The sequence below is a fragment of the Ceratotherium simum genome, chromosome 29 (assembly GCF_057802395.1).
Source record: "Ceratotherium simum simum isolate JZ-2026a chromosome 29, ASM5780239v1, whole genome shotgun sequence".
NCBI lineage: Eukaryota > Metazoa > Chordata > Mammalia > Perissodactyla > Rhinocerotidae > Ceratotherium > Ceratotherium simum.
In genome coordinates, this window is record NC_141928.1 from 25176218 (window position 1) to 25752933 (window position 576716).

At 43.0% G+C, this 576716-nt stretch overlaps 3 protein-coding genes and 1 pseudogene across 9 annotated transcripts; 2 read left to right on the plus strand and 2 right to left on the minus strand.

Moving 5' to 3' along the window:
• Nucleotides 1-3473: 3473 nt before the first annotated feature.
• On the minus strand, nt 3474-4114 carry LOC101406441 (ADP-sugar pyrophosphatase pseudogene; annotated as a pseudogene).
• A 16964-nt stretch (nt 4115-21078) lies between these two features.
• TXN (thioredoxin) lies at nt 21079-34411 on the plus strand. The gene is made up of 5 exons (XM_004423319.3): nt 21079-21244; nt 25592-25696; nt 26164-26223; nt 33673-33738; nt 34196-34411. The coding sequence occupies exons 1-5, from the start codon at nt 21221-21223 to the stop codon at nt 34256-34258; spliced, it is 318 nt and encodes a 105-aa protein (XP_004423376.1). The 5' UTR covers nt 21079-21220; the 3' UTR covers nt 34259-34411.
• A 26184-nt stretch (nt 34412-60595) lies between these two features.
• Nucleotides 60596-73031, plus strand: C29H9orf152 (chromosome 29 C9orf152 homolog). The gene is made up of 2 exons (XM_004423727.3): nt 60596-60998; nt 66356-73031. Exons 1-2 carry the CDS (start codon nt 60806-60808, stop codon nt 66880-66882), a joined length of 720 nt encoding a protein of 239 aa, XP_004423784.1. The 5' UTR covers nt 60596-60805; the 3' UTR covers nt 66883-73031.
• An 11875-nt stretch (nt 73032-84906) lies between these two features.
• PALM2AKAP2 (PALM2 and AKAP2 fusion) lies at nt 84907-412161 on the minus strand. Of its 7 annotated transcripts, XM_087419323.1 has the most exons (11): nt 411895-412141; nt 345586-345666; nt 333405-333535; nt 293679-293793; nt 292786-292807; nt 287223-287324; nt 276624-277319; nt 212984-213069; nt 114319-116728; nt 98091-98269; nt 84907-88829 (listed from the first exon to the last, which is right to left on the minus strand). In XM_087419323.1, exons 1-11 carry the CDS (start codon nt 411937-411939, stop codon nt 88731-88733), a joined length of 3966 nt encoding a protein of 1321 aa, XP_087275449.1. In that variant the 5' UTR covers nt 411940-412141; the 3' UTR covers nt 84907-88730. The 7 variants fall into 7 exon arrangements, with proteins under 7 accessions (XP_087275449.1, XP_087275451.1, XP_087275450.1 ...); XM_087419325.1 differs by lacking the exon at nt 98091-98269; XM_087419324.1 differs by lacking the exon at nt 287223-287324 and having other exon boundaries at nt 411895-412131.
• Between the last annotated feature and the right edge of the window lie 164555 nt (nt 412162-576716).

Genomic DNA, 576716 nt, shown 5'->3' on the forward strand with positions numbered 1-576716 from the left:
CCTGGGTTTATAGTTATGACTCAGCCACTGCCAGCCGGAGGCCTCTCTGGGGCTCAGTTTTCTCATCTGTAAACCAGGTCATAATGGATACCTCCAAAAGGTGAATGTGAGTATTAAATGGAGTGGTGTCCATGAAGTGTTTTGTATGGTACCTGTCCAAGCAAGTGTTCAAGGGTGGGAATGATGATAGCAATGAGCGTGATTATGTTTTCATTTCTACCGTTCCAGCCAGATTATAATCTCTTTCGACGTATGAACTGATATATTTTATTTATTTCTTTCTTACTTCTTTTGTATCCTCCAACAGTCTCTAGGACAATGTGCAATAAAGAGTAGTCATCCTATAGACTTCCAAAGAGACCGAAGTTTTTAAAACGTTCAGTCTTTAGTGCCTTTCATAAAGCTGACAATATTTAACCACAGAAGGGTAGAGTAGGACCAAAAATTAGCCTTTGTATGTGACTCGTGGGCGGCATGCTGTCTTTCATAAGTCATTTATAGACTAAGTTTGGGCAGATAAGAAACACTAGAGAAATAAAGAAGTAGTCACTTCCTTCTTAAAATAATAAAGATCAGTTTTGGCATAAAAACTTCTCTCCCCACATTTCTCACCAAGATGTTCTATTGGATATGTGCTCTAATCACAGGCACCCACCATTGGGAACACACCTCAATGAGGTGGTGGTTGCCCTTCTCACCAGCTGCTCAAGAAAAGAGTTCAGAATGACTGATAATCTACTCTCAGCAAATGAACACTCGCCATATGGAAGCCAGTCTCCAGTCTTAGTCCTGACTCATTTCTACCTTAATGTAACTGCAGCCATCATTAAACTTGTATTTCCCTATTAAAATACATTGACTTAAACCTAGTAAAGTCCTCATTGGCACCTGCCATTATAACCATGTCATCCCGTCCCCTGCCCTCCCACATCCAAATCTTCTTAGAACTCTTGGAACTCTGTGGCTTTGGACAATTTACTGTACCCAAGATGTAATTTTTTCACCTGTACGATGAGAAAGTTGGGATTGTGTAGTCTCTAAACTCTCTTTCAGCTCCATATCCTTAGGATCCCATCCTTCTGTTTGTCATTGAATCTCTTTAATTGAACCAGAGTCTCCCCAATGAGAAGTTTAAGTCTGTGAAAGACTACATGGTCAAATTATTTTTTTCTCATCACTTTAGCATTCATTTCTAGGTCAGCTCAAATGTGTACTCAAGCTGATACAGGTAAAAATGATCGAAAGATTGAGGTTTAGCTCTTACTAACCAGAAAGTCCACTGACAACTTTCACAAGCCTCGTGGGTTGAAAGGGGCCTGACATCTAGAAAACATTCAGTAATTGTTGGTTGTGTCATTGCTGTTACTATTGTTATCACTGCAATGGGGAAAATTAATTTATTGGAATTATTCCATCCTTGTCTATGCCCTTGACTGGGCTTGGGAATGCCACCCATCCAGCCACTCTTTTGTGCAGAGAAAGCCAAGACACAGGAAGGGAGAGGAAGAGGAATTAGCTAAGAGGAAAGGCCTGGATTGGTTTGCAGGCCAAAGTGAGAGAGCAGAATTAGAACTTCCCAACTTTTCTCTGCTGTTTCCTTATTCAGTCACCCCATGTTTGTAGTTTGTATGAGGAACTTGTCCATGTTGAATGATTTAAAGGATTCCAGATGCTTTAAATTACACCAATAGTTATTCATTTCCTTATGTAAACAGTATCCTCTCCCAGTGGTCTTTAAAATGCAAATGGGGCCGGCCCCGTGGCTTAGTGGTTAAGTGCTCGTGCTCCGCTGCTGGTGGCCCGGGTTCTGATCCCAGGTGCGCACCGATGCACCGCTTCTCGGGCCATGCTGAGGCCGCATCCCACATACAGCAACTAGAAGGATGTGCAACTATGACATACAACTATCTACTGGGACTTCGGGGAGGAAAAAAAAACGGGGGAGGATTGGCAATAGATGTTAGCTCAGCACTGGTCTTCCTCAGTGAAAAGAGGAGGATTAGCACGGATGTTAGCTCAGAGCTGATCTTCCTCACAAATAAATAAACAAATAAATAAACTGTTTAAAATGCAAATGCACCCAGGTGGTAACACATCAAATTCCTAACACTTTTTTTTTTTTTAAGGTATGTTCCTTGGGACGGGGGAGAAAAAAAGAAATATCCTGAGAACGGTTCAAAGTTATAGATCAGGTTGAGGAAGGGTGGTGGTGAAGTGGGTAGAAAAAAGGATGCTAGGAGGCGGGACAAGATTCTAGAAAGGTAGGGCAGGGGACAGAGAAGATACACTCCACTTACTTTATGGTTTCCCCTCTGGGCTACCCACCCCCCTCCCCAGACCTTAAGAGCCTGTGGATTCCTCTGAGACCCAGATGTGCCACGCGCAGATCACAATGGCTCTGTGCCTGTGGCAATTGTGGCTCCTGACAGCGTGATTGCCCTGTCCTTGGGAGACCTGGAACAGCCCAGGACACTTGGTGATGAGTCTTCTCTAAGGATATTATTGAGGACATTGCAAATCACACCATAACAGGAGAATGAGTCTCCTTCTGGAGATCAGCTGGTTTTTACTTTGTGGGCACAGAGCAGGATTCCTATAGTGGATGCTGTAATGTCTCTCAGAGCTCCGACACCAAGGGGAGGTCCCCAACCCCCAGTTGTGACTATTGGCTGACGATGGTCCCAGTTGCCCCTCTTCTCCTGAAAATTGTCTTTGGCTGATGGGAGCCCTTTGCCTAGGAGGTTATGACCCTTCTACAGACAGCGCATAGTCAATGACTAATTTGGGGGCACAAAAGCCCCCTTGCCTCAAGGGAGTAAAACTGGGATGGGGCTTATGCTTCTGAGCCCACTTCCTATGCATCAGCCAGAGGCTAGTCTTGACCTAAGACCTTGCGGGGCTCTGTCGCTTTCCCTCTGCGGCTTCACTGCCTCCCTTACAGGCTTTTTTGAAAGGGCAACCCTCAATAAAATGTATAAACCCCAATACCTGTCTTAGGCTCTGCTTTTGGGAGTTTGACTCTTGTACACCCTACTTCATTGAGTCTGAGACACTACCAACTGTTAGGTTATTATTTTATGTATCACCAAGAAAGAGAAGATCCTGACAATTATATGTGACGTGCCTTCAGTTGGAAGACATATCCTAAATTCAATGAAAAACATATGCATCTTTGAATATGCGTATGGGCACTGCCCCTTGGCCTTAAAATTTCAGGAAAGGGGGCCAGCCCGGTAGTGTAGCAGTTGAGATCGTGTGCTCCACTTTGGCAGCCTGGGGTTCGCAGGTTCAGATCCCAGGAACGGACCTACACACCACTTATTAAGCCATGCTGTGGCGGTGTCTCATATAAAGTAGAGGAAGATAGGCACAGATGTTAGCCCAGGGCCAGTCTTCCTAGCAAAAAGAGGAGGATTGGCAACAGCTGTTAGCTCAGGGCTATTTCTCCTCATCAAAAAAAAAAAAAAAAAAATTCAGGAGGGCACTTCAAATGGCTCCGTGTTTGTGTGTTTCAGCACCAGAGCATGGGAATAGACTCTGGCATCCACTGTCAGATATTCTTCAGACACCACAGTGTAAGTCTCTTCAGCAGGTTATTCTTTGGTAAAGAAATTACTTCCACAAATTCTCCATCCTCTGGCTTGGACTTAGGCCTTACATTGTCAGCATCATCTCCATTAACAGTTACTGTCATGCTGTGTGCGGTACAGTTTGATAAACCTGCATCCATACATACAGCTGGAGAACATTCAGCAACATCACCTTTAGAGCCAGTTTCTTCCTCAAGCTCCTGAGAAGTAGCTGCTCTAGGCTTTCATTATCACCTATGACACCTGTGGGGAATTCTAGGCAGTAGCCTCCCATTGGTGGTTGGACGTGCTTCACCAGAACAATTCATTCATAGTGAACAGCTCTTCGCAGCACTGGGATAACCCCCACGCCATCAGCCGACTGCCGTGTGCTGGTTGTACACGTCACAATTTCCCAAGTTCTTGTTTCACCAGTAGGATCCATGGAAATTGTTTTTTCACTTGATTCATTTTCCTTCTGAAATTAACTCCTCAAATAATAGACTGCTATTTTGAAAAGAATCCGTTGGTTCTTGGTTTTCCATTTTCTAACTAGTTAGTCTTCAGTGTCCTCAAGGAAGAAGCTCATGTCCAAAGTGTGGAGTGAAGGGAAGGGTATTCCTTTGGGAAGGGGGATGAAGGAAGAAAGGACGAGCCCGAGGCAGCAGTTTCAGGAGATACCGGTGCTGCTGCTTTTAGACCTTAGGTTGTTGGGAGAATTAAGTGTGTTAGACTCTATGAAGTGCATGGTTTATTCATATGAAATCCTGGGCACGCGATAACAAATCATCATCTCCCAGCAGATATTATCTCCTCTGCCAGGCAGTCTTTAGCCACAGTGTCCTTCCCTCGGGCATTTCTGGAAGGACCAGGCCAGCTCACGTTGCACAGACTCAGCACAGCTCTCAGAGGAACTCATTGTTTCCTTCATTATAGTAATGAAACAATCAGGAACCAGGAGAGATCCAAGCTTTTTCAATTGTGCAGCCATGGAATTACAATTCCCCACGAGAACGTCAGCGCCATGAGAATAAGGATTTTCCTCTGCTTGTTCACGGCCGTAACCTCAGCACCCAGGACAGTGCTTGACACTTGGCCAGTACTCAATATGTTTAGTTGAATGAATGGGTGAATAACTCCATAGATATTTACTAGAGTTACTAACTGACTAAAGGTGAGATGAGAGAATTCACACCATGGAAAGATGTTACTCACAGATGAGTCAAATGTAAAAAAAAGGCTCAAAGTTAGTCCCTAGTCCCCCTTTTTCTATGGAAGCCTTTAAAATATCCCAATTTTATGGGGACATTTTAATAGAAATAAACTTAGTATGTTAAAGTTATATAAGTAATTAAATTCAGCTTCCTTTATAATTACTTATTGATCTAAGGCTGCTCGTGGAGCACCTGGCAACAGGGAAAGAAAAACAGTAGCAGGTGTCTGGACTTAGTTTGTGCTCACTAACTAATTAGATAAGGATTTTTTCCCCTGGAAATCCTAAGCAGTTTTCATTTGGCTCAAAAATTACAAGTTAGAACCCAGGGGCTTTGGCCAACTCTATCTTTCTTGCTTCTGGACTGGAAAACATTCGATCATTAAGATGCTTTTGCGTATAACTAATCTTATCCATTAGAAGTTGATTTGTGTGTGTGTGTGTGTGTGTGTGTGAGAGAGAGAGGAAGATCAGACCTGAGCTAACATCCGATGCCAATCCTCCTCTTTTTTGCCGAGGAAGATTGGCCCTGGGCTAACATCCGTGCCTATCTTCCTCTACTTTATATGGGACGCTGCCACAGCATGGCTTGACACGTGTCAGTGCACGCTGGGATCCGAACCTGCGAACCCTGGGCCACCCAAGTGGAGCACGAGCACTTAGCTGCTGGGCCACTGGGCCGACCTCCTCAGAAGTCGATTTTATAGTTTAAGTCTCAGCATTCTGATGATGCCAGATTTTACACAGCGGATAGGGCACGGACTATAGTCAGACTGTCATGGTTTGAATTGCAGCTCTGCCATTTACTAGCTGTGTGACCTTGTTACTTAACCTTTCTGTACTCCAGTTTCCAAAATCTGTATAATAGGGATAATGATAGTGTTTACATCGATAGATTGTAATGATGAATAACAAATAAATAATGCCTTGCACACAAGTGCTATATAAGTGTTTTCTAAGTACATTTTAAAAATACACTTGCCAATACTTTCATTCCCAAGCCAGTTTTTGTTAATTGATCATATGATAATTTAGGCACATGATGGAAGTTATAAACAGGTTTATGTCAAGCTTATATTCACCCATGCCTAGTGAAAACAAGAAATGTACCTCCTAAATAAAGGCTTGATTGTGTTCGAGGATGTTTTGATGGACAGGTTTGGCTAACGTTTTTGGCAGTATGCAACAGAAGTTCGCTGGCTACCTTAAGCAAAGCCACTGGGGGGCCCGGAGGGTCAAGCCTCAGAAAGGACAGGAATCAGGCATTTCCAGGGATCTCAGGACCCGGGACCCACGGAGAGTCCCTTTAGGAATGACTCCAGTGATTTCCCCTCTTGCGTCACTCCCCTGGAGAGCTGAATTCTTGAGAGAGTTTGAGTGGCCTGAGTCACATGCCCACCCTTGGGCCCAGTGGTAGGGAGCAGGTGTGCCTAAACGGCTGGTCCCAATGGGATTACAGGGAATGGAGGAGAGTTATCCAAAGGGAAAGCAGGGTGTTCCCAAAGAAGTGAGGAGGGTTGCTGGGCAGGCCAAAGCAGCAGCTGTCTACCTCTTGAAGAAAAAAGAAAGAGGGAGGGTAATGTTTTCTAAAATATCATTTATGTTTATACTGTAGGCCTTTCCATGAATCTAAGTGTTGCTCTCCCCAGAGGGAACTCCCTGAGGCTGGCTTATCCTCGGGGCATTCATGCAAAAAGAGCAAGAATCTGGCAAGACTCATAAACTTCTTTCTCTAGCCTAATGAAGCAGATCTCTAGTTGTTTGTGTTGCATTCGTTTGAATTCTAATCTTTGCCTCACAATTTCATAATAGCAATGATTTCTAGTTCAATCAAAACATATTATGCTAAACTTTCAAAATTTAACAACTGATAAGCTTACAAGAGCGACTCCCATATTCACGAGGGCTTGTTTCAGTCGGGTTGTTTTTGGCTATAAGTACCAGAACACCCAACTCGAAGTTGCTTAAGCCAAACAAAAATGTATTGGTGCACATAGTTGAATGTCCAGATGCGGACAGGCATCGGGGGACTTAATCCAGTGGTTCCAGCTCCCCTTCTCTGCAATTACCCATGATGCTTTCTTCCCTTGTTTTTTCTATGTTCTTCATGTCAGGCTGCAAGCAAGATGGCTGCAGAATTTTCACGCCTCACGACTACACAAAGCAATATCTGGAGGAAGATGAGATCTTTTTTTCATGCAGGTCTCAGGAATAAGATACCTTTCCCTAGAATCTTCTAGCAAACTTTCTTCTCATCAACTGTGGCCAAGGAGAAGCCGTCTGCTAACTGGCTTAGTTCCAGGTTCTTGAACCAGTCACTGGCAAAGAGAATTATGTTGTCATGCCTGACCCCCAACTCACAGGCCACTAGACAATAAGAAAGAGGAGGAATGTATGTGAAAGGAAAATGGGATAGGCATTTATTTATTTTCTCCCCAATATGTGAACCTCACTCCTACCCCACCCCCATAGCTGAGAAATTTAAGATTTAGTGGAAGACAGAGGCTGCTTTCTACTAACATGGAAACACCATCAGCTTTCAGACCTCCCTCTCAGCTAGAGCAGGAGCATGTAACAGAGACTCCACTGATCACACATAACTGTCTCAGTCGAGTTCTTTTTGGAACACATGATGCAAAGAGCCAGGAACCTCCTGGAAAATCCATTTGAGTGGCAGTTTGTAGTTGGTTTCCAGGGACAGCAGTGGCAATAGCAATGGTATATGCAGTGCGTAGGGTGCCAGATTTAGCAAATGAAAATACAGGAGACCCAGTTAAATTCAAATTTCAGATAAAAGACAATTTTACTTAGTATAAGTCTTTTAGTATAAGTATGTCCCAAATATTGCATGGGACATAATTATACTTTAAAAATTATGCACTGTTTATTTAAAATTCAAATTTAACTAGGCATCTTGTATTTTATCCAACAACCTTAATCCAATGGCATCCAGTTTCCAGGGGCAGCAAAGCATTCAGTGGCAATGGCAGAACAGTCCTCACCAGACTGGGTTTGTGGCTCGGTTTGGTTGTGGTCCATCCTGCTATCTCCCTTTCTTGCTCCTGCTCAGTTTCCAAGCCTAGTTCTGCATCATTACCAGAAATTCTGTGAGACGAAATCATACAATGTGAGCTTCAGTTGCTTGCAACTGTGAACTCTGATCATATAAACCTCAATATCCACTACAAAAATTGGAACCTGCCCTTTAGCATGGATATCAGTATGAAACACAAAAGGGAAAAGGAACATTTTAAAAGCAGAAGTGGCACGGTGCTGTCTTCTCAAGTCTGGGCCTTAAGAGAATTGTGTTCTTTGCAAGCTTCTGTTTTGTCAGTGACTTAAGGAATTTCACAACAATGCCTCCTACTTCAAACCTAAGTGTAAAATGGAAACAATTCTGGAATGTTAGATGACTTAAAAAATGAAGGTTATAAAATTCTGGCGTATACAAAACCTTTCCCTTACTAGGATTTTTCCTTTCCTTTATCCTATCCTGACTAATAAAACTACACTCTTCTCATATGTAATAACCTCGCTATTATTAACTTTAACAATATGAATACAATGAAAACCTGTAGCGTGAAAAGCATCATTAATACTTTTTGGTTCCTAAACTATACTGTATTCCTATTAACCTTCTTACTTTCCCAGAATAATATATCTTCATGGTTGAATTCCATTTGGATCGAAAGCTGATGCTAATTGACCAATTGGGTAGCATAATTAAGCAATTTAATTATACTAATGGTTATAGACTGGAAACACTGCCCTTTTTTCTGCTTTAGATCATGAAAGAAGCATCTTTGTTCAGATCGTGAAATTCACTACCCTGCACACATGCTGGGGGATACTGGGTCTCTTGGGCTACTGGCTTATTAAGCGATGGTTAAGGTTGTTTGCTGAGGTTGAACATGGTGCTCGTAAGCTGGACACAGCCTCTCCGGCCTTTCCCAGCTTCATTCCCTCCTAGCTGGAACAGCTGGCATGGCTCTGGAAGCCAAATACGAAGCAAAGATTCTCTTAACAATTGACAATTTCAAACATGAACAGGCTGCTAAAACATAGGGGTGGTGGATTTTTTATTCCACCCAGCGTCCATTCCTCTTTTCTCACATACCCTGATTTCTGCATAGAAAAGTATTGCTCCCAAACCATGTGAAATCTAAGAGGGACAGTAAAACCAAAGCCTACCATCCTACTAAAGAAGCTGAGGGGGTCCCTGAATGCTCCTTCAACAGGATCCTACTTCTCGCTGTCTCAGCCTAGCCAAAGTGGTAGAGCACGTGACCTCAGCCTGGTCCAATATGTGGCTATATTGACTGGTCCACTCAATCAGAGCCAATGGGACACAATAAAATCTGGATAGGACTCCTGAGAAAAAAATGTTTTTCTATTTTTCACTGGATTTGAAGCAATAGAAAGTTAGGTTTGGAACTGCCACCACAGTGAAGAGGCTGTTCTGAAATAGGGCAAATCAGAGGATATAGAGCCGAAAGATACAAGACAGACTAAGTCCTGGTGTTATCACTTGACATCCTTCATCAAGCCATGACCGAGGCCCGACCTGCGCCTGGAATTGCCAGATTCCCTTTTCTATGTTAGTTTGGTTCTTGTCACTTGGAACAGAAGAGTTCTAACTGACGTAATTGGTTTTCCCCCTAATGCAAGTGTAAGACTGTCCAGAATAAAGAATAGCCATAGCCAGGAGTAGGACCAAGGCCTTTGACTTCTGGATCACTATTGGCGGAACGTTAACCAGGGTCTCCTGCTGTATACCTTGTAACTTCAGACAAATCACCTTACTTGGGTGTCTCTGTCTTCTCGCCTGTCAAAGGAATATTTCTACTTGCCCTAGAGATTCGCATGGCCATTGAGGGGATAGCAATATGGAAGGAACAGATATGGAAACACATGTACTACAATATTATTCTATCACAACATAGTAGTATTACATTTGCTTTCCAAGCGGTCTGGAAAGCTTTACCAAAAGAAGCAACTCTGGAACTACGCTTTTTCTTTTTTTTTTTTTTCTTTTGTGAGGAAGATCAGCCCTGAGCTAACATCCATGCTAATCCTCCTCTTTTTGCTGCAGAAGACCGGCTCTGAGCTAACATCTATCGCCAATCCTCCTCCTTTTTTTTCCCCAAAGCCCCAGTGGATAGTTGTATGTCATAGTTGCACATCCTTCTAGTTGCTGTATGTGGGACGTGGCCTCAGCATCACCGGAGAAGCGGTGCATCGGTGCGCACCCGGGATCCGAACCGGGGCCACCAGTAGCGGAGTGTGCGCACTTAACTGCTAAGCCACGGGGCCAGCCCTGGAACTACACATTTTCATTTTTGTTTTTCCTGAAGGGTGTGATTTGTTCCAAAATCAGAGAGTTTACAAGACAAATTACCTTTTAATTCAGCTACCTTGCAGTTCATTTTTTTTTTCCTATTTAAGTGTTTGGTGGTTAATCAACCACATTTTCCACTAAGAGCTCATGGCTTGTTTTCAGGTGGGAATGGTTAAAAGTTAAATAGAACTATATCTCTTTGAGGTCTATGAATAATTTTGATAATAATGTTCAATAAGTGGTTATTTCACAAAACCCTGACCTCAACTCAGGATTAAATGGTGACTTACCGGTTTGTTTGGTTTTGTGGAGGGAGGTGGGAGAGTGCTAGATTATTTTTCAGTTACCAGATTTTTCCAGAAAAACAAATGATTTTCTAAATGTGTTTCCTGAGAAAATGACTAAGTGTGAATAACATTACAATAAATTTCCTGTAAATTGCATAAGTGATAAAGCAAAGGGGAGAAAAAGCTCAGTGTCTCTGCAATTGTTTAAGAATTGAGTTAACATGATAACTGGTTCTATAACACACGCCATTTTATTGCTAGATGAAGTATTTACTAGTTTCTGCAATCATCAAGAAATAAAACAGAAAGGGGCCTGAAGTAAGCAGAGATGAAACACCTATTCCTCAGTCCTTGTATTTTTAAAAGGAAATTTTGGCTCCCAAGAAGGAATGATTATAGCTGCACATCTAAGTTGTTTTCCAATCCAGCATCTTCAGGGATAAAGCTGATATTTTGATCTTTGTGGGTCTGACTCCTGTGTCTTCTTCCCAGTTGATTCCAAACTCACGAAAAGGACCTAAGGTGTGATCAATTACCTCCTCTAAAGCCCCTGAAGTGGGAACATGCTTGGAGAGAGGAACTGGGGGAAGCATGATGTGCCTGGAGATATAGGGAATGAAAGCAAAAATGGCATGAGATAAGATTAGGCGAGGACCAGATCATGCGTGATCATGGCCATGGTCAATATCTGCATGATGCAATAAAAAGATCATTGAAGGGTTTCAAGTAAAGGAATAACATGCTCAGATTTACATACTGTTGTGTGAAGAATGGATTTGTAGGGAAGCAACATGGTAGAAGGGAGATAAGTTATGAGAATATGGCCGTGGTCCAGGTAAGAGACAAAGTGGTCTGAACCAGGGCAGTAGCAGTAGAAGTAGAAATGAAGAAACTCCAAGAGCTTTATTGGGGTAAAGATGTCCTTCATGAGCAAAGCATAGATGACCTCACCTCTGGTAAAAGTTACTTACAAGGATATATTTTTAAATTTTGTTGTCTCTTCAATTCCCCTTTTCTGATAAAGATTCTAATTCAAGAACTAACCCTATTTCCTGGGAGGAGGATCATGATAGAACATGAGCCTGACAAACACGTGCCAAGTTACAATGATAAACAAAAGGTAAAGATCAATAGGACATAAAAATCCAACTGATAACGTGTTTACATCTTGGCTTGTGACACCTTGACCGTACCCTCAAAGTTGCCAACATCAGGAATAGTTTTCAATGTACTTCTTGGACCATTTAATTACTTCTTTGTAGTCAAGTGATTTCTAAACAGTTCTAGAACTAGACATCCTGGACAACCATGTATTTCAACTGAACTCTTTTTTTATGAGTTAAGGATCCAACCGCAGAAAACTCTTTTGTGGGATCAGTCTCCTTCAATTTGTTCATAAGAATAATTGGGCATAGCTGGATTGTTAATAGAGTGCCACTGAATGATTTGGAACACCAATGCCCATGTAGGTAGGCAGCAGATAATCAAAAATATATACTTCCTTGTTGATTGGTGGTTATAAATAAGCAAGTCGTCCTCCCCACAAGAATCAGGGTCACCCTTGGCTCTAGACCAGTAGTTAATGGCATTGGGCAAAGATATTCTACCCACATTAACTCATACCCTTTGCAGAGATAAGGTTTCCAAAGTACAATTACAGAACCTGGACTCACCTGGCTTCTGTGGAAAGGATTTTTATTTCTTTTTCTTTCATTTTCTAAAAATAATTTACAAAGCATATATATTTACATTACATGATTTGCTGAAGGCAGAATAGATATCCTTACCCCATTTTTGTTTTACACTTGAGTGGTTTTTTAGTATATTCACAAAGTTGTATAATCACCACCACTATCTAATTCTAGAACACTTCAAGATCTCGAAAAGAAACTTTGTACCTATTGGTAGTTACTCCCCAGTCCCCTCTTCCCCCCTGTCCCTGGAAACCACTAATATACTTACTGACTCTATGGATTTGCCTATTTTGGACTTTTCAGATAAATGGAATTATACAATATGTGACCTTTTTTGTCTGGCTTCTTTCACTTAACATGTTTTCATGGTTCATCTGTATTGTGGCATGTTTCATAACTTCATTCCATTTTAAGGCCAAATAAGAATACACCACACTTTGCTATCCATTCATCAGTTGATAGACATTTGTGTTGTTTCTGCATTTTAGCTATTAAGAATAATGCTACTGGTGATCATTTTGCAATGTATACAAGTATGGAATCATTATGTTGTACACCTAAAACTAATATAATGTTATATGTCAATTAAATCTTAATTTTTAAAAAAAGAAAATTAAAAAAAAATCTTGTTATGAACATTCACGTGCAAGTTTTTGTATGTACATATATTATCCTCTTCGTTGGGTATATGCCTAGGAGTGGAATTACTGGCTCATATGGTAACTCTATGTTTAACTTATTGAAGAATTGCCAAAGTGTATTTCACAGCAACTGCACTGTTATTCATTCCTACCAGCAACGTATGAGCATTCCAATTTCTCCACATCCTCACCAGCGCTTGTTAATGTCTTGTCTTTTATTATAGCCATCTTAGTGGGTGTAAAGTAGTATCTCATTATGGTTTTGATTTGCATTTCCCTAATGATTAATGATGTTGAATATATTTTCATGTGCTTATTAGCCATTTGTATATCTTCTTTGGAGAAATGTCTATTCAAATTCTTTCCCCATTTTTTTTTAATGCGTTGTGCTTTTACTGTTGAGTTGTAAGAGTTCTTTATGTATTCTAGATACAAGTCCCTTATCAAATATATGATTTACAAATATTTTCTTCCACTCTGTTGTTTGTCTTTTCACTTTCTTGATGGTGTCCTTTGAAGCACAAAAATTTTTAATTTTGAAGAAGTCCAATTTATCTATTTTTTATTTGGTTTCTTGTTGTTCTGTTGGTGTCACATCTAAGAAAGCATTGCTTAATCCAAGATTACAGAAATTTACACCTATGTTTCCCTCTAAGAGTTTTATAGTTTTAGCTCTTACGTTTAGGTCTGTGATCCCTTTTGAGTTAATTTTTGTAAATGTGTGAGGTAAAGCTCCAACCTAATTCTTTTATGTGTGGATATCCAATTGTCCCAGCACCATTTGCTGAAGATACTATCCTTTCCCCACTGAATGTGTTGCACCCTTGTTGAAAATCAATTGACCATAGATTTAAGCATTTATTTCTGGACTCTCAGTTCTATCCCATTGATCTATATGTCTATCCTTATGCCAGTACCGTATTGTCTTGATTACTGTAGCTTTGCAGTAAGTTTTGAAATTAGGAAATGTGAGTCATCTAACTTTGTTCTTCTTTTACAAGATTGTTTTGGCTATTCTGTGTTCCTTGCATTTCCATATAAATTTTAGGATTGTCTTGTAAATTTCAGCAAAAGAAGCATCTAGGCTTTTGATAGGGATCGTGGTGAACCTCTAGGTCAATTTGGGAAGTATTGCCATCTTAATAATATTGTCTTCCAATCCATGAACATGAATGTCTTCCCACTTATTTAACTCTTTAATTTTTTTCAGTGAGGTTTTCCAGTTTTTATAGTACAAGTCTTATACTTCGTTTATTAAATTTATATCCAAGTAATTCATTCTTTTTGAATTTTTTAAGTTGAGCTTATATCCTGCATCTTTGCTGAACTTGCTTATTAGTTCTAATAGTTTTTAGGATCTTTAGGATTTTCTACATATAAGATCATGTCATCTGCAAATAGTGATAGTTTTACTTCTTCCTTTCCAATATGGATGCCATCTATTTCTTTTTCTTGCCTAATTGCTCTGGCTAGAACGTGCAATACAATGTTGAATAGAAGTGGTGAGAGCAGACATCCTTGTCTTTTACCTGATCTTAGGGTGTGAGGATTCTTACCCTATCTTTCTTAGCTACATGCTTTCTTAGCCCTTGAAGCATTAGTGTGGATGGTTCAGACTCTCCCTAGTGGTCTGTTATAAGGAGTCCATCAGGTTCTACTCACTTGTATTTTTCCCTCAATGGTGCTCCATGTCTCTGGATTTAGGGTAAGTATGGTTGGTCACCTAATTAGATTGTGTATGTTTAATATCTTATATCCTATCTGAAGGCTACGACAGCTATAAAGGGACTATCTACTTTTTGTATGCACTGTCTCTTTCAGTTAGCCACTCTTACAAACTATGTGGCCTGAATTAAAGCACTGCCTAAATGTTCCTATTTATCCCATCTTTGTTGCCTTGTAAATGTATTTTAATGTCTTGAGGATGGCTTTTGTATCTAGAAAGGATTATTCAGAGACGACATCTTTATTGCTTAAATCAACTTTATTGGGGGTATAGTTTACACCCATAATAAATAAAATGTACCCATTTTTAGTGCATCATTCCATGAATTGTGAAAAATGTATAGATCTATGTAACCACCAAAAACTTTCCCTATGCCTCTCTGCCATCCCCCCACCCCAGCATCAGGAAACCACTGATTTGCTTTCTGTCACTATATATTAGTTTTACCTGTTCTAGAACTTCATATGAATGGATTCATACAGTATGTAGTGTTTTGTTCTGGTTTCTTCTACTCAGCATAGTGTTTTTGATATTCACCCATGTTACCGTGTATATAAGCAGTTTGTTCTTTTTGTTGCTGAGAAGTATCCTGTTGTTCAGAAATATCACTTTTATCAGCAGTGGTAGTAAAAAGTTCATGCACCAAATGACGTTTCGGTCAACAGACCTCATATATGATGATGATCCCATAAGATTAATATCAAATAGCCTAGGTGTGTAGTAGGCTATACCATCTAGGTTTGTGCACGTACACTCTATGATGTTCGCACAGCAAAGAAATTGCCTAACGATGCATTTCCCAGAAGATAACCCCATTGTTCGACAACACATGACTATAGTAATATTTCACCCGTTGATGAACATTTGGGTTTAGTTTGGTGCTATTATGAATAAAGCTGCTATGAACACTCTTACGCAAGTCCTTGTGTGGATACATGTTTTAATTTCTTTTGTCTAAACACCTAGAAGTGGAATTACTGAGTCATATGGTAAATGTATGTTTAACTTCCTTAAAAAAAAAATAGTTTAAAAAAACACACCAAACTGTTTTCCAAAGCGGTTGTACAATTTTACACTCTTAGGGGCAGTGTATGGAAGTTATTTTCAGCTAATTCACAATCTCACCAACATTTGGTATTATCAGGCTTTTAAATTTTACCAGTATAGTGGGTGCAAAGTGGTATCTCATTGTGGTTTTAATTTCAATTTCCCTGATGACAAATGATGCTGAGAATCTGTCTGTTCATGTGCTTATAAGTCACTCATATATCTTCTTTTGGGAAGTGTGTGTTCAAATCTATTGCGTTTTTACCAGTTGTTTGTCTTATTTTTACCAGTTGTTTGTCTTATTATTGAGTTGTAAGAGTTCTTTATATATTCTGGATATAAGTCCTTTGTTAGGTATATGTATTGAACATATTTTCTCCCAGTCTGTGACTTGCCCTTTCATTTTTTTTAAACAATGTTTTTCAAAGAGCAGAGATTTTTAATTTTAATGAAGTCAAACTTACTAGCTTTTTCTTTTATGTTAGTGATTTCTGTGTCCTGCCTAAGAAATGTTTGCCTACCCCAAGGTTGCAAAGATTATCTCTAACATCTTCTTTTAGAAGTTGTATAGTAAATTTTGAGTAATTTTCTTGTATGGTGTGAAGTAAGGATCAAGTTTCTTTCTTTTTTTTTTTTTTTTTTTTACAGAGATACCCATGGGATTTTTGAAGGAGGAGAAAGAGTCTGGAAGCAGCAATGGGGAGCATTTGCCTGATCTCCTGGCCCTGACATGTATGGGGCCTCTACTTGAGAAGAGCAGAAATTTCAGTTAATGCAAAAGAAACATCTGAGAAGAGGTTAAGAATATAGTGGTACTTGCTGAATGCAGCTGGTTCCTGGAGGGTGCACAGGGAGAGTTTGAGAGGGCAGGGACAAGGATGATTGCACCAGACCAGGGGATGTAAAGAGCAGCAGTATGCAGGGTAGGTTATTCACAGGGATGGTTATACTGTTTGAAATTTACATTAAAATACTGAGCATTGAAAGTGTGACATATATTTATATGTATATTCATTTTTAAAATCTAAATAGTTAATATTTGAAGTACCCTAATCAGGAGTCCACTCTTGGGGTGTTTAAATTAGTATTTGATGCAAATCAAAACTACAATGAGATATCACCTCACGCCCGTCAGAATGGCTATAATAAACAAGACAGGAAACAACATGTGTTGGAGAGGATGTGGAGAGAAGGGAACTCTCATACACTGCTGGTGGGAGTGCAAACTGGTGCAGCCACTATGGAAAACAGTATGGAGATTCCTCAAAAAATCAAGGATAGAACTACCATATGATCCAGCTATTCCACTCTTGGGTATTTATCCAAAGAACTTGAAAACACCAATTTGCAAAGGTACATGCACCCCTGTGTTCATTGCAGCGTTATTCACAATAGCCAAGACTTGGAAGCAACCTAAGTGCCCATCAAGGGACGAATGGATAAAGAAGCTGTGGTATATATACACAATGGAATACTACTCAGCCATAAGAAACGATGAAATCCAGCCATTTGTGACAACATGGATGGACATTGAGGGTATAATGCAAAGTGAAATAAGTCAGAGGGAGAAGGTCAAATACCATATGATTTCCTTCATTAAGTAGTAGATAATAACAAAATAAACAAACACATAGGGACAGAGATTGGATTGGTGGTTACCAGAGGGGAAGGGGGGAGGGAGGAGGGTGAAAGGGATAATTTGGTACATGTGTGTGGTGATAGGTTGTAATTAGTATTTTGGTGGTGAACATGATGTAATCTATCCAGAAATAGAAGTACAATGATGTACACCTGAAATTTTTACAATGTTATAAACCAATGTTACTGCAATAAACAAAAAATTAAAAAAAAAAAATTACTATTTGAAAAATCTCCAAATAGGAATTGATGTACCAGAGGATGTTTCTGCCAACTATTCGAATATCCTTATAGTTACAGTTTGTAAATTAGTGTAAGGAATGTTAGATATTTTTCACTGGTTAAAAGAGAGGTATTCAAGATACATGTTGGGCTGGCTTAAAACAGTGCTGGCAAGTCCTCTCCTTCTTGAACAGAGTATAAGAATTGGTGTGCATTTGGTGTGACCAGGTGACCTCTTTGAACCTTGATTTTCTTCTCTGTAAAATGGGAAGAATAATATCTGTCTCCGAGGGGATGCTGAGAAAAATGAAGCTACACCTACCTCCAGGCCTGGCACTTAATGATTGTTCTATGCATGTGTATTTGTTCCTTTTCCTTCGACCACCTTCTTTACTATATTATTTTGAACTCCCCATTTTATATCAGTTACCATTTTCTCTTTTGTGTCCTCATCTCAACTCTCTTGCTAGACACAGCCTTCAAGCTTAACTAATGCTGGCCTCCCTCTGAAGATCCCAGGGCAGTCTATCAAATCTTCTACACCAAATCACCTGGGATGTTTCTTTAAAATGCAGATTCCAGGGATCTACCTCCAAAGGCTGTGATTCCATGTGCCTGTCTGTGTGTGGTCCAGGAGTCTGCAGTATCATCAGCACCCCTAGCTGTGCTAAATGAGGTGATCAAGGGCCACACTTAGAGAAATCTGTGATCTGAGTAAACTTTGCCTCAGAAGCCCTAGAGCTGCATTTTCTTCAAATTCAGATGTGAACAAAGACAGCAAACCTAGTTTTCCAGTCCCCCATGGGGCCTCAGACTGAGCTGACCCAGAAATCTGAAGTGAGTTCCTCACCCACACTACTCATTTCTGTTCTTCTTGACGACATGGAAACATCACTTTTGCCTATCCAGCATCCATGTCCCCTTTCTCTGGTGACCCTCTGGATTTTCCTCACTCCTGGTCAAAACGGTTCAAGCAAGGCTGATGCCTCCCCCCAACTCAAGTCAATGAAGGTCAGCCTATGGGACATTTACTAGGACCGGGGAGAAGATTGCCCTTCCTTGAGGGATACTGAACTGGTAGGAACAGAAGCCTGGAGCTGCCTGGGCTAGTCTTACATAAGGTGGAGAACCTCCTGAGAATGAAACCATAAAGATCTGTGACATCTGTAGGCCCCTGGGGTTCCTGATAATATGAGTTACTAATTCTCTTTTTGGTTTAAGTCAGTTTGAGCTGGAATCTTCCTTACAACTGCGAGTTCTGACTAATACACAGAACCGACCCCCCAAATGAAGGCCTTTACATCACCCTTTCTCTCCTCCTCTCACCCCTAGCTCTCTGCACCAATGGATCCCCCCTCACTGGGCTGTCCCAAACAATTCCCCTCCACCTCACTTTCCTCACAGAACATCACCTCCTTGCCACAACTGAAATCCTAAGGATGCAAGTTTATATCCCTGTAGGCAGGGGACGTTCCTCTTTAGGTAGGGCCAGGTCTAGCCCACTTTTCTTTCACACTTAGATAGGGAAAAAATCCTTTTCCTTTGAGACTCGTGTTATTGAGCTCACTAATCTTTACTAATTTCCTGGTTACTTAATTCACTTAGGACTTGCACATCTGTTTTACAGCCTCTTCTACCTCTGCCCTCATTCCAGAGGGATCTCACCATTCCATTTAATAGCCTGTAACCATACTTTATACAGCACTTACTGCATATCAGGCAAGATTCTCAGCACTTTACATATATCTTAGCTCACTCAACCCTTATAATAGCATATTATCCCCATTTCATAGATGAGGAAACTGAGGCATAGAAAGGCTATTTAGACTTGTCTAGAGTTACCCAGCTACGGAGTGGTAGAATGGGGATGAGGACAGGGAATCTAATCACAGGGTCTGGGATCTTAACACACACGCCAGCCTCCCAGTTCCCTCAAATTGTAGCATCCCCCATATCTACTCTATATTGGTCCTGTGAAGGTGGGAGTCAGGACCTCCTCCAACCGAGTCACTGGACATTTGTAAGGTCCTTGGAGAGGAGGAGATGTCAGCTGAGGGTGGTTTGGATGGGCATTGGAGATCTATACCTCCCCTTCCTACAGCTGAATCATTTAAGGTCATGTCCCGTGTAAATGTACCAACTGATAGATAGGCCTAGAAGCTGGGATGTAAGTTGGGCTGAAGACAGAGCAGCAGCAAAGCAAGTTATATATTCTGCTCCTGGGACTCCAGGAGCACAGGCCTCTCCTCTACCCCAATAGTCTTCATTGTCTATGGGAAGCTTGCTGCATTCAGGCCAGTCCACCCTCCTCTGTCTAGGATTGTCCTTAGCATGTGTCCCTTGTCTATATCCTTACCCACGGCCCTGTGCTCCTCATCCCTCCAGAAACTTTGCACCATAGGTTCAACACCTCTGGTTTTCTTCCTTCCTCTGTTTGAGAGAGCGCGGAGAAGCTAGGGGCCCTGAGAGGAAGCCAGGGAGCAATTTCACCATCCCAGCCAATCACACATGGATGTAGCTTCGTCCAGAGCTGCTCCACTCTGAAAATTCACACTCAGACCCCCCACCCCAACATTCCGGCTCTCATTCCTCTCTCCAGCCCAAAAGCTTCTCCACCTCCCCTTCCAGCTGCTGAAAGGCCCTCCTGGCTTCACAATGCCCGCTAACATAACTTCCACGAGCCCCAGTCCTGCCGGACGCAACCTGCCACACGCATCCCTATAAGAACACAAACGGCCCACTTCTCTGCTCCAGGTCTACTACTGGTAGAAAAAACTCAACAAATGTGTGTACCGGTGCCATCAGAAAGATAAGGTCGCCAAGCTCAGCATGGCCCCCCATGACACCAAGCAAGCCTTATCAGTGCTCACAATAGCTACCGTTATAACTATTTACTGAGCGCTCACCATGTGCCAAGCAGTATCCTAGTCACTTTACAAGCACTTGATTTAATCCTCAAAACACCACCATGAGTTAGAGACCATCATGGGTCCCATTTTACAGAAACGAAAACTGAGGCACCGGGCGGTCAGGACCCGCTCGGGGTCACAACTGCACCACTCTGGCCGCACTCACATCCCGCACGCAGCTGTGTGCTCGCCAGGAGCCCAGCCAGGTGCCCGGCCGTCCCTATGGCACTAAACTGCTGTGTCACGCTGAAGCAGCGGCTTCACCGGCGAAAGTGAAAGAACGTGAACGAGGCGAGAGCAGCAGAGAATCCCCGCCGGGAGATCCGAGAAGGAGGCAGGCTGCACACGCAGAGATAATTCCCGGTCTTCGTTACTCAGCACCTTGCGGGGTGCGCGCGGCTGGGGGGCGGGGGCGTGGCGGGCCTCTTCCAGGAAAGCGCCGGCTTTGGCGGCACCTTCTCGATCCTGGGCGCGTTCTATGAAGGCCTGGCTGACCCCTTCCCACGTGACCCTGTGGCTCTGGGTATGGCCGTCGCCTCCCCGCCATCCCGCGCCGTGCATCTGCACGCGCCCTTCAGGTCGCTCGATGGCCCCCACAGGTCCCCAATCCCAGTCCGGGTACGGGACAGCCTTGCCGGCGGTTTCGGGCGGAGGGTGCTTCCTGGAGCTCCGCCCCGCGCCGGCGACGGCCCCGCCCCCCGACAGCGGTCCCGCTCCCACCCGGCGGCTCCGGGAGGCGGGGCCTGGCCGGGCGACTTGGCGGGCTCGGGAGGCCCGAGCGGGCGCGCCCCCGCCACACGCACGCCGCGCGCGCCCGCCCGTCCCGCCCCTACTGCATAAAGGGAAGGAGGGCTGCGCTCGCTCCAAGCTGCGTCCGACGCTTTGGATCCGCTTCCATCGCTTGTTACGGTCGCTCGTCAGACTCCAGCTGCCAAAATGGTGAAGCAGATCGAGAGCAAGGTACGCGCTCCCGGGGAAGGCCGGGCGCGACGCGCAGCCTCCGTAGCTGGGGGAGGCGAGGGGCCGGAGCTGGGCAGGCCGCCGCTCCGCATCCCTGGGCGAAGGGGACGCGGCGGCTCGGCCTGGGACTGCGAGAAGCCCGGGCCTGGGTGCGCCGGAGGTGTCGAGCATGCCCTGGAGGAAGGGCAGAGGGGGACGAAGGCGCCCTGGAGGGCGAGGTCAGGGTGCCCAGCGCTGCCCGCGCCCACTGCGCCCGGGGGATGCACGCGCACGGGGAGCGCCCAGGTGTCCCCCTCTGCGCCTCCTACACCTCCAGGTCTGGGAAGCCGTGATTGAGTGAGGGGATGTAGGGAGTCCGCCCTTGGCCCCATAAATATCCGGATACGGGCCCGGGCCAGCAGGTGGAGGGACCCTTGGAGAAAGCACGGGGTTGCTGGCCGCCACTCCCTCGCCGGTGAGCGGCGTGATCCACCCGCGCTGGGTGGGTGAGCTCCCTTGGGAGCGGATCTAGGCCGGAGACCTCCGGCTGCCGGTCCCCAGAGATGACGCGTGCTGTATCCGCGCAAAGGGGGCGGTTCCAGGCTGGAGACCCTCCTCGCGTGTGGGAGTCCGGCCCGGAGGCCCAGGTGGCCGCAAGGAAGTGAGGTCCGGGCGGCGCCCTTGGGACTCCTCCTCTTGCGGCGCAGGGCGTGTTTCCGGCAGCGCTGGCTTTGGAATGACTCAGTCCCCAAGGCTAGGCCCAGGGGACTCCGCTGCCCTACCCATTTGTGATTCACCCACAGTTGGTGGATTTCGCTGAAGCCTTAAGTTCCCCTGGGAGCAGCCGCGCCCGCCTGCGTGCTCGTCGCCCCTGGGTACCCTGTTGGTGGTTCTGTCCTTTTAGGGATGCCCAAGGCAAAAAGTGTTCTCATACTGGAGAGTCATTGCAAGCCTAACACCCTCCTGCCCGGAAAACTCAGAGCCTAACATAGTGTCTGGTATATTGTAGCTATTCAAGAAATGTTTGTTAAATGCAGAGTCATGAAAGTGAGTGAGAGAGCATTGATGTTGCTGAAACAGTGGAAGACCTCTCCAAAGCATTACCCCTGCGGTACCCCCGACCCTAGGATAAAGCAGGGGGAAGGCGAGACCTCCCCCGCCATGAGTGCCCCCACCTGTTAGCTGCTGGGATGGGCTTTGGGAAACAAGTTTCTCTGTGATGATCCCTTATCTTTTTATTACTTTTATAATCAGAAAACATGTATGATCATGGTAGAAAATTTGGGAAGAGGGAGATTGTCTATTTCCTAGAAGCAACCACAAAGTAATTGAGATTATTTTACGTATACTGTTTTGTTTCTGAACTTTTTTTCCCCGTCTAATTTAGCCTGAACACTTTCCATGTAACGAGAAGCTTTTGTAATCATTTCAATATCTGAACGCATTGCTGCACATTTCGGCAGTTTTCGATGCTTCAGTGAATATTTTTGTTCATAACGCTTTGTACAGACAGAGTTCAGACTGTTTCCTCAGGTTGAGGTCTCGAGTGCAGTGATGGTGAACCTTTTAAAGCTTGTCAATGCCCCAAGAAACATAGGAGAGTTCTCCTTGCCCTCCACCCCATGAACGCTGACTTTTCCCCCGTAACTTCGGCCAAATCATTAGTAAGAAAAATAGTCCCAATCTAATCTGAATATCTTTGATTAGTGACTCTGAACCCCTCCCCCCGCATATGTTGATTGGCTAATGGTAGTCTGTTGTCTGCTTTTCCTTGATCAATTTTTTCCTATTGGGATCCTCCTCTTTTAAATTGTGTGAGCTTTTATATTAAAATTAGCACCCTCTCATTTGTTGAAAAGAGAGCTCCTTAATAGTGAGTTTTGTTCCACATACTTTTATTCAGTACCTCCTAAGTGACAATCTGCGGTGGGGGTGTTCTCCAGCCTCTGGCGACCTCATCAGTATAACCCAGCAGGTGAGAACCCATTGAAGGAGTGAGGCAGCCTTTGAGTGGCTTCTATTAGTTGTTTCACATTCCATACACTACAAACAAAAAATTGATTCCTGGAGTACGCCTTTCAGTCCTTCCCTATTTTAGTTGTTGGAAAGATGGCACCCTCCTCCTCTCATCAGCGGGAAGATGTGCAAGGGTGACAGGAAATTCATTACTCAAAAAAGCACTAGCCTGGGGCCCAAGGACCCTGATAATCAGTTGATTTTCAAAATTGTGATCCAGAGTCATCAAAATTAAATTACTTTGACCATTACTTGTGAATATTGAATGCACCTTAGATTTTCATCCTAGTGGACTACGTTGGTGCCCTGGGCCATCCAGGGTAACTCTGAGGCACTGTGTTGGTTGAGAGCCACTAGGCTCTATTTCAGACATGAGTGGGATAATGGATTATAAATGTGATGAGAAAGAAATCAACAGTTTGTTTTCTTTTCTTTAAAAAATAGTAGCTGCCATTTATTGAACTATCTTCTACACACAGGCATTTTGCTAAATGCTTCACATCCACTCTTAAGCTTATTATCTCTGGAATGGGTATGTTTAGGAAAAGAGATGCTAGACTCTGCTCTTATCTACCTCAGCTCAGCTCCACTGTTTTGTTTTCAGAACATTTGTGTCAGTAATGGGTACCTTGATTAATCCTCATTGTTAGTTTCCAGGAGCTAGAAATGGTGCTTTGCATCTTCGATAGTCTTGAATCATTTTTAAACTGATGTCTGTTTTAGGCAAACTTTTAAGTATCAGGAGATGAGAATTTGTTATGAAGTCTGCACGTACCTGGCTCTGTAACTCCTGATCAGTTAAGCCAAAAGTTATCGTTGCATGCCTCTTTTCAGAGTTTTAGGTAGTTTTGCTTGAATTTGATTCAGAATCATTTTGGGAAACCCTTGAGGGTGTTTGAAATACATTGTATGTTGAAAGTAATCCCACCAAGAATTTACTGAGGGCCAGCCATGTTCACAAACAAATGTGTTCATCTGACCAGACGTTGGCATTCCCTGACTTGTTTCCTGCCTTACGTGGATCTTGCAGTGAAGAATGGCTGGTTTGACCTTCTACAAAATCATGTTAGGGCAGGCTTTGAATGAAATTCAGCTGGAAAAATTGGTGATGGTTTGTAAAAAATAAGTTCTGTACTTCTAACTTCCTCTCTGTGGCTTCCCACCCCCAAGCCCACCCATACACATCTCCCCACACCCAAAGGTGGGGTGGAAGTTTGTACCTGCATAACTGAAAAGCCTACAGAAGTCGTGACTTACCATTCTCAGGAACATTATTTGTGAATTGTTTCCCAAAAAAACATGAGGTAGAAACTAGAAATCTAGGGAAGTAACTGTACTTCAGAGGGATTCACTTTGGATTCACTTTTTTTTATGGTGTTTTATTTGTTTACTTTCTTTCTTTACTGCACCAGATCTGATATGATTCTTAGCTTTCAAGGGAGGGGAATGTTAGTTTTTAATTAAGCCAAGGTGACTAGTATTTTTCCCTTGAAGAAACCTAGACTTCAGATACAGATGTTTCTGTTTTGACTTCTCTTCGTTGCTCCCGTTTTGGTCAGCGCTGACTGATTAATTGTCGGTAAAAATGAGTCCCTTGTTAACTAGAAGGTTGGGTTCCTAGGGTTACAGTATCAAGACCGTCAGTTAATTATTCAGGGAGGTTGGTGGGAAGGGATTTCTTGATCATTTCTGTTGGTGGAATTTTACTTAACATGCATTCTTTATGCAAAATAACATCTAAGGAAATTCCTTTCATGAGGAACTAAAACTGTGTTTCATGTGGTCCACGATGAGGGCAGAGTTTTGAGATAAAGGGCAGAAATCAAAGATAAACAGTGTGATCTCAATTGTGGAAACTCCATTATAAAGAATACAAGGAAATATACTTAATGTCAACAGTGATTGTCTGAGCGTAAGGGTTTGGGAAGGTTATTTTCCTTGATATTTTTTTTGAGCTTTTGGCGTGTTCTACCATAGAAAATAGTTTAAGCAAAAAAGTGTTAGCTTTTTTCCAAAAAACCTAGATTTGATGTGGAAACATTTTTAATACAAAAGTCTTTTCCCTGTGTTTGCTTAGTTTGGATATAGATTAATGAACAATATTTTAGAAAACTCATGAAGACACGAATGTCGATACACTATGTACATTATATTTGTTTCATCTTATCAAGTAATACAACAACACTGTAGGATTTCTTCAAATATAGTTTGTTTTGATTTGTTTTTTTTACTAAAAATTAGGTCCTAAAAGCTGGACCTCCAAATTGTACTTTATGTCACGTTCTATCAAGTTTTATCAGGGCTTTTGGAAATGAAGCTATTAAACATATGCTTTTCTTTTTCTCTTCTTAGTTTGCTTTTCAGGAGGCCTTGAACGCCGCAGGAGAAAAACTCGTAGTAGTCGACTTCTCAGCCACGTGGTGTGGGCCTTGCAAAATGATCAAGCCTTTCTTTCATGTGAGTATTAAACAGCTTCTCCTTTGTGAGAGATTTGTGGTTACAAAGCTAGGAAAGAGGGAGAGTTGAAGACCTTTGGGGTTTTTTTTTTTGCATCTTTGGTCTAAAAGAAATAGTATAACAACTTAATTTAGGTTGACACTGTAGGCCATTGAAGACAACTTGGTTGTCTTCAAACTAAACACAGGCCCTATTTGAAATTTAGGTTTCAAAGTTGATACACCAAATTATTTATTTATTTATTTTTTGCATGACTTTTATTTTTTTGGCACCAAATTATTTTATATTAGGAGGAATTTGATTCAGAGAAAATGTATGTCCTTTATGCTTACCTGGTCCCAGGTCTAAATTTTTGGATCTTTAGTTAATCTCTACTTTTATTAAGTTTCCATTTAAGAAGCTTGAGTGTGTTGACTGCCATTACCGAGTTCTAAATCTTTGTGGATTTTTCCTTTTAAATTTTCCAGTCCCTCTCGGAAAAGTATTCCAACGTGGTGTTCCTTGAAGTAGATGTGGATGACTGTCAGGTACGTGGCTGGAAATTTGCAGTACTGCTAAGCTTTTCACATTGGCCTTTTCCTCTGAATTGCACGTGCTTGTTTTCATAAATATGTCAAATAATACTAGAACTACAGCCCTAGCTAAAAAGTTGTATTTTGGAAGAACAGGTAATTGTGCCAACTATGAGCTTAATCCTAGACATCAGGGCTCTGTCCATCACGTCCTAAAGTAAGCATACCAACAGACAGCTCTCTCTAAAATCCTGCATATTCTACCTAAAATTCTCAGATGCTCAGTAAATAGAAATTGAATTTGACTATGGTAACTAAGAGTGGATGGTATCACCAAACTGGGTGACTACTTTTAAGGTTCTTTGTGAATTAATGACACAAGGAAGTGTATTCGCAAACCTGTCCTAGTCTATTTTAGTCAATTGGAAAACCCATTTGTTTTAAAGAACAAACACCAAGGTGCCTGATAGAGAGCTCAGAGTGTAATCTGGGGGAAAATTCTAGAGTTGGTTTAATTTAACAAGTGTTTGTTTAGCACTTTATGTGCCAGGCACTGTTCTATGTGCTTTACAAATATCGATTCATTTCATCCGTGGTGCTGTCATCATCCCATTTTACAGATGAGAAAACTTAAACACAGAGAGGTTGCCATGGAGTCACAGTTAGGAAGTGGCAGAGCCAGGATTTAGAATGAGGTGGTCTGCCTTCCCAGCTGATGCTCTTAACCACATGCTTTAGAGGAGGCTCTGTCATGTGGGTGCAGGTCAGGCCCCCAGCACATGACCTCGCCTCTCACACAGCCCACTGAACAAGGAGAGTGTATTCAAGATGCATCACCCAGGGTCTCTTTACAGATGGGTGGGCCTTTCCTCTGAGCCCCAATGGGGCAGGAGGGGTTTGGGGTATGATGTCGTGGACCTGGGTTCTTGTCCTGTCCCAGTGACTTCTGTTTTAGGCTCATCTCTCTTCTCCCTTGAGCCTTGGTTCTTCTCTTTCTGTGTCCAGATCTTAAGACCTGCCGCATCAACCTCCCACGGTTGCTTATTCATTGAGCAAACATGGGGTGTTTAATAAAGGTACTGAAGGGTTAATAAAATCAGGTATATGGCAGTACTTTCTAAACCTGTGAGGACCTGCCAACACCACATTGTTTATTCTCAGCACATTTTCTGATGCCACACTCAGGCCTTTGCTGACACTGTCTTCTCTACCCAGCATATCCTTTCCTTTCCTTCCAGATGAACTCCTAGTCGTGAGCTTCACATCTTCTTCAGGAAGCCTTCCCCAGGTAGCCCCTTTTAGGCCCCAGACTAGGTTACTTTCCGTTCCTGTGTCCCCATGATGTCCTCTGCCCCTCTTGTCCTCTTGCATTTGTGGTAGTGGGACGGGGAGGATCCCGCACCTGACTGCCTGCTTGTTTCCCAGCTCTGTGCCTCATTAGCTGTGCAGGCTTGGTTACGTTATTTATCTTTTCTGTGCCTCAGTTTGATCCTCTGCAAAATGGCCACGTTAATCCAACATCATTGGTAGTTGTCAGGATTAAGTGAGATAATACCTGTGAAGTGCTTAGAATAGTGCCTGGCACGTGATAAGTACTCAGTGACTCTTGGCTATTATTATAATGATCTCTCTGTGTTTGTCCTTTACCATTAGTCCCTGTCAGTTTCTTGGGGTCAGGGACCCTGTCATATTCACTTTTGCTTCCCCTTTACCTAGCATACCTGCTTGCATGTAGTAGGTCTGGAATGAATGAATGGATCATTATTGTATGGTTGTTAAGTTATTGTTCTGATGTGTCCCAGAGTTTTAAAAGAAAGAAGTGAGAGTAGATAGCATGTGTTTGTGGAAAAAAACCCTTGTTCCCTGCTATAACCTAACTTACACTCTTGTTTTTTCATATGGTCACCTTAACCAGGTGAGAATGGCACCTGGAAGGGACTAGGGAAACTTCTGGCTGGTACTGACCCTGTCATAGCAACTGAATAGATTTTATTTGAAAGTAATAACATGTGCTAGATGCTGAGGTCAGCTCTCTGAGTGCCTTATGTCATGTAATCACCACAGTAACTATGAGAACAGCTTTTATTAGCTCCCCCATTGAACAGACAATGGGACTGCAGCATGGAAGGAGAAGTAGGTCAACCGAGGCAGAGCCTGTGGTTTTGACTCCTGTGCTGTGCTGGACCAGGGACAGGTACTCTTACTGCCTCAATCCAAAACCTTTGGGAAGTGGGTGTGCAGAGCAGTCAAGGACTTCTGTGTGACAGCTCCTCCTCCATGTCTGGGTGGCCTTCTCATAATCACCCTGAAAGTTCCAGACATTGGAGTGACCCTCTCACAAACTGGGGACCTTTCACTTTGCCGCCATATTCTAAAAATGGAGCAACATGCAGTATTTTTTTCCTTTGAATACCTTTAATGACTACTATTACACTATCTAAATAGCCTTATTGATCTGTTGCAGAGTTAAAAATTGAACTCATTCCAGAACCCTTTGGTCACCACACACACGTAGCAGCAGTCTCTGTCAGCTCCTACTCACCTGGCCATTCAGCAGAATTAGTAAGGCAGGTAATTTAAACAAAAAGCAGTTTGTTAAACAACCAGTGAGTTGTTTTTCCCCGTGGAATTTACAAATGACATGAGTGGATCTTATGGTTGCTGTGGAGTTCTGTAGGTAAAACCATCACCTTGTTTTGACTCTAAAAGAATACAGATAAGGGATAAAAATTGCATCAATCTCATTTCTGAATGTTAGGTCATATTATTAAATAGATGGAATGTCGAATGATTGAATTAGTTTAAGTTTTTTATGCAGATACTTCCTGACCATAAACTTCGGACCCAGGGTACTTTACATTTATAATGTCTTCGGGGCAAGCGGCATACAGTTAATAGAAGGATCTCTAAACACTTGGAAGAAAGTATGTTTTAGGTGTAATAGATTCAAAGGGACATATAATGTGGTACACAAAATAATTTTGAATTCATAGAAAAGTATGAGTGCTAGCCCTTTTGAAAATGAAAGACTCTACTCCCAACTCTCTACAAGGTATGATACTTATTTTGTAAATTAAAACAAGAAACAAAGTAATTTAAATCAGATAGTTTTGCAACCTTTTAGGATGCTGTGTGTTTCCATTTTGATTAGAACAGCCAGGAATGAGTTAATAGAAGTGACAAAAGGAGGTTTAAAGTTATTTCAGCTACATGCAGTGCTAAGCTAGAAACCAATGAAACTAATAAGGTAAAATGTAGTCTTGTTACGCTTACTAATAAAAACTAATGAAAATCCAAGATCGGGCAAAACTATAGGGATGGAGAACAGATCATTTGTTGCCAGGTTTGGGGTGGGAGGAGGGTTTGACTACAAAGGAGCTGCTGAAGGAAATTTTAGGGGACACTGAGGAACAGTTCTGTATCCTGATTGTGTGGTTGTGGGGGTGGTGACATGACTGACTGTGCATTTGTCAAAACTCGCAGAACTTACACGTTCCCCCCAAAAGTGAATTTTACTCTAAGTTTTTTAAGTTCTAGATCTATAAAAAACACAAACAAACCAGGAAGTGGGGGTGTCATTAGGGAGTGAGCTAGCCTTCTGAATGTTTTTAAAACCTCAAAGGTAGCTACTTAAATTTTTAAGTATACATACCTTTTAAATCACTACAGGAATAGGCAAATTAGTCCATGGAACAAGAAGTAGAAAGCAATAGAAATAAAAATAAGACATTAACTGTAGACAGTAAAGATCAAATGTTAGTTAAAGAACTACTCAACTTTACCAAGGTCCATAAAAGATTGTAATAGATGGGTATACTGTGTTCCTAGATAGTGATTCAGTTTTATTAAGACATCAGTACTCCCAAATTTTTCTAACTTGAACTCAATCTCAGTCTGACATTTTTGGGAAATTGACCATGATGTTCTGAAATAATATAGTCGGGAAAATCCTGGAAAGTATTTTAAAAAAATGAGAATAGAAATTGTGGGGGGTGGGAAAGGACAAGCCCATAAAGTATATTAGCTGCACTAGTTAAAACAGGGTGGTCTCCTAACCAGAATAGATAGGTTGATCCATGGAATAGAATAGAAAGTCCAAAAAAACAGAATCAAGTCTGTTTAACCGTGTATTAATGATTAACCATTTGGGGTTAAAATGCTGCCTCTCTACTTCATTCTTTATTCTCGAGTAAAACCTAGTAGAAATTTAAACATAAAAATCCTAGAAAATACCGAACATATGGAAATGATAGACACTGTCAAGCACATAAACCACCTTGTCTCTTGTAGTCTTAGGAATTTAACTGTTTTTCTCCTTTGCCATGAGGACGTGGGCCTGGGAAAGTTCAGTCACAGAACTGAAGTCTGTTTGATGCTAAATTGAATAAAGCCCGTGCTTTTAATGAATGGGGTCGGGAAGGGCTGATGGATTTGGTTACATGACAAGTCTTAAACTGGATGGCAAAAATCATGAATACTGGTAAAGTGACACGGATGCCTTGAAAGGTTGTTTAATAGTATGTAGCTAGAGCCTTTAAATTGAGCATGTTCTTTCAGCAATTCTACTTGAAGGGATGAGAATTGAACCAGGAAGTAGAGATATTTGTATACGAAGATTAAAGTGTTTACATTGGGCAAAATCAAAGCCTACATGTTGACCAGTGGATTAGTTAAAACGATGATGCATCCATATGATAAGGCTATTGGACCATAAAAAATGATTGTGTACATTTTCATGGGGAAAAGTCCATTGTATGTACATTATACCTAGTGTGTGTGTGTGTGTTTCAGTGCATATAACATGGATTTTGTAAAGAAAAGTATATAGCTAGTAGAGAATATGAATGGCTTCCCTCTTCCAATTTTTCTGCATTGACTGTGGATTATTCTTAAATAAATAATTAAAAATGCAAATGATCTTCCTGAACCCAGCAATTCTGCTTTAAGGTTTTTGCCCTAGGAATGTGTCTGAGAACTTATTCATATAGATATACATAAATTGGAAATAACTTAAAAGCCCAGCATGGGAGATTAAATTATGGTATAGAATCCTGTGTCCCTTTAAAAATCACTTTCACACCCAGTGAAAGAGACAATTCTTAATGCTTTAACTAAAAATTTACCATGTAAAGACTTGCCTACAATTTAAAATAAATTGTATGAACATGATTTAATACACACTAAGAGTCTATCTCAAAGCCTTGACACCATTTCTCTGTGAATGTTGATCTTTTTTCATAAACTGGAAACTGCTTCTTCCAACTGCTTATGTGAAACATAGTGTCCGCTGGTGGCTTACATGTGCACATAGAGAGGATAGGGACTGTAGTAAACAGCTGCTCTCCAGTGCCATGAGGGGCAAACCCAGTGTCCCCAAATATTCAAGTTCAAGAGGTTATCAGCTAGTGGGCAACCAATTCAAGTTTGTGTGTGTGTGTCTGTGTTTTTTGCTGGGAAATATTCGCCGTGAGCTAACATCTGTTGCCAGTCTTCGTCTCGTTTTTTTTCCCTCCCCAAAGCCCCAGTGCATAGCTGTATATTCTAGTTATAAGTCCCTCTAGTTCTATGTGAGCCACCACCACAGCACAGCTACTGACAGATGAGTGGTGTGGTTCCCCACCCAGGAACTGAACCCGGGCCGCTGAAGCGGAGTGTGCAGAACTTTAACCAGTAGGCCATCAGTGCTGGCTCTGTTTTTTTTTAAAGCACTTATCCGGGCAAAGTAATCTATCTGGACCAGATTCACCCCCAAAGACTACCAGTTTTCAACATTTTAGTTAAACCCGTGCTATCCTGCTAACTTGTCATCTTCTGGACTTCCTGATCCACAATTCGTCCAGGAGCTTTGACCTGTGCAGTTCATAGTCTTCCTGTCAGCTCTTCAGCCCATTTTCGATCCTGTCTGCTCACAGTACCGGGGAATCACTGGAGTTGTAAACTGGTGCAGTGAAAATGTCATCATCTTCATGTTGATGGTCTTATCACATTTCTTGGTAATTCCCTATAACTCTTGCTTTCAGTGACTATTCCGTGTCTGCAGCATAGCAGGCATGCAGTATATATCAGCCATTTTTATTCCAGCCATTACTGCCCTTGTGCCTCTTGTCACCCAGCATTTAAAGGAAAAGCAAAGGTTCTCTGGAAAGAACTCTTCAACAGGAGTGCCCACCACCCTTCCTGCCCAAGCTTGCCACAGTCCACGTGCAAATTCCTGAAGATGTAAAGCCATACTTTTCTTTCCAGTCTCCAAGGAAGAGGTGAAGTTAGGCCAGCATGTACCATCTACTGGAGATGGCTCCATTTTTAATTCCTGTGCCCCTCACTCCCGAATCCCAAACTAGAAGTCACCCCGGTGTTTGTAGTTGACCTGCCTTTCCCCTGAAGGTTCTTTGGTTTCCATGATCTGGTTCTCGGAGTTCTGCCTCCTCGGTTGCTGTCCTCACAGCTTTTGCTGCTTAGGTGCTGTGAGGTTGTGCGTTTTCTTCCCCACCCTCTTTTTTTGAGTGCCAAGCTGACATTTTCAATCCCTATTGGACCTCTTCACCTGAAACTCTGGTCCAGACCAACCCATTTTCATGGCATTTCCCTCCAAATCTTGTGTGAATGGGGTATTGAGAGGGCAGTGTTAAGTTCTCACTTAGTGTTCTTGTAACAACACCGAAGAATGCTTGAGACTTCGATGATCTTTGAGTTGCAGAAAAATCTTTTGATAAGAGCCATATCTAGAAGAGAAAATATGCACCAACTAGCCTGATTCACAATGTTAGGAGTTAATCTATTTTCCGTTAAGCCAGGAGTCACCCTGGGCCCAGCTTTATGCTGATTTAAAGGGCTGAGGAGGAACCTTGTAATGTCCTCAGGTGGCCAAGTTTGAAAACCTACAAGTAAATTTTTAATTAAAAATAAAAGAAGCAGAAAAACCAGTATGGAGTTGTCCCTTTGGATTACTATGACTCTGTTCTTGAACAATTCTTTTGCAAATAAATTAACACTGGACTTGAGCCCTATGATCATCATCTCTGATCACTCCCATAATAAAACTGGAAAAACTATGAACAAAGACAACAGTTGCTAATTCTGAGGAATAGTTCAGATTAAAATCCTGAGTGCAGTTACAGCAGAATTTGTTATTGCTTCTTTATGATACTTGAAATAGTCAAGATATAACTGATTACACAACTTATTGAATCACTGTCTAGCATCTGATGCTAGTAGCATTCCGCTTGTTGGTGCCCCTCAAAGAGGAGAGTACATATTGATAAGAATTTTAGTTGAGAATGTGACCAAATTGGCTTTTGTGCTGCCGTTGTATTCACTATATCGATTTGCATGTGCTAAAAAAAAAGTCCTAAGGCTGAGATGTGGGTATATAACAGGACACAGAATCCTGTTTGGGATTCTTCTGTCAAAGCTTGGTACTCATAGTCTTGTTTTCTCCTCTCCTCCTACCACCCTCTCCCCCAGGATGTTGCTTCAGAGTGTGAAGTCAAATGCATGCCAACCTTCCAGTTTTTTAAGAAGGGACAAAAGGTAGGTACATTTGACCTTGAAGGAAAACATGATGTGAATGAAGAAACTGTAGGGACTTATCCCTTCACATTGGGAAGCGTGTCCCCATTGTCTACTTTTAAGACTATTTAAATATGTCATTCTTCATTGATTTAAATACATAATGTGACATCTAATTGAAAATTGATCTTTGCTGGAGCTAGTCACTAAAATCCTTTTGATTCGTGCTTCATATTTATATTATAAAGTGCATTTGTCTTTGTTGAGGTATTTCTGTAAAAAAAATTGTATTTGAGACTTTGAGGGTTTTTCTTCTTAGTTTTTGTTTTTAACTAAAAAGAACTTTGTGTTATCTAGGGATGTTAATTTTTAATGAGATTATACTTCCCCCCCATTTCTTCCCATTGTATCATCATATCTTAGACACACAATAGGGACATGATGTACATCTAATGTCAATTCAATGTTCTCTTAACAGGTGGGTGAATTTTCTGGAGCTAATAAGGAAAAACTTGAAGCCACCATTAATGAATTAATCTAATCATGTTTTCTGAAAACATGACCAGACATCAGCTGTTTAAAACCTGTAATTTTTTTTTATTTACAAAAAGGAAAGATCAAGTATGAAGACTATATACCCAACTGCCATCTGATTATAAGCGACAATAAAATATTAATTCTACCCTTTTTAAAACTGTCTGGTGTCTCTGAATAGCTTTCAGAATAAAAAGTGGGCATTAGATATTTAGTGTCCTAATTAGTTTCCTATATTCTTGATCACTTTTTAGTAATCTCATACATTATTAAGATTTTTTTCTATTATTACTACTTTAGTGTAGTTCTAGAAAAATCTTGTTGGGAGCAGTGCAGATAATAAAGTAGTATGTTAAAATTCTGTTATTTTTTGACCCTTATGAACAGAGAAAATAGTTTTCTGTTCTAGCAGGCAGAGCCCGTGTGCTGTCTGAATGATCAGCATGACCACAATTGATGTCCACCTGTGAAGGAACTGTTTATCTCTAGTTTGAGATTCCTCTTCAAAAGGTCGTAGTGAGCTGCTAATTTTGCTAATGGGAACTGAGTCCTATTATATCAATTGGGAATTCATCATGGTCAGCTCACAAGGGAGTTCCCATAAACCTCACCATGGGAATTTTGGTTCCCTCAAAGTATCTAGGAAACTGCTTTTATAGGCCAGATGGCAGTTTCAACCTGAGTGGTAAATGATGTAGAAGTTACTAGTTATTTCATTCAAAGCACATTAGGTGTCTGTGTTCTAGACACAACAAAGGGCTGGAGGGATGCTTGAAAAAGGAGTTCTTAAATTTGTACAATAATGAAAATCATAGAATTAATCATATGCCCTGCACCATCCTTACATTAATTCAATCCTTGCAACAATCCAATGAGCTAAGTACTATAATCCCCATTTCCCAGTGAGGAAACAGGCAAAGAGAGGTTGAGTAATTTCCCCAGTGTCACGCTAGTCAGTGGAGGATCTGAGATTCGAACCAAGGGATCCTGGAGCCTGAATCCGTCCTCTCAACCACTACACTGCCTCTCAGTGTAACAACCTGAATAACTGGTAAAGCCATGGGCCCTTACGTGGGTTTCTTCATCTAAAATTAGGTGCTGAGCTTAGATAATCTCTCAAAATGTTAACTAAATGTCTACTATGTGCCAGGCACTGTTCTAGGCTAGGGATAGAGCTATGAATAAGACATCCTTTTCATAGAGCTTACATTCTAGAAAGGGAGGCAAACTAATGAATCATAGACTGTGTTGTATTCTATGAGGGCCAAACAAACATGAGCACAGTAATTGAGAATAATAGGGTGACCTGCTTTGGATGGAGTGGTTGGGGTAGGGTTCTGTGAGGTGACTAAGCTGAGATCTGATGGCGAAAAGGACTCTGACCAGCAAAGAGCCAGGGAATCCACTTCCAGCAGAGAGAATGGCATGCACAAAGGCTGTTGAGTCAGAAAAAGAGCTTGGAGCGTTATAGAACCATCAGAGAAGCATGAAATAAAGCTGATAGAGTAGCAGGGGCCAATCATCCAAGGCTTGATTTGTTGTAGGTGCAAAGGAAAGCCATGGAAGGGTAAGCTGGAGGTTGCTGTGCTCTGATACTCAGTTCGTTTTGGCAGCTGTATGGAAAATGGGCTGGAGGAGGCTAAGAACTGCAAGACCAGTTAGGCTTTTGCATTTACCTGGGCTGGAGATAATGATGGCTGTGATTGGGGGTGGTGGGGAGGTTGTAGAGAGGGAACAAAACGTGTATGAAGACAATCCAAGGACTCCTGGGAGTGGGATTCTAGAGCACATCCCAGGTTTTCAGCTTGGGCAAGTGGGTCATTGAGGTCCCATGTAATGAGTGAGATGAGGATTGGAGGAAGTGGGTCAGATTCTCTCTGGACATGTTAAGATAGATTCTTCGGTGGTGTGCATTCAAATGAAGATGTGCAGGCTGTTGGGTATAGGACAGGTCTGGACTGGGATAAGAATCTGGAAAACATTGTCATGTAGATGGCTCAGGAATGTATGTGATCACCCAGGAAGAGAAGAGTGAAGAAGGCTCAAAACAGCCTGGAGAACTCCCAATATTTAGAGACTAGTAGAGCAGGAACCAACAAAGGTTTAAGGGAGACCAGAGGGAAAGGAGGAGAACCAGAAGAGGCTTTTATCCCAAAAGCAAAGAGGAGATATCAAATGCTGTTGAGAGGCTAAGAAAGATGACAGGAAAACAAAACGGAGGTGGTAACTGTGACAAAAAATTCCTGTGGAAGGATAGGACGGAAGCCAGATTGGTGAGAACTGAGGAGTGAATGATCAGAAATGACCTGGAAATCACACTTTTCATATCTATCCTAAAGGAAGTAACGTTTGTGAAGAAAAATGTCCAAGGATAATTGTTGCAGGATTGTTTGTTTATAGCAGCACAAAATTGGATCTCCATCAATAGAGGGATGGTTAGATTCAACATGATAAATCCTTTCTAGGTACTATAGAATAAGGAGCTATCAATACTGCAATAGGAAAATCTCAAAGTCACTGAGTGAAAAAAGCCAAGTTGCAGAATGACATTAACAATACAGAACAGTATGATTCCATTTGTATAAAACAAAACATGCTAGCCATCCCCATAGGTAAATCTTCATGTAAATTAAAAGGAAAAGATCTCCAAGGAGACGTTTCTAGCTAATCACAGCAGTGACTTCTGGAGAGGGGGGTAGGTAGAGATTGATGGTTTTTAGTTTTATCTGTAAATGTCTGGATGTTTCATAACAAGAATATGTTCATGTATTACTTACAAATTAAAAATAAGTGACTAGAATGTAAAGAAAGGGAAGTGGGGTCTGTAGAATTCAGAGAAATTTTGCTCTAAAGTGGAGCTGAGAGACGGAGTTAAAAGGCATTTTATATATAAGATGATGGGTTTGCTAGCATGCAACTAGAAATGATACAGAGGTAGAGATTGATTTTGCAGGAAAAAGAATACCTGAAAAAGGGAATTTCTTGTGTAGTCAAGAAAGAATGGGATTCAGAGCACGATGGGAGAGATGTATTGGATAGGAGGAAAGTCATTTCCTCCACCATAACTAGTGGAATAAAGATGCATGCATGGGCACCTAACTATATAAAGCAAATATTAGACCTAAAAGGAGAAATAGACAGCATATAATAATAGTAAGGGACTTTAATACCCCACTTACATCAATGGATGGATCATCCTGACAGAAAAATCAATAAGGAAACATCGACCTTAAACAACACATTAGACCAGATGGACCTAACAGATCTATACAGAACATTACATCCAAAATCAACAGAATGCACATTCTTCTCAAGGGCACATGGAACATTCTCCAGGATAGATCATATGTTAAGCCACAAAACAAATCTTAAATTTAAGAAGATTGAAATCTTATCAAGCGTCTTTCCCAACCACAATGGTATGAAACTAGAAATCAAATACAAGAAGAAAACTGGAAAATTAACAAATATGTGGAGACTAAACAACATGCTACTGAACAACCAATGGGTCAATGAAGAAATCAGAAGAGAAATCAAAAAATACAAATGAAAATGGAAATACAGTATACCATAACTTATGGGATGCAGCAAAAGCATTCTAAGAGGGAATTTCATAGCATTAAATGCCTACCTCAAGAAACAAAAATCTTGAAACAACTTAATTTTACACCTTAAGGAACTAGAAAAAGAAGAACAAAGCTCAAAGTTAGTAGAAGGAAGGAAATAACAGATCAGAAGAGAAATAAATGAAATAGAGACTTAGAAGATGATAGAAAAGGTCAATGAAACCAAGAACTGATTCTTTGAGAAGATAAAATTGACAAACTTTTAGCTAGATACACCAAGAAAAAAAACGTGGGGGACTCAAATAAAATCAGAAATAAAAGAGGAGACATTACAACTGATACCACAGAAATACAAAGGATCATAAGAGACTACTGAGAACAATTATACACCACCAAATGGGACAACCTAAAAGAAATGGATAAATTCCTAGAAACGTACAACCTTCCAAGACTGAATCATGAAGAGAGAAAATCTGGATAGACCAATTACTAGGAAGGAGACTGAATCAGTAATCAAAAACCTCCCAACAAACAAAAGTCCAGGACCAGATGGCTTCACTGGTGAATTCTACCAAACATCCAAGGAAGAATTAATACTAATCCTTCTCAAACTCTTCCAAAAAATAGAAAAGGAGGGAATGCTTCGAAACTCGCTTTGCAAGACCAGCATTACCCTGATACCAAAACCAGACAAGGACACCACAAGAAAAGAAAATTACAGGTCAATATCCCTGATGAACAGAGATGCAAAAATCCTCAGCAAAATATTAGCACCAAACTCAACAATACATTAAAAGGATCATACACTATGATCAAGTGGGATTTATTCCAGGGATGCAAGAATGGTTCAACATCTGCAAATCAATGTGATACACAACTAAATGAAAAATAAGAATCATGATCATCTTGGGGCCAGCCCGGTGGCATAGTGGTTAAGTTCACACGCTCCACTTTGGTGGCCCAGGGTTCACAGGTTCAGATCCCAGGCGCGGACCTACACACCGCTCATCAAGCCATGCTATGGAGGCATCCCACATACAAAATAGAGAAAGATTGGCATGGATGTTAGCTGAGGGCCAATCTTCCTCACCAAAAAAAAAAAAAAAATCATATGATCATCTCAGTAGAGGCAAAAAGAGCATCTGACAAAATTCAACATCCATTTACGATAAAAACTTCCAAAGTGGGTACAGAAGGAACATACCTTGACATAAAAAAGGCCGTATATGACAAGCCCACAGCTAACATATACTCAATGGTGAAAACCTGATCAGGAACAAGACAAGGATGCCCACTCTCACCACTTTTATTCAACATAGTATTGAAAGTCCTAACAGAGCAATTAGGCAAGAAAAAGAAATAACAGTCATCCAAATTGGAAAGGAAAAAGTAAAACTGTCACTATTTGCAGATGACATGATATTATATATAGAAAACCCTAAAGGCTCCACCAGAAAAGTGTTAGAACTAATAAATAAAGTTGAAGGCTATAAAAATAATATACAGAAATCTGTTGCATTTCTATACACTAATAATGAACTATATCAGAAATAGTAATTAAGAAAACAATCTCATTTGTAATTGCATCAGAAAGAATAAAATACCTAGGAATAAATTTAACCAAGGAGGTGAAAGACCTGTACACTAACTATAAGACATTGATGAAAGAAATTGAAGACGACACAAATAAATTGAAAGATATTCCATGCTCACGGGTTGGGAGAATATTAAAATGTCCGTACTACCCAAAGCAACCTACATATTCAATACAATCCCTATCAAAATTCCAATGGCATTTTTCACAGAAATAGGAAAAACAATCTTAGAATTTGTACGGAACCATAAAAGACCCCGAATAGCCAAAGCAATCTTGAAAAAGAAGACCAAAGATGGAGGGATCATGCTCCCTGATTTCAAACTATATTAGAAAGCTATAGTAATCAAAACAGTATGGTAGTGGCATAAATACAGACACACAGATCAATATAACAGAATAGAGAGCCCAGAGATACCCATGCATAAAGATGCGTACGAATTTAAACAAGATTGTGTGTTTGGGGATAGGAAGATGGAATTTCCATTTGATGGTTTCTATTTTCTCAGATGGAAATGGGAGGAGAGCAAGGAGACAATTTGAGAGAGAAGGTATGAAATAGTAATCTTCAAAATGGGGAAGCAGAGCATGGTTTCTGGGCAGGACTGAGTGCCCAATGAGACGTTTGTTAGGACTGCAAAGCCCTGGTCTGGGCTCCTCCAGCCACATTCAGCGGCTTCAGTGCAGGCAATCAAAGGTGGAGAGTCAGAGTGTAAGCAGGACCGGGTCTTAGTAGTTGAGTCCAATAGAGGGAGAATGCAAAGGCGCTGACAGCATTTTCAAAGGATTGATTACACTGATGCAGTACAGAGTCAAGGCTGGATGAGTAAAGAAGCGAAGCCAGGAAGAGGTTGGTGGAAATGGAGGGAAAGTGATGGAGTCTGGGAATCAGAGGTCTTGACAAGGTCAAAAAAGGTGGCAGTGGGAGTGATGGAACAGCAAACTTAAAAGATAGGAGATGGTGGACAGAACAGGATTTAAAAACAGATTTTACGTGTAATGCAGTTTCCAGGGAAGACAAGGATTAAGATGACTGTGAGAGGGTGGTGAGCTGGGATAGAGGAAGGTGGTTGGAACTCAGCAGGTCAAGGATCTGAGACCAGGGGATTAGATAGGTCGTTGAGAAAGAAAATCAGAACAGGGATGGAAGATTCTTTGAGCTGAACCATCTTGAGTGAATGAGGGGTTTGGTAGACAGCAGATGGCAGCAATAGAGAGGGTAAGAAGTTGCTATCAAGGCATGGATGAGTCTCAAAGGAGTAGGAGATGTTGCAGGAAGGACAAGTGGTTTGTAAGGGGCATTGGAGGGCAAGCAAAAAACCCAATCACCTCCTGACTCTGGGGTATGTGGAGTGTAAGAAGATGGGGAGGGGGAAACCTGAGGAGATTTCTGTTGAAGAAGGAGGTGATGTTACAGGAACATATTGAAGATACAGAGAGAGGGCCCCTGATCTAGATCCCAGCAGGTGCTGTGAAGAGGATTGGGAAAGAGGGAGAAAAGGTGGGGCAGGATTTGGTCAGGTTAAAGATTTGGCTCTCAATTTTGGCAGCACATTGGAGTCAATTAGAGGGCTTTTTTAAAAACAAAAACAAAAAAGTAGTGATGCCAGGATTCCACCCCCCCAGAGATTTTGTTTAACTGGTCTTGGCTGTTACCTGGACACCAGATGATTGGATGTGCAGTCAAGGTTGGAACCACTGGTTTAGGGGAGGACAGTATGGCCAGGGGATGATGGGGGACCAGTTGAAGCTTGGACTTCTGGCAGTGATTGTGGTCAGCTGGGGATTGAGACATGAGGGAATTCATTCTGATAGTCTCATAGAATGAGATGGGCAAACATCGAAATTGTTGCAGAAGATAGCTACCGGATACTCTTCCCCCGCCGCCCCCACTTCAGAAGCATTTTAGGAGATGAACATAAATATCATGGTCTTTCTTCTTCCCATCCCTGTAGTCTTATAGCTCCTTCCTGCCAACCTCCATCAAACAACAAAGTTGCTAAGCTTGGTTGCTTTAGTGGACCTAGTGTTTAGAGCAGATGCTTCACAACTTGAAGCATACATGGTTAGCTATCTAAAAATATTAACGATGTTAGAGTTAACTAAAGACCTTACCTTATAAAAATCTCAGTAACTGGGTGGTATAATTGAGTGTCACATAAGATTCTGTTGTCCCCAAAGGGAGTTACTGGTAAATACAGAAATAATAACTGAACACTTTTCACTTCTTACCAAATTCATGTAATAATGATGAATACAGGATTCATAACTCTATAGGATATAGACTAACTGAGGTCATGAAAAGAAGGCAAATAATATTCCATTATACGGATATACTATATAGTACAGCACACTGCTCTAGGGTTGTTCATGGTCTAGCAGAGGAAAAAGATGTCAGAACAACCGAACATATGACTTGATCAGGTCACTAAGGGGTCTGGAGCATTAAGAGTGATTATTCTGTCTGGGAATTCAGATGACCCTTTGCCAAGGTGATGGTGTTTGATCCAAGCCTAAAGGAAAGAAAGAGCATCCAGGGCATTCCAGAAGTAGCATGGGCTTAGTGGCATGGCAGTTCTTTGGAGACAGGCTCTGCTCCAAATTCTAGCTGTTGGATTCCTTTACAACAGATGAAGCTGCAAGAGAAGGCTGGGACCTTGAAGGCTTTTGAAATAATTTGGCCACTAGGTCCCTACTTCGCAATGTTTTATGTCATGGTACACAAAGGAAATATTTGAGCAGCCCACTGGATTAAAGTGGAAAGGATTTGGCGACATCTATACGTGGTTTAGTAAGATACTACCATTTTATTTTAAATCATTTTAATACAAAAACTAAACACAAACTATTAGGGAGGATATTAAATAAATAATTTGTATAAAATGTCCACAAAAAAATCCTAATTTTTTAATGTGAAACTTCAAGCTTGTTTCCATGAACATAACTTTTTAAAAAGGTTTAATCGTGAAATGTAGAAGATATAAGACACGTGCAAATATAAATGGAATCATTCTAAATGTATTATTCTCTGATCTGCTTCTTGCACTATCTTCATGTCATCCATGTGAATGTCATCCATGTGAATATGCATAGTTGTAGTTCATTTGTTTTCTTGACTGTATAGTATTCCATTGGATGGCTACTCCATAATTTGTCCAGGTCCGTGTTATTGGTTAGTCTCAGTTTTTATTTACAAACAGTGACGCCATGAACATTCTGCCATGAAAGAGGTTCTTTAAGGCATAAGCTTGGAGGGGAATCACTGGGTCATAGAGCAGTGCTTCTCAAACGTTACTGCATACATGAGTCACCTGGAGATCTTGTTAAGATGCCAATTCTGATTCAGTAGGTCTGAGGCAGGGTCTGAAATTCTGCAGTTTTAACAAGCTCTCAGGTGATGCCAATGATGCTGGTCCACGGACCACACATTGAGTAGAGTATGAACTTGCTCCATCTCAGAAAGTGCCAGTTTTACCAGGTAATTATAGGAATAAGAGTTGTTTCTTCACATAGTCACCAGTGCTTAGTATTAGCAGGCTTTTAAATTCAAATTAAATTAAATCCAATTTAGTGGATGTGTAGTCATATTTTGTTTTATTTTGCATTTCTGTAACTACTAATGGTGTTGAGTATTTTTAATATGCTTATTGGCTACTCAGATTTTCTCTTTTGTGAAGCACCTGTTCAAGTCTTTACTTTTCTATGGATTGTTCATCCTCTTCTTATTGATTTTCGGCATTCTTTATCCATTCTGGATTACTAGCCTTTTATTGATTTTTACGCTGCAAATATATTTTCAGCCTGTGGCTCATCTCTTCACCCACTTTGTGAAGTTTTTGAGTAAACAAAAGTTCATAATTTTGATATCATTGAAACCTGGAAGTCAGGTATATAATTGCCTTTAACGTTTGGGAACTTTGATAGGTTATGCTACACACCACAATTCCTAATCAAGCTTTTTACATTTTTCTCTTCATATTATAGTTAGTAACAATCAATTTTTTTAAAATAACTTTAATCCCACAAATAATAAAAACTTTAAGCAGTTTAACAAGCAGCATCTGAAATGATATTTAAAAGAAACAACAGTTCTTCCTTTTCTTTCGTTGACCAATACAGCGTTAACATTTATTGTGATAATGCCAATGGATTTCAAATCCAGTTTCCTGTTCTTCAAATCAAGTCTTTCGAAATGATAATGCAACTAATTTTCAGAATACACACGCACTGTTGGCCTAGTCACCCTGTAACCATGCAAAGGGCACACCAGCGACAACTGGGCAAAACAATCAAATTGATACAAAGACAGAGATTTGGGGGCTGCTGCTCGCAGCTGGGCCTTCCCCATTCCAGCCCACATCACTCTCCCTTCCCCGACCAACCCTACTTTGGGGCTGAGCTTCCTGGCATCTGGGCCATGTTCTTCTGCATCTCCATGGACACCTCATCTGCAGTGGGCAGTGGAGGACACCAGGTGGGGAGGAACGAGGGCAAACAGCACTCAGCTCAGGCGACCATCCAAGGAGCTGCAGGAGAGGCTGCTTAAAGCTGGAGCCCATGAGCCCAGGAGCTGCCTGATTACTGGCAGATCAGTGTTTCATGTCACACGGGTAGCCTGTTGGCATTCTCTGGGCTACAGGCTGGGCAGCTCTGCTTTAGGAAGGAAGAAATCTTAGAACACTTTATGGCAGGGTAAGAAAGACCGTGGGAGGCAGTGGATGGATTAGAACAGTCGTTCTCAACCCTGGCTGCACAGTCAAATCTGCTTGTTTTGCTTTATTTTTATTTTTTTTTTTTAATTTTTTTTAATTTTTATTTATTTTATTTATTTATTTATTTTGTGAGGAGATCAGCCCTGTGCTAACATCCGCCAATCCTCCTCTTTTTTTTGCTGAGGAAGACGGCCCTGGGCTAACATCCGTGCCCATCTTCCTCCACTTTATATGGGACGCTGCCACAGCATGGCTTGCCAGCAGTGCGTCGGTGCGCGCCCGGGATCCGAACCAGCGAACCCCGGGCCGCCACAGCGGAGCGCGCGCACTTAACCGCTTGCGCCACCGGGCCGGCCCCTGCTTGTTTTGCTTTAAAATTATACTGGGAGCTGGGGCCCCACTCCTGGGGAGTCTGATTTATTTGCTATGGGTGAGGCACAGGCATCAGTAAATGTTTCAAAGTTCTCCAGGTGATTTAAATGTGCGGCTGGTAATGAGAATCACTCATTAGTGTGTGTTGGGGCAGGGGTGTCAGTGGGGAGTCTATGCCAGAGTGAGACACTGGAGGGCCTGAACCCCTACTGTGGAGTTGAAGAGGAGGCGCTGGTGTGGACCAGTATTTCTTAGAGTGTGGTCCTGGGAACTTCTAACAAATGCAGATTCCTGGGCCTCTTCTATATCATTAGAATTTCTGCAGCTGGGACCCAGTGATCTGCATTTTAAATAAGCTCTCTCTAGGCGAGCCTTAGAATGCTAAAGTTTGAGATGTGACAGCTATTTTGAAGGTAGAACGTACAGGATTCCATCCTTACCTACAGGTATTAATAGAAAGATGACAAAACTGACTTTAAGATTTCAACAGAGTGTTAAAGACCCCCAAAGAAATAAATGCCTTTATTCACCAAAAGGCATGTATTAGAATGAGCCTCAGTAAAACCAGTGAAGAGCATAGCGGCCACCTTCAGAGAATTAACACACTGGGGTTCTTGGACACCTCAGTTTTAAGCTTGGTTGTGTCTCAGCAATCTATAAATGGTACAGTCATGACATATTTGGGTTGCTGCTGATGTGGGAGATGGGTGGTTACTTAGAGCACAGGGAGGAATTGAGTGGAAGCAGCAATAGGTAAGAGAAAAGAAAAACGTGTCAACTCTTAATTAACTTCTCAATTCTCAGCTGGAGACAGTTGATTATTGCATTACAAAGTATCATTTCCTGTAATGCTAGAGACTTCTTGCTTCTCTTTGTGTTTCAAGTCTCAGTTCTAGAGGTACTCACAAATTAGTGTAGTGTTTGCAACAGTTACATGTGGCAATATTTTGCAATATTATCGAATTCATATTACTCTAAAATGTATATGTAAATATATAGGCCTAGATGTAACACGTAACACATGATACTAATTATAATTCTTTACACAGGCAAGTAGATGGACATTGAATACTAGAATTGAGTAGTTTTATTTTTTATACAAATATTTAATAAGATTTAATTAATTTTCACAAATTAAGTAAAAATATTGGCTTTATTGAATAATCTCTTTATATTTTTGATCCTTAATTTTTGAGGCAATTTTGAATATGTAAAGAGAAAAATAATTTTTGAAAACATGAGACCATTCTAACTTTTTGGTTTTCTAAACTTTAATGTACATTTTTAGATTAAAATATATTCAAATTTTGAATATTTGAAACAACTACGCATCGTTTTTTTAATCCTTTAGATCATTGAAATGAGTGTAAGTCAAGATTATAATAGAAATAGATAATAATGACAGAAGAGAAAAAAACTGAAAGGGGAAAATAGGAAATTTCCAAATAAGAAGGCTGCTTAAATTTTTTAAAACTGATAACAATGAAAATTAGAAGACTTTATTGAGCATAATCCATGTAAAATTCATAAGGCATTATAAATTATTTATTAATAAAGATTTAATTACTCGTGAAAATGAGTAAGATTATTCTTATCAAATCCACACCATGAACTTCAAGTCAGATTAAATCCTTGCAACTTCATATTATTTGCTAAATGATTCTTTAGGTACTAATTAAAACATCGAAATGGAAAAGAGAATTATTCAAGTCAAATGCATAATTCAGAAGTAACAAATGTAAAACTCCGGGCTGCACCTTGTGAGATAAATTGTATCCATGAAACTAGGAAATTGATCAAAAAAATAAAACGTGGAGTGTTACTATGATTGTTGGATAATGATACTGGAGAGTGACTCTAATTCTTTTGATAGCATGAGATTATTTCTAGCAAAACACAATGTGCTTCAAGTTAATAATGATTTTCTATTGGATGAACATGGTAGAAGATATAGTATTTCATTTAACACCAAGTCTTTCAAACAGAGCGTGTTAAGCATATCTGATGTTTTAACATCTGGGGCCTTACTGACCCTGGAGGGACCATCCCTCCCAAGGCCAGCCAATTCCTAGAGCTAGTAAAGGACTCACCTGGGAGCATGCTCTTCGTATGCAAACCAACCAATCTAGAGCCCACATACCCCACCGCCTCCTCCATCAGGCTCTTAGACTTGGAGCCACTATCCACCTGCCCTCATTACCCAAGAGCCAAAAAAAAAGATCACATTCAAAATCAATAGTGTGAATTCCCACCATGTGTCACAAGGATGGAAGATTAGGGTATCTCTGCAACTTCCCCCACTGTGTCTCCCACCAGCACAGCATCTGTTCTCCCTGGTTGAGAACTAAATACAGGTGTGTCTCTAAGAGTTGGAACAGAGGGCCCTCACTACCAAGCTGAGCTGAGCCCAGAACTTGGATTCTGAAAATCTAAACTCAAGGCCTGCCATCACCAGGCAATGATGCCAGGTACCAGGCAACTAGGGACACCCCTTATTCCCCAGAGCGCACTGAAATTATTCAAACTAGCCAATCCTAAGCCTGTTGACCCTGCCTCTCCTGTTCCTTCCTGTGGAAACCACAATAAAGGCTCTTGCCCATTTTTCCCCTCACTCCTTCTGCCTCCTGACTGACCCTGGTGCTTCCCCGTGTGACCCTTGCATGGCATGCTTGCCCCCTCCTCTTGGGAACTATGAGAAACAAACCATCTTTTCAGTGGCAGACATCTCCTGATCTGTTGGCCTCACTCTACCTGAATAATAAAGTCTACATTTTAAAACACAGAAAGAAACTTGCTTTTACATTCTAAGTTCAAGGGAAAGTATTTTATTACTTCCATTACGTGTTTAACAACCAGTCTTCAGGATTATCTTTGGCCAGTGTTGGTATTTGTGATTGTAAACTAGATTCTTCATTAAAGGCATATGACACATCATTTGTACACAAAAAAGAAGCACATATTCAATTACTAGAACTGGGAAAAAAGGTGAGTAAATAGTAAACAATTGACGATATTGAACAAAGAGATGTCAATGCTGATAGAGTACTGCCTCGAGGTTCTTAAAAAACAAAGCAAGGGGCCGGCCTGGTGGCGCAAGCGGTTAAGTGCACATGCTCTGCTGCGGCAGCCCGGGGTTCGCCGGTTCGGATCCCAGGCACGCATTGATGCACCACTTGTCAAGCCATGCTGTGGTGGCGTCCCATATAAAGTAGAGGAAGACAGGCATGGATGTTAGCCCAGGGCCAGTCTTCCTCAGTGAAAAAAAGAGGAGGATTGGCAGATGTTAGCTCAGGGCTGATCTTCCTCACAAAAAAAATGCAAAATAACACAGCATTAAGCCAAGCATTTTGTGTCCTATTTAAGCAATCTTTGCTTAACTGACTGCACGATATCTACAGAAAACAATGGAAAGTAGTATAAATGATTTTGAAATTTGGTACTAGAAAGCAAAATAGATTTAAAAAATGAGACAAATGATTATTATCCAGGATGGAAAATTCAAAATGGAATTTATAGATAGAAAAAAATGATCATAATATTGTCAAACAAGAAATTTATATTCAGTTCTATTAGATTATGGCAGGGACAAATGTCATTTCAACTAACAGGTACTATACGTATTGCTGAACTACCAGAAGAAAACAAGAATGTTGATGTGAATATTTCATTCATTTTATACCTACTGTAAAAAGCACAGTTATTGACTTCAGTGCTGTGGAGACTGAATATTTTCTATATGCTTATTGGCCTCTTTTTTGAAGTGCCTGTTTAAGTCTTTTGACTATTTCTGTATTGCATGTCTATCTTTTTCTTATTGATTTGTAGTTCTTTATATATTCTAGATATGAATCTACTGACTGGTATTTGTATATTTTTACTCTGTGCCTCGCATTTTTACTTTTAATAGTATCTTTAATAAGAAACCAAGAATTTCTTAATTTTAATGCAGTCCATTTTATCAATAATATCCTTTATTATTAGTGGTTTTCTGTACTGTTTAAACAATCTTTGTCTTCCCTAAGTAAATAAAAATTATTTTATGATTACTTCTAGAAGATTTATTGTCTTTTTACATTTGGACCTACAATTCATCTAAAATTGAGGGTTTTTTTTTTTTTTTTGGTGAGGAAGATTGGCCCTGAGCTAACATCTGTTGCCAATCCTCCTCCTTTTGCTCGAGGAAGATTGTCACTGAGCTATCATCTGTGCCAACCTCCCTTTATTTTGTATATGGGATGCCGCCACAGCATGGCTTGATGAAAGGTGTGTAGGTCCGTGCCCAGGATCTGAATCCGTGAACCCCAGGCCACTGAAGCGGAGCACCTGAGCTTAACCACTATGCCACTGGGCAAGCCCCAAGATATTGATTTTAATGCAGTCCATTTTATCAATAATATCCTTTATTATTAGTGGTTTTTCTGTCCTGTTTAAACAATCTTTGCCTTCCCCAAGTAAATAATAATTATTCTATGATTTCTTCTAGAAGATTTACTGTATTTTCACATTTGGACCTACAATTCATCTAAAACTGAGTTTTGTATATGATGTGAGGCAGAGGTCAAGATTAATTTTTTTCCTTAGGATCTCCATTTGACTAAACACTGTTTATTGAAAGGTTCATCTCTTCCTTCACCACTGCTCTGCAGTGCCACCTTTGTCATAAACGTATCAAGCTGTTTTATTTCAAGGGAATTTTCTGTTTTGAAATGTTTGTATGTGGCTTGAAATCTCTAGATTTACCCTCTACTTGGGCCCCTAAGTAAATTCAATATGGGAACTTTTGGGGGGATGTAATTATCTCAATAAACAATCAGGGAGTGCCTTCAGGCAGTATGTCGGTTAGCCTTCAAAGTAGAAATTCCAGTTTCTGGATGCACCAAAACTTTTCTCCAACTCCTACTCCATGCCTCTTTGCTTCTGCAGATGGCAGCCATGAAGAAGTCAGGACGATAGATAGATGCTTGGTTATCTGTCCTTGTGTTCACTAACTTCCTAAAAGCCCAAATGATTTATATTTTTAATCAGAGATGGTTTCATTGCTATTTTCATCCTCTGTTGACCATTCAATGGAATGCCCACTCTCCTGGGAAGGCTGGGCTAAATTTGGGGGCACAGAAGCTAAATAGAGACTCATAAAAGGCTTAATCCTTAGAGATTCACCAGCGAGGAAGTGGGGAGGCCATCCAGACCCGTCTCCACCCGGAGGTTCTGAGGAGAAAGAATTAAGCATCCCAGGATAAAAGAAAAGAGGACTTCCAGGAGGTTGAAGGTCAAGCAAATGTTTAACCTGACTCCAGTTCCCAGAAGCCCTTGTGCTCTTGGGCTTATCACATCTCCAAATACACCAAAACACAAAAATAGCCCAATAGACTATCAGAAATTAAATGTGAAAACTCAACAGGGAAATTATGCCAAATTGAGCAACTGTCACCTGGCTAGTTCACATTGGGTAATTTATTTAAGCCCAGGGATCATTACCAAAACCTCCTGGGATCCAACTTATTTTCCAAAAGATGTAGATGCAGTTGAAATCTTTGGTAAAAACAGAAACAGAGAACGGCAGGACTTTTAGCGAATTTCCCTAGCATTTAGGTCATAACTTATATCTGTGCACAAATTAACATGCTATTCAGACACCCACAGTGTAAGGGAACAACAGAGCAGAGGCTGGCAACGTGGATAACGTGATGTAAGCAGCAGCTCATAGCCTGGGTAGCAGGACAGGGCAAAATTTGCCGGTTGGCTAGCTGTGGGTAAAGTCCAGGCTGAAAGTCTGTGAAATTAGTTTCGCTCTTTTTCCCTGAATCTCTGTAACAGGTCCCGAGTTCAGGTGGCAGTGCAGAGGGTCCAGGCCATTCCTGTGTTAAGATCGGGCAGAGAACTCAGAACAAGGGCATCGAGGAAGAGGGAGGCGAGAAGCGGACCCTTTCTTGCATCCCCCACCCCCCACTGCCTCTCCCATACAAGTGCATCTCTGCAAACAGACCTGCCAGCAGTGAGAAAAGAAAGAAGTTTCTCCAAAACTAGGTAGCTTGACACACAACCATTTAAATGGGTCAGTGGTTCTTGGCCTAGGCTGCACCCTGGCACCTTTTAAAGTACTGATGCCGGGGCCCCTCACCTGTGATTTGGATTCAGTTGTGTTGGGATGAAGCTTAGCATAAGTAACTTTACAAAGTTCCTCAAGTGACCCTTAATGTGCAGTCAGGATTGAGAACCCCTGAACTAGCTTAAACATCTTAAGACGGCAGTCATCTGACTATGGCTAAAACAGAAAACAGTCCCCAAGAATGCGGGCCCAAACAGCTGGAGAAGGCTTTTCAATCAACGATCAGATTTAGAATGTGCTGATTAAAGGAAAACTTGAAGATTACGGGGCGAGGGATCAAATTGTTCCTAGATGTTAACTTTTTTTTAAAGCTCACGCAAAACATTACCCGATAACCTGATTAAAGTTGTTTAACTTAGTTATTTTTAAAAGAAGTTTCTGCTATAATAAAAAGTGGGAGAACATCTAATCTCAAATCTCCATTAAACTCATGTTTCAATACCATGGATATGGGATATGGTGTAGTGGAACAAACAAGAGCTTTGATAACAGAAAGAAATGGATGCAAATTCTGTGCTGCCAGTTATTTGCTGTGGGTCATTGGGTAGGTAACTCAACCTCTCTGAGCCCTTAAGAGAGGGATAATAATATCTATTTCTCAGGACACTAGCAAGGATGAAATGGGACAGCATATTTAAGGCATCTTTGTTAGGCTCTTTGACACTGGAACTATGTGGTTAATTGTTAACACAGCGTTATAGTAAAGACGTTCAGGGAAGGTAGGAAAAAAGAAAAAGTCGTAAGCCCACCTGGACTTGTCTGGGGCTACTGCAATATCTTTGGGATTGGAGGCAGCCCTGGCTGGTCACTAGCAGACATTCTTTGATGCTCCGCCATTATCATGGTTCAAATACTTTCCATCTGCTTTATTTGACTGTGGATTTATTGGGCCTGTCTTGCTCTAATTTGAAGGCCTGATTAGCTGGGTCTATCACCGTTCTGTATGGGGAGACCTATTCAGTAGAGCTTCCACCTCAGGCCACTTCAAGGGCCACTGACTAGCCATACATGGTGCCCAGGAAGGGTGGTGAGGTCACATGGCACCAAGCATGCATAGACAAGCCCTCTGAAGGAAGTGATGGGCATGTGGGGCCTAAAGCAGGCAAGTGTCTTACATGCCTGTCCAGTACCTTGCTAAGCATCCCAACCAGCAGGGCTCATTAAATAGCAGCTGAAACATTGAAAACAGTCAACCTTTCTCAGTTGTTTTTGTGGCTATCACTCAAAGTCCCCACTAGAGGGCAGGACACTTAAAGATGATGGATTTTTTTGCAGGTGAATAAAAACTGGATAAATTATAATAATTACGAGAATAATAAACAATCATAGGTAACATTTATTGCACGCTTTCTAAGGGCCATGTACTCCCATAAACATTTTATATGCATTATTTCCTTTAAGTTAATTATTGTACTCTCTTCACCTACTTCTCATCTTAAAGTGTAATTATGCAATTGTTTTTTTGTGTGTGTGTGAGGAAGATCAGCCCTGAGCTAACATCCATGCTAATCCTCCTCTTTTTGCTGAGGAAGACCAGCTCTGAGCTAACATCTATTGCCAATCCTCCTACTTTTTTTTCCCCCAAAGCCCCAGTAGATAGTTGTATGTCATAGTTGCACATCCTTCTAGCTGCTGTATGTGGGACGCAGCCTCAGCATGGCTGGAGAAGCGGTGCATCGGTGCGTGCCCAGGATCCGAACCCAGGCCACCAGTAGCGGACTGAATGCACTTAACTGCTAAGCCATGGGGCCGGCCCATATGCAATTGTTAGTTAACTTGGTTTTGCATTTCTGTCCCCACTACTGGATTGAAACTTCCGTGAGGATAATGTCTGTTTAATTTACTATTCTATACTGTCTAGTGAGTGTGGAACATTGTAATAGCTGAATAAATACTTGTTGAATTAATAAATGTTGAATGAATTGAATCTTAACTTCAAAACCAAAAGGTGGGGACTGTTAATGTACATCATGTTTTCTCATTAGCAAAATTGATTTCAAATTTTGTAATACCTCTTTTTAGGTATTTGAAATTAATTATTAAGTGGTTGTCCCATAGTGTTCCTTCAACAGCTTTTATATGTTTTATTTTGGGGGAATAATGTTCTTCTGTGGAGAGTGATAGGCCTTGTCAAAACTGAAATCAATAAGATCTCCCTTTAGAAGAATTTGTACTATTAACTTATTATCTTGATTAAAGGTATTGTAATCATCTGGACAGATTTGTAAATTTGCATTCAACAAGCGCTTATAGGGCTGACCTCATGCCAGGCACTGTTCTAGGGATTAGCACCCTTACAAAGGTGCTATTATTAGGCTCACTTTACAAAGGTGCTATTATTTCCCCCATCTAGATGGGGAAACTGAGGCACGGAGAGTTAAGAGACAAGATTTCACAACGAGTAAGTGGAAGAGCCAGGGTTCAAACCCAGGTATTCCGCCTGCAGACTCCAGGCATATAATCACTACACTACCTCTAAAATTCACTTAATGACTTTATACAAATATAAAATATATATACACATAAAGTAGTAATTGCATAGGTACTCATTTTGACAAGCCACAGCAAAAAAAATTCGGGAGAACTTTCACGCATTTTCACAATGGGTTTTTAACCTACTTGAAATGATAGTGTTGGAAAAAGAAGGACAGAGGTCAGAAGCTGTCCTTGCCTCTCAAAATCTTGTTTCTACCCAAGGAGTGATTTTGTCATTACATCATGAAAAATTATGAACTATAATTTCCTTTCCAAAGAAACCATACACACTAACCACCAACATGCAAAGACCAGCCTGCTGGAGGGCAGAGCTCTTGGCGCATCAACAGAAAAGCCAAAGCATACAACACAGAAATCTTTTAATATCATCAAAATGCAACACATTTTCAGCCAAGGAAGTTTTGCAGTGAAAACAACAGACAACAACTATATGACTCAGCAATTCTACTCCCTGGCAGAGTACCCAAAAGAACCGAAAACAGGTATTCAAACAAAAAACCTGTACACGAATATTCATAGCAGCACTATTCACAATAGCGCTATTCACAATGGCCAAAATGTCCATCAACAAATGAATGGATAAATAAAAGGTGACATAATCATACAATGGAATATTGTTCCCCCTAAAAAGGAATGAAGTACTGATACATGTAAAACAAGATGAACCTGGAAAACATTATGCTGAATGAAAGAAGCCAGACACAAAAAGTCACATATCGTATGGTTCCATTTATATGAAATATCCAAAAGAAGCAACTCCATGGAGATAGAAAGTAGATTAGTGGTTGGGAAGAACTGGGACATAGTGGAAGGGAAAGTACAGGGTTTCTGTTTGGGGTGATAAGATGTTTTGTGATTAGATAGAGTTGATGGTCATACAGCATTGTGAATGTACTAAATGCCACTGAATTGTTCATTTTAAAATGGTTAAAAACGTTTATTTTATGTTATGTGAGCTTTACCTCAATTTAAAAAACAACAACATACAACAATGTTAAAAATAAATCTTACCTAGATTTTAAGACTGTAAAATATTCCATTATTTCTGTATCATGAGTACAACCAACAAAGACTTCTACGTTGTTTGGTTAAAATGTGACCAAGCATCAAAACACTATTATTTGTTTCAATTGCTCTTTGTATTTGTTAAAAAGATAGCAAAGATCAAAGAACTCTCAGTGTGGATATAGATATTCAGCTGGATACAGGTAAGATCTCTTTGAAGATAGATATGATTATAATAATATAGTTATTATAATAATCTAGTGTGATGAACTATGTCCCAAAGGTCTATGGGGTAATGAATACAAAAGACATTTTGAGTGAAAAACAAGTCTGATATATAAGGCATGAATTTTAAAAACGTTCTCTATTTTCTTGAGTCTTGCATTTAGGAATTAGGATGGGTGGTTGATACTGTGATTACTTTGCTCACCATCACTTCAATCCTCCTTTATCTTACAAAGGCTGGGAAGCTTAAAAAAAAAAAACTACATTTCCCAGACTTTCTGGCAGTTAGGATTCTGGACATGCTTTGGGCTCTACCAATGAGATTTTATGGGCAGAGTCAGGATGCGTGCATCCATTTTGTAGGTGTGTTTCACGGCAGAGGTGGTGTGGCTTAGGGTCGAGAAGTTGTCCTGGCAGCTTCCTAATTTAGCAGGTGGTTTCCCGATTCAGTTATTTGAGCAGCAGTGATGACACACTCATAGCCAGGATTGTTCCTGTTATCCATTGCTGTGTAATGAAGCATCACAAAACTTAGTGAATTAAAAAAACTATTATTATTATTTCTCATGATATGTGCATTGATTGGGCTCAGGTAGGCAGCTATCCCTTGAGGTTCCTCATGAAGTTACATTTAGATTCAACTGGGCTGCCGTTATCTGAAGGCTCGGTTGGGCTGGATGTCCAGGGGGCTCACTCACATGGCTGGCAGTTGGTGCCATGTATTGGCTAGGAGTTCACCTGGGGTTGTTGACTCAAGCTCCTACATGAAGACTCTCCATATGTCTTGGGCTGCTCACAGCACGGTGTCTGGGCTCAGAGAAGGAGAATCCCAAGAGCAACTTCCTGCATTCCAAAATGTAGGAAGCAGAAGCCACCAGAAGCTGCACATCTGTAACCCATTTGTGGGAAATCTCATCTAGAATGTAGAGAGCAAGAGGAAAGTCGACCCAAGAGACTGGAGTGGTGAGACAGACCCAGGACAGGCACAACCTCATAGACATCAAGAAGGATTTGAATGCTAGGTTGAGTGCACTGGGAAGCCACTGAAGGATTTGAACCAAGGGGAAGACACAAGAGTCAATTTGCTGTGTGCCTTCGGGAGCACCCTGCTTGCTATGAAGAGATGGATGGGAGAGGACAGGTGTGGAAGTGGGGAGGCCGGTTAGGAGGCTGTTACAGTGATCCTGGACAAAGAAACAAGGACAACTCAGACTAAGGTAGTGGTGGTGAAGGTGCAGACAAGTATACGGGTTTGGGATATATTTTAGAGCTGGAATCACCAGGGCCTGGAAATGGATTCAATATAAAAGGTGAAGGAGAAAGGATAGTAATGTTGCCTCTCTCACAATGTTCTCAGGGGGGATTAAGTCCGATTATGTACAAATTCCTCAAAAAGTTAAACACAGATTTCCCATACGATCCAGCAATTTCACTCCTAAATATATATCCCAAAGAACTGAAAGCAAGGATTCAAACAAATACTTGCACACCCATGTTCATAGCAGCATTATTCATAATAGCCAAAAGGTGGAAACAAGCCAAATATTCATCGATGGATGAATGGATAAACAAAATGTGGTATACAGACAATGGAATATTATTAAGCCATAAAAAGGAATGCAGTACTGATATATACCACAACATGGATGAACCTTGAAAACATCACACTAAGTGAAATAAGCCAGATACAAAAGGAAAAATATTGTACGGTTCCACCTATATGAAATACCTAAAATAGGCAAATTCATAGACAGAAAGTAGACTAGAGGTTGCCAGGGACTGGGGGGAGGGAGGAATGGAGAGTTATTGTTTAATGGGTACAGAATTTCTGTTTGGGATGATAAAGAAGCTCTAGAAATGGATAGAGATGATGGTTGAACAACATTGTGAATCTACTTAATGCTACTGTATTGTACACTTAAAATGGTTCAAATGGAAAATTTTATGTTATGTATATTTCACCACAATAAAAAATTGATTATGTACACAGAATGATTAGCATATACCCGGCCCATTGTAGTTTGGGCTCAATGAATGTAATTATTGTTTTCATATGTCTCCCCACACTCTCCTTTTTCAAAGAGGAACCTCCCTCACTTGATAAGGCCAAGAACTTTGCACTTATGAGTTTCTCTGCCCTGAAGCACTCCTTGACACCCTGAGTCTTTTCCTGTCACACCTGGCTTTCCTGTGGACACTGCCTCTCACCACACGGAACACCAAGTCACAGTCCGCTCCATGGGACGAGGCCCCCTCCTCATGGGAACCAGACAGAAGACACCACAGGGAGGCCTCCCATTCCTTGCCATCCTGCCATTTTGGTTTTTCTAAGGCTACATCATGAGGCTGCAGGGGTGGGATAATTTCAGAGTGAAATTATTATAGAGAAGAGGAAAAGCTAAAGATAAGGGTAACTTAAGCTTTCCCTGGAGTCTCCAGTAGAAAGAACACAAAACTTAAGTCCTTCACAAGTACGGGATCCACTCCTGCCCCATCCCCACTGTGTACCTGGCTCTCCTGGCGTTTGGCTCTCAAACCACCTCCCCTACGGGCTTCCTTCTTCAAGTCTCTGAATCTCCACCCACCAATGGCTGGGCTTTAGGTTACAGTGCCTCCAGTTGAAGTAATTCTCTGGAGTAGTGCCCTAGTGATAAGTGACACCTGTTGCCACCAAATCTCATGGAACAGCTAGATCTCTTGGACAGGAGTGGAGCTGGATCCTCCAGGTCTAATTTCCTTTACTATAAGCTCCAGTGAGAGCTGTAGGGAGAGCGGTTCCTTTAATTAGTGGATTTGTTAGATGAAGCACAGGCTCCTCTCTCAACAAGACTTGAATTTTCAGGTTCAGTACAGTTTAAATACGTTCAGAAAAAGAAAATATTTCCTCAAATACAGGGCATCTTATCTCTATTCCAGTGTCTCGAACCCTGAGGAAACTTGAAGCTTATTTCTTGCTCTCCTAGAGAGTCTACCTGAATAATAAAGGACAGCTTTTAGTGGTAACAGTCACAGTGTTTCCAGAAAGGGCTACAGACTCAATCATATTTTTCTTTTATTTCTGAAGACTCCCTGGGATGGGATACAGTTGCCATTTTTTTCTTATGCTATTATTAGTGTTATTGCAAATCACAGGGAAAGGAATGTTTATTCAATATGTGGTATTGTGACAATTGGGCAATTATTTGGAGGAAAAAATAGCTAGATCCTTGCCTTATACCTAACACTCTAGCACTAAAATAAATTCCAAATAGATTAAAGATTTGGATGTTAAAAGAGAGAGAGGAACAATATGAACTAAAAGAACGACCTTAAGCTTCGAAAAGGCATGCAACCAGCTGTGATAGCCTCTCCTCCTTCTCACTGAAATATCTACAAAGATGCACACAGAGAAAAAAGACAACTATTAAAACTAAATGAGGAAGACTGACAAATCAATACCAAAATATAGTAGAAATCGAGTCCAATTTTGCGGCAGGTACAGCTGGACCAGCATAGAGGGGCCACTCTTGCCTTCAGTTCATGTTAGGGAGACCCCCTGATAAAAAGAAATGAAGGAGCTTGGACTGTCTCCCACCACCTGTCTTTTAACCAGAGACCCGGGGACTCATGGAAACTGGGCAGATGGCTCTCTAGAGCAGTGAGAACTATAGAAATATATCAGTCTCCAGACACTACCCCAGACTAATGAAATCAGAATATTTAGGGTAGTCACTCAACAACAAGCATTGGTGTTCCTTTAAAAACTCCCAAGGTGGTTTTAATGTGTAGCGAGATTGAGAACCCGTCTTCTGCATATGCTATAGACTGCATATGCAGTCTTTCTCAGATGCTATTCTACAAGGCAGGTAAGGAAGATCAGGAGATTCTGTCTCCCCCATTTTGGCCACTCTTCATCTTTTGTGACATTTCTTTCCTTCCTTACAGTCTGGACTGACCCTCTTTACAGTTTCTTCTCCTATCATTTTGATTTTTCAGTTTTTCAACATTTCACTTTTTCAGTTTTCAACACTGCCTTCTTCCTTCTGCCTGCCCCTTAACTATTGGTCTTCCCAGAGCTTCGTATCTTGAACTATCCTCCTAAATTGGAAATTTTATTCAATTCGAAGACTTCAGCTGCCACCTATGGACTGAAGACTTCCATTCTTATGAAGTAGGGTAGGGCATCTTCTCCTCTGTGACCCTCTTTCAGGAGTGCATATCCACTCCACTGATGGAGCCCCACTCAATCCAAGCCTGGATAACTGAGAGGGTCTTGATGAGGTGGGGAAACAAGAGTGAGACTTAAAAAAAAAACATAATAGCACAGAAATTATGTTAAGAAATAGTCTTGTAGAAGCTCCACCAGCGTAGACCATTCATCCCCTCTTTCAATAGTTAGAACATAATGATGGACAAGGAACCAAGAGAAAGAATTTACAAGCGATGAGAAGGAAGAAAGTAGGAGCGCATAGAGGAGGACTCTCTTCTGCTCATCAAACATGGACTTGAACAAGCTAATGGGGAGACTGAAACGGGAAACAAAAGAGCTACTTTGGACCATCTCTCAATTTTATATATGCCTGACTGTCTAATGGTAAAACTTTCCCAATAATGGACTGTATCCTTTTCACAAATGATGACATCTGCATTTCCAGGTCAGATCTCTCTGCCAAGTGTCTAACTCCCTCCTGATGACCCCAAGGCCATAGACCCTTCAAACGTCTACAAAAAAATCCCTCCTCCTCCCCGTCCCCTGAGTCTGCTCCTCTCCTGTGCCATCTCCGTGAATGAAACTACTATTCCTCTACCTGGGATGGGTGAAATTGTGGCCCCTGAAATTCATATGTTGAAGTCCTAACCCCAGTATCTCAGAATGTGACCTTATTTGGAAAAAGGGTCATTACCGATGTAATTATTTGAATTAAGATTAGCTCATTAGGATGAGCCCTAATCCAATATAACTGGTGTCCTTATAAAATGGGGAAATTTGGATGCAGAAACACACACACAGGGAGAACACTATGTGAATATAAAGGCAGAGATCAGCTGATGCTTTTACAAGCCAAGGAACAACAAAGATCGCCAGCAAACCACCAGAAGCTAGATGAAAGGCATGGAACAGATTCTCCCTCACAGCCCCCAGAAAGAACCAACCTTGCTGACACCTTGATCTCAGACTTCCAGCCTCCAGTACGGCGAGACAACAGATTTCTGTTGTTTAAGCCAATCAATTTGTGGTGCTTTGTTACAGCAGCCCTAACAAACTAACACACTACCCAATAAGATGTACTCTCCTTCTCTCACCCCCCAGATCCGATGACTAGATCCCATCCACTTAACCTCCAAAATGTCTCCTGAATTTAGCGGCTACTCTGTTTTCACTGCCTCCGTAGGCATGTGGGGTAATTGGGTAATCTGTAAATCCCACGTTAGAAGATAGAAAGGGACTCGATTGACCAAAGGGAGGAAGGATGGGCGGAAGCTCGTGCAGGGGAGAGAGGGTCTGGGATTCTAAGCGGATATAGAGATGGTGGGGCTGCAGAGGGGGAGGGCCTGCCTCGATGTGGGAAGATAAACATCAGCTCACTTCTTGGCTGGAGAATGCCAGACGGCAGCGGCAGCATCAAATGTCACAGAGGTGGCGCTGGCCAGAGGCTCTGTCCCCACCGCCAATTTCGGAGTTGGGCTTTCTCCTGGGACGTGTGTTGCGGGGTGGGTAGGGATCTTGGGGGCACCTTTGCTACGGGGTTTCCCTAGGGCAGGGCTGTGGTGTGCACACGCCCGAAGCGCCAGCTTTGTAAGGCTGAGGAGTGTGTTCCTTTTCCAACTGCAAACCCAATGGGTAGGTTTGCAGATGAGCGTCCAGCATCCAGTCCAAGAGGTGTGAGCGGAGCCGGCACTGCCATTCCCCAGCCTCAGCTCCAGCTCTGCCGGAAAACAGGGGACTTCATTGGAGCTTCTGGAACTGGATTCTAAACTTTAGGATCAAGCAGTGAAGGACCTGGAATACAACGCCACCTTGGACTTCCAGGACTTGGAGCAGCTGGGCTGGCCTTTCTCGTCCCCGTGCTCCTCCCCTGACCCTCATGCCCCTCCATCCCCCCTCCATAATCACTCCTTCCCCTTCCTCCCTCTGCTCCTCCGTCATCCTCACTCTTCCCTCAAGCCGTTATTCCCCTTCGCCCCATTAATCCCTTGGCCACCTCACCTCCTTCCTCCAGCCGTCTTCCCCCTTCGCACCCCGCCCTATCCTCCTCCCCAATTCCCCTCCTACCTCTGACTTTTCCTGCACCTCTTACCCCCACCCACCCCCGACTTTCTCCTTCCCCACATTTCTCTTTCCCTCCTTTTTCTCTCACCGGTCTTTCTCCTCTGCCCCTAGCTTTACTCCTCCCCCAATCTTTCCACCTTCCCTCCTCACTTCCCTCTCCCGCTCCCCATCCACCCCCCCGGCCCCGCCCATCAGTGTTTACTCTTCTCCCGGATCCGGATCCGGATGAAGGGGTTGCCCTGCCCGTGCCCGGCCCTGCCCCGCTTCTGGCGCCTGGGGTGTTGCTTCATGGCTCAGGGCTCCGGGACTCAGGCCCCGGGGAAAGGGCCCCCGCTCAGCATCCAGCTCCTGCGAGCCCAGTACGAAGGCTTGAGGCGGCAGCAGAGGGCCCAGGCCCACCTCGTGGTGCTCCCGAAAGGTAGTGCTGGGCAGGTGCTGGGGCGGCGGTGGAGGGAGGAGGGCGCGGCTGTGGGCGGAATGGGTGGCTGGGCGGCAGGCGGGGCAGGGCCAGGGCTCTGCGGGCCCTCCCGGTGGGAAACGCCGGGGTGCAGCTGGCCATCCCTGCTGGCCGGAGTGCGAGTCAGAGCAGGGAGGCCCGTGCAGGGCAGCTCTGCTCGGCCCAGGCCCTCCGCCAACTGAGCCACGGGCCTCAAGCAGGCGTCTGGCGGGCAGCCCGCTGTTCCTGGCCTCTGCTCTTAGTTATGATCTTGCTGGACTGGTCTGCCCGGTGAGCCGGGCTTGGCCCCCACTGCCAGGCCAGGTGGGGAGATGGGAGCTCTGCCTCCTGCTGGGTCTCACGGGGGCACGTCCTGCAAACCTGAGAAACTGGCTCCCGAGAGGGAAGACGTGGCGTTCCCAACAGTCCCGGGAGCTGGCCAGAGGAAACCCAGGGCTCAGGGAGCCAGGAGGCGCCCAGGCTCATCACCCCTCTAACAGCAGCCAAGGAGACCTCAAGGAGACCCGGAAGCTCCCTCGTGGAGGGGAGAAGCCTCTTCCCTTTGGAAACTCAGATTTCATCCCAGGAGGAACTTAGGAGCACAGGGCTCAAAAAGCAACAATTGGCAAATCCCAGCCCTTCATCCTCTAACAGAGGAACAGGTCCAGGGAGGTGGGAAGACCCCCTGAAAGGTCAAGGCTGTGCCTGGGGGTTTCTGTGGTTATTTGTACAGTTGAGGACTCATTGAGTGGCCCACCCTGCACTAAGCCAGGCTGGGAAGGAATCAGGGGCTGGGGGATCTCACCATCTGGGACAGGAAGTGTGCTGCCTTTTGAAGACAGAAGTGGCACCTCTGGGCTGAAGGCGCCCATCCCCCATGACTTGGGCTGTTGCCAACCAATGGGAACCGTTTGACTTGAACTGGCACAGCCAAGTAGCCCTCATCTCTGAGGGCAGAAGCTGAACGGTTCCTAAAGCCCTATCCCATCCTCAAGGGTGTTTATTCATTCAGTTATTCAGCAAACACTTATTAAATTAAACCCCTATGAAATGAAAGCACCACGCTTAACACACCCACGATTCAGACTCACAAATCCATGTAATGGGCACATCCCAAAGACAGCTCAAACTCAATGTGCCCCACAGAATTCACCATCCCCTGCCACCAGCCTCCCCATTGGCCCTTACTCCTGCATTCTGTAACTCAGTGCTCCCTCCTCCATCATCACCCTGTGATAAGTTAGGGCAGGTGAAGACAAGGAGGAGGGTTCAGGCGCTGCTTCCTCAAGGAAGACTTCTGTCCCTAGTTCGGGTCCTTTCAGGCCACCCCTAACAGTTTGCAATTCCACACTCTCTCTATAATTGTGAGAAGTAGTGCACTGTCTGATGGAGTGGTCATGGACTTGAGGAAGAGCCTGAGTTTGAGTCCCCAGCTCTTGTCACGTACTTGATATGCAGCTTTGAGCAAGTTACATAAATTCTCTGAGACTCAGTTTCCTCATCTGTCAATTGGGAATAACTGTCGTACCTGAAGTACAGTCACGTGTTGCTTAACGACAGGGATACGTTCTGAGAAATGCGTCATCAGGCGATTTCGTCATTGTGCGAACATCATAGAGTGTACTTACACAAACCTAGATGGTATAGCCTACTACACACCTGGGCTATACGGTACTAATCTTATGGTACCATAATCATATATGCAGTCCATCGTTGACCGAAATGTTATTATGCAGCGCGTGACCACATAGGGTTGTTGTAGGAATTAAATGAATTGATATCTATAAAGCTCCTCAGGCCTTTATGAGCTGATTGGCTGAGGACCAGGTCACTTAACGTCACACGAATCTGAGTTGGAAAAACACGTGAAGGATTTGGACTGGGTGTGAGGAATAAGGTAGGTCTCCAGGGAGAAATCAGGGCAAGATTACAAAAATAAGGAGAAAATGATGCTAGGGAGGCAGAAAAGCCATTCTGCCTACACTTTAGCAACAGGGTAGCTGGTGGTGCTATTCACTGAGATAGGGAATACAGGAGAAAGAGATTGCTGGTAGGAAGAGACGAATTTGTCTTTGAATATGCAGCATTTGAGATCGTTGTCTGTAGAACGTCCAACCAGCCTGGATCTCAGGAGAGAAATCTGAGCTGGAGATATAGATTTCAGGTCATCAACATATAGGGGGTAGTTGAAGCCATGGGCACAGATAAAATTGTGGAGGGTCAATGTGTAAATTGATAGGAGGCTGGGATGAAAATTACAGTTCTGGAATATTCAGATATTTAAGGGACAAGCAAAGGAAGAGAAGCCAGGGAAGATAGAGAGCAGTCAAAAGGGGAAGAGAGGAATATTATTTAGCGTTAAAAAGGAAGGACATTCTGACACATGCTGTACCTTGAGGACATTATGCTAAGTGAAATAAGCCAGTCACAAAACGACCAATACTGTGTGATTCCACTTTTATGAGGTACCTGGAGTTGTCAAATTCATAGAGATGGAAATTAGAATGGTGGTTGCCAGGGGCTGGGGGGAGGGGAAATGTAGAGCTGATTAATGAGTATATCGAGTTTCAGTTTGGAAAGAAGAAAAAAGTTCTGGAGATCTGTTGTATAACAACGTGAATGTACTTGAAACCACTGAAGTGTACACTTAAAAATGGCTATGATGGTAAATTTTATGTTATGTGAACCTTAACACAATTACCTATGTTTTTAGTGGTAGGAGAAAACCAGGAGATATTGGTTTCATGAAGCCAAGTGAGTGGAGGGAATTTAGAAGATAGTGATCTTCTGTTTCCAGTACACAGAGAGACCCCGGAAGACAGACCATTGAGATTGGTGTCTATTAAAACTAGATTTCAGGGGCCGGCCCCGTGGCGTAGCAGTTAAGTGTGCGCGCTCCGCTGCTGGTGGCCCGGGTTCGGATCCCGGGCGCGCACCAATGCACCACTTGTCAGGCCATGCTGTGGCGGCTTCCCACATAAAATGGAGGAAGATCGGCACAGATGTTAGCTCAGGGCTAGTCTTCCTCACCAAAGGAGGAAGATTGGCATGGATGTTAGCTCAGGGCTGATCTTCCTCAAAAAAAAAAACAAAACTGGATTTCAGTGTCTCAAGACATTGGGTTGTATTTGGAAGGGCAGGTATTCTGGAAGCTGATTAATGGAAGAAAAGGCCCTGGAATTAGCTTTCTTCATCCTGTATTAGCATTATGGGATGGATCTAGTTCTAGAAATGCAGTTCCAAGTAGTGGCATGGCTGCCCTGATGCAACATATGGGCACCGTGGGACCTTGACCTGGGGTCTATGAAGCCCCCATTGCCCCAATCGTTGGTGTCCAAAAGGCATATGCTTTTGTCACATCTAGGCAATGTGTGATTCATCTTATGTAGAAAAGGGATTAGGGATGAGAACTCATATCTGGGCTGCGTGTTTTATATGTACATTTCACTTAACATTCCCAACAGCCCTGTAAGGCAGCTCCTGTTTTAAGATCTCCGTTCACCATCCTTCACCCCAGCTGAAGAGAGAAATCAAAGAGGGGCTCAAAATGTCTCTTCCCCAATTTGTATCTTCTGGCAAATTGAACCACTGGTGGAGAATTAAGAAAGCATGAAGATAATTAAAACATTTCCATCCTCCCTAGTCCCCGATTGACCAAAATCAAAACAGATAAAAACTTGATATGAAATTTCCCTGTACTCTTCGGATAATTGCGTTAACTCTCTTTTGCTTGGGCCGTGGAAAGCAGGCACCATTCCAAAGGTGTGGAGGGGACCACAATGGAAGGTTCATGGAGTGATTCTCAACAGGGTCTGCTTTGAGGTCAAGGTCTATGTGTTCCTCCCCACTTAGTCTCTTTCCTTGTCCTCCGCGGACCCCAGACTGGGACTGACCGCTGAGTAGGCTCCTCTCTGCTACCAAGACCTGCCTGTCCACCTTGGGCCCTTTCCTTCTAGACTCATAATGGGAGAGGATGCCAGTTCCTAGGTTCTCCCCTCTTGCCCCCGCCCTCCTCTGTTCTCAAATAAGTACAGAGCTCTTTGAATATTTATAAAGGTTTTCACATTTGTTATGCTAAGAAAATAGCGCGGTCATAAAGCCAGAACAAAACCACTGGAATTAGCGTTTATGGGACTGTAACTGTTTGCAGAGAGGGCTGCATCGGTCCTCTGTTTCTCTCGGATTCCCAGAACTGGAGCTTCAGAGGCTCTCTTCTGACTTTATTCCTCCAACACCATCTCCCCACTCCTGCAATGTACTTTGTCACCTACAGGGCCTCCTGCAGTGACAAATGTCAGAACACACAAGTGAGCTTCACTGTCATTTCAGAGGCATCTCCAGGTTGGTCACAGACCCACTCTCTATAGGAAAATGCCTTTCAGTCATTCCCACAACCCTCACTGCCACCAAGAATTGACTATAAACTATCATGTTCCAGAAGGTGCTAGAAATATGTCCCTAGGAAAGAAGCGAGACATCGGTCTGCATCCTCATCCCTGACACCAGTTCAGGGAAGCAGTAGGTGCTGCTAATGTGTTCCCAGAACAGCATCTGTGGGATAGAAGGAGAAGGGCCCCTCCTCCAAGAGGAGCTGCTTTGAGACACAGCTTCTCTCTCCTCTGCCTTGGGTGGTAAACCCATTATCAGAATCCCAGACACAAAACTCCTTAAGTTAGGAATAACCTTTTCCACTGGCGAGTGTATGTGAATCCATACATGTGGGTGAACGTGTGTGGCCCTGCTCCTTGTCATTCTGTCAGCCTGAAACGCTAGTTCCCTAGCTCTTCCCAGGGTTCACCTCTCACTGCAGTCAAAACCTAAAGTCTATTATTAAACTCTATTATGGTTGAGCTTTTCTCCATAGCATTGGTTCCCACCTGAAATTTTATTATAATATATTCATTTGCTTATTGTTTTTCTACCCTGCTAGAACACAGCATGAAGGTGTGGATTTTGTCTTAGTGCTGCTGCATTTCCAGGACCTAAAATAAATAATGCCTGGCATAATAAGAGCTCAATAAATATTTGTTGAATAAATGTATGTGTGTGTGTCTGTGTGTGTGTGTGTGTGTGTGTGAGAGAGAGAGAGAGGGAGAAGGAGACAGCTTGTGTGGGTGTGAGTGTGTGGGGTGGGAGGGAGTGTACGTGTGTGAGCATATGTGAGTGAGATCATGTGTGTACCCATGTATGTGTGTATACACACATGCAATGTACTGGGTACCTGGCCTCCGTGACTTCTGAGGCATGGCCTTCCGTCAACTTGAAAGCTCTGAGACCCCTCAAATGAGAGCTGCCCATGTAACTTGCATTGGTGACCCTGCTTATCCTTGCTTTCTCAGGAGGGAACACGCCTGCTCCTGCTGAATCCATGGTCAGTGCTGTTTGGATTAACAAGGAGAGAAGGCATTCACTGTCTCTGGACGAGGCGGATCCCGAGGCAGCGGGGATGCTGGAGGAGGCTGACAGAGGCTGTCTGCAGGCCCCAGAGTCTCCATGGCACACGCACCTAGAGATGCACCGCTTGGTCCAAACCTTCCGCCAGGAAACCAGTCATCAAATAAAACACAAGAGCAAGCTCATGGGGTCTGAACAAAGGCTCCCCCAGGAGGGAGACCCAGGCTTGTTTGGAAACAATCAGATGACTCAGCTAGGGACCACGAACCCAGAGGCAGCCCAGAGTGAATGTCAGGTGGGTGATACCCAAACCAACGCAGTGAGATCCAACTTAAACACCAGCATTCCGTGCCCTCCTTCCATAAAGAACACACTCAGGTCTGGAAAACCAGCTCACTATCCATTTCCCCAGAGGAAAATGCCCAGGATCTCCCAAGCTGCCCGGAACCTGGGCTTATATGGCCCAGCCTGAAGCTTTCTACTAAGCCAGGTGTCCCAACCTCGAGGCCAGCTATGCCCTCATCAAAGAATCCAAGAGGCAGAGCCACAACTAGGGCCTCTAGCTGTGAGCAAGAACTGGACTTACTCAACTGTAGGGATTGTAGGAAATGAACTTCACAATGGGCACATGGCCTTGTCCCTCAAAAAAGAAGAGATTGCCCAGGCCAGACTGCTCACAGTTCAGGATGAAAGGGCTGTCTGATCAATGCAGCCCCATTCTGCTTATATAAGAAGACATTGCTACGGAGGCCTGGATGCCCATTCCTTGGGGAGGTCTCTGGAACTAGGGAATTTTGAAACATAGTACAGGCACCCTAGCCAATGGAATGCCTTAACAGTGTCCTGGAATCAACAGATATGGGCAATCATGTTTTCAATATCTTCTGAGGATTTCTCACACGTTCTGGAGAAGATGAGCTCTGAGAATTGCCTTTTTCTGGTTGCTATGCCTGGAGGCTAGCTCACTTAGAAGTCACTACATTCATTGGTGGTGACCACACCATTTCAGCTGGAGCCTCCCAAAGTAGGGTCACCCTGGGTTATAAGGGTCACAACAATGCTACCTACTCTTTTATATGTTTGAGGGTATTCAGAAAGGGCCAGTCATCTCATCCCTCACTGAGACTGCACATTCCAGTCTCGTCACAGATTTATTTCCTTCCATCCTTCCCTCCATCCTTCCCTCTCTCCCTTCCTTCCTTCCTTCCGTAGTCCTTCCTTCCTTCTTTCCCTTCTGCCTTTCTATTTGTCTGTCTTCTCTCTCCCCTCCCTCCCTCCCTCCCCTGCTCCAAATTAAGTTCTTATTAAACACTGCCAATAGTTGAAGATATATAGTAATAGGAGCCTGAGCAGAAAGAGACAAAGATATGCTCCTGCGTGGAAAATGTGTTCCCCACAGACTGCTCCCTTTTTAGCCAAATTTAGATCACTCAACCTGCCTGGGATATTTTAAACCTAAGACAAGGTGAAGCAGCTGCTACTTTGGTGATGAAGAAGAAAGTATGTCTTTCCTGGTTCATGTTTAACTTGAGCAATGATATTAACACACATCTAAGGTGCCTTTCCCTCCTATCAGATTCTCTCTCTGTGAAGTTGCACCCACATCTTCCTCTTTTCCTCATGGCCATCCAGAGGCCCCTCCATATCCAGAGTTGTCAACTAGGAGTGTCATTACCTGTCAAAGATGCGTATGCGCCTGCTCCTTGGACAACCCAGAAATTCACTCCAATTTGGAGATTCATTGTAATTCCTTTTGTAAATAATTAATAAGAGCCAGTTGTTAATTTTTTTATAGTCTAATGAAAAAGAAGGACATTTTCTGAAAAAAATTTTGTCCTTTGATTTTGTTTTCAAGAGGAGTCCCACAAGTAATTCCTCTTTCTCCAGTGTATCAATCAGGACAGGCAATGTTTTGCTGCAGTAACAAACAACTCCAAATCTCACAACAGAAGCTTTTTTTTTTTAACTCATGAAAAGTTCATTGTGGATTTGGGCAAACGTCCAGGTCAGCTCTCCTACTGTCACCAGCAGTTCAGGCTGCTTCAATCTTGTGGCGCCACCATTTCAATACTGGTTTCCCTAATCACTGTAGCGGGACAAAAAAGTGCATTCATAGCCATGTACTGACTCTGAAATCACTTTTGCTCACATTTCATTGTCCAAAGCAAGTGAAACAGATCTCCACTGCAAGGGCATGAGGAGGTACAATCATCCCATGTGCCTAGAAGGGGAGAAGAAACAGAAACATGGGTGAGCCCTAATGGATAACACAGGTAGATAGGGGCCAAGTCGTAGCACAATATTAGATTTCATTCTGAATACAATAAGTAGCCATTAAGGGATTTACATACAAGACTAAAATGATTTGATTTGCAGTTTAAGCAGATTATTCTGGTTGTTCTGTGGAGAATGAGTTGAGGGTCATGTTAAGAGGCAGTGTCGGGAAAAAAATGGCCAGGGCACATTCAGTGGGAAAGATGCTGTTAGCTCAAGCAAGAGTGGGAGCAGAAGAGATGGAAAAAAAGTAGATACATTTGATATATATGCTGGAGATAGAATCAATAGGATTTACTGAAGGAAAATTCTAAGTTCAGTTTGAAGAATGCTAAGTTTGAGATGCTCATGAGACACACAAATGGAGATATCAAATAAGCCAGTGGATAAGTGAGACGAGAGTTCTGGGCTAGACATATGAACTTAAGGGTCATGAGTGTGCCGAGGTACTTAGAATGAGAAAGGATGAGCTCACCCATGCAGAGTGTAGAGAGAAGACAGGGTCCAGAATCAGTCCTGAAAACTCCCAGTTTACTTAGTTGAAAAATCTCTAAGGATTTTTCCAATCCTTCCTGAGAAGAGGTGGGATAGAGGGAGGAGGAGGCAGTAAGAACACTGAAGAGGAGTGACCAGGGAGAAAAGGGAGCTGGGGGGTGTGGAGTCAGAGACCTCAAGAGGCAAGAGACAGTGTAAGAGCTTGCACAGGTCACTCCCCGCATTGCAAACCTTCCACAAATCCCCATTTTCTAGAGTCCTCATTTTTCACTCTGGAGATGCTTTTCTTGAGCATGGCTTGATGTGGGAAATGCCGGATGTGGGAGAGCTTTCCAGCCAAGGGCAGGCCAGGTCTGTTAGCAAGGTCAGGTTGGAGCCAACTGACCGCCACCAAGGCTGACCTGAGGGCACCTTTGCCCCAGAGGCCTGCCTTCTTCTGGGACTTGCCTGGCATAGGGCTGAGGATTGTTCCCTGTCGTAGAGCTTGAAGGGAGAGGGGGCAAGGGGAAGGCTGGTTTTGAATCCTTCCACTCCCTTCCCACAAGGCTGCTTCTGCCAGGAGCATTAGACCAGAACCTTCTGTTTCTTAATCACACTCACACACTTCTACCGACTCATGAGCTGTCAAACGTGCTGGGGCAAAGGGCTCAGGTTACCTCTGGGCTGTCCCACTACCCACGACTCTGATTTTCTGTCCCGTGGTGATCTGGACTGGAGCAAACTTTTTCTTCCCGCACTCTCCACAGTGCTAGCAGAGACGTTTTTCCCAAACTAGAGAACAACCAGCTCACGTTGTAAATCCTGCATCAGGCAGGGTCGCCCAGCCATCCAGCCCACAGTGGGGACTCCCCCACGTGGCCGGTGCATCTGAGCTCCAGTCTCAGCACTGCCATTGGTAGACTTGAACTTGGCTGAAGTACTGAACTCTCAGAGCCACAGACTTCCCAGTTGTAAAATAAGGCCATAATAGCCCCTGTAGGGTGGGGACGGGAGGGTCATTCTCCTTAGCTGTCCCCTCTGCTCGGGCCCGCTAGGGGGCGGGCTCCTCACATGCCGCCTCAGCCTGGTTTCCTAACTTTTCAGTCACTGCGTCATTAAAGCACTTTCATTCCAGTTCTTAAGACTTGAAACTATTCAAATTTAAAAGTCTATCTCATATTCAAGTCAGATCCCCAAAACCTCCCTACCCCCTTCCCCCAAGCACAGCCTTGATTTATACCTTTAAGGCTAGAGGGAGGGGCGTGGTCTTCTTGCTCACACACCCGCCGCCCCCTTCTGTGCGCAGGTTTTGGTGTTAGGATAGGACACAGAGAGAGCATACGTGGCTCTTTAGATGATGGCTATGGTGTAGTTTCGGTCTCTTTTCTTTGGCCGCTTACACTGACCTAGCTCATGGTCTGCAGGCTGGGTGTGCACAGGTGGTGGCCCCTACAGGCTCCTGCAGATGAGGAACTCCATCCCCAGCAGCTCCCCTAGCACGCTTGTGCCTTGTGAGAATGGTTAAGCCTGCTAGTGCTGCCCCCCACCCCCCCAGACCCCTCATCGCATCAGACGTCCACTTCTCTGTCTGTTGCCCCAGTCTCATCTACCTTCCGCTGGCCCACCTGGGGCCTGTGGACACAGGCAGGGGGCATTTTCTGCACCTGTGTGCGGTGATCATTCTTGCAAGAGACGGTGGCCTACGTAGGCAAACCAAAATATAAGCTTATAATGCCTCAAGGTTAGGAAATTCAAAGCTAAGGACAACCAATCACAACCAACCAACGAGGCTCTATGCTACAGCCCATCAACAATTCCCTTACTTGGCCTCTGCATCTTCTCCATCAAAGTCTCTCCCCCCAGCCCGGCTCCCATTGGTGGAGCGCGCCTAACCACTTCCAGTTTGGCATTACCCGATTCCAAACGATTTTTGCTCAAAGAAACTCTTAAAAATTTTAATATGCCTCAGTTTATCTTTCACACCACTATTTTAATCTACCTCCTTCTGGGTCCTTCCCTTCACCTATTTCTATAGCCTTATAGCTGGGAAATCCCCCCTTCAAATATTTTTGAATCGAAACTGCCGGTGGTGAAATTGGTGCTTCTGTTTGGAGGTCGGAGAAAACAGTAGGACTTTTTCTAGCCACAGCTTTATAAAACTTAACCTTTCCCCCAGCTTTTGAGGCCTTGATTATTCCTACTCTGCACAAACATCCCTTGAGGTGACTTCCTTATTGTTCAGAAAGACCCAGTTCAGCCACTTTCAATATTTTTCTGTCTGCACACAAATTGCTGGAATTTTTTAACCTGCTGTGGTTGTGTTTCTCCCACAGCTAATGAACGGGTCACTTCCTGGAAACAGTGTTCAAGGGACTGAACTTTTCATTTTAATTTTATTTCTTGGCCTTGGGTTTGTGGCAATGACATTAAGTTTTCCCCTCCACTTCCATCCAAAAAGATGATACACCCACTCTGTGTCATTAATCCTTTTATCTCCCCCTCATCTGTTCATTGAGGAATCCACCCCCTGAATTCCAGGAGTCCAGGATCATAATCAAGACTCAGCAGCATGCCAACCCCTCACCCCTGGCCAAGAAATAGGAGAAGGAGGAAGGAGCTGGTGGCAGCAAACACTGTGTCTTCTGCCAACCCAAACTCCAAGTGTGTTTACGGAGAGCCTGAGCTGGCCTTCTAAATTAATATCAGGCCCAGATCCAGGTTAGCAAATATTTTCCCAGAGCAGGAGATGCTGCCCTTCACAAGAAATGCAGGTGCTCTCTTGGTTGGAGGGTCCTGAGAGAGCCTGTCCCTGCTCCTGCGTTTGCCAGATTCTCCCCAACACTGGAGCCTTGCTCTTCTTTTAAGGTGCTGCCCACAACACGTTTGGCTACACTCGCAGCCTGGGGACTGGGGGACTGAGCCCAGATCCCAGGCTTCTCTCTGCTGGGCTCTACCACATGCTGGCAAGATCAATGGGAAGATCCCTGACCAGCCAACTACCACCACCATCAGTCCCCAAAGTGTGTGTATGCAAAGGAGACTTGAGACAAGTGCCCGCTGTGGCAAAACCACGGCGAGCTGGACCTTACATGAGCTGTGATGCCCCTTTTGGCCCCTCTAGCCTTAGGCTCACCCCAAGGTTGGCCCTGGCCTCTAAGACAGTACTTCTCAGCCCTGACTGCCCAAGAGAATCATCAGGAGGCTTGGAGAATATTCAATTAAATTACATCTCTGGAGTAGGGCCTGAGCCTGGTATTCTATATTTTTCTTTTTGATCAAGTCATAAAATATGTCAAGTGTGGGAAGCGCACTAATCTTGTATATAGCTCGAAGACTTATTTTCACAGATATAAATAGATACACACATGCACATTTGTGTGACATAGATCAAGATACACATTTCCGGCATTCTAGACAGTTCCCTTCAGCCTCCTCCCAGTCATCAACCACAATTTATTTTTCCTTTTTTGTCTTTCCATTTTTTGTCACCATGAATAAAGCTAGTGTTATTCTTTTTACACGTCCTTTGGTGGACACTCGTTTTCTTCTCTTTGTTAAATTCGTGCCTCACTCTTTTTTTACAGATGCCTGTCTAGGTAGGATGGTCGTGAGCACAGGTACTTTCTGAAAGCTCCTCCTGGTGATTCTAACGTGCGGTCAGCATTCAGGCCCACTCCCTTAGGACCACACGGATTGCAAACAGGAGGCACAAAGTTGCTCAAGGGACAGAGGCTTCTCTGTGAGGATGAGTGTGGCGCTCATCCGATCCTCATGTCTCCTCTCCATTGGGTCCCACTCTTGTTCTAGTTGATTTTCCAAGGAGGAGGAGCAATGGTGGGGGATGGTCCTATGGGGGAGGCAGCCCTGTGCCAATTTGATCACACCAGCTAAGATAAGGAAGCGATCCACATGAGGCTCTCTGAAGAAGAAAGTCGACCAGAAGGGCCATGGTCCCTCCTACCAACATGCCGGCCCGGCTGTGTCCTCTTTGGGGTGGAGTAAAGGAGGGAAAGAAAACCTTGAACTTCCTCACTAGAGCCAACCTGTCTGCCCTTCATCATACGTGGAGCCAGAGCATGTAGGTCACTTCTTGTTGGAAGAGTCTTCTTGAGATGAACTACATACAGATGAGGGGGTACTCAGTGATTACAATAAGGGCAAGGGCCTTGAATGGTTTGGGCAAGATGCTGCTGAAAACTCTCTCTGTGATATTTAGCCAGAGGTGAGGAGGGTGGGCAGAGAGTTATTTTCAGCGTTTTAAAGACACTTAAAAATTTTCAGAGTAATTGGGGTCTCCAATGGCATCCCAGCCGATCTCCAGTAGTCCAGCTCTGTGGTTCTCAATGTGTGTTCTGTGGCCCAGCGGCATCAGTGTTACCTGGGAACATGTCAGAAATGAAAATTCTCTGGCCCCATCCAGACCTACTGACTCAGAAACTCTGAGAGTGGGGCCCTGCGGTCTGTTTCAGCAAGTCCTCCGGGTGATTCTGATGCAGGCTCCCTGGTCACGGTACAGGCTATGTCCTGCCTTCACGTGTAATCAGTATGGATGGGTCACGTGTGGTAGATTTCCTCTTATAGATTTTTTTTTTAAGCAAAAAATATCCCCATTAGCGTCCCAAGCACTTGCACAGAGACGTGGAGGGTGGCTCACTAGTTTTGGAGAGACTATGTCGCTTTAACAAGTTGGCTTAGTAACTTTCAGCCCGATTTTCCTATTCTGGTCTAAAGAATGGCAGTCCTGTTAGCCTCTGCTGAAGAGGGAAAGGAGGTGCTAGGAAAGAAAAGTCACCCCCTGCAGGCCGTCACAGGAAGGGCACGGGGGGTGGGTCGGGAAAGGCCGTGCTGAGTCCAGGCTGGTGTCTGTGATTAGCAAGTAAACAGTCCACTCACAGAGAGAGAACAAACCTTTTCCAGGTACTGAGTGTCTCCTGCATGCCAGACTCTGTGTGGGGGCAAAAGGGACAGATACATGGTCAGGTCACACCTGTGACCTGTTCTTACGGAGGGCAAGTAAAATTTAGACACAGTGAACAGACATGACTCCTGGGATATAATCGTATATTGTATTTTTGCCTTCCACAGCCATGGATGAAATTCACAGCTGGGCCTGTCTCCCTTTGCTGATCACTCATAGGAATGGAAAGTACTCCTGGCTGCTCCAAGTCACAAAACACAATTTCAGCGCAGAACTTAATACATCCTGTCCAGCGTAATTGAAAACACAAAAATTTTCCCACTTCATTCAAAGGTTAAACTTCTTCCATTACAGCTCTGGGCTAGATGTCCACAGTGCAAGGGATGGGGAGCTCTATCAGCTGCTCTCCCACCTGGGGCTTCTAGCTCTCATCCCAAATCACTTAGAGAGGTTTCTGTCCCCTCCAGGGTGGGGAGTGGGGAACAGCTGGGAGGGATGGAGGTGAGGTAGGACCTTTCTTGATTAATCCTGTCAAGAGATGGGCGGGAAGACTTGGAAGCAGCCCAAGTGCCCATCGACGGATGAGTAGGTAGAGAAGATGTGGTGTATATATATATATAATGGAATACTACTCAGCCATAAAAAAGAAGAAATCATGCCATTTGTGACAACATGGGTGGACCTTGAGGGTATTACGTTAAGTGAAATAAGTCAGAGAAAGACAAATACCATATGATTTCACTCATATATGGAAGATAAACACATAGATACGCGGAACAGATTAGTGATTACCGGGGGGGGAGGGGGTGGGAGGAGACTAAAAGGGATAAAGGGCACATATGTATGGTGGCAGATGGCAACTAGACTTTTGGTGGTGAACATGATGTAATCTATACAGAATCAGAAATATAATGATGTATACCCGAAGTTTACACAATGTTATAAACCAATGCAACCTCAATAAGATAAAAAAATAAAGAGATGGGCAGGGAAGGAATTAAAAGCTGACACTATCTCTTTCCTGGTTCTGGAGACACCCTGTCATTGCTGGGATCTTCCTTCGACATGAAGGATGCGCCTTTGCTCCAACTGGCTGCTTATAACCAATCTGCAGCTCCTCGGCACGCAGGGGTGAACCTCCAGTTTCTTTCTGCTGTTGTTCCCTCCCCTCTCCAGGCAGCCCTTGTGTACGGGATCTAAGAAAACCTTGCACCATCCCTCTGGAATGAGAGGCCCATCTCTGCTCCGTGGGAAACCAGCACCATGCTTTGCTCCCAGAAATTCTGGAGAGGGGGCGAAACACACAGCCACGTCTCTTTGCTGTGTTGTTAGGGAAGCCAGCAGCTAAAATCTGCAGCCTTTTGGAGTTCTCGGGTGTGTCATATAACGATTCACCGTGTTCCCTGACCTCCAGAGAACATGCAACTAGCTGCTTGAGGGCCCCTATAAATTTCCTTTCTCTCAGCTTGGGGAGAGGCAGGCACCCCCCTCCCTCTCTTTGTGGGGATGGGACTCTGAGCTCACTGAACTTCTCTCCAACAACCCTCTTCTAATCGCCAGTTCCTGATGTGGGGGCAGTTAGAGGTTATGTATGAAGTTAAACATAGAATTACCCTATGACCCCGCAATTCCACTGCCAGGGATATGCCCAAAAGAATTGAAAATGGAGACTCAAACAAGTCCATATACACACGTGTTCATAGCAGCACTGTTCACAAAAGCCAAAAGCTGGAAACAGCTCAGATGGCTGTCAACGGATGAATGGGTCAACAAAATGTGGCCTACCCATACAATGCAACATGATTCAGCCTTGAAAAGGAAAGAAGTTTTGCTACATGCTACAGCAGGGATGATCCTTGAAAACATTATGCTGAGTGAAAGAAGCCAGCCACAGAAGGTCACATATTGTGTGATTCCATTTATACGAAATGTCCAGAATAGGCAAATCCATAGAGACAGAAAGTGGATTAGTGGTTGCCAAGGGCTGGGGGAGGGAGAGTGGGGAGTGACTGTTCAATGATTATGTGGTTTCTGTATGGGATGATGAAAATGTTTTGGAACTAGATAGAGGTGGTGGTTGTATAACATTGTGAATGTACTATGTGTACTGACTCGTTCACTGTCAAGTGGTTAATTTTATGTTATGTGAATTTAACCTCAAACTATTTTTTTTAAGTTAAGTATGCTTGCCCAGTGAACCCTGTGGCTCCCCTCTGACCTCTCTGACTGCATCCCTCTGTCTCACGCACGTGGCTCTGTCCTGGCTGCTCATCCCTTTTCACAGCTCCTTCCTCCTTGGAGAGCTGGTCCATGGCTGGTCCCTTCTCACTTCTGTGCAGGTGATCGAGTCCCTGTGGGAGATCCAGCCCTGCTCACTCACCTGAAACCCAGGGCCCATTAAATGGGCTCCTGGAATTGTATACTTTAGTCTGAGAGTAGAGTCATTTCTACTCTCTTGCTCCCCAAACATATTCTTCCTCCACTTTTGATGTAGGCTCAGACGGACCTGGGTTAAGTCTACTGATGATGGAGCTTGAAAGGAGAAGGTCTGACATCAGCTAACTCATACGTGCCTCAACCTGCCCAGTCCCTACTTCCTCTGTCTGCCTGCAGTGAGCTTTGTGCTCTCACCTCTCACAGGAGGTAGAGATCACCTGAATTCTCTCTGGTAATGTTTATGGCGCCCAGAGAGTTACAGTCAAGTGCCCTCATCATCCCGCTTATAGTGAGCCTTTATCTTTCCAAGTCACCAGACTGATTGCCACGGACCAATGCACCTAGCAAGCAGGTGGTTTAAGACATTAAGAGCAAGAAGGTAGTCAAGAAGATATGTGCGTTAATTACACATTAATTACCTTACATGTTCTACTGCTGAAAGGACTCACAGGATTCAGTTTATCCTCAGACAGCCTTGTTACAGGCAAAGAGTGTGATACAGTAACCACAGGAGAGAGAGATGCATCAAAAGGGCTCTGGCACTCTCAGACACAGGGTTCTTTTTCCTCCCATTGCTGAGTAGCACGGGTCTCCCACCACCACCAGAGTCCCTGCAAAGCCTGAGCACTAGAAGCCCCAAGTCTTCTTGTGGTGTCGTCTCTTAGACTGAGTTGGTCCTCTAGGCACATTCCAGCTACACGGCCAGACTTAAATGTCAAATCCCCCCAAGGCTCCACCAAAACCGGATGCATATCGTAAACCCAATTATTATTACTCAGCATTGCTGGCAGGCTGGTACATCCCTTCCCGAATCAACTCAGAGAACCCATGGTTAAAAAACATCGTTTATCTTGAGTTAGTCATTCCATAGTGTTAGCTAAAGGTCACAGCCATGTCCCAGCAGCTCCGGAGATCAGCGTGAAGTCATTCCAGACTGGCTGAGATGAACCCAGACTAAACAACATGGCAAACATATTCAGCAGCCACTGGAATCTTCTTCGGGTCAATCTGTATAGCCTGCAACTCAGAGAAACTAGCAGAATTCCAAGAAGCTGCCTGACCCCGAGAGGCTCCCAAAAGCCCTCCTCAGCTGCACTGGAGGGAGACACAGTGATTGAGGGACAGCTGAGCAGTCAACTTGTTTGTGTCTGTGAGTGATTGTCCTTGTGACTTCACAGTCGAGGCTGAACCTCCCCATGAGTCCCATTAAGCACGCCGACATTGCTCCCATGATTTGCAGAATTCCTGGAGTGTGGGTGTTTGAGGGCTATTTGTGTTGCACAGGGAGGCATGCCTTATCCTTTGTGTCAAAACACAGGGATATCCTGATCAATCCAGAGGACTTTCCAGGACCAATGGACAATTCTTCTATGTTCGTCTCGTGTGTCCTGGTAACTATGCTTCTTCCCATAGTTTGTGCTGTTCTAACTATGGGAAGGGCTACAGTAGATTGTGGACGGTGTAATGAGAGGACGTGCAACTTTAATCAAGTTTTTAACAGCTTATTCCTTTGGGCTTCATTTGAGTTGTTCCCTTGCCAGCTTCTGTGGTAGCAGTGGAAATCCTAGAATTCCTGTGTCCTCATCTCTAGAAGCCAGTCTGCTGTCTGTCTTCATCAATTCAGGGAAGCCACAGCTACTGAGGATCCAGGGAATGGGCACAACTGTTTTCAGTAAATGGCTTTACTGCATCTTACCATTTTCTAAGGCTGGACCATGCCCATGACAACAGGCCTGGGGATGATGGAGGAAGAGGACAGAAATAGTTTGAACTTCTAAAGGACTGCTTAAAAGAAATCTGCCCTCAGATCTCGAATGCTCCCCTTGGGCTGTAATGCGAGAGAGAAATAAATTTCTATCTTCTTTCAGGCACCAAATTAATTATTGCATCTCGTTGTTGACAGTCTACCCAATACAGACTCCTAGAATTGGGGTGATTCCATAAAATGTGTGTGTGCCTGTGTGCATGTATGTACATATAAACGGTAGGAGCCGAGGAGAACAGACGTGTCAGGTTGGAGATCCGGGGATGATTCCTATGGCACTCCAGAACATTTGCATAACTCAGCAGGCATGTGTGATAATGTAGAGGGCAGACCACATGCCCATGTGCTCCAGGGAGCTGTTGGAAAGAGCCAGAATCTAATCTTAGTGGGTGTTGCCTCTTAGTGACTGTGGCTGCCTTTAGCAGAGACTGTCAATGCCCCACTCATATCCCCATGCCTTTGCCACTTCAACATACAAGCCCAATTTCCAACTGTCAGTAGTACCTTCTCCCTCTTGGGCTGGTCTCTGCTGAAGATGGCTCTACTGGTCTGAGAGAAAGCAGAGCTGGCCCAGGACCAAGACTGGAGGTTTGTTTGAATCAAGTCCATGGGAAGGAAAGTCTGGGAAGTAAGAGCACAGGCTTTGGTGCCGATTGCCTGGGTATGAATCCTCCTTGCACCGCTGGTCATATCACCTGCAGCAAGTTATTCAAAATTTCTGAGCGTGAGTTTCCTCATTTGTAAAATGGAGATGATACTAATACGGTACTAAGATGGTACCACAAAGGAGTGTTGTAAGAACCGAATTAAATAATCCATGTAAAGCACTCAGCACGGTGCCTGGCACAGAGCCTGGCACAGAGCTGGCCCTTAAGAGTGATGGGGGGGGCCGGCCCCGTGGCTTAGCGGTTAAGTGTGCACTACGCTACTGGCGGCCTGGGGTTCAGATCCCTGGCGCGCACTGACGCACCGCTTCTCCAGCCATGCTGAGGCCGTATCCCACATACAGCAACTAGAAGGATGTGCAACTATGACATACAACTATCTACTTGGGCTTTGGGGGAAAAAAAAGGAGGAGGATTGGCAATAGATGTTGGCTCAAAGCCGGTCTTCCTCAGCAAAAAGAGAAGGATTAGCGTGGATGTTAGCTCAGGGCTGATCCTCCTCACAAATAAATAAATAAGCGATGGGGTATTACTGGTGGAAGCATGCAGATGCCTGCTGCCATCTGGTGGCAACGCTGTGTTCCATTGAAAGGTAAATGTAAGTAAAGTGCCACATTTGACCTCCATGTAGGATTGTACAAGTGGTGGTTTCCTTTTCCGTGTTTTTGCAGTAGCTATATGTAGATTTCAGCGGATTCCTGTCTTGCGTGAAGAGTGGGAATCGTCTTCCTGACCACCCCCGAAGGCACGGCTGTGGAAGTGGCTTTTACTTTAGGGACCACTGCCACCTAGTGGCAGAATTTCATACTTGCAGGCAAACGCAAGCATCTTGAGTCAACTTAAAACATTGAAAATAGTAAGAGGAGCTCTGCCCTTCCCGGTATCAATGAAGCACTTCTGTAACCTTTATGTTCATCTTGGGAAGTTCCTTCCTAAATGTCTCCTTGCAAGCTACTGGCACCTTTTGACCCTCCACTGATGAGTTCTGGAATCCTTCTGGCTTTTACTAAACATCTTATCACTTGGATCGCTCTCTCTTGCCCAGAGGAATACCACAACTACATGGTCCTGCAGTGAGAGGAAAAATTGCAAGCATGCTAAGACAGTACAGATGATCACTGGGTGGCCCTGTTTAATAGGCAGGTGTGGAAACATTGCCTGACCTTAGGGAAGCCTTGTACCCACATTCCCAATGCCAAGGAAGACTCTCCAGTTCTAGCTGAAACTATCCTAACAAAACCCGTTTTATATGCACAGAGATCAACACATAGTAGGCACTCAAGTATTTGCTGGCTGAAATCAGGGCTTTAAAGGGAGTGGACTCTGAGCACGTCTGTACCAAACATTCACCAAGCGCCTTACACATGACTTATTTAATCCTCTTAGCAGCTCCCGAAGTCAGAAATCTGATCTGGAGTAAGCAAATTGTCAAAGGTTCCACTGAAAAAGTGGCAGGCCCAAAATTTGAGTTCCCTGCCTGATCCCAAAGGCTGAGCGCTTGTCAGAGAGACACCTTCACTGAAAATGGAATTACTGATAAATACTGGGAAATCACCCGCAACACAGGCTCTGTCGTTTCCCATGTTAGGTCTTCCCGGCATCTCTACCTCCCCCCTTCCTCTGTCACAGCCCCTGGCAAGAGGGGTGGACACATGACCGAGGCTGGGATTTTTTGCTCTCTAGGACTAATCATGATCAGACGGTCAGAATCCTGAGTCCCTGATTGCTATCTGCTGCGACTGCTCCATAGGAGCCACTCCAGGCAAAGAGGGCTCTTATTAATTAGGGCTTTAGTGCTACACCTCTAGATCATCCCGTATGTGTTCTAATCAGAGTAGTTTTGTTCTCCACCAATTATTAAATATTCAGATTTTGTGAACCAGTTGTTAAACTGTTGGTATCTTGAAATCAGCCAATATAGGAATATTTACAGCACGGAAATCGGCAGATACTGATCAGGACAAATGGAAACAGTGGTCATGGCTTCACCTGCCAGAAACAATCCTGTGGCATTTTTGGCCTTTGTCCCCTTGAGTTCTTCCTCCATGTGCACCTGTTACAGGTTACAGCGTGCCTCTGGCACTCCCTCGTGGCTTGTTCATCCCCCGGTAAACCCAAAACTTATGAAAGCTGGGCCTGCTGTCAGCCAGAGGATGGAGGCTCCCGAGAGGGCGCAGAGCTGAGAGTATCAGAGAAGCACTGCAGCTTTGCAGAGCCCCTCCCTCCATCACCAACGCTGCCCTCTGCCTCCTGGGACCAGGGCAGTGGGCCAGTTCTGCTCCCCAAGGCCTTTTACTCATTTCACTTTGACGTTGCCCCCAAGAACTGTCTAAAGAGGATCAAGCCATGAAGCAAACACCTTTCTCCACTAGACTAGTGATTCACAGTGCTGGCTGCACATTAGAAACACCTGGTTAGCTGCTAAAACATACCCATGTTCGTACCCATGTCTGAGCCCCATTTAGATAAAATAAATCAGAACATCGAGGGATGAGGCCCAAGCGCCACTATCTTAAAAAACCACCCCAGATGGTCCTAATGTGCAGTGAGTTTGGAACCACAGCGTTAGACAGTGATGCTTAATGCACCTGGGATGCTTTTAATACAGGTTAGTGCCTGGGCTCCAACCCAGACCAATTGAATCCAAACTTTAAAGCTCTCCAGGTGACTCAGATGGAGTCAGAATGGAGAAGTGCTGCTCTAGACCAAATAAGAATGACCTCTTATTTTGCATCTCATCTCAAATTATGCAACCGTGTTATTCAAACCATTTGTTACTGAGTCCTGATGTTGCTACCACCCTACACAATAAAACTTCTTCCGATGGTCAAAATAATCCTTAGTCTTATGCTGAAATTAAAGTCTGAACGTATATAGACATGATCCTCTCTTTACATTTTCTTCTTAGTCTGCTCAGCCCCAGTCAGAGGGGCTTCACCCGAGAGTCTGAATGGTGTCTGTGTTCTGCTTCTCCAAGAACCACAGATCGGTGAGTTGATGTGCTGGGCAAACACACAAAACCCCCAAAACATATTCAAAATAGCCAGAACCTCATGGGACTGTATCTGCAGCTTATAAATCATGCATCAATTCCCCAGTTTTCAAACATAATTGGTATGCCCAGACCCTGTTCATTACTTACACTCCAGACCAGTGATTCTCAAAGTGAGGTCCCTGGACCAGCAGCAGCATCTCCAGGGAACTTGATAGAAAATTCTTGGGCTGCGCTCAAGACCTACTGAATCAGAAACTCTGGGCATGGGGCCCACAAGCTCTCCAGATGATGCAGATGGCCACTCAAGTTTGAGAACCAGTGCTCCCCAGGGGCACATCGACGTTACCACGGTACCCCACTGAAGACCACTGGGGAGACAGAATGTTGTCTAAATGGGAGGGCAGAGCAAAACCAAAGGGAAAGAGAGATTTGTGACTTGACTTCTCTAGGGTTCCAGCAGATCCACTCCAGTTGCTTGGAGCCCACCACCTGTCAAGTTAGAACCAAGTGTCCAGATAATCCTCCCATCAAGATTAACTGACAGTGGGGTGACTATAGCTTGGTGAATACAAAAAAAATATGCACTATGTCAGCATTTCTTTCTCTGAGAGAAAGCATCTGAATGCCCGGTCACATTCAGGAATTGTCAGCTTGGCATCTCCAGGGATTTCCTGAGGCACCGTTCTTTGCCTCAGTGTCATCTTGTACATTTAACTCCTTTTGAATTCTCTCTCTCCATTCCCCGTTTATGCTCTGTGCCCCAAGCAGCCCAATTCTGAATTTTGTGTGGGGTTCTGTGTAGGGAGGAATATAGTCATCACCCTCTTGTGGCCCAGGAATCCCAGAATTAAAAGGAGCAAGGCTCCAAAGTAACCTTATGGCCTCAAGCGTCCCACAAGGATAGTCTCTTTGCCACTAATGAAAAACAGGGGAGATGAACCTGAGGGAGAACCGTAAGGCTCCCTCCACCTCCCCACCGATGCTCTACATCACAGGGCAAAGAGCCTACATACCTGCCCTCTGCCCAGAGGGGTTAATGCCTCACATTAGTGGTTGTGCAGAAAGAGCCTACTCAGTAAGAATCCCCCCCAAAAACCTTCTACTCTGACTATACGAGACTCTGTGCCCCGCTCTTTTGCTTTTTACAGCCTGAATGCCGGGCAGCCCTGCCCACCAGCTCTCAGTCTGGTGTACCTTGTCCCACCTGGCTCTGCCTGATGCCCCAGACTTTAGTAGTGATGGATGGAGAGAGGACCAGGACACTGAATCCACAGCTGATCACAACCCGTTGCTTCTGGTTCCTGGGGGCAGCCTGAGGACAGCAAGCTTTCTTCCTCGTCAGCTGGTGAGCTGGTGGCTGTATGTTGGCGTAAAGGATTCTTCTCGTTCCTTTCAACCTAAGGGCGTGTGGCCTCCTTGGCTCCTTATTCTGGCCTCTTACTCTGGTTCCTTTATTTCCCTTCTCCGTTTTTTTTTTGGTACAGCTTTATTGGGGTATAATTTACATGCCATACATTTAGCCATTTCAAGTGTACAATTCAATGATTACAAGTAAATGGAGAATTGTGCAACCATCACCACAATTCTGTTTTAGCACATTCTCATCACCCTATTTGCAGTCACTGCTGGTTCCTTTTTGGCAACAGGGATGCCTGGGCCATCTTCTCTCACCATCTTCTGCAAGAGCTGATCCCCAAGGAAACAGCGGAGAGGGAGTTCATTCACATGCAGAAGCGTCTTTGCTGCTGCTCCTACCCGAACCCCACTCTCCCCCAGACTCGGGCCCCTAACATAGCCTTGGCCTTGGCCCACTAGAGTGCTCCTCCTGGAGGGTACATGGGAGATGTTGTAGGGTCACCTAGACCACACACATCATTGGTTCTACTGGACCTCCTATGTAAGTTGCAATGTATGTTTCTGTGGCAAGAGTGGTTAAGAGCAAGCCTTGAGCCAGAGTGTCCAAGTTTGAATTAAAGTGCTGCCACTTATGAGCTATGTAGCATCTGTCTCCTGACATGGAAAATGGAAATCAAAATAGTACATCCCATGGAGTTGTAAGAAATCAACAGATTACATTCATGGAGAGCGTGGAAAGTGCCTGTACATTCTCAGTGCTTCATAAATGTTACCCATTATTAAAGTTGGATCAAATTTTCAAAGGGGCCTGTCACTCCCCCAAAATTCAGAACTCTCACCACAGGGAGCTTGGAAGATGCCACCCATGATAGGGTGCCACAAGGAAGCCCCCAGATGCTCAGAACAGGAAGATAGGATTGGCAGAACTCACACAAATGGGGAGAGAAGAGGCCGCTGGGAAGCAGACCCCAGGAAGAGGAGTGGGGTGGAGGTGGGGGTAGGTAAGGAAGAACAGGAAACAGGTCTGGGTGGCAAGTAACTGTCAGGGGTTGAGATGCCGACCAGGGCCGCTGGAGACTGAAGGGGGAGTGAGGAAGTAGAAATGAGGGCAGGAGGAAATTTGGGGAGGAAGCTTCCTGATGAACCTGTGGTCTTAGTACGCTCTTTGAAGTCTGAAATTCTCTATTCTTTAGAGGAGAGCCAAATACAGTGCTGGAAATGTAATAATAAAAATCAGAGCCTCAGAGCCACATGCAAAGCCTAAGTTTTACCATCTGTCCTGCTGTTTGCTCAGCCACCTCTTTGACCTTGGAGTCAACCTACCCCATCAAGAGGCACGCGTATCATTTCTGTGGCTCCTGTCGGAGTTTCTGGAGTCTAGCCAGGACAGCTAGAGACAACATTGCAAAAGGGGCGTTGGGAACAGCCTGTCACAGGGGTGCCCCACCAGCTAGTGTTGCTTCCTTGGTTCCAAATGTGCAAGAAGCAGATGCCACCACACAGAAGTAGAGGCCGAGGGCGCTGGTATTCCGCCATTTGGCTGATCGGTCTTCCAACCTCCCCTGACAGTCAAACCAGTAGCCGTCATTTATAAAAACACAACACACACTGGGTTTTAATGAGAAAATAATTGTATACTTGCATCGAATGCCTCACAACCACTATAAAACCGAAGCAGGATAATAACATTTAAGTGGTTAACATACAGGAGATCCAGATACAGAGCATAATTTTCAAAACACAGTATTGCTGCTTTTTTCCCCTTCCACCAAAAACAAGAAAAAGTCATTCGGGTAAAGAGCAACACAAAACCAAAATTGGCAGCTCACTCACTGAATGCTTAAAATTCAGGAAATTGGTTTGTCACTAAAACTGGATAATTCACCATCTCTAAACACTTAGGCTATTTTTTTTTTCAATACATAGTTTAATTACATCCATTCTTTAGTTGGAAAAAATGTTTTTTTGTCTTCAGAGACAAGTCAACACTGTTTTAGTGTTGTTACACTTTATATATGTGTGTGTGTGTTGTGTATATATGTGGACACTGATCTATATACTGCTTATATGTCATTGTCTAGGGTGGGCAGCATGCACAGGTGTAAAGAGACCAGGAAATTGCATTGTGTCATCTGAGTAGAACACAGCCTGGCCTCCTGCCACTGACAGACCCTGTTTTCATAATTTCTGGATGAGAAAGCCAAGGCATGTCAGTAGTTAATCAGTTCCGGAGGAAAGTGAACATCTATAAACACTTCGGAATGGAATACTTTCAGGAAAGCTTTTAAAATCTACAGAATCTAAACATTTGTTCTAGCTGAGACTAACAAGCTTGCGTGCTGTTTGGGGGCGGGGACGAGCATCAGAGGCCAAGTTTTTCACGAGCCTCTTCCTCTTGACGGATTCGGCAGGAATGACTTTCCTCCAGGGGTCTGTTGCAATTTCACAAAGTTAAAGGGGTTCATTTGGGATCCCAGAGCCTAGCACAGTGCTATGTACAAAGCAGTGGCCCAATGTGTCTGGAATGAATAAAAAACTCAAGAGCACAAAGGAAATCTGGCTCTTCCAAGGGAACTGTAATTTACATTTTAATAGCATCGTGAGTGGAGCAAGGAAATAGACAGCAGTCATCGGAAGGCAACAGAGGGAAACAAGCAAATGTCAGGGATGTAGGAGCCACAGTTAAACAGCTTTGTGACTGTGGGAGGGTCATGGAAACTCTGCATTTGTTGCCTTATCTACACACGGAGCATGGACCAAAGGACCCAGCTCTGCAACTCTATGCAATAACTACTTCTGGTTCAATCAACTGTAGTCGAAGACCAATTTGTCTGCCTCTAAAGCGATTCCATGAATTGTGTGGCCTCCTTCAGCTGCAAATTCTCTTCTCAAATGCAAGTTTAAGGTGGGTACATGGTTTCCTTCAAAACTGAACAAAAAACAGCTAAGTCCTGAGGACTGTATCCTCTTATGAAAGATGGGGAGGTTCGTCTACATCATGTTTACGGTCCCTGCGAGATCCAGAGTCAGCCCAGAAAACATGAAGTGGTTTTCATTTTTTGTCCCATAGAACCACTCTACTCTCCAGCCATCTTAGCTGCCACTGTGCCCAGGGCCACGCGAAGCCGCTGCCCCATCTGTTTTTATTTACGTGCCTGCCTGGGGGGCACTGGAAATCCTCAGGCAAAGCATCCTTCCTGGGCGCTCCCATTTCACCTGCCAGGACTTCTAATCTAGCACAGATCTCATTTTCCTGGGAATGTCTGCCTTCAGGACAGACTCCTCCATTTGAAAATGAATTCCTTGCATCAGGGATCTTATTTGTTTTGTGTTCCCAATGGCTAGCACATTCAACAATGTTGAATATTCATTCAGAAGAATGAACGGTATAAAGATGGCGCCAACCGCCCATCTGGAGAATTTGGCTTCAGACTGCAGGTTGCCCTTGGCAGTTTTAAAGGATCCTTGTAAGTTATCAGCCAGTTCCATTTTTACTTTGTGCCCACCACTTGTCTGTGAATAAACTTTCCCCTAAAGTCAACACTAGTCTAATAAAAGAAGCAAAGATAATGTGCATAACATCTACATAAAAATTTTGTGGAATTGCTACTTGTCAGAATAACATATTAGAGTTTATGACATAACAATATAAAAACAAAAACGAATTTTAGTGAGGTCTGAATAATTATTGCTTTTTAAAAAACCATCGTTTTAAAACAAAAGGAAAAGAAAAAGAAGGCTGGTCACTTTTTTTCTCATGGCCAGAATTAAAAATTTTCTCATCCAGAAATTTAGGGCGTCCAATTATGGAATACCCTTATTGTATTGCTTTAAATGACAGAGAGTAAAGCTGGCATCCTCTATAGTATACTAAGCATGAATACAAAACATGAGAATAAATATGATACTTTCCTAAGTGTCAAATTACAAAACTGCTCAAAACTCTGCAATTGTGACTCATGCAAATACCATGTTAGGTCAATTTAATATTACAAATACTGCATCAGTTCGGTGCCTCTATATCCCTTTTCATAAAAAAGAAATTCTCACTCGCTCCTGACGCTGACAAACAGCTTTGGAGGAAATAACTGTACACCTTTGTCCCATGATCATTCTGGAATTTTAAGCCTCACACACACATCCTTACTCATGAGCATACACACTCTACACAAACACACAAAGGCATGCGCGCACACAGACACACACACACACACCATTTTTAGGATTTGTAGCTGATTCCGAGCCTGCACTTAAATTTCTATCTTTTTCTCCATATCATCCTGGAAAACTGGTTGTTCAGCAAAAATAATCTCTTACTTCCTAATTTTCCCACTCTTTCTTCCTCCCTTCTTTTCTCCCTACCTTCACGATCTTTCTTTAATTTTTCATTTCTTATTGATCCAAAATAAGCTATCAATCTTCCTACCACCACTAAGTCCACTTTATAATATAAAATATAGTTATAAACACCTTTTTATTTCTTGTCATCTACCTCTCTAAGGCAGTTTGCCCTTTTTCAATTATTGCCATTCGAAAAATACCCCTACCATCTTGAATCCAGCTGTTCAAAGTGTACAGGTTTTATATATGTATATATTCCCCCAGCCCCTCATAAAAATAGTTGTTGCCCACTAAATATAGTTTTCATAGGAAGAAACATAATTGTGAAAATGTGTTCTCATAAACCGCAGATCAGTCAATATTATAAGCAGATGAGAGATCCTAAAGCTAAAATAATCCATTTGGTTTGGCTTTCTCTCCCTTTCTCAACCTCCTAATGTAGAATAGATTGTGTTTGCAACGTGAAGAGATATTGTCTTAAAAACACGGATTTTATGTATTGCCATCATTAGTTGTTCCCAATTAAAAACAATTACATGTAAGAGAAATGGAATCATAATTGCCTCTTCTGGGCAAATATAGAGAGAAACATTATTCATTTTATGGCTGCTGGAGAAAATGGAGTTAACCCCACACCTCTGATGCTGTGAGCGATGGGTGGGAAACGGGTGCAGAGAAATATCCTATGCCATGTAGATTGCACCAGCTTGGGCTGCACTGCGCTCTAAATGGCCCCATCACCACGGTTTTTCCTCACCATCCGGAGAGGCTGGTCTCAGTTCTGCCTGCAGCAACCATGTTGATTTGCTTGTAACTTTGTCCTTTTGGATCAATTCGTGGATTGGTCCAAATCCAGGTGATTTTTGAGTCACAACAAATCTTTTCTCTGTTGACTCCTGGGTGTTAGAGTTTGATGGGTGGAATTCTTTCTCACTTTATGTTTCATCATTGTATATTGCAGCTTCTGGTCTACATAAGGATTGCTGAGTTTGTTTGCACTTTAATAAATATTCCATTAAAATGCTTTGATGTGTTGACTGCTTGGTTTCTTGGTAACCCAAGCACCAGTGAAGCTTCCTGGGTGGAAGGAAGTTTATTATTCATTGTCCTCTTTCTCCTGGTTGGCATAGATCCCCGCCTCCCAGCGCAAGGCCAGCATGCTCTTTCTTCGATTAACCCTTGTGGCCTCAAGGACCTGGAGAGAGAAGGGAAAAAATTACACAGAGTTCATAGATGTTAATTATGTACACAAACCAACTTCTCCATATCTTTCCTGCTTTCTCTCTCTCAACAGCCTCTAATGAGGGGAAAGTAACAGAGTCTGGTATTGGTGGGAGGTAGGAGAGACACGGAAGAAAAAAGCGGTGGGAGGTTCTGGGTAGGCATTCATCTCATAGCCAAAGTTCATTTGCTTTTTGACCCACAGTTTTCAATATAGATAGACTTAATTTTCCTGAAATGTTTTGCAAGTTTCTTTGAACTAGATTTGACTCTGCATCAAATTTTTAGATAACAAAGCAGATCTCTACATGCTATACATCAGCACTGTCTGATGGAAATGTTCGGTATCTGTGCCATCCAATATGGTAGCCACTAGCCACATGTGGCTACTGACCATTTCGAATAGGGCTAGCGTGGCTGATAAAGTAAGTATTTAATTCTAATTAAAATATCCTAACGGAACTAATGACTACCATACTGGACAGCATAGCTACAGACTGTCTTAGTCACTTCATAAACAAGCAGACCAGAATATGATTCCAAACAATTGAACCAGTGCGGATTCAATCCATCAAGCTTTGTGGAGCTACACAAGTGATGATCATACTTATATCATGAAAGTCTACTTTGGTGTAATTAAATTTCAAAGAGGCATTAAGTGAAAAAGAAAATAGCTTCTCAGGCCAATTAAAAGCAATCTGAGCATTTTGATGCAACTTCAGGGCCATAGATGCTAATAAATGAAATGAAAGGTAACGATATCAAGGACAAGTAGGCTCACCACCATCAGGGTAGGGCCTCCCGCCCTCTGGCTCACTAGAACATTCTGTGGACTCCTGAGGGGTAACTTCAGCCAATCTGTTCCAGCTTTAGTTTGATCAAGATGAGATCCAGATGAATGACATTTAGGTTGCCACCATATGAGAAATGGCTCAATTTCATGACACTCCACCAAACACAAGCTCATGCATGCCAGCCAATTAAATTACTGTGGCATTAATGTTAGAATGTGCAATTTCTGACTTTAAAGAAAAGTCCAGCAGAGCCAACACTGGTTGATTATCCAAATTGCAACGAAGACTTTGCTTATTCTAAGAATAATTATTTTGGCAAGAGACAGTGATGCTGGCAACTCCAGAGAAGCAAAGAGATGCAGGTTACAGGCAGCAGTGGGATAAGCAAATTCTGGGTAGATTAAAGGTCTGGGGGTCCATCTGGACCTGCTTCTCTGCACCTCTGACAAATGACTGGACGTCCCAGAGCTTCAGGGTGCTTTCCTCTGCGAAGCCTTCCCCAGTCCTCCCAGCAGGGACAGCTGGACCTGACATGTAGGACACAGTCATGTCTCCTGAATGGATGCTCATTGTTAAGCACATAAGGCATGTCATAAAGTGCTTTGTGTGTAAGCATACCATGGTCACTTACTTAACATCTAAGATTAAGAAATCAGTAGGTGAAAAGCATGCTTCCAAATCTGGGATAGTTAAATAGAAGATTCTTCTGGCCAATGCATGGTAACATGGCCCTGAGACAGTGCTGGACTGGAATTGAAAGACCTGAGCTTTATTTCCAGTTCTGTCCCTGGAACATGTTGCAGTTGTTCAAGGCATCTTGTGTCTCAACTTTCTTTATCTGTAAAATGGACACAGCACTTGCCCGACTTCCCAGGCCTTCTCAGGAGGCAGTGCAGACTCTGAAGGCCAGGCAGATCTAGGTTCAAATCCCAATGACTATGTGATCTTGGGAAAGTTTACCCCTGTGCCTCAGTTTCCTTATACGTTGAATGGGAATAATAAAAACTACAGTACAGAGTTGGCCTGAGGAATAAATGAGGCAATGTATGTAAGGCATTTAGCACAGTTCCCAGTGCATAGTAAGTTCTCAAACAATAATTATTTCTATCATCGTGTGAAGGGGCTTTATAAACTATGAAGTGGTATTCAAACAGAAGGCATTTTTATAAAGAGCTCTATATTGTGTAAAATGGTCCTCTGTTCGTCTTGCAGATTGCAAATACAAACTGAAAGGTTTACATAAAAACCAAAAACAAATCTAAGGTTCTGAGAAAAATAGTCCCCATCCTTTTTGGATGTTCTTTGTCTCGTTATTTAGGCACTATTTTAATTCTCAATCATCTTGAGCAAATTAGTTGACTGTGTTCTTCAGGAACCCATGTTACAATCCATCTATCCATCCATCTTATAGATATTTACTTGGTTCCTACCAAGTGTCAGGCACAGTACTTCACGTTGAGGATAGAACAGTCTCTTTCCTCATGGGGCTTAGTCACAAAAAACATCATGGGCAGAAAAATAATATTTATAATTATGTTCACATTTAGCACAGCTTGGGTTTGAACATCTACTTGTTGCCGCCCAAATAATTCATGATCCTGAATTTCTGATGTAATCGAAAGCCCCTACTAATGGCACAGACAAGAAAATAAATGGTTCACTATTAAAATAGCCAGTGACCTTGCTATACAGTTGTCTTTGGGTTCACAAGGCTTATGATCTAGGACTGGCTCAGGGGTGAAGTCATCCTACAACTGCCGTTTTGAAGATTCAAAAGCCAAGCCCTCGGGGAAGGTATTTGAATGAGCATTTGCTCCATAATGAATTCAGAGTATTCTGTGTGTATGTGTGTATGTCTATAAATCTCTTGCAAATCTAGCTCCTGCTACGTTTATTACTGTGTATGAACTTTATTTCCTAAAGTCCATTCCTTTCCTTTCTGGGCAACAAAATCACTTGCCTCTGGGGTTCTAATAATAATAAACACTTACATCACACGTACCATGAACCGTTACTGTTTTAATCCTCACTGCTGTTCTGTGGGATTCAACCTATAATTACTCCCATTTCACATATGAAGAAACTGAAGTGCAGGGAGATTAAGTCACTTCATCAACATTACTCAGTTAACAGGAGGAAAAGCTAAGATTTGAACCCAGAACTCTGGGTGCCGAGTCACTGCCCCAGGCCACCATGCTACACTGCTGCTAAGGGACGGTAAGGAGTTTGGAAGAAGCAGCATCAGAAAGAACAATAAACACTCTCTGTAGAAACGGAGAGAGGAAAACATAAAAAATAATAAGTGATAGAAAGAGCTGATTTAAGATTTTCTCATTTTCAAAAATTAATTCAGATTTAAGTCTGGTGGGGACAAAAAAATCAATTCTCTTTGAACATACCTCTAATATTAATTTTCTCTCTCTAATGCTTAGAAAATTCAAGTGAATTGCTTAACTCTGATTAGCAATCAACACAGACAATTTTATTTTGGGATACGAAACAAAAGACAGATACGTTAAATAATATCAGTTACCCAGTTTACATTAATACTTTATCCCCCAATCTCCTCTTCAATTGAAGATAGACAGGACCTAGCTTTATCTTCCTTGGACATATTTGACCAGATCTGCATTATTCTTAATGATGTTGACTCAAAGGGTATATGGGCTTAAGGCCTAACTCTCAAACTGCCATCCCCTAGATGAGAACCACAGTTAGACTTCAAGGAAGGTACGTGTAATGATATTCTAAATATTCATTTTGTACCTTATGAAAGAAAATTACTGATAATCACCAGCTCACATCTATAGTCAACTAAAATTATTAGGCTAAATAGGAAGTTTTTAAAAATATATTGTGCTACAGGTTAGCACAACCAATTTGAAGAATAATTTGCACTATGTGGTGAATGTGAGAATATATAAGCCCCGTAAACAGTACTTAGACTCATATAGAGAGAAATTTTTCCACAGGTACACAAAGAGATATGTATAACAACATTCAGTGACACACTGTCTGTAATGGAGGAAAAAAAAAAAAAGGAAACAACCTACATTTACATTTCTATCCTTAGGAGGATGAATAAATAGTGATATATTCATTCAATGGAATACTATACAGCAGTTATAATGAATGAACTAGAGCCATAAGTATCAATATGGACACATCTAAAAACAATGCCCACAGAATAAAGGAAGGAGTAGAGGATACCACAACATATCATTTATGGAAAGTTCCAGAACATGCAAAACCATAACATATTATTTATGTATATAAACATATGTAGTATAAGTATAGAAACATGCATGACAATGATGAACACCAAATTCAAGAATAGTTACCTCTCGGGAAAGAGAGAAATGGGAACTTGGAGAAGCAACAAGAGGGCTTGAGTGTATCTGCAATATTAATTTCTTTTTAAAATATTAAGCAAATATTACAAAATGATAAGAATGGACAAAGCTGAATACCTGGGCTTTATTATTAATTATGTCACATCATTTCGAACATTTGAATGCCAACTCCACGACATCGGGGACTTTGTTTGGTTGACTGCTGTATTCTCGGAAGCTAGAAAAGTGCCCCATGCTTAGTAAGTCCTCAATAAATTGTTAACTGAATGAATGAATGAATGATTGTCTCTACAATTCTGTGTATTTGAAATAACTCTTTTAAAATAAAAATAATACAATGCTATAGAAATAAAAAACAGGAAAAACATTGTGCTTTCTCATAGCAAAAAAATAAAAAATATGAAAAAAATGGGGAAAAATGAAAAATATTGTGCTTTTTCATAGCACGAGTTTGTCAAATCTGTGTAAAAGGAAGTTGTAGGGGAAAGAAAGAGACTTTGGGAAACTCAACGCTTAAAGAAGCTTCCAAAACAAAAATACAAGTTTAAAGACTGGGGGGTAGGGGGAGTGAGATGGTTCACAGTTGGAATAACTTATCCCAAAGCTATGGAATGGAGCTTTCTGGATTTGTGTTGAGGTAGACTAGGAACTGTGCAGAATCAACAGCTCAGTCCTCCTGAGCTGCACTGTTTCCTAACCAGATCAAAGTATATCTGCTATCAGAGCCCGAAGAAAGGGAAAAAATCCAAATAGCCCATTGGTTGTGCCCTCTAGTCCAAACATCTTCCAGATCCATGAGCAGGGCAAGGTCTTCTCCAACCCCACCACACAGCACAGCAAAGCACAGCAGTGTGAATCATTGGTGCGTGTACTCCAACGTTTGGAGGCAGTCTCCCAGTTCAGAAAAGGCAGGAAGAAATCAATATGCAGACAAGCTGCTTTCTTGCCCTTCTCATTCACCCCACCAGGAAACGGCAAACCACGCCAGCATGCACCTGGGTCAGGCATGCAGGAAGACCAACACAAACAAACTGAAAAGTACCTCGGAAGTCACCTTGCAAGACAGTAACTTAGAGGTGTACTGGCAGAGAGGGAAAAGACCAGGGTTAGTGCACGGCCGAGACACACTCACAGAAAACCCCCCAGCTGGGAATCGGCACCACGCCGAGGGCAGACAGGAGGGGAGGTAACACCAGGAGACCATTACACACCCACGCCAAGACGGGCTTCATCTGATATTAGTTTATTTAAAAGTCTGTATCTTTTGGAGCAAGTAGATACTCTATTATTCCTTAATAAAAATATCAGATAAGCCATACTTTTGTTAATTCAAGATTTGTTGCTTCCATTTTCTGCACTTTGAATTAACAAGATTCTCTCCCCAACCTCCCGGCACCAAGAAACCCTTTAGGAAACTATGATTCATCAGTTCCTCATGAGTTGCATTACTGACCAGAGAACAGGCCGAGATAAGGGGACATTTCCACAGAAGATAACATTTCCAGATAAGAGAAACCCACAATGAGAGCAGGACTGCTGCATCCTGGTGTGCAGTGTGTGCACTGCACAAAAGCCTGAGGGTGAGGGGATCAACGGGGTTGAAGTTCAGTCCCCCTACTCCACTCACCACCTGTGTGGCTTGTGCAAGGTCGCATCCTCACAGAGTTTTGAAAAAGGGTGCCTTTTTCTAATTCTCACAAGGGCCCTAAATAGACTGGTTAACAGCGTAGGGTAAGGGAGAAAGCTTGGGGATAGCAACCCTCCTATGCAAAAATTGGCCAAGGAGTCCATTAGTAAATGGGGCCTGGCTGAAGCCTCGAGCATGGAGACACTCGCTGGTGACCAAGCCATGCACAACAAGGCTGCCAGCCCCGGTGGGTGAAGACTGTCGCTACTGAAGGAGCACTCTGTTCAAAGTCTGAGCTGGTAACAAGGATGGCCATCTGGGGATGGGATAACTTTTTGAGAAAAGGGGCTTTTTCCAGTTCCTTGTTATTGATTTTTTCACCAACTGCAAAATGAGCAGAACGCCCACAGATGACTTGATATCACGGATACAGTGACTCCTGGGTAGATGTTCTGAGAGAGATCCATGAGTTAATTTTCCACCTGTCATTCTCTGGGCCCTCACCTTGTTTCCAACAGGAGGAAGGGACAGCTCAGGAACATGAAAAAGACCACCAAATGCTGCAGTTTCCCCCACACCACCCACCCCCTGGCAGGGATCCACAAGCCAGAGACCTCCCTGCCTGTCCTGAATATGATTTTTTATGAAGTGGGAAAATTTAAGGGCCCCGAGCTGGGGACAGGACTCTAAGACCATCGCTGCTCTGGGGTGGGGGATGCTGTACCTGTTTTTCTTGGGTAGGTTGACAAAAGTTACTCATCATTTGGCTTCTCCATCTTTCTCTTTCTTCTGTCCTTCACACCCATTAATATCACTGTGTCTAATGTATGACTACGCACACATGCCAATTACTCTGTTTTGTTTTTAAGTCTGCCTTCTCCTTAGGAAGCACAGAAAATAAGAATTAATTTCATTTGGTTCAGAAAGAGCTTGCTACTTTCCATGGGCAAACACATGGTTTGGACCTGATCATGTGTGAGGGACTCCTAAATGCTGCCAAGTGACTTTTTAGAAGGAATATTGGCAGGTGGAGGTGCCACGGTGACAGCAGACCCAGGTGAGCCACGTGAAGCTCTTAAAGGGTGGCGAATCTAAGAACCTAATCTACTCCCAATTTGCCCTGGGAATAGAGCATGTGAATGGAGCCAGGAGAACAGAACTACCAGCTTCTGGGGCAGGGGAGCCAGTTACAGAACTCAAGCATTAAGTAATCCATCTGTTCCCTGTTGTCATCCTTCTGATAAAAGAAACAACTAGAGAAGGGACCACGGATCAGCCAAGAAAAAAATGAAGGCCTGTTCATTTCTACAGGTAAACTTCACCATATTCTCCAGTGATTGATGCACATATAATAGAAAGATCTCCTGAATCGAAAGAGCTAAGAGGTGGGGTAATAGGGGGCTCTGAAATAAAATGAAATTGATCATCTGCCTGATGATCATATATTTGCTTTAGAAGCAATCTGAGTACATTTTTGCAGATTGGGGTCTTAAAAGAGGATCTAGTGGATTGGATAGATTTTGCTCTGTTCCTAAAAATTTGCAACGGCAATGAACTTGGTACTCTTGTAATATGAATAACAGTACAAAACTGGCCTTGAATCCGACATCTGGGGATATTAACAGCTTGATTAGTTAGTAGGTTTCTTCCTTCCAAAATGTTTTATTTACTTGAGAAAAATGGAGATTGGAAGCTGCCACTTCATTGCGTAAGTGAAGGGCTGATTCTAAGCAGCTTCCTTAATACAAAGGGGGAATCCAGCCTGGTTGGATGAGGGTCAGAGTTTGGCAAAGGAGGCTTCCAGCCTCTGCCTGTGAAATGAGTAAGAGTGGGCCCTTCACTTCTGTGTGTAGTATTTTCCTCTATCATCTGCACTTCAATACAAAAGGCATACACAAGCGATATGTAGAGTGTGTTTTGAAAACGCTCGCGTGGGTCACATGCAAAGTGGTTACGTTGGTCCTTCCCCCTCCACGCCAGCATGCGAGAGGTCCACTCAGCTAACTTCACTGCAGCTGCTGCCATACGGTGTGGAATCATTGGAGGAAAGAAACAAGCCACGTAGCGCACGAAGCTTCAAAATGGTCACAGCCTCCAGAAAATACCCAAAGTGGTAAACTCCATATTTTCAGTGGGGCTGCAAAGAAGGGCTGGCTAAAGTGACTGAGTGGGCAGAAGAAAAAGGCCTGTGGGCTCAGGGAAGGAGCCTCAGCTGTGGAAATGTCTGCAGCAGCCACCAAGGGCTGGGCCTCATCCCACTGTGCAATACAGGGATTAGCCCAGAAACGCTCCAGCCTGACACATAGCTGTGTCAGTATTCCAAGCAGCTTAGGTATAAACCCAGGAGAGAGCCTGGGAGGCGCCAAGCGAGTCTTCAGGATGCTATCGACGTGTTGGCTTTCGTGCTTTCTTTACCACTAAATATTTTGAAAGCAATCCTCAGTATCTGGCTTCAACTCCAGAAATCCTTTATCTTAGCCAACCAGGATGTGAAAGGCAGTAAGTCAGCATGGAATTCCTACTGCGAGCCTTGCAGCATTCAAGTTTAAGGTGATCAAATAATTTATCATCCAAACTGGGGCACTTTTAAGAGTGAAAGGGGATGCTATTAATAATTACACTAGGACAACAGCCATCAACCAGGACTGACCCAGGAAACCTGGTGGTATCCTCAACAGACCCAAGCTATTTGTGACCTAAGTGTAACTGGGGGGGAGAAGAAGAGACCGAGGCCAGCAGACTCCTAGGAGGTTGGCATGGACCTGAGGCTGATCCCCAGGCTCCTTCCTGGCTGTGGAGGTGGTGTGAAACAACGGCTCTTAAGTCTCTTACTGGAGAAAGAAACCACAGAGCAAATGACTTCCTTCACCGTTAACGTGCACGTCACATGCAAAGTTATCTGGGTTGAGGGTAGCGGGGTAGCCCTGTGGTTTTTAACTGTCATTTTAACTGGCTCTCTCCTGCCAAACTGTAACAGCCCCAAATGCACTTAGCCTTTTGAGCACTGTGTAACATGGAAAGGGAGTGCCCAGAGCAGACGCTGAAGGAATAGCATTGAAACGGCTCTCTAGAGAAATCAAATCTCTACAGAGCAGGCCAGCGATGGCAGAAATCAGCTCCCTGGTGCCTGGGGATGATTTCAGGGTGTTGACATCCTTCTTTCCCTGCTCTCCTTGCATATTGTCTTTCTACAAATCAATCGTCTCACGCACTAGCCTTGTCAGTGGGCTCAGATACTTGGCAGCAAAAGGACTTGCTCCTTGCGTGATCCACATTTTTGAGAAAGAAAGCAAAAACCCAAACCCGACTCCAGGCATGTTAAACCACACATTTGAAAATTGGTCTTGGAACCACGATGCTGGTCAGACAACCTCATACACATTGTGCCAGCACTGGAATATCGTCCGCCACACTCACGTTCGCCCTCGAAGAAGTGAAAGAGGAAAGGAGGAGAAACTTACACTACTATCATCCATTCTCTCGCGCCTTTTAGATTTGTGTGTCTCATAGTCTTCCATGAGGGTCTGCATCAGATTCTTGGGCCGCTGGGATCCGGCAGCCTCTTCGGGGGCTAAGTCAGGCTGCGAGCTGGGGCCTTCAGGTGTGGGGGATGGAGGAGGTTTGACTTTCTCTATTTTCCCTGAAACAACACGAAGAGAACACCCTTTCTAAGCTTGTCTGCTCATGACTGCTTTCAGAAAGAAGAGAAAACCGGCAAAAAACAACCTCTGACATAGAGAGTGGTACCAGACGATGGTTAAGTGCAGGTCATTTTATTACAAAGATCAAAGCACTTAAGGATAACGTCACAAACCCATCCAACGGAAACCTCAAGAACACCAGTGCTAAGTCAGTTAGACCAAAGAGGCCTGTCAGGCACTTTGCAAATGTATCAGACAGACAGACAGACAGATAGACACTGACTCCAGCTGTTTAGGGGACATGTATTCTATTACAGATCACAGAATTAGACTGTCAAGAGGTGGCAGCACCTTCAAGCCTTAGAGACCCACTTCTTACAGATGAGGAAAATTGAGGCTCTGCAAACAGAAGGCTGTGCTGGGGTCACTGGGAGCCGGCGACGGTACCCAGCTCTCCCGGTTTCCTCATCAGGTTCTTTCTTCTATATCAGAGGCCACCCGTCGTCAGCTGGCCGGCCCAGGCTTTTTGCATGGACAGCACAGTGCTGTCAAACCTGTGAATGAGAGCTGGGCTTCTTCTGGCCAGGTCACCCAGTCTTACGCTGGCCAGCATCATTCTTTACCTTACCTGCCAGGGTCCTAAAAGCATTTGGGTTTGAGACCCCCAGACTTGAGACCCTCAGACTTTAAGGAATGAACGCCAATAAAGGCAGCTTCAGATTTGTAGAAAATGTGTGCACCAGAACTGGGAAAAGCCAGATTGGAGCTTTTGAAACGGCTTATAGTAATTCTCAGGATAAGGAGATTAGGTCAATGATGATGAGGGTGTGGTGACTCTGAGCACTTTCGCTGAGATCGCCTGCATCCCTCGCTCTTGGGAAATGCCTGGCCCGACCTTCTGGCCCATCAAGGGGTGGGTTTTATTCCCTGAGAGCCCCAAACACACCTCTGAGAAGTACCTTTGGGTGCAACAGCCATGATTTTTCCAGCTATGCCCTTTGTGGGAGACAGAGGGTCTGCGAACAGGGAATGTGGAAAAACACACACAATAAATGGGACCATTCAAGTCCAAAAGTTTAGAAACTGCCAAGGGGAGATTAAAGGCCCATCTGACCCCTCCCAGTCCCAAGCTGAAGGAGACTCATCTTTCTTTGTCTTACTCCCCAGACTTCTAACTTGGCAACTGCCCAAAGGAGCTGGAATCACAAGGGAAGCCTGGGGTCTGTGACTCTGTGTAGGCTGCTATAGCCCTTTTCTGGGTACAGCTCCTTCTGATGGGAGCTGGACATCCCCCTACAGTTCAGGAAACCCAAATTTCAATTCCTGCTCGTCCACGAACTAGCTGCGTGGTTGACTAGAGACAATCATTCAATGTTCCCACTTTAATCCCGGGCTGGTCACTTACATTCACCAAGCTTCAATTTCCCCAGCTAGAAAATGAGAATTTTGAAAGAAGCTGTCTTTGAGGTCTCTTCTAACTCAAACATTTTGCTATTTTATCAAATGCATTTGGCAAGAAGGTCAACCCCTTTTTTTTTGTGAGGAGATCAGCCCTGAGCTAACATCTGCCCATCCTCCTCTTTTTTCGCTGAGGAAGACTGGCCCTGGGCTGACATCCGTGCCCATCTTCCTCCACTTTATATGGGACGCCGCCACAGCATGGCCTGACAAGCAGTGCGTCGGTGCGCGCCCGAGATCCGAACCGGCAAACCCCAGGCCACCGCAGCGGAGCGCGCGCACTTAACCGCTTGCACCACCGGGCCGGCCCCAAGAAGATCAACCCTTTTTGATTAAATAAAAAAAAAAAAGCATATGGCCATTACGTTTGGCAATTAGGTGGGAAGCGGTTTTTAATACACAGAACAGGGCACTCCATCTGCAAGAGCCACCATTGCATTAGTAACTTAGTGAAACTCATTGCCTTGACCTAAATTACCCAAATCATTAAAAAAAAAGTCTTTTGATATTAACAGTAAAGTAATAAATATTTCAAAGTCCCCATATTCACTAGAAATAGTTTCTATTTTTTCTTATGGAAATTAGGGAATGATATAATGACTCCTAGACACCCATCAACTATATTAAACATTTATCAAGATTTGACCACATCTGCTTCACCCATCCATCTGTTCTTCTTCCCTCCCTCCCTTCCTTCCTTCTTAATACTGAAATATTTTAAAGCAATCCCAGACCTCAAGTAATATCGCCTCCGCATACTTTTTTTTTTTTTAATTTTATTTATTTTTCCCCCAAAGCCCCAGTAGATAGTTGTATGTCATAGCTGCACATCCTTCTAGTTGCTGTATGTGGGACGCGGCCTCAGCATGACCGGAGAAGCGGTGCGTCGGTACGCGCCCGGGATCCGAACCCGGGCCACCAGCAGCAGATTGCGCGCACTTAACCGCTAAGCCACGGGGCCGGCCCCGACCTCTGCATACTTATCTCCAAAAATTTGGATTGACTTTTTAAATGAAGGTTTGAGAAACAAGATAGCACAGTGGGGGCCATGCAAGCCCTGGAGCCAGCCTGCTTGGGTTTGAAACTACTTAGCAGCCAGACAACCTTGGGCAAGTTACTTACTGGTTTTCTACCTCAGTTTCCTCATCTGCAAAATGGGTATGATGATAGAGATAGCCACATAATACAGTCAATATAAGCACTAAGTTAATATTTATAAAGTTAATATTTAAAACTGCAAGCATCCAATGAATCTAGTTACTATTTATTTTTATAGTAATAACAAGCACATTTGTATGGCATTTCATTTATAGGCTTCGTGTCATTTGATCCTTACAACAATCCTGGGATATAGTCAGGGTGGATGTCACAACATCTGTGAACAGCTTAGACCATGGAGGCTCAGGTGCTAATGCTAGCTCAAGTTACATTAGCTAGTAATAATCAGAGTTAGGTCTGGTCTAGAACCCAAATTGGGTTGACTACAGCTAAATTACATGATGGGATGGATGCTGAAGCAGAACTTTAAAGAGGGCAAAGGGTTACTACAGAGAAGTGGTCAATCATTAAACATGGAAGACACTTCCTGCATGTTTCTTATTATTCCAGCAAAATGAAACCCATCCCTGGAGCAAGTTGGATGGGATACAGCCACTAGAGGTCATAGGAGTAACAGCAAAGAAAGCCTGGCTTAGCAGGTCTGGAGCAGCTACTTCCACAGAGAAGGAGGCTGAGAGGTCCTTGAGGGAACAGGAGGCTTCAGACAACCAAGCCCACCTCAGAGCCTCAGCAGAAGCTGTCACAGGTCCCCTGAGGAAGGAGACACTGCGCCCCATCCCGGGATTTCTGGCCATCAGTCTGTTGAGGGAATTAAACAGGGAAGGTATCAGGGAAGTCAGCTTGGTCTGGCTTCTCTGCTGGGCCCTGTGATCTCCAATCATCCTCCCCCGGGCTCCCAGTATGGTTCAAACCATGCACTGGAATTCTGTGCACCATCTTAGGAATCACACAGATGGCCAAAAAGCCGGAGAGGGACCTGTTCCACAGCCAACATCTTCCTCAGATGGCCCTGGTTTGCAGCCAATGGTCCTCTCGATTAGGATGGTGGAAAAACTTCTAATGCTCTTCCCCTAGTAGGGTACACTGCAGACATGGCCATTGCTTGGGACTCAGGGATTATTACACGAGTGTGATGCAAATGGTCTGTGCCTCAGGCCTTGGAAGTCATCTCATCCTTGTCTGTGGCCCTGTAAGGCCCCTTGAAATCCCTTGGCCCTGAAGACATATGCCATAAGAATCTCTAAACAGTGATGGCTATTTTTGGTGCTCATTGGCCTGCATCTCACCCAGCACTTCCCCAGTACCCCCAGGTTCCATCCCACTTGCCCCATCAACACTTGCTCTCATATATGTTTATTTCTCTGGTGAGTGGCTGAATAGCTGATGACAGGTGCAAGTGGCCTCTATTTTCAATGATAAACATCCTGCCATCTAGTTCCTCATCTTGGCTGAACACTCTGCAAAATAGCTCTCTGGAAGGACCCCAGTCACTGTCCCCGGAAACACCATGAACAGAGAGTGCCATGCAGACCTCAGGGCAGACCTGTGTTGGTCTTGGCCGAAGGCTGGTACCTGACATTTTCAGAGCAGGAAGCAGGTGCCACGTGAGCTCTGTGACCAACACAGGGAACCAACAGAACAAAGCTAGACTGCAATTCTGAGTGGAGGGTAGAAAACATTTTTGAGTTTATTTCATAAATATGATTTTGTTCCAACTATTCCATCTAGAGTAGTTTTAGCCTTAGCTTTTAAATGTGTTTCAGAGTAAGCAACTTCACTTGGCTGGGATGATTCTAAAGCTGTGTTTCTAAAATTGTGCCCTATTACCTTAGCTTCATAAGATTGTACTGATGCTGCAAACGAAGTCATTGGTCACATAAGCTTGGGTAACACTGGATTAAAGAAAGCTTTAAAAAAGAAAAAGGAGATAGATTTCTTTACCAGAGAACTTTTCTTTACCAGAGAATTTCTAAGGTTTTAGTGTTATACGATTGTGAATCTCTGATTCAGGGATGGGTGTGCAGCATTTCTCAAATTTATTTAACCAGAGACCCTCACTTCATAGAATCCCTATTAAATCTCAAGGAAAACAGTTCAGGAAATACTGTTCTCTAGTGTATACTAGTTAACCAGCTCCCAAGGAACTTTTGGGGACTAGTTGAGCAAATAATTAAGTATGGGCACAAAGCTTATGTACAAGAACTTCCACCATCGTGTTTTTTTATAATTACACACGTGGAAACAGCCAAGATATCTGACGATAGGAGATTGTTCAATTAGTTATGGCTCATTCAGATGATGGAGTATTTATTTAGCCATTGAAAATCATGTTTTAGTCTCTCAAATTTAGAGGAATAAAGTCATGGGAAAATATTCAAAATACATTAAGAGAAAAAGCGAGTTACAAAAGCAGATATATAGCACTTATTTAAGACGCAGGCTCCAAAGTTAGACTGCCTGGCTTCAAATCCTGGTTTACCACTTATTCGCGGTGTGAAAGAAAACAAAAGGGCATGCATGGCACATGGTAAAAAACCAGTTGGTATAAAATGACCAGTCTTGTGGTAGACAGAATAATGGCTTCCACAAGGATGTCTAAGTCCTAATCCCCAAACCTGTGAATATGTTGCCTTATATGGCAAAAGGACTTTGTGGCTGTGATTAAGTTAAGGACTTTGAGATGGGAAGACCATCCTGGGTTACCCACTTGGGCTCAGTGTAATCACAAGGGTCCTTATAAGAGGGAAGCAAGGGGGTCAGAGAAAGAGAGAGATTTAAAGACACTACATTGCTGGCTTTGAAGATGGAGGAAGGGGCTAGGAGCTAAGGAATGCAGGTGGCCTCTAGAATTGAAGAGAAAAGGAAATGGACTCTCCCCTAGAGCCCCTAGAAGGAACACAGCCCTGCTGACACCTTGATTTTAGCTCAGAAAGACGCTATCTTGGTATTCTTGAGCTGCTATAACAAAATACCGTGGACTGTGTGGCTTAAGCAACAAAAATTTATTTTCTCACAGTTCTGGAGGCTGGAAGTCTGAGATCAGGGTGCCAGCATGGTTGGGTTCTGATAAGAACCGCCTTCCTATCTTGTAGATGGCTGCCTCTCGCTGTGTGCTCACATGGCAGAGAGAGATCAGGCTGTTTGGTGTCTTTTCTTCTAAGGGCACTACTCTCATCATGAGGTCCCACCCTCACGACCTCATTTAACCCTAATCACCTCCCAAAGGCCCCATCTCCAAATACCATCACACTGGGAGTTAGGGCTTCAACATATGAATTTTGGGGGGACACAATGTGTCCATAGCTGACACATTGCAGACTTCTGACCTCCAGAATTATAAGATAATAAATTTGTGTTGTTTGAAGCCACTATATTTGTGGTAATTCGTCACAGCGGGGACAATAAACTAATACAACTATAAACCCAATATTATCTTCCATGCCCACGTGTGCACGGAGAAAAACTTGGCAGGTAGTGGTTAAGATTATGAGTTACTTTTATTTTTATCTTTATTTTCCAATTTTTTTATAATAAACACAAATTAATTTTAAAATGTAAAACAAACCAGAAAACTTTTCTTCTAAGCATTATTAGCCACGCTGAGGAAAGGAAATGAAGCTGCCTGCTTTATCCTTTATGGACTAGGCAGATCCACGAGCCTTTCCATCTCACCAGGCGGCACCCACCCAGGGGGCCCGAGGAGCTGACGCCTCCCCAGGGCCTCGGAGAAGCAGGTCTGCAACACTCACAGGGCGTAGCCTTGCGAGGCAGACTAAGGAGCAGAGAGGGCAGCAGAATTTCACTGTGGAATCAGTAAATACTGTCTCCCACCATGAGTAGAAGGGAAAAGGAGGCAATGTGAACTTGTGTTTCCTGTTTATTTATTATAAATAGTTAAACCACTTTCTGGACCAGAGAAAGCCAGGCATGCCTTGGCTGCGCTTCCAGATTTTCCAAGCAAGATAGATTTCCCTTGGGCATCTGTGACAGGCTGTGCGGACAGTGGGAGGCAGAGAGGAAAATCCGAAATTCCCATCCTCCTGCCCAAGCGAACCCGAGCGAGGGCTGCACGTCCTAAGTACACAGCTGTTGCCATCCTTGACAGCCCAAACCCTCCTTCTGTAGGAAGAAGACTAACTTCTAAAAAGGCAAGAATATAGATTCCAAAATTTTAGAAAATTATTTTGGTTAAACATTATGATTTGGTGGTAATTATATTCCATATACATGGTGTCTGAGGTCTTAAAAATCAAAGATCCTTTGTTTCTACATTTCTCAAAAGAAAAGAAAAAGCCATCGCCCACTCTTATTTAAAAACCAAACCGAACAAAGACGCCCACCACATGAGATGCCTTGCCCAGGCCTCCTTCAATGAGCTCCTTTCTTCACGCAGCATTGGGGTGAGGTTGCAACCATCGAAAACGACTCACAAGTCACCAGAAAGAAATGAGCTCAGACTGCATTTTCAATTTCATTTCCTCCCAGTAAAAAGGAAAAAGTATCCTGCCTGTGAGATCCAGAGTGCATGGGCTTGTGTGGTTCCTGCTGTGACCCACACACAAGAGCTGGTCCCTGGTCCTTTCAGCTCCTTCTGTGAAGGCCCCCAGAGGTACTAGAATGTGATGACATGAATCTTCAGGTAATAAGCCTAGCTCAAAAATGAGAAATACCCCTGCCTGGCAAAACAAGTCTGAGAAATTTCCGAATATTATTCCTTCAAGGTAGGTCAAGGGGTTGGATGAGTTGCTGATATTGGGTCATTTCTCTGAACGGAACTAGAAGATGAAAACTCTAGAAGGAAAGAGCTCTGTTTCTCCAGGAGAAGCATAGTTTAAGACCAAAAAAGAAAAAAATTAATTAAAACGGTAAGAATAAAAATCAGGGCAAGTAGCAATTTCCCCACCAAGATCTTCCTGTTAAACACATTTCGACCAACATGGTGAGCTTGGCTGTATGATTACTCCCCAAAAGTAAAGCAAAAGGAAACACTTTTATGGGAATACTTGTAATTTTATTGTCTCCCAATATGCTTAATGATGGACTTTGTTTTTTAAAATCACAGCTGACTATTGAAAACTAATTCTTGAACTCAGATTTTATAAGAGAAACTTTAATTCTAAGGAAGTAAATATGAAAAAATCCCAACTAGGAATAGAAAGCAAATTTATAATGCATGTTCTGCCATTTATGTCAGGGTCACAGTAGGTGACTCATAAGTTATTCTACTAAAGTTTCCTAGACATTTTCATAAAACTTAACAGTAACTGTAATAACAACAACTCGCATTGGGAGCCTTTTGTGTACCAGGCACTGTCTTAACTTATTGATGAGGTTGTTAGCATTTTATTCCCATTTTACTAGTGAGGAAACTGAGGTTTCTAGAGATGAAGTAAGTGGGTCACACAGCTAGCAAGCAGTGGACTCAGGATTTGAATCCAGAGAAGTGACTGTCACATTTAGGCACATAATTACCCTTCACCAGCTTTTTAACATCAGGTATGAATTAATATTTGACTAATGAGAAATAAAAGAGAGACTGGGGTATCAGATGCAGACAAGTTTTGAGAAACCTTTGATGTTTACGTTCAAGGTCATGAGAAATAAAATACGATTACATGAAATATAAAAGTATTCTTTGGTGCTCTAAGGGTCTGTCCTGCACATTTTCCTCACCATCCCTTCTAGTTCCTCCACCCCTTAAGTAGTAGCTTATTCATAAAGATGAAATGGATCTGAAATTCCAGTCTCCTTAAGGAAGGAAGTACACAGCAAGTCACCACAGCTAGTAAGAGACACAGTCATATCCTGCCGTGAACTCCAGCAGTCACGGGGGACCATCCTGCTCCCAGGCCTGGCTTTAATTAGCTCACATTTCTTACCAGGCATAGAGCAGGGATCTTACAAGAATTAGGTCCTTTGATTCATTTTTTCTTTCTCAGCTCAAGACTGCACCTTTCTTTGCATGTGGTTGAGTCTGATTTTTTGGAAGTCGCTCTCCTAACTTGGAGAGTAGAGTAGCCCTGCAGTGGTAAAGGGCAAGTAGCAAGGACACCATGTGCTGTCCCGATATGGCATGAGCAGCCCCGGGAGTCAACCCAGACACCCTGGGTATATCAGGAGACTCAGCACAATTAGCAGTGACAGCAGAATCTGCTACAGGAGGGAATTACACTGCTAGGAAATGTAATGATTTTCTCAAAGTTCTACTTCCCGGAAGCCATGACCATAGGCTTGTCACAGAAGAAAGATGGAGTCTGTATCTTCTCAGGGGTGAGGCTGACAGCTGCCCTTTTCAAATCATTGAAAGGAATATCCAAAAAGAACTTTGAATTCTGTGAAGTTCTAATTTCATTACACACCTTCACCCCTTGCCAAACACTGCTTCAACCTAGCCTTCTCTTACCAATTCCTTCCCAAATGGCATACATTTTTAAAAATGAACACATTTGCTAAGTTCAGATAAAATACGAGGAGGTTCTGATCCAAGGCAGAAGGATCAATCTTAAAGAGCAAAAGAGAACAGCAGAGAGCAGTCACGCTGCTCAATACTACCAGTCAACTAACGTAGTCGGCTTTGGCCCCACTCTGCCAGACATGTTCAGTTAACAGCGTGAACACATATCCCTGCTCATCCTCAAATTAAGAAATTGATTCCTTGCTTGAGTAGCCAGTTCCTTCAAAGCTTTCAGAGAATGAGGCTGTTTCTGGAGTAAATGACTGAGCTTCTTCCTGGGGAATGAACCTTCAGAAAGACCTTGCAAGAGCAGTCAGCCTAGACAGCGGACACCGACTATGCTAGTCCCTCTGCCATCTGCTCAGATCTTTGGACAGCACCAGCAATCTCCTTCTTGTAATTGGTAGCAGCGGAATTAAGTTCTGAAAGCACAAAGGAACGACTTCGGGTCACTAGGGTAGCACGGTCTCATGGCCTCTGGGAGCAAACTCATCCACTCAGGCCATTGGGAGCAGAGGATTCCAGAGCTACAGTGGCTCAAAAAGGAGGGGCAAGAAGGACCCAGAAAAATTCAGGGGTCAGGCCTGAGACTGGGAGAGAGCAGAAGGAGACTGCGCTCAGTCACTGGAGATTGGAGAGGAGAGCTGTTACTACACACCTACCTCATAGACCTCAAGGGCAGAGAAGCAGGTTCAGCAGAGGGTAAAAAACGGTGTAGACGGAATACAGACTTGGGAGTCAAATGAGCCTGGGTTTGAACTTGGCTCTCCCATTTCCTAGCTGAGTGACCTTGGGCAAACTATCTAATCTTTTCTGGGCTCTGGTATTAATTCTTTGAAAAGGGAATAATATTACAGGTCCATGATCCCTTATATACAATTCCAAAATCCAAAAAAAGCTTTGAAAACCAAGATTTTTCCATAACTTATTTGGCAGCAAAACCTGATGTGACCTGGCATAAGGCTCTTCTCAGTCTTTATTTATCCCACTTAATGTAATTAACCCTTCCTAAGTTTTACAGCAGAAATCTAGTTGGATGACAGGTACTGCCCCAGACCCCACTGGGTATGTGAATCAGAAAAATTCTGAATTTATCTGGCCTCCAGTGATTGGATAATTTGTATTACATCTTAGAGGGCTGTTGGGAGGATTAAATGAGAAAATGTGTGTGAAATGACTAGTATAGTAGACAGCTTTAAGGTCTTGTAGCTACCACGATTAGGCTTGTGTCACCAGAGAACGTTCAGGAAACAAGGTAGTAGACACAACCCTCTGTAGGATGTTCCACGTTAAGCTTTAGTACCTTCACACAGCCACTTGGGCCCCTTTAAGATGCACAGTCTGTGTCTGCCTGCAGGAAAGGGAGGCACTGTACCCTCCTGAAGGAGAGCCCTCCCTTACCTGGGCCTGTGAGGGAATCCTTCCATCAGTTGCCGACACAAGGTCTTTTGTGGAGCAATGAGGACATCTCAAGCGAGACTTGGCCTCAACCAGCTCTAACTTAGCATGGAACAAGCCACCAAGCTCTGCTTCATGAATATTGTGCTGACTAAATGACCTTTCTTTGTGATATCTGAAGATAATGAAGGGGAAAGAAAAAAGAGCCAGTCAATAGTCTTCATAATAATGTAATGATCATCTCATGTGCAATCTTAATTCAAACTGACAATAGAAGTCGAAACTCCTTGGAAATTTTATTTTTATAAGACGTATAACTATCACATCTTTCCACGCATAAAAGACATGAGCAGACACTCCAAGTGATGGAACTCAACATCCACACCTTTTCCTTTACCACTATCCATAACATCCCACTGGGCAAATTATCTGACTTGGTAGATCAATTTAACATCTGGCATGAGAACGGAAACTATTTTTAAAAACTGAACTAGTCATCGCCTAACGAACTGGGTTTCGCTGACTTGCCTAGAACTTGCAAGCGAAACCAGTATATCTAATAATAGACATAGGCACTAAAATGAGAACATCCTTAATACGAAAAGACATTTGGACATGTCTTAGATTGTAACGTCAATAAAGTGTTTGGGTTTTCCTCCCAAACTCACTCCTCAAGGGTGTTTTACAGCAGTATATGGGTCACACCTTCAAATCAGGCTTGCACACCTGCAGAAGTGCTTCCTTTATTGTCTACTTCTAAGTACCATCAACAGGAGGCACACATGTGTTCATTCTTGGGAGTACGGCCTCTCACATGACACACGGGGCATTCGTCAAGATGGCGGCACACCTTCAGAAGTGCTCGTCCAGAGGAAGAGCTCAAGAGAAGTCGGTGGAAAAGACTCAGTAAAGCAGGAAGACTTTTAGTCCATCGATTCATGGATGAAGGCAGGACAGCTTGGAGATGTGTGGAGATAATTACCCCTTTGAAAATCCTCACTGGCTTTCCACTGACCCCAGAATAAAGTCTAAAATCTAAAACCTTTAACATGTTTACACAGCTCTTCATTGTCTGGCTCCAGATGAACTTTTCTTTTTTTTTAAATCTCTTCCTTTAACCTACTCTGACCTTATTTAAGCACCTCACATGTGCCAAGTTTTCTATGCCTTTTGGGCCTTTACAGGTGCCTTCCCTTCTGACTGGAACAGTCTCCCCCATCCGCTGAACCCAACATCTACTCCTTCAGTTCAGGTGGTAGTTTCCCAAGAAGAGAAGACTTTCCTTATCCCCTCAATGAGGTGGTCTTCCTCCCACAGCTCTCCATGCTTCTCTGTCATCAAATTGCCACCTTTGTTTGATGTTTCTCTTACTGAATTGTAAGTTCCCTGAGCGCAGGGACTGTATTTGCCTTGTTCACCTCTGTTTGAAAACATCACACAAACTTTAAGTGGAGCTTCTTTCTTTATTTATTTACTTATTTTTTTGTGAGGGAGATCAGCCCTGAGCTAACATCCATGATAATCCTCCTCTTTTTGCTAAGGAAGACCAGCTCTGAGCTAACATCTATTGCCAATCCTCCTCCTTTTTTTTCCCCCAAAGCCCCAGTAGATAGTTATATGCCGTAGTTGCACATCCTTCTAGGTGCTGTATGTGGGACGCGGCCTCAGCACGGCCGGAGAAGTGGTGCGTCGGTGCGCGCCCGGGATCCGAACCCAGGCCACCAGTAGTGGAGCGCGCGCACTTAACTGCTAAGCCACGGGGCTGGCCCGCATCTTCCTTTAAAAATCACACAAGAACCAACCAGACAAAATTTCCAGGTAAGTTTTCCTAATAATTGGTCTTTGAAAATGACTATATCCTTTTTGAAATAGAAACCCCATCATCCTCCATCTTTAAAAAGGCAAGGAAATTAAAAGCAAAAGCAAGTATCTTTTCAACACCTGGAGAATGGCTGGGAGGAATGAGTCGATTTCTCTTTCCTTATCACATATTGGCTCTCAGTGGATTTTACTTGGCTTAAGTCCAGCATGTCACCAGCACAATTTCCACCAGAGGAGATGTTAAAAATTATATTTTTCATCACCTAATATCAAATTGTCAATTTGAGTCACACAACAAACCTGCTGAGTCACCTTCACTGGCATGAAATGTGGAGTAGTGCGGTAGGAACTTAGCAACATCTCCATTCACAAAACCAACGTTGGAGCCAGCAGTTCTGACCCTGGCCATGAATCGTCCAGTTTGGCTGCTCAGAATAACGTGTCAGCCTCCTCCCTGATCACGAGCTTGGAGGCTAGCTGGCCAAGCAATACTCTGAACGTTTCTAGGCATGAATAGAAAAAAATTGCATTTTGATTCAGTTTCTTTCAATCCACGTTGTAATTCTGGGAAGCCCTGGCACCTACTTTAAATATTCTAGAGATAAAATGTGCAGGAAGGAGGTGCACAGACGTCATTATCATGACTGTGTTCATGGAGCAGTGCACACACAGACTTGCATGGATGAATGACCATCTTATTAAAGGGGCAGAACTCAGTCCTATGGGGATAGGATATGGGGGAGAAGATCAGCATTTGCATGGAGAAAAGTGCTGGGGAAATCGGGACTGGGCTGCTGGGATGCAGAGGACAAATATTAGCCTGGTAGGAAAGCCTGCGGAGGACAAATATTAGCCTGGTAGGAAAGCCTAACAGACCACAGCAGGTCAGGGAACTAGGGGAAGTGTTGAAATGTCTTAATTTTTGTTCATGTGCTAGAAGTAAAGTAGGGTGACCATATGGTGAGGGGTTCAACTAAGAGGTGGAGTGAATGAAGGAAACTGAAAATACCCACTGAGCATATGCACTTTAGCGAAGGTTCTATCATGAAATAATGCAAAGAGGGCTAGGAAGATGGAGCCAGCTATACCGGATAGGAGAACCATGGTACCTGCCTGCCACGTAAGCAGAGGGTGCTGAGATGCCTGCAGAGCCTTTAGAGTCACCTACTTGTGAAGTAGGCTCCCCAGATTGGACTGAATTCAAGTGGTATGAAAAACTTTTTCTAGGATACCATACAGAATGCCCAATGGCATCTCTGTGCCAAGCCAGCCCACAACAAGAATTTAAAGTGAACTTGACAACTAAGGATCTTTGGGAAAAGCCACCCGGTCACTGGTAAGCATGGACAAAAAACCTCCCCGAAAGTTTCCTTTGCCTCAAACACTCAGCTGGCCATTGCCCTGGGACCTGAAGGAATTAAAAACCATGTCAAAAAGTCACTGTGCTTTTCCTCTTCCTCCTGCCTTCCCTTTCCTTCCTGAACAATTTAGTCCAAAAGCCATTAGGTGGGGCTGAACAAGATGGGTGTCTATGGTAGGGGTGGGAGGAGCCACAGTGGCCCAGGGTGGTGTGCTGGAGCCACAGAACAGGGTGGGCAGGGAGCGGTGTTGGAGCCAAGTTGGGTGAGGAGGGTATGGTGAAAGGGGACAGCAGTGGCCACCCAGAAAGGGATGTTGGAGCGCTTGCTTGGTGAGGAAAACAGGAGATTGTTTACATAAGGCGGGGGTGGGGGGCAGTAATCAAATAATAAATAGATTGAGGATAATAGGAACCAGGTAGCTTGTTGTCAAGAAGGAGGCTACAAATACGAAAAGAGAGAAAATGAACCCTGTGGCATTAGATTAGAATTAAAGGTATTAGGGTGAGCTCATGGTTTTCAAGATAGATAGCTAGGTAGGGAAGTAGATAGCCAGAGAGAGAGAACATATTCTCTCATTCTACCTATTGAGAGTGCCTGGGAACAGTGACAATAGCAATGAGCACACCAAGCGCCAGATCTTGGTCTCTAAATATCATTCTCCACTAAAAGAAACTAATGCTCTTTGGAGAAAAGGCTGATTTCAGGATTAGGAAAGTACAGGATGAGACTGGAACATCACATGGTGCCAGGAAGTGAGGATGTGCCCAAGAATAACAGGGACATGTCAAAAGGACACTGAAGTCTTGAAAAGGCTCCCATGAGCTATATCTGAAGAAATTAAGGATAAAAATAATAGAAATAGATTATAACCCAGGGAATATAATAGAAATCCATGACCATACTTACATAAATACAGGAATAGATTTAAAGTTTGATGAGTGGGATGAAGATTATGTAGTACCAAAGTACCTCCCCACAAAATATTTATTAATTACGAAAGGAAAAAGTAACTTCATTGTGCAGAAGCCTGGCAAACACTCTTGCAATCAAGTGATCAAAATTAGTATCATGTGAAAAGAGCTAACATCTGTCCCTGTAATGGGACCAACTGACACCATGTACTACTTGACTGAATACAGTGAGAAGAATAAGCAACAACTCTGTGGTATTCCTACCAAAGATGCATAATCTGAATGTAATCATGCAAAAACATCAGACAAACCCAAATTGATGAACATTCTACAAAATTGGGGGTGATGGAGCATTATGTTGGCAATTTACTCAGAATAAAAAAGATATTTGTACTATACCTGGGAACTTTTCTTTAGGTTTGAGATTATTTCAAAATTTAAAAATTAACAATGAAAAGAACTACCTTGTGTCATTGTAGATTTGATGGAAGCCAAGTGTCAAGATGGGATTAAGACCTGGATGGACCAAGCTAAATGCCAACAATTATATGTTAGGGCACTACTTCTTAAATTATCTCTGGTGAAGGACCATTTTTCCCCCAATCCACTGTGGACCAATACTTTAAAAAAATACAAAATCCCACACTTGGATTTGAGGACAATATCAAATTGCTACAAGAGTTTTCAAATACTGTGAATATCTGTACTTACTTTAGCATGGACCAGGAACAAACAGTCATGGACTAGCTTGGACCACACTTTGAGTAGCCCTTCTCTAGGGTGGGATGTGTGGATCCCGAACTGCCATCATATCCAAATGGGAAAATAAAAACCACTAGTCACACTGTAATCCATAATGGTAGCAACAATAATTACCACTATAATTAACACCAACTATCCACACCCATTCAAGATAGGGACTGCCCAGGCAATGGGAAAGGATTAAAGATCTGCCTTTATGTATAGTAACCCAACTTCTCTAGGTGAGTCACAGGACAAGAATGGATGAGACACCCATGATTCCAAAGTCATTGCTTTGTGGTGATTTAAAGGAAGACAAACTCAATCAAAATGGACAAAAACATCTTCTATGGGTCAATCTGCAACACCAGGTCGTGACCACCACTGCTGGGGAAGGACCCAGCATTCAGAAGGGGTTAGTAAAACACATCTCCCAAATCAGATAGGTTTGATTTAATTATAGATACTGAGGGTCAAACTACTGACTCCAACACACCCACACAAGTGTCCACACTGACTGGGACTGTGCTGCACGCAGCCCCTCCCTCAGCCAGGAGGCAAAGAGAACAATTCTCTGTAATAAACCAAGACGAGAGCAGAACAATGAGAAAGGAGCTATTGCATCCTCTGCATGGAAATGGCAAACACCATCCAGGCTCAGAGTTCTTCCAGAGGACACCCTGACACTATTGTTCCATGTCCCCGAATGCTGAAATCCTCATGCCAGTGTCCCCTGACACTTACTTCAGCCACACACAGAGAAGGCTCCACATTGAAACCTGTAAGCTGGAATCAACAACGCGATTTCTGCAGCATCTTCACCTGGTCTGCGCAACTTCACTTACCTGGAGAGGTTTTGTAGCATGAAGTTCGGGAGGGCAGCGATGGGGCGTTCTTGGCCCTGGGGCTCTGGGTACTCTGCAAGACTTGTCTCTGCCTCTTCAGCTCCTCTTCCCTTTCCTGGGCTGCTCGGATCTCTTCTTCAATCATGGACAAAGTTCGCTGCTTCCTTGACCTCAGCTTGAAGGGCCCAACCATCACATCGGACTCTTGAGTGGCCAGGAGCGAGGCTGTGCTTCTCAGCTCAGCAGCCTCCGAGTACTTGCTGAAATAGCTCCCTTCTGGTCTGGTCTCCTCCATGTTTATTGGGCCACTGGGCTGCACTGCCGGTAGTGGCTGGGAGGCCCCCCTTTCCCTGAGCGCTCTGTCTTCAGCAGGCAGAATCTTTGGTAATACATCCCTTTTCTCTTGAACGGGAGAGGACACCTGGGGTGGCTCAAACATGCTCTGAGGCTTCTCCGAGCTGGAAGGTGCAGTTTCAGCTTCCTCTAGAGTTGCTTCAGGTCCCCGCTGTTCTGCTCCACCCTTGTTGGTTTTAGACACAGCTCTATCCACTTGCTCGGCTATGGCTTGTTGAATGGCATTCTGCACCAGGAGACCAGCCTGATATTCCAAGGGGTCATCAACTGATGGAGAGTCTCCCAGCGTGGAAGAAGGGGAATAGAAACCATGATCACTAAAGGACTTGGAGACACCTTCTCCTCGGCCCTCTGAGGGGTTGTCAGTTTGGGGAGTCTGGGGCAGAGAAAAGTCGGCCAGTGAATTTTCCTGGAGGGCATTGGTTGTCTCATTGGAGGCCCCACTGTCACTGATGTTGTCCATGCTGAAATCATTGGACAGGGTCTCCAGGACAGTGGTATCCTGGGACCTCACTGACAACTCATCCAAACCAGAGTCAAGCTCCTCTTGGGTCAGAGAGACATTGACTGACTTTGAAAACTGATCCAAAATCCCAGGGTCGTCATCCTTGACCACGGTGAGGACAGCCCGGGCACTTGTAAACTCTCCATCCTCTGCCCACAGTTTGGATAAGGGCCCGCGTTTGGAGGGCTCACTATAGGGCCCTTCCTTCCCCTGAGGAACTGTACTGCCCTGGCCTCCTCCTGAAGACTGGCTCTCCTGGGCACAGCTGGCTTTCTGCCCTCTGGCTGCCGATGTGCCACTGTCTTCTGGAGGTCCCCCAATAGAAGCTGGTCTCGAGAGAGTCAGTGGCCTGTCTGAGTTGATTGACCCCAGAGGCCTGTAGAAGGGCTTGATGGAGAAGAGCCTGGGTGTACTCTGGCCCTTGGCTACTGTTTGCCTGGAATTCTCCATCAGCTGGAACTGTTTGCGCGCAGCAGAGAAATCTATCTGCTCCGTGACGATGTCCTTCTTTGTGTTCTCAGTCATGCTCGAATGTTCACGAGAGGGTGCAGGGTCTGGGCAGAGCTGCGCTGGGGGCTGCTGCTGCTGCTGCTGCTGCTGCATCAGCAACTGCTCCTGCTGCGCCCTTCTCTCCTTGCGCTCCTTGTACTTTTTGTGCGACTCCAGATGTTCCTCATCCAGCTGCTCCTCGATGGTCTTTTCCTGGGGCGGATTCCACCATTTTGCCGCAATGCCAGGGTTCTTTTTCACGGCCTGACTCCGGATGAGTTCTCTCCTTTCCTTTTCCAGCTCCAGCATCTCTTCTGAGGGCCTCACTTTCCTGACACAGTATTGTTCCTTCTCACTCTCGTCGTCCTCAAAGAGCTTGGAGGGCTTCTTGTCCTCGTGGAAGGCACGGAGCTCAAACCTGGCTTCCTTCTTCAGCGTGGTGAGCATGAACTCCCCATCTCGGGATGAACAGCGGGAGCTGGTGGAGGAGGTGGGGCTCACGGGGGACTGCAGGCTCTCCCCCAGCAGATCTCTGGGCTGGTCAGGGGAGTGGCCGTTCGCTCTTCTGCCCTCTGCCATGGTGGCAGAGTTGCTTTTACTGAGCTCAATGTGAGGAGGTGCCTGCCTGCCAGCTGCTCTCTCAGTGGGTTCCGGCTGGATGGCTGTATGGGTGGGTGGGCTTAGGCTGCCCACCAGGATGGCTGCTCCAGGCTCTGGGGAGGATGTGCCGTTGTAAGTTCCGTCCACAGCAGAATCGCAGCAGTTGGCCTCCAACACCTCGTCTAGATATCGGATCTCTCTGGCCACATCATTATCCAGAGATTCATGGCGATCTGTGAGGAGGCCATTGTGGGGGGGAGAGTAGAAAGGGGAGGGGTGGTCAGTGGAACGTAGACTAGAAGTGATTCCAGGAACACTTTTACATTCTGCAACGGAAACCTCAATTTCCATGTTTTTGTGATCTGGGGGAAGAGAGCTGGTAGCAGGCTCCAGGGGGTTGGCACTGCAGCTGTCTCTCTCCCTTTTTAGCCGGATATCATCCTCAGAAAGCTGGGGGGGCTTCTGGAATAAAGAGAAAACAAGGGTGAGGGTTAGATACTGAATCTCTTATGGATGTGAACCCTGAGAAATTAACTGATAACTAACTAGAAGGAAAATGGTAACAACAATGACAAGTTCTTTTGAATAGAGATTTTCCTTCCAACAATCCTTCACCTATTGATTTTGTTGTGGTAATGGGTACCTTAACCTCACGATTTTATAGATTCCATTTTGTTTACTGGGTGTCCAGAGAACTTTCAATAAATGCTAGTCCCATTTTTAAATTTAAAAGTAAATTAAGACTCCAATCATCTGAAGACATTGCTCAAATATCTTCTAAAGCAGAAGAGATCATATAGCAATTGTACCAGAATCTTCCAAAATATTTCATAGCAAACTAGTGTAGAAACGTAATAGGACTATTTGCGTGTCCCCAACTATAAAAAGATGGTCCTTTTGCATGAACAAATCTTTTTGAAAACATACTATTCTCTGCCAGATGTAATGCAATTATTCTGGAGACAAGAAACTTTTTGGAAAATTTTTCCAAAATAAAATACTGGAAAACAGTAGATTCCTTCAATGGCCCCTTAAGGGCTACAGTGCCCCAGCGCCATGGCTGTAATTGACCATGTGCATTATAGACACCATAACCGAAGGCAATGACTGCACAGTTGTGTTCTCTGGGACTACATCAAAACAATACTCCTTAGTTAAGGATTGAGTGTTGCTTTGAAAAGCTAGTGGCCAGCAGCACCTCCCCTCTAGTTCCTAAAAAGACTTTATATGTGATAGCTCCAATTTTGTGGTTAAATAAGAAAACCACATCTTCTTAATGTTTTTAAATGCATCATATTTTTTCATCAGTTATCAATCCCATGTAATTTTGTTAGTTGGCATTAGTAAGATTAATTTTCAAATTCTAGGATGATTTTTTTTTCATACTAAAGGACTCTGGTTTATCTCAGATAATTCAGTGGTAAACTGTGAGCTTAACTTGAGTTCCCCTCAAGGATTTCACTAACACTTTCAGGTTTGTTTCCCCGTCTCAAGCCTGTAGTGTGCCTGGTATTGTTAACATAGTACAATGCAAAATTACAAGAGAGTATAGTTTTCATTTATTTAAGTTTTAAGCAATTTTAAAGGCTTAGAACATAATATTAAAACACCACCTTAGGATGATTCTCAGGGGATTAGTTTCAAAATTCTTCCAAGGAAAGTGAATAATTACGGATTTGTTCATAAGACCTAGAAAAACATGGGAGTTCATCCTATGTGCTCTGCATTACTGTCAGAATGTTGAAAAACTCTCATGGTTATCCATGAACTAAAGGTTTCCTTCATTGTTTGTTTTCCATTCCTCTTTAGATTTAAATCAATCATGTAATATATATTCCTTCTTTAGTAATAAGCAACAATAACGAATATTCCTTCTTTGTCAATACCTTCTGGTCTTTGATGATCTTTCCGTCTAGGTCTGGTCTTTGTCAAAATCTAGTACTTAATACCATTAATATTTGTAATCACTAATATCATTATTTTATTCTATTTTTGATCATTATTAACTAGTGGTTCTTTTATCTTTAGAATGAACTAAAGAGGCATGTGAAAGGAGTTTTTACTGCCCTTTAGAAAACATTAACTAAACTTTCTTTGGTAAGGCAATTGTCAGTAACTTCTATGACATTAAGAATTACAGAAAATTTGAATGCCTGAAACTTATTGGCTGCCATTCAATTTCCAGAAAACCTAGGTCAAAATTAGCCCACTGCTTGGAAAGTTATTACTGGAATAAACAGACCAACAAAAAGAGATATGTGGTACTGGAAAGCGAGAGTCAGATTATTCATGACACTCGCACCCCGGGCTTCATTTGGCCAATGATTCATTGCTAATATTCTTCATGGGAATAAGCAGTGCCTTCCTTCTATCCCTTTTGGCTTTTGGGGGAAAGAAAAGGCAGAAAAATAGTAGGAAGCTGATGGGACTGAAATATGGTTAAAAGTCACTGCTTTACTGAAACATAAAACACTTTAGAATAGTTGAATTGAGAGGAAAGAGAGCAATGTAACATTAAAGAAGCTAAAAGGCAAATAATTAATTCTGTAGTTCATTTAGTCATTAATCCACTCATTAAACATGCAGGAAGCTTATTCTGTAGGACCATAATGAGATTAGTGGGAACAATGAGCTCCAGGAGATAACAATTTTTTCTTAACAAAAATTGCATTACCCAAACTTCCTAGGAAGCCATGTCTCTTATGGCGTTTACTAGTCAAAGTGAAAAACTTGCCTGTGTTTATATTTATCCCTTGTAGATGGGAGTGACTTCGCCTATCTCCACAGCACTTCCCAAAAACACTTTTTTGGCATTTCACATCAGCTTTGTCTCTTTTTCCCCGGATGCTCTACAGTTCAGTGTTTGACGATGGATGAGCAGATGCCCTGCCAGCTTTTTTTTTTTTTTTTTTTTTTAGAACTTAAAAATTATATCAACTTTTTCTAAGGCATACTTTCTGAACTAGGGACAACTGTTTCAATTTAAAATTTTAAAAGTCTGAGAACAGCATTTGACAGTACATTTTTGCAGTGTCAAGAAAAAAACTACCTTTAGCTTTGAGTCAGAAATAATGAGTCTCATTCCTTTCTCTTCCGTGATGTGTCAAACTGAGATTTTAAAAATGCTAATTACTGGTTAAAAGTCAAAGTTTGGGGTCTCAAGGTAGTTTGAGATGATTCTTTTCCAATACATTTTTTTAAAAAATCTAGACACTGGAGGGTTTACACAGGAAAGAGGCTTTGCTTCCTGTTAGTGACATGGCACCCCATCCACTTCTTTCCATAAATCCAGAAAATTCTTCCTGACACTCAGTTCCATCTATTCCAGGGAGCAGCAGCTTTAACTCTAATCAGGATAGAAGTACTTAAAGGGATAAACAAGTCTGCATTACTGATTCACAATCTTGCACCAGAGGTCCTGAGTTTTTGTAAAGTTAGGCAACAATTTTAACAAAAGAGCAAATTCCTGAGTTCTGTTCCCAGCTGGAAGGATTTACCTTCATGCAAGGTGGCCTGATGTGATCAAAGCCACCAGTAACTGCACCACCTAAATGGAAATGGGCTGGAAATCCCACAGTCTGGATTTGGCAGGAGTCTGGGCTTGGTATCACTAAATGATGTCTTGTTTAAACCAAGAAATGCTTGTTGCTCTCTTTGAAGATAAGAAAGACCAGAATTTACTTCGTGCTTCAGATAAGGTGAACCTGATTCCAGATTCAGATAAAATGCACATTTATTAAATGGATTAGAAAATCCTTTGTGAAATAAACTATGTTCCAATGCAAAAAAACAGGAAGATATGAAAGAACCACCAAACTGGGTTCTCAAAGGTCAGAGAAAAACTAGGATGCTAGGAGGCTAATGGGAAATCTTGGGATTGCCCCAGCTAACCCTCCAGGTGGAGCCCTAATATCATGGCACATAACACCTGTTGGCTTCCCAGGATAGTTAAAAGCTGGTTGGGATGTCTACCATTTGCTTTAAAATACTTGGGCAGAGACAAAAAAAAAAAAAAAAAAATACAGCTGTGAGTGTCTGAGATTAGTTTAAATTACATTCCAGGGGCAAACAGCCATCCTATTCGGGAATACACACTTCAAGAGTGGTCAACCAGGATCTAATCAGAAATCTCACACTCCATAGGAGGCTTCCTTCCTCCAGTAGTTTATCTCTTTAACTCCCATAGGCCCCTGAGGCTTTGCTAATTGCATAATTAAGGGGAGAAATGGGTTTCATCAGTGAAATTAGTAGCTTGTCAATTAGCAAAATGAGTGTTAGAAATCAGTGAAGTTGGTGGTGTTCAAAGTGGTAGATTAGAGATATTCACCACCCTTTCATGAATAGGACATATAAATAGAGGGAGCACTTTGGCTTGTACACTCTTAAGGATGGTGGCTGACATCTAAGAAGTAAATGGCACTGTCCCCAGCCTTTGGTTCAGAGGACATTGGTAAACACCCACTATGTAGTAACAGAATCCTGCCTTTGTAAAATTGCCACATCTGTCTTCATGCAAGATGGGGTCGGAGCATCTAGAATCTTAGCGAGTTGAGACTTCTTTGAGCTTACAGATAATGGTTTTATATCTACTTTTACAAACGTTTATTTGATAAATGAGTGTCAGAATTTGGCCCAAGACCTGCTTTTATTATAACCTGGAAGCCAGGTTGTGTCTAAAGCTGCCATTATTTACCAAAAAGCATTTAATAGTAGTTATGCAAAGCAAATTAGTATAGGTTAATCTACAACATAGATGCCCATATTTCCTGTTAAAGTTCTGCCAGACCTTATGCAAGACCATCATAGAACTCTTCTGAGAATGTGACTCCTTTGTAAGCAGGGCGCATAATAATCTCTCAAATCTGTTTTGAGAATTAAATTAGAAAATGTATTTAAAAATACTACGTAGGGCCGGCCCCTTGGCTTAGCGGTTAAGTGCGCGCGCTCGGCTGCTGGCGACCCGGGTTCGGATCCCGGGTGCACACCGACGCACCGCTTCTCCAGCCATGCTGAGGCCGCGTCCCACATACAGCAACTAGAAGGATGTGCAACTATGACGTACAACTATCTACTGGGGCTTTGGGGGGAAAATAATAATAATAAAAATACTATGTAAACTGTAAAATGCTTAATGCAAATGTCCATTATTATTAAGCAATTTTACACAGAAGTGTAAATGACCAATATTAAATTCTTTCCAGAAGCAGGTTGACTTTCTTTTGGGGGAGGAGCAGGGGGTAATGGTGAGGCTTTGATTTTGAGAAGAAAAGAAATCAACATGAGGAGATGAAAGGAAAAAGGCCTAAGAAAGGCCTCGTACCAGGATCCTTTGTTCTATGGGAAAGGCAGCGTTTTTTCTTTGGTTTTAAAACTTTAGAACAAGAGGTTTAGAGAAAACAAGAGACTTTTCCCAAGACCACCTGGCTAGCAAGTGGCACAGCCAGGATTCGAAGGCCAGTTCCTCCTAATTCCATCCCAATACCTCAAAAGGTGTTCTCAATGACAGGAGGCTTCCAAAATGACAGGGGGAATGTTAAGAAGGGTGGATGTCTTTCTGGTTGATCATTTACATACTTGAATCTTTAGAAACAACGTGAGACTCATAATTTGGCTTTAGAAGTCAATGAACTCTTTCCCCTCTTTATTCAGAACCAACCCATAGCAGATTCCTTGGAGACAATTTCAGCTTCCTGCCTTCTGCTCTATCTTTAGGCCCTCCAGCTAGAAATGGAGGTGCTGCCTTCCTGCCCAGGCTGGAGATTTTACCCTATGGGCTGGCCTCTGAGATGAGTCCTCTACTTCCTCCAGTGACATCTCAGAGGTAAAATATTAAGATCCCACATCCCAGTCATTGCAATAGACACTGTCGAAAATGCTGTGACTCTTTCCCAGCACCAGAGTCAACAGCACAGGGGAGATTCCAGAAGCCTGTTTAGTTTGCACAGAAAACACATCAGGGCCCTGACGCCTGCCTAGCTGGGGCGACGGACGGCAGTGTGCTCTTTCTCCCCAGGGTACCTGCGCCTGTAGCTGGACACATCATGAACAAAAAGAACTTGAAGGAAGTGCATTTTCCTTAACTGATCTGGCTGGGCCCAGGGGACACCAGGAAGGTGTCCTTTGCTACAAGGACAAACAGAAAGCTGAAGCTTCTGTTCACTTTACATGCCCGCTCCCCACTTCCCCACCATCCTCAGGCTATTACCTCTTGACAATATCTGTTACCAACTTCCCAGGCTCCTAGCCCAAATGCACGGTGTGACCCAATTTACTTAAACATCAGGCGCCTGCTGCACAACCAGGTTTCTACACTCTGAATAACCCAGATTACTTCCTCCTAAAGCCATGATATTTAAATTAGAAAACCATTTCCCCAGGTAATAGGTGACCTGATCCTTTAATCCATTTATTTTTAAGTTCCACCAAAAATACCAACTTGCTCTTAGCCTAGAACAGAAGCATGGCTATGAAATAAAACTTCCTTGCAGCTGTAAGACCAGAAGGCATCTCCGTTTTCCCTTCTTACCCCTCCTTTCTTTCCTAAGTCACGTTTTTAGTACACAGGACACAATTGCTGTCACAGCAAAGAACTGGTTCTACGGGCCATGCATGGCTGTCTCTAGGATGGTTCTTACTGGACTCTTAACTTTCTGGCTGAACTTTCCGTCACGAAGGCAAATGGGAGGAGGAGGTGCAACCTAGCTGGTGGATGATGCACAGACACCTGCAAGATACCAGCATCGGTCTGCTGAACTTGATCAGCCTTGGAGGGACCAGGCTGTAGCTATGGAGGGCAAATCTGGGGTAGACAGAATCCCCAAACTGAGGGAACTCAGAGAGTGTGGCAGGGGAGCACAGAGGCTGATGAGGTCAAAATACATTCCTGCAAGGATAAGCGTGCCCTGAGAACCTACAGAGTGACAGGCCGTGTGCCCAGGGCCGTGGGAGGTTCCCAGAGCTCTGAGGTGGTCCCTACGCCACAGCATGAGCTTACAACCCTGGAGGAAGAGAGTATCAATTCACATAAAGAGAGCAAATAGCATTTGTAGAGGAAGTGCTAACTGGAAAGAAAATTCCCGCCCTGTTCAACAGTGCACATTGTGAAGGCTGAGAAGAGCTTTTGAGGAAAGCTGGGAGCACCGAAGTTCCTCAGCAGCTGGCCTGCAGCTCCTCCGGCCCCCCTTGCTGAAGATGGCAGGCTGAGGGCAGGCCGGAGAAGACGCTGGGACTCTGAGGGCGCCCCTTCCACCCGACCCTGTGAAGGCACAGAAAGTGGGAATGTCAGAATGGCTTGTTTCCTTGGTTTGGCTTCAGGCCTTCGGGCCAGGAAATGGAGGGGAGAGGCCTGGGTGATAACCTGGGCCACATTCCAGTCCAAGGCGGCCTTTCCTCTTCCACCCCCCAGCAGAGCTTCTTCCGGCCTGGAGGACCAGGGGCTTGTGTAGATCGTGGGAAGCTGGGAGCCTAGCCACTCCCTAAAGACACCAGAGACTCTTCCTGGCTGACGCAAAGCAGACTTAAGACCCCAGGCCCTCCTGGGTAGCTGTAGGCTAAATTTAGACCAGGCAGGCATGGGTTAAGGCTGTAACCCCCATCCCCCACCCCAATAAGGGGGGCTAATGCTAACAATGCCTCTTGGGTTTCCCTCCCCCCACCTCCTGCCATGAAGCCATTACAGCTAAATGTGACTAGGACAGTTCTAAAAAGAGGTTCCTGTTCCTACAGGCCCAGCCTTTCTTTCTGAGTGCTTCTATGGTATCAGTCAACACAGCAATCACCATCCTGCTATCCTCTCTGGCTTATGCCTCAGGTACAGGCTTGAAGACAGGATGAAAATACTTCTGGAATCCATTGGAAACAAGGCTCGCCTATGTCTTGGCTCACACTCCTGGCGAAGGAAAGTGGTCAATTCGTAACATAACGGAGACTCCCCAACACCACCGCCTGCCCTATTAATAGCATCCCCTTAACCCTGCTGAAAAGTCACCGGCTCAGATGTCACGCTGCACATCTGGAAAATGTTAAGGTCTTGTTTGATTAACACATTTACAGCTCGGGCTTTCTGTGAAAGAAACTGAAGATGGTGTGTGTGATGGGAGTGTGGTGGGGCAGGGAGTAAAGGAAGGAAGCTGTTGCCTTTTCTGCAGCGGCTGGTGAAAGCTTGTTTCTTTCAGCTACTTGGAAATCCATTCCCTGCAAGAGTGATCGAGAACCGCTGGGAGATTTCAGGGTCTCCTCTCAATGAGGAGAGATGCTTCACGTCAGCCCCAAGAAAGTCAAGTTTTGCTTCTTCCTCAGTGCAATACTCTCCGTGCTCTATCAAGGAGTCCTCAGACGCTTTTCTCACCAAAAGCCTTTTTCATTGCAAAGCTATTTTATGGGACAGCCCCCACCTCCAGAATAAACCAAGATCAAGGCCACAGAGGGAACGCTGGCTCCTGCAGCCTGAAATTTCTAGGGTAACTGATTCTACTGAAAGCAAAAGCAAGCCTCGGTTTAGTTCTTTATAACTGACTTAGCTGTGTCCCTCTTGGTTTTAAAATCGTTCAGGATCTTGGGTTCATGCCTGGCCAACCAGTAATGGCAGAGAGCAAAAGCTGAGCACCGCTGTGGACCCGGCAAAATTCCACTATGTGGAGGCAGAGGGCCAGGAGAAAAGAGAGATTAACCCTTTGCCCACAGATGACTCTGTATGTATGATCAGAGCTGATGAGGTTCTCTTTCCAGTCCCCTGGGTCCTCAGAAGACAGGCACACACATCCCCTAAAAAGCCCCCCAGGTCACTCTGTGAATGTGGTGAGTTTCACAACACGGACTTGTTGTAAACTAAATAAACACAGGGAGACAACTAGAAAACCAGCCACTAGAACTGCTGGGTCGCTTGGTTCCTTTCTAGCAAAGGACACACACACACACTCTCTTTCACAGATACACTCATGCACCATCTTCAAAGCATTATCTGCCACAGATGACTTGTTTCTCTTTGCACATGCTGCGTGTGTAGTGTGGAGCTTTCTCTTTGCCCTTGGGCGTGAAAGCTGGGAGTTTTACGGGATTTGCGAAAAGAGACGGGCAGTCCCAGCTCAGCTGCCCACTCTCTCTCTACCAGGAAAGGACTCCACGGCACAGCACTGCGGCCGACTCTGAGACCCTCCTCCACAAAGACTCTGGCCTCAAAAGGGAATGCTCTCCTTCCAGATTAGAAAGAAAAGGACAATAAGATAGGTCAGCAGACTCGGCTTACCCTGCCCAGAGTACGCGCCTCAAATGTCCCCAGTCAGAACTGCCTCTTTTTCCAGACAGATTCCTGCACACTGGCTCAAGCAGGACAAATTCCTTCTGAGCCTCCTGACTGAAGAGTGTGATGTCACAGCTGGCCCTCCCTCTGCTCCCTAAAAGGCCATTCACACAAAGAAGGACTTCAACCCCCTTCAAAGAGGCTGGGCCCCTCCCTAGCTGGCCTGAGCCTGGAGGGCAGTGGCAGTCCAGCCAGCAGCAGCTCTAGTCGGCTCCCCTGGCGCTCAGGGCTGAGCAGGGAAGGTGGGAACTTAGTGGTGTGGACACGAACCAGTTACTGCTTCTTCTTGGAAAGCCAGAGATGGGCCTTGGGGCAAGCAGGGAATTAATAATGTGGTGATGCTTAGGCAGCCAAAAAATCTGCAAGATCCTGAAGATCCAGTTAAATGGACATATATATGCATGTGTGTGTATAAAATAATAAGTGCTCACTGTAGGAAATCTGGAAAACAGAATTTACTCATCCTGCCTCCACTCAGAGGAAAACAGGTAATATTTTATTGCATTCCATTTAGTCTCCTTTTTAGAAATATGTATTAAAAATAGTTGAGACCAGAGAGTACATGCAATTTTGTAACCAACTCTTTTTCACTTCATATTATGTCACAAGCACTGTTTACGTCTTTTAACAGTCTTTGTAAGATACACTTTAACTGGTCACATTATGTCCGATGCTGAAGGGGGACAGAAGAATTTGAAGTCAGGGATGAGTGCTCTAACTTCAAGGAACGTTTGGGGAAGTGGCTCCACTTTCTCATGGTTAACCAGTGTCTACTGCCACAAAAACAGATCCACATTTGCCTTGAGTAGACGCAAGTGTCACAAACATGTCCCTCACTCATTCCCCATAGAATCAGACCCCAGCACGCCACACGCCGGCTACTGGGCGCTGGTGTAAGCCCCCTGCCTGGGAACTCCCACTGGCTCCCAACACTGCCCCCAGGCAGCACCCACTGCATCCCCTAGAACAGTTGAGTTGACCTAGAAAATTTGGGGCATAACTTAGGGTCTGGCTGACTAAAAAGTCAGTCAGAATTCCAGGTCCATGCGGGGCCATGAAGAACTCATTTTCTTCACTAAGATTTTGGAGGAGGCAAAGAGAACTGAGATTTACAGTAAAGTAAATAGGAAGAGGATGACAAATGTCAAACACGGCCCTGCGGGGCCAGCTGGCCTGGGAGCAGTTTGTCCTGGGGAAGCAGGTGCACAGCCCAAAGATGGCGTCCACGTCCCCCTGTGGCCTGCGGGTTGGCCAGCAATGCTGACCTCCTGGGACCTTCCCGGAAAACCCACGTCAAGGAAGGAAGACTCTGAGTGGATGGAGCCCAGGCAGGTTCTTTTAAAAAGGAAGCTAAAAGTATGCTATACTTTACAGCTGTTTATAACATCTAAATGACATTTTTAACATACCGAATTTTATTTAGAAATATCCGGGTGTTTCTCAATGACTGACTTGGCGATCCTAAGTCAGCAGGTAGTGCTATGGAAACTCTGCGCCCTTTGGAATAACTGGAATGTTCTGCTGAACAGCCAAAGGCATTTCAAGATGCTATTTAACAACCTAAAGTAAACGAGGTGGGGAAATCACACACCAAGGGTGGCACTGCTCTGCTGGAGAATGACGAGCCAGGGCAGGGCCTTCCAGGGCTCTGGAAGAGGTGCCTTCGAGCCAAGGGTCAAGAGTGGTACCCAGGACCCGAAACATAATCACACCTGCCCCTCCGCACCCATGAGGAGGTTTGTACAACAATTACTTTAAATCTGCCTTGTTCACAAAAGAGAAAAGTGCATGTGGTCTTAAAGAAAGTACTATAATCTAAGTAGTAGGCATGCTTCTGACTGAGTCTGAGATGCCACGGTTCACTACACACGCGCACGCACAGGCACACACATGCACACACTCACGTGCCTGTTATGGGTTGAACTGTGTCTCCCCCCCACCTCAAATTCATATGTTTAAGTTCTAACACACAGTACCCCAACATGTGATCTTATTTGGAGATAGGGTCTTACAGAGGTACTCGAGTTAAGTAGTCATTAGAGTGAGCTCCAATCCAATATGACTAGTGTCCTTATAAAAAGAGGAGATTTAGATACAGAGACAGCCTAAAAGAAAGACGACATGAAAAGACAAGAGAGAAGACAGCCATCTATAAGCCAAGGGGAGGGGCTTGGAACGAATAATCCTTCCTGACAGCCCTCAGAAAGAACCCACTCAGCTGACACCTAATTTTTGCACTTCTGGTCTCCAGAACCGTGAGACAATAGATTTCTGTTTTTAAGACACCCAATTTGTGATACTTTGTTATAACGGGCCTAACAAACTAACACACACAACACATCCACACGGACACACACATGCACGCACACTCATGCACTCATATTCGTGTGCACACACACATCCCTCCCTCTGGTTGCAAAAACAAGGTGGAGTTGAGAAAAACACTCTGTGGCAAAGTCACAGTTAGGTACTCCAGAAAAGTGGTTTATACTCGGAGGCAGAGGGAGAAATTAAACCGGTAAGGTAGAGTTAGGCTGCGAAAGCATAAATCGTGTCACCCTACGTTTGTGGCAGTGGGGTCTCCCGACAGGAATGAGCAGAGCGGAATCCAGAAGCACACCTTGCTGCTGCTCATCTGTCCCCCTCCCTCTCAGCACAGGCTCTGAGCGTGGGGTGGTTTTTCTGAGTTTATGAAAATAAATTTGTTCTGCCAGTTTAATTCTCCTGGTGCTGTAACCTGATCTTCTGTTTAGTCTCTGGGGGTGCCTGGCACTGGGGGGAAATGATGTCATTTTGAAACTTAGTCCTGGTTGGCTGGGAAGCAAAGTGCGATTTGTGAGGGGCCAGCAGCTGGGGTCTGAAGGTAATTAATGCTAACATGACCGTCATTCAGCAAATATCTATTGCACACCTACTGGGTGCCGGGTCTGTGTCACACACCCTCACATAGCTTCTCCTACTTACTCCTCCCATCAACGGCAAGGTGGGGATTCTCACCCATTCCACAGAGGGGCAGGCCTCAGCCTATGGCAGCAGAGCCTTCTCGAGAGTCACACAGCTGGTCAGGAGCCGCTCTGGCTGGAACCCACGAATCCCACCCACAGGGCAGGGTTCCGCCCCTGGAAGCCACACTGGGCAGTTCAGAAGGGAGCAGACCCAGGAAGTGTGCAAAGGATCAAAAGGGAAAAATTAAAAAGCAAATGCAAAGCAGCGACTGACAACCTTTGAAACCATGTGCTGTTGCCACGTGACTCTGGGAAGGCCATGTTTCTTTTCCGGGTCTCAGTTTTCTGGTCTGGAAAATGGGAGAAACGAACTAGGTGATCTCCCAAAATGCACTTCTTTTCTGCTTCTAATCTCTGTAGTTCTGTGACGGTAGCATGAACCTTGGGCAAAAGTGAAGCACAGAGTAGTTCCGAGTCTGGTAAGGATGTGGGGCAGAGCCGAGAGAAAGCGAGCCAGCAAATGGCGGCAGCAGCCTTGGAAACTTCTTGATACTTTTGCCAAGAGAGACTTCAAGGGTCCGGGTAGGAACTCACTCTGTCAGAGCTTTATCTGTTTAGTTTAAAGAGCTTATTCTGCTAAATGTAACCATCCCATTTATGTACCTTAGAGTGACAGAATGTTCCAAAATGGATTTCTTGAGATCAGGAGGAACTAGACAGAAGTGGGTAATGTGAAGAGGCTGGCTTCAAAAATGGTGAGACCCAGCCTGCTGCCTGGAATTGTAAAGTGGGGAGTGGGGGTGGTTGGCTCTGGGAAGGATCCCTCTGCAGGCTTCCTGGGGGCTTCCTGGGGCAGAGGAAAGCTGGAGATTTGCGGCTTTTCAAACTGCTCCAAGGCCCAATTCAAGCCACACACGGAAAGCAGCTTGGGCCTCGGCACCTCCAGGGATCCTTTCTAAATGGCCATGGCCACCGCCTCTCTGCAGGCTGCCCTCTCCCCCGCCAGCGTTCTAACACCTTCTAACCCTCTCCAAGTCCCAACTCCAAAAGACTCTGCGTCTCAGCGTGGAGCACAGTCTTTAAAGCAATTTGCAATTCCGATGCGAATTTGATGGGAATATTTACAATTTAAAATAGCTTGTTTACCCAAAGGAATCCCTGATTGGAGTAAAGTATGGGAAACTCATACCTAGCCTTAATTTATAGAGAAAACAGGAACAGCGACTTTCTGTAGAAAGGCTGTAGGAAGCCCAGACTCAGCAGCACCTCCCAGGTGCTCAGGGCCCTGACGGCTACAGAGCAAGCAGATGCGAAGAACACAATGGATGGACTGGACGGACCACCCAGCTATGTCCGCACCATGAGCTCACTTATTCCTGTAGGAAACATTATTCTACAGAGAAAGAAATAGCTCGCCGACTTCCAACCCCTTACCCTTCCCACTGCACCCTGCACTTCCCAGTGTCCCTCTGACTGCCTCCAACACTGCTCAGAAAGCAGGCTTTAGGAGGGAGGAGAGTACAAAACCCCAAGACATGTTATGCTTCATTCCAGAACCCAATTAAGCTAGTGGTGACCTTGTAAGGGAACGTAGCTGAAAAGTCTACCAGGCCAATGCAGCGCACCCCAATGCAGTGTCTGACATGCACCCCACTTCTGCCCTGAGTCTGATGGGAGTCCCTTCCTCAAGGATCTTTGATTCAAAAGGTCCCCCTGCTTGCTACCTCAGACAATATACTCATCTTCTGCAGGAGTATTGGCACCATCATGGTGCATGATGGAGAGCAAAGCTTTAGAAGAAATGCATTGCAATCTCATCTAGAACAAAGAAAACTTGCAGTCAGTGAAAATGTGTAGTAATAAGAATCAGCATCTGAAAATTGCCATTTGCTTAACCAACGGAATACTATGCTACCTTTGAAAAGGATATTTATCATAATTGCATGGCAACCTAGAACAATGCTCTGTTAATATATAGGTGTATATCAGGGTACAGAGTTCTGGTTGAAAATGGGCTTTGGTATCCATCAGACCTGGGTACCTGCTTCTCTGTGAAATGGGTATAAAATCACTACTACCTTAGGGGGCTGATATGAAACACAAGTGCCCAGGATGGGGCTTGTCCTACAATAAAAGGACTCAATGAATGGTGGCTAAAATAGAAATAAACTGAGAAGATATTTGCAACTCATACCACAAAACTTTAACATTCATGATATATAAAGAGCTCTTGCAAATCAGTAAGAAAAAGACCAACAACCCAAACACAAAAATGGGCAAAATATATAGACAACTGACACACAAAAAATATATAAACTATTCTTAGACATACAAAAAGACTCCCAATCCTGCTCATATAAAAGAAAAGCCAAATTAAATTATGAGATAAGTTTTCCATGAATAAATTAGTTATCAGGATGGGAGGGAACAAGCACCCTCATCCAATTCTATGAAGTTGCATGGCAATTTGGCATATGTACCCAACTTTAAAATACACAATGTCTTTGACCCAGTAATTCTACTTCCAAGAATTTAGACCCAGAAACAGTGGTACATGTATAAAATGACCTATGTCCAAGTATCTCCAATGATGCCATGTTGCTTGCAGTAAGAAAATGGAGATTGAGAGGTGTTGCAATACTCAACAAGCAGACAAGACTTGGCCTTTTATCAGAGGAGTGAGGCCCTTACTCAGCCATGTTGAACAGACGCGTATCAAAACGTGACCTTCCCTTGAGCAAGCTGTGCTTTCTTGCTGAAATAGATATATTTTTAGGAGCCGACTCTCACTTGACACAATTGTATGACAATATAATCTTCCTTTTTCATCAAAAATAAGTAATTGCCTCGCAATTATACACGGACATTTTTCTTCCATGAGCTGCCTATTCCCAGAAAAATTGTGAAACACGCTGTGAGTAACCAAATTCCTCTTTGGGAGTCAAATGTCACAGAATTTCATGTACTGTCACCGACAGGATATGTCATAGGAAAACCCCAATGAAAAGTTTCCCAAGGCCTGATCAGTCAAGTAGAGAACAAACATTGGAGGCTGACTGTATCTATTATTCTAAACAATAATAATGTGCGGAAGAGTCAATCTAGCAATCTCCCCATCCACCTATAAGACAGACGCACAGGTGGACGGACACACAAAGGCATGCGGTGAATTTGAATCAATTTTTTATTCTAGTAAAGCATTTTAAAGCTTTGAGTAAAGTTTTAAAAATAATATGTTGGGGGGCCGGCCCGGTGGCGCAAGCGGTTAAGTGCGTGTGCTCCACTGTGGCAGCCCGGGGATCGCCGGTTCGGATCCCGGGCGTGCACCAACACACCACTTGTCAGGCCATGCTGTGGCAGGCATCCCATATAAAGTGGAGGAAGATGGGCATGGATGTTAGCCCAGGGCCAGTCTTCCTCAGCAAAAAAAGGAGGACTGGCAGATGTTAGCTCAGGGCCGATTTTCCTCACACACACACACACAAATGTTAATGATTTGGCTTTAAAAAAACAAAATAATACGTTGGGTTTTCTAAATCTAGTCTTCTGTAAGCAAAAACACCATGTCTCTTATTACTGTTTAAAGGAAATGAAGGGTTTGAGGATGGATAACTTTGCTCTGAAGCAATCTCGAACCTGAACCCAAGTGCCAATTCTGCCTTGGGATCCCTTCCTTTCTGTCACCCGGTTCCCAGCCCTCGGGCAGGGGCTGAGGGTCTGAGGTCAGCAAGAGGGCTTAGTGTGAAGCGGAGTCCTCCTATAAAATCATCCACCAAGCTCTTCCTTGCTCAAAGGCAGGTGTTAAATAGCAAGCCTTCACTTCCCCAAGACAGCGCTCACAATTCTGAAGGAAGGAAAACCCAACAATCGAGAGTTGTTTTTTTTTTTTTTGTGAGGAAGATCAGCCCTGAGCTAACATCCGTGCTAATCCTCCTCTTTTTGCTGAGGAAGACCGGCTCTGAGCTAACATCTATTGCCAATCCTCCTCCTTTTATTTTCCCCCAAAGCCCCAGTAGATAGTTGTATGTCATAGCTGCACATCCTTCTAGTTGCTGTATGTGGGACGCGGCCTCAGCATGGCCGGAGAAGCGGTGCGTCGGTGCGCGCCTGGGATCCGAACCCGGGCCGCCAGCAGCGGAGCACGCGCACTTAACTGCTAAGCCACGGGGCCGGCCAGAGAGATGTTTTTTAAATGAAATGCCTGGTGAGCTCTAAGAAAAACTCAACAAAAGGATCTACCACTTACAAACAGGAAAACGATATGATCCTATTGAATCGGCTACCTATGGATTGCAAGGGCACTGCTGGAAAGTTCTAGAAGGTTTAGACCTCCATCCACAGAACAGGGCCCATCATCTTGGATATTAGTGTCACTATGAACTGCCACTCACTGTAAATTCATGAATGGCCTTTTCTTAAGTTTCTTCAAAAGCACAAAGCCATGTGCGAAGCCAGACTGTGCAGCAAACAGACCTCTGATCCAATTCACTCTGACACACTCTGGCAGGAAGAGAGAACTCCAGGAAAGTCCAGATGGTCAGTCTGAGAGTCCTGCTATGCCAGGACTAAGTGGCAACTCTGGATCAGGACACGCGCTGGGGGCCACGGCCTGATGAAAAGCAGGGCATGGCAGGCAGCCAAGGAGCAGTGAAAGCTCAAGCCAGGCCCACTCAAATTTCCTGACTCCCGCCTCATGCCGCAAACCGATGCTGTTGACTACACGGGATTCTGAGCCTGCTACCAGAGGTGCGTTTACGGTCTACCACGAGAAACGTGCCCTTGACACTGAGGACCTGACCCTGGTTCTGATTCTGCCCCAGTCCTATGCTTTAAGCCAGAACCAGGGAACCACCCCCCTCTTGCCCGCAGCTCTGTGCTCTCCCAATCCCGCCCTGGGCTAGCTCTGCTGGACCACATTCTGGGAAAAGCTTGGGCAGCCCAGCTCTGGGGGCAGCTGAGGGCCATCACCTGCTTCCGTCTACTGCTTTTGCGACTCTGAATGCCAGGAAGGAACCTCTGCAGGAGAAGGAAAGCATGGAATTTCTCCGTCCACCAGGGGGATGCACGATAAGCATAAGCCAGCAGCAAGATGGCGTGCAGGGAAGTTGGGGGAGGGTATTTGGCTTCACCCTAAGAAATGTGCTCCTTCCCTTTGCTTAAAGCCAATGGAAGCCGACCCCTACACCTCATGTCTCATTTCTGAGGAATCTTCTCTGCCCGGGCATGGACTCTCAGGAGTAGAGAGCATTGTGGGTGAGAGCCAACAAGTTACACTGATTATAGAAACTGGACAAAGTCTGAGAACCAGAAACAAGAAAGGGGGTCGTCATTTGCTTACACAGCCTCTGTTTCATCCTGTTTACCCTTCAGAGGGCCCCTTTGATCTAGTGGCCAACTGCTGCTAACCATTTTACTGTCATGGTTTTTAGACCCTTATTTTATTCTCCATTTATTTGTGTGTGATCCAGTGGGAAGAACATCAGTCTAGAGAAAAGAAGGTCAGAGTTTGAATCCTCTGGTGTCACAAACTAACTGTGTGATGCTTACACAAGGGATTTTCTCCTCTCTGAAACTTGGGTTCCTCATCTGTTAAATGGGTATACTAATTACTGTAGTGGGTTGAGTAGTATATAGAATCCCCTCCAAAATTCCTGTCTAGTTGGAACCTCAGAATGTGACCTTATTTGGAAAAAGGGTCTTTGCAGACATGGTTAATTGAGATGAGGTCATACTGGATTAGGGTGGGCCCTAAATCCAGTGGCTGGTGTCCTTATAAGAAGAAAGGACACACAGAGATATACACAAAGAAGAACTCATTGTCAAGACAGAGACAGAAATTGGAGTGATTCATCTACAAGTCAAAGAGTGCCAAGGACTGCTGGCAACCACAGAAGCTAGAAGAAAGGCATGAAACAGATTCTCCCTCAGAGCCTCCAGAAGGAACCAACTCTGCCATCCTTGATTTCAGATTTCTGGCCTCCTGAAATGTGAGAGAATAAATTTCTATTGTTTTAAGCCACTAAATTTGTGGAAACTAACACACTTACCACCTAAGGTTAGGTTATGAAGATGACCTAAGACATAGCACATGAAAGCAGCTGGCATCATGACTGGGACATAGTAGACCCTCAACTCAAGGCAGGTCACTCTTGCTTTCTCCTCTGGCAGCAGGCCATTTATAGGATTTTTCAAGCCTTGTCACAGGTGGGTGGCCACACGGTATTTGCACTTTTTAAAATTTGTGGACAAAACAAGAAGAGGAAAGGAATACATGTGGACTCAGGGCATACCCAGGCAGCAGTGGCCACAGGCTTACCAACCGCCTCACTGGAGCAGAAGTATGCATGTATACTGTTGTCCACAGAACCAGTTTGCAAAGATAGAGGCTGCCAGGTCCTGGAGCTGGCAGTGGCTATGCAGCTTGTCAAACTGGAGAAGGAACACAGGGGCCCAGAGACCTGGAAGGTGTTGGCTGAGGTTGACGAGCAGGTGATCATAACCTCCTACTGAGCATTTATGATACGCCAGGCATTGCACTAAGTAATTTTGATGAATGATCACATTTATTCCTCAAAACTAGCCTATGAAGCCAGTGCTCTTGATATCTCTCGTGTACAGCTGAGGGAACTGAGAGTCACAGAGTTTTAAGTAACTTGCCCCAAGACATCCAGTAGTAAGTGGTAAAGCTGGGATTGAACCAAGGCCGCCTGTCTCAGGGCATTTAACCACCATCTTGCCTCTTGTAGATGTGGAAATAGAAGCTGGAGCCATTTGGACTCATCAAACAAGGAAGACAAGTTCCAAGATTCTTTATCTACTTTACCACGTACTCTAAATAGATCCTAGATCTCTTCCCATGTGCTTCTGGCTTAGCGGTGCGCCAGTTTCCTTTACAGGAAATAGAAATGATATGGATGACAGTGGTCACCACGATTAATTGAACATTACAATGTGTAGGTATTTCGCTATGCCTTTTACATACATTATCTCAATAAATTCACAAAGCACACCTTGACATAGGACATAATCTCTATTTTGCAGAAGACATTGAAGCTCAGAGCCTAAGTAATCTGCCCAAGGACACACAGCAAGTAAGTTGAGATCTAAACTCTTGCTTGTCCACTATAAAGAAGCAAATCTTGACATTCTCTTTGCTTTCCCAAGACACATGATGTGCCATGGCTCACTGAATCCAAGAATTCACTTTGAGCTCTTAGTGTATCTTGAAAAGCTATGCCTGCCATCTGCTCCTACTTCAGATGCCTGGAGTTCTCCTCTAAATGCTCCAGGTGAGTGACTTTCTCTTCAGCTGAGTGGTTGGAATTCTCTAGATAATGTCTGGCCACTCCCAAGAATGTCTGTTTGTCTTGTGTACACAGTTTGGAACACAATAGCAGGGTTCCGAGAGCAGCCTGTCCATTCCGGATGTGGACCCCTCCCCAAACAAGCAGATCACAAGGTGGGGATCCAAGAAGAGGAAATAACAGGGGCTGGGCATGGGAGGGGGAGCTTCAGTACCACAGGAATACAACCAATAAACATCTCAAGCTGTGAGATGCTAGAAGGCTGCTAGAACCGAAAGGTTGTCTAGAGCCAAGATATTGCTTTGTCCTAAAACATTGACTCTGCCATTGTTTTCCCTTAGTTCTTCTGAGCACGTCTTATGTAAAATGAAGAAATATAACCCCAAGCCATGCCACCTGCATTGGTGATTTCATGTTGAATCTCAGAATTGGTGCAGATGGTTAAAACTCCTGTATTTCATCTTAGCAAGGCCATTGGGGGATGGGGAAGGGAGAGGGGGCCAGGCTTTACTTGCAGACTGCAGTGGTAACAAAGGGTTTGTCAGCTCCCCACCAAGTCAGCCCCCCTCAGTGTCACTGTGCAATGCTGAAATGCATGTTAGCACGTTTTCCTTTCAGTAAAGCAGTTGAACCTCTTATGAAAAGCATTCTTTAAAATCGCTTCTTGATTTCACTAATTCATGTTTAACAAATTCTGTATTAGGCCAATTAATTTCAGAGTTGGGATATAAACACAAAACAATAACCTGAGAGAATATGAGATGTTTATAACATTAAGCCCAATTAGATTCACATATCCAGTTTGCCTTCCTCTTTGTAAGCATCACTCACAATATTCAGAATTCAGGAACATAAATGCACCACGACAAACACTTCTGGGATCAGAGGTCCCGGAGTATATACCAAAATGTCAGGTGTGTTGTCCAGAAAGATGCCTCCAATCTGTAATCTGAACCTCAGCCACCCTTAAAAGGTGCTGTAGATCTGGAGTACCACTATGGTTTGCTCTGGGTCCTCCTTCCCCTACCACAGCTCAGCACAGATATTCCCGAGGGCCTGTAACTTGCTAAGCCTTGGCTAGCACACTGCACAGGAACCAAAAAAAGTATAAATGGTGCCTGACAACCAGACCCTCAATGAACGTCACTTGGATTATTTTTTTAAAGAAATTCCTGAACCTGGAATTAAGGGCCTGCCACCCTTTCCAAACCTGATTTACATTCCTAAGTCGGTCTTCTCGCTGGCCCCTCACCATGGCAGGCCCTTCCCTCTCTCACTCAGCTTGGCTGGCAAGGCCCAGGTCCTGCCTGTTCCCCACCCTGCCAAGTCCCCTGGTGTGAGAAACACCCTGGTGGAATGAATTGCTCTGTCACATCTTGTACGTCCTGCTAGACAACCTATCCAGTTATTGTTGGGGACCCCTGAGGGCAGGGTTTGAATTCACACGTGTTTGTGAACTGGAAGGCTACCTGGGGAAGTTACTCATCAGTCAGGACAGCCAAAGGCTACCATCACTACCCTCCTTACCCCGGGCGGAGGACATCACTCTAAGGATCTTGAGGTTTTTGTGTTCCCAGGAGGGCTTTAATTACTTCAGCCTGAAACATGACCTCTCAACCTCCAAGGTTTCTGAAGTTTTAATAACATGCTACCCCACTGCTGAAATTTTCCCTCCAAATTACTGCCCTAATCCCAACCCTAAATAGTATTGAAAAGTTTTAGTTTTTGAATCCCCTGAAAAATAAATTCTACATTAAAAATTCCTCCCAGCATTATAAACTCTGAAATCTGTCAATACTTTACTTCTCAAAAAAGAAAAAACCATTTGGGGGCATAATTTTTACAGACTTTTTTTCATTGTGGTAAAATATATACCACACAAAAGTTGTCATTTTTACCATTTTAAGTGTACAATGCAGTGGCCATTAATTACATTCACAATGTTGTGCAACCATCACCACCATCTATTTCTAAAATTTTTTCATCACCCCTAACAGACACCCTGTACCCATTAAGCAATATGAGGCATAATTTTTGAAACATTCTATGAGGCTCATGAAGCATGAAACAGAATCTAAGCAGATAGATTACATCTTTGCAGCAAACATAGGGGGAAAAAAGACTAGAAGAAAATAAAATAATTATTGATTGTATTAGGGTATTAGGGTAATGGAACAGCTTGCCTATTTTACTCTCTAAATTTTTGGCAATTAATTTTTTATGGCCCCTTTTTGGTCTCATAAGCATACTAGAAAACTAAAGGCACACTGAAAAAGTAACAGTGAAATAGCTTAAATAGCTTAATTTATTTAGTTGCTGTTTTTCCTGAAAGGTTCTATGTAAATTAACACTAGAGTTTGTCAGTATTTGAAGGCATCTAGAAGTTTAAAAAAAAAAAAACACATACAGAAAACAAAAAAAATTTATTTTGACTTGCAAATCTCAAGCACACAATTACAGACTTCATCTGCATTGTGCTTAAATTCACAATATTGCTAATACTATTATAGAAATAGATGGTTCTGCTTCCTTTTTGTAAAAAAACATAAATAAAAACAAAACCCCAGCCATTTAATGGTATTAGTACCAATTCCTGAAGGAATTAAAATGGTAACTTATTTGGAAAGGAAACTACGGTCATATCCACCCCAGCCTCAAGTGATTTGAGATCTAATTTCTAGAGTGACTTTAAAAACAAACCAAATAACTTGCATACTTTTCTACCTTTGTTATCCTCTGCCTAGGTGGAGCTGAAGCCCTCGCATCAGAATATATCCCAGATAGATAATGTCAATCAGTGGTTAACTCAGAGATAGTTCTTTCCTTGAGAAGTCTGTTTTCAGCTTAACCGTCCAGTTGGGTTAATTGAGGACTTATCTTCCATTAGGAGCCCCTTGCACATCAAAGCATTGTTTGGGAACAGAGCAAAATAGACTGGAGGGAGGGAGGCTCTTTAACCCTCAGGGCTAATTGCTGGAATTGAATATTTCCTAATGGAGATAGCAGCTTTCAGTTTCATAAACAAGCCATTTGTTTGAGAACTGAATGGCAGTCTAATTTCTGGACCGTTGGATCATTGATGGATGTCTGAGCACACAAACACAAAGCAACGCAAGCCTTTGTCCTCCAAACGCCTCAAATCCATTTCTGGCGGGGTTCCCCCCTTCCCCAGCCTATCTTGCTGCACCGGGGACCAGCGCACGTGGAATTATGGAGTTGGCTCGGACAGAATGAGCGCTGAGAACCCATTACCTCTCCCTTCCAGTGACATTCCACTTCAGCGCACACCCACCAAGGAAGGCTTCTCTTCTCCCTACCTAAAGGAGAACACTGCAGCCCTACATGTGCCCCCAACAATAACGCCAAGAGGCCCCCGGAGGTGATTAGAAGAATGGTCCCTCCGCTTTACGCCAGTACCTCACTTCACTCTCCCAGAAGCTGCTCTTCTGGGGTTAGAATCTTCTTCCTGCCAGGCAACTCTGGACCCACCTTCTGGTCTCCTTCTCCCTCAGTTCTCTCAGATGTTAGTCACAAATTCTCATCATCTGGGGTTTGGAGCTATGACCCTGCTGAGACGGAGTGTGGTTCCACCTGGGTCTCCACCTCAGAAAAAAATAACCCAACAGACCCAAGCTTTTCCTCTTCCAAAAAACTAAACCATGTTTGCAAAGAAAGTGCTCTCATTAATGCAAAATTACGCAGATGTAGCCACTTGATAATTTCTAAAATAACTAAGGCTGTTGGTGACAAGTAATAATTTGTGTATGTATATTCTGCAAAATAAAAAAGTATGGCTCAAACAGAAAGAATCTGCAGAGGAAAATAAGAGCATTAGACTAGAAAGGGTATTATATATATAACATGATATATATAATATAATACACATATAAATATATATATATTAAAAAAACAACCTGGACTATTTTGCTTTATTGAGCAGAGGCTTCTTACAGCATTGCACAAAAAGCTTTGGAATGAAAACTACATAAGACTATTGTGCAAAATTAACTAACTAGCTGAGGGAGATTGCAAGTCTAACAGGATACTGTAATAAAGTTAGTTTCTCAGGGATTTGCCTGCTGATGACTTTTATGTCCACCCACATGTAAAACAAAAAAAAACAAAAAAAAACAAAGTGAGACCTAACCCCCTGGAGTAAGGAACAGTGAAACACAGCAGTACTGAGACATCTCATTAGCTCTGCTGGTCAGCGCTAATGAATAGTAGGATACGAATAGGTTCAAATATCCAAGTAGGGTTTGGAAACATATTAATTTGTTTCAAATTAGCCACCAAATGGACATTATTAAAGCTTAACTCCTAATTATTTCTCTAATGGCATATGCAGTATGTGTGCACATGTGGATAAGCAACCAGAGTTCTTTAGAGCCACCACCATCTAATGTCAATGACAAAACCTCCCCCAAAAACTATAGAAAAAGAAACAGCTTCCATCAAGTGCACTGAAGTTAATTCAATTCCCAAGTAGGGTCGACAAAGCAATCAAATTTTAAGCAGCAATAATAAAAACACTAAGATGCTATCATGGAACCACTAGCATAGACTATTGCCAAGACTAATCTAAGAGATACTATTACTAATCTGAGCACATTTATCAACTAATATCTCAGTTCAGGGGTTTGAGTTCTAGAGAGAAAGGGTCAAGACAGTCACTGGACACGTTACAGCACACCTGCCACATTTTGCACTTCTGTAGCACTAGGAAGATAGAGTCAGCACTTTGAAGACTTCAACAGCAGCCTTATGAGACGGCTTAGATCCGTCGTCATTATGTTTCACAGATAAATACACAAAGAAGCATAATCCCAGGTTCAAAACATTCCAACCAGGCACAAACATCTCAAGTGAGTCCAGGTTTTAAGCACATTACAACCGGGCGGAAGAATTAGGTTTAGAAATTGGTTTCATTCCATATCTGTGAGTTTTGGCAGCTCCCTATCTTGATTCTGCCTTCTTGGAATTCCTAAGCTGGGTCCATTCTGCTCATCCCAAATATTCAGGTCTCAGAAGTTTCCAGGCCATTGGAGCTGATAAACCAATGCCTTACATCGGCTATAAAAACCATCCTTCAGAACTTGATAAAATGAAGCCTCAGAAGTGTTGATGCTTACGTTTCAAGTCACTGGCACATAAGCAGATTAATCGTTAACTGTTTTTACCATGAGTGTTCACTAGGAATGCAGAGATTCAGGATTTAAGGACTGCACTTAGCGTGGCTTCCAGTAACGGACGATTTGTGCTCTGGGAGGAATCTTAAACGTTACCAAATCTGGACCTGTTTCAACTTAAATCGCAATGTGTTTGGGCCTGAACATCTGAACCCCAAATCTGGACAGAATTCAGTTAGAGACTAAACTGAACTCAAGATATGACACCTTGCCCTTTAAAAAAAAAAAAAAGGCAGAAGTCCTGTCAGTTTCCTAGGCTGCACTTAGATCACAGACCAGGAGGAAAGAGTAGAACCGCGTATCCAAGGCAAACAAACAATCACAGGGGAGGCTCCTGGGGGAAGTACAACAGGTTCCAGCATTCCAGGAAGGAGACCCCCGAGCAGTCCTGCAAGATGATGCGACTAGCACTCCTTCAGATGTTTGAGGGATCAAGACGTAGGCCAGAAAGGAGAAGGGAGCAGATGGATCCAAGTTCATGTGACCAAAAGAGAAATCTAAGCCAGAAAGAAAGTAATAAAAGTAAAAACAGATCTTTTGCCAATAAGGCACATAATTTCTCTCTATTCAAAGGGGCTCTGGGACCAAGGGCTCAGCTCTATCTAATCCCAGAGGTCTTGCTTTAGCAGATCAAATCTCAAATACAATTAAGCCTGTTAGGACAACTTCTGTATGCCACATGGATTCATCAGGCGACATTTCCCTGTAAGATAAAAATTCAAGAAAAAGTAGAAAAACCAGCCAGAGGAAAAAAAAACGCAAAGAAGATTCTCAGCAGCAGCCATATTCCAGGTTCTAATTCCTAAGCAGAAACCGCATGAGATGAAAGATCAAGGCTTTAGCAAAAGCTAAATCTTTGGAATGCCCTCCCTCTCCCCTCAAAGAGCCCTCCATGGGCTATATTTAAACTAAGAATGGTGTAGAATTCTAGTCTGGAAACTTGAAGTGAGAAGTGACAAGCTCTCCTTTTAAACTGAACACCACCACTAAGAAATATGAGCTGTTCACCTGCTTAGTATTTCCCTTGTTGCAACTTGAGCACAGACTATGCGCTTACTATGCGCAGGAGCTCTGAATACTGTGCTGGGCTTAGCTTCACTCATTCATTCGCTCTTGTGCATGGTACTTACTGTGTTTCAGACACTGGGACACAATGGGGAGAACCAGGCATGGAGCTGCCCTCTGGAAATTTATTGTGGAGGGAAAACACGACATTTTTCAATCACAAATACACGTAAAGTTGCATCTGTGATAAATGCGCGGAAAGAAAGGCTTTGACAACCTCTAACAGGCGAATTTGAGCTAGTCAGGGAGGTCAGGGGAGGCTTCTGTAAGGAAGTGACAATTGAGCAGCCATCTGAAAGATGAGGAGTTAACTAAGCCATGAAGGCAACAGAAGCCTGTTCCAGGCTGGTGTGAAAGGCCCTGAGGTGGGAGCGAGAGAAACTTACAAGAAATGTACTTACAAGAAATGGTGGAGAGCTTCAGGGGCTGGAGCAGAGTAACAGAATATGCCACCCCAACACTTTGGCATAGGATTATTTTGAGCTGAATGCAACCCAGATGAAGCAGATCCAAGAAAAGCTCTCTGCCCTCCCTCTGTTCACCTAAAAGCAGGATACAAATTTGTAAAGGTGTCCCCCTTCCTTTCTCCACCAGGAAGGACAGAAGTTAATCACTAGAGAAAACTCTAGACCCTCATGAGGCCAGACATGGCACCAGAGGAATCTACATAACAAACTTGCTGAAACTCGCCCTTCTCTATCATTAGTTTCTCCATATATTTGCCTTCCCAGAATTTGCCACCCTAGAAACTCAAAATCCTTTTCCTTTGCCTTGTCATTTCTCTACAAAATTATCGTTCTTTGCTAAAATGCTACAGAAAGTTCAAGTTCTAACCACCCTCCAAGTCACTCCTCACCAAGTTCTCCTGTGTGTACGCACACACGATGCACACATTAAGAAACTTCTGTTCGTTTTTCTCTTGCTACTCTGCCTTTTGTCAGTCTAATTTGCAAGGCCCCAGCCAAGGAACCTAAGATGGGTAGAGGAAAAAGTCTTTTTTTTTCCTTCCCCACCACGGGATGGAGTAAGGGGCTCACGATGGAAAAGACGTCTGGAGAGGTGGATGGGGCCAGACCACGCAGGATTTGGGTCTTAAATTTAAGTGCCGTTGAAAGGATTAAAGAGTGGAGACTATGGGGAATGACACACCATTGGCTTAGCCAGTCTTAGTTTCTGTCCTGAGAGTGGCCTGCTGGCCTGACTAACCCCCGTAAGTCCAGGAGTCTGCTCAGGGAACGGAATCCTGGCAGTGCGCATGCTGCCCTGGGCCTCCCAGACAGTGGTCCAAGGACTTGGGGACTTCAATTCTGTGTCCCCATAAAAACAGTGAATTTGAAGCCAGGCCTGAAATAACTTATTTACTTTTGAATGTCTGATCTTTTTTTTTTTAATGTAATCTTTCTAAACCCAGCCCCGGAGATAACACAAACAAAAAATATGTGTGCCAATAACACTGGATGGCAAATTGATTCTCTGCTTGATAAAGTTTACACTCTAATACATAAGAAAAACATCTCTGTATTATTTCCCAACTTGCTGCATCTTGCTAACAGTTCAGGAGATATTGTCTAGAGTTCAGAAGTAAGCCTGATCCATTTAGGCATTATTCTGAAAATAAGGATATTCCTGCTTTTGGATGGTGTTAGACTAGCAGTGGAGGCAGAAAGTGTTGAGATCTCAACACCTTTCTGGGCCTCAGTTTCCTTATCTGAAAATCGGATGAGAGTACGGTCCTTAGAGTGTCGCTGTGTCAAAGGAGATCACGTATGTAACATGCACAGAGGGTGCCGGGCACGCAGGAACAGTCATGGTGGCAGCAGGGTGGTGGCAGTAGGAGTGATCTGGAGAAGACACCCACAGCGCCCTGTGGGCCAGCGATCCACCAGGCTGCCTAGTAAGCAGGTCATACATTACATCCAAAAAGAGAGGGAGCCACGAAAAGGAAAGTATTTCATACAGCGGATTTCCCAGATTAACCTCTTTCGAAACCCCTTTATTCTCATTTTAAAAGCATGTGAGCAGCTGTGGAGGATTTCAGGCAGGCCCACAGAAGTCAGCTGCTTCTCTCTCTGGGGAGGCCGGGGGAGTGATCACAACAGCTGCCCGGGATTTCCAGCGGAGAAAGGCAGCCACAGTCCACGTCCAGAAGGGCCCGTGTGAAAGTGCGTGGCGGCCTCTGTCTGCCTTGTCCTGGACCATCCGTGAGAGGCAGTGACATATTTTCCTACCCTCTATTTGTCTTTCAAGCAGACCCAGAAAGTGACGATGAGAGAGGATTAGCTGTCAGCAAATGTTCTGGATACAGTGAGAGCAGTAGGGGACCCAAGTTCTGGACATATAGCCTTGGCCCTTGGGGCACTTAGAGAGTAGAACACGCAGGACCCTGGATACACTGGCTAAACTCCCAGGGGCAACCCCACACCCTGCATGCCTTGTTTCTTTTTTTTTTTTTTGTGAGGAAGACCAGCCCTGAGCTAACATCCGACGCCAATCCTCCTCTTTTTTTGCTGAGGAAGACTGGCCCTGGGCTAACATCCATGCCCACCTTCCTCTACTTTACATGGGACGCCGCCACAGCATGGCTTAACAAGCGGTGCACTGGTGCGCGCCCAGGACCCGAACCGGTGAACCCTGGGCAGCTGCAGCGGAGCACATGCACTTAACCGCTTGCGCCACCAGGCCGACCCTGTGCCTTGTTTCTTAAGATTTCTGTTTAAGCAAGGTTTCATCCCTAATTTGACAGAAAAAGCTCAAGAGGGGACAATATACACTAGAAAGCCCCATAGTCACATAATTGACCTCAGCCACATGATGGAGGCTTGTTAGCTCTCAAAAGCTTCAACTCTTGTGAACTGTCCTTCATAATCTCTATTCACATTTCTTCTATTCTAGACTTCTGGAAAAGGCCTGATGGAACATCGCGTTGACACCAGGAGGCATCGAGACGTTCTCCAGGCACTCCCCTCCCTACAGCCATCCTTGGCTCACTCAGCAGAGGCCCTCAGCCTCATGGTAAACCCTCAGACCAGAGTCTTCAAGTTAGCTGGGAGAATCCATCCTTTTCTAGGCTGAGGAGGTCCTGGACCAGTCTCACATGCTCTTGTCATGTGCAGAGTATAAGAACCACAGGAATCCTTGTAGTTATTCAGAAGGATTTCTAAAAAGGTTCCTTGACACAAATCCTGCAAACAATCCCACTTTTGCAAGAGTGCCCGTGGCCTTGCAGGGGCCAGGGAGCGATTTTGGGTGTCTACATATCAGAGGCCAGGTGACACGGTCTTCTCCCTGTCTTGGGCACAAGGCGTTTCCTATCTGAGACGTAGTAGAAGAGTGAAAATGAAGCTATCCATTTCCAGTGGCCTTTCTCAGGCCCCCCACCCCACCCCACGGAAGCAGAGGTCTTTGGGGGAGTCACCCTATTATCAGAACCAAAACCCAAGCCCATTTTTCATTAAATGATGCTGCAGAATTTTGTGATAAGCTGCCTCCGTTTCCTCTATGTGACTGAGAGGAGACTAGGTCCAGAGACAAACACTGAAACAAGTAGACAATTATCAGCTTCCTTCTAGATGGGCAGGGGCCTGCTGCACAGCCGTCTTCACTACCTTCCTTTCCAGAACAGCAGTAATGCAACTTCCACCTCTCTCTGGGCCCAGTGCTACCCACTCTGCCCTTTCAAACCTCAGCCTGGGTTAAAGTCAAACGTCTAACCCCTAATAAGTCAGATTTGTAAAGGGCCTGAGGTTGTTTAATGAAGGGAATCTATTACCCAGTTCTCAGTACCTTTCTTGATAAAGTGCTTAAGTTAAAAAAAAAAAAAATGCATTGTGTGTGTGAATTGAACGACTCTTTTCTTACCATTCCCACCCCCTCTATTCTTTTCCTCCAGCTCTCGGCTTTCAAGGCTAAATTATGCCCCTAATGCTACAGTCCTAGACAAAAGAGAGAAGGGAGGAGGGGAAGGCAAAAGGTGTTTACCACTAGGTTTGCTCCTACTCAAAAGAAAAGCCCTCTCCGTCACATAAGGGCAAAATTACTATGATTATTACTTGCCAAGTCAGAGCAGTTACAGGGCACATTTTTTTTTTTTTAATTTTATTTATTTATTTATTTATTCCCCCAAAGCCCCAGTAGATAGTTGTATGTCATAGCTGCACATCCTTCTAGTTGCTGTATGTGGGACATGGCCTCAGCATGGCCGGAGAAGCGGTGTGTTGGTGCGCGCCCGGGATCCGAACCCGGGCCGCCAGCAGCGGAGCGCGCGCACTTAACTGCTAAGCCACCGGGCCGGAGGCCACATTTGATTTACATGAGTAGCTGTAAATTGCAGCTCTATTTTATCATTTTTCATTTTTCAGCTTTTGTTTTCTTGGGACTCCTGAACTGATTCATGCAAAGCAAATGAGGTTTCATAATAGACTCTGCTACCATTCCACCGCCTGGGGGCGAACCTACTCATTAAATGTCCGCTGAGGTAACGCCGCCCATCTGCTAGGAAAAGCCCGAGCTGTCTGGGCCACAGAAGGAAGAGGCGCTCGAGTTCATCTCGGGGAAATACACAGGCTGAAGGTCTGTGCCTTCTTGTTTCCTTCCTAAAGATAGTTGCTCAGGACACTCAGAAAAACATCTCATTCATAGATGCCTGGAAACTTGAGCCATTTTTTCCTGAGAGTAATTTCACTAGTTCAGGGGAAGTCGTTCTCTCTTATCCTGAATACCAGATGTCAGGAGAAGGAAGAAATCCCAGAAGAAAGCATATGGCAGAAAAAGCAGGAGGCTGATGGGAGCCGAAGGCTGCAGGGCTATAATAATAAAAACTAAAATGAGTTCTATTACTATATAAATGGATTAAGCACGAAAACACCAACACCATTTTATTTCTAAAATACTCCTCTCTTCTTATGCATTCTGGATCTTTAGACTTAGCTAGGAAATCTCAAGAAAGTAAACTTTTCTTTTTTTTTTTAACTTTATTTTTTATTTATTTTTTTATGAGGAAGATCAGCCCTGAGCTAACATCCATGCTAATCCTCCTCTTTTTGCTGAGGAAGACCGGCTCTGAGCTAACATCTATTGCCAATCCTTCTCCTTTTTTTTCTTTTTCTCCCAAAGCCCCAGTAGATAGTTGTATGTCATAGTTGCACATCCTTCTAGTTGCTGTATGTGAGACACCGACTCAGCATGGCCGGACAAGCGGTGCATCGGTGCGCACCTGGGATCTGAACCCGGGCCGCCAGTAGCAGAGTGCGTGCACTTAACCGCAAAGCCACGGGGCAGCCCCAAAACTTGATTTTTTTGTTGTGTGTGATGAAGACTAGCCCTGAGCTAACACTGATGCCAATCCTCCTCTTTTTGCTGGGGAAGACTGGCCCTGGGCTAACATCTGTGCCCATCTTCCTCCACTTTATATGGGGCGCCACCACAGCCTGGCCTGACATGTGGTGCGTAGGTCCATGCCCGGGATCCAAACCTGCAAACTCCAGGCTGCTGCAGTGGAGTGCGCACACTTAACTGCTATGCCACCAGCCGGCCCTGAGTAAGATTTTCTTTACCACCGGGACAAAATTTATTAGTTTTTCATAGTAGTGGTAAGTGGGGGTGATTTTTAAATACTGTTCCAGTCTTGCAATAGAAAGCTATAATTCTTTTCTTTTTCTTTCTCTCTCTCTCTTTCTTTCTTTCTCTTTCCTTCCTTCCTCTTTTTCTTTTTTTTTGGAAGCTCTAATTCTTTTTTTTTTTTAATAATTCTATTTATTTATTTATTTATTTTTCTCCCCAAAGCCCCAGTAGATAGTTGTATGTCATAGCTGCACATCCTTATAGTTACCGTATGTGGGACGCGGCCTCAGCATGGCCGGAGAAGCGGTGCGTCAGTGCGTGCCCAGGATCCGAACCCAGGTCACCAGCAGCGGAGCACGAGCACTTAACCGCTAAGCCATGGGGCTGGCCCCATGGAAGCTCTAATTCTTAAATGTCAAAAATTGGAGAATCGAAAGCAATGGCTCAACTGAAAAACCTAACTGAAAAATATCTATTTGATATCCAGAGCTGGAGTGAGGAGAATGTTGGCGTATTTTTCATATCATATTGATAGAGGTATTTATAATATAGTTGTGTGAAGTCTTGGAAAACTTGAAGGTGTGTGGCAGGCGAGAGGAACTGCTAATAGCTGTTGAAGGCAGAACACTAAGGTCTTAGGGCACACCATTATGCTTTCTTAACTTAAGCTCTGCTTCTGCACCTCGACACAAACTGACTTCAGCTTCCAATCTGAATGGCACTCCTCATTTTATATCTGACAGTTTGCAAAGAGCTTGACTTCTGTACCAGGGGACTCTAGAATCATCTCTGCCACTCACTCACCTTGAGCAATTCAGTTACCTGCTCAGTTTAAAAAGGCAGTGCCCAGCACAGAAAAGGCACTCAATTTTCTTTTTATAACAGCTTCATTGAGATATAATTCACATACCATAAAATTCACTCTATTAAAGTGTACAATCCAGTGGGTTTTAGTATCTTCACTGACTTGTGCAACCATCACCACTACTCATTTTTTGATGAATGAATCAGTAGTTTAAAGGTAACATGGCTTTAAGTGTCAAGCTGTATTCTGAACACTTTTTGTGAAATAACTCATGTCATCCCCCTACAAATCTATACAACTGGTACTATTATTATCTCCACTTTCCAGCAAAGTCGTCCGAGATTTCGACCCAGGCAGTCCAGCTGCAGAGCCAGTATTCTTAATAAGTTTGAAAATTCTGTCATTCTATTCAAAGAGTCTGACATAGTGACCTTCCTTACTTATTACATCATTAATGCTATGAATGAAAATAAAATATCAACAGCCTTCCTTTTCATGTTTATGACAAATTTGCTGTCCTGGACCAAAGAATGTCTCTTTCCCAGGAAGTAGCAGGAAGACCACTAGACTGGACACTCCCTGATGCTGGGATGCAACTGATCCTTTTCTGGGTCCCTAGCACCTGACATTTAGCAGAATCTCAATAAATGACTGAGAGGTGGGTAAAGAACATTGTCTGTCATGCATTGTGCATGGACCACCTAGGAGCCCCCACTGACGCTAGCCAGAAGGAAGAGCCAGATGCCTACGGTGGGTTATTAATAGACACCAGATCCAAATCATATCAGTCATCACCAACTGGTGCCAGAGGCCCTTGGACCTGAAACTGGCATTAATGCTGCAGTTTTGCTTTGGGAGCAGTAAAAATGCATCAGTCCGGATAAACCAAGGAGAAACGTATCACCTTCCATACACAGAAGGAGTAGCATGAAACGGCCCAGCCTTCTCCACTCTAACTGGAAATCGGATGCGAGCACATGCTTTCAGACATCACAGGCTCACTGGTTTGGGAATTTGTTTGAACAGCATTGTACATTTAAGCTGGCAAGGGGGAGGGGAGGACGTAGAGAGGTGCTAGTGCAACACCATGCCCAGCCCCAGCCCCAACAGAGGACAAGAAGTGGCCGGCCCAAGGTGGTCCCACACCAGGAGCTCAATTCTCCCTCCTAAGACTCTTAACAGTCATCAGTTTTTCATTGCAGTGGCCAAGTGTTGTGATTTAGTCTAGAAAAAAGCAAAATTCAGGATGCCGGTAAACAGCACAAGATGGGGAGGGGGTGATGCCAGCGAAGAATTACAGTAATGTATTTTCACGCTGAAAAAAGGTCTTTTTCCCCCTCTCCCACTTGCTTTGTGCAGCTCCCCAAGAACAAAAAAGCTATTCTCATGCTTGACAGCAGGCCATATGTGATCTGCTTTTGTAGCTCAGGGTCCCTATGAAATCCCAGCATTAAAAGGAAACTCGGCCGAAAGCCTGGGGTGGCTGAAGGGAGGGCTGGCCACTTTCTGTTTCTAAGGCAAGCCAAGCCACCAACCCAAACACAAACATCAACTCAGCTCCTGATGAGTCTTAAAAGTCACTATTATTTCATAGAAAATGCACAAATTTGGAAGGGCTCTTTGGGGTAATTTAATCCAAAAACCTCAACTAAAGCACAAGGATTAAATTTATTCAACAAATATTTATTGAGCATCTAATCTATGCTAGGGGCCCACCATTCAGGGATGTGGTGTTTAGTGGATTTTCTCAGATTCTAAATCTGTAAAAATCAATTTAATCTGAACAGCTTGTCCATTCCTAAAATGATTCATAACCAGAGACATATTACTCCAATAATAATACTGTGACTTTTAAAAAGTACTATGCTAACTCTCCTTTAATTTCTTCCACCATCTGCTATAGTAAACCCCAAAGCTCTTTTTGCAGAAGAGTGAGAACAGAAAGGCATAACAAGATAGAGAAAGCCTCGGGTCTAAGATACCTAGTGCAAGACCAGTAGGGCCTCTGGTTGCCTTGTTCTTGGAAATGACTGGTCTTTTCTATGTGTTCATCGGTAACTAAACTAGGAAATATTTCATCTTCTCATTTATCCAATCATCTTTTAACTGCTCTTTCCTGAGGACCTACCCTGTGCTAGACATTTTGGTATCAGAGATGCAAAGATGCAGATCACATACATGGACCCCAGCCTAGCTGAGAAGATAAGACTCAAAAGAGAACTATCAAACGATGTGGCAAGTGCAATGGTGACCAGGATTCTCAACTGTTGCATTATAGACAGTTTGGCTCAGATATTCTTTGTTGAGGGCTGTCTTGTTCATTGTAGGATATTTAGCAGCATCCCTGGCCTCTACCAACTAGATTCCAGCAGCACCCACTTACAACAATCAAAGATGTCTCCCAACATTGCCAAATGTCCCCTTGGGGACAAAATAGCCACCAGTTGAGGATTGCTGGTAAAGACACACACAAGATATCATGAGAGCACAGAAGAGAGATTCTTAAGGCAGAGAGGCACAGCTAGAGAATGCTTCTCAGAGAACCTGCTATCTGAAGTGAGTCGTAAAGGATGAGTATGAATGAGCCAGAGAGGGAATCCAGGCAGAGGAGAGAATGACTAGTGAACAAAACAGGTGTGGTGTAACACCGCCTGGTGTAGGGTCCCAACTACAAACAGGTTGAGGATGTTAATAGGAGACGTGCAAGGCAGCAACAGGGGGTGCTGAGCCTTGAGAAGAAGGCAGGGGCCGAGTCAGAAACGCCATGTTTTGGAATCCAGACTTTATTCTGGAGGCAATCACTCCTCACATGATTAGACCAACTATGCCAGTCTTGAACCATGAATTCTCACCCAACATTCCTAATAGTATTTCTACCCAAGACAATATTTCTGCTTCTTTAGGAGTGCTACTCTGTGCTGAATTTTCAGTCAGTTGCCAATCTCTGCTAAGTTTTTTTTGGTCCTGGCTCTTTTCCCCTAGATGCAAGGGTCCCTACTCATTGATAGGCACAGGACCAGTTTTCCTCATGTCCCATCAACCTAACTAAGCAGAGTCCCACAGTCACTCAATTTCCACTATTCTCTTCCAAAAATGTTACATCTCACATCCAGTAAATGGTTGTCATCTCACAAGCCAACAACAACAACAAAAAGATCAACCAATCAATTCTAAAATCTTCTGATTGTTTGGAATATTAGCCTAGAGCAGATGTTTATACAGATGATTTAAAAAAAAAAAAAATACAACTGGCTACATGGCCTGAATTTCCCTGTAGGGGACATGTGTTGTCTTGATCTGTCTGACATACCACCCCTCAATTTCCCTTAAAGAACCATTCCTTTTGCCCTGTGGTCTGCGCAAGCTGACACCCCTTCAGCTCCAGGGCTGAGCATGTGACTCAAGCCCAGCCAATCAGAACACTGCACCTCACATCCCTTCCCCAACCCTCTGGGGCCACAAGGGGCAGGAGAACCAATCAGAGCCAATGAGACTCCATTCTGAGGGTTTGGTTGAAACTGTAAGGAATTGAAAAAAGGGAATAAAAGCCCAGAGTTGCTATCAGTCATCTTGTACCACAAGGAAAAGAGCCTACCAGAGATTGGAACCAACACAGAGGAAACCACAGCTGAATGGGGAAAGAGGGACATTGATGATGTCATTTGAACTCCTGGATCCTGCTGTGCCTGAAGCCTATCCATGTACCTTTTAGTGATTTGAGTCATTAAATTCCCCTGTGTAAGCCAGTTGAGTTATACAGTGCTTGCTTTTAGCAGCATTTCACTTCCCTCAAAACCACACAGTACTAAATTTACATAAAAATAAACCTAAACTGCAAAAAATTAACTTTTTCATTTTTAGTATATTACTTTTACCAATTACAGTATTTATTACAAGTTTCTTCAATTTTTTTATATATTGTACAATATATCATGACAATCTAAGCCACTAATCAAAATATGAAGAAACAACTAATCAGATAGTGCAATTTTCCCATTTATAACTCTTTGAGAAAAGAATCAGTACATCAGACCTTGCTTCTAACATCTCCCTCACCTTTATGTATGGAAAGTGTCAGACAGCTGTTATTTGCCACAAAATGGTTTTGCTCTATCTTCAGAAGTAAGAGCAAACTCAATACTCAAACATGCCAATAGAAATTCTAAACAAAACTATTTGTGGGGTAATCAAACCGTTCTATATCTTGACTGTTGCAATGGATCCTCAACTGTATGAATTTGTCCAAACTCGTAGAACTATACAGCCAATAGAGTGGATTTTACTGTGTGTACGTAAAAAGTGAATAAATCTTAAACAAGGATAAAAAATATGCATTGTATACATAATATCAACCACATAAAACCACCTGGGATCAGAAAAGCAACCAAGATCACATATAACCTTACAAATTGGCACATACAAATTTGAAGAGTTCTGAAAATGAAGTCACCACTCTTGGGTTAAGAGGATGCTTTTTAACAGTCTGTATTGACCATGGACAATATCTGATCTTTGTGAACTTAAAAGTTCAAAGTGTGCAGCTCTGTGCTTCCTTTCTCTACTTCACTATCACTGTAGAGATACAGACAAGATTGCTCAATATCTCCTCCACTCTGACTTGGGCTACAAATCTGTCCCCAAAGCCCTGCAGGGGACAGAATGCCTGGTCAGAAGCGAGTTCAAAAGGGACTTCATATAATAGTTTTCAAAGCCTAAGAAGGAAATTCTTTAGCTTTACCCCCATGCCTACCTGCCTTGCCAACACATTCAAGGTCAGGGGCAAAGAACTTGATCAGATTTTCAAGCATGGCATGAATACCCTTCACGTATTCCACAGCTTATGAGCTGTACGCCTAATTTCCCAGCAATGCATCTGAAATCATTACCAAGTGGTTTAGAAATAATTATAGCATTAAATCATCAGGTAAAAATCCCAGAGAACATTTCTACTTCAGCTTTGCCTCCCTGAGAAGAAAAGTGCTATATAAATGGAAGGTCCTAAGGTATTACAGTAATTACTAGGGAAATGGAAATAATTTGCAACAAAATCAGAACTTGGAACAAACTAGCATTTTACAGCCTGAGAGCTATTCTGCGTTAGCTTTCTTAAAGAAAAGTTGGCCATAGAAGCACACCATTAGCTATTTAGAAATAGCTAGTGCCTGAAATGTCAGAGATGTGCTTTTTCCTTCTGGGCGACTCCAACGCCTTGAGCTCATAAAGGTAATTTCCCTAAAGAGTAAGGGGAAATGTGCCTTAATGAGTTGGAGGCACTAAAGGTGTGAGTTCCCTCAGCAGCACCCAGCAGAACCCCAAAATAAGAGGAAGGAACCCAGGAGACCTACCGTGAAGAAAGAGAACAGCACCCAGGTGGCAATCATGACCTCACTCCCCCTCAGTGACAACCTGATCTTGAGAACCAGCTGCTCCTAAAGGTTTCCCTTTCCTCAGTGGGACATCCGACGTAAGGACACAGCCCTCTGCCAGGTCACAGCGTTTCAGGTGAGGTAGGACTGAGCTGGCATCCCGTGTGCGCACGTACCTGGTGGACGCTGCCCCAGGAAGCACGCAGACTGCAACGTGAACCGGTCCAACTTCTCCGATTCAAGGGTACATTCTGGAACCATGTTAGAGCCCTCAAGGGCAAATGAAACAGGAGGCGCGTGTATTTATTTTGACACAGCTACTAATTATCAGATTACATTTTATCAGATCAATTATGATTCAACAAATGCTAGCCGTTAGTTGAATCCGAACGTAATGGGATAACAAGCCCCGAGGAAGCAGTGGGCTGCTCCTTTTTTTTTTTTTTTTTTAAGTTATGATGACTTATTTTATAACACAAACACCAGAAACACCAGAGTGACCTTCAAGACTTTTTCCTCCTGTAAAGCCGCTGGCTCTCCACAATAAGGAGAGTCACTGGACACTGTGTTTACAGTAAAGACAAGTAACTATTGGTTCCAACAAAGGCACCTTTACAAAGAGAGGAAGAAAACCTGTTTAGCAAAGAGGCAGGCGCAAAAAGGGAGCAGCATTTCGTGAAAAGTGATATGAAATGAAGTCAAGAGACCGATGCTCCTGTTAATGGAACAACAATATAATTCCAGCCTCCTAAAACGCAAAAGTCAAAATCCTACTGTTACTAACAACTGTATTAAGAAGAACTTTTTTAAAAACATTGTCCTGTGTTTAAGAGATTTGGGGAAAAGACATGGGAAATTTTCTTGGTGTCAGTTAGGATGGCTGGCTCCCTCCTTCTAAGCCAAGGGGCAGCACTGTGACCTCAGCCCCTGGCCACTGGAGTCAACCAGTATTTATCTCCGAGTCAGGATTTGATGTATCCATGCTGTACTCTTCAACAGAGGTCTCTTCTCCATTGGTTTTTACATGTTTAATATTATCTCTAGAGATCATTTTCATTCTGCTTTAAAAAATTCTATCAGATATACCTAGTCTTGACTTCATCCTCAATTTCAACAACAAGAGAAATTAAAGGAGGCAGTGCTTTGAAATATATAGATGTGCTCTTCTGTAAGTAATCTAATTTCCCTTTCTCCTCTGCTTTTCACATCAGCCTCGCCAATGCCCTCTCTCCCACTGCTCACTACGCTCTACCCACGACTGCCTTTCGGTCCTTCCAGCTCCCATCTGTTCCTGCCTCATGGCCTTTGCACTGCTGTTTCCTCTCCCCTGAATGTTCTTTCTCTAACACAGCTCTGCCTAATAGAACTTTTCTGCAATGATGGAAATGTTCTATATCTGTGCTGTCCAATATGGTAGCCACCAGCCATCTGTTGGCTATTGACTACTTGAAATGTGGCTAGAGTGACTGAGGAGCTGATTTTTAAATGTTGCTTAATTAATTTAGATAGCTACGTGTGGCCACTGGCTACCAGATTAGACAGTGCAGCTACAGCTGTTCATGTGAGCAGCTTCTTTTCATCGTTCACGCCTCAGCACAATGCTGCCTCCTCAGAGAGGCCCTCCCCTGATCACCCCATCCAAGTAGCCTCCTCACCCCACACTCTCTTTTCCTCCCTTCTCAGCACCTACCACCACCTGGAAGGATTCTGCCTGTTCGCTTTGTATTGTTGGTGTCCCTCCTCTAGAATGTAAGGTCCCTGAGGACAGAAGCCTTGTCTCTCTTATTCACTGCTGTCTCCCAAGTACCCAGAACAGTGCCTGGCATAGAGTAGACACTCAGTAAATATTTGTTGAATTGATCAATGAATGAATCAATTCACAATAATAAACACATCTCTTAACAAGATTAAAAACTCTTTACACTACCCACACATCTGCCATTGATGGTTTTCCTATTTTTACATTTTAGTTTATTTTTATCTTCATTAGATAAAAAATGCACATAGTATGCATACAGTTTTTAAAAATCAAACACTGGTTTAAGGGTTAAACTGTCAAACATTCGTCTCCCTCCCTTCCACTCCTCAGTCCTACACCACTTTCATGTTTTTTAGTTATTTCTTAGGGTATTTGCTACTATTTTCTATATAAGATGTTTAGGTTATGCTGCTTCTTAAAAAATCAATTACAGCAATTATCCATTGACTTCTCCTCTGCTTTTTCTCCCAGTATTTCTATTTACTTCACAACTTTTGGTTAATTATTCTTCAGTGTTTACATTATTAGGATCACGTAAATTTTGTACACTGCTAACTTAAAAAGTACATTATAATTATGTTTTCTTGTCTGATTTTATGCTTTTTGTCTGGAGTGAATAATTACTTCATTTTTCCCAATTATTAGTTTGCTATGTACTTATTACTAACTCTTCTCACAATTCCAGAAGGTCTGTAAAACCTCCCAATAGCCTTTTCTAAATAGTTGGTTTCCTCAGAAAATCTATCAGTTCCATTGTGTCCCACAGCCCTTTGGTTTCCTGCTCTGGTCATGCCTGGTTGGTCACTAGACTTCCCTTTGCACTCTCCCTGATTTTCTGCATGCCTTCTGCTTTTTTTACTTACTCCTTCATTTTGCTGGAGCATATCCTCCAGTACCTTTCTTTTTCCTTTCCTCACATTCTCTTTAATTTTAATTACTATTTTTATTAAAGTTACACAGGCACATAATTTAAAGTACCTAATAGTTCTATGGATTTTACAGAATACAGCAATCCCTTAACTCCATCCCCTCACTCCATTTTCCTCCAATTCCCTCTCCCAAGAAGTAAGCACTTGAATCTCTTTTAGATGATTTTTGGTAATAATTTTATATTGCTTCTTTGTGCTTTTTCAGTTGTTGGCACTATTTATTGTCTTCCCAACATGGAAAGTGAGGATTTCATTTTTCCTACCTATGTCCTCATCACACAAGTGAACTCTTCCCATGCCCCATCCTCCCAATCTAATTATATTGAAACTTCTAAAGATCAGTATTATTATGATTACATAACACTATTTTCAGCTGAGCCATGTGGTAAACTAGGATGACTTTTTTTTTTTTTTTTTTTTGGTGAGGAAGATCAGCCCTGAGCTAACATCCGTGCTAATCCTCCTCTTTTTGCTGAGGAAGACTGGCTCTGAGCTAACAGCTATTGCCAATCCTCCTCCTTTTTTTTTTTTCCCCAAAGCCCCAGTAGATAGTTGTATGTCATAGTTGCCCACCGTTCTAGTTGCTGTATGTGGGACGCGGCCTCAGCATGGCCGGAGAAGCGGTGCGTTAGTGCGCGCCCGGGATCCGAACGTGGGCCGCCAGTAGCGGAGCAGGCGCACTTAACCGCTAAGCCACGGGGCCGGCCCGACTTTTCCTTTCCTAAACATCTTACTGTTCTCTCCAAAGTTGACAATAATCCTTTTCCCTCTTTACTTAGTATTTTATATACTTCTCACTAATTAAAGCCCAAAATTTGAACCATGTCTCTAAACCTCTTCTGACCACACTGAGATGCATCAAATATTCTGTCAAGTCCACCTTGGGAAAGAAATCACTTCCTGTGCCTTCTGACACACTTTGGGAGCACAGCTGTCATGCTGAAATTTCCCACCATCTAGAAATTTCCTTTGCCTCTTTCATGCTGGATCTCCCACTTCCTGTACCACTTGTAGTTTTCCTTTCTGGTTTACTCCCTTATTCAGTGGCCCACCTCCTCCAGGTACTTCCTGAAAACTTGAATGTCTGAAAATGTCATTATTCTACCCTAACACTTGATTAAGAGTTTGGCTATGAAGTTTGGATTAACTATAAGAATTTGGATATAAAGTTCTAGCTTTAAAATCATTTTCCTCCAGACTACTGGAGGCATTGCCCCACTGCCTTCTAGCTGCCAAGAAGTTCCTGACCTTCGCATGTGATCTATTTTTCTCTCCCTGGAAGCTTGTACAATCTTCTCTTTGCCACCAATGAAATTTTTAAATAAAACTTTGGAAGATAGAAAGCAGACCCATAAGTAGTAAAGAAAAAAAAAATTTGCAGACCTAAAAAAACAGGATCCTAAGCTGTCAGTGGGGAAGGCTGAGAGCCAACCAATTCATATAAAACTATGCTATATTAACAGAAGTGTAAAACTAAGAGCCAGAGAAGTGACATTCTGGACTAGAACCCAAATGTTTTGACATTCTTAAAACAGACCAGTCCTTCTGATTTTAGCCAAACATCCCCTTCAGCTTGGTGCCGTTCCTACTGTCTCCTCTCCTGTTATCCTTGTACTTGTGGATTTATGCTTTTAAAAAAACTCCCTTAAGTGAAATAAGCCAGCCACAAAAGGATAAATACCATCAGATTCCACTTATATGAGGTACCTGGAATAGTCAAATCCCTAGAGACAGAAAGGAGAACGGGTTGTCGGGGGCTTTGGGGAGGAAGGAATGGGAGTTGGTGTTTAATGGGCACCGAGGTCCAGTTTGGGAAGATGAAAAAGTTCTGGAGAAGGATGCTGGTGATAGTTGTGCAACAATGTGAATGTACTTAAAACTACTAAACTGTATACTTTAAAATGGTTAAAATGGTAAACTTTATGTTACGTATATTTTACCATAATAAAACAAAAACAAACCTCCCTTTCTATCACTTTAATGTGGTTTTCTTTGGCAGGGAAAAAAAGTAGATGCCCATGGTCAATCCACTCTCTTTACGCAGAAGTCTTTTGCAGGTAAGATGTTTTTTTCTTTAATTCTATTCGTTAGGCCAGATCAGTAGCTCTAAACTTTAGGGTATATAAGAATTATTGTAAAGGGTTACAGACACAAAACCATGTGTTGTTTCTAGATACTGTACTTTATAGGTGATTTCAAGGGGAATTTTTACTGCACCAGTTTTCACCTTTTAGAACCTGACCCTCCCATGTTAAGATGCTACATTGGGCTATATTAACAGAAGTGTAAAGCTAAGAGCCAGAGAAGTGACATTCTGGACTAGAACCCAGGTTCTTTTCTTGATTCCACACATTAAGAAGGTTGAGGTTAGTGCTGAAGGGCTTTAACTATCAAATGAAATACAGATGGAGGAAGTGGGACCTGGCGAAGATGGTTGGATGGGTTGGGGGGTATGGGGTGAGCGTGAAAACATTCCTTCAAATCTTTATTATCTGAAGGGCTGTCATAGGAAAGCGGCACTGTATAGATTCTGTGAGACCCCCAACAAGGATGAAGCTCACCAAGAGAAGCCAATGCGAGATTCCAGTTCAGTGTAAGGGAGAATTTTCTGTCACTTGGGCACTGCCCAAATATAGACTGGGCTGCCACTGGAAAATGAAGCCCTCGTTGTTGGCAGAAAGACCGCTTGGGAAGGGGATGCTGTGGCTAGACTGGCTGACCTTTAAGAGCTCTTTCAGTCCTGGGATTGTCTGTGAAAAGGTTCACGTCCGCAGAACATTAGCCCGAGCAGTAAACACAATGTGGGGTCCTGCCAAGCCAGAGAGTAAATGTGGTGTGTCTATTTTAAGAATGTAATCCACTAAGAAAAATAGGTTCCTAAGAAAAGGAATACATGATTATAGGCAACACACAAGCCACAATTCTAGTCCCTTACCTGCCTTCCCCAAATTTCTCTTTTTAACAACGTGAATTCCAAAATGCAAAAAATAATTCTCAATGAAATGCTCTGGTGCAAGTAGTGAGATAAATATCTTTGGATTCATCACTTTTCATGCAGAGGGAAAACCTTCAACTGGAGCTAATTTAATTGATTTTCCAAAACACACATTTTCTAGAACGCTTTGGAAAATTAAGAGTATCAGAAGGATCACCTTCTCTTATTTATTAAAAGGTGCATATTCTTTCTGTGACACTCCCAAAGCAATAACCGCATGTTACCAGGTTGAAGCAGCACCTCTTCTATTTAGTGCATTCACTTTAAATATGTATCTTTCATTCAGTCACGGGAATGATACAAAATACTATAACACAGACCACAGATTCTTGAACTTTCGTTCATTGGTTTCCTGAGAAGCTCACAACACTTTAAGTATTCAGCTTATCCAATTCTTTCTAAATGACCAGTGGGCACAGCTTTTATGGATGGAGATCAGAAAAATCACCAAGGATGACAATGCTGTAATCACAGGCTTTCGTGTCTAATCATGACCTCTAAATCATGTGGCATGCAGACATTCTACGTTGTGCTTCCCATCTCTTATCCCATCTGACATCACATCTCTATGATTTCGATTATCTAGAATTATCTATCTTATTGGCAACTTCTGTTGAATCTTCTCCTAATGGCATAAAGCACAGAGATGAAAACTGACGGAATATATGGCTTTTTCTCCCCAAAGTTTTCTTTCTATTAGGAAAACAGAAGACACTGAAGACCTGGCCTGCCAATGTCCATGACTACCATTGGCCTCCCTTCTGGGATGCAGCCTTCAGATCACCTTCAAACCTCTTCTGGGATGCAGCAGGTTAACATGGTGACGTGTTACTCCTTTATATCCCCAGGGGTGCCTAGCTTAGTGCCTTGCAGGTGGTAGCTGCCAAACGTATGTATGTTCACAAAACCGAATGATGACAAGAGAGAGAATAATGGTTCTTTTTGAGATAGAGAACCCAATCTTCCAATCAAAGTCTATACTCTCTCCCGGTAGGCAACAAGTACAGAGAGACAGATACACAGTGCAATACTGTGCGTCCTCTAGAGGTGACAGTGCTGCTCCTTTCATTGGCTGAATCACAATGATTTTTTTTCTGCAAGTCTCTTCCATACTATTCCTTGTGGAAAAACCCAGGGAGACTGAAGATTAACCTAACATCTCGGCTTGAAGATTAAAATAAGCTACATGTCCTCCCTTCTTGCTGTACATCAGAAAGGTTATTTGCTTCCTTTCAGATGAAACATTGACCATAGCCAGGAGATTCTGAGGCACTTCATCAAATTCTACAAATGGGAAATAATATTTCTTGGCAGGCTAATATAGAATAATCATTGAGGGCAATAAAATACTGATTTTAGAAGAAAACATCTTTATTCAGCCAAGGTCGAACTACCCAGGGCAATATTTCAAATTAACTCCACAAGTTTCCTAAAATGAGTTGTCATATGGGGTTGCTATTATTGGACACTGTCACGGACAAAATACAACCTAATGTATTTCGGTCTGAAGGTCAAGAGGCCACCACTGCCATTTTCCACACCACGAGAAATATTCTTGGAGCACACGCCCCACGTGTATCCACAGGCTGGGTCTTTTCTTGATTCCAGAGGGTAGTTATTTACTTTTGAAAGAACAAATGTGTCCTCAGCCATTATTTTTTTAATTTTTTGAGTCAACAGTAGTACAAAAGTACAAGTGAGATGTTTTTCTAACTAAAACAAAAGCTATCTAAATCCCCAAAGAGAGTTTTTACTGAAAATCACCCTCGGTGCAAGAGAATGAAAATACAATAACAAATTTTGATATATAATAAACACTAAGACTATCTGAAAATAATGTTTTAATCTACATTTGGGGAGAAAAGCTCTTTTCCCAATCTGCTTTTAATGTCATTTCAGAAGGACATGAAACAAAACCAAAACAAAATTAAAAGTTCAGAGTTGCTAAATAAACCATAATCATTTTTTTATAATATAGAAATACAAAACATTAGAAAAATTTACTACAGGAAAATACAGACTGATAGAAGCAGATCTCAAGTATTTAGCAAGCAGTGACCAAGTACTTTCTATATGCCAGGCCTAAGCTACTAGAGTGTTCTTCAGTATGTCTGAGAACTCAAAAGAAGGTCCTTGTGTGGCCAACATATTGAAATGTACATGCCCCCCATCCAAAATGCACTGATTGTCTAAATCAGGAGTTGATAAAGACAGCCCACACATGAGCGAAATCTGGTTGCCACTGGTTCTTGTAAATAAGGTTTTACTGGAACACGGCCACGCCCATTCATTTAACACAGTGTCTAGGTTATTTTCAAGTTCCAAGGGCAGAGTTGAGTAATTGCAACAGAGACCATAACGGCCCACAAATCCTAAAATATTTACTGTCTGCTCTTTACAGAAAACGTTTGCGATGCCTGGTCTATATCAAGACATATCTGCAGAACAACCCTGGGGTTTATTCAACAGTGGCCCACACAGCTTTGGACTTCCAGGTACAGAGCTATGAAACAGGCAGCAGAGCTCGAGAAAAGAAGCCCGATCTGTGAGTCAGAGACCTGAGATGAATGCCCGGCCTCACATGTGCCAGCTACAGAGCCTCGGAGGTTCACAGAGCCTCTCTGAGCCTGGAGTTTCCCATCTGTCAAATGGAAGAACAACCCTGGCTTGCCTACCTCACAAGATGTGAAAGTGATTTTGGCCACCGTAAAGCACGAGTTCAAAGCGAACAGACTGTTAAACAAGAGTTACGAAAGAAACTTTCTGCTTAGAATGTGCTTAGAATGTGCCGGGTACCATGCTAAGTGCTTTCTATGTGTTATCTAGTCCTCATGACCACCCCTAATGGGTACCATTACGATCCCGCTTTTACAGATAATGGAACCACAGGCTCAGAGAGGTTAAGGGAGTTGCCCATTGTCACACAGCAAGTAAGTAGTGAAGCTGAGACTCAAACACCAGAGTGTCAGACTCCAGAGTTCACGCCATTATTAACTAGGAGCACTGATTCCCCAAACTCTGCCCCAGTGAGTGATTTCTACCAAATCCATCCACTTCATTGAACAAAAGCCTCCTGGAATCATTTCTGAGGCAAGCGCTGCTCTGGGCCTTGCACTGGGGTGGTACGTACGGTCTGTGCGACAGCCTCACTCATGTGCTAGAGGCTAAGAATCGCCCATAAAATAAACAGTAAAGCTTTATCTGTACAGACAGTGAAAGGGAGCCCCAAGCAATGATATGGTAATCTTACCTTGACGGGTGCCAGGAACAAGTTCAAATGAATAAGTAACCCATAGAAATTGGCCTCCCTGCACAACTCAGAGGCAGCCTCCGCTATCTTATCTTCTCTACACTTCTAAACGTTATGCAGGCATAAGTCAGGACCCTGCATTTTTGCTCAACAAAGCACATCTAACAAAAATATTAGAGAAAACTTAAAAATAGTAACAACATATGAGATATTCCATAGGTCTTGATTTTATATTCCTGGGTTTTAAAAATGGAGCTTAATTTGGCATCTTGTGAGATTTCACTATTGCCAGGTTCAGCCTTCTGAAAAGCAATTTGGAAATATGTCTCAGGGGTCTTCAAACCCATGCCAACTTACCCACTATTTTCATTTCCAGGATTCTATTAGATGGAAATAACCAGGGATGCTTAAAAAAATGTAAGTATACGCATGTTCACTGCAATATTATTTATAAAGGCAAACTTCTGGAAGCCCCCAACCGCCCAACATAAACCATTATCTAAGTAAACTTCAATAGAATATTTTGTCGCTATTAATGACCATGTGTAGATAACACACTAATCTACACGGAGGGATGTTGTCCGTACTCTCCACAAACGCCCATGACGAGGAAAGGGCTGAGAAACTTTTCCAAGTTAAAGGAGGCTCAGGAGACGTGACATCTAAGTGATCCTGGATTGGATCCTGGTTTGGGGGTAAAAACAAAACTGCTATAAAGGGCATTTTGGAGAAATTGGCAAAATTTGCGAATGGAGTTTATATTAGATATTAGTACAGTATCAATGTCAAATTGCCTGAATTTTAAAACTTTATTATTACTACATAAAATAACACAAAGGGGCATGATATCTGCAACTTATTTTTAAATGGTTCAGAATAAAATTGTATTAAAAATTACATATATATTGCATATAATGTACATATATTATATATACAAATTCATATATATATGAACATGAAGAGAGAAAGCAACTTATGGGAACTGTTAATTGGTGAAGGGAATACAAAAATTCTTTGTACCATTCTTGCAACTCTTTTCTAATTTTAAAATTATGTTAAAATGAAAAGCTAAAAAATGTCTGAAATCTTGTTGCATGGGAAAATCCTTATGCCAAAATGAGTAAAAACATTAGGATACAAAACTGTACATTCAGCATGATGTCTCAAGAACGGGGGCAGTTTAAAAAATATATATTAGAAAGAAATAAGCCTAAATGTTACCAGTGGTGTGTCATTTCTGAGTGTGAGAGTCTATTTGAACTTTATTTTTATTATTTTTATACTTTTTGTGTATCTATAGTGTTTACAGTAAATACGTAATATTTTCATAATCAGAAAAAAATGAAATATTATAGGAAGATTATACATTTTTATGAATCACATAAACATCTGATTCAGTCTTCAAAAACTTTTATGTACTAGCTTAATACTTAATGTCATAGGAATTTGAAGATAAGGTGTTTAAGCCTCAAACAGATTAAATCCTGTTTATAGCAGCTATACCACGTTGGTAAATTTCACAACATATTTGAAATTATTTTCCCCTCAAACCTCAGAAGAGCGAGGGCAGACTACAGGATTGGTGCATGAAAAAGCTGGCATTCAGAGCTTCAGCTAGAATTTTCTCAAGACTGTCAAACTGACAGCATAAATAATTGTGCCTATAGCAAACAGAATATTCTTCCAATTCATCTCTTATAATAACGTCTTTTACCTGTTTCCAGTCCTAAAAATTAGAATATTACATAGTATGTGTATAATTTTTTTCTAAACCATTGGAGTCAGTTGCAGACACAATGCCCCACTATTCCTAATACTTTAGTGTACATTTCCTAAAAATAAGAACATTTTCCTACGAAGTCACAATATAGCCTCAAAATTATGCAATTAACATGGACAGATCCTACCATCTAAACTTCAGACCCCATTCAAATTTCAACAGTTGTCCCAATGATGTTCTTACTAACAAAATGGTTCAGTCCAGGGTCTCGTTGGCATTTAGTTCTCATGTCTCTTTACTCTCCTTCAATTTGGGGCACTTTCTCAGTCTTTCATGGCCTTGATACTGTTAAAGACTATAGACCAGTTATTTTGTTGAATGCTCTTCAATTTGGGATTATCTGAGATTTCCTCGTGGTTAGCTCCAAGTTATGCATTTTTGTAGGACTATCACAGACGTGATGCTGTATTTTTCTCTTGTTCATCTCACCAAATGGTGTTTAATGTCAATTTGTCCAATTACTGATGGTGTTAACTTTGAATATTTGACTAGGGTGGTGTCTGCCAGGTTCCTCCACTGTAAAGTTACTATGTTCCCTTTGCAATTAATATGTATTTTCTGGAGAGATACATGAAGCTATATAAATATCCCAACGAGACAATATAACAGTTAAAAATTTTATACTTAGTAGCAATCAATTCAGCCTCCAGAAAAAAACTAACACATCTTCAAATTATATATTCGCTAGTTACATTTAAGAAATATATTACCCCTAAAAAGATTTTTCAGAACCTGAACAGAGAATAGATTTTGGAGGGAATTTCCCATAATACAGACACTGCAGTTTGTCGAAAGTAAATCTACTTTTATCTGCACAAGTTACAGAAGTGATGACATTTGGGTGTACAACCTGTAATTCCTGGGGAACTGTGAAAAATTAATATTATTTGCCCTCTAGTTACATCCTTGGAGCTGGCATCTAAAATACATTCTTGACTCATCTGAACTTTCTTGTTCGTTCTTTTAACAAAAGTGTTTTAACTGAAATAAAACAACAAGCTAGGCTAACCCTGGCCCGAGTCTGTGGATCATGTACTAAGTGGATCGATGCAGAAAATTCTGTAAAAGCCGTATCAGCCATGGCAATTCTCAGCCCAGGTCATGAGGCTCACTTCAAGTGTCCCAGCTGAGAGAGCTTCCAGGAACTCCCATGGGAGAACAACCTGTAGTCTTTTTACTTGAGCATTTTTTCCACAAAAAAGCTTTGTGTTGATCTGAAAACATAAGACCAGTGATGACGCACTCTTGCTCAGAATGGAGAATCTGTCATTACTATGGACTTGCAGATAGAGGAGTCAGGGCTTTGCAATAAAGGCTCATTCTGTGCTTTAGAATTTATGATGAGGTTATTACAAGAGTAATGCAGAATCAATTGTAGTTTTCTTTTCTTGTAGCTGGCAAGCACAAATGGTAGAAACCTCTCCTACAGTAATACTTAACAGTTTGGGTTTATGGCTGTGTGAATTATCAGGCCTGAATGAAGGTTCTAAAAATAAACAGAGATCCATGTCTACTCTTTCTTATTGCCTCAGATTTCCATTATCTAATAAAATTTCTCCTTAGAGAATCAAAATAGAGTTGACATGCAAAGTTAAGCAAGGAAGTAGAGGGGAAGGCCAGCTCGGTGAGCTAGAGAAGAAAGGTCACTTGGGGTGTCAGATCAAGGTGGACTTGGGAGAGAACTCAGGAGACAGGGGAAATGAATTGAGTAGCCCAAGAGGTGAGAGTAGGTACAGAGAGAAGAGTCAATTAATCAGAGTAGTCTACAAGCTGGCTACTCCCCAAGGTGGGTTTATCTGGGCAGGCTGGCTGCATTTGAAGGGCAAGAATCACATGGAAAGATTATGTGTCCTGGTGGTTCATAAACCTCTAAATTGTTTATGCTACGTAAACGCTGCTCCTCCAAACAAAACATTACTCATGCACCTAATGACGACTGTGTCCTAACTCCAAATCTCTCTCAAGTCAATGTCTTCTCCATCCTCAACCCCATCCCTTCCTTCAAACCCTTAGTGCCATTCTCTGACACTGGAGCACACAGGACAAGTAATTTCTCTCAGATCGACCTTCAGTTTTTCTTCCTTGTCTGGGCAAATTCTATCATCTGCATGATTCTGGAAAGATCCAAGATTAGCAGTAGGCATATTTTGGAGACCTCTGATAGATCAGGGACTGTCCTGTTCTGCTTAGCCATCTGCCAGGCGAGCTATGTAGCTGGTCCAGAGTGAGCCCATCATCCCAAGCCACTGTGAGCAGCTTGGCTTCAGGGTATTTTGAGAGGCTATTTTTGCCCTCCTGGCCTGAGCTCAGCACTCCTCCATCCTTCACACAGGGGTAGGAAGCCCTGTGTTTCAATGAGCCCAGCTTCAGCACCAGCAGCCTGGTCCATGGCTGGACACCCCATCCTGTTTCTCGTCTGTGCCACTTTGGCTGATGTGTTACTGTTCACGAGACACCAGAATTCGCTTGGTAAATTTCCAGAGCATAAGGTAAGAGCCAGATCTTGAAAGTCTGCTGTGGAATCCTGCCCCCACAGAGGAGGAAAAGACAAAAGGAGGAAGGATGGGAAGGGAGCCAAGCAGAGGTCACATGAAGGGTCAGGGAAGAACAAACCTGCCACTTCCCTTGTTGTCCCACTTGCCATCACCGTCCAAGGCTCATAGGACTTGGACCACTGCAACCGCCTCCAAATCCATCCTCTAATGGCCACCAACGAAATCTAACTAAAGGATAAACTTTTTAAAAGAATGTGTTACCTTTCTGCCTCAGATCTGGTTTTTTAATAGGGCATCTAAATGTATGGTGCCTGACCCTTTCACATTACAGTATTACTGATAGTCATGGCCATACTGCATGGACGGAGTGGAATTTATTTCTCCATTTTTCCCATTTCTTCTATTTCCTGTTTTTATCTAGATTGCAAGACTACTAAGATGCCTAGTAACAAAACTAAGCAGATAAGTAAAACAGATGACACACATCTGCAGTTTTAATGAAACAAGATAAATCTTGAAAACATATGCAGAGAAATGTACATTACCACTAGACATAAGCAGTTACTGAGTGAGTTAAGTTTTACATAAATGTCAGCTTCCTTTTTCTTAATCATTCAAAAGACAACAAACCAAAAAGTTTAGCCTGTCATATTTGGGAGTAGAAAATTGGGTTGACTCCTAGGGAAAACGATGAAGATTTAGGATTTTCTCATTTTCTCGTCCACTTCTTTCTTCCCCACCTACCCCCACCTCTGCCCACGTCAATAGGTTTTTTAATAATGAAATGTGGTTAAGTTTCCACATTTTACCAACAGGCTTAAGCAACATATTTCCCTGAGTGTAGTGTTATATTGGTTCAGAGAAAATTTTTGAGAAGGAAAAATTGGAAAATCCAATAAAATGAATTAATAATATGAACTGATGTTAACTCATCCTTCATTGTTTCCCTAATGTTCACTGTCTGCACCATCTATAAATATGTAATGGTGAGAAAACCACAAATAACCAAATTTTTTACTTAGAATGATCTTATAGATCTTGTATATTTATAAACAAGTCATATGAAGCCCAAGGTCAAACACTTAGTTAATAACACAGTGATGTCCAGAACACCAGCATCCCAAAAATCACCCCCAGGCTCTTATCACTTGATAACACTACTTTGGCCTAAAAATTTTTTATAGATACAGCTTTAGCCAAAACTCATCCAACAAGAAACTATGATGGTGCTAAAAATCCTGAAAATATAGCCATTTTCTATGCACCAGTGAGGCTCAACAGTTACTGCACAGAAAAGTTTCTAACCTAAAAATAATTGATCTTCAATGAAAGAAAACTCAAAGAAGAAAGGGTTACAGAGGACCTTCACCCATCCAAGTGAGCCATAACAGAATGGGAGAAAGTGAATACAGCCATCAACTGTTTTTAGCAGAATACAGTGCTTAAGTCATCACATTTAGTCTAGTAAGTTTTGAAATATATTTTATACCACTAGCCAGCTTTTCACATCACTTTGACTAAAGTACTTAACTACACTTGTCTTAGTCTTCTGGTCTGTAAAAACGAAAGGATTGGACAAAGCATTATTAAGGTCCTTTTTCCATTTTCTTAAATTTGAATAATAATTAAAAAATAATAAATGGAATTTTTAGTTTTTAAAAAAGTGGTTATTTTATTTTAAAAATTATCATTGTTCTTTGGAAACTATCCAACCAATATAGAAAAGTTTAAAGTAGAAACTCCAGACTTTCCTTTCTCCTCTAACTTTTGTGGTCTGTATCCATGTGGAATTTTGCCAGATCCAAGTGTGTGACCTTAAGCCATTGACTGGGCTTCTCTGAGACTCAGTTTCTCTGTGTGCAAAATGAGACCAGGTGATGTCAGCTCAGCCTCCTCGCAGGGGAAGATGAATGTATTACAGGAGGTGACAGTATTTCCACAACAGGTTTTGTGTGAAGTTGTTACTACTGTTATGCTGGGAGTCATGATCACATGCTTCCTTCTCTGGAATTTGCCAGGATACCCATCAGGTGGGGGTGCCTGCCAACCCTCTTCCTCCCAGGGGTCTCACCAATAATTCACAAGCAGCCTCCCTCAATGAGTCAGGACAAATAAGGGTGGGCATCCTTCAGCTTATCAAATGACATCAGAAAAATGGAAATAGTCACCAGATGATGATTCAACCAAAATAAAAATTCTTATAAAACCATCTCTGAATCATGTTTGCATCACTTCTGATAAATCAGACCAGGCGGAAACAGGTGAGTGAGAGTGACCGCTGGGGGTCACTTCATTGCAGCTCCACCTCTGTGTCACTTGTACCTCCAAAGACACAGGTTCTGTGAGGCACACAGACTCTTTGGAAGCTGTCATTTCCTCAGCGCCTCCTGGTCATCCCATGGTTTTAGAGTCAATAAGCAAACACGTACATCATTTAATCTTGGAGCCAACAGGTCCCACAAGATCATCTGGTAACTTACAACCTAAGAACAAGGTTGATGAAAACAGCTGAAGGTTCTGCACCATCAAGAATATGAAAGAGTTTAGGCGCTGGCCCTGTGGCCTAGTGGTTAAGTTTGGCGCACTCCACGTCAGCAGCCTGGGTTTGGTTCCTGGGCACAGACCTATACCACTCATCAGAGGCCATGCTGTGGCGGTGACCCACATACAAAACAGAGTAAGACTGGCATAGATGTTAGCTCAAGGCGAATCTTCCTCAGCAAAATAATAATAATAATAATTTTTAAAAAAAGAATATGGTGGGGCCGGCCCGGTGGCGCAAGCGGTTAAGTGCGCGCGCTCCACTGCGGCGGCCCGGGGTTCGCTGGTTCGGATCCCGGGCGCACACCGACGCACTGCTTGGTAAGCCATGCTGTGGCGGCGTCCCATATAAAGTGGAGGAAGATGGGCACGGATGTTAGCCCAGGGCCGTCTTCCTCAGCAAAAAAAAAAAAAAAAGAGGAGGATTGGCGGATGTTAGCTCAGGGCTGATCTCCTCACAAAAAAAAAAAAAAAAAAAAGAATATGGTGGGGCCGGCCCCATGGTGTACCAATTAAGTGCACATGCTCCGCTGCTGGTGGCCCGGGTTCAGATCCCGGGCATGCACCGATGCACCACTTGTCAAGCCATGCTGTGGCGGTGCCCCATATAAAGTGGAGGAAGATGGGCACAGATGTTAGCCCAGGGCCAGTCTTCCTCAGCAAAAAGAGGAGGATTGGCAACAGATGTTAGCTCAGGGCTAATCTTCCTCACAAAAAAAAAAAAAAGAATATGGAAGGGTTTAAACTAACCACATTAATAAGTGGCAAGAATAATACACAGTGGACTTATACTAAAAATGCACCTATCTCATGATCAAAGGATAATTCTCTTCTGTTTCCGGGACAAACAAATGTTTTAAAGCCAACTAACAAGCATACACAAATAATAATTAATATCTGTAGTATTCAAAACACTTTTACATGTCAACTCATTTGATCCTGAATGCTTGGGGGAGGGGAATTTACATTTATTGAAAACTTAGCATGTGCCAGCCACTTTGGATTTCTTCTTGTACTTAATCCTCAACAGCAATAACTAATCACAGGTATTATTAGCCCCATTTTACAGTATACAAAACCAAGGCTTTGGGAGATGGAATAACTAGATGGGTGGTTTGAGCTTCCCACCTGTGCAGGCCTCTTGCGCTATAACCTAGTTTCTTAGAGACTGTAACCTTTGATCTTGATGAGTCTGTGGGTTACTCTAGGGCTTTAGAAAATAAAACACTTTGCAAGTTAAGTCAGGCTGACACTGAAAAATGTCAACTTCCTTTCTACACTGTGTTGGTGGGCAGTCCTACACTCTGCCTACCAAGGGCTAATTATTTCTGGTAACTTGTTTACCCAGAAATGAGGCAACCAAGAGATAAGGTGCTCTCTTTTAAGAGAGCTCCAATCCTGCCCTCCTGGAGAACACCCCAGACCCACCACTGCAGCAGCTGGAGGGGGGTTCCCATATCACCTCATTATTAGCATGATGTTACATATTACAAGCCCCCTCAGTAACTGCACCACCAACCATAGCCCTTATTTTCACGCAACTCAGCTGCCCCCTTAAAGGGAGTAAGACAGAAGTCTAATCAGGAAAACAGGAAAAGAACAAAATTAGCCAAGTGAAATCTGCTGGAGACTTTGTCCTATTTAACCAATCCATCATGAAAGTTTATTTGAGTGAAATATACAACCCAAAAGGATTATACATTCCACGAAAATCTATCTGCCCCAAGTTCTGCTGATACTCAAAATTATGGTCTTACAAAAAAATGTTTGAAACATAAACAAATATGAATCTGGGAAATTCTCACTTGCTAAATCCTCTCTTGCTAACAGCCACAGAAGTATTTCAACCACTGCTGCCTTATCATTCTCAAGAGATTTGGGCAAAAAGAAAAGCATCAAAATTTAAATAGAGACAACAAATCTCCAAGTTTTGTTTTCCTTTTAAATGACAAATATAAAAATAAATTTAAAGGCAGCACAACATACCTTTACCCACCCCAGCAGATTGAGCAACCGTCAACGTACAAGAAATTCTGGATCAGAAATGCTAATGTAAAGACAACATCGGAATAATATGGAATGTGCAAAAAGAACCTCTGGGAGGAGTCTATGAAGCCTAGGCACTTTGAGTTAATCTAAGCAAAGTTCCAAAGTCTGCAAATTAATGTATAAACCATTCAGCTTTCACCAGCATTTGGGGGAAAGTCTTCATTAATACTAGTAAACAAAAATACAAAGCAATATGCCCAGGAAAGTTGAGACTTGGATATTTTTTCTCTCTCACAATATTAGCTTACAGTTTAGCAACAGCTAGGGTGGAGGAGGAAATTCCTCTGTTCACACCCACCCCCCTCAGATGCCTTTTTTTTAAGAGGACTGTGTACAATGCATTTAAAAAATCTATTGTTGGGGCGAGGGAGACTCAGATGTTTTTTCTCTGGCTAATAATGGATTCAATTGCCTTGAAGTCAATGAGCTCCTGGGTAGGAAATACCAAGAAGACAAACAGGAATAGAGTAAGTAATGCACCAGCCAGAAGATATGTTAGACCTACATTCTAGAATACCTTAGGGCACCCTTGAATAGAAAAATATGTCATTCGCAAAACTATTCAACTTTACTTCATTTGTAACTTTAAAAAGTTTTCTTAATTATTACTAGAAAAACGAAAGTACTTCAATACTTGAGATTAAAAGCACGTAAATATGAAAGCCTTAATTGAGAGAACAGCCATGACAGCACAACCCACAGGAGCAATGTCACCAGACCTACCATTACCAAGAGACTGGAACCCAGCATCCTGCTCTTTCTAATCTGCCCAGAGAGGTAGAGAAAGCTAACTCCCTTGTCAGTTAGATGAAGGTTATCTGCTAACGATCATTCTCCTTCCTTATTCTATATCTTTCCAATGATAAGAATGCCAGGCCACATTCACTTTTATTATCAATTATCTGACAAAAACCAATGAAGAGCTTTCTCTCTATTTGATAATATGAGTGTCCAAAATCAGTTACTGTTCTTGCTAAAACTACCATAATCTTAAAGGGAGGTGAATAGGAAAGGCAGAATAGGAACCATAAATACTTCTATAATTGTGACAAATACAGATACTAATGTTTACAGTCACATTAAGAGAACAAGAATAATATGCTGAAAAATAGCCAAACTGTCTGACATTTAGTCGATAATATGTTGCTTCCTCTAAATTTCAGTAGTGAATGCTAACCATGTGCCAAGCTCTCTGTTAAGCTCTTTATGTACATTTTCTCATTTAATCCTCCCAACAACTCTAAGAGGAAAATACTATAATCCCCATCTTACAGAAGCACTCAAACGTTCAACAATTTACCCAAGGTGACATGGGTAGTAAATGACAAAGCCAGGATGTGAGCTTGGGCTACCTAACTCTGGAATCCATGCTTTAACATATACTCTCTCCAACCCACCTGTTCTGCAAATCCACATCCATGCTCTTGTGACATGTCTCGAACAGATGTCTCATATTATACAACTTTTGCACTGGGACTTACTTTTTCCTGTATTTGTACTTTGGCACTTGCTAGAATAGTGAACTTCTTAAAAGTAAGCACTGGGGCATTCTTTTTTTGTTGTTGTTGTGAGGAAGATCAGCCCTGAGCTAACATCCGTGCTAATCCTCCTGTTTTTGCTGAGGAAGACCGGCTCTGAGCTAACATCTATTGCCAATCCTCCCCCTTTTTTTCCCCAAAGCCCCAGTAGATAGTTGTATGTCATAGTTGCACATCCTTCCAGTTGCTGTACTTGGGACGGGGCCTCAGCATGGCCAGAGAAGCAGTGCGGCGGTGCGCGCCCGGGATCCGAACCGGGGCCACCAGTAGCGGAGCGCGCGCACTTAACCACTAAGCCACTGGGCCGGCCCAGCACTGGGGAATTCTTTTGATCTCCTGAGGACCTCACAGATGGGTCTTGCCTCTCAAAAACAAGTGTGAGACAAAAGGCGGAAGTTGCCCAAGTGCCCATTGATGGATGAATGGATAAACAAAATGTGGTACATACATACAATGGAATATTATTCACAAATATTAAAAAGGAAGGAAATTCTGGCATATGCTACAACATGGATGAACCTTGAGGACATTATGCTAAGTGAAATAGCCAGTTAAAAAAGGACAAATATTGTTTATGGGTCCACTTATATGAGGTACCTAGAGTAGTCAAACTTAACAGAGACCAAAAGCAGAGGGGTGGTTGCCAGGGGCTGGGAGGAGGGGGATGGAATAGGGAGTTAGTGTTTAATGGGTACAGAGTTTCAATTTTGCAAGATCAAAAAGTCTGTGTGGGGCCGGCCCGGTGGCGCAAGCAGTTAAGTGCGCGCGCTCCGCTGCGGCGGCCAGGGGTTCGCCGGTTCGGATCCCGGGCACGCACTGACGCACCACTTGTCAGGCCATGCTGTGGCGGCGTCCCAGATAAAGTGGAGGAAGATGGCCATGGATGTTAGCCCAGGGCCAGTCTTCCTCAGCAAAAAGAGGAAGATTGGCAGATGTTAGCTCAGGGATGATCTTCCTCAAAAAAAAAAAAAAAGTGGATGCATGGTGGTCATGGTATCACAACAATGTGACTGGACTTCATGCCAACATTGTGACTGTACTTAATGCCACTAAACTGTGGTTAACGTGGTAAATTTTATGTTACGTGTATTTTGCCACAGTTAAAATTTAAAACAAACAAGGGGAAGAACTAGAAGGAGTGTACATCACAGATATGCCTTAACATGCCTTGTCAGGGCTGGCAGGCACAACTCACACTGCTGTCATGGGTGGCAGGGAGCTGGCCCTCCACCAGGAAGTCATCCTGCTGGTGTGGCACTGAAGCCCACTGACAGAGATGAGCCATTCAGGGCCGCCCCCTCTGTGTTTCCACAGCCTTGCAACCCATGGGTCACTCTTGGGAACATGCCCTTTCTGCCAGCTGGGGAAGCACAAGGAAATGACAAACTCCAAGAAACCATGTCTTTGAGACCTCGACAGGCACCTCTTCCTTTTTCAGAGGCTGGGCCTGTGTAGGGCGGATATCTGGTGCCCTGAATGCCAGAAATCAAGTCCAGACATCCATGATTTCCCTGGTCAGGGAGCCACTGTGGCAAAAATAAAGGGGGGTGGGGGGAGAGGTAGTTTCCACCTTGGAAATGTGACAAGCCAGAGTTAATCTGCAAAGGGAACAATACTGAGAAATGTGACAGGTCGGGATTCCTTCAGTGACAGAGGTGTGGTAATTAAGGAGCTGCCGAGCTCCCTAGACAGTAGGGAAAACACAGCTCAACTCACGTCCTTCTCTTCAAATCACAGTCCTGTGGCCTCCGATGAGGCTCAATCCACTGAGCGCTCTTCAAGGGAATGGACCACTTGGACCCTCTAATGCTCTCTGAGCCAATTCACTGTTGGGTGTTTCAGGCCCACGGTGTTCAAGACCTCAGCTGGGCTCAGAGATCAGAAAAGACCCAGTGCTTCCCCTGATGGAAGTGAACACATCCACCAATTGAGAATTCAAGTCCACTTTGCTCCTTCAGCTTTCAAAAATAGTTTTTCATTGAACCTTTTTTTTTTACCTTTACAATTACATATTTTTTATTTATGTTATTTGGATGTCATCTTTTTACTATTTTTAATAAAAGGCAAAGTTTGTACAAAGGAAATAAAATAAAATTTCTGCATTGATGACTATGCTTTTTCTATTGAGGTAAAATATATATAATATAAAATTTACCATATTAACCATTTTTAAGTGTACAGTCTAGTGGCATTAACTACAGTCACATTGTTGTGCTACCGTCACCACCATCCATCCACAGAACTCTTTGTAAAACTGAAACTCTGTACCATTAACTCACCATTCCCCTCACCCCCCAGCCCCTGGCAACCATCCTTGTACTTCATGAACATTTTGGAGATCTTAATAAATGTCTTCTCCTTTTACTTTCTCTCCTCCTTTCTCCTCCTTAGGCAGGCAGCCAGGCTTTTAATTTAAATGCTTGCTTTGCGGATCTGGTGTCAAGAAGTCAAGGTTCTCCCTGGCTGTTGTAAAAATCTAAGCCAAGGTTCTTCCCGGCGTTTGTAAAAATCTAACCATCGACAAGCTACACCAAGTGTTTCAGAAAGGGTCCTTTCTCCTTCCACCCTTATTTTGCTCTGTTCCCTGGAAGCTCCTAGGGGAACTGGCAAGACTTCAGAGAGGAGAGACTCCAGGCTCCAGATTCCCAGCCTTGCCAGGAATTCCCATGCTCCATCCCACACCTGCATGGACTAGCAGAGCCTCAAACTTGACCACGTGGACAGAAACAGTCAAAAGCAATGTAGACATGTGACTGGAAATCACAGCTGAAACGACAGATGGGTGTCTAGATGGCCCCCTTCCCACAACCTAGCACCTTCTAAAACTTTAGACCCTGGATGCAATCACAAGATGAGTGTGTTCCAAAAATAACTGAGGTTAAATTTTCTGTTAGTGGGACAGCTTGAAGGCTTGGAGACCATATGAAGTTAATTCATGTAAGTTTTAAAAAATGCTCTGCTTTTGCAAGTCTTTGTTTATGGACTGAGATTCATACCTCCAACCAGAGGAAAAGGAGAGAGCAAGTTTAGTTTGTATTAAGCACTAAGAAGGCAGAATAAAGAGGGCAATGATTAAGAGACTGTTTATAAAAGCCAGACTACAGGGATTCAAATCTTGGCTTTGCTACTAGCTATGTGCCCCTATCCATAAGCCCTGTGCCTCAGTTTCTTCATCTGTAACAAAAAAAATTATAATAACGGTATCTTCCCCAATAGGATATTATGAGGATCAAAGATAACAATACATATGTAGCGCTTGAAATAGGGCCCGACTTTCAATAAATATTCAATATCAGGAAGCAGCTTAAACTCACTTTAATCTCAGAGTATCTGCTCTTATGGAAGATTGAACTCACCGCAGAAATATAAAAATTTGAACTTTTTTGAAACTAGACTTTTGGTGGTGAACACGATGCCGTCTATACAGAAGCCGAAATATAAGGATGTACACTTGAAACTTATACAATGTTATAAACCAATGTGACCTCTATAAAATAGTAATAATAAAAGTTAATTAATTAATTTTTAAAAATTTGAACTTGTTCAAAGCTACACTTCTGAAAGAAGCTTGATCACAATTTGTGGATGCACATGGGCCCATGTTCAAGGTTCAAGGTTTTATTCAACTGTATGCAGAGTATATTATGTCTTCCTCTGTTCAATACAAACTCTGTCCTTGGTTTGGATCCACTCTTCATAAAGCTCTAGTAATTGTTACTTTGTCCGAGTACTTTCAGCAGTTAATTGTGTAAGGATTCTTGCTAGCCTTTTTCCAGGGCAATTTTGAAAGGCATAGTTTGTGGCAGAGAGTGTAGTGGATTTTACAAGAGATGACATACATTATCAAGCCCAAGAGGAAGCTCAAGGAGTTCATGAGAGGTGACAATACACTTAGAGGGTATGAGTTACACAGAGGAGTGGTGCTTTGTGGGGACAGAGGCCTCTAAGGAAAAAGACACACAAGCAGAGACTGCCTTTAAAATTAAGGGACTAGGGGGCCAGCCCCATGGTGGAGCAGTTAAATGTGCACGCTCTGCTGCTGGCGGCCTGGGGTTCGGATCCCAGGCGCGCTCCGATGCACCACTTGTCAGGCCATGCTGTGGCGGCGTCCCATATAAAGTGGAGGAAGATGGGCATGGATGTTAGCCCAGGGCCAGTCTTCCTCAGCAAAAAAAAAATAGGAGGATTGGCATGGATGTTAGCTCAGGGCTGATCTTCCTCACAAAAAAAAAAAAAATTAAGGGACTAAACACCCAGAGCAAGGGATGTTCAGACAGTTTAAATAAGTAGTTTTAAGTATATCAAAGTCAAAACTCTTGATCCAGTCTACTCTCTCCTCAGTAGAGAGAGGCTCAGCCAGCACAGAAACAAGGAGAGGGAAAAATACATGCCCCTGGACCCAGCCTTGACCAATTCATCCCACCTCTCCCAGCTAGAATGTCTTGATCTTTAGAATGGGATTAAAATGACCTAAGTATCTCACAGGGTTGTTGTGAGGCTGAAATAAGATGTATGTGGCCCATAGCAGCACTCAACCATTGATTACAATAATAAAAAGTCTAGAAGCCATCTCTCAGATAGCCCAGACTGGTTTTCTTCCTTTTGTTTTTACACCTTTAAGATTGATATTAAAGACAAAATTGTTTCTAATACTGATTTCCAAATTATATTCTCAAAAGAATTACTAGGAATCAATTACCAGGTGTCAAATCTCCCCTTTATGTGACATAAGTGATAATCCTCCATAGCAACCGCTCTCATGTTCTCTGCCCCTCGCTATTCCCCATGACTGCCCACTTTCCAATTTAAAGCCCTCTGGAGCAGATCAGCTGGTCTGCTGGAAAAACACAGGCTTCCCAGTCCTGGGAAGACACATTCCACTCTGGCCAGAAGCCCAGCACTCTGGATTCTTCTGCCCTGGCCTCTGAGTCCAAACGCTGGAGTTGGATGTTGTTCACAGCCTGCCAGTTACTCCCCACAGCCTCCTTTCACTTCTGTGGCCCCATCTTCCACTTGCAAAGGATAGTGAAAGTTAGGAAAAGAAGATATACAGAAGTTGCAAAGAAGTTTTCTTTTCCTTGGAATGCCTTGGTTATAAATCCAGTTTGGTTCCAACACTTGCCTAGAACAATCTACTTCACTGATAACGTTCGTTAAAAAGGATTGGAAAACGATTGTTATAACACCAACAATGAAAGAAAGCTGGAAAACACAACAGAGTCGAGAAAGAACTCTGTTTTAAAATTCTGGAGCCCAAGAAAAAGCAAGTTGATTTGGAGTAAAACAAGAAAGTAGATTTCTTTGTTTGTAGCAATTCTGAAGGAGACTCTCACAACGGGAGATGAAGGACGGGGGCTCTTGATTGGACATAATTTCACTTCAAAACTTTTTTTCCCCCTCAATATACATTGGGCATGCTGATTTCACTTCCCAGTCATGAGTCAGGTTGAATAGCTCAAAAAGGAAGAAAGAGAGAAAAAGAGGGAGAGAGACAGAGGAGATGGAGGGGACAGAGTTCCAGATGGTCTGGGCCAGAAATTAAAGACAAAGAGAAGGGAGAAGCGAGAGAGGATAGATGTTTACAGTGGACGTGCCTGCTGCAGGTGGTGGAATTAAAGGAGCTGAGCGACAAAAGAAGAGAGGCATAGATGGGGCGGGGGCGGGGGGGCGGGGGGAAGCCGAGGCGGCGGGCATAAAGGGAGTAAAGGTTATAGGAATGAGGCTTTCATTTATTCCCTTTCCTCCCCCAGCCTCCAGGTGGCAGAGCTCCCAAACTCAGCTTGCTTGGGAGCTGAAAGATAGGACAGAGGCCTGGGCAAGTTTGGGGAGGAAAACAAAGAAACAAAAGGCACTGTGGCCAGGCAGGACTGGGGGGAGTGACCCCCAATGAGGGGCAATCAGTACATGCTCAGAAACATTTCCATTGCGTCCGGGGTACCATAGCCAGACGCTCTCAAAACGCTAACGGAAATCTTTCATGCTGCAATTTAAGCTCTTTTTCTCTTCAAGGCCCAATAAAAAGAATCATATTTGCATAGCACACTGCAATTTTGTACCATCTCATTTAAGATACACTTGCTAGAGTTGCATCCATCTGAAGCGACAGAAACATATCTACAGGATGTGAATTCTAGATCCGGACAGCTGGAAAGGGGTTTCTTAACGTCAGCACTGTGGACGTTGGAGGCAGGATAATTTGTTGTTGTGGGGGCTGGCTTCTGCATTGTAGGATGTTTAGTTGCATCTCACTAGATTTTAGAGCACCCTTGTCCCTCCCTGATAGCCCAATCTCTCAGGTAGGTCTGCTAATTCCAGCCCTGAGGCTTGGCTAGTTTCCAAAGTGGTAAGGAGCTTCTCACAGTGCAATGTACATACAAACCCCTGCGGATTGTTAAAATGCAGATTTTGATTCAGTAGGTCTGGGACAGGGCTCAGGATTCTCTAGTTGCCACAAACTCTCGGGTGACGTCCATGTCACAGGTCCCCAGACCACACTTTGAGCAGCGAGGCCCCCTAACACTGGGTTAGTAATAGGAGGTAGCAGGGTAGGAAAACTGGCTGACACTGGATAGCTGTGGGATCCTCGGCTGGTTACATAACCTCCAAGTGCCTCAGCATCAAATCAGATTTGAAAAGTGGTGGTGACTGTAAGGATTAAGTAAGATAGTGGAGATAAAGCAACCAGTTTAGCATCTGGCACTCAAAAAATGTTAATTTCCTTCCCCTTCCCCCTCAGCTCGTCCCAGCACCATGCCTCCGAATCTCAAGATCCAGGCATCCCTGGGATTACAAGGAATTCCCTAGAAGAGAAAATTCTATTCCATTCTCAATGGTGGTTGGAGCGGGTGGGTTTCTTCTCTTTTCATTCCTCTATTTTATACCCTCTATGCTGGCTATACCATAACATCTGTCATCCTTTGGAGGCTGTGAATTGTTTTGATAATGAAGCATATGATGAAAAGAATATTTAAAAACAATGTACACATTGTGATTTTATGCAAAAGCAATGCCTCCCACTCTTGAGGCCCATCTCGGTGTTGCATTTAACACTGATTTGAACTGTTCTCTAAAGGAAAAATGATCCCAGACAGGAATAATCTCAAGCACTTTCACTATCATCTGAGTTGCCAATACAGTTTGTTCATTTTTCTCCCCAAATGAAGGAATTTGGCTCATCTGGAATTGTGTCAAAGGAGAATTCTTGCTACCCTTTGTGAGGATAAAATGTTCTAATGCAAAATACTAATTTGCCAGGCTAAATATAGCCTCGGAATCACACGGCACATGGACCTTGATTTTAATACACATACAGAGAGAGCTTTTGAATTCAGGATTGTGAAGTACTTGCATTTTCTAGAAAATTAAATAAGATTTATTCCTTTGGGAAAATCACTCCCCCAAATCCCCCACATAAAAAGGGCTAAACAATGGTATCTTTCTCTGTTTATAGGCTGTATCACAAAACTTACATGAGGCACTGCTGCAAAGTAAGTTTCTACATGATTCCACTGTGCCAATGATGTCATGATAATGTAAGCCAACGCAGGCAGGGAGAGGAGCTGAACGCAGTCCGTTAACCGTCTGTGGTTTGGCCTTCCTCGAACCTTCTACACACACTTAACCAGGTGTGGGGCTCAGGCAGTCCCTGGCAGGGCTCTGCATTTGAGGCTGAAGTCAGGCACTGGCTGGGTGGGAGAAAAGGCAGCTAAGTGCCCCTCCCTCTCCCCTGCCTCGGGGTGCCGGGCTTTCCCAGATCTGCAGGGCGGGTCTCTGCTATAGGAACCACTAGCTCAGTCCTCACCCCAGGGTTCACCACAAACACCCTGAGAAGAATCATGAACTGTGGACAGGATGGCCACCTAAGGAACCTTCCCTCCCTTCACAGAACTTGATGTGGTGTGGGTGGCAGTTCCATTCACACACTTTTCTAACCAACAAAAGACTAACCCTGGAAGTCCTGGCAAAACTCTCCTCGAATCCTTACCAACCCAGGACACCTTAAGCACTGTGGGGAAATTTCTAGTCCAACCCAGGAAAAAACTGCTCTCGCCTCACTGTTCATCCTTACTCTGCAGTAGTAATCCTTTTCAAGGCCACCTTGGTAAAGCATGTGCAAAGCAATAAAATACATAGTTCAAAGAGAGGTTAATATTTCTGGACCTGCATTTATCTGTCTGCACACAATGACTTGATTTCTCACCCATCCTATACAGCAGATAAAGAGTTTAGGTGCTCCACAGGGCAGAAGGCTCAGGCAGAATCCACAGACCTGGGGACGCAGCCCCAGGGTTCCAGCAGCGAGATCACTCAAGACCCAAGGCAGGCTACTCAGGATTGATCAGCTTACGTAAGAATTTCACTAGGGACCTGGTCCAGGGCACATTCCCTTTTCTCCCAAGCTAGAGATGAGACTACACAGCGGGGTGGAGGGGGGTATTCAGTATCCACTACAGGCTTGTGCCCTGAGGCACTATATTCTCAAGCTTTATATGGCATCACCAGGAGCGCTGGTTTAAAAGGCAGTATCCAGGCTCCTCCTAGAGGGGTGATCCTGACTGTCTGTGCCAGGGCCCAGGAATCCTAACACAGACTCTGGGGTGACTGACCCACATGTCCAGATAATGCAGCCCAAGTGAACAAGGCAGATTCCCAGGAAATTGGGTCTTCAGTTCAGGCTGAGGTCCTTAAACAGACTAGAGACACTGGAAAGTCAGGGGACCTGAGTTGGACAGTCCCCTCTCCATAAACGTTTTGAGGGGGACTTCCCTCCAACAGACAGTGACTAAAAAGAAAACTTCGCAGGGGCACCGCACACTGCGTTATGTGCTACAATGTTCTGCTTTTTAAATCATGTTGCTTGTGAATCCCCAGCTACTTTTTCTAACCAACTCACTTCCTTAAATGTACAGGTTCATCCTAGCCCAGGACCCCATCGGCGGCTGACACCATGAATTTGGGGGAGAGTTTTGGACCAAGGGTGGACGATACCTTTTATATGTGTTTAATCAAAATAATGATTTGTAGAGCTGAAAAATCAACTCAAAATAATGTTTCTGGTGTGTCCACCTCGCCATGGTGCTATGTAATAATCCATCCAACCAGCGAACTCTACTGCAAATCTGTGAAAAGTTAAATGATAAAACAAAAAAGACTCGATTATCTAGGCTTCTCAGGCTTTTCTGAAAATCTGTTTTATTTTAACCCTCATTGCAAATCCTTACTTAATATATCAGTCTACGCTCCTGTCTTAGGGACAGAGTAAACTCATTAGAGCTGGCAAAGAATCTTGCAGTAATTCCAGATGAGGAACCCCACTGACGCCCATCAGACTGCTTGCTGGTCACTGAGGGACCTTAGTGACTTTAAGGACCTTAAAGCCCACAATTAGGGTCCTGAAAATTTGGGTCCATTTTTCCCAATAAGGAGCAATTTCGGACTTACTCAAAATGTAAAGAGGAAGCAAGTACAGAAAAATGGAAGAAGCCCCATTAGTGCAAGTGCGTCGGGGGTAAGAGGAGGAGAAGGATGTCAGCCAGACTCCCCCAGGTCAAAAGGAGGGGGGTGTGGGAGTGAGGATGGAGGTTAGGCTTGGAGAACCTCTGTGTTCAAAGCTTCTCAATCTGATCAGTGTGAAGGATGAACAACTGATCTGCTATACAATTGCTGGAATTTAAAAAATTAACTCTAAAAACTGTTAACTTATTTGCATCTGCTATAAAGAGGAAAGAAGACTTTGGTTAACTTAAAAAAACAAACAGTTTTGGGGGAAGTACAACATATGCAAGGTGCTTCCATATACATCTCATTTAACACCAGTTTTTAAATAGGTAGGTTTTGGTGTGCCCATTTTTATAGAAGAGGGAACTAAGAATCAGTTGAAGTGACATGCTTAAGATCTTACAGAGAACTTGGCCAAGGTGCTAATGTGTTTTGGCCCTGCCACGGTTCTAGATAACTAGGGCATTATGTATCTGCATATTTGGCTCTGCTCACTCAGTCTGCTCCAATCAAGCATCAAAACCAACCAGGAACTCCCCATACACACCTAAGAAAAAAAGAGTTCAAAGGATAGTGACATTCCCCGCTGAGTTCTACAGCTCTCTCCCCTTTCCTGGCACTCACACCACGACCCACTCAACCAGAACATGTATCCTCCAAGACTTCACAGACAATACAAACAAAAAAACCAACTCCTCAAACCCACTCGGGGGAAGCTGCATCATCTCATCGCTGTCCTCTGCCTAGATAAGGAAACCATAGCCTTCCCCCTCCACAGGGCACCTTCCCCAATTGCATGGCCCATTCGGTCACTCTGAGACTCCCCCTAAGATGGGAACAAATGCCAGTTACATGTCCCTTAATCCTACCCAAATGTAGCCCCCCAAGGCCTGGTAGCACCGGTGCTCCTAGATTTGAGAGAGGAATAGTAAAAGGAAAAAGTGCTACATGGAGCCCAGGGATGCCCTCAGTCCCTTCCCCCCTGCTGTCTGTCCTTTCCTGCATCCTCAGTCTCAGAATTCACTTCCACTTGAAAAAAAGAATCCCTCACTGAACTCTAGCGAAAGCACATCCTATTTTATTGTAGGAAGAAAGCTCTTGATTAATTCATTTTTCTGGCACTCAACTTTCCAGAGAGTGGGGCAAAGAATAGAAATTAATTTGTATCGGGATTGTAGTTTTCTCAAAAGCCAGCCTCCAGAGTCTCTGCTAGAGTGGGTTTCACAATTATACTTCCACACTCCTATAAATCATAATTCATATCTAGGCTAACATCACACTGAGACTACAAAGTCCTGAACTGTCAAGGGAAGGACAACTGTGTATTCCTATAGTAACCTCACCAAGGCAAGCAGCAGTCAAGGCAGGATGGTCATTCATCACATCTTAGAAACACTTCCATCAACAACAGTTGAAACAAATTTTTAAGATTTAGGTTTAAACTTCAGTTACTATATTACTTAGAACACTCCATTTCTTTATTATTCTAATTAATCAAGCACTACTTAAATCACATTAAAAAAACTCTATAACTTTCTCTTTGAGCAAAATAGTGGATTTTCCCTTTAGATTAGACATGATTTCAACTTTCCTACAATGATATACTCCTGGAAAATGTGTTTGAAGGCAAATGTCCATAACTTGAACAGCAGTCTCATATATTCTTAGAAGGGGATTATTCAACAAAGATAGATATATATCTCACCACGGTTCATGGAGACACTGCCTCCCTCAGGCCTCAGCCACCCAAACAGCTGCTGGGTGAGGCTGGTGCCAGCGCTGGGCCCTGAAGCTTAAGCTTTCTTAGCTTCATGGAAAATCTGCCTCCGGGTGTTAAGTTTGCAAAGTATAAAAAAAAATTATGCAATTTTCTAGCAAAATTGTTGAACCTGATAAGTATATTAATCAATTACTCCAAATTTCCATTGGCTGGCACAGGATCCCTGATCAATAATCTAAGCAAATGGGGACTCCTATGTTTCTCAAGATCAAAGAACAGCCAATCCAGAAGCTAATTCAAGATAGATCAATTCTACTCGTGTTGAGAAATGTGTAAGATTAAAGGATGGAACTGACCACTTCCTGGTTTTCAGTAGTAAATTTTCAAATGCTCCTGTTTCAATTATTAAAATCCCTTAACACGACCTCCATCCGAATTCAATTTCATCTTTATTTGAAACATTTCTCATTACCCTAATAAGTAATGACAACTTAATGAGACTTGTAACGACAACCGTGGTAGAAATCTGGGACGTGGGTGTTTTAAGAGTCCTCCAAATCTATAAGGATGGTATCTAGACAATAATTATAAAATGAATTAGAAAGTCCAGTGTTTGCATTTTTAAAAAGTAACATTTAATATATTAATTCTACACTAAAATACTGAATATTTTAGAAAGAAAATAACCAGTGGATCATCTTCCCCTCACTTGATAACTAAGTAAAGGCAACCTGCTTCACTTTATTAGTCAGAGTTCCTGAGGCTAATGAGTCAGAATGAGCCACTTATGAAAGTGAAATAAATTCTGACAACACTACCCTAAACTCTGCAGGCAGGAGCAGTGCCAACCGTCATGCCAGAACTATGAAATAATGGGTGTTTCAAATTGTTTGTCCCATCTGAAAGCCCAGACATCCATCTCGTGCTAGCACCTCAGCATCCCAGAAAGAAACTGAAATGAACTCCACTGCCAGAGAAACGACTCAAGACTTAACTGCACAGTCTGCTAGGTAAGGGCCAGGGAGACCCAAGCAGGATTATTTTCGTTTTTCCTGGCTCATGACTAATCTTATCCGTGCAGCTCAAAATAACTGTAGGGCCCACAAGACCCATGGTATGTCCACTCAAAGGAGAAGATGCCCTTTAAGCAAAGAGCCTGTGCCAAAACTGTGGAGGAGAGAGCTGGCAGTGGACAGCCGTGTAGAAGGTGCTTTAAGGCAAGTTTTAATTCTTAAAAGGCTTTATGTGTAAAGAAACAGAGTAAACTCCTTACTGGATAGACCTCATTTCTAGACATGTTACTCTGAAATTTTATTGATCAATGTTGGGGAGGCTGCCGGACTGGGAGAAAGAGAGAGTGTTTAATGAAATTGGGAACATTTCAGGAAGAAAAGTGCCATGCTGAAGTGAACTCTCTTTAATTAGAACAAAGCCAAGGGAACAAATCCTCTGGGATTACAACCGTGAGTGGTGGGTTTGTTCTGATTCGGCCTCCAGGTGCCTGTGAACGTGTGTTAAGACCAAAAGGCGCTTCCTCTGAGAAATTAAAGTGTTGGCAGACTCAAAGATATACTCTATAGAGAGATGTATAGAGGTGTGTGTGTGCGTGTGTGTACGTGCGTGTTAGTCTCTTTTCAAAGGTAAATACATTTAGGAGGGGGGAAAAAAAGGAAGTTTGTCCAAATTAATGGCTCTGCACTTAAAACTGCTATAGGGAAGGGTACAGATTTGTCAAAGTCTGACCACACAGCATATCAGAGCCAAACTACTATCACCCAACGCGGGAAATTGACTTTACCGGGTCTGGAGAGATAATCCACCGTCTCTCTAAGCGAGTCATCTCCCTCCCAGACGCCCCCTTTTTGCGGACTGGGGAGGGATCCCCAGGGCTGGCGGGCATCTCGCATCAGTGCAGGGGCGCTCAGGAACCCGGCTGCCCGGCCGGGTCATGAGGGTCCAGCTCGCCGTCTCGCTCCCCTCTGCAGGCGCCGTGCTTTGCCTTCAGCTCTCAGCCGGCCCCTAGCGCCACTGTCCCCGGCCCGCCCCGCCTCCCTCCGCGGACTCCCAGGCTCCCGGCTCTCACGGACTCCCGATTCAGTCCCCTGGCCTCCACTACGTTTCTCTAGAATTTCTCAGGGCCGCCAGTATCTCGTCGCTCCTATCCCAGCGGGCGCACCATCTCCACCGGGATTACAGGCACAGTTTGCCCAGCGCTCACCACCACGATCCGCCCCTTCGACCCCCCAAAGTGTCCCCACAAAGGAGCCAAAGAGACGTATCCTCTGGCTTTACCCGGGGTAAAACGCCAAATCCTAACAACTGGGGTCCCAGCCTCAGGCCAAATTTCCAGGCTTAACTCGGACCCGGACCCCCCACCCTCCCCGCGCAGAAGGGGCTGCTCCCTCCTCCTGCACCATCTCCCGAGTTCAACCTCTGCACCTCAGTCCGAAAAGGCTCCGCCTGGTCGGGGACCCGGCCCTGCCCGGCCTCAGTCTCCCTGCAAAGCTCCTGACTTCCAAAACGCCTCCAGCGCTGCCATCTACGGAGGCAGGACCCGCGCCTTCCTTGCGAGCTGGAACTGGTGGCTCCATCCACCGCGGCTCCGGTTCTGGAGAGGCGGCCACGGCCGTTTGATGTCCACTGCTTTTCCTACAGCCCAGCTGTGTGTGTGTGTGTGTGTGTGTGTGTGTGTGTGTCTGTGTGTGTGTCTGTGTGTGTGTGTGTGTGTGTTGGAGGGGGTTTCCTAAGTTTATTTTTTTTAAAGCGTATATAAGTAAGTATTGAATAAAGCAGCCAAAGACTTGGCCCTCCCCCAAACCTAAGAATTCAGAGCCACATGGCCACAGCCCTTTCCAGCTAGGCCCCCTCGCCGCACTCGCTCCGCTAGGCAAGGACCATAAAAGCCCTTTAAAGTCCGCGCTGCTTCCGAAGGCTCCCCAGATCTCGAGTCCCTCGAGATCAGTCCCTCGGGGCCTGAGCTCCAGGAGGGGGCCCCGAGGACGTGGTGCTCGGGGCCGCCGCGCCCCAGCTTGGGACACCCACCTCTAGGCGCCGGACCCCGTGGGAGCAGTCCTCGGGCTCCGCTCCAGCGCGACGCGGCCACTGCCTCCTCCCTGGGGCGTCCGAGACACTCCGGGGAAAAGCGTGCGGCAGCCCCGGGCTGGGGCGAGCGCATCTGCCGAGCGCCGCGGCCGCCGGGCCCGCTGGAGGGCTGGGAGCGCCGCCCGCCCGCCCCCGGGGTCCGCCCCTTCCCCGCCCCGCCCCGCTCCTGGCGCCCAGCGCCCGCCGCCCGCCCCTCGGCTTCCACATCCCTCCCCTACCATCCACACCTCTCTGTGGTTTGGGTGGAATCTATGCACAAACCAAGAAACCAAGAAATAAATGAATGGATAGACTGGAGGGATGGAGGGATGGAGGGTTGGAGGGCTGAAGACACCGGGCAAGTGAAGCCGAGTATTTCCTAACTGGGAGAGGGCTCTAGTGTCTGGGTATGTGGGATTGTGATAGCGCACGGTGGGCGTGTCGGCGTGCGTGCATGTGGACGTGTGTGTTGGTGTATACATACGTGCATATGAATGTATGTGGAAGTGTGTGGATGCGTGTGTGCGCTCACAGCGCCAGGAGCTGCTGAATTCCTACCCGAGGGGGGAGTGAGTCCCTCATCCCCTACGCAGCATCACGACTGTCCCCGGGTAAGTAGGACCGCTGGGAGCGGTTGGGAGGTGCGTCTTGGTGACAGGGACGGGGTCTCCGTGTGTTTTGTGCCCCACCCTGATGTAGTCCAGAGGCTGAGGTGTGGACAGGGATGCTTCCGGCTCACTGGCTCGCCAGAGCCTTCAGAGCCTCTCCGTTGTGGCAGCCGGTGGCCTGGTGTCAAAGCGCGTGTGTTAACAAAGCCAGCGGTGGGGAAGGAGGCAGCGGATACACCGCGTGGGCCTCGATTAGGCGGGTGGCCAGCCATCCCTCACTCCCCAGCTGTCTGAAATTTGTCTGTAATCCCCTCCCCCACCATGAATATTTAAATAATGTTAATGACCCTTCGAAAATGGACTGTCTAGAAATCCTAAGAGAGGACACACACAGAAGCACCCCACACAGAAAACAGCAGTTTAAGCAAGTAAAATCTTTCTCTGCAAAGGAAAATAACAAGTCAGATTTCTTGAATTCAACTTTCCGCTAGGCATGATCAGCGTTTTCCTTTTCGCAGCGATTCTCTCTCTCCAGCTTTGCACGTCCGAGTCCCTTATTCTGAACCGCTGGCCAAGGTCCTCTTCTGAGAGTCAATTCTGTATTCCAAACGCAGCAGGGAAAGACAACTGCCAGGATCTGGTTGTTTCCTAATCCACAAAAGTCCTTGATTTCCAATACGAAGAAACAATATCTTCGGGAATTGCCCAGAAAGCCTGTCCATGCTAGTGACACATGAAAAATAGTACCCTGCCAAGAAAAGGCTTCTTTCCCACCCTGAGATTTAGTCACACCTTTACTCAAGGCAGGGATAAAGGCTTCAACAGAGACATCAGCTGTTCTCCTCAGGGTTCCCGAATGTCAATAGGCTTCTTTTTCTTGGTATTTAGGAACTGTTTCGCCAGCTTTTTTGTATGTTTGTCTCCCACACTCCTGAATTTCAATAGAATTTACTGACCAGTGGCCGGAGATTTCAATCAATTCCTTTCCTGTTTTCCTTCCTTCCTCCTTCCTTCTTCCCGCCCTCCCTTGCTCCCTCCCTCTCTTTCTTTCTCCTCATGTGACAGACTTAAGGAGTTAAATATTTGGGTGCCCTACATCATGATCTATTTTTAACATTTTACTATCATGTGAAAACCTCACATTGAAATCAGCACATCTGGGTACACGCATTTATTTATATGGACCATAGTCTCTCCAAGGAAAGATTCTAAAATTACGGCAAAGGTGAGATTTTATAAATCACGTTATGGCAGGTACATCATCCTCTTTCTTCATATGTTCCTAAATTAGAATAAGTGTAAAGTTTACAAATCAAATTTCATTATTAGAAAGAGCACAGCAATTCACACTGACTTAATTCTGAATTACTTCTTTCCTAAAGCAATGTCAATGTAAATATTAACATTAATTTAATATTATTTTAATATTAATTAGTTAATATAAATTTTCTGGTCATATTAATTTTAAAGTTCTGGTTTACCCCACAGAAAACTACCGAGAATATTAATTTAGGAAAAATGCGTGTTCAATAGATATTAATTTACAAGAACATTTCCCTTTCTTCCATCTTATAAGATATTAAAGAGATAGCTATGATTAAAGAAAACATTTTTAATATAAAAGGCTTGGTACATACCAGGTGCTGAGAAATATTTATTTATTTATTTATTTATTTATTTATTTATTGTGAGGAAGATCAGCCCTGAGCTAACATCTGTTGCCAATCCTCCTCTTTTTGCTGAGAAAGATTGGCCCTGGGCTAACATCCCTGCCCATCCTCCTCTACTTTATATGTGGGACTCCTGCCACAGCATAGCTTGACAAGTGGTGCGTCCGTCCCCGCCCAGGATCCGAACCTGCGAACCCTGGGCCGCCGAAGCAGAGCCCGGGAACTTAACAGCTACACCACCTGGCCAGCCCCTGTTTAATTTGTTCAATGAAAACAATGCAGGAGTATGAGCATCTGCATGTGAAAGTAAAAACTGTTTTTAATTAACATTTTCTCATTTATTTTCCCTCAGGTCAGTAGTTCTCAATCGAGGGTGATTTGACAGTCCTCCCCTCCGCCCCGCCCCCCCTCGGACATTTTGGCAATGTCTGGAGAATTTTTTAATTGTCATAATGGGAGGGGGTGTTACTGGCATCTAATGGATATAGGCCAGAGATGTTGCTAAACATCCTAAAGTGTACAGGACACCCCCCAGTAACAAAGGATTATCTTGTCCCAAATGTCAGTAGTGCTGAGGTCAAGTTATCTTGCCCTGGACTCAAAGCCAGTACTAAGGACTATAGATGTCAGAACCACCTCTGTGCTTATTAAAAATGCAGATTCCTGCTCCACTTTTACCTACTAAGTCAGGATCTCTCGGGGCAGGGCTAGGGAAATTGTTTTCACAGCTCTAGGTGATTCTTAAGAATATGGAAGTGTGAGAAACACAGGAGATGGGAAAGGCTGGCTTTACCCAATGCATGTTGACAGGGTCATCACATCGTATGTCTCTTAACATGATCATGGTTATTAGAGCTGAGACTATTTTATGAAAGAAGCACATTTAGTCTCCTAGATGCACTTCAGAAGCACATTTGAAGCAAATAAAAGGCTACTAATTTTGTGAACAAAAACATAGCCAGGATGTGTAAATGGTAAATGCTCCCAAAGGCCCTACCCCACCTAGGACACAGAACCTTTACGGAAATTTTGCTTGGCAGGGGAGGAGATCAGAATTTCTTTCACTATGGCCTAAGTGTACATTTTTGCTCCTGTGGCCTCTGCTGGGCTGCTGGTCCACTCTACACCATGCCCCTGAGTAAGAGTGGCCTCCGGGGGACTTAAGAAATAGAACGTACTTACTAGAGAAACACCAAGACTGAAAGTTAAGTTTCTGGGAAAGGAGTCAGCCTAGAAACAGATTGACAAAGCCTCTTCTTTCTCTCTCCCCAAACTGAGCGAAATGAACCAAATCCAGCAAATAATGATCTAGCAGTAGCCACATGCCCCCAAGCTTAGAGTAGAAGCTGAAAAAAACACCCATGAGTGGCTCAGAGAGCTGATCTGAAAACCCAAAGGAGGGGCCAAGATTGGCCCATCATAAAAGAGAATTTGCCATTGCCTCCTTCTAGCAAGGAGAAAGACCAAAGAGCATCAGCGGGGTGTAATCCTCAAGCGCTAAATGTGTCCCACAGAAAATAAAGGTTTGCTAGGGAAAAAAAAGAATAAGAGGGAAAAGCAAACAAAATCAACACTAAAAGGCTAGCCCAGGCCGGCCCCGTGGCATAGCGGTTAAGTGCGCGCGCTCCGCTACTGGCGGCCCAGGTTCGGATCCCGGGTGCGCACCGATGCACCGCTTGTCAGGCCATGCTGTGGTGGCATCCCACATAAAGTGGAAGAAGATGGGCACGGATGTTAGCTCAGGGCTGATCTTCCTCACAAAAAAATAAATAAACAAAATAAAATTTGTATTGGGGCCAGCCCCGTGGCTTAGTGGTTAAGTGGGTGCTCCGCTACTGGTGGCCCGGGTTTGGATCCCGGGCGCGCACCAAAGCACCGCTTCTCCGGCCATGCTGAGGCCGTGTCCCACATACAGCAACTAGAAGGATGTGCAACTATGACATACAACTATCTACTGGGGCTTTGAGGAAAAAAAGGAGGAGGATTGGCAATAGATCTTAGCTCAGAGCTGGTCTTCCTCAGCAAAAAGAGAAGGATTAGCATGGATGTTAGCTCAGGGCTGATCTTCCTCACAAAAAAAAAAAAAAGGCTAGCCCACATCAAATCAAAAGCCCTAGATCTGTGGGGCTTTCCCACCAAGCACTAAGTGAGGTCATTGGAAAATTAGGAACAGTTCCCAATCCCAAGGGCATCCCCATGGGACCAGATTCCCCACTGAAAATCTAAGAGAAGAAACAAGCTGGGGGAAATATTGGCAACATATATAACAATGGGTTACTATCTCTAATATGCAAAGAGTTCTTACAAATCAATAAGAAAATTACCAACTACCTAATAGAAAAAACAAACAAGTAATTTATAGATAAATAAGTAAATTGGCCATTGAACTTATAAAAACATGCTCAAACTCTTCAAAATTAAAAAAATGCAACTGAAAATATTGGGACAATATATTTTGCCTATGATATTGGTTAATACATAAAATACAAATATTATCTATTGTTGGTGAGGAAATGATGAAAATTAAGTGACTGTACTCTGTTGATGGGAATATAAATTGACATTAATAAATAGAGAAATTTCAAAGACAATTCGGTGATATCTTGAGATAAAAAATGTCTATACACTGTTCAAGTGCAATTTACTTTTGGAATTCAGAAACTTATACAACCTATGGAGTCAGATGAAAGATTGGCATGGTGAGGAGGAGTCAGTGAATGAGAAATTCCTGATCACAGAGAGGACCAAAAAAAGTTGTTTGCTGTGCTATGTTGTGAAGTAAGCACTTCTGGTGACCCCTAGACCTCTGAAAACAGCATTTGTTTGGGAGAACCAAAAGCAAGGGGCTTGTACGCGGCTTTGCACAGGGTGGATATCAGGCAAGATGGATGTGAGATTAAGAATTCACACAAAATAGGAAATCAAAACAAGTGACCAGGAAAACTAACCCCACCCCACTTGAGTTAACAATTCATAAAATAGTGGAGTGAGCACTGGACAACCTCCAACACTTTGTCAGTAGGGATTCAAGTAATTTAAACTTAAATGTAAAAGGAAAAGTTTATCCCTGAAGGCTGCAGAACTTGGAAGAGCCAACCAACTAATTCCTAAGATTCCCACAGATCACCTGCTTGCTTTCTAATTCAAATAGTGGTTTTACCCCATTCATCTGGATGTTTTATATGTTTATGGATTTCCCACTTAAGACATTTCTCCAATGATCTCTGATTCTTATTTAAGGGCAAAAAGGTCATCTCTAGATAATGTGGCTTTTTCATAGAAAGGATGATCCATCCATAGACTGTTTTAACCATCAACTTCCTGAATGTACAACATATAAGACTGGCATGTGTCAGTCTGTGGATGGTTTGTTTTGACTTATAGTTGTATTTTATCAAATTAAAAACACCCTTCTCAAAACCATCTCTTCTTTAAGGTCAGGCCTGGTTGCTGAGTGGTAGTCAGATCTTAAGACTTTGCAAATCAGTGTCTCCCAAGCTAGCTCACTTGGAGGGTAGCTGGAAAACAAAACAAAACAAAATCTGGGTTCACTTCTCTCAAAGATCTGGGGCCCAGGAATCTGTATTTGTTTAAGCTTTCCACATGATTCTGTTACACAGCCCGGTTGGGGAACCATTTGGGGGGGACACAATCATCCTTAGGCAGGGGAAGGAGAAAGCAAGCGGACACAGAGACAGGGACGGTGTCAAATGAGAACACTTGGCCCTTGGATTGTGTTTATTCTTGGCCTGGTTTGCGGTACCTGCCTTTCCTTCATTTCTTCTCCAGGGTCTCTGGCTTCCTGTGCCCGAGTAAGTTCCTTTCTTGCCTGTTTCACATTTATTTCCTTTCCCTGTATCCTCACACTTGGCCTCTCCTTTGCCAAACCCTCTAACACAAGGAAATGGTGACCTGATTACACTCACCCCGGCCACTTGAGACTCTTTTTCAAAAGAGCTTTGAAAACACTCCAAATATTGCAAAACCAGAGCAACATTTGCCCATCTAATTGTTTTCATTTTGTCCCACATGACAGCTGGACTGTGCCTTCTCTGCATTGACAAAGTGACATTGTGTCATCCAGACTGCCCATTGTAATATACATTTAAATGGTACCATTATAAAGAGAAAGTCTTACACTATTCCAAACTAGAATCTTCAGTGGAAAGCAGCCTGGGAAGCCCTGTGTTGGAAAGGATGGAGGAAAAAGGCTATTTGTGGAGGGGGAAGGCAGAGTGGAGAAGGGAGAGAGAGCACAGAGGACAGAGTCCATCTGGTGAGGGAGCAGGAAGGCACACATGTCTACACGGGACTACTGGGGGGTCCCACATCTCTAGTTCCAGAGGCCCCAAAGCTTAGGTGCTAATGACAAGAATGTACTCGTGTATTACTTTGGTAATTAACAACAAAGCTCTAGGAGGCCCAAGTTCTTTGTTTCTTGGCTGAGAATTTTATCTCATTTAACAACTGAAGCATTTAAAAAATCTAGTAAACACTCTAGAGGTTATGCCCTAATGGAGACACAGCATAAAACAAGGTGCTCTTTAAGCATGTTATCGAAATCATAAAATATGCTGAATATACTTGGAATGTACACAGCGTATTCACAGATAGGATGGTGGGAAACAGTGCCCCAACGCGGAGAACAGTTCTCGCAGAGCGAACCCAGTGAACTGGCTTCTCATTAATGATCTGCATTTTAAATGCAAAACCACGTTTCTTTCCTTAATTCCTTTTCAATTGGAGGTAAGATAAGAATTATTTTTCTAGTTTTTAAAAAATGGGACTGTGACATTTTTCCAGTAATTCCCAAGTGTTTCCCCCAGAACTTTTAAGTACAGGCTGTTAATTTGTGAAAAGAACCATAAGGATTTTCAGTTATATTAGGGGGGAAAAGAGACTAAATTTTGACATTTTAAATGGTAATTATTCTGATTATCACAGAGGTAGTCTTTGCAGTAGTCTCTGACTCACTCATCAAATGTTTTAATATTGAGAACTACTCAATGAGAAACAGGCTTTTTCCTTCTACAATATTGAACATATTGAATTATATATGCTAGTGTTAATATAAGTTCACTGAATATGATGGGGGAATGCTGTGAAGGCACTTTAAGTTTATTTACGCAGAGTAAGTTAACTATTCACCTAAGTAACCACTAAGATTATAAAGTGTTAAGGTCATTTAAATCCGGAAAATGTTAATAGCTTCTTCTACAGCATGTTAAAAGCCTCTGCTGGGATGGGATTATGGCCAATAAATCACTTTAGAAACCACAATAGCTTATGTTAAAGTCAACTAAAGCATACATACCCACATTATCTGTGAAGATTCTCCAACTCCTCAAGTAAACACCTTTGCCTTCTCTCTCTCTCTCCCTCTCTGCCCCCCTTCCTTCCTTCCTTCCCTCCCTCCCTCTGTCCTTCCTTCCTTCCTTCCTTCTCTGTCCACTTTCCTCCCTCTCCTCTTTCCTTCTTTCCTTTTCTTCTTGGATCACCGCCTAGTTAATTTTCGAAGCAGGCATTGCAAACACAAATACCTTAAGAAACCCAACAGATAGCATAAATGAGTAAAGCTGCCAGGTATCAGAAACACTTTGTCACTCCTGTAAAGGACTCAGGCATTGAGGAACTGAGTGCCCAACTGCTAAGTAATTTATAGGCTGGTTGAGATAAGATAGGCAAGCACAGAGACGAGAACTGTGTGTTTAGATAGATGTTGCCGCTGCTGCTCCAGTTTTATGTGGGCATTCTCTTTACTTGCTTGGGATGGGGTGGGGCGTATCGTGTCAGAGACACGAGAATTAGAGCTAGGAGGAAAGTTACATGTCATCCAAGCTGCTTTACTCATTTTACAGTATAGCAGAGTGTCAGCGAAAAACAGGGTCTCTGGAGACAAAGGCCTGGATTTGAGTCCTGACCTGTCACTTATAAGCTGTGTGAACTTGGGAAAGTTGCTCAGCCTCTCCATCCTCCCAAATCCTCACCTGTAAAAGGCAGATGATGAGCACCGCTACCACGTATGATTGTGTGAGCATAATGAAATCCTCCATGCAAAGCTGTAGGCTCAGGGCCAGCTACAAAGGAAGAGCTCTGTGTTAGCTGTTAGTGAAGCAAGGGAATCCTAGAGGGGGGACGGCCTGGCACAGAACCATCCAGCAAGACTGGGTCAAAGCCAGTTCAGGCCTCATTTCTTTGCTGGAAACTTGCTTTCTTTGGTATTTTTATTATTTCTAAAGAAAACAACAAAAAACAACAATTACATGGGATGGTGAGGGGAACGCCTGGTCAATTTGGTTTTAAGGCCAAGCTCAGATCTAGCGCCCACCTCTGGCAGGCTTGGCAGTGAGGCCAGACAAGTGCAGGTGCAGTGGTTACTGTCAGTGTAGGTGGCCTGGGCACCCAGGGTGGCTGTGCTGTCAGGGTGGTTATATGTCCACCATCTCTATCACAGTATCCTAGAAATATTTTCCTCTCAGTCTTGTTGTCCCAAGGTTTTGCTTTGAGTTCTGTTAAATCCTCCATCCCATTCTGGAATATTTTGGAGACAGAGGATACTGCCATGGACCTGCATATCAAGCGGAAGTGAAGGGTCCATGTTGACAAGCATGTGTGCTGTGGTTTGAGGCCACTCTCTGAAAAGAGTCCCTTCCAGGCACTGGATCCAGAGGGCCTGGTTCCTACAAGAGTGGGGCGCCATCCTATCTCAGGGCGGGGACTGTGCCATGCTGAAATGAGTCGTCAGTGTCCACACTGCCTGGGTCCTGCTCCCCTTTTCTTCTAGACTGAGCACTACACTGCCCTCCTTTTGTCTGCATTGGGATCACTCAGTCTGCCCTGAACCCACCAGCCCTTTAATCTCTTCTACTCATGCTCTGCTTTTTACCTAGAAAGCCCCTCTCACCAGTCACAGCCTATCCAACTCCTCCCGTTCATGGCCTCTTCCTCAGCCTGCTCCCAAGGCCACTGTTCGCCTGGGCTCCATCCACAATCTTCTTCTCCCCCCATTCCCATCATCCTGACCCTCCCCTAGAGATAGATACTCTACTGAGTACACCTTAGAGCCCCACCTGGAGCTCAGCATCTTCCCTTGAATATCCATCAAACCCACTTATTCCAACCAAACTCCTTACTAGCCCCTCTCCCCATTCATCTTCCCTGTATTTCCTGACTTAAGGGTCCCCCAATCCCGGTGGTCACTCCTACCCACTTCTTCACCATGGTCAAGTCACTGTGATCTCTTTTACTGTCCCCACTGCCTCAGCAAAGGCCAGTCCTTCCTCCTTTCTTACCTGGACCATTCAATGGCCTCTTAACGGATCTCTCTGCCTTTGGCCTCTCCTCCATCCTGTCTACCCTTCACAATGTACCTGAGTTAGCTTCCTAAACCAATCTCCCATGGTTCCTCTTACCTAAATTAAAATCCTCTATCATTCAATCATTCATCATTTCAATAAATATTTATTAAGATCCTACCAAGTACAAGGTACCATTGTAGGTGCTGGGATGTGGCCATGAGAAAAGTCAAACGTTGTCTCTCTCTCCCCCTGGAACCACTGGGCCTGGACGTGGGATGGGCATGCTTCTTACTGCTTCTTCCAGACTATTGTCCTGCTTTCTCAATAAAATCCCCTCCCGTTCCTTTTAACTAGTTCAAAAAAATCCCCATTTGATCAAGTTTCTAGGAAATATCTTTTCAAAAACGAAGTGCCAACTCATCAAAACAGCCTTTTAAAGCACACTGAGTAAAGCAGTTCTTGAACTTTTAGGTAAAAATAAAAAATTGCACTTTTAAAACACTAAACAAACTTGATTTTCCCATAAGGCAATTTCCAAGAAGAATTTAGTACTTCATATGAAAGGATCACATTGACCCTTAAATTTCTAACATTTACCATGGGTGGCCTTTCTTTTTTCTCTCTTGTTATTGGTGGCATTCTTCTCTCTTTCACTCCTTAATCACGAGCACAGCTCTTTTCAGACATGTCACTTGTACAAAGAATGTGTGGCTTGAAAGTAATTGATTCCCTCCAAGGGGAAAGCATCCTCTCTGGTCTTTTCTTTGCTGTGGATCTGAACTCCAAGTGAATGGCTGGTTGTGAAGTTAACCGGCTCAACAATTCCCAAGAAAAGGAAGAGCACGTGTGGATCACAGGAAGAGATGGTCTGCCATCATGGTTAGGAGGATGTGCTAAGACAGACCCTCATTCCTCCACTGATTCCAGGTGGGAACTTCCACAGGTTACTTTACCTCGCTGTGCCTCAGTTTCCTAGTCTTTAAAATGGGGACAATTATATAGTATCTATAGGATGGGTTTGTGGCAAACATTGGATGAATTAACGTTCATAAAACCCATAGAACCCACCTTTTCGATTCTCAATAGACGTTAGCTATTTGTTATTGTTAACCTATGCCAGTCTGCTGCTCTGTAACTTCCCTGTGGCCAGTCCAAAGAGTTAGAGTAGTCTTAGATCAGATCGGTTCTTGATTAATTCCTTCTCCTGGAGGATCATAGCTAGTTTCCTGTCATTAAATTTTAATTAAAATAGTTTCCCAATTATAAAAGAAATACTTAATCATTGTGCAGAAAGCAATCAACTGTGGGCTCTGGAATATTACAGACCTAGGAGTGAATCCTGACTCTACTCTTACAGATTTCATGACCTTGGGAAAATCAGTTACCTTCTCAGTGCATCAATTTCTTCATCTGTTGTACAGATGGGACAAGTAAGGGTACCTATCTTAAGGTGGGGTTGTAAGTGTTAAATGAAACAATGCACGTACAGTAACATAGTGCTTGGCCCTTAGGGAATGCTGGGGGTAAAATAGAGTAGAGAGGGGAAGGATGGAAGAAGCAAACAAGAAAGGAAAGAAAGAAGCACAGGAAATGAGAGGAAAGGAAGAAAGAAAGAAGAAGGGTGAGAGAGGAGAAGAAAATAGGATGGATGGGTTAATGGCTATTACAGGATAAGAAAGTTTGATAGAATCCACATGGAGGAAAAAGGTTTGTTTTAATAAACTGTCAAATACTATGAAAAATGCTTAGCACAGGACGTATTTTTTTATTTGAAAAAGATCCTTTGCCTCTTTTGCAATGTCATTTCTCTTAAGAGGGATTTTCCTATGTCACTCATGGGGTAAACTTAACATAAACTGGAAAATTTTTTTCATATTTGGGTCTTGTTCATATTTTCTTTGCAAGAACCAACATATTTAAAACCCATTAAGATAATAAAAATAATGACTCAGTGGATGAATGTTTGTCTATTTCTCAACTTAAGCTTTTATTTTCAAAATTTCCAAAGGATTTATCAACATTAATTTGAAAAATCATCCTCAAAATTTGAATTTTTATTCAAATACATTTACATAGGGAATGCCACATATAAGAACATGCAACAGGGCCGGCCCCGTGGCTTAGTGGTTAAGTGCGTGCGCTCCGCTGCTGGCGGTCCGGGTTCAGATCCCGGGCGCGCACCAACGCACTGCTTCTCTGGCCATGCTGAGGCCACGTCCCACATACAGCAACTAGAAGGATGTGCAACTATGACATACAACTATCTACTGGGGCTTTGGGGGAAAAATAAATAAATAAAATTATAAAAAAAAAAAAATGAAGAACATGCAACAACATTCAAAGATTTGATTTTTTACCTAAAAGTTAAGAAATGCTGTATAACATAGAAATGCAGATATCTTAGGAAAAACTAAAAGAAGAAACTGCCCAAGCTCAGGCATGATGGGTATAGTGGTCTCCTAATACATACAGCAGGACATCTGTATGCTGAATTTCTCCAGATTCAATGGAAGGTCTATTTATTCACTGGAGGCCCAGCTTCCCTTATTTACTGAAGAGGCAGTTCTGTTTTATCGTATTCATGAATCACTGCAGTAGAATGATAATGAAAAATGTAGTCAGAATGTTGATGGGATGAAGACCCAAGGGCAAGCCTGAAAAAAACCCAAATCTCTGGGATGAAAATCCAATCTCGTCCCACCAGAAAACTCCCGCTTTGCATTTGAAGAACAAATGAAAACTGAACTACATAACAGCTCTCTTATTGATCAGGGGCTGTGAGACCTTCTTTCTATGTTTGCATATGAGCATCATCATTTTATTGTACCAGGCAAAGTCTTTAAGAGCAAGGCCTGCCTGGTGAGATCTGGGTTCTGAGGCTCCTTGGCTGTGCGTCCTTAGACAAGTGACTTAGTCACTCTGTACCTCTTCTTTCTCTGTAAATTGGAGACACTCATAGAATCCATCTCATAGGGTTGTGGGTTTGTGTTTTTTTTTATAATTTTGTTTTTATTTATTTTTCCCCCAAAGCCCCAGTAGATAGTTGCATGTCATAGCTGCACATCCTTCTAGTTGCTGTATGTGGGACGTGGCCTCAGCATGGCCGGACAAGCGGTGTGTCGGTGCGCGCCCGGATCAGAACCCGGGCCGCCAGTAGCGGAGCGCGCGCACTTAACTGCTAAGCCACGGGGCCGGCCCAGGGTTGTGGTTTTAAGAATTCAATAATATAATACCCTAAGCAGCCAGGGCAACACCTGACACAGGTGTTAGCTATTATGTTAGCTATTATTCTCATTATTCATTTTTCTAAACTGAAATTCCCTCAAAAATTCATCATGTTAGAGATCAAAACTCACACAGTCTGTGAGCATATGGACTGTAGATCCAATACCCTACCCTCTAGCCCAGATCTCTTTGGGAGAGGGAGTGGGGTTGTAGCTGTTGGCACCTTTTTCTTTTCAGAAATAGACATAAGAATGTTGAGCTGAAGTAAATGTCACATCCTTGCTGGCTCATTTCTGAAGAAGAAGCAATTGTTGCAATGGTAGTAAGCTCAAGTGACATCGAAACAGCCTAGCTCTTGGAATGTAAACCTACTAGTGTTTTGCAGCCTATTCTCCTAGCCAATGAATCAATCATCCCGTCTGACACGTTTTCTCTCTTTACATACAACTTACGTGTGGCATGATTTTCACCACGTTAACTACAAGTTTTCACTACAACAGAAAAAGGCAAGGAGGAAGGCCATTGCAGGATGGGTAGAAGAAAGAGATGGCAAAGGAAGGCATTCGATAATTTATCGAGAAAAGCACTAAATGTTAACTTCAACAATCTCAAGCTTATATAATAAAGCAAGATCTTTCTGCCTATGAATCCAACAGATATAATCTGAGGGTTACACTCAAGATTTATGAGACCTCTGTGATGCCTGACTTGTTTCAGAAAGACAAGGCCTACTGTAAATGGCCATGTGAATAATTTGTTTTTCAGGAATAACTTGTGACCATTCCAAACCCTCTGGGACATTAATTATAATTTATTAATAAATAACTGGATAGGCAAATTGCCACCTAAGTGGGAACCAGATTGGCAACATTCCAAGAGCACCAAAGAACAATGGTTTCTGCCAATGGGTTCTGAGTTTGGTTTGCTGTTTTAGTTCTGTGGGAAGTCATAGACTTTGGTACTTGCAAATGAGCCCTGTTTCAAAGCTAATTAGATTGGGGCAGATCATTCATAAGAAGACAGGCTTATCTGCAAATGGGCTCTAACATCCATGGACAGAGACTATTTCTAGAGCTTTATCATCATTAGTTGCTCCCACCACTAGAACACTAGCAGTGTGCAGAGGAGGAAATGCACTGGTATATTCCCCTTCAGGGAATATTTGTGAATGTGTCAGAATTTTTGCTGGGAATATTCAGGCCAGTGTCATGTATTTTAGGAGGTCACCACTCAGAGAGAGGGAAATTTTACCAAGTAATACAGTTGGTAAAAGCACAAGAATATTTCATCAACATTATAAAAATTGGAATGATGAAACTATCTGCAGAAAATGAAATCGGGCCAACACTGATAGCCCAGCTGAAATGAAAATCCTAGAATAGGCTTCAGAAAAATCATAACATACCCAGATTGAGGAAAAGCCTTTTTTTTAGTTCAAGAGAAAAAAACAAACAAACTCGGGGGAGAATTTCCCATAGTTTTGAAAAGGGGGCCCAACTTGCTTTAACTATACTCAGTTATCTGTTTGCAAAAGTAGTTAGACAATGCATTATTAAAACCCACCCTATAGATAACATCTCTGATACGTGGGTCACCATGGTAACAGGTGCTTAAGTTTTTCAGGAACTGAGAATTGACTTCCTTGTCCAGTTCAAGCCAGTTAAGACCACCAATTTATCAACTGGGCCTGTGTGGATGATGGATAGGTGACCCTTTGACATCAAGGAGCTAAAAACTCCACCCTCAGATCATGCTAATGCCGTCATTTTGTGAACATGCATCCTATGAAGAGCCACGAAGCTTGACTACACTTGCGCAGATCATCAATTACTTCACCTCTCCTTACCTCCAATCATCTATCGCCATACCTCAGGCAGCCCTGCCCTTTATCCCATAAATTTTGCCCCAATCCCTGGATCAGGGAGATAGATTTGAGAGCGTTGCCCCCTTTCTCCTTGCAGATCAATCTCACAATAAAGCCGTATTCTTTTCTCAAAGGCTGATGCTGTAATAATTGGCTTTTTTTATGTGCATCGGGTAGGAGAACCCCATCTTTGTATGGTAACAGTTTCATTTTGCAGAGAAACCAATGAGGGACAGATCTTAACGTGGGTCATGTTTGGAAGCCTTTATTTCCAGGAAAAAATGTATCAGGAGAGGTCTATTGATAGGTTATCAGTATATCATATGAACTGAAACTGTATATCTGTCTGATTTAAAGCTTAATATAATGTATACCCCTGTAATGAATAAAGTTACAGTAAAATAAAATTAAATTAAAAACCACAAATAATCCCAAACAACAATAAGCAAATGCATTAAGCAATTCCTTTCACCTCCTTTGCAACATCCCTCCTGCCTCGGGCTGTTAGACTTAGCAAATTAAAATATAGGATGCCCAGTTAAATTTAAATTTTAGGTAACAAACAAACAATTTCTTAGTATGTCTCATGTAATATTGGGGACATATAAATACTAAAACATTATTCATTGCTTATCTAAAATTAAAATTAACTGGCTTCCCAGTATTTTATCTGGCAAAGCTATTCTTGCCCCATCCTTGGGGCCCCCTGTGTTAGCTCACAGTAAAATTAATTTACTATTTGGCATTCATCAATAGCCAAATAGAGAGGTTAACAGTGTCTTTCTACCTGGGTTCAAATGCTCACTTTGAGATCTTTGATAAGTTACTTAACTTTACTGTGCCACAGTCATCACATCTGTAAAATGGGATTAATAGCAGTTCCTCCTTCACAGGGGTGTTTTGAGGATTACATGAAATGGTTCATGTAAGAGCCTCACACACTACTCAGTTCACGGCAGATGCTCAATCAATATTAGCTAGTATTATTGGCAAGAGGACATGGTAAGAAATAAAATGGCAAAGGAGAAGGTACCCGAGATCTTTCATTCTACAGGAATATTCCTTATCTCTACATACATAATTGAGAACTGTCAATGGTTGTGACTTCATTTATTTGACTTTCATTTTATTTGACAAATAGGGAGTAATAGATAAGAATAATAATAATAACCACTATGGATGCAGCATATTACAGTTCACAACAGGGCCTTTCACATCCATTTCCTTGAATAATGCAAAATGCATATTGTTTTAAAAATTCAAGACAGTGACTCTGAAAGAGGAGGTAGTGGGAAAATTTAGCCATATAGTCCTGGGATGCCTCCTACCCTTCACTGCCAACCCTGTCTGAGATCAACTACTCTCAATAGTTTCAAGGATTAAAAAAATCTACAATAAACTGTTTCCTTTAGCAAGGAGGCAAATTTAGAGCCATCTTTATGTATGTACACATTGTAGAAAGGACTTCTGGTCCCAAATGTGTCTTTTTGTCCAGAGCCCCCCGCACAACACAATTCTCGATGTCGTCATCATCAAATACAAAGGACAAATGGCTCAACGCTGCTGCCAACAAAAGGCTTAGCAGAATGGCTTTTTAGAAGCAATGTCCAAAGAAAGCTGTGGCCTCTATTCACCACAGGAACCGGAAGAGTCTAAATGCTTTTCCCCTTTTGTGACAGAGAACATCTGCCCTTCCAGGAGAACAATCTCTCCCAACAGTAAGTTTGACATATAGAGAAACAACACCCTTTTTTGATGTGGCTTTCCCATGTCCTTGATTGGGAAACGTGCCCCTTTCAAATGGTTTTACAGCCAGAATCTCCAACTTGCCTAAATGGTACCCATCTTGTTTGTTGCCTAAGCACAAGTGATAAATATTCTGTATGCTGTTAAATTAATTAAACAAAGAGGTCCTTAGACTGAGGTGGCTCTAATGCCATGGAGGCCTACCTAAGCAAACCAAAATCTAAGCCTGTAAATGCCTCAGGGTTACGAAATCAAAACGCTAAGGAGAACCAATCACAAACAGCCAACAGCTCTAAGCTATAGCCAACCAATAACCTCCTTTCTTTGCTTCTGCCTTTTCTCTATAACAGTCTCTCCCCAGCTCCTGTCAGTGGAGCCCTGCTAACCACTTCCAGTTAGGTACTGCCTGATTCGAATGGATTTTTGCTCCAATAAACTCTTAAAATTTTTAATACGCCTCAGTTCATCTTTTAACAATGTAAATAAGTATAAGGCTTCCTTCTGAGAAAAATTTTGGTGTACTAGAATTTTCTGTGCTCCTTTTTGCCAATGCTTAGTTTTTGGTCTCTTTATATAGAACAAGAAGGCAAGGTAAAGAGAGCATTTGGGATTTAGTTGGTGTCTTTGATTAAAATGGCAGCCTAATAATATAATTTCTACTCAAGAGCTATTTCTTTAACATAGATTGATGTAGTTTTAACATGAATTGATGTAGTTTTGAACAGTCATCAAATAAAGAAAATTCAAGGAAACAATGCAGAGCTGAACAGGGGCAATTTGTGGCTCCCAGTGATGCACCCACTGAATAAAGTCAAGACACTTCCAGGATCTTGGCACTGGGCAGTTCACTCCCCAGAAGAAAGGAAGCTCTGTGGTTAGCAAATTCTTTTAAAATCTAGCATGTAGCAGCTTCCTAGTAACTTTATTTTGGAACACTACTCTTAAATGTATGTGAAGTGATTGCCTTTCTAGCTCAGTTTATCCAGAGGATTTTTAAAATGCTAGGCTGAGGTTTAGCCATCTTACTGGCTTTTTACTAGTAACAGGATGTGTTTAAATTCTTTTTGAGAAGACAACTAGATATTATTACATAGAAAATGTAACATTGAGGTGGTGGCCTAGAATTGGAGGGAAAAAGAGGATGGGGAATTAATATTTAATGGGTACAGTTTCAGTTTGAGATGATGAAAAAGTTCTGGAGATGGATGGTGGTGATGGCTGCAGAACAATGTGAATGACATAATGCTACAGAACTGCACACTTACAAATGGTTAAAAGGGTAAATTTTCTGTTATGTATATTTTACCATAATAAAAAAAATAATGATAGGCTAATAAAGATGATTAAGTAATAATTTTAAAAACCTGAGATGTGAGGGGAAAATAACCAGACAGAAAAGAGAGAGAGAAAGAAAAGAAAGGGAAAGAAAAGAAATTGATGAGATCCCCCCATCCACCCAGGGCAGTGGTGGGGGAGGCAGCAGTGATCCTAAGAGGAAAAGTGGGCTTCCCCCCTACCCCCAGTCAAGAAGAGGGTCTCTCACTCAGAAAATAGTGACTGAGCACCTGCAATGAGAGGCTGCTGAGAGTGGTGGAGAATTTAATAACAGAACCCACCCTTCAGCAAACAAGGTAAATCAAGCCATTAAAAAATTAACTGCATATGAATGGCCAAAAAGCACATCAAAAGATATTCAGTATCATTAGCCATCAGGGAAATGCAAATCAAAACCACAATGAAATGCCACTTTACACCCACTAGGATGGTTACTATCAAAACACAGACAATACCAAGTGTTGGCTAAGATGTCGTAGGGGAGGAAAAACTATTCCTCTACCCTCTACGTTCTTCTGGCTGGTCTAAGAATTAAATTGACATGAGACAGAATAACAGGAGAAAATCAAACAAAGTTTAACATGTTACATGGGAAAAACCCACGAAAACTGAGTAACTCGCCAAAATGGCGGAAGCCACCACCTTAAATACTATCTTCGGCTAAGGACAAAGGAGGATGTTGGGGGTAGTGGTTTGGGACTTCAAAGGGGAGGAAGGCAATTTACATGGAGAGGGAAAAGCTAATGTTTGATAAACAAGTGTTTGCTGGGCCATCTATAGACAATGAGACCCGAGAGAGAACTTTGATAAAAATGGCCTTGCTAGTGCCTTCCTGTCAACCACACCTAGAGTTATCTATGGTGATAGCTCCTTCCTGGGACAGGCTTTCTATCTTAAATTCTTTTAGGCAGTTAGGGGGAAGGTCAAAGTTTCTTCCTGAGTCTTTTGTTCTCCAAAATAATCATGCCAGAGACCACATTTTGGGGTGGCAAACTCTGATCCCCCACAATGTGAAAAAATTAAGACCCTCATCCACTGCTGGTGGGAGTGTAAAATGGTGTAGTCACTTTGGAAAACAATCTGACAGTTCTTCAAGAAGTTAAACACAGATTTACCATATGATCCAGCAATTCCAGTCTAGGTACATACCCATGACAAATGAAAACATGTCCACACAAAGACTTGAACGTGAATGTTCACAGCAGCATTATTCATAACAGCCAAAAAGTGGAAACTTTTGGGGAAACCCAAAAGTCCACCAACTTGTGAATGGACTAAGAAACAAAACAAGACACTGGTACATCCATGAAATGAAATACTATTCAGCATTAAAAGAAATAAAATATTGCTAGAGGCCACAGCATGGATGAACCTCAAAAACACCAGGCTAAGTGAAAAAAGCCAGATACAAAAGACCACATGTTGTATGATTCCATTTATATGAAATGTCCAGAACAGGCAAATCTGTAGAGACAGAAAGTAGGTTAGTGTTTGCTTGGGATTGGGGATGGGAACAGAGGTAAACTGTAACGGGAGATGAGGGATCTTACATGAAAATGTTACAAAACTGGATTATGGTGATGGTTGATAAATTTACTAAAAACCATTGAATTCTACACTTAAATGTGTCAACTTTATAGTATGTAAATTATAGACCTCAATTAAGTTGTGTAAAAAAAAGGAACGGCAATTTAGAGGTTCTAACAAGTGAAAAACAAACAAAACACTGAGGACAGTGGCATGAGGGGTAAGCAGGAAGGGAGCGTGAGGTGAGACACCGGGAGTAGATCCGAGGCAGGCTAGCAGTCCAGCTTAACTGCGGTCTAGATAAAGATAGGTCTTCCTTTGTTCATTCATATATTTGTTCATTCAACAAATACCGACAGTTGGACACGTGCTAGATGCTCAGTGAGGAGCTGGGGATGCATGCCCTTAAGCAAATTACATTCTAGCAGGGGAGACTGAACATTACGCAATGACCTCTGTGGTTATTTCTGTGACTGGCCAGGAAGGAGAAATACCAGGTCCTGTGAGAGCATGTAACAAACAATACTGGTCAGAAAGTGCTGTTTGAGGAGATAATATTGGAGCCAAAGACTGGGCTCTAAAGAGGAGTTAACCAGGCGAGGAGAGCGGGGAAGGGAGAGGAGGATCAAGGAAGCTGTGAACAAAAGCCACGGGGTTTTAAAAAGCAGAGCACCGGCAGGAGTATGGTCCTTGTTCTAAGGGCAATGGGAAGGCTGGCAGGGCTTTGAGCAGAGGGACATCATCAGATTGGCCTTTTTAGAACATCCCTCTGGCTGCAGGCAGGCTGGGTGGAGAGGGCAGGGATGGGTACAGAGAGAGACACAGTGGAAGGTAGGGCTAGAAATGACATTGCCTTGGAGTGAGGAAATCTAGAATGCCAGGAGGAGCAGTTTGAGTCTTAGTGTTCAGAGGGATGTAATCAAAGGGTTTTAAACAGGAAGGTCCCCAAGTCCTTTCTCAGATCAGCTAGACACCCAGAGAGCCGGAGCAGTGGCAGGGCTCATGTGGCCACACCCAACACTGCTTTAGTGGTATGCTAAGACTGCATTTTCCCAAACTGACCACAAAAGTCACCTTAAGCAAAGTTAAAAATGTTAATTCTTGGGGCTGGCCTGGTGGTGTAGTGGTTAAGTTCGCGCGCTCCGCTTCAGCGGCCCAGAGTTCACAGGCTCAGATTCCGGGTGCGGATCTACACACTGCCTATCAGGCCATGCTGTGGCAGGCGTCCCACACATAAAGTAGAGGAAGGGGCACGGATGTTAGCCCAGGGCCAGTCTTCCTCAGCAAAAAGAGGAGGATTGGCAACAGATGTTAGCTCAGAGCTAACCTTCCTCAAAAACAAACAAACAAAAAATGCTAATTCTTAGACCCTGATCTGAATCTGAATTTTGAAAGGAAAAGGCTGGGAAGCTATATTTTTGTTGTTATTTTTTACACTGCTGCAGGTGATTCTCATGGTCAGGCAAGTTTTAGAAAATACTGACCCATACATTTTTTTTTTAATCAGTGTCTAGACAAGCAGCAAAACAGAATAAAATATAATATAAAAGCAATCCTGAAATATGACTACCCTTTTTTTTCCAGTGAATGGTGATCCAGGCTGAAAAAGGTTAGTGGTTCTCTCAAAACAAGAACAGGTAAAAACAATTTGCAAAAGTCTATTCGCATAGACCAATAAGAAAATAGTTATGGATGTGTATAATATGGGTTTTCAGCCTCTTTGGCAATGGCACTCAAGAAGAGGAGGTGTAACTCTTGGTGGATCTGAGTGCATTCATTTCCCAGGGCTGCCATAAGAAATTACCACAAACTTGGTGGCTTAAAACAACAGAAATTTGGGCCAGCCTGGTGGCCTAGTGGTTAAGTTCAGTGCACTCTGCTTCAGTGGCCTGGGGTTCAGTTTCTGGGTGTGGACCTACACCACTCGTCAGTGGCCATGCTGTGGCAGTGACCCACACACAAAATAGAGGAAGACTGGAGACAGATGTTAGCTCAGGGCACATCTTTGTCAGCAAAACAACAACAACAACAACAACAACAACAACAACAACAACAAGAAAACCCCCAGACATTTATTCTCTCACAATTCTGGAGGCCAGAAGTCCAAAATCAAGGTATTGGCAGGGCTGTGCTCCCTCTGGAGGCTCTAGGGGAGAGTCCTTCCTTGCCTCGTCCAGCTTCTGGTGGCTCCATGTTCTTTGGGGCTTGGGTCTGTATATAACTCCAATATCTGCCTCTGTTTCTTCACACGGCCTTCTTCTCCACATGTGTTTCCTCTTCTTCTGTCTCTTATAAGGACATGTGTCATTGGACTTAGGTCCTACCTGGTTAATCTAGGATGATCTTGTCTTGAGATTCTTAATTACATCTGCAAAGACCCTTTCTCCAAATAAGGTCATATTCACAGGTACCAGGGTTAGCACTTAGACATACCATTTTTGGTGAAAGGAAGGAGTTCACAATTCAGCCTACTACACTGAATGATTTATAACTGTTGGGGAGGCCCATATGATGCTCCTACCTACATCAGTGTATTTCGAGGGTGTTTTTTTTTTTTTTTTTTTTTTGGTGAGGAAGGTTAGCCCTGAGCTAACATCCATTGCCAATCCTCCTCTTAAGGAAGACTGGCCCTGGGCTAACATCCATGCCCATCTTCCTCTACTTTATATGGGACGCCGCCACAGCATGGCTTGACAAGCGGTGCGTTAGTGCGCGCCCGGGATCCGAACCTGTGAACCCCGGGCCGCCGAAGCAGAGTGCACACACTTAACCACCGAGCCACCAGGCTGGGCCCTCGAGGGTGTTTTTAATATAAATGCTCTTAGTTCAATGTTCCTTAGAATGACAGAAGTTTGTTTATGAATGAATTCACTTGTCTGAGTCATGTATATTTTTAGAAGCATGACTTTGTCATTTCAAGATAAGACATGGTATTAAAAGGCTACATGTAGTAGACAAAACCACATTCAGACAATTATGACACTGCAAAAAGTTTTGCACCTTTTTCAGAAAGAAAATTTCTAAGCACTAAGATAGATACATCTATCACAAGAAGAGCAATATGGAGGAAAACACTATTTTAGTGATTTCTGCTGATATTCCCCTTGGGGAGAGTCAATGTGTCAAGTTTTATCGTAATTAATGTTTTAACGAAATATTTTGTTTTCCCAAGGCACAAGGCAGGAATAGCTGATATTGCAAGGATATGTGAAGTAGCTATTAGAAACAGGAATAGCTATAGATACATAAATATATGATGAGGAGCCTGTAGTTAATTAATGAACATCAGGCACTTATAGACACAGAAAAAAAATACTTTAAGATAGATACAAGGGGGGCCAGCCCCGTGGCTTAGCGGTTGAGTGCCCGTGCTCCGCTACTGGCGGCCGGGGTTCGGATCCCGGGCGCGCACTGACGCACCGCTTCTCTGGCCATGCTGAGGCCGAGTCCCACATACAGCAACTAGAAGGATGTGCAGCTATGACATACAGCTATCTACTGGGGCTTTGGGGGAAAAATAAATAAATAAAAATTATTAAAAAAAAATATATCAATTAAAAAAAAAAAAAGATAGATACAAGGGCAGGATGGATACATAAAGCAGTGTGGGGTGGGAAATAGCATGATACCAAAGAAAAAAATTGATGGTTGCTGCATAATTGAACAACCTAAAGAAGATCTAAACAGAAGCATTTCCCTAAATTACATCCACCTAGAGGTTTCACAACCCCTTTATTGAGAAGAGACTGGTATCAACAGAGAAACTTAATAATATTTGTAGGAATTATTGGTGTATTTAAATATATTTCTATTTTGCTTAACTTTTAAAAGTGTATAGTGTTCATTCTTCAAAGTGGGTTCAGTTCTTGTGAACTAAAAATCCTCTGTTCTTATAAAATATTCTCAGGTATTCATTAAAAGAGGAGAGAAAGAAAGATTGAGCACAGCATCTAAACTGGATGGGCCCCAATAAAACTTCAGTCAAGAGCCTGGTACCAAGGATGAGTACACTGATTAATTGGCAACCTTATACAATGAGACATGGGCAAGACTCATTTCTATCAGAATATGCCATTTGCTTTCATAAAACTTCAGTCTTTCTGATCACTTAAATGGTTGCACCACATCTGCAGCTATACCAGCAACATATCTGAGAAACTAATTCTTAAAATGATGACAGATTCCAAAATAGCACTAAATCTAAATCCATCAAGTTTTACTGTCAGCATCCATCCATCTCTATCTACTGTGGTCAGGGACTTCTCGATCTTTGCAATAATAGCCAGCGAAACACCAATACATCATTGCAATTTATATTATTGTCCTGCAAATTCTGTTAAACATAATTACAAGCAAACGAACTTTCAGCACTGGATAATTATTATTTAGGTTAGTTGACTTTTTTTGTGTGTGTGTGAGGAAGATCAGCCCTGAGCTAACATCCATGCCAATCCTCCTCTTTTTGCTGAGGAAGACCAGCCCTGGGCTAACATCTGTGCCCATCTTCCTTCACTTTATATGGGATGCCGCCACAGCAGGGCCTGACAAGCAGTGCCTCGGTGCACGCCCTAGATCCGAACCCGGGCTGCCAGCAGTGGAGCGCACGCACTTAACCACTACACCACGGGGCCGGCTCCAATTAGTTGACATTTTTAAGCAGTCAGGCTACTATCCCATCTTTCACTTAATTTCACGGTGGTATCTTTGTTTGCTTTCTCTAACATTTTTAACACAGATAAAATAAGTTCAGTCTTCATATTACAAAGGAAAGCTTGAATACATTCATCCTGTATATTATTTGTACAACTTCTACACCCATATCTGCAGGGGACACGTTCCAAGACCCCCAGTGGGTGCCTGAAACCGATATACCAAACCCTATATATACTATGTTTATTCCTACACATACGTACCTACAATAAAGTTTACTTATAAATTAAGCATAGAAAGAGAACAATAACCAATAATGAAATAGAACAATTATAACAATATACTGTAATAAAAGTTACTGTAAATCTTAGCAACCTCAGCATATGATTTCTTTCCTTATTAAGTCAAGAACTTTCACCTTTTCATGTAAAGTAAGCACTTTACAGCTTCTCTTTGGCATATCTGAATTGCCAGCATCACTAGTCTTGTGCTTTAGTGCCATTATTAAATAAAATAAGGGTTACTTGAACACCAGCCCTGTGATACTGCACCAGTTATCTGATAACCGAGATGACTAAGTGACTAGCAGGTGGGTAACGTGTATAGTGTGGATCCGCTGGACAAAGGGGTTGATTCCTGTCCTGGGCGGGACGGAGCGGGAAGCCATGAGATTTCATCGCGCTACTCAGAACAGCATGCAATTTAAAACTTATGACTTGCTTATTTCCGGAATTTTCCATTTAATATTTTCGGACCACAGTTGGCCATGGGTAACTGAAATTGTGGAAAGTGAAACCACGGATAAGGGGGGACTACCGTACTAATAAGTCCAGGAGTGAAATATCTCAAGTTATATCTTAATATAGAAACAGACATTACTTTTTGTTTGTCAAAGAAAAATTCGTAAGTGGCATATATTTAAATTCTGTTCATTGAAGCAAAAATGTTAGAAAGTCCTCCCATCTCCAGCCTCTGTTAACCGAAACACAAACAGAATTCAAGAGAAGAGGACCATTCCTTTGTGTCTATTTCAGTAATGGAAGGGAAGTGGTTGAGTCTGATAAATTTTGCTACCGATTCCTTAATCTAGGCAATGATTACAAATTCATGTATTTAATTAGAACAGTGATAATTAGGTTGACTTCCAGATGACTCATTTTGTAAACCTCTGGCCATTAGCCTTCCAGCTGGAGCGGGCCATGTGCTGCCTTCCCACTGACATCAGTGGAACTCTTGAGTCAAGATCAAAGCCACTTTATGCCTCTCTGACCTTTCTGCACGATGCACAGTGGGGCCCGGTTTCTCAGCTCAGAATTTTCAGATTTGCTTCACTGTCCCCAACAGGTTCCCTCTTGCAGACAATCTACATGTAGATATTCACTGAAGACCCTACAACCAGCCCATTGGAAACCACAAGTGTTAGACTCTAGAATTCAGGTGGTTTCCTGACCCAGGTCCCAAATTTCAGGAAATCTTATTCTGGTTGACTCACTGAGGCTTTAGTGAATAGAGACAGAACCCCACCAGAGGGCAGGAGCAGTGCTTATTTTGCCCGCAGAAGTCTGCCACAGGCTTACTTTCCTCTAGAGATGCACTTTGAGAATCAAACTTGAGAAAGGATCCCTTACCTTGATAGTCATGTCTGCGCTGGACGTTTCTGTGGCATCCGAGGCTGTGTCGTCTCCCTTTAGCAGCACACTCTCCCACCCGACTCCTGAAAAAAACCGAAACAATGCCATTTGAGCCAAGTGCATTCAAGGGGCACGGATAGATGTCTAACCGCCATGTCACAGATTCTGATCCCATGTGACTTGTAAAGGAAACTGATGATGATCCCCAGTTTACCTGCCTGGCAGCTACTGGGAAAGCTTCCTTTCAGAAGTGTGGTCAGTCAGCCCCTCCAAGTTTGGAGCCCATCGTCTAAATCCTGTATCTTATAGACAGTTCTATTCCTAGCCCAGAGTGGAGAGGAGGTTGGAATAAACTCCTCCAGAATCCAAGCCTCATACTGAGGTCTTATTTGGGCCTCAAAGTGATTCCCAGAACACAGAAACACACATCTGAATCCAACTCAACACCCAACAGAAATGACTCAAGCTTATTCACTGTCCACACACCTACTGGAAATAACAAAGTTGACACTCACTTTTAAAATCTATATATGCTTTCTCTCCAAGTCTTGATAAATGTTAGTGTCCCTTTTTTCTTAAGCTGTCAGATGATCTCCAAGAGCAGACAACTGGCAAGATACAAGGTTTTGCTTCCTCCAACCTCAAAAAAGAGATCAGGGGCTGGTGTTTGGAAATACCATGAACACAAAATATAGCTAAACTACACTAATTCAGATGCAATTATGTGTGCAAATGGAGGTGTAATGGTCTAACTTAGTGAAAAGTTTGAAGTGATGACAAGCATATCTTTAAAAACATAGATTTATTGCAAGTCAAGTCTTCTTAAAAGCTAAAAAAGTAATACTTAGTACAGTTTCTCAGGATCTACTTGAACAAGCAGATACAAATTTTATAATTGGTATAATAACTGCCTGCTTCGATATGAGGGCTCATACTGTAAAGTATTACAAAGATTGTTTTCTTAAACAGGTTAAAATTGTCTGTGTAATATTTGTTTACATTATCAATTTCCTTAAATAATTTTCCCTAAGGATAACTCAAGGACAATATTCATCCCAGACCTGTTTGAATAACCCAAATTCCAAAATTTCAATTGTCCAGCATCATGTTAAACCAGGATTGGCACACTTTTTCTGTTGGCCACATAGTAAATATTTTAGGCTTTGTGGTCATGCTGGTTCTGTTGCAATTTCTCAAGCTGCCATTGCAGAGCTAAAGCAGCCACAGAAAAACATGTAAACAAATGGACATGGCTGGGTTCCAATAAAACTTTATTTACAAAAACAGACACTGGGCCGGATTTAGCCCATGAGACGTGCTGTACCAGCCTCTTTGCTAAACCAAGAGACCATAGATGTGGACAGAAAAGATCGCTATACTTCCACATTTTTGTAAGGATCAATGGGACAAACCAGCTGACGAAACAGTAACAGTTGTTTTCAATTACATGACACTTTAAATAAACTAATATGAATTTAATTAAGTTTTAATAGATTAGCATTGGTTGCATCACCAAATTTTATACTCTGGATCCTTGAGAGCCTCATTTTACAGGATATATGCACAGTGGATTATTCAAGATCCATGCACTACAATTTATTTCAAGGTGCAAATAGCTGTCTTTCACTGGGTTCTAGAAATTGGGTCAGTTTGGTGATTTGCCCTACAATTTCCTCTCAAGAATTGCTGCAAGGAGGTTGTTAGCTTTGTCTTTTTGTGTGTGTGTGTGTGTGAGAAAGATCAACCCTGAGCTAACATCTATTGCCAATCCTCCTACTTTTTTTTTCCCCAAAGCCCCAGTAGATAGTTGTATGTCATAATTGCACATCCTTCTAGTTGCTGTATGTGGGACGCGGCCTCAGCATGGCCAGAGAAGCGGTGCGTCGGTGTGCACCCGGGATCTGAACCCAGGTCGCCAGTGGCGGAGCGGACGCACTTAACCGCTAAGCCATGGGGCCGGCCCCTAGCTTTGTCTTAAATGCACATTTCTGGCAGAGAAATCTTTGCTCCCACGTGACTAGATTATTTCCCTGACTCACCTTGCATTTAACTAATAGCCCCTCCTGGTTTAAGCCACTGTTAATGCCTGTTGGATCTGGCTGGCAGAGAGGCACAGATGTTGGGCATGATGGATAATTATGATATTTAGTTATAAAATAGTTTGAATTATTGTTCAGCAAATATTCATTCCCCTCCTCTCCACTGTGGGAGAAATTTTCTTTCCTGTTTCACTGATGTTTGCTTTGGTCAATGGAATGTTAGTGGAAATAATACAAGCCAAAGTTTGAAATGGACTTATGTGGTGATACTCCTGCACTTCTGCTGTAACCTGAGAAGGACATACCACAGTTGGCCTGCAAGGGAATGAGAGTCATGGGGAGCAGACCTGGAGCTAAGCCAAGTCTAGATCAGCCAACCCCCAACCCAGCTGCCTATGCATGACAATAAAAGCTATTGAGATTGGGGATGATTTGTCAAGAAGCATTATTGTAACAATAGCTAACAGATACAATCTATAACCAAAATTATAGATGAAAATCATTTTGGATAAAGTACTTTTATCTTTAACTATGCAAATATAAGTCCCTTTGTTGCATAAAAATTTCATTTACAAGTATTGATTCCCATTTCTCTCTATATTATCTCACTTTGGGAAGACTCTTTTCTCTGCTACAATCATTCCTTTTGTAAGTAATACTATCTTTATTAAAGGATATATGGCCATAAGAAAGAGATAGGAGGGGCCAGCCCTGTGGCGCAGCGGTTAAGTGAGCGAGCTCTGCTGTGGCGGCCCGAGGGATTGCTGGCCTGGATCCCAGGCGTGCACTGACGCACCGCTCATCAGGCCATGCTTTGGTGGCGTCCCACATAAAGTAGAGGAAGATCGGCACGGATATTAGCCCAGGGCCAATCTTCCTTGGCAAAAAGAGGAGGATTGGCATCGGATGTTAGCTCAGGGCTAGTCTTCCTCACAAAAAAAGAAAGAAAGAAAGAAAGAGATAGGAGACATAAATAGATATATATTCTCAGAATTTTAGCCTGCAATCAAGAAAACACTTCAAATTAGATAGCCTATCATTTAATGGCAGAGTGAGAGAAAACAGACATAACATTTTAATTTAAAAATGTTATTAATCTTGATAAGTTATGAGGACAGAAAAATATTATTTTAAAAGCTAGATGCAAGATTCCTTCTAGGGAGAAAACTGTGTTTTGGAGAACAAAGCAACTTTATGGATCATTAGCGTATGAAAAGATGGGTCCCACATCATGGAAGGAGAAGGAAAAGGAAGATGTCCATTTAGAAGAAGGGAGAACTCGAAAGAAGTTGGGACAAGAATCAACAGGAAGAAATTCTCAGGGGCCAATAAAAAGGATTTTTGAGAACAGTGAAGCTTAAAAATCAATTTTAAATTCTTTATCATGCTGTGTCAGGATGTAAGTCTCCCCTCACTCTCATACCTTCAGTGGAGATCTGTTCTACACCACTGCCTTGTGTTGGTATTGTTTGGTGGAAACTCAATGAGGTCCCACATTTGGACCTTAGGGTACAGAGAAGAGAGTGGCCATGTGCACATGCGAGCTCCCTGCAAAAGTGGAATCTGAGAGCCAGCGCTGATGGCCTAGTGGTTAAAGTTCGGCATGCTCCACTTCAGTGGCACAGGTTTGGTTCCTGGGCGCAGAACTACACCACTCGTCTGTCAGTAGCCATGCTGTGGCGATGGCTCACATAGAAGAACCAGGAGAACTTACAACTATGCACAACTACATACTAGGGCTTTGAGGGAGGGAAAGAAAGAAAAAAAAAAAGGAGGAAGAATGGCGACAGATGTTAGCTTATGGTGAATCTTCCCCCGCAAAAAAAAAAAAAATGTAGAATCTGAGGAGGACATGATGATAAGAATCTTGGATAGGGTACTAGACTTGCATACTACACATGACAGGGCCATGGGTCAATTTTATTTGAAAACCAATGTGCCAGAGATCCTTTCGTCTTGAGGAATTGGAGATGCAAGATGATTGACACTTCTTTATAGAATGATGCTTATACATGTAAAAATGCCACTTCCATTTCCAAAATGGTGATTTCCATTCCACTAACATGTAAATGCACTGCACCACAAGTGGGCAGGGGGATAGCTTACAGCGCTTGTTTGAGATTCCTTCAGCTCTAGGATTTTATCAACGACTTTCAACATTTGCTTTCATGTCCAAGTTGCTGAGATGAATTTCCATGCAACTAAGACGCATGATTTATAACTAAAGCACAAACATTTAGGGGCCGGCCCCGTGGCGTAGTGGTTAAGTGCATGTGCTCCGCTGCTGGCGGCCTGGGTTTGGATCCCAGGCGCGCACCAATGCACCGCTTGTCAGGCCATGCTGTGGCGGTGTCCCATATAAAGTAGAGGAAGATGGGCACAGGTGTTAGCCCAAGGGCAGTCTTCCTCAGCCAAAAAGGGGAGGATTGGCATGGAGGGTAGCTCAGGGTTAATCTTCCTCACAAAAAAAAATAATAAAAATAAAGCACAAACATTTAAACAGCTCAGATGTATAATTGCAAAAGACAAAACATTCCAGTCTTATGTATTTCTATTATTAGTTATATAAACACAATCACTTCTGATTTCAGGGGAAGAACCTATACAAAGAATTTGACGTAAGAATTTTGATAAAAGTATATATATTATTTGGTAGAGTACATATAACATATATATTTCACATATATTTATACATACTGTACTTTCAAATAACCATTTTCTCTTACATCCCCCCTACTCTGCTCAAACTCTTATTTATAACTTCTTTGAGAAATCATATTTTATATCATTCCTACAATTCCTAGCAATACTACTATTTTTATTTCATTTTTAAAAGATTGTATCAAACCTTCAGGAAAAAAATAACATCTTTCTTCCAGAAGATTGTTAAGTTTGCATTTCCCAGTAGTGGGAGAAATTGAAACCTGGCTACTTGAAGCTCGGGTTTGCTTATAAATACTCCATCAGGGACAGTTTTATCAAGATCTTTCAGGAATGAATAACATCAGTCACTATGAATTTTTTGTTGTTGTTACTTTTTATACATCTCCTCACTTAGCTGCAGTCAGAGGAAGAAGTCCATTAGCCCAAGCTTCCAGTTCCTAGCACCAACATCTATGGTCTCTGCTCACAGCAAGCGCTCTGCTGACCGACTCGGCCCCTCTCTCTATGATTTCTGTTGGGAGTAGTATGTATGGGGTCGACAGGGCAGTACAAGAAAAGGAAGGAGGCTGAGCTCAGGGCCTGGCTGGAGAAGCCGGGGACACACACGAGGATCTGCAAGGAGAGGGATTTGGGCTGGTAGCAGGGTAGCCATGAGGGCTTGAGTAGAGGAACCTGTGGACAAAATGGCTTTGTGTGTTTGAACCCAGGGAGACAGGACTAGACTGAGCAATGAAGAAGACAAGCAGGGAAGGAGGCTTGGTGGCCTTCCAGAGAACACTGGCTGACTCCCTCGGTTCTGATCCTGGATAGTACTAAAAAATAAATAAAAATAAAGGGTCAGTGGCCCAGAGGGAGAGGGCAGCACTGCATGGGAGGGCGCTGGCTGTACCCAGACTCCGGGGAATCACAACACGTCCCTAGGGGAAAGCAGAGTAACAAAGAGAGAAAGACAAGTCAGCACGGACCCTTTTGTGCGAGAGAGGGGACTTGCGTTCTAGTTCCTCTGTCCACACAGATTTTAGATAGATCGTTGGACAAAGTGGATGATTGTGGTGGTTATTAGTGCTGCTCACCCAATACTCCTAGTTCTTTCCTCCTGCAGACACATAACAAGATTTCACTTCCTGGCCTCTTTAGAATTGGTGAGGTCATGTGGCTAGTTCTGGATGATGGGTGTGGGCAGCAGTGGCATCTATCACTTCTGGGCTGGAATATTTAATTGCTGATGTAGGACCCTCCAGAGCACCCTTCCCCTCTACCCAGGTGAAGGGCAATGTTCCAGACAGCAGAGATTCTGTTAGCCTGAGTCTCAGCATGAGGGTAATGCAGAGCAGAGACACAGCCAACCCACAATGGCCATGGAGGATGAGAAAGAACTAAACTTTTATTGTTGTAAGCCATGGGATTGGGGGCTGTTTATTACAGCAGCATAACCTAGCCCAATCTTAGGAGAGGAAGGAGCTCTTCCAGACTTGCCTTCCCCACCAACCTCCAGTGCCCATTATGAGAGAGTTCTTTAGATAAATTTGTGTTCTATACTCTGAATCAATTCTGCCATTTAAATTTTGTCTCCTCTACCAGATTATCATGGTCCATACTTTCTACTTCTTGGGGGCCACTCTGTTTCCATTGTGCCCAGTGCTTATGGCATAGGTTAGTTGCATCTCATGAAGGATTTAGGTTCTAGAGACAAAAGGCATAATCCTGCATAGTCAAAACTGCCCTTGAAAATTGCTTAAATCTCCTATATAGTCCAATTTAGCACTATGCTTTAGAAAGCCCAACAGGGCCACTTTTTGTTCCAGCTTTGGAACAGACCGTTTCTTCTGTTAAGTACCAGATGATGCTGTTGGCTTGTACTAAGGATCTTGATGTACAAAAAATATAGATCTTGAAACTTTGGACCTTCTCAGGGTCTGGAGATGCTCAGACTATGAGAGAAAAGAGCAGTTGAAACCAACTTCAGGAACAGCAGATTAACACCTCCTTTGTCATCCTCACACTGGGATGTATCATTTAGAGTGCTTTTGGCTGCAAGTAAAAAAAAGCCTATTTAATAGAGCTTTAAACAGAAGATTGACTGGCTCATGTAACAAGAAGTCCCAAGGTAGTGTGGTGCCAGAGGTGGTTAATTCAATGGCTCCATGGCCTCGCGGCCTCAGTTTGACCTCTCTACAATTCTCTTGACTTTCCTCTGTGGTCGCAAGATGGACACAGCAGTTCCACGCGTCATGAAAACATCCAAGGGCAGGAAAAATGAGGAGTAAATAAGCCTTCCACAGAAACACCTTCCCCACACACCCAAGCTGACCCCCAAAGACTCACCTGTTGAAAACATAGCATAAAAGTCTATTCCTAAGCCACTTCTGGAAAAAGGAAATGGCATTATCAAAATTGGCTTGGAGCTAATAAGTCAAGTTTATCACTGGGTTGAGGAGGGTGTCAGCCTTCTCTGAGCACACGGCCACTTGGAGGATGAACAAAGGAACAAAAGAGGATCTTGGCCGGCAAGAAAGAAGGGGACAGGTTGATGGCTGTTGGACAGGCAACCAGTAGAGTCTGTCACAAGAGGACACGTACATCAATTGGAACGGTAGACAGAATCACTAATACTTTATAAATTTCTATTTTTCTTCTCTTTCTCTCTCATCATTTTAGCTGGAATTATACACTTGAATTCATTTAAGTTAAATACACCAGTGATGTTGGGACTCAGCCTTGTCTTTCAGTGACAGCTCCTTGGTGATGGTGTCTCAGCTCAGCCCCAGAGTGACATCTCCACTTCCTCCCTCCACCGTGAATGCACAGACCTGATCATTAGCCCCACTTGTTGGGACATTCATTAGGGCCTGAGCAGAGAGAGCCCTTACATGTGTCTGTCTGATATGTTTGCCCATCAATGCTGCCTTAGAGGACCCTTATCAACTAGCTTGTAAGCACTTGTAGGAAGGGACTGGGCTTGATACCCAGTTAGTCTCACCCAACTGTCTGTTAAATGGGAAGTGTTAGTTTGGGGCAGCCAGGTTTGAAGGATAGGAGCTGCAGAATGGGGCCTGGGTAAGAGCAGAGAGTGCTCAAAGGAGAAAAGAGGAATGCTAAAGAAAAAGGTGTGGGGGGCCCGCCCAGTGGCGTAGTGGTTAAGGTCACGTGCCCTGCTTCGGCAGTGCAAGGTTCGCAGGTTCAGATCCCGGACACGGATCTATACACCGCTCTTCAAGCCATGCTGTGGCGGCGTCCCACATGCAAAATAGGGGGAAAAAAGCAGGCCAGCCCCTGGTGGGGCCTTTTTAGATGCTTCCAACCTTCTTATCCATCCTGGCTATTCTCTTCCTTCTCACACCTCTGCCTCAACCCTCATCAGCCCATTGACCCAGACCATTATAGAACTTCGAGGAGGTCTAGAGCCCAGCCTTTCATGTTTCAGTGAGAGAACTGAGGACCTGAGGTGGAAAACAATGTGCCAAGGTCTCACAGAGAGTAGCTGCTAAGCTGGGACTGAAAGTGATAAGATTGATTTCCTAGACCAGGGTTTCTCTTGGGGCCCAAATTATATCAACTCCATTTTACAGACAAAAGATAGATGCATTGTGAAATCATTTTGCTTGATTACAATGAACAAAATGGGGTTAGGGCCTGGGTTTCACCACCTCTTAGCTCTCTTCCTCATCCAAGTCTCTGCAGAGTGCCATGGAAGGGAGACTTGGCCAGATATTTCTCTTCCTTTTAATTGCCTTTGGCTCTCAAAAATCTCACTTTGTTCTTGAAGGAGTTCTCAGCAGGCTGGTCATTAAAACTCAGCGGAACTTCAGAACAATGATTTGCCTTTAAACACTCGGCTTTGGGAAACCCCACCCAAGGATAAGCTGATGGGGCCTGCTTCCTCTGGATGGGAAGCCCTGCCCAGGGGCTTGGAGGAGTAGGGCAGGATGTAACCCCACCCCACCCCACCCCACTCCAGGTGCTGGCTCATCCTCGTCCCTGAGCCCCAATTTTCTCTTCCTTGGGACTGTTAAAAAGAAACAATGGGTCCAAAATGGAGTCACTTACACTAAGCCCCACAAGACTTAATACCTAACCTGATTGCAGCCTCTCCCAGGAGAGGAATTTTAAACCAATCAGTCTGGAATTTCCTGATCAACACCAGTGAGGTAATCTGCCTGATAAGACCCCATGCTTTCCCCTAAGGGAAGGTGTCTTTGCCTGAAATAATCCACTCTTTTAACTTCTTCTTCCTACACTCTTTCTGCCTATAAAAACTCCATTCTGTACAACGCTTTGGCACTCCCCTTTGTTTACTAGATGGGATGCTGCCCAGTTCATGAATCGTTTAATAAAGACAATTAGATCTTCAACCTTCCTCAGTTGAATTTTGTTTTTTAACAGGACAGATGTAAGGGCCAGGCCCTGGGGCCTCTAGAAGCAATGATGGCAGGGACATTCCCCTGCTCTTGGCTCCTCTTCCTGAGAAGAGCTCATTGGGAAAGAGAAAGGTCCACATTTTGGATGACAAGTTATTCTTCTCAAACTCACCCAGAAGTCATTGGACCCCCCTCCTCCACCCATTCGCCCCCGAGTATGGGAAGCCTCTTTGGGTGCCTCTGAGGGGTAGATGTTCAGGTGGCTCAAAGATGCAAAAAGAAAAACCTTAAGGTCTTGCCAAGTGTCCCCCCATGACTTCTTGACCCCACTGCTCTCCCCGCCAACCTGGTCACAATAATATCAGTCATGACAGCCAAAGTGTACTGAGGACGTACCGTGGGTCAAGGACTAGATCTTTATGTGTATCATCTCATGTAATCCTCATACAATACAGGTACATGAGGCAGGTACAATATCATCCCCACGTTACAGATGAGAAAACTGAGGCTTAAAAGACTTAAAACTGAACTAGTAAGTGATGGAACCCTGACCTCAACTCTGCAGCCCTCTGAAGCCCTCTGACCTCAGAGGCTATTTGCTTAACCAGTACACCTTACTACCATTCAAAAGATTAATATTTCTTTGGGTTTCAGAGATAGGGGAACAGAAAGCTTGAGGACATATTGAAAAACAACAAGATTCACAGAGGGGAAATTTTCTTCCCTGAGTTCCCATTCAAGCTGGCTTCTGAGCTCACAATGCGCAGATCAAATCAAGGTTTGATAGTAGGGCCCCTAGAGAGATATATAGTCACAGCTGGCACTGAACCGGATCCAGTGCAATTCAGCAAACATTTACTAAGGGTTTACAGGGCCTCTCTGTGGCAACTAGGATGGGGCAGTTCTCCTTTCACGCAGGAAGAGCACCAAGACATGGTTCTGTGGGATCCCAGGACAATCCAGTTCTGCAGAGGGTGACCTGAGCAGCACAACTTTGGAAAGATGGAAGAGGATTAAGACTATGAAAGCAGGGCCGGCCCCGTGGCTTAGCGGTTAAGTGCGCGCGCTCCGCTGCTGGCGACCCTGGTTCGGAATCCCGGGCACCCACCGACACACCGCTTCTCCAGCCACGCCGAGGCCACGTCCCACATACAGCAACTAGAAGGATGTGTAACCATGACATACAACTATCTACTGGGGCTTTGGGGAAAATAAATAAATAAATAAATAAAAATTAAAAAAAAAAAATTGGATTGTTTTAAAAAAAAAAAAAGACTATGAAAGCACCTAGCGCCTCTGAGCTCCACTTTGGATTTAGACACCCCACAAAAAAACCCCAGGATAGGGGCCGGCCCGGTAGCGTGGTGGTTAAGTTCGAGTGCTCTGCTTTGCTGCCCCGGGGTTCGCGGGTTCAGATCCTGGGCGAGGACCTCTCATCAAGCCATGCTGTGGTGGCGTTGCACACACAAAATAGAGGAAGATTGGCACAGATGTTGGCTCAGGGACAATCTTTCACAAGCAAAAAGAGGAAGATTGGCAACAGATGTTAGCTCAGGGCCAATCTTCCTCACCAAAAAAAAAAAAAAACCCATGACAAACTTTGGGTGATCTGAGAGGCAACCATGTGTAGGAGAAGAGGTGAAACTTACAGCCTCCTGGGCTGGAAAATGGTTTGCTGATTCCACTTGATCTCTCTCTGTAAGCTCAGGGTAAGAAGGAGTAACAGTAATACCAATAATATCAGCTATCCTATCTTGAGTGCCTATCATGTGCTCTTCGTTGTGCTATATTTAACATATATTATCTCACTAAGAGTCAAAAACCTCAAATGAAGTAAGCACTATTTTTACCCTCATTTTCCAGATAACAAAAATGAGGCTTAGACAGGTAAATAATTTGCACAAGAACACACAACAGGTAATGAGCAGATCTGGGGTGTGGATAAGGCTCTCCAATTCGAGCACTCAGGCTGCAATATGCTGTTGCTAATCACCTCTGCTAACCATAGTGCCCTTGCTTAGAAGGGCAAGAAGGAACGCCCCTCTTGAGATTGAGAAGATATGTGCACGCGTGTACCTGCTGGCCACATGCACACGCTCTATGTAAGCACATTATGTAGAGAAGATTCTTTCTCCGTCACAGCACCTGAGAGTGGGTCGGGAACTGGTGTTTCTTCTCCTGCTCTACTCTCCAAAGTGCATTTTAAGCACCCTTCTGTATGTGAAGGGGGAAGCAGACTCCAACTGCATGAAAATGAGAGCAAAAAAGGATCATGGTAGAATGTTTAAAATGAGTTTTATGAGACCCTTGGGGTCCAAACCAATTTTGAAAATGGTTTGTTTTGGCTGGCCTGAACCAGTCCTCAGAAATTAAAGCCTTTTTAGGCAACCATACTACTTGCAGCAAACTCAAGGGACTGTTCACAAACAGGTTCCCTGCTCAGAGGTTAGAGAACTAACAGCTTAAACCTGGTTTACTCTCAAGTTAATCTGCAGATATTACCATTCAGTGGGGCTCCTCCCCCAATCCAATAAAGAATTCTATTATACTGTCCACAACATCCGTATTATTAGCTTTGCCAGCCTGATTTTACTAGGCTGGAAAGATATTTGATATTTAGGCCCTAAACAATGTGATATAAAACTAAATAAAAACCCAAGCCACCATCTTGGATCCAGTTTCCATGTGACAGGGTTCAGGGCAGGCCACCCCAAGATGTGCCACTCTGGTATGTGGATTATTTTGAGCTGAAGAAATAAAAGCTCAGAAGAATCATGAAGGACATTTGACCTTACCCCAAACTGCCTAAAAGAGTTTAAGATAAGAGGCCTGTCCCCAGGACAGGCCATCACCACAGACAACTCTGGGTATCGATAGACTAGGAGGGTCCTTGCTAAGCCCATTCTTATCAAAGTTCTGTTTACCAAACATTCACATTTGTAAGGGAAATCTCCGTTTGTAAAGGTACCTCCCTCTCTGTACTGGAAAGAGGGGGAGATGACCTCATCTCGAGAAACTTGTCAACGCAGAAGGCGAGCCCTTAAATCTGCATAATAAACTAACTCTAGTTTACTGTGCTTTTCTGATAATCTCTAATAACTGACTTCCCCAACCCCCAATATCCTCCTTTGTCTTTAGCTGAAGATAGTATTGAAGATGAGAACCTCCACCATTTTGTTGAGTTACTCACTTTCCCTGGGTCTCTTCCATGTATACAAGTTATTAAACTTTGTTTTACTTTCTCCTGCTAAGCTGCCTTTTTAATTATTTGGCCAGCCATAAGAACGTTAAGGGAAAGGGGGGCAGTATTTCTCCCTGTTCCCCAACACATGCAAAAGAGATGCACTGACCTATTAATCATTAAAACAGCAGGTGGTAACAGGAGAATATTTAGGGTCCTCGGGCTCTTTGGAGGTCAACCACCCAGTTGGTGTACTGTGACTTTTGCTCACTTGGCCACAAAAAGGGTGCCACTGGACTGAAGGCACAGCCGCCCTTGGAGACATGAAGAAGCTGGTTTTTGCCATGCCTTTCCTACCTGATCCCTCCCCTCCATCCCCACTGTAGGTGTGCCGGTTCAGTCCCTCCGAGGTCCCCCAACTCAGATTTGTCTTCCATGTCATCATTATTTTTCAGAAATGTAACTGTGGTCCCATCACTCCCCACTTTAACCTCTTTCCTTGTATTTCCGTTGTGTGCCAGGCACTGTGCTTGGGCTGAGAAGACCCAAATGGAAAGACCTGGTCCTGACCCTCAGAGAGCAGGTCATCTGAGGTGGTTTTCTCTCTAGGCAATCTGATTTCCAGCACCGGTTCTTTCCTTACTGCACTGGGCCTTCCCTGGTTAGGTGGCCAGGATGTTACATTTCCGCCCTGAGTTCTGGGCGCCCTGCCAGCAGAACTTCCTCTCTTTCCCTTGGGGGAGCTGTGGTGGCATCAGGTGACCAGTGGGAGCTCACTCAGCCATTCAGAAAACCCACCTGAATCAAGTAGATATGAACAGGAGAGAATGTTTTAAAAAGAAACTTCTGGAAAGTTCAGGAAGATTCTTAGGGCAATCATCAGCCCAGAAGTTATAAATGGTGACACTTCTAGCTTGTAGACATGCCTCATTTAGTGTTAAATGACTTAATTGCCAATATTTAAAATTTATAAGACTTTACATGAACATCCAAACATCTAGTTTCTCTATGAAAAAAAATAGAAGATTTGGCAAAACTAGGCCCAGTATTCATAGCTCTACCTGGTGGTAACCACTAAGAGCTGAGTAACTAGTACTGCCTTTTCACATGAGATTTGCCTGCTCTGCCAGGGCTCAGTCTCCACCACACCCTACTGTTTTACTTGTGGGTTGACATCACTCATTAATGTTAACTGTCTGGCCCCTGATGGCATCTGAGTTTACAATCACAATCTGGTTTAATTCCCTCAATGTTCCTCATGAGGAGTCTCAGAAAAGTTGAGAACTAATCCCACTTCAAATTCTTTTTTTGAAGATTTTTTGGAGCCGATTGAATTTAAACCATCAATTAAAAAGTTGGCCGGCCCTGTGGCTTGGTGGTTAAGTGCGCGCGCTGCGATGCTGGCGGCCCGGGTTCGGATCCCGGGTGCGCATCAAGGCACCACTTCTCCGTTCATCCTGAGGCCGAGTCCCACATGCAGCAACTAGAAGGATGTGCAGCTGCGACACACAACTATCCACTGGGGCTTTGAGGGGAAAAAATAAAATAAATAAAATCTTTAAAAAAAAAAAAAAAAAAAAGTTGACTAGGCCAAAGCTGGTTAGTAACTCATTACTGAACTGGCAGGAGAACCACATGACCATAGCAAGTTATTTCACCTTGGAAGCCTTAGTTCTCTTTCCCTGTAAAATGAAGGTAGTAATAGAAAATTCATAGGGTTTTGGTGTGGATTAAATGAGATAATACATGTAACTCCTCAGCTCAGTGCCAGGAATATAGGAGGTACTCAGTAAAAGTGAGTTGTTATTATCATTCTCTTATAATGGCTTCACTTTTAAATAAAAGATTTGTAGGAATTTGCACCAACACACACTGTGGCTAGGAAAAGTGTTGCCAGGAGAGAGAGCATATATTCAGATCTAAATAGAAGCTTCTAAAGTCTTTTGTGGCTAGGATCATCATTAGCACCTCTACTGGCTTGCTCAGCTAACTTTGTTTTTTCCAAAAATAGTGGTGATGATTGGTCCATTCCTTGCCCCCAAATCATCATAGTTCTTAATTAGTTTTAAGAAGAAATGACTTTAGCCACATGGGAGTTTCTGACTCCCAATTTTTAGCATATTTGGGGGCCTGTGGGTAGGGAGTCAGCTAGCCTGGTGTTACGGGTTGAATTATGTGCTCCTCCAGCCCTAACTCATTATGTTGAAGCCCTAGACCCCAGTCCCTGAGAATGTGACTGTATCTGGAGAAAGGGTCTTTAAAGAGGCAATTACGTTAAAATGAGGCCCTTAGAGTGGCCCCCAATCCAATCTGACTGGTGTCCTTGTAAGAAGAGGATATTTGGTCACACAGAGAGACACCAGGGGCACATGTACACAGATGGAAGACCATATGAAGACGGTCACCTGCAAGCCAAGGAGAAAGGTCTCAGGAGAAACCAAAACCTGCTGACACCTTGATCTTGGACTTCTACCTTCCAGAACTGTGAGAAAATAAATTTTTATTGTTTAAGCAGCCCTAGCAAATGAATCCACTTGGGTAGCACAGGGTCAGGGCATAAAACATGAGAGCCTCTGACTCGCAGCTGATGGGTATGGGGCAGTGAGAAACTCCTGGAACTGGGTCCACAGCAGGGCTGGGGATCAGAGTCTCCCCTCAGAGTCAGAGAGTGAGGAGGAGCAAGTCCAGTGATGCAGGACGGGGAAACAGGAGGTGATCAGGATGGATTCCAGAGACAGAGCTAAAGCTCCTGGCTGGAATGTGAAACACTCTCAGCAGGCTGCTTGTGCGTGGGAGGTTGGTTTGCTTAAAGGGTTTGAGTCTGAACTGCCATGGGGCTGAATGTGTTGAAGGCAGAAGGGTAATAGATATCAATTCTTCTTTTTTTTTTAATTTTTATTTATTTATTTTTCCCCCAAAGCCCCAGTAGATAGTTGTGTGTCATAGCTGCACATCCTTCTAGTTGCTGTATGTGGGACGCCGCCTCAGCATGGCTGGAGAAGCGGTGCGTCGGTGTGTGCCCAGGATCCGACCCCGGGCGGCCAGAAGCGGAGCGCGCGCACTTAACCGCTAAGCCACGGGGCCGGCCCCTCAATTCATTTTTATATTATTTTGTGATGCAGTGTTGTTTTCAAATCAAGAGTGCTTGTGTGATTGGAAACAAACAAGCTTGATGTTTCTCAAGTTTAAAAACCCACTTGGGAGTTTGGCTTGATCTACTACAGAAGTCTGGAAGCTAAAACACAGACACTGTTTGACTAGACTTTTGGGATGCATCCATAACTTCACATCAGAGTATTTACATCCCAAAGTCGTCTTTCACCATCATGTGCAAATTTATCTACTTCTGTCCTGGACACAGATGCAAATTTGTAAAGCACTCACAACTCAAAATGACACAGGATCACTCTGGTGATTTGATGTATCACGGGGACAAAAATTATTAATGTGAGTTCCTGCCTTCCTCCCTCCCCTCAGCTGCCAAAGGAATCTGGTCTCGGCTGGCTCCATTTCGCTTGCTTTGTCACCCTTAAGGGAGAGATCAGTATTTGACAGCCCAGTAGCTCAGCATTTATAATTCAGAATTGGGGAAAATAGTAGGAAGCGACAAGCTGCAGAGGCAAGAGGAAAAGGGAAAGGAAAACCAAAAGACAAGCGCTAAGCTGCTTAGATTTTAGATAGATAGATGGATGGATAGGTTTATCTATCTATCCATTCACCTATCTGTCTGTCTATCTATCTATCTATCTATCTATCTATCTATCTATCTATCTCGATTGATTGATTGATCCATCTATCTACCTATCTATATCTATTTATCTATCAAGACACTGGTGGTTTGAGGGAAGAAATCAAGGAATCATAGTGGACAGTCCTCTCCAACACTGATTCCCCTTTATTTATGTTAATAGCACCCCAATTTCCTTTTGGGGATGCTATCTTCCTCCATTCCTAGTCCATGTGATTCAGATACGGCTATCACCATTCCTCACCTTCCTTCCTCAGGAGGCGAGCAGAGTCCCAATGATGAGTTAAGGATGAACATGTGACAAATGCAAGGTGACAAAGTTGACCCAATGAGAGCCAGCCCTGGGACTTCCCTTAGAATGCTGGAAAAGGGCAGCTTTCCCAATGAGTTTGCTAACCTGCTAAGATTTAAGTCTGGGGGTATTGGTGGCCACCATATGGAAAAAGCTTTCCAGAGAACGAAGCCAGCAGAGAGGAAAGCAAAGCTGAGAAATGGAGTCCAAGTCGAAAGAATGACTCCCGGACTTTGCAATTTTGTGCAAAAATAGAGTCTTTTTTTGAAAACTACTTTGAATTGGGATTCTGTCATGTGGAACCTCAAGAGCACCAACCAAAACAGAGAGAATCCAAGAGCAGCAGCTGCAGGGGACAGAAAAAGGAATCCCTATTGACGTTCTTCCAGAATTAAAAGTAAAGCTTGGAACTGCTTCAATGATTTCTGGAAGCTGGACTGTGTTTCTGTGCATGTGACATTTCACCAAGACTGGACCAAATGTGGTGCCAGGATTTAGTAGGGCCCCTTATAACAGGACTCATAGGATTAGGAAATACCATGGTTGGAAGAGATACGAGAAGTCATCTAGTCCTATCCTCTACTTAATGCTTAAATATCTTTAAGCATCTTGAAAACACAACTCTGATTCTATCTGGACACTTCTGGGGATACTGAACTTACTCCTACAGACGCAGCTTGTTATGGGTTGAATTGTGTTCTGGAAAAAGATATGTTGAAGTTCTAACCCCTGGCACCTCAGAATATGACCTTATATATGAAATAGGGTCTTTGGAGATGTAACCAAGTTAGGATAAGGTCATTAGGGTGGGCCCAAACCCAATATGACTGATGTCCTTAGAAGAAGAGAGACAGATGTACAAAGAAGGAGACCACACAAAGATGGAGGCAGAAATTAGCTATGCTTCCACAAACCAAGGAATGCTTGGGGCTACCAGAACCTGGGAGAGGCTGGGAAGGATCTACCCCTCGAGACTTCAGAGAGAGCATAGCCCTGATGACACTTTGATTTTGGACTTCTAGCCTCCAAAACCGTGAGAGAATACATTTCAACCTAGAAAAAAACAGGGTTGTTTTAAGCCACTCAGTTTGTGGTACTTTGTTACGGCAGCCCTAGGAAACTAATACGTGGCCCATTCCATTTTTAGCAAGTTTCATGTCAGAATGTACTTCTTGATATTGCACTAAAATTTAACTCTATGCAACTACCGGCCCTCACTTCGCCTTCTGGAGTCAAACACGTCTATTTCTTCCTCTACAAAACAACCTTCAAGTATTCCAGGCTGCGATTTTGTCCCATCTGAGAAGTCTCTTTGTTAATGTTCCTGGGCCATTCACATCCTGGTGCCTTTCAGAGCCTGGTGATGAGTAGCCATTGAGACTTTCACTATTTCTTTGGTGGACACCAGAGCTACACTATTCAAGGCATCCTCAGTGTCGTCTTCTTCGAGATGTGAGATGGACTACAATCCAGTATTAGGGGTAACAGTTGCTACCTTTGAGAATCCTCCAAAGTGACATCTTTTCATTCACAGTCTTTAAGAAATATGGTGATGGTTAACACTATGATGAAAAGCTGTCAGAGGAAAAAGCAAAACCATGAGACATAGAGAGAGGGTTGTCAAATGGCAGCATTTTATTTTTGTTTTTTTGTTTTTGTTTTTTGTGTGTGAGGAAGATCAGCCCTGAGCTAACATCTGCCAATCCTCCTCTTTTTGCTGAGGAAGACTGGCCCTGAGCTACTGAGCTAACATCTGTGCCCATCTTCCTCCACTTTATGTGGGACTCTGCCACAGCATGGCCTGACAAGCGGTGTGTCGGTGCGCGCCCGGGATCCAAACCCAGGCCGCCTACAGCGGAGCGTGCGCACTTAACTGCTACGCCATGGGGCCGGCCCCAAAAGGCAGCATCTGAAAAAGATCCTGGCTCCTTTCCCAACCAAGGATGCAGGGATGTTTCTCTTGGAGCCGGTGTCAACCCAAGCTCGCTGCTTCCAGGTCCCCTCTCCCCCCACAATCAGAACCAGAGTGAAGGAGGAATTGTCCCCAGGAAGCCCATATCCCTAGGCCTTACCTTAGAGGAAGTCCCCACTAACAAAAGATAAAGTCCTACACTAGTGGAAAACAAATTACTCAGGGCTGAGGGGAAATTTGGAAAATAGAGAGAAAGCCTTTCTATATTGTCTTCTTATTTTTTCTCCGCACAATTACAGGATTCTGGGCACATGCTGATCTCACAATGAACAAAAAGGCAAGGTGTTCTGACAAATGTGCCAATTTCTGGCGATGTCATTGATTCTGCTTTACGCTCCCACACCCAAATGACTTGTAGCTTTGGTGTGATGCCCATTGGGGTAAAGAGAAACTGCCTTGGCCCTTTTTAGCCAGTGTTCTTCACTTTTGCTTTGATGGAGAGTTAAAATTTTGAGCCATTTTAAAGGTAGCTCTTGCAGCTTGGACTAAGCATCTGAAGAGTTGGTTCTGGACTCTGTCCTGGGGCCCATCTTTAGACTGGCGTCAGCTTGGGGTCACTTATGGAAAGTGCTTTGCAAACACCACATGGAAATATGTGCGTGCACTGCGCCCTCTACTTGTGCTGACACACTGAAGGGCAGCCCGCTGTATCTTCACATGGACTTCTTTGAGCCAAACCATAAGGAAACAATGAGTTAAGCAGCTGTGAACATAAGGAGTTTGTTTTTCCCTAAATTCTTTCCATCCTGGTTGAGAAAGAATTTAGGAAATAAACATATTTTCCCCCTTCGGTGGATATTTTGAGAATCAATTCTTAACTGAAGTGGCAGTCCAGCATTTAGATTAGGATGGGCATCTTGAGAGACAGATTGAGATACGCTTCAAGGGCCCCCATGGCCAGTGGTGAAGGAGGCAACCGCCTACAGCAACTCACAGCTTAGATGGGACAAGGAAGGATGGACCGAGTTTGAACAACAATAGAAGCTCGCAGAGTTTCTCTGCAGATGTCCACACAGCCAGCTGAGACTGGGGCATGACAGAGCTCTCCATCTCCTGGCCCATGTTATGCCTGATAGGTGTAAGCACGCCTGTGAAGGGTCTCTTACTAGAATAATGTATTGAAATAACCTATTTGGAGTGGTATATATTAGAGAAAAAGCTTGTTGTTGTTGTTGTTTTGGTTAGGGTCCTCCACTCTGAAGAATGTAAGGATTCAATGCAAATGGAACTGAGGGGCACAATTATAAGTGGGGGACAACATGAAATAGGACTTATCTACCAGCTTGAACACAAGGGAGAGGGACGTCTGAGTAGCATTGAGTGCAACCAGAGAGGAAAAGTGAGAAAGTGACTGTAACCTCCTCTGGAGTTGGAGAAGATGTGTGACAAGCTACAGGTAGGTGTCCCAGCTGCATGCCTTTCAGTCATGGTGGGGCAGGATGACAGGATGGCACGACCTGATGTTTGGATAAAGGGAGGGAGAGAGGGTCCGCTAGGAGAGGGCCCCTTGGCAGTTTGCCAAAGGGGTGTCTTTTTAGCTCTGGACTCAATCTGTCCTTCAGTCCCAAAGTACTTAGGATTCTTTGGCAGTGACTATCTCCCAACACACTCCTCTACCCTTTTGCATTCATTCTTTCTTTTTCCTATTTTTAAACTTTAACATCTTATAAGGAAGACTTTTGCAACATAGGCTTACTTAGTAGATGTGGTCTCTGACCCAAAAATCGTACAGGGATAATGAATCAGTGGCAAAGGCTCTTGCACAATTACCATATAAAATTGCTTAAATTGGAGTTTTCAAATTCAATGAATGTGAAACAGCAAAGGAAATGGAAACAGACTAACTCAAGAGACTGCATATACCTTGGTTATTATTATAGAAACATACATTAAAACAATATTTTCATTATATAACTACCCTTCAGATTTATAATAATATGTAAAAATGATAGAAACTTAGCTTTGTCGGAGAACAAGCACACACAGACTTTGCAGGTTGGTACTTTTTCATCTGCCTCTACAGTAAAACCAGTCAAGTGCTTTTGCCTCTTGGGATAATAATCCAGAATATACCCAAGGAAAGTGTAGCAGAAACCATCCTTTCTCTCTAGAACAGATCCCGTCTGGCCCTGGTAATCTGCTCTCGTCCACATGGCCCTGTGCTTCACTAAATCAACCACAGAAATCCTACGCTCCTTGCCAGTGACTGGGTTAGGAAAGGCACTGCCGATGAAACATTGAATCAACAATGAAACAGACACCTGATAGGGACCTTTGGGGAATGTTTCCTCGCTCTTTAAAAGAGACACAGATGAAAAAACTTCCCTCTCCTCTTCCACTGAACATTGTCATATCTGTGAGGGCTGGCGAAGCCTAGACTGTGGCAGCCATTTTGTGGCCATGAGAATAGCTGGTTGATGACAGAGATGACCTTCTCAGGATGGCAGAACAGAAACACGGAAGCAAGCTGGGCCCTTGAGGATGTCACCGTGTTGTGAAATTAAAGAACTCCAGAGCAGCCCCACCACAGAAGTTCTTATTATGGGCAATTATATGGCTTCCTTATTGTTTAAGCCAACTGAGGTATGATTTTCTGTCACCAGTAGCAAAAGCACTCCAGGAAACAATAAAATTGTATTCTTTGACCCAATAATTCACTTTGGAGAAGATACATCAAAGTGATGTCCAAAAGATTAAAAATGTTTACTCCAAGCTGAAACATGCAGACATGTGTACATGAAAATCACCTTATGAAAAAGAAAAGCAGAACATTAAAGGGTAGGCACGTGATCCTAACAATGTAAATAGTCACACAGCCTCTACCAAAGATCATAAGAAAATTCAACTTCATAGCAATAGCTTTTTTTTTTTTTGAGGAAGATTGGCCTTGAGCTAACATCTGTTACCAGTCTTCCTCCTTTTTTCCTTTTTTCTCCCCAAAGCCCCAGTAGACAGCTGTATGTCATAGTTGTACATCCTTCTAGTTGCTCTACGTGGTATGCCACCTCAGCATGGCTTGACATGTGGTGCATAGATCCGCGTCCAGGATCCAAACCGGTGAACCCCAGGCCGCTGAAGCAGAGCGCGTGCACTTAACCACTATGCCGCTGGGCCAGCCCCTGCAATAACCTCTTGCCGAATGTTCATTAGATTCAGTTTCTATGAATTCTGACTCAAGTTGAAATATTTATTTTAAAGTTAATGAGGAAGGAGACAGCATCAGGCCCGAAATATGACCTTTTGCACAAAATAAATGGCAGAGAAATGACTGTTGAGGAGGAGTGACGTGTGCTTTAGGAAATGCTTCTAGAACGAGTCATTCCGCATCAGAGATTTAGAACTTTCTCCCTTGATGTAATTACCCATTACAATAACCCAAATGCATGAAAGATCTTTTCAAAACATGTCAAATACACAGACTTCAAAGAAGAGAAAGGGTAGGATTGTACAGGCGTGAGGAAAGACGACGCAGGGAAAGCCGTGCAGGAGGCTATCAACATCTCTTCCACAATGAATTTCCGAAAATATGTCAGCAGCACGGCCTGGGGCTTGCTTTAATTGGCACAAACACAAGGGAAATAGAAAATCTAAGTCAGAGAGGCTGTTGCACTGAGAAAACCTTCTGCATCTGTCTAAACATCAAAGAAAATAGTGAGGCAGAGAAAAATCGGACCTAAAGGAAACCTATCAAATTCATGTCCGACGCAAAGGCTGTAGGAATATTTTTGTAGCAGACAGTTATAGCCCTTTATTTTTGGAATTCCTCTTTCAAGAGTCACCAATGAAAGTGAATTCTGTTATTTATGGTATTGACAGCTAAATTAAGACAGACCAGTAAATCAAGGCCAAGAAAATTACTGGAATATTGGGAAGTTTGCTACGAACTGCAGCAAAATCATTCAAGGAAACACATTTAATTATATTTAATCAAATGCACTTTTTCCCCTAAGCTTTCACACAGCTTTCTGTCATTCCAATTCTCAAACGTTGACTCAAACAATACATTATATCAAGGCTTTATTAAATGTTAGCTTTCTTTTTATTTTGAACTATAGCTTAAGGTTAATTGTTTTCAGATCTGGATTTGGGTGGGGGGGTCAAATTTCTTTCCAATTTGATAAAGTGTTACCACTTGAAGCCAGTTTAATGAGGTGAAAGAGATGTTAGGTTAACTGAAAGGCATGCAGGGAAATAAAAGAAAACTCAGAGAGTGTTAAAAGACAATTAAGCATATTCCATATGGGGAAAAAGAGCCTAAACACACTTTTATCTTACTATAGATAGCAAATGTTTAGTGCAGGAATATTCCACAGATGTGTCCTACTTTCTAAAACATTAATATACTAAATATCCAAAGTTGTAAAGGATAAATTCTTTAATTCTAAAAGGAGCCACCTTGTATTGCCTTTAAGAGGTCAGTTTTCTAAGGAAATAGACATTAGATTTGCAATAATTATACATACAAGGAGATTTTCAGGAATATATGTTACTTAAAGATCTACTTAAGAGACTAGAGATGTACTTCACTATACTATATTTTAGCCACCCCAATAGTATTATTAAAAATATATAGGATTGGTGCAGGCCCGGTGGCATGGTTAAGTTCATGCACTCCGCTTCAGTGGCCCGGGTTTTGTGGGTTTGGATCCCAAGTGCAGCCCCACACACTGCACATCAAGCCATGCTGTGGTGGCGTCCCACATACAAAATGGAGGAAGATTGGCAGCATATGTTAGCTCAGGGCCAATCTTTCTCACCAAAAAAATATATATATACGTATATAGGATTAAGGATCTCAAAGTCAACAGAGAAGCTCCAAAAATGGTCAAGATTGAAAAGAAGGAGGAAGTCACACACACGAAGTGAATTTTTAGTATCCCATCAGAACGATTTCTTCTTATGTGATTTTTCATCTCTTCATATTTAAAAAAAACACATTATTTATGGGTATTTATGCAACAAATTCATATCTCAATACTTTTTTTCTATATAAACGATCTCCTTGATGCCACTGGGCACACTGACTCACAGAGTTTTATTTATTTATTTATTTTTACCCCCAAAGCCCCAGTAGATAGTTGTATGTTATAGTTGCACATCCTTCTAGTTGCTGTATGTGGGATGCGGCCTCAGCATGGCCGGAGAAGCAGTGCGTCGGTGCGCGCCCGGGATCTGAACCCAGGTCGCCGGCAGCGGAGCGCGCGCACTTAACCGCTAAGCCATGAGGCCGGCCCTCACAGAGTTTTAAACTGAAACTTCTTGTGGAGGACACTCACCTACAGAGAGCCTGGCCTCAGACAAAACTTTGAGTCTCTCAGCAACAACAGGTATCTTCTGGTCCAAGGGGCTCTGACTGTCACACTGTGGGGTTCTGAGTGGTCCCTACATGCATTGTAGTGCACAACTGAGGCCCATAGGAAGATCAGAGGCCACAGCGTGCTAGCAATAAAATGGGCAGAGTCAGAAGTTGGAATAAAGTACATCCACACAATGGAATATTATGCAGCTGTGTGTGTGTATAAATAAATTCATACGTACCAACATGGAAAGCTCTCCAGAATATGTCGTTAAGCACAAAGTAAAAAAGGAGCAAAAAAGAACATACAAAATACTGTATGTAAAAAACGGAGGGGAATAGAATATACATATATATTTTTTTTTGGTGAGGAAGATTAGCCCTGAGCTAACATCTGTTGCCAATCCTCCTCTTTTTGCTGAGGAAGATTGGTGCTGGGCTAACATCCGTGCCCATATTCCTCTACTTTATATGTGGGACGCCTGCCACAGCATGGCTTGATAAGCAGTGTGTAGGTGTGAGCCCAAGATCTGAACCTGTGAACCCTGGGCTGCCCAAGCCGAGCATGGAAACTTAACACTACGCCACTGGGCCGGCCCCTAGAATATATTTTTGAATTTGATTATATTTACATGAACACATTGATAAAAAATCAACTAAAAGCAGTATACCTTTTTAGGGATGGTAGAGGGGGGAACAGGGGACATGCATTCAAAATAAGACGTCTTAATGTGTACCTTCTTATAACATTTTCATTTTCAATCATGTGACTATGTCACACAATAAAAAACAATTCATTAAATAAGAAACTCAGCAATGTTCTTCTCATTTTGCAATCTGCGGTGATAAAGCATTAAAATATCCAAAGCCTGATTTCCCTGGTTTGTAAGCTATTTTAAATGCCATTTTATACAAGGGTTACTTTGAGGTCCCCTGAATTCCAGCTCATAAACAGCTTCCTAGAATCAAAATGATCATTCCCTACTCACACTGGCCTCAGCCACTGTAGCAGACACTTGTGTACATGCCTATTCTAAGCTCTTAGACTGAACTACTCTTAATAGGCAATCAGTTAGCCCAAAGGACCTCATGATGTGTAGCAACACAGCTGAGGATATCTGCCACTGAGCGTAAAAAACGAATTCACGCAGCCCTGGAAGTGCTTTCTAAGCTAAATTATACATTGTTTGGATCTTATATGTTTTATTTATACTTTGCTATGTTAGTTTCTATTTCTGCAAGTCACCCTAAACCATTTGTGGAATACGGAGGTAAGAAAATAAGAACAGATAGATGCAACGGAGAGGAAGGGAGAGAAGGCGGGAGGGAGACGAAGGAGAGAGAACTGAGAGAGAGGAGAGATGGCAGAGAAAGAGAGAAGGGAGGGTGGGGGAGCAGGAGTGCGGGAAACAGCTTCTATTTTGTATTATATTAACAAAAAACAACTCATTAACCAGGCGTTCAGAACTATGAACACTTTTTTTTTTGGTGAGGAAGACTGGCCCTGAGCTAACATTTGTGGCAATCTTCCCCTATTTTGTATGTGGGACGCCACCACAGCATGGCTTGATGAGGGATGTAGGTCCGTGTCCCCCGGGATCCGAACCCACGGACCCTGGGCCGCTTCCAAAGCGGAGCGTGACAAACTTAACCTCTACGCTACCAGGCCGGCCCCTGAACATGTTTTGTCACAGGAATAAATTCAGGTTTCCAGGCTAGCCCACAAAAGCCTGTTGAACTTTGGTGTGGTCAGCCTGAGAGCACGCCCGTCCTTTTGACAAAAGTGGGGACTCCTCTATAAAGTCCCACCTTTGTCAAAAGGACACTTTTCTTACCCATTCCTGTGTGCTTAAAGGGATTTAGGGAAATTTTTTGAAGTAGATGAGGCCACTTCCAGTGCTATTCTTCCATATCTTGCTAACTCTTCTCCAGGACTCACGGGGTCTGGTTTATGGGCCTCAGTGGGCCCATAGCCAGCTGGCTCTTCCCTGGTAAAAACCAAACCAAACCAAAACAAACAATTGCCCCCTCTGATTGCCTTCCTTGTCTCAGTTGTCAGGGAGAGGTTCTCTAAGTTATATTTATGTGTGAATGATTTATTAACCCCCTCAGAGGCATTTCCCTGATCAGGACATCTTTATGAAAGCTTTGTGGCTGGAGGGGCCGGATGGGCAGCTCAGCCAGGCCTCAGCCTGTGCTCCTGGTCCCGTCTCCCTAGACCAGCTCCTGCCCTTCAAAGGTGCTTTCCTCCCGCCACTCTGCTCTCACCACCCTTCAGGTTCATCCCAGCAGCTTAGAGGCAGGTTCAGTCGTGGCTAATCACATCCATTTGCATCCTCCCTCAGCATCCTGCACACACCAGTAAACATTCCATAAATACTTGTCGGTTGACTGGGTTCCAGGCACTTTTTACTGCTTTAAATTCTAAGTGGCTTTGAAAGGCAAGCAAAGACTAAGTCCGTGAAAGTCTGGAAGTGGAGCCAGAAAACCTGAATTTGGGTTGTGGTCTGGCCACCTACTGTGAGATCCTGCACAAGTCCACCCTCAGTTTCGTCATTTGCAAATGAAGATTTATTAAGCACCCACTCCATGACAGGCACTATTCTACGTACTTTATGTATATTGAAGTCTTTCCTCCTTATTACAGCCGTATGGGTGAGATGCGATGTTCATCCTCATTTTAGAGAGAAGGGACCTGAGACACAGATTATGTAGCCAGCGTGCATCCAAGCTGGGATTGGACCCCAAGTAGCTTAGCTCCAAAACTAGCTTCTTAACTACTAAAAGGTTCTTCTTGTCAAGTAAATGAAATAATGATTGAGACAGTGCCTTGTACATTATAGAAACGGGTACAGATGCTCCTGAAATGGCAGAGATGAAAATAACGGACCAGAACGATTGGTTCAATTGTTTGAACCAATGAATTGCTTCCATGTATTGCAATCCAGTGTATTGCAATCAGGCAGCTTGAGCTCCTGCAGTAAGAAGCACCCTGGGAGCCTATTAAAATGCAGGTTCCCAGGCCCGGATCTCAGACATTCTGATTCAGTATGTCTAGAGTGAGGCCCACGAGCTTGCATTTTTCACAGGTGGCCCAGGAGGTCATAGGATTCATTTTGGGAAGCCACGTGACTAGTGAGAAGTCAGGGCTTTTGGAGACCAGGCAGGTCTGAGACTGACACGTACAAGTCGAGGTTGAATCCCAGCTGGTGTACTGCGAGGCCCTGGGCAAGTTGCTTAGCTCTCCGGAGCCTCAGTTTCCAGAAGGAACATGCAGAGCACTTTTCAAATTTTATAAATCCTCTCACTTGATTCTCCAAATTGCCTTGAGAAAGAAGAGCCTCCTCACAAAAGAATTGGAGCAGTTTAGTAAGTATTTGGAGGACATCTTAGCCCCAAGGGCAGACAAGGTTGATAACACTCCCATTCTATCACTGAGGAAAGTGAGGCTCAAGGTGATTAAATGACTTTGTCCAAGGACACCAAGAAGAGGTAGACCCACGGCCCAAAGCCTGGCTCTTTATATCAGAGCAGCATCCGTTATTTGCAAAGCTCCTGGGACCTCAGATCCAAGAAGAGTAATAGTGGAGAGGCCTGCTATGGGCTCAGGGCACAGGGAAGGGCCTAGAGAGCACAGAGCAGGCCTCAGCTCCAGGGACACGGGACAACAGCAAGTGTAATAGGGACCTGAGCACATGTGGTCCGGCCTTTCCACTCTTTTTGGAGCATCCTAAGGACACCTGTTTCCCTCCTCTGGCCTTCCAAAAGCAGCCTGCTCCCAGGGGAGGCCTGTGGTTGTCCAGACCTGTCTGAGAGTAGGTAGGAGAGTTTAGTTCAGGTGAGGGATGTATACAGCACACAGACCTACACCATATTCTCTTATCAGCTTTACCAAAAAAAAAAAAAAAAAAAAAAAAAGCTCATTGTGTCTTATTTTTCAATTCATTCTAAATTTAAAGGGGACTTAAAGGGCGTTAATTATCATTCCCCAAACCCAACAATATGACAGGAAACTGGCCCAATAAATGTTGTTCCTCCTCCGCTCCTTCCCATGAAGAGTTGAGCCGGTTCCCCCATCAGTTCCATTAGTGGGGATAGTTCATTTACTGAACACCTGTTGTGCCCAAGCTCTGTGCTAGGCATCAAGGAAACAAAGATAATAAAGACAGTGACCAAAAGGAAGCTCCTGGGAAGACAGGCACAGAGAAAGGTAATGCCAACGTGGCAAGTACAAAGATGACGCCGGACAACTTTAAACCTGGTTTACTCCATTTCTGCAAAGGTGGGGGGTGCTATTGGCATGCCCACTGGAAAAGGAGACAGGCAGGTGACAGGTATCCCCACAGTGCCACACGAAATGCCTGAAGCCACCATGCCCCTCAGATTCTCCCTCCACCCCCACGGCCAGATTCTTCAAGTAGGAAACGCAGAGCCTCTAGAGAGGCATGAGGAGAAGACAGAAAGGGAAACAAGGAGCCTGAGGACATGTGCCTCCTGTCCTCGGAGCCACCATCTGCCAGCTCAACACGCAGTCAGAGCAATGGAGTCAAGCGTGTCCCTGTTGACACAGCCAAATGGCTCAGGAGGATTTGCAATGATTACTCTATTTCTTTAAACAGCTCTGGGAGCCACAGCTTAGGATAGCAAGGAGGCCCAGGGAGAATGTCAAGGAAGTCAAAGGAGATGACACGAAGGGATGGAAACAGAATCTCCACTCAAGGATCCAGAGAGAGTAAATAGAAGACCACAGGGCAGACTAACAATTCTCCATGAGATGACCCTGAAGGAGGATGACAGCCTCGGACCACGAAAGCCTGAGCTGATACAGGAAGGAAGTCCTGACGCGGCATTGTAACGAGGGTGGGGACAGTAACCAGCTAAGATGCAGGTGATCCTTCTCAGGAGCTTTACAGACGGCTTTGTGAGTGACTGGCCGACTGGGGGCAAGGTTGGATGCCACCTTACGCCATTCCACTTTACTAAGCTCATTGAGTGCAGCCATGTTATTTAACACAGTGGATTCTCAAAAGTTGGCCAGTGGGTGAATAAACGAGCCTGGCCACAAGAACCCAGGTTTTCTCAAACATTTGTGCTTCCCCTGCTATGCCTCCCGCCGTGACCCACAGAAATTCCTATCTAGCTTCACTGACATCTATGGCATGTCTTAGCCTGCTGTCTAGACTGTGTGCTCCGGGAAGGCTGGGGCTTTTCTCTCTCCATCTACTATAGCCACCAACTCAGTGCCTGATACTGAGAAGGCCACATCCTCCATCCACTCAGCTACTCACCTGTGGGGTTTTATTTTCCTGCCAATATCTCCTCCTCTGTTTTTTGGAAAACGCTCCTTCGCTCATTCCAAGATTATGGTTTGAGGGGGAGCTAACATCCTCTACAAGCCTGTCCCACTTCATCCCAGATTGGACGTGGGTGGACATCCGAAATGGCCAAGGTCTCTGGTTCAGGGATGAATAATTATCCAAGCTGGGCCACTCCAGCTCTTCCCAGAATCCGGGAACCATGTCTCCTTGTCCCTATTTTGAGGTGGGACTGAAAACAGCTTAAGAGTCGATGGCAGCCACGTCTCCAGCTGTGTGGAGAGAGCCTGCCTGAAGGATGATGCTGAGACTCAAAAAGAGGCAGAGACAGGGGATGAAGAGGAGGCCAGTGGCACTTGGAGCCCTGGTTAGTCACGCCGGCAGCCCAGCTGCACCCCCACCCTTTCTGTGACCATGTTCTGTGAATCAGTAAGGGTAATTTTCCCAGTCCAGTTCAGATTGGCTTTTGCCACTTGAAACCCAATACCCCTGACTAATACATGGAATGATTTAGTATTTGCTATCATTAGACCCCTGTGGAGCCTTGAGAACCACCAGGAAATACATGATCATCGTGCTCCTCCTCCCTCACGTTGATAGTTGGGGTCTCCACCAATCCAGGAAGCACAGCAGGCTTAGAACAGAGGCCGTGGGACGTGGGGCTGCCTAATTCCGCAGAAGCACCAGCATGTGGGGAAATCACTCGAGTCCACACGAACAGAAAACAACATGAAGAGCCTGGATGATCAAGAAGCTCAATGCAAGTATCAGAGAAAAAAACGGCAACTGGTGTAAAAAGAGAAGTGGAAAGCTTAGCAGTGGGTTGATTCTGATCTATGTACCAAGAAGGAAGAAGCACTTTCTTTCAATTCCCTCCCGTGCTTGTGTTTCCCAGTGCAGCTCAGGAAGCAGTGCTGTCCTGTGCTCTACCGTGTAGAGTCAATATAGGGCAGCAGTTCTCAATGTCTGGTCCCCGGACCAGGAGCATCAGCATCACCTGGGAACTTGTTAGAAATGCAAATTATTGGCTCTACCCTAGACCTACCAAATCAGAAGCTCTCAGGGTGGGGCCCAGCAATCTGTTTTAACAAGCCCTCCAGGAGATTCGGATGCATGACGACGTTTGAGAACCACTGGCACAGTGTTTTGCCTATTTGTGCAGCTCTGGCGCCAGGTTCTTGGCTGTTGCATGGACCACAATGTGAACAGTGCCCACTGGAGTTGTGCATTGTGGCTTTCCCTGGGTTTGCTCTCTGGCTCAGCCACTTACTATCTGTATAGCCTTGAGCAAGTGACTTAACCTCTTTGAGCCTCAGACTCTTCATCTGGAAAACAGAAATAAGAGTAGTCGCCATACATAGTTGATTTGAGGATTTAACGAGATAATACACATAAAGTACTTAGTTCAGTACCGAGCACATTGGGTAAGCACTCAATAATGTTGGGTACTTATATTATTTTGCTGCTGCTCTGATTCCAGGGCAGGGCCTGGGCCCAGGGAAGCCAGAGATGACCTCTCCAGAGGGACCTGCTCTTCTAAAACACTCACCACTGCAGCCTGTATTTATTTTTTCTGCCTAGCAAACTTCTACTTATCCTTCAACACCCTGCTCAAGGTCACCTCCTCTGTGATGGCTTCCCAGACCTGAGTCATTCTTCCTTCTGCTGGGCATCTTCCATGAAAACCCTCAGACTGCCTGGATATGAACCCTGGCTCTGCCCCTTCCTAGTTGTTTGATCTAGGGAAAGCTTCTTCACCTTTCTATGCCTCAGTTTTCTCATCTGTAAAATGGGATGAATAATTGCATTTACGTATGGGATTGTTGAGGGGATTAAATGAGGCAATAAGTATAAAGGCTTACAACAGTACCTGGCATACAGTAAACACGTAATAACTGTTAGCTCTGAGGCTGGTCCCATGGCGTAGTGGTTAAGTGCATGCGCTCTGCTGCTGGCGGCCTGGGTTCGGATCCCGGGCGTGCACCGATGCACCGCTTGTCAGGCCATATTGTGGCGGTGTCCCATATAAAGTGGAGGAAGATGGGCACAGATGTTAGCCCAGGGCCAGTCTTCCTCAGCAAAAAGAGGAGGATTGGCATGGATGTTAGCTCAGAGCTGATCTTCCTCACAAAAAAAATAATAATAATAACTGTTAGCTCTGTCTCCCCATGCCTGTCACTCCGTAGGGGTAGGATGGATGAGGAACGATGAGTGAACGAATAGGGGCAGAGTTAGGTCTAGGGTGAGGTGAGTGAGGGCTTACTTCAGGTATAAAACTTAAGGGGCCACAATAAACTCAGTTCCAATAAAACCTGGAATCATTCCAATAAAAAATGGTTTCAATCAAACTTTATTTACAAACACAGGCAGACGGCCCATGTTTGCTGATTTGATTTTTTTTAATATTGCATTAAAGTATTACTCGTCTTGATTACTGAGGCATGGGGCATGGGACACGATTGCATAATCTGCTCTCTTCCCCCGGGCCGACCCTGAAAACACAGGCCCTGTGGTCCCCTGGCAACGTGTAGCTCTTCTCACTTCACATGTGTCTCCGAGTCAGCAAGAGGGCTCCGGAGCGCACTTTCTGCAGGCTCCCTGCCTGGGGCCTGGGGCCGAGTCCATCAGCTCAGCACGGGCTCCTTTCTAAACTCCAAGACAGAATTTTTAAAGGCAGTATAAATTCAAAGCACATTGGTGTCCACCTGCAGTTTTCAGATAAAAATCAAAGGTCAGAAGAGTATTTATACATATTCATATATATACATATGCATATATATGTTCAGCTTTGTGATATTTTCTGAAATTTTCAAGGATGTGTATGTCCATAACCAAGCTGAAAATAGAGTCACTTCTTTCAAAACACTTCCCTGGAGATGTGTGGTGTGGCCAGAAGGTTCTGCTGCGGGACATATGGGCTCACATTTCAGATGCCTTTCTGATCCCAGGAGGGCCAGGCCACGGCTCTGCCAGCTTTTTGCTGGAGTTTCGCCTCATTAAGAGGCGGCCTGTTTCCCAGCACACATGCCTTCCTTGTTTGCGGGGCAATTGCTTACTACAGAACTGCTTGTGTTTGCAGAGACAGGCTAATGCTGGGCCCTACGCTCTAGCACAGAGACAGCTGTGATTAAGAAAAGGGTTTTTCTTACTATTATGATACACTTCGCAAACCATGGCAGGGGATTTCTTTCCTTCTCCTTTTTATTAGCAGGCTTTTAAAATGGAAACCGTTTGGGGAAGTGAGAGCCGTGTGCTTTGGCAAGCTAGCAACGTGTCACTGTGCTGACTCAAAATCAATCAAATCTGGGTTTCCCTTTCTCTCCTGGGCTCACGTTGAAGTCTCCGCGTCTTTGTTCTTTGTCGTGTGCGTGGCTCTGTGTGTGAACAAGGTGGGACGAAGCCTCAGGAGAGGCCGATAAGGGTTTTGGACCAGACACGATTGTAGGATCCTGCCATACAACCACTGCCACGGCAAGGCTTCCTATCAACAGGCTGGGCACGTGCCCATTTGCATTGAGTGCCTGTGAGTGCCCTTTAGAGTTCTGAACCTGAAACCCTGCCAGGCAGAGCCTTGACAAGAGCCACGTGCCACAGTCCTTCCGCTCTCAGCTTCTGAGCTGTCAGCAGAGACGTGCTCCTACCATGGGCTCTCACTGTGCCCTGCTCTCCCTTGTGGAAGCACATACCACCCATCCCTTACATGGTTCCTGTTCACCTTTCTCCTCCACTGGACTCTCGACTCCATGAGGCTAGGAACAGTGTCTATCGACCACATCACCACGTTTCCAGTGCCTACCACAGTGTCAGGCATGTAGTAGGTGCTTAATAAATCTTTATTGAATGACAACATCTATAAGAAAATGAATCTTCTAGCAGCTTCTGCCCAGGCCAAGGCTGGTTACACATCACTGGAACCAGCTTCAAGTCAGGCAGCCCTGTTAATTACCAGCTATGTCCTGGGCAAGTTAGTGGAAACTACCAAGCTTTACTTTTCCACTCTGTAAAATAGGGATAATAATATCTACCTCATAGGGCTACTATGAGACTAAAATTAGATACATAGACTGTATCTAATTTTGGCAGACTATTATTATTCCCAATTATTTTCTGCCTTCCCTCTAAGAGGATTAGATGTCCCCACCCATTGCTAAGAGACTTGGCAGTGCTGTCCACTCCCCTACCCCATTGAGGCAAGGCTGGGCCCCACGATTTGCCTTGGCCAATGGAACATAAGCTACACATGCCACATCCAAGCATGTACTTTAAGAACCAATTGATGGTCCCGCTATTCCTTTTTCCCTCTGCCCTGAGAATGGCGTGTGCCATACGGAGGCTGCTCCTTCTCCCTGGGTCCTAGAGTGAAGACACCTGGAGGAGAGCTGCAGCCATCTTGCATCCAATACAAAACATGAATGAGAAAGAAACCCTTGCTGGGGTTGTTTGTTACAGCAGCATAATCTAGAGAGAAAGCTGACTGATACACAGTGCCTGTCACCAGGCGGGAGTTAGTAAACCTCTGTGGAATGAACACACATTCGTTTATTATGCGAGGCCTCTACCAGATCAGCCGCTCCAGTGCTTTTGGTTGGTTTGGGTTGACATTCAATTACTAGAACAAATCCAAGGCGGTGTCTTGTGGCATAAAAGACAAGTGGGCCGGCCCGGTGGCGTAGCAGTTAAGCTCATGTGCTCCACTTCAGCGGCCCGGGGTTCGCAGGTTTGGATCCCAGGCATGCACCGACGCACCGCTTGTCAAGCCATGCTGTGGCGGCGTCCCAGATGAGTAGAGGAAGATGGGCATGGATGTTAGCCCAGGGCCAGTCTTCCTCAGCAAAAAGAGGAGGATTGGCAAAGGATGTTAGCTCAGGGCTGACCTTCCTCACCAAAAAAAAAGGAAGTGGATTTTTTTTTTAATGGGATGCAACCCATTCTATTAGAGTACAGCAGTGCCTGTAACCTAGAAACCTCATCCATGAAGTTTCCTTCATGGATTATTCATTCCAACTAATAGTTTATATTTATTGAGTCTTTTTGCTTATGGTTATCAAGCCATTATTGGAGAGCAGTGTGCTAAGCCTCTTATACTTGTTACCCGGCCTAATCCTCACACTTGTGCTGTGAGATATATTGCAACAGGAAGGGCACATGGTGCTGGGGGCTATGTAATGTTTGTGAGCCCTCTCTCCCCACCACACCCAGCCAGAATTTGCAAAGATTAGCCACCTGTGGCACTCAATGTCAACTGGCAGTGGGGTCATATGTCCCTCTCAGCTTCCCCTTCATTATGCCCCTAGCAGGGGAGGTGTTAACACGACTCATATCATACAGATGAGGAAACGGAGGCTTTGAGAAGTGAAAACCATGCCCAAGGTCATCCAGCCAGCCGGCAGCAGAGCAGGGATTAGAAACCAGATGTGCCCGACTTCAGACCCACAAACCATGGTCCCTTCTGCCTCTGGCTCCAGACTGAGGAACACTCACTCCCAGCTGGCACAGTCCTTCAGATTGGCACCACTCCTCCTCCTACACCATCAGGTGTCCAGAAGACAGCCAAGACCAAGGAGGAGTGAGAGAAACGTGGTACTGGAGCAGCTGGCCCGGGGCTTTCGTTTCCTCTTCTGATCTACACTTACATTTGGCGAAAGTGAAGCCTGCTAACCTTACACTTGCAGGTGGGAACCCACTGACAGCTTGGACCCTGTGAACATTTATTTATATGCCCAGCCCTGTGTTAAGCACCGACACTATTCAGAGGTGTTTAAGATGTGGTCCGTCGTCCTTAAGTAGTTCCACCTTAGCAAAGGGACAGACATGCAAACAATTAACTAGATTACAAGGCCTTCTATAGAAAGAGTATAGAAGAGAGAATGATCAGATGTAGAGGTGGGAGAGGAACTCTGGCTGAATATCAGGGAGTAGGTCGCATTGAAGCCTGGCTTGGTAGAATCAGTCATCTTTCCACAGGCAGGAGCTGAGAAGGACCTCTTGGAGGAAGAGCACACTCAGGACACGACAAAGGGTCCCTGCTGGGGCAGCACAGCGTGTGGCGGGTCGGGTGCCTAGAGACACAGTTGGAACCAGATCTGGGAGGCTCTAACTCCCAGGCCAAGAAGATCTGGTTTTACACTCTGAAAATATATCTCGAGCCCAGTCTGAAACACCCTGCCCAGGAAGGGCTCAGACTTGAGAGGCAATTAAGTGCTTCTTGAATGTGTGGGGCTTTGGAGACAAAAGCCTTGGATGGCCTGAAGCTTGGGAAACATCTTATTGAGACTAGGTAGAGAGTCAGCACAGAGGAAAATAAACCTCCCCTTCTCGTCAAGAAGGGTTAAGAATGGGATAAACGTGGCCATCTGGAGCTCAGCATGGGCTAGAAGATTGATTCATTCAGGGACAGATACTTATTGAGCACCTACTGTGTACCAAGCCTGGTTTTAGGCATTTGGGAAACATCAGGGAATAAAAACCCCTGCCCTCCTGAAGCTTTCCTTCTAAGGAAACTTTCTAATAACAGCAGGCACGACTCGATGTGATTATCCACTTCTTAACTCATCCAGTCTTTACAACAACCTACGAGACAGTACTTTTATCTGAATTGTACAGATGGGTAAACTGAGGCTCAGAGGTGTTAACTCATCTTGGGTCAAGGCAGTAAGTGGCAGGGTGGGAATGCGTCACCAGGCAGTATGCTCCAGAGGTGGGCTCTGGACCCCCCCACGGTCCTGTCTCTCCGTATTGCAGGCAGCTGTAAAGGAGGCAGAATTTTAGTTTCTCAGCTCACTGGGGAATGGTTGTCCCTGCTCCCAGCTTCCACTCACCCTTGAAGAGTCTACCCTTCACAAAGCTCCACATTTTTAGGGGTGAGGGGACCCTGTCCTCCCTCCTGAGCGCTCTAAGGCAGTGCTCCTCAAAGTGTGTGGCCCACCAATTTGTGCCCCTCCACAGTTGGTTACCAGTCTGTGACAAGGTGAGTCTAGAAATGGAGAGAAAATGTTTAGAAACTTTTATAGCAATTTGTTGAATCTAATAATAAAAAATTGGTACCTATTTTATCTTTTTAATAATTTTTCTAATAATTCATTTTCATCGTACTTTACAAGAGTATTGTTTGGGGATGAATTTGGAAAATTAAAAAGGAGAGAATCAAATCTGATCCTTCACCACAGAGAGTGAGAGAAGCATTGTTCTCAGGGAGTTCAAGTTCTCGGGCTGGGTGGACTGCGTCCCTGCGAACAGAGACTCTGACGGCCAGGTCCAGGAAACATCTGTGGGGGTGTTTCCTCTATGTTACCCTCCTTTCCATTTCTATAGCGTGTGGGTGGGTTTTGTGCTCTCTTGCTTGGGACAGCAGCTGCATTTGGTCAGTGGGCCTTTGGGTCTTTTGCAAAAGCCAAAATTCCTTGAGGAAATTCAGGTAGGCTTCGTGGGGAGGTGGGGGTGCACTTTCCTGTAGGAGCTGAAGAGGGGAGAGGTCAGCTAGGCTGCAGGTGGGTGGGGAGGGGAGGGGAGGGGAGGGAGGAGGGCTGGGGGACGGCAATATTGTAGTACACATAGGGAAGCTGGATGCGAGTCCAAGGGCTCCTGGCCTCGGCCAAGGTTCTTGTCTCCAAGCATGGCTCAGAAGCCACACAGACTTCAGCCCTGAAGGGGCTGTGAGGGCCAGAGCATGGGCATCCAGGACAACTCAGTGAGGACAAGTGAAGGAGGTGTTCCCCAGGGGAGCATGGCACCTCTGCACAAGCCTGGCTCCTTCAGAAGGAATCCCCCAAATGACTGAGGAACTGCCTGCCAGGCCAGCAGCATGGGAACTCAGAGTCCAATATAATTTGATTAAAAAAAATAAAGTGGGGGGCCAGCCCAGTGGCGCGGTGGTTAAGCTCGCACACTCTGCTTCGGCGGCCCAGGGTGCGCCAGTTCAGATCCTGCGCACGGACCTACATGCTGCTCATCAAGCCATGCTGAGGTGGCGTCCCACATAGAGCAACTAGAAGGATGTACAACTATGTCATACAACTATTTACTGGGGCGTTGGGGAGAAAAAGGGAAAAAAAGGAGGAAGATTAGAAACAGATGTTAGCTCAGGGCCAATCTTCCTCAAAAAAAATAAATAAATAAAGTGTGATATCTTGCGCACAAGTTTGTGGACTATTTATACCCACTACGCTTTGGGAATGAATTTAGGAGTTGCAGTGAATGAGAAAGATGCTGGAAGGTTAGGGCAGAGGGGGAGGGCATTTTAGGTGAGACTGGGCTCAGGGTCCCAGAGGTGAGGAAGCGGAGGGTGTGGAGGGAGCCACAAGCTGTGCTCCGGGGCCCAGACTCCAGCTGTGGGGTTGCCGAGCCTTTGCCACTGCTGTCCCTTCTGCCTGAAATACTCTCGGAATGGTTGCTTTTCTCATGTTTCAGGCGTCAGCTGAAATGTCCCATCATCACAGAGCCTTTCTGGGAGGCGTGTGTGTGTGTGGTGTGTACATGTGCGCATGTGTGTACATGTGTGAATGTGTATGTGTGTATAAGGCCTGTGCGCATGGTGTGTATGTTGTGTGCGCATGCGCACATGTATGTGTGTGTGTGTGGTGTGTGTGCATGTATGCACATGTGTGTATGGTGTGTATGTGGGGGGGTGTGCAGGGAAGAACTGTTGGATCAGACGGCCTTACAGTTTGCAATCCTGCAACTGTTCAGTTGCTTCTCTGTCACTGTTTTCTCTCAGCCCCTAATTCCCCAAGTGTCCCCTCTGTCTGGGTCAAGCTCCACAGTTTTGCAGCCAGGACAGGAATAGGCTCTAGGGTCACTCCCTGAAAATCTGGGGATCCTGTTCTCTTACTGGAGGAAATGCTGAGGTTCTTCACGCAAAGACAGAAGGCTTGCCGTAGGCAGCCTCTCCTACTGGGTATTCTGAAAGCGAAACACAGCTGCCCAGGCAGCCCTGAAAGTCACACCTGCTCTACTTGGGGCCTCCCTCCCCAGTGCCTTTGCACTGACTTCACAGAAGTGCCCAGGATGCGGGGAATGGGGAGGTGGGTATGAGCGGTAGATGCTGAAGGCTGGACATGGAACTGGAGGCTCTTCCGGAAACTCTCATTGCCCCCCCACACCCCCCACCAGGGCATGATCAAACCTTCTGGGTTGGCCAGAAGACTTCTGTCTTGAGAGAGTCTTGGCTGGTTTCCTGTGCTGATCTGGCTAGAAATCCCCAGAGAAAGCCTTCCCCTCAGAGATTCGGTCACTTTTGCTCTGTTTAGGCTGTAAACAGGAAGTGGGGAGAGCTCTTCAAGATGAGATAGCATGATAATCCAAATAGTCACTGGAAATTTTCATCTTCTCCTGAAATTCCAGTTTCAGTTTCCATTTAGTGGAAGTCAGGAGGGAGGTTTCCCAGTAAATCCGGGCCTCCCGCCGCCCCCTGGGCCTGCAGGGGCCTAAGCTGCAGCACAGACCAGACCCCTGGGACCACAGTGGCCTCTGAGCAAACACAAGAGTCCCCCTCCCTGGGAGCAGTGTCCAAAAGGCCAGTCCTGGGAGAGGTTTCCAGAATTCCAGACCCCAGAGCCTTTGTCCTAATCCCTTTCCCATACATCAATCCATTCATTCATCTATCCATTCAATAAATATTTATTGGGTACCTTTCATGTTCCAAGCATTGTGCTGGACTATCACACTGGGGCTATCGCAGAGAAAACGGCCAAGTCCCTACTTTCATGAAGCTTATAATCTGGTGGGGGAGATAGAGACTCAGATATTCACACGCCTTCCTGCCTGCTGGAGAAAGAACCCCATTTGGTCCACCACAACACCTCAAACCCGTGAACTTAAACACAACCATGTCGGCTTTCCCTGGCACACTCCTTCTCACCTTTCTGTTCCTGCCAGAGCTTCCTTAAGGAAGCCCCTGTGGTGGTTTTAAGATATGTCTGCAAATTCTTTGACACTTTTCCCGTCAAGAAATGGAGTCTAGAACCAGCCCTGATGGCCTGGTGGTTAAAGTTCGGCACTCTCACCACTTCAGCGGCCGGGGTTCGGTTCCCAGTCATGGAACCACACCACTCATTTGTCAGTTGCCATGCTATGGCGGCAGCTCACATAGAAAAACTAGAAGGACCCTCAACTAGGATATACAACCATGCACTGGGGGGCTTTGCAGAGAAAATAAAAAAGAGAGAGGAAGATTGGCAGCAGATGTTAGCTCAGGGCGAATCCTTCCCTGCCCAAAAAAAAAAAAAAGTGGAGTCTACCTGCCCCCTTGGATATGGGCTGGCCTTAGTGAAATGCTTCTCTCTTTTTTTTTTTTTTTTGATACTTACATATATTTTAATGTTTAGATAGACGATCACTTGGCCTAATCACTCAAAACAGTTATCGGTTCCCTGCATAATGTTATATATCAGTGATGACGACACGCTCCTCTACATCATGTGAAATACGCCAACCTCTTCCTTGTATCTCTTATTCAACAACAAACACCCAACAATTATTGAGTTGCACGCACATTGCTCGTTCATGTATGTGATCTCACTTAAATTTCAGATCGCCAAAGAAGAAAACTGGTTTTATAAGATGTAGAAACTGAGGCTCAAAGTAAAATGACACGTGTGGAAGTTACTTGGCCAGTAAATGGCAGAGTTGGGACTGCAACCCTGGTGTTTTAAATCTAAGACCAGAGCAGCTCTCAGTGGCACAGCTTCTTTTCATTCAAAAGTACATATTGGGTCACTTTTGTTCGTTTCTTTTTTGTGGTGAGAACATTTAAGATCTAGTCTCTTAGCAACTTCTAAGTATATAATACAGTATAGTAAACTATAAACACAACGCTGTGCATTAGATCCTGACTCGCTTCTAACAAAGAGAATGTGGCAGAAGTGACACTGTGTGATTTTGGAGGCGAGGCTAGAAAAGGTGACACAGCTTCTTCCTGTCTCTCTCTCTCGGGCCACTTGTTCTTAGAACTCAGCTGCTGGGCTGTGAAGAGCCTCTTGCCACGTGGAGAGGCCACAGGGAGATGTTCTGGCTGACAATCCCAGCTGAGGTCCCAGCGGACAGCATCCACTACCAGACATGACAGTGAGGCAGCCTTCAAGGCGACTCCAACCCCAGCTACTACCCTTGACCACTCCGTGAGAGATCCTGAGCGAGAAGTGCATAGCTGAATTGCGAGAGATAACAATAACAAAAACAACAACAATAATAAACAATTGTTTTTGTTTTAAGCTACTAGGTTTGGGTGAGTTGTAATGCAGCAATGGAAAACCAGGGCAGTAGCTAGTCCTGGGAACACTGGTGGACCTTGATTCCTCTACAACCTTGCTACTCACAGAGTGGTGAGCAGACCAGCAGCATCAGACCACCTGGGAGCCTGTTAGAAATGCAGACCCTCGGGCCTCAGACCTCCTCAACCGAAACCTGCCTTTTAACAAAATTGCCAAATGTTTCACATGCATGTTCAAGTTTAAGAAGCACCGCTCTATATCTTTTTTTAAAGTATATTATTTTAATGCAATGCCTAAAAAACATTCAAATACAAAAAATAATGTGAAGGTACAAACTTCCAGTATAAAGTAAATAAGTCTTGGGAATGTAATGTACAGCATAGTAACTATAGTTAATAATACTGTATTGCGTATTTGAAAGTTTCTAAGAGAGTAAATCTTAAAAGTTCTCATCACAAGAAAAATATTTTGTAACTGTGTGGTGATAGATGTTAACTAGACGTATTGTGGTGATTATTTTGCAATACATACAAATATTTAATCATCATGTTGTACACCTAAAACTAATATAATGTTGTATGTCAATTATATCTCAATAAAATAAATTAAAAAATAAGAAGTCTGACCATACCAAGAGTCAGAGAGGATAAAAATAATAATAATAACGTAACAGACCCTAACATACCTACCCCCCAGATTTAATACATAATAATAGGAAGCATATATTCTGTGCTGAACACTATTTTAATTCCTTTACAAATATTAACTCATTTAACCCCCATGACAGCCTTGTAAGGGAGGTACTACTGTATCATTCATCCCCAGGTTATAGATAAGGAAACCGAGGACAGAAAGGTTAGGTAATTTACTCCAGGTCACACAACTCATAAGCAACAGAGCTGATATCTGAATGCAGGGGGCCTGGCTCCAGGGCTAAGCTATTCTTCTTCTAGACATTTAACACTCCGCCTCCTCTTCCCATTCCCCCCGTATCTGACGTCTGTCAAGTCTCCCTTGAATTAGTCTCCAATTCATCCCTTCCTTTCTTTTGCATGGTCACCATCCTAGTTTACCTAGGACGCCTACAAGAGCGCCCTGGCTGGCCTTCAGCCTCTTGTGTCACACCACCCCAATCCATTTTACACAAGGCCCCAGGTCAATCTTTCTGCAAACATCGCTCCTACCATCCTCCCTGCCCAAACAGCTTCAGTGCCTTCACTCTGCCTGGCGTCTAACCAGGCCAACTTGGACTCCAAGGCCCGTGAAACCTGGACCCACCTCTAGTCTCCAAAAGAAAAGAGAAGAGAACACAGCGTCATCTCGGGGCCTCGATCACAACACTCCGTAGCTTTCCGCTTGGCTCACGCATCTCCTCCCGCCTGAGTCTGTCTCCCTCCTCACCTGGTCTCCTCGTCCTACAAACCTCATCTCAAATCCCAGGTCCTCGGCAAATCCCTCCTTGTTTACTTGTAGTTTAAAGTAACTCAATTAACACTTAGTAGCATCTTAATATCTCCTTTTCTCTCTCTCTTGTTTTTTTTTTTTTGAGTATCTTCAATGGCCAGGTGCTGCAGGAGGCATTTACTTTTTATTGGGCTACAATATGCATTACATAAAATTACCATTTTAACCATTTTTAAGTATGTAGTTCAGTGGCATGAAGTATATTTACAATGTTGTGCAACAATTACCACTATCCTTCTCCAGAACTTTTTCATCATCCCAAACCAAGACTGAAACTAAAACCCATTAAACAAAAACTACCTATTCCTCCCTCCACCTCAGTCCCTGGTAACCACCATCCTACTTCCTGCCTCTATGAATTTGACTAGTCTCGTTACCTCATATAAGAGGAATCGTACGACATTTGTCTTTCTCTATCTGGCTTGTAAAACTTAGCGTAACGTTTTCAAGGTCCCTCCGTGTTGTAACCTGAATCAGAATTTCATTCCTTTTTAAAGCTGAATAATATTCTATTGTGTGGAAGGACCACACTTTGTTTATCCATTCATCTGGTCATGGACACTCGGGTTGTTTCCACCTTTTGGCTATTGGGAATAACACTGCTGTGAACATGAGTGTACAAATGTCTGTTCAAGTCCCTGCTTTCAACTCTTTTGTGCATGAAGCATTTAAAAATTTATTCCCAGAACAAATATGGTAGGGATTGTCACTTCATAGATGAAGAAAATGAAGGTTCCGAGAAGTTAAGTCACTTGTCCAAGGCCGTACGTCTGGGGCTTAAATATTGTTTTCCTAGGATTCTGATTTCACTACTAAACACGTTTCCTAGAGGGGATGAGGATCTAACTTAGTAAGGATTCCATATTCAAGGTTCTATAGGTTATCTCCATTTATGCTGGTGTAGTGACAACGGCTAGAAACAGGTAGAGAAATGACATCCCGTGTCCAGCAAGGGTGAACTGGGACGCCCCTTCTTCTCTTCCAGCATGAATCTGGATTCTAAGCTTCTTGATGAGTTAATTAGGTCCTGACACACCTTTGCCTCGAAGAACTGACTCTGCAGCACTTAGGGGAAACCTCTGTGGTCTGAGAGTTATTCACCCCAGTCAGGAGGAGTTTTTGATTTAGGGTTAAGGAATGGAAATAGACGGACAGTTTGCTTCCAGAACAAAGTTGTGCTCAGGTCCAATGCCCCTGCTTCTGAGCCAGCTCAGGTACAGTAAGATCTCAATGTGACGGGGGCTAATGTTTAGGCAGTAGGTGGGGGACACCCAGTGTCCCAGTGTCACCAGGACTGAGAGGTTTTCTGGGATGTAAGCTTTCAGAACTAAAAACAAGAGAGGGCCAGGCAAACCGGGATAAATCGGCCACCGTAACCTAAAGATCATTGCAGAAGAAAAAAAAATTGCTTTTGTGTCTCTCCCTTCCTTTCTTGTTCCCACTGGTTCAGACCTATAACTTCCTAGCTGGACCTTTGCAGTAGCCGTCTAACTGGTCTTCTCGCCTCATTCTCTGTCTACAGCAGTCCATTTGGCATACTGCTGCCCCGAACAAAAATCTTCAACCTTCTTTCGCACAAATTGCTCACAGCAAGGGCCACAAACTCCTATGTCTATAAGGACCAGATAGGTCATGTCAATGAGGGACACAGCTCTGGTGTAAGGCAATAGGAACCAGTGGGGAGTGGAGCCAGGGCCACCCCAAACATTTTTGAGGCTTGGAGCAAGTACACAAATGGAAGCCCCATACATATGTCTCAATATTTAGAAGTTGGAAATCAAGCTCAAAATTGTTAAATAAACTATGTTCTCTCCTCCTAAGTTGGCAAATACACTTCATACTGACTCAGAAGGCCAAGTTCAAATTGTGTTCTTGGTTCCTAGGAGTCCCATGCTGAGACCTGGTGGTGCCGAACACAGTCCTCTGGCCTGTTCCCCACGTCCCTTCTCTTCTCACTCCTGGTTCTGTCCTGCACCTCCAGGGCCCTGGCAGCCCATGGTGGACACCCCAGCCTGCACCTCAGAGCTCCATCCACACATACCCTCCCCTCAACGCAATCTGTTCCCCTTGGTACCTCCCTCAGTGTGGCCCACCCTTGGGAAGACAGACCTAGGGAAGAGGCCCATTAAGTCCTAGAAGTGGGCTTGGGCCATTCAGGCAGGGAATTCTGAGTCCTGGCATCTGAAGAACAGCCTGGAGCAGGAGAGGGATGTAGGCTCTGAGAGGGCAAATCCCCTGGCCCAAAGACTCCTCACCCCATGGAAAAGCGTGTGACCAGAGCAAGGCCCTTTGAAAGCCCAGGGCTCAGGATAGGGGCTCCTCTTGCTTGGGTCTACGATGGTACTCATCAGGCCCACAGGAAAGGAGATGTCCCATCTAAAGGAGGCATCTCATTCCTGCCTCCTGGGAATGTGGGTCCAGTGTGGCTAGATATTTTGCTTTCCAAGAGAAGATAAAATTGTAGAATTTGTTGGTTATAAATTCAAATTAAGGGGCCGGCGCCGTGGCTTAGCAGTTAAGTGCACGCGCTCCGCTACTGGCGGCCCAGGTTTGGATCCCGGGCGCGCACCGACGCACCGCTTCTCCGGCCATGCTGAGGCCGCGTCCCACATACAGCAACTAGAAGGATGTGCAACTATGACATACAACTATCTACTGGGGCTTTGGGGGAAAAAAAGGAGGAGGATTGGCAATAGATGTTAGCTCAGAGCCGGTCTTCCTCAGCAAAAAGAGGAGGATTAGCATGGATGTTAGCTCAGGCCTGATCTCCCTCACCAAAAATAAATAAATAAATAAATAAATAAATAAATAAATAAATAAATAAATAAATAAATAAATAAATAAATAAATAAATAAATAAATAAATAAATAAATAAATAAATAAATAAATTCAAATTCAAATTCAAATTCAAACCAAACCAAACAAAATACCCTGTGTGAGTCAGTACAGTAAAGGCCATACAATACATCTACGGGCCTGCCCTTGAACTTTCGGTTTGCACGTTCTTCCATGAGGAACACCCTGTCCCTCCACATCCTGGCCTCAAGCCACTTCTTCCACTTTATATCTTCAGTCCCTCGAGTTTCCTCCTGTTCATAAATTAGATGACCAGGCAGCCCGAGCTTCCCACCTCATGCCCTTTGATCAGTGAGTTCCTTCTGTCTGGAATGTCCTCCCCCAGGTCACATCCTTGCTTCCTGACAACCACACTCATTCTTCACGAGCAAGTGGAAACCCAACTCCTTCAAGACGTCCGCCCTGATGACTCCTGAAATTCCGGACCTGGGGTCAGGAGACCAGAGTATGAATCCTGACTCTGCAATTTTACACAAGTCATAAGTGCTCTGAACCTCATATGTAAAATGGGACAATATTTCCATTGACCTTGAAGAGCTACTTCTTGTGAAAGTTAAATAAGATAATAAATGTTAAAATATTTCGTACAGTTTAGCACATTAAATCAGTGCTCAGCAAATGCTAGTAGAATAGGAAAGTGAATTTGAGTAACTGACTTATGCTTTAACCAGCATACTTTTTTTGTAAAGTACCAGATAATAAACATTTTAGGCTTTGCAGGCATATGGTTTATTTCCTGACTACTCAACAAAGCATCCCTAAACCATACGTAAATAAATGAGCATAGCTGTGTTCCAATAAAGCTTTATTTACAAAAACTGGCAGAGGGCCAGATTTGCCTCAAGGGTGGTAGTTACTGACCCCTGCTTCATACCATTCTTAGGGCTTATTCTGTGGCTCTCAAAGCTGCTGTTACCACTACTAATAGCTAACACCTTAATTGTGCTCATATTTTCCAGGCAGTGTCCAAAACACTTTATAGGAGATTTAACCCTCATCATCACTTTATACATGAAGAAACTGAGGCACAAGGAATTGGCAGTTGGACTTGAGAATCAGAACTCAGCCATAGTGCAGCAGGGGTTCAGGCTTTGGGTAGCACCTGCACAGTCTTGTGTGTGCTTTGTAGTTGTGTTGGATCAACATGCATTTGCAAAGGACTTTAAGTCACCCTCCTCCTCCCATGCATTAGCGGTAATTGTAACTACTGAACACACCCAACAGTGAAACTCCTCCATCAACAACTGTGGACAGAAGGCCAATGGTACAGGCCAAGAGCCCGTGTCCTCTGTTGAGTCTGTATCTGGCTAGTAAGTACTAGGTGTGATAGTGTTCTGCTTTCTTTCTTTAACTCTTCCTCTTCATTGTATGCCCATAGGGCTATTAGACCAGTCATAATGGAAAAGAAAAAAAGGAAATGATTTGATGTCATGGCTGATTATCCCACGATGCCCGGTCTGATCCCTCATAACAATCTATTTGGGTAAAGAGCTCTTGCTGTGCCCTGAGCAGTGTTCTACATCACGGGAAACTGCCAAAGGACCAATAAAAGAAAACGCTGCTCTCAGGTGTGGGTGGGGACGGCTGACAAAGTAGAGACATCCATCCACATGCTGGAGGTAGCCTGACCATAAGCTTTATCATCCAAACTGGACCACTACTGAGAATTCGGCTGGGAAAACATGTGCAAACTGGCATGTATGGTCACCCCAGTCAGAGAAACCTTTCTAAGTGGCCACTGGTGAAGTTTCATGCCTGGGCAATACTGCTGTGCCCTAGAAAAAAGAGTCACTGGCCCTGCCCTTTTCATTCTGTCCATGATCCCAGCTACAACACCACGAAACATTTGTCCTACCCCATATGTTTAATACCACGCTAGACTTAACTGGAAAAAATCAAGGAAGAATAGGCCTGGTCCCTGGGAATACATTTTTGTTACTGGTTCCAAGGAGTTAAACTCTATAGTCCTTAGAGTTAAAATTGGCTTTTGCAACTTGACACAGTACAGGAAGTTTAATATAGGTTTAATGCTTTGTTTGTAATGTAAGTTTCTGATTGATTTTTAGCTCTGTGTTCCAAAGAACTTACACACTGCTTGAGCATGTACATGCCTGAGTATGTACAGTGTGCATGTTGGGCACTGCACAACTCTAAGGGCACCATTCACATGGTACTCTACATGAATGGAGCCCTCTAGGATTATGCAGTGTGCAACCTGAACAATCATACACTGTAGCCCTGCTGGGAAACTCCAGTCCCATTAACCCACCAGACAGAACTAGTGTACTTCAGCAGCCTAATCCCTAAATGGCTTATCACTCTCAGGGTGATTTGGGCTGTCTGTTGTCTGCTTGCCTAGTCACTTCCAAAAAGTAGTAAGCACCCACCCACCCACATACCCCTGTCATATGGGGCACAGGAAAACTATTTTGTCTATGCTCTGCTGTTAAACTTGCCTGGACCCTGCTGATGGAAGTTCAGACTTCTCCACTTGCCTGACAAGAGTAGACCCATGGCTGTCAGCATAACACCAATCCCTTTTTTTCTAACAATGAGGGAGAAACTAAAACAACAATTCCTGTTTTTGGCAAGGACTACCATTTCATCCTTCCCTCTGAGTCTTGGGAGCCAAGAGGGGGCATTAAATCTTGATTGTGGTTTTCGACCCATAGTCTTTAAGTCTGTGTCTCTGGGTTAATCAACTCATTTAGAGAGAAAACATGCTGCTCCTGATCCATTTCTGGAACTAGAAAATGAGTCTTTCATCGTAGGAATACAGAGGGCCCAAGTAAAGGCTCAGTCACATATAAGGAGGGCAGGAGTTCAGAGGGCAGAGGAGGGCTGATGACCAGGGAGCTGAGGTAGGTCAGGGGCGGCATGAGATGAAGGGCCGAGTTGGATGACTAAGACTTTGCTAAATTCTGGGAGGAGAGGGACTGTTCTAGATGTGTGCAAAACAGCGCGAGCAAAGCTACAGGTGAACGTAGCCAGTGAGGGGCGGGGTGGGGTCCTTGACTAAAAAGGAGAATTTATGTTAGGAATTAGTAGGAACTGAGTTTGGTGGAGAGGGGAGATGGAGGAGAAGGTGTTACATTTTAGCAAATTTTGAATTTCCGAGAAGAGTTCAATCTTAATTCCAGAAGGAAAGAATAAAGCCCCACTTCTCTGTTCTTATTAAGTCAGGGAGGGCCTTGGTGACGACTTGATGGATGCTTCTACACTTGCAATGAAGGATTCGATTACCCAGCCATGGCCTCAGGAAATGATCTGAGAATTCCCACTTCTTCCAACTTTCAGCGAGGGGAATTTTCTCCTCATAGATGAAAAGACCTGAAACCAAGCTATCCTCAGCCAAACTTTAGCCAACTAACCCCATTCAACTGGGAACTTCCATGACTAGCATTTTATCTACTGCTTCTAAAGCTCTTTGCATCAATATAAATATGTTTATGCTTAGTGAACTGTGGCATACTGCAGAGCATGAAGGCTAAGTGAACGGCCCAAAGACACAGAGCTATTAAGGAGCAGAACTGGTTCACTGATTTCAGATTCAGTTACACTGGACATGCAGCTATGGGGCACAAGAGAAGGAGCTTGTGTTTTACCCAGAGCATCCACTGTCTCCGGGGGAGAAGCACTGTCATTCTGTTGCTCAAATACTCGAGGTTCCTTTGGAGAAACCATCTAGAATAGATGAGCAGCGGTGTGTGTACTCACCTCCTAGGAGACACAAGGTGGGTATTTACTAACTCTCCAAGACTTTCAGAGTCAGGAGAGAGTGGGGCATGAAGATGTCAGGCATTAGTCCCTAATAAGGCCAGTCTGTTTATATTTTTTAAAGGGAATCCAAACTCTTATTTTCAACATGGAACCATAAGTCTTGGTAAGTCAGGTGTTCTCCCACTGGATTTCATACACAGCAAAATGGCTACTGGTTTTCCATTGGGTTTGGAAAGACCCTGGGTTGGTAAGATCCTAGAGCAAGGCAGTGATGGGGGGTTTGCCCAGGGACTCCTCAGGGCCAGGCTAGGGTCACAGCAGATTGCCTGTGTCAACGTTGGCTTATAAAGGCCAGGGATTTCAGGACCTTTCAGGAAAAACACTCCTGAGTTTGATGTATTTCCTTTCTTTTCTTTTTTTAATTATAGCGAAATACCTTTGATGCTGATGTCTATCTAGAATGTCACCCAGAATTGCCTTAATGGTCATCTATTAAAATTACTTATGTTATAGATGAGAAAGTTGGGGCCAAGAGACAAAAAAGGACATCTAAGTCGCACAATGAATGGGACAGAGCCCAGGCCATGGGTCCCCTCACTCAAAAATGCTGATTCTACAATCTCTTTTTGTTGTTTTCAAAACAGACTCAAGAACTTGGAATTCAGTGGTTTTAACTGATAAAGTAGTATTATGTTGTACATTTTACAAACTGAACTGCTGAAACAAATGAGAGAAACATAAATATTCAGGAATCTATACTAGATGGAGTCCTCCACTTTTATCTTACTTTTCTCTTGAACTGATTCTCTATTTTTTTTCTGTGATTTTTTTTCTATAAACTGCCTCAAATACTTTTCTTTTGTAATGGGAAAGAAAAGAGAAAGGAAAATCAGAATGAAAAGTCTTTAAAACATTCCTAATAGAAGCCCTACAAAGTAGGTATTATTCTCATTTTACAGAAGAGGAAACTGAGGTTTGGTGAATTGAAATCATTTGTCCAAGATTACTCAGCTGGCCAATGACAGACTTGGGAATTGACCTTGGTCTTGACTCCAAAGCCTACATTGCCTGCTCCCGGCTCTCCCGTGTTGTTGTTTCCAACCGTAGCAGCCCATTAGAATCACTTGGAGGGCCGGCTCCGTGGCTTAGCGGTTAAGTGTGCGCGCTCTGATGCTGGCGGCCCGGGTTCGGATCCCGGGAGCGCCCCGAGGCATCACTTCTCCGTCCAACGTGGGGCCGAGTCCCACGTACAGCAACTAGAAGGATGTGAACCTATGACATACAACTATCTACTGGGGCTTTGGGGGGAAAAAACTGAATAAATAAAATCTTTAAAAAAAAAAAAAAAAAAAAAGAATCACTTGGAGCCATTTAATAAATGCCCCAGGCCTCACCCACATCAATTGAATTAGGATTTCTGGGCTGGGGCCCTAGTATAACTATATTTTCAAGAAAATGTCCCAGATTCTAATGTGCAGCAAGCAAGAAATGAGAACCAGAGAGCTACAGCATGGTGCTTCCTGGGAGAATTCATGGACTTTTTGAGAAGTTCAACTCATCCTATAGGTGGGAGTGCATCTCATGTGAAAAACAGGCTTATTCAATAGAAAAGAATAGAGAAAAGAAGAACGAGGGAACAGTGAAGAGTGAAGCGAGACAAGAGAAGACAAGAGAAAAATTGAGATGTCCCTGAGTGGTTCTTTTAAGGTCTGCTTATTCCCTAGTGCTGAGCCAGTTTTACAGCTTGCATTGACTAAATGTGTCTCTTCAAGAGTTAACAAAGTCTTCTGAGCAGGAGTCAGCTTACTAGAGCTCAGAAGACGTACTGAAGCTGAAGGCAGGGGTGCTTTACAGTGGAGCCAGCTGTTGGGCCCATCAGTGGGCCGACATGCTTGTATATTGCATCACTTTCCTGCTCTCTCTGGAAACTCACATCTGGTCATGTAACTTTGCTCAATAAGGCAGAAGGAGCCCAGGAGATCTGGCCTCCATCAGTGAAAAACTGCTTACGCCAGAGACAGCTCTGGTTGGAACAGATGTTACTTTTGTTTGTTTAAATGACAGAGATCTTGACCGGAGAGTTTAACTTTGCTGCTGATGTATTCAATTCATTCCTTACAAAAGGAACAGCGTGACAGGCACCTGGCGTAACAGAAAGAATCTGAAGTCACCCCCACCTGGGTTTGAATCCAGCTCTGTGTCCCTGCTCTTTTTGTCACTTTGAGCAAGTCACTTTGTATTTCTCACCCTAATCTTCAAAATGAGCTATTGGGATTTTTAAGGAAATACAACGAGGCAAGGCAGTGTTTCCCAAATTTTAGGGGTAAATGAACATGGCACTAAATAACACTGAACCACAAAGCGAGCAAGTTATTACCACTTTGATTCTCTTTCATGCCATCTGATTAAACAGACGGAGGTAGATTTTTGACACCTCTCTAACCTGGCTATTCCTTCCTTTAACAATGAGACAGCTGGTCTCAGGTAACTGTATGTACTATTAGGCAATTGTATGCAGCTGGAAATTAATAACCTTGATTTACATTTATTTCGACAGTTACTTTTACGGCATGTGCAACCTATTTAAAGTAGGGCTACAAAGTTACATTTTACGTCAATTTAAGTCAAAGAAGTGGTTAAAATAGTAAATGATGGTCCACAGATGGTATACAAACAGGACAAAAATAATTAAGGTGATACCCCGAAGTCAAAGTTTAGGAAAAATGGAGGTAAGGCATGTGACAGAATCTCACACTGAGTATAGTTAGGACTTAGTCAGAATTCAGGGAAAGAAGAAACGACTGAACCTGTCCGTGTCCTCTGGTTTGAAGCAAGCTCTCTAAGAAACAAATTTGAGACTGCGTGTTCTGACAGCATGGACGACTCACACTGACTGCAGAATTGATCTCACCTTCAGGTTGTCCTCAGGCTGCCCTACGAAACCTGGCCTAAAGAGTAGGTCTGCTGCTCATGTTTTCAGTGTTCAGTGACTTGGGAATGGAAAAAAAGTTGGGAAATACAATGATCATCTTAAATTTGATTAGCCTTTAGTTAAAATTTTTAAAAAAGAAAATACTAGATCACATTGGTTTTTGATGACAAGCCATGGGAGGAAAGATCGCTATTTTCTCAGTTCTTGAATTGTCCAGCTTTCTGCTGATTCTTATTCTCGGTAAGATAAGGAAGTGAACGTTAGAGAATATTACTATTCTGTGACCACATGACCTCCGGAGCATGATAAAAGACTAAGGATTAGGAGGGGAGAAATGATCACATGTAAATTTAAATTTAAATGTATACAGGATTCGCCTCTTGTTATTTTTCCTAAGAATAAATACGAAGCCTCCAGAACTATTCAACTACCAATACAAAGTTTTTGTTTATTTTTCCAGGAATGAAACTTTTTACCACAAAGTACATGATACCACAAAGTTCTTAAAACATTACGTTGTTCATTTAACCCAAGGAATATAGAGTAGTATAACCTATGCACCATAAATTGTCGTAGGAAAAGGATTCTCTCTGTAGTTGTAAATGAGTTGTAAATGAGCCCGCCAGCTATGTGATAATCTGCCATTACACAAATCATGTGGGTTCTTCAGTTAAAAAGCAAAAGCACCAGATTCTGATATCAGTTTTCTACTTATAGCCTGTTCAACCTTTAAAATATTTCTATGAGATTTAAATCCAAACACAGTACAAAGCCTCATTCTTCCAAAAGAGTTCAGGAGACATCTCTAGTTCATTGGTCTATCAAATCTTTGCTATAAAATTTACATAGAAAAGAATTGGAGGGGCCGGCCCCGTGGCTTAGCAGTTAAGTGCGCGTGCTCCGCTACTGGCAGCCCGGGTTCGGATCCCGGGCGCGCACTGACACACCGCTTCTCCGGCCATGCTGAGACCGCGTCCCACATACAGCAACTGGAAGGATGTGCAGCTATGACATACAACTATCTCCTGGGGCTTTGGGGGGAAAAAAAAAAAGGAGGAGGATTGGCAATAGATGTTAGCCCAGGGCCGGTCTTCCTCAGCAAAAAGAGGAGGATTAGCATGGATGTTAGCTCAGGGCTGATCTTCCTCACCAAAAATAAATAAATAAATAAACTCAAATTAAAATCAAACCAAACAAAATACCCTGTGTGAGTCAGTAAAGGCCATACAATACATCACCGGGCCTGCCCTTGAACTTTCGGTTTCCACGTTCTTTCATGAGGAACACCCTGTCCCTCCACATCCTGGCCTCAAGCCACTTCTTCCACTTTATATCTTCAGTCCCTCGAGTTTCCTCCTGTTCATAAATTAGATGAAATTAGTTCTAGCTCAGCTATTGTCTTGATACGGGTAAGGCCCATTTCCACCTCGGACACATTTGACCCAGCCATAAAATGAGTAGGTTATGGTAGATTAGGAGTAACACACTCCAGTGCCAACAGGGGCCAGGCAGCTGATATAAACAAAGGAAGATGGCCAGGAGTAAGATAATAGGAAGTGGTGGTGGTGATGATGAATAAGAAAGGCTGGCTCCTCCAAAGCGGGCAGCCACCATCAGCTCCAGGCAATTGTCAGCTAGGAAGACAATTGAAGGATAGTACAAGCCCCTTATTCCTAGCACTTCTCTCCCCTTTAATTTATTCCCTCTTAACATGCTTCTTCTCCCTCATCTTCCTGTCAGACCCCCAACCCCTTAACCTTCTCAGAGTCTCCTAGACTTGGGTCCTTTGGACCAAGTTTCTCAGCGATGCTCACGCCACCCCTCAGCTCCTCTTGGCACTGGTCTTCAGTCCTACCCCACGTGCTCCAGCCTGGGTGTTTTGAGATGTCTTGCCTCAGTCGTATGATTCTTTCTCATGAGCTTGATTTTGCCCTAAGTAGTTGAAGAAAACTCTCACTGTCGCAGAGAGTAAAGCTATTCGGCACCAAGGCATGGAGATCTGTGCGTGGAGCTCTTTGCACACCCACACAGTTGGGCCTGGCTTGTGCCCCTCGGAGCCTGGTGCTTTCCAGTGCTCCCAGGAAGAGGCACCAGAGAAAGACACCCTGAGTTTAACTGGCCTGACACCCTTCTCCAGGGAAAACCTGTGATCATGAGCCAAAGGGCTGGTGAACACTTGTTTACTGTGTAAGCAAGAGTAGAAGAATATACAATGTACAGACTTGTACAGAATAATTGCTTTGAGAAATTAAAATAAAAAAAGAGCCTCTGAAATATCAAGAGAAGCCAGAAATCTGTACTTTTAAAATGATAATTCTCTTAATATTTTTGGCAATGAATTAAAAATGATTTTAAAACACTATGCAGGCAAAACTAACATAACTGTAGGCCAGATTCAGCCTGTGGATGACCATCTTATGACTTCTGCACTTATGAGTTAAAGCCTTAACTTCTCAATGGTAAATCTTTGCTTTTGTGTGTAGTCCATAAAGATGAGGATTTGACGCTGCTGGAGAAAAGCAGGAGAGGAGCTGGGCTGTTGGGAAGACAGCGTGCTCTATCGGTGGCTGCAGAAGTGTGATATAGTCTAGATCAAAAGGCACTTGCACAATGCCCTAGGGCACTGTTCTTCATAGCTGTTGTGATATGGGCAAAATAATAATAACAATACTGTCAACAACAACAAAGCCACCTTCACTCATTCAGAGATGGACATGCCACTCCTAGACTTCACACAGTGGTGTTGGGCAATTCTGTTCATCCCTTTTATGAATGGGGAAGGAAAAGCTGTCAAGCAAAACAACACGATTCCTAATTAACAGATAAGAGAACAGGGGATTTCGTCCTCTGCTTCTCCTTTGGGAAGGAAGTGCTGCAGAGACACCCCCATCCTCTAGGGGGTGGTGTTACTACAGAGCATTTGCTTGAGGAGGTCAAGGTGCAAAATAAGAACTGGTGCCATTTTGTCTTGTTTTGTATAGATGGTTCCATTAGCCAAATGTTTCTGTATCCGGTCCCACCTGCATCCACACACCACTTTCATGACATAGAGCCCTCTGTGTGGAAGAAAGTAAAGACAGCTAAGCTCAAAACTTGCTCCTCTCCACGCCCATCCCAATTTTTAGCTCTGCTACATTGGGCAAGGTGGTTACTATTTCCGTAACTAAGCTTCTTCGTGTATGAAGGAGAATAATAGCAATGTCTACCTCATAGGCTTGATGGAGGGTTAATGGAAATCCTACCCTGCCAGGGGAAATGCCTAGTTCTACGTTGGTAGTACTGAGCTACATTCTCATCCAAAGTTCTTATTTTCTCATCCAAAGTCCTCCTGCTATAGTTAGAGTTCATCTGGTAATCTTTTGCCCTCCATGAGGGGAAATGAAATCTGCAATAGAATTATTAGGTTCAACTAGATGGAACTGTCCATATTCAACATTATTGATCTACAAAATGGCAATTTCATATGTTTCAAAATAATACAAAAGCAGTCACAAACCCAAGGGAGGGCAAAGCAGCTTCCCCTTTTATCCCCCTTCTGAAACACATCTGAACAGCCTATCATCTTTACATTTGGCAAAGAGGAGACTTTTGGTAGAGGAACAGAAACTTTCTCATCACAAGTAAACTAACATTTGTCATCTCCTTCCAGCTTACAAAGTGCTTTGGGTAAATATAATTTCCTTTAACTCCACGACAACATTGGGGAGGGATGTAAGCACACAGCTTTTCATACACTCCTAGATGTGTCACCGTTGGTACGCCCTGGAGCTGTGGGATGTGTAATGTGCTATCACAGTACCAGCTGACATGTCCACACACTAAAGAGTACTTCAATTAACAAAGAGAACAATGTAAAGAACCCCCGGTCACTCAAGTGTAGGATGGATCAGACAAAACCTAGCTCCACAAACACTTGGATCAAATGCTTAGATGCCTAGGGACCACCCAGTTCTGCTCTCCCCAGCACTTTGACAAGGACAAGATATCCTTGTACTTCCTCAACTTTCTATTGGTTGAAACTCTTGTTAATTCCAGCTGGGCAGTTTGAGCAGTCTAGAAGGCACCATTCAAGTTTTGATCATTAAAGTTACTTCCATGCATAAAGACATCAAAAACAAATCTGCCATGGAATCCAAAAGGATGAGAATTCACTAACTGATTTCATTCACTCCATATCTTCAAAGAAAATAGCTTTCTGTGACAGTTCTACAGGGGTATCACATTTGTCCTTTGTTCAGTCTTTCATGCAATAACTTTTTATTGAGTACCTACTCTGTGCCAGCCCCATTTGAGGCCAGGGCTTAGCAAACTACAAGCCTGAGAACCAAATCCAGTCCACTGTCTGTTTTTCTAAATAAGGTTCATTGGAACACAGCCACATTCATCCATTTACATGAAGTGTATGGCTCCTTTCTGGCAGAACTGAGTAGTTGTGACAGAAATCATCTTGCCCACAAAGCCAAAAATATTTACTCTCTGGCCAGTTACAGACAAGTTTGCTGACCCTATTCTAGCTAAAGAGGATACAATGGTAAAGAAGAATAACAAAGTCCCCACGTGTCTTCAGGTGCTCCTGTTTAGAAGATTGCACTGAATGATTACCACTTAACCTAAGGGGCAGCCTGACCTTGACCCATGGATCCTAATCAATGCCGCTGCTGAGGGCTTGCAAGGAACAAGAAAAAGGATGCCAGGTGTGGAGACAGATGTGCGAGAAAGGGTTAGAGGGAGGGAACGGTGGGAGATTGGATTAGTTAGTGTGGAAACCAGCTGGAACAGGCAGGCCACAGGGATTCCCACCAACGGGTACCTAACCCCATGGATGGGCCAGGTACCAGTGTATCAGAATCACCTGGAAACATTTTAAAATGCAGGTTACCAGGCCCCACCCAGGAATCTGAATGTGAGCTCCAGAGGTGTGACCAAGCTTCCTCATTCTCAGCAGGTACCCCAGGTGGTTCTGAAGCATGCTCAAGTTTGAAAGGCACTGGGTTAGTGTTTAGGTTTAGTGAGCGGTCGAAGGCGCTCCCAACGCAGTCTGGCCTGAAGTCCACTCGAGGCAGGTGAGAAGGGGAAAGAACCGGGGCACAGACACACAGAGGTAGATGCAGTGAAAAGGCAGTTTATTGTCTATTAATACTGTACAGAGGAACAGAGAGAAGCTACAAGTACAGCGTTGGCTGTCGCTGGCAGTGTTATTTCTGAAGTCAGTTTTTGTTTTGTTTTTTCATCTGAAGGAAACAGAACAGTCAAAGTACACTTCAGGTTACAAAGTACAGCAGCTAGCCCGGCAAGTCTAATTCAGAGTAAGCACGACAGGCTCCCACCCCACCCCCCAACCAACCACAAAATGGATGTATTTACAGAGATGTCACTCACCCCAGTGAGCTGCTAAAGCTGAAAATTCCATCAACAACCTACATTCACTGAAAAGCTGCATCGGACACAACATTTTCTGGAACCCCTGTGCGATTTTAACTCTACTAAGTCAGGAGCTTGAGAGGAGGTAAGAATGCTCCAGAACCCCACAAAGGGTAGAATTCTTTCCGCTTGCCAGAATAGGATATTAGAGAATTGGAGTTGGAGCTGCACACAGAATAGTTCAGATCAGGCATTGCCTGGTGGCCACTTTGTATATAAAGACTTGTTGTTGCAAAACATAGAGACTGGATGTCCCCCTGCCCACCTCATCTCGAAACTGAGAGGTGCCCATAGTAATAAGAGACTAGAGTAAACTGGCTCTCCCTTAGCACCTTCAGGCAGTTGCATAGTTCTTTCACTTTTGGAGTTGTCTCCATGACACTAATGTTCACAGCTGGGCTTGAGCTGGGCCTGTAGGAGGGATTCTAATGATGAAGGAATTAAAATGATTTGCATGGGAACCAGAGGGGTTATTTTTCTTGAAACGGAGAGACACTTTATGACCTTGCCCTGTTGGAAAAAGGATCTTGTCTTTCAGGGTAGTAGAAAAGGAGCCCATCCCAGAAAAGGATACTGCCTGGGAAGAGAGTCTAACAGGAGTAGGGAGTAGATTCTGAGGCATGATTCACTGTCAGCCAGACAGAGGAACAGGTGTGGGTGAAGATCTTCATGAAACTGCGTGTGATTGCGATGGAAACTCAGGAATTTGGCAGGAAATTGGAAAAAAATCCAATTCAAACTCTAAACATTCAGAATCTCCTGTACGGATGGAGAAGGACAATTCCTTCCTGTTTCGACTTAACTCTGAAAATATGACACAGCCCCATTGATATTTGCAAGGCCAATAATACTTGGTAAGTTTTATATTGTTGGTTTATACATTTATGTATAGACTGTGGATGGCCAGATGCTTCTGACTCACCATTTAACATATATTACTCAAACGCACCATAGTGAGTGGTCCCTTAACCTCAAATGTAGCAATTACGCCTTAAATATGTGAAAGAGTTGGACTTTGATAATTGCTGGCTGGGCTTTGCTTACATTTAAAATAGCTGTCTTCTTCCAAAAGATCCTCGTATACTATTAAAGGCATAGCCCAAAGAGCTACCAAGCCATGTAACACAGTTTATCTAATGACAGGTATAGAAAGCTTGATCTTACAACCTAGGTCTGTTTGGAAACACTGGATTCCATGCAGTGGTGGTGCAAAGGGCAGGTCACAGGACCTTTGTTTATGCCCCCCAAGGTCTGGGCTAGTGCTCTAGAACTCACTAAAAAGTTACCTTAATGGAATGGAGAAATAACTCAATCAAGGGTGTTTTCAAACTCAAGCTTCATAATGCATATAGATTTCATTATAAAAATATTTTTCCTTAAAAAAAATACATAAATGTACAATATTCCATTTCTATAGCACCTCCTTACTCCCACCCATATCATGCTACTCATCTTAGACTATAACGAATGGGCAGCCCCTCAGTCATGGCTCAATCACACTATTTGAGTTTAACCCTCTTGCTTTTTCAAGCTATGCCAATTGTGCTTAAAAATATGCTCCCAGACCCAGACAGGGGATCCACAAGTTCATCTCCCTCAAGGTGGGAAAGACTGCAGGAGGTCATATGCTCCACGTGGCCTGCCCAGGAATGTCAGAGTTTGATACTGCAGGCTCAGATGAGAACACAGAAACACATGTGGTTGGTAGATGGGCAGAGGCAATGCCCAAGCTATGTCACTTTATTCCCCCTGGGCCAGACCTGCAAGGTTCTGCCTCAAGGCTCCTGTGATGAAATTCACAGCTCTGAAGAAGGCTGCGGGGTAGGGGTGGGGAAGAGAATGTTGTGTTAATACAGCTTTGGAATACAACCTGCACTTTTTAAAAGGACAGAAAAGAAGAACATAAACAGCGATGCTAAGGCAAACTTTCAAATGGCACATCAGAACTCTTTTTTTTGTCATTCATTTTGTGAACATCACAAGGCAGGTACATTCTGTAAACATATATACCATACAGTACATTAACCATAGGAAAATAAAAAGAAAGCCACCCTGTAATTCTTTTCTTTCTGTATTTCTGTTCTTTTGCTCCAGAAGGACTGCCTGAAGTCTAGGGAGAATTTTCTGGTTCATGAAATATACTTTTCTTTTGATAAAAATGCAGTGACTTGCAAAAAATAGCCCCAGGTGACTAGTAAGAGACAATTTGGGGAGATGACCATTCATACCTCAACCTGTAGAAACTTAGAAAAGTCACAAAATATAAAAAAGTCATTAATGTCAGGAAACATTTTGTTTTCCTGCTTAGTAAAAGAGAGCATTGAAAAACTGTTTTTTACAAAAGTTAAGGCTGTCCAGATCTTTGATGCAGAAAGTCTGCGGTCTTCAAAATTACATGTTATATTTTCACATTGAAAGCAAGTTTTTTGTGCTATGGTTCTGATCTTCTTATGCTTGACTGGAGTGGAGAAAGGAAGCAGAGGCCTATTTAAGTCATATAAAACTTCAGGGGGTGGGGAGTGAGGCTGGTCTAAAGATCCCCAGGGAAATTGCCCTTTGAAAATTTCAAGATGCAATCTTTATTCTGTCCTTTTCTACATTCAAATAATAACTATTTTGGTTTTTCTTAAAATGGGAATTTTATTATGGAGTTTGCTGAAGCTATGAAAATACAGGCACATAACTGCACTGTGCTCCTCATAAAAGACCAACTTTTCTTTTTCCCTAGAAAAATGCAGAAAAGTTTTCCTGGTAAGAGCAGAAGAGATCTATACAATGAAGATGAACTGGCAGCCGGAATCAAAGATCCCATCTTGCTCGTGACTTTGAGCTATTTTGCAATATATACCATAAGTCTTGCGTACGTGCTGGGTTGTTCTACCCAATAAGACAAAGGATTCTTTCTGGTTCTATCCTAATCAGTGGACTTCTATTTACCTTGATTAGTAAATTGAGGAGCTTCTAAAAGATTGCATATTTACAAAGTTTATGCAACTTACGTCGTACTACGCTGAGAATTGGTGGTTTCAATACCGAATGTGCGTGTTGCAAAAATACAACGTAAAACTGCTCGCCTTGGAATGGTTTTTGTTGTAAACAAAGTAGCATTGCAGAAGATGAGAATATTCCCACAAGGAAGGGGCCCTCTGGTGAGTTAAACTCCACAGTGGGTCCAGTGACAGGCAGTGACAGCTGAGCTTCTAGATTTTAAGTAAGACTACAAAAAAGTCTTCGGTGCATATTTCATCTATGTCTATTTGCGTTTTAAATTGACAGGGTTAACGCTTTTTAAAAAGGAAGAACTGGTTTACTGGTTCGATTTTGGCCTCTATCACCAATTTCCTTCCTCTTCTTTTGCTACCCATTGGTTCATTGGCGTTAAATAAATGGTCATTGTCAAGGGTGTTCTGCGACCCCTTGAAATGAAATTCTGCAGGAAGTGAAAAGAAATAAGCTGTTTTCAGACTTGGCCTCAACGTTTTGCTCCAGAGATGATACTGTATCTCTAGAAAACTCTATATAGATGTTTTCCCCCTTTTATAAAAACTTGACCCTAGCCAAAATAAAATAGTCTACTTGCATGTGGGAAAAACACATTTATCACCAGAAAGTAAAATAGAATAGGTGGAAATCTGAAGCAGATAGATGTCTATTAACATTTCAGAAAGGAGTCAAACCAAACGAACTCTAGAATTTGTTTGAGTTTCCTGAAAGCCTTTGAATAATTTTAGGTTGCTCAGGCGGCTTAACGAAACCATGTTTGGGGTTTGGTCAGAAAGGAATTCCCTAGGCCCTCGTCCTCTCTACTCCCCAAATTAAGTGACATCACCGGACATTGTCAAATCACTTTTAGAGGCAACTAACTTTTGCTTATATAAGGAAAATAATATAATTATGGGTAAAAGAGGTACAAAGTAAAAAAAAAAAAAAAAATTCCCCTTAGTTTGTCCTATTTCACATCAAAGAAAGAAAAAGTCAAGGATATACAAGTCATCAAGATTTTTTAGGACACATAAGGTTAAACTTTATCATTTTAACCATTAAAGGATTTTTAATTCAATGCCATTGAAAATCTATTTATAAACAAATGAAATATCTCTTCTTTCCCTCTTTCTCCTCTTTCCATCTAAAAGGGAACTGATTACGTGATTTTAAAAGAAAGTCCAACTAACTATTAGTTCAAAAACAACTATGGTTTTGCAGCTTCATTACTGATTCTCTAGTCAGTCTGGTTATGTAAGTCAATACCCTGTATTTTCGAAGGACGTGATACCATACATAATAAAGTTTTTACAGAGAAAATGCAAATACCATCAGGGAAGGCAGAATGTTCACAATCACAACTCTGTGGATATTTTTGTTATGAAGGGTAGTTACTTGTTGTTGTAGATGGTATTATAGCTCTCACCCCATAAAAGTCCTGGCTGAGCCTGAATCTCCTGTTATGATAGGTCAGTGATGGAAGACATGCAAATACATATGCCATATTCAAACACACCTTCATTTACTGTGGCCACAACCATTTTAATAAAGGTAACACATCTTACTTTAAAACCCATTAAATGATAAAGCTTTAGTAGTAAAAGTATAGGGAGAACTCAAATTCATATAATTTGCTAATCCCTATAATAATAATGGATGAATGAGAGTGCAGACTATGATTGGTCTTTTAGATCTTATGTGTAGGGTTGTAGCAAGAGGTGCAGATCAAGGTCTTTGTGAGAAACTAGTTCACTTATGGAAAGGTAGGTCATTTCAGGGAATTATCTGTCTGGAAAGACTCTGATTCTGTTATCAAACTGCACTCCCAAGAGCTCTAAATTCTATCATTCCACTCACTAACTGTGCTTTTAAAAACTCATATTGAATAATTTTAATTCCCAAGTGAGTAAAAAAAGAAAAACATAAGCTATGGTAAACTTTTAGATTGTTTCTTTCTTAAATAAATTATTAAAATAATAGATTGTCCAAAACATTGAAGCTATTTTTTTCCATGTAAATAGGTTTACCTGGCATGTCATTTCATTTAACGTTTAAATGATGCCTAAATGACCGTTTACTGAGGAGCATGAAGCTGACAGTAGTGACATTTATAGGCAGCAAAACCAGATTTATTTCTAGATAACAGAGCAGTTTTATTCAATTGCAGCTGCTTTGGTGATCCTGAGATTTAGAGATAATTCTCTCAGCTATTCAAAACTAAGCCATGGATGGAATCACCTAGAAAGCAGAACTTAGCTCCTTTATTTTTCCCTTAACTTTTTCTGTTTACATATTGGAGATAAAATGATTCATTTTGTGCTCATTAAAAATGTAAATTATTTGAGAAACATTTACTTGGAAAATTAAAAAATATCACTTTTTCCTTTCCTATTGGAATAAATATAATTTTAAGCCAAGAAATTTAAAACAATAATAGTTAGATTTAGCACTGAGAAAGCTATTTAGACCAAACTTAGTTGGTCTTATAATAAAATTCTCTTAAGACTACCTTTTTTTTTTCTCATCTACTTTCCGTAGAAGTTAGACTTATGTAGTATGTCTTATTATATGTTTTTTGAAACTATGTTCTATAGAACATAATTTTATGAATGATTTGCAACAATGCTATGAACATTTGGGCAAAGTTAAGATATCTCTGTTATTAAAATCAGTTAAAACTTTACATCTTTATTTCATTACTCTAGTATTATTCTACTAAATTGCTTCCCTTTGGTTTTACTATACATGTGGCTGTTTGCTTTGGGGGAGTGCTAAGAATTTTTTTTAAAAGAATTCTTCATTGTGTTCTAGATAAAAACTATCCTTTGATGTTCTGAAATCTCCAGAAGTTTAAGAAACAATGCTTTAAGAAGTTCAGTTATGTGTCACTCAATCAATATTTGTGGAATGAATTTAAGTACTTAACATTGAGAAGACAAGTCTTTCTTAATCTTTTAAAAATTTTTTGCATTTTAAAGTTTATTTTGAAGGGTGGATAAACCCCTCAAAACGGGGATGTTATGGGAAACATTCTGTTTCTCATGGGGACAGAAAGAAAAGAGTCCAGATGTAAGGCTCTGTAATCAACTGGGCAGGTGAGATGAACAGTTAATTCAGTTACAGCACCATCCACAATGGAGTGGGAGCATCGCAGGAACCAGTGCAGGTCAGAAAGCCTGTTCTAGAAATTATGGTCACTGCAGAGATACTCCTCAAAATGATCCCTTCATTGAAAACAGATTAACATGATCAGAAAATATCCATGAAAAAAAAACAATATAAAAATTTACATTTTTTTGAGAATAGAAGCAAGGCTTATGGATTTGCCTAAGTTTGGAGATCACTACTAATGCTTAAAACAATGTTTGTTTCATGTCCTTAGAAAATTAAAAATGGTGCTTCTTATAGAAAGGGTCCATCAGTTAAGCCATAGAAAGAGAGACAGCTGCTGATGGCAGGTTATGGAATCAGTCCCTACATTTTAGCTGTGACAAGCACTGTGTCTTTTCTTTTACATCAACTTCATTTCGGTTTTAACAGGAGGAAAGCCATAGATGCACAATACTGTAATCTGGAAGCTTATGTAAGGCAGCAAAAAGCATCACCCTAGACTGGACAGACTAAGTAAGGTCCATTTTTGGCTACACTAGGAACCGGCTAGAGCCAACAGCATTTTGCCACACAAGATATAAAAGCAAAGATCCACAGCAAGGGAGGCAAGTGAGAAATCAGCGACGTGGCGATGTGTGACTACATGATAGGAACCCTCCACAAAATGAAGCCCCCGGTACCAATGGATTCGATTCCAGTCAAGTGAATTAAGGCTACTATATAACTGGCTGATATGAAGAGTCCATTCCAATCGAGCAGTAAGGAATTGATTCGCTCTTGAAGACATAAGGAAAGGTTTAGAGGAAAAGCAAGTTCTCGCAAAGAATGAAGCACACACATGCACGTTGTCTCTCAGGTGAGGAAACTGGAGGAAAATGAAAGGGAAAAAATAAGAGAGACCAAAGCAATCCAACTGCAAGGCAAGGCAGGTGTTTGCTTCCAGGTCACAGTATTGCAGTTAGTGGTACAGTGAGGTCTACGTAAGTGGTGAAGAGCACAGAGGCTGCCCAGAAGAAAAGGGAAGAAAGAAGTGGTCACATGACAACACAGCATTGACAGCGCTTTTTCTTTTGGGTACCTGGGGCTGGCTCTGTGGCCAGACTCTCTTCTTTCCCTTCTGGGGATGAGGGCTCTGTGGTGTCTGAGACTGGCCTCCCGGACACAAGCTCAGCTGCATTCCCATCAATAGTGGACACGTCTGTCACTGTCTTCTCCCTCAACGACTTCTCATCATCTTCATCAATGAGGACCAATTCAGCCTTGATGGTTTCATCATAGCCTAGCACCTTTTTAGTCTCCTCTTCATCCTCAATATTTTGGTAGCCCATGAAAATCATGGTGACTGGCTGATCCAAGTTTGCCTCAGGCCCTTCAGTGCTGGGGGCTTGAACCTGCTGCCCTGGGTTCCCAGAAGAATGATCTTTCCTAGACTTATGTACCATTTCTAACTTGGCTTCTTTGCAGAGCATGTGTTCCTTAGGGTGGCTCAGGCTCCCATCTGCAACCACAGTCCTTTCTGACACGTGCCCTTCTCTTAAACTTGATTGTCCAGCCTTCTGAATAAGCTCTTCTACATCCTTTGAGCTTAATTTGTGCACTCCGTTTTCTACTATGGTGCCTTCTGAGTGCACCTCATAGACTACTTTGGTACCATCATCATAGATTTTGACTCCTCTCTGATGGACCCCCTCTGGGCCAATGGTGGATGTAGAGAGAATCTTGGTCTCTCCTGTTTGTTTGTCTGTCTCCACATTAATTTCCATGGCGTACACAGCTTGAATGAAAACAAGAGAAAGGAAGTGCATGTTACAACAAAAAAAGCCAGTGAATGGTTAATTGCCAAACAGACAAAAAAAAGGTTTTGTGCCTTTTCTAGTCTAACTGCCAAGCATCTTGAGTGTTAGAGTGAGTGCACATTGTGGACAGAGGTGGTTATATATGTGTTTTAACACAGCAGCTTAATGCACTGGGAAGACAGATATACAGAGTTATCATATCTCAATGGCTCTTAGACTTCTAAGGAAGATCTACTAAAATAAGGCCACAAGCGACTCTTTCGATCCAGTGTAATGAATTACAGGGAAGCTGGCAACATGCAAGTCTACCTTGATTGAGAGCTTACCCTAGGCTTAGAGACAAGTTTAAAGCCCTTGGTTAAGAGGTATCCTAGTTCCAACATCGTAAACCTTTTTTTAACTCTTTCACCAAGTATTCTACTGTTTTTCTACATTTCTACATGTTCTTTACTGTTAATGGAGAATATGCAAAGGTTCTCACAGGTGGGACGTGGCTATCCTCCACTGTACTATAAAATATTTGCAAAAGTTGAAAAGCTACAAAAGTAGTCACATTATATGCTCTGTGAGTATTCCAGTCACTTAGCTAGGTTTCTAAAATGAGAACTAGAAAAAGAACAAGAGAGAGGTAGCTTCATCCCATGACACTGGAATTTGAGGACGATGATCACAGACGGCTCTTTCTTCTTCCGTGCACACAGCGCCAAGGCGTTGTGATTCTTCCCCATGCCATCTTTCCCATCTGTCACCTTCTTTCTGTTCCACTGCCACTACTCAATCTGAGACACTGTTTCCTCTTCCCTAGATTATTGCAAGAGCTTCCTACCTGGTCTTCCCCTCCAGGCTCGCCCTCTCTAACTCATTCCAAACCCTGCTGCCCGTGTGAGCTACCCAAGGACCAGCTCTTTCCCGTCCTATAGACTCATGTGATACTCCATACTTTCATATCTGTTACCTCAGAAGCTCCTGGCGAGGCACGCATTCTGGATGGGAGGAAACTGGGCCAACTGCCCCCAAGCACCCTTTCCCTGAATGACCCATGGATACATCAACCTCCGAGGCTTCAAAACTGAATCCATCTTCTCTCAAAACTCCACCATAGTCTTGGTGTCAAATAACACCAGTACCACCACCTAGTCTCTCAAGCGAGAAGCCTCAGAATTGTACCTGATTTGTCCTTTTCTTCCTAATTACCCAGAGTCAAACAATTGCTGAGACTAATTCTATTTCAGATCTACCCCCACGCATCTCCTCACCACTATCTCTATCACCACTGCCTTGACGAAGCCCTCTTCTGCTCTCTGCACAATAGCCTTGGGTCCAATTTTACCTGCCACTTCTGTCTTCTCATGGCCAGAGGGCCAATGGGAGCTGAGGCCTGGTTTTGTATGGCCAGAGAGCGAAGAATGGTTTTTAGATTTTCTAAATATTGTTTAAAAAAAAAAAAGAAGGAAGGAAAGAAAGAATTTTAAAAAAAGAAAAGGAAAGAGGAAAAAACAAAGAATATGCAACAGAGACCATATGTGCTCCATGAAGTCTAAAATATTTACAATCTGGCCACTTATAGAAAAAGCCTGCTGACCCCTGCTAGCCTATACTCCACCCTGCCCACAGAGTTACTTTACTCAAACCTTCTGTTGGTTCTTATGTCTGTATAGGATAAACACCAAACTCCTTAGCTTGGCATTTAATTCCCTTCAGAATATGTCTGCAACCTTCCTTTCTTGTCTTGTTTGGCAGCCCCTCTCATTCCACATACACTCGGGCCATAAAAAAGTTCTCGCTATTCCCAGGATGCTCAATATCCTTCCATGACCACTTGTCCCTGTGTCTGCTGTCCCTCTGCTAGACTGCCTTTCATCCCTTCTCTACTGGCAGACTCCCAGAGCCCCATGTCACATCTCTGCTTATCATTGCCTTTGAGTCCCTACCTCTTCCTGCATAACTACCAGTTCCCCAATTACGTTAAGAAGACCCAAACTATCTTTTCAATCACATGTTCTATCTGCCCCTTTTCTCTCTAGCACAACCAAATAACACCATCCCATGCTTCAACATGTCCTGCTTTTGTTAAGATTTCCTTCTCTTGAAATGTCCTTCTTCTGAGTTTTTGTACATCCAAATACAACTCATCCATCAATGCCCAGGTCAACTGCCCCCTCTTCCATAAGCTTTCTTTGATCCTCTCATCTCTAAGTCATCCCTCTCTTCTTAAGATTCTCTGAACACTTCTAAACCTCTCGGAAGGCACTTAACGCTTTCCATTCAGTAGTATAATTATTTGTGGGAATGTTTTGTTAGGTCTATAGGTTTTTAGGATCCTTGAAAGCTAGTTTTTGCCTGACATCTTTCTATGATTCCCCTCCTCACTAGCACCTACCTTAGAGCCTTCTGTATAGAAGGTACCTGATAGACATACCTGTGAAACAAATGTTACTAATTGAGAAGTCTAATTTGGTTATCTTAATCTAGTCACAAATACTTTATATAATATGACACCACTGAACTGGCTTAAAAAAACAGCAATATTATTCCATCTGCTTGAGTAATAAGATACAATCTGTTCACGGTTAACACTTAACTGAAGATTTTGAAGCAAAATCCAATGCTTGATTTTCATCATCACCATTTTGAAAGTTTTACTCATTCAGCACAAAGATCTTGAGTTTCCTTAAATGACACAATGGGAGGCCAACCAATATTTGTCATAGAGGTACATGGGCTCACACAATGATGGTGATTAAGAGAAATATTTGTCTCAGTTATTTCCTGATTTTCCACAAAATGTGTCATCAAAAAACAGAATGGGCATTTAAAATTTTGCATGATCTCCAAAAGCCTGTTCTTTAAATATTACATTTATATTAAAAAGCACAGTTTTGGGTTAAAATATTATGTCCTATCATAATATTATGAACATTAACACATTCATGGGACATATTTATAAGTAACGAAGGTAATAATGATTGTCAGTTGTAGGTATGATATCTAATTATACCCCAAACATCCAGTAATATGTGAACAAAATGACACAATGACCTGCAATCAATACAGAGTTTGGAATAAAATATTTCTGTTTTTATATGCATATGTGATAGGACACAAATTATGAACATGGCAGTCTTTAGAGATACCCCTCGCTCTGTGCTCACCAAAGAGAATGCTGTCTTGTTGATCCAATTTCCCCTTCTCCACCACCCTAATCCCCAATCTCCTTTGGTCTTTACCTGTTCCTAGAATCAGAGACTGGACAGAAAGGAGGGATGATGACAAGTTCTTTGCTAGAATAATTAAGTGGGGCTACACAATAAAGAGTTGAAAAAGAAGGCGTGTAGTGGAAGAGAGTAAAAGCCATGTGGGAGATGGACAGAGAGGGGACATTTTGGTGGTGGATGACGCCTTGGAGAGTGAAATGTGGAGGGAAAAAAGGGAATACAAGAAGTGTTTCTGGGTGGAGTTATGAATTGGATCCCTTGTCATATCCTTCAGGAAAAATAGGTAAAGAACAGAGTTCCTTTTTAGCAGCTTTTTTTTGTGTGTGGTCTGTGATTTTAAGCTGTATTTCATTAAATGTGACATGGTTCTGGGACTGGACCACATGTGATGTGGTTTCATTAGGGTTACACATTAATATTTATATTTACATGTTATACACTGTTATTTCAATATTTCTAGAATACAAGGGTAGAACATTTTAAGACAACTTTATAAAAAAAATAAAGCTATATATGTTATTCTGTAAAATACAACATTCACATGTATTTTTTTTTTCCCCAGATAAAACATAAGGCTTCAAAGGAACCACAAATTTTTAGTAGGTTTCTTCAGGGTTTGGTCTCACATTCCTTGTCTCCATTCACTCTCTTCTCTAGTCATGGGTACTTAGGTGAACACTTTGAGAAGCTCTGGCTTAACACAAAGGCAATGTTTAGACTTCAAGGATATACATATGAGAACGTTATCAGACATTCAGAAAACCATAAAGGAGGTGTGAATGTTCATCTTAAATGTGTAGCTAATGAATAAGCATTTTTATTTTGCTCCAGTTCTCAGCCAATAATATTTCAAATGTGAATTAGGTAGATATGAACCAGTAGGAAAATAAGACTTACATTTTGAATTCAACATTTTGTTTTTGATACATGCACACAATTTAAAAAACTCTTCTGCTTTTTACTGCTGCCAAGTAGTGTATACCAAAGACCTCTCATTTACATCATGCCCTCATCTCTAACCACAAAGAATACTCTCTGATCTCTCTTTTTTCTTCCCTCAAGCTTCTCCATGCCACAGGTACACTAAGGTTTGTGTAATGATGAGGGTCCTGTGCTCATCTTATTGAAAAAAAAAAATGAGGAGGGGGTGCATCTCAGGGGAGGAGGATCTCTGGGGAGCCCCTGAAAGAGATTTTGAAAGAGCCCCATGGACATAAAGAAAAATATTGGAAGAAAAGCCTGGAGAAAGGACCTGGGGACAGAGCAAAAAGAAAGGGGACAGTCCAATGGAAGTTCCAATGACAGGATGACTGAAGTCTGGAACTACGTTTTTATAAAATGATATATTTAATCATTGATTTCCAAACATTATATACTGATGACACTAAGATTGGAGTACATAAAGCATGTTTACCATTCCTTCTGATAACCCAGGGAGAGAGCAGAGTACTATGTTCATTTTGATAAAGAAGAATGAGAACCAAAGGGGTCAGTTTCTGCAAAGGGATACAAACGAATGACTGAGTCGATGCTTTGACTTTGGGCCTCTGTGTTGGGTTTTCTTGGTCTTTGCTCCCCCATAGCTCTCTCATCAATAGAAGAACCACCTTGAAGAGCAGAGACACTCTAATGAGGGTTGATAATCCCAGTCTCCAGGTTCTAAAAACAGCCAGGTGTGGGAGACCCCCGGGGAAGTTATCTGCTAGAAACCAAAGTGAGGGTGGGATGAGGAGCCACCGTGGCTGGTGTGCTGCAGGGCCCAGAGGGATGGGGCTGAGGAGCAGAGAATGCTCGATTCCAGTTCAAACTTCTCTCCCTGGCTCCATGGGCTCTCTTGTGCCCTGTTTCCTTCAACTTTGGTAAAGACAGAGCAGCTGTAAGGGCTTTAAGTAGCCTAGGGAAGAGGAAACAAGAGCACCTGAAACAGGGAGAGGTGACCAACTGACATGATTCCATTTCAGAATCAAGCCAAGAGCGTACAAAATGAGACACATTCCTTAAGGACGGGAAATTCAATCATCGTTAAATCCCTGGACTTAGGCTTCTCCCAACGCACTTCCTCTGACTCGCTGTGATCAGTGGGAGGAGGAACAAAGCTGAGGGTCCATGCAGAGTACAAAATGACACGCCCCACTGCCATTAGTCAGCGAGATGGGAGGTGTCAGGGGGAGGGAGAAAGACAGTGGGTCTGAACTTCTATCCAGATGACACTCTATCTTGGGGCCTCACTTTTCCCGTTTGTGCAATGAAGGGTATTCAGCTTCGATATTCTATCGTGCTGTGGACAGCCCGTGTGGCTCGTAAGTCAGTGATGTGTAACGTACAATAGGAAGGCAGTAGACAGCCAGATCATGACCATCACCCTGCAGTGAGATCATCCCCATATAATGGAGCTGCACTGAACCTGGAATGCGGAAGAGAAGCCATGCATATGCTCGGCTTATCGAATGAACAAACATGTGCAGTCTTGTCCCTTCCGGCACATGATTATGCATATACATATATGTTCACACCTTCTCTTGAGGTTGGAAATATAAAACGGCTATTGTGATGTCAATAACAATGAAAATGAGGACATTAATTCAGAGTGGATACTCCCTCTCATGCCAGAGGGCAACCTCTAACTTCAAAAACCAGCAATCAAAAATTTCTTTGAAGCAATTGTTTTCCCAAGATACCTTAGTATTAACAAAAATAAATCAGCATGGGTGTGATGCTGATGGATAACAAAAACAAAAGCCAATTTCTCATATCTGATTTTGCTTCTATCTTTTTGGCCGAGAAGGACAGTTTTCAGTCTGAAAAGAGCAGGGAAGAATATTGCTATGAGGTAACTGAAGCCCAGATGAGTAGAGAAGATTGGAAAATAATAAAGCACCAGGGATACAAATGCTCTCAGTGTTTGAGGCCCAGGTCCCCAGTTCCCTTATCGACGACTTTGTCTCAAGGATCTCACACACCAGGAAAGATGCTGGAGGCAGATTCGCAGCTCTGATTTTCGAAAATGGGAAGGAGGGAATTCCATAAACTACCTAGAAGCGAGCTTGACATCACAGCTGGCTAAATTCTAGAGTTAATTTTAAAAGAGTAGAAACTACTAAGAGCCAGCACGGGTTCATCAGGCAGACGCTATGCAGATTAATCTCATTTTCTTTTTTGTTCAAGGTCTATAGACAGATTAGGCAAATGCCAGAGATACAGACAGCATATCTGGATCATCATCAAGTCCTTATGTTCCCAGGCAGAAGACAGAAACATGTGCCTTGGGTGTCAGGACAACTGTCAGAACTTGTTACTGCTGAAAGATCATGCCCCATAGGTGCCGATTTAGGGTTCCCAAAGGCCAGGAGACTCCTAACGGTGTGCCTCAGGCCTCTGACTTTGGTTCCAACTCTGCAATGTTTTTATCAGTAAAATCATGAAAAATAATAAAAGCTTGCTTTTCAGATCTGAGGTGATGCTAAACTGAGAAGAAAAGTGAGGCTATGAGGTGCCACAATCACGCACTGTAAAGATCCTGACAATAGAGGGTTTTCTACCTTCAAAACTGTTAAATCCTTTGTCCAAATTAAATCTGATGCAGAAATATAATACATAAACACAAGCAAGGAGAAGCTCCTGTGTATGAAGTAGGAGAGAAGACCAGAGCCCTGACTGCCAAATCTTCCTGCACATTCCTCTCCCCACCCTCTACTGTGGAGCCTCGGTGACCCCACGGGACCCCCGGCACTCAAGAGGGACAATCTAACAAGAGAAATTTAACAGTCATGTCAAATCCACAAAGGACAGACAGGCACACAGCTCATCCTTACTTTTGCCTTTTGAGATTAAGTAGTAAAGAATTTTGTAGATTCTTCTGTGTATGAAGGACAGTGAAGCAGTGTGTGCACAACTGGGAGAACAGACTGCATGTTTCAACTGAAATGATTCTGGAAAAATGAGTGACTACACTGGATAAAGGAACTGAAGCTAAGCAGTGGCACATGTCAAATGACTTTGAGGTTTTATTTTAGAACCTGAAAGGCCACGACACCAGTGAAGTGTCACATGGTCTGTGGTGTCACGCTCTGCTCTGTGGGGTGATCAGCCATCCCAGAGTGCGTGGGGCAGCTCTGAGCATTGCACTTCAGGAAGACTAGGGACAAAGTGGGGAGTGTTCAGAGGGAAGGGACAGGGTTGGTGGAGGGTGTCTCAGAGCAATCTCATCATGTCAGGACCCTGAAGAGACTGGGGCTGTGGGCGTTAAGGGGATTTAGAGTGGGGATCTGGGAAAGACAGGAAATGATAGTCATTTTCAAATACTTAAGGGGAAATCAGAATTTAGGTTTGTCCTGAGTCATTCCAGGGAGCAGGATAAGGACCAATGGGTGGAAGAGGGAGGCAGACAAATGACAGCTCCATCAGAGGAAGAACTTCCCAGTAGTTAGAACCAATTATAGAAAGAATGGGCCACCTGGAGGGAGATTAAGGGCCAATCTCCAAGCCGTGTGACTGTGGTTTGAGGATCTCTTTGTAGGGCTGCTATACTCCAGCTTCCATGTTTGAATGAGGGATTGGAATAGATGCCTCCGAATTCTGAAAAGCAATGATTCTAAACAAATTCCCATTTATACAGAATCTTAAACCTCCCAAACTCCAAACAACCAGAATATTTGTCATAATACTGAGTAATGACAAGTGACATTTATTATAATGGCCCCAAGACTGTGCAAACTTCCCAAAGGATGTTCCTAAAGCAAGATGGATTATATCTAGGAGAAAGAATTCCAGTGGCGAGTGTCATTAGTTGGTATGCTATCCATGCTCTGTGTGGTCTCTGTTCACCATAACTGATCATGAATCTGGATACTCTATTCCCAAACCAGTCTGGAGGAAGGAGTTAACCACACCAAATGCAACTCCTTCCACAACTCTGCTTCTATGTATTTCCACAGTAGACACATTTATGTACATTAGTTCTTAACCACTAAAGGAAAGTTCATGTAAACTTATTTTTTAGAAGATTCAGATGACATAAAACTTTTTGAAAAATGCATTTGCTATTTGGATCATTATGTTTTTGCAGTATCTTCAAATACAAAGGATGCTAGGCTGTGACAGTAAGGGTATTCCTACATACACAGCACTGCAATCACATTAACATATTGCTCTTGAACTTTACACTCCTTGACAACCAACGCTACTCAAATCCTTTTTATATCTCTTAAAAATGAGTTCTCACACACTGTCCCTACCCCATCCATGAGCTGATCCATTTGTTGGATTATATTGCATGTTCTGTGAGGTGCAGGAACATGTGGAGACAGGCTGGAAAGCTGTCACAATGATTGGGAACGATCCACACCCAAGTCTCTAGTAACAAGGGGAAGGGGAGTGACTTTTGAATGGTTATTACCCGAGTTGATCTCAGAAGTGCACCCTGGAGCATTTAAGAGTCCGCAGCTTAAGGCACTGCCCATGATTCCTTTGTAGCGCAACTGCAGGCTGCAAGTTCAGGTGTATCCGTCCTGTAACTGTCCAGGGCTAGGTGGACCTGGCCTGGGTCTGACCAGACATCACTTACAGTCCCACCCAGCTCTAGAACTCGGAGAGTCCGTATGTAAAGGTAATATGCAATGATGTTTACAGAGACACCCAGCAGACAATTAATCAGTGCACATGACAACTACATCAATACTTACTGCCATTTTATTTTACCTTTACATTAAAATAAGGGTGGATTATTTGTTTCATAAAATATTCAGGTTGGCCTATATAAAAGATTTCCTCTGGCTTGAAAGTCCATGATTGATTTGTTTTATAAAAGGTGTCATTATGTGCTTTATTTTAAACATAAACTTACCCAGATGATGTAAAGCATAATCTGACATTCATATTTGAATTCACCTACATTGTCACTAACTGCAAACTTGGCAATTCATTTTTTCATTTAACCCTCGGGCCCTCAGTACATTTCTGTATAGAGCAAAAAGGTTGGTTTTTGAGATTTATTTTTCACGTCTGTTCAGTTCTGATTTCTGAGGCACATTCACATTGAACAGAGCAAAGTATAGCTCTCTATATACTTTATACTCATAAATGCATTATTTTCTGAAATCCACAATGGTGAGAAACATTAGCAAGAAACATTTATTCTTTAAATTGCTACTTTTTCCCCCAAATAAGTCACAGTAGCTAAGAAATAACTCCAGAAATGGGAAGACTTGGGAATATGTATTCATAATACATAAACAGCTTGATTCCCAAAGGATTCCGGCAACATACTCATAAGTTTTGAAAATAATTTCCACTCAGCTTCCTTCATAGCTCATTTGATCTTGTGCAAATCCAGTATGGAACATAAAAATCCCTGGAGGCAGAGTGCAGGTTAACTTTGAGAATCAGGACAGACATAAAGACCACAAACATGAAAGACAGACTCCTCTGAAGTTGGAGGGAAAACGTTCCATGATTTTCTCAACACTCCCTCCCCTTCGGTCCTCAGTTACCCATCAGGGCCCAGTGCCTGCCCTGTGTGGCCACTGTAAATTCTGTTTCTGAGGCTGGGCTGAAGACAAGATCCCCATACGTAAGGATATGTGGGCATTTCACATTAATAAAGCTCAGAGAAATGCAAGCCCCATGGCCAGTCCTGGCATCAAAACCAAATAGCTCCTCAGGACTTACCAGCTGCTCTGCTGGTCCCGTCCTGCCCAGGTGATGGTTCTGCTGTTCGTGAACAGAGGATTGGCAGGTCGGGGAGCTGGGAGGAAATGTAATTTACTGCGTCTGGTAGCAGAGAACAGGGAATACAATTAGGCACAGTGTTGGGAGGCCCAATGGGTTCGCTGCCGAGACAGCAGCTTGTCTGCCCTACATAATGGACCGCGGAGGCAGCCACTGAACAAGAGGATCAGGGTAAACAAAGACAAGCATTTGCCCAGTGACTGGTATTCAGCAGAGTAGCTGAGGTAGGAGGGATCCTGGCCAGAGAGCTCAGGCCCCAGAACTGCTCTCTGTATTAAAAGATTCACCAGAAAGCTCTAGATTCTAAGAGTACAATGAGTTCAAGGGTAAAAAAAGAAAAGGGCTGTTGAGAGCCATTATCAACTTGGTGGGAATGACCAAATATGGGACATCAAACTAGAAATGTGCCGTAAACAGTACTGAAAATAAATTTGGGGCTCATTCCCTGAACTGGAAATATAGCTTTATGTGCCTGATTCATTCAGAAGACCAATTTTATAGGCGTTTTAAAAAATAAAACTCAGAATTTATTCCACAATTTCAATACTTCGGGCTGGTGCTTCAGCCAGAAAATCCTAAGATTCCAAATAATAAAACCCAGTGAACTCACCATTAGCTCAGTTGCAGGAAATGGGGCTGTGTAAAAGAGGGAGACCAGGTCTCCCTGGGAAAACCTCAATTAGGGAAGTGAGACCCTAGAGAGCATGAACATCAGCAGGTGTGCCAAAGTATTAGAGAGGAGGAAACCACGAAGGAGAAGAATCTGTATGTTCCCCTAGAGAAAAGGGGGAAAGTGTAGAAACATTCTAGAAAGCTGGGTTCTATATGAAGTGATTCTTTTCTGTGTCACAACCATGTCCCAGAATCCTGGAATGTCAATCACTCATCAATAATTGCATCTAACTGCTTACTGCATATCTCCACTGAATATCTCACAAACACCTCAAACTCAGCATGTCCAGAGTGGAACTCTTATCTTCACTCATCTGCTGCTTCTCCTGTACTCTGTATCTCCACTCATTGGTGCCACAATTCATCCAGGATCCTGGGCGGCGCCTTCACTCCCCCCTCAGTGTCCAGTCAGTCCCCCAGCCTCTGCCTCCTTTACATCTCTTCCATCTGTCTTGTCCTCTGTATCCCTGTCAATACCACCTTAGTTCTGGTAGTTTCCTTTTTTCTTTCTTTAATTTCATGCTGGAGAGGATCATGAATAGACACTAGATTAGGATTAGAATTAGGATTAGTTCAGTTCTACCAACTAGACCATTGCTGACTCACATGTGATTCTGAACAATCCAGAATGTACTGATAATGGACCATTATGTTCTTAGGGCAAAGAACACACTCTGTGGGTAAGCATGGGTGGAGTTTCTCCAGGAGAATGGATTTTCCCACATCAACCATTTGGGAAGAAGAAACAGGAAAACAGGAGTAGGCAATCAGGCATTAGGTTGGAGTGAGGCTCGGGTTACTGTCTCTCTCTGGGGCCTTACGTGTGCTGGAGCTCGGACCCTGGGTCGGGCAGACATGATTGAAGATCCTCCATTGCAAGGAAGGAAGTTGGGCCTTTGAGATGATGGTAGCCTGGAAGATGGCCATGAAGGAGCCTGTGGGGACCCCCTGAAGCTGGGCCTGGATTTGAGCCAGGGGCTCTGAGTGTAGCCACATATCTGAAGTTGCACATTATTCTCTGTGTTGAACAGTCCTGCCAGTATTCATGAACTTAGGTTGCAGACTTTACTCTCACCATGGGGAGCTGTGGGAAGGGTCTGGGCCCCAAACCAGCACAAGGCAGGACCAGAGAGAGCAGCAGCTTGGGGTAAGCTGGTGCTGTGGGGGTAGAAGTAAATTGCTAACAGTAGTCCATGGGAGGAATGGAGCAGCAATCTGGGGCTAGGGGGACAGTGCAGGGCACAAGACATGACCACAGCAGATTTGCAGAACTTCTGAGTTTCCCTGAGGATTTCCAGAAATCTGTGGAATGGTATCTTGGTAAATTTAACTTTCTGCATTCAAATAAGATAGAGGCTCAAGCCATTAGGACCAGGCGAGACCTCACGGACTGGTCTCACATGTGCCTAATACATTCTGTGCTACGTATAGAGTTTCTAGGGCATCTTTGCCTACTGAAAGTTTCAGCAGCTAGAAACAAAAGCCACTCACAGGGAACTCTGCATCTGAAAGAGCATGTGATTCCTAGTGCTTATGTCTCAGCCTCCCCCAGGAGGCAGCTCTCTGCCAGATGTGAGTGAGTGATGGAGTTTGCTTTGCCCAGTGTTCACTGGCTACAAGCTTGAGGACTACAGCTCTTGGAGGGCTGGGGCTGCACGGCTTCTGCTAAGAGATAAGGGAGTGGTGAGGAGTAGGGCATGAGGAAGAGGATAGGGCAGCCCCTTCAATATATCATTAAACAGGAAACCCTAAGGTTATACAGCTAGGAGGGGTCTGACACACCAACATAAGGAATAAGAAACAGGGCATCCGAAGCTTCTATGGGAAGAATTTCTTCATGTGGCCTCAGTCGGTAAACTGCCCTCTTCCTGCCAAAGTCAGAGTGGTCTATCATTATTCCTCCCGCTGTCAGAGAAGGTAGAGAACAGCCGCTTACAGAGCAGAAATTTAAGCTGAGTCCTTCTTATTAGCTCCAGCACTGCTGAAATCTATGAATAAACAGCCAAAGCTAGAGAAACAAAGTTGATGAAAACTCTCCTGAAAACGTGACTTCTGGGCAACTGAAGACACATTGAGATTTCCCAACAATCAGTATGAAGGTTTTGATGTGGGAAGGTTCCAGGCCACCACAAACTGGGATGGGCTGGAAACCTAAGCAGCTCAGCGTCATACAACAAACACTGAGATGGGCCCGGGACAGACATTGCCCTTTGTCAGTTCTGGCCTAGGGTTTCACACCAGCTCCTCAGTGGGTAAAGAACAGAGTTAGCAGTATATGCAATTTATAGTCACACAGAACACTGTGCCTATTTAGGGCAGTAAAAACAACCCACCCAATTGATAAAGTGTGTATATAGGGCAGGGAGGAAGCGAGGGAGGATCAGAATGTATCTGGCCAGGAAATTCTACTCAAGATTGGAATACATTGCTCTTGATTGCCAAGGCTACCATGTACTCAAAAGCCACTGGTGATCCAGCAGGACAGTACCTTTATGTCCTCTGACATGCATAGGGTGACATGCACGGGTACCCAAAATGGAGTCATGACACATGCACACACCAGCAGCCATCTCCTTGGCCCCTCATTAAACTGGGGATGCTTTTGCAGACTATCTGCAGCGTCTTGTACAGTTATATAATCCTAGTTTGTTCTAGATTCTATAATCATCGTGGCTCAGAAGTTGAGTATTTACTTAAGGCACTATGATTCTATAATAATTTTGTGTTCGTTCTTAGAAACAACAGTTGGTTGATTCTAAGAGGGTCTTGGCAACTTTTTGAAATCAAAGAAGAAGATAATCAGACATCCCAAAGTCCCTCCACTGGACATGCTTCAGTGTTTACCCTCAGACCACAGTGTAACCTGAACATTGACCCCATTCTTGGGAGGATGTGTTCCCTCCTTCCAACTTCTTCCTTTGCCAGTAGATGTGGTGTGATGGAAAGGTCCCTTCAGACTTAGTTATAACCAGAGATGGCAGGAATCCTAATCCAGGGCGAGAGGTAAGACCATAGAAAGTTTTCCCTGGCCATTTCTTGGCATCCTTAAGACTTTTGCATCCTCTTAAGTCTGAGCTCACCCATCCTGTCAAAAAGCACAGAGGATAGAGTCATGAGGGCAATTTTCTCTGCAGGCTCCCTTTTCAGTCATGATCAGGTTTCTTACCACCTCTATGAACTGCCTAGGCAAAAATAGTGGGAAGGAACTCATAAGGAAATGAGAGAAGTTCAGAGTGAAAATGAAAAAGACAGTGGCAAGAGAGTGTAATGTAGCTTCATTCTCCGTGCCCCACAAAGCCTGCCCAGGGACATGACATGTAGCCTCCTTCCCTTCCCCAATTATAGAGAGAAGTCTAGGAAAGGTCCTGGTTTTAGAAGAGAAGAGAAAAGAAAGAAGTGAAAGCATGAAAGGCCAATGTGCACCCTTCTGGTAAGTGGGTGTCTGTGGGTCAATGTCCCACACCCCCATCCCAGCCTGACACATATTGCATTATTGCTGATTATGTGCACCATCTCAGGTCTTCCCTAGTACCAGGGAAGCCCACTCTCCTTCCCATGCTGCCACCCCCAACCCCCCAAAACAGACAAGGCCACCTCCTCAGTCCAAAAGCACAGAACAAGAGCCCTGATTTGGGCACACCCTAGAGAATGCTCTAGAACTGTCACAGGTCCTCTTCCTGGAGTCCCTGCTGACTCAGCCTTGACTTGTCACTGCCCACATGTGCAGAGAGCATGAGGTTTAATTTAATACCTTCCCAAAGCTCACCCAGGGAGCCAAAATCCAGATCCCCTGCCTTTTACTTGCTGGGGAAAAACAAAACAAAACACCACAATACCTTATTATTCTTTTTTCTTAGGTCAGAATTATGCTTAGTGCAACTGTCTTTGTTAATCCAGAAAAATGCACTATCCCATATATTAATCTTTTTAAATATATTTTAAATTTTTTCCCATATATTTCCAAATGACATGGGGAAAACAGCGAGGCCAACTCTTACTCTGGTTCCTGATCGTCTTCCTGGTTTAGAAATTGACCTTATAAGAACCAGGTGAGCAGATGGCATCTGATCCTTCCAACGAGTCCCAGCATTCTAAGCAGGCCGAGCTGAGGGTCAGAGTGCAAGTGGGAATCGAGTGGTTTTCATGAGGTTGTAGCTGGGGTTAGGGGAGCAAAGTGAAGGACAAGAAGCACATAATCTTAAGGTCATCCCCATGGCCCCCAGTAAGGAGAGCGGAGGGCAGGAGGAACGCCTGCTCCTGCCAGGATAGGGGTAGGAAGCCAGGGCCCTGCTCCCACCTTCACGCGCTCCGGGCCAACTCTCCCCCTACAGGGAGGGAGCTCTACCCAGCCCCGTTTCCTTGGAAGGCTGGAGAAACTGCAGTTTTCTGAATCAAGGCAAAACCAGAGGCCTTAGGAAGGTTTTCTCAACACCAGATGACGGCCTTCTGATGTGTGTTGTGTCCTGGAAACCTAACCACCTGCACAAATGGGCTCATTCCTGCCGGGGACCTGGTCCTGATGTTAGCACTCTTTGCTGAGCATCTTTCAAGAAAGGCCCAAGCAGTGAACCTTGGGGACCGAAAGGGAAGGAGAAGAGGCAGGCCGACTGTATAAGACTAGAAACAGTGAGTCAAGAAACAGCCCTTGACGAAGAGAGGCAGAGAAGACTTGGGATGTGGACCTCCTCCGTGCCCTGCAAACAGCGCTGCTCTCTTCCTGATGCCCTTACAAGCCAACACATCACATCTCCTGGTGTGTTAATGAAACCCCCTAAGCTGACCGGGATAAAACCACTCATCTACAGACGGGGCAGAGAGCACTCATGCTTACCTCCATCCGTACTGGAGAAGCTCTGTGGAAACACAAAAAACAGGGCAGAGAGTTACTACACACGTGGGGAGATAATCCCTTACTCATTTAACCCGTCTTTCTCCTCCAGCCCAGGCCCAGAATTTGACTGTGAGGGGCAAACCCAATGCTCTCTTTTCTTCTGAGAAATTTATTTGGGATCCTGAAATGTAAGGGAAAGGTTTACCATTCCCACTTTACACCAAATTCTCCCAATAGAGATTTATTTTGATTATCTAGCAAATACACTTGGTTGTGTTAGAGAAATGATATCAGAAAATCCCATCTGAGAATTAACTTGATTAGACCGCATTCCTATCACAGATGGGTACCTGAGGAACCAGGAGTTACAAAACAGAGGGAAGGTCCCAACATATTCAGAGCTTGCTGGCTTTATGGAGTCTCTTCTCTGGGCTACATGGCACCATCTGCTTTTATAGACAGTAAAATTTCATGTATTTACACTATTTGTGCTTGGAAGTCATGTCCATTTTTTGCCTCTGGCCTTTTTATAAAGGAAAGACTTAAATTAAAGCCCCAGGGAGCATATTTAATCTGCTTAATAAAAGTTGGTTTCAGAATTCTAGAGTCCAGCAGGAGACGACTTTTCAGGCACTAGGCCTATAAAGGGTTTGGACAGGAGTAGAGGGGGTTAATTTAATGACTCTTCTCTGGGCTTCCTGGCAGGTCAGGTGGTCCCACACCTGAAGACAGGCCACTCTCAGCTTCAGAGATGGTGCTGGTCCTCACTTCACAGAGTGTGGGGCTCAAACTCCTCATCAATACCAACAGGCCTTTTCTCCAGTTGGCACCATTTCGCTAGTGCTTACTTCCCCACGGCTATGGTTTAGAGAAGTCACAATCGTTTTCTTCACCTTCTGAAAGTCCTTGAAGGATTTTTCTGTCTCCTTTAGTCTCTCTAGGATGATTTGCTCTTTGGCAGATATCTGGGACTCTTCACTTTCTAGCGCTTGTATTTCCTGCTCCAGCCTGGAAAACACACAAACAGAGGACAGGTTACTTTCTTGTCGCGCCATCCCCAGGTTAGAGACCAGCTCCTTCCTGTTGGTGACTTCCTGGCGGTCTCCGTTTTACATTATGCTGAGGTACGAGGCCAAGGTTTTACATTACAGAGCGTCCTGTGTTTTCAGCTTTGCCACCAAGCAGACATCGGTCGAAGGAAAACAACCCAGAGCTACTGCCACTAGTTTGCTGCCATCACTTTGCAATATGCTGTGATGTCTCCTCTTCAACTCTATTAATATGCACATTTTTAATTTGGAGGTAGATTATTTTTACATAGCATTGAACATAATATCTGAAGGAAAACATCTTCATATTCTCCTAGCTATCTCAGAATAACTGCTCTTCTGTGAGGTTTGTCAAAAGATGAAAGGCCAGTCTTGCTCAAAGGAAATATGTTGCCAAGAAATGGCCAGTGGCCAGTACCCTTGGGAGCCTGCTGTCATCTCCCTCAGTGGCCTGGTCTCTACTGCCAAAAAGAGGGGAAATGGAGTGGACTGATATAATGGCCCCTACTCTTCTGGGACTTTCCTCAGCTTTCACAGCCATCCTATATATTTTCTGGAAGGGAAATTTCAGCACTGCCAGGAGACTCTGGGAATATTCCAGAACAGCAGCTACAGTTATGATTTGGAAGATGTCTCAGCAGCTGTATTCTTTCAATAAAATAATGGTAAGAACCATTCTTTCAATGAGCACTAAATCTGTGCCAAGAACAGAGCTAAGAATTCACATGGATTATTTTATTTAACCTTCCCAATGACCCTACGAATAAGGAATTCCCATTTTCCAGATGAGATCATTAAGGCTTGGCAAGTTTAAGGAGCTACTTACTGTTGCAGAGCCTTGAAGCAAGGATTCAAGCCAGGAAGTCTAACTCTAAACTCTACTGCTAACAATTGGGCTAAATTCTTACCACATGGATTCTGCAGTATTTCACCTATTTCCTGCCGTGTTAAACATTGAGCACGTTGGCATACTAGGGCGGCACCGTTATGCAGCAATGCCTTTGGGCGTTACAAAGGGATAGATGGTCCCCTGGTAAAGGACTCCAGACTATTATGCTTCTTGAATTATTTGGTCTGAATTTATTTCTTCATTCATTCACTTTTGCTTTTGGTGTCTTTCTCCTCCGTCGTGCTGGAGGCTTTGCTGCAGAGTCTGTGCCTGCCTATATTAGTCCTCTCCCTCCTCCTCCTCCTCCTCTTCTTCCATCTTCTCACCTGCTCTTGGGGACTGGTTACCCAAGTCTATTAGACTAAGACCTAAAATAAAGAGTTCAGAAGGAGATCTTCTAAGGGGTACGGAACACCAAGATATAGACATGGATTTATTTAGGGATGCACTGTGCCCCTCAGAGGCCTTTTCTGTTTCCTTCCTGGGTGTCAGAAAAATGACCTCTGGATGGATGAGACTTTGCAGCAATTATTTTGGATTTTGAAGACAAACTCTACATCCAACTGTACACCCTCCAAATGAACACAGCTTCAGATATACTTATTTTTCACTCACAGTAAAAGTGAAAGTCTTTATAATGACTTACAAGGCCATCTGTCATCTAGCCTCCCATTACCATATGGCATCCACTTTTACCACCATGCCTATTTCACTTGACGGTTTAGTCAAACAGACCTACTACTTCTTCACCCATTTGTGCCCCATGTTTTTGCCTCCTCCAAGAAACCCATCTCATGGGCCGGCCCCGTGGCTTAGCAGTTAAGTGCGTGCGCTCCGCTACTGGTGGCCTGGGTTCGGATCCCGGGCGCGCACCGACGCAGCGCTTCTCCAGCCATGCTGGGGCCGCGTCCCACATACAGCAACTAGAAGGATGTGCAGCTATGACATACAACTATCCACTGGGGCTTTGGGGGAAAAATAAATAAGTAAAATTATAAAAAAAAAAGAAACCCATCTCAAAACCCTAACCTTCTTGAAGTCTCAGCTCAAATACCACCTGCCCCATGAGGATTTCATGGATTCACCACCAGGAAATAACACTGCCCTCCTCTGACTCTATGTTAGACCACTGGTTCTCTACCGAGGTGATTTTGTCCCCCAGGGATATTTGGTAATGTCTGGAGATATTTGGGTTGTCCATAATTCAAGGAGATTAGAGTTGGTGCGACTGGCCTCTAGTGGCTGGTGGTCAGGGATGCTGCTAAACATCCTACAATGCACAGGACACCTTCCACAACAAAGAATTATCTGGCCCCAAATACCAATAGCGCTGAGGTTTAGTAACTCTAAACCCTGTGTTAGAGTACACATAAATGATTAATTTCCCCTCCTAGATTATAAATTCATCACAGGGAGGGCACAAATGCTCAATACAGTCATGCGTCGCTTTACGACAGGGATACATTCTGAGAAATGCATCCTTAGGTGATTTTGTTGTTGTGCGAACATCATAGAGTGTACTTACACAAACCTAGATAGCAGAGCCTATTATACACCAAGGCTATATGGTACTAATCTTATGTCATATATGATTAATCCCATCATATATGACGGGGCCGCCTGTCTGTCATTGACTGAAACATCGTTATGCAGCACCTGACTGTACACGTATGTTGAATGAATGAAACCAAGTTGCAAAAAGGTGTGGTTCAGCCAAGACGAGACCTTCAGGATTTCTAAGACCAGAGTGAATTCTTCAGCAAGCTTTGACTTGAGAAGCTGTGTGTGTGGGCTGAGATGCAAAGAGTCTAGAGGAGAGAGAGCCAAGTGACATAGACATATAAACAAAGAGATATAAAACTCCCTTGCTGTTCCAAATGTTCAGCAAAACCTTCTACACATATCTGTGTAAAGTATTTTGGGGGGAATTAATGAAAAGGATATGAGCATGGAAGAGGGACAACATACGGGACAGCCAAATGTTCCACAAGCTGAACTAACTCAATGGGTAGAGGAGCTCCTGGGCCAGAAGGTTCCTGGATAGACTGGATGATGGTACCTGCAAGGTGAGCTCTGAGTGGATTTGAATCTCAAAGGACGGAGTACCCCAGCAGCTAGTTAGGATTTGGGTAGATTCTCTTCTCAAACATATTCCCTCCTTGCCCCCTTCACCTCCATGGGAAGAGCATACACGTCCCTGATCCACTAATGCTGGTCTTGGCCGTGTGATTTGCTTCAGCCTCATGGTGGGTGGTATGTGCTTCCCTGCTCCTTGACTTTGGACTCAGTCATGTGACCTGCTTTAGCCAATGGGATGTCAGCAGACACGCCACAGGCTTGGAATGTGCCTGCCCAGTTGGCCTTCTCCTCACGTGCCTCTGCCAGCAGCAAGAGAAAAGCCTCTCTGGGCCACTGCCGTCCCTTCAGCCTGGGCCCTGGAAAGAACAACGGGGAGTAAACTCGGAGCCAGAAGCCATGCCTAGTCAGGCCTGCACCTTAAATTAGAGCCATTCAGCTGAGCCCAGCCTAGATCAGCAAACACTCAGCGTACTCACAGAAGTGTGAGCAAGAATAAATGATTTTTGTTATAAACCACTGAGTTGGAGAATGGTTTTTCATATAGCACTATTGTGGCAATAGCAAACTGCTACAGCTCAAATATTTATATACTATAGGGATATATATTATATATGTGTGCATTATATGATATATATGTGTATATATATCCTAATAATATAAATATATATGTACATAAAATATATATATACATATCTCAATAATACCTGAAGCTAAAAGATTAGAAAGACTATGAGCTATGCTCTCCCGACTTCCCCCAATCCTCAGAGAAACCTGGAGGGACAAAGGGCACCCCTTCATGAGAAAACAGAAAAATATTAGTGGTAGTTGTCTCTGGGTAATGGGATAATGGGTGATTTTAATTTTGTTCTTTATAATTTTCCATATTTTCCCAATTTTAAAAAATTCATGGATTCCTTATCCAACCAGAATAGAAACAATTAATTGCTTTTCAAAAATCCCTCCTTGGCCTGGTGCTGAGAAGGCAGCATTTCATAGGCGGTGGCACAGGAAAGGACCCAGGGCCTCAGCTCCTCTTGTGTCAAGGGAGAGGGTTAAATGGGGCATTCCATCATCGATTTACACTCAATTCAACCAATGTTCATGGAGCTTGTTTGGCTGGACTCAGAGCTAGGCACTACAGGGGATTCTAAAATAAACAAGATCATGTTAAAAATGGCTGACTGAAAAAAAAAAAAAAAAGGCTGTCTAAGGAACTCACTTCTCCCTGTGAAGCAGCCGCAAGTGGTTAAGGATTCTCTGTGACCTGATGACCACTGGCTGGCCCCACTGTCTCCACAGCCTGGCCCTGGCCCTCTGGGTTTCAGGGCTCTCAGCTATACAGTTCAAGTGCTAAAGATTTGGGTCATGATACTGCGTAACTGAGAAGGAACAGAGAGAGGGAAAGCAAAAAAAAGCAACGAAACTAGACTTTCACGATAACAACAACTGAGTTTCACCCAAAGGGAATGAATGCGGGAAATGGACAGTTTATGTGAGTCTAAGCAAGTCAGATCCAAGTAATAGATTTCTCTACAAATGCACATGTGGTCTTGGCCAGGTCCTGAGGGTGCTGGATGGCCAGGCCACTATCTTTCTGTGGAAAACCTGAGGCCGGGGCTGAGGAGCGTCCCAAGAAACAGTGGCATGGGGTTAATGAGAGTCATCCCGGCTGGGCTAGAAATGCCATTGTTTTGTAGTTTCATGATTGAAATCTAACGCAGTCTTTCCTGGAGGAGCCGAGTAGATATTGCCGAGCTAAAAATAAAGAATGGGCAGAAAGTGTAATTGATACACAAGGTTAATCGAGGCTCTTTAGCCTAAGACAGGTGCACATAACAGCCTCTGACCAGCTTGCTCAGTTTCTTCTGAGCAAAAAGCAGACTGTAATAGGCTGTAAGGAAAGGTGACACATTGCAGCTGCGTAGGTTTAATTTACTGTCAACGAGGTTGCGATCATGGCCAAATGGTCTTATAAAACCTGCCTAACCCCAATAGACCTTCCTCAGGAGAATACAAAGGGCCTAGGGCTCTGTGCAGTGCATCGATCATTCTCTCACTTCAAACTCCATTTATGCATTCATCCATCCAACTTGATGCCAGCACCTTCTCTCCACCAGGCACTGTGCTGCGCGTCAGGGACAGAGGGCTACATCAGCCACATGTCTGCTCCTGAGAGCTCTTGGTCAAGTGATGAGAACGGCCAAATAAACATGTAAATTACAATACAACCCAAGAGAGCAATAACAGAGGAAAGAATGATGTGTTCTTGAAGCATCAGTTCTGCCTGGGAGTGTGGCGGGACTCCAAAGCAGCCTGCCCAGTATCTCCTCCCCTTCTTCCAAACTAACAGAATCCTCACTTTGCTGGTGGTGGCGATGTGCTCACCTGAAAATGCACACATCCAGCTTCCACTACAGATAAAAGCGGCCACAGGACAGCTCTGGCAATGAGATGTAAGTAGAAACTGTTGGGAGCGACTTCAGGGAAAGCTCCTTAAAAGGAAGAGGGTTGACTTAAGTGGCATATGCCCTATACCTTTTGCTTTTTCTCTTCTTCCTGCCCAGTACAGGGACTTGGCGCTAGACAGATGTATTAGTTTCCAGTTGTTGCTGTACAATGACCACAAACTTAGCGGCTCACAACAATATAAACTTATTATCTTGGGGTGGCCTGGTGGCTTAGTGGTTAAGTTTGCACACTCCACTTCGGCGGCCCTGGGTTTGCAGGTTCAGATCCCGGGCACAGACCTACACACCACTTATCAAGCCATGCTGTGGCAGGCGTCCCACATATAAAGTAGAGGAAGATGGGCCTGGATGTTAGCCCAGGGCCAATCTTCCTCAGCAAAAAGAGGAGGATTGGCAACAGATGTTAGCTCAGGGCTAATCTTCCTCATCCCCCCAAAAAGACTTATCATCTTACATTTCTACAGGTCAGAAGTCCGGCATGGGTGTCACTAGACTAAGATCAAGGGGTCGGCAAAGTTGTGTTTCCCTCTGGAAGCTCTAAGGAAGAATTTATTTCCTTGCCTTTTCCAGCTCCCTGAGGCCACCCACATGCCCCCCTTCCTCCATTTTCAAAGCCAGCAATGGTGCATCTCTCTGACCATTCTTCCCCAGTCACATCTCCCTCTGGCTCTTCTTTTGCCTCCCTCTTCTACTTTTAAGGATCCTTGTGATTACACTGGGCCCACCCAGATAATCCAGGATAATAATTTCCCTATTTTAAAGTCAGCTGTTTGCAGACCTTAATTCCATCTGTGACTCTAATTCCCCTTTGCCATGTAACCTAACGTATTCACAGGTTCTGGGGATTAGGATGTGGACATCTTTGGGGGTCCATTACTCTGCCTACCCGAAGGGATATGATGCTCAAGGTGGAGCAGTCATCTTGTGTCTACAGAGGCACGAGTATGCTAAGAATGGCTGTGTGTACAGAAGGTGAGGATTGCCTGGGTTTTAGATGGCATCACAGAGTGACTACACCAGCTCTGGATTGTTGGTTCCAGATTTCGTGTTGTGAGTTTAAGCCACTGTTGTGATCACAGCTGAATGTAATTCCCAACTGATATAAGGTAGTGAGAAAAACTTGACTAAGCGGTAGCCGGGCCTTGAAGGATGCATTCACCAGGTGGAAAAGAGAAGAAAGTGTGCCAAGCAGAGGAGACAGCAGGGACCAAGGCCCAGAATATCACATGTCCCTACGCTCACCCAGGAGCCTGTGGCCTTGCATGCTCTACCCTCCAGTTGACACAGCTCAGCGTGATGCCTCAGGGAGAGCCTCCACATTCCTGTCCTTCACCCCCGTAGCTCGCTCTGTGCTTTCATTCTGCTGTGCCTTGCCTGGCTCAGAAACACCTCGCCTTTGAGGCCGTGCTGAGAGCCTACCTTCCCTCTTCAGCAGTGGGAGAAAACAAGGCTCAAACAAAGAGAGAAGAGAACAAGAGAGGCTGAGGGAGATGGACCCTGGGCCACTGATTCCCTAGCTACTGCTTCTCATGATCCTCTGCTACACATTTGCCCTTCTTATTTACAGGAGCAAATAAATCTTTCCTTTGCATGGGCATCTCTCAGCTGAATTCAAACGAGTAGAGACTAATACGAACTGGGTTTCCCTAGTCTTACTGTTGGGAGAGGGCTTTGCCTATAAACTCAGGGATGCTTCATTTTTCTTTCTCTATCAATGATGATGATAATAATAATTATAATACTAATAATTCTTATATTGTCTTTGTTATGTATATATTGCTTTATTCAACAACAATAATAATGATTAGGATTTTTGAATGTCTAGGCCCTAAGTGTTTTATATGCATTATGATCCTTAGTCTTCACTATGAAGCAGGAATTCTTTAACTCTCATCACACAGATGAAGGAACTGAGATACAAAAAGGTCACTGATTTGCCCAGGGTCACAAAGATAATGTGGGGCCAGGACTTGGACCCAGGAGGTCTGGCTGGAGAACCAGTATTCTTTGCCGCTAATTTTGGCTACCTCCCTAGGACCTCTTCCTCTTTTTCCCTTGTTTCCTCAAGAATGCATAGTGCAACATAATGTATTTTTCACGCTCATAGAACCACAGAAGGTCAGGCTGCGAATGGAAGCCATTTAATCTAATTGCTTTTCAGAAACATGAAGCCCTTGAACTGTACTCCACCCATCAGTTAACCTATCTCTGCTTGAAATCCTCCACGCATAGGGACCTCACCACCTCCCAAGGCAGCCCATTCCCTCTTTGAACAGTGTCGACCACCAGAACGTGTGCTCACAGATTTAGACAAAGGTCATTTCCCTGTAGCTTTCACCAATTGTCTGAGCTGGAAGTGCAGAGGTCAAGTTTAGCAAACACGTGACTTGCAGGAGCTCCATTCTGGGAAATGACAAGACCCAGGCAGACAAAACTTACTACCCAATGGGGAACACTGGTGATAAGAATTGGGGCTCAGGAGTGGGGTGGGGGGGCTGGTGGGGAGAGGAGAAAAGGAAAGGGGTGGAATGACCAAGAGGAAGGAGGACTTTTCGGCTTCCTCATGGAGTGAACTTAGCACCGACTAAAAGCTGAGGCTAGAGGAGCAGTAAAGAAATGTTCACAAAATCTTCGGGACCTTAAGTATATTTCTGAGCAAGCTCTGAGCAAGACCAGTCTACTCCCGACAATGAAGTGAGCCTTTACAACTTTCCTCACTGTTGAGGGGCATGGTGAGGGTCACACACACAAACCACGAAGAGGCCAAACACTGCCGCTCAGCCGGCATGCATTTAAAGCTCAGTAAATTCTGCCAGAACAGAAGGAGATGCTGGCAGACTGGCCAAAAGTGCTGAATTCAGACCTGTTCTCTTCTCTTGATCATGGTTGAGCAGTCAAGTGGGGTGCCTGTCCGGCCAACCTGCCAAAACAAGAACCTCAGGAAGAATGCTGCTCAAAAGAGAGAAGACCTGCCCACATCTTTATGTATCCAGCATAAGGAAAAATGTAAAAGATACTGCTAGTTGTTCACCAGTTTCCGTCCTCCCTTTCTTTCATATCAGTGCAATCCCTCAAGTTTAGCTGGGCATATGGCCACACAGAATGATGTCTACATTTCTCAGCATCTTTTGTAGCCATGTATGGCATATTCTGGCCAAAGGGACATAAGTGAAAGCATTATAGGGCAGCTTCTAGAACCTTCTTTAGCCCTTTCTTCTTCAGCCCTTCCTTCATCCTTCTGCCTGAAAAGCACATGTGTGCAGGTGGAGCTCTAACTGCCATCTTAGACTCTGAGGACAAGGATACGAGAGGGATAAACTGGAGGAAGCCTGAGTCCCTGAGGAATTCACAGAGCACAGCCACCAGACAGCTCTTGACTGCCTACCTGTGGATTTTTACTGGAGGGAGAAATAAACATCTTGGTTAGGCCACTGTTACTGTGGGTCTCTTACTTGCATCCACGTTTAATCCTAATTAATACAAGCCATTTACCATGTACTATTGAATTTTGAATGAATGCTCTTAGAAGTATGCTGAGGAAGTGGGGCCATAGCTAATCACAACCAAGAGACTCATTAATGACTCAGCAGGAGCAGAAGAAAAAAAATTAGCAACTGCAAAGTCTGAAATTCATGACTGCTATTCAACTCTTGGAAATGGGGCTCGGCTGGAGCTGCGCCTCACCACCCTCCCCCCTCAAATCTATGCCCCACTGGATGTTTCAGCAGGGATGTTCCTATCTTTGCACAATGACAATCCTCCACTCCTAGCATCTCTTTGGTGTGCTGTGACTGTGATGTTTGTGTCAGTCTCACAACCAGAGCACTCGCAGCTGAATTAACATCAGAAAGAGCCAAGATGGGCTGTCTATACCCTTTAAGCACCTTCCCAGCCTAGCAGAGCAGTGAGCTAATCACCCCCATGCATAAGACTTAACAACACGGGGCTCACCCATGACACTGAAGTTTCAGTTACGGGGTGGGAGCAGAAGACACACTATATGTGGTTCAGGAGGGAGTGTGGGGGCCAGCAGCTGTTCATTTTGCCTGCCCAGGATCCCCACCACTTTACATTTGGCAACAACATCCAGTTCCTCCACCAGGAAACAATCTCTCTGGAGTTCCCTGTGGATTTGGTGAAACTATTGAATAGAAAGCCCCACATCCCTGGCCAAGGAGTAGAAATATGACCAACCTGGCTCAAGTGGACTCTTGCCCAGTAATCTGCGTCTCGAGAGGAGTGACCCAAGAATGGAGAATAACCGGGGGTGAATCATTCCCATGGCAGGATTTTGAAGACTGTCCCATCGGTTCCTGCTGCCTGGGTCCCCAATTCTGCCTCAGACTTGATTATATGACCTCTCCCTTCATTCTAAGAATTCTTAGCCTCCTCTCTCTCTCTCTCCCCCCCTTTATCTCTCCATCTCTATCTCAATATCGCTCTGTTTCTATATTCTAGGTAGAGCACTGGGAAGAATATTGTTTGTCTTCACAGAAATAGATGCTATAAAATTCATTTTCCATATTTCAGGAAGATGGTGCTTTTGTTTCTATGGCATTCCCCAAATATTTATTATCTGTGACTCAATTTGCAAGGAAATAGCTTCTTTTTATTTAGATGAGTATGTCTGGAATCATTGCAGATCATTTGGTATTTTACTGTTAAAAAAAAGGTTAATGGCCCTTAAATAAACAGAGGATTTCCATTTCTCTTTATGAAAAAACAGGACCTTCCTTGACTGCAAGGTGTCAGTGGAAACTCAAGCCCGTTTCATTTTTTTCCCCATATCCTCACTGAGACAGATATATGGCAGAGAACAGAATGGTCCCTTTAAGAATTCCTAAAGTACAGCTCACATCCTTTCCCTTGTTGAGAAGCTCCTGATGGCTCTCCATCACCTCCTTCCCGAATCCCATCAGACTTCTTAGGCTGGAAGTTCACACCCTCAGTGCTATGTTCTAACCCTTTCCTAGCCTTAAACTTTATCCTGTGTTCCAGCCAGAACAGATTGCATGCTGCTCCGTGAAAAAGCCAGGAATGACTCCCCACTCCCAACTCCACTGACTAAAAACACACCTAGTGATCAAAGCCCAGACTGAACTCTGTCTCGTTAGTAAGGTTTTCCTTAAGTCCCCTCAAACTGATGTGTTTGCTCCTTCCAAATCCCCACAGCATTTTTAGCCCTCATAGGTACTTGGTATACCCTGCCTGGTATTAGAGCGTTATATATGCATTTATCCTTCCCAATCTGAGCTGTACCACCCCTCTCTCGAGTACAGGCTTATTGAGAGATAGGACTATATTTTATTTTATTACAGTACCTCATATTCTTCCCTGTACATATTTGTTGAGGGAATGAAAACAAGGCAAAGCAAGAACACACTTTCAAAGGATTCTAGAGTGAAACTATCTTGGAAATGATGATATTAAATACCATTTTTAAAATCTTGGCTTGTGGGGCTGGCCCAGTGGCATAGTGGTTAGGTTTGCATACTTCACTTCGGTGGACCGGGGTTCACAGGTTTGGATCCTGGGCACGGACCTACACACCGCTCATCAAGCCATGCTCTGGTGGCATCCCGCATATAAAATAGAGGAAGATTGGCACAGATGTTAGCTCAGGGCCTATCCTCCTCACCAAAAAAAAATCTTGGCTTGGTTTTGCTGCTTTCCCCCCAAATATACTAATGTCTATATTCATTGAGAAAAAAAAATTATATTGATTTATATCTTTATCTAAATATACAGCTGGGACAAAGTAGTACTTTTCATTACTGATTGAGGTGCAATCAAATTTAATCCCAAATAAATATGAATGAAAATTTCTCTCTCTGTAAATTTTCTTTAGCCCATGGAGACCAGCCTCTCTCTCCTTTTCTTGTGCATTGATTCCATCTGGAATCACATGGCTCACACCATCAGAATCCACGCAAGTTGATTTCTGCTACAGGTCATCATTTCCAAGCTTGCCCTGATTTCTTGGGTCTGATTCTTGTTTGAGTCTGATTACTATACAAAAGCAAGAGGATCTCCTTTTAAAGCAGTATCTTTCTCAGTGGCTTAAACCCTTTCTTCCCAAGAAATGTCTCTTTCTGCAGGAAGAGACAAAGTCACATCCAGCCTTCTTGCCTCCGGCCTCCGACGCACAGACTGTCTTGTTGCAGGCCAGTGCCTCACCTCTGCACCGGACCTTGTACAGATTCCTCTGGGCTGGAACTCCATCAACTATCCCCTCTCCTGTAGCTTCAACCTCTTTCTGAGATGCCTCCTTCTCTTTAGTCCGTAAACAAGAAAAAATTCTCTCACACTAAAAATAGGTGAACTTCTCCTGACCCCGCATCCTGTTCGAGTTGCTGTTGAATCTCTCTTCCAGATTTCCCCAACAGCACCGGCCTCCAGCTGCTTCAACCTCCTCACACCCCAATCACCCCTCGGCTTACTCCACTCTGCCTTCTGCCCCTGCCACTCTGTTGTGTGCAGCCTTGTTCAAGTCCATGATGTCCTATCTGCCAGGTCTAATGGATGCTCTCTGATGTGAATCTATTGACTCCTTTGTTTTTTAAAACACTGTGGACCACTTGTCTTCCCCTTCAGAGACCAGGACACCATATTCTCAATATGGGCTCCCCTCTCCTACTCCTTCATCAAACGTTTATTTGGCTCACTGTTCTTCTTGCTCGACATTTTATCCATGTCCAGCCTCACGCTTTAGTTCCCACCTACATGCTGACATCTACCCAACCTATATCTTCAGCCTCTCTCCTGAACTCCAGGCTCTATATACAAGTGCATTCAATGTCGCCACCTGGATGGTCCACAGGGACTCAAACTCAACATATGCAAGACCAAACTCATCTTTCTCCACAAAGCTGTTCTCCCTCTGGCATTCTTTAGCTCAGTTCCTGGTACTGCCACCAATCCATTCTACTTAAGATGGAAACCTGGATGTTGCCTTGACCTTTGACTTGCCCCTCTCTGATAACCACCACACACATGTATCAGCCGCTAAGTCCTGCCAATTTGCCCCACAAATCTCTTTCATACTTCTTCCTCTTCAGCCCTGTACAGGCTCTCTCCTTCTTTCTCCTAAACACCTATTGCAAGCTTCTAACCAATGTCTCTACCTCTACCCAGCCTCATGACTCTCAAATCCGGAATGTGCCTAGACACACCACAGTTGCACTCCCCTGCAGAAAACCCCTCACAGGCTCCCTGCTTTGAGCTCCTTAGTCTACACACTCCTAGCCTCTCATTTACCTCCAGGAACAATGATTTCCTTGCAGATTCCTGCACACAGGATGCTCTTTCTTGCCTCAATGCCTTTGCCGATACCACTGCCTCTGCCTCAATTGCCCTTGTTCTCTCCCTTCCCTGTCCCCTTGGGAATTACTACTCATTCTTGAAGAATCTGCTCAGGTATCATCTCTTTCTGGAAGTCTTCCTTGGTCCCTTTCCCATCAAAGTGCCCTTCCTCCTTGCCGTCATATCTCATGGACATATTTCTATCACCAATTTTATTCCACTATATTTTAATCACCTTTATGGATATTGAACTCCCATTTGCAAACTTCTTGAGCATAATAACCATTTCTTCTTTATCTTTCTTTGAATATGGTTCTAGCATTCAGCTAGCTTGCATCTAGAAACTTGGCTCAGTGAAAGTTCTCAAGAAATGTTGGTTGAGTAAACGAATACATAAATTGTTTCTCAACTGGAAGTAGCCTCAAGACTCACTCTTTGGCTCAATTCCTTCAGTCAAAAATGATTCTTAAAAGAACAAATTTAAGATAATGGCAACTCTAGACTTAGTAAAAAGAACTGGTTAAAAAGAAACTTGTCTTATTTGCTTTCTCTGAGATAAGATAATGCAGAAGGTAACTGCTCTGTTTTCTAGACTTTTCACTCTTTTCCCCAAATACCTTAAATATATCATTTCACCTGACCCTGTGTGCGTGTGTGTGTATGTAATGTACTGTTCTTATTTACTCTGGGCTCCCCTAAATAAAACCACAGTTGGAGGACACACAGATATGCAGGAATTGGGCCAGAACTGACAGACAGTCTCAGCGTTTACTTCATTTCGCCCTGTGGTTCTCTCTGAGTTCACCCCTTCATGCAGGAAGCATCTGGGTTTTCATATCAGATTGTGAAAATTGTTTATGTGGCGCATTCCGTTCTTCCAAATCCCTGTTTATTCATTGTTTGTGCCTAAATCCAGCACCCTGTGACAGCTTTCCTGCCGAATTAGAGCTTCTCATTAGCCTCTGTGTGTGTGCGTGTGTGTGTGTACACATCCACACAGCTTCAGCCACAGCTTTTATAAATGCCCAAACTGTGAGAATCCACACATTTTTGCCTGTTGTCCATGTTGGACACCACCACTCTGGGGAGACTGATGGTGTTTCAAGATACTTGATTTAGTGTCTACTGAGTCATTCATCAAAAAAAATTATTTAATGTCCAACAGCAGTAGTGGTAAAAACAGTTAACATTTATCGAGCATTTACCATGAGCCAGACAATGAGCTAAACGGCTTGTAAGCATGATTGAATTCTCTGCAATCTGCAGAGTAACTACTACTATAATCCACCCTTGACAGATGACAGGCAGGCGGCTGGGAGCGGTTCAGTAACTTGTGACCTCCCACCAGTAAGTGGCAGAGCTGGGATCCAAACCCAGGTCTGCTGTTGCTGGAGCCCAGCTATTGGGCTGCCCTGTGCTGCCTCCCTCCAAGAGCAAACGAAATGGTTCCTACTCCAGAGGTTTTCAATCTCTTCTTTTTCTGGTGTAGACTTTTCTTTTCCAATGTCTTGATCACACAGAGCTGTTCTGGTTGAGGCATGAGCAGACTGGGAGCCCCTCCCTCTTCTCCTACTCCATCTTTGCCTCAGCTGGGTCCTTCCACAGAACAGAATGTGGTTGAGAAGCTACTGCTCCATGAGAGAGGAGGAGCATCTGGTGTATGACTAGGACCCCCATGGTGCTTCCAAGAGTGCTTTGTACACAGCCAGCGCTCAATCAAGTCTATGGCAGGAGTGTGGTTATGAAAGGGAGCATTCCCTCCTGCGGCCACCTATAGCCTAGGCTTCCATGAGCTGCTCAGAGGGCCACCAAAGGACAAATAGCACCTCTGGCCTCTGAGCCCTAGTGGGGAGAATGCCATCCATCTGGAAGGTCCAGGTGACAGCGTCACTGTGCCTGAAGCAGAGACTCAGAAGGAGGCTGGCCTGGGGAGCTGTGGCAGGGGCTGGGAGCCTTGGTAAATCCAAATGGATCATCCTAAAGGGCACCTTCCTCTTAGGCTTTTTTTTCCTAACCATGTTTTCCACACTTGACATTACCAGGTGACAGCTCCTCCTTGGTGGAGAAATTTGTCATCCCACTGGGATAATTCCAAAGTTATTCTAAGAGTTCCTGCTCAGAACAAATCAAGCCAATCAGGAAGCTCCTCCACATGGGCTGTGCTGGCCGATTGTTTCCCACTCGGACACTTCCTGCTATTGTTCTCCAGCATGTTCTCAGAGGCGCAGCCACTGAGCCCTGCCCCTTCCTCTCAGGGCTGCGATCACAGCTTCAGATCGAGGTACACTAGACTCAGAGATCAGGCACCTGGCTGGGAGAAAATGGCCTGAAATGAAAATAGGGGCGAGAGCTGGCCCAGGTGGCTAGAGCAGAAACCACAGTGTTTGGGTCTCTCTGGTTTTGGAAGAGAGGTTTGAAATATTCTGGATCATTCATCAGTTACTTATCAAGCATGTGTTGAGCTAGAAACAGCGATAGTTGCCTAGTCTCTACATTTAAGGAACTCATCATCTGATGAGGGAGGCAGGAATATAAACAATTATAAAATAGTGCTCAGTAGAGCTCAAACTGGAAATTCAAAATGCTGTAAGCATGCAAAGATGAGAGCTTAACTAAATGCTTAGAAGGCGGGCAGGGCAGGATTTCAGGAGCTTGGAACATTGCAGCAGGATCTTAAAGGATGATAAGAAGTATCAAGGGATTTTGGGCCAAGGCAATAGCATGGACAAAGGGGCTCTGAGGCAGAAATGCACAGGGAGGGTTCAGACACATGAGTACGGACCTCTGTAGGACTTTGCTCATGATGGGAAGAGAGTGACAAGGAGGGGAGGGTCCAGGATGAGATCAAATTTAGATTTGATGCTGAAGGCAACAGGAAACCATTTAAGTTTCTTGTTTGTCTACCTGTTTGTTTTAAGGGACTGATCAGATCAGCTATGTTCTAGAAAGATCTCTCTGGCAGCTGTGTGAGAATGGATGTGGATGTGTGGAAGAGGCGCAGAACGAAAGCAGAAAGACCATTTAGGAGTTGTCCAGGCAAGAGCCGAGGAGGCCGTGCTTGGCATGGACTATTGTGGGAAGCAAAGAAGGATTCCATTTATGGATTTTTATATTATAATGACATTGAGGACTTTCTAAGTCAACCTTTTTGCACTGGTGTTGTCCCACAGGCTAGGCTGAAAAAAATGAGTGACATTAAATTGTGAAACTATGAGCAAAAGTAGAGTGAGGTAGTCTGGTGGCTAGAGTTTGTGAGGGGTAAGACTCTCGGCTTTTCCTCCCCCCACCTCTCTCTCTCTCTCTCTCTCTTTCTCGGCCATGTGCCTGTGACTGCCCACTGTTAGAGGTACCAGAAGGCTCCTCTTCTTGGAGAAAGGGAGGAAATAGAGCTGAAGCCAGCCATTTCTGCTGTTTGATAGTCTATGGTACAGTGTAGGCCAGGACATGAGTTTGAACCTCGAGGCTCTAATTTAAAATGTTCCAAAGGTTGAATTGTCTCAAACCCACGAGTTCCTACAAGGAAAACCAGCCCTTAGCCTAATGAGCCGCATCACTGTCCTCACATGTCTACAGCAGGAAAGGGTTTGGAATAACAGACTAATGGAGCATCACAGAGTCTGGGCAAATGCTGAGGCTTCCCTTCTCCTTTATAGCCAGAGGCTGAGTCAACACTGAACACTTCATCCTCCTGGAGCGTCCTGTGTGGGTTGCAGGCGCAAAGTGGCCCTGCACTGTTGGTTTCTCTTTGGCACATTCACAGGAGTCCTTCTGGCATCTCCCTGTCATTTTTGCATCTGCAGATAAAATAGAGACACTTTGTCTTTAAAATGCCAGCAAGAAGGCCCAACGGGGCCGTCTTTCCATGGTGTCCATGGTTTTGAGGCAGAAGCAGCGACATCCCCCCGCTCTGGCTCATGCATGCCCCCTGGTGGCTGGGCAGGTAGGGACAGCATGGCTTTGCGGGAAGAGCCCACCCGGCCTGAGCTCTGGGAAAAACTTTAGGAAGTAAAAATAAAGTTACAAATATTCTCTCTAATGAACCTTATCCCTATAGACTTATCAGCCCTGATTCTGTTTTACAACAGCTTAGTGTATTGAGAAGTCAAATGAGAATGATGCCTATTTCTGGGTTTTCAAGTCCAGAAGGAAAATAGAATTTTCCTCATACTAAGAGCCTGCCAACGAGAACCTCCAAATACAAAATGATTCACAGGCAGGGATCAAAGCCCAGGTCATGCAGCATCACTTAAGCCAAATTAGAGAAGCTCTTAGAAGCAACACGAAAGGGGCTTGTATCAGGTCCAAAGAAGAACGCCCTTTACAATTTATCCAGAGACTTGTGCTTTTAATTGAAGCCCTCTGACAAAGAGATGATCTGCTTGGCCATTTGAAATGGAAACTCTTGGATATAGAAACAGTACATTGTGTTCCAAAATAATAATTGTAAAAAACAATCCGCCTCTTTCTGGTGGTTTGGCTTGCGCAGAAGGGTACCGGCCATCTTCCTCTTCAGCTGCGGCCCCACCCCTGAAGTTGACCTACATTGTCTATTATTTCTGGATCCTGAGGCTAAGGGAGAATGACCTGAAGAAAGCACAACGAAACCACACTGCAACACTCAACGTAACCGAGTATTCAGGGCAGACCTGGTTTTTGTTGAAATAGTGCAGACCTCTCAGTATGGGAGGCAATCAATGTTGTTTGAGTGAATGAGTGAAGGATCACAAGCCTCCTTGGCACATAGGAGAGTTCTCATATTCCCACAATAGCAGACGCTTGTGTAATACCTTAGAGCTTACGAAGTCCTTTCACAGCCATTAGGGGTTGTTTTATTTCTATGTTATAGGTAAGAAAAACAAGAGGAAGGAAAAAAGAGAAATCAGAATCCAAATGCCTTTCATGCCACAATCTGATGTCTGGGAAGCTTCTCCTGGTTGTTTTAGACCAGTGGGAGGCAGCAGGATGTCCTGCAAATGAGCCAGGATCAGGCAGTCGATTAGTCTGCCATCCATTGGGTGGAGCACCAAGTAAGCTCCTCATTTTTCTTCATCTCAGTTTCCTCGTCTATAAGATGGTTATATGATGCATTTGGAAGAGCTATTTCAAAGCTATGAAGAGGAAATGAGTTAATATTTAAGATATCTCAGAACACTGCCTGCCAAGGAGTAAGCACTATTTCATGTTTATGTTCTTCCTTTCTCCTCTAGGGCTTTCTAAAAAATTGAATTTAAAGACTATTCTGTTAAACCCTGCATGGACTACTTTACAAGACAAACCAAACCAGACTATTTAAGACGATAAATTCAAATTCAGCTTCTTAATCATGTGGTTTGTGGCCCATAAGATTTAAGAATACCTGTCGATTCTTATGTTAAACCCGTTTCCCAGAGAATGTGAATAAATCTTATCATTTGAATGCTAAAAGGAAAGTGAAAGAATTGATTATTGGCTTCAAGGATGGTGAAAACTAAGGGTGTGTGTGTGTGTGTGTGTGTCTCTGCATATACGGTAAAAAAATCCAGAAAATCTAATTGATGTCCTGTATGTGGGAGAGGCTTATGCACACATGGGGGGCCATCTAGTGGCAGGTAAAGTCATATTCCAGTAACTAAGGTCATCTGGGAATTTAGGTCAAGTGTTCGGGAGGAAATTACTGTCATTCTGTGCATTTGGTATTGTGTGGTTACTTGGAAAGAGAAATCTAATATATCAACGATAAAATGTCCACATCCTGAACACTTTGTTCCTTGTTCTCGAAGGAACAGTACACTTGTCCCTAGTGTTGTGTGCAGAAATCTCCAGCCGATCCACGTAACTTGTGAACCTAACTTGTTCTATGCTCTATAACAGGGAGATAAACTGCTTGAGAAGGTGCAGAAGTTCGAGCCTTCAGGAAGAAGTGGCTGAGAGTATTTCAACCACCTTCACTGAGACCATTGCTTTTATAGGAGCCACAAGACATAAGACACCATCAATGGGCTACAGCAGGTGTCCCAAAGGCCAATTATGAACAACCCAACCAGCGACCCTGTGGTCCAGTATGGTCAACCCCTCCCAACACACATGTCCTCCCTACCACTGAAAGCCAGTCGCTGTGCTGATATGGACCCCAAGGCCCATGGCGGTTGCGCCTCTGCAAAGCAGCAGTGAGGTCCTGCAAGGCATGCTCCCTCCCCGAGGCTGGCTCAGCACACTTCTCCAGCACGAGTGTGTCCCTGGCCCTTCACTTAAGGAGCACAGTCCTTCACTTAAGGAGCAATTCTTTCACCTGTACATCTGGTATCCCAGGGACCAGGGCCAGGAATGACATCTGGCTCATGAGGTCAAGCACAAGAAGAGGTTCATGAAGTCTGTGAGGTTCCAAGTGCAGAGGCTGGGCCTATGTCATCTCAGGAACCCCAGCACCCAACACAAGGACCTGCACACAGTAGACCCTGGGTACCTGCAGTATTGAATGGGGGCATGCATCCATGTGCATGCTTGCTCCCCCATGTTCTCCTTTCAGCTCGGCCAGGGTAAGGGTATAGCTGTGTTCCCTTTTGAACAGGGAGTTCTTCCCAAAGCAAATTGGTCATGTTCATCCTTGGATTTCCAAGTCCAGCTAGGGCCAAGGGCACAGTAAGCGTCTGGGGAGAGACAGTCGGGCTCTGCTGTGAGGCCATAGGGCCTTCTACTCTGAGTGCTAGCTGAGGAGTGGCTGAGTACCTAAATAAGTCCATAGATACGATCCACCTATGAATGAATTGAACTCAACAGAATCAGCACATACAAAAGAATTCAATGATAACACATCTCACCTGACAGAGGCCTACAAAAAGGGCCCCAGTGCAGTGTAAAATGAGGGATGGCTGAATTGACTCCATAAGGAAAGAATGCACTGTTCTGATCACATCCCTCCCATCAATGCTCTGCCTTTGGCTAGAGAGGAACAAGATCCACAGAGAACAAGCTCTGTGCTGTAAGAAGAGACAGACAAAAGGATACCAACAGGAGCTGGGGACCCATTATGTGCCAGGTATTGATTAGACACTTTACACATGTTAACTAAGTTAAGCCCCACAACAGCCAAATGAGATACCTGCTATTGATGCCCACTTTACAGATGGGTTAAGTAGCCCGCCCAAGGTCCCACGCAATTAATGAGCTGCAGAGCTGGCATTCATCGACCAAGGTCGGTGGATGCAGAAGAACATACTCTTTTCACTGCATCTGTAATAAGCCCCTGCTCAGCCTTTTGGAACTCTGGGGGAAGAGGAACCCTCGATTCATGCTAGAATTCTATTCAGGCCCAAGATATTGCTGAGATTTAAAAAAAAAAAAAAAAGACAGAGTTGAGCAGGTCTAGAACTGGTTCTGAGATTGGAAGTTTTCCTTCACGGTGCAGCAACGCCTCTCCCTGGGAACTCTCCAGAGCCCTGGGCTGCCTCTGCCTGATGCTTCCTCTGGCCCAGGTGGGAGGATCTTGGCATTTTGTGGGACTTTTTTTGAGTGTGTGTGAGGAAGACTGGCCCTGAGCTAACATCTGTTACCAATCTTCCTCTTTTTGCTGAGGAAGATTGGCCCTGAGCTAACATCCGTGCCTATCTTCCTCTATTTTGTATGTGGGATGCTGCCACAGCGTGGCTTGATGAGCAGTGCATTGGTCCACGCCCGGGATTCAAACCTGCGAATCCCAGGTTGCCAAAGCGGAGCGTGCGAACCTAACCACTACGCTACCAGGCCAGCCCTGTGGGACCTGTTTTATTTGCCCTCTGGTGTCTTGGTCCATCCTCTGTTGGTAGATTGTCTTCCTCAATCCTGCCCAATTCAACTTAAACCGGCTCCCTGCCCAGTTGGTTCCCAGTCTACCCTGGATTTCTCTACTTCCTCCTTTCTTTAATTGTAGAAATGACCAGCATCCTAGTTTCACCACTGGGTTTATTACAGCTCCCCTGCTCTGACACTTTCAATCTGCTCCATGGCCTCTAGGATAAATTCTAAGTCCCTCAGCTTAGCATTCAAAGCCCTCTATGATCTGGTTCTAACCTGCTATTCTAGTCTTTTCTCCAGAGCTGCTTCTATAGTTAGGTCTGTGACTATGCTGTCTTCAAAGAGGTGGCAGGTCCTGTGCAGAAGGACCCCCTTATGGCTGGCCACGCCTGGACCACTGCTCCTGATGGAGACAGTGACTCTGACAGCAGCAATGGACTGTTCACTGCCCTCCCTGTTTCCATGCTCCCCTCCCTTCCCAGGGAGAGACAACATACCAGACAGAGTGACAACCTCCAAAGGAGCCAGGCCCCCTTCAGCTGTTTACAACAGGTGGCTGAGCTACGAAGAGCCAAGGGAGCCTGGTCAGGACGGCACATCCATGACAACCAGCTGACATTGGCAGTGAAGTTCCATTCCAATACGCATGTGGCCACAGTCTCCTAATGATTGCATCATCCAGTAAGTCAAGTCCAGCTCTAGCACTGGGATCCAACTTGAGACTGAAAGGGGCCAAAGCCTCATTGAGGCCAAGGAAGGGCTCCCATTTTCCAGTCTGGTTATATCTAATGATATCCATGTGCACTGGCTCCATCTCAGTGACAGCCATTCAGTTCACATCCCAACACAGCCTTCATAGTTCGTTTCCGGTGAGCCCGGAATTTCCTTCCAATTATTTGAAGCATATTAAACCTGACTTAGTATCTTTTATTTTTCTTAAATGGAACCATCACTGCTTTAAAAGATTCAGGCATTGAAAGTTCTAGGTTGGGATCATAATGTACTGTCTGAAGACAAAGTTAACTCTCTCGGTGGTAAGAAATATTTCTTGGAAGGGGACCTTCTAACATCAAATGACGGGACTCATGAGCAATAGAAACATAAGTCCAGAAGCTTCAGATCTCTGAATACCCTAAGTTGAGGGACTTTGACGAGTTGTCTCCCAATATAATTGAGTGGATTATAGGTCTCTTGAGGGTAACAAGTGTGTCATTTTCATCTCTGTATCTCTAACCTAGCTTGGCCTCCATCATAAGGTTTGATAAATGTTTATTGAATGAATGAATAAATCTTAGAAAGATTCATCTCAGCCTAATCCCACTATGGGAAAAGCCCAAATCCTAAGGTCCTCACTAATCATTCTTTTCCCTGAACTTCTACTATCTTGAGAACAGGTACGACATCTCTCAGCACCTGTCGTATGCTATTCCATCCATCAGGCACCTAGACTGTTCGATCCATAAGAGCAGGGGAGAAGACTTCGACCTCTTCCCCATAACTCCAATACCTTGCCCACTGCTATGTATGACACTCAATGATTACCTATTTAATAATTTTGTTCCAAATGAATATTATATCAACCACTACAGAGCAATTAGTTGTCAACATGGACATTTGTTCATTACAGCATTTGTCCATACTTCTAGGTAAATGAAACCATGTCAAGAAAATGATTTCCTTCCTTTAGTTCATGTCATGATTACATGTCAATTACATGTCAATCAAAGTAAGAAGACAACGGCCAAACTTTCAATTGGAAATGCCTATGCAGAAAGAAGTCTTACAAGCATTTATATCCAGAGCAACTGTGGGTGTATCACCTGTGCTCCCTTCATTCTTTTCTTCCTCCTTCCAGTAAATATGTACAAAAGTCTTTTGTGCCAGACAGAGTGCTAGCATCTGGGAATACGAAAGTGAATACTATACTCTCCATAAAGCTGAGGTTGGAGGAGGATAGAGAGAGAAAACAGCTTCATATGTGCTATGATATAGTAAGTTTTAGGCTAAAAATGCCCCGGGGGGACATTAAACAAGTATCCATGGCTCAGGGAAAGTGGTTTCTTAACAAAGCCCTGAGGGATCAGTAGAGCGAGCCAAGTAAAGAGGAGCTGAAGAGTGTTCCTGGCAGAAGGGGCAGCATGTACAAAGAACATGACACAGAGAGAGCTTGGGACCTCCAGGGAACTACAGGGAGCGACTGGGGTGGCCAATTGTGGGAGTTAAAGCTGGAGAAGTAAGCAGAGGTCATATTATAAATATAAAGGAGTCTGGACTTTATCTTACAGTCCAAGGGGAAAGGGTGAAGGCTTTTAAGCTGGAAGGTGACATCGCAGATATAAATTTTGAAAGATACTTCTGGTGGCTAGGTAAAGTTTGGGTTAGAAAGACACATGCTGGGGGAAGGGAGACTGTGTAAGAGGCTGTTGCAGCAATCTATGTGAAAGGCAATGATGGCCTGGGCTAGTGTCACGGCAGTGGGAATGGAAGAGCCGAAGGATTCTAGAAATATTTGTGATATAAAATTATTGAATAGATATGGAGTTGAGAAGGGGAGAGGAGTCAAGGATGATGCCCTGGTTTCTGAATTGGGCAACTAGGCACACAGGGGTGCTTTTCAATGATATTAAGACTCTAAAGAGAGGGAACAAATTAGAGAAAGTAATGAGTTCAATTTCTGACATGTTGAGTTTTAGGTGTTTGGGGGAGATCCAAATGGATACGGCCAGGAGGCAGCTGGCTGTACAGGTAGCTCTGAAGAAAAAATTGGGATGAAAGAATGTTTGTATTTCAGAAGCCATGGGAACAGATGATATCACTCAGAGAGAATGTAGAAATAAGAGGAACACCAAGATAAGAACCTCAAAGAACCAACGTTTCAAGGATGGACAGAGGAAGAGGAGTTAGAAAAATCACTCATATTGTCACGTCAAGTAAACCAAGGAGGGAGGATGTTTTGAAAAACAGGGGGCATTCAGCAGTCTCAACTGTTGCTCAACAGCCAACTAATGCGAGGAGTAAAAACTCTCCCTTGCACTTAGCCACTAAATGTCACTGGTGACTGGGCAAGTGCAGGGTCAGAGGACACGTAGGGGAATGAATGGGAGGTGAGGAGGTGGAGTTGCTGAGCACGGACAACTGCTCCAAGAAATATGGGCTGAAGGGGAGGAGAGAGAAGACAGTGAAGAGAGAGTAGGGAGACAATGGAGTTTGTCTGAGGATGGGAAGAATATTTTATAACAAATCGCTATTCCAAAGTTAGCTACACATTCCTAGGATCTTCACCAAGTACTGTCTTGTTTTTATCAAGACTCCTAACTATTAATTTCTAGACTGACTTTGAAAAGGTGCAATAATTCAACAAGCCATGTTGAGGATGTCCTAATACAGGAGAGAGCTGGCAGCTCCCACGACTGTGAACATAAACTAGTCCAGGCAAGAGATATTTCTAACATATATAAAGGCAGAACCATGCATTTAGCACTCTGCAAAATATGTCCTCAAATGGCCGAGAGAGAGAGGACTTTTGAGATGTTTCCTCATCTGTAAAACGGTATGGAGAGAAAACTTTGGAGAATGGGACTGCGTATGCACATGGGTGTGCAGAGGTGAAGTTATACTTTTCCTCGAAATATTGGGAGCTTGACCTTGATGTTGCTATGGCCTGGAGCAGGTGTGAAGATACAATTGTTGCAAAGGAAGTAAGGTACCACTGCTTTTATGTGACCTGTATGTTCAAATTCTTTTTTGTAAAGGTGTATCCTTATTAATTCTCCTTAGAGAAAAGAAACAATCACAAACGGATTTCAGAGGAAACTTTAAGTAAATTATTTTTTTTACCCAATTAAATCATAAATCTTTTTGGTTTGTTAATGTGATTATTGAGAATTTATTTTAATGCAAATTCCCATATTCCAGTGATTAAAGAACATTTAATCTAAACAGAATGTGGGTCCCTCCACACCCCTCATTTTATTGAATGAGCTGGTAGCAGTGGAATTTTGGTGAGAAGAGATGAGCAGCACGAGGCACAAAGGTCATTTCTCAAATGGTGCTATGGAATCATTCCCAATCCTCTGCCAAAAGAAAAAACAACTATATAGCTATACTTATTTTATTTTATTTTTTTGTGAGGGATATCGGCCCTGAGCTAACATCCGATGCCAATCCTTTTTTTTTTTTTTTTTTTTTTGCTGAGGAAGACTGGCCCTGGGCTAACATCTGTGCCCATCTTCCTCCACTTTATGTGGGACGCAGCCACAGCATGGCTTGACAAGCGGTGCATCGGTGCGCGCCCGGGATCCGAACTGGCGGACACCAGGCCACCGCAGCAGACTGCATGCACTTAACCTCTTGCACCACCAGGCCAGCCCCCTATACTTATTTTTCATAGTGAACAAAGTGAATTTGATTTGGAACATAATTCAGAATTAAATTAAGCCCCCATGTATCCCTTTTTTCAATGGATATTGAAAAAATTGGGTCTGAGAATCATTCCATTTGCTTGAAACAAACATGGGTTTTGGGTCGTGGTCGATAAGAGCAGCTATCATCATTGCTAGAAACTATTTTGAGCATTTTCTGTGTGTTAACTCATTTCATCCTCTCAACAATCCTCAAAGTATGTACTATGAGTTTTCATACTACAGATGAGGAAACCAAGGCACAAAATATTAAGTGAGCAGTCCAGGGCCATAAGAAGTGGTGAAGTGGAGATCGAGTCCAGTGAGAATGCTTGTTCTTGACCCTATACCATCCACCTCCCACCAAGGATGCCAGGGTGGCCTCGGTACTCTCTGCTAAAACGGTGAGTGGCAAATATTTAAACCTTGCGGAAAATCCACACTTCCTGTTACTACAATTCTGTATGTAGCATGGGAGTCACATCTAAGGAGTGGCAAAAAGAACTTGGGGCTGATTACTAAGTGAAGAAAAGAGGGCTGGGGAAAATTCCAGTTAGGATGTTTGAAAGGCAGTGAGATTGCACCATCTAAAGAGAAGCCCAAGGAGCATCTGCATAACGTTCTTTATCAGCGCTGCCTCTGACTCTGCTGGACACAGGACACATTGGAACCTAAGTGCCTCCATCTTTAGAATACGAGGATGTCCCTTTGGACGCTCCCCCAGTAGGGACTGTGCCCTGAGGAAGCCATGCTTCCTCCCTGCCTGATGCCATCAATATTGTCATGGCCATGACAGTGCTGGCCACAGGGAAAGCCACTCAATTGTACAATCTTCCCTCCCATCTTTAAAAATAGGAGAAATGTGCATCACCCCGAAATGGTGTGAGTGTAGTCCTCTCTGAAGGCAGAGGGCTTAACAAGTCAATCGCCAAGGGTCTCTTCCAGCTCTCGGATGATTTTTTTAACCATGGAGAGTCATACAGAATGAAGAGCCAAGTTTTAACTTCTGTTTTCCCAGAACAAATCACCTCTCTGGGCCTCTTCTTGTAGCCTGACAAAATTCTTAGGGTGCCCCCAGGGAGAGCAAATTTTATTCTTGTTCCTATTTACAGAGTCAGCTGGGACATTAACTGATTTTCTCAAGATCACAAACCAAGACATCTGTGTGGCTAATGTTAAAACGTCAGTGTCTTAGATTCCCATCCTTTGCTTAACAGAGCAGACCTAGCACCAGCAGATTATCCAGTGTGGAAGGCCCGAGTTGTGTTCATGAAACAGCTGCTCCCAAGAAAACCATATCATTCTGGGGCATTAATTTGGAATTTGTGGGTTCAGTTCCTAGGTTTAGTTCCAGGAAGACCCCTGGCTGGCTGGGTCATTCTGAGAGTCCCGTGGTCTGTCCTGGCCTCAGGTTCTTCACCTTTGGCATGAGAAGTGTGGGGAGGGGTTTATTCTAAAGACTCTACAAGTTCTTTTCTAAATCTAAAGACAAATGGTATAAAAAGACGATAATGACAATATTTACACATTTAGGCAAAACATGTGGTCTTGGGGCACATATTCATCTCTCCCCATCTGATTTGCAACAGAGCTTCTTTGCGGTCAAGGACTAGGGTTTTATCCCAACCCATCACAGACCAATACTAGCCCTCGGCTCACGACACATGCAACTCACCACGGGAATGTGACAACCCCAAACTGGTCTATTCAGGGAGACAGGTCCACTGACCACTCACTTGGTTGTGATGGTGATGTCAAGTTGCTATTAAAGTTCAAACACCTTACTGGCATTTTCTGTTCTTACCTTAGTGATAAACAGTTGCCTGACTGGAAGCAGTCCATGGACCACACTTTGAATAGCACTGGATTTAGCCATTTTTCTGTAACAAAGCAAGTCCCCTAAGGACCTGAGCAGGGCATCATTCAGACAACCTAGATGATTTTTTTAAATAAGCAACTGGAAAGCACAAAGTTACTTTTTTTTTTTTTTTAAATAACCTGCTGAGATAACTCCAGCCTCTCACCCTATGCAACCTGGTCTACTGGTCTAGATTCTTCTTAAATCCATCTATCACATTGTCCTACTTCATCTGCCCTTGGAGTTGTTCTTTTTCATCCTCTACTTAAGCTGACAGTCCCTGGGGAGGCCCCAGAATTCCTGCTGAGGGCCTCAAGGTAACAGACATGAGCTGATCACAGAGTAGGAGGGAACCTGAGAGGCGGGCAGCTGCCCTGGGGACAGAAGCCACTTCTTGCCCTGGTAAAGCAGCAGCCACTCCACTTTCAGCACTGTGCTCCCAGCCTCCCTTCCCTCCTCTGCCCTGGACCTCCCCGTGGTGAGGACTGATGCTTCCAAGCCACTACTGGACTCCTATGTCCACCTGCAGCTGACTTCTGAAGCAGCATGCTAAGCTTAAGGCAACCCTCTCAGCTGTTTCTGAAAGATGAGAGAAAGTTTGAGTTATTCATATATTGTACATTGTCACATCACTCTTTCACTTTTATAATAAAAACTAAAACCTACTGGGCACCAAGTCCTAGACAGTTCTAAGCACTTTCTAAGCACTTGCATATATTAATTTGTCACCACTACCCAATAAAGTTTGTCTCAGTAGTATTATCTTCTTTTTATAGAAGAAACTGAAGTAGAGAGAGGCTAAAGGAACTTGCCTAAGATACACAGGCAGCAAGTGGAGACCCTGAACTTGAACCAGCAGGTCTAAAGCTGATGCGTATGCCCGTAACCATGGCCCTGCACTGTCTCTAGATGTAAACGTTGGTTTGAACCTCATGACAATCTTATGGATCTAAGGCTGATGCAGATCAATTGAATTAAAAAAATATTTTTTGAGCAACCTACTGGGAACCAGGCAGTATTCTAGGCATTCGGGATACATATGGTGGGTATAGTGTGAATCGTGACCCCCCCCCAAAAGATATGTGCCTATCCTAACCCTTGGAACCTATGAAGGTGACCTTATTTGGAAAAAAGGGTCTTTGCAGATGTACTTAATTTAAGGATTTCAAGATGAGATTATCTGGGATTATCTGGATGGGCCCTAAATCCAATGGCAAGTGTCCTTATAACAGAAGAGAAGACACAGGGAGAGGAGCAGAAGCCATAGGAAGATGGAGGCAGAGATTGGAGTGATGCAGCCACAGCCAAGGAACCCCTGGAGCCACCGGGAGCTGGAGGAGCAGGGAAGGATCCTCCCCTAGAGCCTTTGGAGGGAGCACAGCCCTGCTGACACCTTGATTGTGGACTCTTTGCCTCCAGAACTGTGAAAGAATAAATTTCTGTTGTTTGAAGCCACCAAGTTTGTGGTCATTTGTTACAGCAGCCTCAGGAAACTAATACAGAGAATAATCAATAAAGTTCTTGCTCTCATGGAATTTACATCCTAGTCAGGAACAAACAGAACGTAATGTAATGTAATGTAATATAATGTAACATAATGAAATGTAATGTAATAAGAAAAGAGAAAAACATTTGCCTAACAGCTGAAAAACACATTTTCCTCCAACTTCACCTTCTCCAGGAAGTCTTACCTGCACTCCCTGGCTGCTCAGTATCCATCCCAGGTATATGCTCCCATAGACCCTTTCTGAACTTCCATGATAGGAGCATTCCCACTGCTTTATAGTTGATGAATTATTTGTCGGTGTTCCCAAGTGGCCTGTAAAAAAGCGTCATCTTCATCTCCTCCAGCCTTACTTGAGATTATTCAAGAATGGGAAGAAATTGGGAATACCTGAACGACCAAGAAGAAGGAGGCCAGCGGAGACCAAGAAGGGAGCAGGGCCACTGCACACGCTCATGCAGCTTATTTCCGCCCAAGGATGCCGGCCGAGGGAGCAAAGGGGACTGGAGTCCAGCCAGTGCTCTTTCCAAGTGGTGGCCTCATGTGGAGCCACATTTTCTAACTTGCACAAAGGAACCATGTGGCCCAGCCGTGCCCCTGAATGCCACTGGTGTTTAGAGATGTCTGGTCCTTCCAGCCAGAATCTGGCTAGGGTACCAACACTCATGCCACATAGCATGGCAGTGCTTAAAAGCCTTTCTCCAGGCACCCAGATTGGGGCAACAGTCTATGCTGACAGAAGTGTCCCTGAACCCTCACAGATATTCTCTAAGCACTGGCAGCATTCAGACATTATGCACTTTTTTCCTTTGCCTTTCTATAAGGGAGGAACACACACAAGACTCCAGAATCCCTGGAGTGGGTATTATTCCAACAGAGATTCTATTTGAAAGGAGATGGAAAGGCTAGGCAGTGAGGCGTGAGATGCTTTCAGTCAGCAGGAAGCACAGTGGTCTTATCACTCCACGCGCGGCTCTAGGTAAGTCACACTTAGGCCTCTATTCCTTAATCCTGTTTTTTTAGCTGCATCAAAAAAGACTTTAAGGTTAATAAAAATAAAGAGGAACACGACATAATAATAAAAGGAATATTCAAACAAAAATATATAATTATAAAGACTAGACTTCAAATATGCGCCAAACAACACAGACTCAAGGCGGTATTTTCCAAATCTGGCAGCAAAAATATCTCCCATCCCACGTGGTCTTCTGCAATGTGACCCTGCCACTCCCAGGAAGAGGTGGAGTCTAATTTCCCTCTCCTTGACTCTGAGTTGGCTTTAGTGGCTCAGTTGAAACCAATAAGACACAGCAGAAGTGATGCTACGAGACTTCCGAGGGGCAAGGATGGAAAAAGTCTTGCGGCTTCCACCTGGGCCTCTTGCAATGCTTGCTTTCCAGACATGCCCCCTTGGGGTGCTCCTTCTCAGAACCCAGCTGCCACGCAGCAAGAAGGCCATGCCCGTGGAGGGACTATATGGAGCGGCCCCGGACATTAGGCCCAGTCTTTGAGTCACTCCTAGTCTCTCATGTCAGGCCCTGGACATGGGAGTAAAGAAGTCTCCAGGCGATTCCAGCGCCCAGCCCCTTGAGTCACCTCCAGCCATTTGCATCTTCCCAGTTGAGGCCCCACACACTGTGGAACAAAGACAAGTCATCCTCGCTGTTCTCTGTTCAAATTCCTGACTTAGACTCCGTGAGCACAATAAATCTTAATTCTTCATTTTGCAAATATAATTGCACATATGCTCCAAAGGTGCTAAAAATAGTATCTCAAAAAAGAGATGGGAACGAGGATGTAGGCAATCCCAAACCTAACTCATCTATTATTGGGTCCCCTTTCCCTCTCACCTAGCCTGAAATTCCCACTGTTAAGGTTTACACTTTGGGTGAGGGATCCAAAGAATCCTTGATGGCAGAAGTTGCTTTTAGGGTGGGAGAAAGAAGAGAGGTGCTTCTTCTAGCATCCTTGTATGAGTTTCCTAGGGAACTGGAATTCTAGAAGGGGAGATGGTTTGTGCATCTTATCTCCCATTTACTGCATTGGAGAGCTCGAGGCTTGCACCTGTGGGAAGGAGAAACTGGAAAGGCCGGTAGAGGCAAGGCCTACAGAGACAAGTCTCAGGCAGCCTCAGGTCCCACAGAATGCTTCTCCTGGGCCTAAGCAGTGGAAAGAGGGGGATACAAAGTTGGGTTGTGCCCAGGAGATCGAATTGGCTCCAGGCCCTGGTGATGGAGGTGTCAAGTCAGCCTGCCTAAGCATCTCTGCTCCCCGTCACAGCCTGCCTGGTCCCCATGGCCACCGGACCACGGCCACCAGACTCGACTATAAGGCCTCCATGTTGTAAGATCGTAGACTGTCCTCCCGGGAAAGGACCAAGAGACCATCCACTGTGTTCAGAATGCACCAATTAGTGCACAATTGGCGAAAAGTGTGGAAGAAAATATCAACAGGACACTTGCTGTTTTTGTTCCATCAAGAATATAGAGGGGTTAGGAGCGACCACATTACAAGCTACTGGGGCAGAAAAATACTATTTTCAAAGCTTCTTGTCGAGGGGAAACTTGAGGCATGGCAATCATAGGCCAGAAAGCCTGGGACCAGCTGTCAAGAAAGTTGACTTTGAAAGTTGACTATAATTCCTTCAGTTACGGCAATGGTTCTAAGGGCTGGAAAATGTAAGCATTCCCCAAATGTGGCTCTTTGGTGGTCTCAGTGTACTGATGAAATTCTCCCACTATTTTCCTAGGTGTGGACACTTTAAACCCAATTTACCTAACCAATCAGGAGGCGCTTATAATGGAGCCTACAAAACCCGAGTAAGGCAAGATGCTGGGGATCCATCTGGCCGTAGGCTATTCCGCGGCTGCCACCAAGAAACACACGAGCACTGTTGACATGGATGAGTGCCACTGAAGAGTGACTCCTCCCTTACTTGGCCCAGCTTCCAAAGCTGACCACAAACCACGCGCATCTAGATTTCAGAGTCTGTGAAGAGGGACTTTTCTGCAGGTCCCAGGGGGGCAGGGTAGAGACCAGAGAGCCAGTGGAAATTGCAGGGAACGTAACCTTCATCCCAGGAGAAGATCCTTGGTAATAATGAGACTTGTTCCAGCGTGGACTTGGGTGTTACTTTGCAAGGAACTGAGTTTCCTGTCACCTTCAGCCTTTGAGGAGAGTCTGTCTATTGACTCCCACTCACTGGGTTCATTGCAAATTCAAGCCTCAGATAGGAGTTGATCCCGACGACACCTCAGTCACGCATACTCTAAGATTCTATGGTTTTATGAGCTGTCATAAAATCACTACCTTTGCAAAATCAGTGCAGCACTGGATGTCAAAAAACAAAAAAAAAGGCAACCATTTCTTTTTAACTCAGAATTGACTTTTATGGCTCAGTGATTGAGAGAAGCCTTATATTTTCAAGCAACTGAAACACTTAGGTCATTCTGCACCAAGAATCATTAATGTAATCTTCATAAATCTTTTTAGGATTCTGTATTCTGTGGCTATTTGATGGGCTGATTTTCATCCCAGTATCAAAACCTGCAACTCCAGGCTTTGGAGCAGTGGTTCTCAACTGGGGGCTATTTTGCCCCCCAGGGGACATTTAGCAATGCTTGGAGATATTTTTGATTGTCAGACTGTGGGTGGTGGTGGTGCTGCTGGCATCTACTGGATAGAGACCAGGGATTCTGCTAAATATCCTGCAATGCACAGGACAACCCCCACCACAAAGAATTATCCAGCCCAAAATGTCAATAGTGCTGCTTCTGAGAAACACTGCTCTAGAAGGATGGAGGAGAAAACAATAACAACAGCACTACTGTTACTTACTGACAGCCTACTGTGCTTGGCACTTCACAAATGCACATGGTCTCTGCACATTACGACAACTCTTCAAGGTGGGCGTTGTTATCCCCAGTGTGCGGGAGAGGAAACTCAAGTCCAGAGAGGTGACATGGCTTGTCCAAGATCAAACAACTCATAAATGCAGAACCAGGGCTCAAATCCGGGTCAGTCAGACCCTAAGGTCCAGGTTCCTAATCAGTATGCTGTGCTGGGAACCCTTTACACAACCACATACTGTTTCCAGCAGACACTTCGGCTGGATACAGCCAAGAAAGCGCACTCAGAAGCAAAGGGCTTCGGAAAGAGACAAAGGAACCAAGCCCAAAATGGAACCTGTGCTTCCTGAAAGAACCTGAAGGGGGCAGCCTCACAGTCAGGATGACCACTCACAAGGCATACAAGCCCAGCCCCTGTGGGGTGGGCACATTTGCTACACTGCTTCCTGAAGAGGCATTTGCGGGGGTTAAGGAGGGAGGAGCATGTTACCTGTCCATCCACCTACTCCATGAGGTGAACTTGAGTGTGATTTCACTGACTATCACAGGTTCAAAAATTTTTAGCCTAAAATAACAACTTCTGTTGAGATTTTTGAGAACATGCTCTGGAGTTAGGCAGAGCCGAGTTCAAATACTTGCTCTTTTTACTTATTCATGGGGTCATTTGAGGCAGCAAGTGACTTTACCTCCTAAGCCTCAGTTCTCCCAACTGTATGATGGGCATCATTGTCATCATCGCTACTTCATGGGAATGTTATGAGGATGAAATGAGAAGATTAATGAATCAAATGGAGGCCATAAGGCTAGGTCAGTACCCAGAACAGAGTAAGAGACCAGTGTATATTAGATGATGAAGTGATACCGCTATATCACTATACAGTTGATAGTATATATCATTTTATTTTGGTGAAACGAAACTGAATGGGAAACAGAACAGGGCTGAGTGGCGGAATGTGGCTGTGGGGGGCGGGGCGAGGCTGGGCGAGGCCAGATGTGGAATGCCCGGATGTGGAGTGCCCCACACCCCACAAAAGAACAGAGCATCACAGAGTTAAAAACAGCAAGTAGGAGGAGCACAACAAATCCCCAGTAAGTGTCCTTTGTGATTCCAATGAACATTTCTGTGGTTGCCTTTTCTAGAACAGTTATTTGTGGATGCCTGTCATCTTCTTGGTTGCCAAAAATCCCATAACACACACATGTTGATGCCTGATGGCTCCAGTCTTCTGCTTTCAGTCTCTTAAGAATGTGGAAATTAAGTGAATTCTGGGATCCATCAGAGGCCACCCGAGGCACTCTGAGAATCTTAAGTCAGCAGCAGAAATGAAGCAGTCCACTTGCATCTTGAATTTTCTCTGGGTGAGCAACCAGGACTTCAATATTTTATTCAATGAATATCTGATGTGACATATTTTAGAAGTGACAGCTGTTCAGATGAATCAGTCACCTCTGGGATGAGTCAGTTACTCACACACGGAGCTTTTGTTTCCTGAGAACTTAACTTCTTTCCCCAATTCTGGCCTGTCTCCAAAACCACTTCCTTCCACAACAGTGACATTTCTCTGCACAGGTATATTTGCTCGGAAAAGGGATCTCTAGCCAACTGCCCAAATTAAAGAATCTCAGGATACCAGAGCTGGAAGATCTTGAGAGACCTCTCATTGAAGAGATGAGGAAATGGAGACCAGAGAGACTGAGAGACTTGCACAAAGTCACACAGCAAATTATCACCAGACCTAGAATCAATACCCTGGCTTTGTGACAGCTTGTTCCATTTTCGTTTACTACTCCCTGAGATTTCTCATCTTCATTGGGGTAATTCCAAGGGGTCAGGGGGATAAAGTTTTCCCATATTTCTCACTAATCAAGAAAGTTAAGAACACTATATATTTCAAACACTTGAATAAAACCTGATGAAATTAGAAAGAGAATCTTAAGTGGGAAAATCACAAGGCAAATGACAAGATTTGTTGGTTGGAGCAGACATGAAGTAGAGAGGGCTAATGTCTAAAATCTAGCTGTCTAAAATCTCCAAGAGCATCAACGTGAGGCCTACATGTGGCCCCCAGGGACCCATCACATACAGTGAAGGCATGGACAACGGTTGACAATGGGCCCAGGCTAGGAACAATCCTTTGGGCTTTTTCAATATGGCACTCCAAAGGGAAATAAAGCTTACAGAAGATGTGACATTCGAAATTTAAAAAACAAGAAAATTAAAAATAGAAACCGGTGTAGAAATTTTGCTTTCCACAATTCTGACCTTGTTTAGTGAGGCAAGAATATTCCCGTTTCTAGTGAGCCAAGAATATAACCAATAGACTTGGCCATCCTGACGTCACCCAGGAAAAAGTTGTGCAAAAGAAGGACAATCTATCTGTTGTAGTGACCAGTTCTCTTCTTCCTTCCCCACCACCTTGATGGCATCACTTCAAGGCTACAGTGTTCTTAATTTCAGCCAGAAATCTTTGAAAAATAGTAGAATTTTCTGGCCTTTGGAAAAGTAGCCAGCTTTCCTGACCTGTATCGTTTTCAGTCTGGTAAACCAAGGCTGCTTCTAATCAAGGTCAAGTGAAAGCTTGGCTCCACTCTGAGGCCTGTGGTGGCAAAACCTTAGCTCTATGCCAGATACACAGCTCTATCCCCACTTACAGGAGTCCCCAAAGCAGGTTTCAAATTTCCTTAAGTCAAAGCTCTCAGACTTAGAATCAGTCTGAAATCAACGGTCAGGGTTGTCCTCCTTTATCCATTTGTGTGAAATCGATTTTCTTATAAACACTATTTATTTCCTCACTTCCCTTGGGGTTTCTAGGTATCAAAACGAGATTTCATTTTATGGTTTATTGTTTTTACCATTTACAGCAATCATTCTTGAACCTGACCATGCAAAAGAATTATCTAGAGCATTCTTCAAAAAATAGGAATTCCAGGGGCCACCTGGTGGTGTAGTGGTTAAGTTTGCGCGCTCTGCTTTGGCGGCCCGGGGTTTGCAGGCTCGGATCCCAGGCACACACCTACGCACTGCCATACTGTGGCGGCGTCCCATATAAAGCAGAGGAAGATGGGCACAGATGTTAGCCAAGGGCCAATTTTCCTCAGCAAAATGAGGATTTGCAATAGATGTTAGCTCAGGGCTAATCTTCCTCACAAAAATAAATAAATAAATACCCACATAAATTTAAATTCCAGGGTTCCTTACCTGGGTCACTGAATCCAAATTTCCTGGAAAGAGGCCCAGGAATCTGTATTTTTAAAAAGTTTCCCAGGTGATTCTAATGCCCAGGATTTTAATAATCTAGTTACATTTTTTCTTCCTCCCTCCCTCTCTCCCTCCCTCCCTTCCTTCCTTTCCTTCTTGTGGGTTGCCCTCAAAATCTAAGCACCACATATAACAGTTTTGGAAGAGAGACAACATTCTCAGTTCCAAACCACCACCAACTGACAAATAACATTTTGGTAGAAAACACGCCCGTAAACCTGGAAATTCCTGTATGGCTACTGGCACTTAAAGAATTTTAGAATCAGCATTAGAAAGATGGCTGCGTTCTTTTTTCTTGAAGATATCTAGGGAAAGAGACATGCGTCTAAATGCAAATTCTCATGCTTTATTTGAAGTCTTTATCATATTCGGAATGGCCCAGACATAAAGAATTAAGATGTGGCCTAAATCCTATACACACTTGAAGTTCTGAGTTAGGTTGCTAGTATCTTTTCTTTTCCTAAACTAAATGCCCCAAATTTCCCTTACTCTTTCCTTGTAGGCATTCTCCCTGTTCTTTGATTACTATTGTCTATTGCTCCTTCAGATTCTTCAAGCTGCTCTTGGTTTGTCAACAAGGACTAAAATACCTTCAGGGCACAACTGTAGTAACACACTTTATAGTTTGAAAACAGCTCATATATCTCTTTAAAAGAATCTAATTTATTGCTGGGGAGTGACTTAGACTAGTGGACCCAAATCTAAAGATCTGCAGACTAATGCTTTGTTTCAAACAAAGAAAGTTACCTTTAGAATTCCTGTCTTTAGTGGTTCTGCTGCATCTGATCTGTAGACAGTTTCTGGGATTCCTATTATACAAAGATCAGATTCTGAATTTGATCTCGAAGCCACCCCTATTTTCTCGTATTCTCTTCTTCCTTTCCCTCTGAATCCTTGAGTTGTTTTGGTTTGTCTTCTTTCTCATTCATTTGCCTTTCTGTACTTTCCCTAATGCTGGTCAGTTTCCCCTAATGCTTGCAGTTTTCAATTGCACAATCATGCTTCTGGAAAACTGAAGTATTAGCCCCCGTGTTCACCCTTTCCTGAATCTGTGTCCTTTGCCACATAACTCTCAAGTTTCTTCCACTAAAGGTTGACTGTCTGTTTCCTCCCTTTGGCTTTGGGCGTGGCCACTGACTTGCTTTGGCTGGTGGCTCAGGGGCAGTTCTGAGCCTATGTCTTGTTTCTGCTCAGCCCCCTTGCCCCTCTGCCTTTGCCATAAAAAGAAATCATCATGGTTAGCTCATTAGTGCAGGGAAAATAAGAGCAACTTATCTAACCTACAGCTTTGAGTCACTTAACTGAAATTAGCAGAGCCAGGGCAGTCAATCCACACAGACCTTGTAACACTGTAGGACGCTTATGTTTACAATAAGCCTTTAGAGCTGTTCCAACGACTATGACTATGAAGGAGAACTAAACGATGCTTGACTCCAGGAAAGTGGCTTAGATGACTGAGTATCCTCTAAGGGAGGAGGGAGGACAGATCTTTTCTTTCCTTGGGACTGGAGCTTAAAGATGCCGCTGTAGTAGAGAAGATGCGAGTAAGATGAGGGGAAGCGGACACTGACTGGCAGGGTAGGAAGAAACATTTCCCTAGGAGGCCCTGAGGAGTAAACGATGCCCATCGGCAGCCCTGCTCCTACAGAAAAGCAGATCCAGAGAACACAGCTCATCTCCCAGCAAATGGCCAATGCCCAGCAAAGCCATGACTGTGGCAGAAAGAAATGTCCCCTGAATCCAGGCCTAGGCACCCCCACCCCCAACCCTAGGCTGTTATGATCTCTTTCCTTCTGGCTTGGATATCTATCTCTTAAACAGGCTCCAAGAGATTGCCTGTATACATGAGTAGGCTCTTCATTCTGTTGACTCAAGAGGTAAAAAGAGATTTTCTTTATTTTTCTGAGTATGATCACTCCCACTCGAATAATAAACCAGCCCCTAACTCTCACACCTCACTCCGATGGTCATTTTAGCCAAAAGTGAATCTCGACATAAGACTTTCCCTCCACGTGGAATGGTTCATCCCACAGGTTAGAGTTACCACCCACGGGCCAGAACAACAATGTATTTGTGTTCAAGCCAGAGTGAAGCTGCCAATCTGATTGGAAGACCACATTTCCCAATGCCATTGAAGAAAAACAGAAAAGGTCATATAACTAATTTTAGCCTATTTTCCAAATCCTTTCTGCCTCCCATCTATAATAACACCTATTAGATGAAATGAATGCACATGTCAGGCTCAATGAGAAAAGATATCCTGTTTTTAAAGAAACGATTTTAAATAAAATTTTCTGCCCATCGGTGTATACTGTCTCCCTTCACGTTAGGGGTATTCTCATCCTGGAATTCTTGGAACTCCTCGGTAGCACAACACTGGCCCACTTTGAACCTGACCTGCGGTTCTTGCTGTGAATAGACTGTGCCCAGGCCACTTGGTTCCTAGGATTTTGCCAAGTTGGACTGGAGAGTAATCTCCCAGGCTTTTGGTGCCAGGCAGGGGTCCCGACGTACGGTGCACTCAGTCCCAATTCTTTCATTCAACAAATAGCCAGGGAGCCTCTGCTTTGTGCCAGACCCATCTGTTGTGATTATGTAAGAAAGGGGCAGGGAAATGACCGGAACTTTGAACATGAGTAAAGACAAAGAGATGCTGAATCATGTCAGCTGTGACTGCAGCTCAAAGCACCATGGACTTGCCACTTTGAGACTTATAAACAAAATTCCTATAAAACCATTTCTCAGAGCTGCCTTTTCCTCTCCAATTTACCGTCAATATTTCCAATAATCCTTAGCTCGCTCATCTTGTCTAAGACGCAGCAAGCTGAGCCACTGCTAAGCAGAGGGAATCCCTGAGGCTCAGGCCTGAGTGACTTCCTCCTGCCCCCTCTCATTTCTATCTTCTGGGCTTCTAACAGGAAGTCCTGACTTCCTTTCCTTCTTTCTGGGCTCCCAGAGGAACCTGTCCTTACAAGCTGGATGCCAGTACTTACAGGATTAAAATTTTCTTCTTCCGATGCCATGATAGTTGGTAATAGTTCAGCCTTCGTCTTTTGTATTCTAAGAAAAAGTGTCTGCGTACACAGATGTGTGTATATATTTGCACACATGTATGTGTGTTTGTATGTATATGTATCCACACACACACACGCATATCCCATACAAACTTTTTCTTAGCCAGTTTCTCCCACAAGCAAAGTTTAGCCAAGCTGCTCTGAGAACTCTTTAAGGGACATCAGGTTCCAAGCAAAGTAGGGACATTGGCCTTTGGGACTTACAGTTGGTCTGCTATTCCCTTTGATGACACCACTGGAGTCCCTGGGTACTCTCACAGTCTCTATTTACTCTGGTGTACAAATGGCGGTAGCAAGTTAGCGCTTACTCTTTGTGTTTTAAAAGAGCTCATAACCTCAGGTGAGAGAGATGAAGCTCCGAGGGTGAGATTTCAGGCAGGATTTGGTGGGATGGGTGGAGGGGAGATATGGTTCTAAGGCACCTACACTCGGCACCTTTCACCCCCATGTCATATCTCTGGCTAGGTGTCCTGGGAGCTGGCTTGGCTACAGTTCCCAAGGGGAAATCTACATTTTTGCTCCTGTCTGAACCTGGCCAGCCACTGGTCACAGGAAGGTCACTTATCTCCCAGACTGAAATGTTCACAACCTGGTTGAGAACCACAAAGGCAGCAACCCACCCTCTGAGCAGTGAAAGCAGACAATACAAAGTTAACTCTTAGCACACAGGCTCATAACCCACAGGTGTGCTCATTCAGCACTTCTATACAATTCATTTCAATTCCAAGACGCTTGGCTACAGTTTTCCCATTTCAAATTGATCAAATGTAGCAAGTTTGTAAACAGACCTACTACAGCAGCAATAACAGCTGTTGCCTGACCCAAAGGAGGAAAAAGACAAAAGCTGATAGAAGAATTTAAAAAGGGGCATTTAGTGAAGGGATAAGCTGCTTACAACACCTCATTGGTCCATGAAGACATCACTGTACTGTATGAAAGCCCCATACAATAATTAGTACTCAGAATAATAACTCTGGGTATCTGGAAAAGTTTAAATGATAATCAATGTACTCTGTTTAGGAAGATAATTCTAAGGCTCTGCAAAAAGGCGATGGCATTGAGAAAGGCCCCCTAGAGGAGAGTAGTGGTTACTGCACTGTAAAGCCACAGCCTGGGAGCCCTGGGCTGGAGACCACCTACCTCTGAATGTTATCTTCAAGTTGTTTGACTCGGAACTCATCCTCCTCAGACTGCCGCCTCCTGGCTTCCTCCTCCTCGGCAGTTCCAGCGGGTATACCCTGCAGCAGCCATTTTTCCCGAAGCACTTTGGACTGTGGGAACGAGCGAAGAAAACAGACTAGATGATACCTTTCAGGTCACAGCCTCCTCTCCATCGCAGTGCGGCCGTTTTAGCTCCGCCCCTCATCAGTGTTCACCTGCATCGCTGCCTCCACCTCCTCACTAAGCTCCCTACGTCCCTCCAGCCCAACCTCCAGAGTGCCACCAGACGGATTTATTTTTACATTTTCTAGTATTAAAAAAATTTGAAAACACAGAAAAACAGAGGAAAATGTATAATAAATGCCTCTGTTACCTCATCTAGATTTAACAATTAAATAGGCATTTTTGCTATATTTTCCAATATATTTTTTCACCAAAGTATTTAAATAACAAATGCCATGACATTTCATCCATAAATATTTCAGCATGAATCTCTAAAAACTAAGGACATTTTTCTATGCAACTACGGTTCCATTATAAAATTTCCTAAGAACACCTAATGTCCAGTCCATCTTAAAGTGTTCTTTTTAAAAGATTAATCTGTCATGCCGCTTCTTAAAAACTCTGGAAGACTCCCAACCATCCTCAGCAGTGGTCTCTAAATGGTATTAAAAGCATGCACGCCACCTGTGCCAGTGTCGCAATACACTGAGGAGTGAAATAAAAAGTTTTTGTGTTTCAGGTCAATGGTTGGGTGGAAGCAATCACTGCTTTGAGAAGGGAAATGAAAACAGCTCAAGAGAAAGGCATGTTGAAACTTTCTAAAATGAAGAGCAAGGCAAAGAAGGTGAGGGCGAGGATTTTTGATTTGGGTTCCATTACATGGACACTAGATGGCAGACGGCGGCTACTGGATGTCGGCAGAGGCTGGACCCTGGCCATCACGGCTGAGCATCCCCTAGGGCAGGTCAGTGGTCATGGGAATGGACCACTGAGAGGACACACTCCCCAGTCTGCCAGAAGCAGGGCACACGACCAGTTCCTCCCAGCAAGGACAGAAATAACGGCCACGAAGCCAGGCAACGTAGAGTAAGGGCTGGGTTCCCTGGCGTCCCCACTGTCAGAATGTTGTTTGACCTCGTTAAGCGGGGTGAGCAGGGTGAAAGGAAAGGGAACTCTCATAATGACTAAGAGCCAGGTCATGCATGGCTTGGAGCCAATTAAATACGATTTACAGAAATGAGAGAGTGGGATATGTCTTTAATATTGTAGATACAAAATCATATTCACTACAGTTTCCTTTCTATTGTTCTTATGAGCAAAAGATACACAATTCCATAGACCCATTTTTATGTGGGATTAGTGCTACTTATCATAAACCTATAAACTGAATTACTAAAAATGACTAACATTTAGTAACAGTAAGTTAGAGTGCACTAATGGTTCTGATTCGCCATTCTACTGAGAAGCCCAGTGGCCATTCAGGACTGTGGACCCCCTGCTGGATGCGCATGAGCAAGCTCTGATGGCTGGAATTCCTGCACTTCTGGATGGACCTTTTGTTAGCGACGCATCATCAGTGTGGTGTCCAGGTAGCCATGGTGTTCACTGGTGTTATTCTTGCTTTTCAATTATAAATCATTGTTGGTGGAGATCTCTTTGGTTACTCTTACAGTGCATAGAAAGGCATATTTATAGCACTTGACCTGTAGCTTTCCATTAATTAAAGACACGAGGTTGTTCATACATAAGTAATTCCTAACTGTTCTGCTGAAGTGATTGTAGACAGGAACCACCCCCTCGAGCCAATATGCTTAAATGGTTACACGTCATTGGTAACACGTTGCCTGTAAATGTGTTACATATAATTAGTTTGTAACTACCACCCAGGAAAGTGTAAAAAAATACCTAAAAAAGGGGGCCAGCCCCGTGGCATAGTGGTTAAGTTGGCACACTCTGCTTTGGTGGTCTGGGGTTCATAGGTTCGGATCCCATGCGTGGACATACACACCACTCATCAAGCCACGCTGTGGCAGCTTCCCACATACAACACTGAGGATGATTGGCACAGATGTTAGCTCAGGGCCAATCTTCCTCACCAAAAAAGAAAAAGTACTTAAAAATGTATAGGGCATTGTTTAATAACATAAAATCATGCGTAAGAGCTCACAGTAAAACTTGTTTATGTTGGTTGCTCTCTCGTATGGGCTGAATTGTGTTCCCCCCAAAATCCATATGTTGAAGTCTTAATGCCCAGTATCTCAGAATGTGACTGTATTTGAAAACAGGGTCTTTAAGGAGGTAATTAAGGTTAAATGAAGTCAGTAGGAGGGGCTCTAATCCAATATGATCAGTGTCATTAGAAGAGGAAATTAGGACACAGACACACACAGAAAGAATACCATGTAAAGACACTTGAGGAAGACAGCCATCTACAAGCCAAGGAGAGAGGCCTCAGAAGAAACCAACCCTGCTGGCACCTTGACCTGGGACTTCTGGTCTCTGGAACTGTGACAACATAAATTTCTGTTGTTTAAGCCACCCAGTCTATGATATTTGTTACGGCAGTCCTGGCAAACCACTAAATTCTCCAAAGCTTTACCATCAAGATGTTTTCTCTATTGGAAAATGGGAATGGGTGGGGCAAATTGGTTGCTCTTCCTAAGTGGGCTATAGAAGAAAAAAAAATTCAGAACCACTGTTCTCCACTCAAGCCACTCAAAATTCCCCAGAGAGATCATGCTCGCATATTGCGAGACCGTGTTGAACAGTGGTTAACAGCCTGAAGCCAGTCTGCCATTTACTAGCTATGTGACCTTGGACAGGCTCCTTAGCCCCACTGGGCCTCAGTTTCCACATCTGTAAAATGGACACAACAACAGTGCCCATCTCAGAGGGTTGTTATGAGGATTAAATGAGTTCATACACTAAAAGTTCTGGATCCATACTTAATGTTCTAGAAATGTTTATTATTGTTATTTATCCTGTTCCCTTGGCCTCTGCTCCTTTCACCTGAGCAAGAGCAGGTAAAATGCCACCTGAGAAGCCTTCCTCCACTTCTGCTGGCAGGTTCAGTGGCATTCTGCTCTGTCTCCTATAGCAGAGAACATTCTCTAGAGCACTTTCATACTGTCCTCAAATTATTTCTTTTTCTATCTATTGTCCCCCCTTTAGACTCGTAGCTCCTCAAAGGCTAGGACTTTCCCGTATTCACCTTTGCATCTCATCGTCACACCCAGTCCAGTTCCAGTGAATGAATGAGTAAATAGGTGAATTGGAAAATTCTCGATTTTCTTCCCTTCTAATTACTTGGGAGGGGGTGTCACAGTTTCAGAGTGCCTCCTGTGCTGCAATGTTTGACATTAACCTAGTTCAACCCATTGAAGGTAAAAACCTTACTGGATTTTGGGAGATGAATATGCTGACAACTTTGGTCTTGTGTGTGGACCCTTCTGGAAAGGCAGCCACCGACAGTCCTGGTTTCCTCTGCCCCAGCAGGGATGCCCTGCAGCCAGGGCTTCATGAGATGCGAGGAAGTGGCTGCTCTTGGGAACGTTCTTCATACAGTGCCGCCTGCCCCCAAGAGAAGGGTCCCCTCATTTCTGGCTGACTGAACCACCACCATCGGTCAGTACTTCCAACAACAGCAGCCTCGTGACCATAAACCCTGGAAGCACATGTGCCCCCAGCTGTGTCTCCTCTGGATACAGCAGTGACATCACCAACAACATCCCCAACAACTGCAGTTGGGAAGAGAGGATCTAACAGAACAAGGCAGTAGGCCTGGTCTCAGGGAAGTCCATTTCACAAAGGTGTTTGGACATTAAGAAAACGAAAAAGCACAGGTGATTTTTCACTTGGCTCCAACGGGAGGCTGTCAGGGGAAACCACCAATTCAAATACATTTGCCTCCCAAGGCTTCTTGAATCTACTCCGGATCCCCCGTGCTGTCTCTGAGGATCAGCTGTGTTAGGGTCTTGGAATACAACGCACTTGTGTGCACTGATCACACACACTCCTCAAAGCACAGGTTTCCCAACGGCTGCCTGAGTGTTTCAGAATTGTGTGACAAGCAGAGCTCAGCAGAAGCGAAAACTAAAGAGTTTTCTTTTTTTATGTCTTTATTGTCCAAATAACATCTATCAAAAAAAATGTATCATGGCTTACAGGTGCTAAGAACTGTCAAAACTTCACAGGTGTCAAGTGGATGCAACAGTGAAGCGCTGAGACAAGGAAAGAAGAGATGGAGAGCTGGCAGCTGGACAAACAGCCTTGGCAGGGGCCCCTGAAAGGCAGGACGGAGGGAGCTCCTAAAGAAAATCTGCTTCTTGCTCTATGGGCCCGTCCAGCTTTGGAAAACAAAACTAGAACAGAGCTTCTCAAACTTCAGTAGGCACCAAGATCACTAGGAGCGCTTGCTAAGACCGATTCCAGGGCCCCATCCACAGAGAGGTTGATTCTGTGAGTCCAGGGCAGAGCCTGGGAATCTGAATTTTATCAAGCTCCCAGGTGATGCCGTCGTTGATGCTGCTGGTCCAAGGACCACAATTTGAGTAGCACTGCATGAGAACCTGTGACTACCCAAATGCCTGAAGAATATGCACGAGCTTTCCTACTCGCTGGCCAAACACACTGATCCAAAAAGAACTCCTCATCCTCCCGCAAACCTGCCTCTCCTCCTGCATCTCCATCTCAGGAGCGGTGGCTCAGTGAGCATAGGGACTTCCCAAGCTGTGTCTTCAGCACCTGGCACAGTGCCTGGCATGTAGGCAATGGATGGGTACCACTGCTCCTGAGATGGGGATGCAGGGTAAGAGGTAGGTGCTAATATGAAGTAACTTATCTATGGTCACACATCCAGTAAGGTGTAGATCCGAGATTTGAAGCCAAATGGTGTGCTCTGCTATCCTGCTTCTGCCTAAGATCACTCAAGAATCATTTTTTTCTCAAATAGGACTTACAGAATCATCAGGCACCACTGACCTACTTCCTAACATGGATAACTATTTTCCAGCTTCTCCAACAGTGGGTCCCATATTGATGATCTCTCTCACTTATCCCTGAGTCCATTATAGTCAGGTGCTGTATCTTTTTTTTTTTTTTTTTGGTGAGGAAGATTAGCCCTGAGCTAACATCCGTGCCCATCTTCCTCTACTTTATATGTGGGATGCCTGCCACAGCATAACTCCGTAAGCGGTGTGTAGGTCTGTGCTCAGGATCCAAACCTGCAAACCCCAGGCCACTGAAGCGGAGCACACGAACTTAACGACTACACCACCAGGCTGGCCCCACAGGTGCTCTATCTTTTATTCGTCCACAGACACTGACACATAAGGTTGTAGTTAGTGATCATAAATACCTGTTGAGTGAATGAATGATCAAAAACCATGCACTTGCCCTGTATTTTAGCAAATATAAAATCTTAGACTATTAAAGCCAAAAAGATCTGAGAGATCATCGAATCAAACTTTTTCTTTTTCCAGCCTTATTGAGGTATAAATTGACAAGTAAAATTGCATATATTTAAAGTGTACAATGTGATTAATCAAAACTTTTAAATCTACAGACAAGGTAACTGAGGTTAAGCAACTTTCCCAGGTGATCCAGGTAAACAGTGAGGAGCTTCTGGGATGGGTGGGGGAGAGTGGGAAGTGAGAGATGAATCAGTAAGTCTCCACATTTTTTCTGGTCATTTGTAATTTTTATAAAGTCGTACCTAGCAATCTTTTTATAGTTCTGGCTTTGTTATTATACTTAGATAAGACTTCTTCATCCTTAGACTATAAAAATATTTACCTGTCATTTTTTCTTATACTTTTATGATTTTACTTTTTACTCCAAATCTTTCATTCACCTGTGATCTGGCTGAAGCTGACATTGGCTGCACTAGCGGATGATGGTTGGAATCCGGCTAAATTCAATTTTCTAATAGAAAATGGGTTAAATGCAGGGTAGGGCAATAGTTGTGTTTGTGTTCACAAACACTCTATGGAGGCTCCCTGCTCCATTCTCCTTTCCCTTCCCTGGAACACTTCCTTTCCTCCCCATTGACTCCCAATGAGGTCTTGGTTTGGTTTTGAGGTTTTGTTCCCTGATTTAGTTCACATAGACAGAAGCCAACCCAAGACTCAAGCTCTGTGTACACAGCCAGGGGAGCCACGATGGGAAAAAGGATAAGACGTAAAGTTCCTTTACTCTAATGTTCCCTGCCCGTCTGTCCAATATTTTTAAATTTGAAATTGGCCGTAGGCACATACGAATAACCAAAAATTCTAAAATTAGTGCTTAAGGTTCAATAGTGAGAGACACTGTAATATCTTTGCAACAAGAATCTTGATACCCTCAGGCTATTCAGCAAATGACCTCGGTGGGCTGACAATAAATATCTCACAGGGTCACAATTCAGTCTTTGATTTTTTTTTTCATTCAGTCTTCTTGAAAGAAAAGATTGTGGTTTTTTAAAATATAGCGACAATTTTTATAGCTTGGATTAGAAGAAAACTCTAGTCAACGTTCCCTGCTCACGAATAAATAATTCAAAAGCAGCTTATGTATTGAAGATATGGTATTCGCAATTTGATTCTGACAGCACTGACTCTGTCATACAAACATTTATAAATGTGACAGTTCCAAAGAGATTCATGTGGCAATATGTACTGAGCGCCTACTCTGTGCTGGGACCTTGAACAGACCAATAAAATAGAAAATCTCTGGCAATTCAACCAACAGGCGAAGGGACTGTTAAATTCAGTCTGTCTGGCGTAATACAATAGTTGATTTATTTCTTTAAACTCACATTATCACAAGTCACATAATAAAAGCAGTAAAAATAAATAACTGTTTCCATGGAATAAAAAGCCAAGCCATTTTTCAAGAGAAGAATAATGATGGCTCTTGCTTTAGGAAATATTATAATATATTTAAAAGCTAGAGGAATTGAATGAGGATGGTATTGGCATAGGAATGGCAGATTAATGGAATAAAAAGAATCCACAAATGGTGGACTCAAGTATAAATGAGAAATATGTATGTGATAAAGAAGACATTTAAATCAGCGAGGAAAAGGATGAATTAATCAATAAATCATGTTGAGACAACTGGCTCACCATCAGTAAAAAGTCAAGTTATTCCTACCTCATACCTTACAGGAAAATAAATTCTATCTTTTTTGTGTGTGTGTGTGAGGAAGATCAGCCCTGTGCTAACATCTGCCAATCCTCCTCTTTTTTTGCTGAGGAAGACTGGCCCTGGGCTAACATCCGTGCCCATCTTCCTCTACTTTATAATTTTATTTATTTATTTATTTATTTTTTCCCCCAAAGCCCCAGTAGATAGTTGTATGTCATAGAGGCAGATCCTTCTAGTTGCTGTATGTGGGACGCGGCCTCAGCATGGCCGGACAAGCGGTGCGTCGGTGCGTGCCCGGGATCTGAACCCGGGCCGCCAGCAGCGGAGCATGCGCACTTAACTGCTAAGCCACAGGGCTGGCCCCAGAAAATAAATTCTAGATGGACTGAAATTGTTGGAGGGTGCCGGCCCAGTGGCGCAAGGGGTAAGTGCGCGTGCTCCACTGCGGCAGCCTGGGGCTCGCAGGTTCGGATCCCGGGCGCGCACCGACGCACCACTTGGCAAGCCATGCTGTGGCGGCGTCCCATATAAAGTAGAGGAAGATGGGCACGGATGTTAGCCCAGGGCCAGTCTTCCTCAGCAAAAAAAGAGGAGAATTGGCAGATGTTAGCACAGGGCTGATCTTCCTCACACAGACACACACAAAAGTGTTGAAGTATAAGAAACATCATAGGTAAGTGTTCAACATGGATATGTTCTTTCTAAGGATGATATCAAAGTCAGAAATCACAAAGTAAAAGAATATTAGCTATGATTTCATAAATATTATAAAGTTTTGTATGAGAATTTAAAAGAATCCATATACAAAAATCAAAAAAGAGGTAAGGGTTAATGTATATTGGGTGCTAACGTTAATATAATTTCATTTTACTCACAAGCTGATGAAGCCTGTGAACAAGAGTTACATATCTTAATCTATAAAAATATATTGGGGAAAAAGTATAGAAGGATATACCCCCATGTGGGTTATATCTGGGTGGTGAATATATAAGTTATGTTTTTTTCTTTATGTTTTCCTGTACTTTTAAATTTCACTCTTGCAATGATCGTACATTCCTTCCTTATATAATCAGCAAAAATAATACAGCTATTAAATTTGCTTACTGGTCCCATATGTGAGCATTTCTCGGAAATTCTTACATCACAAAGTTAAGATACTGAACATAGCTAAGGATCTTGTAAAAAGAGATCTGAGTTGAATTTGGCCAGGACTTCAAAGTATCCGGAAGGTTCCTAATCACTGGGGTGTAACAGCTAACATTTCAACATTTCATACTTTGGTCCTTCATTCCATTATAGCATTTGCTTATCACCCATTTATAAAGTAACAGCATTCTATTTTGTGGAGTTACTATATAGCCGTAAATATTGCAATTAGCAAGTATATTAATCAAATATATAAGTATCAAGACTATTGTCTTGCATTCTATTTATTTGCTTTGACAAGAGACCAATGAATCTGTTTAAATAATTCATATCTCATTGCATGAGAATGTGTCCATAGACTATTTGATAATGAGAATTATATCTTAAATATGAAATCTAATTCTAATGCTTTTCCATTTAACTTTGCACTGAGAATAGTATTTTTTTTTCTTAGAGAGCATTTGGGATTTTGCAAATTGGTGAAATAAATATTAATTACTGACATATTTCTTAATATTTTCTACTTCAAGGAACTACCAATAATCGCTGTGGCATGTCTCCACACCATCTAAATTTTCTGGAGTCCATGAAAATATACATAGAGTAAAAGAGACAGTGATGATAGTAATTGGCATCTCTCGAGACAAATTATTCAAAAGAAAACATTTCACTTGAAGAAAACAGTTTCCTGGAGAAAGTATGGTTATGGAGGCAGATGGCCCAGGGGTTTAACTGGGCCCCCCCACTTATAGTCTCTACGTTCTTGGGTCAATTACTTTGCCTCACGAGATTGTTTCCTCGCCTGTAAGACAGGGAGAGTAATATCTACTTTGTGGTCATTATTGAGGGGATGTACTTAAAGTTTTTTTAGTTAGTGCCACGGAGTTGATTCCGACTCCTAGGGACCCTGTGGACAGCAGAGCAGAACCCTGCCCAGTCTGTCTGCGCCATCCTCTCACCTTCCAGCACTATTTGAAACAATGCTCCACTGCTATTCATAGGGTTTTCATTGCCAATTTTTTCAGAAGGGGGTGGCCAGATCTTTCTTCCTACTCTGTCTTAGTCTGGAAGCTCCGCTGAAACCTGTCCACCGTGGGTGACCCTGCTGGTATTAGAAATACCGGTGGCATAGCTTTCAGCATCACAGCAGCACACAGCCGCCACAGTATGACAAGCGACAGATGGGTGGTATGGTTCCCTGACCGGGAAACAAACCCAGGCCATGGCTGTGAGAGCGCCAAATCTTAACCACCAGAGCACATATTAGAAACTCAAAAAAATGATGATTATTATCGAGGGTGGACAGGGCTGCCATGCTGCCAGGTGGAAGCTGGCTGAGTCTCCACCAAAAGGCTCCCAGAAGAACTATAACCTCAATGAGTTTACTACCATCCAGGGGTGAGGCTGCCAAGCTCGAAACTGAATGATCACAGGGAAGATGACTCACTCTATTCAAGTTCAGTCAACAGTGAACTGAGGTAAAGTAGAACATTTTCCTCTCTGGTGCCTGAAGTGATCCTATCTCTCAGTCGGGCACCACCTTCCTTAGTGTAAAATAACTCAATTCTTTTGAGGAGGTTGGACTCAGAACAAAGAGAAGCAGAGTCATGAGGGAAGTTTCACCTGGGCCAAGGTGAGGCCCGATGACGCTCCTTGCCTTCCCGCAGACGCCACCTCCTCAGAGCATAGAAACTGGGTACCTCCCAGAGCTGGGGTTTCTCTCCAGCACAGTACCAGATAAACCGCCTTTAGGACCTCTGAGCTTTCCTTTTTCGTTGTTCAAGGCTAGTGATCCACCCTCATTCTGTCTACACAGGCCTTCCCCAGAGAGAAAAAATTACAATGCATTGGTCTCCACTTAGTAAATTGCCATCACTTCCAGTCCTTCCTCCCAAGATTATCTTGGTGAAAGTGCTGGGCGTTCCTTTAGGTAGCCAATCTCATCAACTGTGTGAGAATGTTACCACAATAACCATAAAGAACTATCTGATTCCCTTCTTTCCAAGTCTTTGAAGAAATCTCACTGCTCCCCCATGTAATACTAAGTCGTTTTTACTGTTGTTTCTGTGGATTGGATGGATACATGGATAGATGGATGAATACATGGATGGATGGATGGATGGATGGATGGATGGATGGATGGATGGATGGATAGATGCAATGTCAAAAGAATGTTGTAATACTGTACTGGACATCAGCAATGATCGAGTCCTTGGTGTCTTATTTGGCACCCAGACTGATAAGTGGAACAAAAGTAACTTGATCTTCTGACATATGTTTATTGCCTGACTTTTGATTTAAGGAATGCAAAAGCACAGAACCACATTGAGCTTCCAGAGGAGAGAGGCTCTCTAGTCAAAAACAGCCTCTCATTCTTTCAGTCCTCTTATTAACAAGTTCACCTTTAATCAAGAATTCACTGAGGTTTTAGTACATTTTGGTCTCCTATGAGGAGTGAGTTGACTATACTCTGAGCCGGAGACCCAGCTCTATCCAGATTGACCTTGAACATTCGCTTGGTTCTATTAAGTGTTTTCAAGCCCCCCTCTCTGTAAGAAGAGGATACTAACATTAGCCTCAAGCCTCCCTCAGGAATGCTGTAAGGAAAGAGAAACAGCATATGGGATATATTGCAAGCTCCTACATAGGAAGGTCCATGAATGGATTTACATGATGAGCGGGGAGAAACAGGCAATATTCTCAGTATCATGCTGCTTTTCTTCCTTTTAAACGCATTTCTCTAGTTAAAGTTAACGGCAAACTGATAAATATGGTAAGCAGATTCAGGTCATGCTGCTATTTGAAATCAGTAGCTAGCCTGCTGATGGCTCTCATTTTGAGGATTCATTTAGCACAACACTGTCTTCTAAGAAGAACGGGAAATGCAACCATAAGGTTCTTCTTGCTTAAAAAAATCCAAATAATCCATACCTAGCATCACCCTAAAAGACAGCCCCACCTTCACAACCAGCCCTCTGAGCAATGCAATTCTGTATGTGCAATGTTACAGCCACTTGAAGCGAGCAGGAGAAGACTTTCCTGAAATAGCCTAGGAGCAGTAGAAGGAAACAGCAGCTCCGGGCTGGCCACGGGAACGTGGTCGCATTATTCTCTGAGCCTGCACAAAGCAACATTCTGCAACCAGGGGAGTCCTTGTGACAGTGACAGAGCTTTCTCCTGGGCTGTAATCAATTACGATGCTTAAGTGCATTATGTTTTAAAGAAAAATAAATAAATAAACATCTCTCTTTCTCTCTCTCTCCCCCTCTCTAACATGGTGCAATGGAGACTCAACCAAGTCAAACCACTTCAATGCCATCTTTCCACCAGCTGCTCATTCTAATAGAACACTTTCAAAACTGTTGAAGTAGAAATAAAGCAAATGAGTAACCTGAAATACACAAGGTTGCTCTTTTATCACATCATGCTGCTTTTATCTCCCTTTTCTCCACATCAAAAAAGAAAATATTAATATTTTTAATGTAAAAAAGAACCTTATGTTCAAAGTATCTATTGGAAGCTGTGAACGAACACACAGCACCTATGCACTGGAGAGACAGCCCCGGTACACCGCCTCACCCACCATGTGGAAATTCTCATCCAATTTCTATATATAGCCGCCACATTTCGCATGCACACACCACCCCCCAAACCCGTCCACATGCACACTCTAATCTCATCTGGCTTGCAGAAACTGGAATGCTGTAACAATGCCCTGAATCTGAGAAATTCACAAGGAAAGCCAAGAGATGGTTTCCTGACTGAATGAAAAAGGGCTGGTTCAGTCGGCGGCAGCGCCTTCACGCCAGGGCAGGCTCTGCCCATCTCTCTGGAGTGTGATCTGCATGTCTAATAATGGAACAGGTTCGTGGGATCAGCCGCTTACCTTGGAATGCTGCAGCAGAAGTATCTGCTCGTCAAGCTCCTGTCGCTTGCCTTCTATTTCAGTCTGTCTCTTTCTTTTTTCCTTGAAAATAAAGAGAGAGAGGCTGTAAGAGTGGGTGGGTGTTGGCTCCAGGAATTTTAAGGCAGGAAGCAGCAGCAGTAGCACACATCTGTAGAGACACTTCCAGAGACGCTGGGCACACACGCAGTGTCACCTGTCCCTCCGTCTTGGGGTGTGTTGCGAGCAGCTTCATTCTCCTAACATGTCTGCTGTGGGCTCGGTGAGTGGGAGAAATTCTCCTCACTCAGCCAAGCTGCAACAATTTAATCCAGGAGAAAAGGCGGTTTCTACACACAGACGCACACACACATACACACACAGAGTCATGTTCTGTGCAGTGTTAATTTGGAGACAAAGAATAAAAAATGTCTCAATCGAAGACAGAGGTTGTCATAAACTGCAAATATGATAGAATAAAACAGTAGGAAATTCTAGGGTAGATTTCTTTTATCAAAGTCATATACACAAATAAGCCAACATAATTTCAAAAGTTGTAAGACAAATCGTTCAGTTAGACATTCCAAACAATGCAGATTAGATGGGTGGTCTTGCTTAAACTGGGCTTTGGGAGAGCACTGCATGTGGGTGGGGATCACTGAGGTCATGGTGGATATGAAGTCTCGAGTTGGTCTGCCTGGATCCAACCTCTTGCATCAAGAGGAGGTAATAATTGTACCATATGATTGGGGCATGGATTAAACGAGATGATACATGGAAAGGACCTAGAACAGTGCGTGGTGCATAGTAAACACTCAATAAATGTTATTTGCTATTATTCTTATTGCCACATGTTTACTTCTAGGTCATGCCTGAAAACTGGTTTTAAAGGGATGCATTTCCCTCGTATTCACAGCATAACCTTTCCACTGGCGTGCACACTTCATACTTTTCTTCTCCATACTTCTCAAATGCAGACAACAAACATCATATAAATGTGATTAATTTAAGAATAGAAAGGCCTTCTCTTATGATAGCAAACTTGTTCAATGTTTTGTTTCCAAAATGCACGTAGGAGAGTGGGTGGTACTGAGCCATTTACTGCACTGGATTATTTTCCTTTACTCACATATGCAGGGAGAAACTTGTTAGACAAGACACAATGGCATTTTATAATACAACAGCCAAATCCTGGAGAAGACAATAACATAGAAGGCTGGCTGCTGTGCTCTGTGTTAAAGGAAGTTTTTATTTTACTTAGTTGCTATGTGTCTGTGGATGTGCTTGCACTATTGCTCTTCAAATCAACATAGTAATAATGTGTGTTATATCCAAGTTCTTGTGTGCAATGCATAGACTTTTAAGAAATATTAGCTTATAATCTCAAGCCACTGGGACATAATATCCAAGTCAGGGACCTAACGTCTCTGCCAAAGTGAGGTCCAAAATTTTAGGAACTTACCATTTACCAAAGAACTCCAATCAATGGTGCATCATTGATGCTGCTTAATCCCAGAGTATGTCCAAGAACATACAATATATGACAGTAGATGGGAAAAGTGAGACTCAGAGAGGAGAGCCCCCTATCCAGGATCTCAGAGGTACCATATGATGAGGCAAGGACCTCCAGAACCAGCTACTATCTCTATTCTAGGATTTCTGAAGAGTAGGTTGACTGGACTTTATCATTCATTCCCAATGACTATCAAGATACTTAGTTGTCCTGCATTTAAATCCAGAACCAAGATACAGTATGTCACGGATACGAGATGCTGATGATTCAGTACTTCCAACAATGTTAACTGAGTGCTATGTGCTTGCTATAGACTGAATGTTTGTGTCCCCCCAAAATTCCAATGTTGAAACCTAATCCCCAAGGTGAGGGTACTAGGAGGGGAGACCTTTGGGAGGTGATTAGGTCCTGAGGGTGGAGCCCTCATAAATGGGATTAGTGCCCTTATAAAAGAGACCCCCTGGGCCAACCTGGTGGTGTAGCAGTCAAGTTCATGTGCTCCGCATCGGCAGCCCGGGGTTTGCAGGTTGGGATAGTAGGTGCCGAACAGACGCACTGCTTGTCAAGCCATGCTGTGGCGGCGTCCCATATAAAGTAGAGGAAGATGGGCATGGATTAGCCCAGGGCCAATTTTCCTCAGCAAAAAAAAAAAAAAAGAGGAAGACTGGCAACAGATGTTAGCTCAGGGCTAATCTTCCTCACACACAAAAAGGAAACCCCAGCGAGCTCTTTCACCTCTTCCACCATGGGAGGACACAGCAAGAAGGCCATCTATGAGCCAGGAAGCAGGCCCGCACCAGATACCGAATCTGCTGGCACCTTGATCTTGGACTTCCCAGCCTCCAGAGCTGTGAGAAATAAATTTCTGTTGTTTCTAAGCCACCCAGTCTACGGTATTTCGTTATAGAAGGCTGAATGGACACAGACAGTGTTCTAATTGCACATCTGGTCATTTGCAAACCTTTCCTAGGCTTTCCCACCTCTGTGCCTCTGTTCATATAGAAGCCCTCCCTCCAGAGTTGCCCATCATCACACTGGTGAACCATGCCTTGAACAGAAGACATACTACCAGATGGTACAGGCAGTGAACCCTTACATGCTCGAGCAGTAGACTCATTGGTGGTCACTGTGAACAGACATGATCATGAAAGACGTAGGTTTTAAGTTACTTCTTTAAGAATGGGTAGGAATTAGGTAGATACAGATTAATGGGCAGCACATTCCATGCAAAGGGAACTGTGTGAGCCAGGTTAGAAACATATTGCATATTCCAGGGACAATGAGAAGGGAAATCTAACTGGGGTGCAGAGCTTGCCTTAGGAATAGAGATCAATGATTCAAAAGATTGGCTAGGACTAGACCATTGAGGGCCTTGAATGCCAGGCCAAGAGGTTTGGATTTTATTATACAAACCATGTAACGTCATTGTAGGGTTCTAAGTGGAAGAGTGATATGGTGAAATGATACTTTAGGAACATTAATCTGACACTGGTGTATAGGATGGATTAATAGGAGTCGTGATACTTCTCCTTAAAGGGCCAGATAGTAAACACTTTGGTTTTTGTGGGACATACAGTCTCTGTTGCAACTACTCAACGCTGCCATTGCAGTGCAAAAACAGCCTCAGACAATACAAAAATGACTGAGTGTGGCTGTGTTCTAGTAAACCTTTATTTACAAACACAGGTAGTCAGCCAGATTTGGCCCATGGTCATAGTTTGCTGACCTTTGGATGAAAAGACCATTAAGTGTCTTAGGAGGATGTTACATTCCTGGGGTGAGGTGGGGATGGATGAACTAACAAGCCCATGCTAGCTTAGAGCTGTCCAATCGGAATGGAAACAAAAGGACAAATATAAGAGCCAGAATTGATGAGGCAGGCTCACGACTAATAGGATCTAGGGGGTGAGGCAAGGTGGTGTCTTGGTTTTGAGCCACACAGACCAGAGAGTGCAGGTGTAGGAAAGGGGCATAGTGGGAAAGCAGTGCTTCCCCATTTGTGCTGTATTCACACTTTCCCTGAGGAAACTCCTTATTGGGTTAGAGCTTGAAACCAAACAGTTGTTAACATCTGCAACAGGGCATCAGCATCAGCATGTTCACATCTGCATTGTGTCTGATGAAGACTCTGGGCTCGGCCCCATCACAAGGACCCTTTGTGCATCTATGGCGGTTACAGGATTCTTTGATTAGTTGAGTCCCCTCCACAGTGATGGGGTTAGGTCCTGAAGTCGCTCCTAACTGGACAAGAGGCAAGATGTGCAATCAGCCTCTGTACAGAATTAGATATGAGTCAAGGTACAGCAGGCTGGAGCAGGGCACCATTGGGTTCCCGACACTTGCTTGCTTGGACTGCTGAGGTCCAAGCTGTGCTCCTCACCTGGCTTCCTAGACCTCTAAACCACTACCTCTTGGGCCCTCTTCTCACTCCAGACACTTAGCCTCCATGATTTCCTTTACTCTCACCAACTATACAACCTACAAGCTAATAAATCACAGATCTATATTTTCAGCCTAGATCTCTCCTCTGAGCTCCAGATTCCCATATCCAACTGTTCATATCCAGTCCCTCAAACTCAACCCTTGCGGTCATCATCTTGGCCATCCCACCTCCCGAACTCTCACATCTGCTCCTTCTGTACTCCTCATCTCAGCAAATGACACGGCTCAAGTCAGAAATCTCAGTTATCCTAGACACTTCACTTTCTTGAAAGACTAAGTCCTGTTGATTCTGCTTATCATTTTCCACATCTTCTGCTTCTCCATTATAACATTTATTACTACATTAATACTTCCTCCTTTATCTCCCCACTGCACATGTAGACTATTCTAGATTAGTATCATTAGCATTCTTCAGCACTTAACTGTTTATACCCCACTTCCATCTGGATTACTGCCGTGGTTTCTTCACTAGTCTTCCTCCCCTGAGTCTTGGCTCTGAGCAAGTCACCCTCTGTACTGCTGCCACAGTGATATTCTGAAATGGAAATCTGACTATCTCTATCCCTTGCCTAAAATCTCATAACATCTCCCATTGCCTACTGTGCAAATACCAAGTTCCTTAGCATGGCCAATGAGGCCCTTCTCTATCTCACAGCTTCATCTCAAGCCATGAACCCTCAACCATATGTTGCAACCTCAACAAATAAATTGCAGTTTCCTGACCTGCCAGGGTGGTTCATGTCTTCCTGGTTTTGCCCTTACTTCTTCTAACAATAATGGATTTCCCTCACTGCTTCATCTGACAAAAAATGACGCCTCTTTGACGACACAGCCTAAATATCAATGAAGCCAAACCATCTGCCCAGTCTTCCCTCTTTCAGAGAACCCACCTACCCTCACTGTAAATGGCGCTGGTGGGAATGCCAGGCATGGGTAGTCACATATAGCCCGGCTCATCCCTGCCACCAGGACTTGCGAGTGACACAGGTTAGGCCAATCATACTACCTTATCTCGCTGCAATAGCGATCGGTCCAAGGGGTGGCTAAACAACCCAAGCAAGACCAATCAGAGACATTTCTAGGGATAGACAAATGAATACCAGGAAAGAAAAGCTCTCTTTCCACTAAGGGTAAGCTGGGATGATGTAAATCTGAGTGGCAAATTTTCCAAGCCACATGGAAGAAATGCATCCATGTTGGAGAGAGGTCAACACACAGAGAGAAGCAGAGCTGAAAGACAGAGCAAGAAGGATCCTCATGACATCCAGTCCCAGATCTAGTTATGCATGAAGCCAGAACCATCCCCGGGCTTCCGAAATTATATACACTAATAAATCTCCCTTCTGCTTAAGCTTGGTTGAATGGTGTTTCTGTCACTTGCAACTCAGAGTACTGACAAATACAGAAGGCTTTTCTGCTCCCTCCAAATAGAACTCATCACCCCCTCCCTTTTTCCTTCCTCCAAAGGCTGTGGATCTTTCTATATTAGTACCTTGAGCACTTTAGCACTTCATACACTTAACTGTTTACACATCTTCTCCCTCTACCAAACTATAGGCTCCTCGAGGACAAGGATCTTGGCTGATGCATCTCTAAAGCCTAGAGCATTACCTGATGAAGACATGTAATAGATGCTCAGGAAGCATCTCTGAATGAGATACTTGCTCTGCTCTGATCATATTTCTGTTTGTCCATACCCCTCACTCAAATGCATTATGAATTTGCACTCATGATTTCAATGGCAGTAAAATATATCATTGAAAACCCATTAGCCATCAGTCCATAAAACCAGAAGTGTCTTTCTGTTGAAGACATTAGCCCATAAGGAATAGACCATTATTGCTATGCATATAAGAAAAGAGTTGAAAAAGCTAATTCTGGGAAAGAATCATGGAAAGCTCATTCTGGGGAGAAAGCTGGGGGAAGTGGAAATTCCAGAGAAAGCATAATGAGCTGACAGTAGCAAACCATTCAGGGGGAATGGGCCTCCAGAGACATCTGGAATGAAATGATCTCAATCCATTAGGAAGATTTCCGGATCCCTCCACTATCTGGGAGGCCGAGCAAGCCACTTTCATGTCTTTCTGTAAATTATATATTTTCCTGGCAAGGATTTTCTGGAAGTATTGCAACATTATGAAACTGCAAACTCAGCATAGTAAGGAGCACCCATACCGAATAGAGCATACTGTTCAAAGGCGGTTAATAAGTATGATGGGAAGAGAGGCATTAAATGTAGTTAGGAAGCCTATGTCCACCCTTCAGGCAGACTTTCTCTTCTCCTCTCCTGCTACCTGTGCTGCAACCCAGACATTGGGAAATGCAAGGTGGTGGCTGGGGGTGGGGTCCTAACCGAGTCTGCAAGAAACAGCGAGAGAGGGGACGAGGTTGAGCAAGGAGGGCAGTAAGAAGCAGAGTTATGGTATTTCCTTTCCTCCACCGAGGCCCATTCTGATGGGGGCTGATACCTAGAGCCCCAAGGCGCAGCAGTGGGAAGGAACCAGAAGACCTACTCAAAGCACTGTTGCCATCAAGATATCCTAGAATTTAGATGAGAGGGGGAAAAAAAGAAAATACGTTCAATTTTAAATGTGGCAGTCTTTTCTCCGGATACTTCTAGATAAAGATAATTTTGCGTTGACACCTCCTGTTGTGAGCTCAAGGGAATTGTGCGTCCCTCTCCTTCACACAAGACTTTAAGTGACTTTGAGCCAGCTGGTCCCTAGGCTTTTGTCACGCGGAACCAGAGAAAGGGGCAGATTGCTGAAAAACTGCCCAAACCAGACTGTTTAAATAGCTTGCACTCAGAAAGGGAATGGGGATGTGGTAGACAGGGGGAAAATCAAAAATTGAGAAAAGGAGAGAAGGCATGAAGAAACAAGAACTGAAAGGGCTTGGGGATAGTTTTGAAGTCCAAGAGTTTAAAAATAAAGGGGCTGAGATATGAAGACCAAAAGGTCAGAGAGAGAGAATCTTAAGATATTTTACAGTGGCTTGGAAAATGAATCCCCTTTGATGTTCTCCAAGGTTCCAGTAAGGATTTTGGACTTTTGCCTTCTAGTCTGTGTTTCTTTGAACGTGACTTCACGCTGAAACTGGATCACCAGGGTGCCAGGTTTTATATAGATTAGACTAAGAAGGAAGGTGACATTTTGAGAATTAAATTATGGAAAATCAACTTGCAAATGGGGATCCGATGAGCTTTTTCTATTACGGAATGAGAATGCCATCTCGGTCATGGTTCGATTATAATTACTGTTTAACGCTGCTGCAGAACAAATGCTATTTATACATCTGAGGAAAGAAAAGGAAGGTGGTCTGCGTGAAAACCTGACCACCTGAGTAAAACCTGAGTGATCAAGCATAAAACAACAAGGAGGAGTCCACTCAGCTTTGTCCAATTGCCTATCCAGCCAACTTGAATGCTGAGTTTGCTCAGCAGACACATCCCTACTAGAGATCAATTCTCTGATCTCTAATGTCATTAGATATTAAAACTCTCTCTTCTGGCTCAGACTTCAAGGTCACCAATCATGATTCTGTTTATATTCAGGCTTTCTGACTGGTTAGCTAAATGGAGAGAGAACATTTGTTAAACCTTCTGCAATGTCCATCCACTGTACAATGAATAAACTGACTCTTGGGTTTGTAGATGAGCATATTGAAAGCTAAGTGGTGTGTGATTTTCTGATCCCACAAAACTAAAGAGCAGAACTTGGAGCCAGCTTAAAAGGCTTGATCAAAAGAACAACTAGATTTCTTCTCATCACACTCTTCTGCCTAGCCATGCACCCATTAAACCTACAACATCATCATGTGAAGTGGAGAATTCTACAACTGTTCCCTTCTCATTGTTTAGTTTAGCCAGCATTTCCACTTAGGTAACTTCTCTTTTATTCAACTGATTTCTTGGCCTTGAACTTGCCATCTATTGGTAAAAGAGGGAACTGCCTACTTGGTTTTTAACGGAAATTATAAAGTCAAGAGAAAGAATTTTAATTAGGAAAAGATGACAATGATTAGTTCAAACTTCACTCCTGGTTTTTGAAAGGATACTTTAACATCTAAAATCTTAAGAAATATCATATAGAGTTTAGATGCAAAATTGTTAATTATACTGAACAGTTAATATAGCTAGCCTATCAGTGTCAAGTCAAATGCATAACACAGGCGAGTTTTAAAATCTTTTGTAGATAGTTTATAGTCCATATGGATTACATCTTAAGTCTATTTTAAGGTCTGCCCACAGCATTACTCTTGAAGTAATTGTTTAACCATATAGCTATATTTTTGCTTTAGTGGTCATAACATCAAATTCCTTGCTAGGAGTGCTTCCCTTTACTGCCCTTCTCTGAAGACCGAGAAGCAGAGTGCACCGATATAGCTCTAATGAGAAGATGTACTTCTTGATATCATAGTGATAAGCCCATTGTGGTGAAAAAATCAAGCACTTTCTGTACAGGCAGAATGGTAGAGAACTCTGAGGAAGTTCTAAATGCCAGAAACAGCACAATTAAATTCACCTGTAGGATGTACTCTCCGTATCATCACTCACTCTATATTGCGTTATTCCCACCACAAAGCAACATGAGCACTGAACTAGGAGTCAGGAGACCTGACTCCACAGAGAGGTTCTGCCATTAACCCCTACGTGACTCAGATGAGTCCCTTAGTGTTTCTGGGCCTTAAATTCCTCAGGTGTGAAATGAGCAGGTTGGACCAGCTTTGCTCTAAGGTTCCTCCCATCTCAAAGATTCCACAATGCTAAGGAGAGCCAGAACTTCACGTTCTAGACTGTCGCATCTGCCCTTCCTCATCTATAAAGTAATACTAACAAACATTTATGTAGTGCTTACTGTGTGCCAGGCACTGTTCTGATAAATATATATTAACACAGTTAATCTTCACAACAACTCATTGAGTTAGGTACTATCATTATCCCCATTTTACAGAGGAGAAAACTGAGGCACAGGGATAAAGAGATAAAGTCACACAGCTAGTAAATGTCAAACAGAATTGGAACCCAGCATGAAATACGGAAATAGAAATGTATTAAGGTGCTCCTGCGGCATTGAAATGAGGAACAACAAAAATGGAACCAAGCCCGTCTCCTGACTGGGTGCAGGGACTCAATGAATAAAGGTGCTTCCTTGGTACCTCGTATGAAGCTTTTGGCTTAGGATTTTGCCTAGGCAACTACAATTTACTCATGGAACCAAAATTCAGATCTGTAGTGGCTGAAGCTAAGAATATCAACGATAGTAGTGTTAAAAATAATAATGATAATAATAATAATGGCAACTAAGTTTATTGACTACTTGCTATGTGCCAGGCACTATTCTAAGGATTCTTCTTCAGTTTTTCATTTAATCCTCAGAACACTTTGAAGTAGGTACCTTTAATATCCTCGATTTTATGGATGAGAATAGTCAAGGCTTAGCCAGGGTGAGTAAACCTTAAACACGTTCAAGGTCACGAGATAGGAAGTGGCCACGCAGGGGTTGAAACCAGATAGTCTGACTTCAGAGCACTTTATCATGAACAGAGACGTGTTTCGGCTACTAACATTTGTTTAGCTCTGAATGAACACCACACAGGACACAGGAAACATAGTACCTCGCCACCTTCATGCACGCGTGCCAAAACCATCTAGAATAAATGAGATGTTGAAAAAGCAAAACATTCTGATGTCAAATCCCTCCACTCCTAAAACAGGAAGCCTCTTGCAAAATCCGTGAGCATTTCCCAATTCCAAACAGAAATAGGTCAAGCCTGGGTTGGAACCTTCAGCAATGTCTGGTAAACCAGTATATTCATTTACGTCAATCCCTTTAGGAGACATTTCCAGGGAATTGAATGATCTGATGAGGAGAGCAAATGCAAACTATTTCTCTTTTTTGAACTTTTCATCTCAGAGGGTCTACTGCAAATGAGGCAGCAGCTGGGAAAGCTCTCAGTTTACTATGTTGAGCTCATGAGTGGAGGGGACTCTCTAAACCCAGGGCTTCTAGATATCAGAATATAGCTCCCTAGAATCAGATGGCAGGAAGAGTCAGGGGCAAAAGCATCCACTAAATTGATAATCTAATCTTAGGAAGATGTGCGACGCCTGGAGGAAACGTCTCTCAGCAGGAAACTGCATGGACCTCACAACAGGCAGCTTTCCCACTGGCTCTTCGCAGGTCTCAGGGCAGCAGTTCACGGAACAGCAGAGGGGCTGGGAGGCAAGTGAACATAGCTATCATCGTTGGAAATACAAAACAAAATAGCGTGCACAAAAATAGAAAGAGAACATGAGGTGCAACGTTCTGCTGACAACAAAGGAACGCAAACTCCAAGAAATTAGCATAATTCCAAACAGAGAGGTATGCACTTTTTCTGACTGTTGCCAATTACGTTTTTTGTTTCTTTCTTTAGATGCCAGTATCTAGTGAATATCTATCTATATCTATAGCTGTATCTGTATCTGTATCTATATATCTATCAGAAAGGTATAAAGAAGGAAATACAAATAGCCCAGATAATTACAGCATTTAAAATATATAATATAAATCAAACTAATAAATGTGTTTGGTGAGAAAATTCAAACAATACACAAAGAAGTAAAATGAACACCTGAATCTCCCTTCACCCCACCCCCATCAATTTCATTCCTGTAGGTTTTGTATGTATCCTACTAGGGAAAAAATGTGAATATACCAAACTATTATCCATAGGGATCTTCTATTCTTTACATAAAAGGAATTATGCCATATACTTCCTGCTTTTCAGCTTATCTTCTTTCTTAGTGATGTATCTTCGAGATTTTTCTATATCAGCACACAGAGTTCCACCTCATTCTTTGTGACTGCTGCCTGGTAGTTCAGAGATGTACCTTAATTTATTTTACCAGTCTGCTGATGATAGACTTTTCAGCTGGTTCCCAGTGTTTTATTTGCTATTATTAACAGGGGTGCAATGAACCATCCTCTACATACATCTCAGATGTACTTTTGTGACTATATCCATAGGGTAAATTTCTAGAAGTAGAACCGCTAAGTCAAAGGATTTGAGCATTTAAAACTTTAATAGGGCCAAATTGCCCTCCAAAAGACATTTTCTCTGTTTTAAATAATACAAATCTGAATAGAAAAATAAGACTCAGGCAACTAATAAGAGTTTTGACAGTTTTTGCCCTTATTAGCCATATCTTTAGTGGCCTAGGGGGATTTTAAATGAAAAAAAAAGATCTACCACTTTGTTAATAACTGCAAGCTGCTCTTAAAACATACTTGGGTAATCTGTCCTTATCATAAATTATTACTCTGTGTTTTCAGGTTAAAGACACACTTTCAGGTTAAAAAAAATGCTGATTTTCTACCTTATGAACAGAGGTCTATTATGACTCCATCAGTTTTCTGGGAGGAATCAAATTTGCTCCTCTCTTGCTTACACTGTTAGTGTGATAATGACCACACAGCCAAGTTGTGCCCACTTGTCTATACTGAAAGCGGGTTTATTTCTTCTGCTGTGGTTGTTGTCCTCCATGGTTTAAAAGTACAAAATTCCACCTGCCAAAATAATTTCTGGATGGACTCGGCAATGTAAAAAATGAAAACAGGAGAAAATATAGCGCCTATTTGATTTTCGGATGGGAAAGGACTTTAAAAACATAAAGCATAGAAAGAAACCACAAAGTACAAAACTGATAAACTTCATTACATAAAACTTAAAACTTTGATTTTTATGGTACCAAGGAAACATAACGAGTCAAAGGCAAGTGCCAATCTGGGAAAAAATATTTGCAACATATATGTCAAAAGGCTAAGACCTTTCATAAATAAAGAGTTCTTACAAAACAATATGATTTGTAAAGAAAGATACAAACATTTCAATACGGAAAAAAGAACAAAATATAGGGAAAGCGTTCAACAATATTAACAACAAAAGAAATGCTAATGAAGCACTAAGATACCATATTCCACCTATGAAATGTACTCTCCCCCTTCCTATACACATAGTATACTTTAAAATATCATGTTTTCTGCATTGGAGAGGGTGAGAGGAAAAAGACCCTCTCTTTAATCTCTGTCAGAATTATAAATAAGGATTGTCTTTCTGGAAGGCTATTTCAAAAGTTTGATTGACTTTATCATAAGGAATTTATCCAGAGGAAATTATCTTTGATATGCTCAAAGATTTTTGTAAAGAATATTCAATACAGAGATATAAGCAACACCAAAAAAAAAAAAAAATCAAACAGCAAATGATTGGTTAAATAAGGCGGCATCTGACAAACCATCCAATGACTTCCTTTTTCACTTGGAAAAAAAAATCAAAGCAAGCCCAGCCTGACCCATTGCCTGCTTTTCTCGTGCACCTCATCTTGTCACTCTCTCCTCCTCCTCACCTCCCACTCCAGCCACGTCGGCCCTAACCAGAGATCCGCCATGGGACAGGCATGGAGGGCAGGCAGGTGGGTGGGGATCCGCACTGTTTGACTCAGAATCAAGGGGCACTTTGCCTTCCTTTGCCATTATCCCCCATGTGTATATTTCTCAGGAACCCTCCAGAGTTATAGCTGCAGTCTGGGGCAAGATTCAAGATATCTGGCTATTAATACCATGTGTGTGGTGCCCTGACCTCATTTTTTCTAATATCAGGCTTCCAATCTCCAGTTCCTAACATACATGAGCCAGTTGGATGCCTCCACACCTTGACCTTAATTCTCCCCACTGTGTACAACCCTAGGTGACCATTAAGATCACCTGAGGAACATTAATAAGTACCAAGCCCAGGCCCCACCTCCAGAGACTTTGATCTTATTGGTCTGGGCATTGGAGGCTGTAAACGCTCCCAGGTAGTTGTAACGTCAGCCAAGGCGGAAAACCATTGCTGGGCATGTGGCAATCACACGGTCAAGGCTGATAAGCTGTTCCCACTGCTTACGCTGCGCTGTCTTCTTTCTTCAACAGCCTGAAATAAGCTACTCCGTTAAATTGTGTTAGAAGACAGCACTGGGTCAGTCACTTTTCTATTTTGCAGTTAAGTCCTTCTTTCTTTGCTTTTCAAAGTCTGGGTTTCAGCCACAGGTGGATGGGGGTTTTGACATGAAGGCTTGTAGAACTTGTACTGAGCACGTGGCTTTCAAGAGGCAACACCGTTTTTTCATTGTGGTATTTATCATCCTTTCCAGCTGATGTCTCATGTCTCTTCCCCTCCTATGAGGCCCCTTCTTTTAGGATTAGCTTACCTTACTATTTTCTATCCAAGGACGTGGGTGATTAACCAGGTCAGAAGGGACCAAGTTGGGGGGTTGGATATGGAACCACAGAAAACACCTCAAACTCAGGTCAAACAGAATATGGCTTTGATCTAGGGTAAACAAGTTTTGTGCTTTAAAAGTTTGTTTAGGGGCCGGCCCAGTGGCATCGTGGTTTGGTTCACACAATCTGCTTTGGCAGCCGGGGGTTCACGGGTCCAGATCCCAGGCGCAGACCTACACCCCGCTCATCAAGCCATGCTGTGGTGGCGTCTCACAAACAAAATAGAGGAAGGTGGGCACAGATGTTAGCTCAGGGACAATCTTCCTCAAGTAAAAAGAGGAAGATTGACAACAGATGTTAGCCCAGCACCAATCTTCTTCACCAAAAAAAAAAAAATTTGTTTAAATGCCTCAACGCTACACTAAATTTCCAAATTCAGAAAAACAGTTAAGAAAAAGATCATCCCTGAGAATGGGTTTCTTCTATGCAGCCTCCACCATTAACATCTGGTGAGTGTTGAGAAAGCACAATAAATATGACCTGAGCAGGTCCTCAACCAGCTTTGAATCACAGGCAATAGATCCCGCATATACCTCCAAACCCTCACAGGAGTCCCCATTCTCTCTCACTTGGTGACTGGCGACACCCCGAGACAAGGAGAGGGAATCAGTTCTAGTGAGAGCCTGTGAGACCCACACATCCCTCTGCACTGGTTCAGCCCTCCTGGGGGTACCCCACACATAATGGGCACTTCTCCTTTGTTCTGGCACTTTCCACGATCACAGCATTTATTTCAGGCAAGTTCCTGATCAGGGTGAAGACTGAAGAACCTTTGGCAATATTTGATAAAGGTCTACTTTAATGAAAAGTATATAAAATAGTGCAAGAATGAGAAATCACAAACTTGGCAAATGGCAGGCTTCCCTGGCGACACAGCATCAAGAACCAACTACCACCTCTCAGCTCTACTATTGACACAAGCTCCAGGAGGCTGCAGTCTGACCAACAAGCTGTGGGTGTGTGTTGGAGGTGGTGGTGGTGCTGGGTGGGCTCACGTAGATAGGTCATAGGGAAAGGAAACACGAGAAAAACATTAAGTCTCACAAGTCCTAAGGGTCATCTACAGTCTTCCTGCTCTATCACATGTGGCAAAGGAAATGTCTTCCCCAGACCCACCGCTCCCTCTGTTTCCCACTGCTGAGAGGCAGGAGGGCTGATTCGAGACCTAGCCCCACCACAAGGACACTGGGGACTTTGGGAAAGTCACTGGACATTTCAGGGCCTTGGTGTGTGCATCTGTAAAAGTTGGTATACAAAAATTTGCATTGCCCTGCTCCTAGGATTAAAGAAAGGCCACAGGGAATTAAAAAGTATCATCAGTAAATGGGCCTTTCAGAGTGCGGGTCTGTGACATCTACCGGCAGGCAGGTGTGTGCTCATTTTTGAACCCGCTGAACACATTCATTCAGATGCATTCACGTTCTCAACTCAGCTGACTTATTTGATGGGAACAAGTTTATTAACCAATGAGAGGAAAGAAAATTAGAGGACAAGGGAAGTGGATTTTACAATTTCCAAAACCACGATCCTGGCAATTAATTTTTTGTAAAGTCTGGGCTTATTTATAAAAAGAATATAGGCTGCTATTTATCCACAAGAGAAAAGTCAAACAGTGGCCCTGAAGGCCACTTATGACCTATGTGGTCACAGTGCCTCGTCCTCTTCTGTCTGTCAACTCTCCCTTGTCTGTCTTTTAACAGGACACTTGTCATTGGATTTCAGATCTACCTGGATAATCCAGGATGATCTCCTCATCTCAAGACCCTCAACTCAATTACATCTGCAAAAGACCCATCTTCCCAATGAGGTCACATTCACAGGTTACAGGGATTTGACTGGGACATATTTCTTGGGGGGCTATTTTTGGTCTACCACACACAGGTGTTGCCACACAGCCACCTCCCCACCGGCCACATTTCGGGTGGAATTGAATGCCATGTGACTAGTTAGATGATCAGCCACTGAGAGCTTGTGGAAAATGGCAATTGTTCAAATGACGGAATGCTGTCCTGGCCAATATTAACAGGGACTGTAAATTTGAAACAGAAAAAAATATGTCTGGTGCCTATTATGCTGTTGGGCTGGTAAGGAAGCTGCTACAGAAGAAAAGCAAAGGAATAGTCCTGAGTTGGTGTATCCCTTATTCCTAGAGGAAGGAGGGAGCCAGGAGAACGAAGGGAGGGGAAGCTTATTGAGTGTTACATGCACCTAGAATTGTCAGAGGTGGTTTTATTTAAAGTCTCACAACACCAAAAAGAAGGTTGCATTGTCCCTACTTTGCAGAGGAAGAAACTAGAGCTCAGATAGGTAGAACACCCAGGGCACAAAGGGAGGAAGAGGTGGCGCTGGTATTTGCACCCAGCTCTGTCTGGCTCTGAGCCCACACTGTGTTATCCCCAAAGCCAAGGCTATGGTGACATAGGGTAGTTGGGCCCAGTGCCATCTCCCTTCGACACCTACATCCCACATCACATAGCTTGGTGAGGACCAGCCAATCGAGGAACTTGGGAAACAAAGAACCATAATGGCCAGAGACTTCTCATACAGTGCTGAACCCTCACCAGGGTGGCTGTCCCACCCTCGGGGGCCTCTTGGAGTGATCTGTGTAGCAGCCACGACACCAATCTGCACCCACTTCCCTTCCGCCAGCGGCAGGTCCCTATTATCGCAGGCCCTAAACTGGGTGCCGTGAGATCCTCTCCCGGCTGAGCCTGGGGACACGCCCCTCGCAGCCTGGACTTCTCCTTTGCTACTCGAGCCCACTGGTTTCTATGAAGGACCTCAGAGAGTTCAGAAAAAACGAGGACCTGCTGTCTCACATGGCTGCCACCTTGTCCTCCTGCCTCCTTCTCATTCTTCTGATCTCAACTCACAAGTCATCACCCTGATCCACCAATCTAAAGCAATCACCCTGCCCCCACACGCAGCCCTCCCTATCACACCCATGTAGTCCCGTTTATTTTCTTCCCAGGTACTTAGCACAATCTGAAATTATCTAGTTTATACATTTACTGGCTTTTATCAGTCTCCTCTCTTTAGGATGGAACTTCCTAAGTCTGAGACCTTCCAAGTGTCCTGCACTATATCCTTCCTTAATGCCTTGAAGCTTGTCTGGTGCATAGTAGACAATAAAGAAATGAGGGAGTGAGCGAGCATATACACACACCTGGTGAGCTCTCTTTCCAGCAAGGATGCTGAGCCCCCTGAGCTCTCAGCATGCAGTACTCCTGCATCATCATGGAAATATTTAGATGTGTGGGTTTTCTTCCTCTCCCTGGACTACACAGTAAGAGTCACACAGAAAAGACTGAATACACATTTCCTCCGCTCATTGGGGGCCTCTAGCAATTACACTGAGAAGCAGTATGAAATTAACACAGCCTAACTCATAAACCCTGAAAATCCCTGAATCTAGTTAATAGAGCAATTTTTAGCAAGTCAAGCACTTTTTACGGCCGTCTCATAGCGATCTGGGGAAGCGACTGCCCTCTCCTAAATTGTGAAGTGTTTTACTCCAGCCTTACGCCGCTGCCCAGGAGACGGCCATTAGTTAAACGACAATCAAAATATTCTCTTGGCATTGACACACGTTAAGAAATGAAGCAAAAGTCTGCGGCCAGCAGCAACTGGGTTTGCCTTTTAGATCAATCTCCAAGGGAGCCCTTTGTTTCCTTTTGGGAAGATGATGAAAGGATAAAGCAGAGGAATCCTCAACTGTACTTGCCAAAAAGAGGCAGCTCTAAGTGACCTTGCCCGAGAAGAGCATTTAAGGTGTAGGTTGGTCATTCTGAATTCTCCCCTCCATCTTCTGACTGACCATGAAGGCTCCTACCAGCACACACACACCCGCCTCTGACATTTGACTATGGAGGGCAAGACTACCACCCGTGACACAGGGTTTCTACCGCAAGGGTGAGATGTGACTAGACAGCAACAGGGCATGTCACGCTGAGTCATGTGGGCTTCCCTCTCGCTGGCATCCGTGTAAGTCCCACGGGGGTTGGAACGCCCTGCTGCTTTAATCCTGCACCACGCAGGGATAGTGGCGGGTGTGCAGTAATGTGCAGGGTGGGTTTCAAAGGCTTAGCACATGCACAACCATACACAGGCACATGTGTAAGCACGCATGTCCACAGACATACACACAGTGTGGTGTTTCCATTTTTAAATAGACTTTTTATTTATAATAATTTTACGTTGATAAAGATGCTGCAAACATAGTGCAAAAAGTCACTGTATAACCTTTACCCACCCAGCTTCCTGTAAACTTAACATCTTGCATAACCACAGTGCATTTGTCAAAACTAAGTTAACATTGATAAGGTGCTAACTAACTATAGGCTCTTCCGATGTCAGGATTTTTTTCACTAATGTCCTTTCTCCATTCCAGAATCCAAACTAGGATACCACATTGCATTTAGGGCATTTCTATTTGAGGATTTAGGATGGCACATCCCCTCATTTCCTCACGAAATGTGCTTTGGAAATAGAGAAAATGGCTCTCAGGCCAATGAGACACTGGGATTTCTCACTTTCATCTTTAGTTTACTTTCCTTTAGTAAAATTACTTAACTCCTCTAAATCTCAGTTTGCTAATGTGTAAAATGGAGCTAGTAGCAGAACTTACTTCACGTGATTGTTGTGAAAATTAAATAATTCAGGAAAAATGCTTAGGTGTAGACTGGGCATACTACACGCTCAAGAAATGTTAGCTACTGCAATCTGCTCTTATCAACAAGACGAGCAACTGTATCCCGTGTTCAGATTCACCAATAAATGAATGATCAAGAGCCAGTTTGAGGTGCCGGCCGGGTGGCGCAAGCGGTTAAGGGCGGATCCCAGGCGCGTGCTGACGCACCGCTTGTCGAGCCATGCTGTGGTGGCGTCCCATGTAAAGTAGAGGAAGATGGGCATGGAAGTTAGCCCAGGGCCATTCTTCCTCAGCAAAAAAAAAAAAAAAAAAAGAGAAGGATTGGCAAATGTTAGCTCAGGGCCCATCTTCCTCACAAAAAGAAAAAAAAAAAAAGAGCTAGTTTGAGGAGCAGACTCCAAGTCTCATAAATGTCATTTTTGTGTACAACTAACCAAAGAATTGGGTGTGGCTGTTGGAGTCAAGAAGTACAGATTTGAATCTTGGCTTCTCCTTCTTGGCTGTGTCTGGTGGTTGGATGCCACGGCTGTGACAACTGTGCAGTGATGACAGAAGAGGGCCACTAATGGGCAGCCAGCTGGCCTCGTCCTGGCTCCAACAACTGTTTGGAGCTCAGCCTGAACAGCTGGGATGGGGCTAGACCTAGGGTAGGACAGCCAGTTAGCTTCATATGCTCCTTGTTCCAGAAATCAAACCAACCACTCTCCTGTCATCAGCAAGGTCCACTTAAGTACTACGGACTCCATTCCAGGGGGAAGAGGATGGAAATAACATTCATCGAGTGTGTTCTGTGTGCCAGGCTCTGCACATATATTATGCATAGCGGTCTTCAATTTTATTTCACACACCTTTGTCTGTACGATATTTTGAGTACATACCATCTATATACAAATAATAGATAAACATACACTACTGAACTACTATGTACATTACAGAATATGCACAAAATGGGTATTTAAAATGGATAATTTGTAGATGAAATAAGCAATATGCTAAATAAATTAAAAATTCATAGCATTGTTAACGACAGTAGAGGTAAATCTTTAGTTCAAAAAGTCTTCTTGAATGGCTATAATTAACAAGTCCAGAAACAACAAGTTTGGAGAGGATGCGGAGAAAAGGGAACCCTCATTCACTGCTGGTGGGAGTGCAAACTGGTGTAGCCACCATGGAGAACAATATGGAGATTTCTCAAAAAATTAAAAATAGAAATACCATGTGATCCAGCTATTCCACTATTGTGTATTTATCCAAAGAACAAGTCAACAATTCAAAGAGATTTCTGCACCCCTATGTTCACTGCAGCGTTATTCACAATAGCCAAGACGTGGAAGAACCCAAGTGCCCATCAATGGATGAACGAATAAAGAAGATGTGGTATATATACACAATGGAACACTACTCAGCCATAAAAATGACAAAATCGTGCCATTTGCAACAACATGGACGGACCTTGAGGGTATTATGCTAAGCGAAATAAGTCAGACAGAGAAAGATAAATACCACATGATTCCATTCATATGTGGAAGATAAATAAATGAACACATAGATATAGAAAACAGATTGGTGGTTACCAGAGGGCAAGGGGATGTGGGAGGAGGGTGAAAGGGATAAAGGGGCGCATATGTATGGTGACGGATGGAAGCTAGACTTTTGGTGGTGAACATGATGCAGTCTATACAGAAACTGAAATATAATAATGTACACCTGAAATTTACACAATGTTATAAGCCAATATGACCTCAACCAAATAATTTTTTTAAAAAGCCTTCTTGATAATTTTTGACTTTTGGGGGCCAATTTCTTGTCAGATATGATTAGCTTGTCTTTGTTTTTACATCTTACTGGGGCTGATAAAAATAATTCCTTGCTGAAGAAGTGTTGGCTCTGCTATTTTTTTGTTTGTGTAGACACTGTTAGTATTAGCTTTTAATTCAGGGTTTCTGTGCAAAAAAACCTGTCAAGCCAAATCTTCAGTTTGGTAGGGTTTGTTCAGTTTAAACTAAGTAATGTACTCTGTGAGCCCGCGTCACCTGTAGAGAGAAACTGCAATAAAATACAATGTGCCAAATGAGCACAGAGCTGCCAACCCCTTCCAGTTCTGGAATTCCCTGTGTTCTTTCAGGACACGCCCAGAACATGCAGGAGTATATCATGGGTGCCAGGGTGATCCATATATTAAATATTAATGAAGCTTAGTTTTCCTTATTAAGTAAAAAATAAATAGAAATGCTAAAATTTTCTACCCACACTCCCAAGAATCGCCCCGTACACCACCTGGAGGACTTTGTCTCTCTTTGGAGTCCATTGTCTCACTGCTCTGAATTGCCACAACAGCCCTATTAGATAAGTGGATAGTGCCATCCCATTTCACATGTGCACAGGAAACTGGGGCTCAGAGACTCTGCATGTATGATGCCATCCAGCGGGTAAATTTTAAAGTGGAGTTTAAACCCAGGTCTTCATGCCGGCTCCGGCCCTCTTATTATCTCCCCCTCTCCTTCTGTCCCCCTACCTCTGCCAGTGTATCTCCTCTCTTCCTCTCACCTCTCGGGGCTGTTGAATTTAAACGGCAGCTTCCAAGAGGCCACAATCTGAGCAGACACCGTGCCATTGTGACAGTTGAGTGATCTAAGCAGACACCTCTTCTGGAATTAAGTAGAAAGGGTCTGTGCAAGAAGCGCTGCTCACCTTGAAGAATCTGAGGTTTGGGGGGATCAGGAGGAATCCTAAACTGAATAATAAAAGAGATGAATCTAGCAAAACGTGGGTGAGAAGCTGGATGGTACAGTGGTCCAGAGTCCTGGCTCTGGACTTCAATAGCTGAATGTGAATCCCAGCTCTACCCTTCCTTGCTGTTCAACCTCAGCGGCTAAGCCTCAGTTTCCCCAACTGTAAAATGTTAAAACTTTGGTTCTTATAGGATTTAAGAGGTCCTCCTCAGCACTCAACACAGCTCCTGGCACGTGTTGACACTCAGTGAACGGAAGCTGTTCCCTCTGTCTGATTTCTCGGTGTGGTGAACCCAGGCAGAGCTGTGACATTCTTGCAAATGAGGGGCCTCGGGCTGGCCCCTCTGCTCTCCAAGACCCCCCAGCCCCTCACACCACAAAGGGTCAGCCTCAGACTCTGCACAACTTTACATCCCAATAGGTGCTGATTATAAATCATCACATTTACTCACTAAGGCAACCCTGATAAGACTCCCATCTGCACAGCCCTGGAAAGAAGTAAAACTATTTTCCTCTATAGAAAAAAAAATTAAGGGTGATTAAGGCGCTTTTTAAATCCCAACTTGTTTCTCCCTGTGACGAAATGACTCTTCTTTCCTTGGTTAATATTACGTTAACTCATTTGTATGCTAAAATATATAAATTTTGTACACTGTCAAACCACAGTTCTAAGAAAGCACGTCCCTGGAGGGAGGTGGTCACTTAAGGGGGGAGCAGAGCTATAGATTGAGTGAGAAAGGGCTAGACTGCAGGATGCCCTCAGCCTGGGGCAGTATCCTCCCACCAGGAGGTGTTTAGAATGCATGGTGGCATTTATTTTTCTAGATTGTCACAATGACTGGGGGGCACATTGGCATTTGTGTTGAGAGGGTAGAGATGCTAAACTTCCTGTGATGTGTAGGGCAGCCCCACATGATGAATAATTGACCTGCCATATATACCCATACGTCCCCAAATGAGTCCTACTGGGGACATTCCTTGATGCTCAAGGGGGTCTTCAAACTAGGTGAGCCCACAGACCGGAAGCTGGGAGGCCAGGTGGCCTGGGCACGCTCTGCTCTCAAAGTCCTTTTTGAACACCTGCATTATACAAGGAAGCCCTTTTCTGAAGGGTCTCCTCAGCTGGACTGTGTGCTCCACGCCAGCACATGCCATGCCGAACGCATCTTTGCAAACGCTGGGACCATCATGGTGCCCACCACACAGTAAGTGCTCAGTACACGGTTGGGAACTTGATTTTAAAAGGTGAGTCAGTTTTGTCTTGAGTGGAATGGGCTGGTTGGACAATGGCTCTATCATGAGGAAGACCAGAAGGCTCCTGCCCCAAGGAGGCAAGTGTGGCAGGGATGAAAGGACCCCAAAGGCCTCGGGCAGCATATCTCACAGTGTCCTCCACCAATCGCCTGCATCAAAATGCATATTCCCAGGTCCCATCCGTCTTTCTGGGGATGAGGCTTAGATATATGCATTTTAAACAAGCTCCTACCATTTGAGAACCACAACAAAATTGTGTCAGATGATCTGTGACTGAGAGTAGTTTTGTTGGGATAAAGGAAATTTGCGGCTTCTGAAAGCTCTTAGTCACTACTACTAAGGAATTTTCTGGGTCAGAAATCTGTATTTTGTGAAAGTTTTTTAAGACATCTGGGTTTTTCCATGGAGGTGTGGAAATTAAATTAGAAATTAGATTTCTAGGTACATTTTTCTTAACTTTAAAATAACATTTCTGGGGGGGGGGCGGCCCCGTGGCTTAGCAGTTAAGTGCGCGCGCTCCGCTACTGGCAGCCCGGGGTTTGGATCCCGGGCGCACACCGACGCACCGCTTGTCCAGCCATGCTAAGGTGGCGTCCCACATACAGCAACTAGAAGGATGTGCAACTATGACATACAACTATCTACTAGGGCTTTGGGGAAAAAAAAAAAAAGAGGAGGACTGGCAATAGATGTTAGCTCAGAGCCGGTCTTCCCCAGCAAAATGAGGAGGATTAGCATGGATGTTAGCTCAGGGCTGATCTCCCTCACAAAAAAAAAAAAAAGAGTAGAGTTCTATACTGACTGAGACCATTGGCTCATCAGAGAAATGGACTGATTATTTTAAGCACCGTAAGGCTCAATATTTTCCAATGATTCTCAAGAAATGCTGGGCATATCAATTATAAACAACTAAGAGGGCTTGCATAATTTTAGACTTCTTTATTCTGTTCGTCTGACTGCACCTGTCATGAATTTTTGAGATAAGTCCAGAAAGGAGCCCATTGTTTAATGGCCTGCAAACAACTTCCAAAAGATTTGATAGCCAACCTCCCTCAGAGAACTGGCTCTCCTAGGAATATTTTTATTGTGATTTTAAAAAGTTATCCAGCTTCATTTAATAGTATCCACATAATGGGACAGATGGTAGTGTAAGACTGTCAAGTGGTCACCTATGTTACTTGTCAAAAATCACTCTGAACACTCAGGCAGCATCATCACCCTTGTGCTAGAGCCCAAGGGTGGCTGAAAGATGAATGAGGTATGCTCTCTGGAGCCTGGGTAAAGAGTTGTTACATGTCAGGGCCCTAATACAAGGCAAAGTTCAGCCACAGAGAGGCACACATTGCTAGGGGCGGGGAGCGGGGGAGGTAGGCGGAGGAGCCCTTATATGGGAGAAAACACACGCCCTGCATGTGAGTGTGTGTGTGTACACGTGCAGGAGCACTTCTCCGTGTGTGTGCGGTGGAGAAGGGGGAGTTACAGTTATCCATGGGAAAGAAATGACTGCATTGGAAACCCTACTGGACATCTCACCTCCAACTGAACAGCTCCTAATTCCAACAGCAGGTTTTCTCTCCCACACTCTGGGGACCCAAAGGCTCACAATCCACCCATTCTCCTGACACACAACCCCTACACCTGATATTCCACCCAAATCTGGGGTAGTACCCAGATGTCTCCATCAGCTTTCTCCCTTTGCCAATTTTAAGAGTCTGCTAAGCAAAGTGTAGACTTTGGGTTGAGACAGGCTGGGCTCTAGGCTAGACTTTGTCAATGCTGACTGCCTGACCTCCAGTAGTCCCTGAGCTTCAGTTGCATTGTTGGCAAAATGCAAAGAGTTGTTCCTTCCACTGAGGACTGTCATGAGTATTAAACACAGCACATAATGTACAGCAGACACTAAAAGCCAGACATCCTCTTCTCTCTCTCTCTCCCTCAAGGCCGTTCTGTTATTTCAACCTAGGTTTAGAACTATTGGCTGGGACTTTTCAGTTAAAATTAAATAAACACACTCCATTCTCCTTAGTGAATGGAACCATTGCTTGGCTGATGTTGTTCTCTTCCTTTTCTTAACAGTTCCTTTTTTTTCTCTAACTGAGAAAGGAAAGGCAGGCATGAAAAGGCTTTGCTTAACCCAAGTTGGCAGCTGGACCAAGGTCAGAATTCCATGCCCAGATGTGTTGATCAAACATCAGCACCAGCCCTTGGTTTGGTGAACCAACCAGGCCCTCCCTCCAGCGCCCATACACATATACCACGTGTCCACAAATCCTGCCAACCCAGAGTCTATCTGGACAGCAAATTTGGTGTCTTCAAGAAAGTCACATTCAGTTTCTAGTCAGTGTGTAAGTGAAAATCATCTATAATCAAAACTACCCTTGAGAATCCCTTAAAATGTTCATCAAGTACCCAAGGGCAGAGTGCAGTCACCTCTTTCTTCTATTGTGAGCTTCTTTGTTTGACCCCCAGATAAAGAAAGCTGGCTTGTGTTTAGGAGCCACAAAGCATGAAAAACAGATCTGCATCTTTAAACACTAAAATCATAAACAGAGGCCAGCACAGATTTCAGCAAACTCATCAGTCTCCCACCTCATACTCTCCCAGGACATAGGCTCATGGAGAATCACTCACACTATTCAAACAGGTCATTACTTTTTCTTCTCTCAGTCTTGTCTTTCTTTTAGTTTTTTTTTTTTTTTTTTTGCCTAACTGGACTCAAGTACTTATGTTAAATGTTTACATGGTCAAATTCTAAATCAACGTTTATTTTGTGTTGCCTCTTTTCATAAAAAATTAATGATTGATGGATGGATTGATGTTTATAAGTGAACAGGATTACCAAGCAAAACTGGTTGTCTCAGTCCTGAGACCCTAATGGAGGACACTGCAAATTGCATAAGCACGCCACAAAAGATGCTCTGGCCAGCATAGAGGATGTGCAGCCCTGATAAAGAGGAGAGAAAGAAGGAAGCAGGATAGATGGAAATTGTGAAATGGAAGACTTTTGTATGAGCAGAAAGGAACACTTCATACTTTTTCATCCCAGAATTTTGCGGCACGTGGAGGACTTGGAAATCTCAGTTTTTATCCTCTAACCACAGTGAGCAGAGCAGTCCCAAGACTGCCTGAATTACATTTGTGTCATGCTCTTTGCTCCAGGGTGCTGGGGAAACCAAGATAAACAGGCCACTCTCCTAGTCCTCAAGGCACTCACTATCTAATAGAGGAAAGCAGATGAGGAAAAAATAAATGCACTAAATGCTATGGATATAACATGAAACATTTGGATGGAATGCAAAGAATGAATTCTTGGGAGAAGATGGACATAGGGCTTTATGGGGAGGTAACACAACAGGGTGTGTGCTCCCCAGACCAATGGAGAAGTGAGGTGCGTGTCCCAGGGAGAGAATAGAGCCTACACAAGTAATTAAGTTTAGCCATAGGGAATTCTAACTATCTTAAAGAAATTCTTTAAACAAATAAGCAATAATTCCTCTGTATGCTAGCTAGTGGCTGTGAACAAGAGCTGAAGCAGAAACCAAACTCCTATGAAATCAATAACTAAAGCATTATAAAACAAATCATATTTCTTCTACCTAAACTGATAATTTGGAATAAAAGAGCCCATTCATAGAAAAATCTGTACAGCCCATCACCACATCATCCCCTTTTAATAACACTCTTTCAAGATCCATTTTCTAATTATGACAAATTGAGCTTATTTTAGGTCTGTTTCTGAAGACTCACTTTACTTCCCTTCTATTACTACATTCACGTACTGAGATTATTTTTTCCATAGGATCAGAAAACATGAACCCATGACCTCAATGTCACAACACTCATCATCTCTTAAAAAAACCCAAAGTGCAATTTCTCTATGTGAACTTGTCTTCTTTATGAAATGAATTCCCATTTTGTGAAATAATAGTAAAAGTCAAACAAAAATCTCTGGCTAATGGTACAGCTGCAGCCCAATAGATAGCATTATTATACATCTATCATTTTTATATTATAGAGCACGCTTGAAATGAGGTAGAAAGTGGGCAGGGGCGCATGCTATCACTCTCATTTCATCATGAACTCACATGAACGGACCACTTGTTTGGGTTGTCAATAAATCATTGACTGAAACTTGATGAGCAAAACAGAAGTAGGTTGTACAATGTTGCACTGATTTGAGGAGCTTCATGCATGGATTAATCCTGAGGAGATATACATGGCTACCCCATACGTGGCATATAAACTCCAAGACTAGGAATAGAAGGCATTTTGGTCATGTCACATTTGGAAAACTGGAATGAAGGTGATATATCTTTTTATTAATTAGGAGATAGCCTCGTAGGCTGCCATGACAAAACCAACCAAACAAACCAACCTAGATGCTGAGAAGAGTACAAATTCTGGCTCACCATGTTCTAGATAGGTGATCCAATTCAAATCTCCTAAGATCCCTGAACTTCATTTTTTTTAATCTGTAAAATGCCAGTGACACTAATGACCCTGTGAGATTGAAGTGAGGATTTAAAGGAGATGACAAGAATAAAGTACTCAGCACACGGGTGGGTAGGTACTCAATAAAGGTTGGTTCTACTTCTCTTGCCCTGTATGAATTATTTACCATTATTTCTTACACTGTTTGGTCTTCCTAAATGAATAATATATGATCTTTGAAGGCAGAGATCTTTTTCTCTTTTCTTTTTGTTTTTAAACTGAATTTTTACACACCATAGCACATTGTGTAATGCTGAAAACACAGTTGTGGTGGTTTTCCTCGGTCAGCAAGGTTCCAGCTCCAGGGGACGAATCTTCACGATCCTGTTTCCCTTTGCCAGTGACTGGTCTAGGGTGGACATATGGATGAGTTCCAGCCAATGAGATGAAGGCAAAGTTGTCTGGGGAGAAGGTGGATTCTCATTGAGTAGACCATTGTGGAGTCCAGCAACTCATAATTCTTAAAGCACTGCAGACAATTCGGATGCCCAGCCAGGATTGAGAACAATTTTTCTAAACCATGACCCTCAAGCCTTTGGTCATTCTATGCCCTGCCTACTCTCTTCTCTTTTGGCAATTCCAACTATCTACGTGCACTCTGCGTTATAGAAGTTTTGTTACTGAATAGCAGCTAGACTTTTTAGTAGAACTAACTCGAGTCCTTTGTAACTTTTGAGTCTATGGTAACATGCCAATTTGAATTCAGAAAGACCCTTACTCACTTAATAGCTTACTCTAGCAATCCTTAGTCATATGTAAAAACTGATATTTTATGAGATTGTTCATCATTCATCAAAGCAAGGACTTATATTTTTATCTTAATTCATAATTAATCAGGAGGACCATACTTGGAGAAGACTGTATTTTGAGAATCACTGCCAAATCAACGCAATCACGCTGTTTTGAATCAATTATGCCCACCTATGAAAGATGTGAAAAACTATATGGTCTCAACTCCAATTATCCCCAATAGCAAGATCAAGTACTACCAGATATCTCCACTCTCCATTCTCCATCCTATTTGCACCTTCAGTCAATCTTTCTCACAACTATTCGTATCTTTAGATTTCTCCTCATTCTTCCTTTCTTTCCAATTTTTTTTTTCTTTTTGGTGAGGAAGTTTAGCCCTGAGCTAACATCTGTGGCCAATCCTCCTCTTTTTGCTGAGGAAGATTGGCCCTGGGCTAACATTCGTGCCCATCTTCCTCTACTTTATATGTGAGATGCCTGCCACAGCATAGCTTGATAAGCAGTGCATAGTTCCACACCCGGGATCCGACCCTGTGAACCCCAGGCCGCCAAAGTGGAGCACACAAACTTAACCAATACACTACCAGCCGGCCCCCCAATTTTTAATTAGTTCAGAGAAATTTCTTTCCCTATCTTCCTTTTTCAAGGCAACAACTATCCAAATCATAATGTGAACACATGAGTAATTATAACCATATCAAAAATGTGTTTTCTAGTATAATTATATATAATAAAGTACCAGTATCATTATCTTCTAAAACACTTGAGAGGTCCAAGAATCCCTTTGAGAATCTCCATGAGAGGCTTCATCAGTCCCCTTTAGTGCCTCAGATTAAACATGTTTTCCCCAAGCACCAACATTCATGATAAAAAAAAAAAAAAACTAATTTTTTAAATTCAACTTTAGAGTTCTGTTTTATTTCATTGCTAGATTTGTAAGGCTTCTTTTTTTCTAAGTTCCTTGAAATGTGTACTAATTTGGCTATATTATGCATTAAACTGATGATTGTGGACTGGTATGGGATGGTAACCATATTTATATTTAAATATTAAGTCATCTATCATCTTGGAGCAGTAGGTTGGCAACTCCTATAGTAATATCAAAACCTTCTTTCCTCAGTTAAAAAAGACATCATTAACAGCAATAATAAGAAAAATATAAAACAATATGCCCAAGAGCTCCAACCCTACATTTTATATTTTAAAGTAATTACATATCAGACATAATTGTTAAATCTCTTTACAGGTGAAAGCTATGTAAATATTTCTAGACTTATAGTATGGCTCACATATGTACATACACCTATTTCTGAATGACCTAACAGCTCCATTTAGTAGCAATGAAAACCAACCAGAGGTTGGTAAAAACTGAAAACCACCTAACTATCAAAGTAACTTGAGGAAACTTAACAAAAGGGTCCATCTGTAGGGAGTATTTGAGCCCCAAAGATGGAAACGGCCAAATACACCATTAGCACCTCACAAAGGGTATTTGGTTAATATGCTCTGCCACAGCAGACCTGTCCCATTGTCGCAGCTCTTCAAACTCCAGCCAAGACTTTGCAAAGAGAAAGTGACAATATCAGAGGTTGTGGTGACAGAGACAGCCATGACCAGACACCAGCATCAGCAACACAGACTGGAGAACTAGAAGGGGCATCATATTACTAGACCCTTAAGTAGAACAAGGGTTAAAAGTAGATTTCAAATATTTGCTCTCTCCCCTCCTCCTACCCCTACCCCTGAGAGTCCAGCAGGGAGCAGATAAGACAAAGAAGTGAAGGAGGGGAGAAAGAATTCCAGAAACTACAGCAGTGGGGGCTAAGAGGAACAATTAGCATTGTTTTCATTAAGAGAGGTGCATGTCACCAACATTCCCACCTTATCCTTCTTCGGCCTAGTGGCCTTAGAAACTCCTGTGAGATGAGCACTAAAAACTATGCTTTGAAGGCTTTGAAAGAAAGTACAAAGTAGAGCAAAATAACTTCTTTCTCTGTTAAGCCCATAATATAAAGAAACATTCACTTGTATGAGGAGCTCAAAACTCCCATACCTTCCCCTCCACACACACACAAACAATCCTCTTAGGAAATGGGCTGGTATCTTCATTTCATAGATCATTTTTGAGCTTCCCTTGGATTTCTTACAGTGACAGGGAATGCCAGCTCTCCATAAAGCAGCCAGTTCCATGGTTGAGCAGCCTCACTGTGAGAAAGTTCTTTGGGATCTTCAGCCAGTGTTACCACTCTGTAGTTTCCACTGTGGTTTCACCCTCTAGAATTAGACAGGTAACATACCTGTTCCTGCTCCTACAATATGGTCCTTCAAGTAACTGAAAGCTGCCTCTGTGACTCCCAATTTCAACAGAAAATGAAGGCTCAACCAGGGTAAGGGTTTGTCCAAGACCTCAGAGTTATTTAATGGTGGGTCCATGACTGAAACCCAAGTATTCTGGCTCAGGTCCAAGGTTGTTCCCAGAACCTCCACACAAACCCTGTGAGTTCTTGAGCTCAAGTCAGAAGCACATCCTCTCACAGGGGTTCAGGACAGGGCTCATCTGACCATCTCTAGTTGATGTGCAGTCATGAAAGGGATTTGTGCATATGGGCTACCTGTGTGTATAGACCCAGGTAAGTTAGATACCTCTGGGCATGTCTGTCCTGCTCAAGATGTGTCCCCCTTCTTTAGAAACTAACCCACATCCAGAAGAGTGACCTTCAGGAGCCATTTTGGAACAATATGACCCTGGTCCCCAGCCACACCTGATTTGAAGGGAGTCTCTGTGATGTGGTTGGGCCTGTGACATGAAAACTTAGAAAATGTGGGGCAGCCATACTTGATTGACCACATGCACCAGATGAGCAGAGGAACCTAGCTGGAGAAAAAGATATTGAGAGAGAGACAGAGAAGGAGAGAAAGAGAGAAGAAGAAGGATGAGGAAGAGGAAGAGGATACGAGAAGGGAACGGAGAGATGGATCAATGAAGATGGATAGAGAGATGAAAGACAGAGAAAGAATTCCAGTGACTTTCTGCTTCACAGCTTTGATGCTTTCCTTGGGCTGAGTCATATTTCTGTTTCTGATTCTGTAAGACACCCCTGCATCCTTATAATGACCTATCCCTTTTTCCTTGAGCTAGCTAAATCTGGTCTCTGTTTCTTAGAACCCCAGGCTTCTAACTAATACATTTCTCATGTAACATGCAATCAAGTCTGGTATTATTTTACCCTTCAAATCTGATTAGCTGCATGGGCAGAGGATGAATAAGAGAAGGGCACCCTGGTCTAGAAGGAAAAACATTAACTTATGAAAAACTATTTTTTCATTAAAAATAAATAAAATGCCTCTGGTCCCAAAATGCCTATTATAAGCAATGGAATCTGAGGCATTTTATTTTTTGACACAAGAAGATCATTTTACAAAGGTACTTAAGGGAACGGGCTCCCCCTTAGGTGGAGTAATGTCCCGGGAGGAGATGAAGATAAGGCAGGGCTGGAGGTTTTGGGCAGGGGCCAAGAGTCCTTTACCAACCAGTGAACACAGGGGAAGCATCACAATCAATTCGTTGGGGTCAGACAACATCCGACATCAATGCCAGACTATCTTTTCAGTTAGATTGTGAAGTCCTTGATGGCAGGGACCATGCCTTTTTCATCACCATATCCCCACCATCTAGCACAGTATTTGGCACAGAGTAGGTACTTAATCAATATTTGTTGAATGAATGCACGGATACACAGCGACCTCTGAGAGGTGGATCCACCTAAATGAGGCAGATGGCAGAGCTCAGTTACAAAGGCTCTGTGGTCAGGGAGGGGGTTCATTCAATTCCCCAGATTATATGAATGTTCATTCATTCAGCCATTCAAGGAGTATTGCTCAGCATCTACTCTACAGGCTGAGATATCAGGTGGCCCCTACTTTGGGTTGTGCCTGGTCCCATCTGGCAGCTCACAAGGACGCCACCGCCATTGACAGTGATAGGAGTTGGAAGTGGTATCCATACCTGGTGCAGTGACAGGAGAGCATTTTAAAAACAAGTTGAAATTGAGGAGACTGAAATAGACCGACTTGTTAGACTGAAATCAGGATGCTGTGTTACATCTAAGAGTTCCTGGGGTAGGTGGGATCCCAGCCGGGACAAGCTTCGGACAGCAAACAAGTAAATGAGTTACAGCACGCTGCACTAATTGAAATGTCCAGGCGGCTTCCATGGCTGCCCCCGGATAGAACATTTCAGTAATGAAAACCAGGTCTACCAAATCACGGGTATGTGTTGTTCAAACTGCTTTTCAAAGGAAAAGGCCAGACCCACTCTCTCCAGTCACTCCATGGCTTTCGCCAAAGCTAACAACTGAAGGAGGCTTTAAGTTTCCAATGTCTTGGGCATAAGATCTGCTCACAAGCCAGAATTCAAACGACAAAGGAGCAGCTAGCATCGCCAGCATCTTTGGTGAGTCCCTCCTGGTGACTGTCTGGGGCTGGTGGTATTTTGAATAAGAAATGTTGGAGTAAGACAGCATGCACTTTAAGGGCCCAGGAAACTCTCAGATCGGTTGGCCCTTAATGATTTCACCTCCCTGACCCAGAGCCTTGAGTTAACAGTGGGCAGAAGAGGGGTTGAGACCAAGTCGTCACAATCAACCATCACAATCAACCAACACATCAGACTGAGGCGACAGCATTCCACCTTGAGAGCATCCCAGACATTTCCTTAGGGGAAATTTCCCCCCTAAGTCTTCCTTTGAAAAAGTCTTTAGAGTAAAAGGGGCAAGGAGATGGAGAATTCAGGTTACCATTGAAACTTCAACCACATCGGTATCTTTACTCCCAGGTGGTGTAAAATAACTTTTAAAAAGTAGATTCCAAAGCGGTTCAAAGTTTTTTCAATTACACAAGTAATATACGAACACAATTTTGATATTTAAAAAATCCCAACAATACAGAAAAGACCAAAGTCCCCTTTCTCGACCCTCTCAAAAATTCCTAGCCCCTTCTCTATGTATTTACATAAGGTATGTGTACGTATGTAGATATTTTTCATGTCAGTACATATAGTTCTACTTTACTACTTAAGATGCTACATAGTATTTTATACTGTGAACATATCACATTTAACCATTTTCCTTTATTCCTATTGAGTTGTTCCCAATTTTTTATCATCAGAAACAATGCTAAAAAGACCTTCTAATCCATTTTTGGGGGGGCATATGCCCTCACTTCAATTTTAATGTTTTTTTGAAAGCTTATTTTTTGGCGGCTAGTGGTCTCACAATGCCAAAGACAGTTTATTCCAGCTCAAAGTGGCTGGTCTCTATATATGCAGTGCTATAGAGAAAGAAAAAAGGCACACACACAAAACCCTAGCTTAATATGTATAATATACACACACATAAAATTCAGTCTTTATTTAAGTGTGTGTATGTGCGCGCACGCACGCGTGTGCGTATGTGTGTGTGTGTGTGTGTCCAAACCACTGGGAGGTTAGCAAAGTGTCATGGTGGGTATAGAAGCAGCTGCCCCTGGAATGTGTTATTGTTGCATGCTGTTCATCTGAGGGGGCCAGATCTGCCCGGGATAAGGTAGAAGACTTGAATGGAGATACAAGATCAGATTGACCAGATCAAAATTTCATTTCCTAACCTGAGAACCTAGAAAAGAGCCCTTGCTCTTCCCAAGCCTCCCTCCTCCACAACAGCTAACGGGACATTATGGCAACTTGGCAAGTGCTTCTGGAATCAATTTGAGTCTTTCACTTCATTGCCTTTTTCTCATTTCTCATCTGGATTATACAAAAGGGAGAGACTTTTTGAGATTTCCTTTAAGGTAAATTTTTAAATGCATTATTTCTTGAATAAACTTAGTTACAACTGAATAGCTTGGAATTAAACTATGTTGGATTTAATATTACAATCCAATGTTGACTTACCATCACTTATATCACTCCTAAATAATATCTCCTGTAAAATAATTTCTCCTGTAAAAACTCTGTGGGAGTTTTCACCATTGGAGGAAGCAGTCAATGCATCTGTTTATCTCTCACTTCTACAACAAAATGTAATTTTTCTGAATTTGAGACTCTGCAACGGATTTTTCTAACAGTTAGATGCCTTCCTAAGTAATTCTTAGTTTCCCTGTCTGGTCACAAAAATGAACCTGTAACCTAAATGGCCATTTCCATGGCAACTGGATGCTCCAAGTGCGTTACTGAATTTGCACTTCTCTGAAGAGCTGGGAAGGGGAAAATTTGTACCACAGAGAACATAAAAGCTCACATTCAAATACACAACAGGACAAAAATACACAGTCTACTAAAAAGCACGATATGTCTGTTGAGGTAAACAACTTAATAATTTTGAATGATGCTACCAGGCCTGTCAATACAGATGTTTATAGGCACCTAAGTCTTATTGTGAAAGTCTGATCAAATAAAGTGTCAAAACCATACACACCTTAGCATTTTTGAGGTTTCTCTGAAAATGGCTATAAATTTAGGAGGTCGTGTCATTGGTCAAAAGTTTCCATATTTTTTGGCCTTTTTATTAAATACAGATACAGAAAACACCATGAAATTCATGTTCAGCAAAATGAGTTCGTATGAGGCAAACACCCTTACAACCACGACCCAGCTACAAATAAACAGAACTTGCCGGCCACTTCCAGAAGCATCTCCATGTGTCCCATCCCAATTTCAACTCCTCTCCCTTCACTCAAAAGCAACCACAACTTTAGTTTTCATATTATTAATCCCCATAACCCCTTGTAGTTACAAGGTGCTGTGGTTCAGAGTCATCATTTTCACCATAAAAGACTGGGTAGTAAATTAAAAATTTTCAAAGGCTTATTTATACCTGTTTTACCGCTACCCACATTAAATAAATACATTCACTAATGTATTTGTTAACATCTTGCCTCATTCCAAAAAACAAGTGAGGCCAAACACACACCAACAAGAAATTGCGTCCACTAGGCGGCGCTACATCCTTTTATGTTCCCGACAGCTGGGAAGACAGTGCTTACCATAGCTCAGGAATCAAGGCATTTCTATGAATGAAGTCACAGATGGACACGTGGGAAATCCACCGAATGACTTCTTTACCTTGCCACATATCACAAACAAGATTCGCTTAAAGTCAATACCCAAAGGTCCCCAGAAGTCCTGGTGAGTGGCAGGCTCAGCAAGAGGGAACCTATATTTCGACAACCACTTTTCCACTAACAACAAAAGTGTGTGAAATTGAGGGAGGGGCTCAATTTGGAACAGACAAAAGGGCTCTGTTTCCATTTCCTAAGTGAAATACAGCTGGTTTACAGCTGGGCTACCTTTCTTGCTGTTAAGTCAAGTCACAAAACAGAGTGAAACTCTCAGTGGTCAGCACTCTGATGTTAAGGAATTCCGAGCATCCCTCTGGGCTCCGAGGAGACCAGCTATTTGCCTTTTGGATTCCATTTTTCAACCATATACACTGTACAGCTCATCAGAGGGGCAAATTTCCACTGCAAATGTACAGAAGCCTATATCTTCTATGTTTACCCCAGTGTTTAGTTTTTTTGTCTTTCAGATTAAAAAAAAATCTGAGTAATAGAGCTATGAACTCATTAATTATGGAGATTTGAGGGGGGTTTTTTTAGATTAAATTTGCTACCTTTGTGATTCACAGCTATTGACAATTCTCTGGTCTGATAATTCGCAGCATAACAGGCAGGTTCAGAAGCCAAGCATGAGTCAGAGATAGTAGGCCCTCAGGCATACACATGGGGTATTCCTACTACAAAACTGGTCTCAGTCAGACCAAAAGGCCAGCAACTGTGCCCAAGTGTCAACCAAACAGCCACAAAAGTACCAACTGGAATGTTGTCACATTTTAAGCATCCACTGCAGTTTACATTTTAACCCTAGATTTATAAGATTGGCTTGATTGACTCAAGGAGTTTTATGGTGCATGCCATTTTATTCCTATCATTTTTTGTGCCTAAGATTTATTCCTTAAAATATGGACTCACTGATTTAGAAAATTCGGTAGAAGTGAATAAATCTGGTTGAATAAAGCTGAGAATGGACTACTTCCTATAGCCTTTTTTTTTTTAGAAAGATACCACCTCCAGGCAAACTGGTAGTGGTTAGTTCAGCTTCAGCCTCAGGGGACAGTACAGAATAGTTTTAAGAATATAGGCTTTTAAACCAGACTGTATCAGGATCAGGAAGTGGGTTTGGCTATTTTTTACTTCTTAATATTGCTTCCAGACCATGACTCCTCTGCCCTCCCGGAAAAAGTCTTACGAGTTCCCTTGTTCGATCCGCCCTCATATCTGTCACCAACTGATCTTCTGGTCACTTCCTCATACCCGCTGATGACTTCATTCCTTGGCTCACAGTAGCCATATCAAATCCCACCATCCTCCTGGGTGACCTCAGCGTTTGTGTGCATGACTCATCCAACCGTTATTCCCACAGTTCCTTGACAATCGCCTCTCAGATAACCTTGATCTCCCCTGTCCTCAACCACCCCTACCCAGGGCTGAAATCTGGCCTCATCTCCAAGCATGAAATGTTCAGGTACAAAGGCCCAGGTTCCAACCACAGCTACTCATCTTTCTCTCTCTCTCACAGGCTTGTTCTTACCCCACCTTTTCTGGAATCTTTTCAAGCTGTCTCATCTCCAACTTTCTTTATTTTCTTCCCACCCATCATAGCTCTCCTGTCTTCCCCTTCATCTCTTTTCAGCTAAGACCATGTGAACAATCATTTCCAACCACTGTCTTCCTATATTTTCAATTACCTTGTCGCTTCATCCTTTGGCTATACCCATCTGGCAAAATCTCATATCAGGGTTAAGCACCCATCCTGATTTCCCAAGACTAAACAGGGTGCCACACTCTGCTGGAGAAAACCATAGCACTGTGCAGGGGAATGCCACCACAAATCCATGGTCTTCAACCTCAGATAGGCTCTCGACACTGTCCAGGAATCTTTGTCAACTCTCTAGATTCAGTAGAAGATAATTCCTCCCCAGCATAAACCCATGCTTAGCTTAAGTAGGAACTCAATATATATATTTTTCTATTTGTACATAAAAAGCTAATCACCAGTGCCTTAAATTCCATCATTTCATGACCCCTCAGGGACCCCATGCCACCAATTATCCTTCCACTCATCTGTAGCTTTCACCTCTTTCTCTATTTTCAACCACCTCTTTCAACTCAGAATTTAGACTTCCTCTTTTAAAACAATCCAGATAAATCCTATGCCCTCTCTAGCTAAAGTCTCACTTCGTTTCTTTTTTTTCACAACCACACTACTTGGGGAGAAAAAGATCTTATTCAATATACCCACTTCCTCTCAGTTCAACTCCACACCCCACCACCCCATTCAACCATTTTCCATTCTTTCAGGGCCACCAGTGACCTTCCAGCTGATATGTTCAATCGTGTTACTTCCAAAAATCGTGTCATTGCCCGTCAGCAGCATTCAACATCACGCATCACTCCCTCCTTCTTGAAAAGTTCTTCCTTCATCCTCAGACCCACCACCCTCCTTCTGCCTGCCCTGAGTCCCCTTCTCCCTCCCTGGCCACCCTCATCCCTCCAATGTGAGTCATCAGGTTGACTTTACATTCTACATTCTCTCCCTGGACAGCTTCAGCCACTCCCATAGCTGCAGTTACTATTATATGTAGCTTTTTCAAGTCCCCACACCAGATCTCCTTCCTGAGTTCTATACCTATATGTCCATTTGCCTACCAGGCATCACACATGTGTGTCCCAAAGGCACCATGATCTCAACACGTCCAAACTAAACTCATCACCTTCCCCCAAAATATGTGCCTCTTCCTGTGTTCCCTAGCCATCCACCTATCTATGCTAGACAACTGGCTATCATCTTTATTTCTCCATACCTCTCACATCTTATTCCATCAATTCCAAGGTCTGTCAATTCGACCTTATAACTATTACACCCATGCCTTCTTCACCATCTCCACAGCTACTCTCCTATTTTGGGCTATTGCTACTTCATTAGTGGATCAGCGAAACCACCTCTGAGTGGTCTTCCTGCCCACTCTCTCTTTCTCCCAACTCTATACCACAGTGGAATACTCTTTCAAAAATGACCCTCCCATTACCTACAGGATAAAATCTAAACCCCTTACCTAGAAAAACTTGATCTACCTTTCCATCATCGTTTCTCACCATTCCTAACTCATACCCACCCACCTAGTTACAGGGAAATGCTTGTGAAGTAACATAGTTTAGTGGTTGATAGATGAGTTTTGGTGTCAAATAGACATGTTTTCAAAACCTAGACCTGCCACTTACTAGTTAGTGACCATGGACAGGTTACTTATTCTGAGAGCACCATATGCTTCTTTCTTTTAGAACGCTCATGGCCCTATATCATCTTGTAAATCCTTTTTACTAGTCCATCTATTCCACTGGGCTGTCCATGAATCCCTAACACACAGTAGGCCCTCAACACTTATTCTGCATATGAATAAATGGGGAGAATGCGTCAATTCTTCCACTGACAGCAAGCTCACTGCTTCCAAATATTGTGTCTGCATCTAGTTGTTACAAGTTCTTCAAAAAGGGCATCCAGAGCCTTTGAATCCTCCCACATTCGTGTTCGGATTCATATAGGGTTTCCAGGCCTGTACTTTGATGTTTCCAGATTTTTCTTCATTTGAAAACTCCATCATTGACACTTGTACATCAAGTGTACATTTAAGTACATAGGCATTTATACTTCCATGTGCATACAGGTGAGAAAGTATAGCAGTGCAATGGAACCACATCGACTTTAGGTGATGGTACAAGTGTGCACTATGTCTATTTTCATGTCAACTATGCTCACCCACTATGTCCTAATGTGGAACTGGGACCTCTGCGATGTCACCAAGGGCACCTGAACTCCTACTACATCTCAGGGTGTGAGAGCCAGGGAGTGGGTCAGCCAACCTAGTCACAGAATTCACACAAACCCCAAGGGCCAAGTGGGGGGAGGTCAAAGTCAGCTGCAGGGTCAGGAGTTCAGAATGTGGGAGTGATAAGGCTGACACGAGAGCAGGTGGGAACCAGCAAGGAGGATCCTGGGGGATCATCACACACCATCTTGCAGTGGTCATGACTGACTTGTATCAGTTGGGGAGCAGGGTGTGGTATGTTACACTGCCTTGTAGGCCTGACACGAAACAGATGAGAAGAGTTTGGCTCCTGGTTCTCCCCAGGAGTTCATGGGCCTCTTGGAAAAGTCCAGGATGCCCTGGAATAGCTTCCACAGCCCTGGGCACTCTTAATTGGCCTCATATCCTACAGTGCAGATGGAGAACAGCCATTCAGGTCTCCGCTTCAGGACCAGCTCTCTGGGCCTCCAAGGTCAGGGCCCATAACAAGCCCTCGCTTTCTACCACTTCTCATCCCTACCTCCTTGAAGGGAGGCAGAAAATGGGAAAATGCCTCAGGGTGTGAGGCATTAAAAGGCAGCAGCTTCAGCAACCAGCCAAGCGTTTACTAGCGAAGAGAAGAACAATGCAAGCAGAGGCTATTATGGATTGCTGGCAACTGGGGTTGAAATCTGGCCATTTATTCTATAGATGTGATTTACACATCTCACTGGCTTCTGAATTAAATGGGCCCCCATTGATTAGGGCAAGCTAAGACATGGGCAATCTTTTAATGCTGTGTAGACCTCTTAGCTCTTGACAAATCAAGCCTCAGCAGCCACATGGTGGTTTTTCTGTCACTTCCTGTGGGAAAACTTCTGGGGAAATCTAGGTCATTGAGAGTCTACCACTTGATTTATAGCAACAACCAATTTCTGACTTGGCTTTATCTGATCTGCTCTGGAAAATGTTTTCAGCCGCTATGGGCAGTCCTGTTAAATTGTGCAGACCTGCAATCATTTTTAAAAATCACTCAACCATCAAAGATTTGATTTGATTTGCTTAGTCTGTGCTGACCTCACCTCATTTTGCAAGGCCAGGGCCTCTGTAGCCCAACCTACCGCTGAAGCCTTCCAGCTGTGTCTTATTTTCCCAAGCACTTCCATATCTCTTATCTCGTGCTACTGAGAGAACAGGTACTGCCATTTCCTTATCAAGAGTGAGGAGACTCAAACATGAGCAGATCTTATGACAAGGCCATGACGCTGCTGGATTCGAATCAGGACTCACACCCGCTGGAGTCACCCCACCTCATGACACTAACATGCCATACACACCTGACTTAGGCAAGAATACAGGTCAGTGAGGCCAAGAGGAGGACCCATGGTTTCCCTTCACCCTGTCCTGATTTATGTTAAATATGTCATTGGTGTCATGGATGAAATGAACATGGATTTTGCCAGGGATGAAATAAATGGTGTGCTGGGATTTAGGCCTTCCATCTGCACTGGGGGAAGAGAGCAGCTGTTCCTCGTCAGTCCCTCCTTGCTTCCTCTGCCCCTTCCTTTCCCAGATTCTGCAGCTGGATCCATCAGTGCCCCCACTCTCGGGCTCAGTCCTACCCAATGCCTGAGCCAGCGCAAAAGGCAGAGGGAAGAGTGTCCAAAGATATGAGGCAACCCCAGGTTCTTCCCTTTCTCCTGGGCTACCTCTGCTGTCTATTAGATTCCATAAACAACTGTGTTCTCCAAATCCAGACCTGACAACTCAAGAGGAACGATGGGAATTCCATGCTGTCCCTCCTCTGTGGTTCGGTCTGGTACACTGCCTACTACCTTGCTCCCTTCTCAGATGGGCGCTGCCCATGGCCCATTGTCCTCAACTCTTATCAGTTCTCTTTTCCTGGACTGGACAGATCTTGGTTCCAGATAGCCAGCTGCCCCCTCCCTATTAGCAGTCTCTGCCCCTCTGATCAGACACACCATTGGTCACCAGTTCTGTTATTGTGACCAAGACTGTCACTCCCTTGGCCAGTGGGGCACCAGCTGCATATTCAAATCCAGCCCCTGGGGCTGGGCCAGTGACCCCTGGTTCACATGTGGCCTCCACTCAGATCCCTCCCAGTCAACCAACTGCATTAAGATTTATCCATAATACCCTACATCTAGTTTCTTCCAGATATACCATGACTTGCTTTAAGAAAATGAAATGTAAACAGCAACACCAGCAGAGAATTATTACTTATATAGGATGTTTCGTAGGTAAAAATTTACTGTATATTTTTTAATCATAATGACTTTCCATCATGTACTGGAAATACAATTTAATTTATAAAAAGGAATCCAGTTTATAAAAACATAACACTCTTTTTATACTGTTTTGATCCTATCACCCTTTCACTGCCCCTCACCCACCTCATGCCCTCATTTCCTCCTGTGACCAGCTTTTAGATTCCACAATCAATAACTATAATCACACTCTTCCAAAAGCCCAACTCAGATGAAATCCAACACTTTGACTGTTTGTACCTGCACACATTCAGTTGAAAATGCTGGAGAAAAACACATGACCATGTTGTCTAGTTTTGCTTTCAATTCATAACCTCAAATCACAGGAGGGCCTTGGAGGTATCCAGAAATCTGACTGTGTTTCCATAGACTAATTACTCTTGAATTGTCCAAGAGGATTATATTACACCTTCTATCTCCTCAAGCTTTCAACACCTCTTACCCTTCCTCATTGCCGGCAGGTGACCTTGCTTGCCATTTCAATGAGAAAACAGAAGCAGTCAGAAGAGCTTCATCCACACTCTACCATCGCAGACTCCAGCCTACTCATTGGTCCCACAGCCTCTGCCATCACTCTCATATAAGGACAATCCTCCATTTGTGCTCTCAATGACATCCTCACTCCCTAACTCAAGGATGTCCTCCCAGCAATTGTCTCCTCTCTCTCCTGCCTCATCAACTTTTCCCAATCTCTGGATCACTCTCAACAGCACTCAAACATGCTCTAATATCTCTAAAAGCAGCCTCCTTTGAGCCCACATTCCCCTTCATCTACGCCTTCCTTGCTCTTTTTCCCTTTATGGCAAAACTCCTTGAAAGAGTCAACACTCTTGCTGTCTCCAGTACCTCTCATCTCGTTCTCACTGAAATCCACCCCATCCAGTGTTCACCTCCACCTCTCCACCAAAACAGCTCCAGGCCAGGGCATCAGTAACCTCTACACTGCAAAATCCAATGGTCAATCCTCAAGCCTCAAATTTCTTGGCATATCAGCAACATTCGGCAAAGATGATAACTCCCTCATTCTAGAAATACTTTCTTAAACTCCAGGTCACTTCTCTTAGTTCTCTTCCTAATTCACCGGCCACCCTTTCTTAGTTTCATTCGCTAATTCTTCAACATCCCCTGCAACAGTCTAGAACTCCATCCTCGGACCTCTTCTCTATCTACTTTCACCCCTTTGGTGATCTCATCCAACCTCCTGGCTTGAAATACCACGCAAATGGGGATGATTCCCATCTTTACGTCACCAACCCAGACCTCTCTTTTGAACTTCAGACTTGTACATCCAACTTCCCACTCAGCATTTCCACCCAGGTATCAATCAGCCATCTCTAATTTAACCTTCCCAAGATTGAACTCCTATTTCCTTCTAGAACAGGCCTTCCCATAGTCGTCTCCATCTCACTAAAGTGAACCTCCATCCTACTAGTTGCATGAACCAAAACCCTTGGAGTGTCCTTGACTTCTTTCTTTCTCTCACATTCCACTTCTACCCAATGAGAAGATCCCTTGAGCTGTACCATCAAAATATATCCATAATTCACCACCGCCACTGCCACCATCTTGGTCCAAGTAGGTTTCATCTGTTTCCTGAATTACCACAATATCCTCCCAACTGGTCTCCCTGCTTCCACGCCTGCCCCTCTTCTAAGTTGTTTCATCATAGCAGCTGGAGTAATTCTTTTAAAAAATAGCTCAGATTGTGCTCCAAAACCTCCAGTGGATTCCCATCTCACTTAAAGTAAAAGCAAAGTCTTTACACCAGTATCTAGACATCTTCATAACCTAAACCTGGTCACCACCTCCTTGGTCACATCTCCTACCAATCTCCTTCATCCACTCTACTCTTGCCACACTGGCTTTCCTGTTGCTTCTTGAACATACCACGTATGTTCTCAACTCAGGGCCAGTGTCCTTGCTGTGCCTTTTGCCAGGAGTGTGCTTCCCTCAGATATCCACACGGCTCACTCTTTTGTTTTGTGTCACAGTTCAAACTTCATCTTATTAGTAAGGCTTTCCCTGACCATCCTATAAAGGTATCCCCCCACCCCCAACACTACCTAGCCCCCATACTGCAAACTGACAGAGTATATATTCACTTGTCTATTTGTAAATTGTCCATCTCCCCTAGAATGCAAGCTCCATGAGGGAAGAGACTGTGTTGTATTTACTGTGACATTCTCAGCACCCACGAATGTGTCTACCACACAGGAGCTGTTCAAAAACTATGTGTTGACTGAGTTACATAAACTCAACTTCACTTGTTCATTGATCACACTTGATTTCAGAGCTTTAAGTTGTTCACATAAAATGAGTCTAATTAGTGAAACTTTCCATTCTAGTAGGACCGCTTTTGCAAACAAATCAAAGGGACAATGGTTTTTATGTTTTTCCTTGTTTTATAATTGAGTAACGTCAAGGACAGAGTCCACATCACCCTCCACATGAGGAACATGTACATTTTGTTGGCACAAAAGGGGAAATTCACGGCAACAGGAAAAGTAAGAGTCATGTTTACAGATAGCGAGGGGAAAAGGTCTGTAACTTTGGATGGGGCTGGTTTACAGGCCGGGTAATGGCTGACCCCAAACCCAAGGCAGAGCTTTCTCATGGCGCTAGAGCCAGGAGCCTAGGAGGTGAATCCTGCCACCTTAGGTAATTACTCTACCCAGCTACATTTCAGGTAACTATATTTGATCTGAAGCAACATTGAAGCAAGGCTCTACCCTAGGTACTTGGGCGAGTATTTTAGCAAATGTACCCTAATTTTAAAATCATGGAGATGTACAGATGTTAGAGGTCACTTGGTCCACTTCACCAGATGCGTAAATTACCTCTTCCGCCTACATCCCAGGTATCTGTCCAGTCTCTGCATCTTGGGACAGGTTGCTCACCAGCCCAGGAAGCAGTTAGTTCCAGATTGGGCCAGCTCTAAATGTTGAGGAATTTTTCCTTCCCTCGTGTTAACAGCTGCCTCCCTGAAACCGATATCCGCTGGTTTGGGTTTGGATGCCGCTCTCATGGCTGGTTGTACATTGGTTCTTCCAGCACCAAATTAGATGGTCATAAACGGAGCACAGGCTTTTAAATCCAGCCACTTACCAGGAAGGCAATCAAATTGGAATTTTGAAAACAAAAAATCAACTGCCCTTTGATATGGTAATTCTAATTCTGGCCACCTAATTCTAAGAAACCTGCATTCCTCCATGACAGAGGCTGAAAAGTTATCAGTCACCCTCCCAGACCTTTTTTGAGCTAGGGTGATCACATGACTTAGTCTGCAGGAGGCGACTTCCTGCTCCCTCTGGAGACTCCATGCCCGGCACATGGCAGCCGTCCCCAAGAACGGCAGAGCACCAACTGCTCCTTTTGCCCTCAACGAGCAGTCCGCTTACCCCAAGAGCCTCCACAATTATACCAATTGCCTCTTCTATCAAACTAAAAATCCCTTAAGCTATTATTTCTCAGATTTTCTGGTACTCACAGCCAAATGTACTCCTAACTAATGATGATGTAACCAATTAAAATATTTATGAAGAGTCTATAACAGCAAGAGAAAATGTTAAATGAAAACACTCGAAGTAAAATTTGTACAGAATATAATTACAACTGTATAAAATCTATGCAAAGATAATACCCCAAATTTGTTTCGTGTTGAGATTACGGGCATGTTTTTCTTTTATTTATTTATTTATTTTTTAATTTTTTGTTTATTGCAGTAACATTGGTTTATAACATTGTATAAATTTCAGGTGTACATCATTATACTTCTATTTCTGCATAGCTTACATCATGTTCACCACCCAAATGCTAATTAAAACCCATCACCACACACATGTGCCGAATTATCCCTTTCGCCCTCCTCCTTCCCCCCTTCCCCTCTGGTAACCACCAATCCAATCTCTGTCCCTATGTGTTTGTTTATTGGTGTTATTATCTACTACTTAATGAAGGAAATCATATGGTATTTGACCTTCTCCCTCTGACTTATTTCACTTTGCATAATATCATCAATGTCCATCCATGTTGTCACGAATGGCTGGATTTCATCGTTCTTATGGCTGAGTAGTATTCCATTGTGTATATATACCACAGCTTCTCTATCCATTCGTCCCTTGATGGGCACTTAGGTTGCTTCCAAGTCTTGGGTATTGTGAATAACGCTGCAATGAACACAGGGGTGCATGTATCTTTACGCATTGGTGTTTTCAAGTTCTTTGGATAAATACGCAGCAGTGGAATAGCTGGATAATATGGTAGTTCTACCCTTGATTTTTTGAGGAATCTCCATACTGTTTTCCATAGTGGCTGCACCAGTTTGCACTCCTACCAGCAGTGTATGAGAGTTCCCTTCTCTCCACATCCTCTCCAACACATGTTGTTTCCTGTCTTGTTAATTATAGCCATTCTGACGGGCGTGAGGTGATATCTCATTGTAGTTTTGATTTGCATTTCCCTGATAGTGAATGATTTTGAACATCTTTTCATGTGTCTCTTGGCTATCTGTATATCTTCTTTGGAGAAATGTCTGCTCAGGTCTTTTGTATGGGCATTTTTTTCTTTTAGAACGTTAAAATATTTATCGAGTGTCGGGCCCCACACCAGGCCCTTTTAGATTATTTCATTCTTTTCACTTTTTTGCACATTTCACGTTTTGTTTAGAATGAAAAAATATTATTAAAAATAAAAAATTCTTGAAGGCCAGCCCTGTGGCACAGTGGTTAAGTTTGGTGTGGCCTTAACCACTTAAGGTAGCCGAGGTTTGCAGGTTCGGATCCTAGGCAGGGACCTACACCACTCGTCAGCCATGCTGTGGTGGCAACCCACATACAAAATAGAGGAAGACTGGCACAGATGTTAACTCAGGGCTAATCTTCCTCAAGCAAAACAACAAAGAGGAAAATTGGTAACAGATGTTAGGTCAGGGCGACTCTTTCTCAGCAAAAAAAAATAAAAATAAAATAAAATAAAAAATTATTTGTCCTAGAAAATCTAAAGAAGAAAAATCAACCAGTTATGATTTGGGTGAAATCCACAGAAGTAAACTTTGCCAATCCTCTTTCCTCGGCCATCATTAGCATTCTAATTTGTCAGCTAACCAGGAAAATGTATCCTGGAAGTAAGGAAAGACTGGCAGGAAATTGACAAATTAACCTCAACTACAAAAAAGTCAACTGATACCTGCTTGATTTCATTACTACTGCATAAATAATAATGATTGCTGAAAAATAAGGGGAAAACAACCAAGTTCTATGATTTCAGCATTAGAATGACAGGCTGCTATTGGACGTGTAAATATTATTTTGGAGGAAGGAGCTATTGAAATGCAGATCCATTCAAATCCAGATTGATATTATGGCTTAGAGTTAATTAACTGAATTCCAATTGTGTGTAAACTGAATTTTAAAATATAATCAAAATATGTAGATGCTACTGTTTCTGCTGCCATGCCATGCTGACTATCTTATTTCCTTGATGTCAGGCTCCACTTCATGAAAGAAACTGCATTTTATGTAATGTATTTTCTCTAATGATGAGGTGACACAGACATAAAAACACCCAGGCAGGTGAAGATTTCTGCTTAACTCAGGGTAAAGCAGGAAATTTGGCTGCATCTTTAAGCCCCCTGGGGAAACAATCCAAGTGGTTTTGGCAACAGCAATGCCACAACTCAGCTATCCAACTCAGCTGTCAGAGCCAGGCTGGGAGTTGTCTTTCTCTGGAGCTGCCTGGGAAAAGGTGGAGCTTCAAGGGTAGCCAGACAGTTATGTTATGTGACAGTCTTTGATTTTCTTTGGACTCTATTGGCCTGGTCTGGGACACAGCCCCGGGGCTTCCAAGCTCCAAGGAGTCTATTTATGGCCACGGCCTTGCTTTAGACATCCGTTAATCTCTTTTACTTCCTTAACTCTCAAAGAGCTCATACCCATCAAATGCAGACACTAAGAATTCCAAGCCACTGTCTCCATCTCCTCTTCCCACAGTGTCTACAAGGGGAGGGAGAAGCAGGATGAGGGATAGGGATTAGGCCTGTGGTGCCTGCTCCCTCATGTTGACATGAGTTGCTTTTATGTATTCTGCATCCTTCCCATGCAGCTCATGGACACACCGTAGTTCCCTCAGCACCCGCATCAAGTTGAGCTGATGAGAGGACGGGATGGGATGCATCCAGTTGTAAAGCTTTGTGAAGCCTTCCACATCTCTGATCCCTGCCTGGCAAATCACCAGCATTTCAGGAGGTGAGGTAAAACCTTCTCCAAAGTGGTCCTCTCTCTGGCTTGGACCCAAGTGATCTCGAGGACCCCTGGGCTTGCATAACATACCCACCCAGAAATAAGGCTCAACAAGACAAAATCAGCAGAGAGTGGGGCACTGTTCGCCGGCAGGTACCCAGTCCGGCCAACAGCATTTTGATTCCAGCTCTGCCCTGACCTCCAGCCTCAGTTCTAGTAACTGGATTTCAGATGAGTCTTGCCATACTTACCCGTCCCATTCCCAGGGCTGGAAGCCCTGGCTCTAAAGCCTGAGCCTATGGCTGAAATCCTGCAGCCGGGTGACAGGCCTCCAGAGGCTGCTGGCCTAAGCTTGATTTATTTTCTTTTTCTTTTTTTTTAAAGTAAAGCAGAAAGGTTTCATTTTTATTGCAGGTATCCTGTGTTGGTGATCCATATGCACCATCTTCCATCCATTTCAACTGATCAACTCCATTTCAGCTGTTATCCAGAATCTTGAAGAAATCACAGTAGCCTCCATGTTTCTAAGCAATATACTCCTACTGCTATTTCTTGATGCTCCAGTTTTAGATCTTGACCAAGAACTTCCCCCTGGACAGACTGCTATCTCATCCTGCTGCATGGCCAGGTCCTAGCTTCTCCCTTTGCCACCATCCTGGAGAGTCCCTTCCCCTTTCTCTTGTCTAAGCTTCTCTTAAGGAGCCTCCGTTCTCCCCATTGGTACCTCCTGCCCCAGTTGGTGCTATACTTTTAGGACAACAGGCTTCCCTGCTGAGGTGACAGTTTTCACAGCAACCGAAGCAGAGCATGTTCCCCCAGAGTCTGCCCCATCATCTTGCTTTCTCAGCCTGCCCACCACAGCCCCCACCCCACCACAGCATCCTGCTGTAATTAACCAGACTGGGCTACTTGAAAGCTCTACTGCTATAAATGGCCTGAGTTCTTAAGGTTCATCCTCCATCTCCCTCTCATCACTGAAGATACCGACACATAAGCCAACTGTCTACATCAAGGCTTTGGGTCCTAAAATGTCATTCTTCCCTCCAAGGCAATTGAGATCCCCTATTAAAGAATACAGAGCCTCCCCTGACTGTAAAAGGAAACTGTACTGAATGCTCCATTTCTTACAAGTGTTTAGGAAATAAAAGGATATAAATAGATCTGTAGAAATCAACAATAATAAAAAATTTCTCCAGACTTAAAGATTCCATTCTGAGCAAATGCAAAGATAAAATTAAGATGACAGATGGGCTGGATCTCAAGTACTAACGCTGCTCAGTTGGTCATAGTAGCTACCTAGAGCACTGTGTTGAGAAGGATCCTGAAGCCAAATCTGAGGCTGGCAGGAAATAATTCTATGATCAGTTAGTGATACACAGGACCAAAGAGAGGCAGCACATGAGCCATTTATTTGCCAAACCTGGAGCGGTTATTTGCATGAGCTTTGGAGCCAGATCTGAGTTCAAATCTGCACTCAGCTACCTTGTCCTAGGCTAGTGTTTAATCTCCTTAAGTTAACAATTCCTCGCCTATTAAAACGGTGATAACAATATCATACCTCTAACAGAATATCGATGTGCTCATTAAATTTTTGCAAAGCACTTACCATAACGTGTAGCACATATTAAATGCCTAATAAACAGGAACTTTTATGATATTAGTTCTTTAGCTCTAAAATCAGTTCTCAAATGTAAACACCCTGAAATATGCTCCTCTGACTCAGAGGTTTGTTTACGTTGATTCCCACCTTTTTCTCAAATCAATAAAGCTCACGCTGGTGTGTAGGAGGCGCCGGGTAACGTTCAGCTGATGATTAATACAGCTTTTTTGCCCAGCGTTCTCTCCGCCAATAGCACCTCTGCACTGGCAGGCTATGAGGACTCTGAGGGGCTCCAGACCGAATTCTCAGCTTTGCCTAAAAATAAGCTCCCAGACTGAGTCACCCCTTTATTCCCAGGCTCCTCTGAAAGTTGAACAGGATGTCATAATGTCCAGAAATAGCCTCCACATTCCAACTCTAAATTGGCTTCCATCGGCTCTAAGGCTTTCAGCTGAAGTTGGTTAAGATGCTTCTTCCGGGTTTCAGTAGAAAGAGAATGATTTAAGCAATTATAAAAGCTAAAGGTGACCCCTACAAGGAAAGAACAGAGAGCCTTCAGGAATGTACCAGCTTTGGCAGTGACGGGGCCCTGGGCAGGCACTCAGGGACCTGGAGCGGCTCCTTGCCTCATCTTGCCTGCACTCTGGCACCAGAGCAGTCTCTGATAAACCACAGTCTTCAGTGGCTCCTGCCACCCATGGGACCAAGTCTTGGCCCCCATACCGGCACACCTGGCCTTCCATGACCCAGCACCCCTGCCGTTCTAGCCTCATTTCTCAGAATGCTCCAGCCACACCCAACTCCTTGTCATTTCCTGATGCTGCTCTGTTCCTTTGCAAGCTGTGTGCCTCTGCCCACTCTGCTCCTTTGGCCTAAAACTTGGAACAAAGAATATTCTCGCCTTGGTCACCCTCACCAGGCCTAGGCTACTTTTTGCCCCTTTGAGGAGGGCAGGAGGGGCTGGATTGGACCCTGGGGCAAAGCAAGGGGATCAGCAAGCCTTTGAGACTCAAGCTGCATGGACCACACTGTGGGGACCACACTGTGGAGGGGCAACAGGGCAGGTATGTCGGACGTAATGGAAAGAGAGCTGGCGTAGGGGGGTGGACAATGCAGTCGTGTATGAGCCTGGACAAATTACTTAGCTGAGCTTTTGTTTTCTCTGAAATAAAATGCAGAAAATAATACTTGTCCTGCTCATTGATGCCCCAACAAGATAATGGGAGCGAGAATTCTGTAAACTCTGCAGAGCCGTGAACCCACGAGGAATGTTTTGTTCATTATCTACGGTGAGTTGGGGATGACCCAGAGTCCTCAACAAAACACAGGCAGCCCTGGTGGCGGCTGAGCTGACGTTCTGAGCTCCTATGATGCAGTTTACAGCTCTGCCCTCTGTTTTGAGGTGGCTCTCAGGGGTTGCGAATGTTTAAGCTTTCTTCATTACACCTTAGTGTGAAACGCTGTTCTGGGCCTTTCGGGATAAAAGGCTTTAACTGGAGACAGAGGGTTATGGGATAGTGAGGGTCGTGGGTGCTAAACGGAAGTCATGAGTGTGAAAAAAGGGCAGAGGCTTGAGGAATTAGGGGCAAATGGCATCTACTACTGACAAGTCCCTGGGCCACTTCCCTTGGGACACATGTCTACCGTCATAGCCAGAAGCAGAGTAGGGTACAAATGGCCATCACTGTGAGATGCAGGCACCACCGGAGAACAAGCAGGGACCCTATTATGGGTTGAATACTCCAAAAAAGGTAAGCTGAAGTCCTAATCCCCAGTACCTCAGAATGTGGCCTTACTTGGAAAGAGGGTCTTTGCAGAGGTCATCAAGTTAAAATTATGTCATTAGGGTGGGCCCTAATCCAATACGACTGGTGTCCTTATGAAAAGGGGAAGTTTGGACATAGAGACAGACACACGTGGAAGACGAGGTGAAGACACACAGGGAGAAGATGTCCAACAACAAGCTAAGGAGAGAGGCCTGGAGCACATCCCTGCATCACAGCCCTCAGAAGAAAGCAACCCCGCTGCCACCTTGAGCTGGGACTTCCAGCCTCCAGCACTGCGAGACGATAAATTTCTGCTGTTGAAGCCCCCCAGTTTGTGGCACTCTGTTATGACAGCCCTAAGAAACTAATACGGACTCTATAATAATCCAGGAGCAAAAAGAACTGGGCCAGCCACAGCAGTCCAAGTTGGGTAGAACACTGATATGCTCATTTGGTGAAACCACAGGTGCTGGCCCCACACAGGACATTTGGGAACCTGGTGACCTTAATGTCAGAGGAAATTAATTAGAGATGGCCCACTTTTGTTTGTTTGTTTTTATTTTGAAATTCACATGGAACAATAATTAATCCCCAGGCAGCCTAGTTCCTATGCATGCCCCCTGCCCTGAGCGTCCAGAGCAAGGTAGGCAATGGGGATGGGGATGGCTTCTGCACGGCTGCTCTCGGCATGTGCCTGGTGGGGGGGGGGGTCATCGCTGGTCCCACTGCTCATCACTGCTTCTGAGGTCACAATGGGTGTCCAGCCCTCTCTCTTCTCGAGGGGAGAAGATCTCACCATCTCCCTCTGTAGACCTCCAGGAACCGGACAAACCAGGCTGAAAGCTCATAGTCTAACTGGAAATAGTGGATGCTCTCCAGGCAGAAGGGAGGCATCAAGAGTGGACTGATCTCAAACACAGTCCAAGCAGCCCCAGATAAAAAGGCTAAAGTTGGCAAAGCAACCATTTCAACTCAACAAGCATTCATTGGGCATCTATGATGTGCCCACTTCTCTCTCCTCTCTTAAGCTCAGGGAACCCTGAGCTGGGGCAGGAGGCTTCCCTTCCCTTGCTAAGCTGAGTGAGAACTTAGAGAGGAGTCAAAGGACACAAGCCAGCTGGGAGAGTGTAGATGGAAAGGAGTGTGGACGGAACCTGGAGAAATTTGCTGAGCAAGAGCCCCAAGAAGGTGGCGGGGTTACATCAGGCGAGGGAATGCAGGGAGCCTTCAAAGCAGGGGCTTAGTTAACAAAGAATTCAGGGGCGTCAGTCTGGTGGTGTAGTGGTTAAGTTCGCACGCTCTGCTTCATCAGCCCAGAGTTCGTGAGTTCGGATCCTGGTGTGGACCTACACACCGCTCATCAAGCCATGCTATGGCAGCGTCCCATATACAAAGTAGAGGAAGATTGGCACAGATGCCAGCTCAGAGCCAATCTCCCTCACCAAAAAAAAAGAAAGAATTCAGGGAGTCCAGGGATAAGCCAGAATTCAGGGTGTCTAGTTAAAGGTTTTTCATTAACCTCTAGCTGAAATTTAGCCTCCTCTTCAGTTATAAACATAAGCACAAGCCTCAGGAATATCATTAGTACCCGTGACTTTGTCATGAGTAGAAATCACAGGTCTTTTCATCACATTATAGTTGTTGGAGATGATTCAAAATATCATTTATGTTCATCAATAGTTTGAAATTGAAGTATGTATTAGAACTGCCACTAGATTTTATTTAACGCAATCATAGAGAAACATATCTGTTATCTACCACGATTTTCTAATATCTCGCTGACTGTATTTCAACATAATTGGTTACCTTTCTAATCCTACGTATTTTATTTTGTGCATTTAAGCATTATTCCGAATCTACAAGACTGCAAAGGGGCCCAAGACACAAAACAGGTTAAGAATCTTGCTCAAAGTCACTAAACAGGCTGTGACGCTGCGTAAAATGTACCGTGGAAAGCAGCATATAGGTAACAATGAAAATGACGCAGTCCTTGTCCTCAGGAAGCTTATAATCAAGTGGGGCAGAGACACGAAGTTACACTCTTGCCTCTCTCCTTGTGCTTCCTGCTGCTTCTTCCCATCAAACCAACTTCGGCACCTCCACTAGCCCATGTGGCAACTCTGCGGGATTTAGAAAAGACAGCCCTTTCTCAAAACACCTTTCTGGCACCTGCTGGAAAATTGCCCTAACAAACATACGAAGCCATAGCGGACCCATGTGAATGGGGCCCCGGGAGCAGCTAAAAGCCCAGGCTAAGGCCTGACTGTGATGAAGCTCTGCAGAGATATTAGCTGAGAAGTCTTCTTACAGACGTATGGCAGCTCCCTCCTCCCCTGCCCGTGAAAGACAACTCTAACCCATCCTGGTGTTCTTTCCCCAAACTCAAATGCAGCTTCAGAGATCTTCCCAAGATGGTGTTATGGATGCTACTACCCATCAGTCAGTTAACACAAGAGATGAAAACCATCTGCCATCCCAGGCTTGAGGCTTTACCCTTTTTGAGAAACTTGTAGTTTCATGGGAGATTCTGGAAAATAAAAGTCTTCAAGACTTAAAGGAATAAATCCTTAAAGATGAAAGTAGAGGCTTAAAGCAGTGAATCTCTAATGCTGAAAGTATGGAAAATACATTTGCTCAGGTAACCCTTGTGCTACACTATGCCAGTGGTTCTCAAAGGGGGTTATTTTGTCCCCCAGGGAACATTTGGCAATGTCTGAAGACCTTTCTGATTGTCAACACAGGGCATGCGGGATGCTACTGGCATCTAGTGGATAGAGAACAGAGATATTGCTAAACATCTTACAATGCACAGCACAGCCCTCCACAGCAAAGAATTATCTGGTCCAAAATGTCAACAGTGCTACAGTTAAGAAACCCTGCACTACACGGTTGGCTTCCCCTTCTCCAAGCAGCTGCTCAGAAGTAGCACAGATAGAGAACTGCAGGGTCAAGCGTATGGTGGACCAGCAGGGCAAAAGCCGTCCATCTGCAGAGTGAGCAACCATGAGTGTCCACATGGGCTCACTCCAGCATGTTCAAAGGGCCAGCCCAAGGACTGTATTCATCGTTTTTTAAACACGATTTCCCAACAATGGCTCTGTTATCTCCCAAAACCTTGGGCAATCTGAAAATATTTACTAAAGCACCAAAGTCCCTTCGGAAATTTCCAGGCAAATGACTCAAAATTACAGCTGGCCCTTCTGAACGAGAAAGGAAAGGGGGCAGAAATGAAAGACCTGACGATTCAGAGAGGCCAGCGTGGATCCTACTACGGCTGGCCATGGGCAGCCTTTACCTGCTGATGGTCACTGCACTCAGAAATCAAGGCACTGGCCCCATGGCCTGAGGACACTGACCCTTGGTGACAGGCTAACCAATGACAGAACAGATGGTCAGAAGCCATTCTTCACTCACTTCCTGCTCAGACTCAGGCAATGTGGTGGGTGTGTTCCCTGACTCCCATTCTGACACTTCACCCTTAAAATCCCCAGAGAGAGCAGAATGAAGGTTCTGGCAATTTCTGGGCAGAAAGAAAAATGATCTGGAGAATCATCAGTGCTTTTCTTCTACCCTCTCAGTCCCTGTCCATAGAAAAAATAGTTTTAAACATAATGGCTTATTTGTAGATGGGCCAAACCGTTACCTCTAAGAAATCAGATTTTCTGGTTTTCAAAAGAAAACAACATGCAGTTGGCTTAGACAGCAAGGCTATAACAAGAAAATTCTACAGCAGCAAAACTCACATGCGAGCTCTTCAGTAAGTATAAGCCTCTCATCACGGTAGCCCAGAAAACAGTGGACGAGTGTCTGAGATGTTTTGTCGTTCTGGACTGCCAGCAATGAGAGAACAGTTACTTCCTTAGCTAAAAGATTCCTAGAGCCTTAATGGCAAATGCAACGATAGAAGATAGGCTATCTCCAGCAGGAGTTGGCAAAGTTTTTCTATTTTCTGTAAAAAATATTTACAGACAGTAAATATTTTAGGCCTTGCAGGCCATATGGTCTCTGTTGGAACTACTCAACTCTACTATTATAGCAGGAAGCCAGCCACAGACAACACATAAATGAATGGGAATGGCTGTGTTCTGATAAAACTTCACGTGTGGACGCTGAAATCTGAACTTCATCTAATTTTCACATGTCATGAAATATTCTTTAAGAAAAAATTTCCAAACATTTACAAATATAACAATCATGTATTTCCCATAGGCCTTCTGAAAACAGGCTGGCCCATGGGCTATTGTTTGCTGACTCTTGGTCTAGACGGAAAATTGGAATTTCCATTCATTCTTAATTCTGAAGCTGCTATACAAAATTGATTTTCCTTCTTGTCTCATTGTGATTCTGAAATCATGCTAGTAAAATTGATAAATGAAAAAACAAACAAACGAGACAAATAAATCAACCGTCACAGCACTCTTGACCAAAATATCCAGGCTGGGAATGATCTAGTTGTGAGCACTGTGTGACTCATTCGCAGCATGCCACAAAGCCCCATCTTGCTCAATGCAGTATAAGATATATGGCTTGCTGAAGGCTAGCATTCCAGTGGTATTTCTAAACTCACCCAGTGTGAACAATCTCCTTGTTTAGTTTCTGCATTTTTATATTATTCAAAGATTGGGCCAAGGGAGGGGGTTGGGGGGTGGGTTGGGAAATGTACCAATTTCTGAAATCCAGTTGTCCAATTTCCTCCAAACCACATTAGGCCATTTCTTATTCTGCAGAAAAGATACGTCTAGTGAGTTTCTCGAAAACATATTAACGTATTGATGAGGCACTCTTATTTTTCCAATACATGCCCTATCCCCCTACAAACATATTACTATTTAAAACCAATGAATATTTGCACAGTCACAATGGAAGAGTGAAAGACAGACCTAGAAAAAGTGGGTTCTGAACTCGGTTGTGAATGCAGCATGTATGTGAAGGGGATGAGCTTGCCAGATAAAATACAGGACGCCCAGTCAAATCTGCATTTCAGATAAACAACAAATAATTCTTTTAGTATAAAAGTGTGTCCCATGCAATAAGTGGGCATCCCATATTCTTAGTTGCTAAATGTGATAACTCGAGTAGAGGCTAGTGAAAAGGGGAGCCAGGCTGGAGCAGAAGGTATTTCTTGGGGAAAAGGGAGAATTTGTTATAGGTAGGGGAGGGGGATTCATTATGAAAGAGTTACCCACCAAAGACTGGGACCCCAAGTTTCCTGTTCTGATTAACCCTCCCACCCCTAACTGATTCTTAGAGTCCTTAAAGTTGGGGTGCAAGGTGGGGCCAAGCAGAACTACTTACATTCCCATATTTGATAGAGTTTAAAAAACAGTGCTTCCTGGGGGGTGAGGGAGCCAATGGAACTGTTCTGTATCCTGATGGGCTGGTAGTTACACAAATCTATACGTGTTACAATTCAGAGAGGTGTACATCAAAAAGGTCACTTTTGCTCTATGTTAATTGTTTTTAAAGAGTGATTTCATGTGTTACTTCTTACAGAGAATTCACGAGTTCATCCAGCATGCTGGCTAAGGAACTGGTTTAAGTAGCAGTCCTGACTCTAACCCGAGACTATGGTTTTCTTACAGGGTCCCCACCCCAGAGGGCCCCGGATGGGCTCCTGGCGGGCCCACCCACCAGTTTGCTCAACATGCCTAAGCATCTCATATCTATATCTCACTTAGCTTCAAGCTGTAACACTACCACCCCATCACCCCCGTGTACTACTAGCTTTACAATTAAATCAAATATGCTGTGAAAGACAGAAGTGGAGAACTGGTGGCCCAGGGTGGGGGTTGAGGGGGTTAAGATGGGGAATGAATCCAGCCCACAGTGTGTTAAAATCTCATTATGTTTGGTTTGGCCCACACCGTGTTTAAATCATCGTGGACACTTAAACATCAACAAACTTCCTTCAAAAGCTGGATTTCCAGGTTCACTTGAAAAAGTAGATCTTGGGCTTGTATTCCCACCAAGTGCCAATCAGCTGGAGTTGAGTGCTGCCTGCTCCCTGAGGAGCCCGCCTCTCCAGGTCACCACAGTCCCAAGAGCTCAGCCACCATGTCAACCTGGCACTCGTGCACATCTGGGTTTTTAATACCTAATGTAAGGCATTCGGCAGGGTGTCTGGCACGTGGGAAGCTCTCAGGAACTGGGAGACCCTTCCTCCCTCCCCTCACAAGAAGCTACAGGATAAGCTACCATCTTTTACCTGCTTTCCGAGCCCTGGGGTGCCCTATCTCCCTATGGGGTAGATGTCCCACTCCTGCCCCTCCACTGCTAAGCCATTCTGCTTCCAGCCTTTCTCTGTGGACCTGGGCTTAGGGCAGATGGAGAGCTAGAATCATCCAGAGGCAGTAGCAGCGACATGTCAAGACAGAGCAAGATGACCGTGGGAAGGGGAGGGAGAGAAAGGTAATTGAGCAACTGAAATTACTTTCACCTTCGGCTCCTCTTCTCTGTGTTGTCAGAGCCAGTCCATTCTCTTCATTCTCTCCTATCAGATCCAATACTGATCGGATATCTATCATTCTTACTCCAGTGGGAATAAGGATGGGGGATGACCAGGCTACTGGCGTCTTATTTCTAGTAGTTGGTAGGATTAGAGAGTATATTCTCCAGTGCCTCCTTGCCTTCTGACTCAGCCCCACCAAACTTGCCCCGCCTGTTGTTAAATATCCTTTGGATTTTGTTGCGATGAACAGCACTAAATTTTGAACACTTATGCTCAGACTTCATTGTTCATGAACAAGGCTGCCTGCATACCACTTGGAAAAGAAAAACGGGGCACTCAGATGATTGGCTCATCCCTGTCCCACTGAGGGTTTTTGCTTGCCTGGATAAGCAGTATTTCCTTTCACGGCCACTCATGTTAGCTTCAAGCTTTTTAGATTTTTTTTTTAATTGATCATTTTTTCCCCAGCTTTATTGAGGTATGATTGGCAAATAAAAATTGTATATGTTTACCGTGTACATGATGTTTTGATATACTATACATTGTGAAATGGTTATCACAATCAAACTAACACATCCATCACCTCACTCAGTTACCATTTTTGTGTGTGTGATGATAACCCATGAGATTTCTCTTCACAAATTACAAGTATATAATACATTATTATTAACTACAGACACCATGCTGTACATTAGGTCTCCAGAACTTATTCATCTTATAACTGGAAGTTGTACCCTTTGATCAATACCTTCCCTTTCCTCCCACCTCCCAGCCTCTAGTAGCCACCATTCTACTCTGTGTTACTATAAGTTCGACATTTTTTTTTTTTAAGATTCCACATATAAGTGAGATCATTTAGTATTTGTCTTTCTGCATCTGGCTTATTTCACTTAGCATAATGCCCTCAAGGTCCATCCATGTCACAAATGGCAGGATTTCCTTCTTGTTAAAGGCTAAATAATATTCCATTGTATATATATATACCACATTTTCTTTATCCATTCATCTGTCATCGGACACTTAGGTTGTTTCCATATCTTGGCTACTGTGAATAATGCTGCAATGAACATGGGAGTGTAGCTATCTCTCTGAGATAGTGATCTTATTTCCTTTGGATGTGTGCCCAGAAGTGGTATGGCTAGATCATACTGTAGTTCTATTTTTTATTTCTTGAGGAATCTCTATACTCTTTTCTACTTTTCAGATCTTATATGTCTCACAGTCCCACTGTGGCAGGGAAATTTTCAAACCACTTCCCACGCCATTAGAGGCGGCAAGTATTATCAGCCCAAGTTGACAAGTCAGGCCATAGAAACTCTGTGTTTAAGACCAACCAGGAGCCTGGGGGAAGCCACGGGATTGACGCCACGCCTCTCGGCTAGATCCCGGCCTTTCTATCATGCCACATGTGAGACATGCATACTATCTCAACTGCCCAAATCCTAAATCCCCGTGTGGTATTTATTGGCCTCAAAGTTGTTGCCATTATTGCTCAAACTCAGAGACGATCCCCTTGCCTAACACCAAAGGGTTAAGTTTTCAAGCATAAGTTTTTCTCTTAAGAATAACATTTTTTTATAACCCTCAAAGTTTTAAGTTTCAGCCCTGAATTTAAAAATAAAGTGAATACTCAGATGACTGGTTATAATTTAGAAAAAGGGGGAAAAAATCCCACCCACCTAGAATAGTAAGTAAACCAGTATAATTCAGCAAAAAAGTCAGAGCAGGTTTTACAAATGCCTTGAAGAGATTTGGGAGTGTACAGACTGTCAAGAGCCTGGAAGCCCGCAGGGCAATGAAATAGGCTACCCGAGGGGAAATGATGGATAGGAAGATGTGTTCTAAGGTCAGCCTACGGCTCTTTCATCTACAGCTAAAGCTTTTATCTTGGGGACACGTGTGGCTTTTCTTTCCCCTTCCATGTTATGCAAGGGAAAGGTACCAGCTTCCCTATTCCTTTCTTCTAGCTAAGCTCATATGAAGCTATAGAAGCATCGATATGAGAATCAAAGACTAACACCAAAGTATTTTTATGTTCAAGCATTATGTAAACTGGCTATAGGCCTGTCTCTGTCTGTCTGTCTCTGTGTAATTAATAATCTCCTTTTGAAGATTTTAATTCAACATGAGACTAATGAAAAAGACTGACATAATAATCACCCAAGGGCACATGTAGCTCCAACATGCACCACCCCACACAGACCTCTGCTTCTGCTGGCATTTCCTGTCAGAAATAGGTCTCAGCTGTGTGGGATTCGCCCAAACCCACAGCACTTCTGTGCAAACCTTCCTCTACAAAGTACCCCATGCTGTGAGGCCATTACCCACAGTCTGTCCATGTTCTCTTAGGTCTCATCCTGTATAGTGGGGCCTCTGTGCTTTGTGTTTTAAGGTAGATAAGAGTCTGGATGAGGCTGAATCCTTCTGAAAATGAAGAGTTGGCTCAAACAATGGATGCTACAAAGACGGGCTAGGGAAGCCTGTAGGACATCTTTGTGAGAATAAACTCCTCTTTGATACACCAATGACAAGCCGTGCTTGTGTACACACAGACTGGCTTAGGAGGGTCATTAACCATCATTAAACAAATGAAGCTCGGTTGCTGCTCATCCTGGCATCCTGCTCGAGTTGCCCACGTGAGAAGCAGCTGCATTGAGAATCAGGCCTGAGGGCTGGAGGGGCTGCCATAAGATTGGCTGATCTGCTACAGGACTTCTCCATCTATAGCATCATAATATGTATCATGCACCTCTCTCAAAGGGCCTCCCACGGTACTGCTCGATATCTGCTCTACTGCATGACTTCTTATCTCACCAAGGTGCCCCATAGGACCTCCCCAAGTGAATTTTGTAGCCCATAGTTTTGATCAGCCAATCCCAAGTATACTTTTCAAACAAGTATCTTCAAGTGACCAACAGACAGAAATTTCACCTTATTTAAATAGATTAAAACAAGTACCCAAGACAAACAAAGGCTTCCTCTTGATCAGCCACTTGATGTGAGAGGAACACAACTACATCACTTTCAAACTGAGCTATGTGTAGGCTCTCGAATTAAGATTGAATTCAGTCTTTCATTCTATTTCACCTCTTCACGATAGACACATCTCAGAAACTCCTGGGCATGTCCCAATGGGCAAGCGGCACTTATCAAGACCCAGGCCAAATCTCCCTTTACCATTGGTCTTCCACCACTTGACCAGGGGTTCTCTGTCTGTAGTCCTCAGAAGAGCAGCCACAGCTGGGAATAGCATCCCCCGGGAACTTGTTAGAAATGCAAACTCTCAGGCCCCACCCCAAACTCTGGGAGGGGACCCAGAATCTGTGTTTTAAGGAGCTCTCCAGGGGATCCTAAAGCACTGAAGTTTGAGAATCATTGTCCCTCACCATTTCCGGCAAAAAGTCTATGCCCAGTGGCAGATGCTGCAATTATTAGAAGTCTTGAGCCCAGCTGGGTCTCCCTGCACTGTTTATTAATTGAGGCTGATAATAAATCAAAATCATCTCAAACATGGATGACATGTGATAGGCTCAGCTTTCCATACCTTGTTCTTAAATATTCTTCTATGGTAACAGGAATTTCCCACATCAAAGTACTGATGGTCATTTCAACTTTTCTGTTAATTTTGCGACAGCAATCACCTACCGAAATGTGAATATTTTGAGTTACAATAATGTCAATGATTGAGAGAAGCTCACTTAATATCAAAAGATATAGCAAATATACACTATTTTTCCAATGACCCAAACATTTGGACACCAAATTCGCAAAGCCCTGGCGAAAATGCACCCAGATTTTGTAAATCTTGAAAGATTTAGGGGGTGCTGGCAGTGCTACTTCATCGCATCCTTATGAAATCCATAAGTCCATGCATAAGGAGAGCACCTTGTCAAGTTCAAAGCTCCACCTACATCTGGAGGTCACAAAAGGTTGACCTGTTGACCAAAAGGAATTTTGCTGTGTTCACGAGTTGATACTATTCTCTTTTAAATGGAAGATCTCACATCTTAAAAAAACAAATTTCTGGCTTCTCATGAAAGTCAGTTGATGCGACAACATAGGACTCACGTTCTCACATGGTATGAATTAACTGCATCTTAACTGAGAAGTGGCATCTGCTCTCCAGGTCCTCACAATTTCCCACTCAGTCTGTGTCACTCACTTATGTTACATGCTGCCCCCTGGAGCCTTTTGAGTTTGCAACCCCTATCTACTACAAACAACCCTTTTCATTGTTATTATTAGCATCCTCCTGCATTGGAAACTCTCAGTAGTTACTATATTCATCTGAGATTGCCCAGTTTGGCAAAAATATGGAAGTTAATAGAATTCATCTTTCATTCTTTGTGTCCAATTTCTGTTTAAAGATGCACCAGTTATGATTTGTTGAGTCACTTATTATAAACAGAAAACTTCTGCTGAGTATTTTCTGTATCTTTGTTCCAAGTATTTCCCATGAAATTTATCAAATAACCTTCACAACAATTCCATGAGGTGGGTATTATCATTATCCCCATCTTATAGATGAGAAAACCGAGGGACAGCAAGGTCATACAGACACTAATAGAAAGGCCAGGACTTGAGCCAAGGCTTTTGGACATCAGAATCCATGCTCATAAGTCGCCAGATTGTGTCACCTGGGCACTCCCAGCCCAGGAGACCACCGTCTCCACCCATCAATGCCCATTTGCTGTCTAGTCAATGTTACACCCCATGATGACCAACTCTTACTGTCAAGCCAGAACAACATCTGTATAAGGGACCGTTGATGAAATGTGGGTAGTTCAAAGGACCAACAGCAGGGATCCCCAAAGCGTTGGGCAGTCCCAAAGAAATGCAGAAGCACCAAGACTGAGCCCTGATTTTCCTTAAATATTGACAAATCATAACCCACAAGTCCCCCTGCTTGGCTTTTTAAATGAAGACTGCTGTATTTCTCAGGGAACTAGCCAGAGCAGCTGCTCTTTGGCCCAAGAGGCTAAAGCCTGAAATGACTCAGAAGTACGAAAAGGTGCCCAGAGAGGTGTTTGACCCTTGCACATGTTTGTGTAAGGCCTACCTTGGCACTCCCAGACCTAGCAATGACCTTGAACGGGCCCAAAGTGGCAGCTATCTGCTGGGTGGCCCTGCAGACTCAGCCACCAATGTCCTGAGCAAATCATTTTTTAGGCCTAACTTGGGATTTCAGAAGCAGGGTATCATGCATGTCTCTGAGACGGAAGAAGATAGCAAATGAATGGCCAGGATCTTCAATTCTCCAGTCCTTTTCCAGTTGCCTGCCAATGACAGAGGTTCACAAGGACATGTACAGGGATGGTCCCCACAAGAATCACAGGGTTTGTTACTATAGGGCTTGCGTTTGGGTCTCCAAACCCTCTGAGGGATCCCTGACCTGGGAAGCTGGGCTGGGCTGAATCACAGCTAAATTGCAGCAAGGACTTTTGCCCAGGCTCTGCAGGCCACCTAAGCACTCTGGGTCAAAAGCAGCCTGATTCGCCTCCTTGGCCCCTGGTCCCACACTCCAACTGTGGTAGTCAAGGCCTTATCACTCCAAGGCAAGAAGAGGCATTGAGAAATGAACCCAAGGAAACGCCAAAGTATTTCTCTGCAAGAGAGGGCAGAGGCAGCCTAAGCTACCCACCTACATCCAGGCCCTCTCAGGACACAGAATGGAATCAGGTGGGAGCCACAGTCCACTAACTGCATGCTCTGGGTGAGAGTCTCAAGAGGAGGAGGGGCCCAAAGTGAGATCCCAAAAAGGGCAGATTCCACAGAGGCATGTCCAGGCCCGCATACCCCCAAGCTCTTCCCTCTCCTCCCCACCCAGGACTCTAGCTCAGCAGGATCCTAGTGGCAGCTCCAGCCTATGTCGGAGTACCCCTCCAAGGCCAGATGTGCTATCATGTTTCAGCACATGTGAACACACTCATGTTGGTCCCTGGGGCTGGCCTGAGGCCTGTCCATATGGCTCTGAGAGCTTTTGCCCAAGGTCACCTCCGTAATGTTTAGTTATTGCCACACGTGCCTAAGGAAGACTCTACTCCTCTCGGATGTGCCGATATAACATCCTCCCCCAAGGTTGGTTTCCCTTGAGATGCAGTGGCTTCTTCCCCAAGGGAATGCTACTCATTCAGTTGGAACTTACATCCATGTTTCCATGCACTGAAACCAGCTTGGAAGACTCTCGAAAGAATGTGGGCCTCTTGGTTTGTCTCGGCCTTTCCCAGAGCTACCGAATCAGTCTGCTTCTCCCTCGTTGGCTCACACTGAGGCTGCTGGAACCACGTGCACAGCACGCTCATGGAGAAAGCATGAGATGTTGCCACCATCTTAGGGGAAGCAATTCAGGGCAGTAGTCAATATAGGAGCTCCAGTGCCCTGCAGTGTGCGTTTAGAGCCTGGCTTTGACACCATCTGTTACTGTTGTGTTCTTTACTTATAAAATATGTATACTATAGTAGCCCCAACCTCATCTGCTTGTTATTAGGATTAAATGACACAATACGTGTGAAAATGCACTTCACTCTTATTACTGAGTTGGTGCTTTAGCTACTGACTTAACCTCTTCATGCTTTTGGCTTTCCCTTTCTTATTCTAAGTGTTCCAAATAAATAATAAAGAAACTAACAACAAACAAATAAATAAACACCTTCTGCTAACTGGGAAGGTTACTGTGTCATTTTATTTTTTTTTTACCCAATCATCAGGACAGCTCAACTGTCTCCTCTCTGGGGAAAGGGTCCACAACTCCTCAGGGTGGGTTCACCTGCTCCACGTGTGTGCTCATTTGCATAAGTACTCCTGGCACTGTAGAGTAATTGTTTACGCATTTTCCTATTTTTTTCCATTAGATTATTAACAACTTGAGGTTAAAAAAAAAAAAGCACATTACACAGTACCTGGCTGAATAGATAATGTTCAATAAATGGCAACTGTATTATTATTCCCTGGAATTATTCACATTCATTCTGCTACAGTGGCATTTTGGTATCTTCTAAAATTACATCTTTGAGAGTGTCCCTGTAGATGAAAGAAGCATCTGGAAGTAGAGACAGTTGTCAAAGATGGATTTGCTCTTCTTTTGGCACGAAATAGGAGGAGATTCATCTTTCCTCATTGATTCGTCTCTGGACTCAGCTGGAAGATTCAATTAAAGCGCCATAGTTTCTGAGTCCTTCATTCTGTTAGGGGGAAAAACTCCCACAGGTGATCATGTGATAAATAGGTCACAGGACATATTCCCTTTCAAAACTTAAGTGTGCAAAGGGTAAAGTCTTCCCTCTGATGGCTGACACTTGGGGACACCGACTTTTTGGTGTTGCCAGTACCTTCCTAGAGGAGGCACTCTGTAAATACCTGCTGAATGAATGGATGGATGAATCTTCAAGTGACCTCTCTGCACCTGTGTCTGAAGCAGCTGGGAAAACGGCCGCTGGGCAGAGCCCTGGCCTCCAGCCAGAGTTAAAGGAAAGGATGAAAAAGGCTGTTGAGACTCTTTCTGCTTCAGAAATGTTGCCTCTAACCCTCACAGGACAAGGCAGCAGTGTAGACAGGAATTGGGGGCTCTGCCTCAACATCATCTAATGACAACTGCAGGCCAGAGGCTTTGCCTGCATCATATCTAAACCCTACAACCAGCCCATGAGGTAGAACTCATGAGCCCATTTTACAGATGAAGGAACCGAGGCCCAGACTAAAGATTGTCCAGGACCCTCCAGACTAGAATCCCCATCTATCTGCTCTGCCTCTCAGAGAGGAAGCCAAGTGGGTGAAGAGGTGAAGACTTGTTCTCTTCCTCCTTCACATCTCCAGAGAGACTTCAGGAGTGCTAGACTCTGGCGGCAGGCTTTGAGCTCCTGAGGGTCCCCTGAGAACTCTAGGAAGGTGTCAGAGAGAGGCAGGGTTTGCCGAATTTGGAGAGTGTGCACTAGGCCAAACCATGGCATAGAACTATTTACTGATGTGGTCACAAGCCCTCCCTTCCTCTCCTTGTCTCTTTTCTCTCTCTCCCTCTCTCTCTCTCTCTCTCTCTCTCTCACACACACACACACACACACACACACACACACACATGCAATTAGAAAATCTGAACTGATAACAACGTACATATTCATTGAGGCTGGTACGTTCATGAGAATCATCAACATGTTCCCAGGTACAGGACAAACTCCATTCCATAACTGAATAGGCACGAGTATTTGTGTTTATTCCGCTTATACATTCAAGAGAATTCCCAAAGACCCGCTAGATCTTTCTTGCAAATCCACTTGGCCCCTGCTGGGATTATCCAAGCCCTCTTGGAAAGGGGTGGCCCCAGTGTTAGCTGCCACTGGCTCCCCGTTCAGAAAGCAAATCCTTTCATGGGGCTCAGCTGTTCCTCAGGCATCCAGCAAAGCTGGTCATGCAAAGGCAGAAAATGTGACAACTGTTGGAAACTTCGGCAGCAGCCAACGGGAGCAACTGAACGTTCTCTGGAGCAGCCACTTCACGGACGGTTAAAGCAGCCTATTATTCAGTTTATATAAAACACCCACCAGCTCCATGGCACCAATAACTGAATATCTCCATTCTTACCAAGTTCATGACATACTGGCCACACTGCCTTGCCACTAACTTTAGAAACCATAAACAACTTCATTAGCCATCAAAATACACATGCATAGAGGGAAAAGGAAAGAAAGGAAAAAACAGCCTTCCTGAGTCCTGAGGACCAAGTTCAAAGATTGCCTGATAAGCAAAAAAACCATAGCATTTCAACCTCACCAACAAACATCTCTCTCACTTCGGTGGTACCGTCTCCAAGACATTTAAGATGTGAAGACTTTGATAAAGAGGGTCTCAGAGCCATGAACACCACATCAAATGCTTCTTAAAAAAGAAGGGCCTGTGTGCATTTTCCCAATAAAGAATCTGTCCAAAAGATTTTGAAAACACTTTAATACACTTTGCTTCCAAAACATTACGTGCTATTTCTCCAACAAATTTATATGTATTTCCAGGGAACTCGTGGACAAAAAACTAAAAAAACAAAACTCAGCTAGAAGAATGTCTAGAGAGTTTTTTACGCCAGTATGTTAACAGACCTTCTCTTTTAATTGTTACTGTTTCATACACAGCAGTAATCATGCCCTCATCAGCAAAGGAAATATATAAGCCAGCTGTGGTGGCTCCAATAAAAATACCACATCTGTGGATCATTGGCAACACTGTGGCAAGATTGCTCACATCTAGGCAGTCTCAGAAAGTTCTCTTTTAGACCCAAGATGCAAATAGGTACACTTTTCTGAAAGTGCATATAAACTTGGCCAGAACTCGTTGCTCCTTTGTATGCTGAAAACAGGTTTTCAGATTATCCACACCCATAAGAAGGACGCTCTCTTGGAATATTATTCCCAGGACCCAGTTATTATGAAAAGTCCTCAGACCCCTCCAGGGTGGTGGTTTGCGCCAGTGCCCTTGTCAACATCAAATAGAATGGGGGAAATTAACACTCCCGGTTTCGGGGAGGAGGTTCTACCGCGTGGCTGGCAGTGGAGCTAACTGATGCTTTTCCACTTAGCAGACCAACGGCTTCCGCAGAAAGGATGGCAGCCACCCTCCCGGTCACCGTTCTCTCCGTTCTCCACTGTATGAAGTCAGAGTATTACTGAGCACTGGGTGATAATATTCCAGGAATCGCCCCCCACGCGTCTGTTTAGTCTTTCCCAAAGCCCAGTAGCAAGCATCTTATTTCGAAGCCAATCTTCCACATTCACATCCCCAACCCAAAGCGCGCCCTGGGGCTTTCTATCTCCAGATGTATGAAAGAAAAAGCACCGTAGCTGATCCTTGACAGACTTTTATCCCCAAAACACATGTCCTGCGGCTACTGTGCTGGAATGTCGATGGCCCCCAAACACTCGGGGTCCCCTTCTCATCCCAGACAATAAAGCCAGAAAATAAAATGAAAGTGGACTTACTGCTATGGCTTGCAGCCTTTCCTTGTGCAATTCCGCTTCTGCCATCCTGGAGAAGGGCACACAGGGAGGGGAAGGAAGAAAGAAAAACAAAACACACGCTGTAGTCACCCAAGGAAATTGATGGGCACCGGGGGGCTTTGCTAGAACCCCGGGGAGAGTCGAGAACGGGCGGGGGGTCCGCTCCGGGGGTGGCGGACAGAGCTGTGCGCACCGCTGGCTCGCCCCGGCTGGCTCGCCCGGGCTCAGTCTCTGGCCCCCGCCCGCCCCGCCGCCTGGCTGCGCCCCAGCGCCGCCGCTAACTGCATCTCCCGGCCGCCGCCGGCCGCGCCAGTCGGAGACGTGGGCCGCGGGCAGCTGCCGGGAGGGCGCGCTGGCCCCGTGCTCGTCCTCCGCCCTGACGTCTCGGCGTCTCGCTCCGCCCCTGGGGTGTGGGGGACCGCGACCGCGGCCCCGGGCGGCTCTAGGCGGGCAGGAGATGCCGGGGCTGTCGCCGCGGGGGGAGGGGTCCCCAAGGCACTGACGGGCGGCGCGCGTGCGGGTGGGCAACTGGGGCGCGGGCGCACGGCGAGCCACTGGGGCGCACGGATGGCGCGCCTGGGTGGACAGGCGCTTGCTGGGCCTGAGCAGGGCGAGGTGGCGCCTCGGCGGAGCAGATGCCACCCGAAGGGCCTCAGGCATGTGCCGTTACGTGTGGGCTGCAGCCACCGAGTGTTCTGGTCGCCTTCTAGCTCATGCCAGATGCTTGGGCTCCACGTGGGGACATTTCCCATAGGGAAGGGCTGCCTCGCCCACGTGCCTTAGATGGCAGGGTCGTCAAACATTAAGTCGGCTGAGGGCAGAGTACAGCTCGAAACAGCCCACCCCTCTGTGAGGCGAAACGTGGCTTAGAAGGACAGCGAGTTTGCAGTCCTAGGTGCTCGGCTAGGCTGGGCTTGACAACTTATTAGCTGTGAAACTATGGGCAATTCGCTTAACCACTCTGAACCTCAGTTTCCTCATCTGAAAAACCGAGTGTCATCAGTGATGAATGAGATAAAGTATATAAAGGGGCTTTGTAAAGGGCAATCTGTTCTTATCATTATCCTGTGACATTCTGGGCTGAAACTGTGAGTGTCTTTACTTCTGTACACAGTCTCTGAAAGGAAAAGTAGGATCTGGTCCCAAAAAATACTTCATCTATTCTTTACCCAAACAGGAGACAGTACTCAAGTACGTCTTTTGTGACAGGCCCTGGGCTGGATATGAGAGATGGATAAGACCCGGTTCAAAAGGAAATAAATGCTAAAAACAAACAAAATACTTCTTTACATTCAGGAGGGACCTGTTAAATTCCCAACATTCATAAGGAAACTTTGCCCATAAAATGAAATAAACACCAAAAAAAAGAAAAAAACCCATTGTGACCTCTTTAGATCCTTGATGAGTCCATAAACGCAAGACTTAAGGCATTTTAAAAGGTATCACATCAAATTTCTCCAAATCACCTCTTTCCTAGGCAAATTCTTGCAATTCAACTAAATTGCCTTTTCAACTCCCATGGAGGTTTTACCTGTCACTTGATGGGCAATCACTATTGTGCCTGCAGATGGAAGCAGTCACCAAAACAGTTTGACTGGTTGATTGTTTTCCCTTCTCTTTCATAACAGGTGTAGGTGGAGCTGTTTGTGTCGTAAATCCGAGCCGATGCCAGATTCAACATCCCACTCCAAGTATATCCAGAACTTCTTTCTGGCTGAGACCCATCGCTTTCTTCAAAGGCTTCCTTTTCTCCTCTCTTCCAGCATCAGCTCCAGCAGGACAAGTCCTTTGCGGGTTGTTTGCTCACAAATAAACAAAGCTGTTATTACTTCAGCAGAGTGCCTATGTACCCAACAAGAGTAGAGAATAACAAGATGAGGAAAGTGAGGCCAGTGCGCTTGAGGGACTCAGCCAGAGTCATAGAGCTGGGATTTCCACTCAGCTCAGACTGTCCAGAGCTCATGTTCTGAAACACTCAGCACCAGGCTTGGCCAGTGAGATGGAGGTGGGGCAGGCCCCAGCGAAAAACAAGAGAACAAGAAACGGTCCTTGTCCCCCAGCTATATAGATATTAAAAAGGAATAGAGGAGCACAACAATGTGAAGGGACTTAATGTCACTGAACTGTACACTTAAAAGTGGTTTAAATGGTAAATTTTATGTTATGTATATTTTATCACAATAATTTTTTTAAAAAGGAGTCATGCAGGAGCAGACGGGGTGGGAGAAGGGCCTGGGCACCCTTTGGAAGTGACCAGTTGGAAAGCTCTGAATCTCAGGATAGAAGACTCAGGACTGGGGACACATATCTGGGTGTCACCTACTTTGAAGTTACAGCTAAAGAAATGAGAATGGCCATGGCGAGAAAACAGAACAAGAAGAGGAGAAAACCCAGGAAAGGGGGCTGAGAACGTATCACCTGAGAAGTAGAAGGAAAAATCAGGAGAAACGTTTGTACCAAAAGTCACAAAAGGAGGAAAGCGGTTTTCAACAGGGTCAGATGCTTCCAAGTGTCAAGAAGGATGCAGACTAAGAAGAAGCCATTGGCTAGGGCAGTCAGGAAGCCATGGGTGACATTGGGAGAGCAGTGTGTGTGGAGTGTGAGCCTGGAAGCGATTACAGAGAGTTGAGAATGAGTGAGAGCTGAGGAAGAATAATCCATGAGTACAAATCACTCCTTTCAGATCTTTGGATGTGAAAGATGAAGATGGTGGAGGGAACAGGAAGGTGGTCTATGGGGAGCAGCAGGTGAAAGGTTGTTAGGTCAGGTGAGACTTGAATGTTTCAGGACCAAAGGGAATTAGACATCAGAGAAGTGAGGCCAAAAACATAGTCAAAAGGGAAGACACGAGTTAAGTCTCAGTTTAGCTCAGAGGGCATCCAGATGAGCACTGGTGGCCAGTTTAGCATTGGAAAGAAGGGGAAATGAAGCAGCGCAGAAGTATGGAATGGGTAAAGACAAGAAGAAATTTTGAGTTGAAGGAGAGAGAAGTCGAATGAGTCAGTATCAGATGGCCTAGTTTTCCCAGCTGATGGAAGTGTCATTGGTTGAGACTGATGGGGTGGGGGTGGGGGGACTTCAGAAAAATAGAAATGGTTTGTAAAGAAGCTGTCAGAAATGGGAAAAATTAAGACATAGTTCCCAACCAGAAGTATGCATTGGAATCTCTTGGGGCACATTTCTCTGAATACATGTACAGAATTAAATTTCTACGGAGTGAGGTAGGGGTTAGGAATGGATTTAGAACCATTGTACTAATTGAGTTTACTAGGAATAGGTAAAAGACTCATGGCCAATTGTATGTACTTCCTCGGTGGTTGTTAACAGCCTAAGACCCATGACATGCAGTGGTTGTGTTTACTCAGTGTTGAGGACTGTCAAAGCAGGTAGAGCAAAAAGTCAAAGGACAGAAGAAATTCAGAATGCTGGACCCTGGGATTTTGTCCAGGTGGAAGTGTAACAGACTCTTCCATGTTTTTTTGAATGCCCAATTTGTGAACCACTTTCCATCTTTGGGAAATTCTCATATTATGAGCCACAGTTAGAGTCAGAGCCACGGCCCATCATAGAAGCTGAGAAATGCCAGACACTTACTTCTCCAGATCCCCCAGAAGCTATGACATGGCGTGCAGTCTGGGCTCAGTCAGGCCCGTGCACCTGCCGAGGATCTTGAAGACACAGCATTAGAGAATTCTTTCAGGCTGGTAGTTCACCTTTGGTCCTGCCCATTGCCCAAGCCTCCTTCTCTAGTCTTCCCAGCTATTCTGTGAGCTACCTAGTACACTTTCAATTCATTCCTTCTCTGCTCCTGTCACCTAGAATCACTTGCTGTTGCTGGTGACTAAGAATCCTAAGCGAAACAGGGAGACGTGAAACGAGTGGCTGACACTTGGCCAAAGAGCAAATGGAAAACATTTTCTCCTCTTCCAGCACTTCTTCCCTCAAATCTCTAAATTCTATCATTTTAAAATCATTGAACCCATTATAAACACAGAGATTTATAACCCAAAGTATGCCATTTCTTTCATAAACTTTTATTGTGCAGCTATTCTATACTCGACACCAGGCTACAGCTTGGGATTACAAAGAATTCATAGTCTCATGCAAATATTGGTGACTTTTTGCCCTCCACACGTTTAAAATCTGAAAAGGTCTATTACAATGGTGTAATGTGTGTAACAAATCACTAGTTCTTGCTGGAACATCAAATTGTGTTGCGTAAGCACAACCCATATTAATGGTTTTTCTGATAGACGCTGCGTTGGAAAGCATGATACAGAGAGAATACGGAAGGCTAGATTTGCAAAATAGATGTTTCGTTAATAAAAATTTCAGAATCTATTTTAGGGCATGAGTCTTTGGGGAACTGCAGATGACCACAGCCTACTGCCCTGTGGGGAAAACAGGAGCTCTGTAAACGGAGAGGGAAATGACTTGCCAAGGCCCATTGAGTGAGTAAAAGTTAAAGTCTTATTGAACAGTAGCTAAAGGTGTGAAATTTCCTAGTAACCTGAAGCTTTCCTTTGATAAAAGTAATTTGAAAAGAAATGCCAGGGTCCTCCAAAATGTTTGTATTTGTATTAGTTCTCTTTTGCCCAGGATCTTTTAGAATACATGGTCATTCAAAACACATGTGATGGCTGCACAGAATGAGGAGGGGAACAGTGCTTTGAGCCCTTGGCTCCTGTGTTTGTGAACAATTTGGGAAGGTTGATGATGGGATTTCAAGTATGTGCTGTTTTTCTCTATGAGATTCAAATGACAGATTCATATAGAGTCCCCATGGGGCAAGAAAGAGAAAGAAGCTAGAAAGCAGAGCGCCAGCATGGGAAACAAATTAGGCTGGATGTCACTTAAGGTATATGTTGACTAGGGTCTCTACACAGCAGATTCAAAATGAGAAATTGGAAACCTGGCTAGAAACGAACAATTAATATTTCAGTTTGATGGCCTTCTTTTCTCTTGGTTAGCTTTGGCAAAGTCAGTTGATTGACGTGGAAACTAGGTGGTATGAGGAGAGGATCCAGGAATTAGAGCTGCACGGTTAGGGACCATTCTACATTTACCTTGCTGGGATATTCAGATGTTGGTTCATAATAGTCTTCTTACTGATAAAAGCTTTGAAAAGTGGGATTAGGAAGTGGGAGGTGGGCGTGATATAGAGAAAAGGCATGAGCTCTAAGGACAAATTAGAATCCCAGCCCTCCGTCAGTCTCACCAACTGCACTACCTTGAATTCTTTTAGCCTCATTTTCCTTATCTTTAATGGAGGGTAATAACACTAACCTCATAGGGATACTGTGAGAAATAAGAATAACAGACATGAAATGCTTGAGAGTGGCCGCAGGAGGTGCTTCAGAACTGGTGGGTCCTAATTACTCAGCCCAACATTGCTTCATTAAAAATGTCATAGACCAAATTAAGTGAATGATTTGATTTTATACACGGTTTAATGTAGGCTTTTTAATTTTTTTTAGAAAAGAGGTAAACTATTGGTATTAGTAAAATTACCCATATTGGTAGGTACTTCTCTTTTTTCATCTTTTAAAAGGGAGAATTTAGGGGTTGGCCCAGTGGCATTGTGGTTGGGTTTGTGCGCTCTGCTTCAGCGGCCCGGGGTTTGCAGGTTCAGATCCCAGGCACAGACCTACACACTGCTCATCAAGCCATGCTATGGTGGCATCCCACATACAGGGTGGAGGAAGATTGGTACAGATATTAGCTCAAGGAAAATCTTCCTCAAGCAAAAAGAGGAGGATTGGTAATGGATGTTAGCTCAGGGCCAATCTTCCTTACCAAAAAAAAAAAATGTTAAAAAAAATAAATAAAAAGGAGAATTCTGCTCTGTGTCATTTATTGTCTAGAAATTTCTTTACCAGATTCTCCTTTTAATGATTCATAGACTCTTACAGTTTTATCTTTTGAAGTGGGTAAATTTAATAATTATAAATAAGAAGGAATTAGAAGAGAATTATTTTTTTAATTATTATCTTTTTTTATTGAGATAACGTTGGTTTATAACATTATATAAATTTCAGGAGTACATCATTATATTTCGACTTCTGTATAGACTGCATAAGGGAATTCTTAAGAGGAAATAGATTAAGTCCTAGGAAAACATGGAAAGGAGAGCTTAATTTTGGAGTGTTGGGGAGAGAGCTCCATGCCTACATATTAAAGTTGCTCCTTGGTGGGGTTGATTCTAGGTTTGAGTGTGGATTCGCAACAAAGTGGGAAAGTCTTTGGGAAGGCCAGTCCAGTTATCTAATGCCAACAGACACACTCGGGTCATTGGCTTCTCAGAGAGCTTAGGGGCCAGTCTAGTTTGCCTCAGTACAATGACCACAATATGCCCTGTCAGCTTGGAATCCCTTTTGGTAGTGGGGCCATCGACAGTTTCATTGTTAGCCATGATGCGATAATGCTGTACACACTCTGCAAATCAGCACTGCTGACGAGAGAGATTTGCTGTGGGGTTGGTGGTAGAGGGACAGTGGCCTATCAGTTAAATCTGTGTGTCCTCCTGGTTGGGGAATGAAGAATGAAAATGGGAAAGTGTGGCTTCAGCTCCTACCACCTGTGGCTGCTGTGCCCTCCTGACACCGTTTGGAGTGTCAAGGGTCTCAATCCTGCAAGCCCACCCTCCATATACCGGCAAGATGGATCCAACTTGTGTCTGGCCCCTCTGAACCTGTCTCACTGGGAGGTAAAAGCCAGCCAGTCTCAAAAATTGCTCCTCACCAATATGTAACCCTCTGAGCTGAGCCTCCTGGACAAATTGCCCTTCCCAAAGGCAGCTCAAGGTAGAGGGGGAAGAGGACAAGACAAAGTCTCAAGCCCAGGTCTTAATCATAACACTGCCACTTACTGTGTGACCTCAGACAAGTCACTTAACCTCTCTGAGCTGAGGTTTCCTATTTGTAAACTGGGAATAGGGATGGCTAACTACCCCACAAGTTTCTTGTAAGGACTAAAGGAACTCATGAAGGAGAAAGTACTTTGAGAACTATCCATGCTCTGTGAGTGTGAAGAACTACAGTGAAAGGGATGACCTCAAAGTTAGGGACTTAGGGACATAATGACTGGTCCTCGGGGGAAATGTTTGTAGGACCGCGCAACATTCTGTGGCAGCCACAGCAGGAGAAAAGACTCTGCTAATAGATAAGACAAAAGAGGCTTCCAAGTTTCTGTGGGTTTCTAAGACAATCAAACGGATAAACGAAAATGACCAACGCCATCTAGGGCTCTCTTTGACTCCTTGATATTCCTCAGTCACTCAGTTGATTTCTGCTTTATCCAGTCTGAAGACAAATAGCCCCACGTTCTGATCTACATATTTAATTAGCTTAACTAAATGCAGAAAAGGGTGCAGGGGTCTGAGGATGAGATGGGAGAAGTAGAGAGAAGCAGGAGAGAAGAAAACAGAAAAACTTGGATCTTTGGTGCCAATGTGTGTGCGTGAAACCTATATTTGAAAGCTCCTTGGTCTGTGTTTACATTACTGTGTTCTCCTTTCTGCATTCATTCAGAGCTAAATTTAGCCCACTAGAGGGGAAGGCATCCTCGGAGAGGTGGCGGTGGAAAAAGAGTCGACACAGAGGCGGCGCTTGAGTGCGAGCCAGGAGCACTGGGGGGGCTCCAGCCCATGGAAGGTAGCCCCTCCGGAGGCTCCAGGGACAAAGCCTGTGCTGACTCGACAAAGGGACGCATCTTCATTGTAGCGCCTGCGCCCTTCACTTCCGAGAAGGATGTGAGCACGAATAAGACTTCAGATCTTGTGTGTTAGAGAAAGCAGTTCCCTGACTCCCATGAGCTCCCAAGTCTGGCCCCAGCCCTTCAGGAAATGGACACTCAGCAGCTCTCCAGGCCTCCCCAGTGAGAGAGTGTCTGTCCCCATGGAAGAAGTAGTGGGACAGCTGGCAGGGCCACTTCTGATGCGAAGTCGAGCTTGCCTTCTGTTGTGGTGTCACTCTGGTTGTTTCCTCTCCTGGGGCACCTTTTCTGGGGTGAGAGTGGAGGAGAGGGAGGTTGTTGCATCCCGTGATCTGGGTTGGATTCAGTGCTGTGCACCCGTAACTGGATGTAGGATGGTTGATGCCTGTGCAGGGACCCAGGTGCCTCTTGTCCGTCCTCCATGGTTCTCCTTCTTCCCATTCTTACTGTCTTTCTTCCTCTAATTCCTTGCCTTTCACTCGCCCCTAAATCAAGCCCTTGTTACACCATCTTTTGCAAGTGGACAAGTCATTGCAGTTGAGATGGCTTTTCCTGTGACCAGAGCGCTGTCTGCTAGAATTTAAGATCTCCCTGTAGAATGGGCAGTCAGTTTCCATCTGCGACTCGGTCCCCTTCATCGTGTGGAACTTCCCGTTGTTGGGATGGAGGAGGGGAGGCTCCTAGGGTCCTGGGATGGTTCTCCTTTGTTTGAGGCTCAGCTAGGTCACCACAGCATCTTGCCAGCACTCTACTCTGTTTTTAGCCTCCAGTACCCTCTACTCCTCCCCAGAGAGCTTGACACCTTCTTCATCTGTTTGTCCCATTCCAAATTTGGTGCTTTCTCATGCCATGAGCTATGCCTGGAATGCAGCCTCCCCCTCTCTTTTCTAACTTTCCAACGCTTCTCTTGTTAACTCCACAGAGTTCCAGAAATCCCACCCCCTCAGAGTCTGCCTGGCAGTCCCTTGGGGAAGGAAAAGTGCTTATCCCTCCCAATTCCTAACATAGTGTGTGACTGTCATATTGCTTGCTTGACTTGTCACTCTTTCAGTTAACTCTAAAAATCCTAAAGTCAGAGCCCTGAAGGAGATCTTAGATTAATCAGCATCCCGCAAGCCACCATGATGGTTGTCTGCAAGCCACAAAGCTACTTAAGTTGGGAGGAAGCATGGATTGGGCAAACCTGACCGTAAGTCCCAATTCTAACCTGAATGACCTTGAGAAATTTACTTGACATCTCTGAGCTTAAGTTACTCTATCTGTAAAATGGGAAAGATTTCATAAGATTATGGTGATGATCAAATGAGGTAATGTATCCAAAGCTCCTGGCATATTGTGGGTGTTCATTGAATACTCTTTTATAATTATGAGCATAATCTTATTTATTCATTGGTATCTGTATCATTCGGGATGTGTTTCCGTGTAGATGCACCTGTGGTCAAGCGAAAGCTCCTGAGTCACTTGCTCAGCCCAGCACCAGGTGCTATGGACTGCATGTCTGTGTCTCCCCCAAATTCATGTGTTGAAACCCTAATCCCCGGTGTGATGGTATTTGGCGATGAGGGCCTTTGAGAGGTGATTCGGTCATGAGAGTGGAGCGCTCATGACAGGATTAGTGCCCTTACAAGAAGAGATACTAGAGAGCTTGCTTTTCTCTCCCCCCACCAAGTAAGGACACTGTGAGAAGAATGCCGTCTGCAAACCAGGAAGAGGGTGAAAACCAAATCTGTCCGCACCCTAAGCTCGGACTGCCCAGCCTCCAGAAGTGTGAGAAATAAATGTTTGTTGTTTAAGCCACCCAGTCTGTGGTAATTTGGTAGAGCAGCCCGAGTTGACTAAGATGCCAGGTGTGCCCAAAATGGCCCTTCAGACTAGACTAGCACTCACTCCTGAATGCTCTCGACTCTCGCTTCTTACCTCTAGAGTTTGCAACCCAAGGTTTTTGATGCTGTGCAAACCTTTTTGTAACATTTTGGCTTTGCCAGATTCTGCACATATCATGAGAGACTGAAGGAGACAAAAGTAGAAAGTATTCTATGGTGCGATTTATGCTACCATCTAGAACAAATGTTCTAAGCTTTGCAGGAGGGCAGATCACAGAATTCTTTTGAGAATCTGGTAAGAACTATGGACTATCTCCCAGGGCAATGCATATGCATACAACACTTTGTATATAATTTCTGAGCTTTCAGAAACCCCTTGACTACTTCCATGGACACTTAGAAAACCCAAGGACCTCTGGTTAAAAAAAAAATCTCTGCTCTGGAACCTAGAATTTCAGAGGAACTGAGAGAGACGAGAGAGTGGATTTATCTCCAAGAGCCAAGAAGCTCACCTTGGTTATTAATGCAATAGCATCAGAAATATGGTAACTCCTGCTCAGTCCCGTTGCCCCCCTGACCTAGCCAATGGCTGCCCAAGCTGCCCACTGTCCACTCTGAGAGCTGCCCTTCCTTAGTTCCCACTCACAGCTGCTGGCAGAGAAAAGGCGCAGGTGCCAATGGACCCCCTTCCCTGGGAATGGGCTACCTCTACTGTATTTCTGCCAAGCAGAAGCTTCCTCTGACCAATGCTATCCAGCCTTTAGTCCTACTAGAGTGGCCTTCACTCGGTCTCCCCCAAAAGGTATCTGTCTTGCATCTGTATACAGTAGGTATCCTTTCAATCCATTCTTGCCTCCCTGAATCAGCTTGAAACTACTTTCTATTCTAGGTGGAAACAATAAAGACAAAACAAAAACAGATGTCAGGACCCTGCGTTTGAACGAATAATAAAGTGGTTTGTCCACATCACCCTCCAACTGCATTAGTTTCCACATCATTAGGCACCATTTTGAATAGCCTCCAATATTCAAAATCCACTTTCCAAAGGCTTGCCCCACTTTCTTGCCTTCACTGCTGGGTGAAGTCATTTGACTTGCAGTTTAGAACTTCCAGAAAGAATTCAACCTTGATCCAAAACCACTGGACTCTCCAGCTTCCAAGGAAAACAGTCCGTCGCTGAATTAAAGACACTGTTAGGTTGGTTGGAGCCAAAACAAATGCAGCAGGCTTTTCCTTAATAAGGAGGAAGCAGCCTTTCCAAGGTGGTGACCTAATGAGGCAAGTGACAAATGGGTGTCTGGTTTCAAAGCCCAGCGCCCTGGAAGCCAGGCAAATGATACTGTCGTTCAGGATGGACTGTGGAGCAGCCTTGAGATTTCACACTTGCACTCTGCCCAAATCAAGTCCTAAATTTGATAATCCCATTACTTAAAAAACATTGTAACAGCCCTAGTCCATAGAGGAAACATTTGGTAAGAATATGACCATTGGTGGAAAAAAACAGGCAAAGATACACTTTTGCCATTTTACTTTAACAGGAGTGCAAACGAGTATTTTCCTGAGTTATAATAAAGCTGAAACAAACCGATTTAAGTAAAAACCTGAAAGTTTCCAAATGTCTTTCTAAATTACAGGTTTGAATTGAGTATTGGAGAGAATAGTTTGAATTTAAGTGTAAAAGTTTGGCTTTTTAATTTAATAAACACTTACATGATGCTTACTCTGTCCCTGGATGCTTTCTAAGCGCTATGCAAACATTAACTAATGCAATCCTCATAACAGTCCTATGAGGGCAGCACTATTATTATACCCATTTTACAGATGAGGAAACTGAGACACAGAGAGCTTCCGGTCACATGGCTTCTGAGGGGTAGATGTAATAACATCAGATAATGAATTTGTGCTATTGGAAGTGTGTACCTGTGTGGGACTATTAAAATGTTGGGAGGATTTAACGGTATTATAAATAATATGGATTTGAAGGAGGTAAAAGTTATTCCTTTCTTTCTGAGGTACTTGGAATATCATCTTCCCTGAGGGATAAGGCCTCAGATAACAACCATAAAAAGGTCATTCCTTTCTCTCTTTTCTTCCTTTTCTCTCTCCTCTCCCTTCCTTCCTTCCTTCCTTCTTTACTTCTTTTCTCCCTCCCTCCCTTCTCCTCCTCCTCCCTTCCTTCCCAGTAGATGTATTGGGCACACACTTCACACCAAGCATTGTCCCAGGTGCTGGGGATCAGCAGAGAACAAGACAAAAAAAACTGCCTTTTTTGCACTTACGTACCAGGGAAGGGAGAGCAACATTAAAAGTAGATCACGTGCTCTTCTTCGCTGGCCCGGGGTTCGCAGGTTCGAATCCCAGGTGCAGAGATACGCACCACTTACGAAGCCATGCTGTGGGAGTGTCCCACATAAAATGGAGGAAGGTGAGCATGGATGTTAGCTCAGAGCTAATCTTCCTCAGCAAAAAGAGGAAGATTGGCAGGGCCAGCCCTGTGGCTTAGTGGTTAAGTGCGCGCGCTCTGCTACTGGCAATCACAGTTCGGATCCCAGGCACACACCGACATACCGCTTCTCCGGCCATGCTGAGGCGGTGTCCTACATACAGCAACTAGAAGGATGTGCAACTATGACATACAACTATCTACTGGGGCTTTGGGGAGAAAAAGGGAAAAAAAGGAGGAGGATTGGCAATAGATGTTAGCTCAGGGCCGCTCTTCCTCAGCAAAAAGAGGATTAGCATGGATGTTAGCTCAGGGCTGATGTTCCTCAGAAAAAAAAAGAGAGAAAGATTGGCAATAGATGTTAGCTCAGGGCCAATCTTCCTCACCAAAAAAAAAAAACTATAAAAAAAATGCAGGGAAATCTACAGTATAACTTCAGAAATGTTCTGAAGAACACCAGCCACACTAAAGGGAGAGAGCAGTATGGGGATGAAGAAGTGACACTCCATTGGAGAAACCTGAATGGAGCGAGCGACAGAGCCATGCAAATAGAGGGAAGAGTGTCCCGCGCTGAGGGAACAGCACACGGAAAGCCTCTGCACCGTGACTGCACTCAGGATATTGGAGGAATAGCGGGGAGACCAGTGTGGCACGGGCAGAAGGAGCGAGGGGACGAGTAGGGGGAAAGGAGGCCAAAAAGTGGCCAGTCAGATCACAAGCCATGAAGAGATGTATTTATATTTTAAAAGACCACTCTGGCTGCTAGTGATGAGGGAGGGAAGAAGTGAGCAGGAGACAGACGGAGGGTCATGCAGGATTCAGGTGAGAACAATGGAATGGTGTGGTAGGTAGACAGAATAATGGCCTCCAAAGATGTCCACGTCCGGATCCCTGGAACCTGTGAATGTGTTACCTTACACGGCACAAGGGACTTGGGGGGAGTGGGCATAGGTGGGCACTGATGGAACCAATGTGTGGACAGATCCAGGGAACGTTCACTCCGGGGTTAGAGAGAAGAGTGACAGGGGACAAGAATCCAAAGTCAGCTAAGGAGAGGGGACATGGACCCTTGGGTTCAAACCCCAGCTCTAGTGCCTACAAGGTAGAGAGTAAACTTGGGAAAATCATATCATTTCTCTAAGATCAGCTCCCTCTATAGGGAAATGAAATTAGTAGTGCCTAAACCATATGAGTGTTTTGAGGGCAAAAGGAGGCAATCCATGTTGAGCCCTGAGCACCGTGCCTGGCAGGTACTAAGCACTCATAAATGCTGAGTAGCAACATTCCTACAAAAGGAGTCGAGCGCAATGGTTCAGAACATTGGTGCCAGGATGTTCTGGGTTCAAATACCAGCTCCATATTTATTAGGTGGGGGACCCTGGGCAAGGTACTTAACCTCCCTTTGCCTCGGTTTCATCCTAGGGAAACTGAGGCTAAAAATATCTACCTCAAAGGGTACATGGGAGGGTCTGTCTTGGCTTTTATTTTTCTGGTGATGAGGATGATAAATAATGCACACCTTCCATAAAAGTAATTAGTGTTGACTCTAAATCTTAGGAATCGGAAAATATGAAATGGAAATCTAAAGGATAGGTTTGCCGTGTGAAAAGTAGGAGTCTTTGTAATCGGGTATTTAAATGACTCACAAGTTTGCCTAATCAACATGCAGCAGAAGGATGATGTAACATTAAACACATCCACGATAAATGAAGATGCTCTCAGCTTTGCCTTCAGGGTGATTTCACGATGCTGTAAATTCTACGTCCTACACCCCAGCACGGAGGGCCTCTGCTTACAACTTAAACCTTGGAGAGGGCTGCTCTGAGGAAATCACAATGAGTTTGCAAGAAGATGCAGACCCCATCTGGGAGAATTAACATCCTGTGCCTGTTGGTCGGCTCTGATTTAATCTTCCACCCCCTCCCTTGTCCAGTTTGACTGTAGGCCTGTAAGTCGTTACACCTGGACCAAATTGAGGGCCACGGACTTTGGCATTTAATGGTGCTTAGAAAACACTCAAGTCATTTGTGCCAAAAACGGAGGCAACAATACTACTCCCACTGGGCAAGGTAATTGACTTAGCAGTTTAGACACACACATATCACCCTTTTATGGGCAAAATGATGACCCTGAGCTCCACCTTCTGAGGAGCTAGGTGCTAAGTGCGCGGCGCTTCCTTAAATGCCTTCTGAAAGGGCTCCCAGGACAGTGAGGCAAGTTCATCTGACATGTCTTATCAAGGAAGTCCGAGACAGCCTGCTTCCATCTCCTCCCAGGGTTTGGCCATGTGAGTGAGGGACTGGGGGAGCTTCCGGGCAGAGTGCGGCACTAGGCATGCGACAGGCCTGGGTGTAACAAGGCCTCTGACGCAATCGATCCCTGTGTTGACATCAAACCCCCGACCAAGCTGTGGGTTGTGTCTGCTTGGGATCCGCGGTCGTACTCTAAAGCTTTGTTACTCAGAGTGTGACCTGTGGACGGCAACATCGGCATCGTGGTTGAAATGCGGATTCTCAGCTGGCCTGAAACCTACTGAACCAAAATCTGCATTTTTATAAGATCCCCCAGTGATTCATGTCCATTCAAGTTTGAGAAGCACCCAGCTAGGCCCTGCGGGGTCTCAACCATGGCAGCGCATTAAACCCGAGATGCTTTCAAATAATACGCCTCCCCGAGACCCACTCCAGACCAACTATATCAGGATCTGTTTTCAAATTTCCCAGGTGATTTTATTATGCAGCCGGGATTAAGAACCACTGATCTAGAACAGCACTGATGATGATGATGACAGCAATGACTGCAGGTAACCTCACTGAGCACTCATATATGTCAAACCCTTCTTATTATTATATTAACTCGCCACAGTCCTATAAAGAGGTACTATTATTTTCTCCACTTCAGAGATGAAGAATTAAGAAACTCTCTAAGGTCATACAGAGCAGATGTGGCAGACAGAATCTGCACCTTTATCTTCTCCACAAATCACTGAACCTGCTCCACACTGACTTTATCAGAATCTCTGGGGTGGGGCGTAGGGATCCACATTTTAAACTTATGCACCAGGTAAGTCTATTTCATAATAAAGCGTAATATGTGAGAACCATGTTTTGTTCACTCCCAAAGGGGCTTCTTTAATTCAGGACTTTAGAAATTGAGAAGAGGTGGGGCCGGCCCAGTGGCAAAGCGGTTAAGTGCGCGCGCTCCGCTGCTGGCGGCCGGGGGTTCGGATCCCGGGTGCACACCGACACACCGCTTGTCAGGCCATGCTGTGGCGGCGTCCCATATAAAGTGGAGGAAGATGGGCACAGATGTTAGCCCATGGCCAGTCTTCCTCAGCAAAAAGAGGAGGATTGGCAGATGTTAGCTCAGGGCTGATCTTCCTCATGAAAAAAAAAAAAAGAAAAAGAAATTGAGAAGAATCAAAGTTCTCTGGGGAGCTATGATGAGTTTGCTCAGCAGTTACTTTAGATATCGTGTACTGGACTGTTTATATACATAGCTGTTCATAATTTATACTACACAGATCTGATTCCTCAGTAGCCACATTCCCTCCTTTAATAACTGGTCAGATCTGCTAACCACAGATGGTCCCAGCTTTAGTCCAGGTTTGACCCTGTGGTTGCACATAATCCCTGACTCAGAGTTTTCCTTTTCCCAGTTATTATTCATCCATCCATCCACCCATTCATTCATCTATTCATCCACCCATCCACACACCCATCTATCAATCCATCCATCCATCCACCCACCCATGCATTCATCCATCTATCTGTCCATTCACCCATCCTATCCACCTATCCACCCACCCAATCATCCGTCCATTCATTTTCCCAGTCACTCATCCACTCATCTATCCATCCACCCATTTGTTCATCTCTCTATACATCCAACCATCTATCCATCCATTCATTATTCAACACCTTCCCTTACTGCACTAGCATTGGGATGTAGAGTTGAGTAAGGCATAACCCTCAAGGAGCAACGGAAACATTAACAGACCTTTACAGAACAATGAAGAAAGTTTGGTGAGAGGGATAATAGTCCAAGATGTTTTGGAGGTAAAGAGGAGGAAGCCAATTCCCAGGGTCTTGGGGTGAGTGGGCTACCAAGGGAGGGTCCAGGGAGGCATCTCAGAGATGAAATAAGAACTGAACTTCAAAGGATGTGCAGGCACTCAAGAGTAGGGAGAACACAGAGGGAGGAACAAGCTGTGCAAGGGCCAGGAGGCATGGAAGGTGCAGCATGTTTGGGGCACTAGAAGCCATCCTGTTTGGGAGAGGGATGTGCAAGATGGAGGGACGTGGGAGATGGCACTGCTGAGAGGAGGCAGGCACCAGGGCACAGCTTCGCTCAGCATGTCATATGTTCTCCTGCAGTGACAGGGAGCCACTGAAGGGGTTAAGCAGGAAAGTTACTTTGGAAAGATCACTGGGGCTCATCATTGAGAACGGATTGTCGTGTGAAGACTGAGGGCAGGGAGATTATTTTCAGAGTCTAGAAAAGAGATGATATGGTTCTAAATTGAAAATAATGATTATGACAACTGTAGTGGGTTGAATAGTCCCCAAAGGATGGGTCCAAGTCCTAACCCTCGGTACCTGCTAATATGACCTCATTTGGAAATAAGGTCTTTGCAGATGTAATTAAGGATCTTGCCATAAGATCATTCTGGATTTAGAGTGGGCCCTAAACCCAGTGACTGGTGTCTTTATAAGAGAAAAGAGAGGAAGGTTTGAGACACACAGACCCAGAGGGGAAGGCCACGTGAAGACAGAGGCAGAGATTGGAGTTAAGCAGTCACAAGTCAAGGAATGCCAAGGATTCCAGCAGCTACCAGAACATAGAAGAGAGGCCTGGAACAGATTCTCCCTTAGAGCCTCCAGAAGGAATCAACTCTGCCAACACCTTGATTTCAGACTTCTGACCTCCATAACTGTGAGAGAATACATTTCTGCTGTTTTAAGGCCCCCAGTCTGTGGTAATTCTCGGGGTACATTAGTCCCAGGAAACTAATAGAGCAACTAATATTGAGTACTTACTCGAAGCCAGGTACCATGTGAGTGCTTCCCAGTGGTTAGTTCTTTTAGCACTCCTGACAATTCCATAACAGAAGCATTAGTGTTATCATTCCCATCTATCAGATGAGAAAACTGAGGCACAGGGAGGATAAGCAATTTACCCAAGGTTACGAAACCAGTAGGTGGCAGAGCAGGGTTTTATATGCAGGCAGTCTGGGAGTAGAGCCTGTGGCCTCAGCTCCCTGGTCTATTGTCGGAGAGATGTGGAGGAAGGAGCAGACTTGAGTGGGTGGGGAGAATTACTAGGACCTGGCAATTAACTGGGCATCTGGAGGGTGGGCAGGAAGAACTGAGCCTTCTGGATTTCTGGTGCAGTGCTGCCTCCATCCTCTGAGTTTACATCAGCTCTGTTGTCCATGCCACACTGCCCCCAGGATGTGCTCACCTGTCCACACCTCTAGTCCTGCTCTTTGCACCTGCTTCTCAAGGAGTCCACACAGGCTCCCCCCAATTATGTCCTCAAAGTGGCCCTACTCTTGTTGACTCCCTGGACAGTGGTCTCACTGCTCCCTTTCTCTCTCGGCTCTAGCTGCATGCTCTGAGCTCTCCTGGGCACTGAAACTTCTCCTGACTCTAGAATCCTCAGGTTTCTCCTGGTTTCTGCTCTCAGCATCCCTGTCCCTTTCCTCCCCATGTCCTCATCGCCCCTGTAGAATGAGAAGGAGGCGCATCCAGGTGAAGGCTGGTAGGAAAACCATGTCTCCCAAGGCAAAAGGTCACTTCCTCGGTGCTGTTTTCCTATTTCCCTTTTTAAAACCTCCCATTGTCTCAGCTCAAGGCAAGTAACAAAAAAATGCATTCAAAAGTAATTTTTGCCCCTTTCTAATAATTTAGGTTTTCTCTGGTCCACAGTGAGTTTGTTACGTGAGCCTAGGCTGCAATGATAAAGCACAGAGTCTGCTGTGTTATTGCCACATAGATGTGTGCATTGCTATTTCGAGAAACTGTCAGCTCCTACAATTGCATCTGTAGGTTTGGGATGGCAAATCTGCCAGTGAGCACATTCGACTGATTACTTTAAAGGTGAGTATTAGTACCGTTCCACACTTCTAGCATTAAAATGGACTTTTATTATTTTCTGAGATGAAATTTCATTGGAATGGTCCAGGATATGAAATAGACAAATATTTTAAATAAACAATCGATACTTAGAACTGAAATCCAGGTGCACTATACTTCCAGTGACCAAAGTTCATTACCAAAGGAGGAACCATTTTGGAGACATAATTATGTAAAGGGATAATGAGAAATTCAAAGGAATGAAAAATTTCAAGAGTTCCCCGAAATACTTTAGAAACCCCTTTGGGAAGCACACAGGTTTATATGATGGAATATCATGTTTTATATTGTTCATCTTTGTTCTCAGACATCATTTCCCAACATTCCACAAAGTAATATTGTCATCATTCCTGACATCTTCATCTGCTTTCAAACATTCAGATTGTTTTTAGAAAAGCAAGCATCTTATTTGGGAAGAAATTTGCCATGTACCCTAGTGGTTTGCCAGCAACTCAAAATACCATAAGATTAGATTTTGCTTTCATTCCAATACTATTTTATACATATACTCATTGTGTATTCAAATATATCTAAGACATTAAACATTTATTAAAATTGTTTCTAAGTATTCACATTAAGTTCATTTTACTTAATATTGATTTTTACTCTTTGTAGTCTAGATATAAAACAGAGTAAGTAATGATTAACTGAATATTTCCTGTGGAGCGGCTTTTTTTTTTTTAAAGATTTTATTTATTTTATTTTTTCCCCCCAAAGCCCCAGTAGATAGTTGTATGTCATAGCTGCACATCCTTCTAGTTGCTGTATGTGGGACTCAGCCCCAGGATGGACGGAGAAGTGGTGCCTCAATGCGCACCCGGGATCCGAACCCCGGCCACCAGCATTGCAGCGCACGCACTTAACCACCAAGCCACAGGGCCGGCCCCTGTGGAGCGGCTTTTAATGAACATAAACCTTCATTCAAATGACAGACAATCCAAAAGGGGATGGTTGGAACTCACTCACACTCCTTCAATGCACGTGGTGGGATAATGCACCTGGACACAAAATCACAGGGATTGAGAGAGAGTTTGCATTTTACTCTGAGTGAAAAAAGAAACTTAGATATAAGAAAAATGTAACAATTGAAAAACTCCTAGCGAGCTAATGCAAAGGAAAATTCAGTGCATTTGCTTCAGAAGGATCAGAAAGACAGAGTCCTCTTTTCCCAGTTCATTTAACAATATTTAATGAGCTCTATATGGTGGGCACAGGGCTAGTTTCTGGGCTTATAGTGAGTGAGTTTCTGGATGAGTGAGAGAAAATCTTCCTCCCTGAACTTACAGGTCTTCTTGTTAACTCCGCCTTACTAGACTCTGGGGAAGAGGGAGCTTGGAAAAGTCCACAAAACAGGCTTTCAAATCAGATCTCAGTTCAATCCTGCTTCTCCACTTGCTAGGGTTCTGCCTGGGGACAAACCACTTAATCCGAACCTCAGCATTCTCATCTGCAGAATGGGAATGATAATCTGTAAGGCTGTCATGTGGATTACACAAAACCCTGGGCACAGAGCAAGCCTACTCAGCCTCAATTCCACAAAGCAATGAGGAAATTGTTTCCCCTGTGTTTAATTGCAGAGGACTGTGGCTTAGAGTAAAAATAGCCAGACACAAAAAGCTGCAGAATATCTGCTTCCTTTTATATGACATTCTGGAAAAGGCAAAACTATAGGGACAGAAATCAGATCAGCGATTGATAGGGGCTGCGGGTGGAGAGAGGGGATTGATGACAAAGGGGCCCACGGGAACACTTTGTGGTGAGGGAAACGTTCTGTATCTTAATTTGGGCAGTGATTACACACCTGCATATATTTGTCACCACTCATTGAATTGTACACTTCAAAGGGGTGAATTTTAGGGTATGTAAATTATACCTCAATAAACCTGACTTAAAAAAAGAAGATTGTGGTTTGGGACCTTCAAGGCTTCCTTTAGGAAGAAATCTATGATCAGTGCAGGAAATTAGCGGTGCTCCTGGGAAATACTCTTGTACAAAACCAACTGTAATAAAGACAGACATTGATAATCCCCTAAGAGAGGTACAAAGTTCTCTGGGAATTCAGAAGCAAGAGAAATGTCCATCCAGGGCCACCAAGACATACTTCATGGAAGAAGCTGCATTTAAACTGAGTCTGAAGATTGCAGCTAATCACTGGTTTTTTTCTTCTCTGCCAACTATGCTCAATATCTTAGACTCTAGCCTCCATTTATAAATTGCTTGCAAAATTTATTATAGGTTTATTTTTCTATTCTAAAAGTTTGTATATTGCGATGCATTTGCCAGAGAATGAATGATTTGCATTATCTTGCTCTTTAAAAAAAACAATCATGGGGGACCGGCCCGGTGGCGCAAGCAGTTAAGTGCGCGTGCTCCGCTGCGGCAGCCCAGGGTTCGCTGGTTTGGATCCTGGGCACATCACGCACTGACGCACTGCTTGGCAGGCCATGCTGTGGCAGTGTCCCATATAAAGTAGAGGAAGATGGGCACAGATGTTAGCTCAGGGCCAGTCTTCCTCAGCAAAAAAAAAAAAAAAAAAGAGGAGTATTGGCAGATGTTAGCACAAGGCTGATCTCCTCACACACAAAAAAAATAATAATCACGGTTTTGAGGCTATATTTTCTGAGTTTGTGGTGGTTAGGAAATTGGTTTTTACATGTCTACTTATAAAATGTTCTTCCATTCTATGAAATGACAAAAAGTACAATGTCATTAGAGGAGACAGCATGGCCAAGTGTAAGAGGTTGGAATGGGGTCCAAAAATCTGGATTCTATAACTCACAAGTGACTCTACAAATAGAGAAGAAAAAGAGCAATAATCCAAAAGGAAAAAGTGGGAAACTACATAAACAGACAGTTCAGGAGAGAAAATACAGTGGCTCTTAAACATATGCAAGGATGTTCACTCTCAATATAATTAGTGAAATGGTTACTTCTCTTAATATATGCTTCTATGGATTAGTGAGACATAAGATCAACCATCCAGTAAAAAAAAAAAAATGAGCAAAGGAAATGAACATATGGTCCATAGAACAGAAAATACAAATAGCCTTGAAACATATGAAGAGATGCTTAAACTCACTCACACTAAGAGAAAGGCAAAATTAAAACTGCATTATTTTATACTCACGGGGCAGGCAAAATTTACCAAGTTTGTTACAGTGTTAATGAGTTTGTTACAGGAAAATTAGCTACTTCTGGGACAATCATTTGGCAATGTCTATTAAAATTACAAATGCACATTGACTTTGACCCAGCAATCCCACTTCCACATATTTTATCCTACAGATGACCCATGTGCAAAATGATGAGTACCATGTTATTCCCTGCAGTACTGTTTGTAATAGCAAATAAACGCCACTCAGTAGGGTTAAATGATTTATTGTATATCAATCATACAATAGAACACTACTCCACTTTAAGAGAGAAAGAGAAAGCTCTTCGTATGCTGATATGAAACAATCATCAAGATATATTAGAAATAGAAAGTCAAAATGCAGAACAGTACACAGTATGTTAGCATTTAGCATAAAGAAAGGGGGGAGTGTGGGAGAATGTATGCATGTATTTGCTTGTATATACCTGGACTGTCTCTGGAAAGATCTGTCAGCAACTGGTAACAGATTTGTCAATGGGGAACATCAGAGGGGTGGAGGGGTGAGGGTGGATGGAAGACTTTTTTGGGTATGTAATCTTTTGTGCCTTTGGAATTGTGGCCATGTGAATACATTACCTACTCAAAAATAAATAAAATAAATAAATAAATAAATAAAAATTAAAATAGTAGATAAATCAAAGGGTAAAAACAGAGAAATCTGGGATCTACTCCTCGTTCTACCATTAAGTTTTGCGACCATAGAAAAATCCGTTCCTTTTTTGTAGTAGGACTCTCCCCACATATAATATATAAATAAATGAACATTTAATGTCAGGTAGTCACAAGGGCTTTATAGAAAAGGAAAGCAGGGTCAGTGGATAGGGAGGGTGGAGGTGGGGGCTGGGTGCTATTTTTGATCAAGTTGTCCAGGAATGGAACTTCTTAGAAATGCAGAATCCCAGGCTCCACTGCAGACTTCCAGAACCAGAATCTTCATTATAACAAGATCCCCAGATTATTCCCATGCACATGACAGTTTGAGAAGCCTCAGTCTAGCTAATTCCTACTCATGGTCACTTCAGTCTTGACCTCCTTCCAGAAGTCTTCTCGCACTCTACCTTTATTCTACCTAGTCTACACTGAATGCCTTTCTCTGATCTCCTATTATCCTATGTGTTTCCCTCCATATTATTTGCCACATTGTAATTTTCTAGACTCTTCTGTCACCACCACCCCTACGGGAGATAAGCACCGCTGTCCCACAATATCTAGCATAAAGCCTGGCAATATGTAACAGGTGCTAAATGTTTTCTGAATAAATAAGTGGATGAACCAGGCCAAATACAAGAGTGAGTGGAAAAGGTTTGCTTAGTTATCTTTTTGCCATTGACTTTTTCCTAGATGTTCGTCCTTCTGGTTCTTGCTACTAGTTCAACTGCCAACTGATCAAGAAAGAACAGGGCACCCTTGGGAATAGCTCCTCTCCCCATCCTCCCTCAGGCCAATAGCTGCAGGCATTTGAACAAACAAGTCCTCCAGCTCTTTGCTTGGCTATGAATTCTACTCAGAATTAAAAGCTTTGGGTTCAGATGACATTTAGAAGGGCCAGAAATTCCCTAGAAATCCTAGCTTCGTCCTGCGCCACGAAATGGGTTTCCTGAACTGACTCAACTTCTTTACTTGGGAGCATTCGCTAACTGTTGCTCGAACTGCTGCAACATTCCAACCACGCAGGGCTCTAGGAAAAGCCCAAGCGCACGGCATATCAGAAATGATTTACCATCATGCGTGCACGTGACATTCAGGAGTGAAATGGGAGGGATGCCAGCCAAATCCCAGCATGGCCGGAGTTCCCTCCAGAGGCTGGCCACACTGAGGGCAAAGAAAAGCAAACAAAAGAAACATTCTTTCTACTTGTGAGTGAAACAAAGACCCCACTGAGAAAACTGAAGTGAGCAGTAGAGCTGTAAAATCAACAGAAATGGGGGCTGTCTGTGGAGGAGGCATCTGGTTTCAATGTAAACATCCTTAAAATGTTTTAAGAATGAATGTATATTTGAATAATTTATTATTAAACTGTTGTGGGTTTTTTTGCCATGTATATTTAGGGCAGATTCAGAACTGAGGATATCCTTGCATATGCCCAACTCAACTGTAGTTCTCATTCAGGTTAGATATTATCTGAGTGAAACACTGCCAGGGAAGCATTTGAAAGCAAATTAAACAGAATCTCCTATGCAAATCCAGGATCGCCTGGTGGGATGCAGGTATATTTTGAAAGATTCCCACGAACACAGCACATTCAGTAGATTGTGCAGTTTGCACAGGAAACCAGAAGTGGAGGTGGGGGGTGCAAGAAAATCTGCCTGCTCTGGTTTCTGGCTGGAGTTTCTTTACTGGGAAAGAAATCTGTCTTGAACGGCGCTTACTGCTTCTGGCCATGAATGTAATATACAAAGTTCTGAAAGATGCTCGAGAAAAGAGGTTGCAAATTAGTGACCGAGACACATGTTGTTCAGGCCACATTGTCTTAAAAAAGAATGTCTTAAATTGGTTGCCAACGTTTTAAAAATTTCTGCATGGCAACAATTGGCTGGATCTGAGTAGAATCCATTTGCTAATCATCTTTAGAAAAGACACACTTTCCACTTTGCCCCAGTCCCAACCACTCCCTTTATCCAGCCCAGGTGACTCATCCAGGCTAGCCGCCTGGTACACACACACACGTCCTAGGGCAGCTCTGAGGATGAGAAGAAAATAAGTTTTGTCTCTACTGGTTGACCAACTTGGGCCATTCTAATTTAAGTATCTTACTTGGTATTCCATGATATTTTTTTCATATGGTAGCAGAACTTTCTCTTTCTTCTTTTTTTTTTTTTTTTTGCTCTTTTCTTTACATTATACTACTTTTGCAGAATTACATGAATGTTAAATTTTTATGTATATTCTCTTTTTTCCTTTTTTAACAAGCAAACAAACATGCCAGTGTGGGGGAACATCGTCAGCATTCTCTGTCTCAAGCAAGGGAAGTGAGAGACCTTTCCTTGGCATTTCTTATTTCACGCAATTCCTTTGTCTCCCTGTCTGTCTGTCCTTACACACAGCCCTCTAGGGGTTTACCGACAGTCTCGATTTCTGGCTTTTTCTTGATAAATCAGAAGGTCTGGCAATACTGGCCACACTGAAATCCCTGTTCCTGAGCTCATGCAATTTGAAGGGTGCAATTTTCACTCATGAGAGCAATAAAGCCGCGTCAATGATGTCTACCAGCCGGAGCTGATTAGTGTCTAAATGCCAAAGACAGCTAGGAATTGAAGCCCATAGTCTCCAACATAGATACCTTTGACATCAGCCAAGGCTCCTGAACATCCAAAGAAGGAAACAGGCTGACTGTGAGCAACTTGGGAGCAGGGGACCAGGATCTATTTACCTCTGAATTACCGCATCCTAATTACAGTGCTCAGCACTGGTGCCTCGCATGGAATTGGCACTCAGAAAATGTCTATCAAATTTAGAAGATGGAGATCACAGGTTTAATTCTAGACAAGAGCAAAATGGTCCTGAATCTTTCTACAAGATTACCTAATATTTTAACTTTTATAATGAAAACATCTTGTAAAATTGCAAGTTCTTAAAACTCTCATATTTCTAGAAAATATTTTGTGAGTTTTTTTCCAACCTACACAAACACATTTGCACTTATTAGAGCAATTCATATATAGCTGACCTTAGAAATTATAAAGTTCATAATATCCCAGGTAAGGAAACCAGCCCCAGGTGAGAAAAAGACTTGTCCCAGAGAAGGCCAGTGGCAGTCGGAACAAGAACCAGATCTCTTGATTCCTAGACCAGTGATGGTTTTCCAGCACTAAGGATTTGCCCAAGCCTAAGAAAGTGGTTCTAATATGGTAGGGCTCGTAACCAATTTCGATAGTCTGTTGGAGAAACCTGGCGATGCCCTGCTGCATACTGTGAAGGGCGTGGGCACCTCTGAAGGGCATCCTCATCTCTCAGGCTGACTCCTGCAAAAGCCATTGGGCAGCCCAGAAGGAGGGAGATGGAAATATAAGAGCTGCTCCTATCGCCTCATGCTTAAGTCAGATGGCCCAGTTGTCCTGGGGGCTCTAACACATCCCACCCCAACATCAAGCTGTAATTCCTAAATCCAGAGAATAAATGTGTAACTGTCAGTCATGACAGGACATGACAGTACACAAAATCAGTCATTAACTTATGAAACATGATGACTTTGTTTCTAGTACAATGGTATAAACATCACACATTATTTGATCAAGGCAGAAAAAAGCAAAGGTCAAGTGGGATTGCCATCTTGTAGACCCCCCTAACCCCAAATTTTCTGATTTCTCTTCTTATAGCACCTGGTTACCTATTGGGAATGAGGACTTGGGCAGTTGATGTGTCCCCAGGGCAGAAGGGCAGCCCAGTTCACCGAGTCCAAACGGCAAGAGTACAGGGGCTGGGCACGTTCTCCATGCATCATATCCTCTCTTCCTCCTTCATCTGCTTGGTGACTCCATTACAGCGAAAAAACACAATCCTACTTCAGGCCAAGTGATTAATCAAATAAGTGCCCCAGAATAAATTGTGTAAATAAGGAGATAGCCTTCTAACAGCATAAATATCAGTTTGAAGTGGTAAAGAATTTGGTGAAACTGATCAAAAGAATAACTTGTGGTGGAGCCATTTTGTGGTGTTTAAAATTACGGAGTCATAGTATTTTAGAAATGGAAGGAAGCTTACTTCCTGATTCAATATTTGTTGACGCCAACTCACATAGGCAACATTAAGTGAAATCATGTTTGATTGTGCCTTTTACTCAGAAGTGTTGTTTTGTGACATGTAAGTGACTGGCAGGAAGAACTATTTGATTCTTTGGTTCTTCTTATGTCTTTGCATGATTGTGGATGATTTTATATCAAATTCTGCACCCAGGCACATTTGTTAGCCAGTACTTAGAAACGGAATAGAATATATTTTAAAAAACATTTCTAGAATAAAGTATCCATTTAAAAAGGCATTTTTAATGGAAGATCCAATACCAGAGACTTTAGTGAAAATCATTGTGGTGGCTTGACGTCAACCACTTGTAAGACAAGGACAAAGAGAAATGAGGCTGGCGCATTTGTCAGCTGGTGACCTTTTTAGGTACCTGCAAAAGAGAGCTAGACTATTACATACTTAGTCCAGATGCCACAAACAATTTTCAAAAAACTGTAAAAATATCAGCTTGTAGTAGTAGAGTAGGAGTAGTATCATAGTAGTAGTAGAGTAGAGGAGTAGTAGAGTGGTGGTGGGAGTAGTAGAGGAGCAGAAGAGGAGGAGGAGGAGTAGAGTGGTGGTAGTAATAATAGAGAAAGAGGAGGAGGAGTAGAGTAGTGGTGGTGGTAGTAGTAGTAGAAGAGTAGAGTAGTAGTAGTAAAGTAGTAGTAGAGTAGTGGTGGTGGTAGTAGTAGTAGCAGAGTAGAGTAGTAGCAGAGTAGAGTAGTAGTAGAGTAGAGTAGTAGTAGTAAAGTAGTACAGTAGTGGTGGTGGTAGTAGTAGTAGCAGAGTAGAGTAGTAGCAGAGTAGAGTAGTAGTAGAGTAGAGTAGAGTAGTAGTAGTAAAGTAGTAGAGTAGTGGTGGTGGTAGTAGTAGTAGCAGAGTAGTAGTAGAGTAGAGTAGTAGTAGAGTGGTGGTGGGAGTAGTAGTAGCAGAGTAGAGTAGTAGTAGAGTAGAGTAGTAGTAGAGTGGTGGTGGGAGTAGTAGCAGAGTGGAGTAGTAGTAGAGTAGAGTAGAGTAGTAGTAGTAGAGTAGTAGTAGAGTGGTGGTGGGGGTAGTAGTAGCAGAGTAGAGTAGAGTAGTAGTAGAGTGGTGGTGGGAGTAGTAGAGGAGTAGTAGTAGACGAGGAGGAGGAGTAGAGTAGAGTGGCAGTAGTAACAACAGAGAAGGAGTAGTGGTAGTGGTGGTGGTGGTAGTGATAGTAGTAGAGTAGTAGTAATAGTAGCAGCAGTAGAGGCGGTAATCTTGGTGCATTCACCTCAGTATTCAAGGCCCTCCATACGGTGGTAGCTTATGTAGCTTATGTTTCTGGTGTGATTGCCCACCACCCTCTTACACGTGCTCCAGTCCAACCAGACATCTCTGTTCCCTCCTCCATGTTTTTGTTCTTGTTCTTTCTGCCACCTCTGCTCCGCCTACTGCACCCCCCCACCCCAACCCACCACCTATGCCTGTTAAAATCCTCATGGAGCCAGACTGCCTGGGTTTGAACTCTAGCCTTCCACAAACTAGCAGTGTGACTTTGGCCACGTTTCTTAATCTCTCTGTGCCTTGGTTTCCTCGTCTGCAAAATGAGGATAATAATAGTACCACCTCATAGGGTTGCCGCCATGATTAAGAAAGATACTAGATCTAAAGCACTTACAACAGTGCCTAAACCAGATCTGCACCATCCTCCCTTCAGCGTCCAGGAAATATGGTTGGTGCTTCTTTCTCTTGGGCTAGCACGCCAGACTCTGTGAGTGCGAGGACACTTTGATATGGTTCTAACAACTATTAATTAACAATAATTAATAAATACACTTATTTCTGTTAACTCTGACCCAAAGATTGAATTAAATTAGAGGATTAAATATTAACACATGTGATCAAGCAGCTACTTCGTAGCTTATATTTTGCTCCATATCTTCCATTCATTTGGGGGCTTCTTGTGCCCTGTGCTTATTAACTAACTTACCAGGGTGGCAGGAAGACATTCTTCTGTGCTTTCTAAAATAGAATTATCCGGCTAGCTTCTCTAAGTGACTCCTACTTCCCTCTCAACCCGTTGGCATTCCCAAATTCATTATCAGAGAGCGGGCTCCAAGTGCAATAGTTCAAGGCAGATAGGACACCCTGGGACTAAGAGCAGAGTGGATATTTTGCTGTCATCTGTTCCCCGCCGGCTGACACTCTAAGTGGTTGTCATTCCCGCGTGCAGAAAGGAAACTACCGTAAAAGGCAAGGCTCACGCCAGCCGTTAAGCAGACTGAAGTGTTCCTCGGGGCTGTGAACCCTCTTGGGAGAGAGCAGCACACCCCTGGCAAATATTACAGCACACTTCACGGCAAACTTGTGGAGTAACAAAGCACATATTGTTACCTCTGAAGGCCAAGCTCCATAGGCTAGTAAAAATATGTAATATACCTTTTTAATGGGGTGAGGAGACTTGGCTTCCCTGGAACATTTTGGATGGAGTCATAACACAAACAAACGGTATTCAGGGGGCTGAATTTATGAAGCCCAGAGCCAAGCTGTATGGCCACAAATGGGGCAGCTCAGACCATTGTGTGAATCGTGCAGAAGCCAACGAGCTCTGGCAGCCGCACCTCTGCCTGCTCGTGCGTGGAAAGATGCCTTCAAAACACTTCTCAGCAGTCTTTACTGTCTGCCTTTTCTAGACGTGTTTATTGTTTGTGGAATTGATGATTTCTGCCCATGTTTATTGTTGCTAAAAATCTGGCAGCTGAGGAACATTTTGGATCACTGGAGTGGGATTTAGCAAGTCAGGAGAGGGTGTGAGTGTATGTTCTGATGGGTAGAGTTCGCGTCTCTTCCTTCTTGGAGCTGAGTGTGTGCATGACTGTAAACACACAGACACACACATACGGACACTGGAGTTGACGCTAGAGACCTGGGAAGGAAGGAAGTGAGGCAGCGTTTACTCCAGCCAACAAGTCAAGTCCCAGAGGAAGTGAGAACTTCGAACAATGAGCCCCAGTTTTAAATGGAGCCCATACCTATCACTGCTAATGGTGGTGGGCTACACGATTTGGATCTGCCATCCTGCCATTTTAGGAAAGGCAGCTCCTGAGAGCTAATAGTCGGGCTCTGAAAATGAGCAAGAAGGAAACCTGTGTTCCCTGATGAGATTTGATTTAAACCCTGAATGAGCCGTCAGAAAAGTTGGTTGGTGCCTAGGCTGAGAGGAGGGGCTGTGGGAGGCAAAAATTATCGGGAGTGAGGGCACATAAGGACTTACAGGGAGTTCAGGGAGAAGGTGCCTTAGTCTTTGACTCTTCTGGAAGAGAGGAATAGAGCAAGGAGTGAACGTCGCCAGAGGCTATGAGGTCCTGATGTTACTATGAGAACACTTGGGGTGCTTATAACATTCCCGGAATCCCAGACGACACATTGAAGCAAATGACCTTAAGGGGAAGTAAAGCTTTGTTTGGGAGGACTTACAGCCACTGAAATCAATTGCTTGGGTTTTCTCAAATGTGGTGTTAAAATAGCCAATCAGGGGTCAGCCCGGTGGCGTAGCGCTTATGTGCACACCGCCTGCTTTGGCAGCCAGGAGTTCGCAGGTTTGAATTCCGGGCACGGACCAAAGCACCCCTCATCAAGACATGCTGTGCCAGTGTCCCATATAAAATAGAGGAAGACGGGCATGGATGTTAGCTCAGAGCCAATCTTCCTCAGTAAAACGAGGAAGATTGGCAACAGATGTTAGCTCAGGGTCAATCTTCCTCACACACACACAAAAAAATAGTCAGTCGCTGTTTTAGACACTCTGGCCTTCAAAACATTTATGAAATCATAAGATAATCAAGTCTAGCAGGGACCTAGAGACTCTCTGCCAACCTTCTCCTTTAAAGATGAGGAAACTAAGGCTCAGAAAATTGCCCAAGGCCATGATGCCAAACCATATCAGCTGAGATTTGCAAGATATTTTTCTTTATCCTCGTGATCCAGAAATATGGTCATTCATTTTGCTTGGGGAGTGACAACCATATTCTTGGTTTCAGTACAGAAAATTGTTTCTTCAAAGTCTTTATAATTACTTCTATTCCAGTGATTCTTACTAACTCAAAAATACCTATAATTTTTAGGTTGGAATTCCATTCCCTGCCCTCCACGTCTAACAATGTATCTCCTGTCATTTGCACATCTTTTTCCTTTTTCTCTGCATTCCAAGGGAGATTTCTAATTTATCTTCTCCAAGAATGGTGCAGTCCTCCATTGGTTCAGTTCAGTTATTTACTGTCTCTAATAAGGATTTTAATTCTGCTCTTGAGATTTTAGCTTTCTAGCATATTTTATCCATTTTGCATTTCCATTTTCATCGCATTCCTCTTATCACTATGACTTGGTGACTTTCTATTGCTGTTTTTAAAGGCCATATGGAACATAGACAAATGAGTACATCCATATATTAAAGGAAAAAAAAGGAGCACATTTTGTCATTGGATGGAATTCATTCATTCATTCATTCATTCAGAATCTATGATGTGCCAAGTACTGTGCTAGGTTCTGAAGCAAGATGTGTCCCCTGTTCTCAAAGTACGTGTGGATATATATGAAGAAATGCACATCATAATCAACCATAATGCAAGGTAGGAAGTGTTACTTGCCTTAAGAAAGGCTTAAATCTCAAAAGATATTTTGAATGCTATACATTTTTTGAAATTTTCATCTGGTTCCTACAATAGACAATTTTCAGAGGTCTCATTTTCCTCTAAACTTTTAAGATTGATGCTCCCTTTCCTGGGATCTGCAGCAATTTTTTCCACTGGTTCCAAGTGGTCTTTTATATTATTTATTTTTTCAGTATGATTATTTAAACAAGGTGAGTTCCCTCTATACTTAATGTCAACAGCCATACATGGTATGAACTTGGCCTTGTCAATGGCCACCCTTCACTTGTATGATGATCTCATGCTTCCAGCTGGAGAACAGGTGGGTGTACAGCTTCTACCCAAACCTCCAGACTCTAATGCAACTTTACTCTCCTGAGGGGACATCTCCTCCTATCCACATTGTCTTTTGAGACTCTGACTCAAGGTACATGAGAAACTACAACCCCAGCATATAGCGGACTTCTGCCATAAATCTTACATCTTGAACCCACCTAAGTGCTGAACTTATGGAACTACACTTCCCAGGATGCAACGAAGCATTATACATGCTTCAAGGGAGAGAAAAATGTCCCTCCCTTTTTTCCATCCTGTTGGTTTTGGGGAGTTGTTGAGGTTAGGTAGACAGAGAAAGAAGGATGGGTAAATGGGAAACAGCTTTGTGGCTGCCTTAAAAGGAAGCAGCTCCTTGGAAGTAGGAGGAGGGGGACTCAGCTTTCTGGTTGAACTAGACCAAGGGTTTCTGTAAAAGGAAGAATGTAGGATAGGTATAAAAAGCCTTTCTCCATCCCTCCACCTCTGCTATTCCCCCAGGGAGACTACTCCTGGACCTTGGCAATAGGCTATCTGACAGTCATACTGGTCAGGGCTGTGATGAGCATTCTTTCTTGTTTCTGAGTCTTTCTGGGCATTTTAGGAGAGAGAGGGAGAGCTAAAACAGGGCTGCAATCCAGATGCCATTTCTCTTCTGTCCACATGTGCTTTTTAATCTTCTCTACCCAAATATGCCAAGTAGAAATGAGAACAAAAATAGACGCAAAGCTAACCATGCAAGGGACCAGTATATGTTTATGTGGTATGAGTCAAAGAAATATATAATCCTGCATACACATTACAAATGCCCCGTACGTCTGAGACTAACAAACCTAAATGGAAAGGGTCATGGTCTGTGTGGGAGCCATGGAGAACACAGACAAATGAGCACACCCACATGTTAAGCAAGGAAAAAAAAGCTAACTTTGTCATTTATTGGAATTCATTCATTCATTCATTGAGTCCTACCTATGATGTGCCAAGCCTGGGGCCAGGTGCTGAAGCTGGGGATAAAAATCCAAGCAAGATCTAGCCCCTGTTCCCAAAGTGTGTGTGGATGTGTTTGAAGACATGCACATAAAAAACTATTATGCAAGGTAGACAGTGTTAATTGCCCTCAGAGAGCTCTTCAAACTCTCCAGCAGCTTTCTTCTCACTTGGAATAAAAACAAACTCCTTCTGCCAAGACAATTCAGTGAGAAAATAAAGTATTTTTCACAAACAGGGCTGGAACTGGATATCTGCATCTTCATCCTATCTTACTGTATATGCAAAAATTAATTCAAGGTAGATCTTAGAACTAAACAAAAAAGCCAAAACCATAATGCTTCTAGAAGAAAATACTTTCATGACTTTGGAGTAGACAAACACTTCTTACACAGGACACAAAAAATACTAATCATAAAAGAAAAATTTGATAAATCAAATTTCATCTCAATTAAAAATCTCTGCATATCAAAAGGTACCATTAAGAAAATAAATAAGCAACCTGCAGATTTGGGTAAAAAATAGATAGATAGATAGATAGATAGATAGATAGACAGACAGATAGATAGATATAGAGATACAGAGATACAGAGATTGATCTGTTAAAGGGCTCTTATCAGAATATATTTTTTTTAAAAGTTCCTACAAACAACAATAAAAAGACAAACAACCCAATTTTAAAAGACTGGGCAAAGCACATGAACTTCACAAAAAAAGGATATGCAGATGCCAAAAAGCTCATGACAATGTGCTCGATATCAGTAGTCAGTGGATAAATGCAAATTAAAACCACAGTGGGGTATATTTCAAACGGCCTAGAAAAATTAAAACAAAAACAAGCAAACTCACCTGAGGATACCAAATGTCGGTGAGCACGTGGAACAACTGGAATTCTTACACATTGCTGGTGGGAGTGCAAAGTGACACCACCACTTGGGAAAACTGTTTGGCAATTTCATATGAAGCTAAACATATTATCACCCTATGACCCAGCAGATCCACTCCTATGTATGTACCCAAGAGGAAGGAAAACACACCCACAAAAAAAGAACGTACTTGTTCAAGTATATTCGTGGCTGAACTCATAGAAACAGAGGATGGATTGGTGGCTGCCAGAGGCAGGAGGTGGGAGATGGGGAAATAAGCGGAGGTGGGTCAAAAGTACCAAAAATATATATATATTTATATGGCAATTTTATTTAAAATAGACAAAAGCAAGAAACATCCTAAATGCCCATCAACAGGACAATGCGTAAACCAACTGTGATATATTTATACAATGGAATACCGCTCAGCAATGAACTACTGATACAGGCGGTGACATGGGTGAACCTCCAAAACCTTATATTGAGTAAAAGAAACCAGACTCGACAGCATCCAGACTGCATAATTCCATTTTTATGAAGTTCAAGAACACCGACAAAAATCAGAACACTGGTTACCTCTGGGCTAGGGGGAGAATTGACTGGAAAGTATCACAAGAGAACTTTCTGAGGTGATGGAAATGTTCTACATCTGGTCTTGCATTGTGGTTACAGGGCATATATAATTGCAAAACCATTCAAAAGCAATACTTGAGATCTGTACATTTTGTTGTATGTAAATTATATTTCAATTTCAAAAACTTAATTCAAAAGAAGAAAGTCCTTATATTGTTTTATAAGGCCCACATGACCCGGCCCTGCTACCTCCCTGATTTCAACTCCTTTTACTCTCCACCTCATTCCTTCCACTCCAGCTGTGCAGGCTTCTTTGCTCTTTCTTGAACATACCCAGTAGTCTCCTAACTAGGGACCATGCCTTGCTGTTGCCTCTGTCTGGAAAGTTCTTGCCTCAGATAGCCACATGGCTTATTTCTCTACTTCCATCAGGACTCTGCACAAATGCCACCTTAGCAGAGCGCCCTTACCCAACCATCCTAAATAAAATCGCAATCACCACCACCACCACACTCCCTATGCTCCCTTACACAGCTTTTTTGCCATAGCACTCATCAACATCTGATAAACAAAAAATTAATTATACCTTTGTTTACTGTCTGTCTCTTTCCCCTGGAACTAAAGCTTCTTGATACAAGGACTTTATTTTGCTCACTGCTATTTCCCAAGCTGCTAGAACAATTTCTGGCATGTCATAAATACCCATTAAGTAGTTGATGAATGAATGAATGAATAAATGAACAAACAAATGGATAGGAGGTGATGGTAGATCAGATGAAAAATATCACATTGGATTGGTATACTTATTTTGATTAGACTTCTCTTTCAAATTGCTGGCTAAAACACTTGCATTTTAAAACACAAACAAGATGAATAGCAGATGTGTTTCAGGAAAAAAAACACAACCTACTTCAAAGACCTCTACAATATTTTCAGGGGCCTATGCGGCCAGCTCTGACAAGCCCTTTAAGACGAGAAGTCGTGGAGCAAGACGATGCACAGTCCTTTGTGTGCAGGGTGGGGAGCTCCAGGGAATGACGAACTCCTGGGAGTGACCCACAATCTGCAGCCCTCCCTGTGGCCCTGCAGAGGGTCAGACATGGAGTTTCTACGCCACCGTCATTTGCATTCCAAAATCACAACCGTTCAGAACCAGAGATCTAAAAGTTATTATTAAAACTGTCTAATACAAACTAAAAACAGGGGAAAATATTCCTAAGCTTGGAGTGTAGGGCCACAGAACTGGACTGGAGCCTGGCTCTGAATTCTAAGAGCAATTCTGTCACTAATTAGTGGTGTGACCACAAGCAATCAGCTAGAATCTTGGAGCTTCTGCTCCCTCAACTAGGAAAGAGAGAGTTCAACCAGAAGAACTCTAAGATTGCTTTCCAACTCTCAAATATCTTTTTTTTTTTTTTCTTGCTGGGAAAGATTCGCTCTGAGCTAACGTCTGTTGCCAATCTTCCTCTCTCTCTCTTTTTTTTTTCTCCCTAAAGCCCCAGTACGTAGTTGTATATTTCAGTTGTGAGTCCTTCTTGCTCTTCTATGTGAGCTGCTGCCACAGCATGGCTACTGACAGACAAGTGGTGTGGTTCCACACTGAGGAACTGAACCCTGGCCGCCAAAGCAGAGCACACCAAACTTTAACCACTAGGCCATCACGGCTGGCTCCCAATTCTGAAATTTTTTGAATCTGTGATCTCTATACCTACAAACTAAGGAAGAGTTTACCCTTTTATGAGTAAAGCCTTCAGTCATGACGTCAACATTTTTTTTTAAATAGGCTTATTGCAAACGAGTTTGCTAGTTCTTTATGCAACTGATGGTATACTCTAATCTCTAAATCTCATCTCTAAAACATGAGGCCTAGTTTCCCTTTCTACATCCTTGGTGTAAGTAAATGGATATAACAATTTACATTTCCTTAAATATATTCCAATAAGTCAACAATTCAACTACTTGAATTAACAACATCTGTCTAGGTCAGCCAAGTCTGGTGTTTTTTGTCAAGTGATGTTTTCGAAGCAAATTTTTGTTCCATTTCTAGCTCTGTTACTTGTAAGCAACGTGACATTGGTCAAGACAAAACTCATCCGAGCCTATCTATATATCATCTACAAAACTGAGCTAATTTCAGCCTTTTCTTACTCACAAGTTATTGTGAGATCAAATGAGCTAATACATGGGAAAGGTTAGTAAAATATATTGTGTGAGTATGAGATGGTATTATTACAATATTATTGGACTCAGAAAGCCAACCTAAAACCAGATGGAAATGCTGGGAGTTCAGGAAGAATTTTTGAACCATTGGGCACTTGGAGTAGAGAGTATATCAGGTCTCCCACCATTCACAGTACACAAGGAGAGAACAGGAGTGTTGTGGGAAAAAACAAGAGATTTTTGAGTCAGAGAGGCCAGAAGTCACATCTCAGCTCACGGGCTTACTAGCTGTGTGGCTTTGGGAAAGCTAAGCACTCTGGGCCTGTGTAAACGTTTGTGTGAGGAGTCTCAATCCTTGGAAGTAAAATATAGAACACTTTTTATTTTCCTAGTGACTATTCTTTGTTGACTCACCTTTTCTGCTGGGTAGCAGAGCCCCTAAAGGATAAATCAGTCAAATCCTAACACTATCCAGGAATTCTGTTTCTGTAAGTGGAACATTTTTAAATGTCATTTTCCAGTTGTTCACTGCTAGGATATAGAAATACAGTGGATGTTTGTACAATGACCTTTTATCCCGAGACCTTGCTAAATTCACTTAGTTTGAATAATGTAGTTTCCTTAATTTTCTACATAAACATTCATTATTCTGTGAATAAAGACAGTTTTATTCTTCTTTTCCTAACTGTAGGCCATTTACTTCTGATTATTCTTCAAAGATGGTGCACCAGTAAGGAAGCCCTTGGTGGCAGCTGTTTTTCCTCCAAAATCTAAGTTCTCAGCAGTAGGCTCTGGGGGAAATTATAAGAAAAAGGGGAGGAAGACCTCACTTGACACCTTACACACAGTATCCTTATCTTTAAAATGGGAATAGTAATTCTATCTCCCAGGTATGCTGTGAGAGAAACACAAGATTATGTAAAGAAACGCATGGTAAATGCAGTAGATTGCATACAGTGGGAGCTCAGTAAATTAGTATTAATTTTTGGCAATACTGGTAACAGGAACATTCTCAATTTACAGACCAACCATATAATGATTGTCTGTACCTCCTGCCTTCTGGAAGACACAATCGAGATCTTCCATGCGGAGGCACCAATACTATGCTAGGCAAGTTGCTGTCCATCTACCTGGTCTCAGACTTTTTTTGGTCCCAACACCTAAATATTGTAAAGGTTTTGAGAAAACATAGAATAAAACCTTAAAACTGGATGGAGACTGTTCATTTTGAGATTAGTAATAATGTCTGAACAAGGTTCTTTAATTTGGTTCTTTGAAAGTGCAAGCTTTGGAACTCTATGGGTGAACTACTTGCAGATTTGCGAAACAATGTAGGGTCAACACTCACTAAATATAGTGTGTGTTAACTAGTTATTACTCTTGTTGGATTGCCAATTGCTCTTACTATGAGGTCAGTAAATGCACCTAGCTAAAACTAGCAAAGCCCCAATTCTAGCCCTGGTCCTGCTTTCCTTCAACCTTTCATTCTTGTGTGCCTGGCTTACTTCTCTTTGTCTGTGGCAGGATTCCTGGACCGCTTCATTTCAGTTTACAGTGGCTGCTGCTGCCGCTGTCTCTAACGTTTCATTTGTCTCTGTCTCTTTTCAGATACACACTTGGCAGAGTAAGTGACTTCTCTGCATAATCAAGCCAGACCTCACCCTTGTTCACATGGTCACGGAGTCCGTGAGTTCATTAGTCACTTCCCCCGGGCTTTAAAGGACACAGTCCTAGCTGTGCTGTCACAGGACAAATGGATCCACTGGACACTTCTTTCCAGTTGTGACGAGCACTCAGGCTACCTGGGACGTTGGTCCTGTGTGGTGGTCATACCAATCACTGGTCCTTGTTTCTTTTCCACCACGTCTCTTAAGACACTCTAATAGTCTGGTTCCCAGGATCCCTTTGATTGCCTTCTGATCCAGAACAATGATCCCTAACATTTCTCTTGTTTCTCCTAGGATTTAGGATGAGAAGGAATGCTTCTCGGCAAGGACCTCCCCAAACGATGTCTCCCCAGAGATAAAAGAATCTTTGGCTATGTTGTCTTCCTAGTCAATTTTCAAATGCTATCTAGTTCTCCCACAGTCATGTTAAAGATTAGAATGGCTAAGCTTAATATGCAAAAGCTATGGCTAAACTGGGCAGCTATTCAGTTCTTTAAGGCTGTTTGATTCTTTTTGTGTCAACTGTACATAGATTGCACATTCATACCATATTTTAGCTGTGGTCAAAGGAAGAGATGCTTTCTCCAGCCTTCAGATAATGGCAATCAAATCTTTTCAATTATGAAGTGAAGGTGGTCATGTGCCACTGTCTTCTACTAAAATTGAAGAAAGGGTAGGCAACTCATCTTGCCTGGACTATTGTTTGGCCATGGTGACTGTTTGGAAGACTAATCACTCTTATAACACCTAGACCATTGTTTGAACACGTCTTCCAATAAATTATCAATTCATCCCATTTAAATTTAAATGATCAATTGCTCTCATGTCCATAGTCACTAGAGAAAATTCTGCTGTGTGTTTATACATACATTCACAAATGTATGTGTGTTTATGACCATTCTTCCTTTTTTTTTTTTTGCACAGAACTTGCTCCCTGGGACCTATTTTTTCATATAGATAAAGGCAAGACAAAAACACAGGGGATTTTAACTCTACTTACGCCTTGAATAAGTCTGATCCTGGATACTGGGATGGTTGGTGATTTTCCAGATTTCAGGAATCAGTGTGAATCTGGCCCATAGCCCACGAGCAGGCAACTTGCTCCCAGTGGGAAATGACCTCAGTGTAGACTAAAGATAACCACCGTGGGAGAAACGCCTACTTGGCTTTCTTCTTCCCATTTGGCCCCATTCCTTAACATCTGAGAGCCAGAGAGATGGCCTGTCTTCCGAAGACTGTTGCACACAAACAGAAGGCAAACCCAAGTTACAGTCCTAAAAGGCAGGGAAAGAATGATTCTTTGTCTTGCTTCTCTTCTTCCCACTGTCAGCATGATGACAAGGTGCATGAAGGCCAACTTGTCACTGATGCTTTGAACAAAACCAATGAACGTTCCAAGGAAAAATCTATTAAGTGAAAATCAGCATCTACACCACCTTCCCTTTTCCCCTCAGCACACAAAGCATCTTTATAAAGAGTAGAGCAGAGTGAAAAGAACAATGTTCTTAATCATGCAATAGGAATTTTAATTTAAAAACATCACTTCTAGATTCCATAACTAACTTGCTGTGTGACTTCAAGCATTGCACTGGGCTTCTCTGCACCCAATTCCACAGCTTTAAAAATGGAAATCAGGGCCAGCCCAGTGGTATAGTGGTTAAGTTCGTGCGCTCAGCTTCAGTGGCCCAGGGTTCGCAGGTTTGGATCCTGGGCACAGACCTACACACTGCTTGTCAAGCCATGCTGTGGGGGCATCCCACAAGCGAAATAGCAAAATGGCAACAGATGTTAGCTCAGGGACAATCTTCCTTGGGCAAAAGGAGGAAGATTGGCAACAGATGTTAGCTCAGGGACAATCTTTCTTACCAAATCAAAAAGGAAATCATTGGACTCAGGCCTCATGGCTCCCTGCAGGACATGATTCAAGTTGAGATTTTGTGCCATGAAGCTGCCTTTAATCCAAGCTCACTAGATGAAGGAAGCCTCTGGAACACAGCCTCCAACAATCCTCAGACAGCATGCTCTCTAACTGTGCAAACGTGCACGCACACACAATGTGTCATTCCCCACAGCACTGGGAGATCATAAGGATGGTGGGCCCACGCTCTACTTGAGTGTGAGTTGCTGGAGAGCAGGGTCAGCATGAGCCACAAAGGAGATTCAGGAAAAGGCCTGTGGATCTATGTCCAGGGCAATTGCCAGGCCCTGAGAGCGATTCTTGCCAGAGTGAAGAGAAGACCACAGCCAGCTGGAAAGAACATACTCTTTCAACTGTGCGTGGAGAACAAGGTTAAGTTCTCATTTGCCTCATACTGACCAAGGCAGTATTTGAGAATTGGAGTCGCTGTTATTTCTCCATGCTATTTGAAAAACAGCTTGGCCCACAAGAGATTCTCCTACTTGGAAAGCTGTTTTGTTCCCCACATTGATTGAGCAATGTAAATATGTTTGTCCAGATGGAAGTGAAGAGGCTTCAATCTATTTCTCCAGGGATGAGAATGGCTGAGTTCATTGCAATAGGCCTTGTGATTACTTGGTAGATGGGCTCTCTTTCCACCTGCTGCAAATGCTTTTGGCCACTTTGCAAAATATCCTATGATCTTGGGTATACCAACACACTGGAAATTATAGGAAAGTTAGCTTCACTTTTCTTCCTCTTTGATAATGAGTTGGTTCCAACACACGGATCCATTGCTAAAGATGTCAGTGGCTAAAGGGTATGAAATTAAAATGTCCTGAAACCTGTTTGACAAGAATTTCCTGCCTCTTTGTACCTTCTGAAGAACTCTTCTCTTGATTCCAACTATTAAAATTCCCAGATCAGGCTGTCCAATAGAATTGCCTGCAATGAGGGAAATATTCTCTATCTATGCTATCCATATGGCAGACACCAGCCACATGTGGCTATTGAGCACTTGAAATGTATCTAGTGTGACTGAGGAACTGAATTTTAATAGTATTTAATTATAATTAATTTAAATTTAAATAGACACATATGCCTAATGGCTATCTATTAGTGCAATTCTGTTAGGTTAAACATTCAATTTGTAATTTATTCTCTTATTACTAACTGCAAGATGCCAGTTATGATGCATTGCTTGTGGTAATCTAGATTGATTCCCAAGGACATAGCTCAAAGGAAAAATAACTGTAAGATTCTTAAAACATTTAAAGCCACTGTCTAAAAAGGAGACAATTGAGAAGGGGTACCTTAAGTGAAATGAAAACAAAATGGACTCTAGACTCTGCCAAGAAAAAGAGAAGTTAGTTATAATTATGGGCTCTCCCTTGGGCTTACATTAATCAAGGTTAAATCATCTAGAATCTTTTAGTTGTTCTTTAATCAAACTACTCAAACGTGACTGCATCTCCCCTATGCAATCGGGCATCCATTATTGGTTGTATATTTGGGCACCCAGAACCATCTCCTAGTCTTCTACAAGTCTTCTTCTATAGCGCCCAAGAAATTATGATTCTGACTAAGTGGCTGACAGCAGCAACTTTCCATTTCCTGCAACATCAAAAGCAAAAATCTTTCCCCCACTCCATTGCACAATCGCTATCTGCGGTAGCAGTAAAAAGAAAAAAGAACCCTTGATGATTTCCAGATTGGTCCCCAAATGATTATGTTAAATGCCATGATTAAAATTAAGGGCAAATTTATATAGAGTTAGTTCCCTTCTCTGGAAGATAAAAGCCATAGGGTTATAAACTGTCAACCTTGGAAGGGACTTAGACAAATGAGGAAATGGCCTTACACACTAATTGAAAGCAAAACAGGGACGAGGGACAACGAGGGATGGGGGAAAAAAGGCATATGTAATGAGCTTCTGCTTTGTACTATGCCAGAGAATTTACACGTGTGTCACAGCCTCTCTTCTCATCCTGCTTAGCCATTAAACTAGACACAGCCATTCTTGGCACTCATCATTCAAGGTCTACTCACCCTAAAATATTGTTGACCAGTGCAGAATTTCCTGAAGGTTCCGTAGGGCAGAGGAGGTGAGAGCTTCCATCACACACCACATTCTGAACAACCTAACACATGTTCCTTGGCCATTTCTCTTCTCCCCAAAGTCCCTCTTTAGCCAAGTCAATGGGAAGACAGAACAAGGAGTATGTGTCCCCTCAACTCTTTCCCAAGATGTATCTAAATCACTGTGTCTCCTGTCGGTAAGCTCCCTCATCCTCCCTTCCAAGCTTCTGAATCCCTCCCCCTTTCTTATACACAGCATCAACCAGAGCTTTTAAAACATTCTTTTAAAAACTCTTCAATGGCTTCCCACCTCACTTAGGATAAAATCCAAATTCCTTGCCCGAGCCTCTCTACATGATCTGGGCCCTGCCCACCTCTCAGCCCTTACCTCCTACCGTGCATCCCTCACTCTGCTCACTCCTAGTCAGTTAATCTCCTTGGAGAATTCACCAAACACCCCTAGCTCATTGCAGCTGCAGGGTCTTTGCCCTTCAGTGACCTCTGCCTGGAACACTGTTCAACCCTGAGTTTTGCATGGCTTGCTCCATTTACTCAGAGAGAAGTCTTCTCTGAGCATCCTGTCTAATAAGATGGACATCACCCTCCTCCTACCCTTTCCACTCTAGGCATTCTGTATCCCCTTCCCTGGCTTTATTTTTCTCCCTAGCACTCATCATTACCCACATTATGTTGTTTTTCTTTTTGACTATTTGCTTATTATCTGCCTCCTCCAACTAGAAAGTAAAGTCTGCATAATCAGGCTCTTTGTCTGTCTTGTCCACTCATCCCAAATGTCCATGTGTTGAATGAACGAGTGGAAGCAATTTAGCTCTGGCCCAACTCTTTCAGACTTGCGTACCCACCACCCATCAATCTGAAAAGCAAACACAAAGTCCACCAACTATTATCGTCCATCCACCTTAGATGACAGCAATCAATTACAAATAAAATCTAATTTTTTCCCAAGGGCTATCTCATTAATCTTCAGAGAGACCTTGTCAGGGAGATGTTATTATATACATTGAACATGTGGGAACACAGCGAAGATACTGTGGAGCTAAACTGCTCAGGGTCACACTGAGCTTCCTGACTTCTTGACTCTAAAGCTGGTGCTGTTTCCATCACACCACCCTATCCTCCTCCCAGTCTTCTAAAACCTGAGAGCTTTGGGGGAACCAAAGAACAGGGTACACATAGAAGGATCATTGTTCCTGTGTGTAGTGTCTTTCACTGCCATTGGTCTGTACATTGGTCTTTGCAGTTTCCAATCCCATACACAATGAAGCAGGTACCTTGAACTTGCTTTGAGGAAGACTAGTCTCATAGGGATCTTCCTGACTCATTGTCCTTTGCGCCAAAGTGGCTCCTGCTGAAGGCACTAAGGTGCTGGGCTTCCCAAATCACAGATCTGGCTGGACGTCTTCCCATCTGCCCATTGGCACCATCCACAGTCCCCATCCAGCCCTATAGCTGGAACAAGAATCAAACCCAAGGTCATCTCATCCCTTGGCACCTCGGGCCAAAACAAGGCAGAGATCTGACTCTGTTTCCTCCTGACACACGTCATACATCTGAATATTATCCCGCACCATAGCTGTTAACTCCAACGTTACTCTCCTCAGAACACATACAGGAGTACAACATGATTAAGTCTTATATCATAAAATTTTTCACAATCTTCAGTATTTAATTACCATTAGCAATAAATTAGATGTAACATAACTCACACCTGAGGTCCACTGGGATAAAGGATAATTAGGCAGTCAGATAACGCAAAGATAAGAATATCTTAATTTACAATTTCACTGTAACTTAAAAATTCAGTTCACCATTCTTTCTACTGAATGCAAAAAAAGTGATTGTATTGGGACCACGAATAATTTTTCTTTATTTTTCAAAGAGAGAGAAGATGGGACAGATAGGATAAAGGATAGATTTGCTGAAAACTAGGCTTCTCCAAGATATTGGAGAACTGCATCATTTGACACAGAAAAGAGAGAAAACTTGTTCAGTATAAGCTGGTTCATTAATACAGCATAATTGATTCCTTTATTTATTGGCAGTAAAGGCATAGATGGGACTATTAGGAAAAAATCAAGAACTAGGACACAATTTCCTCTGTAATTACTTTAAAAAATTCAGCATAGACAGTGTGTGTCTGTATGTATATGCATATATATGTTAACTCTAATATACACTCTGGGTGTGGTTAGTTAACATCTGTAGTACCTAATAAGAAATTCATATTCCAGAATGATTGGTTAGAATTTGATGGTCCCTAATTGGAAATCATAGGCAAGCACTTCAAGAATAGCTATCTAAATCTGCACCAGATGGTTTGTTAATTAGCATAAGGGATGTTACATTTTCTTCTGTTGGTGAATGAGTACAATTCAAGATATGTGGTTGGTTAGAAAGACTGCAGACATCATGTATAAGTAGGGTATACAATCTAGTGAGCCCAGTGGCCTGACCTTCAGAAATGATTGTGTCCTCGTTCTCTACTGTATCCCACAGGGCAGAGAAAAAGGTAATTATTGTTCCTTAAGGACTCTTTGTATGCGTATACTAACCCTCTGAAAAGGCAATAAATGTGTTCAAAGACACAGTGCTTTCTAAAAATTGTCTTAGATTTCTTAAGCCATACCCAAAGTCTCAGAAGTATACTATTGCAAAAACATGGCACTTTGCCAAAGCCCAACTGTACAAGAAATCGTATTTTATCAAACACAGAAGGTTAGCGTATTTTCCTGACCAATTCTTGATTCATTAATACTCCCGGTGATGCAGCCCCAGGCAACATTCTAGAATAAGTCGACATTATGCAATAGTCTTATAAAACCAGCAGGGAGGAATCTGCCAACTTCTAGAAATGGTTCATCACCTCACAAAGGTAATTGGCCTAATATAATGCTTATGCTGTGGCTAAAGTCCAACTTCTGGTCAATGTCCACAGCAGGACATTTATGAATTGGGGTTTTATTTGCACTTTGTGAAGGTTTGTCATTTATTACCTTATGCAAGATTTGACTCGTGAATTCCTGCTATGAATTATCAGATGCTTGAAACTCATGTCTCCATTCCTTGGTGCATGCTGTTCCCTTTGACTACAATTCCTTTTCCCCCATCCCCCCCACCAGGACCTCCTACTCATTCTTTGATATCCAGTTCCAAAAGTCTCCTCCGCAAGGTGGTTTCAGTCTCCTGAAGGCATCTGCTCACCATTTTAGTGCATTTATTCATTCAAGAGATAATTATTGGATGCCCGCTGTATGCAATCACTGTGATAGACTCTAGGAACTCAGCCATGAGGAAGACTGTTAGAATCCATGCTCTTTCACTAATTTGGAAGAAAATCAAGCTTAACATAATTTAAGACCAAATCATAGCATTCTCACCCACAAACTTCCATAATACAAGTCCTTCTTTTTAGGAAACAAAAGGTCCTCTGGGGCAGAAATGTATTTCCTGGTAGCCTAATTGCACAGAAAGGTTAACATGTACCACAGAAAGGTAAGATACCAAACTCTAGCCAAGGGACTATCTTGCATTCTGGGAGAACCTGTCTCCTCGTGTTTTTGGCAGAAGGGCCAAAATGCATGCATTTTTTAATTAATCCCCGGTTCGAGCTGAGGTCTATCATACTGCACTGACAGCAGAATTACTTTCAGTCTCCTGCTAAGGGGCTGATGTGGTAGATGTGACCAGATTTAGCTCCTCAATCCAAAACCACCTGTGGAAGAGATCCAGTCTTCAAGATGCCTTTGGCTATTCTGGCCTGTTCACGCTGGCGACCACCTGTACTTCTATTTTCAAAGAATGAAGCAGCAATTTGAAATGTTGGAAAAGGATGTATCCGTTCTAAGTACCCAGCACAGATTTGGGACATATTAATTGGAGGTGCCTCCTGGAGGTCCAGGGGGCTACCACAGGTCAGGAGTAAGGCACCCAGAGCATTAATGGAGCCACTGTCTGGAAAGTTTATAAACTGACTGCCTGTCACCTTTGATAAAGCGACAATCGAATAACGTGAAATATGTTGCAGTAAAAAAATCTTGAAAGTGTCCTCATAGAAACTGAAAAATTCTCACAGGATTTGAAACAAGTGGCAGTCAACAGAGACCAAAATAAACCCCTTCAGGCCTATCTCAGTTCAATATGTTGTTAAAATACCCCAAGACCTTTCTCAGCACATATATTATTCAAAGGTCAAAAATTCCCTGTGCAAATACCTAAAATATCTACGGGATATTTCAGCGAAATGCCACATTAAATTATTTCTCCAGTGCAGGTCAGGGCTTATGTTCCAGAACGAGGAAAGGGGGATGAGTGAACCGCCACATGCAACCAGCTCTCAGAGGCCATATTGGGGCTCATGAGATTTTCCAATGGCTTTACCCAAGAAAAAATAATTGGATTATTTTTTGACATATTCCTGAATTAAAATTTATCTTTGGATAAGGCTGTGTATCTTTGTATTGGTAACATGAATTAAAACAAGTCTATATCAAGTAGGATTCTTGAAGATGTACAGGAAAGAAAAATTGCCCCAAACAGCTTTGACTGATGCCTCAAAACTTCAAAGTCCAGAAAGAGAGCTGGCCTGGGCACACCTGACTTTCAAGCTCAGCTGATGGCATCAAGACAAGATTTTTCACAGCTTCTTTCCCCTCGTCCTTCTGTGGGCTGTGATCGTTTTCCATCTGCATGTGGTAGCAAGATGGTTGCGACAGCTCGAAGTTTCAAACCCTCTCAACTTTAGGCCATTGATTAACTATGAGCTGTAAGGCAGGGCAAGTCGCTAAACCTTTCTGTGCCTCAGTTTCCACATCTGTAAAATGGGGATATCAATAAAGTGCTTGACACATAGAAAATGATTAACGAATGTCAATGACAACTAATGTTGTTAGCATAACACAATTCTCTATTGACAATGAGGAACATCCATTTTCCTGATAGAAAGTTCTAAAAAGATATTCTAAGGTACCAAATCTGCAAGGGCTTAACACTCTCTCACCTAGAATATGCTTGCTTCTCAAGAAGCTTCAGCCTTTTAATCATTTTAATAAGGTAATAGAAGCTATGAGAGCAGGAGATTCAAAAGAGACAGGTGGACCCTGCGTGTGTTTGAATTCCTGAATAGAAAGCCCTTTGCAAGGGCTCACATAGTTTTTCGCTGGGATGGACCAGGTGGTTGACCTAAAGGGGTAACTTTGAAATATGTGTTTGAATTTTTTAAAAGAACACATAGTAATTTGGAACAATTGAATCGTTTTCGGGTAGTCTATGTTCCCATAGCAAGGAATGAGTTGCCAAGTATGAAGCTGGGCCACCCAAAAAGAAAGTGCAGATTTAAAACTTTAGTTATTTGCAAGTTGCTTCTGAACGTGTAAACATTAACTACAGTGCAATAAAAACATGACCATCGGATAAATTGAGAGACTGTCGCCTAAGCTTCCCACGTTGCTATTCTGCCTTCCACATTGTAAGCTTTGCCACCAGTAAAATGAGCTACTGCCCACCAAATCCTGAATAAAGATTCATTCTAGATTATTATTATCTATACCTCCCTGACCATTGCCCACCAGCATCAGAACTCTGTTCTCAGCCCCCTTGAAGAGATAGTAAATAAAGTTTTGGGGATTTCATATGGGATAATAGAATTTTGAATGTTGGTAACGGAAGAGAACTTGGAAATGATCTCATTCAACTTCTTCAATAGACTGGTGAGGAAACTGGAATCCAGGAAGGTTGAGTGACTTGCTCAGAGTCAAATGGCTAAAATCATAGAATCTCAGGGCTCATTCCAGACCAGTCATAAACATGAAATCCCCTCCTGAATTATAGCATGCTCATAGCAGCCCTGTGAAGTTAGCAGGGCAAACACTGTGACAGAAGACTTACAGCAGATGCCCAAATATCTTGAATGAATTCACCAACATGGGTTTGGCAAAGAAAGGGAGAGGAAAAAGAGAGGTTGGAGGGCAGAGAGCAAGCAAGAACAATTCAAACAGTGCAATTAACACACCCTGGTCTAGTTAGCAAGATTTTTCATCTGTTACTATAAAATATCTGTGATCTGGTCAGATACTGCAATGAATATATTCCAAAGCAGTCTTTTGCTCTCTGTGATGGTTCGGTGAGGTGGGCTGGTGGGATCTCATGACCTCTCTAGATTGTGCTGTCCAAGAGAACTCGTCTGTGATAATGAAAATGTTCTAAATCTCACTGTCCAATACAGAACCCAGGAGCCACATGTGGCTTTGAATACTTTAAATGTGGCTAGTGTTACTGAGGAACTGAATTTTTAATTTTGTTTACTTTTGATTAACTTACATTTAAATAGCCACATGTGCCTGGTAGCCACCACATTGGACACACAGCTCTAGGTGAATAAAGCTGCCCCAAACATAACAACTTGACCTATAAGCTTGTTGTTCTTTGGGGGCCCTAAAGGGATATAGTAATGAATGTTGAAATCAGATCTCTCCACAAACTGTATATATGGCAGCACCAAAAATAAATATGTATGAATGAGGATTCTTAGTTGCAAACAATGGAAAACAAACTTAGCTAATTTAAGCAGAAAAGGGATGTATTAAAGGATATTAGGTCACTCACAGAGTCTGGGGGAGGCCAGAAAACCAGGCTTGGAGGCCCCGTGACCAGAACCAAGGCACAGCCCCCCTGCAGGCCTGGTCTGGAGGAGACACCACAGCCCCACTGCTGGACTCAGCCAAGCACCTGCCCTGCCGACCCCAGAGATGCTGGGCACTGGGTGCCAACACAAGGACGCCATGGCTGCTCGTGGACACTGGATGCATCTGCTGCCACCATCGCCAAATCGGATTCTGTGTGGCACCCGATGCTCTGAGTTGCCGGCTTCTGATTCTGAGTCTGGAGCAGGGGCAGCTGACCGGCTGCGCCCAGGTCACATGTCTGTGCTCTAGCTGCAAGGGAGGCTGGAATAGCAATTCCAGCTGCCTTCTATAGAGGGGAGCAGACTCACGAGCTGAGGAACAAACAAACAAAAGCAAACACCTATTGCCCCAGCCTTCCAGGGAAGAAGGCTAATGGGCTACAAGCACCAGGCCTCCTGGGCAACAGGGTTTTTTTGTTAGTGCTGTGAAGTCGATTCTGACTGCTAGCGCCCCTGTGGACAGCAGAGTGGAGCCCTGCCCGGTCTTTTTGTGCCATCCTCTCACCTCCCTGCCCTGTATCAGACAATGCTCTGCTGCTATTCACAGGGTTTTCGTGGCCAATTTTTTTGGAAGTGGGTGGCCAGGTCCTTCTTCCTTGTCTGTCTTAGTCTGGAAGCTCCACTGAAAGCTGTCCACCCTGGTGACCGTGCTGGCACGTGCAATCCCAGTGGCATAGCTTTCAGCATCACAGCAACACACAGCCGCCACAGTATGACAACCGATAGACGGGTGGTGGTGTTCCCTGACCAGAAACAAACCCAGGCCACAGCTGGCTGGGTGATGGGTAGAGCTACAGAACTGAAGACCCGGGGGGCTGGGGGATGGAGTTGATTAATTACTGGCATATGAGGCACTATCTACTACCATGGGGAAAATAGAATATGTCAGAGAATTAGGAGGGAGTGAGTTAGCAAAAGAGAGTTTTGAGAGAGACAGTCAAGAGTTTTAGAGTAGCTGCCACAGTGAGTAAGATTTTGTGAAGTGTGATATTTCCTTTTGCTATTTTTTTATGTGACTCTGATAAAGACTTATATTACTTTTCAAAACTTTTTTGGAGTTGTGTGCGTGTGCATGTTTTGCATAATTGGGATTACTGTACACATATAGTTCTATACACTCTTGCTTTTATAAATTATTCCTTAATACCACATGGATATGTTTTCCTTCAAATAAGCACATGTCCACACCTCTATGCCACTCTTTTTAATGCCTGTATAGTACTCCATTGTACAAATGTACCATACTTTATATAACCAATCCTCTACCGATGGTCAGATTGTTCACAATTTTTTTCTTCTTAGTTGTGCTACACTGAGCATTCTTGTACATATATAGGTGCGTACTTACCCAGTCATTTCCTTAGGTAAAATTCCTAGAAAAAGAACTGCTCTACTAGTGGCTAAGCACATGTAACACAATTTATATTTGCAAATCATCCTCAAAGGTAGTAACAATTTATTTTTCCATCCAGGGCTGGGAGTAGGATATGAGTGAGGCACATCACCTTGGGCACAAAATTTAAGAAAGCATTAAAAAACTCAATAATCAAGACAAATAATGTTTAATGCAATATTTTTAAAATTAAATTAATGCAAAAAAGTTCATGATGAACAAAATACCAAGTTTTTTTTAAAAAGCAGGATCAGTATTATTGATTTTTCCTTTTGCCTCAGGCTCTGAGGCAATGTTGTTTGGCATGGCACCGTTCCCACCAACATGTTCTTGCCAACCCTAGGCAACTCTATAAATCCTTTTACTCTTTACCATTCTAATGGGAGAAAAATGGTATCTCATTTTAACTTTCATTTCTTTAATTGTTATTGATATTGAACATCTTATCATATGTTTATTGGTCAATTGTATTTCTTCTTCTACGAAGTGGCCTATTCATATTGATTCCTTATTTTTTCCATTTAGGTGGACATATTTCATTGATTTGTAAAAACTCTGTATATATTAAGGATAGTAACTCTTTACTATCATATATTTTGCAGATACTTTTCTAGTTTTTCATTTTCCTTTTAACATTTTTTTTCAATTTACTGCTTTAAATGTTTATATAGTCAAATTTGCCAGTCTCTTTTTTTTTAATTCCCCTGGTTTTTACCTGCAGAAAAATCATTTCACTTGATTGAAAATGAAGGTTTTTGAGTTATATAGACTAGATACCATGCACTAGCTTGTGTGTAGCATAATCTACATGGCTTTGTTATGTGTAAAATGAGAATAACAATAGGACCTACTTCATCAAGTTTTGTGAGAATTGAGTGACTAACACAAAATGCTTAGAACAGGGCCAATCACATAGTAAGTACTTAATAAATGTTAGCTATCATCATATGCTGATTATATATACACGAGTCCACTTCTAGATATTCTATTCTATTCCATTTTTCGTGCATTCCTGCTCCAGTACCAAGCTGTTTTAATTACCTAGATTTATATAGTGCCTTTTGATCTGGTGAAGCAAGCTCCCTTCTCATTTTTCTTGGTTTTTTCAAATTTTTCTTGGCTGTCCTCATTCATTTATACATACAAATGAATTTTAAAAGCTATTTGTCAAGTACCACAAGATCCCACTGGGATTTTAACTGAAACTGTATTAAATTTATATATTATTTTAGGGAATCATAACATCTTTACGATATGAGTCGTCCCATACAGGAATATGGTGTTTCTCTTTATTTAGTCAAGTCTCCTTCCTTAATTCTTCTAGCAAGTTTTATAGTTTTCTTAATATACATCTTGCACATTTTTGTTTTACTTGGTATTTTTAATTTTTATTACTATTTATTTTATTACTGGCAATTACATACAGGTATAAATGGATGGTATTCGCATGTTTATTTTGTATCCACCTTCATTTTGAGATTTTTTATTCATTTTTCATTGATTGTCTGTGGGTTTATCCAAAATGAATGTCTAATCATGTCACTCATCTGCCTAAAATCCTTCAATAACCCTCCGAGACAAAGTCCGAATTTCTGGACCTGACATACATTCATTTTATTCATATTGAGCACCTCCCTCTTGCCAGGTGCTGTGAAGCACTAGGGATTCATCAACAAACAGACAAAAATCCCTGCCATTAAGAAGCCTACAGTTAGGGGCTGGCCCCATGGCATAGTGGTTAAGTTCAGTGCACTCTGCTTTGGTGGTCCAGGTTCGCGGGTTCAGATCCAGGGCGCAGACCTACACGACTTAGCCATGCTGTGATGGCGACCCACATACAAAGTAGAGGAGGATTGGCATAGATGTTAGCTCAGGGCTAATCTTCCTCAAGTAAAAAAAAAGAGGAAGATTGGCAACAGATGTTATCTTAGGGTGAATCCTTCTCAGCAGGAAAAAAAAAGAGGCCTACATTTAGGAGAATCTGTGTTTTGTTTTAGCTCATGCCCATGGATCCATCCCCATCTCCTTTGCCTCTTTACAAGTACTGTGCACGTCAGCTATACCGAATTAGTTGTAATTCTCTGGAAATGCCTTCCTGTTGGATACCTCTTTGCCTTGTTCTTTTTCCACCTGTCACCCTGAAAAGCTCATTTTACGTCCCCATGCCTCATGTCAGGTACAGTCTCCTCTTAGCAGCTTTTTAGGATCCCCTCTGCAGAGTCAGCAGGTCTCTCTTCCATTTCCCCCTGACCTCAGTGGTGACTTCTTCACTTACAGATATAATTGAATTGAGAGGCAGGCGATGTGGGTTCAAATCCCAGCTTCTCCACGTAGTAGCTGTGTGACTTTGGGCAAGTGACCTGACCTCCATGGGTCTCAGTTTTTGTATCTGTAAAATAGGGACGCTAATAGTACCTACTATGTGGGAGTTATTGTGAGGATTAAATGAGTCAATGCAGGTTGAATGCTTGAACTAGTGCCTGGCACAGAGTGAGTACATAAATATTTGTTAGCTATCACTACATTATTATTATTCCAATACCACATTGTATCTGGTACTGTTTTGCTGGACCAAGAAAGTAAATAGATAGAGTTTTGCCATTTTAGGGCAAAGTTCCATGTAGAGAGCACAAAATTTCTACACTGGGAGAGGCCTCTGGGATCCAGACCTTATGAAATTACTGCCATTGAAGACCCACCAAGCAACATCACAGACAGTCACAGGAGATGGCATTAGTTGGAAAGGGGACTCATTTTTAGGTAAAGGCAGGTTCTGAAAGGACGTGAAACCACAAGTCTACCTTTAAGCCTGCTGAGCAACATCTCACTGGAGGCTGCAGAGACCTAGTGTTGGACAGTATGGGAATTCCTTTCTGGGGATTGAGGAACCTCATCCTGCAGGAGCAACAGCCTCCACATGTATGTCATCCTGGGGGAAAGGAGAAAGGCAGCATCAGTCTCTGGTCAGGGGGCATGAAGCCCTGGATTTGCTTCTAGGAACAGGTAGTTGACTTCCAGAGAGGCAGAGCTGCGGTGGGCAGGTGTTTAGACTAGTGGGGTCACCCCTCTACAGAACAAGTTTTGCTATTGCACCTCATTTGTCTTCTTTAAGTCAGGACCCGCTGAGTTAAGGAAGAGAAGGGTGGAAAGGATGTTATTGTAACAAATGTCGCCATGACTCAGGGAATCCAAAAAGTGAGGAAAGGCTAACTTGAGAGAGGCAGGAGGCACACCGCTTTTCACTGAGGTTCCAGAAGATGTGAATTAGGTGGAACTAGAATTAGAACTGGCAATTGGACTTTGAAAGGATCTAGATGGAATGATGCACGAGATAGGTGTTGGGGCAGACCCGTGTGGCCAGAGCAGAGGGCTTCTGCAGGGGAAAATATGGTATTCTAAAAATATGGTTGCAAAGGTCATCAAGGGCCAGATTCTGAGGGCCTCAAATGCCTGATGATGATTTTAAAATTTCGAGTGTACATGTGTATGTATGTGTGTACGTATTTGTAAGAGTTCACATGGCTCAAAAATCAAAAGGTATCAATGCACATTACAGTGAAAAGTCTCCTTCTCACCCCTATCCCCCAGTCACCCAACTTGCCACTCCAGAAGCAACTGATGTTTCTTGTGTATGCTTCCAGGGATATTACATGCATACGGAAGAAAATAAGTGCATGTTTTTATGTGTATGTGTATATTCTTTTTTCACAAATAAAGTTTTTCACTTTACAGTATACTTTAGAGATCATTACCATCACTATATAAAGAATTTCCTTTTTTTATACCTGCATAGTAATCCACTGTATGGATGAATCATCATAATTTTTTAACCAGTCCCTAATTAATGGACATTTAAGCCATTTCCTGTCTTACAATTATATATAATGTTACAATAAATAACTTTGCAAACAGGTCATTTTACACTTGTGTGACAATATTTGTAAGATAAATTCCTAGAAGTGCTAAATCACTGGGTCAAAGGGTAGGCTAACGAATTTGGATTCCAATCCGTAATAGGAATTCATTAAAAGTTACTGGCCAAAGAATGCACGTACAAACAGTATTTTAAGAATTTGACTTCATATATAACTAATTAGATATGATAGATGATGGAAGAGGAAGGAGTCAAGGGTCACGCCAAGTTCATTAATAAATATGACTGCGACAGCCAACACTGGGTATAATGGAGTATTTTCTCACCCATAAAGACTATCATCTCCTTCCCATCTCTTATGCAAGGTAGGCTTTCAACTAGGTCTCAACCAGACATTGGAGAAAGAACAGAGGAGAAGAAAAGTTTCCTGGTTGGGAAATTACTTTAAAGAACCAGAGAGATTAGAGACATCATTGGATAGTGCCATTAATAGAAATAGAAAATTCTAGAGATAGAGTTGGCTTATTAGCAAATGGGGGCATAACATACTGGCCCCAAAATGGAGAAAATCTCTGATCTCTAATTGTCTGAGAAAATTTTTAAAATAATAATCTGGGGGGAATAATAAGGTGGAAAGATACAGAGTAGATTTGCCTTTGCTTTCTTTGGAGTTGGAAGACCTGGAGTTAGAATATTCAGACAATGGATTAAAATGAAAGAGTTTCCAATAGAAAGTGATCCCTGCAGGCTTTGTCCTCAGAACCTGCCATCTCAGATTTGAACCATGACCTCCGCTGCACCCCTGTCATCCAGCAGTGATGGTGTGAAGGCAGATCAAGGTCCAGCCGATGGCTCTGCAGTATGAGCTCAGCCTGTGGATGCCCAGCTCCTTCGTAATGGAAGACAGATGCCAAACCAGCTCAGCTTACTGATTAGCTGGGAACTCCTCGGAGGGAAGCATACTTTGGCTGGAATCCTGTAATTCAACCATCCAGTTAACCTTTTAAGTGAGTAAAAGACGAATACAACAACAGGGCCAAAGCAATATGTCGGTGGTGATGACAGGCAATCCTTGAGGAGGATGAAGGATCTTGGCCCAGTAAAAATACAGGCCTGTCTACACTCTGCTCTGCCTCTTGGAGAGCAGGCTCTAAAGTATTTAGTGTGGTGTGTGTGTGTGTGTGTGTGTGTGGCGTGTTACACTAAAACTCTACTAGGGAAGGGACTTGACCTGTTTTGCTCACTGCTGTATCTCCAATGGGTAGAATAATTCCAGGCACACAGTAGGCCCTTGGTAAACTTGGGTTGAAAGAATGAATGCATTTACGTGAATGAGTGAATGAATGAAAAAATCCACTGTATGCGTGTGCCTCTGTCTATATTTATGTATATCATTACATAACACAAATCATCTCTACACGTGGATATTAATTTGTCTTATGTTTTTTGCTGAGGAAATGACATTAAATCACTTTGTAAATAGCTCCAAATGAGCCCTATACATTTTGCTAACTCCTCCTCTTTGCCAACCCCTCCAATAGTAGAGCCCCATCCTTGGCTTCTTCTCATTGTCTTAGACAAATCTCATCCATGGCTTCAAATCTCATCTTTACAAGCTGATGACTTCCAAACCTCTCTCCAGCCCAGACTTCCTCCCTCCATGACTTCCAGATCTGGGCATCTATCTAGCACCTCAATATCTGTACTCAGATGTCTCACAGATACCTCAGAATCAGTGTGTCACCAGCTGAATTTATTATCTCATCACTTTCAATGATATTCCTTCTCATTCATTCTGGAATTTTCTTATAAGTACTAAAGAGTAAAAATTAAAAAGAGTATTATATCTAGTAGTTATCATGTTTATTGTGTAAAATGTCATTGGCCTCTCTATAGTAAGTTCTGTTTTCTAGTCTAACGTGCTAGGGTGTGTCATGACTGGGTTATAGGTTGATGTCCAAGAAATCAAGCTTCTCATCCCTTGAGGCACCTGGGAAGAGCCTAGGGAAGCTAACACTACAGCCAGGTGCCTTCGGCCTGAGCACCCTCATTTGTTTACCCCAGTTTTCTATGTGTCACATCATTAAGAGGGTTCAGAAGCCTTGTTCTTCCCTTCAGCCCTGAAAATCTCCATTAATTCTCACCTATACACTTCATCAACACCATAGCTAACATTGTTATTGGTGCCCTCATCCACAGCAAGATCCCAAATGGCAAGTGAATCAACAGATAATACTCAAATGCCTTAGTGTTTAGGGAATTTGATCAATTTCATTGTAGAATCTAGAACTGGGGGAAAACCTTAACTATCTCTTTGTCTTAGTCTGTTTGGGCTGCTATAACTAAAATGCCACAAACTGGGTAGCTTATAAGCAGCAGAAACTTATTTCTCACAGTGCTGGAGGCCAGGAAGCTCAAGATCAAGGCATCGGCAGATTCAGTGTCTGATGAGGACACACTTCCTCATAGACAGCTGTCTTCTTGCTGTAACCTCACATGGTGGAAGGGGCAAGGGACCTTTCTCTGGCTGCTTTTTTTGTTTTCAATTTTTTTTTGTTGCTGTAACATTGGTTTATAACATTATATAAATTTCGGGTGTACATCATTATATTTCAATTTCTGTGTAGATTTCATCATGTTCACCACCCAAAGATTAATTACAACCCATCACGACACACATGTGCCTAATCACCCCTTTTGCCCTCTTCCCTCCCCCCTTCCCCTCTGGTAACCACTAATCCAATCTCTGTCTCTATGTATTTGTTTGTTGTTGTTTTTATCTTCTATTTATGAGTGAGATCATACGGTATTTGACTTTCTGCCTCTGACTTATTTCGCGTAGCATAATACCCTCAAAGTCCATCCATGTTGTCACAAATGGCCAGATTTCATTATTTTTTATGGCTGAGTAGTATTGCATTGTGTATATATACCATATCTTCTCTATCCCTGCATCCCTTGATGGGCACCTAGGTTGCTTCCAATTCTTAGCTATTGTGAATAACGCTGCAGTGAACACAGAGGTGCATGTATCTTTACACATTCATGTTTTCATGTTCTTTGGATAAATACCCAGCAGTGGAATAGCTGGATTGTATGGTAGTTCTACCCTTAATATTTTGAGGAATCTCCATACTGTTTTCCATAGTGGCTGCACCAGTTTACGCTCCCACCAGCAGGGTATGAGACTTCCCTTCTCTCCACATCCTCTCCAACACTTGTTGTTTCCTGTCTTGTTAATTATAGCCATTCTAATGGGCGTGAGGTGATATCTCATTGTAGTTTTGACTTGCATTTCCCTCTTTAGTGATATTGACCATCTTTTCAGGTGCCTTTTGGCCATCTGTTTATCTTCCTTGGAGAAATGTCTGTTCAGAGCTTTTGCCCATTTTTTAATTGGGTTGTTAAGTTTGTTGAGATGTATGAGTTCTTTATATATTCTGGATATTAACCCCTTATCAGATATACGGTTTGCAAATATCTTCTCCCAATTGTTAGGTTGTCTTTTGTTTTGTTGACAGTTTCCTTTGCTGTGCAGAAGGTTTTTGGTTTGATATAGTCCCATTTGTTTATTTTTTCTATTGTTTCCCTTGCCCTGTCTCTGGCTGCTTTTATAAGGGCACTAATCCCATTCATGAGGGCTCTGCCCTTAAGACCTAATCACCTCACAAAGGCCCACCTCTTAGTACCCTCACCTTGGGGCTAGGTTTCAACCTATGAATTTTGGGGGGACATAAACATTCAGACCAGAGCACTATCTCTAACTGTCTCTCATTTACAGATGAAGACATCAGACCCAAGGTTAAGTTACTTGCCTCAGATGACACAAATCAGCCTGAGAAGCTGGAAGTAGATTCCCAGCCCTGTGCTCTCACGTCTCAACATTACACCTTGCTGACCCACTGGAGACTTCTTTGAAACTGAACTTTTCTTTGCAGTGAACACACAGTGACTGTCTTTTAACCTAAACACTTAAACTAAACGTGCTTTGGCCTTTTCCTGCTAACAGAGCTTTATTGTCTTTGTTCCCTGATATGAAATTTCTAGTCTGAATCAGTGATGAATTAAGTAATTTTCAAATGGTTTATTTTTATGAGATGATTAAATTCCATGGTTTGGCTTTGAATTTGGAAAATGAATGTTTTTATTTGACTCCCGTTTGTATATTTTTCCTTGCCAGAACTATGCATTTCTGCCGCAGTTTCAACTCTAGAAGTGTGAAAAATCATTTTGAAATAGTTTATTTTACATTTAAGAATGTAAATAGAGATGTGGTAAATATAAAAATCAAGTAAGTGAGAGGAAATCATTTGAACAGGGACCACATATTGATACCAAAGAGTAGGATGTAAGTTCAGGCTCATGGGGCTGGGGAAGACCTGAGGAGAGCTTTTCTCAACTCTTGGAAACTTGGGCACTTAGAAGTATGTTTAGAAGTCACACTAAGAAGGATTCAAGGCCAACACTGCCCACATCCAGACAATGAAGTTTCCAACATTTAATATAATCAGCCCAGCAGAAAGCAACACGAGTAAGGAATGCCTTATAGAAGTTGGTAATCGCGTTGCAAACATTTTTGCATAAAATCTCACTTAAATACGAAAAAGTAAGGCAACAATGTCTAGCAAAGACAAATCTTCAGAATGTTCAGTTAAAACGCATAAATCGCGGAACTAAAGGCAAAGAATACCTGCATGTTTGCGTGGCCTCTTTCTTTCCATATCTTTCCTTTTATCTCCTGCACTTTCTTTCTTTTAATCTCTCACTCACTTCCCCAAAACTCTCTTCTTTGTTAGCTTCCGTGCACCAAGTGCACATGGATATATTTCTATGACTTTGCACAAGGCATTAAATGAAATTAATCAATTGAGACTTCAGACCTAACGGGGACATGTGCCTTTCTGTTGAGGGCTTAGGCTGCTCGACCTGCAAGCTCTCCCCACTGAAAGCCTTTTTAGAACAGGTGCCTGCTGAGCGTGGGAGCCTAGCCAGAGATCACCCTACAAGAGCCTATTCCCACCTTTTTATAATTGTTTCTGTTTCTCAAAGGAAGAAGACCTCTATGGCTTCTAGTGCTATCTTTATATGATGACTCACCTGCCTTTTTGGCCTGTACTTTCCTGTTCCAATCTGTCCTGCATCTCCAACTGTTTCTGCGGCTTCTTCAAACGGTATCTGGTACACAGTGTGTTCTCTACCCCACACACATTCCTGGCACAAGAGAAGGCAATTCTGTGGCTGTTACCCCAGTTCCCCCTGAGCTGCTCGGATCTTGGCTCTTGTGTTGGTCTCATGGGACTAGCACCTCGTGGACCTTGGCCAGCCCGACCAAGCAGACAGGACATGAGCTGCCTCAGCTCCACTCCCGGGCTACACCCAGAATCAAACAGGCAACCCTGGCAGGTCCTTCGTGTGTTGGGAGAAGCCCAGGAGTCCAAGGGCCTCAAGCTGTTGTCTTCACTGATGCCACCATCTCTAGCCGCCAGCTTCTTTCACTGTCGCCTGCCATCTTTCCAGGTCCCCACTGGGACAAGAGTCCTGACTCGCATCCCAACTCTTGCCAGCCCTCTCTATTCAGGCCTTTCTCTTACAACTGGCCTGCCACATTGGATCTCATCGGATTTATTTACCAGCCCAAACCAAGGCCAAGTTTGCCCCGTAACTTTAAATACTGGATATTAGACAACCAGACACCCCATCAGGAGCCAGTCCTTAGGCCAAGCCAGCTCTGCCATCCCGACTCCCCATAACCTCATCCTTCTTCCCTTCCCCAGCCTATGGCTAGGATGCCAGCACGACTGGTGGTCCAACCTGTCCACATCAGCCAACCGATTTTCTAGATATACACATATGGGGCCATCTGTCTCCTTCTCCACCTTTCACAGACCATTGGTTACACACACCTTCCCAAATTGTTTTTGTTTTTTAAAGGGAGAACAGATTTTAACCGGGTGATGTGCATTACTTCGGCCTTCTTGGCTACCACCAAACACATGCTCCTTCCCCCTCGCCCAGCTAAAGGCTTCACCTATGACCTGGTTTTCTACTTGGAGAGAGGAAAGAGTCCTTCCAGATTTCTACCAGCCTACAGTTGCCAGATTTAGCAAGGAAAAATGCAGAATGCCCATTCATATTTGCATTTCAGATAAACAACAAATAATTTTTTAGTATAAGTATGTCCTACACAATATTTGGGATACATTTATCCTGAAAAATTATTTGTTGTTTATCTGAAATGCAAATGTAACTGGGCATCTTGTATTCTACCTGGCAACCCCCATGCCAGCCTAATGAGTGGGATTCAGACAACAGACAATGAAAATATCCTCACTGGATCTTGATAAAAAATTCGTATGTCCAGTGGGGACTGACTGGCTGACAGGAATCACACACAGTCATGCTCTGCTTCACGTGTTTTTGATCCTCAAATATTATAAACATAAGAAGACATGTTAAGACTTTCTTGGAGGTATGTGACATAAAGGGGAGAGAGTTCTGACAAGCAGAATTTTTTTTTTTTCATTTTTTGTTTATTGCAGTAACATTGGTTTATAACATTGTAAAAATTTCAGGTGTACATCATTGTACTTCTATTTCTGACAAGCAGAATTATCACAAGGAAAATTTTTACTTTTTCACATCTCACTCCTAGAATTACATCATGGAATAGTTTGGGCTTATTCAAAACCTCACTTGCGCCTTGGCTGACATAAGAATCCCTCCACAGGAAAATATTCAGATAGTGCAGTGATTTCCCAGCTGCAGATGATAAAATGTTCTAGCCATTCAGTCAACCTGGCAGGAAAGTCCAGGCCCAATGGCATACGAAAAACACTTAGAAATCACATGAGCACCATAGATGTGGTAATAAATAGAGAAGAGGGGGCCGGCCCGGTGGCGCAGGTAGTTAGGTGTGCGTGCTCCGCTTCGCTGGTTCGGATCCTGGGCGCGCACCGACGCACCGCTTTTCAAGCCATGCTGTGGCAGCGTCCCATATAAAGTAGAGGAAGATGGGCACGGATGTTAGCCCAGGGCCAGTCTTCCTCAGCAAAAAAAAGAGGAGGATTGGCAGATGTTAGCTCAGGGCCGATCTTCCTCACAAAAAATAAATAAGTAAATAAATAGAGAAGAGTACATCTGCTTAACAAAGTCAGTTAAAATTGGCATTCTGGGGTCTATTATTCTAAGGAGCATTGGCTTTGCATAAAATTGACACAGGGTGATGTGATTCTCTGGACACTTCCGGTCTTCTCAGCAAGAGCACAGAAAAAATGGAGGAAGAGGCTGTTGCCTTCCAGGAGCCTACATTCTGATTGGCTCATTAGAGGCGGATGGGAAGGCAGTGTGCCCCATTCCTCATATGTCCATAGAAGAGAGAGGTCATCCCCTGTCTCCCCGTGAGGACATAGCATTAAAGGAACATCTCAGATTCCCATCCCCTCCTTGCTGCACTGGCTTCTCTGCCTGCCTGGTGAAAATGAACTGGTCCAGCCTCTTGCTCTCTTTTGGACCTGCCAGAACTCAACAGAGCTTGAGTTCTTGCTCTGTTCCTGACCCCCATGATAACTGTACCTGCATCAGGACCCAGGGTCCAGATTTCAGGGAATGGGTAGGAAACCAGAACTGCCTCCTCTAAGCCAGTATCCAAAAATCTCTGAATTATAGCATAACAAATTTTGTATTTTATTTAGCTTCTTGTGCCTTTTCTCAATTGGTTCAGAATGGAAGTGAGACTAGAGCCCCCATCCCAACCAAATCTTCAACCTCATCAAAAGAAGCTTTCCAAACTCTAAGGGCCACCTCCTACAAGATACAAATGAGCAAAGAACAGCGGTAACCACACTGAGGGTTTGAGTACTTGGGGAGGTGAATTCTATATTGGTGGATAACGTGAGGAAAGCCTTTTTGAAGGAGATACATTTTTAACCAAACCGAAATGGATATAATGGGCATGGGCTGATGAATGGGCCTTTCTGAAGAAAAAACAAGGCACAGACAAAAGGCAGATGGTGAGTTGGGTTACATTTGGTGAGAGGGATGGAAAGCAGAGTAGCTGGTTTGGAATGGAGGGCTCAGGTGCAAAAGTAGAGTGAGTGAGGCTGTGGCCCTGGGAGTAGAGATAGCCATGAGCTGGTTGTATGGGACAACTGCCCAGCCCTCCCAGCCCCACTCAGCCTCCATCTCTTGGCGCCACACTCGGCCCTGGGCCAGGAGAAGTAAATGATAATTCAGCACCAAGTCACTTGTGTCCCAAGCCTTCATTTTGCCTCCCCACTACCTCTTACTGCTTCCCTAAGTCCAAACACCTTTTGACTGCCCCTCATCTGCACAGTTCCAAATTCTTTAATTCTTAGTATTCTCATCAGGAAAGCAGGCCAATGTCACAGGGTTAATGGAAAGATTAGAACTAACAGAAATAAAATATCCTATCACAGAATCTGGGACCTAGAAGGTATAACAAATGCCAGTTCTTTTTTTTTGCTTTTTGAAAGATAGTCTACATCAGTGGAAACAGTACAAACTTAGAGTTCGATTGACCTTGGATGCTGTCATAGATGTGGTTTCCCACGAAGCAGATGCCAGGATGGAGATTTGTGTGCAGAAAATTTACTGGGCGGTGAATGGGGAAGCGAGAGCTGCAGGGAAGCGGAGAAGAACTGAACGTCAATGCAGCCACAGCACAAGCAGCCAGTCCCAGGGGAGCTCAAGCACTCTTCTGAAATGTCTTGCTTCAAGGCAAGGAGGTGGGGACCTTATCCCCTTCATTCACCGGTCAATGGGCCCTGGGAGGTGGCTGTCTTCAGGTGAGAGCAATTCCTAGAGAGGGATTCACTGAGAGCTGCCAGCCACCAACACTCCCGGCAGTGGAGGGGGGAAGAGAGCCTCGGCCTGGGCATGTACCCCAGCATCCACTACAGATGCGCAATACACGGTCATAATTATCCTTGTTAATTAATTATCTCTGTTGGATCAGCTAGTGGCTGATCTTCATCCAGGTCCCTGTCCGGACCTGAAGGGCACATGTAATATCCACGTCTTTGACCATTCTACCCATTTGGATGGTTGGCAACAGAGACTTGTAAATTCTCAAGCAGAGGAGGAATAAGATGAAATTGACATTAGCACATTATTTTAACAGATGTTGATGGATGATTTTTGGATGGGGGGAAAAATTAAAGATAAGAAGACCACCCAAGAGGCTGTCAGAGTAGCCAGGGCTTGGGGTGAGGAGAGCTCCTGGTCCATGGCAATAGTCATGTAAACTGAACAGGCCAGAGATTCCAGAGAGAGTAAGAGGAAGGGGTGGGAGGAACAGCAGGATTTAGTAATCAACTGAATGTGGTAAATTAAGGGGGAATAGGAGCACAATATCCTCTAAGATGAGCCTGAGGATCTCAGAGGTTAGCGACTGGTTGTAACTGGGTAGCAGTACCATTTGGGGGGGAAATGTGACTAACTTGGCTTTTGAGATGAAATATCCTCCAGCCAAATGGAGATATGGTAGTGAATAAGCAGACTGGTGATCTGCCTAGCTAATGAGATTTTTTTTTAATTAATAGACTTTTTTAAAGCAGTTTTAGGCTTAACAGAAAAATTGAGCAGAAAGTACAGATAGTTTCCATATACTCCCTCCCTCATCCCCCCAACCTTTGCCCTATTATTAACATCTTGCATTAGTGTGGTACATTTGTTACAATTGATAAGCCAATATTGATACATTATTATTAACTAAAGTCCATAGCTTACATTAGGATTTACTCTTTGTGTTGTACATTCTATGGGTTTTGAAAAATGTATAATGACATATATCTACTATTATAGTATTGTACAGCACAGTTTCACTGTCCTAAAAATCCCCTGTGCCCCATCTATTCATCCCTTCCTCCCCCTGAACCCCAAGAACCACTGATCGTGTTTATTGTCCCTATAGTTTTGCCTTTTCCAGTATACCATATGGCTGGAATCATACACTATGTAGCCTTTTCAGATTGGCTTGCTAGTGAGATTTTAAACCAGATTTTGATTTGTTTGGAAACTCATTTGATTTTAAACAAGATAATAATAGGAGATCTTTTTTTTGTACTTGACTCACTCTTTATTCTTAACCTTATTTTTAAAGCAAACTTGATATCATTATCATACAAGGAAAAATAGTATCACCTACCATAATAGAAGACAACTATGAAATATATCATTTAGATAGATAGATTTAAATTTAAGTTGCAAAATGATCATCCATGTGCTGTCTAAAAAGACTCTTTCTCACCACCTGTCAATGCCAACATTTTAGGAAACACTGGTTTAGCTATTTCCCAGCCCCCACTTTCAACTCCATGCCTTTGATCTGCAGTTTCATGGCTGGGAAAAGAGAAGACCAAAGGGAAACAGACGTGCTGCCTTCAAGTGTTTGAAGAGCTGCCAAGTAGAAGAGGGAAGGGAACGTTCAAGAAATGCCCATGATAGGCCAGGCACTGTGATGGGTGGTTAAAATATATTATTTGGTCCAAACTGCACAGTAGTCCAGGTAATTGGGATTCTGATCTTCAACTAAGAAATTAGGAAGCCAAACTTCTGAGAGATTCTAAATTGCCCAGCTAGTTAAGTGATGGAGCAGGGTCAAACCCAGTATTTCCATCCATTTGTCTAGACCACGCAGTCCATCATGGAGAAAGAGATTTACTCTTTGTCACTTTAGAAAGCAGAACTAGGACCAAATGAAGCCTATTTCAGCTCAACAGAAGAACTCTCCTTGTGCTATTGTGACCCAGCAGTAGAAATAGGCTGCCTTGGGAAGTGGCGGACACACCTTCCCCTGAGTGTACAGAGACTACCTAGAGGGAAAGTCACAGAGGATACATCTCACCAAATGGGAGGTGGGCGTGAGAGCTCTCAGCCCCTCTGGGGCAAACATTCCATAACTCCAAGCCTCTGTGGCTCCTTGTGTTAACACGTAAACTTCCAAAGAAGGTGCTGACTTATTTGAATGTTGGCAGGGCATTAAATACTACTCTGGGACACCTCAATCTTTCTGCAAACCATATTCTTTCTGTAGCCTTTTTTAGGGGTCACATGAAAGACATAAGGCATCAAAACAACTGTTTCCAGATGGACCGGACTAGCTGAATTATTTGAAAAAACATGTCACTGGAAGGCTGACAAGCTTCTGGAGACCAGGAAAACTTATTCCATAAGCCCATCAATACCACCTTGGACAGAGATAAAACGGCCTCCCTGCGAAGAAGTATGTAGAGACGTGCCTTGAGCAACAGCTTGCTGTTTAGTGAAAGGCTCTGAGATTAATCTTCTCTTTTGTCAGTAGATCTTGGCACTGACTCTGGGATAACACATGGATAATATTTTAGCTAATCCTTTAGCATTTTTATTTAACTACCCTTTAAGCAATTAACTCCTGTCTGAGAGTTCCTGGTAATGCTGAGATGGGGCATAAAAACATAGAAGATTCTTATATTACCCCTGCTTTATTGCGTGAACAAGTTCATAGTTCCGATGTATATGTATCTGTCAGTGCAGAAGGCAGAATTGAGCCTTTTAGAGCCTACTGTTTATGTGAGTTGCTTACACACATACACACACCCACTCAAGCATGCACACTCACAAGGATGGGCACATACCACAGGGATAGCTCAGTAAATCACTACTCATTTGGACTAAGTCTTCGTTAATAAGTATGTACATAAAGATAAGAAAAGCCATGATTTTGCTATCTGCTGCTCTAAAGAACTGCAAGATCCCAGCCACTGGATAGCTTAATGCCACCTCACTAAGGGCCCTGATGAATCCAACAGAAATGTGCTCAGATTTCCCTAAGAACTGACCTGGCATGGGGGGCAATGTACACCCAGCTCTCTCTCGTCAGCCCCTCTTTGCTCCATCATCAGTGGAGCATAAGCTTTCATAATGCAGCTTTCAAAGGGGCCCAGGGTGCAACCATCCCTTTCTCCTAATCATCCCTGGACTCAGAGCATGCAACGTTGGGCACCTGAGCACCTCTATAACCAGGGCACTCAGGACCAACCTTGGGGATCTCATCATGCCCCAACTCAGACACACAAACCACCCTCCAATGTCACATCAGAATGGGTTTATAAAAATAGAGACTTTGATTCCCTTTATCCATCAAACATCTACAACACAACACCAAAATATAATCAAATGAAAAATGAGCAAGTTGTAAATATCTCATTACTTGATCTACGGAAACTCTTCAGTAACTCTCTCTCATACATTATTCACAGGGTTTTATAAACCATCAAAATCATCTTAATAGTGCTTATTAATATTGTGTTTCAACAAAATCTTCTGTTTAGGTTCAGAAGATGTAGAATGTCCCTGTGCTTCAGAATGGCCAGACAGACTCCACTTGATGGAAAATTATGAATCCATTCTCCTCTAATCCAAGGCTAACACCACCATCTTTCCTTTTTTATTTTTGTGTGTGTGTGAAAACAAAGTCATTCCCTCTCGCCTAGCAAAGGCAACAATATCCAAATATGGGCATACTGGAATAATGAACCCTTTCCCACTTGAATTCCTATTGAGATCAAAATGGCAGTTAAAATGCCTGTGTTCATCATGGAAGTTGTCTTAAATCAGTTTTGCACATAGTTAGTGTTACATATAAAATAAATACGCAGAGTAGATTTCAAATTGTGGCCATGTTGGGGAAACAGTATTTATAAACTGTGATTCTTGCTTTATCCCTTCCCTCTCCTCTCCAGATTCATTTCATTCTCCCCGCAAGGCCCAAGGAGCTAAGGGCAGATACCGTTGGCTGCCATTTCAAGAGACCCCAAACATTCCTGAGCTGAAGCAAAGTTGTAGCACAGATCCAAGCAGCCTTCTCGTTCCTGCAATGCTGATACTAGTTACCCAAGGTGGGAAGAGGAAAGGAAATCCTTGGTGTTCCTTGGCTTGTTACTGCCTAACTCCAATCTCTGCCTCCATCATTATATGGCCTTCTCTCCGTGTCACCTCTGTGTTTCTCCTCTTCTTATAAGGATACCTGTCATTGGATTTAGGGCCCACCTGGTTAATCCAGGATGATTTCACTGCAAGGTCCTTAACTTAATTATATTACAAAGACCCTTATTCCAAATAAGGTCACATTCATAGGCACCAGGGGTTAGGACCTGGACGTATCCTGTTGGGGGCCACCATCAACCCTCTTCAGGTTGTATCCACTCGGAGGAAGAGCAGCTTTTTCTAATCATTCCACCCAAAGGGGGTGTGTTTTTCTATTTAGCACAAAGGCACTTATGGCCGAATGGAAGCCCGGGTCTCCTCAGTGTGTTCCCTGAGTCCTGCTGTCCATTCTTTGTATGCAAGGTTATCAGGCTTTAACCCATGGCTGGGCCCGTGACAGCCTCCTCAGCTCCTGCGACCTGAGGAGTAGAGCGGGGCAAAGTGAGCACATGCTCAGGCTCTGAGATTAGGTCTGCCTACAGGGTCTTATGGTGGGAAGACAGGTCCTGAGGGCACAGGCTCTACCTGGCAAGAGGCTGTGAAAGATGGTACTGATGGAAAGCGATGGCCTTCACAACAGGCAGTGGCTCAGGTGAGCAAGCAGTATCCAGGAGAGACGCTCAATGAGCTCAAAGCTCACAGCAGCAAGAATGGAGTGACAGCCATCTTGGGAAGGACATATGGGAGGCAGGAGGAAGCATGAGGAGAGAAGGGGCAGATGTCAGTCATCCAGGCCCTAGACTGGGCCTTACAGGGGGATTTGGCCAGATACTCTCACAGAGTATCACATTCTGGGCCCAAAGTTAGGGACAGACCCAGCAATAAAAAGGCCACGCTGTTGTGCCCCAGGATGTGGGCTGTAGACCTTCAATCCCTCTTGCTAATGGTCAGGATCTGTTCAGAGCCCCAGTAGTCCCACTGGAGGGACAGGAGTAGTGCAAGGCAGAAGCCAGGCTCACTTGACCAAGTACCCACTGTGAATGGCCTTGTCTCTCCCTCTGGGCCAACCCTCCCTGGTTGCCCTTGCTTTCCAGGTCCATCTATGGCAGTGTGGTCCAGTTCTCTGCATTCTCTTGCTCAGCCTCCTTGATTCATTTTGGTTCATACCATCTGTCATACTGTGATTTATAATAAGAAATACGTATTTGGTCTTTGCCGCATTTCTGGCACAGAGCCCCTAAAACCTTTGGAAATTCCTGTGATAAGAGAGATCAAGGTGTCTTTTGTTATGTTAATGAGATGACTTTTGGAAAGCCCTTAGGTAATCTAAGGATGGGGGCTGGTTGCCAGGTGAACCAATGATGTGATTAGAGGGTTGGAACCTTTGGTCCTCTCACCCACCCACCCACCTCTGGGGAGTGGTGAGGGGCTGGAGATTGAGTTCAGTTGCCAATGGCCAACGATTTAATCAACCATGCCCACGTAACGAAGTCTCCATAAAAATCCAAAAGAACAGCGTTCAGAGAGCTTCCAGGTTGGTGAACACGTGGAGATGCGGGGAGAATGGCACGCCTGGAGAGGGCATGGAAGCTCCGAGATCCTTCCCACATACCTTGCCCTGTGCACCTCTTCCATCTGGCTGTTCCTGAGTTATATCTTTTTATAATAAACTGGCAACCTAGTAAGTAAAATGTTTCCCTGAGTTCTGTGAGCCACTCTAGAAAATTAATCGAACCCACGGAGGAGGTCATGGGAACCTCTGATTTACAGCCAGACGGTCAGAAGCACAGGTGACAAGTGGACTTGCAACTGAGGTACAAAGAGGGGGTCATGGAACCTCCAATCTACACCTGGTGAGTCAGAAGTGACTAGCGTCTGAAGTCGGGGGCAGGGACAGTCTAGTAGGACTGAACCCTTAACCTGTGGAATCTGACACTGTCTCCGGGTAGACAGAGTCAGAACTGAGTTGAATTCTTGGACACCCTTGTCCAAGAATTGCTTGTTGGTGTGGAGGAACCCCCCCCACACACACACACATACACACTGGAATTGGATGCAGAACCCAAAATACCATCTCAGACCTTGCCCTGAGTCTAGGCTGCAACTACCCAATGCTGGCAATGGGAGAGGCAAAAGAGAATTTACAAAGTGCATAAGCTTTTCTTGGAGGATTTCCAGTGCAACTAAAGCAGGAAGCAGGCAGAACCTCACGGTGATTTTATTTTTGGACTTCTTGCCACCAGTATAAGTGAGTAAGAATAGACGTTCAAAGACTTTCTAAGAATGCTCGTGTGTAAAAAGGCTTACCCGGATTGATTTCAGAAAGCAAACCTAAATTCCATTCCAAGAATTGTATAGCCTTACAAGTTCTTCAGCCTCTAAATAAAAATCCCTGGGAATCTAATAATAAAGTCTTGATGGTACACATGTCTCTACAGTGTTTATATTTAGCAAACATTTTCCACTCCAAAGTGATTTCCTGCCAAGAATATCACATTCCAACAGATTTTGTCATATGATGCTTGATGCTTATTTTATTGTTTCCCAAATCATCATCGCCATAGAATACGGAATTTACAATGGAGGAGTGAATTCAATATTTTGTCTTTAGTCTGTCTCTAGATTAGGGAGATTTATTGAGAGCCTACTGCCGGCGATAAGTTGAGCCAGACTAAACGAAAAGAGGGCTTGACCTTGCGGCATGTGATGGGCTTCTTTAGAGTTAGTGAGAGACGTGGCCAGAGAAGAAGGAGGCGTGAGATATCAGCAGTAAATGCCGTTCTGAGGTCTGAGCATCTAGACAATGGGAAGTAGGTATAGACTCTTGTACAGAGGGATCAACAATACTTTTATGAAGAAATCTGGCAATGATGCCCACAATGATACAGAAGGAAGAGAACAGAGGGAGGAAGAGGAGTGGCGTCTTTCGTTCAGTAGATGATGGATGAGATGTGGCAGCAGTGAAATTGGAGAAGCGGCCATGAAGATCTAAAGGGAAGGGCACTGGGCTCAGCCTGGGTTTGAATCTACAAGTGATTCATTCCGGTGAGCTTGTTTCCTTATTTATGAAAGGGGGGCTGATTGTATCTATGTCACTAAGTTATTATGAGGAATAAATGAGATAATGGATGGCACAAAGCAGTCATTGAATAAATAAATGCCTACAGAATCTGAAGGATGAATCCCAGAGACCCTGTGGGAGGAAAATCATTCTGCCTTGCTAATTGTATCAAACAGGATTCTCAGTTGCAAGCAGAGAAACTGATCATGGAAGGAAAGGAATTTTTTGGAAAGCTATTAATCTGCTCATACAATTGCTAGGAAGGTTGGAGAACCAGGCTTGGAAAACAGGCAGGACCAGAAGACGAAGTAGCATTCGTTCACAGCCAAAATTAAGCCAAACATCAATCCAGTGGGATCACCACTGCTGCTGAGCACTGCCAGCCATGCCTTGCACTGCTTCTACTGCCTGGCACACTACCCCTTCCCTGGGAACCAGATTGGTTTTGCCACTGTTGTCACCTTCCAACAGAATGGAGTCCCCACTGTCCCTGCTACTTTACATCTGTCCCTACTGCCTGACTCCAAGTCTGGGGCAGCTTGGCCAAACCTAGGTTGGGTGCCTCTGACCTTTGGTAAGTATCTGGTGTTTTCCATTTCTAAAATGAGAGGTGGCTGATGCACCCACCAAGACTCATAAACGGGGGGTTTCCCCATACCTGGAAATGGATTCAAATGCTGCAAAGCCAGAAAAATGACAAATGTCTCTTACTATCACTGACTGGTAAGTGAGGCCATGTAGAGAGAGATGGTAAAGGTTATTTATTCTAAAGTATAAAGCCCAAGGTAAGGGAAATTGTGGTTCTATTTTCAAAAGTTGGAGAAAATAAACTATTTTGTTACAGCTTTATTGAGATATAACCTACATGCTGTAAAGTTCACCCATTTAAGGTGTACAATTCAATGGTTTTCATCATATTTACAGAGTTGTGCAACCATCGCCATAATCTAAATTTAGAATATTTTCATCACTCCAAAAGGAAACCCCATACCTGTTAGTAGTCACTTCCCACCCCACCCTACACTTAGCTCTAAGAACTCACTAATCTACTTTCTGTCTCTTTAGACATTTACCTATTCTGGACATTTCATATAAATGGGATGATACAATGTATAGGCTTTTGTGACTTGCTTCTTTCACTTAGCATAAAGGTTTTAAGGTTCCTCATGTGGTAGCATGTATCAGTACATCATTCTTTTTATGGCTAAATAATATTCCATTATATGGATATCACATTTATCCATTCATCTGTAGATGGACATTTGGGTTATTTCTACTTTTTGGCTATTACAAATAATATTGTTATGAACATTTGTGGACAAGTTTTTGTGTAGACATACATTTTCAATTTCTCTTGGGTAGACACCTAGGAATAGAACTGCTAGGTCATATGGTAACTCTATGTTTAACATTTTGAGGATTTTCCAAATTATTTTCCAAAGTGGCTGCACCATTTTACATTCCCACCTGTAATGTATGAGTCCTGCCGTTTCTTCACATCCTTGCCAATACTTGTTATTGTCTGTATTTCTGATTATAGCCATCCTGGTGGGCATGAAATAATAAATGGATCTCCAAGCTTAACAGTTTGCCATGGATATCCAAGAAAACCCATCCTGATGCAATTAGCCATCATCATCATCATCACTGAGGAATCAAGTTGGTGGAGTAAAAAAATGTGAAATCGTTCTTTTTCTCCAAAATTGCAATAAGAATTTTTCTGATTCTTAATTATGTTTTGGACAGATTCTATAGCTTTCCAGACATTTTCTGAAAAGTTATTGAAATTCCAAGCCACTTAAACATTTCAATCTCAAGTATGATTCAAATTTCATCTCCTCGCCACCCTGCTCTCCTGCATAGGTTTGACACTTTGCTGGAGAGATCTGACATGAGAAGAGAAACATAGCTTATTCCTTCACTCCTCCATTCCTCTCCCACTGGGACTGGAGGGCAAGGCAGAAAGATTGGCGAATTATAATGATACCGCCATTGTTCTTAATTATGGACTCATTTAATCCAATTGCCCTATGGAGTCGATACTATTTACTACCCCTATCTTACAGATGAGAAACCAGAGGCACAGAGAGGTCAAATAATTCAACTAGGTTAAGTAACTCAAATAAAGGCACACAGTTTGTCGGTGGCAGAGCCAGGATTCAAACCCAGGTAGTCTGGCTCCAAAAAATCTGTGCTCTTCACCATTACACGTGTTATATTTGGAAAAAGACAAATATCACCTTGGTTAACTGGGCAGTTCTGCCTCCTCGTGATAAGTCTTGGGGAGGTGTTGGCTCCAACTGTTGTTGGCTATTCTCAGAATGTGGGACGTTTAGCAACGATTTGTCCCACTCAACATTCTGTGGAAGCTCTTGGAGTGAACAGGTACAAAGCCAAAGACAGAAAGGTTAAGAACTGAACCATGAGATGTGACACAGGAAGAAGTGGAAAATACAAACGACACATAGTAGTGGATGGTGTAAGGTAATCCAAGGAAGGGCAGCATTTCAAGAAGTTCAAAGAGCATCAAAGTTTGCCTGAAGGCCAGGGAAAATAGCAGAGAAGGTGGGAGTAATTGTCGTAACAAGGAACCTGAGGTATAAACAACGGCATCCAAGAACACAGGTTTGCAGGTACATTCTGGAAAATGTGATTAAGCAGAAATAGAGAGTGATGTGGAAATTAATATCAAGTAGCTGAAGGAGAATATAGAGGGTGCTTCATTTTCCAAGTAAAGGAGGAATGAACTTGTTCACTCATTTGAAGGAAGATTACCCACAACCACAGAAAACATTCACGGAGCACCAAGTGCTTTCCAGATATTAGCATTTTTGGCTCACAGATGCTCAGAGGTTAAGTTCAATTATTATCATCTTCATTCCCAGATGCAGTTAAGAAACTTGGGGAAGGTCCTACAGCTGGTGAGTGCAGAGCTGTTGACGACCACACCCATGTTCACAGACATTTTACTGTCTTGACTCTCAGCAGGTAGACCTGAGGGCTAATGAGAGAGGAATAGTTTAAAACAGCCCTTTTGGAGGCCTGCCAAGGAGAAATGGAGAGAAGATGTGTCAAGCACTGGTGAGAGCCAAGTTGAAGTGAATGACAGCTCACAGGAAGCCAGGTCTTTATGGTTTTGTGTTGTCTCAGATCCTTGAGGCAGAAGGGCAGGAATGGGGAAAGTAGACAGTGGCAGAGGTGGGTTTGGAGATTGTTACAAGTGTGAAAAGAGCCCCCTGAGTGAGATGCCTGAGTGATGGAGAAGGCAGCCCTGAAACAGTGACCAGGGGTTACCCGCTCCATCCCCACTAAGCTCCCTATGGCCTTGTCGGCCTCCCTAAGGATAACTCATGGTGCATCCATGCATTTAAAATCTGTGAGGGTAGAGATGTTTTCCATCAGAATACCCATCCTGCAGTATCCTCTCTCTGAAACTTCTTCTGTCTCCAGTAGGGTACCAAAGACTACATTTTGCCTCCTTACCCCATTCCATCAGACTATGTCAATAATTTACACAGTTATATGAGTGAATTCGCAGTTATGGCTCATCTGATGTCAATTATTTACACATCGTGCATAGGGAGATCATCTAGAGCCAGGGGCTGGTTTAGCTGTGGCTTTATGGGCTAAAAAGTGGAGAAATTTGGAAGAAGCATGAATCTGAGGGCTTTACAGTCCTGGCCTAGAACCTGCCACATCTGAGCACCAGCCCTCCTGTCCAACTGGTAATTCCCTCCCTAAGAAGGACATCTGTTCTCCTTTCAGCCCCTGGGCACTTGCTTTTTCTGCCCTAAGCTCCATCTCAGGCTCCCAGTGCCAGGAAGCCATCTATCTATTCTCTCAGAGATGTCCCCTTACCATTGTCTGAAGGCTGGAAGTTTCCACAAGGGCTCGCCAAGGAGCTTCTCAGAAGTGACCAGTGTGGCCTGAAGACAAGCAGGTCCTTCCCCAGTGGTCCAGACTACATAAGACTCCTGAATTTTTGTATGACCCTCAGTCAGGGGGAGGGGAGAGTGCCCACAAAATACACTGAGATTGAATTTCCCCCAGACACTGCTGTAGAGGCTCAGAGCTGATTAATATAATTTTAGGAAATAAAAGAATATGAGTTTCCTGGTATCCAAGGGTTGTGTAGTCAAATTAATGTCCTCTATAGATTAATTAATTAAAATATATTCAAGCTATCATCCAGGTAAAGAATATTTTTACTTCTGCAACTGCTATGAAAGATATTTATCTATCACACTGAATCATTTATAAATATTAAATTTATATACCTAAAGTTTCTGTTCCGTGAAACACTGCAGTCTTTTCACACTAACACCATCCCATTTCTTTTAGATAATGTTTTATTTCTTATTTGAATAAACAAGCCAATTATTCCCAGTCATTCTTAGTCATAAAATTCACAAGAGGATTTGTCCAATTCCTACTTTTTTGATATAGAACAAAGATGCTATTTTGAAAAGAGTACATATATGTAACCGTTTTCCAAAAATTTTGCCATTACGAAACACCATTTTAAGATATTTTCAGGACACCATGGAATTATCAGAAAAACATATTGCCTGATACATGCTGGGTATGAAATAAACTTGTTTTGAATGAATGAGAATACTCTATGATCTTATATACTGAAAGCTTAGATAATATGAAAAATTCTTCTCTTTAGTCACAACACAAACACATACCAAACTGACACTGTTCCTGCCAAATGAAGCCTGAAAAATATTTTTGTGGTAACTTATATAATGCTGAATAATTTTTACTGGGAATACTGACCTGAATACCCACAATACTGCAAAAGCTAACTAAAAGATATAAATATCTGTACATTTGAATTTCTAAATGCAACCAAATGAGAAATGTTTTTAAGAAATGACAAAAAAATTCCACGATCATGCCCAAGGATTTATCTCATAACCATAAAACATTGTAGAGTGTTTTGTTGTCTCCAAGTATAATTTTTATATCCCAATCTTATATTCTCATAAAATTTAATACTTAATACAAAATCTTCTTTTAAGCATTCTCTCTTTCCCAGCTATAAAAAGCTGCATTTCAGCCTGAATTTCATGTCTACCACATGTGACATCCCATACTTTGTCCTTGTACAATTCCAGTCATATTATTGACCTAATACATTTTTTCCAGCATGCTTTTGTTTTGATTTTCCAGTGAAAGGATGACTTTATCCAGCGTTAAATTGCACAGACTGAAAACATAGATGGAGCAGGTGGGGTGACAAAAAGGAAATAGGCAAATAATATATCTGCTTTCCTGGATTTTCTTTCCCATTACACCTCTAAAGAACTCCAGGTGTGATAGAGACATTCAGAAAAAATTTTCAAAGAAATATCTGAAGAGGATGAGAATTTTTAGAGTAAGTTCTTAGAAACAGTCCAAACTTTCCAGTGTGACACTGGAGGTGTAATTGTGAATACGAAATCACAACCCAGAGGGATTTTTAAGAGGTTTGTGAGACAGTTGTATTCGGAAGGACAAAGGGTTTGAACAAACATCATTTCTTTTTTGTGTGTGTGAGGAGATCAGCCCTGTGCTAACATCTGCCAATCCTCCTCTTTTTGCTGAGGAAGCCTGGCCCTGGGCTAACATCTGTGCCCATCTTCCTCTACTTTATATGGGACGCCGCCACAGCATGGCTTGCCAAGCAGTGCGTCGGTGCACGCCCAGGATCCGAACCGGCGAACCCGGGCCGCGCAGCAGAGCGCGCACACTTAACCGCTTGCGCCACCGGGCCGGCCCCTGAACAAATGTCATTTAAAACACAGTCATCTGTAAATATTTGGATTGGGCACAGAATGAATTGGGTGATATTTATATCTCTTCCCTCCCATTTGATATAATCTTTCAACGTATTTATAAAAGTAATGTTTGCTTACTGTTAAGATTAGAAAACACAGGGAAAAAATAAAATGGAAATAAAAATCACTCCTTATTCCACCACTTAGAAATAAGCACTCATTGTTTTGACTTATTCCTTTCTAAGCGCACATGACTAACCCATTTGAGTTCCTATTGTGCTTTCCTGCTTTCTCCACTTAATAATATACCTTAAGTATTTTCTCATATCCTTATTCTTTGAAAACATGAATTTTAATGGTGGACTAATATTCCACTCTATAATTTCTTTAATGAATTTTTTTTTTTTTTTGTGAGGAAGATCAGCCCTGAGCTAACATCCATGCTAATCCTCCTCTTTTTGCTGAGGAAGACCGGCTCTGAGCTAACATCTATTGCCAATCCTCCTCCTTTTTTTCTCCCCCAAAGCCTCAGTAGATAGTTGTATGTCATAGTTGCACACCCTTCTAGTTACTGTATGTGGGACGCGGCCTCAGCATGGCCGGAGAAGCGGTGCGTCGGTGAGTGCCCGGGATGCGAACCCCCGGCCGCCAGTAGCTGAGCACGCGCACTTAACCGCTAAGCCACGGGGCCGGCCCTCTTTAATGAATTTAAACATCTAATTTTGAAGTGGGTTGTTTATAATTTTTGATGATTACCAATAACACGACAATAAACATCCTTGTATAAAAATCTTTATTTATCTCTCTGATTATTCTCTCAAGATAAAATTCTGAAAAGTGATATTACAGAGTCAGGTAACATAAACTTTTGATTTATATAGACTAATTGTCCACCAGACAGGTACCAGAAAGGAGGGACCACTAACAGCTGTGTGGGAGAGCCTTTTCAACTTCATTCTTGCCTCATGAGGTCCTACAATTAAAAACATTTTTGCTAGTTTAATGGGTGAAAATGGTATCTCCTGGTTGATTTAATGTGTTCGTTCATTGTGAATTGTTTGTTCATGCCTTTCATCCATTTTTCTATTGTGCTATTTGTCTTTCTGTTACTGATTTTTAAGAGCGACGCACTCTTTTTCTGCCATACATGCCACAATCGAGCTGTCTTTAGCCTTTCAATTTTGCTTGTGCTATTTCTAGTGCACAGAATTTTAAAATTTTGTGTAGTCAAATAATATAAATCTATGTATATATGTAATATATACATATAATGTTACATTTTATACACACACACATTGTTTTTCCCTTTCCTTTTTGTACATGAAAAGAACATTTGCTTACTGTCTGACTCTCGTTTGCTTACTGTCTTGCCTCAGAGTAAGTCTCCATGAGGCTAGGTGCCATATTCACCACTGTGTGCCCAGACCTTAGGAACAGAGCCTAGCACGGAATAAGGATTCATTAAATGTTTATTGAACAAATGGAAGAACAAATGGCCACTCCCACAAGATGCATTCACCCCAGCCTCCCTGCCCTGGTTTCCTGTGCCATCTCTGAGTGGATATGCAAATGCGGCAGGGGGGAGGGGTGGGGAGGGGAGCCGGTAGGGTGAAGCACTTTGGAAGAGTACTTTGTCTGCCTCCAACAGCAGCACCCACGCAGGTGAAGGGTGAAGGCCAGTTTTTTGGTTGTTGTACACCCTGGTCTCAGGGATGGACAGAGAGAGAGGCATGAGATATCTCCTATCATGTTTCAGCTGCAACAAGTTTTTCATATAGTCATGACCTCTGTTTTATGAGGCAGAGATGATGTGCAGTCTCAAGTTTCAGGAATGCGCATTGTCATTACTTCTGTGTTTAAGCCCTAAGTCCAGCATGTTTGATCTTTAATATAATGTACAATTCACAGCAGATCTGTGTGTATAATTTGTATCCAAAGACCAAATATAACTAATAATGGTGTGATGTCTACAGACATGAAGGAGGCAGGAAATCTATCATAATTAATGCAGTAAAATGAATGGTAATTAAGTTCAAGTTCAGAAAAAGCACATTCATTGGAATGAAGATACTCAGCAATTTGTTATCATTTAGAAAGGGCCAGTTGGAAGTTACCATGGCATTACCTATAAGGGAAGTGTTTACTAAGTAATTTAACAAAATTGCAGAGAGAATCCTTAAGATTCAGATAATTAGATAATTTTTTAAGCATTCTCCAAGGACTTCAAAAACATATGTTTCCAGTTGGAGTACTGACACGCTAATTTTCTAAAATGCAATCTATTCCTCAGGGCAAGAGAGAAGACTTTTGATAAGTAACATTCTCCTAAATCTAAGTTATTGGATAGTACTAATGGCTTTTACTTTAAAATTGTTGACATAATATAATTTAATAGGCAAATTATTTACGTGGTGGAATATTAAAAAGGTAGAAAAGAGCATATAGCGCAAAGTTCACTCTCTCTTCCTCCCTTCCATCTCACAGACCCCAATTAAACTCCCCTTGGCACCAAGCAAATGCTATTATTTATTTCTTGGCTATACTTACAGAGACAGTCTATGCATATTCGAACATACTTGTAAATTGTCTGTATTAACACAAATGATAGTATATTGTTGTTAGTGCTGTGGAGTTGATTCTGACTCCTGGCGACCCTGTGTATAGCACAGTGGATCCCTGTCTGGTCTTTTTGAGGCATCCTTTCCCCCTCCAGTGCTCTATCAGACAATGCTCTGCTGTCATTCCTAGGGTTTTCATGGCCAATGTTTTTGGAAGTGGGTGGCCAGGTCCTTCTTCCTAGTCTGTCTTAGTTTGGAAGCTCCAGTGAAACCTGTCCACCATGGGTGACCCAGCTGGTCTTTGAAATAGTTTTCAAAGACATAGCTTTGGCATAGCTTTCAGCATCACATAGTGGCATAGCTTTCAGCATCACAGCAACACGCAGCTGTCACAGTATGACAACCGACAGATGGGTGGTGTGGTTCCCTGACCAGGAAACTAACCCAGACTGCTGCAGCGAGAGTGCTTAATCTTAACCACTAGACCCCTAGGTAGTATATTATACATACTTATTTGCAACTTGCTTTTTGCACTCTATTTTGGAGATCACTCCATACCAGAAAATAAAGAGCCGTTGTGTCTCTCCTCTTAATGTCTAGGTAGTGCCCCATTATATGGAAGACTATAATTTCTTTAATCAGTCTCCTGTTAGTGGGTTTCTTAGACTGGATTCTCTAGAAGCAGAGCCCAAGATGGGGATTCTTGTGCAAGTGATTTCTTGAGAAGCGCTTTCAAAGGAAACCTATAGAGAAGCAAGGGAGAAAAGACAGGGCTGAGGAAGCAGCTAAGTAAAGATGTGGTTTTAGTCAAGTCTAACCTCAGCCTGAGCCCATAGGGAGTTCTGGAGCATGCACGGCACCAGGAAATGGTGTTGCCCCACCATAGATGTCAGACGTTGGCTTTGAGCAAAATCCACAGGTAACCTCCCAGCCATTTCCAGGTGAGAAGGGTCCTTGTCAGTTGAGGATCATTCTCTGGAGAAGGATGCAGCTGTAAGACATCAGCAGCCAATTTAGAGTGGCTGGAGATGGATGTTCCGGCCCAGAAAAAGGGATCTAGGTGGAGCGCTTCAATGTACATTAGGTCCTTTCCAATTTTGCAAGTCCAAGCAAGGCTGATACCCTTGTAGACACATGCCTCTGTATAGGTGCCAGTACCACTGAAGCGATCAATGCCTAGAAGTGGGATAACTGGGTCAAAAGCTACAAACATTTAAAATTCTAGTAGATAATGCCAAATTGCTCTCCAATTTACCCTCCTACCCAAAACACGAGTTTCCATCTTTTCTCACCATTGCTGAAAATATGTGTTACTAAATTTTTTAGACTTTTTGTCAATCTGGTAGGCATCTTGTTGCAATTTTAATTCAGATTTTTCTTACTATGGCAAGTCTTGAATATTTTTTAATGTTTCAAAGCTATTTTGATTTCTTTTTCTGTGAACTGCCTGTTTATGCACTTTGGTCATTTTTCTATTTGGCTGTTGGCCCTTTTCTTACTAATTCCTGAGTTCTCTTACTTTGACATTAGCCCCATTTTTGTGGGAAAAAAAAAATATATATATATATATAGTTTTTCCAAAGTGACTTTTGACTTTTCTCATGGTGTTTTAATAAGAAAATTTACAACATTTTAATAATCAAGTGTACCATTCTTTTTAATAGCATCTCAATTTTGTGCCATGCTTCCAAACGCTCTAAGATTATTAAAAATTCTCTGGTGATTCTTTTATTAACGTTTACAGGGGTTTTTTGCATTTAAATCCTTGATCCAGCTGGAATTTATAGTGGTTTAAGGAGTAAAGCAGGGATCCAACTTTTTAAAAATATTTTTTTCAGATGGCATCCCATTTGTCCTAACACCATGCATTAATTAATTAATCATTTCTTTACTAAAATGAAATGGTGTCTTTATGACACACTAAGTTTCCATATGTATTTGGGTGTATTTCTAGACTCTCCTTTTTCATTGATCTGTTCATTGTCTAAGTTTGCCTCAGCACTGTATACTTTTGATTAAGATAGCTTTATAATATATCTTAATATGTAGAGAGCTAGTCACGGATTATTGGTGGAATTATTATTATTCTTTTTTCAGAATCTTTCTCTCTACTCTGACAGATTTATTTTTCCTTATACATTTGAGAAATCTTTAGTGTTTCTTTTGGCATTACTTTAAATTTATAGATTAATTTAGGGAGAATGGGAATCTGATAACATTGAGTAACCCTTTCCAAGAACAGGCATTTATTCAGCTTAACTTTTGCGTCCCTTAATTGTGTTTTGAAGATTTCTTCATATATATTTTAAAAATTTTGTTGTTTATCACCAGATATGTTATTTTTCATGTTGCCATTGAAAATGGGATCATTTTTCCATTATATTTTCTATCCAGTTGTTGTCTGTGTTTCTTCTTTTTGCTCTATAAATAAATTTTTATAAATGAAGTAGATTGGCATTTTCCTGAATTCTGAATTTAAGAAGTAATTGTGTATGACACATAAGAAAATTATTTAGAAGTAATTTAAGAAGCAATTATGTATGACACAAAAATTATTTTTCTTGGAGGCTGATTTTTTTTTCAGAGAAATACTTACATGATAGAAGTTTTCACATTCTTTATTCTAACCAAAAAGGAAGTTTTAAAGTATTCATCTGAGCACCATGGTCTAGCCTGTACATGACTCCTAGTATATAAATTCTTTTGGTATTTTGAAGAAAGTTACATGAATTCATTCATTTGTTTATTTAATCATTCATTCAACCAAAAATTGAGTACCTATTAAGTGTCGTGAACTGGGAATACCAGAGTGAATGAGATAGTCTAACTCCTGCTCTCATGGAACACACATTCCAGGTGTGGGGTAGGGATGGGGAAGAGTGAGAGACTAGCAAATAAGCAAGGTAACCAAATAAATCTACAGTAAAATATTATATGGTGGTAAGTGTTAGGGAACAAATAAAGGAGGTTGTTGTGATAAAGAGTGGAATGGAAGGGATACAGAGGAGCAGAGAGACAATTTAGATTACAATGCAAAAGAAGACTCTTTGAAGGAGCAATATTTGACCCGAAGGTTAACTAATATGAAGGTGTCAGATATCTCAGGACAGAGCATCCAGATAGAGGAGACAGCACGTGCAAAGGCCCTAAGTCACAAGAAAGATGAGTGTGTCTGAGGAACAGAAAGGCCAGTGTAACTGGAGTTAGTGAAGGAGAGAAAGGTGGAGTGATACAAGGAGCATTAAGTCCAATCTACTAGCTCGTGGATCAATATGGGAATGGTGCAGAGAAAAGAGAATATCCAGAAAAATATGTCATCATAGCTGAGATGTTGTGGTTATGTTTCTCATCTTGAGAATTAAAAAATACTTTTCAGACAAGTATGTGTGGCTAAAACAGAGCTTGTGAACTTTAGATGAATTAAATGGGGTTTTGGTGGGGTTTTTTGTTTTTTTTGAGGAAGATTGGCCCTGAGCTAACATCTGTTGCCAATCTTCCTCCTTTTTTTTCCTCCCAAAGCCCCAGTAGTTAGTTGTAGGTCATAGTTGTAGGTCTTTCTAGTTCTTCTACATGGGACGCTGCCTCAGGATGGCTTGATGAGCAGTGTGTAGGTCTGGGCACAGGATATGAACCGGCAAACCCTGGGCTGCCAAAGTGGAACATGCGAACTTAACCACTATGCCACCAGTCCAGCCCCAAAATGGGGGTTTCTTTACTCAAAAAAATGGCATATCTTTATAGGACGAGGGAGACAGTAGCCAAGCTGAATTGGGGTAAGGAAGAGGAAGAAAGTTTAACGTGATGATAAAACAAAGTTTAAAAATTGAAGAGCGACTTTTGCTTCCAACCAAGAAGCAGCAAGAGACACTAGATTTGCCCTTCTACCTTAAACAACTAGGAAATCAGACAATATATATGAAACAGCGATTTTCTGACATTGGACAATAGGCAGTGCAGGACTGTATTCTCTTAGAGGAGGATAACAAAAAAGGTAATCCTATTATTGCACTAGCTAACTGACTGGAGGCCAAACCCAAACAGAGCCTGGAGTTCTCACTGAGTTGAGGGGTCTAAGAGAACAAGGTAGGTAGAATTTGCTGAGTAGAGCACCATAGAGAAGGGAGCTGCATAGAGAGTGAGCACCAAAGATCTGCAGAGGGGTTGCCTTAGTTCTTGGGCTGAGTATTGATCTGGCATTCCTAAGAGAAAATTACCCAAAGCCAGGAAAGGAATCACTGGAAAGGAATAGGAATAATAATTCCTGGAGATCACAGAGAGTTGTTGAATAGTTTGTTCCCACTAGACAGAGTGGAAAGGCCTTATATACATGGCCCTTTGGGTAGTATACTCAGAAAGATATTGCCTTAGTAGTGGCGCCAAATTAGCCCTAGACGAAATGTTGTTCTAGACACACCATTAAAAATCATAAAATTAAGGCTCCAAATGAAGCTTGGAATGGAATACCAACTGATTCCATGTAACTTAACTGTTAACACTATTTAAAGGAATAAAACAAAATCCAAGAACCAACAACAAAAAACCTGCAATGTCTGGCATCCAAAAAAAAAATTACTAAGTATGCCAAGATGTAGAAATATATGACCCATAACTAGGAGAAAAATCAACCAACAGGACCTAATCTAGAAATGTCAGAGATTATGCAATGAAGTTAAAACAGCTAGGATAAATATGTTCCATATTTTCAAGAAGGTAGAGGAAAATGACTATGATGGAAAGAGAAATGGATAATATATAAAAGACACAAAAGAAATTTCTAGAGATAAAAAATACAATGTTTAAAATGAAAAAAATTTACTGAATGGGTTGAAGAGTAGATTAGACACTCTAGAAAAAAAGAATAGTGAACTTGAAAACATAGCAATAAAAACTATCCAAAATAAAGCATAGCAATAAAAAGCCTAGAAAAAAAAATGAACAGAGCCTCAGTGATACCTGATATAAGACACATGTAACTGGAATCCCAAAAAGACAGGAGAGGAAAAATGGGAAGAAAATTTATTTGAGGAATAAAGACCAAATTTTTGTCAAATTTGATGAAAACTATAATCCTACAGATTAACAAAATTCAATGAACCCCAAGCAGAATAAACATAAAGAAAACCAGGCCAAGGCACATCATATTCAAGTTGCTAAAAACCAGTAATAAAGAGAAAATCTTAAAAGTAGCCATAGAAAGAAGCCATATTTCATACAAAGGATAAAAGATATGACTGATATTTCTCAGAAATTATGAAGGGAAAAGATAATGAAATTCAATCTTTAAAGTTATTGGGGAAAAAAGGCCAATCTGGAATTCTTTACTGTTGAAAATATCTTTCAAAAATGAAGGTGAATAGTTTTCAGACAAACAAAAGCTAACAGAATTCATTGTCAGCCAACCTGCAATATGGGAAATGCTAAAGGAAGTTTTTATTTTATTTATTTATTTTTTTGTGTGAGGACATCAGCCCTGTGCTAACATCTGCCAATCCTCCCCCCCCCCCTTTTTTTTTTTTGCTGAGGAAGACTGGCCCTGGGCTAACATCTGTGCCCATCTTCCTCCACTTTATATGAGACGCTGCCACAGCATAGCTTGACAAGCAGTGCGTTGGTGTGCGCCCGGGATCTGAACTGGCGAACCCCGGGCTGCCACAGCAGAGCACGCACACTTAAACAGTTGTGCCACTGGGCTGGCCCCTAAAGGAAGTTTTTAAAGTGGAAAGAATGCATATTAGATGGAAATTGGATCCATACACAGGAATGAAGAATGACAGAAATGAGAAACTTGGATAAATATAAAAGAAATTTTTCTCATTTTAATAATCTCTTTAAAAAATTGACTATTTATAGAAAAATAATAACAATGCAGTATGGAGTTTGTATCACACACAAAAATAAAATGAATGACAACAATAGTGCAAAGATTGGGAGGGGTAATTGGTAGTATAGGGCTCTAAGATTTTACGTTATTTGTGAAGTGGTATATTATTATTTGAAAGTAGAATGTGATAAGTTAAAAATATATGTTACAAACACTAGAGTAATCACACACAAAAATATTAAAGCAAAATATATAGCCAATACAGAAGATAAAATAGAATTACAAAAATATCAATTAGGGCCGGCCCCGTGGCTTAGCAGTTAAGTGTGCGCGCTCCGCTACTGGCGGCCTGGGTTCGGATCCCAGACGCACACTGACGCACCACTTCTCTGGCCATGCTGGGGCTGCGTCCCACATACAGCAACTAGAAGGATGTGCGACTATGACATACAACTATGTACTGGGGCTTTGGGGGAAAAAAAAGGAGGAGGATTGGCAATAGATGTTAGCTCAGAGCCGGTCTTCCTCAGCAAAAAAAGAGGAGGATTAGCACGGATGTTAGCTCAGGGCTGATCTTCCTCACCAAAAAAAAAAATAATCAATTAATCTAAAACAAGGAAAGAAAAGAGGAAAAATAAAGAAAAACATATGGTTTAAATAGAAAACAAATATGAAGATAGTAGATTTACACCAAACCATTGATAATTACATTAAACATTAATGATCTAAATACCCAATTAAAAGGCAGAGATTGTTTCATTATAAAAAAAAAAGTAAGAAGCAATTTTGCACTGTTTAACCCAAAAAAGTTTAAATACAAAGACACAGGTTAAAAGTAAAATAATGGAAAAGATGTAATCTGAAAATACTAATCTAAAGAAAGCTGGAATGGCTATATTAATATCAGACAAAGTAGACTTTAGAACAAGGATTATTATCAGGGAGAAAAAAGGGACATTTCATAAGGATAAAGGGATCAATTCAACAAAAGAATATAACAATACTAAATGTGTATACACCAAATAATAAAGCTTCAAAATACATGAACTCAAAACTTATAGTAATAAAAGTAGAAATAGACAAATCCACAGTCTATTGGTGATTTCAATACTATCCTCTCGATAGTTGATAGAATAGCTAAACAAAATCAATGAGGATATAGACTACCTGAACACACTATCAATCACCTTGACCTAAATGACATTTAAAGAATACACTACCCAATAGTGGCTGCTATAGATTGAATGTTTGTGTTCTCCCTAAATTCATATGTTGAAATCCTAACCACCCAAGTGAGAGTATTAGAATGTAAGTCTTTTGGGAAGTGATTAGGTCATGAGGGCAGAGCTCTTATGAATGGGATTATTGACTTACAAAAGAGGCCTAAGAAGTCTCCCTTGCTCCTTTCACCATGTGAGGACACAGCAAGAAGTCGGAGTTCTGCAACCTGGAAGAGGGTCTTCACAAGAACCCAACCATATAGGCACCCTGATTTTGGACTTCCAGCCTCCAGAACTGTGAGAAATAAATGTCTGTTATTTATAAGCCACTCTGTCTGTGGTGTTTTGTTATAACAGCCTGAATAGATTAAGATACATATTCTTTTCAAGTGCACAGGAAACATTAACCAAGATGCTACGTTCTGGTCCATAAAACATGCCTCAATAAATTTAAGAACTGAAATTTGACCATAATGAAGTTAAACTATAAATCAATATTAGAAGAATATCTTTAAAAGTTCCCAAATATTTGGAAATTAAGCAACACATTTCTAAATAACCCAAGTCAAAAAGTAATCACAGCTGGAGGTATCACACTCCCTGATTTCAAAATATACTACAAAGCTATAGTGACCAAAACAGCGTGGTACTGGCACAAAAACAGACACACAGATCAATGGAATAGAATTGAAAGCCCAGAAATAAACCCACACATCTATGGACAGCTAATCTTCGACAAAGGAGCCAAGAACATACAATGGAGAAAACAAAGTCTCTTCAACATATGGTGTTGGGAAAACTGGACAGCCACATGTAAAAAAATGAAAGTAGACCATTACCTTACACCATACACAAAAATTAACTCAAATGGATTAAAGACTTGAATGTAAGACATGAAACTATGAAACTTCTAGAAGAAAACATAGGCAGTACACTCTTTGACATCAGTCTTAGCAACATATTTTCAAGCACCATGTCTGACCGGGCAAGAGAAACAATAGAAAAAATAAACAAATGGGACTACATCAGACTAAAATGCTTCTGCACAGCAAAGGAAACCATCAACAAAACAAAAGACAACCTAACAATTGGGAGAAGATATTTGCAAACCATACATCTGATAAGGGCTTAATCTTCAAAATATATAAAAAACTCATGCATCTCAACAACAAAAAAACTAACAACCCAATTTAAAAATGGGCAAAAGACCTGAACAGACATTTCTCCAAAGAAGATATACAGATGGCCAACAGGCACATGAAAAGATGTTCATCATCATTAACTATCAGGGAAATGCAAATCAAAACTACAATGAGATATCACCTCACGCCCATCAGAATGGCTATAATTAACAAGACAGGAAACAACAAATGTTGGAGAGGATGTGGAGAGAAGGGAACTCTCATACACTACTGGTGAGAGTGCAAACTGGTGCAGCCACTGTGGAAAACAGTATGGAGATTCCTCAAAAAATTAAGGATAGAACTACCATACGATCCAGCTATTCCACTGTGTTCATTGCAGTGTTATTCACAATAGCCAAGACTTGGAAGCCACCTAAGTGCCCATCAACGGATGAATGGATAAAGAAGATGTGGTATATATACACAATGGAATACTACTCAGCCATAAGAAACAATGAAATCCAGCCATTTGTGACAACATGGATGGACATTGAGGGTATTATGCAAAGTGAAATAAGTCAGAGGGAGAAGGTCAAATACCGTATGATCTCACTCATTAAGTAGTAGATAATAAGAACAATAAACAAACACATAGAGACAGAGATTGGATTGGTGGTTACCAGAGGGGAAGAGGGGAGGGAGGAGGGCGAAAGGGATAATTAGGCACATGTGTGTGGTGATGGATTATAATTAGTATTTGGGTGGTGAACATGAAGTAATCTATGCAGAAATAGAAGTGTAATGATGTACACCTGAAATTTATACAACTTTATAAACCAATGTTACTGCAACAAACAAAAAATTTTTTAAAAAATAGTAATCACAAAGGAAATTAGAAAATATTTAAAACTGAATGAAAATGAAAACACAACATATAAAAATTAGTGAGATGCAGCTAAAGCAGTGGTTAGAGGGAATTTATAGCACAAAATATTAGAGAAAATAAGTTTAAAATCAATGTTCTAAGCTTCTACACTAAGGGACTAGAAAAAAATAATTAAACCTAAAGTAAGCAGAAGAAAGGAAATAATAAAGATAAGATCAGAAACCAGTGAAATAAAAAAAAAACAATAAAGCAAATCAATGACAGTTCTTTGAAAAAGTCAGTAAAATCGATAAAACACTTGCTAGACTCATCAGAAAAAGGAGTAGGCACAAATTACCAATAGTAGTAATGAAAAGAAAGGAATTTCTTAGAGACCCTACAGACATTAGATTAATAAGGGATTACTAAGAAAACTATGGCAATAAATTTGACAACTTAGATGAAACGGGCAAACTTTTTGAAAGACACAAAACATCAAAACTCACTCAAGAAAAAAATAACTAACATGTATAGCCCTATAGTTATTAAATAATTTGAATTCATAATTGAAAACATCTCCACAAAGAAAATACCTGGCCCAGATGGCTTCTCTAGGTAAATTCTACTAAACATTTAAGGGAATATAATGCCAATTCTACACAAATTTTCCAGAAAATAGACAAAGAGGGGACATTTTTAATCTCATTTTATGACGCCAGCATTACTCTGTTAACAAAATTATCTTAAGACATTTTTTAAAAAAGGATAGGACTGGCCTGGTGGTGTAGTGGTTAAGTTCGCACCTTCCACTTCAGCAGCCTGGGGTTCACAGGTTCAGATCCCGGGCACGGACATACACACCTCTCATCAAGCCACGCTGTGGCGGTGTCCCACAAACAAAACAGAGGAAGATGGGCACAGATGTTAGCTCAGGGCCAATCTTCCTCAGCAAAAACAGAAAGATTGGCAATGGATGTTAGCTTCCGGCCAATCTTCCTCACGAAAAAAAAAAGGGGGGGAACCACCAATATCCCTTGTGCACATAGATGCAACACTCTTTAAAAATGTTTAGCAAGTTAAATCAACTAATGTAGAAAAAGGATAATACATCATGACCAAATGGGGTTCATCCCAGAAAGGCAAGGTTGTTTAACATTTCTTACTTAGGTAATTAATACAATTCACCATATTAACATATTTAAAAAAGAAAATCTTATGATAATCCCAATAGAGGCAGACAAAATTCAGTACTCAATCATTAAAATAACTCTCAGTAAACTGAAAGTTGAAGGAAACTCTACAATTTAATAAAGGGCATCTATGAAAAACCTATAGCTACATCATATCTAATGAGGAAAGACTGAACGCTTTCTCCTAAGATCAAGAACAAGGCAAGGACATCAGCTCTCACCACTGCTATTCACCAGCTTCTTGGAGGTTTAGTAATAATGCAAAGTAAAGAAGTAAAGGCCAGAGATAGGAAAAGAAGAATTAAAACTATCTTTTTCAAAGATGATATGATTGTTTATGTAAAAAACCCTATGGAATCTACCAAAAAAAAACCCAAAAAACCTGTTAGAACTAAAAATGAGTTTAGCAAGGTCTCAAGATACAAAACCAAAATAGAAAAAGCAATCATATGTCTATATAGTAGCAACTATATATACTATATATGAACAATTGGAAATTGAAATTTACAATACCACATAAAAACTATGAAACGGTGAATTTTGCACAACTTACTGACTATACTAAAAGCCATCGAATCATACCCTTTAAAGAAGTAAATTTTATGTGAATTATAATCTCAATTTTTAAAAACCCTAAGAAATACTTAGAGATAAATTTAACAAAATACATGAAAAACCTGCACACTGAAAAATTAAAAAGTATTGCTGAGAAAAATTTAAAAATACCAAGATAAATAGAGAGATATATCATCTTTATGATTGGAAGACTCAATATTGTTAGGATGTCAATTCTCCCCTGGAAATGCCATTTTTTGAAATGGGCAAGACTTGGATATAAGTTAGGACAAAAAAAGACTTATTGCAATGTGAGAGGTTTCTTCCAACATCTGAAAAAGTGTGATGAGAGGCGGACAGGGGACTAAATTTATTCCCCTTGGTACCAGAAGCCTGAATGAAAATCAAAGGATGGAGATTTCAGGGAGAGGAAGGTCAACTCAGATACAGGAGTCTTCTAATGACTCTCACTGTCTGCAAAGAGCACTAGTGTCTTATGATCTCAGAGCCCTGCATTTCGAGGCTTCTTCAAGTAGAAGTAGGAACCAGAATTTGGAATGCAAGGGAGAAAATTCCTAATTTGGTGCAAGATTAGACTAGACCCTTTCTAAGTAAGGTTCCTTTCATCTCCCAGGATTCATGAGGCTATGCTGTAAATAAATATAGTTAAATGATTCAAAGAGGAAAGAAAATCAAAGGAAGATGAGGAGGAATTCTCCTCCTCCAGTATTCAATCAGATACTGATTCAATCCCATTTTCCCTCACTGTCTCGGCTTTTGCCCTGACAGATTACAGTTAGCTGCAGAACATGTGAAGCAATGTGTGTGAGTGTGTGTGTGTGTGTGTATAAAAATCAAAGTAATGCAACATTCACGCATCTCAGAGATCTAAGCGCTTTGGAGGAGAACATTTGTACATTTTCTACTGTGGTTACGTTTTAACCTCCTCTGATTTTATGCCAACAGCAAATTCTTCCACCACCCCTTCAACTTTCTCTCTCTTCCGCTTCTTTCAAGATTTTCCAGGCCCTTCCGGAAAGCATTTAAAAGCCATTTTTATAGCTTTTGTTCTGAAACATACACATTCATCCTTCATTCTGAGAAGTGGCCGGTGTGCCCACGCTGAAGTCAGGAGAAATATCACAGACAAGCAGAGCTGCTGTTGCCGAACATATAACATATAAGACTAGGATCTTGTTTTATCTAGCAACCGTATAGGACATGAACATAACTGTGTAACCAGTTACCATGCATGTTGGATGCACACAAAGGAAAAGAATCTTTATAACTTACACACTTGCAAGTTATATTTATTGAGCAAATACGTATTTAGTTATTTAGAACATTTGATCCCGGGTCTCCATGTACCCTATGTTCATTTTATCTTTGAATTCAGTTTTGGGGGAAAAAACCCTAAATGTGTATATGGGAACATTACAATTGAATATCTATTACAAATGGTGAACGTTATGTGTTCCTCCTGATTATGCAGTACTAAGCTATAATGATTAAAGAAAAAGAGAGATCATTTCAAAATTACAAAGAGTTTTAAAGCCGACTGGATTCTTTGAGATAGAGAGACATAAATTTAGAGCAGAGATCAGATGGGCCTTTGGAGGAATATGTGAGAGAGAGAATTTCAGACCTCCTTTTTAAGCCAGCATCCAGAAAAGAGATAGATTTATTCTTCTAACTTCATAATTACCGAGATATAATTTACCTGTCGCTGATTGCTTTCAAGATCTTTTGCCAAATACTACAGATTTTTAAAGTACATAATTCTAGATTGTGAACTAAATTAAATATATTATCTTGGACACAAGCCAAGGCAGGATGAGATGCTGGTGAGCAGTGGCTAGTATGGAGAACAGCGTCACGAGGATGAGAATGCGACCATCCTGATGATCATGGATCCCCCTCCCACAGGCCACTCCATGGCTGAGCACAGGCTTAGCCGGAATGGGTTAAGAAAACAGAAAGATATGCCCCACTCCTGATGCTTCTGTCCATCGGAAGAAGCTCTATTTCCATGACACTCCTGGCCTCAGTCCACCTCTCACTCACTCCTTCCGTGGGAGTCACTCTGTTGAGTAGTGAATTTGCTGGTAGGAATCTGAAATGCCTAATCCTGCCTCTTCCTCTCAGAAGGGGGCCCGACCATAGGGAGCATGCAGCTTGCTCAGCTCCTCCTGAGGTAGCCCCTGTCCCCATGACAGAGTCCAGGGTAGCCTGAGACTGGAAGGGTAAGGCCACCCATGGATTTAGCTGTCTCATGGGAGTCTCACGCTAAACTATGGAATCCATCTTAGCCTTTACTAGTAGTCACAAAGGTGATATTTTTGTTTTCCATCTGTTGATTCTTTTGTCTTATTTCTCAATTTGTTCAGAACTTAAGCAGGTAACAGAGGTGCTGTTTATTGTGCCCTCTTAAAGACATATGTCACACCTATCTTATGGTGTGACCTCAACAAGGCTTTGAGGAAGGTATATTTTTGCGCATCTTACAGATGAAAAATTGAGGATCAGAAGGATTAAGGGACCCAGAGTCCACCACTGAACTCTAGTTGTTTTATTACCATTAGCCCTTTGATAGGAATGTGATTCTGCAGAGCCTACATCCCCCCTGAGGAAGGGACATTAATCCCTCTACCAACTGATGGTGGAGAGGTGTGGAAGAACGACGGGGTCTTTCAGAGATGATGATAGCAACTGGAGTCTCATACTCCCCTAACTGATTACGACAGAAGGATACATTTGGCACCACAAAGGCTACAATGGAATTTGCCTCTCCCTTGAGTTTCAACCTTTTATCATCTTCTCTGCAGTGCCTAATTTCTTGGCAGGCTGATGAATTGAACCATTATGCACTTTTTAGAAGTAAGTATTTATTTGCCTTTCATTCAACCCATAAATATTTATTAGCATCTACTTTGGTCCCTTCTGGAGGTTCTGAGGGGTAATCCATTCCACGCCTCTCTCCTGGTTTCTGGCGGCTGCTGGCAATCATTGGCACGTTCCTTGTTCCTTGATTTGTAGCTGTGTAATTCCAGTCTCTGTCTCTGTCTTTACATGGACTTCTTCCCTGTGTCTCTGTGTCTCAAATCTCCCTCTCCCTTTCTCTTCTAAGGACATCCAACATTGAATTTGGGACCCACCCAAAATCCAGGATGATTCCATCTTGAGACCCTTAACTTAATTACAACTGCAAAGACCCTTTTTCCAAATAGGAGTTAGGACATAGGCGTATCTGTCTGGAGGGGCACCATTCAACCTATTACAGGAAGGAAGTTCAGAAATAAAGGCAAGAAGTTAGAAGAGAGGGAAGGATGCTTTGCCAATGACAGCACTTCTCCATTTAGTGCAAAATGCACAATGGTACTTGGTCAGAAGTCCCCAGGAACCTGGCAGAGAAAAATCTTCTCATGCAGCATAAGGTACTCCAAAGAAATAAAAGATCAAGTGCCCTAAAAACTATCCACACATAGGCGCAGCCTCGAGTGGGGCAAATGCACTGGCTGAGTCCTATGCGAGGTCTACTACTATGGAGTCAAATGACCTTAGACAAGTCTTTTCTCTCTCTGGGCCTGCAAGTCTTCATTTATAAAATAAAGTAATTGGACTAGAGTACTTTTAAGCCCGTTCTACTCAAATATTCCATGATTCTACCCACTTAATGGCAAAAGATGTACTTAGATGATTATATGAAAAACATATTTTCAGTAGAAGATGCAACTGTTTGATTATCTAGTGAACTGTGTACAAAGCAATATTTTTCCTAGAGGGAGCAAAGCAACACGATCCAGAAACATCGAAACAGCACATATTCTGAGAAATGATTCCATTTGTACCATTCTGATAGCTAACACTCTGGTCATTAGAGGTTACAAATTATGTTTTGAGCTACATTAAATGGCCAGCCTTCATTATAAATCAGGGTGCTTCTCATTAGGATAAACAGAGGAATGCCACGGATGATGGCTCCCTAATTGCCTTGACTAGTCCAAGAGAATAAAGTCAGATCAAATTACTATGTGTTATTAATCCTCTTAAATTTTCGATTCGGGAAAATTCCTGTGAACCACTATGATGATGCTTACCCAGTCTGAGAACAGAGCAGTGCTTCAGATTAGCATGGTTAGGTTGATAACAGATGGCATTTAGATGCTTCTGTTCTTGTCAGAAATTCAGAGTCACCTGAATTCTTTAAGCAATACTTCCATTGGGGATGAGGAGAGGAATGTTTGTTAAACTTAATCTGAAAAACTCAAGATTCATTAGGGTGTTCTGAGAGGCTCCTACAAAATCCTCCTCATCTAGTGTACAGTGACTTGGAAGGCAACATAGAATTGGTATGTAATCTGAAGGCAGCAGTGGTATTTTTGAACTATCTATGTAATAAATCTAAAACACTTAGCTCTGCAATGCAAATCTCAACCTACTTTTTCAGCCTTCTCTCTGCTGCTGGTCGCCTTCCTTCTCTCCTCACACTTTGGTTCCTCTGAAAAATCCAACATTCCCAGAAAAAAACGCTCCAGCCTGTACTGGTGCCTTTTGTCACGCTTATATGTCAGCCTGCCTTTGTTTACCTTGTCTCATGATTAAGCAGGTACATATCTTTATACCCCCTGGATCATAAGCCATCTGCAGGCAGGAACCTTATCTTTTTCATCTCTGTACCCCCATTGTGCCATGGTGCTTAGGGCAACACCCACCACGTGTAGTTTACTGCACATAAACTCTCAAAAATATTTGAATTGCATTGTTGAATGTGGGTACTGGATACCTGCAAGCTTATTGGGAGGATTAAATAATATTATATCCCTGACATACAATAAATACTCAATAAACGGTGGCTTTTGAATAGAATTCTGCCAGAAATTAGTGTGTACTCTCTCTCTTTCCTATGTGATAGGATATTACAAAACTAAGGAGATGATATTTTGAAGACGTTCTGACTTAATTCAGGCATTATATTACATCATATCAATTCTTTCATTTAACAAACATTTACAAAGCTCCTGTGTCGTGGGACAGCTAATGTGCCCTCAGAGTTCATAGTCCCCTGGAGGAAGAAAACAAGCAGATGGATGAATGCAAAGTAATGTTTTTGTTAGTTTCTTCAACAGATGTTTATTGGGAGAAGACACTATGCAAAAAGTTGTGCTAACCACTAAACTAAAACACATTTATTGTTAGTGGTTTAAAATGTAATTTACATTCACAGAACTGTACCTTGAAACTGTACACTTTCGTTATCTTTTCTTCTATTTTCATTATTGCCTAAATCTAGGGTCCTTAATGTGGGATAGAATTCAAGTGATCCATGAACTTGTATAGGAAAAAAATTATATATTTTTGGGGGCCGGCCTGGTGGCGTAGCAGTTAAGTTCACATGCTCCGCTTTCGGCGGACTGGGGTTCGCAGTTTCGGCAGCCCAGGGTTCACAGGTTCAGATCCTAGGCGCAGACTAACGCACAGAGGAAGCTGGGCATGGATGTGAGCCCAAGGCCAATCTTCCTCAGCAAAAAGAGGAAGGATTGGCAGATGTTAGCTCAGGCTGATCTTCCTCACACAAAAAATTTTTTTTTTTTCATTAATCTCTAACTGAAATTTAGCATTTCTTTCAATTATGAATGTAGGTAACAAACCACAGTAGGATAAGCAGTACCCGTGACTTTGTCACCAATAGAAATCACAGATATTTTCATATTATATTACAATTGCTGCAGATATGTTGAAATCACTGTTACCCTCATCACAACTTTGAAATTAGTTATTTGATCTGCTTTAGGCGTGGTATTTAATGCACAAATACAAACTATATGCCTTACTATGTCACATATTTGTCTTTTAAAATATTTTAATGATTATATTTCAGCATAATTGTTTTTTAATTTTGTAATCCTATACATTTTATAGGATTCTTCTTTTTTTTTTTTTTTTTTTGTAAGGAAGATCAGCCCTGAGCTAACATCCATGCCAATCCTCCTCCTTTTGCTGAGGAAGACTGGCCCCGGGCTAATATCTGTGCCCATCTTCCTCCACTTTAAATGGGACGCCGCCACAGCATGGCCTGACAAGCGGTGCGTCGGTGCACACCCGGGATCCGAACCTGGGCCGCCAGTAGCGGAGCGCGTGCAGTTAACCGCTACACCACGGGGCCGGCCCCCATAGGATTCTGTTAAGGAATCCATAGGCTTCACCAAACTGCCAAAAAAATCTGTGGCACATACACAAAAAAAGTTTAACAACTCTAGATCTCTGCCTTGATAGTAGTTATTCTCAGCACCCATTTGAGATCTTTCTCTGAGGTCGTGTCTGAAGCCAGGGCTGAGATTTGGGGCTTCATTGCACATGGACTGTTCACCTGCTGTGGAACAGCATTGGGAGCGGGTGAGAGAGCAGGTGTCTGTGCACTCCCGTGTGACTGCCAGGCTCTGATCACCCATGAGAGAAAGTCGACCCACCTGCAAATGAGTCTGGGCCTGTCTGTGTGTGTGCCTTGGCTTCATTAACAGAGAAAGGAGTTTAAACATAATCTGCACCATTTGAATCAAAACCAAACCGTACTCATTGCAGGCAGGAAGAAATTGATTCAGCAGATCCAGGTGTTGCCAGAAGCACCTGGGAATCTTGGTGGACCATAAGGCAAATGTGAGTCATGGATGAAAATTGGTTAGTTCCCAGAATAAATGTCAATAAAATATAAAATAACATCAGCATGAAGGAGTTGAAAAACAAATCTGTCTTCTTGCACAAATCTAGAGAGAGAGGATTATTATTCTATTTTAGAGTTGAACAATTCAGAATGATCAAGGTGACTTTACCAAGTCACACAGATAGTAAATGAAACATCCTGTTAAACACAATAAGAGTGTATCTATACTATAATACTTCCATCTCCAATAATAATATTTCTTATAACGAAGAGCATCTCCTGGTCTGAGACTAATGAAACACTCTAACAATCCCCCAAAGGAGGTTTTTTACCCTTGGGGGGGCATTTTTTTAATGTGGGTCCAATTATGATGGAGAACACCTACCTCTGAGCTTACACACCCAAAGACTAGGCTAAGCCAGATGACCTTTGAGCTTTAGAATTCTATGCTTTGGGCCTGCTCTGCATCTCCCAGTGGGGTATGAAAAAGCCAAATATAATTAGTCTAGACCATACTCAAGTGGCACCTGAAGTCTGGAAGTTCCATTACTTTCCAAAGATCATATAACTCAGAGTTTCCAAAGGTAAAAGTCAGTGACAAGGACCCAAGGTATACATGGGTTCCTTTCCCAAGAGGGAAGTGGAATTTACTTCCGCCTGGTGAAGGACAAGGTCTATGTCCATGAAACAGACGAGAACAAGGTCATCTGGCTGGTTAAGGAACCAGTCCCAAGATCTTGCCGTGACTTCTTGTTCTATACACTGACTGTTCCCATTCCAATACCACAGTTTCTTAGTGTAATATCTTTGCTCTTCTCACTTCTGAAACAGCTGTCTTTGAGAATACTTTCCCTCTAATCTGGTACCACTACAAAATGAAAGCATTCTCATTTAAGTTAGTGCTCTTGACAGGAAGCCCTCCACAGCCACAGGTTGGCAATTTGTAATCTGGAACACTTTCAGCAAGAAGCACCAATGGAAAGCTAATGTAGTTCCAGCCACATAGAGCCCTTGTCTCCAGGAACAGAGAAAAAGCCCTGGGAAGGCTTTACGGTGCATGGAGATTTCTAAAATGATGCTCCAGAGGTAAGAAGGGGCTTCTGTAATCAGATCTACCAGGGCAGATCTAAACCCTAAACTCGAATCTGCCTTTGCAATATTGCATTTCTCAGAGCTCTCACTTCAAGAAACTTTATGTGCTGAATCTTACACTTAGATAAAAATATTTCAAAAACAACATGTTATTACTCACTGAAAAAAAAAGTATTAATTCCCAGTCACCTATGACTTAGCATCCATTACACTTATCAAGTCAAACCATCAACAGTATAATTAAATTTGGGCTTACCTCTAGCCAGAAAAAAAAGGCCACTATAATATTTGGGCCAACAGTGATTTCCTCTTCCCAGAACTTTAATTTCCTCTGTCTATACCTCATCTCTGCTGGACACCAGCAAGGCCCATAGATTATCTCTCGTAGATAAACATGTGCCCAGAGAAACGGCATCTACTTGAAAATCATAGCGATTATAAATGAAACCCAACATTATCAGCTCCTAGGACCAAGTGCTTTCCTTCTCTCAGATTGAATGTAAAGCATGGTAAACAATGAGAAAGGGAACTGAAACAGATGATTTTTTCATCCATTCTGAAATGAAATGCAGATCATGTTTATTTCAGAGGTTTTAAGGGAAATGAAAATTAAGGGTGAAACACTAGACAGATGTTGTTTGAGGAACTATTGCAGTGTAAGTAACAGGACATATGAAAGTAGTCAGAATCTTTTAAGTATTTAGTACCTATTAAATGTCCTTTGATAATACTTCCTTCTATTAAAGGTGGTGCATAGAGTTGTTTTGTCATCCACTTTCAGTGAGGGGCATTGCAAGGAAATTCCTATGAAACCTTCTTGTGTATTTACCATGAGAACATAGAGCATCCATGAGAGAAATTTCTCTCAAGACTCAGTACTAGGAAAAGCTGCTTTCTCCTTAACAATTAGGTTGTTTTTTGTTTTTTGTTTTTTTTTGTCATTTAGGCATTTTGAATCATGTAACCCATTGTTTTTCCCTCTTTGCTCTCGCCACTGGCATCTTAGAACCAAATTTGCAGCCCACCTTTAGCAACTGAACAGAACAACGTGACACGCATTTGCTGTGTACTAATCTTGCTCAGTTTTAATCTACATTCCCAAACCTAATTTTCCTTTTGTCTTGATTTTATCACCATTTCTTTTTATCCAATTGTATTATTAAAATAAATGATAAATGTTTATTAAAATAAATCATCTCAAAGCCTTTTTAGAATGAAACCGTTTCTACTAAGTTGTTCTTTCAACGTTATTAACGTTAATGATTGCATGCTGGAGTTAGGGGGCTTGAGGTAGAAGGGACCTCTATTTTAAAATGTAGGACAAAGGCAACCTCATCCTTAGTATGGCAAGAATTCTATGGCCAAGTTAAACCTTATGTTAAAGTCCTCTATGATCCCTACAGCAACATAATTTCACTTAAGAACTAAAGGATCCAAAAATCTCTCGTTTGTGTTCCATGAACAATATAAGTGGTTTGTCAATAAATTTACCTGTTCCTTTCTAGATCCATCCAGCGGAAACTAGCTTATCATTCTCTCTCCTAAATCCATCTCAGTTGCTTCCTTCCCTTAAGAATATAAATGTATTCAAATCTTTCTCATGAACAAAAGAATCATCCCTTGATTCTACATAACCTTCCGGCTACTGCCCAATACCTTTACTTGCAAAGTCAAATTTCTAGTAAGAACTTTGTGGCCCTCACTTTGCCCCACTCATTCACTCAATCCATGGAATCTCTCTTCCAGCCCCATCACTTCTCTGAAACTTCTTCGCCAAAATAACCAACGGCTAACTAGTACCCAATTCCAGCAATCACTTCTCAGCATTCATCTAAGTTAATCTTACTTAATACATACATAAAGTTACATATTTAATTGCCTACTTTCTTAATCTGCAGTGTTTGACACTGTGAACTATTTCCTCTTTCTAGAAACACTTTACTTCCTTGGATTCTGAGACATCACTCTCTCCTTGACTTCTCTCCATCTCTCCTTGACTTCTCTCCATCTCTCCTCTGTGTCTCCCTTGCTTGTTCCTTCTCCTCTGCCTGTATTTAAAATTTTGGTACTCCTTGGGGATTGATCCCAGGCCCTTTTCTCTTCTCTCATCCATATCCTTGACTTTTAACTACTATATGTTTTCCAAATCCATATCACTTCTGGCTTAAACTCCAATCACGTGGCCAAGTTCCAACTGGTTATTCCCTTGGATCTATTTGAAAACTCTTAATCATTATAAGTAAAATCTAAAAGTACCTCAAATCTTAATGGTTATAATAAAACACCACAGGAGCCTCAAACTCAGCATGTACAAAACTGAACTCATCATCTTTCATCTAAATCTGTTCTTCCCTCCTATATTCCCTATCTTCATGAAGCTACCGATATCCACCCAGTTGTCTTTTCCTTATCTTGGAGCACTTTTCTCATTAGCTACACTCCAAGATTACAGTGGCCAAACAATAATTCCTCTCTGTTTTCTTGGCACAGTGGTCATAGAATATATGCCTTGAAATGAATAGAGATAAAACTGCCTGATTTCTGACTGATACAGTTGACGGGGCAGAGTGGGGATAAGGGAACTCTCTCCACCTTCTTTTGGAAATATGAGGCTACTCCCTTTCCCGAGGCGGAGCATGAGTAGGACACTCACTTTGTTCTCTTCCCAATTCCATTGGCTGCATAATTAGTGGAAATTCCTTCCAGAGGGTGATAATAGGTCATTTGTCTCAATTTTGGGTGTTGAAAATTTTTGTCTTTTTAGTATCTTCTGGATATTTTAGTAAGAAATTTTGCATGGCAGGCCGCCTTAGGAGATGATAGGCAGATACACTTAATGTGGGAGTCCTTTATCATCTTTCCAAAAATTTCTATAGGCATGGTAAAAGTGAGGAGAGTCATCTTGGGGAGACAAGGCACAGATAAGGGTTGAATAGTACAACTGGAGATGAGGCACGCAAAACACCAATTTGTGTCCAGGTAAGACTGGAAAGGAGAAAGTATTGACAAAGCAGACGGCATTTTGATGGCAAAATGTTCTTGTCAAAGAGGTATGAAAATCTTTGTTCTTATGTATTATAATTAGAACAATGATGATTGGGATGTGAAAGTTGAACTATCCCTAGGATGATTGAGAGGTTAAAAGTCAACAACTCTGTGCCTCTAATGATAGACAGGATTCAGCTAACATAATGATGAGACATTTTGTTAATATGTGGTAAAAAGGAGAAGAGATGCTAAAAAATAATAAATACACAAGCCAACTATAACCAAGCAAAGTATGGGAACCCTTTGCATACTTAGAGCTTTTCCCATGATTGGATTACTGGATTAGCATTTAGCCTATCAATCTATAGTCACCAAAACTGGTAATTAATTTAATGGCCACTGTTAGAAAGACATACACACATTTTTCAACAGAAAATTCAAGTATCTTGGTGTTTTTAAATAGATGATAGGCCTAAGATGTTGGTAAATATTACAAATAAAATATAAAGTACTTAAAAAAGTATTAGGCTTACATATATCCACTAAATTTGAACATCTTAATTCTTCTATTTTGGGTAGAAAACAGTTGATTTTCAAGACGTGGGATTTCCTCTAGGAATTCAGGCAATTTTTTTTTTTTTAAAGATTTTATTTATTTATTTTTCCCCCAAAGCCCCAGTAGATAGTTGTCTGTCATAGCTGCACATCCTTCTAGTTGCTGTATGTGGGACGCGGCCTCAGCATGGCCGGAGAGGCGGTGCGTCGGTGTGCGCCCAGGATCTGAACCCGGGCCGCCAGTAGTGGAGCGCGCGCACCCAACCGCTAAGCCACGGGGCCGGCCCCCAGGCAATTTTTCCTTTCTTCATATTTTCATGTTTCTTAAAAATACATGATTAAGACAATGAAACAAGCCAGGCTTAGAGCCTAGTTGGAGTAAGAGGTAGCCTATAGGGCAAGATTTTCCTGTAAGACACCCTCCCACCTATTTAAATATATTCTCACGAATTGTCTATAAAAAGGAAGTGTTAAAACACCTTGGACTTCCCATTAAAACTCCAGGAGGGCCACACTTTAGGATTAAATGTACCCTAAGCATAAGAGCAACATTGGACTAGAACCCCCTAACAAAACGTAAAATCAAACCTCCACAAAGTTAAGGGAGCACACCAGTAATTTAACTGCCTGATAGTACAACATTCCTCAGAAGAAGATAACTGAATCCAAAGTCTCTACAATATATTATCTTTAATGCACAGTATATAATTAAAAATTATTTAGACATGCAAAGAAGGAAAATGTGACCCATAGTCACAAAGAAAAAAATAGTCAACTGAAACAGACCCAGAGATGACCTATATATTGGAATTAGCAGATAAGGACTTTAAAATAACCATGGTAAATATGTCAAAGAATTCACAGGAAAATACGGATATAATGGGTGGAAAGATAAGAAAATTCAGGAAAGATATGGAAGCTAACAAACAACCCAAAAGAAATCTGGGAACTGGAAAACAGAATATCTAAACAAGAAACTCATTGGATGGGATTAACAGCAAACTGGACAAAGCAGAAGAAAAAGACACTGAATTTGAAGATGAATCAAGAGAAATTATCAAAATGGAAGCATATATATAAAAAAAAGATTTAGAAAAAAATGAGCATCACCTCAATGACTTATGGGGCAATATCGAGCACTCTAACATATGAATAATTGGGGTCCTAGAGGAGAGGATAAAGAATGGGGTAGAAAAATTATATCTGCCGAGAATCCAAAACCCTGCAGGAGAAATATAAAGAAAACTACATCTAGGCATCATAGTCTACCTAAGAGAGGTAACAATGACTAAAATAGACAAATTTAAGCAATAATATAAATAATGTATCATTGTATAATAACCTAAAGTATAAAACAAATATCCATGAGTCTATGCTGATATATATAAATGATTGAACAAGTGCATGAGGGAGAAAAGATAAGTCTCTCAAACAGAAGAATTCCAAATAAATTATCCAGATACTCTCCCCCACAAGGAGGTGGCGCTTAACTCCCCACCCCTTGGAAAAGGGGGAAAAGTAACCTTACAAAGAAGAAACTTAGCAAACACTACGTTGGCCAGGTGATCAAGTTTCACATCACCAGTGATAAGTCATGTTGATAGTGTGTACCCCTGACATGACGTGATGAGAATGTACTTCCTCTCTGAGATCTTCCTCCGGAAAAGCCATAATCCTACTCTAACCACGAGAAAAACATCAGACAAACCCAAATTGAGAAAAATTCTACCAAATACCTAACGAGTACTCCTCACAACTGTCAAGGTAATAAAAAACATGGGAAGTCTGAGAAACTGTCACAGATCAGAGGAGGCTTAGGAGGCATGATGACTAACTGTAATGTGGTACCCTAGATGGGATCTTGAAACAGAAAGAGGACATGAGGGAAAAACTAGTGAAATCTGTATCAAGTGTGGAGTTTAGATAATAATAATATGCCAATGATGGTTCCTTAGTTGTGACAAACGTAAACTAGTAATGTAAGATGTTAACAACACAAGAAACTAGGTGAGGGGCATATATGAACTCTGAACTATCTTTGCAACTTTTATATAAATCTGAAACTATTTTAAGATTTAAAAATTATTTAAATTTAAAAACTGCAAAAACATGAACAGAGTCTCAATGATTTGTGAGGTAGTATCAAGTGCTCTACTATATGAGTAATAACAGTTTCAAAAGGAAAGAAAAGAGAATAGGTTGGGGAAAGTATTTGAAAAAATATATGCTAAGAATTCTCCAGAACCACAAGAAGGAAATATTACAAGAAAATTACATCTAGGCACATTATAGTCAAACTACTGAAAACCAAAGAAAATGAGAAAATCATAAAAGCAACCAAAGAAAAAAAGAAGTTACAAAAAGTGGAACAATGATAAAAACTATGACTGACTTATCAGAAATATTGAAAGTGAAAGACAACAGAATTACATCTTTAAAATACTAAAAGAAAAAAAACATCAACTTAGAATTCTATATCCAGAAAAAATATTCTTCAAAAATGAAGGCAAAATAAAGGCATCCTCAGATAAACAAAAGCCAGGAGAATTTGTCACCAGCATAAACATGTTACAGAAAAGCATGCTAAAACATTCTTCAGGCTGAAGGAAAATGATACTAGATGGTATCTCATGAGTCAGGAAAGGAATCAAAGAGAAATTAGAAAATATTTCAAATTAAATGATAATGAAAATACTACAAATTAAAATTTGTGGCAAGCAACTAACATGCTTAGAAGGAAATTTATGACTTAAAGTATTAATATTAGAAAAGTAGATCTTTTTAATGATGAAAGTTTTCATTTTAAGATGCTGGAAAAAGAACAAAATAAGTCCAAAGTACATAGACTAAAAGAAATAAAAAAGAAAGGAATGGAAATCAATAAAATGGAAAGCAAACAATAGAGAACAAAATAAACCAAGAGATCGTATTTTGAAAAGATTAACAAAATTGATAAATCTCTATAAAAACTAATCAAGAAAACAGAGAGAGGACACAAATAACAAATATCAGGAATGATATCAGGGACATCACTATAGATTCCTGGGAGCCTTAAAAAGATAATAAGAGAATATTATGAAAGGCTTTATGTCAACATATTTAACAATTTAGATGAAATGGACAAATTCCTTTGAAAATGCAACTTACTGAAAATAACACAAAAAGAAATTAAAATATGAGTAGTCCTATATCTATTAAAGAAATGGAATTTGTAACTAAAAACCTTCCAATCAAGAAAAATTCAGCCCAGAAAGTTTCACTGGTGAATTCTATCATACATTTAAGGAAGAAATACTACTACTACTACATAAATTCTTCCAGAAAATAGAAGAGGAAGACACTCACTCCTGCTAGTTTTATGACATCAACATAACACTGACACCAAAACCTGACAAAGGCATTACAAGAAAAGAAAGTTACAGGCAATATCTTACATGAATATAGATGCAAAAACCTCAACCAAATATTACCAAAGGGGATCCATACAATTGTCTCATTATATCTAGAAAAAGGTATTTGACAGATCTAACAGCTGTTCATAAAGAAAAAAAAAACACTGTTAGCACACTAAGAAGAGAAGGGAACATCCTGACTTTGATAAAGAGCATCTTTGAAAAACCTATAACTAATACCTGATGGTGGAAAGGACAATTCTTTTACCCTCCCCAAACGTAGACCTATTTATATGCTTATCATCTAAGAGTACGTGCGTTTTCTTCATCAATCACAAGCCTACGCTTCCAATCCAGTACTAGGCAGACTTTAGGCAATGGTATTACCTCTGATCTCTGGTTTATGCTTTCTCGCCCTACAGATCTTTTATTCGACGAATCAAAAGCATGACAACCCAAGCTTTGAGAGTATCAGGACAGGCCCCCTGTTGTTGATGCTCACATGGAACCTGCATCTTAGTACCTGGAAAGTCGGGGTCTAGGGATATAGCTTAAGACAAGATTAGAGACAGGCGTGTGACAGAGGCGGAACACAGTTCCATTTAGGTTCCAGGGCGATGTCACCAAGATGGCAGTGTAGGAGTCCCCAGCCTCTGCCCCGCACCGCCACCCTGCCCCACAAAGATGAACAATTAGACAGCTATCCCTGAACAAAAACAGCTCTGGGAGAGCTCAGGAGTCTCCTTCAGAACTTCAGTAACACAGTAGAACGAAAATAACGCCACAAGAAGGGAAGGAGGGACAGCTTCATTTTGCCTGCATCATTCTATCCCCCTGGCTGGCACTGCTCAGCGCCGAGGAGTCTCCAGCCAGAAAGAGATCCTTCACCGGGAAAGAGAGAGCGGGGAAACGACCGGCTTCCCCAGCCTTTCAGGGCACTACACAGAGGACCCACTTGGGTTTCATCCCACCCAGAGACCGGCAAAGCTGAGATGTATAGTGACACGGCTAGGAACAAGGAAGAAAAGCGGGGGCTACGAATATCAGCCATGCAGTGGGAGTGACCGCAGATCCCAGTGACCTGCTCTGCAGATGACCCCAGGAGCTTTTGCCTCTGAAGAAACCAACAGCCACCAAGGATCCTCTGCAGATTTCACCGGTTTTCACACTACACGTTTTTGCATTCACAGACACCAGCTGTCTGAGTCCTTCCCCACTCCTCTCCCCCATCAAACCCCAGGATCTGCACAGGCAGCCAGCCCCAGCCTCTGTGGCTGTGTGAGGGCAAGATACCCGCCTATACCCCCAAGGCTGACTAATCTCCCGAAGCAGGCAAATTAGGGCAGTGGGCGACAAGGCCCGAAGCTTTTCCATCAACTTGGATCTTGGTCTTAGGAATCCTTTTATAATTCTCAAGGGAAGGATGAATGGGAGAAAAGGGAAGATATCAAAATAAGACACAGATATATATATATCTGGGAAGGGTAGATTTTAGAAGGAGGCCGTAAAAAGTAGAGAGTTTCGTTACACACACACACACACACACACACACACATTCCTAATTTGTTTCTTCCAGGGCATGACACTTCTCTTCCTGCACCGAAGCTATAGGCACACCACCCTAAAATAATACAATGCTTCTAATTTCAAGACCTGGAGTGAAACTAACAGAAAGGCACACTGTGTGGCTGACATGGGCTGAGGAGGACATATGGAGAGCCCTTAACAACTGTGCTTTAATTCACCCAAATGTAATTAGGTTTGGAGAGCCATCATTTCATTAAACAATCAAGAATCCATAACTGAACCTTGCTCTGTACAGTTTAATTCTCAAATACGTATTGTCCTTCTAATATTTAGTTCCCATAACAAGGAAAGAGTTTTGGGGATAATTCCCATCTCATATAAATGAAAACACATCTTAATGAAATGTTTGAATTATCCTTTATGAAATAGTTTGCTCTTCTCTGACTTTCAATAGTAAGGACCCCTAAGTTTGTCCATCTTGTTCGGAAAATGTAATATCACACGCTTCTTGGTCCTAACATATCATATTTATATGAGTATGAGTATCATATTTATAGAATCATAACTTGACATTTACACCAAGATATTACTGATTTGCAGACCCTTAAGGTCACAGATCATTAGATACACTACTTATTTTTTAAATATTCAGGAACTGGCCAAAGAAAAATATTTTTAGATTTTAAATTATTTATGACTGTGACATTTTTCAAATTCACATTTTAAAAGATAGGATTACATTTATTTGCCTCATAAACACTTTTTTCACAACCCCCTAGCCTGAGCTGATTTTCAAAAATAATAAAGACCATCTATTTATATGGAACTCCCAAGTTACGCCAGCTAAAACGAAGAGCCTGGTTTTGCTCTGTAGATTGACCTGTTTCACACACAGATTGCTGAACTCCAGTTCACAGGAGGAATCCCCTTTCATGAAGGTTGTTTTAGGGGAGGAAGTATTAAAACAGGATGAGACCCTCACTTTTTGCATTATATAGGGCCCTACACTGTGTCTTTGCACTGTGAACAATGTGACTCGAAGTGTGGTCTGCAGACCACCAGCATCGGCACCTAGGAAGCTTGTTGGGAATGGAGAATCTCCAACCCCACCCCAGACCTTCAGAATCGGGGTCTGCCTTTTAACGCTATTCCCAGGTGACTTGTATGTGCATTACAGTGTGAGTCTCTGAGGAAATGAGCCCTTACTGTTGGTGTCATTAACTTTAGATGCTGGGCACTTCCCTCTTGGAAGATAAAAGGTAAGGAAAGCATTGGAAGGATGGAGAACTTCCAAATTGTTTCCAGACCGACTTCTTTAGTGCTTCCCTGAATGGCTCATAGCTTCAGTTTAGCAGATCTTAATGCCTTTTCAGAGTTAGAGGATTTGCTGGGATTTCAACAAAAATGGCTAAAAAAATCAAATATCTAATTGAGCAGTGCCCTCACAAATCTTCATATGTTTTTGTTGTTTGTTCTGTTTTGTTTGCTTTTTGTTCTTTGTCTTGTTCTGTTTTGCTTTGTTGGTGATCCTACTTTGCACTGTCTTCTGAAAACTCAGTTTCTGATTCCTCAAGGGGGCAGGCATTGACCACGATCCTGTAGCATGAATGGTGGTAGAGGCAGCTTTAGCCAGAGGTCATGAGTGCAAACAAAAACATTTGAAGACTGTCAGTTATTCGAACTAGTTTTAATATTGGAATTGGCTTGGCTCTTTTTTTGGAAAGGGACTTAAGCAGTTGTAAAATGACTAGTCCAGACATTAAAAACAAAATGTTTTTATGCCAAATTAATTTCAGGGGCTAAGAATTAGGCTTGGATTTTGACCTCATCTAGAATCTCTGAACTCCTAGGATTCATTTAGGCTCCTGCCCCCTTGCTATGTGCTTCAGACAGGATCCCATCAAACCCTTCCCTAGCATAACACTTAAGACCTTTATTATAATTATTAGGCCAATTATGTTTGTTCCTCATTAGATTGTGGCCTCTGCAAAGACAGCAACTATATCATATTCATATTCGTATCACAGGGACCTAGAACAGTGCCCGGTACACAGTAGGTACTTAATAATTATGAGTTGAATGAATGAATAAATGAACATAATTGACAGCGAAACAAAAGCAGGATAAGCAGTTTAAACAGCTTTGTTTCCAACTATGAAATACTATATAAAAATAGGTGGAGGGGCCGGCCCCAGGCATACTGGTTGAGTTGGGTGGGCTCCACTTCAGTGGCCCGGATTTGCAGGGTCGGATCCCAGGTGCAGACCTACACCACTCGTCAGCCATGCTGTGGGGGCGACCCACACACAAAATAGAGGAGGATTGGCACACATGTTAGCTCAGGGCTGATCTTCCTCAAGCACAAAAAAGAGAGGAAGATTGGCAGCAAATGTTAGCTCAAGGCGAATTTTCCTTAGCAAAGAAAATAGATGGAGTATAATATCTTAAATTTAGAGCCCATTTATTCAGAACTTGTGAAACACACCTTTTGCTTAGACTATATTTTATGCCTTTGTCCGTGAAGAAGATTAAACAAAATGGGATATGTTTTATTGAGTCGGTAGCAATGTAGGAAGCATCCATTTACATACAACTGATAGGTTAAATTATCACTTACATTTAAACAGTAGGTCAGCTACATGAAAATCTATTCATGAAAACAGAATTTTGACTAGTAAAGTTCCTTCCTATACTGAGAAGAAATAAAATTTTGTTTCCTTAAATAAAATAAAATTCTAATTAAGCCTCCCTATGACTGAGATTGGTCTTCCCTCTGAGGAGTCAAATTTGGGGGATTTTTATTATAAGTTATAAGAAAAGTGACATTTTCAATGAGAAGCCAGTGAACACTTTGGTAGCTTGTGGAATTGGAGCTTCTCCTTCTTGAGTTTACGAGTATGCTCATAAGTTCTCAATACCTGTTTCATATTTTGGAGCCTGCAGCTCCAATGACTAGAATGTGTGGACAGACAAAAATTGCCAAGTTATATCCCAGTAACGTGAAATGTGTTTTTGTAAGACTTCAAGCACTTCTATCCTTTGCACACTCTGTGAGTTAGGATCCCAGCTGGAAACAGATGGCACACTCAAACTGGATCATTGAGGTGAGCTTAATTAAGGGACTGCTTTACAAAGGCATGGGCAGAGTTAAGAGGAACCAACAGGGATGTTGAGGCACCAGGGGCTAACACAGTGGGGAGACCAGCCACCACCACACCTAGTCCAGAGGGAGCAAGGGAAGGGAGTGGTTACCAGAACAGAGAGAGAACTAGAGCTATACCTATAGGAGAGGGCTGAAGGCAGGAGCCGTGGCCTTCAGATGAGAAAAGCAGGCACTGCCAACCCACTGCCCTGCAGGAAGGGAGACCATAGAGTAAATAAGCTTACCTCATCTTCTTCCACCCTTGGGCCTCCTGCTGGTACCTTCCATTGATCCAACCCAACAGGAAGCCAAAGGGCGAGACAGCCTAGTTGATGGGGTCCACAGAGGTCAGCCTCTGAGGGTGCAAAGCAGTGGGAGAAGGGTAGAGAGTGGATGTGAAGGGCAAGACAGAGAAGATCCACCACGCACACCCTTCCCAAAACTCTTCTACTGCGAAGTATGTGTGATCTCATTCACAAACTTATTTTGTCATACACATTCCCAAGAATTGGTTGAAAAAAGATATATAATAACAGCAAATTTTCCAATAACAATGACATTGGGTAGTTCCTAATGTTATTTTCATAGGAACGCAAGATTCATTGATTCATTCACTCAAAGAGATGGTAAAGGCAAGTTTTCGCTATCTCTCCCTGAAACCTGCTGAAATGAACTAAAAGAATGAAAAAATTGGGAAGAAAATTTTATCTACTATGGAATTAGTAAAGAGCTGAGATTCTCAAATCACAGACGAAGGAATTACCTTCCGAAAAGAGTAAAAATTTTATTAAATGAATGGACAACCCTAAAAGGTGATATATACCTCTGCGGATCACAGCTGATTTTCGAATTGCTCTATAAGTAAGGGGAGAGTTCAGAGAGGCCCAGCATATTGGCGTGGTGAAGAGTGAAATGAGCAAGTCATGGGAGCCATGAGAAACATCGGTGCGGAAAGGCCAGGTCCATACCAGAGTGGGACAGCAAGTGACACTGATAGAGGGACTGTGGGAACTCTCTACCTTTATTATCTGTGAAAGCCTAAATTTAACAATTTAACATAGAGGACTAGTCTGGAGGCAAGAGAGGTAGGGAAAGAGAAAGAAAATAACAATTACCTTTGTAGATGACTTGCCCCCTCCTCTTCACTTGTAGATGCTAAACAGTCAACTACATAGTGATAAATAAGCACCAAATATCTATCTATCCCCCTCCCAACACACGCGCATGCACACGCATGCACACACACACACAGTGAGCAGGGATGTTGATCTGTCTGAGTGATCTACTCACTCGCTACAAGGCATTTTGAGAGCAGAAGACATTGCCAAATTGTAAGAAATTTTTAGAAGACAAAATATCTCATCTAAAGTCTTCCCCAAACACTGTCTCTATCCCTCCCACTTATTCTTGAGCAAATAGCAGGCTTGGAGAGAATTACCTCCATTTGGAAATGGGTAATAAATGCAAAGCTGTCAACGTGCATAGCTTCTATAAGCTTAATTATTATTTTTAAAAAAGGAAAGCAAGAGGTAGATAAGTATATTTCAGAAAAATAACACAAGAAATAGATGAAATTTTCAGATAAACTCTTTAAAGGAAAATATGAACCGTTTTAAAAAATGTGCAAAATGAGCTGGCAGAGTCAGAAAATAAATTGGAGATGACAATAAAACCATTACAAAAGTGAAAGCTACATTCAATGAGTTAGAACTAAATAAATATTGCTAAAAAACAGTCAGTCGCCTGGAAAATAGACTTTTAAAATGTAACAAAAACTCATGGGAAAATCAGGAAAAAAATGAAAACAATTCAAAATAGTTATGGAGGGCAGTGAGTAATAGACATACCTGTTGTAGATAATAGAACAAATGGATTGTTCATTTCAAAGCCATGAAGAAAATATCTTTAAAAATATAAAGGAAAATAGGAATCTTCAGGTCAAAGGAACACACCATTTTCCAGGAAAAACTGACACAATGACTTGCAGTGAGAAATAGCACAGAAAAGTTACTAAACTTGCATGTTTAAAAATAATTCTATCAGCACCAGGCAAAAAAAAAAAAAAATTGCAAGAGTGGGAGGGGAGGGTGGAAGTAGGACATCCACAAAATGGAAATAACCAGGCTACCCTCAGACTTTTCCAGAGCAACAGTCAATGCCAGAACACAATGGAACAATGGCTTATAGAATTATGAGAGGGAAAAAACATGATTCCATAATTTTATACATATTCAATTTGTTTGTTCATAGAAGCAACAGAAAGGCATTCAGAATGTAACACCCTTGGGCCCTGTTTGAAAACAAAACCTTCCAACTAAACACTAGTGAACACAAAATTCTCTGGAAAGAGGATGCCATTGATGAAAGGGCTGACTCCATTTAGATTGAAGACGAACACACAGCCCACAAAGCATGGTCCTGCCTCAGGACCTTTGCACCTGCCCTTCTTCTTCTGCATGGCTCACCCCCTCACTTTGTTCAAGTCTCTATTCAAGCTCACCACCTCAAAAACCCATTTCCTGACTACTCTAACAAAAAACAACCCTCCCTCATCACCCTCTAGCCTCCTAACATGTTTTATTTTATTCTCAACATTTATCACTTCCTGACATTAGCATATATATGTATTGTCTGTCTCCTCTACTAAAATAGAAGCTCCATGAGGGGACGACCTTTTCAAGTTTTGTTCACTGCTGTAGTTTCAGTGCTTAGAACAGTGCCTAGTACATAAAGGGCTCTCAGTTGATTGAATGAACTGTGAGAATTATGTTTACAGTTCAAAACTGAAATGTGAAAAACTTGAAAAGTGTAAAACTAACAACATAACTGCAACAAATGGTGAATGGAGAAACATTCCTTTCCTCAACTTTAAGGAATCAATCAAGAAGTTTAAATTTGACAAACTCTAAAAAACCTACTTGATCGCTTTAAAGTTAACAAGATAACATTTAAGTTTTGCTTTTGTAAATAATTTCCATTATCTTCTGGACTCAAGCTTGCTGTTTATATTTTATGGCGCACTAAGGCTCTGTGAAAAACTGACAAGTAGCCCAAGGCCTCAATCCAGCGAGGGCGAAACCAGAGACTGTGACTACTGATAGAACGATTACAGAAAATTAGATGAGTCAGATATAAATATACGAGGTGGCTAGGGTTGTCAAGAATTTCAGGAAATGGACCCTCAAATGATACTGGTGGTGATATAAAGTGTTACAACATGTGGGGGGACACTTCGACAATAGCTAGAAAAATTTATAATGTGCATATCCACTCACCCAGCAATTCCATTTCTGGAAAATAGTATACAGATTCATTTGCAAGGTGTACAAGGATCTTCGTTGCAGCATTGCACACAACATCAAAAAAATGTAAGCAAATCTAAATCAAAGTCCATTCAATCAAAAGGCACTGACGAACTATATTCCAAAAGTAAACGCTAAGCAGTTAATAAAAGCCAATGAGGTAGATACGCATATAGTGATATGTAGAAGTATGCACAGTGTACTAAGTGGAAAAAGCAAGCTACAGAACAACATATGTGGCAGGATTTCATTTACATAAAAGGAAGTATTTAAACCTATACAAACATGTGTTTCTAACTCTATTTGTTTGCGTGGAAAATATCTGGAAAGATGCTTCCAAAGTGTTCATGGTAATGACCTCTAGGGACTGAGACCAGGGGGAAGGAATAGGCAAATGGGGACATTTACTTCATAAGTTTCTGCAACATTTGAATTATTTTAGAAAACATATATTACTTTCAACATAAGAATGAATTTTTAAAAGGCTTACACATTTTTAAGTATATTTATTTAATGCCTACAATGTACTGAACACACGAAATGGCACTCGTGCAACAGGAGGACAGGTTTAGCAAAGAAAATGGATCAAGTCGCATAGCACTCCAAGTCACATGTAGACTAAACTGCAAACTCCTTGAAGACAGGATCGGTGACGTTTTGGTCATCATTTATCCCCAGTCCTATCACAGTGCTTGGGACATAGAAAATACTCACTAAATATCTGCTGAATAAACGGATGAATGCATGAATGAAGGCATCTTAAGGACCAGAAGTCATCTGTGACTCCATATCCCTACCACACTTATCCCTCGTGAGCCTAGATTTGTTTATGTGAAAAACCAAACTTCAGTTTACATGCTCTGTGACCTCCTCTGGACGCTTTAAACTCGTCCAGTGGCTAAGTGCGCGTGAAAAGCAGGCGCCTGACGGATGACGGGGAACGTCACTTCCGAGCCCCATCAGCCCAGTTCTGAGGCTGCTACCAGCTTGGCCAGAGCCTCAGAGCTTGCGGCGATGGCAACAATTGAAAGAGTTCCCACGTCGTGTTCTCTGTGCCTTTCCGGCTCCCATACCGTTTTGAAAACTGTGTTCTAGAGAAGTGTCCAGCAAAGCATATAGCTGTGGTGTCAAATGAGTAACTGCACGCACTAAGGTCCGTTCCCACAAACACATTGATCTCATTCAAACTCAACCCAACAGGGAGGGCAGCGGGCTACAATCAGTTAGGACCCTCTTTGCTCGCTGGCTAGATTTTTCTTCTTATTTCAACTAAGATGCTCTTGTGTTATTAAAACCAATAATCAAGAATAAATGACTGTGTTTTTTATTTTCACTCAGTTTCGTTTTAAACTAGTGACCCTTGCTTATTCAAAACTATCAGATATTGGCACACAACAAACTGTGTGGCTTTTAAAATTGATAAGCCCCTTCTCCTGCTGCAGACATTTGCAGCATTCTGATGCTTGGCTGTGACACATTTGCTATGCCGTCCGTTTTAAACACCTTCAGAAGGAAAGGTGGTTTTAGTTTTTTGGACTTTTAAGCTTGAGGTTTTAAAACACAAATAATTATCATCACACCCACGCGTAAAGCTCTTTGGTGGCTCCCCACTGCACTCAGCCACATCTCTGAACCATCTTCCCCTCACTGCCAAAACTCCAGCCACATCACTCGTCTTTCAAGTCTTCCAACTTACCTAGGTCTCTCCTGCCTCAGGGCCTTAGCACATGCTGCTTTCTCAGCCAAGTGCCTCTTCCCTCTACTCTTCACCTAGCCAACTCCTACTCATCCTTTAGATCTCACATTAGATATCGGTTCCTCAGAAAGGCTTCAGTGACCCCTAATCTAATCTATCCCCTTCCTGTTATTTTCTCTGTGTTTTTTCCCTCCGTAGCACTTATTACACTTTATACTTATACAGTCATTTCTGTTTACTGGTTCAACATCTATCTCTTCATTAGACTATGAGCTCCAGACGATGAAAATCATGACTGTTTTGTTGACCAGTGCTAACCTCAACAAATATTTGTTGGTTAAATGAAAAAATAAAAGAAGGAAGTGAATTTTATTCCCCTTCTTAATTCTTTTTCATAAACTTAAGTTGGACATTGTAAGTAAGGAGACTTGAGTTCCTGTCTCACTCCTATTCCAGGCAGGCTGTCCCATCTAGCAGGAGATTTTGGGAGGGTTTAGACTGAGCAGAAGGACAGGATTTGGCATATGGGAAATTTCATTAGACCCAAGGTAGGACAGAAAAAGGTGGTATGCTGACAGGGGAAATAAAGAATTAAAAAGCTAATTATATTAATGAAGCAAAGGAAGGGGGCAGAAAACAGATAGACAGTTGGAAATGCTGGAGGTTAATGGGAAGGCGAGGGGGACTTTGGAACATCACACGGGAATGGGAGAGCCAAGGCCTGGCTGATCAGGGGAGAGGGGGGCTGGTCGAGGCACCAATTTGGATCCTGTGCAGGGAGAGGAAGAGCGATGAGGAAGGCCTTCATTCACCAGGAGTTCCAGGTGAGCACACCTGGAACAAGACTTAGCTGGGAGACGGAGAGGAAGTGGGGGAAGGTCTGAGAGAGTAAACTTACAAATCCTGTGTGCTGCTCCCCAGTAACTGGGTACTCGAGTTCTGAATCTGGGAGATACGTCATACATTAGAGTACCAATGTGAGACCATCAGAGGGAGGTTACTGCCCCAGCACACAACCAGGGTACCCTCAGCCTCAGACAGTGGGATGACTAGACCTACATTCAGGCTCTTAGAAAGGATAGTCTCCATTCTAAGAAGATGGCAATGAGCAACGAGAATGGAGCGTGTCAGAGGCCAATCGGCCAGTTTCTGCTCTGTATGCCCAAGCCTGCTATGTCTTCTGGTTGATTCTCCACATCTATGATGGTATCTTGAGATCTGTTACTCTCAATTGCACTTGGGGCCTTGTGTTTCTTTATAAGTTGTCTGAAAAAAAATAGCTTGATGCTAACCTGAGACCCCACAAAATGTCAATGAGAATGCTGGAGGGCCAGCCCTGGTGGCCTAGTGGCTAATTTCAGCACGCTCTGTTTTGGTGGCCCAGGTTCAGCTCCCGGGTGCAGACCTACACTGCTCTGTTAGCAGCCACACTGTGCTGGTGGCCCACATACTAAAAAATAGAGGAGGATTAGCATAGATGTTAGCTCAGGGCAAATCTTCCTCAGCAAAAAAAGAGAGAGAGAGAATGCTGGAGACCACAGTAATAATAGACAATAAACAATATTTATAGGTAATAGACGATATTTATTGAGCCTACTTTGTGTCAGGCTCTGTTCTAAGACCCTTCTATGTATTGACTCGTTTAATCTTCACAAAAATTGCATGAAATAGTTGTTAGTATTATTCCTGTTTCCAGAAATGAGGCCCAGAGAGATTGACGTCATTCAGCAAAGTACGAAAGGACTGAAACCCAGCAAACTGACTCCAGAGCCTTAATCATTAGCTCCTCACATTTGTATATACCTTACAATTTACAAAGCCCTTTAGAAGAGAGAGAAATATTATCTGATCCTCTCAACAATGCTTAAAAGTGAGTAAGGAACATCTTTTGTATAAATAGGGGAGCTGAGGCTCAGAGAGGTGAAATTACTGGTGTAGGAAATCAACAGCACCAGTACCAGCCAAGGCAGGGGCTGAAATCTACAACTCCTCGCTCCTGTACCACCACATCGTCTCTCACTTCTGCTTCAGCAGCCTTGTTGGTGAGGATCAAATTGCACCTACACGATCAGATATGCAGGGGGATAAAAGCCGCATCTAGGGTTTATTGGGTTGGGCATGAAAGTCCTGATACCTGCAAACAGGACATTATACCCAGGCTGAGATATGATTTCATACAGCCTCAACGTCAGGGAGTATCCGTGGGAAGAGAACAGGAGGAGGAGATGCTGACCAAGTGAGCAGTATCTAATAGCTGGCTCCAAAAATGATGCTTTCTTGGAGCCTGTCGCCTGTCACAGTGGCCCTGCTGCGGCAACAGCCTGGGAGAGTGACCAGAAAGCCACGCAGGGATGTAAAGACAGAGGAGAGAGGAACCCCAGTCCGAACCCACCACCGGAGCCCTTCATTGTGTCTTTTCTGGTTAACGCCCCTCTTGCCTTCATGCCTCTCCCCCATCCTCTCATGCCGTGCCCACCGTGCCAAACGTTGTAATTCAACCCCCTACGTTTCTGTCTCATTTCTCAATTACCCTAGGAACAAATCAATTATTTGGGGTCTTCTGATGGTTTCTAGTAGCCAGGGCATTGCAGCTCTGGCTCATATTACCCACTAACATCATCCTTCCATTACACCCTTCACACCGAACCACATTCGCTTCCAATCCGCAGTGAACCCCCCCCCCCGCCTTTTTTTTTTTTTAACTGCAGTCCAATAATGCTGACATGGTTAGGAATCGGAAGTAATGGCTATTGCTGCCAACTCCCTGAGAAGCGGAAGCTTGGGGCAGGGATGGGGAAGCCTAGAACCTGCCTCCCTCCTTAGCGACATCGTCCCCTCCGGAGGCCCTGCTGGCAAGGGGCAGCGGCACAAAACCACGCATCCCGGCGCCCCTACCCCTCGGTCCTGTCGCCGCGGCTGCTGCTATAGAAACACCGGGCGTACACACGGGGCTGAAATGAAACACCCATCCCGGGCCGGGATCGGCCTGCCGCCTCGGTCGCCATGGCAACATGCCGGGAGGCAGGCGGCGAGCTGCGCGCGCGGCGCGGGGATACTCACTCCATCGCGGGGCTGCGGGCGGCCGGGCGCGCTGCTGCGGGGCTCGGCGACGCTGCTCGCCTCTGCCGGAGCCGGGCGCTCTGGCTGCGCCGCGCGCGAGGTGGAGCCGGGAGCGTCTCCCCTCCCCGCCAGCGCCCCCTCCTCCCCTTGAGGGTTGCAAGTGAACGCTCAGGCTCTCTCAGCTCCCAGCCTGCGAATAAAACGGGAAGCAATTGGATAATGTTGTTCGCTGGGCGCTAGACAAGCCACTCCACTTAAGTGTCTCGGGGAGGGAGTGCGCTGGCAGCTGCGCGCCGGACGACGTGGCCACCAGCGCGCAGTGCCCGGGCGCCCGAGGCGCCAGGTGCGCCGGCGGCTCCCCTGGGACGGGCGGCGCTGCACTGAGACGCGGGGGACGGGTGGGAGGGGGAGATGGGCGGCTGCGGCGGGTGGCACAGCCCAGAGGGCGCAGGGAAACGATGGAGTCATTGGCAAGGTTGCAGCTCTCGCGGCTTGGAAGTTGCAACGCGAAGAAGCGTGTGGCCTCTGCTAAAAGCAAGTACTGCCCCCAAGGGGCTGGGTATGGTTTCGGAAACGCCATTGTGCCAGCCCAGCGGGCATCCGTCTGAGTTTCCCAAGGAAAACTCCAGCTGCGTTGCGGCGCGTTAATGCGGTGTTTCATCACTTTGGGGACTCCACGCCCTTATCATTCTATTTTCTGTGTATTCCCGCTTGCCAGGAAGATATTGTCCAGAGTAACTCTCCCTAGTTCGTTCTTTGAAAACAATAGATATATTGAATACGGTTTCCCAAATTACCACAGCCCCACCCCATAGAAGCATTCCGGGAGCAAATATTCCCTCCCTACACCCCCTTTGAGAATCCGCTACTCCTAACGGTATCCAGAGTGGGAACCTGACTCTCACCCAGGTGCCCTGCACCTGCTGCAAAGAAGAGTAGGTACAACAACCTTCAGGCTTTCATTGTATCTTACTGCCCGGTCCCTCTGTGAACAGGTGTCTGCTACGTGCTAAGGATGCCGCCCTAGGCACAGCCATCACAGTCCCTGCCTTAGTGGAGCTCACAGACTAAAGTAGAAAGACAAAGCACAGAGAAAGAAAAAATAAACATCACAGGTGAAAAATATTGCTATAAAAATTAAGTAATAAAATGCCATGATGAATGTTTTAAAATTAATTTGTGATGATGATTGCACAAATCTGTGAATATACTACAGAGCATTAATTGTACATTCTGGGTGAATTTTATGGTATATGAATTATGTCTTGATAAAGCAGGGTTTTTTTAAAAAATGCTCTGATGGAGTATGAAAGGGAAGTGGACCTGCTAAGGCAGGGTGTTCAGGAGAGGCCCCCCTGAGGAGAATGGCCTGAGAGGGGAGAGGGCTGGGAGATGCAAGCCACAGGGGAGGGGCGTTCTAACCCGCCTCAGCTTGTCCGGCGGCTCTAGGTGGGGAAGAGCCCATCTACACGTTCAAGGGGCTGGAGGGAGACCAGTGCAACAGGTTCTGGGGGGATTCACTGCTCCTCCTTTCCCTCTGGAAAGCGAGCCACGAAGTCAAACCCAGTGAAGATTCACAGAGCTGTTCTGTGGAAGAGATTCTGGATCATTCCCAGGTTTCCATTCACAGAGAATCTAGTGTGAATTTGAAGATCATAAAACTCTCTCTCAACTCATGTCCCTCCCCAGCTACCAGCCTATCTTTACTCTTCCCTTGCATAGTCAAGCCCCATGAAGCGGTCGCCCATACTCACTGTCTCTCCATCCTCATCTATACGCATCCTGTAGCATAGAGGGTTAAGTTCAGCTATGAGTCATTAAGAGTCTCAACCAGCAAAGAGATTGGTTTTTCTACCTCTTAAAAGTTGAAAGATAAGCAGTCCTGGACGAGCTTAGCAGCTCTCAAAGAGCTGAGACCCAGGCTCCTCCAAAATGTTCCTCTCATTTGTGGTCTCCCTTCCTAAAGCCATTTCATGGTCCAAGTTAGCTGCTCCAGCTCCAGCCATCATGCCTGCATTCCAACCAGCACAAAGGTGGAAGGAGCAAAGAAGAAGGGGCAAAGGAAGCGTGCCAGCTGCCTCTTATGGAAGGCTCCCAGAAGCTGCCTCAGGACACTTTCACTTGCATCTCTTTGGCCAGAATTCAGTCATATAGCCATATTCAGTTTCCAGGGAGGCCGGGCAAAGCAGTCTTCACTCTACATAGTCACGAGCCTAGCCCAAAATCGGGGGCTCCATTCCCATGAAAGAAGGGAAAATGGGCATAGGGGGACAGCTAGCAGGCTTTGCCATAGTCCTCAATCCTTAACATTCTAGCTTCTGCTTCCCCCACGCCACTGACTCTGCTCACCATCAAGTCACCAATGCAAATGCAATAGGCATGTCTCAGTCCTCTTCTTGCGTGACTTCTGAACAGTGCTTGACGATCACTCCTTTTTGTATTTGTTTTTTTACTTTGTCAGGTTTATTGAGGCATGATTTACGGACAGTAGAATTCATCCTTTTTAGGTGTATGAGTTTGGGTACATTATACTGTCATGTAATCACCACCAGAGTCAGGATATGGAACATGATGATCACCCCAGACAGTTCCTCTGAGTCCCTTGATAGCCATCCCCTCCTCCCACCTCCAGCCCCTGGCAACCACTGACCTGACTTCTGTCCCCATGGTTTTGCTCTCCGGAATGTCATAGAAACGGAGTCAAATGGTGTGTAGCCTTTTGTGTTTGGCTTCTTTCACTGAGCACACGCTTTTGAGAGTCATTCATGTCGTTGTGTGTATAGGTTTGTCCTTTTTATTGCTGAGTAGTATTCCATTGTACAGATGTACCACAATTTATTTATCCATTCACCAGTTGATGGATGTTTAGATTGTCTCCAGTTTGTGGAAATTACAAATAAAACTGCTATAAACATTCATGTACAGGTCTTTGTGTGAATATATATTTTCATTTCTTTTGGGTAAATGCCGAGGGTCACTCCTTCCGTTTTGAAACACTGTCTTATATGACGCCACACTGCCACAACTCTAGCCACCCCTTCTCTGCTACTTGTCTCTTAAATGTTAGTGTTCTGCAGGGTCCAGTCTAAACTTGGTTCGCTTCTCACTGTACATACCCTTCCTGAGAAATTTCATCTACTTCCATGGCTTTATTTAGCCACTTTCATGGTGCTCACTTCCAAAACTAAATCTCCAGCCCACATCACTCTCCTAAACTTCAAAACTGAATACCCAAAGGCCGTTGTAACATCTTCACAAACACCTCACACCCAATATGTCCAAAATTCACTCATTATTTTCACCTGTCAATCTCCTGATAACCTGTCTGCCTATCATAACAACGGAGATGGAAGTGTCCACACAGAAACCTGGGCATCTTCTTTGACTCCTCACCATTCTGACCTCCCATATCCAGTTAATCAACAAGATTTATCCAGACTACCTCCTGCATAGCCAGAGCCCCTTCCCTGCTCCCCATCCCCACTGCTGCTGATAAACCAGCCTTCCTCCTGGCCTCCTGGCCTCCAGTCACATCTTGTTCCAAATCATTCAACCGTACGGCCAGAGCAATCTTCCAAAGACACAAATATAATCATATCATCCCCTTGCCTAAAACCTTTCAGTGGGCATCCCTTAACTTTAAGATAAAGGTTAAATTGAATTGTAGGTGCATCCTACATTTTGTAAAGTTAGTAGATTAACTATTACAATTTTCAAATGCAATAGAAAAATAAGAATTCATTCATTTTATAGGGCTGGCCTATACCTTATTAAGAGTCATAAATACATCATCTGCTATATTTAACCATAGGAAAAAATAACAGGCTTTAGAGTCAAACAGATTTTGGTTAAAATTCCAGCTTGGTCATGTACTAGCTTCGTGACTTTGTGCCTATTACTTAACCTTAGTCTCAGGTTTCTTTACCTATAAAATGAGAACAATAATACTTATCTTTAAAGGTTGGTTTGAAAATTAGATACAATGTTTATAAATTGCCTAGCATGATGCCTGTATTTAGTAGATACTCAATAAACAGTAGCTATAAAAAATTACTATTATTATCATCATCATCATCATTATTATTACATTGTAACTTCCTTCTGAAATCTCAAACATCTTAACAGCTATATCTTTATCCTCATAGCATCCCTTTGAAGAAATAAAACCAATACATATACAGATGCTTAGAAGATCAATTTGTTTATTCATTGATTAAATGAGAATGTTACACTAGATGGTATATTTATTTACTCATTAAAAATGATATAGATATATCAATAAACATAGCATAGCTACAAAGTTTGCAGGGTATGGCTATGTGGATCCATACACATTCTCTAATAGTTAATTCCTTTAAGCTGAGCACACCGGGTACTGTTAGCACACCAAATACACATTGACACCTCTCTAACTTAACAACTCTACCTATCTGAAATTTAGTGTAGAACCAGAAAATAAACAAAACAATAATATCATAAAGTCCATGCCATAAGCACTTATTCTTAACCTTCTTAGGGTCATAATCTTCCTGAGTAGCTGATGAAGACTATGGACCCTTCTTCCAGGAAAAACACACAGGTGGCACAAACCCACATTTAGCTTATAATATCAGGTGGTTTGTAGATCCCTGAAGCTCATCCAATGTCCATGGACCTCAGGCTATGTTCTACTTGTCTGGAGTTTGCAACTTGCTTGCATATATATTGTTTTGTATTTATCCTACAATTATCCTAGAGGACAGGATGTCATTAGTATTATCACCATTTTGTAGATGAAGAAACTGAAGCTTCAAGTAGTTGAATAACTTAGGTCATGTGTTAGTAAGAGTCGAATTCATCAACAGAAGCAAAGTCTTCAACCTCCTGGTCTAAAAAAAGAATGACCAGCTCTCAGAGAATACCTAACAGGATTTTTCCATAGGTGTAATGCACAAACTTTAGAACAGGAATTCTTAAACTGACCATCATGGTGGGCTTCAGGGATCTGCCTGAGATTATAGGCAGAAATATGGGTTGAGGGGTGCATGAGGGATGGAGAATGGGGGTCCAGACCTTTCACTGGGTTCTCAGTGTTCTCTTATTCAAAAATAACAAACAAAACTCTTAACATGACTACTTTAGATATAATACTTAGTATATTTGGCTAAATGGTTTTCTGGTTTACTAGAAATAGAAACACACAATTAGAAGGAGTTGGAGAAAAACAGGAAATTAGTTCAGGCAGCAATGGCTAAAAGTGAGGAAGGAAAGTGTGAAAATGGGCACAGAAATACAAAACAAAACAACAAAAACATCAGTTTGGGATCACTCAGCGTAGGAACAAGCAATCCTGCACATCACAGTAGCTCCTGAGAACATCACAGGACAATCAAGTTCAGCGTTTTTGTTTAAGACCAAATAGGCTTTCAGATTTTTCCATTTATATTAGGTTGTTAATGTTATCTTGGCTAGGCTAAAATTCAGTTACTTGGAAAGTATATTCAGCGCTCATGTTCACTCTCATTCCTCCTTGGTGTTGGATCAATGGAGATATTACTGTCACTTTATTTCTTTCTTTATTTATTTATTGGTGAGGAAGATTGGCCCTGAGCTAACATCTGTGCCAATCTTCCTCTATTTTGTGTGTGGGACGCCGCCACAGCATGGCTTGATGAGCGGTGTGTGTGTCCGTGCCCGGGATCTGAACCCGCGAACCCTGGGCCGCCAAAATGAAGCATGTGAACTTAACCACTACACCACGGGGCAGGCCCCAATCACTTTAAGTCCAGCTGGGGAGGAAGGAAATAAAGGTAAGCACAATCACTTTGTCAAGCTCAAGGTACCATTCCAATATATTAACAAACCAAAGCAAACCACTAGACTGATCGTTAAAATATAAAAACAGTTTTCTCATTTACTTGGCATTACTGGATTTCAACTGTACTCCTAGAAGTATTATGTCCAGTAGGGCTTTATGTACTTTTTATATTTTATAACATGTACCATTTTACCTTTTTACTTCCATGTGAGTAATGTTACTGTTAGAGATATGAGGAAAAAAAACATATCTCAAACAGAAACTGGATATTCGTTCATCTGGAACCGTGCATGTGTTCGTGGGGGTGGTATGTCATTAAATAATTTCCTGAGTTTCGTTGATCTGCAGGCTTCCCAGTCAGTTTATAGAGCTGGAGTTAATGTCATGGAATCACCGTTCATGTCTCATTCTTCTTCCACCATTAATACATTCTCTCTGAAAAATACGTGTCACCTCAAACAGCTTCTTGTAATTCTACTGATGCTGGGTAAAATTAGCCCATAGGTTGTGAGAGGAAGGATGTTGGCAAAATGCAACGAGTTCTTTTCTTGGGTTAAACGTGGGCAAAGTTTCTCTCTCTTCTTCGCAGTCTTTCTGCTGACTTCTATATATATTTACGAGCATGCTCAGACAAGACACTAATCGCACTGACTTCTGACTCATGGATGATTCTTGGAATCACAGTCTATTGACGATGGGAGGGATTCTGGGGGTTACCTAGTCTAACAGCCAACATAAACATTTGCAGTTGACCTGGGATTATCCTCCTTTTTGAAACACATTTATTGTTTTCTTTTAGCTCAAAAAGCTGAAAAGGCCTATTTGTTTTTTGTTTTTAGAATCCTTTCTCCCAAAATGACGTATGTGTTCAGAATAGCCCATGATTATGTATGTACAGATGTAGCAAGAACGTTTATTTCACCGCTGCCAAGTCTGACCTATGATGGAAGATGAACAATGACCTCTCAGAGATAACCCATAACACGATGGACTCATCAAGGGGACTTTGCCAAGGAAAAGCTGCCCCTTAACCACACATTGGAGAGAAACCAGTCCAATGTCACCCAGATACACTGCACACTGGTTAAGCTGAAAGCCAGAAGACCTTGGCAATGTTTAATTGATATAAGGCTATTTATACTTAATTTAGTATAGTCCTATCATCTCTGCTATGCTGAAGGAAGCTGGAGAAGCTATTTGGTTACTTGGTGGTATCTTTAAAGGTAGGCTTATGTATATCATCATTAAGTACTTTAATCTCTTGATACAAATATTAAAAGTAACACTACCTAAGATGGACTTCAAGATTTTTTTGAAACCTGTTTTCAGGAGGATTGTTGGAAAGTTGAAAACCATTTCTCCCTTCTGAGAGATAGAAAGTTGGATTTATTCTTGAGGTAGAGTGTTCTTTTGCTCTAAGAAAAAAATGTGAGTCTATCATTTTACTTATGCAAATGCAATCAAATACCCATTAGAGTGTAAGCCCTATGGGGGCAGGGATATCTTTTTCTATTTTGTTCACTCATGTGTCCCTTAGAACGGTGACAGGCACACAGTAGGCTCTTAATAAATACCTGTTGAATAAAATAATGAAAAAATTCCTCTTGAGCAAGACCCCAAGAAGTTGTACTTTCTTGGATGTATCTTTTATCAGCTCCAAGTCTTTACAGTTGATGGTTCCCATAGAAATGTTTCTTTCTCTAAGTATGCGTTGTCTGCCCCACGCCTGCATAGTATTGTTTGTTCATGTGTATATGTTGCTATCTAAGGGATCAGGAACATGACCCATGCACACAAATACACACACACACACAAGATAGGCAGGAAAGTGTGTAGATCTCTCTTCTATTCCTTTGATGCTGGAGAAAATTTTGAAAAGGAACTAGATAACGCTGAGGCAGTACAACTTGGTCTAGATTGTCAACGTTCCACCTATGGTATTAATACTTGATAAACCTAGCCCTTGGGAATACACGCAAGACCAAGTATTATGTTTCTTGTCTTTCAGGGGTCCGTAGGAAAAAATCACATCTCTGCAGGTGGGGCAGGGTTTCCAGCGAAGGGAGGAGATAGTCCCACTCTCAGTCATCCTGGGAGTGAGTCAGCCTTGAGATGGGAAATCTGACCTGTGGAGAGGAGTGTTAGCAAAGGGTTAAAGGAAAGATGGTGTCAGGTACTGGGACTACAATGATGCCTGAGACATGGTGTCTGTTCCTAGGATCTCATGGTTTAGTGGAGGAAAGACATACATATAATCCAAATTGAAATACAAAGCTGCACGTGTGATCACAAACGTGAAGCTGAGTAGGGAAACAGGAAAAGCTTGCTGGAGGAATTGATGCCTAGGCTGTGTCTCTAAGGATGAATAACACCTAACCAGAAGTGTGTGTGTGTGTGTGTGTGTCCAAGGAGGTGGAAAAAAGTAGTGAGAAAATTTTTCAGAAATTGAGACAAGAAACAAGAAATAGCAGGTGAGGTCTACATATTTCTGGCATTTGCTGGAATGACAGACAAAGAGAAGAACCACAGTATCACTCAACTCCAGAGGCATCATTTACATACAACCTAGTGTAATGATGCCCCCTGGAGTTGTGCAGTGCAGTGGTCCTGAAGGAAATCATTAAAGATGAGGCTACAGAAGGTCACTAGAGGGGCTTGACTGTAGAAGCTTAACTAAGGGACAGGATGACATTGGCAAACACAACACCCCTCCTTACCTCCAAATCACAAGCAGAGCATTGTGACTGGAGACCTTCATGGTCTCCCAGTTTATAATTCTATTTCCTTAAAAATTTTGAAATGTATATAGAACAGATAGAAATCATGTTTCATAATTGACATAGCTGATTTCATCTTTAATCAAAATTTATGTTCTATCACATTTCAAATAGTTTAGATCTTCTCCCCTCTGGGATATTGAGATAGTATATTGTGATGTGGAGGAAGGTGTTACCGGAGGTTGGGCATCGTGATATCTCCCGCTCAGTCTTATGCTATTGCTTCCATGTCATGTCGGCGAGGCACTGGCCTTCTACGACAGTGTGGATGATGGATTTGAGGGTGGACAAGACTGGAGGCTGGAAAGCTAGTTAGAAGGCTGCTGCAATAGTTTAGACAAGAGACGATAAGGTCTTAAATTAGGGCAGTCAGGTTGGCATGGAAAGGAAAGAGAGTCAAAAAATACGCCAGGACTCGGAATGTGTGGGTAAGAGAAAGGCATCAAGCCTGATTCTCACGGCTCAAATGACTCAGTGAAAGGTGAGAAGACCAACTGAGCCAGAGCATTCGAGAGGAGCCTACAGGTGCCACCAGAGGATTCTGACCTCATCAAACGATCAGCTTATCATCATTTCCCTCTGGACTGGGACCACCTTGTATTTTGTTGTGACCTTTCAATACATTCAGCTGCTCACAGGAGAGCCACGCAGAGAGGAGAAGTAATATTTGAAGAACCAGTTGAACTTAATTTTCTACAATACACTATTCTGGAGAGCTGTGCAAGTATAGTATCATAGGGCTCAAGGGAAAATAGGTGATGCAACTGATTATTCAAAAGTTGTATTTTTTGGTTATGTGTTAACGTGGAGAACTGGGTAAGCAACTCCCAAGAAGAAATCATTTGATTTTCAGGGAGCAAACTTTCCATCATTAGAAAGACCAGTAAATTAGGCCAGGTGTTCACCTAGCTGCCAGTTGCCACTTTTTCCTGTTAAATCTCCATTCTCAGATAAAATTTTTAAATGTCTTCCTTTGAACCAAATGAATTATACCAAGCTTTCCTTCCCATTTCCTTTGTCAATTACTCACATTCATTGACACTCCCAGAATTCCTCTATGGCCAGATATCAGCATCATATGACTGATTTGAATGCTCACATGAATGCCTTCTGCAAATTCTTTCTTCACAGTTTCTTGACGACCTCCTCCACCCAAAACTTTACCTCCATTCCACTCACGCCAACTACACCCATCAGATTTCAGGTTGAAATGCCAAATATGAACATGACCTATTTTTAAAGAAAAGATGAATAGTAGTCTCGTTTTACTTTCTCAGATTCCTAGATCCATGTTCTTCCATATCTGTTTTTTTCTCTTCTATTCCTACAAACTTATTGCAATGTGACAATAGCAGGGGGTACTCCTGGGATGAGGGCCAAATCTTGGGAACGAGATGGTGCAGTGGCTTCTCCATGCTCCTAATGCTTCTCTCTCACAGCCATGCTTGATGACAAGCACAGAACACAGGTTGGGGGAGCGGAAGCAGAGAGAAGGTATGGGGCAAGGGTAGATTCTCTCCTTGCTTCCCAGACCTAATATTCTTGGTCCTGGAACTCTCAACTGTTTAGGAAAAATGGAAGTGCACCCTGGCCTCTTTCCGATGAGTGACAGAGGATATTTCCACCCACGTCTCCAATGTTTGCCCAGTGGGGCTGACACAAGTGCAGATCTGGGCAGTGATCCTGAGTCAGTGAGAAGACCCAAGTCAAAATCAGGCTAAGGCTGTGTGGCCTGCAGGGAGTGAGTGCCCAGTTAAACATTTTGCAAGAGGATAGTTTTGTTTGTAGAGCCCTCTCCACTCTTTTTCTATCCTCTATGCCATTTTCTCAGACCTTACCCCCAGCTGGCTAAGATGTTAGCCAAGGATAGTTTTAGGTGAGTTTTGCAAACTCCGCATACAGAGACCAGGCATGTATTTTAAATGAGTAAAGTGGCTGGGCAGAGGGACAATAGGGAATGGTGGAGACTGTGACCAACTAGGAGTCTCTACACCATCTAAAGGTAGCAACCTCCTCTCAGCCCAGCCAACCAGCACCATGTGGGAATATAGGTCTTATGTGTCCAGATCTTCTGACTTCTCTCAAGGAAAACAAGAAAAATATTTATTTCTGTATAAAAGCTCCTCCAAGAAAATGGTGAGTGACCACTAGAAATTTTTAAACAAACTTGTGGATCAGAAGGCCATATTCAGCCCTTTACAACCTCTGGTTTAAGGGATTAGCTGTGATGGGTTTGAATTTTACAAACCACAGGGATGTTTTGTAGCTTTCCTGCAGAGTCGCACAGTTTACTGCGTGGCTATTTAGTGATGGATTTGGGGCAGGGGGACTCTGGACTTCTTTAAAAGATGTTGGTTATTAGGAAGGGAGAGAGGTCGGGGTATACCCAAGTTTTCTTGGGGGAGTTATGGGTTTCAGGACAAGTCAGAACAAGCCACTTAATGGGCCTGTAAGCAGATGAGTGACAGGAGAGGAGTGGGGGTACTTCTCACAGAACTCAGAGGTGGCAGCAGTCTCTGCAGCTTCTCCTCCTTGAGACGACTGGCTCAAAGCCCATTCTGTTGGCTGTAGGTATGATGCACGAGATAGCAGCCAGAAGTACATATGTCTTAACTGTCAGACTCTCTGCCTAGGGTGGCAATTCTGCCTCCCGATCTGTCCTTGAGGTCTCCCAAATCTAATCCTCCATACTCCAGGCCCCCTGCCTTGACTTGTGGTTCTATTTAATGTTACAGGTAACTTTTCCCCCGGACACTCTCTTTAACTTGAGCTAAAGTTCTCTGTGCCAGCATCTTACACAAGTTCATCAACTCAAAGATGAACTTGAGCTAAGTGTGTTTGTCTCCAACAATACAAATAACTTCTTCCCTTCTAATTTTCCATATTCATAAGCATCATTTCCATAGCACTCCAAAACCAAAACATTAAAAGTGAGAAGTTAAAACAAAAATAGTGGGCAGGGGAAAGGATGACTCTGAAAGGTGAAATTGATCTCAAGAACCCCAGGACCTCTCCCAGCCTCACAATCCTCCCTTGGAGATTCGTATTTCCATGAAGGGCACTTAAGGACCAAAAATATTTTAACCCTCCCCTCTTCATCAAATGAATCTCTGATGTTCAGATTGCAGACATTGTGACTGGCTTTCGGAAAAATATTTGGGTACAAGGTAGTCTTTCAAAGAATACTGATTTTAAAACGAACATTAAACTTCCAGCATAAAGAAGCAGATTGACCAGATCAAATATAACATTGTACAAACCAAAGGATTCTCTCATCCAAACAAAATGCTAACAACCAATGCTTTTTAGAATAGTTCTGAGCTTTGACTTCCTATGCTACAAGGCAAAAATGTTCTAGAATATTTTTTGCGTCTGTGCCATGTGCCTTTCAATCTCCTTGTGAAAGCGAAAGAGGCCTTTGTCCCAGTGGGCGCTGCAGGAGCCAGACCAGGAACCAAAGCAAGAGCAGACAGCCAAGTATAAGCAGGGGTGAGGGGAGGACGCAGGACTCAGGGACAATCTGAGATCAGAACCGGCAAACTTGAGGAGGGCCAAGGTGAGAATACCAACCAACCCAAGAAAAATGTGTAGTCTCCCCACTGGCAGGATCAGAGTACAGGGAACTGAGCTTGTTAGAGGAAAGGTCAAGTAAGTCTCTTAGGTCCTGCTGTAATCCTTTCATAGGGTGAGGGCACAGGAGGAGTTTTCTGGTGTGGATTGTGTTGCTATTAGAGCTAAATGTAAAGAGTAAGCTCTTCTGAAAATTTGGACAGTTTTGATTTTACCATACGCATAGCCCATGCTACCTTGACAGAATCCTGGAGCCCATATGGGCAATGGGTACAGTCATTTGGGGCATTTTCTTTAGTTTAGGCTTTAGTCTTAGTAACTGAGATTTTCTTCAGTTGTTCAAGTGCCTCCAACAAGTCATTACCTTTTTTTCTTTTATATTTATACCATGTGAAAATCACAACCAATGTCTTTTCCACTATTGGAAAAAATATTAATTCTTGAAACTCTAGTAAGGTGGCTATTTAAATAGAATGAGCCATAGGTAACAAAAGATATATAATAAAATATTTTAAAGTTATAGTATATCAGAACAAAGTATACCTTGATTATATTTAATATATGAGGAATTGTCAAACAATATCATATTAGGATTACCATCAAAGTTGAATATCAGTCAAGTCAAATGAAGACAGTGGCACACATGGGAGATTGGTCAACTACGGGAAGACTGAACAAATAAGAAAATACATATGGATAATGGGAGCCAGGTTTCTCAGCATCAGAGAAGGGAGTAATAAGTATAGAAAGGGAGAAACCCAGAATGAAACCTGTGGTATTGGACTGGAATTAGAGGCATTGGAGTTAACTCACGGTTTTCAATATATAGATAGATAGAGAAATAAATATACATACAGATGTGTGCATATGTAATGCTATATGTAATAGACACACAAAAAATATATCCTCTCTAGCTCTGTCCACAAAGAAAGGGCCTGGGAGCAGTGACATCCCAATAAAAATGAGGTGAGGACACCTAGTCCCAAGATCTGGGTTTCTAGATTTCATTCGCCACTAAAAGGAATCAAAGTTTGGGGAAATGATTCATTCCAGAGGTAGGCCTGGAAAAGCACAAAATGAGTCTGAAATAACTTGTGCCAGAAAGCAAAGAAGTCCTTGAAGAATGGTGGAACCTGTCAAAAGGACACAGGAACCAACTTGAAGTGATTTGGTCTCAGGGACCAAATTAGAGGCAATAGAAATAATGATAGAAACAGATTAAAACCCTTTGAATAAAACAGAAACCCATGAGTCAGCGACGGAAGGAAGGGAGGGAGGGAAGGGCAAGGGAGTGATGAAGGGAGGGAAAGAGCGGCTTAGTTGGATGACAAACGGGCTATTCAGAAGAGAACTTCATAGTGGAGAAGCCTGGAAGACACCACCCTAACCAAGTGATCAAAGTAAACATTACCAGTAATGGGACAAGTTGACACCCTGTACCACCTAATGGGATGCTGTGAGAAAAACAAGCATCGCTTCTGTGATATCCCTGCCAAAGATGCATAATCTGTGTTAGTCATGAGGAAACATTGGACAAATTTAAATTGAGGGACTCTATACAAAATAACTGACCTATAATCTTCAAAGGTGTCAAGGTCATGAAAGTCAAGGAAAGAGTGGGGAACTGTTCCAAACTGAAGGAGACAAAAAAGACAACTAAATGAACTCGTGATCTGAACTGGGTCCTTTTCCTATAAAACGTGTTATTAGACAGCTTGAATGTGGTCTGAGGATTGTATAGTAATAACTTACCAAGGTTAATTTCCCAGTTTCAATGGTTGTATTGTGGTTTCATGAAAGAATGGCTTTGTAGGAAATATTGTACACATTAGCTGGAGTGATAGAACATCAGGTTGGCAAATTACTCTCAAAAGGCTCAGGAAATAAAAGGTCTTTGTAGTATTTCCAACTTTTCTGTGAGTTTATGATCATTTCATATGTGTAATACATGACTATATATAAAAAATAAATGTATAAAGTATATAAAGTTTGCCATCTTAATAAACGGTAACAATTCCCTCGATAAACAGATAAAACATATCCATTATCTTGTATATATATATTTATTTTTCAAAGTGTTATACCAGTATAATCTCAGCATTTTTTATTAATTGCTATCTTTAACCAAAGCAACTAAGTTTTTTCTCCGGAACAGAAAACCTAAAGCAGAAAAGCAAGAACTATATAGCTATTTTTGTCCATAAGTAACATTATATATCTCTTTTTATAAAGAAATTACCTTTTATAACTTAATTTAGTTGAACATATGATTTTGTAAATGTGTAATCTTAAACAAAGTGATGTTAGTTAATCTAACCAGCTAAACCAATAGAGGGAATTTAAGAAATTCAAATTAATTAGACATTTCATGGAAAACTATATCCAAGACTGGCATAGAGGAAAGAGATAAAGTTGTTTTTAAACAAATTTATTAAATCATCTAATTTTCAGAGTCCTTTTGATTATGGATATTAAAATAGATGCTTTCTATACCTTTATATTATCATATATTAAAACCTCCAACATGTTTAAAAGCAAATTCTTCTATTTGATTTTCCAACCTAATTACCAACGCTGTTAATGAAATGCAGTTAAACATTTTATTTCTGAGTTACAGCTTTAGCAAGAAAAATTTCTTATACAGTCAACATATTTAAATCATATTTAGAATTTTTTGTTTCTCTTATTTTACATTTATATAAGCACTTAATATTTTGAAATTATTTATAAAAGCTAACTGTAAAAAGTATTGCTCCATTAGATTTTAAGAGACCTTATAATCAAATTTATTAACTCTCTCTAGAGGTAGACAAAGTATATTTATTTTCTCAAAAACTACTTCATATTTATATACTGGGGATTTTTATCAACTCTTATACAAGTTAGAGGAGCTAATTGTGATTAGCAGAAGAATTTAAGGTAGAAATATAGGCACCAGTATTTATTAAGGATATTGATCAGTTCAAGAATAAAAAGTGTAATTAATCACCATTTGTTTCTTTTGAAAAACATCAGTGTTGATAAATGTGTGTAATTTTGTGGTTTTTCTTCTAAATTTATCAAAATAATCTTTCTCTTTTTTTCTAATGTCCATACATTTTTTTTTTTTTTACAATAGTGATACTCTCCTCTCTTTAGCCTTATTTTATAAATCCTGAAGAGAGTAGTTTTGGCATTATTCAATTGTTAAGAAAAATGAAAGCTGACCACGGAATACTAGGGATTTAACTTCCCTTTAGTTTTGGTGCAGGAATTTTAACTTTGCAGATATTGGCAGGATTGGATCCAGAAAAAATGCACCTGAAAAATTACCAGAGTTTTGAAAGAAGGAAAAAGGCTCCGAGTTTCAGAGTCAGAGGAAGCCAAATTGACACAAACCAAAACATATAGACCGAAAGAATATATCAGTAGTAACAAAAACACCAAAAGCTTTTCAACCCTTCATTCTCAGGTGCCAGGATCAATCAGAATCCTTAGGCAGCCAACCAAAAAAGGTCATGGAAACAGATTACAAATTCCTTCTCAGCGGCCACTTGGCAGATACCGCTTAATGGTCAGGCCATGAAATTAAAACCCAGACTCCACCACTGCTGACACCAAAGTAGATTCAATCAACCCTGTTGAACCAGAGCGAGAAGCAGAAGCAGAAGCAGACGTGATGAAGAATCAGATTAGCGTGTGAGAGCCAGAGAGCACAATTGCCACGCAAGACTTATTTCAGGAGCCAAGAGAAGATGAGCCGAGGACCCAAGGGGTCCAGGTACAGACAAGATACAGCCCAGGTGCACTTTAATCTCCACATTTTTGTGGTAGGCTATATTGCAGTGGAGTCTCCAGAATAACAGTAAAAGAATAACTCAAAGACGTTCAGTAAAATTATTAGCATACTGTTTAATCACATGCAAGGGAAAACAGTAATAAATTAATTTCCTCTAACAAAGGCAAAAAAAAAGAACAGGACTTACATACAAGAAAGAAAAGGAGAGGAGACAGAAAAACCAAGTGACTTTGGAACACGAACTTTGATTTTCAGGCTTTGGGTAAAATGCTGAGTAGCTAGCAGCCAGCAAAAAGGCAGGTCAGGCGACTCTGCCCTTGGGCAGCCAAATGGCTCATCAAAGAAAGCAATTTCAGTTGTGTGTCTATTCTCCAGAAGACCTGGAGGGTTTAATTTGGGCACATACAAAACAGGCGGTCTCTGCATTGTGTTCTTCTGTGCATCCTTTGGCATCACCTCCAACTCAGTTTAAGCCAGGTCTGCACCATTTCCTTATTTGATTGTTCGCTGATCATCAAAAAGGTAAATTAAAAGATGCCAAAGCATCAGGAGACCAGACTAGATCAATGAAGCCAATGAGTGTTTTTAATGTACTGATTTGTACCTTTGCAACCATTTAAAAAACATTAAAAACTTATTCATTGATACTATAAACTATGACCTAGTACTGAACAGAGCTGATTATCAAATATGATCTGCCACTAAATAACTTATAACCAAATACAATCGGGGGAAAGGGAATGTGAGAAACGGGTGCTGGGGACAACCAATAAATGTCTAATATATAGGGGGAAAAAAAAAAGAAGCCAAAGCAATCCAGATTTCAAGTGAAATTGCAAAAAAAAATGTGTCTCCACTGTTATAGGTGCAAGAAGTCTTGATTGGGCTTGAATTCCCACGTCAAGATTCTGCCTCACCACCCAATACCTCACCTCATTCTCCACGATTAGCAACCTTGCCATCGTGTTGTCTTTCTTCTCTGAGGTGTGCCTTTGCTGAGTACTATTACAGTGACCAACTAGTTCTCCTGGGACTTAACTGGTTTTAGCCCCGAATGTCCCGCATTCTGAGAAACCCCTCAGTCTCAGGCATCATGGAACAGTTGGTCACCCTGGTACTTCCCCCTGGATTGGAAGAATTAAGTCCACACTGCAAGGATAATAAGATCCAAGAATGCTGCACCTTGAAGAGGTTTCTGGAAGCATCTTGCATTTTCTACCAAGTTCTTTCAGTAATTTTTTTTATTGTGGTAAAATACACGTAACATAAAATTTACCATTTTAATCATTTTAAGCGTACAGTTCTGTGGCATTAAGTACATTCACATTGTTATGCATCCATCCATCTCCAGAACTTTTTCATCTTCCCTAACTCAAACTCCGTACCCATTAAATAACTCCCCATTCTCTCTTCCCCCCAGCCCTAGGCCACCATGATTCTACTTTCCATCTCTATGAATTTGACTACTCTAAGTATCTCATATAAATGGGATCATATAATATTTGTCCTTTTGTGCTTTCAGTAATTACTTAAATTAGAAATTGAATTTTACTAGTTTTCGATTATGATAGCTAAAATAACCAGCTGTTAACTAAGCACAACTAGCAGGATGAAATCAATACGCCACTTTTTCTTTTTGGCCTTCAACTCACCTTTAAAGATTCATTCAGTGAATGAATGAATGAATGAACGAATGGTTCCCCTATTCCTGCCTCAAAACTTGGGCAGGCCCCAGGACTTTTGTTGGTCTTGCTTGAGGAATAAAGAGTTGGTCACTTTCAGTAGTAAGCAAAAATTTCAATTCCAAAATCAGGGCTCATTTGATGTCTTTTCAGAAATCCTGCCACCTTATCACTCACTTTGGCGGTGCTTTGTGTTTGTATGTTGATCGCTACTGGGCCTCTTGGTGACAGTGATACCCTTGGCAGCATGTTCACATCGAGGAGAGGAGAAAGCAGACCACCGGTCATCTCAAATCATTAGCAAATCTGATCTAAAAAGACAGTGAGTGAAGGCATTTGATAGGAAGCTGATTGAAGTCCATCTACCTTCATATCTGTGCTCATCCTTTAACTTTAACATACCTGGGACCTGGGAGCTGAAAGCTGAGATTTCCTTGCGCTTATTACACCCTGCAATATTCTATTTTTTTTTATTCTTTGAGGTTCACAAAGCCAGACAAGCACAACACAAAGAAGGAAAATTACAGGCCAATATCACTGATGAACATAGATACAAAAATCCTCAACGAAATATTGGCAAACTGAATACAGCAATACATTAGAAAGATCATACATCACGATCAAGTGGGATTTATACTAGGGACACAGGGATGGTTCAACATCTGCAAATTGATCAATGTGATACACCACATTAACAAAATGAGGAATAAAAACCACATGATCATCTCAATAGATGCAGAGAAAGCATTTGACAAGATCCAGCATTCATTTATGATAAAAACTCTCAACAAAATGGGTATAGAAGGAAAGTACCTCAACATGGTAAAGGCCATATATGACAAACCCCTCAGCCAACATCATACTCAACGGGGAAAAACTGAAAGCCATCCCTCTGAGAACAGGAACAAGACAAGGGTGCCCACTCTCGCCACTGTTATTCAACATAGTGTTGGAAGTTCTGGCCAGGGCAATGAGGCAAGAAAAAGGAATAAAAGGAATCCAAATAGGCAATGAAGAAGTGAAACTCTCACTGTTTGCAGATGATATGATTTTGAATATAGAAAACCCTAAAGAATCCATCAGAAAACTATTAGAAATAAACAACAACTACAGCAAAGTTGCAGGGTACAAAATCAACTTACAAAAATCAGTTGCATTTCTATACCCTAATAATGAACTAACAAAATGAGAACTCAAGAAGACAATCCCATTTACAATCGCATCAAAAAAAATAAAATATTTAGGAATAAATTTAACCAAGGAGGTGAAATACCTATAGGTGAAATACCTATACTATAAGACATTATTGAAAGAAATTGATGATGACATAAAGAAATGGAAAGATATCCCATGTACATGGATTGGAAGAATAAACATAGTTAAAATGTCCATACTACCTAAAGCAATCTACAGATTCAATGCAATCCCAATCAGAATCCCAAGGACATTCTTCACAGAAATAGAACAAAGAATACTAAAATTCATATGGGGCAACAAAAGACCCCGAATAGCTAAAGCAATCCTGAGAAAAAGGAACAAGGCTGGAGGCATCACAATCCCTGACTTCAAAACATACTACAAAGCAATAGTAATCAAAACAGCATGGTACTGGTACAAAAACAGACACACAGATCAATGGAACAGAATTGAAACCCCAGAAATAAAACCTCACATCTACAGGCAGCTAATCTTGACAAAAGAGTAAAGAACATACAATGGAGAAAGGAAAGTCTCTTCAATAAGTGGTGTTGGGAAAACCGGACAGCCACATGCAAAAGAATGAAAGTAGACCATCTGCTTTCGCCAAACACAGAAATTAACTCAAAATGTATCAAAGACACATAGGTGAGATCTGAAACTATAAAACTCCTGGAAGAAAATGTAGGCAGTACACTATTCATCACTGGTCATAGAGGGATCTTCTCGAATTCCATGTCTACTCGGACAAGGGAAACGAAAGAAAAAATAAACAAGTGGGACTTCATCAGACTAAAGAGCTTCTGCAAGGCAAACAAAACCAGGATCAAAATGAAAAGACAAGCCACCAGCTGGGAGAAAATATTTGCAAACCATATATCTGACAAGGGGTTAATCTCCATAATATATAAAGAACTCACATCTGAACAACAAAAAAATAAACAATGTGATCAAAAAATGAGCAGAGGATATAAACAGACATTTTTCCAAGGAAGATATACAGATGGCCAATAGGCATATGAAAAGATGTTTAACATCACTAATCATCAGGAAAATGCAAACCAAAACTATACTAAGATATCACCTTACACCCGTGAGAATGGCTGTAATCACCAAGACAAAAAATAACAAATGTTGGAGAGAATGTGGAGAATCCTCATTCACTGCTGGTGGGAATGCAAACTGGTGCAGCCTCTATGGAAAACACTATGGAGATTCCTCAAAAAATTAAAAATAAAAATACCTTATGATCCAGCTATCACACTTCTGGGTATTTATCCAAAGAACTTGAAATCAACAATCCAAAGAGGTTTATGCAGCCTTATGTTCATTGCAGCATTACTCACTATAGCCAAGACATGGAAGCAACCCAAGTGTCCATCAACAGATGACTGGATAAAGAAGATGTGGTGTATATATATATAATGGAATACTACTCAGCCATAAAAAAGACAAAACCATCCAATTTGCAACAAGATGGATGGACCTGGAGGGTATTATGTTAAGTGAAATAAGCCAGATAGAGAAAAACAAACACTGTAGACCTCTCTCATATGTGGAATATAAACTAACATATGCACAGAGACAACAGTTTGGTGGTTACCAGGGGAAAGGGAGTTGGGGGGGTGGGCACAAGGGGTGAAGGGGTGCATTTATATGGTGACTGACAAATAATAATGTACAACTGGAATCTCACAATGTTATAAACTATTATGACATCAATAAAAAACATATATATAGGTTCACTGTTAACAAATAGAATATCACAAGTATATAAAAAGTAAGAGTTAATAATTTCCCACACCAATCTCATCAACAATTCCCCAAAGGGGGAAAAAAAACAAAATTAATATGATGGAGTCAATCTTCCACCTCTTTTTCTCATAAAAATATTACATCACAATATTTCATAAAAATTTTTCATCATAAAATACATAGCAGGATTTCTGATAAGACAACAAATATATATACACACACATAGATGGATGTTATATTACATTTATTATATTATATTACATTACATTGTATTATATTATATGACTTTATGTTATATTACATTAATTACCTCGTACCTTGCTCCTTTTTTCTTTAGCAGATCATAGACTTCTCCCTTTGAGTCTTTGTAATTCCAAAACTTTGTTTTCCACAAGAGCGAACAATAGCAGTGGGTACTCAGAGTGTGATTTAGAGACATAGGCATAGAGGACACATTGTCTGGTTGCCCAAAGCTGGCATTATTTGTCTAGCTGTGAAAGGCTGCTGACTTTCATTCACAAAGCATAGGTGACTATATTCTTGAATGAAAGAAATGAAAGGAAATGAATGAATGCTCCTTAGACGGAGTAGATGAATGATCAAATTAAGCAGCCAGTTGGTTTAATTTCAGCTTTCAGGCTTCATTCACCTAATAAGCATTGCAATTATTCCACTTCTGGTCAAAAATAATAAGTAGATTGTATTGTGTTTGTGGTTGTGTATCTGAAATCATTGAAGGGAAAAACAAGCAGTAAATTCATTCTTTGGGGTTTTTTTCTTATGGTTTACATGTGATCTATGTATTTTGCTAACATCCCACTGTTTCTAAACGGTGCTTTGTAGACCTTCAGTATTGGAATTGTGAGGAATGCTAAGTGCAAATGCAGATCGTTAGGCCATGTTTGGAACTCTCCCCACCCCACCCCTGCATCAAAATATCTGGGGATGGAGACAGATAATTTGCGTTGGGAAAAAGAAAAAAAAAAAAAAACTCTTTCCCCAGGTGATTCTAATATACACTAACCTGTTTGAGAACTACCTCTAGGTCTCCCCCACAGGCTCAGAGATTAGCCATCTTATCTTTTAAAAGACTCTAATCATCTTCTCTAGCCTTCAGATTCCTAACATCACCTCTGTTTCGTCCCCTTCTCCATCCACTACTCCTAAGTAGAGTATGAAAGGAGGAACTTACCTACTCTTGGGTCTGACCCAGTGCAGGCAGGCTATGGATAGCACCTGGGTCCCCAGAAGAACATGTAGAAGGGGCTGCTGATTTGATTGGGCCTAAGAACTGCCCTTGACTCTATGTTCAGACACTGGAAATACTAGTTCTGAGTGAGAGAGAACCCTAGGAGGCACTAGAGATAAAATACTCTCTATCTCTAGGAAAGGCCAGAAAAGTGCATGCTAAGAAGAAATACCATGAAGAATGAGGAGAGCAAGGACCAATAAGGGCAGCAACTTTGTCTTTTACATCTTGTCACTCTCAACATCAGCAGCCAATGACTATTCTTGAATGAATAAATGTCACTGTGTGAATGAGTGATTGAAGGAATTAGTTTAGTACTTCCTGGTGACCAAAAACAACAATTTTCTAATCCCTGAGATTATTGACCACTTGAAAAAGACATGTAAGTGTTTTATATTTGTCATCAAACATAATAAATATAAATTGCAGAATAATAAATATAAGTTGCAGAATGTCACCTGCAATTTTTAGTAATGTCTACAGGGAAAACTGGCGGGAACAGATTCAATAGGTTTTAAAATTCCAGAGCGTAAAGCATAGAATTACCTGGAAATGCTCTATCACGAAGACACCACTAGGAAACAGCTCTGGAGCTGTGTGGGTGTCCGATTCATAGCCTCACAAACATAAAAAAGAAATAGTGAAACTGAGAAGAGCCAAGGTCAGAAAGCTACCCTGAGCAGACACAATATTGCCCACCAGCTAAGTTTTAGGCTACTCTGCCAAACCCCAAGGAATCGGAGCTCTTTCCAGGTTTTAATTTGACCAGACATTTCCTCCATTAGATTGTGATGAAAGAAAATAGATTCTTTGGAGAGAATGGAAAATAATGTTTTATGGGAAAGATGAGAAAATTATCTGAAATATAGACAAAAATTTACCAATGGGACATCATAGTTTCTTCAAGGATGTAATTTTCCAGCTGAACCTATCCACAAATATTTTTGAAACTGAGGAACATGCAGCCATTATTTAGAAGAGGATATTACTGTGATTTCCTTAGCCAGGGGCTCTATCCTTGTGGTGGGCTGATTCCAAGAACACCATCTCCTGGTGTTCACACCCTTGTGTAATCCCCTTGAGTGTGGGATGGCCAGTAGAATACAGCAGAGGTGATGGATGTCACCTATACAATTGTATTATAATCTCTGTCTTGCTGACAGACTCTCCTTACTGTTTTCTCAGCTTCATACTCTGATGAAAAAAGTGGCCATACTGGAGAGATCTACATGGTGAAGAACTGAGGGCAGCCTCCAGCCAACAGCTATGAGGGATCTGAGGCCCTCCATCAAACAGTCCTCCAGAACTGAACTCTGGCAACAACCTGAATGAGCTTAGAACTGGATCCTTCCCCAGTTGAGCTTTCAGATGAGACCACAGCCCCAGCTGGCAACTTGATTGCAGCCTTGTGAGGAATCCTAAAACAGAGGAATTGGTTAAGCTGTACCCAGACTCTTGACCAACAGAAACTGTGAGTTCATAAATATGTATCATTTTAAGCCATTAAATTTGTGGTAATTTGTTACACAGCAATAGATAACTAATGCAATCATGATCCAAGCTGAGATATTGAGGAGAAAATGTCTGGTTTTCACAGTTCTGAACTATCACTATTACTGCCCTTGCCCTTGCTGGAGTCCGTGAAATAAGACAGGCTCTTCCAAATTGTCTTTAACCAGCTCATATATGACAACCTCTGCAGCCACAGGGGGGCTCTGAAAGTTGCCAAATGAGGAAGTCAATAAGGCCATGAAAAAATACTGATTTGTTAAAATAGCAACTGGTATTGGCTTGTGTTCTAAAGAGCCCTTTAAATCTCAGAGAAGAGGATGATAAATTGAGCGCCACGTCTGCATTTCCAGTCAAAGGCTTTAGTCATAAGTAATTCCATGTGCTACAACCATCAGCTGTATTCAAGGAGGCTGCCATATGAAGTAAGCCCTCATTTGCTTGAAGCCAGGATTTATTTTTTCTTTAAGATGAGATTCACATCAACACACACACACACACACACACACACACACAAATACACACCAGGCTGTTTTTGTGGGAGGATGAATTCATTGAACTTACTTTTCAATGGCGTCAGCTTCTTTTTTAATGTAGTGATGAATGGATCTAATTAGATGGAAACTACATTTGTGGTTGGCATATCAAAAGTGTTACTTCTTCCCACAGATTTCATAATGTGCAATGACTGAAGGCATTGCTTTTTTTTTTTTTTTTCCTGCTGTCTCTCCAGTAATACCTAAAGGCAGTTCTCTGACCGGAAGACTATAGATAATTCTCAATGTGACATTGGTATAAAGGAGAAGAGAAATCCCCTGAGACACTTGTCAAGGGACAAAAGGGTTCTTTATTCTCTTTTTACTCCTCAGACCTCCCTAGACTCAGCTGACCAATGGAGAATAAGCCCTGGGTCACCCAAGGCTTCTCTTTGTCAAATTTGTACACCCCCATTGAAAGTTCAGGGGTCCACAAGACCATCTTCATCTCTCTCACCAACTGCAAGTTGGAATTTATATATCTCTAAAATTATAACTCTGAACAATGTGGAGCTGTTGAAAGTTTTTGAGCAAGGATTTACCATGACCGAACCTTTGCTTTAAAAGGATTGAACTCAGGTAGGATTCGCTTCATGGTGATGCAAACTATGCAGTCACATAGGACCCCAAGCAAAGAAAGGCCCCACATTTGGTTTAATGCACTTCTGTTGTTGTGTTGAAAGTTTCAGTAATTTTGAATAAGGGGCCCTGCGTTTTCATCTTGCATGGGGACCTGCAAATTATGTGGCCGGTCCTGAACTCAGAAGATAGTGGTTATGAATGATTAAAATGAGGAGAAGATATTTGCAAATCATATATCTGATAAGGGGTTAATATCCAAAATATATAAAGAGCTCATACAATTCAACAACAAAAAAACAACCAACCAAATTAAAAAATGGGCAAAGGATCTGAACAGACATTTTTCCAAAGGAGATATACAGATGGCCAACAGGCACATGAAAAGATGTTCAACATTACTAATTACCAGGGAAATGCAAATCAAAACTACAATGAGATATCACCTCACACCCATCAGAATGGCAATAATAAACAAGACAAGAAATAACAAGTATTGGAGAGGATGTAGAGAAAAGGGAACCCTCAGACATTGCTGGTGGGAATGTAAACTGGTGCAGACACTATGAAAAAGAGTACGGAGATTCCTCAAAATATTAGGAATAGAACTACCATATGATCTAGCTGTTCGACTTCTGAGTGTTTATCCAAAGAACACAAAAACACTAAGTCAAAAAGATTTTTGCACCCCTATGTTCATTGCAGCATTATTCACAATAGCCAAGACTTGGAAACAACCTAAGTGCCCATCAGTGGATGAATGAATAAAGATGTGGTATATATATACAACGGAACACTACTCAGCCATAAAAACAGGTGAAATCTTGCCCTTTGTGACAACATGGATGGACCTTGAGGGTATTATGCTAAGCGAAATGAGTCAGACAGAGAAAGACAAGTACCATATGATTTCACTCATATGTGGAAGATAAACAAACACATAGATAAGGACAACAGATTAGTGGTTACCAAAGGAGAAGGGAGTGAGCAGAGGGCGGAAAGGGTAATGGGGCACATGTATATGGTGACGGATAAAAACCAGACTATTGGTGGTGAATACAATGCAGTCTATACAGACACTGAAATATAACAATGTACACCTGAAATTTACACAGTGTTATAAGCCAATTTGACCTCAATAAAATAATTTTTTTAATTAAAAAATATAAAATAAATAAAATGAGGGAGAGTCAGGAGGCAAGGAAACCAGATAAGAAACCATAATAATAGTTCCAGTGAGAGCTAATAAGGACATGAGGTGGGGTAGCCTTGCTAATCTTAGTAGATACTAGAAGTATTTAGGGGTAATAAGGAAAGCCATGGGTCACAGACGCAAGAAGATCCTTTGAACCCCTCAGCTCCAAACTACACAGAAGGATTCTTAACTAAACACTTAAGTCAGGAAGAAATTGAAAGTCTATGGGAAGCCATTGAAAACTTTCAAGCAGAGATATTACATGAGAAAACCATTCAATGACTATTTATGGAACATCTGCTGTATGCCAGGCATGGTGGTAGAATTAGAAACATATTGGTATCCAAAGATTGACAGTTCCTGCCCTAAATGCTGCCATATCGGGGAGAATTTTGAAAACAGATATTATTCAGTTAACGGTCACCACATAAGTTGATCATCATGTGAAGTGGCAAACTGAAGGAGAATGTAACGGTTTGTGGGGGGAAATGCAAGCGCGGCACTCTGCTCTTAAGAACACTTTGAGGACACGTCAGGAAGAACCAGGGGTGGTAGGTGAGGAATTGGCTCCAAAATGAATTTAAACCCCATGTCAAGCAATGTGCCATTTCAAAATGCAGTGCTAGCTTCTGGGATTTTAAAATCAGATCAGCAAAGCTCTAAGAATATAGCAATCTTTGTATTATGGATCAGCTGCAATTTCTTTTTTCATTTTCGGCAGGCACAATTGACAGAAAATGACCAGCTGGGACCTGGCTGGAAATACAGAGAAGGATTCAGGATCATTCCAGTCTAGAAGGGCTGTTAGTTCAGACTGGAGTGAAGCAAAAGAACAGAACCCTTGCCCGGGCTATTGTGCTGTGGCTTTTCTCTACATCACAAAGAACAAATGCAAATTTTCTAAGACCAAATGCCTTACCAATATATTCTAACCGGCTTTTCCTTTGGTTTATTCTGCTTACCCCAAGTCAGAGTTCAGGGCCGTTGGCTTATACGACCTGGAAAAATCTAACGGAAACTATTAGGTTGTCGTTGGGAGTGAGCTGGCCAAGTAACTCTTGAACTTGTGTCACCCTCTCACAAGGGCAGGGCTTATTTTTTTACCACGAAAACAGGAGATTGGCAGAGAAGGCAGCGAGTGATGCAAATGCAAAGATGTGGCTGCTCTCTGAGATTTTTCTTCTCCTCCTCAGAGAGTAAAGTGAACAGACATGGCTCTCTGTACTGTTCACCTGCTTTTTTCCTTCCTGTCCTCTTCCTTTGCAGGAAGAAAGCCTTTGAGCATAATCATTCATCAAAATTAAGCCTTTCAGGGTAATAGGTATTAGCAAAAGAGAGGTGGATCTATCTGGTAGGTGCCTAGTTCTGAGGAATGCGAGGATCCACTGTGTTCTTTTCCCAAGATGCAGCAACCTCAGACCAAAGGGGCACAGAGCATCCTGGGCTTGGCTATAGGGGGTAGCAGCTGGATGGGACCAGAACCTTGGGAGGTGGAGTGGGAGGTCAGGGAGAAGGCAGAGGAACAGAGAAGGAGGAAGTGGGGGAAACGTGGGAAGGACTCTCTGGGCTCCAATTCAAGGTGTAATGTCCGTATATTACCTCTTTGTTTAACCCCCTGGGATGATAGTAACTGATTCTGAGGGAGACTCAGGCCTCCCTGGCACAGAGCTGGTCCTGCATGCCCTCCCAGCTCTGCAGGGCATCATGACGCCCAGCAATATAAATTTCATAACATAAAGTCTTCCCAGCCTGTAGGTTTTTACCTATGCTATTCTTCTGCCCCCAATTCTCTTCCTCTGTATTGACGCCATTTAGTCATCCTCCAGACGGCTTGCACTTCATCTCCCCTTGGGAGCTTTCCCTGACCTCCACAGACAGTCAGGCTCCCCTGTTCTAAGCTGCCAGGATACCTCACAGGCACTTCTTGAGCATCTCTAACATGTTGTACAGTCATCGTCGCTTGTATAGTTGTCTCCTTCACTTGATTGTGAACTGCTCAAAGGCAGACTAGGTCTTATTAATCTTGCATCTATACACAGTACTTGACACCTTATAGGTGTTTAATTAGTGTTTAGGGGATGAAAAAAGCCAAGAATAAAGGATAAGCTTTTGTGAGGCAAATGTGCTAGCCACCCGGCCAAAGGGGCCCAATGCAGGGGACCTACACTTAAGGGGCCTAAAAGTCATACATTCCATGGTGTCTTGTGAAATTTGGGATACAGGGAAACTGTCTTGCTGAACGTAAGAAGAGCACACATGGTCAATGCTCCCCTCCAGGGAGCCCCAAGGAAGGAAGATCATCATGGACTGCCATGAAAAACAGGAATGATGTTGAATGAGTTCCTCAGACTGCCCAGGAAATCCTATCATCCATTCACAATCTACACTATTAAAGATTTGTGCACTCTTTTCTAAGGTTCAATCTTCTACCCAACAACTTATAAAGGGCCAACAAAGGGTGGAAGCAATCCTTCCTGGTCTGATTAAAGATATTCCCACAAGTGTCTAAAGACAAAATGACCCATGAGTCCAGACTCCCATGACAGTAACGAGTGGGAAGTCACACCAGAGGCTACCTTGGCCATGGCCTTTTCTCCAGTGTGTTGTGGATTAATTTTGAATGGTTCTTGACATTTGGGTAGAACTGACTGTCTTCAAAATGTGTGTTTCATCTTTGATCTATGTGATACGAGTTAGAATTATTATTCTACCCAAAAGAGACATATGGCAATAATATGAACAATCTTTATCTATAAAGCTTTTTACATATTTTAAAACATTTTCATGTATAGTGTCTCACTGATACTCACCAACAATCCTATGGAGACAGCCAGACCAGGGGGCTACTACTGAAACATCAAGATAAGGGAACTGGACTCAGAAGGCGTAAGTGACCTATCCAAAATTACAAGGCAGTAAGTGGCAGATTTAGTACCTAGATTTCAAATCTCTAATAAAACTTTACCTGATTTTTGCCTAAAATATAAATACTGAAATTTCCAGACAAGATTAAAGAGTAGCACAGGGATCTAACTCTTTGCATGAAATATTTCAGGTTCTCCACATGGGCACATGGTGGGTTTGCATTTCCCTGCTCCTTGAAGTGAGGTGTGGCTGAGTGACTTGGTTTGGTGGGTTGAAGTTTTAGGGTCCAGTGCATAAGTCGAGACACTCTCTTTCCCTCTGCCACAGCAACCAGCACCACTTAGGTGGCTGCTCCATCAGCCTGGGTCCCAGAGTAAAGGGTCCCAGAGGAGCAGAGCCCCCAGCTGACCCACAATAGACCCAGGCAAGGAATAACCCTTTGTTTTATTGAAGCATATTGTTAACACAGCACAACCTGACTTACCCTGCCTAATATACTACACACAGGGCTTACACTCAAAGGCCCCATTGAAATGACTGAAGAACCAAAAAATAGAGGAAATTGCATTTCTCTAGAAGCTAAGGAAGAGTGCCATCCCTAAGCTGTCAGTTTTGAGGAACTTCAGCAATGTAAAATGAGTTTAAGAAAGAATAACAAGGGAGTACTCAATATTCCTTCTTTAAATAAATTAATATCCTAGAAATTTTTACTTCTCCATGCAAAGTAGGAACATGGTGAGGAGTCTCTCCCACTCAAAAAAATAATAATAATGCTCTCCAAGTTTGTACCGGTTTTGGAAAAGGAAGTGCCTTAATAGTTGCTGGTAGGAATGCCATGACAAGCACTAGCTTTGTTCCAGAATATACCCTTCTGCTCTCCCAAGGTAACACACAACATGTACACACATGAAGAGCAAACTAGAGCTCACCTCCCAGGTGGAGGTGGTGGTGTGTGGTGACTCAAAAACTATGTGCTGAATCTGATGGAGTGTTGAATGACGGGCACTCTGACCCACCTGTTTCCCAACTGGCATTCATATGGCCCCTGTATGGAAGAATCTATCTCCCGAAGCAAAACTTGGAAGCGTGAAAGCAGAAACATATTTGGCATATCACTGTTGGCTTTTAAATCACTGAGAATAAAAATAGAAATGACACCACGTGAAATGTCATTCACCTTCTGGGTAAAAATGATGTCAGAGTGAAATGGAGCACATTCAGACTGATGGGGTATGCCCACCACACGGGGAGTGAGGGGATAGGTGGTGGGGAGTATCAGGCCACGGAAGGGCAAACAAAGGTTTGCCCTTTCAAAACCAGACAACCCAGAAGCAATTCCTACCTCCCCCATTTAGCAGCTGAGTTATCTTGGCTAAGAGGCTTTTTAAAGCCCAGGTTCTTGATCAATGAAGAGAATAATACCTACCATTGAGCATTGCTGTGAAGGTAAAACAAAGTGCTTTGTAAATTACAAAGTTCTGGGACAAATGGTAACTGTTATCTTTGGGCAGGTCTGAGCGTTATAAAGTCCTACCCTAAACAACTAAAAGCTGTCTCCTCTATCTCCCTACGTCTCCAAATTCAGTTGTTGATATTTAGTTGACATGTTAAATATTTGTTGAGTAATAGGAAAGAGGGAAGGAAAAAAGGTGAAAGAGAAGGAAGGATAGAGGGAGAGAGGGAAGGATAGAGGGAAGGAGAGAACCTTCATTTTGCCCGTTGGGATCACACAGAATTAGTCTAATTCCTCTCCCAGATAAATCTTTATTTACTTAAAAATGTATTTCCTACTTTATTCCAGAAAGGATATAGAGCTTACAAGGACAACTAAAATACAACAAAGGAGCACAAATTTTAAATGGTGTAGAAGAAAAAAGAATACAAGCAAAGGGACAGGAATGAGTTTGGAGCGGAATGGTTCCTCAGCCTGGCTGTAGTGAACCACCAACTGGTTCTAAACTTTACAGCCTCCAACACAAGAAAAGAAACGTGGTCATATATACAATTCCCAACATCCATGAGGCAAAAACCAGACCTGTCATTCAAGAAAAGTACTGATCTTCTTGGTGGTGAAGATAGGAATTTTCCCAAGAAGACGCTGAAAGGAAAGCATGACACCCTCGGCATTGCTCTTCAAGAAACTTCATAGGGCTCTGTCCATAAGGACCCCAATAGAGACTGAAGGCATCAAATCAAGAAGCAATTCAGTAACGCTAACTTTGCATGCCATCAGGACAGTGCTACCCACCTTCTTGGGTCCCTTTGATCTAGTGTGACTCAAGGATATATGACAGGTTATCTGGAGAAGGGAATAATCAGCATGTCCTTCAAGCAATGTTCCCCCAACATCATTTAAGTTCCTGCAAACTCTTAGCTCTGCCAAAGGGTATGTAAAATAATGTTTAAATGACCATAAACACAACACAATACTATGTGACCAAGAACTCTTGGTGCAACTTGAAGGGAGAGGACGGAATTGTGAAGACAAATCTCAACTTGCATGTCAGGGATCAAACCAAAACCACAAGATAGAGTTTCCTGTCAGGTGAGAGGGACAGCTTGACAGAAGTCACGTGGAGGCTGGCGGAGTTAAAGGCACCCATTCCACCTTTATTTCTGCCACAGAGTTTTATCCACAGGATAAAGACAAAGATAAAAAGCCTACAATTAGGAATATGCAGAGATGAATGCTCTGAAAGGAAGATTATTTATAAGCATATGACATAATAAAATATTTTCTCAGAAAAGCCAATGCGTAGGTTCCTCACCTTTCCAGAAGAGGAGTCACACAGAAGAACTCCAACGGGAGTGCACCAGAGCTGGCCAAGGAAGCGAGTTTTTTCATGACGTGGTTGGCTCGCCACATTGATGGACTGGCCCTCCCTGTGCATGGATCCCCCGCCTATATCAAGGCAAGCTCTGTGGGCCAAGGACAGACATTTTCATAATTTCCAGATGGGAAGTAAAGCTGAAGCTTGTAAAGGTCAGATCAACTGTCATTAAATGGGGATCGTGAGAGAGAGAGCCAAAGGAGAAGCCCCAAAACTCATCGCTAAAGAAAGAAATCAGATCACGAAATTGATAAGAGGAAGAACTAGGAGCACCATCTCTCAGGAAAGACATAGTGGGGAAAAAGAATAATAGTAAAAACAGCTACTAATAGTTTATTGAGCATGTTTTCTATTGTAGATATTAAGCTAACTCTTCTACGTGCGTGACCTCAATTAATGTCAAAATCAACTCTAGGAAGTGGATGCTCTTATTCTCTCCACTTTATAGAGGATGCAGTTGAGCATGAGAGAAGTTAAAGAACCCTTCAGAAGCTGGGTGAGGGGTGCAGGAAGGCAGATGGACTCATAGTGCTGTGACTTTCCTTCAGGGAACATGGTGTCCCTCAGCAGGGAACTACAAAAGTCACCAACAGAGGATTTGTAGGGAGAGCTCTTCAGAGTTGACAACATCCACTTCTCCAAGTAAATTGGGTTTAGATTCTGGAGTGCTTTGAATATCATTTATTCTCTAGGCTGTGCATTCTCAACAAGCCTGATATTGTCCCCAGTGGGGCAAAATTGGTTCTTGGGATCTGTAGTGGGTTAAATAGTGTTCCCAAAAATTCATGCCCACCTGTAAACTCAGAATATGTCCTTATTTTGAAATAGGGTCTTTGCAGGTATAATTCAGGTAAGGCATGAGATGAGATCATACTGGATGCGTGTGGACTCTTAAGTCCAATGAGAGTGTCCGTATAAGAGGCAGAAAAGGACAGATAGACACAGAGAGAAGAAGGCCATGTAAAGGCTGAGGCAGAGATTGGAGTTATGCAGCCACAAGCCAAGGAAGACTTGGGGCCACCAGAGCTAGAAGCAGCAAGGAAGCATTCTCCTGTAGAGCCTTCAAGAGGAGCACAGCCCTGTCAACACTTTAACTTTGGACTTCTTGTCTCCAGATCCATAAGAGAATAAATGTGTGTTGTTTTAAGTCACCAAATTTATGGTATTTTGTTTCGGCAGTCCCAGGAAATTAATGTAGGGAGTGAAAAAATCTTACTCTTCTTATGTATAAAACACAGATTATATATACAGTAAGTACATAAACAGATATATCTGTGGTATTGAATTTTCATAGGAGGAGGCGACTAGGAAAAAATTATCTGAAAAAGCTCCTTATTGGGCTATAACAAATAAAAGTTTGAGAAACACTGCTCTAGGCTGTGAAGATTTTGAGAGAGGCCGGGGGGCAGGAGAATGTTTTAGTCAAAGGCTACGTTCTACTGCTGTTAAAATTGTTCTTCTTGTTCTTGGCATTTTAACTAAATATTTCCAATTGTTTCTCCTTCTATTCTGGCCCAAATGCAATTATTACAACTTCCAGAAAATTTGTTCTGCTATCTGTTTGCAATAGGGTTTGTCCCCAAATGAGACAGAACAATCACCTGCATGTGCCAATTTTCAGTTTTGCGTCTCCTTGTAACACATTCTCTTGTCGCAGGAGTTGTAAGGTAGTGTTGGTGTTTCGGGACTACATTTTTTCTCGGGAATTTCCAGCTTTATCTCACAACTTTGATGTCTATAGGAAGATTAAAAGCAACTAATTTTTTTATTTCTCCATTGGATTTGTTTTTTTCCTGATATTTCTAGTATAGCTAAAAGGAAATTATATACCCTTACTCACTACACTGACCTTCGATGAAAACCATGGAATTAGATCATAGTCCTATAAAGACTATCCAATGAACATCCTATTCTGTCCTGATACAGGCCTCACGGAGAAAGAGTCTGAAGATGCTTGGTGTACCTCTAACTTTGCCTGAGATATTGACAGAAACCATTTCGCAGTCGATGCAAAATGGAGGTCTCTGGGGACTTCCCAAAACATAAGTAACCCTAGTATTTAACGTGTTTGATTTACGTCTCCAAATTCATCACAGTGAATTATATAGTGAATGTGATGCTGTTGGCCCAGTAGATTTCGAGAGCAGGCATTACCTACCCACGTCTATTGCAGTAGCATCTTAATTATCATGACTCCTCTGGAATGTTTTGTTTTGAACAGAACTACCCTGGGTGTGTGTAGTTAGAGCTACAGGGTGTTAAATATGACTTTTCCTCTCACCGCAGAGTTTAGGCTGAGAACAATAGGACGAGACCACCTATGTAGGACGTGCTAAGATATGTGAGGCAGGTTTTATAGTCTTTTACTTATCACACTGAGACAGGCTTGAGGATTTTTCAGAGATTCGGAAGTCATTTAGAAAAAGACTTGGTGTGCTGTGGCATTTCTCCTCCCTTCCCACTGGGAAGTAAGAGGAAAGTGGGAAGTTGTTTTCATCTTAAGCTGCATAAGGATGGGTTTCAGGTGTGAGATATCAAAATTGGCCACCCTGAAATATATCTCTTTACCTTGCTTATTTTCTCTGATGGACATTTGACCCCCCCTACTAACTGCCTAAAAGAATTTAACTCTAAGTATGGACAGACTGGCAGGGTCCTCGCTAAGCCCGTTCTTATCAAAGTTCTGTTTACCAAACATTGACATTTGTAAAGGTATCTCCCTCTGTGTACTGGGAAGAGCGGGGGATGATCTTATCTCTGGAAACTCTTTTCAGTACAGAAGGAAAGGGCTTAAATCTGCATACTCTTGATTACTGTGATTGCTGTCTTCCTCCTGTCTGCCTCCCCACTACCCGCAATATCTTCCTTGGTCTTTAGCTAAAGATGGTATTTAAGGTGGCAGTTTTGGCCATTTTGTTGAGAAACTCAGTTTCCCTGGTTTCTCCCACGTATAAATGTTATTAAACTTGGTATTATTTTCTCCTGCTAACTTATCTTTTAATTATTTGGCCAGAGAACCTTAAGGGAAAGGGCGGAGGGGGATTCTCCCTCTTGCCCAACACAGGTCTCAAAGAGCTTGATAGGTAAACTCTGGCTATTGAAAGACAGAGTCTGGAGCTCATCATACCTGAAATTGTCAAAATGTGAGAGGCTGGCAGGCCAGAGGGGCCATTCATGGTAGAGTGAAGAGGGCTGCGTTGACATTGGCCTGAACTTGAAAAATGCGGAGGGGCAAAGATGCATATATGCTTCCCAGGTGTTAGCTATGGATCCCTCAGAAGGGAGGAGGGCTCATATGGAGAGACAAGGTGATCCTACCAGAAGGGGTGTGGAGGGAGCCACGAAGGGTCAGAGTCCTAGGAAAGTGCCATATCAAGGAACCGAAATAGCAGGGCACCAGGAAGGATCCCTAGTGGGCTAGTGGTTAAGATTCCACTCTCTCACAGCCATGGCCTGGGGTTTGTTTCCCAGTCTGGGAACCACACCACCCACCTGTCAGTTGCTATACTGTGGCAGCTGCATGTTGCTGTGACGCTGAAAGCTATGCCACCAGTATTTCAAACACCAGCAGGATAACCCATAGTGGAGAGGTTTCAGCAGAGCTTCCAGACTAAGAAGGACTAGGAAAAAGGACCTGGCCACCCATTGCCAAAAAGTTGGCCATGTAAACCCTATGAATAGCGGCTGAGCATTGTACAGCCCTGAGACATAGCACAGGGAGGTGAGGATGGCACAAAAGACTGGGCAGGGTTCCGGTTCTGCTCTGCTGTACACAGGGCCGCTAGGAATTGGAATCCACTAGACAGCACTAACAACAGGAAGGAGAACTCTGAGGAACCCAAGAGAGAGCCCTATAGAGCATTTGTCCCCTGGCCCCACCCAGAGGGCACCAACGTGGATTACAACTACAGCAGTCAAGCCAGGCAGGCATTTTCTATCTCTTCCTCTCCCTCCCTTTCCAGCCCTAACCCTGGAGAAGCCAGAGCAACAGAGTGGAGGAGAAAGAATAGAAGAGTGAGGAATAATGAAGAATCCAACTACACCCCCTTTCCCCACAGCTAGTTTTCCTCCTGACCACGGGTCCATGCTGTGGGAGAGGAGAGGCTTTAAATTGGATGAAAGAGCGAAGTTTGCTATTCAACCAGACTGGACGTATTAATGCCTGGAAAATTAGACAATGTGTTTTGCAATATAGTCTGAGAGTGATTGGAAAAGCTATGGGAGCTGCCCAAAGCTTCCTCCAGGGGCAGGGAAAGACAAGTCAACAGAGAAGTTTAGAGGAAAAGTAAAGTTCTGCTTATTCAGTAAGTAGGTCACATGATTCCTTTTGGAATAGAACTGCATCTAAAAGGTTTATCAGGTTAGGCTAGCCCACAAAATGTATCATCAAATACTAAATGAATTAACCTCATTTAGTTATATGGGCAATTTATTCAGCTGCCTCAAGAGTTTTAGAACAAAGACAGAATTTTAGTAAATGAAAATATTATTTAAGAAACCAGACTATTGGTGGTGAACATGATGCAGTCTATACAGAAACTGAAATATAATAATGTACACTTGAAATTTACACAATATTATAAGCCAATATGACTTCAATAAAATAATTTTTTAAAAAATATTATTTAGGGGGCCAGCCCATGGCATAGTGCTTAAGTTCGGCACATTCCACTTCCACAGACTGGGTTTGTAGGTTGGGATCCCAGGTGCGAACCTACGCCACTCGTCAGCCATGCTGTGGCGGCGACCCACATATAAAGTAGAGGAAGAGTGACACAGATGTTAGCTCAAGGCTAATCTTCCTCAAGCAAAAAATGAGGAAGATTGTCAACAGACGTTAACTAAGGGCTAATCTTCCTCAGCAAAACAATATACATATATCTTATTTATATGTGACTTCATAATCAATGCATATTACAAAGGTAGAGTGTAGACAACTCTGATAAATCCTCAGCAAACTCAGTGTGCAATATATTTGACATACCCACAACTACTGATGCTTTATTTCCTAATCTCGGGAGGCATCGAGGCCTTGGGTGACTTATATCTGTATGCTGTCTCCTGGATATACCCAAAGATACTTGGAAGGGGCCACTATTTCCCTTTCAGTCCTGAAATTATTCCCTTCTGGGATGCTCCCGCCAACTGGGGCTCCGATCTGTTCTCTACCTGCAACATCCCGGTGTTAGGAGCAGGTGAGTGCCCGGAACTCTGCAAAGGCACAGGGCACAATGGACAGCAATAGGCACACTTTTTGGCTTTCAGTGAACATCTCATTCTGCTGCAAACCCTTTAGCTATTTCATTTTCAACTGGTCAAAGATTGCTTTCCATCCTGATTCGATCCTCAAGTAGCTCTCTTGTAATTCATAGTATTCCAGTACCTTGCTAGAGAATATCTGTGCCTTGGACTCCAAATGCTCTGTGTTGCAAATGGACTTAAGCTACTTTGGTCATCCAAGACTCAGGATCATGGTCTCGGCCAAACAAAAAAGTTTAGGGGGTAAGGGTGAGTCACTCCCCCACAACCCCACTACCAGGTTTTTATGAAAGCAAGTCTCAGATCAAATTCTGCCATATGTTCAGATACCAATTAAACGAACTTTTATTAGTAAGTAGGCACACAACCAATAACACAACCGCTTTTGGTTTTTAGGTGCTCTGACCCCACCTTGCATGGAACATTAACCAGAAGCAGAAGCCACAATATTGCAGAGGCAGGAATCTGCCACCTTTATCGTCCACAGAAAGCAACCAGAATCATCCCACTCTGTGGCTCCACACAGAACCGCTTAGGGACCAAACCTTGGCTGCCATCCCCAAGAGAACAGGCTACAAGACTTACTAGTGTGGCAACTGTCTCTAAAATCTTATAGCCAATCCAGATGTCTGGAGAAACTTTAATTTCACTAAGAAGAGCCTGTTCCTAACATCCGTTATACAGATTAACAAGACATAAATTTCATCCATGAAAACCCATTTCTGACATTCATTATGTTAATTAATTAATAAAGTCTCTGGTGGTGATTGAGATATAGAAAACTTAAATGCTGTAGCAGCTGCCTGTGGGGGATGGTCTTTCTGATTAAATGCTAGCTGATCACCCCTGGGGTGTGAATAGTTGATTAGGGTAACTGACAGCCCCTAGAGAGTAGCTCAGACTAACACACACGTGCACACACACACATGCACACACACATTCACACACACACTCATATCTATGCTGAAGTAATTTAAAGCAAATTACAGACATTATAACAATATACAAATAGGAAAGAGTGTCTTCCCCAAGTAACTCTTTTGGTATTGCTATAATTGACCTTCATGACATAAAGTAGAAAACTGACTTAAATAATACAAAAATAATGAAATGTGTTGATTTTATTCTTACAAAACTCCACCTTTTCATTTTTTAGTTTGGAAAACATAACAAGCATGAATTAAGTTAAAACCAACCACAATCCTATACAGAGCTTACATTAACTTCTAGCCTTTTTCTACCTGCTCACACACAGACACGCACTTTATTTTACAAAATTGGGTAATCCTGAATATTACACCACGAACATTTTCATTTGTCATTAAATATTTTTTCAAAAACTTGAATTCGGATGGCTGCATATTATTGTATCATAGCTACACCATAATTTGGTTAACTAATCTCCTATAATTTGTGATTATTTTAGGTTGTTTCTGATCTCTTACAAACATAAACATCTTTGTACCTACCGCTCAGCAGGACACAGGTGGCCTACTCACATCAGGAAATTTAAGCAGAGTTTAATAAAGGTACCATTTACAAAGTCAAAGGGAGGATTTAGGAAAAGCAACTGTGGATTGGTCGCTAGCTGATGGCTTGAAATGCTGGGGAGTTGTTACCTGACGGAGAATGAGCACATATTGGGAACTAGAGAGAGCACAGGGACAGGGCTGCCAGACAGGAGCCACAGCCCACAATAGGGGGATACAGCCATTCCACGATGACTTGGCAGGAAGGGAGACGCAGGCATAAAACCATGACCTCACTCCAGGTCCGTTGCCTGCGCCTCCCACTGGCCAACCCAGCCAGAAGCCAGAGGACAAGGAAGCCCATTGATGTAGCCCATAGGGTCAGCCTCCTGGCACAGAGCAGGGTAAAGGATGGACGGAGTCAGGAGGGGCAAACGTGTCACAACCATAAGAAATATTATTCATTCTCATGCAAAAGTCCACCAAAACTTACATGTTTAAAGAAAGATAAGTATATGATAAATAACTTCAGCATTAAGAAACACTATCAGTGAGCACAGAAGGGGGTGGAAAGTGAGTTCTCTCCAGGACAGGTTTACAGGACCCAGCTGCCTGATATTCTGATGAATAAAGTTACAACTGAGGTCTGACACAGGACTGAGCAAGCCGAATCCCGGTGCAACTGGGAGGGGGCAAGTATTGACATTTGGCGGGGATTCTCGTGTGTCTGGATGGATCGGTGAGGTGGAAGTTTGTTTCAAGAGGCTTCTCATAATAACAGTTCCCATTTTTCCAACCTTTACTACCTGCCAGGCCCTGTGTTAAGCACTTTATACACATTATCTCATTTAACATTCACAATAAGACTCAAAGTAAATATTATCCTCCTGTTTCTTACAGAGGAGAAACGGAAGCTTGGGGAAGTTTGGCAATGTGGCTCAGGTCACACACCTGCTAAGTGGTGGAGACAGGATCTGGACCCAGATCTACCTGAGCCTGAGGCCAGTCCAGTTAGCCACTCCAATAGCTTCCACCATCCACTGTTCCACCTGGAACAGATTTATGAAGGAATAAACAGTGCAAACGTGGTGAATAAAGATTGAACCATCCCAGGGAATGTCTGTCAAGAACTAAAGGAACAAGAAAACCATCTGAGGATGCTGCCCAGGTTACACTATTGTTTTAAAAAATTAATACTAATAATAAGTATTCGTCACTTTTAGAATACTTTTGGCATCAATGCACTATTCTGAAAATTGATAAAAGGCAAGAATCAAGTATTTAGCCTGCTTTTCCAGTATGAACTGTATTTCAGGGTAATCAAACAGTTGATCAGTAAGTTGTTCTTCATAGAGGGATTCCATATAATATGTGCAGAAGGAATGATAGAATTAGAAATACCACTTTATAACCCCTAATGAAATAATAAATCTAGACAACGATCATTGGTGGATGCTAAATTATTGAATTGATGGGAAATTTTATAATGGATGGATCAGGCTGACAACTCTTGAACCCGTTGATTGTCCTAGCATCACACAAAAATTGGGAAAATGGGACATTGCATGCATCGATGTGAGGCATAGAAGTATGTAGCAAAATCTTTGAATTATTCTTGCCAAAATAATTGAACCTCAATCTAATAGGGTCTCTAGACATAACCACCACTCTACAGAAAATGTGGGAGATAGAGGGATAGAAAAACAAGATAAACACCACAAGAAGCAACTAGCCAAATCCAGAATGGAGGAAAATCTTCAGGAGAAATGACCATATTTCTTCCGCAAATGAGTGGCATGACAAAGGGGATGGAGGGGAATTGCTATACATTAAAAAAGCTTTAAGAGAGCAACTGCTACTAATTTTTCCAATTTACAGCCTTTTGAAACCATTATCTTCCCTATGAAAATTCTCTTTTCCAAAGTGACCTAGTCCACCTTGAAGCAGGACCCAACGCTTCATCCCAGCCTGCAACAATGAACACCTTCCATAAGCACGAGTGAGCAATATAAACTTTATCAAGGATCTTGTTGATGTGCTGGAGGGAGGATTTCACACCCCGCTAATCCCATCCAACACATGCCTTCTCCCAAAAATCTTTCCCCTTGGCTGCCCTCTATTCTGTCTCCAGCTTTCTCCTAGAGTCCCAGAATGCCAAAGGTTATTATTCCAAGGAAGTCTTTGCTTTCCGCAAACAAAAGAGTGTTCAACCATGACCATTCAATGGGAAAGTTATAAGTTACAAATAATTTTTCCTGTCACACAAGCTAAAGCCTCCAATTCCTTAGGCTGCTGCACAAACAACATAATTTCCACTTTGCTCACTTTCCTAGACAAATATCTGAATTTATTCCAGTTTAATTATATCTATCTTCATGTGTGGAACCCAAACCCCCAAAAAATGTAAAATCCTGGTCTGAGCTGGAAAAAGGAGAAAAGGACTGTAATCTCTGTCATTCTAATAATTTTACTGATGTGGCCTAGGACCCGAAAAGCTTTTATAGGATCACTTCTCACCAGTTATTAATGTTGAGATTCCTGGCAACAGAAATTCTTTTTCATGCCTGCTTCTATTAAACCACATCTTTCCCCTGTCCTATACTTGTGACATTGTTTTCAGACTCAAGGGTTGAGATCTACAAATTCTCCCTATTAAATATAATTTTAACAGATTAGTCTATCAAGTTAACTTTTCTCCGTTAATCAACATTCCTGATGAGTTCTACTGATCACCACATTATTTTCTAAATGTTCCCAAGTAGGATAGTTGAGTGTTCTTCAATTTTTCCAAGGATCACATCATGCTCCTGGTCTGTCATTTCTGTCATCCACCCTTTTTCTGTCCCGAAAATCAGAGATTCTGGGCAAGGTGTGCAGCCAATACATTACTTAAGAGTGTCACATATAAGGAGGGACCATGTACATGGTGGATATTGTAGACTTGAGGATTGAATATTGTAAAAATTGTTCTGGCAGAAGGCCATAAAGTGTCTTATTCTTTAAAAATTATTACGACAATTTTCCAACAGATGGAGGCAAAGTATCTTGAGGAAGAGACGCCTGTTGCTAATTCACAGAAAGGCTCCAAGTGGGACAGTGGTGGCTCTGCTGAAAACTGTGTTAACTCATGCTATAGACTGAATGTTTGTGTTCCCCCAGAATTCTGTGTTGAAACATAGTCCCCAGTGTGAGGGTATTGGAGGCAGGGCCTTTGGGAGGTGATTAGGTCATGAGGGTGGAGCCCTCATGAAAGGGATTAGTGCCCTTATAAAAGAGACCCCAGAGAGATCCTTGTCCCCTTCTGTCATGTCAGGACAGTTGGAAGACGGCCATCTATGAACAAGGAGATGGGTCCTCACCAGACACCAAATCTGCTGGCACCTTGATCTTGGATCCCAGCCTCCAGAACTGTGAGAAATAATTCTTTTTTTTCATTTATAAGCTTCCTAGTCTGTGGTACTTTATTATAGCAGCCCAAATGGGCTAAGACAACTCACCTCCAATTTGCTAGACAACACCAGTTTCTCATAGATTATTGACAACAGCTTCATACAGTTCTAACTCCTTTATTCTCTGGAATATAATTCATCTGGGCCTGGCTCTCACGCTTTCCTTACCTGTCTTTGGCTGCAATTCCCTTTTCACGCACTCTTTGTTCTACCCTTTCCAGTTTGAAGACCAACATCCTTGAGAGAGAGGATGGAAGAATAGATTGGAATCATTCTGCCTTCTTTGTCAACAGCCTTGGGGCCAAGCTGTGGACAGATCACTCTCTCCTTCTTTTATGCAGTGGGGTCCCTTCCTCTCAAGCTTCCTGTTCCCAACCTCCTCCCAAGTGTGGTCCAGTGTCCTTTGCCTATTGTCCAGGGCTTCCTGAAGTGAATTCCATTTCACTGATAACTGCCATGGATTCAGCTTCCAGTCTCACATCTGCCGCACCGCCACTTGTTCTATCAACGTCATACGATTATCAAGTTCTTCCTCCTTTTTTGAATCAAAGGTGTCTTTTATTGGGTCCACTTTCCTTTCCCCACAACACCTAAGTATACATTTTTCCTGAGTCAGTTTCCAGTTCTGAAAAACCTGTCGTTCAGTGCGTCAGGGCTGCTCCCCAGCTGGCCTGTGACTTGCCCCGTGAGCCTGCCTGTCTCCTGTCACTATGAAACCTCCCCTGAGGCAAAGCCATCACTACACCTGGTGGACAATCTGTGCTGAGAAACCCACAATTCCTCTCATTTCACTCTAAGATTCTCATTGATTTTTCTCCACAAGGACAATAAAGCATTTCTACCATAAGCTCATCGATGCTTTTCCTTTTTTTTTTTTTGTCACCTTCAATTTGTCATTTCCTTGGAGAAATGTTTTCTTTTCAAGCTCCCTCTTTCTAGTTTTACACTTCACATTTCTCATATGCCCCCTCTGTCGGGAACGCCATTGTTTGTCATTAACTTAACTTGGGGCTTGTGTTAATGTCATAGCTCAAGTCATCAGAGTTGTCAAATTATTAAGGATGGAAGACCCCAACTGTAAGATTTTTGTCCTAGCAAATTGACACTCTCTCATTCATTCATTCATTCATGCATGCATGCATTTGTTCTACAAATACATATTGAGATCTACTATATGGCAAGCACTGAGATGAATAAACTCACAGTTTCCATCACTGGAAACCTCAAGTCACATTTCAAGTATACCTGGAGCCCTGTGTGACTCTATTTTGTGTAGGGAATTGTATGAAAATAAGCTATAGTTAGATAAACAAAAGTAATTACAAACCATTCAAATCATTATCAATGGAAGGCAGAAGATCACATTTCTAGTGCCCAGCAAAATGTCTTAATATTTCCTTTGCACATCTCTCTCACTCTTAGTCTCTCCCAGCTCCTGTCACAACCCTCCTGGGGCACTTTGGATGACAACGTGACCTGTCATGGACACACCTCCTCACTTCCACCTCAGCTACAAGCACGTAGAAATACAAGATTAAATGCACAAGTCCTCCAAAATAAGGAGTTTTTAAATACATAGATGAATTAGAAAGCAAGAAAGAAAGTCCACAGATACCAGCAGTGAAGGGAGAATGCACAGGGGCAAAAACTAAAGCCAAATGGCTCAGGGAAGGATGATCCTGGACCCGGACTCTAGCGGTGGGGAGGCTCAGGGACAAACGGCGAAGCCTCATGTTCTTGCGAAAAGGGAAGATAGAGTGGAGCCCATAGGAGCTGGGAAGGGTTGCCTGGGGCATCAGGTGGAGGCCAGAAAACACCACACTGAGCTGGAGGAAGGGACGCAGACGCCAGCACCATGATCTCGGTTTGTTGTGCTGCCTAGTGTGTCCCCACATCCTTGCACAGTGCCTGGAAAGTAGTAGGTACTCAATAAATATTGAGAGGTCAAATAAATGAATGAACGAGGAATGGGGAGGGAGGCCACACCAAAAATGAAAGGGAAAAAAGACCTAATGTGACACAGCCTTTAACGTATTTTTACAAAATTATATATGTATACATATTATAAGAAATTAATTTTAAATGTTTAAAAGCATAAACATATGTATGTGTATACACATACATATAATAATATATAATATATACATATATACATACATATACTATATAGTAGATACATATATAATAACATATGTTGTCTAATATATACACATATATTTATATATATAATATATTAATTTTACCTATATATATATATTTATATAAGCAGAGAAAACTGCTGGAAGAATACACAAAATGTTGGAGAAAGGAACTGGGGATCAGAGCAGAAAGGGAGAGTTTCTTTTTGTTGTTAACCCTTTTGTACCATTTTTGTCTTTTTCCATATGTGTGTATAGCTTGTTACACACTAACAAAAAGACGTTAAAAATAGTTAGGTATCTACTATATACATAAAGAAAAAAATGTTCTATCTACTTCATCCCAATTTTGTGATGATTTTAAAATGAGACACAGCGCTTGCAAAGTGCTCTCTATACTGTGAGTTCCATGCACGTGTGAATTGTAAGTACAGGTTTTCCCCCACCATCCAAAAGTAGAGCATTCCTATGAAACCTTTTGTAAGCCAAAATGGCATAAAGCAAAGAACCAATTACCATTAATCTATACAGGAAAAAATTCTGAGCATTCCCAGACCCCAAAAATAGCCCACCAAATCATACCAAATAGCACATAACACCTAGAATAACCCGAACATATAGTCAAAGCAGGAATGGTACGATAAATACACAGCCTATAGAAAGTAGAAACAATGTATGAGCAGGGTAGTTTCATTACCGGAGTCGGGAATCCAGCGAGCCACGGGAACGCTGAGAGGCGGTGGCAGTGATGATGCTGTCGGAGTCGGGAATCCAGCGAGCCACGGGAACGCTGAGAGGCGGTGGCAGTGATGATGCTGTCGGAGTCGGGAATCCAGCGAGCCACGGGAACGCTGAGAGGCGGTGGCAGTGATGATGCTGTCGGAGTCGCCAGAGGTTGGGGTGGAGGGAGGTACGGAAGACTCGGGTGTAGGAGAGAGAGGAAGAGGATGCTCTACGAACATCATCGTCTGACCCCACCAGGGCAGGCGGGTCACTGACGTCCACATCTTCTACGTCTGCCTGCCCCGAGGTCGCAGGTCGAGACTGGTCTCAGTGGAAGGCTTGAAATACGACGGTGTGCTTGAGTGCTTAGCCTCTGTAACAGCTCGCTGTAACACAACGCTAAGCGCTATTTTCACTTTTCACCTTTTTTCGTAAAAACAGAAGATCCTCTTCAGATTTCTTTCCTTTAGGGAAAACAGGTACTAATGCAGGTCTTTTGTAAAAGCCAAGTGGCGTAAAGCGAACTTTCGGATAGCGGGGGAAAGCAGTATACTAATTCCTTTCGCTGCACTGGGAGTCGGCCTTGGGCGAGTGGTGACACTGAGGCGAGTGGTGACTTGTAAGGTGGCGTGAGCGAGACTCCATACTGACAAGTCTGGGACAAGGGGTCTCTGGGAACCGGGGCGTCCAGGTGTTTCCCATCCTAGGACCCTCAGGCCCATCCCCACAGAATCCCGAGATGACACAAGATCAGACTACTTCTGGGAAGAGGGTTCCCAGCAGCGACTCCGGCCTGTTTCCGGGATGCTCTCAGCCTCCCCTGCCGCTCAGCGCACCCCATACCATCCCCTTCCTGCCCCTCCACGTGGACAGGGACTTGCTGACCCCCACACAGCCAAAGCTGCAAAGCGCACCCTAGGGGCTCCAGCCGTGCCTTGCTTCCCTTCCTGGGAAACACCACACTCCACCCACCGGGACCAGGCCCATGGGCATAGCCCATGCTGTTTAACAAAACAGAATACAATAAAGTAAAATAAATAAAATCAAAGAGGTATGGTTTCTGTTTCCTGACAGGACCTTGACCGACACACATTGACAATGCCGTTGCTAGGAGCCCTGAGATCCCCATTTGAGTGGGTCCTATGGGTGGTTGGGAGGGCCAGGCAAGGTGAATGAACACCAAGTCCCATACTTCATGCAGGCTGGATTTCCTTGTAGACTGAGAAATCTACAGATCTGGAAGACCTCCACATTCTTGAGTAACCTTTACTTATAACTGATATGTAAGGATTAGCTAAGTCAAGGTCAGAAATGATTTTTAACACAGGAGAAAATCTCATTCAGAGGAGCTCTCTAATACCCCAGAAAACATGAGTTCCTGTTGGGTGGATTCTTATTTGTGATTTTGGCTTTGCCAGTCTAACCTACTGCTTCGGATAGATTCACTTACAGATAGGCCTGTCTGTTCTGGAAATTTTTTCCCAGTTAGGAGAAACACAATGGAAGTTTGTGCTCTGAGAACACAATTGACTAGACATATTTGGCCTTGAAATTTTTTGGATAAACATTTACTAAGCAGCCACAAAACGACTGGCACCATTAAGTCTGCGTGTCAGACGGGCTCAAGAAAGTTTCTGCTTTGTGCCAGGAAAAGCAAATACCTTGTATATCATCTCTTTTGTGATGAGAACAGCAGACACTCGATGGAGACAGCTCTACAATGGAGCATCACTCTCTGTATCTCAGCCCTTCTGATCCTACAGTCACAGGACTCCACAGCCAGGGCTCCAGGTCCCAACGTGAACATGTCACACAGCCTGTCCCCTGTGTGCTGGCATTGGTCTTGGGGTGGGCTTGGGGCTGAGCCAGCCCGGCACATATTTTCTTTGTAGCTTAAACCTGAACTAAAAATTAGACCAGAGATAAGTATGGCACATGGTGGGGAGGAATCCGCACCAGGCGCACTTTGAGAGTTGGCAGCTTAAGCAGCCTTAGGAGACTGACCCCACGCCGTAGGCATCAGCATCCCACTGTCGGCGCTCACAGCAGTCACAGGGGTGAGGTGCCACCTTGTGAGGTCTCATGGGCCAAGATCTCATTGCAGTCCAAACCACCCCTGCCTGCCGTGAGAGTGTGCAGAGGCACAAGAAAGCCATCCCTACTTGGAAACCTTGGTAATTACTATGGGAACCCGTCAGACGCCAGGAGGCTGGGAAGACAGCTTAATTAAGTGCAATCTCTGACAGTTCTGATTGGGAAATTGAGGACACAGTAACCGGGTGCCATTCAGGCAACAATCTGCTCCTTTTGTTAAGACAGAGTAAGGGTCTCTTCCATTGCCTACAACAAACAGGAGAGCCGTAATTAAGCAATGACAGACCGCAGCTGGGTGTGCTATTTTGGATTTCATATTTTCCTGGAGAGTTTGACAGCCAAAAAGATGAAGTGCCGCCCCACTTGAATGGTGGCTGTATTTAAGGTACTTGAGGCCCTATAACACTCTACAGCCCTAATTCCACTTCTCATGTTGAAGAGAGGGTAGCAAGCCAAAATCTAGTGGTTTACATTGCGTGCAGCTGTAGAAGCCTTGTGTATTATTTTTCTAGGGCTGCATAACAAAGTTTCACAAACTGGGTGGCTTAAACAACAGAAATTTATTGCCTCTCACAGTTCTGGAGCCTAAAAGTCCAAGATCAAGGTGTTGGCAGGCTTGGTTCCTTGAAGGGCTGTGAGGGAGAATCTTTTCCATGCCTCTCACCTAGCTCCCGGCGGTTTGCCGGCAATCTGACGTTCCCTGGCTTGTAGACACATCATCCCGATCTCTGCCTTCTTCTTCCCATGGCATTCTCCCTGTGGGTGTGTCTATCTCTGTGTCCAAATTTCCCCTTTTTTAAGGGCACAGTCATATTGGATTAAGGCCCACCCTGATGACCTCATTGTAACTTGACCACCTGCAAAGACCCTACTTCCAAATAAGGTCATAGTCACAGGTACTGGGGGTTAGGACTTCAACATCTTTTGGAGGGACACAATTCAACCCATAAAACCTTGGTTCCAATGAAATCTTATGTGGATGCCTCTTGTGGGGAAAAAAGACAAAGTAGGGCTCTACTGATTGACAGGAGGGTACAGAGTCCCCATCAGTCCTCTCAGTACCACCCCCATCCTGCAGTCTGTAAGAGTTCTCTGCAGAGTATAGCTTAACTTTCCCCGATTTTAGGACAACTTAACTGAGAGAAAGAGGACCCGGATTTATTTTTCCTTTTTTTTTTAATGAGCATGTGTCAAAGATTTATTTAACTCATTAATAAGAGAAGCAGTAAGGTGTTACGACCAGATCAAAGGAGCATTCAAAGAACACACGTATCAAGGCGATCGGAATCCTGAAATGAATTAACAAATAAATGCAAAACTAGTCAATATCCACAGGGCAACAACCAACTGCATCTCCACTGGACAAAATTCATTTGCATTTCTATGAGCAAGCATCATTTGCATTGCTATCAATTCTCTACCAATGACAGAGTGACAACAAAGCTCAAAGGCAAGGAAAGGTACAGATCACCTGGACGGGTGCACCAGACAAGACACCCAGTAGTTTTTTTTGCCCATTTCAAAGTCCTTCACCATGTTTCCTGGTGGAATATATGGCTGTCAGGTGCTAGGACCACCTGTTCCTATATCATCAATCATCTAAGGTGTTTATGTCCTTCGGGCTGGGGGAGGTGGGTGTCTGCTGGTCGGAGAGGGGGTGTCCTCCTCAGGTCTCGGGAACTATTAGGATGGCCCTTCCCCTCCACCTCACCCACTGCTACTCCCAAGGCCCCCACAGCAGAGAAACAGGAATTCCTCAGCGGTCACAGGGCTTCCTCAGCTCCTCCTGGGAGACCAGGAATTCAGCACCCAGGCATTTCTGGAATTCAGCACCAAGTTTTCTGCTCCCATTCTTTGCCCCTGCTGCCAAGTCCTTCCCATTGCTGCCCCTGGCCCCACCAAGTTTTCTCTCCCCCTCCAGTATACATTTTAGGGGTCAACCCAGCCCTGGCTGGGCATCTCGCTCAAGACACTTTCCTAAATTGGAAGTCTACCAGTCTCAAGATCAACCTTGTTCTGTCCTTTCCATTGTGCCTCCCAACCACTTTGAACCTTCAAGCTAAAAGTCTGAGACCAGAGACCTAAATTTTTCTACTTCACTTGGTGGCTATGTGACCTAAGTGACATCATGTCCTTAAGCTTCAATTTCCATCATCCTAAACCTCAGCGTTACTGTGCGTATAAATATGCATAGCAAATGCTGTGGTCTTCCTCCAGCTGCCCTGCAGGACCGACGACTGGGGCATTCATTTCCCCAGCTCATGGCACTCTCTCCTCTGCCAAAGAGAGACGCCTCACCCAAGGTTATGACCCTTCCCCAGGGGCAGCCCACAGGCAATGATTGGTCCAGGTGGGGATACAAAGTCTCAGCCCTCCTACCTCAATTTGGAACATCTCTGGAAGGGCCACCTCAGTTTCAGAGCTCCCCACGGGATCAGCTGGGGTTTCTTTTGCAACCAAATTACAGTCCAACTTCTCCTTCTGCCCAGTCCTGACTCTTTCGCTGCCTTACAGGTGTGTTCCCAAGGGCTTTATTCAATGAATTTCTTGCACGAAAGCCTTAGAGTCTCAGAGTCTGTTCCCTTGAGAACACCATCCTGCAACAAGGATATAATGCTGAGTGTACAGTAAAGCCTCAAATATGCCGCTAGCAAGTTATGTGACCTTCCTCAAGTCCCTTCTCTCTGGCCTCGGTTAGAAAACTAAGAAATCCCTAAAATGAGAGTATCAGCCCAAATAGTCAC

Bases quoted from the DNA above. Each gene is read 5' to 3' on its own strand.
- TXN (XM_004423319.3), top strand. From the start codon at position 21,221: ATGGTGAAGCAGATCGAGAGCAAG. The intron at 25,697-26,163 runs GTGAGTATTAAA...TAAATTTTCCAG, and splicing joins TGATCAAGCCTTTCTTTCAT to TCCCTCTCGGAAAAGTATTC. The intron at 26,224-33,672 runs GTACGTGGCTGG...CCTCTCCCCCAG, and splicing joins TAGATGTGGATGACTGTCAG to GATGTTGCTTCAGAGTGTGA.
- C29H9orf152 (XM_004423727.3), top strand. From the start codon at position 60,806: ATGAAGGGGTTGCCCTGCCCGTGCCCGGCCCTGCCCCGCTTCTGGCGC. The intron at 60,999-66,355 runs GTAGTGCTGGGC...TTGCTTTCTCAG, and splicing joins CCTCGTGGTGCTCCCGAAAG to GAGGGAACACGCCTGCTCCT.
- PALM2AKAP2 (XM_087419323.1), bottom strand. From the start codon at position 411,939: ATGGCAGAAGCGGAATTGCACAAGGAAAGGCTGCAAGCCATAGCA. The intron at 345,667-411,894 runs GTAAGTCCACTT...TTTATTTTCAAG, and splicing joins AAAGGCTGCAAGCCATAGCA to GAAAAAAGAAAGAGACAGAC. The intron at 98,270-114,318 runs GTAAGTGAAGTT...GTGTTGTTTCAG, and splicing joins ATGCTACAAAACCTCTCCAG to GGAAAATAGAGAAAGTCAAA.